This window comes from Scardinius erythrophthalmus (assembly GCF_964197995.2).
Source record: "Scardinius erythrophthalmus genome assembly, chromosome: 9".
In the NCBI taxonomy this organism is placed as follows: domain Eukaryota; kingdom Metazoa; phylum Chordata; class Actinopteri; order Cypriniformes; family Leuciscidae; genus Scardinius; species Scardinius erythrophthalmus.
Genome location: NC_138229.1, coordinates 12,201,855 through 12,778,570, shown reverse-complemented (window position 1 = coordinate 12,778,570; position 576,716 = coordinate 12,201,855). Strand labels below are relative to the sequence as shown.

The 576,716-nt window shown below is 37.8% G+C and overlaps 14 protein-coding genes across 23 annotated transcripts in view; 7 read left to right on the top strand and 7 right to left on the bottom strand.

The window, feature by feature from the left end:
* cdh24b (cadherin 24, type 2b) overlaps nt 1-113,138 on the top strand; it is a gene marked incomplete at its 3' end in the record, with an annotated part of 140,746 nt that extends 27,608 nt beyond the window's left edge. Inside the window, exons 2-14 of the mRNA XM_081373761.1 lie at nt 33,601-35,305; nt 55,488-55,782; nt 56,996-57,115; nt 61,147-61,314; nt 80,939-81,120; nt 99,462-99,718; nt 101,234-101,370; nt 104,648-104,769; nt 107,511-107,628; nt 108,000-108,308; nt 109,052-109,256; nt 110,646-111,084; nt 112,134-113,138. Coding sequence (XP_081229887.1) covers nt 33,860-35,305; nt 55,488-55,782; nt 56,996-57,115; nt 61,147-61,314; nt 80,939-81,120; nt 99,462-99,718; nt 101,234-101,370; nt 104,648-104,769; nt 107,511-107,628; nt 108,000-108,308; nt 109,052-109,256; nt 110,646-111,084; nt 112,134-113,138 — 4,803 coding nt within the window. The 5' untranslated portion in view covers nt 33,601-33,859. The remainder of the gene's footprint in view (nt 1-33,600; nt 35,306-55,487; nt 55,783-56,995; nt 57,116-61,146; nt 61,315-80,938; nt 81,121-99,461; nt 99,719-101,233; nt 101,371-104,647; nt 104,770-107,510; nt 107,629-107,999; nt 108,309-109,051; nt 109,257-110,645; nt 111,085-112,133) is intronic.
* Nucleotides 113,139-128,127: 14,989 nt separating this feature from the next.
* LOC308695575 (tripartite motif-containing protein 16) lies at nt 128,128-131,402 on the top strand (the record flags this gene model as incomplete). Its single annotated transcript, XM_081373760.1, has 6 exons — nt 128,128-128,463; nt 129,829-129,924; nt 130,030-130,272; nt 130,395-130,554; nt 130,632-130,691; nt 130,816-131,402. The coding sequence occupies 6 exons, from the start codon at nt 128,128-128,130 to the stop codon at nt 131,400-131,402; spliced, it is 1,482 nt and encodes a 493-aa protein (XP_081229886.1).
* Nucleotides 131,403-136,186: 4,784 nt separating this feature from the next.
* On the top strand, nt 136,187-185,636 carry carmil3 (capping protein regulator and myosin 1 linker 3). The gene is given in 41 exon segments (XM_081373624.1): nt 136,187-136,298; nt 138,934-139,028; nt 148,051-148,101; nt 148,204-148,263; nt 148,375-148,496; nt 150,472-150,566; nt 152,522-152,592; nt 152,738-152,811; nt 155,449-155,524; nt 155,871-155,881; nt 155,883-155,954; nt 156,187-156,281; nt 157,053-157,139; nt 158,787-158,896; nt 159,721-159,798; nt 160,047-160,123; nt 161,922-162,026; nt 163,757-163,826; nt 165,028-165,109; nt 165,244-165,340; nt 167,326-167,380; nt 167,723-167,895; nt 168,790-168,858; nt 169,380-169,473; nt 172,933-173,031; nt 175,405-175,524; nt 176,342-176,455; nt 176,561-176,736; nt 177,097-177,184; nt 177,280-177,390; nt 177,536-177,602; nt 178,485-178,672; nt 180,118-180,197; nt 180,329-180,493; nt 181,853-182,051; nt 182,279-182,558; nt 182,710-182,825; nt 182,941-183,082; nt 183,629-183,703; nt 184,581-184,688; nt 184,973-185,636. Coding segments are annotated over 41 exon segments (4,146 nt in total). The 5' UTR covers nt 136,187-136,240; the 3' UTR covers nt 185,014-185,636.
* Nucleotides 185,637-191,345: 5,709 nt separating this feature from the next.
* LOC308695574 (somatostatin receptor type 5) lies at nt 191,346-195,537 on the top strand (the record flags this gene model as incomplete). Its single annotated transcript, XM_081373759.1, has 2 exons — nt 191,346-191,752; nt 194,856-195,537. 2 exons carry the CDS (start codon nt 191,346-191,348, stop codon nt 195,535-195,537), a joined length of 1,089 nt encoding a protein of 362 aa, XP_081229885.1.
* Nucleotides 195,538-202,138: 6,601 nt separating this feature from the next.
* On the top strand, nt 202,139-229,692 carry rem2 (RAS (RAD and GEM)-like GTP binding 2). Its single transcript, XM_081373643.1, has 5 exons — nt 202,139-202,451; nt 203,422-203,743; nt 204,316-204,389; nt 219,997-220,174; nt 228,590-229,692. The coding sequence occupies exons 1-5, from the start codon at nt 202,440-202,442 to the stop codon at nt 228,916-228,918; spliced, it is 915 nt and encodes a 304-aa protein (XP_081229769.1). The 5' UTR covers nt 202,139-202,439; the 3' UTR covers nt 228,919-229,692.
* Nucleotides 229,693-239,872: 10,180 nt separating this feature from the next.
* On the bottom strand, nt 239,873-252,235 carry copb2 (COPI coat complex subunit beta 2). Its single transcript, XM_081375304.1, has 22 exons — nt 252,004-252,235; nt 251,152-251,289; nt 250,926-251,012; nt 250,669-250,795; nt 249,866-250,014; nt 249,633-249,779; nt 249,445-249,544; nt 248,713-248,855; nt 247,861-248,060; nt 247,619-247,729; nt 247,419-247,507; nt 247,114-247,220; nt 246,879-247,022; nt 246,514-246,644; nt 245,757-245,964; nt 244,968-245,078; nt 244,577-244,791; nt 244,350-244,442; nt 243,809-243,992; nt 243,132-243,206; nt 240,350-240,523; nt 239,873-240,265 (listed from the first exon to the last, which is right to left on the bottom strand). Exons 1-22 carry the CDS (start codon nt 252,004-252,006, stop codon nt 240,170-240,172), a joined length of 2,832 nt encoding a protein of 943 aa, XP_081231430.1. The 5' UTR covers nt 252,007-252,235; the 3' UTR covers nt 239,873-240,169.
* A 987-nt stretch (nt 252,236-253,222) lies between these two features.
* LOC308696623 (retinol-binding protein 2-like) lies at nt 253,223-257,425 on the bottom strand. Its single transcript, XM_081375483.1, has 4 exons — nt 257,125-257,425; nt 256,783-256,961; nt 255,373-255,474; nt 253,223-255,149 (listed from the first exon to the last, which is right to left on the bottom strand). Exons 1-4 carry the CDS (start codon nt 257,333-257,335, stop codon nt 255,096-255,098), a joined length of 546 nt encoding a protein of 181 aa, XP_081231609.1. The 5' UTR covers nt 257,336-257,425; the 3' UTR covers nt 253,223-255,095.
* A 1,054-nt stretch (nt 257,426-258,479) lies between these two features.
* Nucleotides 258,480-259,817, bottom strand: LOC308696621 (retinol-binding protein 2-like; the record flags this gene model as incomplete). Its single annotated transcript, XM_081375481.1, has 4 exons — nt 258,480-258,706; nt 258,924-259,025; nt 259,428-259,606; nt 259,745-259,817. 4 exons carry the CDS (start codon nt 259,815-259,817, stop codon nt 258,653-258,655), a joined length of 408 nt encoding a protein of 135 aa, XP_081231607.1. The 3' UTR covers nt 258,480-258,652.
* Nucleotides 259,818-262,673: 2,856 nt separating this feature from the next.
* rbp1.2 (retinol binding protein 1, cellular, tandem duplicate 2) lies at nt 262,674-266,234 on the top strand. Its single transcript, XM_081375480.1, has 4 exons — nt 262,674-263,127; nt 263,433-263,611; nt 265,494-265,595; nt 265,986-266,234. Exons 1-4 carry the CDS (start codon nt 263,052-263,054, stop codon nt 266,064-266,066), a joined length of 438 nt encoding a protein of 145 aa, XP_081231606.1. The 5' UTR covers nt 262,674-263,051; the 3' UTR covers nt 266,067-266,234.
* On the bottom strand, nt 266,228-269,726 carry LOC308696622 (retinol-binding protein 1-like). The gene is made up of 4 exons (XM_081375482.1): nt 269,442-269,726; nt 268,422-268,600; nt 267,292-267,393; nt 266,228-266,796 (listed from the first exon to the last, which is right to left on the bottom strand). The coding sequence occupies exons 1-4, from the start codon at nt 269,512-269,514 to the stop codon at nt 266,746-266,748; spliced, it is 405 nt and encodes a 134-aa protein (XP_081231608.1). The 5' UTR covers nt 269,515-269,726; the 3' UTR covers nt 266,228-266,745.
* A 6,108-nt stretch (nt 269,727-275,834) lies between these two features.
* On the bottom strand, nt 275,835-294,270 carry LOC308696619 (nicotinamide/nicotinic acid mononucleotide adenylyltransferase 3-like). 5 transcript variants are annotated; one of them, XR_014030854.1, is made up of 8 exons: nt 294,185-294,267; nt 292,553-292,695; nt 290,678-290,861; nt 287,684-287,757; nt 279,888-280,066; nt 277,445-277,546; nt 276,456-276,562; nt 275,908-276,320 (listed from the first exon to the last, which is right to left on the bottom strand). XR_014030854.1 is itself a non-coding variant. In XM_081375478.1 (7 exons), exons 2-7 carry the CDS (start codon nt 292,659-292,661, stop codon nt 276,512-276,514), a joined length of 699 nt encoding a protein of 232 aa, XP_081231604.1. In that variant the 5' UTR covers nt 292,662-292,695; nt 294,185-294,270; the 3' UTR covers nt 275,835-276,511. The 5 variants fall into 5 exon arrangements, 3 of the variants coding, with proteins under 3 accessions (XP_081231604.1, XP_081231605.1, XP_081231603.1); XM_081375478.1 differs by having other exon boundaries at nt 275,835-276,562; nt 294,185-294,270; XR_014030855.1 differs by lacking the exons at nt 275,908-276,320; nt 276,456-276,562; nt 277,445-277,546; nt 279,888-280,066 and adding exons at nt 282,423-284,018; nt 284,073-284,571 and having other exon boundaries at nt 294,185-294,259.
* Nucleotides 294,271-300,057: 5,787 nt separating this feature from the next.
* On the top strand, nt 300,058-532,835 carry clstn2a (calsyntenin 2a). The gene is made up of 17 exons (XM_081375476.1): nt 300,058-300,321; nt 401,215-401,337; nt 456,210-456,405; nt 463,185-463,393; nt 469,987-470,136; nt 479,259-479,444; nt 482,366-482,623; nt 487,577-487,698; nt 510,432-510,594; nt 514,845-515,011; nt 515,267-515,415; nt 523,697-523,905; nt 524,349-524,516; nt 526,321-526,466; nt 527,994-528,117; nt 529,196-529,383; nt 530,294-532,835. The coding sequence occupies exons 1-17, from the start codon at nt 300,249-300,251 to the stop codon at nt 530,489-530,491; spliced, it is 2,829 nt and encodes a 942-aa protein (XP_081231602.1). The 5' UTR covers nt 300,058-300,248; the 3' UTR covers nt 530,492-532,835.
* A 12,799-nt stretch (nt 532,836-545,634) lies between these two features.
* Nucleotides 545,635-547,767, bottom strand: LOC308695712 (complement C1q tumor necrosis factor-related protein 6-like). The gene is made up of 4 exons (XM_081373891.1): nt 547,678-547,767; nt 547,117-547,256; nt 546,461-546,586; nt 545,635-546,348 (listed from the first exon to the last, which is right to left on the bottom strand). Exons 2-4 carry the CDS (start codon nt 547,244-547,246, stop codon nt 546,068-546,070), a joined length of 537 nt encoding a protein of 178 aa, XP_081230017.1. The 5' UTR covers nt 547,247-547,256; nt 547,678-547,767; the 3' UTR covers nt 545,635-546,067.
* Nucleotides 547,768-556,773: 9,006 nt separating this feature from the next.
* The window catches only part of spsb4a (splA/ryanodine receptor domain and SOCS box containing 4a), a 66,281-nt gene continuing 46,338 nt past the window's right edge, over nt 556,774-576,716 (bottom strand). For 4 of the 6 annotated variants that reach the window (XM_081374943.1, XM_081374942.1, XM_081374941.1 and 1 more), the window contains one exon: nt 556,774-558,012. In XM_081374943.1, coding sequence (XP_081231069.1) covers nt 557,885-558,012 — 128 coding nt within the window. In that variant the 3' untranslated portion in view covers nt 556,774-557,884. Of the gene's footprint in view, nt 558,013-574,055; nt 574,309-576,716 lie in introns of those variants that run through there. The other 2 variants (XM_081374946.1, XM_081374945.1) reach the window with 2 other exon arrangements.

Here is a 576,716-nt window from a genome sequence, read left to right as displayed (position 1 = left end):
TTTTTGGTAGTTTTCACTTTATAACTGTTTAGTTTTATTTTATTATTTTTTTGTCGAATTTTCCAGTTTTAGTACACATTTTTGTATTGTAGTTTTAGTACTTTAAAACTACAATAAAGGCACTAACTGATATCATTAAAAATATTGTTACACATTATTCACATTATATTCATTTGCAGATTTTTTTTAGTTTATTTTAGTTCGTTTTGGAGTATTTCGGGTTTTCGCAGCTATGTTAGTCTTTAGGTTTTCAGTAGTCTACAGTCCCAAGCTTCTAGGTTTAGTGTTGTTCAGTGCAATGCATTGTGTAAAAGGAACGCAACCACCAGATACAGTTGTAGTTGTTCATTGTTGAGTTTCAGCATGTTAGTTTTGTGTGAACCACCTGCCTGAGGTAATCGCTGATCTATCCACACCAGCTGGATGATGCTCCAGCAGAACGTCCACAGAAAAGAGCACCCCCACACCCTCCAGCGGCCACGGCCTGGCCCTCGTGCCCAGCCAGCCAGTCATCCAGCCAGCCAGCCCAGGGGGAAGCTAAGGAAGGGTGAATAATATGCTGCACTAAGGCCCACCTAAGGGCTCTTTGGAAAAAGAGGAGAGGGAAGGCTAATCGGGCCTGGAGGTTTGGAGGAGCACGGCCAAATCTTTTAATCCACATGTGTATCGTGTCGAAACACACACTCTCTTAATTATGAGCACTAACTGTTTGCTAATAAGATATGTGCGCGCATGCTTAGGCACCATCAAAATCAGCATGATTAGAAGTCGGAAATTTTGCATAAACACGCAAACAAGTAAATACATACATAGTGTAGTGGCACTCAGAGATGCGCTTACACGCGTGCAGTCAGTCAATTTCCCAGTTTCTGAGAATCATGAATATTCCAGCATCATGAGAGGTGCAAGAAATATTTAGGAGTCTAGGAAAGCTATGATTAATATTTTTTACTCACAGACAGCAGATGATGTTTCACTTGGCCTGCTTATAATCATGGCCCTGTGGAGTTGTCGTGAAGAGGTCCTCAGGGGACGATGCAGTGAGATCATATTTTCCCAGAGTCTCCAAAGGGGGCGCAGATCCCATCATGTAGTTTTTTTTGCAATGCAACCATTCTTAAATTCAAAATATACAGTATATTTAGAATACAATTCTATCATCAACCTCAAACCCTTGATCAGTGATTTATAAGCCTCAAAATGACAAAAAGCACCATAATAGTATCATAGGAGTCGTCCATATAATTCATGAGAAATATTCGGATTCTTCGTAAGTCATATGATAGCATTGAGTGTGTGATGTTTTGTCACTAGACACACAAGAACCAATGATGTTAGGCATCAGTCTTGCCATTTTTATGGTCCATATCATTTTGTTTATTCCAGAGTTCTGCGGACAGTAAGATTTTCAGTGAATAATGACATTAAGAGTGTTTTGCAGAGCTCAGCTCCGCTCTGGCCACTTGAAGCCTGGAGGATAACTCATCACTTCCGCTCACATCTATTTCCCCTACTTCAATGAACACACAGTCCTTTACATCCTACTTCACTCGCTTTCTTTCTGCTACATCTCCTTCTTTACTTCACTCCTTTGTCTCTCTCCTTCCCCCTTTCTTCTTATCCATCCTTCCCTTCCTCACTCCCTTCATCCATCTCTGTTGTGCAGAGCAGTTTAATCAGACTCAGGAATATCTAAAGCCTTTTCCCAATTAAAACGCCCCCTTCATTTAGAAATCTTGGCAGCACCAACTCCCTTTACTTACAAAAAGGTTTAATCCACATGGCCTCAAAGGACCATAGGGGAAAGGGGAAAAGTTAAATGAAAAATGCTGCTTTTTTAGCTCCCTTCTTTTTTCCACTTTGAAAACCCAAGTGCCTCTGTGTATTTTTAACGCTAGATTCATTTCAATGCTGACAGCGAACTCTCCCGCACAAATCTACTCCATTACAGCAGAGGTTTCGGGGGTTGTGTGCGCGGGCTCAGGTTTATATTATACGTGCACAGCTGATGATGAAGAGTGAGTAGGTGTGCATGTGGGGCAGATAAATTGTTTTGTGTTTGCAGGGTGTGCTTGATAGGATCATGCAATTGGTTCTCTCTTTGGCACCAAGGAAAAAGGTTCATGTAGGTGGATGAATGTTTCAACTGTTTTCGTCCATAAAATGAAAGTCGGTGTGGACCAAAACAATATTTGACCTTCACTGTATGGATATTTCTTCCACAAAATAAAAAAAGACAAAGAGTTTTGGAGTTCTATGATTTCTTTAGTCCTTCATTCTCTTGTCTGCGTGCTTCAAATTTAGTAGTCTAATGTATTAGGTAATCAAATAACGTAGAGACCTTCTCATTTTCGCTAATGACCTTGGTCTGGTTGAAAGCTCTGCTCTCAAATTACACACTTTCTCTCCCTTTCTTTTTTATAATTTAAGAGTTCCTGCAATTTCATGAATTCAAATTCCCACTCAATCAATCTACTTAACCACAAACTTCCTCACAGATAGGGATATGAAAGTAAACTAGCCTCTTTTTATTCTGTGGCAAAAAACAAACCTGACAGCTACTTTGTGCATCTCTGCCAAAATTTTGTATCTTTCGGCACAGATTTAGGCACTCGGAAATTCCTTGGTATGCAGGACTAATGCTTTGGATACCACTGGCCTTGAGGCTGTTGCGAGGCAGAGGGGACGTGTTAAACAAAGGTAATTGAATGAAAATTGTGTTTAACTTTGGGCATTAACGCCTTATTTTCTGAGTCTGAGTTCCTCTGCTCCCTAAGGTAAGAACACCAAGCCATGTGCCTCCAGTGCAAGGCCGAAGGTTCACACTCACGATGACTTCGGCTTTGGCCTTGAACTTCTTCGTTAACTCAGAGAGATTTAGAAATGTTATTACCGGGTGTCTGTAAAATCCAGTTTCTTGCTGTGAACACATGGTGTGAAAGCTTTTGCTTTTGTACAGATTAATCTCAGCAGCCCTGCTGGCCATCTGTCTATCAGACATTATAAAGGCTTCACTACAATTACAGAGCTCACCATGGTCTTGTAATGCAGAAATGTCCGAGACTGTCATATGAGGCCAAATGGAATGGTGCAGAGTTGTGGGATTCCACTTGGAGCAAGGGGTGGGATTTCATCTCAACAGGCGAAGAGAAACTTGCAGATGAGATCCAAGTTATTTAAGGACCTAAAACAAATGAGACTGAATGACAGGACTAGCTATATTTTAACTATTTAAACTTATCAGAGACATCATCTGTGTACGGGAGCATAACTGTTTGCAAATATAATCATACAAATTCTGCAATCTACTACAATACGACAGTAGTTTATTGGTTTGAGCAATATTGGTTTACATATTACTCATGGACGAAAAATGTATAATTATGGATAAAAGTTTATGGATTGTTGGATGGATCTTAACTTGAAGTATTGAATATATATATAAAATGTAAAATATAATTAACATTAACCATATATATATATATATATATATATATATATATATATATATATATATATATATATATATATATATATTAATGGGGTTAATGTATATATTTTTATATATATTTCAGTGGGGTTTATTTAAATTCAAGTGGTATTAATAGTTATAATATAATGTTAATTTGAAATTTTTTTTTTTTCTCAATTAGTGTTATATATTGACCTTGATAGTGCTTGGTATCAGAAAAGAAAATTAGTACTGTTGCTCATCCCTAGTTACATTAATGAGCTGGAGTCGGAAATGAAAAACCTGGAGTGGAGCTAAACTGTGATTACAGCATTAAACATAGAGGTCAAGTGAGCAAATGTGTGGATTTGTGATGACAGGGTGAAAATATGACTAAAAGGAAGAGAGCTGGGATTGCCAGTGATGCAACAGGGGCCTCTTTGGCCTTCGTTCACGAGTGGCCGTTTCCCTCTTCTTAAGCTAGTTTCCACCAATTACATCCATGTCACTGTGCGTCCTCAATTCCAAATGTAACCGGAGCCTTCAGGGCAATTCTGTCTGTCACACCCTTATTCATCTCTGAATCTTTCTCTGTGCCTGTACTGCTTCTCCTCCATTTCCTCTGCCTCTATCGTCTAAGTCTTGTAAACATACACACACACAGAGCCCACAATGATGCACACAAACCAACACTCATACGCTAGCCCACCCTCATCTCGCTCTCCAGGACTCCAGGGTTTCCATTCATCTCTTCCCTCTCTCATTTATGACAGTTACGCTGTTTGGCTGTCCTTTCCTCACCCTCTCCCTCCATCTTTCCTCTAGTCCAGGGTGGCACTGCTAGGCTGATTGCTGAGATGGAAATAAGGGCTGGCACTATTGATGGCTCCTTGCATGACAGCAAAGACAGAGGTGCTCTATTATTAGTGAGGACAATAACAACAACAGTGGAAGGCATAATTGAATGAAAAGTGCCCACGGCTACGCGACCTGATGACAGGGACTGAGAGATCAGACGCATGCAAAACCAAACGCGGGTGTGAGGGGACAAGATCTGACCTTTTGGGGCGATGGTGGAAGGGCTCAGGAAAATAGGACGTTTATAATTAGTCTGGCTCATAAACTGATTAAAAAAATGATCGGTGTGTCTGAGTGTGAAGGAGAGATGAAGCTTGAGTGGTTGACGATATTGTTAGAATTGGTCTTTTTTTCTAGTGAGATTTGAAAAGGAGACACCGTTGGGGGGAGGAAAATAGCAGAAAGTGTTAAATCAAAAGACAGATGGGATGGAATGGATGATTTATGATATCATCCATGGCCAGTTTTAAGACAACTATTATAACTAACAGCACCTCAAACTGGTGTCAATGAGCTCTAAGCTATGCCAAATAGATTTATTTCTTTATTTTTCTAGATTTATGTGCACAAAGTTTCTGAAACTCTCACTAGTTATCAGTGCATGTAAACAACAACATCTCACTTGGTTTCATTCTCTAACCATATGCACATTGGTGCATAAAACTGTTTGCAAATTTTGTAATGCAGAAATCATAAATGTATTAATAAGTTTGCATATTTTTTTCTTCATTTTCGATGGAATATTGAGTCAACTCAAACCACATGTACTCTAAAACACTGTTGGCCTTGGAAATATTTAATGTGCTAATATTAATGAATGAATTTATTTGTGACAAAATAAAACAGTTAAAAAATATGTGCATTATAGTTTGACCAGGGATAAGTTCTGTATAAAAATGCTGCAGATCATGCAAGTTACTCCTAATTCCCTGAGCAAAGTAAACAGTATAAATGGTACATTGGGAACCTCTTTAACTGATTCTCAGTTAATCAAATAATAATATTCCCAAACTGAAATATGGGTATAATAAAATATGAAATATAGCCTGCATACTTGATTTTGATTGGTGGACATCTATCGTAATAAAAATTGCATCACATTGCCAGAAATCAATATGTGCACTGAGCAGATACGAGAAAAAGAGGGAGGAAAACAAGGTGTTGGTGAGACGACACAGTTGAAAGTAAAAGCTTTATGGAGGGGTCAGACTATTATGAGGAAGATGGAGATGTTAACAGAGTTTGTGGAAGAGGTCAGGTGACACAAGAAAAGGGACAGACTGATGAATATTGATGAGAATGTGATAATGTGTGTTGTTTAAGTGCTGTTGAGGAAAAAAAGAAGAGGCCTAGCCATTACTTTGGACCTTATACTGTTAGATGAAAGAATTATTTAAATGACGGTAAAAAGAAATTTCCTAGGCTTTTGGCAGGTTGGCACGTAGCATCTCTGTCATTAAATTATTCACAACCATGTTAAGGCGAGATGGCCTTCTCTCGCTCATTTTTATAACACCCATGTTCTCGGCTAAAATGCTTTTTTTATTAAAAGTTCCTCTTGCCTTGAGGAGATGGAAGAAATGAAGTGCATGCAAAGGAGGAGTAGGAGAAAGGATGAGTGAGTTTATGGCTTATTTGCCATTGCAATGGCTTGTGTGTCTTAAGGCGATGTCTGTTTGCTATCTGTACATGCACTGATGGATCATGGGTATTGTAGTTTTGATGGATGAGTCCCATCATTTCTTTCTCAGGGTCATGGTGAAGGGCATGACTATTTGTCCAAATGCTGAACACCACTTACAGCCAGCACTCAAAGAATCTTCTTTTTCTACAAAAAAAAAAAAAAAAAAAAAAAAAAAACTTCTTCAACCATTCATTGGGCACTTCAAAGTCGTAACTTAATTTTTATAAAAACCTGGGTAAAATATTAAAGAGCGTCGGGATTAAAAGAAAACCTTTTCATGTTATTTCAACCAATCTTTAATCTTCAAAAGTGGAGAAATGCAAAAAAAAATAAAAAAATAAAAATGCAATTAAGTGAATAAAATGAGAGCATTTTATTCTTTGCCTTCCCTATGGTAAACATTCCGGTTTGGATCAATTAGCCACGAGTTAATGAGCAAAGAGGGGCCTGTCTCAATATCTTTCCATTGTTCGTTTGCATTTTTTAATTAATGGGTTTTTGAAGTAAAAAATCATAAAAGTTTTAATTGTTTTCTTGTTTTATATTTAGGAGGGGTAGATCAGAGTGTTAATTATAAAAATGGCTTTAAAGTGTGAGGGATTTAGAGTTTTAATTAGACAAATGTATTAGGACTAACATAACTGTTGGTTCACATGTGCCACAAACGTCCCTTTACTCCACTCACTTCCTCTTACCTCTCTTCATCTTTCTCCCCTTCCTGTCTGTTCTGTCATGTTATGTTGCGCATATAGTGGATGCAGGCATGGGATTAGCACGCGGAAGCTGAGGAATGGGAAGGGCGGAGGGTTCAGTCACTCACAAGGATTGCAGAGATTGAATTAGTGAGCTAGAAGCAGTGGAGTTTCATGAGACGTAAAGTATCGCCAGTCTTCTTTCTGCCTCCAGCGTTCTCTCTGCCTGCACCTCCTGTGGTTTCACCCCATCATTTCCCTCATAGATCTGTCTTTCCTTCTTCTCACTTTTCTTTTCTTCTCAGCCAAAAATGAAAATTCTGTCATCGCTTATGTACTCTCATGACTTTTTCTCCTATGTGGAACACAAAAAGAGTTATTTACAGAAAGATGTCAAGCTGCTCTTTACCATACAAGCTAGATTTTCATGGCAAGGTTTTCTCAGAATAAAGCCTGTTTCTCATACGAAGCTACTTTTATCATGCTTTTGGGGTGCTTTTTGGCCTTTTTAAAGCATAAAAATGAATATTTCTTTTTACAAATTTTTTATTTTTCATTTTTTACACACATAGTCTCTGATGTTTCTGCCACTCTGCCTCAATCTCTTTCTATTCTCTCGGTTTCTTCCGGAGAAGCTTTTTTTTGTGTGGCTGTGGTAAATTAGGCTGAAGTGATTAGCTCATTTTGATTACAGTGCTTTGCTTATTTTGTTGGCAGATGCCCTTAGCCATGGAGACGTTTTGTAGGTTACATCTTTACACGTGCCCTGCTTGCACAGCTGGGGATTTCACCAGAGAAATTCAGGTTAATTGCTCAGATCACAGATCTGCATCTCCAGCATGAGCTTAATACCGACTTCTCTACTTACACCAGGCAGAATTATTTATTTTTTTGATGTGCAATTATTTTTTGTTATCTTATTCGCATGTTTTTTTTTTTTTTTTGGGGCTTGATTATATGTTTATATATTTTCCACCTTGTTTAAAATATAATGAGTCTAAAACTGCTGTTTTAAATTCTCTGTGATTAATTATGTCTCACAGTTATATTCTTAATGCTAATAGGGGTCATTTATAATGACCTCTCCCAGTCAAATGCAATAGATTATATAAAACGAGACTGGTGTTGTCACACTTTTTATCTCAGTGAATATTTCTCAGGGCATGTTTAATTTTGTGTACGAACACACCTTTAAGGGGTAGCCTACTTCACCACTGGCAAAATGGGCTTTCAATAAAACGGCTGCCTTGCCTATACAGTAGAAGGGCGGATTTTTTTTTACATTTTTAATCCGTGCTATCTGACTAGAGAAAATAGAGAAAATAGGGAAAAAAGGCTGTTGTCTTACCTTTTGCCAAATAGGTCAACCTTCAACACCCATAATGCACAGGGCATGTTGCCGTCAGAGGCCATTTCCACCAGTATGCGATACGCTTACCAGAGTCAAAAATCCTGCTTTGCTTTAGTAGCTAATACTTCTTAGCAAACTTTTTGTCATAATGGAGTTGACTAATATTGTTCCCGGGTGCAAGAATTCAAAGAGTAAACTTTTAGCGGGAGTGAATTACTTTCGTTTTCCAGTGAAGTATCCAGCGCGTTGTATAGGTGGCGGCTAAAGGCTCTCTAAACGGAGAGAACGCTGCAACGGGAAATCATTGTAGTCATCATTTCAAACTGGATGACTACGAGCAAAGTGTTTTAGGCTAAACAGAGGGGAAAACTGAAAGAAACTGCCATTCTGTCTGTTCCGCCCATTTTTTTACAGTCTATGGTTCCGCCCAACCCCCGAAGCAAAACGCCGTCGCATAACGTTACAGGTAAGAAAGAGGTTTCCAAAGTGTTCCATTTTTACCATAATGCTGTTATAAGAGTAGACAAAGTACGATACAATTTTCAGTGATAAACCTACCCTTACAATAACTGTTCTATTAACCCCGTCTCTCCGATTGTCCATGAAAAATGCGGAAGTATAATAGTTTTCACAAAAAGGCCTTGGAGCTGTCAAAAGTCCTGATGACTTTTGCTGACAAATAAACGTGAATTTCTTGGTCCATGTTTGGCGTAGTCAGACCGAGTCAAGCCACCTTTCCAATTCACTAACAAAGGGGAGTAGTACGGGAGCTGCGTGGAGTTCATTCAGGCCCACACAGACGAAAATGAATTGTTGAATAAAGTCGTTATTTTTGTAGTTTTTTTGCGCGCAAAAAGTATTCTTGACGCTTGATAAACTTATGGTTGAGCCACTGTAGTCACTTGGACTATTTTCACGATGTCTTTGCTAACTTTCTGGTTTTGCAAGTTTTGATCCCATAGAAGCCTATGGAGGAGTGAGCCAGCTCTCAGATTTAATCAAAAATATCTCAATTTGTGTTCTGAAGATGAACGAAAGTCTTACGGGGTTGGAACAACATGAGGGTGAGTAATTACTGACAGAATTTTCATTTTTGGGTGAATTAACCCTTTCAGACTGACGGCAGAAGTTCAGCCAACGCTCCGTGATGGGCGTCTGAAAAATTAGACTAAGGTACGGTCCAGGCAACAAGGAACATTAATACTACCGACATTAAAACAATATAAATCGGATTTTACACTTTATTGCCTGGACTACAAAAAAATCTAAAATAAAATCTTTTTTTAAATACAGTTCATTCAAAACACCATTACCTTTTGTGACAACATACCCCAAAAGAGGGTAACATGCCTCACTGTAAAACCTAAAATAATTAATGGAACAGCAAAAATGGGGTGGTGTGGCGCAGTGGATAAGACACATGCCTTTGGTGTGAGAGACCCGGGTTCGAATCTGTGAGACACCAATGTGTCCCTGAGCAAGACACTTAACCCCTAGTTGCTCCAGAGGCGTGCGACCTCTGACATATATAGCAATTGTAAGTCGCTTTGGATAAAAGCGTCAGCTAAATGAATAAATGTAAAAAATGTAAATGTAAATGTAAAAAAATTGACATTTTTGAAAATAATTAAATATTTCAGTTATCTTAATTATGTTGTTAATTCATATTCAAGACAGTGTGGATTTATTGTGTTCATCTGTTACTCAAAAGCTGTAGCAAAATAAAAATGTAGGCCTACTGAAATTTAAGTTTGGAGGATAAAATTCACAAAAAAATTATTCTCTTGAATTAGGGTTTGAACTTGGTTTTTGACGCCAACGGGCAAAAACAATGCTAGAAATTGTGTAATTGAACTTTTATCACTAGATCCAGTGACAGTATTGAAAGGCCCCACACAGTCCATAATGTAAACCACTCATAGACTCTCAGTAGCATTTAAAGTGGCAGTTCTTCTCCTAGGTACATCCTTACATATCAACTCCTATTTGGGAACCCCAACTCAAGTATTTGGGAAGCAGGCTCTCAACTTGCACTACTCCCGATGCAATATGATGCAATATACTTCTCATGTTCTTTTATTCTTGCCACATCTTTATTTTACGTCAGTAACAGAAGGATGTGTGTGTCTGTACAAGGGGGAGCTTGAGGAGAGAAATTATTCTGAATTGTATTTCGCATAGCTGCTGTTTTTCTTCGGTGAAGGGAAACGAGTTACGTTTAATCACCGGACCGCTGAAAATGGAAGGATCATGTAAGCGGCAAAGTAAATGAGGTGGCCTCACATTTTTCTCTCTCTTTCTTCTGCTAGTCCTCTCTGTTTTCTTTGGAATGACAGGGAAAAGGGAGGATTACGTCTTATCGGCTGCCAGTCTCTCATCTCATCTCTCAATCTTATTTTTTTACTTCGCTTCGTCGCCTGCCACGTGCTTGCTCTCCTTATCTGTTTATCCTTAAACCTCTAATCTTCATCTGCTTTCTCCCGCTCGTCGCATTAATGTTGTTTCTTGCTCCAATCTTGATTTCTTTTTATTTTGTCCGCTCTCTTACTTTCTCCTGCGCCGGTCTATACCTCTCATGACTCCCATCTCTCTGTCTTTGGCTTTCTCTATCTATTTCTCTGTCTGTTTCCATCTGTGTACCTGCTGCTGAGCACATTGTGTATTCATTCAGCATAGGCATTTGTAAAAGAAATGTCTGCGCACATCAAAGGTGCTGTCTGTCACCTCTGTACCTTCAATCCAGGCCACAGTGGTAAACTCAACAAAAATGTACAGAGAGAAGAAAGTACAGCGATATGATAGCGTTCCTGGGATATAGGCCAGGTTTGTTATTTATTGAAGTCCCTTTGGTGGGATTGTGAGGATTGGTTTGTCTAAAAAAAGGACGTGGAGCTTTTGAGTTCTCGTCATTCCTTTGTAGAAACATTGACGTTCGTCAGATTTCTAATTAAAGAGAGAGTAGCTTCAGCTTGGTTTTGTTTGTAAAGATTTGTCATTTTTCATTATTCGACCGTCTGTGCAATTCGTTGCAATTTTGGTGTCATTTGTGAAGTTTTGCAGGTATTGCGCAATATGGTGTTCAGGAAGCAACTTCTAAACCTTCAAACTGTCGTGAGCAACACATTTGAAGTAGTTAAAGTTAATCTACCTTTTAAGTTTTAAAGCTATAATCTGTCAAGCTACTTCATAGTAGTTAAATAGTAGGTAGTTCAGGCTTTTAACAATTTTATTTTAAAATTAGTTCTGTCAAATCGATTAATCGCGATTCATCGCATCTGAGATAAAATTTGTTTACATATTACATGTGTATATTATTATGTTTAAATATTTATAGCCTGTGTGATTGTGTATACTGTATATACACATATTTATGCTTATATACAGTACATGTGAGTATATGTACACACGCACATATAATAATATAATAGATATATAATAATTTATAATATAAATAAATATAATAATATGTTTCGCGAAATTAAATCGTGATTAATTGATTTGACAGCACTATTTAAAATCTATTCTATTTGACCATTTATACTTTAATCAATGCTTTGTTGTTTTCTGTATGCATCGCAATTCACAGTAAATACAAAAACAACGTACACTATATAAAAAAATAGTGCTAATAGTATTTAACTAAATATTCCTCCCATAAATTTGTGATTTTTATAGGCTACCAGTTATTTCTAATCAAGCTGTAATTTTGTCAAAATATGCAGAGGTTGGAAAATATTGTTTAATTGTGTGTATTTAGAATACATCCAGTATATTAAATTAGCCATAGAAAGATAAGTGCTGGCCATTTTGTTCCAATAATGTTTTTTTTCAAATGCTTTTGAAAATACTTCTACCATAACATTCTTATACCATAGAATGTTATTAGTCAAGTCAAGTCATGTTTATTTATAAAGCGCTTTATACAATATAGATTTTTTTTTTTAACGCAGCTTTACAGTAATAAACAGGGGGAAAACATCTGTGGGAAACAGTCAATTCAATTAACTTAATTCAAATTAATTATAAAAGCTGCTCTACAGAAGACAGTATATACTTATTCTGTGTTTTTAATAGTGTCAATTACAGTATATTGATACAGTTTTCATTGTATTAAAGGGATACTTCACCTCTGGAAAGATGAATGTGTATTTAAAATAGGTCATTTATGTAGAAGAAATGTGAAGAAATTTTTGAATTCGGAGCTTTCTAGCCTGAGAAAAGCCAGAAAATGTATTTTTGGCTTAAGTGGATGAAAGACAACAACTCCCAGAATGCACTTGCTTCGCTGCCCTAGGAGGCCACGCCTACCGGTTAGAGAGCGCAGTTGAAAACAACAAGGTTAGGCTACTAACTTAGTGAGTCTCCGTGACGAGTTTGCCCGTGATTTCGAGATCGCCCAAAATGTCCGGGATTCGGCTTTTGCTTTCTACAGTCGCCATTCATCATGTTTACTGTGGCGAGCAGGACGAGGCTGACGGCCGCGGGAGAACGGCGCGAGGCCGGTGGCGTCATTACTGAGACGCGCCGGGTCTCGCATCTCTCACGGAGGAGCGGGAATTTTCTTAGCAATGGTAAAACGCACATCAACCGATCACTTGTTTAGCGTTCATGTAAACACTACATTCAGACTCACCAATCGGAATGAATTCGGCTAGATTGAAACAAAAGGTGTGCATGTAAACAATGAATGGCGACCGCAGAACGCAAAAGCTGAATCCCGGACATTTTGAATGATCTCGCCCGCCGGACAAGTCCGGGAAAAGGAGGATGGTAACCCCTACTACTCATCTTTCTCCTACTACTCAGTTTTCTCCACAGAACAAGAGCCTGCTAGCTTAGCTTCCAAAGCTGACACTGTGTGTACATTCTGTGAGTGAGATCCCTCTATGGGCGGGTTGAAAATATGCGAAACAACGCCTTCTACTGGCTGTAGTCTTTAGCCTCTGGCCAGAAAATCCTCTGATGACGCAAAATGATGATTTTTGCGTCATCTGAGGATTTTTTCCAGACAAAAAATACATAAATCTCTCGTCTCAGGGGGATATGAGGGTGGAAAGCATGGTAATTCGAAAATACTACAGGTTTTAATACAAAGCTTAATGCTAAATCCTGAAGTATCCCTTTAAATGTATTAAACACAATACACATTTAGAAGTATGATTGAAACAACTGTTGGAAATGTTCACAATGTTTGTTTATCTATGAGTTTACAGGGCCAAAAGTGAACCACAGTTGAAGAAACACCCTCATATGCCCTTATATTGTGATTGACAGGATTAAATGTACATGCTTCTTCAGAACTTTAGTGTGGGGGTAAGGACAAAGAGAGGTAGGCCTATAGTAAGAAAAAAGTAAAGAAAGTGTGAGTGCAAGAAAGAAAGGTAGAAATAATGGATATGCATGTTTCAAGGAGAGAAAGATCTCTGATCTGAGTGAGAACCTGAAAAGGTGGAGAAAGAGTCAAGACCAAAGGAATAACGGTGTGAAAAAGTACAAATGAGGGAGGGAGAGTAAAGTTAAATGGCGAGAGAGGTACAGAGCTGGCTGGAAGGGTGTGAGAGATTGATGAGAGAGAGTGAGAAACTAATTCTCACTTCACTCTGGGCTGGAAGATTAAGGAAGATTAGAGAGATAAAGCGAGGGCAGGAGAGATGGAGAGATAACTTTTACTGCATGCCATAGAGAGAGAGATCTTTGAATGGCTAATATGCCGAGAGAGGGAGAGATGGGATATATGGGTGATAAAGGGATGAAGGGATGGATCTAGAGAAGCAGAGAAAAGCTGACTCCAAAGACTCTTAATGGCAGCGGTGTACTAAAAAGAAGCGATACCCTGCTCGCTATAATGCCCTTATTGATATGCGCATGGAGAGAGAGGGGCCTAAAAACAAAGCTCTTATGTTGTCCATTCATAAGCTATAGCCATAAGCGTGCCGAATACCTGTCCAAGCGGGCGAGAGCACACACATTAAAATTAAAGGGGGATCCATCAAAAGGAATGGCAGAGTCAATCCATTATGCGGGATTATCGGGTAAGCTTCTCCGCAGTAATGGATGTGGCTTTATAAACAAGAAAAAGCGAAGGAAGGCTAAACAATGCACAGGGATTTCAGAAAAATAGGACGTGATCTCTGTGCTCCCAAGACTGGGAATCTCCTCATCAAAGAGCGCTTAGTTGTGCAGTATGCAGTATATGTGCCCTGCTCTAAATCTCTTATCAGCCGCTGCCCTTTGTGCTTGGGGATGACCTTGAGTGGTCAGAGATAGTCGCTCAAGGGGTGGGAGGAAATGAGAAAACGATGAGGAGGAGGAGGAGGAGGAGGAGGAGGAGGAGGAGGAGGAGGACACTGTCTGGATGTCTACGGCAGACTTACTACCTCTTGCTGAAACCGAGCCAGACTACGCAAATTTGACTCTCTGAAAACGACCCTGAAATACAACCGAACACAAAGCGGCGCTAACTGAGGCTGCTGTGATCTCGCTAAACTGAATTACTGTTGCAGAAGGTTGCGGGAAAGTATATCAGCATAACTTGCACAGCAGAGCGCGACATAAAATGAATCTATCCTCCACAAAGCCCCATACAAGCGCTACTCGGCTCCCATATAGCCTTTTAAATCTCTATCAAAATAACTCAATAAAAACGCTACGCTAACCAAAGGAACAGAACTGTACTTTATTGAGTCGCATGCTCGGGTTGTGCAAATACGTGTAAGTTTGATGCGGAAACCATACCCCCCCCCCCCCCCCCAAAAAAAAAAAAAGAAAAGAAAAACCAAGCCTTGCTCTGCACAATGTATTATATCTGTCCACAAATGAACTACTAAAGATGTAAAAGCATCCAAATAAAACCAGCAGGCTATTAGAATGACTCATAGTTCACTGCAAAGTATCAGCAGTAACACACAGCCCAGCCAAACCCGTCCTGAGGCTCAATACGCTGTAAAGTAATACATCAAAATATAACAATAAAGAGCAAGCCGGATCATTCAGCAAATTTACATCTGCGCAAACAAACCAAAGGAGCTTTCACCTTCAAAAGAGCTTTTACTTAAATGTGAGATGATTGATTTTATCTGCTGTTTTGTTAATCAAAATCTTTTTTTAGATGTCTTCCCATTATGTTTCTTTCTCTGCTTTTCTGTCCATCCAAAATGCTCATGTAATTGAATCTGCTCTCCTGGTGTTTTTACTGAAAAACTATTTTAAATCAGTATTTTTGTCTAATGCGAATATCTCTTTTGAACAAAATAAGTTTACTTGAGAAGTCAAACTGTGTTAGATAATGAGAGTTTAATAATATACAGTACTGTTGATTTAATATTTTTTTTCTTAACCTCTTCGACAATTGTTCATACTGCAAAAAATGCTTTTCTTTAGTATTTTTGTCTTGTTTCCAATTCTGAGACAAGTAAAGTTACATAAGATATTGTTTTTTTTTTCAGGAAAAAAAAATTAATTAAGTGAGTTTTTGCTTTAAACAAGCTAAGAAAGAATAATTATTTGCTTATAAATTAGCTTATTATTTGCTTAATTCAAGATGATTTTTCTTACCCCATTGGCAGATAATTTAGCTTGTTTTAAGCAAAAACTCACTTCATTTAGATTTTTTTCCCACCCAGAAAACAAGACATAATATTTTTTGCTTATCTATTAAAAACATCTTGATTAAAGATTTTTTTTAGATATTTGAACAGGAAACAAGACAAAAATACTAAGTAAGAAAAGCATTTTTTTTTTTTTGCAGTGCACAAACAGTGAGCTTAATGCTCGAGGCAAGAGAAAACAATTTGCCGGTGGCAAAAAGTTATATTTTCTGAAAACAAGCCTTGTTATCCTAAGCAATTTTGCTTCTCAAGTACAGTACATTAGTCTTGTTTTAAGGATGTTTAAGTAAAACAAGACAAAAATACTGATTAAGATAATGAATCTTTGCCGCGCTGCCTAACAGAAGAAGAATGTACCTCCCGAAAATGACCCATATACGGAAAATAACAAAACAGAAAATGCATTAGAGATTGGGGCAAAGTCATTAGAATTACAAAAATAACTGTCAACAGCTTGCTAAAGCGCAAGAGGACCAGAGAGAATGAAAGTCACCCGTACAGGGAGATATGCTAATGAGGCAGGGCGTGCTGTGACTCCAACCAGGGGGATTAAAAAGAGAAAGCAGATGAGTTTTATAGACCTGCATGCTGCGGTTCTATGCTGCACTGTCTACCTATAGTGTTTTGTGGAGTATAGAGAGCACCACTGTAGCAATTGTGCATTTATGAATGTATAACCTAATCCTAGCTTCCTTTTGCTTGTCATATATCACCGCGTAGCTTGTGTAAGCTTTTGTGTTGGTACAAAGGACCATGTACATCAGCAATCACCAGTATGAGACATCATGAAGCTGCACTTTCCTTTTTAACGAGTCTAATTCTCTCTGTTACTGAGTGTATTACTCTGAAATTCCACGTCTTGCATAACATGACAGTTGAATGGAAGCTTTTAAAAGAACTAAAGAGGTGTTTCAGCTCTGACTTTTAGCTTGAACATCTGATGTGAAGACAGCTCTGCAGATATTTAGTAGCTAGCACACCACTGTAGCTGACGCTGCAGGATTGTCAATACGCCAGTATGCTAACATTCCATTTCAGAAAGTGTTGGCATTACCCTAGAGGGGTGCGTGAGACTGATTTTGTTTTGACTCCGCTCCTGCGAGTTTCATTCCACACCCACCCGCTTCCAATTTCTTTACTCCGTGTCCATACGTTCCGGACCTATAGTAATTTTCTTCCTACATGCTCTTGCATGGAACTTACCTAAACATTTTTTGGTTATATTTTTCTGCTGGTATCAGAAAGCTGTATATTCTTCTCAATAATGCTATAAAAACAGTATTAGCATATAATAATTTTTATTGAAACACTTTTGCCTTCAAGCACCATAAACACAAAATGGCTCCCTCTCATATTAAAGGGTAAGTTCTGTATTTTACACTTAAAGCCCTGTTTACAGATCGTTTCTGATAAAATAAAACGGTTAAGATTAAAATTTGGACACATGCTGCTGTCCCGAGAATTTTAGGTTTCTTTCGCTTTCCCCAAAACCTCTAGAATGGGTGTATAGGTGCACTGGAACAATACTTCATAAAACGCATTAAACTTTCGTTTACAAAGACCTGAAACTCACCGAGTGGTCAGGGTTGTTCACTGATATGCTCACACAAAAATCGCTGCAAAAGATGCTTTCCAACAGGTGTTTTACCATTCGTTGTAAAACTGTGGATCTATTTTTCCAAACGTCTCACACCCGTACTTTCTTCCGTTGAGGGCTTGAATAATAGACACTCCAGCCCAGTTGGTGGCGATAATGCACCTTTGCCAATTGCAAGCAAACCACTGGCATTTCATTGAATACACAGAAGAAGCAGAAGAAGAAGCGGCGGAGTAATACCGTACCTCACACAGCACATTCAATACAAGTCAATGGAGTTGGACAAAAACTACGATAAAACCTGTTGGAAAGCATCTTTTGCAGTGATTTTTGTGTGAGCATATCAGTGAACACCCCTAACCACTCGGTGAGTTTCAGGTCTTTGTAAACGAAAGTTTAATGCGTTTTATGAAGGATTGTTCTAGTGCACCTATACACCCATTCTAGAGGTTTTGGGGAAAGCGAAAGAAACCTAAAATTCTCGGGACAGCAGCATGTGTCCAAATTTTAATCTTAACCGTTCTATTTCATCAGAAACGATCTGTAAACAGGGCTTTAAGTGTAAAATACCGAACTTGTCCTTTAAATAGCAAATTTGGTAGGTAAACATAGAAGTTGAATGTAAACAATATTCCTGGAAAAATGATGTATTTGAACAACCATCTGTAAACCATATGTTGTTCACTAATGATTTTATCACAAAACACTCTTTTGGAAGGAGTGAGGGCTTGTTTATTGTTAACTAAAACAAAAAATTGTTAATTGAAAAAAAAAAAACTGAAATAAAATGAATAATGTTTAGAAATGTGTTATTAGAAATGTTGCTTTGGCATCAAACTGAAAAAAAAAATAATAAGTTGAAGTTGAAGTACTAAAACTACAAAAACTAAAAAAATTACAAGCACAAAAATGACTAAAACTTAAACTAAAATTAAAATAAAAAACGGCTATATGAAAATAAAAGCTAATTCAAAATATTAATAAATGCTATAATAATACTAAAAATCACTGATGATTACTTCCGTGGACACTCTTGTGCGATTATCATTTTGCGTGAAGAATCACTGAATATTTTTTCTAAGTCAAAACAACTGATTCATTCATATGTGTTTGACTTCCTAACACTGCATAACTGAGTAACTGTTTTTCATATGCATTTCTAAACAAACAACTATTTCTTCCTCTATATTTCTTCTTTTCAAACGCCCAATTTACTAAACTACGGTTCTGCCCGCTCCAGCCGAAACCTGAACAACAAATATAATCATACAACCTGCCACACACACAAACTGGTGGTTTGTGGGGAAAGGGTGGGTTTAACAATATACTGTAGAAACAAAAACGCCTCAGGCGTCACACAAAACCACAAAACAAACTTAAAGTCTTATTTTTTAGCACCCCACAACACTAGCATTCAGGTAGCACTGCTCCGAGCTTGTTAGCTTGATCAGTAGCCTACCTGCAGCCTTCACAGATCCCTAAAGCTTAGAGCTAAGCAAGCGTAGTTTTAATGACAGAGCAAAAACCTGCTCTAGGCTACAGAACCCCTCACAAATAAAATGTGATATAGTAAGAGAGCGTGTGATTCGGTTGTATTTGGGTTCACGTAAGATGTCAGTTCTGAGCATTGATAGCAAGGCTATCCAACAGACAGCTTGAACAAAGCCAATCGATCGGTGTTTGCTGAAGAAGTTCACTTTATTGTCATTCAGCTTGAGGATGTGCCCTGTGGAGATACTGTACTGTTTTTTTTTTTTTTTTAGCTCTTTTCATAGAAGCTTCAGAGACAAGGCAAGCATTTGTTGTTAAATGAACTTTTGCGTAGCCTTGGGGGTTAAAGATCTTGGCTGGTAATCAAAATGTTGTAGGTTGAAACCTCGTAAGGATTGATCAATGGATCGTGCCCTTGAGCAAGACACTTTACTCCAAGTTGCACCACAGGGGACCTTCCATAATAAGCGTATTGTAAATTGCTCTGGATGAAACCATCAGCTTAATGACAAACGAGTAGTAATTAGTAAAATGAGCTATTAATTCTCTTTCAGGCTTTATGACAGGGGTCTTGTCTTTTTCTTAGGGACTGTATAGTGTTGTAAATGTTAAAATGTAGTGGTTAACCTGTCCTGAGGCTATTTGGATGTATTCATCTTCCTGTCCGGCTGAGCTTCTACATGAACGCTTACTGTAAGAAAGGCTTCTCAGAGAGTGTAGTGAAATAAACAGAATGAAGGCACTTTAATCTGTTTAAGGAGTTTATGTTCTGTTTAGAGGTTGTGTCAAGTATTTTAGAAGATACATGTGTGAGAGAGACTGTAGTCATTCATAGTTAATTAGGTGTGTCATTTTAACATGTTAATTGAGTGAGAATAAATATAAAAAATAAAATAAAATAATGTAATTAAAAATGCCCCCTTACCTTGAAAATTTCTAAAACAATTAAATTTGAAGTACCATCTTCATGTTTTTGCAATGTTAACCACACATACAGAGAATGTTCAAAAGTTTAAAGACACTTGTACCTAAAAAGCATATTAAACTAGCCTAAAATGGTTTGCTGGTTTAACTGGTCTTCAACTTACATGGTCAGAATGGTCTGTAGGATCGTTTTAGAGGGGTTTTGGACATTTTCCAGCTGGTCAGGCTGGGATTTCAGATAGATTTGCAGATTACCAGCTTTGCAAGGTTGGAAGACCATCTTAAACCAGTCTAGTTTAGTTGTTTTCTTCTTTTTGCCTATTCCAACACATTCTCAAATTCATAACTACGTTTTTGTTTCTAAAAAAAATTGCATGTTTCAGTATGAATTACATCTAAGAAAGGAATATGAAATTGCCACCTCGTAAAATAGTTACATTTTCTCATGATATCAGGTTGTCTATTCAATGGCTTCATCTACCGCAGATAAAGTCTTTGAATTGTCTTCATTGGGTGGGTGTTTCTCAGCAAATATTGATATACCAATAATTGCACTGTATTTGATTAACCATAAATAATTCAGTTAAAATGTAATCAGTTAACATCATCTTGACATATTTGCCTTTTTGTTAACTTTGTGTAAGCAGATAGTGAATCCACACTAACACACGCATACATAGAGCTTTTGCTGAGTGGAGAGAGGCAAAGATTGCAGACCATTCGGTAAAATGTCAGGCGCTGTTCTGAAGGGATCAGATAGCTTTTTGATGTCAAGAGCCACTGAGGCAGAAGAAGAAGAAAGACTCTTGATGGGCATCAGGTGTAATTTCAGCAAATGTTTCTGTACTTTCTGGCTCACCAGCAAATCCTTTCTGGCAACTCTCTGTCTGTGAAACACTGGCATACATGAGTCGCTAAAACCATTGACTGAGCAGAAGTTATCATCATAAGATGTAACTAGACAGTTTGAAAGTCCATTTTCCAGCGTATAATGCAGCATAAAAATAAAATCGTAACTCCTCGCAATTGATCTCAGTCGACTCTATTAGAATCTTTAAACCATAAGACAAACACAGAGGCAAATGGAAACTTGTTTTGTGATCAGTAAATAAAACAGTTACTCGCCAGTTTACTGGAACTGCAATATAATACATTTGGAAAATCTCAATGTAAATGACACAAATGATTGCTAAAAACTGCAAGCTGTTGTGGCTCACACATCTTCTAACAGCTTTTTTCATAACTGTTTACCTTTTGAGATTTAAACGGATATGAACTTTGAATCTTTTATTTTATGCTAATAAGAAAGTGGTTAATTTAGGCTTTTTGGGGGGCCATTGTGAGGGTTTTGAGATTAATGGAAGTGGGCTGGGGCTTGTTACATGACAACACTTTTATAATAAAAATAATGCAAAATACCTGGCATTGACAAAAGGTTAATTTTAGACTGCGAACTCGTCAAATACCAAAAGGTCTCTTATCTTATATCTTGCTCTGTTTGCTAACCCCATTGCATCTCTTGTTGCTGTGTATGAATTATTAAAGGCTCAGTAATGTGTGTGAATACTGATTATGTTATTAATGAGGTGCTTATGACAGTGGGGTCAGAGTGAGGGCATGTTTATCATTTTCCCACTGTACTTTTAGCGCCATCAGCCATAATCAGATTACGGATGGCGAGATTTCTCCAGTTGGCTTGTGGTGTGGGAGGCAGATTGATTGTCTCTTATAGGCTGTTTTGTAACAGAGGGCTCAGAGATTGTTTATCTGTCTCACTCTTGTCCCGTTTCATCTGCCGATTGCTGAGTTTTCATTTCCTCTCCTCCGCTCGCCCCGACGGAAACGCTCATAGCGTGCCGAGGCCCTGTGCGGTTTTAAGCCCCTTTTTGTCTTTTGTGTTAAAATGATCCTTTTATATTAATCCTCCAGACGGGAACCACCCTGAATTGGACTTATCCTTGGCACTTATCGGAACGTGAAAACCATCTAGATTATGCTCCCTCTGTCCATTTCTGTCGACGATCGTGTTGTTTTTTTCACCCCTTCCAGCATGTTTCTCGAGTGTCCCGTGAGAGCCGACATTTTAAAAAACACCGGCCCCCCGCAGACACCCCGCACTGGCGTAGTCAGCATACTGATCAGCGGTTTGACAATTTCACCTCAGGTAAAATACAAATGGAGGAGGATGGATTTTATCCATTTAGATGTAGATACGTCCTCCTTTTGCAAATAGAATGTCTCATGCATTATCCCTCAGCGCTTTGGCAGATTTCCCCCGTTGCTCTCAGATCTCTTGTTTCACACTCAAGCTTTTGTGAGGGAGGAAAGACCGACTCTCTCAAAGTCATTTTTGTACTTTTGTGCCGCTGAAGGTCTCGCAGCAGGGAGCACCTGCAGCCGCCATACACTATATTTGTAGGAGGAGCTGTTTTTTTCTCTTCAGTGGCAATAAAGAGGCTTTTTCTTTACTTTTTTTCCCCCTTTTGGTCCAGAAGGTTCTTCCCTGGAGCACTACAGCAGGAGAGGTAAAAAAACAAAAAAAACAAAACAAAGCGAGCTTTATTTATTTCCCCTGCCATGTGTGGGATAATGTTTCCTAGAGTTAGAGTGCGCTGTGTATTTTTGATCTGAAATCTACTGCGGATTGTGCATTATGAAGAGTTAGTGTTATTTTCAAGAACACCATACGCAGCCTTGTTGCCTACATACTAACTGAAATACAACTTCATAAGTGACTGATTTTGAGAGCTTTAATGTAGGTAGGTTGCAACTGTGCATCATACAAATAGCACTCTGCAATTCCGTTATAAACGTACATGGACCCTTTTCACATTTCCGGGTTTCTTCAAAGCGGAAGTTGTCATAGTTTAGTTGGGTAAACTTCTAGCGGTGAAAGAGATTCTACATTAAATATATATTTTCGTGTTCGCATTTGCTCAAATTAGGGTTAGGGTAAAAGGGTTAGGGTTGAGCTTTCTGCTCAAATAGCAAAAGAAAAACAATAGTGTTTTCACAACTTTCAAAATGAGGAAAAAATAGAGAGAGATTGATAACAGCAGTCAAAAGAGAGAAATATGTCAATTTTACCACCACCGCTGCTGTAGAACCACCCTCACAGCAGCGTTAACTAGATTTTTGTCATTTGATGCAAAGGTAATGTAATACAAAGTACAGGCCCGGTTTCACAGACATGTGAAATAAGGACGCTTAAGTAGCTTTTATAAAAAAATATTTTCGTGCCTTTTTCGAAAAATAAAAATTACATGTGTGTGTCGTTAGACAAAACAATGGCACTGACATATTTTAAGAAATCTCAGTGCAAGTTTCTTTCAGTTAAAACAGCTTAGACATGCATTTTAGTCTGGGACTAGACTTAAGCCTTGTTTGTAAAACCAGGGGTTAGTGTTATACATGTACATACATAAAAAAAAAAAAAAGGAAAATCATAAAAAACCTGTGAAGTGGAGCAGGACAACGTCCCACCAATCCTTGTTTCAGACTCTCATCCACAGACGGCTTGTTTTGGGCGTGAGAAGGGGTGTTTTTACTGATTGATAAATATAAGCAGCACGGCTCAACAGTTCATGTGCTCGTCGTTTCCTAATTAGGACCCGAATTAGATAAATATTATGTCTGCTCTTTAAAACAAAAAAAATAAGCAATGTAGGAAAACTGATAGTATGCGCAACCAGCGGGAAACTCTGTATATTTGTGCAGTGTGCGCATGTCAAAAAGTAAATTCCTATTTAAATCTTGTGACATAAATGCACACATCATCCCAAACTCTTTATGTAGCGTTCATGTAAACTCTATGTTCGGATTCATCAATCACAATGAATTCATTCAACGTAGTGTATCCCTATTTCTTTTTTTTTTTTTTTGTAGTCATCTTGGGTTTGTTTTTTCTGAACTTCTCATATTACATACTGGGATTTGGGAAATATACATGTTGCTGTGATGTTTGGTCAAAACAAGTTTTTTTTTTTTTTTTGAAAGAAGTGTAATTAAAGGGATAGTTCAAGGGATAGACAAAATGAAATTTTGTCATCATTTATGCACCCTCAAGTTGTTCCAGACCTGTATGAGTTTCTTTCTTCTGTTGAACACAAAATAAGATATTTTGAAGAATGTTGGTGACCAGACAGTTGATGCACCCCATTGACTTCCATAGTATGAAAAAAAATAATAAAATACTTTGGAAAAGTCAATGGGTGCCGTCAACTGTTTGGATACCAACATTCTTTAAAATATCTTCTTTTGTGTCCAATATAAGAAAGAAACTCATACAGGTTTGGAACAACATGAGGGTGAGTAAGTAACTACAACATTTTTATTTTTGGGTGAACTAACCCTTTAATTTGCCTGCTTTTTTAACAGCCCTCATTTTGAGAGCGTGGGTATTTCTTACATGCCCAAATAATGTTTTGGAACGGAGCGTATATGTTGCACAGTGTCCGACTGAATGTGTTTCTGGCTTTCTGGTTGAGAACAGTGTTTTTTGGGTAGGTGTTATGTGTGTGAGTGAGAAATAAATAGCGAGCAAGGAGTACGGATGAGAATCGTAATTAAAATTTTCAGTCTCGTTAAGTTGGTGACAGCCTTCACTGCACCACGGGTTCCAGCGATCGATGAAAAAGATCTGCCTCCAATACTAACGAACCAAGGGATTCCGAAGCCCTGGGGAAAAGAAACATTTATTAAAACTATTTATGGCCCCAATTAATCAGTTCAGTGAGATACTCTGATAGTCCAGGGGGCGTATGGATGCATGTCGCATGAAGTGAAAGTAAAGCCTCAAAGTGATCGGATGCTGTCACGTTCTGCTGTTCACACTCACACACACTCCAGCTTGAAGAGTGAGTGCTCCCGACACCTTCAGCCATACACTTTTGCCCTGCATTGATTTTAGCATCAGAGACCACATAGTGACGGGGACATTATGCTCAGTCTGTCTCCCTTGCATATGCTGTTCATGTCGAGCAAGAGTACACTCCCACCGCAGATGTGACAGTGTCCATACGCTGGTTTACTCTACGCTCTCAGCATGTTGCCCTGGTGCCCAATCTGCCCATGACAATAACGAATCCAACCACCTGCATTTTACGCCCTTTGTGTGGGCAAGAGCCATGAGCAATTATTGAACGGGAATAAGCATGGCACCATTTCACGTCCCCACCACTTTATGAAATAGCTTGCAACAGGGATGTTTAATACAATGGAAGCATGGTTGTTGCAAGGATAGTAGCAATTTTGCCTTTTACACACAACTACATGCTTATGTATTGCTTCACTATAGCTTTTCTATATTTTATTTTATCATATTATATTAAATCATATTTATTATAGTTTATCCGTAGCAGCAAAAAAAAAAAAAAATACTACTTAAAGCTTGACTGGCTTTAATGGAAATTTCTATTATGGAATTTACATACAGGTCATGCGGCAAAGCGGCATGATGAATCGCATACATTTCTTTTCATGCTACTTTCTTAATAATTAACTACACTGGTGGTTAAATGAACAGCACTAAAATAAATGTTAATGTGTCAGATATACAGTATATTGTAAATGGTTTATTAAAACAAAAAACAAATTTAGGGCAAATCAGAACCCAAACCCAAAGCGAAAATGTTTCTATGGTTTTCATATAAATATATCACAAGTTTAAATTAAGCACTTGAATTGGTCGACAAGAAGGATCGCTTTGTCAAATCGTGTGAATTCAGTTTTATGTTGAATAGGCTACCACTCAGCATGCAGTGGAAATTGTTGTTTAAATCATTTTTTTTTAATTGAACATATATTCTATTTTAAATTATTTTAGCATAATCTTATTAATATTCATGAGCTGTCTCCATGACCATTCAGGTGCCATCATCTCATCCACTTTCCATACAAAATTCTGCCCATGGGCATGAGAGTGATTAACATTTAGCAGAGGTATTAGTTTGCTGAGTTTGCTTACTTTACTGCTTAATTCTTCTTCATTCTTCAAGTTGGCAACAGCTTTATTGATTTCTGCCCTAGAAAGGGCTCTTCGTAGCTTTTTGTAGCCTTAAGAAATTCTTCTTTCTTTTGGTCACTTGGCTCCATATGTGGAGTGTAGGCAGAGCGGCATCAAAACACCTAATGAAAAAACAAATATCCAGAAATATTGTAATAGATAACCTTTTTTTTCTGCTGAAGTAAGACGTGTTACTTGTACGAGAACTATTCAGGCTAACTCAGGGCAGAATTTTGGAACACAAATGGGAGCCTTTTTTTCCACAAAGTCCAGATTTGCACGTATACTGTAGATCGGGTGAGTAAATAGGCTGAGCAAAATAAGCAAAGACAATTTGAGCTACTTATGATTCTCTATGTGCATATTTTGGGGATTGGATTAAGATACATCGATTTTAAATGTATTCAGCATGGTTACTTGTCATTTTGCAGACGTTTTATTTAAAGAAACACTGTAATTGGAGGGACAGTCTGCCTCGAGCAGAGGCACTTAAACAAGCTGGTGTTAAGAGCCTTAGTCAGGGGCAGAGCGAGGTTAAGTGTCTCACTCAGGAGCACAACAGTGCTAGAGCAAGAGTGCTGCCACAGAACCTGTCCAGTGGGACACACCTTCCTGGAAATAAACCAGCGACCTTTGTGTTAGCAGCCTGGATCTTTTTAGATCTTTCTAGACTGCAACTTTTCCCCCTACCTGTGATTAAATTAGAGTAGGTAATTTGTCTGATGTCTGGAGCTAACTAGAATATGACCTAATGATCTAGGTTTTTTTTTTTTTTTTTTACCATTGACTTTCCAAACTGTACAAATTAGGGATGTCCCGATCCGATCCGATCCACGGCATCGGTATCGTGCCGATACTGGCCCAAAACGCTAGATCGGATATCGGAGGGGAGAAAAAAAATTATCCCCTATGATCCGATACCCATTAGGGGTGGAACGGTACGTATTCGTACTGAACGTACGTTCGGTGCATGGATTTACACAGAGAATACACGGTATAAAAATAAATAAATCTCGCGTGCACATTAATTAATGTAATACGAAACTAACGTTACTGTTAGATACGCGCATATGCGGGTTCTTTAGGGACACCTAATCTGTAGCTCGCCTTAGCTCTGAACGCGCGTCTATATCGCTTCAAACGCTCACTTTATCATTATACGCGCGCGGCGCGTCCTATTCGCTTTGGACGCGCGAATGGATTCAAACTGTTCAAGCATCGAACTAGACGCGATAGACGCAAATTTGACGCTCTATTCGCGTTTTGGTGTGAACGCAGCAAAATGAACAGGCTGCGATGTCAAGATTGCAATGCTGGTGTGTGTGTGTGTGTGTGTGTGTGTGTGTGTCAGAGAGAGAGGCACGGGCGCGATCGAACAGTGGAAACAAAAAAACATACTCCGTCATTTTCATACAGGACATCATTAAAACTGGAAAAAGTGTTTAGCCTACTTATATTTGTGTAAAACCCAACATTGTGCTTTTGTCAAACTGTAAACTCTTGTCAAACTGTAACTGTCACCCAACCAAAATCACACACACACACACACACACACACACACACACACACACACACACACACACACACACACACACACACACACACACACACACACACACACACACACACACACACACACACACACACACACGCACACGCTGTTTAAAAGCAAAAATGATCTCATCTTTTTGGACATCATTGCATTGGTTTTCATTTCTTGTCCTAAAACAGAGCACTAATCTGTTTATTTTTAAGTTACACATTCTACATTGAATAAAAAAGAAAATCAAATGTGTTTTTAAAAGTAGTATTATTTTATACAGAAATAAATTTTTTATAATTCAGATGAGAATAAAGTTAAAGTTAATTAAAATTTAAAGGAAACAAATATATTGATCTGAAATATAGCGAATTAATTTTAAATTCATTCAGGTTACCAAACATATCTCAAGGTCTTTTGAATAAAGGCTGGCAGTCTTTAATTATCAACTGTTGTTGTGGACTATATACTGGAGAAGTATTTGTTCTCCATTTGAGTGAGATGTTTTTAAGTGGCTAATTGAGGAAAGTGCTTCCATTATATTTTATTATTAGTAGTATTAGTTCAAGAATAAAATAAAAATATCGGATTGATATCGGTATCGGCAAATAGCCAAAGCTGCGGCATCGGTATCGGTATCGGAAGTGAAAAAGTGGTATCGGGACATCCCTAGTACAAATGCACAGGTAGCTATATATGCATAAATCCACAATTATTTGCATACCTTGGGTCTTTAATGACCCGGGACCTCATTCACTAGCCTCCTCATTCATTTTTTTAAAGTTAGACATCAACCAATTCATTATAAACAATATATAAAATAATAATAATAAAAAATTATAAAATAATGCCTAGTTGTTTTCCCATTCATTTTTGTAAAAATGTAATAGGGTCGCTAACGACCCGAGGTGTGTATCAGTGTAAGTATATTTTTTTCTGCACAACAATAATTGAATCTTTGAAGACTGAATAAGTGCAATTCACCTTTATTCCACAAGGTGGAAATATGATACACAATGATGAAGTGACGTTTCACTCATAGTTACTGCAGACAGAAAACAAAAGAATAGGAAGTATCATTATCAGCGAATCTTGAAATGGCTCAGTTATTTACAGCAGAGCAAGTAACGCAATCAAATATTAGTGTCACTGTCACTTTATGGTGGATCTGGTGAAGAGCTGTCAGCGATGAAAATATTTTCAATTGATAGTTTTGAGAATATATTTGAGATCGCGAATATGTGCCAGATGCTGAATGTACTGGGAAATGAGCTCTGATGTGGACAGAGATGATGGTATAAAACATCTGCTCAAACTGAACCCTTCCAAGCTCCAAAAGGTAACAAAATATGCTTTATTTCACTCTTCTGTTATTGTTACTCTAATATCAGGAGTAATATCAATTTTATATTATCATGACAGGTAGAGATCCATCCGTGTTAGACACGAATATGTAATAATGATTGGCGAAACATTCATGCATTTCATGCCCTTTTTTTCAGCGGCAAAGAAAAGTTGCTTTCTTTGGAAAACAAGAAAGATAATATATACAAATAATTAGTGAAACACATCTCTGGATAAATTATCCTTTTTTTTCTTCTTTTTTTTTTTACTATACCTTTAAATGTTCAAATAATACACAGTTTAATGATTTTATTTGAAATACTCCCTGTTCTCGTTCTTTATTTTATACAGTGCAAAATAAATGCATTTAATTCTATGTTTAAAGGCAGTTTGATTTCATAAAATGTAACATCTGTACTGTAAAAAAAAAAAAAATAAATATATATATATATATATATATATAAAGAAACAGCTGTTGTGTCTTATGAAAAATGACACACCAGACTTTTATTGCATTCAATGTACTTACATTATTTACCAACATCACTTCAAATATTCTTAGGCATATTCTACAGTCTGTTGCCTAGAAAGTTGTCTCTACTGTCCATATCCAAATCTGTGCCCAAGCTGTGACCATCTAGCCATCAATAATAAGTCAGCCAGTGTGAAAAAAGTTCCTATCTAATGAATCTAATCTAAAGAAACTGTCACTGCTGGCAAGAATGTTTCACTGCCTCTGCAATTTTTGCCTCACCATTGTTTTCAAGCTTGTTAAATTCAGAGCACAACAATCTATCAGCAGTTTCCTATCAACTCTATCTGCATGAATGATTTTTTTGGCACGTATTCATCTGTTGTTCAAGTAAAAACAAATCCATTTTTGTATGAACCTTAACTGCCATATACCCTGCAAACAGCTGTTTAGTTTGTTCATTGTATAAATCTGCTGCTGGGCAGACTTGGATCCCGTTGTAGCATGTTTTCATTTGTATAATCTATAAGAATCACCGGTAAGACTCTCAGCTTCAGTTTGATTTCGTTTAGGAATCAGTGCAGGTGCCAGACAGCCGTCAATCCCAATGTCAATGCGGAGATTGGCTGATTGATCGAAGCGAGTCAAAGCGCAGAAGGTGAGAGAGGTTAAAGAACAATCATGATTGACGTGAAGGTAGCCGAAGAAAAGGAGAGAGAAGCAGAGAATAACATATTAAAACAATGCCAATAAATGGAAAGAGAGAGGCAGAGAGAGACAGGTGGTGAGTGGGAGGAGGTGACGAAAGAGAAAATATAACATGAATAGAAAAGCTTTTAGGAGATGGGAGGAATATTTGTTAAGGAATGAAGGCTTGTGTGAATAATCAGGAGGGAGCGGGAACCAGGAATTTTGGGGATCCTGTGAGGATACGCAGGACTGTTATACTTCAGTGGGCATGTTGACAAGACCAAGAGCGCCGCTACTTTACTTGCATGTCATAGCATTTACAGCGGACATGCATAACATTCAACGCATTACTCCGCAATTATGTGAATCACAGCTGGGCTTCTTACACTTGGTTAATGTAATCCTTGATTATTTTATTCATGATTCACACTGTTCATACTTTCAGGGTTGCCAGGTCTGCACAACAAAACCTGCCCAATTGCTAATCCAAACTAGCTTAATCACAGCCAAAACTAGCATAATTGGGTTCCGGGGGTGGGGTGTCGCTTCAACCCACGGACTACAATAACAGCCCGTGGCAATAGTGTAAAAGTAGCTCAATTCCATGGAAAAAACGTGGACTTGGCAACACTGCATACTTTATTCATGGTTATTAATTCATAGATTTCACACTGTGCGTTTGTTAATGCTGGGTTAAAGTTCTTATTTGCATATGCATGAGGTCATTAACATTGATTGGCAGGACATGACCTGTATTAATAACTGCTTGTCTATTTTTAGGAATGTCATCGTGTCTCTGCTCTGGTTGTCTTGTGTCTTCTAATACATTCCTCAAAATAATAGTGTGTCTTTATCTATCCAGTTAAAGTTGTGATAAAACAGAAGTAGCGACAGAACTTTTCTTCTGAATTGTATAGTACAAAAGATCAAGTTATGACATTTTGATTAAAAATTATGAGGTCAAGAAGAAAATTAAACGAATGCATGAATGAATCATTCCCAATAAGAGCAATAACATGCATTTAAAAAATAGATTGGGTGGATTTTTATTTTATGCCGACTTGAACACATTTGTCGTAACTGTTTCCCTTAGATATGGGGGCATGGATATTTTCTGCAACTGTATGAAGCACATTAATATTTAAAGAGGCAAGTGCTGAGGCTGGTTATGAATGGTTGTCTGTTGCTAAACAACTCCCCATGGCATTCTAGCATTACATTGTATGCATTTAGTGCAATATTTTGGGGTTATACTTGCAAAATCTGTGCTAAATCCCTTTTAAAAATCACAAGTGAAATGTTGAAACTTTAACCCAGGGTTAAAACTGGCCTTTACCTGGTGTTTAAAAAGAAATTAACCCAGGGTTAAGTGTAGTTTAGAAGCCCTAGTGCATTCCTCCGCAGGTAAATCTGTAATACTTTCTGTTTGCTCTCTTTGCTTTTTTTGGGCTATAAGAATGGCTAAAATCACCATTTTTGGTCTGAATGGATGGCTTTATGCACTTTCCAGGACTGTAATCACAACACACTGTTCTTGGGTGAAAGTAGTTCTGTAGTTATAGTCCACAGTTCTTTGTTATGCAATTATATATCCTGCAGGGAGGGCCTCTCTTTGCACATACACAACCCACCATGCAATGTTATGCAGTTTTACCATTACCATCATTCAACTTACTGTTCATTACTCTTCATAAACACAACTCACACTGCAGTGCCTCATTGTTCATGTCTATACAAATCAGACAGCCCCATTCAACATCAAACTTAAACTGTAAAATTGCACAGTTCCTAATGTATTGTGGTAGAAACCGCTTCGTTTCCAGGTAATTGCAAAAATCAACCTGTGAAATGATGCATCACCGACTGCACGCTTGAATGCTTGAGAAGACTGTCATTCATTTCACCAAAAATATACTCAAATGTTTGGTGTGATTTTTTTTTTTTTTTTTTTTTTTTTTTTTGGTGTTAAACTGCATTCTCTGAAGGAAAATGGATGACCTCAGTAAGGACATGCTTGAATAGATTTTTATCAAAACCAATTTTAATGGATATTTGTCTTGTTTGCTCAAAAAACAAACAAACACTTGAATTAGAAGGTCTTGAAGTGTTGACAATAAGGGAAGGCTCAAAATGAGGTGCTGAATTTTAAAAATCCCTTCAGTTGATTGCATTAAAATGCACATAGGCACCCAAAAATTATATAAAATAAATATCTGGTTCTCAACCTTTTTAACTCCAAGGCCCCTGATTGTCAAAGACAATATTTGAAGTCTCCCTAAGATATTTCTGGTCCTTCTACCCCCAGTTTCAGAGACAAGGCTGCATGATCCCAGACTAAAATGTATGTTTGAGCTGTTTTAACTCAAATCAGCTTGCACTGACATATTGTTTTGTCTCAAAATGCACAGTGTTTTTTTTTTTTTTTCTAAGGCATGTTTATAAAAGTGTAACGCAGTTCGTTGTTATGGGAAGAAGGAGGCGGGAACCAGCGAACATTTAAAAACTTTAATTAACAAACAAATACAAAAAGAAAGTAAAGACGGCAGCCCCTCGCGGCCGACTGTCGCGCACACACATAATAAAACATAAACAAAACAACGTAAAGTCCAGGCCCGTCCTCTCTCGTCCTTCACTGTCGTCGCTCCTCCTTTTATGCTTCCGTTCCTCCGTGAGAGATACGAGACCAGTGCGTCGCACAGGTGTCACTCATTATTAATCACGCCATTCTTTCACGGCCCTCTGCCTCGTCCTGCTCGCCACAAGAAGCTATTTAAATATCCTAATTGAACTAAGGCCAAATCCTGGCTTAATCTAAGCCCTGTTTGTAAAACCAGGCCTTACTGTAACAAAAATAGCTAATTTTAAACCTTTTTTATTTAAAGAAAGTGGGAGTGGCAGTATATTAAGATAAAATAATCAAATTCTAGAAGTTTCAATAACTGAATAATTTTCAGGGTTTACACTTTTTACTACACTTTTTATGACTTTTCTAGTCATTTGTGATTACATAGTTTTACTCACAAATAGCCATTTCTATCCCCAAAGAGCTTGACATAACTAGAAAAATTTGTCCATTGGAACATTTTCCATAACTTTAAGATTAATAAGATTAAGATTCCTTTTATTGTCATTGCATGGTACTGTACACAATAGGGGTGTCGCAATATAACGGTACTGGCGATAACCGTAAGAGAGCGTGGGAGAGCAGTCTTGATGTAATTGAGGACCAGTCTTTCCAGGCGCTACATGATCACTGGTGTTAATGCCACTGTCCTGTTATCATTTATAAGGTTTTATTAATTTCCGTGACTTTTCCAGGTCTTGAAATCACACTTTTAAAATTCCTTCATACATCCAAGTTTTCAAAGACCATGAGATCCCTGGTCTGCCTGTCTTATTCTAAATCATTTTAAAACATCTTGTATAATTTGACCGAAGATATATCAAAGCACCTCTGATGTGAATGGGATTGAACATATTAAAAAAGCCAATAAGAGCATTAATGATTTATGTACGTGTATCTCTGCTTTTTGTTTTGTATCTCTGTGTAGTTTTGCTTTTATTACACAGTAGACTCAGATATAAGATCCGGAGCGCCACTGTGTGCTCTGCCGACCAGACATGTCTCCGATAAGCGCAAATGAAATGCCATAACACAATTTTCCTATAAGTCTTCTGATGATGCCTTAGACATCTGGCAGTACAAGAAAATATCAGCCACCTTGGCTCATATTGAATTGTAATGATGATGCCGACGCTACTGTCTTGCGATTACTCATACGTAAATGGATCAGCCTGGCTGTGTGTTCTGCTACTTTGCCATGTCGTTCCACTTTTAATTAACATACCGTAATGATTAAAGTTTTAACTTAATTATCTTTATCTTTTCTCTCAGGGCATCCAACCCTCTGTGGGAAACTGAGTAAAACGTTTCACCGGCACCAAAACACAGAAGCTCTGCTAGATAGAGGGAGATACATAAAGTGAACACAACAGTGACTGACGTACACTCTCCCGAGCTGGATGAAGGTGGTGTAATGGAGGAATAAGTGAAGGAGAGTGAGAAGAGAAAGACGAAAGAATGAAGACAACTGGAAAGCGAACACGTCTTTTCATCAGTTGTTGTTTCAATTAATAGATCATAATAAGACAACATGATTGACAGAAGGCTGCTCCTATTGGTGTCCCTCTGTTTTGTAGGAGGAGCCTGTGTCAGTAAGATTGTTCGGAGAAGAGGGGTGAGCTCAATTCAGACCCAGCATACAGGAAATGGAGCAACTGACCAATGGGATGCAAGCTTGGAGAGGAATGGAAATACAATGACAAGACTCAAAGAACTGATTGCTCCTGAGGAAATTGAAGAGCAGATTACAGCTCACCAGAGCCATGGAGCTTCTCCCGTCTTCACCAAGGAAAACTTTGGGTTCAATGCCAAACCACCTGTAGAAATAAATGAAGACTCAGGTCAAGCGGATTTTAAGGTACAAGCACCAATTGATGACTCTAGAGACGTTTTAGAGTTAAAAAGGAGCAGAAATAACACAAGGAAAGGTGGAAGAGTTGAGAAATGGATCCCAAAGCACCACAGGACAACCTCTGGCATGCACTCTAATAGAACAAGATTCAAAATCCCTTCAAGATCCAGATTGAGTTCAAATTTTGCCATTCACGCTACAGCTGGTACAAAGATAGTCACTCCAGATTCGCCTCGAAAATTGAATCTCACTGGAAGCTTATTAAAACTAATATCTAAAGAAAACCTTGTACGGATTGTGAATTCACAGCTTCAGAGTGTTCCAGGTCTAAATATTCTAGGCAAAATGAGTCACAGCAGGAAAAGGGATCTGATCAACATGGATCACAGTCAGATGAAAAAACAAGACAGGACAGGTGCTCCTGAACTTTATAACGTGGATAACCAGACCGCGGAGCTACATTCAAGCACTTTTACAAATGCCAGTCTAAATTCGGATCAAACTGTTCACACTCTCTTTAAACAATTTAGCGGATTCAATATGGATCTAGGAGAGGAGGACAGAAAAACGGAGGTGAGAGGCGTTCCAGTCACTGCTTCATGGAAGTACAAACACTTCACGACTCACATAGCATCAACTCCCCAAAGTGAGATCATGCCCAGCACCGAGACGAATCCCTTCGCTGGTCAGAGAAATATGGGCATATCACACACTCCGTCTCAGATCGACTCAGGACTTCGTCCTGACATTTTCAGCTCATTGACTGAGAGGAGTCTTGATGTTGAAGAGGAATCAGATCAGAGCACTCTTATGCCATTAAGTGTCACTCAGAATCCATTGATTAAAATTTCAGAACCCATTGACAGCAGTCACATCCTAAAACTCCCACCAGATCCAGAATGGGGAAGGAAGGAAGTGGAGGAGAGCGGAGAGATGACTGTGGACTCTCGCCTTGGCAGTGGTGGACAGGGCCTTGTTTTCCAGGAAATGGATGAGGATGAAGATGAGGGGCGGAATCAACAAAAAGGGGAAATCGTTCGATCTAGAAGGCGACGAAGCTGGATCTGGAACCAGTTCTTTGTCATTGAGGAGTATGCTGGTCCAGAACCAGTGCTCATTGGAAGAGTAAGAACCCATTATGATTCTATTAAAGGGATGGTTTAGTCAAAAATTTGAATTCTTAAAATTGAATTTACTCACTGCCACATCAATACAGGCATGCAGCAAAAGTTTGGGGTCAGTAAGAATTTTCTTATTTTTTTTAAAGACTTTTTATTTGATCAAAAATACTGTAAAAAACATAATATTGTGAAATAATACAACATAAATAAAATGTCATTTATTCTTGTAATGGCAAAGCTGATTTTTCAGCCCCCATTGCTCCAGTCTTTAGTGTTACTTGATCATTCAGCAATCGTTCTTATATGCTGATTTGTTGCTCAAGAATCATTTATTATCAGGAGTCTTTGATGAATAGAAAGTTCAAAACAGCAGCTGTTTTGTTGCTGAAATTGAAATCTTTTGTTACATTATACATGTCTTAACTGGCACTTTTGATCAACTTAATACAAAAATATGAATTTATTTAAAAACATATTTGCTGACCCCAACATTTTGAAGAATAGTTTTTGACTTTAGTTCTTCTGTGAAACACAACCCCCCCCCCCCATTTATTCTGTGAAACACAAACAATGCCCCCCCCCACCCCCCATACAATGTAAGACTGAGGTCCAGAGTTGTTTTGACCCCCATTGACATTCATTTTATGAACAAAACATTCTTCTGTAAATGACACAACTCATTGCTATCAACTTTAAATAGACATTATTTTGAATATATCTAAATAACCACTTATCCTAATTAAATAATGAGCTGATCAAATAAAATAAATCAAAGATCACTAACCAGTATGACCCTCAACACAGCGAATTGGAGAAAAAAAAGCTCACACACTGAGACTGAAAGACGTCTCCCACAGAACATCTTGTCTGAACGTTTATCACACCAATGATCTAAATAGCATTAGACACATTATCCCAGTCTTTTTTTTTCTTGCTATCTTTGTCTGTTTGAATCCTGAGGATTGAGGAAGCCGAACTCTGCAGGTTACAGAATTATGTTTCAATCAGCCTCTTAATCAGCTGCTGATTCTACTCTGCTAAAGCTACAGTATGTGCTGTGATGAACAATTGCTCTTCTCATCAGAATATCAAAAGCTCGGTGGTGGAGCATGAAAAGTTTACGTTACCTGCCCTCAAGCACCGTTACTGACCCAGTTTGGGGGTCAAAGTGGTGAACTGTGTGCATGAATTACCAGTCAAATTTTAGACGTACCTTAAACATACATTCTTAATCGTGATCTTTAGAATAAATATTAAAGTATCAAAATTATTAAAATGTTTTTTTTATATATATATATTTGAATTATGCAGTGACCGAAAATGACAAACAAAACTATATATACTAAACTATAAACTATATTTTATTTTTTCGCCACCGTAGCCACCATTTTCTTGCAGCTTTGCATATCTTCTCTCACACGTCATGAGGTGAACTCAACCATTTATTAATTTTTTTTTAAATATATTATTTTATACATATATTTATTATTTTTAATTGTCATTACATTTGTAATGTAATATTTATTTTTTTGTAAAGAATTTAAAAATGTATTTATATTTCATATACAGATTAGTTCACCCCAAAATGAAAATTTCCTAATAATTTACTCACCCCAATGCCATCCAAGATATCCATGTCTTTCTTTCCTCAGTGGGAGAGAAATTATGTTTTTTGAGGAAAATATTTCTGGATTTTTCTTCTAACAATGGACTTCATTGGTTACCATTGTTTTTAAGTCCAAATCAATGCAGTTTCAAAAGTCTTTAGAAGTGTTTAAATGAGCTGTATGCGATCACAGCTGAAGAAGAGGTTGTTATCTAGCGAAACGATAAGTCATTTAAAAAAAAAATGTTTTGTATAATTTATAGACTTTTTACCTTCAATAGTTCAGATTGAGCTGATCAATAAAAACAGGGAACTACGTCATCACGTTGAAAGGTCACGCTGGCGCCTATATTGACTGGCACTCTCTCTCTCTCTCTCTCTCTCTCTCTCTCTCTCTCTCTCTCTCTCTCTCTCTCTCTCTCTCTCTCTTCCTCTCTTTCGTCTTTTTCCTCTTCCTTTCTCCCTGAGCTGCAGTTTGAGTGGCTGGGGAAGGCGGTGGGGTAATACATTGAGTAAATGAATGATGATGATTCTGCGTGTCTGCCTGGGGCAGTCAGACAGCACTGTGGGATATAAAAAAACCCTCTTGCATTCTCTTCTGGGACGTCTTCCTGTCTGTGTGATATCTCCTGCAGCATTTAATGGAACCCCCTGTGCTGTTAAAACCCAGCTTCAGAGCCAGACACATCCACCCAATAGTTTTAGACACATTTGATCACTGTTTAGAGTGGGTAAGAAGACAAGCATTGATCTTCATTAGAGCCTCGTGGACAGCAGAAAGAAAAAGAGAGAGCGAAAGAAAGCAGCGGGAAGAAGGAATGGGGAATTATGAGACTGAAAATGCCTTAGGTGCTGTTGACCATTACTACAGATGGACAGTCCTGTATGTCATTAAAGCCAATATGGTGTGCTTAACAGGTGGCAATGCTGTCACTGATAGTTCCCTGCTCTCTGAGCATCCTTCACGGTATCTAACACTGTGGCTGAACCCGTTCAGAGCCTGAGCATGTGTTGTGTGTGTACGTACACTCCTAATGCTCTTATGTGTCCTAATGCTCTTACGGATGTTTAATCTTGCTGCTTCGGCCCTATGCGGAGCCGCCTGCACTGCTGCCTGTCGAATCAACGGGGACGTGTTTTGCTGCGCCTTATAACTGAGATGATTATGATTTAATAAAGGGCTGAAGTGAACTATGTAGCCCCGCGGCAGACGTGCCAAGTGCTGCTGCGTACTCAATCTACAGTGTGATACTAAGCACAGATTCAGCATTTGGAGCGCGCTTTCATATACTCATTACGGCGTCTATAAATACAGCACTGGCCCATTATGCATTTTAACATATTTTATGGTAGGTAACATCAATTATACGCAATTATGGTTGCGTTAAATGATAATCAAATTGGGGGGTTGACATAACAAGCATCCATATGTTTATGTCAGAGGACTCATTGCCAGTGAGCATATGCAGGGGCTTTATGATAACAATATATGCTCCTCTGTAACTCCATAATGAATGCATTTCTTCTTGATCTTAATGTATGGACATAAATTAGCACATTTTTTTGCATTCAAAAGCAGTGGCAGGGTGTGATGCATGGGGAAAATAAATTTGCACTATGAACCTATCAGAACAGTGGTCTCATAAAGCCGTGGGCTCCCTAGGCTGTTCCTAACAGGCATAATTTGGATGTACAAAATACATGTACAATGCACAATGTACAAAGGTGGACGTACAAAGGTGCAAAGGATGTGGAATGATTGAGATTTGGTACTTAAAGTGTTTGCAAACACCATAATTCCTCTGTGGGGTTTTGTGTTTGTGGAAGTGATGTTTTGGTGCTTGGTTTCTCTTGATTATGTCTCAGCCCTTTACCCTTCTCTGAATTTAGTTTGATTAGCTTTGATTCAAAATGTTGTGGTTTACAAATCAGATTCAAAATTCCACAGTTATTTTGTCAGCAACTTGTTTGACATCTATTTATCTGGTTTCTATCAGTCTGTCCGTCCATCCGTAATTCCGTCTGTCCGTCCATCTGTCGTTAAATTGGATTCAAAAAGACTTTTTCAATTAAATTCTGAATGAGATAGATAGGTAGGTAGAGAAATAGGTAGGTAGATGTCGGTCTAGGTGCCAATACCAATTTTTAAAGCAAATTTAAATCTGATTTTCCCCACTTCAAGCTCTGATAGAACTGAAATTATTGAAAAGTGAGGAGGTCTGGGAAGGGTTAGTTTTAGTGTAAGTTTACTTAAAGGAGCATTGCGTAAGTTCTGAAATTTCTAACCGTTACTGACACCAGTGGCCGTTAGAGAAACTGCAGCCAGTCTCATGCTCATTCTCGGTGCGCACGCTCGTACGAGCACGACCACAGCAACCAGAGAGTTGCCGCAGCAACCACAGACGGCTCATCGAGATTCACCAGCATGTTTACAGAGGTAAGTAAAAAGAAAGCCAGCTCGGGGTCTGTTTTTATACCCAGCGCTGACCGGAGCAATGCCGCTCCGATGTTGACTCTTGTCTTTGCCCGACGCCGGTCACTCTCTATTTTGGCCGCCCTAGAAAAGGCTTTTTTTTTTTTAAACTTACGAGGAGTTTCCGTGGGTGTCTGGATTGTGCTGGAGGCTGGTCGCTTCTTTCCGTCCGCAGAGTCCATTTGAAACACTACTGCTTGCGATTGCCGCTGCTTACTAATGGCTGCCGTACGGATGTAAGCCCAAGTAGACGAGAACGCGCATGACGTCACATTTTGTGAATTTTCGCGCCAATTCGGACCCGACTCCTCCACACACAATTGAGCCTACAGGCTGATAGAGGCAACCGTGGTGGACAGTCAAGGTGTCATTATTTCTATTACATTATGGTTGGCTCATAAATGTACAAATGAAAACTCTATCATAAAGATTTTTTTTTTAAGTAAAAACCTACACATTTAAGCCCCTTTAAGTGTAAGTTAACTACACAAGCAGCTGTAATGTTTTTATGTACAGTACATAAACTGGAAACTGATGAGACTAACAGAGAGCTAAAAATGAGAGGTAGCAGCCATTAGTCCTAAATAATTGTTTGTTAAATAATAACAAATCCACTTAGGTCTTCAGAAATCTCCTCAGACCACTAATAGCGCTCTGTCCAGGAGAATCTCTAAACAGCATTTTGAGCTTTGATCTTTCACTGTCTTCATTTCGAATTTCAAAATCCTCTCATGGCAAATGCATCAAAACACCATAAAATGTGTTGCAAATGCTTTATGAAATCCATTAAAAAACACTCACAAACACTTGATTTCTGTAATTTCATGGCTGCTCTGCTATCTCCAGTCGGGTGGCTTTTGAAAACTTTTGCTCCAACAGTATCTTGATATTTCAGATTCGGGTCTCACTGAGTGTAGATCTTAGTTTAGACTGGGTTTATCCAATACTTCTGTTTCATGCATTCATAAGAGGCTTGTTTTTGAGGAATTACATGGATCCTGATTAATGGTTAGGAATTTGTTTCATCAGAAGTGTTGAGGTTTTGAAAGTGACCTTGTAGCAGACTGTGATGTTACCACCAGGCATCATTCATTGACTGACCGCAGGGTGTTGCACTCTTTTCCTGCCGCTGGCTGCCCCATCGCTTTTCTGCTACTATTTGTCTGCCCATGAGTCTCCTCACCTGCTAGAAGCCAAACATGGTGGGCGGGGGTTTGGTATTATATTAATAGCACCGTTCTGCACAGGTCAGCTGAATAAAGTCAGTAAAAGCTCATAATAACAGCAATCAAGCGGACCCTTTGCTAGTTTATTGAAAAATTATGTTCAAATATGAGACTTCTTAATCTGTCAAAGTCTCCTGTCTATTGAAAATCGGATCACTCAATAGTATCAATGATATTTAATTTATTGTATATTTTTTTTGCTGCCTTTGCAATGTTAAAGGCTATATAAGACATTAAATACAGTACACTGAAATGGGGTTCAAATGTTCACATTAAATCTCTGGAAAGGTAGTTTGGAAGTTTGTGTTGCAGTACATGCATGTGAATTTGGAATCTTGGTTCCACCACTAAGGAAATGCTTAAAAAAGGTAATTCTGACTTTATTTCTTGAAATTAATTTTATTTCTCACAAGATTACTTTATATCACACAGTGTAAACAATGTAAAGTCATATAAATGTGACTTTATGTCTCACAACTGACTTTATATTTATATCCCACAATATGACCTTTTTTTGCATAAAGTGACTTTATATCTTCTCACGATTGCAACTTTATTTCTCAAAATGGTGATTTTATATCATAATTGTGACTTAATATCTCTAAACTGAAAATGTGTCAGTATATCACGGTCGTGAATTTATATCTCATAATATGACTTATCGCAATGTGGCTTTATAGTTTAAAATGTGACTTTATGTCTGAAAATGTGCCATTATATCTCACAGTTATGAATTAATATATCATATTATGACTAACCACAATGTGGCTTTACAGTACATCTCACAATGTGAGTTTATTTCCCAAGATTGAGAAGTTTTATGTCACAATAATTTTTTATATCACGTAACTATGACTATGTTTGAAAATGTGCTATAGCTCACAGTTGAGAATTTATATCTTATATTATGACTTCTCTCAATGTGACTTTATTTTGCATAATGTGAATTAATATCTGAAATAATATGAATTATCACAATGTGGCTTTATATCTCGCAATATGAGATTATATCTGAAAATGTGCCGTTATATCTCACAGCTGTGAATTTATATCTTATATTGACTTCTCACATTGTGACTTAATATCTAAAAACGCTGTTGTTATTTCGCGCAGGTGTGAAATTATATCTCAAAATCTGACTTCTGGCAATCTGGCTTTATATCTCACAATTCTGTTTTTTTTTTTTTTTTCATTTCAAAATTTATTGCACAATTGCCAATTTAATTTTTCCGCTGAAGTGAAAAAAGGGCTTCACTTGTGTAGTGGGAAATTATCCGCAGTGGGTTGTGATGGTCCGGTGTCGGCCTTTGAGTCCCAGTCCATCCCTGGACTGAAGCAACCTGTTTGTCATGAATTAATGTTAAGTGTGTTTGTGTGTGTGATAGAGCGTGTTGATGCCCTTGTGTTCTTACCGTATGCTCCGGTGCTGGTGGGTCCTACAGGCAACCTGTAATGTATTACGCCCTCCTTTCAAGCTGTTGCTTGGAGGAGCAACACACTGCATCATCAACCAGCTGCCTGAACCCCTGCACACTTTCCGCAAGCTCCAGGGCCCCCGACTGTCACGAGGGATCCTCGCAGATTCTCTGCGAATCCACCTGCGCTGCTTTGCACAAAACACACCAAGATCTGAGACAATCTGTTGATAAAACCTATAACCGAATTCAACAGGAGCACGTTTGTAGCACAAAGCGCATTTACGGGATGAAAAAGATGATGTTAGGATGCCACCGTGGAGCTCCAAGCTGGTGAAATTGAGTAACCTTGGAGCATGTGCAAATTTCGTGCTGTGTATGCGTTTGCAGCTCTGGCACACTGGGTTATTATATTTCTCATTTCTTGAGCACTCGGGGAGCATTTTGAATATGTTAGGTGTTGGCAGGGGTAGATGGTGGCTGTCACTGGCATTTTAATGGGGTGGGTCTCTTGGGGGGCCAAAATGGTGTAGCGTGCGTGATCTGGCCACACACACACAACCACACACACACACACACACACATACGGCTTGCCTCTTATTATTCCTAAAAGCATGGCCAACAAGCTGTTCTAAAACACTGCACATCCAAATAGAATTAAATATCACTACAAAGCAAGGGAGGGGGGATGAGTGAAAATGAGAATAAAGTGAGAATAAGACACAGAGGGTGAGCGACAGAAAAGAGAGCATGCAGGGGCAACAGTTACAGCACACACACGCTGCTAGAGAGATCATCAGTAATAATTGCGCAATGTCTCTTTCGGAACGGCTTTGTGTTTTCTTTCACTCTGTCTCTTGCAGTGAAAATCATTTAGCCTCCAGGCTGGAGCTCAGCAGGAGAGAGAGAGAGCAATTAGAGAGAGAAAGAAGAGCACACAGGTAAATGATAAAGGAAGATGCGGGAATGATGCTGAGATGCCGAGGTGAGCGATGGGGTGGGCGGCGGAGATGACGGATGGACAGAGAGATGGGCTAGGAATGAGAAAATGTCGGAATGTTAATGCCGCGGAGCAAATGAGCTGGAAATGCTCGCAAGAGGGGAAGAGAGGGTCAACGCGGAAAACACAAACAGTGGGGTCCAAAAGTCTGAGATCATTAGTGAAAATTATCAGCATAATAATAGTGAAAAGTTGCATTTTCAGAATGTCTCAGACTCTCAGTATTTGGTTTTGTCGACTCCAAACTTGATGATCATGTTCTCCAATGTGATTTAAGAACAACTCAAAGATCATCTTGGACTTCAGTGGAACCAAAAACTTCTGATTGTCTGTACAAATGAGTCGAACATGGTCAGTGTCACAAATGTATAGGTAACATTTTAGAATACTATTTTGTCATTGATGAATAACTACACAGGAACAAATGAGTAACGCAATATTAACACTCTAGTATATAAAATAATGTATAAAGAATATATAAAGAATGTTGTAACCAGACAGTTGACGGCACCCGTTGACTTCCATAGACATTTTTTTTTCCTACCACACTCTAAAAAATGCTGGGTTGTTTCAACCCAAATTTGGGTCAACTATGGACAAACCCAGCCATTGGGTTAAATTCGTAAATTACATTTTTAACCACATGTTTGGGTTTGTCCATATTCAACCCAAAATTGTGTTTAAACAACCCAGTATTTTTTAGAGTGTATGGAAATCAATGGTTACCGTCAACTGTCTGGTTACAAACATTCTTTAAAATATCTTTTGTGTTCAACAGAAGAAAAAAACTCATACAGGTTTGGAACAACATGAGGGTGAGTAAGCGAAATGTTCATTTTTGGGTGAACTATTACTTTAACAAGTACAACAAATTAGTAAATAGTGCTTAGTCAAAAGTAGTTCATTATAGCTAATCAATGACTACTATTGTTTTCATACCTCCCAGAGGACTACTATATACAGATTCATAATTAACATGAATAATGTATAATTCATTCTAAAGTGAAGATCATGGTAACCCACTAGTAACGACTCAAAATCCTTCAGAAGGAAGTACTATTTATTTGGATCAGTATTCTAAAGTGAAAATAATAATAATATAATAATAATAATAATCTGTGAACAAAAACTGTTCAAAAAAAGAATATTTTTCATAATATCATCTTTGTGTTCTGCAAATAAGAGAAAGTAATTCAGGTTTGAAAAGGCATGAAGGCGAGACAGGGTACATGATAGAATATTTATTTTTGGGTGCATTTTTACTTTAAATTAGATTTTAAACCCCTGATTTTCAGTGTATCCTCAGACTTTTGACCCCACTGTATATGCAAGCTCATGACCTTGGAATCCATTGAGACGGATTCTTGCAAAATTATTTATTTTTCAAAAAAAAAAAAGGTGAAAAGGCACAGTGATAAAGCACAGCAAACAAGGAGAGAGTAGGATGCAAGAGAGAAGGAGGGCTAAGAAAGAGCGAATGAGAGCGTGGTTAAATACCATTTTATTATAAACCCCTGTGGAGAAGAAATTCAAACGTGTTTCTGTTCTGAGAGTGGGAGAAGTAGAGGAGAGGGGGAAGGGGGAGGATCTAGAGAGTCTTTTATAAGTGAAATTCAAAGAGAACATGTCTAAGCCATTCTCTTCTCTCCTCTATCTTTATTCTATTCACTGCCTCTCCCTGTGTATCTTTCAAATCAAGATAATGCCACACACAAGCGGTTTTTGTGCTTTTTTCTTCCTTTACCCACACTTTCATCACATGTAAATGTGAACTTATTTTAATTTCTCTAACAAATGGTGCTATCACATGGCATTCTGCTATTTTCTGATTCCAGAGTAATTTTGACTGTTATTCTCTCGCACAACAGAGACACAGTCTGCGTAACACGATGCAATAACTTGACAAGCGATAAAAGTGATCTTTTGCATGTAGGTCTTTGTAGAGTTTTTCCTTTAGTCATGACTGCAATGAGCAACAGGACATTTTGATGATTGCTTTATTTCTATTTCTGTAGGGTTGTGCTTTGTAGCCCCACCCACTGTGAAATCTCATTGGTCCAAAATTCCGTTTAAAAGTTTGGGGTCAGTGAGATTTTTTTTTTTTTTTGACAGAAATGAATACTTTTATTCAAAATGAATGCATTCAATTGATCAAAAGTGACAGTAAAGACAATTATAATTTTGCAAAATATATCTATTACAAATATAATGCTGTTCTTTTGAATTTTCTGTGCATCAGAATAGTGAAAAAAATCACAATTCCCTTTTTCTCAACATTGATAATAATTCGAAATGTTTCTTGACCAACAAATTGGCATATTAGAATGATTTCTGAAGTATCATGTGACACAAGACTAATGACTGCAAATGCATCCTTGGTGAGCATATAAGAGACTTCTTTTAAAAACAAAACAAAAAATCGTACCAGCCCCAAATGTTTGAACGATAGTGTAACTGTTAAACATCAAATGAATTATGTGACACGAAATGCAATATCTCATAACAAAATGAAGTTACACTTTACTGCATTTAATCATGCACAGAAACACAAAAGTCAGTTGCTTTTCATCAAATGTAAAATCCGCTATTCATTTTTAGACACAAAATTCTGAACCAGTCATTTCATGCATGTAATTTACACAAGTTCCATTCCGTTTGCACACATAACAGTGAATTACATTTTTTATTAACATTTTTGAATAACAGAAAACACCTTTTGCAGACTAAACGAAGGGGTTCCACTAACAAAATGCAACTGGCTTTTGTCGTTATGTGTATGAAACACATTATGGTGTAACAGCATTTTATCATGAAATACTGCATTTTGTGTGATGCAATTCATACCTTGCATGAAATTAGTCAGGTTACACTTGGTGCCCCATAGTGATTGTGTCACATTGGACAGCAGTTTTGAATTCAGCTTGGACAGACAAATTACTTGTTGTATTGCTCTTGTTTAGGATATGGTGTGAGTAGTTTATAGTTCATCTACTGTGACAGTCTAGATCAGTGTTTCCCAACCTTTTTCTAACTAAAGAAAACTTTATTTTTTCACACAAATAATATGCTTCACAAGCCCCTATGCATCTGTGAATAGTTAATATAAATGGACCAAATTACCCTCATATTGCACCTTCAATTTTACTGATTGGCATATGAATATCACTGCACATTTTCAATCTGTTGCGTGCCTTTCTTTTGATTGCACCTATTTCACTGAATACTGAGAATTGTTTCACAAGAAACAAGGTTTTTTGGCTAAAACTGTATTTCGCCTGGTATTTACCCATGGCTTTTTAATTAAAAGCTCAAAAGGTCTCAAAATTACTTTAAAAGTTGAGCTTTTTTATAGCCTAATTCAGCTAGTTTTATCTCATATTTATATTTTATTTTATTTCAGCATTATTTCGCCATTAAAAACACTGGTCATTGTGAATGGCCCTAAAGTTTTCATTTTATTTATTTATTATTTATTTATTATTGGTTATGGTTCAGAGTAAAATCATCATAATTTCCCCTGAAGTCAAATACATGCTGTGACCCACAGGTTGGAAAACCCTGGTAAGGGCAAGTTTCAACAGTGAAGAAATGATATGGTTCTCACATGCCTGGCTTGTATAAAGGCTTTAGAGTTAGTTCGCTGTCACTGATTTGCAGCTGGAGGACTGTAAGGCTTTGCTCATGCTCAGACAGGGGACGGTCATGCAGAGGGTTAACTCATGATTATGCATAGTCCAGTGTGAATACAGTGCATGACCTTGAGCTAATATTTATTCTGAATCCTCTCAGCTGAGGCTGGCCATCCGCTCTACTTAACCATGCCCACTGCCCCGAGAGAGAGAGAGAGAGAGAGAGAGATGAAGAGACATTATTGAATAGGGTGAAGCTTTAGGGGAGGGGAATTGACCTGTGCCCTAGACTGTTAAAACATGAAAATGCAAAGGTGCACATTCATGCAGGTATGAATGAAACCATTTTTATTTTTCAGATGGCCATTCTAACAGCATGTGAACTGCAAAGGTACTTCATCAATATTATAGTGTACAGTCAGAACAGGTCTTTGAACAGCTTGAGCTGCAAAATTATATTAGGGCTGTCAAAATTTTAACCAAATTAATACATGATTAATTTGATTAAATTTCTTTCATATGTGCTGAGAAAATGCAGGTATATCAAAGACATTATTCCATTCAATAGTGCATGTGTCTGAGCATCAACACAGTAGTGGCGTTCCTGAATGAATCAGCATTTTGAGCAAATCAATTGAGAGAATGATTTGAAGACTTTGTTCATGAATGAATCAGGCTGAATTTAGAATTGCATACTAGAATACTTCTCTTGCTATTTCTACAATATAATTATAATTATATAGCATAAATAGTAAGATTGATTCAGTGACACACTCAGTCAATAATTTCACTTCTGAATTAATCAATGTTTATAGAACGAATCGCTTGAGTGAGTGATTCAATTACTTTATCATAAAGGTTTTGTTCCCAAATGAATCAGTGTTTTTGAACGAATTGTTTGCATGAATGATTCAATTCAGAAAAACAGTCACTTGTCTTTGCAGAAAGATTCACTTAAAAATTGTCACCACATATTTATTTATTCATTCAGGGTTAAGATTAGGGTAATATTTTAAATAAATAAAAATGAAATTTGAATATATTTTCTATTTAAATGTTACAAATATTATATTTAAAATATATACTCAATAATATAATTTATATTTAAATCTATGCCATAGCCATGTAATCATGGAATTTGCTCATTTCATGTTCCTCATAAACAACATAGTGATGCATTGCCTCCCTTCTCCCTTAAGAGACGTTAGATGTATATTCCAGACCACTGCAAATTGTGATCTCTGTTCCCGGCAAACCCCTTGAAGAGTTACTTCAAAGGGTTTTCTCCTTTACAGGGAATAGGGCATAGAGATGACCACTTTTAAAAGGACTGCACCCTAATGGTTAATAAACGCACTTAACATTTCTCCAGGGAGACTAACGCTTGCTATTTTTGAACTGCATGGCACGTTTTATGCAAAGTGTTCTGGAAAAGCACCAAGGTAGTATTGTACTTTTATTCATACAGCCTACTCAAAGTCATACTCAGAACAATTAAAAAGAAGAAGCTCTGTCTTTTGCTAGTTAGGTTTTGGCACAGGGTTGCTCGTCTTGGCACTGTCAGACAGTGGCATAGAAGTGAGCAAAATGCCCTTTAAATGCGCAAAAGAGATTTGCATCAACATTGGTGCCCTTTTCCTGCCTACATGCTCCCCTGTTGAAAATATTAAAGTAAATAAAGCTAAAATATAGGGTGTCAGCCTCAAAGCCAACCCATTAAAGTTAAACACTATTCATAAAAACAACCATGCGCTCTTTCTTCATATTTCAGCTGATTATGCTAATAACCACTGGTATTTGCATAAACTTGTGCCAAATAAAGATGGTTTTGATTTTGATCATAAATGATGCATGAAGGAGGCTGAACAACAGCAGAAAATTGGAAAAATACTTGCTGATGATGTAAAGCAACTACTCATGTGACCGCCAAACGTGGGCATTTGAGTGATGGACGTTGTCGGGTGTTTGGCCAAGCTGAGTCAGATGGCATTACATCAGTTTCGACTCAGCCTGACAAAAACAACACAGACAAAAACAACCATTCTCGGACTCTCAGCACCAGCAAATAATCTCAGCACCCCTACTAACTTGCTTGGGGCATTAGTGTAAGAGTGTGGGTGAAACCAGGCTGCAGTGCGACTCCACTGACCTGTAACCGCGGCTCAACTCAACTTGTGAAATCAACTACAAGACACCATTCTCACCTAGTTCTAGCAGTGCTTACATGACTGTTTCAAATCAGATCCGAATAATAGAAGAAACGAACCTTCTTGTTGCGCTGCACTTCAGGAGTCTGGCACTTTGGTGTTACTGTGTCAGACTACGCCAGGGTAAACAGCTTTAAGAATGTGGTCAGTGTGCCTGGGCTGGCAGGGCTGATGTTAATTATGTGTCAGTGGATAGATAAGGGCCCCACAGTCGTGGACTCTCAGCTGGGCCCCCGGGGTGCAGGTGCGGAGCCGCCTGGCAGAGGAGATCCAGTGAGGGATGCGGAATCGGTTCTAGCTGGGGGCCAGACAGATGGAAGGTCAGTCTGGGTGAGAAGACACAGTCACGCCTGCTCTTAGTCATTCAGCAGGGCCAAGAGTGGAGAGTTAACCAAGCAAGGTCATCCCGATTTGGAATTCTCCCACACTGCACCTGCAAGAGAGACCTGTCACTTCGCCAGATCAGAAATAACATAGATGTGTAATAGATTGTCTGGTTCCGTCATTTGCTCTGGTTTGCAAGCTATGCCTTTATGCACTTTTTAGATTACCTATGCTAAATTAACATGTTAAATTAACATTATCATTGTTTAATCATTTTGGATATTATTAAAATATGGGAAAAATGTTGATTATGTTTAGGATCAACAAACAGCATTGTGAAATTTCTTAAGATGATCTATAACTATAATATATATATATAATTTTTATTTGTATTAACATCATTCTTGTTTATTGATTAATTTAATTAATTATAAATAATAATAATAATATTAATAAATTACAATAAACTATATATATCTTTTTATTATATAGTTTATTTTATTATATAAAAATCATATATATATATACTTTATAATAAACATTTGTTTAATTTACATATTAAATTGATCAACGTGGCTAGTGAGTCATGTGAGGCTGGATTCCTCTGAGGAGAAGCGTGTGAGCTTCATCTTCCTCACTCAGACGTGAAGGAGCCGAGGATTCTCTACCATCAGCCTTAAAGCCTTTGATAAGATTCCCTGGTCGCAAAGGGGGATTGAAACTCATAACACGCTGAGATCTGTGTGTATCGGAGTGTGTGTTTCTATAATGGTTATGTGTGTAGATGGCCTCTCGGTATCCAGGCCACCGCATTGCTGTTTAGAGCAGTCAAAACCCATTTCACATGATGGCTGAAGTGCCATTTTCTCAAACACTGTTTCTCCCAACTCACGGGGCGCTAAATAAATCTGCCCAGGAAAACACATTCATTAGGTTAATGCACAGATGCGAAATACATTTTTTTTCCCTACTCCCAATGTTTTATGATTTATTGTGCTGCAGGAATGTGAAATTGAGTATACCCGAATAAGTTATTTAAGTGATTTAGAGGTTGACACTGAATATTTTTTCCCACAGTTCATGATTTATGGTTATTGCAAAAATATGAAATTGACTATATGAGTATAAGAACATTACTTTATAATATAAGTAATTTAGTTGATTTAGAGGCCTAATGATAATGCCCATGTATACAAAGGAAGCTGAGAATACGTCCTTGAAACAGGATGTCTGGCAGGAATTGACATGGCTAATTTGAATGCATATTATGGTCAACTGGGTGTCAGTGCATAAATTAGACCTTTCGGATGCGGTTTCATGTATAATTCAGTTGCTTTTTAAAATGTCTTGTTTTTGAATTAACAGCCTCTCTGATAAATCCTTTATTAAGGTGTCAGCCCACTTCATCTGTGTAGATATTATACCTCATTTAGTTCCAATATTCAAATCACAGTAGGGCCAATAATGGTGCGACTGTTTAAATTCTTGCCTGTTTTTTCACTAATGTGGTCAGGCATTTGCTTGGAAGTGTGTGTGTGTGGTTGTGCATCACGCTGTGTGTCTGTCCTTGAGTCTGTGTGAGTGTTTGAGTGTTTGTTTTGAGCCATGTCACTACCTCTGTGTTATTGGATGTGTAAATCACAAGGAGTGTTGGCTGAGGTCACGTCTATCAGGTCAATGCCAGGGACAAAAGGACACGCTCCTCTCGTTCTCTGTGACTACACAGAGGGGTTTCTCCGTGTCTTTCATCACCCCTCCATCTCCAGCCTTAACGATAGCGGCAGCTTCATTAAGGGCCTCGTTAAGTCTTGTCGTTAAGGCCTGTCGTTAAGGCGGGTCATTAAGGCCCTTCGTTAAGAACCCCGGGCTTGGAATGGCAAACTGCTGGCAGGCTTGACTGACCAAGAGCTCAAGGCAGAATTAATGGATGGAATCAGGAATTCCAAAGCCATAACACAGCAACAGCTTCGTAGATGCCCGCTCTCCCTAGCAACGACACTAGACACCTGGACTGGCTGCCACGTATATCCCTCGGCTGGTTACCAACTGAAGCTGAGGTACTAACACCTGGTATTAACATCCGTTTCAGCGAACCAATAACAAGAGACCAGGGCTAAAAAACAAGTGTGGGGTCCAAAACGTTTTGCAGCTTAGAAAGAAAATGACACTTGCATCAAAAACATCCATTCTGTGCATATGTACCAGCCTCATCTCATAAATTTGATTGTAACACTTATATGTGTATATTATAAATGTATATTTTTGTAGATTTGGATATATTCTGGAAAGTGTAATATAGACATACTGACAGAATCTAAAATACAAAAAAGAGAATATTTTTGACAAAATATTATAATTATTTATAAATATATCTGCACAGTTACATTTTACTGCTATATAGATATTTTCCAGTCTTTTATCCGACCTCTCCCTTAAACGCACTGTACTGTAACTATTTCTCAACAATATAAAACTCATACAGTAATAGGCTGAAAATTCAGCTTTGCCGTCACAGGAATAAATTAAAAATTTTTGTAACAAAACAATTATTTTAAACATTTTACAATATTACTTTTACAGTATTATTTTTTTTTTTAATCAAATTAATACAGCATTGGTGCACATAAGAGACTTCTTGTCAAAAACATTTTAAACAAATCTTACAGACTTTTGAACAGTAGTGTGTTACCGGCAAAGTGTGTAATAACGTTGCATTTACATGCACAAGACTGTGTGGAATATCTTTAATTTGCATGGCATCAGCATTAATTGACAGATTATGTAAAGTGCATCCAAAAGTTACTTTGAATAGGAGCTAAAATAACAAATGAGCATTGAGCATCATGTTTGCAGTTGGATTTAATTTCTATGCTGTAATCAATAATGTGCTGACTCATTGTGCCTTTTTTTGCACCTGCAAACTTGTAGTATCATTCTGATGTGGTAATGTGTAGTCTTGAGACCCTCCCCTAAAAATGTGATCACAAGTGGCCACCCAAAATGGATTTAATACCAGGTGTAAACAGGGACTAAACCAAAGTCTTGACTGTTCATGGTAATTGAAAGAGTTCGGATGCAACTCCTGCGCCCTGGTCAAATGGGCTACTCTCCATCATGGCTTTCTTATCATCCACAATTGGCTACTTCACACTTTCTCCTCTCCACTGATAACTGGTGTAGCATCATCCAGGTGGATGCTGATTGTGGAGACCCCTCCACCCATGCTATAAAATGCTTTGAGCAGTAGTATTGGAAAGTACATAGAGAAGAATATTTTTTTTTACGTATTTTTTTTAATTTATTTATTGTGATTGGCCTGTGGAAAACATGATTAATATTGACTAATTATTGTAATAAACATCTAAATGTATTAATAAAATAATGTATTATTTTTATTATACAGTTGTAATCGAAATTATTCAACTTGCAAATCAAGTTTATTGGTAAAATCTACAGACTTTCAGCTGTTTGCAATGAACAAATCAAACAAAAGTAATTGAAATAGTTCAACATAACAAATGTTTCAAGTGGTTTCCCCAAATTCAAGCCCTTCATGACAAGCATCTTTAGTACTTAGTAGAACACCCTTTTGCTGTTATGACTTGCTGCAAACGAGATGTATAACCAGACACCAGCTTCTGGCTGCGTTTCTGAGGAATCTTAGCCATGAGCGATGGCCTCTAGTTCAGTAATATTTTTGGGTTTGCATGCTGCAACCGCCTTCTTCAAATCCCACCAGATATTTTCTATGGGGTTCAAGTCAGGTGACTGATGGCCACTGTAGAATCTTCCAGGACTTCTTCTGTAACCAAGCCATGGTGGAATTTGAGGTATGCTTAGGATCATTGTCTTGTTGGAAGTTTCAATGACGCCCAAGCTTCAGCTTCCTCACTGAAAGCATGACGTTTTCTCCTAGGATTTACTGATACTTCAATGAATCCATCTTGCCTTCCACACGCTGCAGGTTTCCAGTGCCAGAGGATGCAAAGCAGCTGTAGAGCCGAGCCTCACCATGCTTAACTCTAGACATTGTGTTCTTTTCAGCATATGCTTCATTCTTCTTCCTTCAGACATACCGCTGATTAATAGGGCCAAAAGGTTCTAGTCTAGTTCATCGCTCCACACAACAGAAAACCAAAATTTCGGTGGCTTATTTATATGATTTTGAGCAAATTGGAGCTGACTTTTCTTGTGCTTTTTAGGTCACTAATTGTGTACGTGTTGGAGTTCTGGCATGAAAACCACATGATTTTAGTATGCGCCTTACTGTTCAGGCTGAAACCTTAGTGCCTGTTGCCACCAAGTCTTGCTGCAGGTCTTTTGCAGTCACTCGAGCCATTGATAGCTTCCTTCTTCTGCCCCATCCTGGTAGTGTTACCATTGTTCCTTTAACTTTTAACTTGCGAACTAATGAAGCCCTTGATTAGTTGCATTGGGTGTGCTTGAGACAACACCTGTTTTGCATTTTTGTGCTATTGCGAGGGATTCTATTCTGGGGGTTGAATAATTTTGAGACTGCAGAAGTCATTAAAAGTAGCATTTTCAGTTGAATTTGGGGAAACTACTTAAAACATTTGTTGGGTTGAGCTATTTCAATTACTTTTATTTGATTTGTTCATTGCAAACAGCTGAAAGTTTTTCATATAGGCCTATGTCACGAAAAAATTGAAGACCGGAAGTACGTCTTTTAGTAGGGATACGGCTCTTCCGGTTAGCTTTTTACAATGGCGGAGTCCGATAGATACGGCTGGACCAAATCTCTCTGCAACCTGTCTGAAGTCACATATGACGATGTGGTTCGGATGGTAAATGAAAACTCTCAAGTGGAAAAGCGTGAAAGCTGAGTTATGGCTGTCTACGTCCCAACGCAGAGCAACCCGGTGCACTACAACAACAGCGGCGGCCCGTTTGCCAGTAAGGTAAACGTTTCTATGGTAACAGCGAGTTGGACCAATCAGCAGACGTTGCTGCTACGCTTAGGATTGTGGGTAGTGTAGTTTTTTTTCATAAGATCGTGGATAAAACATGTTTTTCTTAAAACAAGGTTGATTTCATACGATCTTCATGATCGTTTCACAAACTCATAGCTCGTGGTCAGTCTACCTCGGATGGTTTAAACATTATGGCTGATAATCTAAATCCTTATTGAGAAATACTGTTGACCGGAAGTTCTGAATCCCTACTCCGCGTTCCGGAAGCAGGAAGTGTGACATAGGTCTATTGAATCTGAATTGAATTGAATCATTTTGATTACAACTGTACATGCTGGATAATGTACAATTTTACTGACTTGTACAATTTTATTTTGTCTAAAACTTTTACATGACATTTTAAAAAGAAAAATTACTGCTTTAGACTGATTGAAGTTGAACTTTTAAACTACATCTGAACATACTGAGGAATGCTTCCTGATACAGCTAGCTGAGTAGGAACGCCTACTACCAACCAACAGTACAGAGACCTGGAGACCTCAATGTGAACACCCCTCGACATGGAAAAAATGGTTTTATCGCTTGCCAACTCGTTGCATTACGCCTGGATATTGTACACAAAAAATGTGTGTATCACTACTGAGTAGAATGTTTTTCTTTTTCTCATCACTGCCCACAGTGTTAGGGCATTCTTTGGGGATTTAACATCTATGCAACCACATGTTTAGTCTCAGAATTCAGTCTGCAAAAACAATGAATATTCTGATTCCAAAAAAAATCTCCATTTTGATTCCATTGAGGGAACATACTCAGCTCTTTCCACACTCGAATGCCTGCAAACATAGGACACGCTCCCATTTGTCTTCCAAACTTGCTGTGTGGCACTTTTTGTAGAAGTTGTGCTGTTATGTGGTCTTTTTAAGCGTCCGTATTCTGGCCACGTAGAAGCGATAATGAGGATGAATGCTGATGCTTTCCCCACACTCTTCTTTCTGAGCGTCACACACTCCCTTTGCAGCCCAGGCTTTGCTCACTGCATGAAGGCTCCTTAGCCATGAACTGCTGCTGATCCGGTAACCAGACTCCGCCCGCAATCAATGCCTCGAGTACGAGTGCTTCACGCAAGGCTGTGTGATCATTACCGCCCATCTGTACTGTCTGTGGATGAGCCCCCGATGTCTTCGCCCATCACAGTGGCGTCAATATTTCAAGATTAATCATCTATTAATCATCTCTTTTTGCTTTATTAAAATGTCTGTTTTTATAAAGTCTGTAGTGTTTTGACCTCAGCATACTATATATTTGTTCTTCTGAACACTTCAGTCTCTTGTAATCTTTCTGTCTCATCCTTTCCCTCTCTTTTTCTCCTCATCAGCTTCACACTGACATGGACAGAGGTGATGGACGCACTAAGTACGTGCTGCGGGGTGAGGGGGCGGGGTCAGTATTTGTGATTGACGAGAAGACGGGTAACATCCACGTAACCAAGCCCTTGGATCGGGAGGAGAAGGACGAATACCGTCTGATTGCCACGGCAACAGACAGTCAGACAGAGCGTGCCCTGGAGCCCTCCTCCCAGTTCATCATTAGAGTGCAAGATATCAACGACAACCCACCTGTCTTCGAGGACGGACCCTACAGCGCCACAGTGCCCGAGATGGCGAACATAGGTAGCGGAAGACAGCATATGCTCATCCCTGCTAGCATGTTTTTTTTTCTGTGAATGTCAATGATTTTTGAATAATGCAGGATTCACGCTGTCCCAAAAATCATCTGATGAAAAGCTGAGGAAACGCTCTCTATAATTTGCGCCTTTTAAATGTTAATGACGCTCATTTGGTGAAATAACCTCTCGCTTTTATCGATTTTACGTCCGTTTGAGTCAGGCTCAAAATATTACCCCTCGACAGTCGTGGTTGTTTTGTTTTTCCTCAAATAGGTTTAATTAATTTCAAAGCATCCCTTCCGCAAACAAGAAATATTCTGCGCTGCATCTGAATGCTTGAACCCTTGCTGGGTTAAACGAAACCCGAGCACCATTCAAATCTATATTCTAGCAGTGTGAATGCGTTATCAGTCTAAATTGTGCCTTGTTTCTTCAGTTCCGCTCAAATTGAATATGAATAGATTTCTCTGAGCCGGTACATGTTGCGTCAACCCGGCAGTCATGTCTGTTTTTTGATCTGCCTATCTGATTGTTCGTTTACAGTGACAATCTCTCTTTGCTTTCTTTCTCCTACCTTATTCCATTTGCCGCTTCTTAACTACCTGTGAAAGATCTCTAATCAGACAGCTCCCTCCCCTCAACCCACAAGCTCTCTTGGTGACACTGTCAGGCCTTTGATGTCTGAAAACAGCAACAGCTGCTCCCACAAATCCCTTCGTCCCTCTGAGCTTGTCAGCCGTTGCCCCATGGGAAACGTAGTTCTCTTTCCATTGTACATATACATGTTCTTTTCAAACCGCTTCGGTCCTTCGCATGAAGCTCTTTGATTTATTTGGTTGGAAAAAAGTCCATATCTGTCAGGAACGCAGGAGAGATTCGAGACGTGAGGGAGTTATGGGAGCAGGGGAGGGTGGCCGCAGAAACAGGCATAGAGATTGAGAGAGGGAGCAAATGGGGAATTGGAGAAGGAGATGAAGAGAAATGAAGTGAGACAGTCAGAGCCGCGAATGAAAGAAGGTGTGCGGCTGGGGAGAAGAGAAAGTGAATACTGTATTTGTCACACTGCAGCAGTGGGAGAGAGGAGAGGAGAGAGGGAGAGAATCTGTCAGTCTTTATACGGCTCTCTCCATTTAATGTGCTTGTCCTGTTATGACCTGTGTTCATATGTGCTGTATTGATCAGATCTTATTGTCTTTCTCCCTGAAACTATTCCTCAGGGACCTCCATTATCCAGGTGACGGCTTCAGATGCAGACGATCCCACATATGGGAACAGCGCACGGTTGGTGTACACTCTAGTTCAGGGGCAGTCGCACTTCTCAATGGACCCTCAGACAGGTGGGTTTTCCCCCCCAGGAACTGATTTTTGTTCTATCATGCCCTTTAACAAAGTCTTGATTTTGTTTTTGGGGTGTACTAGAAAATTCTTTCATGATTGATTGTTAAAAAAACACATCATTTTTCATTATTACAGCACCTCACTCCCCAGTCTGGCTCGAACGCAACATTTTCCTGAGGGGCAGTGAACAGCTTTACAAAAGCAAGAGCTTACTAAAGCTACAGTTAACACTATATCATCACTAATGTTGGCTAGCAGGCGAGCAGAGGCAAAGCTTTGCCCTTTGTTTACATCGTAGCAACTACATAAAACTTATAATTGGAACTGTTAATAGAAAGCGCAACTACAAATAATAAGACATACTTACCAGTTTGTCCCTACAAAGTGGGAACGGCTCCATTTCAGGAGAAGCTTTTGTGCGTAGCCTGCATTCTACTCTCTTAGGTTCTGGAAGCTGTTCTCCGTAAAATGGGCAGCACAAACAGTAAATGTTGGGGTTATAATGTTCAGGAACAGTGTTTAAAACAAATTTTAACCACTCTTAAGTTCATCAGCCTTAGGAAGGTCAAAGAAATGAGTTTTGGTAACGGGGTGAAAAAAACAAAACAGTTTGACACAGCAACAACACTGTCTTCTCTAATGCAGCTCAACCAGGCCTCGTCCCTTTTTTTTGCGTATTACGTGGGCGGGGATTATTTAAACGAGTAATAGCATAATAAAAGCATAATAGGACCCCTTTAAAACGTTTGTTTGTCTTTGTAATACAAATTAAGATATTTTTTAATGAAACCTGTGAGATTTATGCCTCTACATTGAAAGTTCATTCCCCCACCTTTCAAGCTTCAAAAAGTTCAGTAAAGCATAATACATATGAAGTCTTTTGAAGAGACACGATTGCTTTATATGTTGTACAGATTTAATTTAGGCATTTATTCACATATAAACATTGATCAATGGACATAGAGCACATCAAATAAGTAATTGATGGGGTGAATATTCCTATTAAACTAAGAAAATCCATAAAATAGACAAAAGTGTCATCGAAAAACATGCTTAACATGAAATTTGTGAAGATCAATTATTCTTATCTGTAAAAATCCATTTTCACAATTGATCATCGTTTTGATTACAAGCAGTAAATTATGCACAAAGTGATTATATTATTTTACTCTGTATTTAGCAATGCATATAATTCTAGCTATGAAATTAGCCTTAGCAAGACAAAGGAGTTGGACATTGTTTTCCAGAAATGTTTAAAATGTTGTTGCCTGCCGAAAGGGTCAACATCACTCGTCAACCAGTTTCCCTGTCACAGTATTGCTTGTGACCAGAAAGGTCATGCTGTCCACCTGCTATGCCAACATCAAACCAGCACTAACAACCATAAACCAGGTATGTTTTCAGAAGGGTATAGCGCAGGTTTTCGAAACGTGCTGGTGTTCATGCTGCCAGTATGAGTTTAAGTCTGGCTTGCATCTTTTTCTGATCTTGTTTTTCCCATCATTTCCCATCTTCTCTCTACTGTACAATAAAAGTGGGAAAAATAAAGGTCTCTGACTGCAGAGTATGCAATAACAACAACAACATAATAACAGTAGATACGACTAACATGAGGAGATCTAAAAAATTGATATGAGAAACTGTTTGAAGAACCGCTTCAAGTGTTTGGCTAATCGGTTGTCCATAGAGAACAAGTTCTTAATCATATTCTCACCGCCCTTCATCCTTGAGGGACAAGTGAAGTCACTAAGCCTCAAGTTAAGTCACTAAAATCAGTGAAAAATACAATGAAATGCTTTTGTAGAATAAAGAGTCTTCAGTTTCATGTTATACTCTCTTTAGGCTGGTCTCAGTCCCTGATCAGCCATCAGCACCACGCTCTCTACCTTCAAAGCCCTGATCAGTTCCCCCTCTCTCTGTCATCCCTTCATCTCTCTGGTTCTTTCCTCCTTCCTCTATTCCTGGTTCTTTCCTCCTTCTCTTCAATGCTCGTTAATCCAGATTGACTTGGCAGAAATGTATTCATACCAGCTGAGCTGCTGCACTTCTAACAAATACTGCAAACACTAACTCAAATCACACTTCTGAGGGTTGTGGAAAAAAGAGAAATGCTTCAAAGTGGGACGTCACCACAGGTTTGTGAATAGTTAAATTCTGTCATCATTTACTCACCTTCATGTCATTCCAAACCTGTATGCTGTTATATTTTCAGTGGAATACAAAGTAAAATGTTTTTAAGAATCGTTGCGTAGCTCTTGCCATACAATGACAATTCAGTTACCAAGCAGGACAAAATGGACATAAATCACCATAAAAGCATCATAAAAAGTAGTCCGTCATATTCCAAGTGTTCTGAAGTCATATGATAGTTTTGCAAGTCATTATTCACTGATGCCACCAAAGCTCACATCTAGCCTGCATCTCCAGATTAAATGATTCTGACATTTTTAATTGATGATACATTGTCCCTTTGGCTTATATACAGCATTTAGTGAGTCATTTTAAATTGGCTTTCTTTTTTGGGAACAAATTATGTTTTTCGCTTGATTGGCTGAGGAAACATTCGTGCAATCTGTCGACTTAAATGTCAGTCTGTTTCTCACGTAAAGATATTGTATGACATCATGCCAAATGGGATACTTTTATGGCTTTTTGTGTGTGTTGCTTACTGCCATTATATACACAACCATTCAAAAGTTTGAGGTCATTGAGATATTTTTTTCTTTAAAGTAATTAATATTTTAACACAGCAAGGAAGCATTAAATTGATCACAAGTGACAGTGCAGACAAGTAAAGGCTGTTCTTTTGAACTGTCTATTCAAAGTTTCCACAAAATTATTAAGCAGCACGGCTGCTTTTTAAACTTGTATAATTATCAATTTTAATAAGCGACAAATCAGCATATTTTCTGAAGGATCATGTGAAACTGAAGTAATATTTCACAACATTGCTTTTTTACTGTATTTTAAATGCAGTCTTGGTGAGCATAAGAGACTTTCAATAACAAAATCGTACCGCCCCCAAAGTTGTAAATGGTAGTGTAGGTGCATAAAGAGTCTTAAAAATATCACCAGTGTTCTACAGAATAAAATGACAGCATGCGGGTTCGCAATGGCATGAAGGTGAGTAAATGATGACAGAATTTCTGGGTGAACTTTTCTTTTAAATGGCAAGCTTACTGGCCTCTGCGCTCTGCCTCTGTACCTGTCAGAGGGTCTGGTTTGTGACCCAGAGGCTGGTGAGAGGCTTTTATTCAGGGTTACAGGGGGGCTGTAGTCATTTGAAAAATCACTCCTGCTTCTTTGTGCTGTAGAGTGGAATTGGCTGAAGTGAAGTGAGCACAGGGTGATTCTACACGCAGTGGGGACTGTGTGGCCTATCTCTATGTGTGAGCGTAAGGGTTGAGAATAGAATGATGGGTATTTGTGTGTATGACAGGCTAGAAAAAATGAGGCGAGAGAAGGAGCGAGAGAGTGAAAGATGAATTTTACTGCACGCACGGATCCATTGTGCGAATGTTTGTGTAGCAGTCGGTGTATTGTTTCTCTGTCTATGTGGATAATGGACTTCCTTCGTGTTTTGATTCCATTTGGCCGTCTAATGAAACCTAATTAATTTTGTTGACATTTGTGGACCCCACACTGATATGAATGAGAGGGCTTATTCTCCTGTAGTTTTGTGAATGCTAATCAAGGATATTAACCTAATTCTGTCGTGTATGCATTGCATGGCATTCTTTTTTACTCATTAGCGGGAATTAGCATTCTGAGCCGTAGCACTCTGAAAGGTCTCCTCCTATATGCAGTATAGTGTGTATCCATACAGTAGTTAGCCTAAACTTCCTTGCGATATTTTAATAAACCTCCATTGTAGACTGTTGTCCGGTGGTAGGAGTCTCACACGGGTGATCTTGTCCACTGGGACGTGTTTCTACAAGCTTACGGTCTGAGAACACATGGAAGTTATTTGATTCAAGGAGATGATTGAATTTGTGATGTGCTTCTCTCTTTGTCTCTTTTTCTCCCTCAGGCATCCTGCGTACTGCAGTTCCTGATCTGGATCGAGAAGCACAGGATTTGTATCTGGTGGTCCTGCAAGCTAAAGACATGGGCGGACATCTTGGTGGCCTGTCAGGAACGACTACAATTACTGTACGATTGACGGACGTCAATGACAACCCTCCGCGCTTCGTACAAAGTGAGTAACTTTCCTTATCTTACATCAAGTCTACATCTATGTCCCTTACAGAAGTTTACCATGGTACCAATAGTGTCTGTCAAATTACCATAGTGGCTACAATAAAAGCCATCTTTGAAAAAAAGACACTCTTTGAAGTATATCCCATGTACTGTAGAACCATTTGTATTCCTAAAACCCACATGAGAATTAGCTTTTTTTCCTCCATGGGTTCCCACAGGAATTTTCAGAGAGTTTAAAGTAAATTAAAACTTTTTTACACACAATCATACACAGCTTTTGAAGTGATGTGCTTTAACAGCCAGAGTTAATAATGTTGCTATATAAGGACTAAAATGGTTGTCTGATTCATCATGCATTTGAACTTATTCTTGAGGTAGTTGTGCTACTTTCACTACCATTCAAAAGTTTGGGGTCAGTCAATTTAATTTCTTTTAAATTATTTAAAAGAAATGATACTTTTATCTTGCAAGGACACATTAAATTGAAAAGTGACAGTAAAGACGTTTACTTTGTAAAAAAAAAACAAAAAACACGGATTTCAAAAATCCTGAAGAAAAAAAAGAACCCCCCCCCCCCCAAAAAAAAGACTAAAGCAGCACAACAGTTTTCAACATTGATAATAACAGTAAATGTTATAATGCATGTAATATGCATATTAGAATGATTTCTGAATGATCATGTGACACTGAAGACTGGAGTAATGATGCTGAAAATTCAGCTTTGCCTCACAGGAATAAAGTACATTTTAAAATATTAAATTAGAAAACAGTTATTTTCATATTGTAACAGTATTTTACAATATTACTGTTTTTACTGTATTTTTAATGAAAGTCTCCTCAAGTGATGTTCACCACAGACATTGTTTTATCCATAAATCAAAAACTGCCATTCTAAAAACACATTTGAATTTCCAGAGGAAACAAATGGCAAATTATAACATACTTTCATGATAACTCTTAATAATCAAGATGGTCTTACACCATAGATTTTCTTTATTAAACTTCTATAGTTTTTTTTTCTTTTTCTATTACAGTTTCATATAGTTTTAGGGATTGGTTTGAGTTTTTGGTCATATGTTTTTATGTGAATTCTTACAATTTCACCAATTCCTACAGCTTCTAATAAAACAGGATTGGCAAGTTAACATTATAGGTTGGCCTTCAACTTATCGCCCTATAAAGCTTGGCATTAGCCACCATTGTCATCAAAAACAGAAGCTGACATACTCTTTCAAGCAAATTGCATCTTAAGATTTAACAGTACTTTGGGAATTTTGTTGATACTATTGTTGATGGTAAATTTAAATACATCATAGTGTGGTTTAGATGTTAATGCATGTGTTCCAAACATGTTGAGCTGTGGCGCTCATGTAGTTTAAATCATATCGCTGCCCCATTTTCTTATCCCCTTCCTGTTGTTTCCATCAATAAGAGTGGCAAAATCCCAAAACTTTGGATTCGTGTTATTTTGTTTTCCTAAATGGTCTTGAGAATTGATTGTGTGTACAACCTGGTGCACATAAACCAGCCATTTCTATAAACGGGAGACAGGAGATCTAGAGTTACAGGTTGGTTATAGACAGAGCCTTATCTAGTGCACATCGCCAGCTGTTTAACTGTGCCTGCATAAGGGCCGTAACACTATCAAACGCAGCCACCCCCCAGTTCTGCTCAATTACATACCAGCCCTTTATTAGTATGGTCATAGAAGGGTCCTTTCTCTCCCGACGTCAGCTCTGCCCTTCTCTTTCTCATGTTTTTTTACCGGGGTGAGCCAGGGTGAGATTATCTGAAGACTGAAGAGAGTGAGCATGTGGGGAAAATATATCAAAGTCTCACCCAGGTAGACGTTCAGGTTCATTGGGCAAGGTTGGGTAAATTTCCTCGTACTTGGAAGCCGATTTAGAAATCTCTCCGGGAATTCACTTCAGATAAAAGCAAACAAATTACAGGCGTTTTGGGAGCTGTTTTGACCATTGCAATTACGTTTGAAAAATGTTGCGGGGAGGCAGATACATTCCTCTGTATAATAGATGCAGACTCAGGTGCAGGGGGATTTGAGCTGGTTTCTATAGTTTTAACAGCCTTGAATCGTGTTGGGCAGCCGAGAGGAGCAGAGGAGTGCACTGTGCCCGTGATGGATGGCTGGGTAGATTGTTTGACGGATGATTACATAGGTACGCCTGTTAAGATCAGTGTCTTTTTTTATGAGGCGACGAGATAAGAAGCAACGATACAGAGAAGGTTTCATCATAAATATTACTAATTTATTTCCCCTGAGTCTTTGCTGGTTACAGAACAAAAGAGAAGGAGAGGGGAAAAGAAGATTGAGGGAAGACGAAAAAAGATAGCAAAAGAAGAGAGGATAAGAGAGTTCTTAAGAGAGTTTAAGAATAGAGAACCTAAATGATAATCACCGTAATTTGTCCACGGACAGATTGAGAATGCAAAAACAACAAAAAAAGGGCTGACAGGGATACGGAGATGGGAAGGAGAGGAGAGGTGGTGGTGATGGTGACACAAGAAAAAGGACAGCTTAACTCCGCTCCGAGAATGGAATCAATTTTATTTATGGGAGTGTGTGTCTGCCTGTATGTGTGTGTGTCTGTGTGCCCACTCACACCTTTAAATCATCCATTACGTATCCTGTCTACACTGGAAGCGTCAAAGCTGCACGCCAGCAATGTTGAAAATACTAGCTGTGAGATAAACTTAATGCTGCAGTCTGTAGTTTTTCCTCTTTGTTGTCATCTCCGTTCGAAATCTGCAATTGTAGTTATTCGCAGAATTATCCATTTCACGTGGGTTATGCCTCGGCATGGCACAGCACGGATGAATCCAATGTTTTGAGGAGAATGTGCGGCTGTCAGTCACCGTGCCGGTGTGGATACTGTCATTCGGAATCACAGATTCTACTTTTTGGAAGTATAACCAACATAAGAATTTTCAAGTAAGAACAAGTAAGAAGCAACCACTAGTTCTGACCAACTAAGGGAAAAAAAGCATTGTAGTAAATTGCGCGTATCGTATCATGTCAAATCGTGCAAATTATACTTTATCAAATTGTTAATGTTAACAACATCAGCATTGCGTGATTGCATTTAATGCCCTTCCGATATTTATCCTTGTTTTCGCATGTTTCGCATGGCTTTTCTGTAGCCACTCCGAAGTCCAAAGTCTTTTGCATTTTACAACGGGTGAATCTCCAGTTGTCACTGGTGATTGTCGTTTGAACCTTTCTGGATCCGCCATCAAATTGATGAGTTTAATTATATCAAGTGCTGTGAGAAAAGGCTATAAATCTCCACCTCCAACAACCTCACTCGCAATAAAACCCACTAGCCGAGACACCTTCTTTATGTGTACAGATGTGATGTAATGACGCAAAGACCTGCTCGAATTTTCCGCGGAAATCCACCTGTACCACTGGAATTATTACAAGCTTACCGTTTTGAATCGAGCTAAGGCAAGCAGATAGTTTTGAACACTGGCTGGTTATGTACTTGCTCAAAATGTTTTAACCCAAAAAAGTTACGGACTGCAGCTTTAAGCAACAGTGAAGTTATTAAATTTTTTATATTTAGCAAGGATGGTGCGAGAACCCTATTGGAATTAGGGTTGGGTATTGGTTGGGTTTTATCCGATACCAGTATCTACTCTGTATTTTTCAAACGGTTCCGGTGCTTAAACGGTTCTTGAAACGGTACTTAAGAAAACTAAACTGCACACACTTTATCAAAAAAAATAATACCTCTGTGTGTGTGTGTGTGTGTGTGTGTGTGTGTGTGTGTGTGTGTGTGTGTGTGTGTGTGTGTGTTTGTGTGTGTGTTTGTGTGTGTGTGTGTGTGTGTGTGTGTGTGTGTGTGTGTGTGTGTGTGTGTGTGTGTGTGTGTGTGTGTGTGTGTGTGTGTGTGTGTGATTTTCTGAAAAAGATTTTCTGATTAAATGAAAAATTGTGCCCTTTAAAAGGCTACTGATGTAGCACAAAACACTTGAGTTAAGATCAAAATTTTGTCTTCTCATATTAAGACTTTTACAGAACAGAGAAATATCTGACACTGAGCAGAAATATTTAACACACACAGTATAGCCTCATATAAATATACTTGATATTGATATACTTCATACTTGATATGCAAGATTTGCAGTTGGCATTAAAATGCTAGACTTACCCGAAGAGGAACACTGGCAGCTGAACTTGAACTTTAGTCAAGCGTGTCAGAGGTTTTGGGTTCTAATCCGCATTTGTGGTTTTTTATTATTTTTATTTTTTTTAAACCGATTATGCTCATCAGTGGTTGTATATCAAGCAGGGACACTTTGTGTCCATTATATTTTGAGATTTCACCAGAACGAGATATGAGGCGCCATCTAGGGCTTAAATCAAACTTCATTCACGCACATATGAACCCCTGCATACACGTATACTAGGTAGTCACACATACTGCTGAATGCTCAAACTAATACATATGAAATGCACAACTTCTAAAGTCGCTCACGCACACACACGCAAACTCTATAAACCCAACACACTAGACGCGCGGAACTCTCCGCGCACATACTCATCTGAGACGCGAGCACACACACACACACTCACACAAACTCTCCGCGCACATAATCATATAGACGGCGCCTCATAAATAGATCGATCTCCGCAACGTATTGAAGCGCGCGTCCGAGTGAAGAAAAGTGCGGTGTGCACGAGCCACGAGAAAACACTGTATCCGCGCCACTGATCGCAGCGGCAACGAGCACTTTGATCACTTGATTTAAAAAAACACATTTCAGCCTAGATCGTCTCTTATTTAACAAACGAACTAAATGAATGCTTTGCTGGTTAACTGGAGATGTTTTATTATTGGATCATTCGTGCCGCGAGATGTTTTATAGGGGGCGGTAAAAAAACGTCAGGCACCGAAATCAGGCACCGAAAGTTTCGTTCTTATTCGGTCTGGTTACTACCGTTTACGTTGGAACCGGTTCCCTATTGGAACCGGGTTTCGGTACCCAACCCTAATTGGAATTGTTCCGTTTATTATTTTGTGTTTGGCTTAAAAGAAGGATAAAATTTTAATTAATATTTTCAAATATTAATACACACACACACACACACACACACACACACACACACACACACACACACACACACACACATATATATATATTAAATGTATTTAATGTCATCTTTTTTACTTAAACTTAATTTAATTAATGATTTAATTGGGCGTTCAAGTGAAACAAACTGATGTTGAACTAATTGTGCTTTTTTGTGTTTTTTTTTGTTACAATTTTCAAATATACAGTCATGCTCAAAAGTTTACATACACCCTGCAGAATCTATAAAATGGTAATTATTTTAACAAAATAAGATCATACGAAATGCTTGCTATTTTTTATTTATTATATGCTGAATAAGATATTGTACATAAAAGACATTTACATATAGTCCACAAGACAAAAAATAAATAAAGTTAAACAGCTGAATTTATAAAAATGATCCTGTTCAAAAGTTTGTACCCTTGATTCTTAATACTCAGTGTTGTTACCTGGATGATCCACAACGTTTTACTTGTTTTGTGATGGATGGTCTTGAGTCCTGTGTTGTTACCTGGATGATCCACAAGGTTTTTGTTTTGTGATGGTTGTTCTTCAGTCCTGTGTTTGTCTTGAGCAGTTAAACTGCCCAATGTTCTTCAGAAAAATCCTTAAGGTCCGACACATTCTTTAGTTTTCCAGCATCTTTTGCATATTTGAACCCTTTCTAGCAGTGACTGACTTTTGAACAGGATGAAGATTTCCAAATGTTTTTTATTTTGTTTAAATATAAAAAAAAAATCATTTAGTACTGCCCTTTGGAAGCAACAGAAGATACTTACATGTTTCCCAAAAGACAAATTAAGTACAATTTACCTTGATCTTCAAATTCAAATTTTTGTTACCTCCCGGCTCTTAATGCATGGCGTTCCCTTTGGAGCTTCAGTGAATTTTTGCAATACATTTTTGTAATAGTTGTGTTTGAGTCCCTCAGTTGTCTTCAGTGTGAAAAGATGAATCTCAAAATCATACAGTCACTGCTGGAAAAGGTTCAAGTATGCAAAAGGTGCTGGAAAACTGAAAAATTTGCAGGACCTGAAGGATTCTTCTTAAGAACCGCTCAGGACAAACAAGGGACTCAAGAACAGCCATCACAAAAAAAAACAAAACATAAAACAGTCGTGGATCAAACAGTATTAAAAATAAGGGTATGTAAACTTTTAAACAGGGTCATTTTTATAAATTCATCCTTTTCTTGTTTTGTCTTGTGGTTTATTATAAACAACTTTTATGTAAAATATCTTATTCAGGACAGTACTAAATGAAAAATAACGTGTTTTGTATGATCCCTCTTATTTTGTGTAAATAATTAACATTTAGCATATTTTGCAAGGTGTATGTAAACTTGAGCACAGCTGTAAATTTGTAGTCTGTTTACAGATTTTGTTAAAGGTGCATTGCGCAAGTCTCTGAGTTTTTGCAGAACTATGCCCCCTTCTGGCGACACACGAAACTGCAACCAGAGTTGTGCACGCGGTTATGTGGAGTTTGCGTTGGGTTTTGGGATGAACTAGAAGCCGGTCTCTTTGAATCCATCTTCTACTTTTGCCAAAGTCGCTTGAGTTGTCTTCGCTGATGCGGATAATGGCGGCGAATACACAAACCTGCCAGACATAGCCAGGTGAGCGTGAACGCGCATGACGTCACGCCCAGTCGATTCCGTCCCGAATCCCTTTTATTTTTTTTTACTGTACAGGATTATAGAGGCAATCGCAGAGATCATAGAAGGGCTCATTCAGCCCATCAGGCAATTGTTTAAGCATGTATGGGTTAGAAAAACGTGTATTTTTAACATGAAAAGTTGCTTAATGCACCTTTAATGTATATTGCATTCATATGAACAGGAAAAACAGGACTGCATTGCGTCAAAAATAGAAAAGGCAGTTCTACAACTTAGCGAATGATACAACTGATGCTGTCATTGATTATAATGGGATCGATTATGTTTTGTCGCTCGTGTCCAGTGTAGACACTGTGTTATTCCATGTGTCGGTTCTCATGTCTTTCCTCTCTCCTCCCCCCCCCCCCTCTCCATCTCTCTCCATCTCTCACACATGCCATTTACACACTCACTGACTGACTCATGAGAGGAGACTCGTGCGTGCCTCTGTGTCGCACGCACATACACATTCATGTCACATACACGCGTTCGACAGTTCATCAGTCTGAGGGAGGAAAGAGGACGCCTGGAGATGGAGAAACTCGGAGGTGACAGGTTTTGTCATCAACCCTTAAGGGCTAATTGTCATTCTGCACCCTTTGCTCTTGCTCTTTGGCTTTCTGTGCGTCTCCTTGATATGTGAATTTCTTTTTTCGACCCTCTTCAGCCCTCCTCACCCTTCTGCCCTCAGCTGGCTTTGCATTTAAAGGCTCTTCAGTGGTCAGTGGTGCACACAGACAATAAAACACTGTTCATCGAAACACTTACTGTGTGCTCTCAGCGGATCATAAAGCCCGTTTATTTACACTCTCATCAAAGCATAAAGCCCATTTAGCCTTCTAGATTTGCATTATGGAATCATGCAGTGTCAAGTTCAACAGGCGATTAGGCCTGATGCATATGTTCTCTTGGGTATAATGGCAATAAAACGCCACAGTTTGGTTGTAACTAAGATGCACCCGGAAAACTCATCTCAGCCTCCTCTGGAATCCATTTTAAAAGTAAAGGAAGCGTAAAATGTAAATAATTAGTTGCCTGGCGTCTCACCAATGTGTCTGATGTTGTCTGTGGCGAGAGCAAAGAGGTTTAATGCGAGACCAAAAACCCCATAAGCGCATCCCTAGTGACTTTTCCCAATAAATTCACATGTGTGGGAGTGCTTTAAGCGCTTTCTCTTTTGGTAGTCGGATATGGGCTTTCGGGGTCCTGAACACTCAATTAAAATGAAAGTAGCTTTACAATTAATTGTATTCAGTGGGTCCTCCCTCTGTCAGCAAACCTCTCCGGCTATTTGTATTTGCGGGTCTCTTCCAATCCCATAAGGTTATGTTTCTGTGTTTTCACCGTGCATGACGTGAAAGCGTGTCTGAATCCGTAAAGATGCGTCCCTAGGGCGACTTCTCAGAGCGTGAAGGAGGGATGAAGGAAGGAAGGGATGAGAGGAACACTAATAGCCTCATCTTGGCCATACCAGCCCGCTGTAATCACAGAAGTCCGAGTCGTTTTCATCTCACGCTGTGCTCAAAAACACTGCAGAAGATGTGCTTTTTTCTGGTATGCCAGCGAGCTTGCGGCTCCTTATCTGTGACGCGTGGCCTGGTCTTTGTCCATTTCCTCGAGTCATTTTGCTGGAGAGGAGCTCAGCCATGTGTTCTGATCGGATAATTTGTTGACTGATTCGGCTGATTGGGTTTGGTATGAATAAGGCAAGCAGGCAAAGCGCTTCTGACTTAGCGACTGCCTGTGGGGTCTCCTCGGGGGGCTATAGACAGCAGTGGGGCATGAAAACGTCCCTGAAATCGCTCCGTCGTATCACAACGCCCAATTAGAGCTGGGATTGGATGGTCCACGGTTCCACATGAGGCACTGGTAGCACTGTGGCCAATTTTGGTGATGACTGCATCTTTGCGGCTACCCGCTTACACGTTATGTGCAGGTCTGAGTAAAGTGCATTTGAGGTGAAAAGAGATCATTTGAGTCATCCGAGATTGACTGCACACTGTTTTATTGTCATTAATGAGAGAAAAATATAGAAGAGTAGCACTGCAAAGCCTTTTTGAGGTTTCAATCACTAGCAATACGACAGATCAAAAAGACTTTTCTCAAGAGACCAAATTATCTCCAAAAGAACCTTTACTTTTTACGTGCGCAACACTAAGCTTTCTACATCATTAGTTCTCAGCTGGTTTTGCTACAGGAATCAAAACCATTATTTTATTCCGTTTTCTGTAGACTAGTCGAAAATCACAATTATTTCATTCTTTTAACAGGCATAGTTTTATCTCTTCATGTAGCCTATATACTGTACATCTGACTGTACTTTAATGGTGGGTAGAATGGGTAGAAAGGAAGTGTCAACTTATTTTTCCAGATATTAATATATTTGGATAATGAAAAACTGAATTTTTATATATTGTTTTTTATATTTATTTGTATTATTTTTGTTATTATTAAAGCATTTGTATATATTCTATTAGATTTTTTTCTTTCTTATTTTCCATTTAATATTTATTTCTAATCATTTTTTATTTATTATTAATATTTTTTATAAAAGTGTAAAGGGTCTTTATAAATTAAAAAAGCGCTGATGGGAGTGGAAAGTTCTGCGCATGATTTACTGACGACGTGCAAATTAAAGAACACAGACACAGCCGGATCATTTCCATAATGACCAACGCAATCTTCCAGAGCAGTGCAAATTAGCATCGGGTTTAAATATGCTTTTTAGAAGGGCGTTAAAGAATGGCACAAATACCAGTAAAATGACTACAGCAAACCTTAGTAAATCACCTTGCGTGATTCATTTAAATACTCTCCTATAAATGTATGTGCAATAAGGTCAGCCACAGAAATAACCCTGTCCACACCTTTTCGGCGCTATCTTTTCACTGTGTGTCTTTAGTAGTTTTTTTTAAAGCCAAAAGAGTTAAAAAAGAGTTGCATTGGCGCAAGCTGTTAGTAAATCTGGCCATAAAACTTTAACAAAGTTATTTTCATTATAACATCAACAAAAGGATATGAGAAGCATTTTTAAAATGTTGAAAAGCCTATTCATTTTTCTGTCTTAATTGTGCGTGTTTATTCAGTGATTTGCATTTTAGCATTGCTCTTTTGATAAGAAAAATCCACCACTGTAGATATTCCAGTTCTTGAATCTGACACAAGAGTGACAATATGCTGTTATTTCCTATCTTCCGAGCAGGTGTACAGTGACATGAGCTGTAGGGAAACTTTTTAGTCTTGGTCCATTGTGTGAGTTTTTGAGGAATAACCTCAGAGCCAAACGTCAGTGATGGAATCAATCAGGAGGTTGGCCGTTGTTCTATCGGCGACAGTGAGAGTAGAGTGTGGGAAAAATGGTCAACGATTTCGCTTTTCTTGTCATCTACCCTGGCAGTGTGCCTTCACGCAGAATAATAGGAGTTAGAGCCATTCTTCTTGCATGGAGGCAGAGAACGAGCGATGTGGAGTGGTCGGTGGGGGTAGGTACGAGGGAAGTGATTTCCATGCTAATGGGAATGTTCCCGGCAGGGCTTTCTGTCTGCGCCTATGTCTCTATGATGAATGCAGCCGTCGGACTGCCAGCGCGACGGGGGTCTCGCACCAAACCACGAACTCGCAACTTCCTCTCTCTCGCATCAATGCTGAAAAAAAAGTGAAGTGGGCGCTTGCTAGAACTAAAAGAGAGTGTGGACTCTTGAGCTCTGGCTGCATAAACTAGCCAATTCCTGGCTTATTACTTTGAAATTTTTCTTCTTCTGGACACTGGCCCATGCACTGATGTCTTTTATTATTTAACACGCCATATGATGGTGAGTAATTGGAGAAACAATGCTATGGGCAAGGTCTTTTAGATTACAGACACGCACGTTGAATCACAGGACCGATTTAGTTATACAGCACAGTGTGCCAGGGCTCTTTGAGGGCATTGTTGATAGAGGTCAGTACGGTGATCTAATTCCAGCGGTTAGTACTGAAATATTGCAGCGTGGAGTGAGTTTTAGTTTAACCTGGGTATTTTAAATGATGCCCTGACCACATCAGATGACCTGAGGTGTCCTGAGAGAGCCAGACGCAGCCTGACAATATATACCAGGAGGCCTGGACACAATTGTCGCGGTTATTAAAGTGGAATTACGGAGGGAGGGATTTGATATTAAAGTTATTTTGAGCTGAGGGTGTGGATGTGTTTTGATTACCCCACAGCCCCAGTGGTCTTTCTGAGAGAAATAGAGTGAGAGTCCTCTGGAGGTATTAACACCCCGAAGCAACCACACAGCACTGATTTAACCACCTGTATTTCTCCTCAGAAACAGTGCAGCCCTGACATAAACACAATCTCTGTCCCTTCTCCTTCCCATCTACTTTCCCCCCATTCTCCTTCTCAGGCAATTTCGGCCACCATTCTCAGTCTGTTTTCTCTTTTCCATCACTTTTCTCTTCTCCCAAGAAACTTGTTGGCCACATACACTCACCTAAAGGATTATTAGGAACACCTGTTCAATTTCTCATTAATGCAATTATCTAATCAACCAATCACATGGCAGTTGCTTCAATGCATTTAGGGGTGTGGTCCTGGTCAAGACAATCTCCTGAACTCCAAACTGAATGTCAGAATGGGAAAGAAAGGTGATTTAAGCAATTTTGAGCGTGGCATTGTTGTTGGTGCCAGACGGGCTAGTCTGAGTATTTCACAATCTGCTCAGTTACTGGGATACAACCATTTCTAGGGTTTATAAAGAATGGTGTGAAAAGGGAAAAACATCCAGTATGCGGCAGTCCTGTGGGCGAAAATGCCTTGTTGATGCTAGAGGTCAGAGGAGAATGGGCCGACTGATTCAAGCTGATAGAAGAGCAACTTTGACTGAAATAACCACTCGTTACAACTGAGGTATGCAGCAAAGCATTTGTAAAGCCACAACACGCACAACCTTGAGGCGGATGGGCTACAACAGCAGAAGACCCCACCGGGTACCACTCATCTCCACTACAAATAGGAAAAAGAGGCTACAATTTGCACAAGCTCACCAAAATTGGACAGTTGAAGACTGGAAAAATGTTGCCTGGTCTCGATTTCTGTTGAGACATTCAGATGGTAGAGTCAGAATTTGGCGTAAACAGAATGAGAACATGGATCCATCATGCCTTGTTACCACTGTGCAGGCTGGTGGTGGTGGTGTAATGGTGTGGGGGATGTTTTCTTGGCACACTTTAGGCCCCTTAGTGCCAATTGGGCATCGTTTAAATGCCACGGCCTACCTGAGCATTGTTTCTGACCATGTCCATCCCTTTATGACCACCATGTACCCATCCTCTGATGGCTACTTCCAGCAGGATAATGCACCATGTCACAAAGCTCGAATCATTTCAAATTGGTTTCTTGAACATGACAATGAGTTCACTGTACTAAAATGGCCCCCACAGTCACCAGATCTCAACCCAATAGAGCATCTTTGGGATGTGGTGGAACGGGAGCTTCGTGCCCTGGATGTGCATCCCACAAATCTCCATCAACTGCAAGATGCTATCCTATCAATATGGGCCAACATTTCTAAAGAATGCTTTCAGCACCTTGTTGAATCAATGCCACGTGGAATTAAGGCAGTTCTGAAGGTGAAAGGGGGTCACAGTATTAGTATGGTGTTCCTAATAATCCTTTAGGTGAGTGTATATACCACAAAAATATATAATATATACCACATCTATCTGTCTGTCTGTCTGTCTATCTGTCGATTGATCAATCGTAAAATAGTAAAATAACACCATAATGTAAAATAACATAATTTTAAAATGTAATTTATTCCTGTGATGGTAAAGCTGACTTCAGTCATTACTCCTTCAGTGTCACATGATCCTTCAGAAATCATTATAATATGATTTACTGCTCAAGAAGCAATTTGTATTATTATCTATGTTGAAAACAATTATGCTTTGCTTAATTATTTTCTAGGAACCGTGATAGATTTTTTTTTTTTGGATTCTTTGATGAATAGAAAGTTCAGAAGAACATTTGAAATATAAATCTTTTGTACATTATAATGCCTACTGTAATTTTTGATCATTTTAATGTGCCCTTGCTAAATAAAAGTATTAATTACTCGTACTGTCCCAGAAGTTTTTAAGTGTAATATAAACAAATGTAAATATAATGTAATATTAAAATGTCCAGTGCATATTATCACCTGGCAGTTAATAGTAAGCCAGCATCTACCGAGCCACCGTTTTTTTGTTTTTGCACTGTAAAAAAAAGAAGTATAATCAACTTGGATGTTTAAGTCATTTCAACTTAAATTACATTAAACAAAGAAAAGTTTTGAAAGTTGAAAATTTGTATAACTTTTTTTTTTTTTTAATTGCTTAACTTATTTTAAAGCAATGTAAAAACATCTGTTGTCATAACTTATTGATTGTATAATTTTTTACAGTGTGCTGGGTAAAATACATGTTTTTAAGCAGTCTGCTCTCTCTGACAGTTATCTACACTGTAGCGTAGATTAGCCTATGTAAACCAAACTGGGTTTCAGGGATATAGCAGGCAAAGTTTAGACCGAGCATGAAAGCTTCTCTCTTACCCTTTGATTGTGAGCCATCCAGTGTTAATTACGGTGATCTAGACAAGTCTGGCCCAGTCTGGTGCATGCTGTGTAAATGGAGGTTTCAAGCCAAGTCATCCTTATTTAGCGCAGATTAAACTCCATGGCAGAATGGCAGAAAATAGTGATTTAAATAATATTGGAGGAGTTCGATAATAGAAATAATTCCAATAATTGTCTTCTCTAATTAAGCTCCACATCATTGAAGAGTGTAATTAAAATAGTAGTAGTTCATATTAGCCTCCTTTTAATCCTTTTTCATTTTCTTTGCCTGCTTATTTTTGCTCTATTTATTAATATTTCATCTAAAGTTCAGCGCTTTCTGCTTCAATTGACGGCTTAATCATTGCCCACAGACACGTCTCCCGCCCCCCTCCGTACCTCAACTTTCTCCATCCCTCAGTCTCATGCACAACATCACATACTCATGGAAGGCAGATGCACATCCACGCACAAGCGCTTGGCCTCACATCATCATGTCTCTTGTGTCCGTTTTCACCTTTTCTCTTTCTTTAGCTCACCTCCTCTGACTTCTCTCTTTCCCTCCCGTTAGCTTTTGCACCCCTGTGTTCTCAGTCCTTTCATTCTGAGGAACAGTATACAGTAACTGTCCATCTCCCACGCATCTCTCTCTTTGAGTCCTCGCTCACTGCCGCCAAACCAATTTCTTAATCTCTGCCTCTCGTTCTCACTTTCAGTGTTCCTCCAGTTAGTCTTTTGATGTATTCATATACAGTTAGCTAACTCCCCCTGTGCCGAATCCGTGCTGTGCTGAATCTGTCCTTTTGGCACGAGTGAGCAGTGTTAACCCCCTCGCAATCCCATGCTGTGCGCCCATTCACGGGAGGTGAGCTAAATCATAATCTGCATAATCATATAATCTCAGTGGGTCTTTACTGATTGCTTTGCTCTTTTGATGAACAGTGCCTTATATCCATCATGCTATTTATTACACATATACACATTCATTAGAATATATGGCTACTTTTGAATGGCCTATTTTTCATTTCTTTTCCACTGTTTATAGATCCCTTTATATGTGCATAGAGCCTCTGTTTTTGCACTTTCCACAATAAAAGCTGTTCCAAAAAACAAACCTGTTGGAGTCCACGCTTATTTATCACTAGTGGTTGACCAATATATATTGTCATGGCTATTCTTCTTTTTCTTCTTTTTTTTAATTGGACTTTTGAGTTAGGGTGATTAGTGTCGGAAACACTTTTAATTGGACGTTTATTGTATCTCTCTCTCTCTCTCTCTCTCTCTCTCTCTCTCTCTCTCTCTCTCGCTCTCTTTTTTTTTGGCTGATTAGTAATGGAAACTATATTTTGACATCTAAAGTAAATCTTTCTTTGCAGTTTTTTTTTTAATCAAGTTCAAAACTTTCTCAAATGTCTCAATTTTTTTATTCATTATTTTCAGGTTATTTTAGTAAATATTATGTATGCTAAGTGCTAAATATTATATTGATATTTATTTTTATCAATTGGTTGATATTTGGCTTTTTTATTTGGACTGATTATGGTCGATTAGTTTAGGAAATTTTGACGTCTAAGTAAAACTATATTTTTGACGTGTATTCAATTTTACATTTTCAAATGAATTATCTAACTTATTTTTGCATTATGTATAAATATTTTTAAATATAAATAAAAAACATGAAGTTTTGCGCTTATATTGTGCATGTTTTATTTACTATATTTAAATTAAATTGTGTGATATATTTCTGCTTTATATCGGCCTTTGATTATATGAGGAAAAACTGTTCACCACTTCTCATGGTCCCTCGTTGTAACCCTATGGGAGGATCCAGATGGTGTAACTATGACATCTACCCGTAGAGTTGACCTGCAGAACGGTAAAGGGACAGGGCAACTGATGCTGAGGCGGGATGTTTTGGGACAATTCTCTCCACATCCTTTATTTTACACCCTTCCTCCATAAGTGCCACCGTGATGGACGTCTTAAAAGGATGCAGATTTTATTCAATCTAATTTTCAACCCGCGCTTGAGCTTTTGCCAGCTAGACACTTTTTTAATGACTCTTCCATCTCAGAGGTCTCATTTCTACGGCAACATAAAGCCTCATCCATAGATAAGACCTCTTATTTTCTCTTTTCCTTCTCTCACTCTCTCTTAACTTTACTTTTTATTTTTGTCTCCTGCCTGTTCTCTCTTCTAGCATTTCCTTTGCATTTCTATTCAGCTCTGTAATCGCTACATCTTTGAATCAAGCTGTTTTCCCCTCATTTACAAACAACAACAGTCCTCTGTATCTATTCATCCATCGAAAAGTCTTTGTACCATTTAAATAGGTTTCTTTTCAAAATCCATTTTTTTGCTTGTCCACATGTAGTCTTGCCCACACTGAGTCTCACACATCTCGCTCAGTGGACCTGAGGTAATTGTCCATGTTATTTACTGAGCTGAACCTGCATTAATCCACAGACCTGCTAATTAACTCCATCTGCCTATCATTGAAAAGCTCTAAATACTCTCCTCTTAATCTCCCATTGGGCGCTGACTCATACCAGCCAATCCCTTCTCTGTCCCTGGGAAGCCCAGCCCCATTAGAGTGGCTTTTAATGAATTAAAAGAACAAAACTAGCAGGCTCTCTCATTGCAGAGGTGAGGCCGAGAGTAAAGGTGGTGCTTTTGAAGTGAGATCGAGCAGGCGCTGCGGTGGCATTTCGCTTGTCCCTTCTGAACACAATTACTGTGACCCAGTGGGGAGTGCTATCTCGAAGTCACAGAACATTGATCTCGTCCCTTCATGGTGTTTGATTGGCCGACTAAAGCTGCTTCGGAAAAAGATGAGCATCCGTTTGCTTCCCTGCTCTTCTTCTGTCCTGATTTGTGATTTCCGAGGTGACAGGTAGCTGTCATTGTGTGTTTGCTTGTTTGAAGTGAGTTTGGCATGGAAAAAGACAAACTATTTTGTGTCATAACCTTTTTGGCAAAAGGGAACTCTACAGCTTTTTTATCTATTTTCTCTAGACATGTTTAGCACCGATTTAAAATCACCTTTCTACTATATAGACAGACAAATGCTGCACGATTATTGTATCTATGATAACATTTCTGTCTAAATGTACATGGCAAAAATCAACCTTTTCGCACTGAAAGATTATTCTGACAACTTTTTTTTTTTACATGCATCTAGGAATTTATTTTTTTAAATGATTTTCTGTTGTAGTTAAAAATAAAATAAAAATGTAATAAAAATGAAATCAAATAAAATATGTCCACCTTAACAGTGCATATACATTTTGTATGAATTTTTACAATTTTGTTTGTATCTTAGTATTTCCATCCAACATTTTTTTAAACAATAAATAAGTTTTATTATAAATTTAAGTGGAAACTTATAAAAGTGGCTAATTTTGTATTATATACACCAAAGTTCAAAAGTTTGGGAGCTAGCCAAAAAAAATTTTTTTTTTAAATAGATCAAAATTAACAGTAAAGTAAATGCTGTTTTTAAAACGTATTCTGTATTCATCAATGAATCCTGAAAAAAATTACCGTTTCCACAAAAATATTAAGCACACAACTGTTTTCAACATTGATAATGATATGAAATGTTTTTTGAGCACCAAATCAGCCTATTAGAATGATTTCTGAAGGATTATGTGACAATTCAGCTTTGCCATCATAGTAATAAACTATAATATATACAGTATATATATATATGTGTTTGTGTTTGACTTCCTGTTGTGCCAAATCCTTCAATCCTAATGCGAACAGCTCTCCTCGATTTTGCCTCAAGTGTGCCAAATCGCAGACGACATCTTCTAAGTGGAAATTCGTGCATTTGCTTGACAAAAGTGACAGAGCGTTTTGAAGTCCGAGCAATGACACGGTGGCCACTCTGTTGACGAATCCTCACACACTTGTTGTATCGTAGACTTTTTCCCCATCAGCCACCTCTCCCTCTACGAAGAACAGCAGGACATCAACTACATGTCAGTCTGTGCTGAAATTCAAAGCCCTTCAAATGCAGAACTGATGCACACTACTGAGGGAGTGATTTGAAAGGCTGGTGTTATATTTCTGCACATTTAGGTGGAGTTGGTTGATATACGGAGATGATTATTAGCTTTGACTTTCATCACAGGCTGTTGTTTTGTTGTTTCACGGATACAAGGTGTCTAATGGAGATGTACTGCGTAATGTCCCGGGTTGTGACGTTTGGAACTAATGTTCACTATATATACAACTCTGTTGAAGGCAGATATCATGTTTTAGACCATCACTCTTCTTTATCCTTCCTTCCTTCTTGACTTTTCTCAGTATATATATGTCACAATAAAATCCTATCGCTGTTTTAAAACATTCTGTCTTTGTGTTTGAAATGTTGCTTGTTGTCTGCGGCAGTGTGAAATAGTCTTTTTTTTTTTTTTTTTTTTACATTTAGTAAATTTTTGTCATGTGACATTCATTATTTTTGTCAGATTTTACATCGTTCTCTTTTCTGACTGCTGTAATAATCTCAACACTTTCATACAGTATATACATTTTCTTCTTTTGCTATTGGATCAAATGGAAATACAACATTTTTATTTGCTGTCGTCTCCCGTTCACCGCAATATATGTTTTCCCAACTATGACTTCCGTTTCTGAGAATCCTGTAAAATTAAAAAGGTTGCACAACAGAGTCCACATTACAGCTATAACGCTAACAGCATAGAGGAACGATATAGTTGGAATCACTCTCAGAGCGATTTTCTTCCAGCTGATGAACAATAAAAACATTACAGCCAATCAGAATCCATCCTGCTTTAAAGATCTTGAGCATTTAAAGTGCTAGACGACAAAACTGCAGTGCGTACTTATGATAAACAGAGCGTTATCGTGCGTTGGTGTGGACGCTTATATTGTTATTGTTAGTTATCTTTATAGTTATCGTACTTTGTGTGAACGGGCCTTTATTGTGACTAAAATGGCATCTAATTTTTGGTGATGAAAATAACATTTTACGAAATTCAACCAAATATTCAAACATTTTATTAACTGGAGCTCCAATTAATGCATCAATTTGTGCAGATGCAAGTTGTAATTTTACAGTTATTCGGTGTACATATGAAGAGTTCAGATGCAAAAGCCTCTAAGTGCCATCAGAAATTTTCTTCTAGAATGATCATTTTTATCAAGCTCGTATATTTAAGTTCAGTAATTTCACTTAAATGGCAATGAAAATTACCAATTAATTGTCATTTAAGTGAAATTGCTGAACTTAAATATACAAGCTTGATAAAAATGATCATTCTAGAAGAAAATTTCAGATGGCACTTTTAGAGGCTTTTGCATCTGAACTCTTCATATCTAATTAATCTTATTAATTAACCCACTCGCAAAGCGCTTCCGTTTTCCGGTGTTCATTCACTGTTTAGCTTCAGAAACAATCATATTGTTTTTAGACTTTTCTTCTTCAAAAAACACTGTTAGTGCATTAATATCTTGCATTGTGATTTTTTTTCCTGGCATTTTTTTTTTTTTTTTTGCTAACAGCATGTTTCAATTAAAATTATTGGTAACACTTTACGGTAAGGTCTCTATTTGTTATAGTTAAAGCATTAACTAACACAAACTAATAATGAGCAATACATTTTTTTACAGCATTTATTCACCTAATTGTTAATCTTAGTTAATACAAATGTTCATGTTCATGTTAGTTCACAGTGCACAGTGCAATGTTAACATACAACTTTTGATCTTAAAAATGCATTAGTAATGGTTGAGATTAACAACTATGTATTGTGACAATTACATAACAATTTATGTAATGTATTAGCTCAACAATGAACAATTTAAGTGCATCATAAAAGTAGCCACTTCTGTATTATATACACTAAAGTTCAAAAGTTTGGGAGCTAGCCAAAATAATAATAATAATACAAATTTAATTTAAATAGATCAGAATTAACAGTAAAGTAAATGCTGATTTTTAAAACATATTCTGTATTCATCTAATGAATATAGATGAAACAAATGAAACTGTATTGTAAAGTGTGACCAAATGAATTATCATCATGATGTGCATTTTTGTCATCATTGACGAAAAATCTTCGCTAACAACCATTTTTGCGAAGTCAATCAATAACCAAAGTCAAAAGGGGAACTCAAAAGGATAAACTCGTAATTGAAATACAGTGAAATATGAGATGCTTCAGTTTAAAGCAAAACAAATTGATATGATGTATGAGGATGCTAAATGATTGTCCATGTCTCACTTCTCATCCCGTCTTTTTGTCCAAATCTTTTTCCTATCTCAGGTTCCTGGCTGTTCTCTGTGTCAGAGTTGGCCGTGCCAGGGGCGGAGGTGGGTCGGATCTCAGCAACAGATGCTGACTTGGGAGACAATGCCAAGCTGGAGTACACCATCCTGGACGGAGAGTCAGGGGACACCTTTAACATCACCGGAGCCAACCAAGAGGCCGTGATCATTCTGAACAAGGTGGGAAGAATGTCCACAGGACATATGGGAAAGGGAGAAAACCTTGCTGAAAAGCACATCTGAAGCCAGTATGAATTTCCAGTTGGTTGCTGATTTGGTGCTGGGTTTTTTTTTTAGGCAATATCCCAAAATTCACATAGAAAATATGTTGGACACAAACTCGGCTGCTGGCTGTCAGCTAAATATGGCTACAGTAGTGAAGGTTGTCGACCAGCATGGTCTTTCTGTTTGAGGCAGGCTGAACAAGAAAGTCTTGCTGGTTAAGCTAGTTAAAGGCAGGGTAGGTAGGACTATATAAAAATAAAAGATCCAAATTTGTTAAAACTTTCTATATATATCAATACATAATTAAAATGTAAGTACTCTGAAAAAAAGAGTATAAAAATCAAGTGACTCTAGACCGTTTAATCTGTATTAAACACAGCTCATTATTTCGATTCGGGACGAATCAAAGGATTGGCTTAGGCGACTGTCACTCTCTCTCGCAACCATGGCGACCACCCTTTTGCCACGGGATCTGCCCACTTGCGCGCGCACGTTTGATTTGAGGAATTCGAGAGGCACGGAACCTAGGAATAGCAAAACAATGGCAGAGAAAGAGCAATCAAAATTCACATTACCGGCATGCAGTTAGTGAAGGCAAACAAGGCAAAAAAAGAAGACAGTACAAGAAAAGGTAATGAACAAAAAGTCTTTGGATAAACAAAGAAATAAAACGCCTGTCAATATCATCGTGGCTTTCCAGCGACCACCCCGTCCTCAGCCTCTACTTCCTCGGACCCTAGTTGCACGCCACGGCCTCTTGCACGACCTCCTCTGCTTCGCCCTAAAATTATTTTTATTTTACAAAAGGACATTTTACAAACCTACGTTTTGCGCATGTGCTCCTGCATGCACTTTTCCAGTCACAACACAGCAATCAAAGGAGGACGCGCTGAAAACTGTAATGCTGTTCTCTTCCTTCATAACTCCTACTGAGAATGTTTGAGTTGCCGAGGAATTTGTGACTGTTTCAGCTGTTCAACCACATCAAATTTTCGTAATTAGTAAGTCCGTGCTTTTTCTCTTTTTGTTCTTATGTGCTGAAGGGCTGCTGTGCCTTGGTGAAACGGTGTTTGTACGTGAAGAGCTCTTTTCCAAAACGCCATAAACCTAAAAAGCTTCCTCAAAGTTCCAGCAAAAGTAATGATTATGAATGTGTAAAATATTGCAATAAGACATTTTAATTGTTTATTAATTTCTGTGTCGACTGCAAAGATGAAGTTGACGATATTTGACTCGCGATCTTCGCAGTAGGCTAGTGAACGCATGCACCGGAGAAATGCACATTTAGGCTAGTTTTATTTTGTTTTGGATGGTTTTGTTTAGAACCAGATTTCTGTAAATATATTCCACATTTTTTAGGCCTGTGAGGCGAGGCTATACGGTTCGGTTCACCATGATATAATCTCCAGTTCAAGCACCTTATGTTGTGATTGATAGCCTATATTTACTTTATGTATTTAATCCAGGAATGAAAATATTAATGAATTAATGAAAAAAAAATATATTAAAATTAAGATACAATTAATACAAAACGAAATTCGTTTTAAAGAAAGGCTTTGTGCTTTCTGTTTTGAGGTCTCTGTTAAAGTTTGAAAGTCTTAGTGCAGCTTTCAGAGCGCTCGCGTCCATATATTGGAGAACTGTCAAGTAATATTGTTTTTTCCTCATAAATGCAAACACGAAAAATAAAAGACAAAAACTTTTTTTAAAAGACAAACCATAAATTTAGAAAAAAAAAAAAAAAAAAAGATGGATTTATAGCGTTTTGGGGGAAAAATGAATGGATTTATACCGTTTTGAAAATGTTATTTTTTTTTTACTTTGAATTGATCATCAACAATAGTGTTGTTTGATTTAATAATCACTGTTGCAAGAAGTGCCTAGTTAAGTTAAGTTAAGTAATTTTTTTTTTTTTTTTTTTTAAGTGGAAAAAGTAGGGGCTGCCACAGATTATGTTTAGTTAGCTCCTTTATTGTTTTTTTCTATAGCCTAGAATAATATAGGTCAAATGCAGCAAGTCAAAAGACCAACTGGACCTTCTTTGCCAGTTTGCTCACATTTCTTTGAAGGATGGCAAAAATATCGCCTGAATATCGATATCTAGATATTGGAAAAAAATATCGAGATATTCATTTTTGTCAATATCTCCCACCCCTACATGCAGAACACCATATATGTTATGAATCTTACACGAAATTCATCTTCATCACAATATAACTGATGGTAATGTAAAAAAGTGTATCAATGCAACCTGTTTTTAGCTTATATAACTAGCTCGTTAGCGAATCAAAAAATATATATTTTAAATTTACCAATATCAATATGCTAGCTTGATAGTGAGTACTAAAATACATCTTATTTGTTTATATTCATAAGCAATTAGCGTTAGATTTTTTTATTACATGTGATTCTGACATGATGTCACTACATGCACTGTGCTCCTTCCTCTCTGCTTGTCTCAGGTAAATAATGCGTCTTCAGCTCAGCGGTTGGAGTCGCGCGTTCATGTGTTTTGGGGGCGTGGCTTTGGAAGGAGCCCAGAAGGGAGGGGGTGGAGTGAATGGAAATAATGAACTGTCTTTAAAACAGTCCTGAGAGGTCTACAGACACTCGATTTTTATACTTTCTTTTTCAGAGTACTTACATTTTAATTATGTATTGATATGTACATAAAGTTTAAACAAATTTGAAAAAGAAGTTTTTTAGACCATTCCTACCTACCCTGCCTTTAAGAAGCCTGGTGGGAACTGCAGCACAATAGTGTTTACCTGCATCCAAAACACAGTGCATTCTGGTAACCATCGCTGGTCTTTTCAGCAGGGAAATGTGTGTGTGTATGTGTGTGTGGGCATGGGTTCATAGAAGGTGGGTAGAGGTCAGAAGACGCCTCATAGAGCAGATGATGCTCCGGTGTAGGAGGGGCAGGTTACTCATTTTGCCAGGTGTCGTGAGAAAATCTGCTCCAGTGGAAGAAAAAAACCTCAACAAAAGGCCAAAATGAGAGTCGGTTCTGTATAGGCGATGTGAGTCAATGTTGAATCAGCCCCATCGCAGTCTGTGTTGCCTCTCGCATTCGTGCGTGTGCGCGAGACACCGATCAGAGAGAAGAGTGTGATTTACGCTGACATGCCGTGTGGTGCATGCCACACGCGGGAGCCCCATGAGACTGCACTCATTCACTGATAAAGATTCTGAGTGGCACTGTTCGCCTGAGGGCATCTTCGCATCACCTGAAACAGCACATGATACAGTAGTAAATTGAAGGAATAGTTTGCTCAGAAATTAAAATTCTGTTATTGTTTACTCACCCTTATGTCATTCCAGACACATATGCTGTATTTTCTCTCTCCATAGAACTCAAAAGTAGAAGTTTTTTTAGAAGCTTGTCATACAGTGACAGCTCATAGTCACCAGGGACTGTCAAGCTCCAAACAGGACCAAAAAAAAAAACACAAAACAAAACAAAAAAGTATGCATTAAATCATTATATTCCAAACCAAATGTTAGATAAGTCTTATTCCTTGATAATCTTGGTGCCAGGCTCTAAATATCTGCCTGTGTTCTGGCTGAATGTGAGGTTAAACACTTCGGAGTTGGATTATTTATAAGAAAGCTGTCACTCCTTGTTGATAGATGTTGCTTCCCTCATACAGTACGTGCACAAACAGTCAAAACATGTCTTTGTCACTTAATGCATTTAACATGCAATGCATAGCTATACTATGTTACACTTACTATAATGCATTATAATTTACGTAAATTATACATTTGCTTTATTTGTTATTTAAGTAACAACATTTTTTTATCGGAATATAGAAGATTATGAGTTCAATTCTGTCTGTTCTTCACACTTCTGTTCAGAAGACTTGGAAACGAGTTGTTTGGACTACATATCTTTTTTTTTTTGTCTTTGTTTTTAACAGTTGTGTTAAGATTCTTTATGTGTTTTTGACTGCAGATATAACTGCTTACAGGAACAACATTAACCTAAGTAAAATGTGACAGAATCAAACTGTCCCTTTAATGGACCAACAGGCTCATTTTACATACAAAATAATCTCAGCTAATCAGGTTTTGCAGTGATATGTTGCCTATTACAGTTAAAATGCTTGAAGCGCCATTTCCAAGCTGCTGGGTGGCCAGGTGATTGTGTGTATGCTCTGTTCAGATCTGGATCTGTGATCAGACACTGGGAAAAGCCAGCACAGTTTTATTGATGCCAATCCAGGTTCCTGGATTCATTTGTGTGTACCTTAGGTTGACTTATGGGGGTTTGCCTCTGTGACAGTCCTGGCAGGTGTGGGGAAGTCAGTGTTAAAAAAAGGCTTTGGCTGCAGGTGAGCCTGGGAGGGATTTTAGGCCAGGGATGTGTTACTGCGATAAGGGAAAACTGGAAAGAGGAAAGCGACAGAAAGGAGCAGTGAGATAAAACGAGTGGCCAGAGAGAGGAGACAGTATATAGAGAGATACAGAGACGTGGAAGTAAGACATACACTAGGGCAGACAGTATTAAAGATAAAAATGTAAAGTTAGAATTTGCAGTGCAGTACCTTCCTCAACTGGAGCCATTCCTTACCGCTCTAAGAACCGCTCGGCCCGACGGTGGAAAAGCGGCTAAAGTTGCTAGGCATAGATGTTATGTGAAGTCTTGCACGTTCAGTTTTTTTGTTTGTTTTGTTTATAGGATGGTTATTTTATTTTAAAGCCGCACACAGAGTAACTAACTGAAAATGTAAAGACAGTGTCTCTTTAAACTAAGTGCAAATGGACCCTTTTCGCATTTTCTGGTTTGGGATAAAGAATAGTATCCACCTTATTTTTCAGGTAAGAACGGGGGCGACCATTTGTAATTGGCTTCCGGTGTCATTCGCTTCCAGTTATTTTTAGCTGAACAGAACTGCTTGTTTTGCTGCTTGATATTGCAAACTGGTATTTATTACCATATTATTTTAATGTAGTGTCTTAATTATAAACATGCTGTTTTTTAGTGCAGACAGTTTTAAAGTTTACTGCACTCTGTTATTTCCCTATAGCGGCTAATAAATCGGAAATCTCACACATTCACAGAAAACATCTTACTTGCATGTTGAAAAATAAGGTGGATAGCAGACTAAACTTTACAAGGGTTCATGGACCATATAGGCGATAAAGGAGCAAATACTATTTTTGTACATTTAAAAGTAATGTGTTTCTTTACTAGTTACTTGAAAAAAGTAATCTTATTACGTAACTCGCATTACTTGTAATACGTTAGCCCCCCACCCCCATGATACTAAAATGAAACATTGAGAACTCCAATGAAGGGATAGTTCCAAAACCTCATGTTCCAACACCAGTATCCATTTCTATCCAATGCTGAACACAAAAGAAGATATTTTGAAAAGCGCTAGGAACCAAACAACATTGGAGCCCATTGACTTCCATTCCCTTTATCATCTTTTATGTTCTGCAGAAGAAAGGAAGGGTGAGTAACTTATGACAGATTTAAAATTTTGGGGTAAAGTATTCCTGTAAATCATGTGAGCTTTGAAAGAACCACCTTGAAGGAATAAAGAGTTCACCTGGGAAAGAAAGATGGAATGCTTCAGTCTTCTAATGCTTAGTGAAGGAGGAAATGAAAAAGGGGAATTATGGGTAAACAAATGAACTCCTCCCATGTCTCTCCTTGAATTTCTACTTCATCCTCCACTGCGCTGATGCTTTATTCACCCAATCATATTTTCTAAAATTGCTGCTGTGTTACAGTTCTCTAATATTCCTGTCAAAACCACACAGAGACGGTTCCGTTGTCCATTAGGGATCGGAATTCTGGCCAGGACTCCTGACTGCGCTGCAAGACGAAACGATGGAGATGAAGAACAAGACAAAGACAGAGAAAGAGAACAATGAGTGAGGATATGCAGGTGGGAGTATCTGAAGACAAAGATTGAAGAGGTTAAAAAGGATTTAGCCGGAGAACCCACGCGCAACTAATAGAAAACATGAAAGATACCACTGTAATAGAATTAGAATAAACAAAGCGTAAAATTAGCACTAAGCTCCCCTTTGGTTTCCGGCCCATTAAACAAAAATAAAAAAAACCTGCCGAACATTATTTGTCGTGTTTGTGTTTGTGTTTACAGGACCCCGCTCTAGTTTGGCCACCTGCCTATCTCATTCAGAACAGCCGAACGTCATGCCTGCCTCTTGTTTATTTCGCTCCATATCAGAAAGGCTGAAGTTGAAGATTTCTTTGAGAGAGAGAGAGATAGTGAAAAGAAAAGAAAGCAGCACACAGAGAGGAAGAGCTCGCCCCAGGGAGGAAAGTGTTTCCAATAGGAGCAATTTCTGTCATCACAATGCCCTGCATGACCTCTCAGGAACCCACAGAGTTTAGAGCGTGGTTGCTTTTTGCTTAGAGGAGATACACGTACCATACAAACATAAATGCGCATACAAAGAACCTTATATAATACATCCGTTGATGTATAGATGACCATATGCAGCATGGACGCTTAAAGGCATACAGTAGTTCAACCCAAAGTTAAACTTCTGTCATCATTTACTCACCCTCACGTTGTTCCTCTCAAACCTGTTTGACTTTCCTTTGTCCATGAAACAGGAAGATATTTTGATGAAAGTCTCAGCTGCTCTTTTTAATCAAAAATGAATGAGCTGTAGGGCTCTAAAAAAGACATAAAAAAAGACATAAAAGCAGTCACTGAATTCATTAAAATCTTCTGAAGTCATACGTTAACTGTCCTAACTGAAGTTTAAATGGAAAAAAAAACTCTTGTACTGTAGCTCTAAAACCACTTTGCACTTTCAATTCAAATATCGCTTTTGTACAATATTTTGATTGTACTTATTGTCATTATTTGGAGCTGGACAGTTCAAGTCTGCAGTTATATTCCTATAAAAAAAGAATAGCTTGGACATTTCAGGCATACAGTATCTTCATTTGCATTCAGAAGTTACAAAGGAAGAAAGGAAGTCATACGCATTTGGAAAGACAAGTATATTCCTCATAACCAGCAAGATCAACCTGCTAAACCAGCATGAACTGGTCTAAGCTGATCATTTTGACCGAGACAATTTCAAAACCTTTCTTTATTTCACACATTCAGACCATCCTCATTTACACATGACCTTTCCACCCTCTCTGTTAATACTGCCCTGAATTACAAACTGTTATGACAAAAAAATGGAGCACATTATAAAAACGAAAGGTACTGAAGAAAGAAGCTTCTTGTAGATAAGAGAAGAGACCTTTGATGTGTGGATAAAGAGGACAAAGCCTAAGGCTTGGTGTGTGAATGGGTCAGTCAGGGCCCTTTTTGGTAAGCTAGGTCATGTCTGCCTGTCTGAGGAGAAACTGTTTCCATGTAAAGCTGCACTGCGACCTCTCTCTCGCTCTCTCTCTCCCTCCCTCCCTCGCTCGCTCACTCATCTCCACGGTGTGCAGGCAGTGCTGGGTTTCTCTCTGCAGATTTTCCCTCGCTCCCTCTCCCTCCCCTGGGGGATGTTAGTTATGTGCTGTGGTCATTTCTGCGCTTCAAAAACCGTGTGGAGCACGGCTAGAAATCCATTGATTCTCAAACAGTGCAAAAACTCTTTGTCCTTGAGAAAACATGCCTTGAGTTGAGGATTAAGGAAAGGAACAAAGTATAAATCTGTAGGTTTCAGTTTTGCGGAGTCGAGTCCACTCTATAAGTGTCTGGATATGAGTTTAGTGAGTATTTAAAGGTTCAGTTCTTTTCCAAACCCGATTTGACTTTTCTTCCATGGAACACAAAAGGAGAAATTTTGAATAATTTACTGGTCAATCCTTTTTGCATGCAATTACAATGAATGGGAGATGTGAAAGCTTGAAAAATGGCACAAATCAGCATAAAAGTATCATAAAAGTAGCCCATACCATTTGTGTGCTATATTCCAAGTCTTCTGGTAGCTTTGCATAACAAGTAGATCGACATTTAAATAATTATTCACCCCTCACTACAATCTTCCACTCCAGAAAGCTTGACCACACTGACCAGATAATTAGTGAGTTGAACTAGAGAATCGGCTCAATTCGCGAATGAATCATCCAGGCCCGTTTTGTGAACTGGTTCAACCGATTCACTGAAAATTTTGTATTTGGACAATTTAAGTCAAATCAAATGTACTGTATTTGTATAGCGCTTTTCACAATACACAGCTTAATAGAAAGTCATAGCCTACTATCATCTTTGAATTGCTTTAACATAACGTTGATATATTCATTTTCTTCTGAATTTATATTTAGCTTTATTATGTTCATTTAATCGGACAACGCTACATTTCTCATTAATGACAGTGTCGAGACTGTTGCTATTTCTGCCAATGACTAAAATTTCGCTCTGTTTCTCCAACAAAAATATAGCATATGCTTCAGAAGAGACGGAAAAAGTCGTATGGAGCATTTTTGTTGTACTTTTAGACGCTTTGTTTGTGATCATTTTGGAACTTAAAGGTATAGCGGAGGATTTTTTACTTCCGGGTGGATCACCTATACTATTGGTCCTCCTAATTGTCAATCATTCTGGTGAATCAATCAAACTTATTCAAAAGTGGAGAGGGCGGGTCTTATCTAAAATTCGGAAAGATCCTCCACTATACCTTTAACAGGCCCTGTTCGCATTCACCAAAATCACATTGGCTTTTACAGTGCCCACTTAGGACTTTCTTCAGAATAAATTACATTTTGTGTATTCCACCGAAGAATGTCTTAAGTCATATACAGCTTGGAACGGCATGAGGGGGAGTAAATGATGACAGAATTTGAAGCTTTGGGTGAACTATTCGTTTAACACTTTGTCCTCGCGTTGGCATTACACAGCATTATTCACTGTTCTTAGACTAATCAACACAAAGTGAATTTTCAGAGTCATAATTATCCAGACAGAACGGCGCGTGTGTGTTTGTGTGGGCTGGTGGGTGGCATGCTCTGATTAAGCGTATGCAGATTGCTGGAAGTCTGTGTTTATGCGTTTGAGTTTGTGTGTGAGAGAGCTGCATTAGCTACACAGGGCTTTAATGGAAGAGGTCTGTGTACGTTTGAATATTTAATATGCCGGCAATAGATCCACATCTGTGATCTCTTGTGGCAGTGTTGTTCAACCTGTCCTTAAAGTGACTCTGTGTGACTAATGTTAGAGTAGCATTAACCACTTTTTTTGTAACAAGTTCGATACAGCTTTCCAACAGTGCCACCTAGTGCTACAACATGATTTGAGAGGTTTGAACAGAGTGATTGACATTTTCTTGCTGTTGCAAATGAATAGGAAGCTGTGATGCTATGAATTAAACATAGATCAGTGGACATGGATTTCCTGTTCATTTGTGATGCAGAATTGAAGATTGCAGGTTCAAATTTTGTATTATATTTACATTCATGGATTTGACAACTTATTATTATATTATTATTATACATTAATTATACATTTATTTATAGGCACCTTAATGACACCTCACAAACACAATAAAACAATCAACATTAAACAACAAATAATCATTATTTCTGCCTGGACAGACTGGATTCAAGTATTATGCAGTGCATGCATCACTTAAGCTCAATATAATATATTTGGACGTTGGTTCCCTGAGAATCAAACTCATGACCTCTGGGTTGTTAATGCCGTTGTCTGCCAGTTGCATTTTAGAAACATCTGGGGATTCTGCAAATCTGTCCTCCCTCTGTTATTTATTTCCATATATTCTCAATTTAACCGTGGAGCTAATCCAGAGTCATCAACCTGTGGTGCTGTCCGGATTATCTGTGTTTGTTTTCTCTCCGAGTGGAGATATTGTGTTAATCTTCCGAGAGAGAGAGAGAGAGAGAGAGAGAAAGAAATTGTGATTGAGGGTGTGAAGAAGGACTGTGGCAAACAGGAGAAGGAATTATAGTGAGAAGGAAGAGAATTGGAAATATGGAATTTTTTAACCAGGATTGATGCAAAGGTGGAATTTTGAATAAAACCTGGTTTGCAAGGTTTAAGAACATAAGCAATGAACGAGAGAGCGAGTGAAGGGAAGCAAAACATTGTTAGATTGTAGTGTGTGAATTGAAAGGATAATCTGGGCTTAACGTCCCAGAGTCTTTTAAAACACAAGGGAGAGCAGCTGTGAATCAGGTGTCAGGCAGACAACCTGATTCAAGACTGCCTGTCGACTTTCAATGCATGGATATGCGCACGTACGCACACACGCAAAAGACATGCAGAGGACGAGTATTTCAAGCACAGAGCCAACATGTGTATGCACAGAAAGAGAAACAGGGAGACATCAGGAATTTATAAAGAGAATAGATCAAAATATCAACTTGGAGGGTTTCACCGTGAGATATATAAGTATAGTGACAGCATTCTTTACTGTTTGTATCAGGGTGAAATGGTATGGAGACAGAGTGATAGTTTTCTTTTGTTGTTGTGCAATTTAGCCCTCTCTCAGCCTTTTTTCTCTTGGTGATTTAATGTACAATTTTGTGTTTTATTTCTTTATAAATAACTATTTTATGTTGTAGTGTTTTGGGTATAATAAATAAAATGTATCATTATTGTTGTTGATGTTTTTTGTAGCACTATAGTTATGAGAGGTGCATTTTATTATTAGAGAGGTACATGATTATTTTTATTATCCGTCATTAAATATTTATTGATGTGAATTAATTCATTTGATTCTATTTACAGCCATACTTTTACCTTTGTTTTCCTATATACCAGTGCGTACATTACCATTCATATGTTTTTTATACATTAATACTTTTATTCAGTAAGGATGCATTAAATTGATCTAAAGTTACTGTAAAGACATGCATAATGTTACAAAATATTTTTATTTCCATTAAATGCAGTTCTTTTGATATTTCTATTCATCAGATAATCCTCGGAAAAAGCAAACCACTGTTTCCACAAAAATAATAAGCAGCACAATTGTTTTCGACATTGATAATAATTAGAAATGTTTCTTGAGCAGATTTCTGAAAAATCATGTGACACTGAAGACTGGAATAATGATGCTGAAAATTCAACTTTGGCATCAGAGGAATAAATCACATTTTAAGATATATTAAATTAGTAAACATTTAAAATTGTAATAATATTTGTTATTATTACTGTTATTTTTTTATCAATTAAATGCAGCCTTGGTGAACATAAAAGACCTATTTCAAAAACGTAAAAAGAAAAAAAATCTTACTGACCCCATCTACCTCATTTCACATCTCTCCAAAGATAAAATGCTTGAAAAGTTATATGATCTGCCATATGGTATTATGGAATATAGTGTAATGTAGTATAGCTGAATAGTGGGCCTAATTAATTTCTTATAATTGCTATTTCACTAGAGAGCCATTTAAAATAAAAACTGGAAAGTGGAACAAGAGAGAGAGGAGGAGATTCCACCCTCAACTAAACTTTGGATAAAAAGCATCTTATAAATAAACAAATAGATACAAATAATTATAGTACCATAGCTAGACCAGCATAAAACTAGCATAAACCAGCCTGTGAATTCTATTCAGTCAGGTTTATTATAAACAGGCGTGAGTGAGACACGAGTGTGTATTCTCAGACCGCCGCTCACTAGGAGGGGTGTTGTGCGTGTGATGGAGTGATGGGAGAGGAAAGGAGAGAAGGGTGGAGGGAGAGTGAGTGATTGAGTATGTGAGAGAGGAAGGGATGGGGTGATGAGTGTGTGCTCACAGTGTAAGTGACATCTCTCCTCCTCAGACAGATTGTCTCTCTCGGCCTCTAATGGGATCCTGTTAGGAATCTTTTCTCTCCATTTATCCCTCCTCTACTCTCTTGGCTTGACTCTCCGTCTCTTTTTTTTTTTTTGGTCTCTTTCGCTCTTTCTTACCTTCATTTATGTTTTTATTTTTCATGTTTATATTTCAATATTGGTGTCCTTCAACTGTCCCCTACCCACTGAGTAATTTTTAATCTTTATTCTTTCTTGATTCAGGTTATAGATTCATAGCAGAATGTGTTATGGACCTACCATTCAAAAGTGTGGGGTTGGTAAGGTTTTTTCAAATGTTATTGAATGAAGTCTTGTTATGCTCACCAAGGCTACCTTTTTTTGATAAAAATGTAGTAAAAATAGACACATTATTACAATTTAAATATGTGAATATATTTTAAAATGTTATGTATTCCTGTGATCCAAGCTGAATTTTCATCATTATTACTTCAGTATTCAGTGTCACACGATCCTTCAGAAATCTGATTTGGTGCTCAAGAAACATTTCTTATTATTATCAGTGTTGTGCTGCTTAATATTTTTGTGGAAACCGTGAAACATTTTTTCCAGGATTATTTGATGAATTTACAGTTCAAAAGAACAGCATTTCTTTGAAATAGATTTGTTTCTTGTAACATAAATGTCTTTTCTGTCTCTTTTGATCAATTTAATGCATCCTACAATTAATATTTGAAAAAAAAAAAAAAAAAAATCTTGCTGACCCCAGGTTTTTGAGCTGTGTACACATGCAGACAAATCTCAGTGCTATGGCACAATGACATTTCAGTCAGTTCCAACTTTACGGCAACAGTTTGGAGTGAGCCACAAAGCCACACTTTTTTGGATGAACCTTACTAACTTGCACAAAGCCCAGACTTGAACCCAGCTGAACACCTTTGAGATGAATTGAAACGCAGACTGTGTGCCAGACATCAGTGCCTGACCTTACTGGCAATGGGAGCAAATGCCTGCAGACATGGTACGTCTAGTGAAAAGCCTTCACAGAAGATGTTTTAGAAGAAATGTGAGAGATTAATGCCTAGGCAAGTATAATTAATGATTAATCCTATAAATCCTACTGTATCATATTTGATACACACATTTTTAAGGCCTCTAAATAATCAAAATGATCAAAACTTGTACATAATCTACATGTCTTCTGCCATCTAAACTTTTTTTAACATGTAAATTCCTTTTTGTATAATTCTAAAAATGTCCACATTCAGACCGTGGTACATGTGTCTTTTTCGCTGTGAAATATTCATTTCAATTAAACACACAAATAATTTCTATATTGCAACTTAGGTTTACTTGATTAACAATACATGTTTTTTTGTTGTTTGTTTGAAATATTCTGTTTAAACGTGAGTATCAAACATGATCAGGCTTTTTAGGAATGTTTATTTGTACATCTCTCAGTTGTCATTGTATTATCATTGCTCCCAAAATTAAAGAACTTTTATCATAAAACTAGGCATTTAAATGTCATCTTAAGACATATTATTGGGAGATACTGTATAATATTGGAAGTGACAAATTGATTTACATTACAAGCGATCAGTAATCACCTGGGGCCCGTTCTTCGTACGTTGCTTAAAACATCCGAGATCAAATGAGACATCCAAGATGATATCATCGTGCTAATCATGACCTGGCTAACTCGGTTCTTCGAACACACTTGCCGGATATGATTAGTATAGCTGGTTTGAGTCATCTGAGATAATTGCGCGTTCATGCGCTGGTTAAAAGGGGATATGTATCGATAGTAGAAACATTGATCAGCAACGCTGCTATTGGCTGCTCAGCGTGGGCGTGGCCAAAGAGCGCGCTCAGTTTTTCTCCTCAGCAGAGCAAGAACTAATAGTCAAAGTTTATTCGGAATTTTAATGTTTAATTAAAACGCCAGGGAACACCTCAAAGTCTGCAAAAGCCAGGAGAGAGGGCTGGCAAAAAGCAGCAGACAATTTAAATCCGTTAGAAGTGGCCATGTTAGATGTTTTTATCACTTATTAGCCTATATTTTTGTATTTTAATAATTGCATAATTACTTTGTTCATTGTAATGTCAGAGTCACCACACTAGAACATGGGAACAAATAAAAGTGAAGTACAAAAATATTCTACATAATGGTATTTTTTGTTATATAGTCTCTTTTATAAAAGGCACTGTTAAATAAATGGTTGTCTGATTATAAAAGCAACCAAGAAAAAGGCTGAGAAAAGAAAAGATCTTAGTAGCCTACACTGTAAAATAATTTTAGCTGCATTAAATGAAGGCCATATAGTCATTTCAACTGTTAAATCTTGAGTAATGATGAATTGCTTTGACTTGTGAAAGTGAAAACTGATAAACTTATGTTAATGTAAAAATATTAACACTTGTATCTGTTCCCAAGAAAGTAGTGGCTGAAATATGTGCAGTAAGTGGACATTTTCTAACTTTCCAAAATAAATAAAGTATAAGACTTTATAATGTCCATTTGTTTCCATTGCACTGGACAGTGAATAAACCCTCTCAGATAACTGTCATATGGAGGAACTAGCCTACCTGCAAGTGCATAAATAACTTTACTTAATTTATACTTGTATGCTTTATGGCTGCAATATAAGTGGCAGGATTCCACATCTACAGAAAGGCCTACAGAAGAGTCTGCACAGACAGAGGAGACATAGGCCTACAGGTGGGCAGTGTATAGCCAACTTTTCCTTTTTATTTGTTGCATGAGGCATGTGTCTAATATCACTTGACTACTGGCTTTTCTTTACAAAGAACAACTGAAATAAAACTCAAGGAACTAAGCATATTTGTATTTTATTAAACATTTAATGAAAAGTGTGTTTTTTTGGCAATGTTGTGTAATATGGCACATGCAACAATGTCACAGGCCCTGTCAGGTGTGCAACCCTCAAGAGTTTTCAGACACTGACATCTTCCCTTTAGGTAGCCAAAGTTCATTTCAATGTGTGCCCTTGTCCTGGAGCTGCATTGTAACTGGTTTGGGTCAATGGGGTCATAAAACACCTGTCTGCAGGCAGGAACATGTCATAATCACCTATGAAAAAATGCAGTTCTGTTAGGATCAGCATAAGTGTATGTAATGCAGTGAGCTTGATATTTAATTGTGTAACTTTTCTTACCACTTTCAAATAATGTGCATAAATGTGAATCTCTGAAAATGCTTAAGTCATGCACAGACCCTGGCCATTTTGCTTTCACATTTGTGATATGGAAGATTTTAGTCAATTGCCTTCTTTTTTTTTTTATATAATATTACTAATCTGGAATATTAAGAATCACAATAGTAACTGGGCTGCACATTTACATTGTGAACCCCCTATCTGTTCACATAATCCCCTTATTGAGGCCTTGATGGCAGTCTATAGCCTATAGTCTACCAATCACGTTAGTGAAGCCTGAGTGACATATACTGTAATCGGCATGGTCATGATTGCATGATCTTCATAAAAAATTATGACAGCCTAAAAAAAAAAATAAAAAATAAAAAAAAAGCTTTAAAAAAAATGCTTTACAACATTGGGTCTTAAGTGGCTTGGAAATTCCACACAAAAAAACCCTAAACCTGTTTTTTTAAACCTAAAAGCGCCAGGTAAACTCCGAATGACACGACAGACAGCACTTTCCATGAAGTTCTCCGCATCTCCAATAGTGTAAAGGAAAGAGCCACTCGCAAATAATCTTAGGGCAATGCAAACAGTTTGTGCTGTAGTTAAAGCCCGACTCCGACAAGTCGAAAATAAATGTGCGTTTCCAACAAATTAATAATGTAAACGACAATCTCACGAGTCACGAGAAAAAATATATATCTCAGAGAGTGCACTATCGCGCTGCGCTGGACTTCCCGTATCAGCTCCGCTTATGAAGCCGCAGTCTAATCCTGATAACATGAAATAAGCCTGCTCCCGAGCAGGTTTAAGATTGCGCACCTGTTGCTATGACAGCAAGTCCAGGATGAGCGTCGAAGAACCAAACAATCCAAGATCATGCCAAATCCCCAACAATCAAATCCAGCTAAGTGAGTTAGCGACGTACGAAGAACGGGCCCCTGACCTTTTGGCCATATAAATATCAACAACTTCACCAAATTGCATATGTGTGTGTTTTTGAGCTTTATATTTTCTCATATATCATACGATATGATAAAAAAAGGCCTGGTGTATCAAATATGATACTCATCAAAAAATGTGTCTAAATGATCAAAATCTATATATTTTTTTTAACTATTATTTCATGTCAGGCTTTACAGTGTAAAGGGAGCATTTATTCACCCCCATGCCATTCCAAATCGGTATTCCTTTCTTTCTTTTTCTAATTCTTTGTTTAATTCAGTGATCTTCAGCTGAGGTAATTATCACCTCTATGAATGACTTCTTGAGGTCTCTTGACCATAAACCAAGACTATTTGCTATTTGCATAAACCATGACTAGTTTTGAGACCCTGGCCAAGATACCAAGTAATGAGTCTCAGACCATGTTTATGAGAGTCCTCAAGATCAAGAGTCCAACTCTGGTGGGACAGAAAGTGGCAGACATTTGAAGTGTCCACTGTGACCTCGTGTCCTTCAGTCAGCTCAGTTTAATTCAGCTCATTTCAGTCTGTCCTTCAGCCAGAAACCGAGGCCAAACACATTGTGTGCCCCACTGACTTCTTCCAAACTCAACTTGGTCTTGCATTAAGAAGAGAGTGGGAAAGTGTGTGTGTGTGTGTGTGTGTGTGTGTGTGTGTGTGTGTGTGTGTGTGTGTGTGTGTGTGTGTGTGTATTATAGCGGTGAGCAGATGAATGGAGAACATGCATGACACAAGTGATAATGAGCCAGTTGTTTCTGACTTCCTTCAGCCCCTGTCCAGCTACTCTTGCCAAAATCAGCCCATTACCCAACCTGGTGTGCCAGCTTCCCACACAACCTTCCCAGTGCCAGATTCAGATTCAGATCCCAAGACTCGTCACAATACAAAAAATGCTGCCTGGACCTTGCTACTGCATTAGCATGGCCATCCTCAATCAAAGAGCAGGATTGCATTTCAAGAGACAGAAAAAAAAAACACCTGTATTTGAATGTCAAATAAGGCTGTTTTTGAAATACCATACAGTGGCTTGTAGTTCAAAAGCAAAGTTATTGTCGGTATGACGTTGATGTTTACATGCCCTGGACCTGGATTATTGTAAGAAGCAACTCGACAACACTATCTTGCGGTGTAGACAGCTTTATTGATAATAGTCAGATCGATCTACTTTTATTTACTGCTCATTCCAAGTTTCAATTGGATGTCAAAGATCCATCGGCACTCAGCATTGTATTTTTTACAGCCACCGAGCAAACTGGCTTGTTTATTATTTACTATCACACCAGCGTCTGGTAGCCAATGTAATTTAACAGCCTTTCCAGGTCAATTTTGCTCTCATAGAAACGTATACGAAAACAAGCAACAACATCACCAAAAGCATGTAAATTTGAATTGGTATTATCATGGCAGATGGGTTTCTTACTTCACTCTGAGAACAGTCTATCATGCCATTAAAGTTATATAATAGTTTATAGCCATTTAAAGGGTTCACCCAAAAGGAAAAATTCTGTCATCATTTACTCGCCCTCATGTCGTTCCAAACCCGTAAGACTTTCATTCATCTTCAGAACACAAATGAAGATATTTTTAATGAAATATGAGAGATTTCTGTCCCTCCATTGACAGGTTATGCAACAATTTTTTATTCACATATAAACATAAAAGCCTAAACTAAATCTGTTCATCATATAAAGCGATTGTGTCCGTCAAAGTGGTAGTTGCGTAGACTGTCAATGGATGGATAGAAATCTCTCAGATTTGATTAAAAAGATCTTCCTTTGTGTTCCGAAGATAAACGAAAGTCTTACGTGGTTGGAAGGACATGAGGATAATTAATGACAGAATTAAAATGGTTGGGTTTCATTTTATATATATATATATATATAGTTTATACATTATTAAATGAATATATTTTATATAATATAATAATTATTGTTAGTCATTGCTTTGTTGTTGGCATAAAACAATCATTCTTAAAATATATAAAACTAAAAAAAAATTTTTCAAAACAGTTCTAGTAAATATGTGTTATTTATAGTACTATTTATTACAGTAATTCATTTTATTTTTAGGTTTTTAGGTTTCATTTAGATTTTTTTTGTTTCAGTAATTATAGTAGTAGTTACAGTATTTACAATATGTGCATAAAAAAAAATTTGAATTTAGCTTTATTTTTATTTCAGTTTTAATAATTTGAGTACATCAGCATTTTTTATATTTTCTGTTTTTTAATTTTGTTTTTCTAATATTTAAATGTTATTTCAGTTAACAAAAACAACAATTTTAATAGTTTTAGTTAACAATAACCAGACTACTCCTACTTGTTTGTGCATATGCCCAATAGACCCATTTAATAATCCATTAGTAGTGATAGTTAGTGTGTGCTATGTTGGGCTCATGTGGGCAGTATGAGCAATGCAGTCTTGTCATAAGGTTCATGTTCATATTGATGTTTTTGTTTGATCTACAGGCGGTGGACTATGAGAGCCGTAGCTCCTATTCTTTCTCAGTGGAGGTTCTGAATCCCATCATTGACCCTCGATTCCTGCGGCGTGGGCCTTTCAAAGACCGTGCCTCGATCAGAGTGGCCGTGCTTGATGCCGATGAGCCCCCTCGCTTCTCACGGGCACGTTACCGCATGGATGTGTCTGAGAACTGCCCAGCGGCGTGCACAGTGGGGCGGATCAGTGCCGTGGACCCAGATACGGGGCTCACAAACAACATCAGGTACACTGTAAACAAGTAATAAAAACTCAGTGAGTGTTTTAGCGCAATTTTCTCACGTCATGGGATCACAACACTAAGAGATAGTAAATCTTTTCCTGGATTTTTTTTGTGCGTTCCCGAGATTAGACCTTCCTTAACATAATGCCGAAAACCCGAAGTCTCTAGGTGGTCTGGTTGAGGAGTAGATAGAAGTGCAAGATTGGTGCGCACAGACAGAACAGAAATCATGAGTTAACAATCGCAATTTTGTCCGGTGGAAAATTGCGCTAAAAATTATTTTTCGATAGTGTTGACTTATTATTGGAATTCATTTGAAGAAATTTTATTTCAGTTATTCTACCTCAAAATTTGATGTTTAATTCAGTGTTACTTGCCGTTTCCTTGTAATTATTTGTGAAATTTACTAGCAAATTCTGAGAAAAAATTGTTTCTATAGTAAATTATTTTCAGTGAACAGCAGTGCTTCTCAACCTTTTGGATTACTAGGCCCCTCATTGTCTACGAAAATATTCAAAGGCCCAATGACTCTGCTAATTGTTGTTTTAGGATTTTAAAGTTTTTTTTTAGAAATATTTGTACTCACCATTTCTTCCCTCAATATTAAAAATTTGGCATGATTAAAAAATGTATATTCATTATAAAATTGCCCACAGAGTTTTTAAGATTTTATTCATTTGCGTGACTTTTCCAAGTACAACTCTAAATGAAGCCACTTCATATATCAATGGTTTTAAAGACTTGGTTCTTCAGAGATGAAAAAATAAAACAGCTGTTGAAGAAGTATCTTGACCTTTAGTTATCTTAGCTTATTTTAATGTCATTTTAAGTCATCTTGAGCCCCCCTTGGCCCCAGACCCCTGGTGGTGAACCACTGGTGCACAAGCCACATTTGATCAATACACTGAACGTGCAGGTGAAAGTATGTATCAATACTTTATAAGTTCTGAATAAAATGGCACTATGCGCCGTCTGTTATGAAAATATTCGCTAAGCTCATTGCAGTGTATTTCCCACAAAACATACATACAACCTTAAAATTTGGCTCTAATGGGGAATCTAAAAAGGCATCATAATTTTGCTGCCTGTTGTTTGGAACAGCCTTCCCATCAGGAACATGCCTGGAATACCTAAAGCAGATGTCCGTGTAGGCAGCTCATTAGGGTTTGGAACAGAGCCATTGTGCCATTAATTATTGTTGTATGCTATTCTGTTTTCTATGTAAAAACACTTCAAAACATTATCACAGAAATAAAGGTATTCATGCTACAAGGCACATTTGCTTGCCTCCACATGGAAAAGATCCATCCCAGTGAACTACAGTTATTTCAACAGTGCCTAGTTATAGGGATCTGAGGATTCTTACTTTGCTAATTACGGCTCTTTTGTTTCCCGCCGCTGGGCTTAAAACAGCTCCTGAATGACAGATTTTCTGATTGACTGGAGCTTTATGCATCTGCTCACCTGCTCATCATGCCACACATTTCTCCTTCTCCATTTGTCTTCTGTCTCCCTCAGGTTCTCTATCGATCCTCAGTCTGACCCAGAAGCTCTGTTCCGGATCACTCCAGACACTGGGCTCATCACTACAGTGACTGAGCTGGACCGAGAGCACGAGCAGTGGCATAATATCACCATTATTGCCACACAGAGAGGTACACACACACACAGTCACAGTGACAGGGAAGTATTTAGCTACAAATAAAAGTAGCTAACTGTTGTGAAGCTAGTTAGTTATCTAGTTGTATAGTTATATAATGAATATAATTGGATAAATATCCATATACTGTATAAATATAGATTTATATCACTTATATCAAAGAATCTTGTTTAGGTTGACAGCATTACACTTGAACATAGTTTAATAGAAAAAGGAGAATATAGCTCAATATAACTAGAATATTGCTAAATATTTCTAAAACAAAAAAAAATGCAGTGGCTTCTGCACAGCCGAATTATTTTAGTGTTATTTATGTACTTTTGATTATAGTATGCATTAATATTGTTAATTAGCTTAGATTTTTATATTGTCATTTTTATTTTAGTTTTTTAGTAATTGTAAGTTTTCTCAATATTTCTATTTATTATTATTTTGAATTAGCCTTTATTTTAATAGTTTGTAATTTTTATTTCTATTTACTTTTATTTCAGTTTTATTTCAATTAGTTGCCAAGGCCCAATACAACATTTATAATTTTCTAGTTTTTTAAGTTCAAGTTTTTCCATCCAATAATGTTTTATTTTATTTCTGCTTCATTTCAATAAATGAAAACATTTTAGTTAACACTGCTGCACAGAGGCAAGGATCAGTGATTTCTTTCTTTTTGAATTGGCTTGTTGAAACGCTTCACTGATTCATGTGTATGTGCAGAAATCACTGCCTCTTTTTATAGAGAATTATTTAGTTATATTCAGGTATTTTTTTAAATACCTTTCAAGTTTAAAGGACTACATTTGAGAGAGAATGCCATTCAGGAGAGCACATTAGATTAGTGCCTCAGTTTGCTCGGCTGTAAGCTATGTGCGCAATATAATTTGACATTAAAAACAATGATTTGCCATGATGAACCGCTACATATTTTAAAAGTAGATTATTACTGGAAAAGCTGCACTATTTTGAAAACACCTGAGCTACAGTCACACTACTGGAAAACGTTAGCAGTGTTTTTTATAGTTCATAATTTCCCAAGATACAATGACCTGGAAATTGGTCAGAGTGGCATGTTGTTCATTAGCTCAATAATTCATAATAATGCTTGAAAATGTCCACGCCACCATGTCTACTTGCTAACATCTGGCTTACGACATTCCTGATCACATTTGTATAAGGATGCAATATTATGCTAAAATTACTAGCAGATATTTAATGGATTTGTGTTTTTGTCCTTTATTTATGATCTTGATGCATGCATGGATTAAACATGGTTTAAGCATTGCATACATTGAATTTGCACCGCTCAGTTAGATAGCATGTTAGTAGATGATCTATGCTGCTGTGTTACAGTATGGAAAGTAGGTCTAAGCAGCTTCAGGGAGGCCTGATGGCTATTGTAGGCAAAGCCTCTTCCCTGTAATGTGAAGCAGTGGGCACTAATCCACAGCATCATGTCATAGCTCTGTGTGTGTGTGTGTGTGTGTGTGTGTGTGTGTGTGTGTGTGTGTGTGTGTGTGTGTGTGTGTGTGTGTGTGTGTGTGTGTGTGTGTGTGTGTGTGTGTATACGTGTGTGTGTGTATACGTGTGTGTGTGTGTATACGTGTGTGTGTGTGTGTGTGTGTGTGTGTGTGTGTGTGTGTGTGTGTGGATGCAGTCCAAGACATTTTTGTGAAAGCAGTCCAAACCACAGGCAAGTGTGTGGGACTGAATTATAGCAAGAAAGACAGAATGCTTCAATTTCTCTTTTGGTTCACACCAATCCATTAAGTTTGTTCAACCTATATGCCGATCTATTCTGAATTAAAAGCTACTGAAAGCTATTTGTTCGTCATGACAAGCCATTCATCTAGAATATGAAAAGTAACTGCTGAAATCCTATTTTATTTATATAGCACCTTTCCAAACAAACCGATGCCGTTGAAAGTGCTTTACAGACAAGACCAAGCAATAGACCCAGATATATATTACAACAATACCATTAAAAAAGTTAGAAGGTATAAAATAGAAAATCAGTAGTAATAAAATAAAAATGGTATGAATGATTATTAATGTACTGCAAATAAGCAATTATTAAAATCATAAAAATTGAGGGTTCAGAGTTATAGGACAATACAAGAAAGCCAGACTAAAATGCTGTATTTTTTCATTTAGATAAATAATCCTTTTTTTTTTTATTGATTCATTTCTGTATCAAATGAAATATAAATTTATTTATACTTAACATTTCTTCTATCTTGGATGCATTTTTAAAGGCCCACTGAAGTGCCTTGAAATGCACAGCATTATTCAATGTGTTGACGTAATTTCCACTGAAACAGGAAGACAGGGCGGGACATATCGAACAGCTCCTCCCCTTTTTTAAATAGCCAATAGCGGTTAGTTTAGATTACAGCCTGGTCAGAGCTTTTGAGCTCGGTAAAGCCGCAGTTTCCTCCTAATCTCTTACTGTTTCTCCGATACATCTGATACTTTTTCTGGTATGCACAGACTCGCGCATATGATCTGCTCTGTGCTTTCGTGTCTCTGGACCCGAGCAGACTGTGTGTGCGCTCTGCTGCGGTTCGTGTGAAACTAACGTATATTTACACCGTCCGAACCATTCCCTATCCCCTATATAGTGCACTATGTGCCATCCACCATGTAGAAAATAGTAAATGTATGAACAATTTTAGCTACAGCTTCAGCGTCTATTTGAGGGGCGGGGCGCTGTAGTTTCGCTGTAGTTGATTGGACAGAAAATCTCATTTGAAGCTGAAGTGCAGAGTGATGTCATCAAAATCAGATATCCATATTGGCGAAAGTTTTGAATGCTTATATCTTCTAAATGTGAATTTTGTCATTGGTTTGGAGCACATAGATGGAGCTTACAGATAACAGTAAGACTAACATGTTCATATTAAAAGCCAAAAAGCTTCATTTTTGATTTCATGGGGACTTTAATGTGTTTGCCGCAATGCATTATGAAGTTGCGTTGTCTGCAAAGGATACATGTGATGCTGCTACCTTTTGCAATACAATGCCTTAAAATACTGCCTCCGTAGGCAGCTCAATAATGTTTGGAAAAGAGCACGAGTGTGTAAAAATTGTCGGCATTCAGCATATGATTTCTCAAAGTGTGAGTGGATGCGCACATGGAAATGTGTGATAAACTTTAAAAGAGAACAATTTACCTTCAGAAGCCGAGGCTCATGGCGAGCACACCTCAAGTAGCCACTCAAGCTGTGTCTTGCGTGTGTATTTTTGGTGACTTGCTTTCTCTGCTCTCTCAATTACCTCAGATAACCCCAGCCAGGTGTCCAGAGTGGTGGTTGCCGTAGAAACGCTGGATTTAAATGACAATGCTCCAGAGCTAGAGAGACAGTACAACACAGCCATGTGTGACTCCGCCTCCACTGGACAGGTGAGAGAACAAGCCACATGTTATAATGGGTGCGAGGAAGGTCGTACTTGTTTGAAGTGCTCTAATGAGAGTCCTTTTGTTAAGCTCTGTAATTAGGTAATTGTCACAGATGTATTATGGGTAATTAATTACCTTTTCTCAAGACTTCAGGCCTTTAGACTCACTGACTCACACTCTTTGTGTTCATATAGATTTGGTGGTGCATGAAATTTTTTTTAATTTTTTTTGGTACGCTCTCATTTTTTTTGCACATCTGTGAGTGTGTCCATTTATACAGCCTGCACGCTGATTGATTAGTTCTGCCGTTACCCTGCAGCTGAATCACTGCTGTTCCCATTTAGTGGAGGCTTCAAGCTTTCTCATCTCCTCTCTATGGATATGCATTATAATCTGCTCATCTTTTGGTCTGTTGGCTTTCATCCATTTTGCCTCTCCTTCATTTTGTGCCTGTCTTTCCATGATATTGTCCCTTTTTTCCCTTTTCGCCTGACTCATGTTTTTTCTTCAATTCTTAATTGGATGTTGTGCATCTGTTAAGTTGTCATAGCTTGTGTCCTTTCTCCTGTCTTCGCAGCTTGCGGTAATTGTGAAAGCTTATTGTGATTTCACCAAGTAGGACAAGTAGTTCCTTGATCAATGCTATTACCAACTTTGTTGGTCCTAGAACAACACTGAATGTGCTTACATGCAAGTTTGATATCCTGGTGTAAAATTTTTAAGTGTGATTTAGGTACTTTTGTATGGAAGCTTGTTTCCGCCACTGAATAATAAATAAATAATAATAATTGCGACTTTTTATCTCACAATTCTGACTTTTTTTCTCACAATTGCAATATATCAAGTCAGAATTGTGACTTTTTTCTCAGAATTGCGAGATATGAAGTCAGAATTGTGAGAAATAAAGTCGCAATTCTGAGATATAAAGTCGCAATTGTGAGATATAAAGTTGCAATTCTGATAAATAAAGTCGCAATTGCGAGATATAAAGTCGCAATTCTGAGAAATAAAGTCACAATTGGGAGATATAAAGTCAGAATTGCACAATATAAAGTCACAATTGCGTGTTATAAAGTCAGAATTGTGAGATATAAACTATTCTGTGGTAAAAAAAAAAAGTCCGTCTTTTTTTTCCTTAGAATTGGACTTTATATCTCACAATTGTGAGTTTATATCTCACAATTCTGAGAAAAGATGTCAGAATTGCGAGATCTAAACTCGCAATAGCGTGTTATAAAGTCAGAATTGCGTGATATAAAGTCGCAATTGCGAGAAAAAAAGTCAGAATTCTGACTTTATAACACGCAATTCTGACTTTATATCTCGCAATTCTGACTTTATAACAAGCAATTGCGACTTTATTTCACGCAATTCTTACTTTATATCTCGCAATTCTGACTTTATAACACGCAATTGCGACTTTATTTCACGCAATTCTGACTTTATATCTCGCAATTCTGACTTTATAACACGCAATTGCGACTTTATTTCACGCAATTCTGACTTTATATCTCGCAATTCTGAGAAATAAAGTCAGAATTGCGAGATGTAAGCTCGCAATTGTGAGATAAAAAGTCGCAATTATCTTTTAAAATGTTTTATTCTGTGGCGGAAACAGGCTTCCATACTTTTGTGCTCTCGCAATGTAATAAAACTAAGAACACATAGCTGGTATTTTAATGTTTTCTGTGATGCTTCATCAGACGTTCTTTTTTTTTAAGTTTTACTCGTAAAACTTTTGTCTTTATTATTATTAGTAATAATAATTTTCCTTTAGGGACAATAAAATCTATTTAATCAATTTCCTGAATGTATTTATAATCTAAACAAACAATCAGTCTTTGCTTGTCCATGTTTGATGACCACTACATTACCTTCACTATACAGTCGGAAGATTTTTGAAATGTTTTTGAAAGAAGCCTCTCCAATGCTGCATTTATTTATTAGTACAATACAGTAAAACATAGTTAACTTGTGAAATATTATTACAATTTAAAATAACTGTTTTCTATTTTAATATATTGTGAAATGTAATTTATTCCTGTAATGGCAAAGCTGAACTCTGACTGAGATCCCTTTGTCAATTTATCTTGTTAGGGAACTGTGTAATTTACTTTGGATAAAAGCCTTTACTAAATGTCTTCTTGCTTATTCAACTGGAAGCTTGCATAACGTCCTACCTCAAGTCACATTATGAGGAGGAAAGTTTGGTGACAGGCTCAGAAAACGTGACGTGTTTGACCACAGATCACAGAGAAATGCTCAATTTTCACAGCTCAGCACAACCGCCTAACCCACAGCTCTGATCTGCATCACACGGCTCATTTTTGTTTGAACTTTTTCCCTAATGTGTGTGAGAAGCACTGCAAAAAGAGGCCCATCGAGTGAATATTTCTAGTTTAAGTGGATCTCTGGAGTCAGTGCCTCATTTTTAGAGCACATGCTAAAGTGTGTCTATGTTTGGGTGTTCCCCAAGGCTCGCCACTCGGTCAGAGTTAATTATTGTTTGACTGCATAGTGTGGGCTAATCAGTCTCAAGTCACCCATTTGCAAAGGTGCTGGCGAGGTTAATGCTGATATCTGAGATTAAAATGTGCATCAGGTTGTTGTTTTTTATTTTTATAATCTCTCCTCTCTCTTCATTAATCTTTCGCTCTCTTCTCCTTTCTCTCCTTTCTCCCTTTTGGCTCTGCCCCTTATTATTGTTTCTCTCTCTCCATCTTTCTCCTATCTCATTTTCTCAGGTGGTGCAGGTGTTGCGGGCGATTGATAGAGACGAGGGAGGAAATGACAGCACCGTCCATTTCAACATCCCTCCGGACTCCAGCGCTGCCCTAAACTTCAGCGTCAGGGAGAGTGGAGGTCTGCAGTTTCTTCCACAATTTGTTTCTCCCATCCAGCCGTGTGCATCGGCGTCTCTCTTGATCCGTTAGTCTGTGTCTGCAACCACATTGTGTGGCTGCTTTGTGCCCTGCTCCTTTGTTTTCCCCATTGTTTGCTTTTGCTTCTCTGCCACATCTATCTTCTCCCGGCACACACAGACGAAATGTGCTCTGGCATTTATGCTGCATTTGGACTCACTGGTCTGTACAAATGTTATACGAGCAGCAATGGAATTAAAATGCACTCGATTGAGTTCAATTAAATTAAAGTTCCATTGAGCTCAATTTGATCTAAAAGTCCCCCCTTTTCCTATGTATCTCCATTTCTCTGCTATTATTCTCATTTTCTAGGCCCCACTGCTAGCTTGGTGTTGGCGTCACCTTTGCAGACACTGTCTCGCTCTACATCTTCCTCCCTCACACTCTACGTTCCGCTGGTCCTGAGGGACGGGGTCTCCGGTTTGACCAGCACTGGGACAGTCACGGTGTCCGTATGTCCCTGTCTGAAAGGAGGAGCCCGGGCCGGAGAGAAAGAGAAGCAAAGTGAGGCAGAGTGGGACAGGGAGACAGTTTGTTTGCCCCAGCACTCCTCCTTGCCCTCCCCTGGACTCAGCACTGCCGCCCTGCTGGCCATTTTAGCCTGTGTGGCCACTCTTTTGGGTAAGTTTAGTGTCAGCTTCCATATAGTAGGGATCATGTACAGTCAGATGGTCATTATCACAAAATAAACAAGGTCATCAGGACCAAGACGCAGAGCAGATTTTAGTTGAAAGTATTTTATAATTTTATCTGTATCAGTATTGTTATTGTTAACTAAAACTAAAATAAAATATAAATATTAGATGGGAAAAACCTGCTTTGGCAACTAACTAAAAATAAAAAAGTTTTTAGTTGAAGTACTAAAATTGCCAAAACGAAAATTGGAATAAAAATAAATTAAAGCTGAATAGAAATATTTATAAAATAAAAAACAATAAAAATTACAAAAGCATGTAACAAAATTACTTAAACCTAAATTAAATGAAAATTAAACAAATTTTAAAAATAAAAGCTACTTAAATATATACCGGTGTGTGTGTGTGTATATATGCTCTGATAAGCTCTGATAAACAGCATTGTCATGGAAGACTGTGAATATTAGGAAATATCAGACCACTGGATGCAGTGACTGACCAATCAGAATCAAGTATTTCCCAGAGCTGTGTAATAAAAGTTATTATGGGGCATCAGCCTGTGTAAGTGTTAGTCTTTCTGTAGCACCCTGCAATTTTATTGCAAAAATCTGTCACCCAACACATACACACATGTCCTCCATTTTTATAAATGGAATCATAAAACACTCACTCTTTTTCTCTTCATCTCTCACTGTTTTCTTTCCCTCTGTCTTTCCACTCTCTCTCTAGCTGTCAGTGCTTTGTCTCTGTCTCTGCGCAGGCAGAAAAGGGACTCGCTTTCGCCTTTAGAGGAGGATGATGTAAGAGAGAACATCATCACGTATGATGATGAAGGAGGTGGAGAGGCCGACACGGCTGCATTCGACATCACAGCGCTGCAGAGCGCCCCACATAACGCACGCAGGGGGTACCGTACCCTGGACAGCAGGAACATGTGAGTGCGGCGACATCTGTTACATCAACTCACTCCTCCTGCACATTCATAAAACACTTCCTGAATGCACTCCTGAAAATTCTGGCATCATTCACTCACTCTTATGTCATTTCAAGTCTGTATGTTTTGTTTTTCTTCCCATGGGACATTAAAGGAGATGTTTAGCGGAATGTCCTGGCTGTTCTGTTCCATACTATAACGTTTGAAAGTGTATTAAAGGGATAGTTCACCCAAAAATGAAAATTCTGTAATTTAATAAAAAATTTACTTTTTTGAATTTTGTTTTTCTGCTGAATGCAAAAGAAGATATTTAGAAGAATATGGGTAATAAGTTGTTGGGACCTCATTGACTTGCATAGTATGGGGAAATTTTTTTTATGGAAGTCAACTGTTTTGTTACCGACATTCTTCAAAATATTTTCTTTTGTGTTCAGCAGAAGGAAGAAATTCGTACAGGTTTGGAACAACTTGAGGATGAGCAAATGATGATTGAATCTTCATTTTTGGATGAACTATTTTTATTTTGGTGAACAATTAAAAATTGCAGTTGCATTTTCCTTCAAATCATGCATTGCTACTATTAATTCTGCCTCCAGATCACCTCCAAAATCCATCTTATTTGTAGCCACTATTTTAATTCATCATGGCGCTTTTTATTTAAATGCTTCTTTAGGTTATAAGAATTTCATTGTCTATGATGAATGAGGTTTCAGTTGATCATTGTTTATTTTAATTTTGAAATGTTACTATGAATTGCTAATTTTAACATTTCATTTTCACAATAGTTATATTTTAAAGAACTACAGAATCAGTTTTAAGCTGAAGTCAAAGGTAAGATGCTAAATGAAAGAGTGTTTTTGTAGTGTTTGTGTAATGATAAATGTGGGGGGATTGTTTTGTCATTTTGATTCTGTGATTTTTATATTGTGTGATTTTCATATTTATGTACTGTACATTCATTGTTTTTTGTGTGAACGCATGATAAAACTCATTGAAACAACGGCACGCAGCAAACAAAAGCAGAAGAAGACTGCTTCCCTCAAACACCTATGGCTTTATCGCAATTATCACCTCTCTTGAGGTTGCACACAAACTCGACAAAAACAAAATTAGCAGATGTGCGAGTGTGTAAGCATAAATGAGATTTGAAAGCTACATGGTGGGAGATTTTAGGTGAATAACAACCTTTATAATTCGGTCTGTTCCTTATATAAAGCTATCGTGTGGCTTCAGACGACTTGGAATATCCTGCTCATGTCGTATGGACTACTTTTATGGTGCTGCCAGTTCTTTTTTTATTTTCTTTAAAATGATCTTAGTATTCATTTTATTATTTATTTGGCAGGCTGCATAAAACTTCCATTCATAAAATATTCTGTGTTCCCTCAGACGTTATTCACAACACTGTCAGGAGAAGGCTCGTGCGTATAGCAGCTGGGCTCAGGCTGGAGCGATTGACCCGGGGCAGTACAACAGTCAAGGAGCCCCTCTATATGGGCGGATTTGCTACAGCAGCCACACTCTCCCAGTCCTGCGTCGCTCACAGGGCCCCTATGAGCCCGGCTTATCCGAGCTGGCTTACCGCTTTCCTGGGAATCAACCAGACCACTCTCTAGTCATTCAAAACCAGGCGGCTATGGTTGGCCCTCTGGAGCCCGGGGCCATTTATGTGCCAGCATCAGAGGCCGGTCACGGCTCTAAAGAAGGGACAGCATCTCAGGATGGAGCTACCACATCTGAGGGTGGAACGCCAAGGAAAAATGACTCAAAGGATGATGCCAGCAGTGATGCCCAGCAGAGTCAGAGTCAAAGCCAGGATCTGGACTGGGTAAAGCAACATACTTAATTATTTAAGTAAGAAGTCCAGAGTCACCATGTTCAAATGAATCACAAAGCTGCTTTAATAACCAATATTTGGGGTAAAACCCTAATGTAGTACATTGAATTTATTCACTTCATTCTCCAGAGGTCTTTAAATAATGCATTATTGTTTAATAATGTATGGACTTTTAAACAAACAGTAATACTGACAAGACAATATGAAAACCACTCAATGCTTAAGGCTGGATAAGTTAAACAGCTTTAGCAAACACAACGCCTAAGAAAAAACAAACTGTATGGCTAATTTTAATTCATAGACACACTTCTCAGTCACACTCCGGCAGCATCGAATCAGTATTAATGTAATATGTCTAATAAACATTCACTGAACCGGAGACTTGGAAACAACTGTGAAATTAATATTAATATTTATTTCATAATGTGTGTTGCTCTGAGACAGTTGTTAGCCACAGATTCAGTTACAACTGAAAGGCGTGAATTCAAAAATATTGAAAGCAGCGTGCATTATTTTTTATACCATTGCGCATCTTAAGAGCCCAACCACTGAATTTTAATATCTGATTTTACGCATATACACATTTATCCAATGAAACGCAAAATGTAGAAATATTTTCCCACTGAAAAAGTCTTACTTTAGTTTTATCAAAGTGAGGACACGTCCCATGTGTTGTTTTGCACATCCCTAGTTAGCTAGAAGATAAGTTTTTGCTTGTTCTTTGTTGTAGGTGCCAAACAGGTTGATGATGAAAGATGTGTTTTCACAAGTTGTCTCTCACTGTCTCTCTTTCTCCCCATCCTCATCTCACAGTGCAGTGTTAGCTCTTTTTAGAGCTCAATTAACCTGTATCAGCTATTGTCAACCATTTCTCTTTCTCCATCTGTCTAACTTTGTCACTTCCTTCCTCTACTCGCTAATAACTTACTGTCTCACTTCACTGTTATCACTGTTTCTTTTTTTCACCTGCTCATTGTGTCTGAATTATCTCTCTACTTTCTCTTCCCTCTCTCCTCACACGTCCCTCTGTTGAATAACAGAAGAATAAACTCATTCTTACCTCCCGCTCTAACCCTCCTGCTCCTCCCCGTCCCATACAGGTTCAGCCAGACACAGCCCCGCGCGAACGAGAGCTGGTGTTGACACGTTCCGGTTCGGTTGCGGGGCCGGGCACCACCGGAGGGTGGATGTGCGACTCCTCCACACTCCCCCGTGCTGGACGGCACTCCTCGAGGGGCAGTCTTTCCCTAAGTAGGAGCGGCGCAGGGCCTGCCGAGTCCAACCACCCTGGGGTGGTTGACGCTGCTAACGGAAGCGCAGAAATGCAATCGGTCAGTGGCAATTATGCCACCATCCTGCAGGGGGAGCAGCAGAGGGACTACTCGGGGACTCTGGGACGGGGCGGGCTGGAGATGGGCAGCGGATTTGTGGTGGGCAGGCCCGAGAGAGAGGCCAGCATTCCACTGAGCACCGGGATGTATCCGGAGGGTGGCGGGTTCATAGGTGACTGGCACGAACGGATGGGCATGACCGGGTACCCGCTGGGCAGGAGGGATATGACACCCCAGCTGCTTCCGTACCCTGGCCAAGGCCGGGGAGCATTTGGGGGCATCCTGGGTTACGGCGGAGCGTGGCCCTCAGCACCTGAGGCGTCAGGAAGAGGGGCACCCATCGGAGGTGCTCACTCTCTCGCCCTGAGAGTCGGCGAGTTCCTGCGTCTGCGTCTGGCACAGGTGACCTTTGACCCCTCGCAGCCTCCCTACGACTCGGTGCAGGTGTACGGGCTGGAGGGCACAGGCTCGCGCGCCGGGTCCCTCAGTTCCCTGGACAGCGAAGGCAGCAAAGACGCCGAGAAGGAGGTGTGGGGAGCAGGTCTGGAAGATTGGGGCCCACAATTCCAGAAATTAGCCCAGCTTTTTAGGGAAAAGGAGAAGGAGAATGAAGAAGATAAGGAAAGAGATGTAGAGGCCCACAAAAAGCACAAGGACAGGGAATGGCAAGAAAATGAGGAGCAGTCTGGAGACGAGGAGCAGGCGAATGTCTGAGAGAAAGAGAGCGAGAAGGAGAGGGGTTGGGTGGGACAGTGATTAAAAGGCAACAAGAGCTGGAATAATGAAAAGTGAAGGGTAAGGAGGGAGAGACTAAGAGAAAAGGTAATAAGGGAAGACAAGGAAAAATTAACTGAAAGAGCAGAGGCAGTGGAGAGAGTGATTGATGCAATTTGAAGCAATAAGTGCTGAAAAGCTGATGTGTGAGCACAGTCAAAGCCGTGTTTCTTTAGCCAGCATTTAACATTCCTGAAAGTGTGTTTGGCAGTGAGCGAAAAGCAAAGTTCACTGTATACCAGATCACATTTAATTACAACAGAGAAAGTCAGAGATTTGAACTCGGATTTTTGTGTCAGTGAGCAAGACAATGGCACCACGGGGGAATGAGAAACGCAAGGCCGGAACGACAGATGAAAAGTTACTGCAACACACGAGGGAGTAGATAAATAAACGTTTGTACAGAAATTGTTAATACATTCACAAAAGCAAGAGAACTGAATTATTCAAAAGAAAGCACTGAATATTACAGTAAAGTCCTGAATAAGTGTCTGCATAAAGATTCTCTGTGTTTACACATACACACAAAAACAAACACACATCAATTTTAAACCCTGCATGGGAAATCTGCTTTGTGGATGTCTCATTGTCAGGGTTCAAAATTGCTTACATTTTTGCCAAGAACAGATTGTATACAAAGTTGCTCAAGGAAAAAAAAAAAAAAAAAGACGCAGTTGAAATGTAGTGATGTTAAAATTGTGCAAAACAAAAAAACTGCACAAACCATTACTTGTCCAAAAAAAAAAATCCCACATTTAAAAAGTGAAGGTGAATTATGAGAGATGACAGGATGCACTTTTATACATGATGTTCAAATAGATTACAAATGGTGTTGTTGTTTTTTTATTGGAGAAAAAAAAACATGAAAAAAATGTTCTGTGTAAATGCATTTAAATGTAAATATCACTGAATGCCATTGTGAAAAGTAACAACAGTACTGTAGTCTTCAACAACAAAAAATAATAGAATAATAAAATGAAACCTGGAGAATATTTTATATATATATATATATAATGCCACATCGAAATCCACTGGATATAACTGGAAGACACTGAATTGACTGAAGCAGATTAAACCCAACCATTTACAATACGATGTCGGATTCGGATGTGTCGCTCTTCCCAAACGGAACTTTTTTTTTTAATTGAATCAATGCGAAAGGTTCAAATAAATGTATCTGACGTCCTTTTTCTGGGTTGAGCACACACTCTGCAATGATATCCCGATTAATCACTGTTTTTGGCCACGAGGACTCACTGTGACTGGACTGAACCAGAACCACTGTATCACTGCACAACCATGCGCACCAATACCAGGGGGCTTTATGCAGTAGCCTACAAACCCACACCTTGTTAAACAACCCAAATATCATGCTCTGTCATGTAAATGTTATTTTATGATAAGTATACAGAATGACTGAATAGAGCTGATTTGATCTGGACTACCCTGTGTCAGTGTCTACACTGGATGCAAGCGGTGCGACATTACAAGCAAAAAGTAATGTCTTTTATAATCACTGATACTGTCTACACTGGATGTGGCGGGAGTTTACAGATGGGCACCAACTGTAAACTGACGGCCCGTTAAATTTCTGACGTACTCCACGCGCTTCTGCTGCTTCCGATCGCAGTGCAAATGGATTCGTAACTTTTGCTTCGTCCAGTGTAGACAGCCTCAAACTGTTGTGACCTGGTGTAAGTTTAAAGAATTGAATGCGTCCCGTTTCATTCCATATTTTTCAGGTAGATTAGGTCACCTGTAAACTGGGTGTGGAGTTACTGCAATCATCCTGGTTTCTGCCTTCCTATTGGACTGCATTGTTGTGGCCCCAAGTGGTACTGAGATCTCACGATGGCTTGTATTAATAATGTATTTATTCTGTTGTATTTTTTCCTTTTCTTTTTTGTAAATTTGAATAAAGACAGTATGTTTTGAGGTGATGTGTGCGCGACCTGATGTGTATATGCTCTTTTTTCTTTTTCTTTTTTTTTTTTTAGGAACTCTTGACTTTTGAGTCTTGCCTGTGTTCTACAGTAGTCTTTGTTTGCCTCTGCTGAGTAAATGAAGTGCTGGCTTTGGAGATGTCCATAGAGGCCCTTCAAACAGGGACAGAGTTGGCAGGGAGTAAACACAATGTCTAGTCCACTTACTCCCATGCTACGTGACAGACTTAAACTCTGAGGTCAATAATGGGAACTGAGAGTTCAGGTTGCACTTTAAGACAGACAAAAGTTAACCGCAAGGTTCTCCTTGAAAATTACTCCATTTGAAGTCTGGGTTACGTAAAAAGTGCGAGATTTATTAGTATGCCTGACATGCCTTATAAAATAGAAACCATTGAAAATAAAGGTTGTTTCAAACCACCGCACCCTGCTTATCCTACACTTCAATCCTGCAATATGTGTGTGTGATCGTGTTTGAACTAGCGTATGTGCTGGCAAAAAACAAGCCACGGCCACCTTTTTGATTCGAGGCTAGTTAATTATTCATTAGCTCCAGCGCATATCCTGTTAGATTAAATTTGGTTTAATTACATTTGCAAAGCTTGATGTAGGAAATGGCAGACTAGAATGAGAGAGACAAAGAGAGAGTGTGATTGCTTCAAAATTCACTTAGAGCACAAGAGGGATTCAAAATGATTTGAGGAAAGTGAGATTATAAATGCAAGCTCTGTCCTTGAGTTACATAATGAATTGATGCGCAGGATATTATGCAATGTACTGTATATCTATATAGGCAGGGTGTGAGAACCTATCACACATGCACATACAGAAAAAGTATTAAGAGTTTTTAGATGAAACTACTAAACATTTTCACAGATATCTTATGCAAACAAATATTCTAGGCATGCTCATGAAGCAGAGTGATACCACAGATGGGTTATTTCTAAAAGTAGTGACAGAGGATTTAGTTTTTCATAGTCAGGAAAGCATTTATCACAGAACACATGGAGCACAGAAGTACACGAATAAGAACAAAAATAACTTGCTATTAATACATTAATTCACTGCAAAACGTCATCATTAAAGATTAATTTGGTGTCCTGCACAAATCAGAATGAACCTTTAGATCATTAGTGTGAAGCTCAACCAAGACATCTGGAATAGAGTGAACCTAAAGTGTTTCTCAGTTTTGCATTTTCTATGCTTCCTCAGGAACAGCAAGGTGAAAATGCCCACCAACCTTTATAATTAAGCCACTAAATATCTGGCCCACTGAGGCAGTGGGTGAAAGGGACTGGCTGGCGATACATGCCATATTTATCTCTGCATTACTGCCAACTGCCTTGTATTATAGGCCTATATTTACAAGGGTAGTAAAACATTTTGGTGACTGATGAACAGTGAACAGTCCTAAAAGAGGAAATTGCTTAATGAACACCTAATTATGTCTTGATATAAATGCAGACAAGATTTTATGTTAGGTTTAGGGGATAGAAGATTTCCATAGGTCTGAAAAAAATAATAATAATTGGTCAAAATTGGTCCAATAAATCTGACAAAACCTCCTTTTGGGGGCATTCAACAATGTTTATAAAGAACATTTTATAAAGTCTTTTGCCAAAATGTCATTTTATGTTAGTCTATAGCAATTAAGCAATATTTACGACCAAGAATGGTGTTCTTCTGAATATCATTCAGTGTTGTATATTACGGGTGAGCCACTGAATCATTTAATCAACCGATCTGGGGTGCGTTTCCCAAAAGCATCGTTGGCCAACTATGGTCGCAAGTTCCGTCGTTACCAATAGAGTTCAATGGACATTGCGATGAACTTGCGACCATAGTTGGCCAACGATGCTTTCGGGAAACGCACCCCTGTTCATATCAGTGATTCATGGAACGAATGAATTACACAGCCACTTGTTTCTTTACACTGCTGAATTCGGACTCGCGTACTAGCATACTATTTCTGCCACAGACAGATATGCTAAAATGTGTTTCTGAATGAGTGAATTATTTAGTCAACCGGTTCGTTCAGTCAAAACGGATATAAGTGGCAGTATATACAATACGAGCGAGTCATTGAATCTTTTTAGTAAACCGATTGATTCGTAAACGCTGATGCATTCAGGAACGAAACAAGTAATCACTTAACAACCGGTAAAAAAGCCCATTCTATACAGTATGAATGTGTGTAGTATTAATGTAATCTGTACAACATTCGCAATGTCATTATCATGTGACCTACCAGCGTTAGTTGTGTCGCTTCACTGCCATTCACAAATTCTCTCCCGTGGCCTGGGATGCCACACCTCAGAATCTCGTTTGAAGAAGTAGGTCATCCAGGTACTTTGCCTTCTCTTTTACAAGTCTGTATTTTTGAGTAAGCCATTGAATCATTTACTCAACCGATTCATTCAACAACAATAGCAGTTTGAAATATCGCCCCCCTCATTAAGTAGGCTACTCCCTATCACTCCACTATAGGGGAGAGCGGGCCACAACCTAACGCTTTTTGACTTTCTTAGTTTGTGTAAATCTACTTGGGGTTCAGAGTATTTATTTTTTCCATGTCTAGTATGTGGTTTTATTTTATTAATACAGTTTATATTTTTTTTCTTGATATACCCCAAAATAATGGAAGTGAAATGTGACAACATGCCCCATATTTGGGGTACATTTGTAACATGTGAGGGCCACATTGTAACATGACCATATGACAGTTTAAAATGCTATCTGATCTAATAAAAAATACAAGACAAACTAAAATATTTTCTGAATAAAATACAATTATTAGCTTTTTTTCCATAATGGCATTTTTTAATAATTAAAACTAAAAATTTTTTTTGAGTTTGACAACAAACATACCGGAAAACACAGCTATAGCCTACAACATAGTTCAAAACATAATAATAATGAATCATTTCTGAACATTGACTCTAAGTCTCTATTCACCTTTTTCTCATGTTCTCTCAATAGAATATATAAAAGTATAGAATATAATAGCATAGTTCTAATAGGGGCTCATTGTAACGCAGTGTTACAACATGCACCGTCTGCACAACTGGGATTTAAACCATGGCTTTGGAACTAGTTTTGTTAGGCCTACTCAATTTTCCCCTCACTTTGAGTTATAAAAGCAACATCACATACGCAAGGACAGTAGCCTACTCAGTAGCTATGAGTCATATTTTGCATGGTTGTGATTACCGTGCGACCTCGTGCATCTGTCCGAACAACATTGCTTGTGGAGATATTGCTTAATTTAAATATAAAACAATACTATGGTATTTCCCCCATTTAGTCAGCTAAGAAAATGCGTGTTTATTCCCTAATTCTCTTAATAGCTTTCCTGGCTTCCCTGTGTGTGTGTGTGCTGTAGGCCTACATAGTCTTAAAGATGAACTGGCAGATTGTTTTGTGTGCTATGTGTTCAGGTTTGAAGTGGTAAATTAAATCTTCGTTAACGATCTTAATTAGTGTTCGATCACCCAAACAGTAAGCTGACAAAAAAAAATCCATCTAAGAGCAGTAGCCTAAGGGTCTCTTGGTTATAGTAACAGAAGACATGATGCACGTGATGTTCATACATTGACCGCATTTAAGTTGAAGAATAATAATAATAGTCCTCCACCCAAACCTTTGGCAACATTAATGTCAAGACTAATCGTAATTATCTAGACTAGAGGAAAAGCCAAGAAAAATTCCTTGATGATTTTGCGAACAAGATGGTGCTGCCATCTAATGGATACAATAGGAACAAACAGTCCAAGATGTTTTGATGCTTCTGCTGCTGCTGTGCATTTCATACAGGTTTGGAACGACATGAGGATCAGGACATTTTTGGGTGAGCTATTTCTTTAATAGTAGAATACTTATTATATTATTGACTATATTGAGTGACAATCTAAAGCAGTTTTAGACTTTGTTTATTTGGATAAATGTATAATAGTTAAACTATTAGACCATATGGATTTAAATCAGATTAAATGTGAATAACCAATGAGCCAAGCCTTGAATACCAAAAACCAGCCAGGAAGTCCAATTCGGCAGCTCCTCAGTTGTACAAAATTTTGCCCCCTTGGTAGTTTGTGTCCTACACAGGCTGCATACTCTGCGTATAGGGGGCGGCGGTATTGTGTTACAGAGTATTCATAGACAATAATATTTTATTTTGACCATTTAAATATATCAGCATACATAATTGTATTGCTGAAGTATCACCTTTTGAGTCTGGTGGTGTCTTTCATGTAACTATTTTAAGGAAGAGGACTTGGGAATTCATAATGGGTAATGTAGAGGATCATTATAGTTCCTTGTCAGACAGTCAGAAAAAAAAAATCAAATGAAAAAAGTCAGATGCTGTGTTTATGTCATTTACTTAACTGGCAGGCAATAGAAATAGAAAATTCTGAATAGAAATTCTTGTAATACCAGACAGAGAGGTTTTTTATTATTATTATTAAAAAAAAAATGTTTTAAATAAAAAGGATTTCTGTAAGGCAACCAACACAAAAGACTATTTTGCTGAAAAGATAAATATGGGTGGAAAAGCTCAGTTGGTCTTCAAACAATCCCCAGTTCCTTGCTGTCTTGGATGCAGTTAGTGTTGTAGACCCCAATATCACAGTGATGTGGTCAACTGACGGCTTTCCAGGAATTACACGGAGCTCAGTCTTTGCGAGGTTGAGCTGTAGATGACACTCCTTCATCCAGGCAGAGATGTCTGAAAGGCTGTCAGAGATATGTTTTATAACAGCTTTTTTTCTTTCTTTCTTTTTTGGAGACACAAAATTAGTACTTAGTAAAAAAAATTGCATATATTTACGGTACATTTCTCACTATATGCTATTAACAGTACAAGCAACTTGCACATGCTCACTTGGGTGTATACTTCTTGGGAAAAATAGTTTATTAATTAGGATTATAATCATAATAATATTAAGAGACCTCCACACAAACATTGGGCAACTATTATGGTAAGACATAAGAATTATTCAGAAGATTAACTCCAAAAGAAAAATCTTTGTTAATTTGCTTACAAGATGCTGCCATCTTATGGACACAATAAGAACAAACAGTCTAAGATGCTGCTGCCGCTCTCTTGTGGTCATGGTTTGAAACTGCATCAGGGTGAGTAAATGTTGACAGAATTTGTTTTTCATTTTGAGCTATTTAATTATTTAATAGTAGGAGACGTGGTGCTATTAAAAGACAAAGCAGGTTCAGAAGTAAAAGCAGCTTCGGAACGTCAGTTTCGTGTCAGCCATCCCTACAGTGTTTACTTTAACCTTCCTAGCTTTAGTAATAAAAATTAATTTCTAGGGTCAATGACAATGGTTAGAGACACTGGTTATGAGTCCGACTGGTAGGTCGCAGGTTTCGATTCTCAATAATGGCAATCACTGAGGTGCCCTTGAGCAAGGCACCTAACCCCCAGTCGCTCCCTGGGCGCTACAGCAAAATGGCTGCCCAATGCTCCGTGTGTGTGTGTGCTCACTACTCAGTACTCACTTCTCCTAATGTGTGTGCACTCACTTAGAATGGGTTACTTGCAGAGGACAAATTCTGGTCTCTGGTTACCTGGCCTTCGCATGTTACTTTCACATATTCAGGGTTATCTAAATCTAGTCTTGTTCCCCATGCCGATAAGTACAGGATGTCCCACATAAAGCCTAATATTCCATTGGCATGAAAAAGCTTCCACATTTTTTATATAGCATTTAATTGTTTACCAGAAGCATTTGATTTTTTTGAGACTCCCCAAATGTCACAGAATATTCTGTATATATGGTGAAATAAGCTGGAGTCATAAATGCATAGAATTCTTCTATACAATGTGTACTTTCAGTTTCAGCTGGGTGTTGTCAAGAAGACTTCAAAAACATAATTCATACCCTAGATAAGGATCATTACAGAAATAGTTCAAGTTTTAGTCGTTAGTTTGGAATAATCTGTAGAACCTTGATTCGGCGTGGATCATTAATACAGTCCTCTTCTAATCCACTGGATACCATTCCACAGTTTGGCGGGACCCACGCAGTGTCATAACCATGTTGATGCCAGGTTTTCTGCAAGGGATGACCCTGATAATCAATTTTCTTCACTTTACCCACTCGAACAAGTACTTTAAGAATGGCCAGCTGTTCTCCAGCATTCAAAGGGTAACGAGAAGCTTTCTCTTGACTTCGGCTTAAGTAAACTCCATAACCGAGCATGCCATCAGAAGAGGGTCTGAATCCTTCACTTTGGATCTTCTGTGCGTTTGCCATCGTAGTGCCGTGGTACATGATGTATTTTCTCCGTCCAGGATACCACTTTATTCCAGTGCCATAACCATTGTCCCCCATCAGTAACCAAAGCACTCTGAAACGTTTTCATTTATTTGATAATTAGTGAATAACCAAAGACATTATCATTATATACATTATATAGACATCAAAAATATGCAGTTTGAAAATATCAAAGTTATGATGAAAGGACCTTGTGAACACTACACAAATTATGCTTTAAAACTTTCTTTCTACATCAAACTTAGTTTTCTCTATCATTTAAAAGCTTTAAAAGCTTCATTTAATTTAGCTGAATAATTTTTTATTTTATTTTTTTACTTACATGCTCAGGAGTCTTTTGGTGCAAAACAGTTTCTAGAAAAGACTAAAACTTTATAGAACTTTGGTTTCACTTTTATTTTACTGGGTGGAGCCAAAGGGGAGAAATGGGATCAATGGTTAAGTGTGTGGTCGCCTACACTTACTTAGACCATATTTCTTATCAATGCAATTCAGTTTCTTGCCTGAACGCTCTGTGTGTATGTAATCACTAAACAAACAATGCTACACTAACTCCAGAGGTTTTTTAGATTCAGTCTTTTAACAAAAGAAGTCAAAACAGCAGTTTCTCAACATGAACATGACAGAAGAGATTGTCTCTTCGTTTTTTTTATTCTTGCTGACAAGGCAGGATGCAGAATTGAAATGACACACATCCAAAAAACTTCCAAAGTTGACAACATATGCATAAATTTTTTTATTGTTAAAATATATTCAAAATGTTGTTAAGTCATGACTGGAGTTATTTTGGCACAGGTTATAAAGTCCATGCCATAAAGCAAGTGATGGTGACCTCTGGTGTTGATCAGATGAAACTGATGCTAGATGGTATCAATGACTAACAACTATTTAGAAAGTCAAGAATGAACACTTGAAGGGTTAGTTCACCCAGAAATTATGTCAATACAAACCCGTAAGGTATTCTTTCATCTTTGGATATCTTTTTATCTTTTTAGTGAAATCTGAGAGCTTTCTATCGCTCCATTGACAGCCTATACACAACTACCACTTTCAAGCCCCAGAAAGGTAGTAAAGGCATCATTAAAGTATGTGACTCCAGATGTTTAACCTCAATTTTATGAAGTTTGTTTGTGCAATTTATCACTTTATTCACAAAATATTAATGTCCACGACAAATTATGAATATTGTTTAAAATAAATGTATTTTGTATAATAAACCCATTATTGTTAAAACTGCCAATAATTGCTTATGCGTTATGTAAATAACAAAAACTATGCAGGTGTACATCTACAAATTGTGTAAAAATAAAACAAAAGGTAAGTAAAAATGTTCTGTTTAATATAAAACCAAAAATAAACACAAAATCGTTAATCAGAATGTGTGTTTTTGAGTGAATTCGTTTATTATTGAAGTGTTCATTATTTTTCACTGAATCTACCAGAATCGGGGGTTTGGAATGACTTCCAGCACTGTGATTTGGCTTGGATCATGCACACAGTTCTCCTCTAGGCCGCTGTTCACCATGCCACAGTTAGGAGGAACCCACGCTGTGTCATATCCATGTTCATACCAGGTCCTCTGTAAAGGATGACCCTGGTAGTCGATCTTCTTCACCTTGCCCACTCTCACGCTGAGTCTGAGAACAGCAAGCATCTCCATATTTGAATGCAGAGGGTAACGGGAGGCTTTTTCAAAGCTTCTGGTGACATAGACTCCAGGACCCAGCATGCCATCAGAGGAAGGAGAGAAGCCCTCGCTCATGATCCTCATCGCATTCCACATTGTAGTTCCGTGATACATTATGTAGGATTGTTTGTCACTATGCCAATTTGGTTGAATGTCAACAAAGAAACACCCAGGGCACACACAACAAGTATAAAAAGAGCTCACAAACACAGATGTCCGAAACATCTTGCTGCTGTATTCCCACGACGGTACAGACGTCTGGTGAACAGACCTTCAGAGAAATGTTGCAATACATTAGTTATTTTTGTGGTTTGCTTAAAGCAGGGTTGTCCAAACTCTTCAATGCTCTCAAAATAAAAATTCCATCATCATTCAATTACATCCATGTCATTTCAAACATGTATTTCTTTATTTGCTTTTCTTTTTACTGTAGAACCCAAATGAATATATTTAGATTTTTGACTGTTTTTGTGCATGCAATGAAAGTGCAATAGAAGTGGGGTCTAAAACATGCTATTATACTAACAAAAAACATGAGACATTTTTGCAAATAAATTTCCAAAGTATTATTTCACAGAAGACGGGAAGTCATTTTTTAAGTGGCACAAGGAAAAGTAAATGATGACAATTTTCATCAACTATCCCTTTAAACAGCACAGTACATACTTTTAACATGTTGGTCTATCCTTTTTTTCCTTTAGGTTGCAATTATCCTGTTTTGTGTACATATAAAATAGAATAAGTTTATATCAAATACAATAGAATAGTAGTTTATAGAAGAAGCTTAGAGAGAGAGAGAGAGTGATAGATGCCCCTTTTTCACATTTGAGCCCCTGTCCCTGAGAAACTCTTTAGCACATCCCACATTGTATTGATTTTAATAACTTGTATTTGAAGTGTGCACCAATACAAGTATCGGATTGGGACTCGATATCAGCAGATACTCCATATTCAATGACACAAATAGGATCGAGGGCACAAAAAACTTGATCGGGACATCACTAAAATACTGTATATATTTATAATATTAGAGTACATGCTCTTAAAATTATATATATGCTGTTGGTATTATATATATATACTATTATATATTTCTTATTTTCTCTTATTTTTCTTATAAGGTATAGTGAACCAATTCTCTTTGATATTCTACAAGAACACAATTTACAGTTACAATAACAATGCAGATTTAAGCAGAACAAAACAACCAACCTACCTCCACGGCGGTGCAGCAGAAGTTGAACAATTTTACAGATAGTTTCACTTTTATTCCACAACGTCACAGTATGACCAGAACTATAAATTGAGAAGTTCTGAAGTACAAATCTTGGAAACAGAAATAAAAACTAGAATATAGGTGGGAATTACATTTTATTTAGCTGACTTGTTTGTTTATTTGATGTACAGTATTTCACTGTTGTTGGCCTATGTGTGTGGTGAGAAACTAAGACTTTCCTTATAGGCTTATCTTATCACCTCAGCTATTTTAAACACAAGGAAGTGATTCGTCAGGTTACTTTACAGTAAATATGTGAGGGAACAGGTGTCAGTCATTACGTAATCCATTATTGCTCTAAGCCACCATATGATATGCTGATAAATAACTTTTCTAACTTAATTATTTTGCCATTCTTTAAGATGATTCAGATATAGTAGAGTGGCCCGGAAAGTATTTAGGAGAACCAGACTTAAAATGCATGAATGTTAGATAACAAAATCAAAAAGCAAGTGTCATCTGCAAAATAAATTATGCTTTACTGAACTTTACTGTTATAAGACATTGTTGCAATGATTTTTAACCAGATGTCAAATTGATTTTTGTTCTAGGTGTCTACAGGGGTTTCACATTCCCAGTAGGATTGATGTAGGATGACAAAACTGAAAAACTAGCTTTCGCTGTGATGAATGAAAACACGTTGGATTGATAAATCCAAGAACCTCTGATTATACAACACTGCTTCAGCAAATCATCAACAAATTCAATGCAAGTCAAAAGAAAAAAGAACCATTAATGAACCTTGCACTGACTTACAACAGACCATATGAGCAAATCCGTTTATGGAATTGAGCAGAAACAGAGATGTGAGAAATGATAAGCCACTGAAAAAAATGATTCGTTGAATTTAATAAAAAATGTTATGGTAAGTGGTTGCACACAATTGATTTAAGCTACATTTAAACAAATGCATTAAGCTGAACTAAAATTGAATAAGTTCAACTTAATGCATTTGTTTAAATGTAGCTAAAATCAATTGTGTGCAACCACTTACCATAAAAAAATTTGATTAAATTCAACGAATCATTTTTTTCAGTGCATAGCAAATTAAACTAAAGATAAAAGAACAGTGATAAAAGATAAAGGATGGAAATAAAGGCAGCAGACATATGACAGAAGAACAGTGTATAATAAATACATATGAGAGAAATAATTTGATTAGTAATAATTACTAACACTAATTTACAGTTTGAAGTTTTTACTCAAATACTAATAATTGATGTAAAAAAATGCCATTATTATTTTTTGTTTAATTTGTGTTTGTTCATTTGAAGTTAGCTCTTACAATTCCAGTTCTTTTTTTCTCTTTGAACAAAACACTTAACAAAACAGCATTTGTGACTCATTTGTGACATTCACTCTGTCAGAACTTGCACAGCAATATCTGGCTACATGTTGTAAAGCCTCTGGTACAGTGGTAAAACCACTATAGGCTATGATGAAAGAATTTGTTACAATTCAGAGAGACATGTGCCTGGAGTCAAAGTCAGAGTAAATAAGATCCAGCAAAAAAATCCAATTCCATGATCCAAGAAAAAACGCTGACAGGACAAACAATGACAACGAAGACTGCTTAGGATTGCAGTGACACACAGGCAAGGCTTTGCAAAGATAGTGAAGAATAGACATATTCAGCAGCGTTGTTAACCACCATACAAATCATGCAAATGCGTGAGGCCCCACTGGCCCCCTGCTGGCCATAAATCCCCCACACCCCGGAACACACAGGTGCTGATCTGGCGAAATACACTAATTCATTATCATTTAAAAACAAAATATCTCCTCATTTTGCTTATTGTTTTTCTGCATTTCATGGCATATTTCCATTTAATTCACAGATGTGGTGTGTAGGACAACATTGCCTGCTGTAAACAATAAAATTACAAGATATTAGATAAATTCTCATCTCATTACTCAGCGATTTCAAGCAGCAGTTATTTCTTGCTGACGCATTCAAGTGTCATATTTGATTTTACAACCTTATTCTTAAATATGCTGCTCTTAGTCATGGGATTCTGCATGCCAGAAGATAAATGAATGGAGTAAAATATGTGTAGCTGCATGTTCATACTGGGGATATACATTTTTATTTGAATGAACCAAAATTGCTACAAGTGTACGCCAAAAAGATGTACTGTGTATGAAAAGCGGGGACAGATAGGGTGCTACTCAATTGGAAGGCTGTATCCGAGTGAGGCTGAGTGGCCTTCGGCTTGTAGACTAGATTCCTCCTTAGAAAATGCTAGAATGAGACGGTCTAGTAAGTGCGCATGGCTACGTCACACATGTTCCCATCCTGTCCCCTCGATCACAACATGACCATGCCATATAATTCATTTTGGAAAAATACTTTGTATTAAAAATCTTTATATTAACTGGCTTTCTACTAATGCAATGCAATGATTGACAACCGTCTGTGGTCTCCCAGTGGCAGTTTAGTGTTAAGTGATTAATTAACACCAAAACAAAAGATAACATGTATGCCTTCTTCTCCGAAAACATTATTTTTGTCTGACATTTCATAATGAACTCAGACAAGCTCAGTGCCAACTCGTTTTCCGTCAGTTCTTTTTTGTGAATTGGAATGTGTGCAAAGGATTGTGGGTCTGAAAGGATTGAAGGACATGAAGGATACACTTGATGCATCCTTCAAAATTAGCTGAATGAAGGACACGAAACGAAGGCTGCCTTACAAGGATCCTTACAAGGCCTTTGACAACACTTGTTGACGTGCAATCTTCCGTTTGAGAAGCACCAATTTACTAGCATTTGTTTTGACAATTCACTAGAATGAAAGCATGTGCGCAAGAACTTTACGCCTTCCATTGTGTCACACCAGTTATGACAACGTAACATTAAGGAAAACATTAAAAATAGCTAATTCCAGCACTGGATCAGCACTCATTTCACTCCAATGAAATGACTAACTTTGCTCGCCAACTTGAGATGCTCCCTTTGTATTAGCTATATTCTTTCCCGCAAACTGTTTCAAGTAGAAGGGACAAAACTGCCCTAGCAACAGTTGGCACATGTCCCACACGACCAGCCATAGATGCCCACGACATAACCTTATAGTTGCATTTAATGCTGTTTGAAAAAATGCAGTGTGAATTATATAGTTTACTGCAGTATACATGTTAGTATTTGATTTTTGCACACAGCTCATGAGTTGTCATACATACTGACATTAATATATCTGTCTGTTTGCAACACAGAATTGTTATTTGAAGTACTGTAATCCAATATTGTTTGCTCCAAGGGTTCAACCAAAGCAAACGCAACTTTACATATACAAATACATTTACATATTCCTAAAACAATACTGATTATAAAACTGAAGCTCATATTAATATTGTCTTGTTGCTTTCATGCCCTGAGCATGGGGAAAAATGTTGTTCTTTTGAACTTAATATTTATAATAATGTTAAGAAATTATTCTTGAGCACCATATTGGCTTTGGATTGATTTCTGCAGGAATGGATTATGTAACACTGAATACATTAGTACAGTAGAGTTGTTGCTTTCTCTGTTTGATTAGATTGATTTATTGTGAAAGAACATAGCTTGGCTTCTTTCAGTGGTTTTGTCAATAGCAGTCCTCTGAGTCACTACCCTTTCTCCGGGGCTGAAACCACACCCTTGTCCTTAATATTTTATGCCAGTGCCATAATCACACTTCCACAGAAACGAAACTCAGTCAAGTACTGCCAGTGCCAGCACATCCACAATCATGGAGGACACAGCTCCAGCTCTTCATCCAAGTGGATCCACAGATGTGGAGTGTAATGCGTGCGTCGGAAGGAAGCGCAAAGCTGAACAGACCTGTCTGGAGTGTGTGGAATCATACTGTGATATTCATCTTGATTTGCATAACACTTTGCACGGAAAGAGGCACAGACTGGTGGAGCCGAATGCGACGTTGCAGGAGAACATCTGCCCTGATCATGGCAGGATGCTGGAGATGTTCTGCCACACAGACCAATGCTGCATCTGTCACCTGTGTATGACTGATAAACACAGAGGTCATAATGTCATCGCAATGGAAGTGGAGGTGGCCAATAAAAAGGTCAGAGGTGTGATTTAAAAATGCAGAATGTCATTCTTCAAAGTCTGAGCCAGGACTTGGTGTTTAGTAGTGATGGGCTGGTGTTGGTTTTGTAATGTAACTAGAGAGCGATGTGGGCGCTGTAATATATTTTTGTGATAGGTGTTTCAGAGTCAGCGCCCCTCAGAAAAAGGCATCGAACCCCTTTCCGAAAAAAAAGCAAAATCTTTTGGATATTTCTCTTAACTTTCCTAAGTACACCTAACCCCCCCCCCCACACACACACACATTAAGTCACACCCAAAATGGCAGCCAGTTTCTGTAGATATAATCAACAACATTAAATGAATAGCTTTAATATTTCTCCTTTCTTTCATTTTTAATTTGATTATGTTGTTTGCAATGCTTAATGGGATTGCAGTTCTTTTTTGCTTCAAATAAAAGTTTGATGTTGTAATTCACATCATAGCTGGTTGACATAAAATTTTAATGAAAAAATAAATAAAAACATCCCTATGGGAAACATTAATGGAAAAAACATTTCCGTAACCAACGCCACTGGAAAAAGTAATACGCTCTATAACGAATTCACATGAAAAATTTAATGTGTAAATATACATTTGAATTATTGATAAAAAAATACATTAAAAACTAATTCTATCAATATTTTAAACAGTTTAACTGTTGTATTTAATTCCCCTGATGGCAAAGTTGAATATTCAGCAGATTTCTCTATATTTGTCCCAGCAGTCGTTTGGGGGCTCGCCAGTGTATTCGATTCCTCTAATACATAAAATAAGTAAGCTTGACCAGAGTTCTTGGGGAGAAGAATTGCAACTGTGTAACACAGTTCTTCAATAGCGATGTTAGCATGTCGGCCTTCAAAGAATCTTAACCCTCTTTATACATGAAGACAAATGGACTACAAACAATAGTAAACGGTTAGGGGACCTCCCACAGGAGATTGATCTACTCTGCAATTTTCTCTGAGAAATGCTGTTTCTTTGTCATTTGTTAGCGATTCATTGCAGTAATTGAGAATGCATTATTAGTGAAGTGAAGAGCTACTAAATTCCAGGATGCGTTTCTGACAGTTGATTGCATCTTAGGCACAGTCACAATGTAAATTAATCTGACTAAAGATGACTGAAAATACACGTAATCTTTTAAGCACTTGACTGATAATGCCAAAATGGCCAAATGCCAGCCTATTACCAGTGGTTAACACACACATGCTCAACACGTTGCTTATGTGGGTGGAATGAATTTGAGTCTGGCCCATGTTCTTTTTCTGCACTATCAGTGCCAATAAAAGAGATAAAAAAGGCTTAAAAACACTAGAATTTGTTCTACTGAATTTTAATTGCAAATATGTTTCTTTTAAAGGTCAAGTTGGGGGAGTTGCAGAAGCAGAACATTGACATAATTGAAGCAAAGGAGAAAGATGTGCAAGAGCTGAGACAAGCTGTTGTAATTTTCAGGGTTAGAGGGCATTTCACTTTGCTTTAACCATCTTAATTTTTATGGTATGGTATGGTATTGCGTGTGTAGCTAATTTTAAGACATCCACTCATCCCTCTTCACTAGGCTTCAGCAAATAAGGCACTGGAGAAGAATGAGAGAGAGTTTACTGAGCTGATCCAGTTTTTGAAGGACAATCAAACCAAAGTGACAGAGCTGATCCAAGGTCAGACACAGACTGCAGTGAAGCAAGCAGAGGGATTCATAAATACTCTACTCCAGGAGATCAGTCATATGAAGACCTTAGATGCTGATCTACAACAGCTGCAGCTGCTCTCTCATACAGACAATCATGTTCGATTTCTTGAGGTACATTCACAGGAGATGGCTGTGAAACAGATGTAGAAGTGGATTCTTGTCAGATTGCCTTGTAAAATGATCAGCTACAGTCTCTTTTCAAGTGCATTTAGAGTATTGTGTACTCTCTACAGAGCGCTGTGTCTCTGCCCTCACTGACCAAGTATACAAAACCATTCGTCTTCCACGTGCATCCATACAACTCTTTTGAGCGTGACTCCATGGCAGTTAATGAACTGACAAAAAAGCTAAACATGACCAGCAAGTTGAGTTTACTCACAATTTCTAAAAAAGGTTGGTAGAAGTTATCTAAATATATATTCTATGGTTATAATATGTCTTCAATTCATCTTAACTATGTTTCTTTGCAGTGAAAAACACTAGAATCGTAACATCCCCACCACCAAAGACTCGAGAAGAGTTTCTACAGTGTAAGTTTCCATATAGAACTGACCGCACAGAACATTTTTTATGCTATAATTTGGCAATTACATAAGTTATGCTTACTGTATGATGGTTGTACTAATATTGCATCTTTTCATCTGTTCACCTCAGATGCATCAAAGCTCACTTTTAATACCAACACTGCTCATGAAAGTCTCATCTTGAGAAAAGATGACAGAGAGGTGATAGCCTCACACCTGATCCAGGACTATCCTGAACAGGCTCAGAGGTTTAACTCCAGGGCACAGATCCTGTGTAATGAACGTCTCAGAGGGTCCCCTAAATATTGGGAGGTGGAGTTTGGCGGGGGCACCTGGGTCTGCATTGCTGTGTCCTACCAAGGGATCCGTAGGAAAGGCAAGCAGCGTACTCTGTTTGGGAGAAACTCAAACTCATGGGGAATACGTTGTTACGGGTCCTGGATTGAATTTTGGCAGGACAATAAGAAAATATTTTCAAAGATTAAATCTCGTGGCTACAAAATAGGAGTGTATTTGGACTACAGGGCTGGAATCTTGGCATTTTACGATGTTTCCGACAACATGAGTCTCATTTATAAGCACCAAACTGTTTTTAGAGAGCCAGTTTATCCTGGGTTCGGACTGGCTGGGAAAGGTTCCTATGTGAGACTTTGCGATCCAGTGAAAAATGAGACTAAAATGCCCCTTTCTTCTCCATTTAAGTTTGGCAGTTTGTAAGTTTTAGTGTTTACACATGAAGCTCTCATGAAATGTATATTATTCTCAAACATTGATGAACAAATGATTTGTAATCATTCTTTAGGATTTAGAGTAAGAATGCCTTGCGACTTTGCATGTAGACACTTGGTGGCAGCACTAGATAAGTTTTAAATGCAATCTTTTTTTTTTCAGCATCTGTAATAGGGACAACATAAGTTTAGTCAAGAATGACTGAAGATATCAAAGCAGTGTGTTTTGAGTGAAAAAAGTTTTGTTTTGTATGAATCATGGCATGATTATTCAATATATTTGATTTTATATAGCTACTATTTTATAAACTATTGCAACATGTATAATCTCTACTTTTTTAAACACAGGGCAAACCTCTGGTTCGAGATCCACTGTCCTGCAGAGTTTAGCTCCAACCCTACCTGTAGCTTTATAGTAATCCTGAAGACCTTGATCAGCTTGTTCAGGTGTGTCTGTTTAGGGTTGTGGCTAAACAATGTTGCCAAGTCTGCAGTTTTCCTGCGGAACTGGGCTACTTTTACACTGTTGCCACGGGTAGTCCAGGGGTTGAGGTTACCTCAACTTGTTTTTCCTTTGCGTTTTTCGCATACAGAGTCAGACGTCAGCGTTGTCAAAACAATCCCTGTTCACACGGATCCACGAAAACGGTTAAATGGTTCCTATTATGCCCTTTTACTGTCTTGACTTTGGTTTTGGGGTGTACTAGAATATGTTTTTTTTTTTTTTTTGTATTAAAAATTTACATTATTACTGCACCTCTCTCCACAGTCTGGTTCGCACACGCCGATTTCGAAGAACCCCTCCTTACGAAATACGAAATGTGCTGTGATTGGTTAGCTGGCCAAGTGTGTTAATTGTGATTGGCAGCGCTTGTCACGTGTTCGGGAAATGTCAAGTACCTCCATAACTGCGAGTTCTTCTCTAGTATAAATATTGAAGATGGTCTCAATTTCAAACCAATTCGAGCATGATTCAGACCCTGACAATGTTAAAGAGCAAGAGGATCGTGCAGAACGTATTTCATGCACAAATTTTGCAGGCACGGATTTCACAGGACGTTTCAGAGTGGTATGCTTTTTGTAAATTTAATATACATTATAGATACAATGTTATCCACCATTTAATCGTGATATTTGTTGGAAAAATATGATAATACAAACAATAATCAATCACAAAAACCATGGTTAATTCTCCTAAGGGGCGATTAACCGTCTTACAAAAGCTACAGAAAACAAGCAGTTCTCCATAAAATTTGCAGCACATAGATAAATATTGGGGTTTTAATGTTCAGGAACCGTGTTTAAAATAAGTTTTAACCTAACTCTAAATAACCCACTCTAAATTTGTCAGCCTTAAAAAGGTCAAATAAATGAGTTTTGAAAATGTTGTGGAAAAAACAGTGTTTTTGATACAGCAACAACACGGCCTCGTCCTTTTTTTTGCGTTCCGTGGGCGGGGATTATTATAAGTACAATTGTGACCATTGTGAAGATCCAGAAAATATTGTTGTTGTCCGAACGAGCTGTTTGTTGTAGTTCTTGAAAAGGGGATTCTGTTAAATAAAATATCTCCTTTTGAGCTTGGTAACCTTGCAGATCTTTTTTTTTATGCTCAAACAGCAACATTACACCGCAACTAAAGTTGAAAAAGTGGAAAAGCATAATAGGACCCCTTTAAAAATGCTGCATTATGCATGCCAGGACAGTAGTTGGTGAGGTCACTTCATAAAGAAAAACTATGCGCATATAGACTGAACACTTAAAGGGATAGTTCACCCAAAAATGAAAATTACCCCATGATTTACTCACCCTCAAGCCATCCTAGGTGTACATGACATTCTTCTTTCAGACAAATACAATCAGAGTTATATTAAAAAATGTCCTGGCTATTCCAAGCTTTATAATGGGAGTGAATGGCTGGTGAAAAATTGAAGCCCAAAAAAGTGCATCCATCCATTATAAAAAATACTCCACACTGCTCTGGGGGGTTAATAAAGGCGTTCTGAAGCGAAGCCATGGGTTTTTGTAAGAAAAATACCCATATTTATAACTTTATAATCTAAAATTACTAGCTTCCGCCAGACAACCGTACGCATACTACGCATGTCGACTTGCACCGCAAGAGAAACACATGACCTGTGACATCGTATGACTTACGATGTTGGAGTATCGTAAGCTTAGACGCCTCTCGCGGTTTAAACAAATAGGGCTGCACAACAAACTGAATTGAAGCTACTCTTCTATTATATAGAAATCCTCCGACATTTCTCTTCAAAATTTCTAATTTGCGACCAGTGTTATGTTTTGTTTTGCTCTCCTCTGAATTTCCGTGTTCGTCATTACGTCGTGTGTCGGGTCAGGGTTTAGTCTTCTTCCACCATAAATCGATGCGTATGGTCATCTGTTGGAAGCCAGTGATTATAGCTTATAAAGTTTTGCCAAATTCTACAAAATTCATTTTCTTCGCCAAATTTTCAACAGCCATTCACTCCCATTATAAAGCTTGGAGGAGACCGGACATTTTTAAAAATAACTCTGATTGTATTCGTCTGAAAGAAGGGTGCTGGGTAATTTTCATTTTTGGGTGAACTACCCCTTTAATATGCATGCACATGACATGAAGTCACCGTTTTCACAAATTCACATTTTTGTAGTTTACACGGAGACAATAACTATTATTGTCAAAAACTTTGCGTTTTCAGGCCCCTTAAACACTGTTGTCATGTAGGCCTAAACGAATGGCCAAAATGCATACAACATTTATCGTTTTTAGTTGAAAACGGTGTTGTGTAAATGGCCCCTAATCCTTCAACCACATTCACTTACTCCATCCTATTTCTATCACTGTGCTTACATCCTTTCCTTCTTTATGCATTAGTCCATCCCTTCTGTAATGTTCCCCTCAGGGTGCACTCTTCCACTGTCCCAACAAATAGACGTACTTGGTCTCTTTTTCTCCCTTGAACCAAGCAACTGAAAATACTCACACACACTTGCATCATCTCATTGAGTAGATATGAGGCCTGGAGGGTTGGTACCAGGGACAACACTAAACCCAGTCGCCTCCTGCCCTTCCCCCTGCTACCCACCCTTCCAAACACAGAATCAGCCTAGGGGTAAGTGTAGGGCAGACACGGTTTCAACAGAGCAAGCAATGCCAGAGCAACAGAGAAGCAAATAAATAGTGTGAAGAGGAAAGGATAGGCACTAATAGAGAACATCATAGAGAGAGAGAGTGTGTGCGCCATGGTCCTCAGGGAGCCCGCTTATAGTTTTGTCCAATCACAGACATTATTTGCTGCCTGTATTATCCTTTTATGAGTGACGGGGATTTTAAAATACTCTATTATGAAAGAAACCATTTCTCTCACTGCCAAGGACACTGACACTAGTCTCTTTAAATAGCCTACCCGTTTTTAAACTCTGAGTCACAATATAGACTAAAAACACTAGTCACAAACTCTGCCCAGCTATTACCCTGCAAGCTGATGCTAAGGTCTGTCACTCTTACAGCTAACAAGGTGAATGACTCTCTTGAAGCTGTTAGAGTAAGTTGTTATTGTATAATACACACGCAGTTTTCTTTCTCATGTTAATGTATTTCCCATTGAAATGGGAGGTTTGGACAGGATATATTATATGGCTTGACATTGTTTTTGTTGTTGTTGTTATTGTTATTGTTTTAATTAGCCTTATAGGTTGCAGTTGCTAGTCACTAACAGGGGGTCTTAGGGGAGGGACTTACTCATTCTAGATGGCATTTGATAGGACAAAAATTTGTATAGTGCAGGATGAGTCATCAATATTTTTGGACAGAGAAAGACCACATTTTAAATACATTCAGTATATCTGCTCATCTTGTGAAAAAGTACACTTTAGCATACTTTTAAAAAGAGTACTTATTACGGAAATAATACACTTTAAAAGATTTAAAGTAGATCAAAGTGTGCTTAAAATGCAAAATGCAAAAATGCAAGTAATGATTTAAATGTATTTGTTTGAAATTACACATTTGTAATGATGAAGTTGCTGTTTAGTATATTTAAAATATATTAACTTTAAATGTAATACCAAATAACACACTACAGTTAAAATAATAATCAAGTACACATTTTAGTATGTTGGTCACACCTTCAGAATAAGAGTACTTTAAAGCATGAGATAGATTATGAAAACCGTGATTTAAAGTGTATTTTAAAGTTAAACTTTTATTACAAAGTGCACTTTAAAAAAGGATGCAATTGTGTTAAACACTCATGGAAGTGAAATACAGTTAAAAAAAAGCACACTACAAGTGCACATTCGATACATTTAAGTTCACTTCTTCACAGGGCATGGTATCTATCTATCTATCTATCTATCTATCTATCTATCTATCTATCTATCTATCTATCTATCTATCTATCTATCTATCTATCTATCTATCTATCTATCTATCTATCTATCTATCTATCTATCTATCTATCTATCTATCTATCTATCTATCATGCATCATGTATCTATCTAGCATGTCCGTAAATTAGTCAAAAAAGATTAAAGGAGTTAATGTTCTCATTCATTCAGGCACAAAACCTTGCGTTTGCATTATTAATTCATTGCTTTACATAGGCTAGATATATGCACACTTGTGAGTGAACTCCTCTCTCATGCCCCCCCCTCCTCCTCCTCCTCCTCCTCCTCCTCCTCCTCCCCAACCCCCCCCCCCCCCCCCCGTCGCTGGCTCTCTTCAGTATGATATGTTTATAGGCATTGGCAGAGAGAGAGAGAGAGCATTATAGCTGCTCCTGCTTGATAAGGAAAAGGAAGAGGAAAGGGGCGCTGGACGTCATGGCATCCAAAGACACCGTCGCGATTGCTTTTCTCACCGTGAGTCGGGAAATGACAGGTGATTAAACCCTATAGCTCTTTTTTCCTCTTCCTATCCGACATTCGACACGCGCACCATGGGATTTGTTAAGCGCGTCCCCGCTCGCGGCCGGTGCTTTGTTTTTTAGTGGTTTGAAATCCTCAGAGCGGGGAATGTTTTATAAGGTGGCACATTTGTGGAGATGTAATGATTTCTAATACAGATTGAATGTGATTAACGGTAGAATCATTCATTGCGCGTGTGAGCATGTGTGCTTGTCGCTGTAATGACGGTCACTCACTTCGTGTCTATCTTCAAAATGCTAAATTTGTGCAAATCGATCAGTTGGTTTTTTGTATGTGTGTATTGCGTTTGCCTGCAGTGTTTGCGCGCGTGTATAGGTAGTTGTGTATGTGTGCGCGCGCGCGCGCTGTTCTCCCTTTGATGTGTCTCTGAGTCTGATATGAGTTACTTTCAGTCCTTTACACATTTGCGGATCGCTGCTAACGCAAGTTCACAGAGAGGCTCATACTCTTCAGTCACATTCATGATGTGTGTCTTTAGGGCTGATTGAACACAATCATAGAGGCCGTCATCTTTGCGCACGGTGATGCATCCTCCTCACACTTACTGACACACACATTGACACACTGAGCACACACTAGCAGTTTGACATTTGGAGCGCTCTCACTGTTAATTACCTTCACACATTATTATGTTCCTTTGGTAATTAATCCCTATTACTAACCCAGTATTTACTGTCCTGCTCCCAGCCATGCTCTTCAATTTCCATTTAGTGCACTTGATTTTTTTATTTTTTTTGAAATGTGAACTTTACTGCTTTACCTTACAAAATAATTTTACCATAATCATAAAAAAAATCAAGATATTTTATCGTATGGTATATGAGACAAAACAAACTTTTACTGTAAAGTTTTTTTTAAATAAAGAGTATGAATTGCCTTTTATATATGCATTGTATTGCCATATATTATACATGTATTTCCATTTAACAAGGCAATACATATTATGACAATACAAGGGTTGACAATTTAAATCACATAATATAGAACCAAATTTTGGGGATCATTGTCTATACCACAAGGGACCTTAGTCCCCATTGCCACGGACTCTGAGAGATGTTCTCATTTGTCGATTGCCCTGGGTATTATTTTTCCTTTTAGAAAAGCTAAAAATTAAAAATGCTGACCAGTCACAGCACCTAAAATATACACTTTCCGTTATGCATGCTGTAGGGTAAATTCAGGTATACTGGGCCACTTGTAGACAACAATCATGTTAATGTTAATAAGTGACCACGCTATTTGAATTTTAACCTTAAGTCTTATGTGTTAAAAAGTAAAATTACAATAGAGCAAATAGAGTAAATAAGGAGCATTAACAAATAAAATAAAGCGATAGAATAAAAAATAAATATACGGGATAATGTACAGTCAGCTGATGCCTGGAACTACTTTAGATGTACAGTACGTTTCCCTTAAAATCGTTGCACAGCTTAGAACGTTCGCAAACCAATCAAATTCAAGCATTCAACAGCCCCATAGTATAACACAAAATAACCCTCCAGCAAAGTGATCCAGACCCCAACGTAAAGCTTATTTTGTGGCTACCTGCTAATATAAATGGATGTAGATTATTGATTTGAGCTGAAATTATTGGATTATGTGAGAAGAAAGAGACATGAAATGAGAGACATGAAACTGGCATGTAGGACAAATATACAGTTAAATCAATTTTATAATAAATATTTGACTGCAAAATTATGTGACTGACCAATCAGAAACTAGCCTTTTTGAATGGCATGCATGTAATAAGCTAAAATAAACAATGCAAAGTAAAATTGTCAGTGAAAAAAAAAATTCTAAATGGTAAAATTAATTAAACATAAAAAATTAGATTAGATGTGACAAGAATTGTTAGCCAAAGTTTTGAAATAGGAGAATAGTGGGCAAGATAGATTGCCTATACAATATGAAGGACAGTGATTGAAGACGTACTGTGCTGCTTGAACACAGCAGTCTTTCTCTCTCTCTCTCTCCATTTTCCCCCCTTTTCATCTCCTGCTTCTCTCTTTTTTCGCCCACATTTACATATCCATACCCCATTTACCCATTTATGTATCCCCTGTGACTCACTGTAGTGGAAACATGTGCTCTAGTTTGTCCCTTTGCTGTTCTTAGTGTCAGTTAGAAAGCCCAGGATTCCGTGATTGGGTCTTACACAGATTAAAGTTGATTGCGACTGCATTAACTGTTTCTCTCACTCTGATCCTTCTCTCCCTCTCTCTCTTTTCTCTGTTATTCATTCTTCCTTTTTCTTCCTTCTCTGAGTATTTCCTTTAGTGTAAAAGGCATATTCCAGGAATTAGATCCCAGGTCTAATTTGTGTGAGGCCAGATAAACTTTGTGACGTTTCTATTTTATTTTCTGCTTTTGTTTTCAAGGTCATCTTGAGGTGCTTTTTATTTGTGTGTTGCTTTTTGATATGTACTTCATGCATGTAGAAAAACCACCTACACAAGTGGACAGTGTGTAAAAATAAAGCATATGGGTGTAATGCAGTCATTTCCTAACTCTGCGTGAAGTGAAAATACGTCTAAGATATAGCTAGAGTGCTTCTTTGGCTGTTAATGCATCGCCTGTCTATTTTGCAGAGAGCATCAGACGAGTTATCGACAAGACATCAGTCAAGTTGGTGATAGCTATCAAAGTAGAGAACAAGAGTGGCAAATCAGAAGATCGGATTCTGGTAAGGCACTAATCTATAATACTATCGTATACGTCCAGTACAGGTACAGTTCACTCAAACTGAAACTGAAACCCTCATGTTGTTCCAAATCTGGGTGACTTTCTTTTGTGAAATTCAAAAGGAGAAATTCTTTATTTCATAATCATTGAATTCTTTATTTCATAATCATCATGAATCATTCAGACCATTCTGGTGCTTATTAATGCTTAAAAGCTTCCATCCTTGTTCAGAAACATTGTTTTTAAAAAGAAAGAAAGTCAAACAGGTTTGGGACAACATGAGGGTAATAAATGATGCCTGAATTTTCATTTTTTTGGGTGAACTATAACATTTTAAAAAACCTTCAGTTTTGGGCACTGTGTGTGCCTTTATTTTGTGTCTCTATTATGCAGCAGTAACAAAAACAATGAGCCTAAGACTTTAACCTTTCCTCCTCTGTAATGGTGTGTGCAGTGTTTACTGCCTGCTGGTTGGGTTGTTTTCGCCAAGTCCATTTGGAGAATGGGCAATGGAATCAATGATAAAAGCAATGTAAGTGTGATGGTGCGCACACACACAAACAGAAATTGTTGGAGACCAGACCCCTGCTGTGCAGTGAGCATTACCGTGGCCATCGAGTCTTGTGTGGGTCGGAGGGACCGACCGACTCCGGAGGGAGTGTGTGCGAGATGAAGGATGGTGAGAGCAGAGGTGGCATACGAATGCCAGTGTGTGTGTGTGATTGTCATTTCAAGACCATTGAAAGCAGCTGGAGACTTAAAATGCCAGGGTTTGGAGCCACAAAAGCTAAATTAATCATCCAGATCGGTTTCAAACACACACACACACAGAGTGAAAAAGGTGATGGAGGTGAGGAATCAAACTCATTTCCTGCTGAGTGTCGACAGATTGATGTTGACACAAACCCTGAGAGATCTTCCTTTCTTTTTTAAAGGGGTACTTCACCCAAAAAAAAAAGTTCAGTTATTTACAGTATTCAACCTCTTGACTTACTTTCTTCTATGGAACACAAAAGGAAATGTTTAGCAGAATGTCCCGGCTGCTCTTTTCCGTCTATTAGAAGTGAATGTAGACCACGCTGTAAACCTGAACAGTAAAATGAACCAAGTGAAATGTTTATTTCACTTGAATATTACTGAAAGTTCATTGTAATTTATAGAAAAAAAGTTGACATTGTTACTCTAAAATTGATGCAACTGATTACTTCAAAAATGTTGAGTTTTACCAACTTAGTGTTTGTAGTGCACGGCACGAATAAATGATGACTGAATTTTTATTGTTGGGGGAAATATCTTTTTAACCTCACCCCTCCTGCCGGTTAGCCTTTATTTCTCTTCCTCTTTCTGACTCTGTCCATTTATATTAACATCTTCTACACCCCTCCCCCCTCCGCTGTGTCTTAGACGGCTCTGTTTTTTCTTTCTCTGTCATCGTTCTGTTCCTCACATTACATTCTTTACTCAGGCTCGCTCTTCTGTTCTGTCAGATTGATGTCAAGTGTGTATTTTCAGTAGTTTAATGTGCTTATGATTGTGGATGGTTAGAAATTGTGCTCAAAGAGCATAGCAAATTTAAATGTAGGTCCAACACTATGACAAGAGCTTGCAGGCACACTAAAACACACTTTGACACACACACACACACACACACACACACACACACACTGTGTGATCCTCACTTGTGGTCTGTCACTCGCTGCTCCTTTACCCCAAGGGTTTTGTGTGTGTGGTGGTTTGCCAACTGTACCAGCCTACAAACACACCCTCATCTGCACATTCATACACACACACACACACACACACACAGAGAAATATCTGGCCCCGATACAGCTGTATAGAGTGCTCAGCAAGACATCAGCTCAAGCCTTGGGGCACAGCTCTAAAAAATATGACTCAAACACACTTTTTCTCATACACGTTCACTTAGAGATCACACAGCTTAATGTGAGCACACACACTCAGTATATATTTTGTGGAATCCACATTGCTTCCTCCACAGTAGAGATAGATAGTGTGATGTTGGAAGAGGGGATGGGATAAAAGCTGGGCTTGGTGAACAGGAACAGGGAGAGGCTCACAAGAGGGGGCAATGGAGAGATAGAGAGAGAGAAAGAAAGAAAGAGAGAGAGGAGTGTGAACGGCAGTGGAGATCGGTTGTTTTGAAGCCCCAAATGTCGCCTTTTCTTCCCCTTCAATTATTTATCTCTGTCTGTCGCTTCAGTTTTTCCTCATGTGGAATAAAAGGCCAATTAAAGGCTGCGATCGCCACAGTGAGTGACGTGAAGACTTCCTCAGATCGAGGCTGTCCGCACCACCACGCTGACTGCTCGCCCGTACTCATGCAGAACGCTTTCTAGCTGACATGACTGACTTTAGTGGCATGTCTAAGTTCAGATGCAGTGATTTTATTTGGATATTTCGTACAAGATTTTGTTTTGCTTTTTAAGTGAATGACTGTTACTGGGTAGTTGACATTGCTGGTTGCGTCCTGCAGTATGACATGCAATTCATCTAAAACTACTTAACACTTAACTACTAACATTTTTAATTCTTATATAATTATTATATGTGCAGTATTATGACCTAATTTTAATAAGATTTTAATTATACTCACACTGCAGGACTAATTGCAAAAAGATTATTAAAAATGGAACAACTTCAGTCACAGCACCTTAATATTAAGAACATTTTAATGCCATGTTAAAAAAAAAACTGAGAATAAAGTTTCAAGATTAATTTCAGATTAGGGCTTTTAAGAGGAAAAGGGCATAACATTTTGAGAATTAAGTCACAATAAAACATTTTAGAAGTATGTCCCCTTTGGTGTCACTTTCCTTACAGCATCAATCTCAAAATGCTACAAATTTGTTTTCCTTAATACAAAAAAAAAAATCTTGAAAATAAAACGTGTCTATTATTGGTTAACTAACTAACCATGATTCATGATCTTTATTAAAGCAATATTCTGGGTGAAACTTTATCAACAGCATATTGACAGAAACGCACTTACAGTGGAAGTCCATGGGACAGCTGTTGTTTATTTTTATAATTACATAACTGTCAAAATATTGTTTACAGCTGCTATAGCTATATAGTAGCTCAACTTGTATTTAACCCAAAATAATCCTTTAATGTGCTGATGTGTGTGATCAGTTCATATTAGATCTTTATATATAAAAAACTTAACAAGGATTATGAGTGTACCACTAGGCCGAGTAATGAGCTTTCTCTCCTCTAAGAAGCATCTTTTGCTGCATTATGATAGTAGACGCTGGGTTTAAGACGGGTAATGTGATACGAGGTGCTTAAGGAGAAGTCTGCGGTGCAGGGATAACCTGTGATGTTGAGAGGTAGTGACTATGGGGGATTTGACTGCAGTCTGGCCGGATGTGATGCAAGAGACAAAACCGATCCACAACAAAAGAGGTAGAGTAAGAGACATCATAGGGTAGATATGGTGTGATACGTATCCCTTTTGGTAGTGATGTAGTCCGGTCTCGAGACCAATTTCTGCTTTCTCGGACTCGACTCGGACTTGTTCCTTCAAAGACTCGGTCTTGACTCGGACTCGACCCTTCAAAGACTCGGTCTTGACTCGGACTCGGCATAGGCGGTCTCGTCCCCATCACTAGTCCACTAGAATACATACCACTAGAAAATTTTAATTTGCTCTGCATGTCCTAACTATGATTAAAAAAGTCAGGGTGGGCTTAACATGTTGATGACAGAGCAGCACTGTTGAAGCAGTTTAGAAAAATAGGCAGAAGATGATGCATGTGGTAGGGATTTTTTTAATGATAGTAAAAGCATAGTCCATATTAAGACGTTAAGACTGCTCCTCTAAACAATTCCCAATCTAGCTTAGTCTGTAGGCCTAACTGTTGATTATTAACTGGGGTGATATTAAATCATGAATATGAAAACTGACATGTTTTTATGGTCTTGGTCTCGACTCCTAAAGACTCGGTCTCGACTCGGACTTGCTTCCTCAAAGACTCGGTCTTGACTCGGACTCGACTGAATTTGAAAACCAACGGACTTGGTCTCGACTCGGACTCGACCCTTCAAAGACTCGGTCTTGACTCGGACTCGGCATAGGCGGTCTCGTCCCCATCACTACCTTTTGGTTTGAGTTTATCTGTAGAGAATGATTTAAAGCTGAGGGTAAGCCTTTGTTGAAGAACTAAGATGATAACCAAAAGATTGTAGGTTCAAACTCCAGAAAGGTTGATGACCATTAGTGGTCAGTAAATGTCTCTAACAAATAACTTGTTCCGATAGCACTTTTTTTTCCTCCATGGGGTTTGATGTCTGCGAAAGCCTTATGTACTGCATTAATGCAGACATTTGTATAAATAGGGAGTACATATAAAAGTTTTCCAAAAATTTATGCCAGGCATACCAATGGAAATCTGCTTTTAAGTGAAGAAATAAAATAGGAGAATTCATGATTTTGGTTAATTGGTATTCTGCCTCTTATTCTATTTCTATGCAAATACATTCGATATTTGTAATTGAAATCGGAATTGTATTAATTGATAGCTTTGTCTTATTTTCCAAAATACCTGAAATGATATTATAAACAGATAAATGTACGTGATAAGTAAAATTAAGTCATTGAGTGGTTTCCATTCGAAAGTGTGCATTATTATGTCCTACTTATTCTGAAAGACAGCACTTGAAGTGAGCACTCAGAAGATAAAGGTATTACTGTTTTTATAGGCCCTATATCTCAACATTTTAATTTGAATTCTGAACACTGCCTTGAAATTCAAGCTTATATCTGCATGGATCTTTACCAGTACCAGTGTTATACATATTAGAACCTAATTGTATGAAAAACATAATGGGGGAACAGAATCTAATGATGAAAAAATAATTTAGGTTTATGCTTAACACAAAAACGGTAAGAAATTGTAAGAAAATAAAATAGTTTGAAATGATTACAATTATTATTAATTCCTGTTATTCTAAACATTTTTTATGAAGACTTATTTTGTGAGTCTTATTTTCTTCTACTACTTTGTATCTCAAGTAAATTTATCTTACTTTAAGGATGTTTATATATTTTCTTGGGAAACCAGACAAAACCAGTAATTTAGAAAAAAATATCCAATAGATAAATTGACTTATGCATAAGATATTATGGCTTGTTTTCTTAGACTTATCTTTTGAAAGTGTATTTTGTCTTTCTTCACTGGCTGATTTTTTCGCTTGTTTTTAACTTAGTGCAGCAAATGACTGAATGATGTTTTGATATTTTAACTGAAAAATAGGACAAAAATAATCACGAACACATTTTTTTTTTGCAATGCAAATAACTAAGTAACATACTTCCTCTAGTCTTTAAGCCCCTCCTCTCTGTCGTTCGCTTTCATTCTCTCTTTTCTTTCCTCTCTTGTTCTCTCACTCTAGGCTTTAGTTGCAGAGCTGCTTTGATTCTGAGACTTTTAATCATCAGTGAATCTGGAGCACAGCATTTCAGCCCTGATCTGTCCTATCTTCTATCCTCTCTGCTCACTCGTTATTCCTCTCATCTCCGCCTCTTAAGTTCAGCAGAGTTAAGACGCGGACCTGCCGCGGGAGTAAATCCACGCTCTTCCTCTCCCCTGCAATGGCTGACAGCCGAAATGGGTCCGTCTTAGGCAATGACACCTGTGTGCAGTGTGATGTGTCTGAGAAGAGATGTACAGAGGCATGTTTGGAGCAATCTGCTGCTCTTTTCTAGTCTCCTGGGTACAGCGCTGACGTGTCCCCAACACCCTTTGAATTATGGGTCGTGTTTGAAGTGTCAAGCCAGATCCCTGACATCGTATGATTAATATAAACCATCTCCCTTCTGCACACACAAACCTCTCCTCCCTCCTTCTCACACACACACATCCTCATATCTCTCATTCTTTGAAGTCGGTACTGAGAGGTGGTGGATGATTTTTAGGGCAAGTGTTGAACCAGTCTGATCTCCTCAGGCTCGAATGGTCCATGAAAGCCACGGACTGAAGTCGCCCTGTCTACCTTCCACAATTGGCCTGTCTGCGATCACAGGATGAAAGTGTTTTTTGCTCTTTTACGAGTGGATGCGGTGGCTGGCCGTCTCACTCAAAGCGGCTGACCTCTGACCTACTCGCAGGACGTTATTACAGATAAACCCAACCTCGCTTGGCCCAGTCTTGCTCAAAAATGCTTGCTCAACAGGGCTTGGATCCAATAATGAATACTAATGTTGATATCATTATACGCTGGATGCCGTATTCTGTCTGCGCTCGACAGCAGGGTGAGTAATGTGAGTCGTAGCTTAACTGCTGCATTCATTACCATGCGATCAGCCACGGTCCCCACCCATGCAATGTGTTAGGTAGTCTTTGATGTATTCCAATCTTTCTTTAATTGGGGGATCCCCGCTCTTCCATCCATCCATGCAAACTCGGTCAAGTCCAAACACCCCAGCGGGCTTTAATAATTAATGCGGCTGTTTACGTGCCGATCTTTTGTGTCTGCTCCCTTTGATAGTAAAGTCTTTGATGAGTAGACGACGCTTTCTGGTTCCCGAACTGACTTTTCCTTCCTCTATCTGTTTCTCTTGCGTCATCTCTCTTTCTCAAGGAGTGTTTTTATATAACGAAGTTTTCCTGACCGGTTATTGAGTTTTGTGGTGGGGTGCACTCTCTAAAATGTCATCTCTCTATCAATGGTTGTGTCTGTTAACTCTGACAAAGTATTGGGAACTTTCTTTACTCAAAGCACCCAAACTTCAACATCCAACCCCAGCCGCCATCAAACCCTATACGAATACCCGCCATCAAAGCCTATACAGAGTCTTTATTAAGGAGAAATCTGGGATCTCCATCTCTGGTTCTTCTTCTTGGTGGGGTGCCATTAGTAACACATCGGAGGGAGACCTTGAAGAATCGAAAGCGACAGGGCAGAAAAAGAATAGACGAATGAAGGAGGGTGAAGAAAACAGGGGGCCTAGGATGTGGGGATCGCATTGAATCAGAGGAAGATGGAAATTTTGAGATAAAATGAAGGGAGAATTGAAGTACATACATTGTAGATCAAACAAAGAACTACTCTTCTACAAGAGTAGAAGAATGTTGCAGAGGAGAAAAAGGGCAGATGGAGAACGGTTGATGTTTAGATCACTGAATCTCTGCCTTTTCGACTCGTTGGCCCACCACTGTCCATAACACACACACACACACACACACACACACACACACACACACACACACACACACACACACACACACACACACCGTATTATGATATAGGTAAATTAATTGACCGATTAATTTTGTGATTCCAGAAATTTCAACAACTCAATAGAAAATAGATACAATAGTTATTGGAGGGGAAAAAATTAAATGTCAGTTTACATCTTGATTGTATGTTATTTGTATGAATTTTGATTGAGCAAGTTTGTTTTAATATACTAATCTTAATGTTAATTATTTTAAGAATAATATATGAATTGAATTAATTCTAAGTTATGCTGTGGTCCCTAGTGGCATTCGGACCCCTGGTTGAGAATCACTGGTTTACATGATGGGGAAGGGAGGGACTGGTGTGAGGGGTGTCACAAAAGCCTAAATGAAGTGTGTTAATAAGGAATTTAAATTATGAATGAGATTAAGTGGTTTCTCCAGACCTGATTGTACTGTTTCAGGCACACGCACACACTTGTTCCCTTTCTTAAAATATAGTACAATCCATCTTTTTATGTTTCTGTAATCCTCAGACATCACACAAATCCTTATTCCGTCCTCTCTGCGCCTACTTATCCATCTGTAACACTGTTCGCCTCACTTCATAACACATGTGAAATCCATAAACAACAGCACCCATAGAAGCGCCCAGTCTCCATAATTTTGTTATAAAACTGAATCGTTATTAAAATGAATTATTAAAATGCTTTAAGAAATGTATTAACCCTGTAAAGCCTGAAATATGAAATAATAGTAAGAAAAATCACATTTGGAATGGTTTATTAAATCTTTAGACAATTTGATTTTTAAAAGATTGTCTGTGTGTATTCACATTTGATAAATCAGTCTTTTATGGCTGGTATAGTATATGTCTAGATGTGTGTTTCGGTACATGTGTTTACTCTGTTGAGGGATGAGTGAGCAACCTTTGGAGAGTCTTGTATGAGTGAATGTCTTGTTTGTATGAGTTATGTATTATATATTTCTGCACTTACCATTTTTGTAATGTGTTTTCTGTTTCATTTGTGTGTGTGTTTTCTGTTTTATTTGACTGCCGCTGTAAGATCAATGTCAATTTTTGTACCTGGACTCGAGGACCCCCTCGAAAACGAGATGGTTCATCTCAAGGGGTTATTCCTCTTCAATAAAATGTCAATATAGGAGAATATGCATTTTCATACATAAAAAAAAACAAACCATTTTTATTTAGAGGCCCAAAATCCAGTTTGGTGCAGTTGCTTATATTTTATATTTTAACATGGTTTAAAAAAAGGTGGCATGTAAATGCATCATGTAAACCTAAATATCTTCAGTCCAGAAAGTGTTCATCTTGAAATATAAATAACAATATAAAAGTTATACTTGGGTTTACTTTGAAAATCAGTCAAAATTTCACAGCAAAAAAGTGTACCATGTCCTGAAGGAGGGAATGTTTTTAGAATAATATTAAAAGGCCTTTTACTTGCTAAAAACTATAAATGACAGCAGATGTGTATTAGATTGTGTTCAACAGGTTTTTCAGCAAAGTTCTGTTGATAATTCAGCGGCCTTCGAAATTTGCGTATCAAATAAGATAAAGTACGCTTTATAGGGTAATTTGTGTTGTTTAATGCACACATTAAACAAATAAGAGCCCCGTTGTATCTTTGTGAGTAAAGTGTTCAGTAGGCAAAATGGTTAAACTACTTCATGACTTGGATTCAGTTGAACAGGTTGTTCTCCAGGGAAACCTAAACCATTATTTCTTTGAACAGTCTTGCACTTTGCACTTAATCTTGCCCTATTAATTGTGCTTTCAACCTCTCTTTTGTCTCTCAGGCTTTGGCAACATGGCGGCTGTACCTCATGGCCCCCAAGATACCAACCAAGGTACGGTTGGCAATTACGCACCACCTGTCTGCTCCATCTCAAAGCACTGCAGTAATCTGATTTAGAATGAGTAATGTCGCAAGATGCTCATTTTCCCCTCAGGTGGAACAAACGTTCAACTTCCTGGAGATTCGGGCAATGAACACCCACCCGGATAATCAGGTAGAAAAAGCATTTACAGGGCTCCTGTGTTTTAGCTTTTGTTGCCATATTTTTTTTCCACTACTTCTCTCAAATGTTTTGCTTCACTAAAGCATGTTCTTTCCTTCACAGGTTGTCATAGAAACAGACAAGTCCACATATTCCCTGAGGCTGCAGTCTAATGACCACCTGGATCAGCTGATTAACCACATCAACTTTGCTCTCTCTCGGATCTTCAACAATTCCATCTACACGTAAGTATCCTAAGAAACCCAGAGGTTTGCTGTGGTCCCACATAGCCAGACTTTTTTTTTTTTTTTGCAACATATTTTTATTGAAAACTGAATCGAGTTACATAGAATTAACAACTTTTACAATTTAGATTTTAAACAAATAAAAGAGAACAAGAAAAGAAAAAGACATAACCAAACCACCCCACCCCACCCCACCCCGGCTTATTTAAAATCATATACAAATATAAAATATAACAGGACTTAGTCTGGTAAGACTTGCAAGTCTGCAAAATATGATAGAAAAGGCTGCCAGATATAAAAAAACTTGTCAGTGTTTCCTTTCATTGCGTACTTGATTTTCTCAAGTTTTAAGAAATGCATAGCATCAGTAAGCCACTGTGAAACTGATGGAGGATTTGGAGATTTCCACTGTAAGAGAATTCGACGTCTGGCCAATAAAGATGTGAATTTGAGAATTTCTTTCTGTGCCCAATTAAATCGATCTGATTCGTCTGGGGTCCCAAAAATAGCAATTAAGGGGCAAGGTTGAAGGTGTATTCCTATTATAATTGAAATTATGTTGAAGAAACCAGACCAAAAGTCGTGTAACCGTGGACAAAGAAAAAACATGTGGCTCAAATGACAACATGGGTTAAGACATCGTTCACATTTATCCTCTACTCCAGGGAAAATTGCAGATAATCTTGCTTTGGAGAAATGGACCCTGTGTACAACCTTGAAATGAATCAGTACAAGACGTGCACAAGATGAAACAGTACTCAGTCTATCAATGACCTCTTGCCACCACTCCTCACTGAATTGTTGTCCCAGTTCCTCCTCCCAAGCAGTCTTAGTTTTTGAGTTTGAGTAGTTACAAAGATCCAGAATACAATTATACATTTCTGAGATAATCCCTCTTTGTTGTGGCTTAAAGTCAAGCAATCTATCCCATGGTTGTTGAGGAGGTAAGAAGGGAAAATTAGAAAACTTTTTGAAACAAAGTGCCGAACTTGAACATAGCCAGACTTTGACTAAACAGCGAAACGGTCCACATTCCATGAACCGGCCACTCGGACATAAAGCGACCAATCACAGTTAGCTTTGTTTTATTACTAATGGTTTTTCATTATAGACTTGTTGCATCCAAAAGTTAGTGCTTATATTCTATTATATTTGTACTTTATACTTTTTATATATAGATATGTACTGTACATATATAATATAATATAAAAACACTTATGGATGTGCATAACATATTTCAAACATAAGCACCTCGTGGCGTAAAAACAAAGAAAAACTTAATAAATGCTTATGAAAACTTTGGTAAATAGTATATATTAAGTTTATAAAGTCCTGCCAAAAGTTGTTACATTATTTAAACATTGCAAAGTGAAATAAATACAGTAGTTCTTATGAATATCTAGTAATCTACTACTAACCTGGAAAATTCAGTTAATATTTCATTTTCACCATTAAAACACAGGCGGAGTGATTAAAAAAACGAAAGAAACCTATGTGCACTTACTCTCTTAAATTGCATAAAACCAGCCAATTAGATTAAAGCTTGCCAGATCGAGCGGTCAGCGAACACGATGTCTGAGGCTGAGACTAACCCTGTTGACCGATCTGTATTTGCTCACACCATCCAAGCATCCAAGCAAAGATGCAAATCTGATTTCTGTTGCCTATGCACTGTATCTTAGTGCTAATGTAGTTTTTTTTTGTAGAATCCATAATGCTGCCTATAGAAGTCAGTATCTGCTAGAGCAGCAGGGGTGTGTGACACTGCTGAGCAGATAATTGAGAGATTTTCTCATATTCAGACAGTAGGAGATTAGTGCAATGCATAAAAGCACTCTTTTTCTGTCTTAGTATTCAACTCTCTCGCTCTCTTTCCTGTTTCAGCTCTTTGGCCAGGTGTTCACATGCTGGGTCGGAATAACTGAGATTCTGATGCATTGCGAATCCCTCTCTCCCCCTCCTTCTTCTTTTTCAGCCCCTCCATCTTTCACGCAGATGGAGATGTTACTGACGGAAATCGGAAATTTTCTCCAAGTTCTGAGAGTTCAGTGGAGACGCAAAGAGCATGTGGTGAGAGAAATATAAGTACATATAGTTCATGCATCCACACACAAGCTCATACATATTTTGATTATACACCAGATTTTAATCTCTCTAATCTCTTTTTCTTCCCCTCTCACCACTGCTGTTTTCTCAAAGAATATTTTGAATATTTTGCTCTTAATTTATGCCATCTACTTGGTTTTTGTGCTCTTAGCTTTTCATGACAAATTATATAACTATATTTGTTTTGCCACAGCCGCTGCAGCTGTAGACAGTGAAGGACAGAATTAAAACGGTGCCAGATACATAAATTAAGAAAAAAATAATACAAAAGGTCAAAATTGAGAAGTAAAATAAAATCATTATACGGAGTAGTTATAGTGGGTAACTGGGTATACGAAAGACTATGCAAATTACTCAGTGCCCTTCATACGGTGACAGGGAGAGATGCAGTGTGCAGCCAGTACACAGAACACAGTCCTTGTGTTTGACTTACGTAGACTTAAAAATGAGAAACAAAAAGGGTTTCACAGCCTTGATACCATTGGAGAACACCAATCAATTTCAAGCTCTTTTTTGAAATATTGCTAATATCTTCCTACATATTGACATATATTGTTCAAATATATGTCATAGTGTCCCTGTAAACAGAAGAAAGACTACCTGTTTGGTAGAACAATGGAAAACTGGGAGTGTAGTGTCACTAGTGGCACAAAATCGCTTAGAGGAGTTCCACAAATAACTTTTTGTTCTTCAGAAATACATTTATGTATTTATTTATTAATTTATTGGTGCTTTAAATAATCCTGAGATGTGTCAAATAACTGTATAGCCAGCACTAGAACAGTGTTATTTTAGTATTATAGTAATTATTAATTTTTTTTAATTTGCTTTTATTTTAATATTTTAATTTTTGTTTAAAGGTGTCATGAATTGAGAAATCAAATTGTCCATGCTCTTTTGACATATAAGAATTGTACTATAAAAATATCCTGTAAGTTTCAGAACTCAAAACGTCCTCGTTAGTCCAAAAACAGCTTTTATTGAAACTAAGCTCTTTGTCACATTATTACGTCATCTCCTCAAGATCAACTCCTATTTCTACATCACAGCCTTTTTTGCCCCGCCCACCGATTTGCATATGTCACGTAGTAGTAAATTTGAGAGAGGATTACAGCAACAAAACCATAGAGATGCCTCTGAGGATTGCAAGAAAGACGTTTTAAAAGTGCCAAATTGTGGAAACAAACTGTCTTTGCTTTGCCATCCATGTGATCCTAACATTAAGAAAGCATGGATGAGATTAATTTCTTTACGAAGTTCCAGTCAGATCATGTCAGTAAGACACTGTTGGTTTGTTCGCTTCTTTACAGCCAATTTGTTTTTTAAACAAGACACAGTTCGATGCAGGCTTTTCAGAGACACTGAAAATAAAAGATGATGCAATGACAACTACATTGGAAACAACAGTAATATTGCATCATCGCTTTATCTGATGCAGATTGCCTTTGCTCTGGCATTTATGGGGTTAATGCGTTCAGGATAGAAAATAGTTTATTACTTCTAAATTAGGATTTTTTTTATATCTATGTAAAAATGTTAATAACATTATATGGGGACCTCAGACAACCCCTTTAAGATTTAGTAAATTGGTTTTGCTTTTATCACTTGTATTAGTTTATGTTTCGATTTAGTTTTAATGAATTTGTTTCTGTTGGTTGCCAAAATAACATTTCTCATTTTAATGCAAGTTTCTTTTCATATAATATATAAAATATTAAAATAAAATATTTTATTTATATATCAGAAGTGTTAGTTAGCAGTAACAACTCTGCTCGATAATCCTTTACAGCGAAAAATAGTTTGATAAAATGAGAGTACTTTGCCTTCAGTTCTCTAAAAACCATTAAATCTTTATTTGTACAAATACACGTAGGGCAGTTTTTCTTTTTTAGCCATTTTTTTTCTTTCTCCCATTTCAGGGGGCTTTTCTGAGACCTACGCAGCTCTGTGCGATTACAATGGTATCACCTGTAAAGAGGAAGTGCAATGGGTAAGAGCTTACTTTGACCACAAAAACATCCTCAGCGCTAGCAATGCCATTTTCTGCATGTGTCACTGCTGTTATTGCACTCTAAATATGTTTTTTTCCTCTTTTTGGGTCTCTCTGCCTTCCTCTGTCTCTTTTGCTCTTTCAGGATGTGGATACCATCTATCATTCGCAGGACAACAGGGAGTTTAACCTGTTGGACTTCAGTCACCTGGAAAGCGGGTAGCCAGAGCACACAAATTTACATCTCATCTTAATATTCATGTTCTGTATCTGCAACCTCTAATTGCTTGCCTTTACTCTCATTGCCATCTCTACATCCCACAGAGCGGAGGTTTAAAAGCTTCTTCATTTTGGAAGGATTAGTCTAATGATAACTCTATGCTTCGTTAATTGCTTCGTATTGATAGGGATTTGAATGATAATTGACACAGGAATGCTGATGTCAGCCAGTGCTTTGAATATGTGCTGAATTGAAACAATAATAATACATTTAGTCTCTTTCCTGTGGCGTCTCTGCTGACTTCCTGCCCGGTGGGAGTCATGCTGTTTCTTTTTACATCCGCCCAATTGGTGTCAGGTTCCATCACTGATTCCAGATCAGATGCTGTATTTTCTGCTGATGTTGGGTCTGTGTTTGCAGGCTGAAGGCTGGTCCACAACTCTCTTCCTGTTGAAACAGGATTACAAATATATATGACCTGTGAAAACGAACGTCATCTCTGTACTTTCACCTACACAACCATACCGCCTTTTTACACATAAAAAAGGAAATGCACTTAATATATTTATACTCTGAGTCTGAGAAATGATATGGTTCGTTGAGCACTTTGCTCAAGGGCAGTTCCGGTTATCTGCTGAAAAAGATTTTTTTTTTCAGAAGTCGTATGATGAAACTCTAATGGGAGTGCAGCCACTTAAAGATCATTTTTGCATTTTAAAAAGAGCTTTTGCCTGACAAGAGTGCTTTTCATTTCTGATATACAGTTTATTGAGTGTCTTTCAGACGATTGGTGTAATTTAGCAAAGGCTTTGGCTCCGTCATTGACCACATTTGCATGCTCTGTTACAAATGCATGATGTAAACTTTTGAACTAAATTGCCATAAGTTGTTGAAGCCAATATACCGGTTTCTAGACATCTGAATAAGAAAGCCACCATATTCTTTTATTAATCTAAACTTTCTGTCATGTAAATACCTTTTTGGTTATGTTCTGTGGATATCTGCACATGTCCAAGCGAAAGTTGTTATGATTGCTAGAAGTAAAAGCTGTTGTAAAAAAGTAAAGCTTTCAGAGAAAACGTTTTGGACTGAGAAGACAAAAAAAATCTATATGCTTACAGCGGATGGTCTCATGACCTACATATTGAAATTTAAAGCGCATTTGTATGCTGGTGTCAAGAACATGATTGAGGATTAACGATGTGATAAAAACTGTGCAGATTATATATGAAGAGTTCAGATGCAAAAGCCTCATCTGAAATTTTCTTCTAGAATGATCATTTTTATCAAGCTCGTATATTTAAGTTCAGTAATTTCACTTAAATTACAATTAATAGGTAATTTTCATTGCCATTTAAGTGAAATTACTGAACTTAAATATACGAGCTTGATAAAAATTATCATTCTAGAAGAAAATTTCAGATGGCACTTAGAGGCTTTTGCATCTGAACTCTTCATATATATATATATATATATGTGTGTGTGTGTGTGTGTGTGTGTGTGTGTGTGTGTGTGTGTGTGTGTGTGTACGTACTGTAGATAGAATAAAGGTTAAACCAGCCATGTTGAAAAATCCATTTTAAAGTGATAGCTGTGTTTTGAAGCATGTCATTAGCTAGTGCAAGGTTATTAGTTGGATCCCCAGCCTCCAAAAACCAGCTTGACCACATTAAACTGGCAACAAACCAGCTGGTAGCTGGTTTGCTGCTGGTACAAGATAGTCTACCTATATAGACACCAGTAACCATATCCCTTCAGATGGATTTTCCTACAAGTAAAATACGGTCCTTCATCAGAAAACGATGTGCATGTAAATGTGGTCAATGATATATTTTCATTAAAAGAAGAGTGGAGTATATTTGCATTGCCTTAAGAGTTGAACGTTGCAATATTTGCAAAAAGAAGTATATTTTAGACACAAACTCAAAATACAAGACTTTATACTGCAGAGCACTTCAACTGCCATTCCTTTGTTTCTTGCTATTTCACCAGCAGGAACACTTAAACTACCATCTAGATGCCGCATCTGTCTTGAAGATGTTATGTCATTGATTTTTAAGCATTTGTTCCATTAGAACATCTAAAGGGAGAGAGACGAACGGGTGAGGTAGAGAAACTCTCATTTAGAAAGAGAGAACAGCTGAGTACACACTGCCTACAGCCTCACTACAGCGTCTAAACAGAGGAATGACGAAGCTGCAAATGAGAACACCGCCATCAGCCGTACTCAACAGGAGAAACCCCTCTGCATTTCTTTCCCTCGCCGCCTTTTTCTTCGTTCTCCATATGAGTGCAGTATGTCCGCTCTGTCTACCGGGTAAAAAGGTTTTAGGCTCAAGGCCAATATTAAAAGCTGGATCATAGACACATTGCACTGAGTAATTCACTGACCTGGCATCAGTTTTCCCATCGATCCACACTGTCCTCTTCCCTTCCTCTCCTGGCTTTCCTCTCAGGGAGCGTTTATTGCTGAATCTATCATTTTTCTTGAATAATAACATCTATTTTTGTCTTGAGGAGAGCATGCAATCTTATGAGGGGTTGCATGAGTAAAGTGAGAACGCCTCTGGTTGATGCAGCACCTCACTAAGACAATTTGTTTTGATTTTTCTCTTCTGTGTCTCTTTTCGTCACAGGGACCTTGCGGTGATTGTGGCGGCCATGGCGTATAACTCATGGTTCACCAAACTTTATTGCAAAGACTTGCGCATTGTAAATATCCTTTTATAACCATTTCAATCTTTACTATGTCCAAGTCTTTTGTTTTTCTGTTTTTGTTTGTTTCACGTACAAAACGTACCGTGGTATTATTATTTGGGTTATTATCTCTACATGCGTTTTTTTGACACTAATTTGATGGTAATACGATCAAATTCTTTGAAATACCATGTTAATACTGTGGTAAATGAAAATGGTATTCATTCAGTCTGAAACTGAGTCTGTGACAATATGCATGAAGTCATTGTGGTGAATCTTCCTGAAGAATTCAATTCTAGTGATTTTCTCCTTTTGCCCCTCTCTCTTTTTCTCTCTCTCTCTCACACACACACACACATAGAGTTCAGAGGTCACAGATTCTGCACTCTGTCAGTAAATCCAGCAGTCTGGAGGAGCTCACGCTGGAAAACGCGGGCCTTAAAGCGTGAGTTATAAATCTCTCTATTGCTCTCTGTGTTATTCATCACTCCGACCACTTTACTCTCTTTTCATCTAAAAGTTTGTTTCTTGTTCTGTCACTGTCATTTTTTCCCCCTTTATGCCGTTCCCAGTCTTATTCCCCTGCCACATCTTTGCTTCTGTATTTCATCTCTGTCCCAGAGTGCGGAGCTTTGTATTGCAGTTCCGTTTCTACTGACTCTCTTTCTGTCATTTAGAGATTTCCCACAGAAAATGGCCACTGCCCTGTCAGAAAACCCAGCATCAGTCATACACTCCATTAACTTGGCCCACAATACACTGGACAACCAAGGTACATGCATCAAAGTCTCTCTGGTTCTACTATCCCTCTCTCTCCCCACCTCTCTGTCTATTTACCTGCTTTTGTCTGTTTTTACACTTTCTGTATCAGCATGTACGTCTGCTATTTCTGTCTCTGAGTGGGTGTGTTTTGTTCTTTCTTGTCCCTGTTTTGCTGGCTGATTGTGCTGAAACTGTAGCTGATTTGAAAATGGCGTCTATTAGATTTGTGTGTGTGCTGTGTTTTTTCTAATGTGCGTGTTTTTGTGTCATTTTGTACTGTACAGTGTTTGGTGGAGCAACTACTAGTAATGCTACCATCTTAAATACATTTATTAATAGCGTGACGATGGAAGTACATTCGAGTTGGCCAATAGTGTCGTGAAGTGAACAATAAAGTGAACTTCACAGTAAATATATCTTTTATTATAAATAATTTAAGATTTTATTCAAGATTTTTTAAATGATTTAAAATAAATAAATGAATTGCATATTTTAAAAGGCTACTTCCCCTTTAAGTAGCTATAGTTCAATTAGCTTCTTTTTGTGAGTAGCTTGTGTTTTTCACTAACAGTAGCTTCTCCAACACTGGTACGTCCTCTATATGTGTCAGGGTCAGAGTTTCAGCCTGCCATCATGCCTGACACATGTCATTGCCGATCACATCACAAGTGTGCGTGTGTGAACGTAACTACAACAATGTCAGTGTTTGCCTGAAGGTGCATGATAATACGCTGTGTGTAAATTGGTCTGTGACTGATCCAATGTGTTTGTTTTCCTATAGGAGTTTCTAACCTCATCCAGCAAGTGTGTCGGCTCAGTAAAGGCTTGCGTCTACTTAACCTCTCCAAGACGTCGCTCTCTTCTAAGGGTGTGTTCAGAAGTAATCTGTCTCTAGAGGTGTAACGCCCTCTGCTGGATAAGTCTATTACAACTATTGCTCAATTACAATTCACAGATAGAAATATTAAATAGAAACATGTGAGAAAGTTAATGTGAGATTACATTTATGTCCAGTTAGCCTTTGCTGTAGATGCCATAACTACATTAACTTTCTCGCAAAATTTGTCTATCTACTGTCCGTTATTAATTTATAATAATTAAAATGTATAATAATTATATATATATATATATATATATATATATATATATATATATATATATATATATATATATATATATATATATATATATATATATATATATATATATATAATATTTTTCCTAAAATTACACACCTCTGAACTTGATGCACACCAAAATCAGACATGAAAAATGATCTCAAACTTAGCACAAAACAATAATTTGTCAAATCACAGTCTGGACACATGGTCTACAGAAGTTCTGCAATCTCTATGTTACATTTCAGGCTGTAAAAATTATGTTTTCTCACTCTACTGATCTAGAATCAACTTCCTGTTCTCTCTTAAATCAGTAAGATTATAGATGGATTAGTTGCATCTGACTTCAGAGCTTCAGATTCATGACCAAAGAGCTTGTCTTCTCTTGGAGAGCCCAGACTCAATTACCAGCATCCTTGGCTGCTCCCATGGTCTGCTGAACCTCTGGTTTTCTCTTTCAATCAATACAGTTTTAAACCAAGTGGATAGATGGATAGCCTTCCAGCACACGCCATGAATCAAAATCCACTCGAAATAGCTCCCATCATTAATCTTCATTAATAATCTGTTTTGTGACGACTTCATGGCAGAAGTTTTAACTTTGAATATCGAAGTAAGATGAACTTGTGCCATCAGAGAATACAGCTCATTTCAAACTGAGATGTTTAGTTTCAGCATCTGCCACATCCGGTTAGGATTTATTGTGAACTTTAAGGTGAAATCATATCAGCAGTAAAAGCAGAATTTACTTATCAAAATATGAACTACAGCAGGTGTGAAAAGCAAAACTGAAAACTACTGCATCATGAAAGGTTGCAGTGGTTAACATTTTGATGAGTAAATTCCTGCTTTCAGAGAGCGCAGTGGGATGTTTTTGTTACTCCCTGGTGAGGAAGCGTACTGGCTGAGTTCACTGCCAAACTGCCTCCTAACATAGTTGGGAGAGCTGTCTTTTTGTCTCTTAGTACAAAAGGCAATCACTAGCATTTTCTTCTTTAGAAACTAAATGAAAATCCACCCTGCTTACAGAACATTCTGTGCATGTCGTTGTGGTTTGGTGGTCATGTACAGTGGAGTCCAAAAGTCTGAGAATCTGGGATTCAAAAAAAAGTCTCTAATCAAATATGTGTATTTGTGAACTCCTTTGTACAGACAGATGTCTTCCATTAAAGCTCAAGATGCTTCTTTTATCATTCTTAAACCACGCTGGAGAACATAATTATCAGGTTTAAAACAAACTCATTAAAGCAGAAGGACAAAATACCAAATGCTACAATTTAATTGAATATGTAATGAAAAATGTGTTTTATGTAAAACATGCAAATTAGAAGCACTTTTTTTCTTGTGAACTTTAGATTTGCTCTATGATTCAGCCTTTCCTTGTCTTTTTTCCCCAGGTGTCACATCTCTTTCGCAGGCCCTGTGCTCCAGTGATGACTACTCCAACTCTCTCCTTCATCTGGACCTGAGTAAGAACCCAGGGATTCTATCTGGAGAAGATGCAACGGTTAGAAATTGTTTTTATCTCACTTTTACTTCTAGTGTTCTTAAAGAGGCCATATAATGCCCTTTTACAAAGTCTTGATTTTGTTTTTGGGTTGTAGTAGAATAGGTTATCATGCATAAATGTTAAAAAAACTCATTATTTTTCACATATTTTACATTGTTGCAGCACCTCTCTTCCTAGTCTGTCAGTAACGCTCTATTGAGTTCCTTTCTCTATGAAGCCTCTCTGTCCAAGAGGCACAATGTGCTCTGATTGGTTGGCTGGAACAGTGTGTTGTAACTGGTCAACCACTTTGAGCAAGTTATATGTATATATAAATTAAATGTCATGACCCTTACCACAACCGCGAGTTTCACACTACCAGTTTCACACCGCAACAGCACACTACTAACACAGCTCGTTATACAGTATATATATACACACACACACACACACACACACACACACACACACACACACACACACATACACTTATTTACTTCCTGGCCAAAAAAAGTCACTGTTTGGATTTAAATAGGCAAATGCTCAAGTCAATGATTGGATCATTATTGCAGTAATTAATATGTTTCTAGCATGTGATATGTTTGGCAACAGTTCTCCTAACCCTATTTGATGGAGTGTGTAGCTTTTCATTCAATTTCTCATGGGCATATACGTATAATATATAATGTTAATGTTCCTCACAATGTTTTCCTGGTTTTGATTTCTTTGTGAGGACACACACACGAATGCTGAAAATAACTCACACGCATACAGAGGCAGGTACACGATACACACATACACACACCACTATTAACAGCCTCAATACTTCCTCCTCATTGTAGAATCTGTACCTGTTCCTGGCACAGCCGAACTGCCTGGTGCATTTGGACCTGTCAGGCACTGACTGTACCGTAGACTCTGTGAGTTGACAGTGTGTCTCATCCTTCTGAATTTGTTATTGCCAAATTGCTTTTTACACACCATGATTTATGTCATTGCACCCAGGATGCGGGACAACAATTTATGTCTGATTTCTTATTGATATTTCTGTCATATTTAATGGTCCTAAATTACAGAATTATTCAAATTTTCATCATTCTTTTGCTGCCACTCTCCTTCCCTCTCTTTTTTTCTCTGTTTTTTACATTCTCTTTCTATTTCCTCTTAGCTATTTGGAGCTCTGCTGCGGGGCTGTTGTGCCGATCTATCCTACTTGAACCTGTCCAAAAACTCCTTTTCTCACAGGTGAGCTAAACTGCCTCCCACCTGCTCTCGCACTATAATCTGTCACTTTTGAATCCGTTTCACAGGTGAGTTGAACCTCTCTGCCTCAACCACGCATATCATCACGAGTCAGTTTGACTCATCTCAGTCGGTCCCTCAGAAAACACTGTCTACTACTTCCATGAATTTAACCAAAAGTAGAATCCTGCTGGAAACGAAGGTAAACCAGCTTAAAGGGTTAGTTCGCCCAAAAATGAAAATTCTGTCATTAATTAATCGCCCTCATGTGGTGAGCCAAAAGTGAGCCAAATCATTTAAAACCTGATTTGGAAAAACGTCTCATAGATTAAGCAAATAATTTAGTTTTTTTAATTCTACCAATACTCTATCATTAGCTTTATGATAGAAGCCTGTGGCATGGCAAGTAAACATGCATGTGCCTGCATGTGAGAAGCTGTAGGCTGAGGAGATACAGAAATGCAATGATCTATCTTCCTGCCTCACTCCCTCTGAACCCGAACAGCAATTCCATCTCCCCTCTCGGCACGTTAACGGCATAATGAAAAACTCTGAAAAATGAGGCTAATTTTAGCTGAACTTATTGTTCAAATTGGAAGGTTTCTTCTTCCTTTGCACCTTCTTAATTGGGTTTGAATTTGCAGAGGGATGAGTTTTTTTTAGATGATTGGGTGTCTAAAGATTGAAATAAGGATTGAAATACTAGCTTACTACATACCGAATACTGTGCAATATTGTTTAGTAGTAATATTTGTTGACACATTATGCCGAAATATGTTTCAATCAGCAGCACAGTACTGTATGTTGCATTGTCACATGACCACATAATGACACAGAGGAACAATCTCGTTGGAATCACTTTGAGAACGTTTTTTTCCAGCTGATGAATGATAAAAAACATTAACAGCCAATCAAAATCCAGAGCTTGAGCATTTAAAGTGGCATACGACATAACGCTTAAAATAGTCAGAACATTTATTATGCGTTGGTGTGAATGCTAGTATTGATATCATTATATTTATCTTATAGTAATCGTTCAAGGTGTTAACTGGCAGTAATTCTATTTTTGACAAATGTAGTAGGTCGTTGCACATTGTGCTCAGCATGCAGCAATCATAATAGTATTCCAGTATGCTATTGCAAACATAGCCTCTTTTTCATAGTGCTAATTTCATCCTCTCACAAACCCCCACCTCGACTCCCACACTTGTGAGTGAGCACTCAGAAACGTGCACATCCAAACACAGAACCACTGCACACATGGGCATCTCCATACGAGGTGTGTGGGCACATGTGTATGAGTAAATCTGGTTACGCTAGTGCCATGTGAAGGCAGCAATGTAAATCTGTTTGAGCTGATAAGGCAGAGCTCATGAATATTAAATGGGAATGTTCCCTTAACACTCTCTGCTCTTGTTAACACGTTTATACCTCATATTCTTCCCTCTCTCTCTCTTTCTCTCTCTTAAATGATAATGTCACTGTCAAACACAGAAATGCTATCATAAACTGTCATGTTTTTAGACCCCCCCCCCCCTTATCCCTCACTGACTGCCTCTCTCTTTTTCTCATTTTCCCTGTCTAGTTCTGTCCCACCCAAATTACCCAAATGTTTAATGACATAAACTAAGACAGCTTGTTAAAATGTTAAACATTGTTAAAATGTGTAACACATAATAGATATACAAACAACACTTTTTCTAATAAGCCAAAGGGTATACTTTTGATTTCAGGGTTTTGTGAAGCATGGTATGATGTATTATGGATAAAAGTCTCCCCTTCTTTTCTGTCACGCTTTTAGGAAAGTGAGAGAGACACTTCCTTCCTTCCGTCAGTTCTTCAGTTCAGCGTTCAGCCTCACTCACATCAGTCTGGCGTCTATGAAGATGCCTCCCGACGTGCTGAGGTGAGCCCGGTCGGCGTTTTGCCTTTTCATGCTGCAGTTAACACTGGCTTAGCTAGTTTAATCTGATTTAGTTGGTTTCCCAGCCTGACCAACTCTGAAGCCCAAAACCTCTCTAAAGCCAACAAACCAGATTTTCACATTCTGAGAGACAAGCCGACCACATTAGGCTGGTTTAAGATATTTTAAGCTGGGTGACTTTTATGGAACAAGATAACCCATGTCACATTAACCCAGGATTTGCATATTGTAAATCATGCTATCCTGAACTGAACCCGATTAAATATCTAAAAAATTCAGGTGTTGGATATTAAAGGGATAGTTCACCCAAAAAAATTATGTTTTGTCATTATTTACATCATTATTTACCTCATATTGTTTCAAAGTGACTGCTGAACACAAAAACAGGTATTTTGAAGAATGTTGGTAAACTGTTTTGGTGACCATTGTATGAAAAGAAAGTTTGTAATGTGATGACAGAATTTTCATTTTTGGGTGAACTATCCCTTTAAGCACAAAAATCATTAGTTATCACTGCAGTTTTCAAGAATACACAGTTTTCATGTCAGCATGAAGCCAGCAGTGAAATCACTCACTTTCGTGATTTTTTAAAAGGCAGGCATATTTTTTGATGTAATATAGATTCGAAGGGCTTGCTTAGCAGATCAAATCAACCACACCCCCTGTGTAGTGTACAAGTAAAACGTGTAGTGTGTAAGTAATACATTTTGGAAAAACATGTTCAGCTAAACTGTCCATTAGTGGTAAAAGTACTTTCTGTTCTGCATTGCTCACAAAAGCTGTGTTTATTTGATCAAGAATACAGTAAAAACAGTCATATTGTGGAAAATAATTAATGATTAATTTAAAACAATGGTTTTCTATTTAAATATATTTTGAAATTGTATTTATTTCTGTGATGGCAAAGCTGAATTTTCAGCATCATTCCTCCAGTATTTATTGTCACATGATAATCATTCTAATATGCAGATTTGGTGCTCCAGAAGCATTTCATATTATTATTATCAGTGTTGAAAACAGTTGCATGTCCTATCAGAATAAAAAATTCTTGCTACCTTAAACTTTTGAATGGGATTATTTCTAATATTTGACTTTTACTATTAATAAACATCTCAATCCTTCGATGGAGGCTCATAATAAATAAACTGTTAAATCTGTTGTTATTATTACCTAAAAGAGAACACAACAGCAAATCATATTCCATTTTTTTTTTTTTTTTGTCAGGATGTATTCATTAAAGGGTTAACAATTTTGAGTGTGAAAAGCCCACTCTAAGAATTTTCCGGCGATTCATTTCTAGGTTTAGAGCTCTGCACCCATAACTGAGGTCAGAATCAAGATGTTCACGCAGCTGCTATTTTGGGAAAGCCAGAATGTTTTCAAATGAATCATTTCAAACAGGGTCATACTACCTCCCTGCTCACAAACACAAACAGAGCGCAAGACAGTCTGTCACACCCAGCTGAGCACCTGATTTTAGCTCTCTTCTGTCAACACCACCGGCCCACACCAGAGGAGTCGAACTAATCTCTAAGCTCTTTTCCCCTTAATCCTTTAAGACTTGCGTAACGCTTTGACAGTGTCCATATAGACCTTTTCTGATTTGATTTATTATGGAGATCAGCCATGGAAGCTCATAATAGAATGCTAAGTCTCTTCAATGAGGCATGTAATGCTGTCAGTAATGACGATGTCCATGTGTTTGTTCACAGGGCTCTGTTCCTTGGGCTTTCATCCAATCCTCACATCACTGACCTACACCTGGACATTAGCAGCTGTGAGGTACCCCTTCCCCCCGTTGTGTCCCTAAATCTGGATTGAGCTCTATGTCCTTCTCTCTGTTGGCTGTAGATCCTTCAGTCTGTGGTCACTTTACTGTGTGTACAGATATGTTGGCTACTGAATTAGTCACACAGAAAGTCTTTCAAGGTTTCTTTTGAGAATGCAATGTGTGTTTATCTCTGTGGGGCCTTATTTTGCCCTCATGCAATTGTTTTATTCTCAGAAATCAAATCATAAACTATTTTAACGTTACCGTAAATCTCAGTTAACATTATGTGCTGCTAGTTGTCACACTATATCAGTATATTTTGTATTTTGGCTTTAGGCCAGGGATTTTATATTTCATTCAATTTATTAATTGCAATTTTTGTTGACCAAATCAAGTGTTTAATTTTTTACATATTGGCTGATGAATAAATTATTTAACTGTTTACATTTCGCTGAAAGATCTATAAGCTGTTTAATGGCAGGTTCTATTGTGACACTTACCCCATAAAGTGTCATATCTAAAAAGGTCAACCTGTATACATTTTTTTTTATAACTTATTATTTATTTTCCTGCATAATAATGGTGTAAGTGTTTAGTAGCTTTTGCTGTAACTTTTTTAGTTGCCAATATGGCTTGTATGACAACGAACTGAAATATTTCTTGATGTAACTCTTGATGTAAGTTCTGGTAGTAATATTATTTTGTAAAAGTAAGAAATAATAAATTCTATATAACCCTAAATAAGTCCAAAACTTCTGCTCTATCCATTATGCACTGCAAAAATTGACAAATGTGCAGAGCTATTTCTAATGGATGAGTCATTCCGGATCAACTTTATTTTTTTTGACAAAAATGCTTGGACTTTTTTAGAATAGCAAAACAATACAGTATGTTCCTGCACAGAAATTGACCTTCGAAAAAGTCTTCCTAAAATATATCCACTGGAGTAAAAGATGACAACCAGCCCTAGTCTCAACATAACAAACTATTCCAACACTGATTTGAAATGCTGTTAAAAAATGAAAAGGCAGTAAATTTGACCTTGGTGTTGATAGCAACATGCTCTTTCAGTTGAGTTATTGAAAATATCTAAGTGCATACTAGTATAAATTATGCATGTTTGAGCCTCTGAGCATTCTCTCTCTCTCTATCAACCCGTGTTCCCGTCTTTCTCTATCTCTTTTTCATTCTCTCTGTTTGTCTGCCTCTCAGCTCAGGTCTGCTGGAGCGGGAATAATACAGGACCTTTTCCCCAGAGTCTCCTGCATCAGCACACTGGACATCTCAGACAACGGTGAGACATCTAACTGCATAAATGAAAGGAAGCTTTTGTCTGCTCCCACCGACCTTCAGCCCATCTCTTTCCCCTCAGTTGCATTTGTTTCAGGCGCTGTTGACTCTGCCTGTTCATTTTCGTGTTCATTTCAGGGCTGGATGCTGATCTCCTCTGTGTCATTCCTGCCTTCTCCAGACACCCGTCCCTCAAACACCTGATGCTGGGCAAGAACTTTAACATCAAGGGCAGGTACATATTCTCGGACTGACAGTATACATTTTTTGCAGGTGCAGGTATCCAAAGTGACTAAAAATGTACAAGTGAGTACAAATGATACTAGCTGCCTGCCTGTAGCAGTTTGAAGATAAGCACCTAAAGGTTCAATACAGCTTAAGCTCTATCAGCAACATCTGTGGCATGCTGTCGATTACCAAACAACTAGAAATGTGTTTACAACTGTGCACTTACAACGGAAGCCTTGCAGGCAAGTGGGAAATGTGGAACTCATATTTTGTCAAAGCACTTACATGAATCCTACAGTAAAAAATGTCATTTGAGCTGTCTAAATGGTCTAAATTGTCATTTTGAAAAGGAACGAGTTCTCTAGGTTGGTGAAAATATGTTTTTAACTATATAAAACTTTCAAGACAGACCTACAATGAGCTCTGAGGTTATTAATGGATGGTAAATGTTTCTATTGAAGCCATCAGTCAGCGTAATTACAACTTCATGAAAAAAAAAAATCATATTTAATAGACAAATTCCAGGTGAAGAACTACACTACCTGTAACCCCGGGAAGAAAGATCTACCAATAAGAGAGTTGCAGCAAACAAATCAGCTTAGCAGTGACCAGCCACTACTATGAAGCATTTTGTATGATGTGACTAATAGCCTGTCTTGCTATACACACTCAAGCTTCTTGTATGTTTGTGTATCATTTTTATGTAAATGTAACTGTCACGGAGGTTGCTGTATGAAGCACACAATGCAGGAGAATATAACTAATGAGGAACTATGGAAACTAGTAATCTAACAGAACCCATGCAACCCAGAACAGGGAAGAGAATGAAAACCAAAACAGAAGTAGTTGCAGAACTGTTTTCAACACTGATGATAATAAGAAATGAAAAAATAAAATCAGCATATTAGAATGATTTCTGAAGGATCATGTGACACTAAAGACTGGAGTAATGATGCTGAAAATTCAGCTTTGCCATCACAGGAATAAATTACATTTTAAAATATGAAGACTTCAGATGAAAAAAAATTCCAAGTCTGTCTGACATTTTTCTTTTAAATGAGTTTAAATAGGAGCCTAGTTTTCAGGCTCCTATGTTTAGATTCAGTAATTTCACTTTAAGTGCATTAAAAGGTCATTGTTCAGTTATACAGTAGAAATGCCTTATTTTCAAAAATGTCACTGATAAGAGTAAAATTAAAAACAAAAAAATGCTCATTTAAAAGAAAAATGTCTGACTGACTTAGAGGTTTTTTGCATTTTATGACCATGCTCAAAGTAAAAAAGACAATTGCTCACGTGTCAGACACGTTAGTGTTGTGATTATAATTGATTGGTATTTCTTAATAATTAGTCAGTTATTAGTTCTTGATGAGGGTAATCTCATTCAGTAATCACTGATTACCCAAAAAGGGCATAAATTTGCTATTACTTACTGATGTACTCATTGGTCCTGCATTACATCCTGTATAGTTACCTTTTAATGATGGACCATTATTATAAAGTGTTACCAATATTTTTCAAAACATTAAAAATATATTTTTTTTATACTTATAACAAATGGCTCTAAATCAATGTGCATTGCTTTATAGTATTGTAGTTCCACCCCTCACAAAAAATGGGGTACAGTCTTAAAAGCATTATTGCAAGGGTCATATGTTTGTTTTCACAGACTGATGGATTATTCAAAATGATGTTCTTTGATAATAACATCTTGACACAGTAGATATAGAGCGTAAGTACCATACACAGATTAACAGATACAACAGATATCCACTCTGAGAAAGGCAGATGAGGTAAAGCAGGTTAGAAAAGTCTGTGAAACCATCTGCAATCGCAAACTGAATGTGGGCACACAGTAGGAGGCTCTCAGGGAGGCAGAAGAGGGACTGGGGGGGGAGGTGTGTGAAGTGTTATTAATCTTGGGGTTGATGGAGTTTATGTGTGTGTGTGTGTGTGTATATGTATAAGCCCTGATGTTTCCTGTGTTTGCAGGGTTCTGGATGAGGTTCTGCAGAAACTAGTGCATCTCGTACAGGAGGAAGAGTGTGTGAGTGTTTCACAAGCATTATACACATAATTATGTTTCCTGTACACACCTTACTCTATTTCTGCTTTCAAACACACACGCAGAGTGCAAAAGCTTTCTAATGGCCTGCTGTATTACAGCACTAGTGATTCATCCATCCTTCCTTCACTCACTCTCTCTCTCTCTCTCATTCTTTCTTTATAATCTCTCTCCTTCAGGGCACGTAGCCCTCTCACTGCAGATATTGCCTTGCTTGATCAATTATTAAGCACTGTTTGTACAGATCACAGACATTGCAAACTCACACACACACATATGCTCTCTTCTCTCTGTCTCTTTCTGGTTGCTCTTCTTTCTTGACAGGCCCTGCAGAGCTTGTCTCTGGCTGACTCCAGGCTGCGTTCGAGGGGCACGGTGCTGGTGAACGCTCTCGGCAGCAACGCCTGCCTGAAGAAGGTGGATTTGAGTGGGAACGGACTTGATGACACAGGAGCGAGGATGCTCAGTAAAGCCCTGCAGATCAACACCACGCTCAGGTAGTCTGTCGTAAGGAGAACAGGGTTACAGTACTATGAATTATAAAATAATTATACACTGTCTCAGCTGCGCAAAGAAATTATACATTATAGTAATAACTAAAAACCGGTTGACTGAGAGGCAAACTATTAATTTGAATTTAAATGTCAAGGACTAGGGGCCAGATTTACTGTCAGCTTGCATCAGTTTAAAAAACTACTGCATGCAGTGAAAAATTAGCACAGGCGTGGACGGGGTTATTTTTGCCAGTGACCTTATTGCATATGCATTCGTAGGAGTTTCCCTATCAGATGCAAAATTTGTGGGAGGGGGGAATTTAAAAGAATCATGCAAGGTGATTTACAAAGTTTTGCGCTAGTCAATTCACTGGTGTTTGCACCATTATTTACCACCCAAAAAAGTAGATTGCATTGGTCATTATGAAAATGATCCGGTTGTGTCTGTGTTTTTCAATTTGCGCGTCCTCAGTAGATCACGCGCAGAACTTTCCACTCCCATCTGCGCTTTTATGGGATTGCGCTCTCACGCTAATTTGCCCTGTTTAGTAAATCTGGCCCTAGACCTTCTAATGAGACATCCTTTTTCATAGAAAGCTTTGTAGATTTCAGCAAAATTATGATTGCTGCATCTTCTTCGTTTTTTCCCCCTTTATGAAATGTTTTGTTTTATGACCGGAAGTTGGAAAATTAACAATTTTGACAATGCCCCTAATTATTTTCTGTTTAACACATTTTACCATATTTAAAACCAAATCCAGCAGATGTTTCCTCAAAATCAGAGCAGAAAATGTACAAAAGGCAGGAAGATTCTATTCGAGTGTACTTATTAATAATTAATAATGCATAATTGTCTAATACAGTTTAAGATTGTCTTGGTTTGTTTCTTTCTTTTAGAAGTGTGACATGGGATCGGAATAACACAAGTGCAACGGGTTTCCAAGATGTGGCTCGAGCCTTAGAACAGTATGACACACACACACACACTCACTCACTCACATTCGTATCATGCACACTCACCCATGTGAGAGCTGACTCACTCATCCCCCTGCAAACTTATTCACAGCATGCTGTTACTGGGAAAGAAATAAGAACTTCAGTCCATGCCTACATGAATGTGTTTATTGCACAGTCTTTCATCACCTCTCCGACCTGCCTGTGATGCACAATTAGAGCATTGTTCTGGAAACACCTCTCTTCCCTGGAGATCTACACAACTGTTATTTAATGTAGAAAAACTTTTTTAGCAGACTTGAAATTGCATTCAGGAGACTGTAATCATTGTGAGAATGTTGTTCCCAGTACAGAATGCTTTGAAATCTGTTGCAAGAAACATAGTACTCTGTTAAAAGTTGAAAAGAAAGCAAGCAAAAAAAAAAAAAACCCAACTTGTTTCTTTAGACACATTTTCTATCTTGCTGGAGCTGATTCATCTCTTGTGTTGCCATGTTTGGGGAAAACTTTAATCATTTTTGCTCTCTCCTCAGTAACTTCACTCTGCAGTACATGCCCATCCCACTCAGTGATGTCACACAGGCATACCGTAGCGCCCCTGACAGGACAGAACAGGCACTAACCAAGGTAAGAGCTTTTATTTTAAAGAAGCTATGCAGGACAGTGGCCCTCCAGAACCGAGTTTGAGAAACCCTGCTTTAAGGGATGTAGAATATGATCATGCATCAAGGCATTAATATGTTCTATTAACAGCCAATATGCTAGTAATATGCAAGCTAATAAGCAACTAGTTAAAAGGGAAAATTGGTTTCCAAACTAATTTGTTACCATATCAACCCTGATCAAACACACCTGAGCAAGCTAATCAATGTCTTCAGGATCACTAGAAACTCACAGCTAGGTGTGTTTGATCAGGGTTGGAGCTAAACTGTGCAGGACAGTGGCCCTCCAGGACCGAGTTTGAGAAACCCTGCCCTATTATGAATTTTTGAAAATGACCTTTCATGTAACGTTTCATGTTCGTGTAACATAGCTCTAAGTGAATGGAAACATCCTGCAAAGTTTTAAATCTGAAAGTGCACTGTATATAAAGTTACTGTCTTTCAAAAGTAAGAGTCGACTCTGAGTCAATGAAATGAATCGTTTTTCAAACGAGTCACAAGCCGTTTCGTTGTGACGTCAAGATGAAACATTAGCATATTGCCCGCCCACTAACTGCGTGCGCAGACACCAGGGAAAACTTAAATCTAAAACCTGCAGCCGATTCCTGTGGATACTGGATAGCATCATGTGGAGAAGACGCTGTGCTCTACAATGTGACGGTAAAGCCAGTTTTTTTCACTGCCCAAGGACGAGCATGTGAAGAATCAGTGGTTAAAATTCATCTTTACCACGATATCACAGCAGTATAATCCTAAACTTTTGCTGTGTTCCCTTTATTTTACTGACGACTGCTTCTCAAATCTTGGAGTTCAATGCTAGCCTGGGTTTCCCCATGCTGCCTTGAGCGCAGCGCGATTTTATTCACGCTGCTAGGCAGCCTGGATACCATGGACCAGATTTTCACCTCAGCGAGGGGACCAATCACAGAACGAGGAGGGAGCAGCAAGACGATGATGACGTCTATGCGACACACTGAAGCAGTTTGTTTATATCTATGGATCCAACATGGCAGCAGACGCAAAGTTACCTTTCGATGCAGCCTTAGATAGTGTTCTAAGTAGTTTAGAACGCAAGTTTATTTCGTCTTCTTCCTCGTCGAATTTCTTTCGCTCTACATACGTCATCTGTTATAATTGAAACGATTGGCTATGAGCTACGTACAGGCGCATTTGATAGACATTCGTAGCGCCCAATAAACGGCTCTGGGCATTCGTAAACCACGCCTCAAATACGAGAAAATTAACATGTGGTTCCCAGACCACGTCTCAATAAGAAAGAGGTCTGACGTTAGCCAGGCTAGTTCAATGCAGGATTCTCAAACCGCTTGCTCCTGAAAAATGGTGTTCAAAATACTTAGTTTTGAGTTTTATATTGTGTAGGTCTCCTGCTAACTGGTTAACTCACATTATTACTGTCTTACTGAAATACTTCTGCTGATCAGCTATGGGCCACTATTACCTAAAACTGTGTCTATTAATGCAGATTGTCTGTCGTTCTCACTACTTTGAGGAAAGATTAAGTATGGAGCAAGATTTGTTTTACCAACGCTTATGTTACATCAGTCATTCACGCTGGAGCTCGGCTAATGTATACATTGCATACATGCACTGTTATTGATACAGTTTCCACGTGTACTCTAGAAAATATTTAGAAAAATACTCGGTAAATACAAGTAAAATAATCTGTTTGTTGATGGATATGCACTTGTTAATGCTGATGGTGAGGAATTACTCAAACTAAGTAACGTTAGTGTATCACTGAAAAACATCCTGCTCGAGTTGTCCTTGCGATGGAGGTTCGGGTTGAATGAATAGTTCTTCCAATGTTTCATCATCGGACTCGCGCTCACATTGATATGGTAAAATCGACGTCATTGTTCGTTACTGTCTTTAGTTTATGGTGTAGGAAGCCTCAGGACAGCTGACGTTGTTATGGCAATGGGCGTTTTTGTTTTCGACGCGCGCGTTGTACGCGGTAAACCAATCACAACAGACTGAGCTGTCTGGCCAATCAGAGCAGAGTAGCTTGGAAAGGTGGGATTTAGAGAGATTGATTCATCTAACGAGTCATTTGAAAATTATTGAAAATGTGGTGATGTGCAAATGTATATTATGAGGAAATTAAACATTTTTTTGACCATTGATGCATGTAAACCTGTTGTAGGAGACTCCAAAACAACATTAGGAAACTTTAAAATAACACAATAGGGGCAATTTAATCCTACCCAATACCTAAACTTAACCACTATAACTACTTTACTAACTATTGATAAGCAGTAAACTAGGAGTTTATTGAAGCAAACCTCATAATTAATAGTTAATATAAGTTCACCAAACTAAAGTATGACTGAAGTGGTATACATTTTTTTTATTCCAGGTATAATACTAGTAAAGCCAAAATTTAGTTCAACATTACCCTTTACCCTTAGAAATAATAATAAACAATTTTTATAATAAAATAAAAATTCTATACATTGAAGACCTCTATGTGAACACCATGTGTTTTTTAGGTGAAGTGAATAACATTGCTATAGAGTGCATGATATGTGCTGCTGCTCAACCCTTAAATTACAGCCTCTTGGAAAAACCTGGAAATCAACATGTGAAAAAATAAATAAATCAAACCACGGCAATGACTTAAAAGTAGCCCGACTTGGAATCACTGACTGGAGGGACTGTTGACTCCTCAATTGTAGAGGAGATAGAGCCTTTTCGGTGGTGGGACCTAGGTTGTGGAACAGCCTGCCAGCACAGCTTAGGGCTGCTCCCTCCCTATCACTTTTTCAATCTCTCTTTTAGCTTTTAAATGATGTTGATGGTCTTATTTATTATGTGTTACTTAGTTTTCTGTTGTGTTTATCTGACTTGTACAGCACTTTGGTCAGTCCTCCTCAGACTGTTTTTAAATGTGCTTTATAAATAAAAGAACTAGAACTAGAACTAGACTGGTTAATTTGCTTTTATTGCACAGCTCTCTGGAATACTTGATTCTGATCGGTCAATCAGGGCAATTAGCAGGCAAATGATGCATAAATAATAAATTCAGACACACTCTTTTTTTTATTTTACATTTGGTCCCCAAAATCATGAATATTTGGTTGCATTCTTGGATCTCATAGTAGATGGGACTAATTCATAAAAAAAAAAGGTTTTGCATCATGTGACTGTTTTGTCCAGCTGTTTTGAGATTAACAGTCCCAAGGTGGTCGAAATGTTTATGCACGATTAATGAGCCCAGAGATGTAAAACTTCTACAAGGTCAATGCTGAGAGAGAGGGACATCGCAGACAATACATTTATCTTTCATTAATTCGCGGCATAATTACAATCATTTCCACATGACTGCATGGCTTATCTGAGCATCAATGTTCTTTTATTTGACATTAATGAGTATTCTCTCCCTTACTCTGTCTGTCTCTCTCAGATCCAGCGGGCTTTGTTAAGGAATAACCAGACTCAGCGTTTCTCTCAGAAACAGGCTCTTCGGTTGCATCAGGGCCTGGTCACTAGTACTGCAGAACAGGTACAGACCACCGCCTCGTTGTCTCTCTTAAGCCAAGTTCACACTACAGGATTTTAAGCCCGATTTGCAAATCGTTGAGCTCGCCGACATGTCGGGGTGTTATCGCGTGCAAATCGCGGGGGATTAGCGAGCGATGAACGCTCGCCAATCTGTTAGTATGAAAGAGCCAACAACGCATCAAAGACGCTCGCAGACGCCTCGCAGACGCCTCGCCGAGCCCAGAAAAATATCCAGCATGCTAGATATCCAGAGCTGTCGGCCGACTCGATAGCCTGTGGTGTCACGTGTTGCCATGAGCAACAGCCAATGATCAGCTTGTTATGACATTACAAAAGCCTTTTGTATTTGTAACCATCGTTGCCAAACCACAACAGGCAGCTGCTTTTTCATTATAATGTTTTACTCACTTCCAACTCTCTCTGACAGACAATCCCTGCTGCCCGCGCGTGCTTATCCATTCACCCATATTCTTCTTTTTTTTTAAACAGATCATGTGCAGACCTAAACAGATCATGTGCAAACAACATATAGGCTATATGTGTATGTATATATATATATATATTAGGGGTGTGACGGTTTCAGAATTGGTGTGACGGTTATGATATGAGTCAAATGACAAAACTCATCATCCGCACCAACGTTTTTTAATCAAATTTCAAAGCCGCACCCGCCCACCATCCGCTGATTGTTTTGCGGTCTATGGACTGATGCGAGCCGCAAGAAAGCCCTTGTCTGTTCAAGAAAGGATGCAGCAAAGATTTTTAATGCTAATGTATGAGGCATAGGCCTACGCTGAGTTTCATTCATTTACGATGAGATGCGCTCTAGTTCACTATGCAATGCAAGTGAACGTGACGCGCTGGCGCCCGCATGTCACTGTTATTATTATTATTATTATTTGCTTTTTATTTAATAAATACATGCAATTGGTTGATGAAACATTTATTAAAATTAAGATACAATTTGTACAAAACGAAATTCGAATTATTTTATCAAACATGTTTTGGCCAGTCAAGGGGTAATTAAACTGCACGATCAGTTATCGGTAATGATAGGCTACGTTGTTTATTATTGCAAATGTTTATTGCTAATGTTTATTATTGCAAATGTTTTTCATTTGTTTAATAAATCTCATAATGATGGCACATCAATATATCATAGCTTTTATTTCTATCTCAGATGATTGGCGGTCGGTCAAGGGGTACTTTGCAAAGAATCAAATACAGTTGGAATCGACGTAGACCAATAATAACAAAGACTGTCAACAATTGTTTTTAATTAGTATTTAAACATTCTCTATGATAAAAAAATATTTGTAAAAAATATTTTTAATAACAAATAACACTGTTTTGGCGCTTATAGAGTTCTAATGATGGTGTTCAACTATAACCCCTAATATATATATATATATATATATATATATATATATATATATATATATATATATATATTTTTTTTTTTTTTTTACCGCCGATTTTGTCCCGCCATCCATTTTCAAATAGACAATGCGCCATTGGAATGCACCATTTCCCATTCCACTTCTTGCGCATGTTTTCGTGACAAAATGTGATTTTGGGACCGGATAGAGTCGTTGGGTGGCAGCGTTGTTGTCAGCTCGTGTAGTGTGTAACCCCCCTGTTGCAGAAGATTTACGTAGTGTCACGTAGTGTGAACACCACAATGACTTCAAGACTCCAGAGCAAGTCATGTAGTCTGAACAGCACAGCGATCTGCCGACGTTTAAAGTTGTGTAGTGTGAACAAGGCTTACTCTTCACCACTGCAGATATGACTCGCTCACATCACTCTTCTAGTATGTGATCATGTTGGTGATAATGATAATGTTTCATTTTTAAAATGTAGTTATTAATGTATTTATTTTGTAGAAGCAGACTGAAATTCAGCCTTATCATCACAGGAATAATTTACTTTTAAAATATATTAAAACAGAAAACAGTTATTTTAATAATATTTCACAGTATAACTATTTTGATTGTATTTTTGATCAAATAAATGTAGCCCTTGTATAAGAGATTTCTTAAAAAAAGAAAGAAAAAAAAAAAAGAATTATACCTGGATAGAGGAGAGGAGATCATTTGCATTCCCATTCAGGTCAGCCAGAGAATGGATTGCTTATATTGGTCTCTTCCCAATAAACTGGGATAGGAGAAAGGTTTTTACCATACATTTTGTGTGTGTGTGTGTGTGTGTGTGTGTGTGTGTGTGTGTGTGTGTGTGTGTGTGTGTAAGTCTTTTACTTGCTAATGTGAACTTTGTATTGTTAGATCAAACTCACACAGCAATATCTCTGTCCTCTCTGTTCTCCTTTTCTTTTCATCTCTGTCTCTGTCTTTCTCTCCTCCTGCTGTCCCAGGTGATGGAGCGTCTGTGCGTACGCGTGCAGCAGCAGGTGTGTGTGTTGAGAGGAACAGGTGAATGGGAAGAGCTACAGGCTGCCAGACAGGTCCTCAAGGAGGCCAGGAACTCTCGAGCTGTGAGTGTGTTTGTGTATTTACCTGTCAAAAGTTTGGACACCCATTGTCATATGCTTCAGTCATCAAAACTATGTAACAAAATAAATATAAGTGTAAGAATTACATTTATTAATGAACAGCATTTATTAATGTAGGTAAATGATCATTTATAAATTATACTACTGTTCATTCATTGTTAATTCATGATCTTTCAGACTAGACTACATTCTCTAATGTTAATTTATACAACTTGAAATGTTAAAATGAATTAGCATATGTTGAAAGCATCACTTTTAATTTAATAAATGTTGTAAAAGAACTGTTCATTGCATTAATTAAAGTGAACAAATAGAACTATATTGTAAAGTGTAACATTTTTAGGCACATTTATATTTGTCTACAAAACTAATTTAGCGTCTAAGCATTTAGACTTTGAAGTAAAAGGTTTTTAAGATCATGAGAGACAAATTCAGTCAAGTATGTCTACATTTTATACTACATGTTACTTCCATTGCTTGGACATTTTAGTAATGTGGATTTTTTTTCTGTAATCACATTAATGCTGCTATTTGCTTAACGTCATTTAATCTAGTAGTAGATGGCTATACAGTAACATTCAGTCAGATTTTATTTATGTGCTGTGTTACATCCAGATATTCAGGTTATTGATTTCACGTGTTCTCTGTTTATTAATTTAAGAAACTTCCACTACCATTGCTTTTATGAGCAAACATTAAAAATGAAAGACATCACCTGCATGCCTCATGTCACGTGTAACAGAAGCGGTGAGTGAGAGATCATGACTGGTATGTGAATTAAGTCTGCACTGTCCTCTAGCTGTACCCCTCGCTGTGTGAACTGGCCCACGTGCTGTCAGTGGACGGGCCGGTGAGACAGAGGCTGGACTCTCTAGCAGGAGAACTTGCCAAAGCAGCTGATAAAGAACTACAGGTGATGATTGTACCTCTCGCTCATCCTTCATCCTGATTTATTTCTGCTTCCTAGTTCTATTGGACTTGAAAGGCATGATGGGTGATTGATGGTGGATTTGTGCAGGTCATTGTGGACTCCATGGTGTCTCTGTGCCGGGAGCTGTGTCCGCTTTCTTGTGCCGCTGCAGAGTGTCTCTCTCCTCCCCTCTCCTCCATCTCAGAGCGCGTTTCTATCCCTCGTTCATCCATCCGCACCGCTCTGATGGAGAGAGCAGCTCAGGACATCAACAGAGCTCTGGAGTAAGAAACGAGTGTGTTGAGTGGTGGATGTCTCTCAGTTTAACACCTTGAGAATCATATCAAAGTCCTTTTGAAGTCAGTTCGCTCAGCGCCCATCTTTATAACCCCCCTGGGCTGCAGCTTTCAAAACAGCTGTCTACTTGAATGGGGAATGACAGAAATATCCCAAACTGTTACACTCATGGGTGCATCCAGATTTTTGTTCAGTCGAACGCTCACTCATCAATCGAAATCATGAAATCTTTAATGGATGGACGAAACCTACTTTTCTGTAGCCACTGTGTTCACAGTTGGAATTCCCAGCATGGTTTTAACATGATCTAACATGTATTTTTGTGTCTCCATCTCTCTCACTCTTAGGGAGGTGAAACTGTCTGTCGTCTCATATCTCACCAACTCCATAGTGGACCAGATCCTTCAGGAACTTTATGCCACACACAAAACCCTGGTAACTAAAAAAACAATTTCTCTCTCCATTCGTCTGTTCATTCTGAGCATGTGCACACGCATCGCTCTTCCTCACGCATCTGTTCGTCATCACAGCTCCGGCAGATTTCACAGATGAGACGGCTGGAAGACGGGGGAACGGCCAGGCGCGCACACAGACACGCTGACATACTGGATGCTGTGGAGGATGACTTTGGCATCAGCATAGTGAGTGTGTTACGTGAATCACTCACAACTGACTCATCTGTGTGTTTGGTGGTATTTACAGTATCTGTCATCTCTTGTACCTCAGCTGCCTCATCATCTGCTCAGTTTGCAATGTTCTCACTCACTTCTGTCGTTCTGCACCCAGGACACAATCGCCATTAAGAAACGCAGCTCCAGGACCAGACGCATTCGTCCCGTGTCCAACAGACTCAGTGAGTCACACACACTCACGTTATGTAGGATGAAACCATTCATTTTTTTAGTTAACACTCATTCAGTGCTTTCAAGTCATGTATACTTAATACATTTTTCAGTTTAAACCCATTCATTCTTTATATCATATTTATAATATTTATATAACATTTATTAGGCCTGTCAATTTATGATGTTAACATGTTAACATTTAAAAATAGCACTGATAAATAAATCAAACAATGTTTTAACTTTTTAAAGACACTTTTTGCCATTCACTGCTTTTTGTCTGCCACAATAGAGCTGGTAAGTCCCGCCCATCCGTAAAACCCCACTGGACCTCTAGATTGAAAAATCGTCAATGCAAGTGAATGTGAGAAAATAATTATTTTCTGGTCCCGTTTGAATTGTGCCATGAATGTGAACATATGTTGTCTGTGAATTTTTTATATAATTTTTCATGTTACGAGTTTGACAGTATATTGTACGATTCTTTGGCTAGCAGTTGTGGAAAAGACATAAGCCTATGTGACGTCACCCCATAACACATTTTCCCTCTCACACGAAGTCTAACCGTATCAAACTTCTACCCGCTAAATTGTAGCATTCTTCACACGAAAAATGATATTAAAAATTCACAGACAACATATGTTCACATTCATGGCAAAATTCAAACGGGACCAGAAAATAATTATTTTCTCACATTCACTTGCACTGACGATTTTTCAATCTAGAGGTCCAGTGGGGTTTTACGGATGGGCGGGACTTACCAGCTCTATAATGTCTTCATTTGAGTGCTTTTCTCTACAAAAATGTATATGATTATTTGCAAATGATTTGATTAGTTCATTAATACATTTGCATATCATGTAATTAATTTGATGTAATTCACTGTCCTCTAGGTCTAGGTGACGACCCTAGCTCCTCACCTTTAGTGTCCACTCCTCAGACGTCTGCTCCTCTTTCACGCTCTGCATCATGGGAAGGTCTGTCCACCCTGCCCACACAGGGTTCACCTCTGCGTCATGTGACCCACGTCAGACCGCGGCCACCACGAAAGCACAGGGCTGCACATGCTCCTTTTGAGACAGTAAGAACCAATGCCATTGCCAGTATTACCACACCGATACTACTTTTCATATATCTTCATATAGAATGTTTATTGCTAAAATAAGGTAAATGTCATAAAATGACTTAAGAGAACTCCGGTCAATTTTAACATTGAGCTATTTTTTTTTGTACATTTGGAGTGCTGTCAATACAGAGAACAATGACAAAAATCGGTGTTGCCTACACCGTGTTATCCTCTTTTTAAAATTTGCACCCTGTTGACTTCAATGGGGCAAGTTTTAAACCGAAAACAGGAAGAAAATACAGGTATGTGGGCTGGCTGAATTAACATCATTTTTATTCATATCTTTCACATCTACTGCAGTCAGATTCACCCGTGTTAACTCTAAAGGAATCACTCACATGGCTGGGCACTTGTAATGACACATCAAGGATGTTAAGAGGCTAAAAGCAGGTTTAAAACTTGCCCCATTGAAGTCAACAGGGTGCAAATTTTAAAAAGAGGATAACACGGTGTAGGCAACACCGATTTTTGTCGTTGTTCTCTGTATTGACAGCACTCCAAATTTACAAAAAAATGAGCTCAATGTTAAAATTGACCGGAGTTCTCCTTTAACACTGCACTCCGATCATTTCAGGCTTTGCCTCCTATTGTGTCGTTGCCGTCTGGTTTGATATTAGCCAAATATTCATCTTTTTTTTTTGTGATGAATATTGTCTTCAATTCAGTTTGATGGATACACTTGGCAACCAGTCATATACTGGGGCCTTGGTGTATTGTGGGAGAACACGATCACATCAAACTGAATTCTGAATTTCACCTGTAATTAAATCTGTTGCAGACAGACACGTCTAGATTTGCACCTCCAGAGGCGTTCCTTATCATGTTGTCGTTGAATTGCTTGTATCCCCTGCAGTCTTCTTGTAACTTCTATTATTCCGCTGACTAGCAAACTAATCAGTTCTGGATTCTTTAAGAGAAAAAAAAAAACATACTGCGATTAAGTATGATCTGCAGTAAATTAAGTCAAAATCACGCTGGTTTATGAATTCTACAGGAGATATTCTTCAAAAATACGCTAAATTTGAATTAAAATGGGTTAACCAACAACCATTCAAGATGTTAACAAGAGGAGGAGGGGGTGATTTTAATCACGTTCTCTTGTTAACGTTATTTTTCTCAGAAATCTGACTAAACGTAGGCCCAGATATTTTCCGCATGGTCTTCAGAATTACAGCATCAAGCATTAAAGGCTCTCTTCTTTTCAATCACTTCTGATTGTCTTTGTTTTGCCTGTTGATCAAATTAATGCACTGACATAATATAGAGGAACAAATCCCAGATGGTGAGACACAGCACTATGACAGCATCATCCTCTAACACAAATTTAGAGAGATGATCTACTCCAGCCTCAGTCCTCAAAAGCAGACATCATTATCATTATTTCTCTTGTCGTCCTGTAGCACTGCTCGGAGAATGGTGGGGTATCTCTATTGGATGATGGACTGCCTGACTTCTACACCAAGAGAGTTTTACCAGACAGGTGCTTCAGCATTGAACACTTCTGTGTAGTAATGAAGTCTAACAAGGAAGGCTTTAAAGGTTGAAGTAATGTGGGCATGCATAAATGTGGACGTTATCTTATCTCTGACACCCTGACTTTCTGCCTCACAGTCAGCTGTCATCCCACCATCACGCTCAGGCTCTGAGGAGGAAGAAACGACGCAGTGTGCTGTCAATCTTTTCAGGATTCAGGAAGAACCGAAACTCTACCATATCATATCAGGAGCCAGACCCTACAGGAAGGAGCGGGGCCTGTGGGGAGGAATGTCGCACTAAGTGAGTTATTCATAATTGAATACAGTAGTGGCCAAAAGTGATGTCCAGAAGGGATATTTGGTTCTAATTGCCCTACAAGTTTGATTAAACCATCAAAATATAAATATTTATTTATATAATTTAAATAGAAGCAAAACACTAAACTTGGTTAAGGTAATTATCTGATCAAATTATTTAGCAAAAAGCGCTACTATAGCAACATGTTTTTATTTTACTATGCAAAATAAAATGCATAGGAAAAAAAAATCAACATAAGCCGCGCTTCCATTAAAGATTCGCGCAAAACTTTTGCGATTTTTTCTAAATATCGATAAAAAACTATTGCGAAATGACGGCGTTTCAATTAACCGATGTTATGCGACTAAAATGTCATTTTTTCCTCTCGCGATAAGTCATTCCAAAAATCATGGCAACAGACGTTGGGAATTTTATATATATATCACAGCCACGTACCGCACTAGACATTATTATTATTAATGGAAGGAAACGTAGACGTGTTATCCAAGCATTAATGGCAAGGAAAGACCCTTATACTGTGTCTGTGAGCGGCATATATGAGGTGTTTCTGGGTGTTTCTCACTCATTTCTGCTCCGAGGTCTTGATTGTGGCATTTCTTTGAGGTTTAGAATCCAGTATTCCTGTAATTCTTTTGTCTTTTATGAATTCAATAAAGAACTCCGTCTCGTATTCTGTCCAAACACATCGCGCCTTCTTCAAGTCAGGTGACCTGTAAATGCGCAAAAACTGTTTCCATTGCAGTTTTGCGAAATATTTCTTTTTCGAATTGCCTGAAAAACCACCTCATGCGAGCGTAAAAACTTTTTTGCGATAAATGGGAGTTTTTGCGAAATTGACGTGTTTCCATTGAGCGTATTTTCAATTCGCAATTTCAATTTGCGCAATTTGAAGGGTAATGGAAACGCGGCTATTGACTACAGCATAATCAGATATTAATATTTTCATTGTTTTCACAAAGAATACAATTGACACACAAGCACAACTATGCTCTATGCTTACAAAATATGAATAAAGATGATGTAATTTAAAATTGAAAAATGTAATTTATGTTGATAAATATTTTTTGTGAAAACCATGATGCATCTTTTTCTAGCATTCTTTGATGAATAGAAAGTTCAAAGGAATAGCATTTATTTGAAATAGAAATCTTTAGTAACATTATAAATGTTTTACTGTAACTTTTGATTAATTTATTATGTCCTTGCTGAATAATAGTACTGAAACCCAAACTTTTAAATGGTAGTTGTAAATGAAATAATACATTATAAAGTGGTTGTTTTACATTAATAAATCAGACAACATAAGTCACTCTTAATCTTGGTTGTTTTTTGCTTTTTCAGTATTGCCACTGAGAATGTGTACTCCTTGATTCAACACCCAAAGGATCGTGGGAGATTAGACCCAGGCACTGAAAGCACCAATGGGAGGTTGGCTGGGCCGGGTGTTCAGAGGACCCCTCAGCTGTCGGGACGGCCCGTGCAGGGTATACCCCTGCCAGGAATGATGGGAATTAGCCCCTCCTGCTTCTCACAGAGACAGGTAGTCCACCACATGACATCATTTAAATTCCTGTTCAGTTCTTGAAACTGTGAATTTTAAGGAAGTCAAATTTTATTAAAATAAATGTATATTATTCCTTGACTATTTCCAGAAACATCCGATTATATTAATAATATTTGAAATGCTATCAGAGATGTGTATTTAATTTATACACACTATGAATTTTACCACAGTCTCTCACACTCTTGTCTTTCTGTTTCCTGCAGTCGCCTGATTACAGTGAGGTGTTCGGCTCATCTGAAGAGATTGGATTCGGAGATCCTGAGATGGACCGACATTCAGATATTGTTGCTAAAGGGCACACGCCATCTCTTGACAGACAGACAGAAACAGGAAGACAGGAATCACATTCAGACAGCCAGAAAAAGGCAGACAATATAATGGACCCTCAGCTGCTGGAAACCAGAAAAAGACCAGAGCCACCGCCTCAGAGCGCCAAGCCAAGCCTGGCTAAGACACGCCAGCGCCATCTGGAGGAGAGCTCTGGTATATGTTATTATAGATATAATAATATATCTGCATAATTAGTGTTTTATTTGAAAAGTCAATTTATGTTAACTAGTCTTAATAAGCATATTACACTATTTAACTCTCTGTATCAATAGTATGAGCATGGTCATTATTTTTCTGTCCCTAGATAAATCTACTGAAGATTCTGGAGAATTGAGGGAGAAGGATGAGGACAAGGAGAACTGGAGGTGTGGAGAAGACCAAAAAGAACCAGAAGGACAGACTCCACCTATCCCCGAAAAGGTGTTTGGATCATAGTATCGTGAAACATCTTTGATTCATAATGTCAGTGATTGTTGAGTGGGGATGTGTGTCTTTGTCTCATTAAAATAGCTTTTGATTATATCCTTCCTTTCAGCCATGTTATTATTCACCTCACACGTCTCCCATTGGCTCCACGCCAAATGACGCGGCCAATGAGAATCAGCCACCAGCTCCTCCACCCGCCTCTGCTAAGCCTGTGTTTCACTCTGCTTCAGTAGATTCTGCTTTACTTCAAGGTAATTCATTCAGAGACAACAGTTACGTCAAAATATCATACTGGTAGTTGCATTTAACTTTCCATAAGCTAAAGTTACATTTTGGATCACAAGCAAAGGACTCCTTTATATGATGATCCCTAGTGAGGGACTTCTTTCCTAAAATATAAAGATATATATATATTTTCCTGTAGGCCTATACAATTATACATTGTACATTTAAACTTTGTGAAATAATTAAATGTGATATTATAAAGACTTTATTATTAATTATAAAAATTATTGTTTAAAAATCGAATAATTTACTTTTATTTTATTGCATAACTTCATAAAATGATTTTTAAAATATATATTATATATGAAAAATATTTATTTTTTTATTAAGAAAACAGCATATCTGAGATCAACACTTTAAAATATATGCATATTTTAATCAGTGCATTAATTGTAAATATCAAATGAATATTTTAAGGACTTTTACAGCTCTAAAAATAGATTTTGTAAAACATTTTTTGTGGCTTCCCAGTTTGATGTAGAGAATGTATTATGTTTTTTTTTTTTTTTCAGGTGATGAAGTCAAAAGCAGCCCTGTAGGTCCCATGAAACCACATCGAAACAGGAAAGCGAACTCATGTGACACAGGTACACTCTTCACATCCCTTTTGAGCATGTGACGAGGGTCCGCGTTCAACATCTACTGCTCAATAGGGCTGTCAAATAAAAATTCGAATTTCGAATATTTGTCGAATAAATATATATATTTTTTAAATGCACATTCGAATTTTTGGTGTGTCAAGAGGCACGCGAGACATGATGATGACGTAACTGACTGGTGCGGTTGCGTTGTTAATTTGAAAAAGGGTGGAAAAGGGCTTCCTGCTAAAGAAAACCCTCTCAGTTGGTGGCAAAAATCGTGCAAGGACATACTTGACCACACCTGGCACCGGTCAGAGCCGAGCATGTGTTTCATCAGCTGAAAACATTGTCAACAAAAAGCGCTCAGCACTCGCTGCAGATCTGGTGTTTTTGACAAACAATATGTAGATAGAAGTGTATTGATTCTGAATGGCAGTTTGCTATTTTGTGTTCATGTAGTTCATTACGCTGTCTGTTGAAGCGTTTTCTCTCAGGTTACTGATGCATTTACAGTTTTATGTTCTATTGTAACCTAATTTTCCTTGCATGCACATTAAGGAAATTATATTTTATTAAAGAACAATTGTTTCAAAAGTTAATGTACTTTAAAAAGTGAATTTCATTGCAATAAAAGATGTGACGCTTGATTTACTTTATATTCGCTTATTGCGCTCACTTGGGCCCTCTTGTGGGCATAGGAGACAATACAGTACTTTTTTCCCCTCTCACATTAGTATTGGCTTCAGAATTCGAATATAATTCGAATGTAGCTTTTCAGCCATTTTGACAGCCCTACTGCTCTAGCATGCTCCGCATCAGCCTGATCCTCACGCCATGCCTATCCCTCCCTCTGTGTGTGTGCCTCCTGTATTTACTCCCTTAGGAATGGAGCAGGATACCCGCTGTGATCTGGAAAGAGCCTCAGATCGCAAACCCCCTGTGAAAAAACCTAGACTCCCTCCGAAACGAAATAAATCTTTGGATTTCCCCGGTACTGTGTTGTTTTATGTGTGTGTATGTACTTCTTGGAAGCGAGAAGCAGTTTTATTGTCTATTCTGATTGGAAACTGCTTCAGTAATTAGAGGAAATCTTTCCTGTTACATGTGAATGTATCGTGAGCTTGCAAGTGTGCACCTGTCCGTGTTTGTGTGTCCACAGACAGATGGCTCTGAACTGACCTTTAACTAAGCCAGATTAGTAAACAGGTAACGTAAGTAGGCCATCATTCACTGCTCGCTCTCTCTCTCTCTCTCTTCCTCTGTTTATCTCTGCAGGTCATCAGAGTTCGGAGCCAAGCAACGCTGAAGCATCATGACAACCATTTGAACCAAAGCCCTGTGAAAACAGAGGGTCATTGTGATGCTGAGAGGAGAGAGAGGGAGAAATATGATCAGCAGATGAATTTGCACCTTGATGAATTCATAAAGACTCTCTCAGACAATTTTACACTCACATATTCAGCATATTCTTGCTTACTCAAGTGAATTGTTTTGCTCCCGCTTTTACTCAATCATTCTTAACCTTCTGCACTTAAAAACTAATTCCTTTATTTCTCTCTCTGTCTCTCTCCCAGTCTTTTGACAATCTTTGACATAAAGGAACATTTTTATCTATTTATCTTCAAAAACATAGAATGATATTTTGTAAAGTATAATATATAAACAGAACCAATATTTGCACTAATCATCGCTTGATTTCTCGTTTGGTTTGGTGGATGTTCCTCCCCTTCATGTCCGACATTACCCATGTGAAGTTTTGTAGTGTGCGACTAACTTATTCTTATCATTTTCCGTCTACTCGATCAATATCATAGCAGTATTACTGTTGTCTTAATCAGGCATTGTTTATGCAACTGGATAATGTTTAAGAATTTGCCGGCCCTAAATGAACTTTATTTTCTACTAAATGTAATTGAATGAATAAAAAACTGAATATCACATGTGCTGTTGTTCTTTTTACTCTGTGACTAGCCTTTTTCAGACAGATAATAACAACATGGTGCATTGTTATACCATGGTACCAAATGAAATGATACCCATATTCCATATTTACACAAGATAGCCTACTTCAAAGTTATCATGGTACATAAATGTCCAAAAACATGGTATTAACAGGGTAACGTATCAAAAACACAAAATACAACTAGATTTGCATGAAACATCAAAGAATATCATGATACTTTTTTAAAAGTTTGAGGTCAGTAAGTTTTTATTTTATTTTTTATTAATGTTTTAGAAAAAGGTTTATCAAGCTCATCAAGACTGCATTTACATCACAAAACGATTCATAGAAATGAATAGAAAGTTACATGAAGATTATCTAAAATAGAAATATTTTCTAACGATGTAAATGTCTTTACTGTTTCTTTCAGTAATATACATACATTTCTTTCTAAACAAGGCTACTTAACTATACTGGTAGGCCTACTCCAAAGAAAATCATCCATTACCGTGGTGCAGTTAAAAAAAACATGGTTTAACCATAGTAGCCGACACTGTGTGTCAAAAACATGGTAAACCTTCAAACGTGGTAACATGTCACATTGTAATAAGTACCATTTAAATTTGAAACGTAAATGCGGAAACCAACTAAAATAACCAAGGACAGACTGTCGTTGCCTTGTAGGAGAATTTAAGAAAAATATTACATTATATGGATCATTTACTAGCAGTTTAACGGTTGAATTGTTGGCCATTTCAAAGCCGATTTCAGTCAAGTAGGTTTGTGGATACCAGATGTGTCTTTTATTTGACACAGGAGGGCAGTAGAGGCCCAAAGCCAAGCAAACATCCTTGCTATGGAAGAACAATTTTCAAACAGAGATTAAGGAATTTATCGCCTGTGACTGCTGCTTAAGTGTCTGTGAATAACCGCCTCTAAGGAGAATTATCTATTTATTGCATTATATCACTTCATGAGGCTTTTTATTCCACCAAATTACCTCTTTGAAGCTAAATTTAGAGTTAGAAATCACTATCAGCAACATTATGAGAAGGTATGAATATTTTTAGCTTTCTGGAATACTTGATTCTGATTAGTCAGTCATTCTGAGTTCAAATATTTTTGCATAATGAGCTCTAAACTGTATATTTGACCGTTGCCCTTGGCAACCACTCTCCTACAGTGTGCTTGTTAATATTCTCATATGGTCTCGCATTATCAAATAATTTCAACTAAGGTGATTAGTTCATGTGCATTTGTAAACCAAATTGGTAAAAAGCTTTATATTGAGCAGGATTTACACCCGGTCAGTCATGATCTCGATCTTTAGTATAGATATTTCAAGATTTATTTGACTGATTCAAAAGAAAATGACACAATAATAAAATTTTCAATCCACCCAAAGCAAACTTGATCAGAGGCAGCTCTCCTTCATGCTCAGGAGACTTACTGGAGTTATATATTTTACGTATCAACTTTTAGATGGAAAATATCAGCCTTATGAAATCTAAGCACAGACTGAGAGTGAGATATCGTTTAGATCTCTAAAAATCTACAGGCGACACATGAGTTTTCAAGGATCATTATGAAAAGAAAATTCTGAGTAGCAGGAACTTTTGCAGAAGTTTCCATTTGCTGTCTAGGAGAAATCATGGAGAGATCTTATTTGTGATTTTATTTCTTGAATGCAAGTAGACTTTACAAATTACACTTTAATCCAATAGTCCACTTTAGACATTCTGCTAACTACAAGTAGGCCTATAGGCCTAATGCAACTACATGTCAACTAACTCTCATTAGAGTATTAGTAGACAGTTATGTTAGGGTTAGTATAGTTAGTTGCAAAGTTACTTATAGTCAGTAGAATGTCTGTTGGGGGAGCATTACAATAAAGTGTTAGCAGATATCAAGCAGACAGCCTACTAATACTTTAATGACTGGTAGTTGACATGTAGTTACAAGAATGTCTGGATTATCGTTGTTGTATCGATTAATGATACCTTTTTTTATATGACTCAGAAAAGACTCAGATTGTATTATTTTGTGGCATTATGGATTGGCTCTAGGTACTACATTTACAATGAAAAGCCAGTGTTGCTTAAACATTTTTGCTCCATTATCTACAATATGCATGAAAATGACAGTGTACATTATGCACAGATTGGAAAAACTCCCAAAAGTAAATTTCCAACAAATAATGCACAACATCTGTCACAGCAACTCCTGTCACATCGTCACACACACACATATTCACACCTGTTCAGATTGCAATGGGAAAACATCACATATCAAAGGAGCAATTTGTCTTATGTTTAAAATGTAAAAGCCAGAATTATAAGTCATTACATTATTATGTCTTACATGCATTAGCCAAAACACGCATGCTCACAAAATCACGGAAAGTCACAGAGGATTGTACAGAGAATATACATAAATCATTTCATTAATGGCTTCTCTAACACACACACCTACACCCACCCACACCCACCCACACACACACACACACACACACACACACACACACACACACACACACACACACACCAGCATCAGTGGGGGAGGCTGTAAATGAAGTGACATGATGTTAAATGCAGCTGCATAAATTATGGGAACAAAGGGCTGTGAGTAGACCAATATACACATTTATTTTCTGTTAATCACATTCATTAAAGCAAGGATTACACAACACACGCTTATTTAGCCCCCATCCTTTACAAAAAAAGTACTGTTAGCAAGCGCATTTATATGAACTTTTAAAGTTAGATATCAGGCGGACTACAAAACAATAATGGCCAATTGCGAAGTTGTCAGATTATTTAATTCTTCAAATATTTGAATACACATGTTTGTACCAGTGTTGTTATTGTTAAAACTAAAACTATTAAAACTCTAATTTCTTTAATTTAAATAAAGACAAAATAAAATATAAATATTCTGTAACACTTTAGTTTAGGGTCCAATTCCCACTATTAACTAGTTGTTTATACAAATGCATATTACTATGATATTGGCTGTTTATTAGTACTCATAAAGCACATATTAATGCCTTATTCTGCATGACCATATTCTACATCCCTTAATCCTACCCAATACCTAAATGTAGCATCTACCTTACTAACTATTAATAAGCTATAATTAAGAGTTATTGAGGCTAAAGTCAAAGTTAATAGTTAGTTAATAGTGAGAATTGGACCCTAAACTAAAGTGTGACCAAGTATTCAATAAAAAAACTTAACTTAAAAGAACTTAAAATGAAAATTAGAAATATTACATTGTTAACTAAGAGAAATGTGAAGTACTAAAACTACAACTACAACTACAAAAACATTAATAATTTAAAAGGTAAAACTAATATAAAAAAACGAATCTAATAAAAATGACAAAAGCACATTACAAATTACCAAACCTTAAATAAAAAATAAAACGAAAACCTAAAAATAAAAGCGAATTCAAAATATTAATAAATAGCCTACTAATAGTACCTAAATAACATCTGAATAAAATAAATGCACTGATTTGGAAAGATAAATCAGACAAATGTAAATCATTTTTAAATGTATAGGCCTACATTCAAAAATATATAATGCTATAGCTCTAATATAACTGTAAATGTAAACGTACTTAAAAATATCAGATGGCAATATCATGTAGGCGCACTGTGATTCATATGATATTTTATAATACCATGGAGAGTTATATAACATATACAATATATAGACATAACTGTAGTAAATGTTAACTATAGTTATCATGTTACTCTTAAGTACTTAAAAGAATAGCAAACCAAACACCATAGTACTGTTTTGTAAGAGCAAGATACACAAGCATCTAAATCACAAATCTTATCTTTCTCGTAACTTTCACACACTCTGACACACACTCAAGTGGTTCAAGTTGAACAGTGAAAAAAAATGAGTAACTCAAGCAGATGGCTGCAATCACAAGAGACTAGAAAACACCGGAAGAGTCCTCCAATAATCAGCGTTTATGAGCTGATTTCAGTTTATGAGACAAGAAAGAGGTAAACAATCATGAGCATCTTGTACCTAAAACTTTCCCAGCTAATCACAAAACTTTACCCGACTTATCACACATTTTCCCACTTTCACTTCATAATTATGACTCTGTCAGACTGTGTAGGAGAGTGTTCTTCATTTTTGGTGTTTGTGTATGTGGTGTATTTGGTGTTAGGAGGAGGCCGTGGAGAATCATGAAGTATTTATAGATGTAAATTAGCTCCCTGTTTCACTCTCTCGGCCCTTTCAACACTTCCTCATAATTGGTTTCTTTCCGTCAAAAGTCTCAACAGCACATGAATGTTGTTATATCCTAATGAGGCTGATTAGAATTCCAGGTGTGTGTGTGTGAATCAGATGTGGATACAGGTGTGTCCCCCCTTTCTGTTCTCTCGTGTGTGTGTGTGTGTGTGTGTGTGTGTGTGTGTGTGTGTGTGTGTGTGTGTGTGTGTGTGTGTGTGTGTGTGTGTGTAGAGGGCTGGACTGTGTGTGTCAAGGGGTGGCTGCATTAGGGGATGCTGTGAGCCTCACAGCAGATGAGCAGAAGTGAGCCCACAGACTGCCCGATTGATGCCTGATCAAGTAACTTTTTCATTCTCTCCTTTCAGTGCTGTGCTGTGTGTGTGTGTGTGTGTGTCATCTCTCTTCTCCTGTACCTTTGTCAGCCCTTTTTATTTGCACTTCTGTGCTGTAGCTTGTTTTTTTGACTAGATTGTGCAATTTTCAAGGACTTTGGACAATTGATTTCAGATCTTCTAAAACTATCTATCAATCAATCTATCTATCTATCTATCTATCTATCTATCTATCTATCTATCTATCTATCTATCTATCTATCTATCTATCTATCTATCTATCTATCTATCTATCTATCTATCTATCTATCTATCTATCTATCTATCTATCTATCTATCTATCTATCTATCTATCTATCTATCTTTTCTCTCTGTCATGTCATGCCTACTGCTATATTAAATTAAATATTATAACAGAAATTTCACTTATATTTCTAAAGAATTTCAGTATGTCACAGGGTTAGAATCAGATAAGCTTAAGCTCACTTTCAGGAAATGAAATAGCATTTTAATTTATTTTGGCTGATCTTTCTCATTGTTTAAGGATAGATGGATTTTAGGTTGTTCTATATGCAGAACTAACCCACAGATGGTTTCTATATAAACTCTCTAAAGTTCATCTAACTCTCTAATTTCCTCAAGGTTTAATGGCCGTATAGATATTATGTTGGGGAAGTTGAATCATGGGCTTTAAATTATCCTTGGAATATGTTCCTGCCACAGTCTCAGTGAGTAATTGGTCAGTGTAATTGCAAATGCCTGTGCTAGGATGTATATCACACATTTAATGGGTGTATTTAGCTTTTTTGCACATTTTATCAGGCTGTTTATCACCTGTCTTCCCATTTCTTTATATTCTGTGGGATGGATTTCTGTTGCAAAGTGTAGTTAAAGGTAATTGCTAAAAGTATTATTGCAAAGTTTTGTTCATTATTTTCACTGAGATCTACAATATGCAAGTACAATTGGCTGATTTACATTTCTGCTCATTTGTTTGTTTATGTAAGTGAGAGGTTATTAATTAAGTATGGGTTGCATAAAAGCTATTGCAATCTCCATCTGTCTCTTCTTTTCTTCACTATCCCAGAGACTGGCTGATTTCTACACAATCCATCATGCCCGCCATTGTGAACCTGCTCTTCAACACGGTCTCCACCAACACCACCATCTCCTTTTCTCTGGTGCTGCCTCTGGTTAGCGTCCTCTCCCTTCTGGTGGGGGTCGGAGGTCATCTGCTCATGTGGTTGGTGTTGATGCGCAACCCAAGGCGACGTTCAAAGCCCAGCTCTGTCCTCCTTTTAAACCTGAGTTTTGCTGATCTGTGCGCTCTCCTCACCCTGCCATGTGTGCTACTGAGTGCCAGCTCCCAGAACTGGCAGCTGGGAGGAGGTGTTTGTGTGTTGTTGAGCTTCATGACTTCCCTGACCGCTGGAGTGGACATCTTCAGCCTGGCTGCCCTCTCTGTGCTGCGTTATCGAATAGTGGCTCCCTCGACACGGCCCCCCGCCACCCCTGCGCAGGTGTGAGTATCTGAAGCAGATCAAGAAAGACAGCTGTGAAAAGTGAAAAAAAAAAGTTACGTTTGTGTGATAAAAAAAAAAAAAAAAAAGGATAAATCAGTTATGTTTTAGGTATTTGTTTACAAAAACGTAGAGGAAGTACCATGCTACAGTGATGGTAGCCTATAGTAATGCCATGAGTTTTATTAAAATATTCCATCACTAGAAGAAATAATAACTTGATGTTGATTCTTTAACAGCCCAGGGCTGCATTTCCTAAAAGAATGGTAAACATAAGTCGATTATAGAGACCATTGGTCCTAATGGTTTCTATGATCTATGCTTTTGGGAAATGCAGCCCTGATTGATACAGTAGCTGCATCCCAATTCATTCGAAGGCCGATTGCGTCATCAGCGGCGCGGCGAAGGCTGTCCCAGTTCGAAGGCTCTCTTCAAACGTGTCCTTCGTTTCCCGTGGAATGAAAGATATAATAGACGGATCCTTCGTGGCCTTGCCTAGCCCAGATTTCATTGCACGCCAGTTACGAAAGGATTTTTGTTTAGAGAAATTGTCGAAGTAAACTTTTAAATGCAACAAATGTAAAAATATTAAACAATTTTTTAAGCCATTCAAATGTTGACTTATATCTTACTTATATGCGATTATATATAGTTTATACTCTTTATTATATACTGAAATGGATCATGGTGAACTATATTATAGACCGTTTGTGAACCCTGTTTTCAGAAAAGGCTAGTACTGTCACAGTTGCTAGGCGACAAGAACAATCCTCCGTAGGCTTGACCGTCCTATTTAACAACGCTCTGTCCGACCTTCGCCGCCTTCAAAGGATGCAGCCTCTGAATTGGGACACAGATAGTGAGTTCATTCAGTGAAGGATCCATCAAACTGAAGTGTTAGCGCCTGGGTCCTTTTGAAAGGACTGGTTCATAGGAGTCATTTGGTTGTGTCTTGCGCTGTTTGTTTGATTCACTAAAAATACCGGCTCATAGGAGTCATTTGTTTATTAAGTTATACTGACTGCACGGGTCGTGCTGGCAAACAGCTTGAACTCAACTCAAGAAAAGTGTTTTTGCAGTTAATTTGCGGTACAGTTTAAGGGTGAGTTCACCCAAAAATGAAAATGATCCCATAATTCCCATAATAGTTGTATATGACTTTTATCTTTCAGCCAAACACAATTGAAGTTCTATTAAAAAATATCCTGGCTCTTCCAAGCTTTATAATGGGAGGGAATAGTACCTTAGATTTTGAAGCCCAAAAAAGCGCATCCATCCATCATAAAAGTAATTCATATGGCTCCAGGGGGTTAAAGGGATAGTTCACTCAAAAATGAAAATTCTGTCAGTAATTACTCACCCTCATGTTGTTCCAACCCCGTAAGACCTTCGTTCATCTTCGGAACACAAATTAAGATATTTTTGATTAAATCTGAGCGCTGTCTCACTCCAGGCTTCTAAGGGACTGAAACTTGCTGGCCCAGAAAAGTTATTAAAGAGATTGTTAATATAGTCCAAGTGACTACAGTGGCTCAATCTTAAGTTTATAAAGCGACGAGAATACTTTTTGTGCGCTAAAACAAACAAAAATAACGACTTTATTCCACTTTTCATTTCCTTCTCTCTGGGCGTCGAGTCTTTTCGCGTAGTGTTTAAGCGTAGCGCGTCTGTTGCACGTCACCACGTATCACACACATGACCAGCATCGGCCAATAGTGAGCCTACGTGGTGACGTGCAACAGACGCGCTACGCTTAAACACTACGCGAAACTATATTAACGATCTCTTTAATAACGTTTCTGGGCCAGCAAGTTTCAGTCCCTTAGAAGCCTATGGAGGAGTTAGACAGCGCTCAGATTTAATAAAAAATATCTTAATTTGTGTTCCGAAGATGAACGAAGGTCTTACGGGGTTGGTACAACATGAGGGTGAGTAATTACTGACATAATTTTAATTTTTGGGTGAACTATCCCTTTAATAAAGGCCCTCTGGAGCGAAGCGATGCATTTTTGTGAGGAAAAATATCCATACATTTATACACTTTAATCACTTGCTTCCGGTAACGTCTGTTCGTGCGTTCATGAGAGAGAGTCAAGTTCAAGCATATGACGTAGGATGTAGGAGTAGCAAGCTTAGGTGAGAGTAAACACCTCTCACTGTTCAAACAAATAGGGCTGGGCAACAAACTCAAGCTCCTCTGAAATTTCTCTTTAAAAATTCAAATTTTTTGACGTCTAATTTGTGACCGGTGTTTTGCTTAGTTTGCACTATCCTCTGCACTTCCACGTTCATCAATGTGTCATGCGCACTGATCTATATAATGACCAGTGGTCATGCGTCGGGTCAGAGTTCACTCTTCCACCGGAACTCGACTCACGTAAGGAAGCCAGTGATACATATATGGATATTTTCTTACAGAAACAAATCACTTCACTTCAGAAGGCCTTTATTAACTCACTGGAGCCGTATGGATTACTTTTATGATGGATGGATGTACTTTTTTAGGCTTCAAAATATCAGTTACTATTCACTCTCATTATAAAGCTTGGAAGAGCCAGGCTATTTTTAATATAACTCGGATTGTGTTTGGCTGAAAGAAGGAAGTCATATACAGGATGGCTTGAGGGTGAGTAAATTATGGGATAATTTTCATTTTTGAGTGAACTAATCCTTTAAAATTTTCTTCTCGCATTAAATTGGGACTGCAAACGCGGGTAAATATGACTTATTTTTCCACAATGTAAGTAAAGCGGGGTATGATCCTTCAGAAATGATGTATATGCCCCAAGTTTTCAACGCTTCCGATTCATTAGCCGATATAGGGAAATAACGAGAAGAATGAAGTGCTGTAAATGGTAAAACTATTTAGCTACAAACCAGTGTGTTTATAATTACGTCAATACATTAAAATAATAGGGTAAGAAATACCAGTTTGCAATATCAAGCAGCATAACAAGCTTTTTTGTACAGCTAAAAATAACTGAAAGCGGATGACACCTGAAGCCAGACATATTAAATTTTCATCTTGCCGCGCCCACTTTTACGTGAAGGAAACGGTGGATAAAGAGTCACAAACTATATTTCATCCTCTATTTCTGCCCACAGAGCTGGCACTGTTGCTGTTATCTGGCTGGTTTCCATCGCCATGGCCCTACCTAAAGTCACGTACATCCAGTTTGACAGCGGCTGCACGTGGTCGGTGGGTCGAGGTCACTGGCTGGGCTTCCTCGTTCCTGCGTTTCTGGTGTATTACGTGGCTCCTCTCCTCTGCATCGCCCTGCACTGCGGGCTCATCATCACTCACCTGTACCGCTGCCGGGGCACTCTGGCCGCAGACCACCGAAATAAAAAAGCCACCGCCCTTCTCATCGGCTCCACGCTGGTGTTCGCCATCAGCTGGCTGCCTTATTACGTGCTGGAGTTTGTCAATGTTTTATCACCCTCCCTTAATTCTGTCAGCTCGCCCGTCAGCTGGCCCGCGAGCCCAGCCCCCAGCTCCACCACCCCGTCTTCCAGTACGGAGGTGTCTCTGCTGTGGGAGGTGACCTCACTGTCTGCCATTCTTCTGATTTGTCTGGCACCTTGCTGGAACCCTCCACTTTACTTCCTGCTGTCTAAGCCAGCCTTGAGGCAACTGAGAGGGCTGCTACCCATCATGCACCAACACTGGAGAGCTGCTACCTTCTTACGGCACATAGTGCCAAAACACGCTCCCACACAACCCCACTCACAGCCTGGGTCTCAACACGTTCCTCAGCACATACTACCAGCAACGCAAGCCCAATGAGAAAACGCACGCTCAGAAGAATGCCATGGCAAGGTACAGCTCATACCTGGAACACAGCAAAAGCACACCCACACGCAGGCACAAAAGTACACACACGACACACACACACAGACACACAATGACAGGTGTTTTCTGCCAGAGTATCCTCATCCCTCTCATGCTGGCGGAGATTGTGAGTTGCTTAGTAACACTACAGAGAGGAACAGAAACATAAGACCGTGGACCTCTGCATTTATTGCTCAGCATCACATTTTACAATGTTCCAGCACGCCAGCTGCTCTCTTTCCCTCTCTCAAAATCTCTTGCTCTCACTAAAAACGTATCACGGCAGATTTTTATCACCAGCTCTTTCACGCTCGCACACATTAGCATGTTCTCGATGACATATGTGTTCATTTTTAATTCGCTTGTTGCGAGGAGGAGGAATAGATTAGATTTGTGTGGGCTGGTACTGTATATCAGATAGATCGTCTATAAAGGCTAAATGTAGTGCGTTTGAGTCCCGCTCGCTGATCATTGGTGTTATGAATCATCAATATGTGCTGTTATGAGTTTTTTGACAGTCACTGTCTGCTTCATGTGAAATGCAGTGCACCACTGTGATTTAGGAAATGGGAAAAGTTTATAAATATTTTCCATTAAGGACAGAGGCACGCCTGAGAGAACTGTGTCACCTGCGGATGAGTCATCACAAGATTTTTTTCATCCTCTGCTAATATTGTAGCCAATGTAATAAAATGTGGATCTGAATTGATCCTGCAGTTGTTCTTCTCGATTTTCCATTCCCCATGCTTGCTCCTCCCTCCATGTCAGTTCAACTCTTTGGCCTGATTTGAACTGAGAGGAAGGATAGATAAAGAGAAGGATACAGCATAAAGAGTTGAAAACCATTGCATCAGCATGATAAATGTCCAAAAAAACAACAACGTGATATTGAGTATTGACATGGTACATGTTCAAAAATCATAGTATTAACCAAAACTAAAACTATCATTAATTGTTTTGGTAATTGAAATAAAGCTGCAATAAAATAAAACTGTTAGAAAATGTTACCTTAAATAAGTTGCTGAAATTACTGACACTAAAACTGACAAAATAAACTGACTCGACAGAAATTTTAAAAAACGAATACAAATGTAAAAAGCCCATCACAACATTACTAAAACTGAAAACTGAAAAGCTAATTCCAAAAAGTATATGAATAATACTAAAATATCACTGGTATTAGAATGGAACATATTGACATGGTGTGTCATGAAAAATACTTATTATTAAGGGCATTTTTTGAACATGTACCATGGTAGTACCATAGTATTCTTATCATACCATTTATGGTACATAAATTTCATTACCATATTTTAAAGTATCATAGTATTTTCATCTGATACCATCACTGTACCATTATTTTTGGGGGGTTCTAAAACCATGGTATTACCATGGTGTCAAGTCCAAGAAATATGGAAATGCCATTGTTGTTTTGTACAGGCATCTGTTTTTACCTTGGCATAATCATTTTCCAAGTCCATAAGTGTGACAAAATGTTTGTTCTGGCTCCTCTCTGTCAATCATTCCTCTCTCCAGAACAACAAATCTGTGCCCTTCTTCCATTTACGTTCTGAAATACATTACAGAGTGGCATTCGTATAAGCTAGTAATTTTCTCATTGTCAGTGTGCATTAGAACATTGTGATCTTGACTTCACAGGGACATTTAATCTGCATCGAAGGTAGGTCATTTCATCAAATAACAACAAGGTTAGAAATCATTTCTGGGATGAGTGGAGGGAGAATTCTGTCGAAAAAATCAAGAGGTTGGTTTTCTGATTATGCCTGCTATTTGACAATAACAAAACCATTGAACGAGTTTGTTTACGTAGGTTTTAAAGCTTATTGGAAAATTGGGTTGTTTTGTTGTAATCCCTCTTACATAAACCAGCAAAACACCAGCCACGCAAGTGACCAATGAAATCTTTTTTGCTAATCTGATGCAGTGTCCCTTCAGACCCCAATGAGCTAATAACGGTTCAAAAAGGTCGCAGTTAAAGTGCAGACAGGCTGACGAGAACATTGCTGAGAATGGGGGTGAGCTGTCTCACAATTACACTGACAACATCACCCATTCACAGCGCTCGCAAGACATACCCACTTAAACGCAAGCGTTATCTACTGTAATTATAATAGTCATATTTTGGGGGGGTTTACGGAATAATTAGAGTTGTCAACGCTCACATCAAACTCCTTTCAGACTCACACAGAGCCGACAAGGTCTGATGAGATGCAATTAACACTGCAGATTAACAAGCTCATCTGCGACATGAGCTCAGCGTGCTCCTCTCGACCCTCTTTGTCATGTGAAGCCCCAGACCACCACGGACTGAGGCGCTCTTGCTCGTTAGACTGTTGTGGAGCTGAACTGAGCTGGCAATGTGACATGCAATATCAATCTGTCACATGTATCTGAAATATGATCCACTGCTCTCCAAGAATGGTAACAGGAAGCTTATCTGCATCATGTTTTTTTTTCAGTATTTGTATTGAATCATCTTTACTGACATACAGTATAATATACGTATTTACAAAACAATTGCAAATGTGCATGATGAAGAAAATCACAAAATAAAAATGTGATATAGATAAAATAATAACCTTCCACTCTTGGTCAACCGAGATGGGGTTATTAATGGTTCAGTCAAAAATTCTGTTATTCTGAATTAAAATAAATAAATAAATGTGATGTTCAGTGTGGTCTGTAGATCATCTGAGCCAAAACTGGAGCGAATTAAACAATATGTGGAAGGAGAACAGTTTTCATCAAAACCCAATTTAGCATATTGGAGACATTATTATACTCTGCAAGCCAGAGATTACAAGATTACAATTTTTAATCGCGATTAATCGCATTTACCGTGAAATTAAAGGTGCATTGCGCAACATTTCATGTTAAAAATACCTGTTTTTCTAACCCATACATGCTTAAACAATTGCCTGATGGGCTGAATGAGCCCTTCTCTGATCACTGCGATTGCCTCTATAATTCTGTACAGTAAAATAAATAAGAGGGATTCGGGACGGAATTTGAGACTAGGCGTGACGTCATGCGCGTTCACGCTCACCTGGTAATGTCTGGCAGGTTTGTGTATTCGCCGCGACGCCGCCATTCTCCGTATCAGCGAAGACAACTCGAGCGACAAAACTTTAGTCAACTTTCGACAAAAGTAGAAGATGGATTCAAAGAGACCGGCTTGTAGTTCATTCCAAACCCCAACGCAAACTCGTAAGACAAAGAAAAGAAAACTTTTGTCTAGTGCCACAGGCGTCGGAATAATACAAGAGTCAACATCGGGAAGGCTTTCAACAAATGGAGAGATCTCCGGACTCCGGTCTGCACACACTAGGAAGCGCCCGCGCCCGCGCCCGCGCCCTCAGATCACTTGGACGTGGCTGTGTACAAAAGGTAAAAACGATATAAATACTGTTTGTTGGAATCTCCGGTCTGCTCTAGGGCTCAAACGGGATCCTCAGTTGGCTTTTTTCTTGATAAAACGGTAAGATATAGCCCAGTCTCTAATGTCTGATACTGCAAATCTGTGACAACAAATGATGTTATAATCTATGAATATTACCTTGAGACATTTGAGTGTACTTTGTTGACCAACTGTATGGTATGATTATTATTTTGAGCTTTTACAAAGTAATAACAAAGTAATAACTTATATTGTTCATGAACGTGTTTCCATAATAATACAATCATAAGTGGATACAGTAAACACATAAAACAGTTCAACATGGAGATAGATGGAAACAAAAACCGAAGTTTTCTACTACCCCCGTTTTCCCCTCACACATAAGTGTGTAATTTACTCAAATGCCTTTCCTTTCACATATTTAAAATGACTTGCAGATTTCTAACTTTATTACCTCTGACGACATTATGACTGTAAACAAAAGATTTGTGCTGCTGATGCTCCTTTGGTTATGAACAGCTCGTGCTCGTGCTCGTGCAAGTGTGCGTGTGGTCCATGAGCGTGCACACCTCTGGTTGCAGTTTCGCTTGTCGCCAGAGGGGGCATAGTTCTGCAAAAACTCAGAGACTTGCGCAATGCACCTTTAAGAATACACCTTTTATCTTGTTTAACACGTCCATTTTGTCATCATTTGCCATGGTAAAAATAAAAGGTGCTTCTCACAAAACTGCAATTTTCGGCAAGCTTTTTTTCAAGGTACATTTAGGTCTTTCCAAAAAGAGACACTTGGAGACTCCAAAAGGACACCAAGTAACCAAATGATATGTACCTACTACAGTACACGGATCCATTCAGAATTACTAAACACAGTAACATACACTCGACAAATCAAAACATTATCCTGAATGTGCGTGGGAACAATGTGAATGTACTGTGAGGGCTCGCGCTCTTTAGAAACAATCACATAGTCCCGGTTTCACAGACAGAGTTCAGGTTAAGCCAAGCTTGGGCCTTAGATCATTTAGGACATTTAAGTAGAAAAAAAATAAACCAACATTACTGGTGTGTATCTTGAGACAAAACAAAATGTTTTGGCACTGACATATTTAAAGATATGTCAGAACAAGTTGCTTTAAAACAGCTCAAACATGCATTTAGTCTGGGACTGGGTTTAAGCCTTGTCTGTGAAACCGACCAAGAATATGACCAAGCTCAGGTTAAAGGGTCTGAATAGAAATTTATTCCAACCAGGGTTACAGATGCTCAGTGCGAAAACCTCCCAACTTCTAAGATCATCTAGGTTAACTGCATGACGTCAATTATGTTAATGGCGCAATTTCACAGCTTTAGTAATTTACTTGCGTTCAATTATTTTAGCACGTTAAGGATTTTGAATTAATTGCATGCGTTAACGCGTTAATATTGACAGCCCTATATATATTTTAATTTTCCCCTCAAACAATTTGACTTTTTTTTCTCTCTCTCCGTATGACAGTTTTGCTGGTTGTCGTTGCAATTATGACTTAATCTCTACGTTAAAAAGTGTCTCCTAAAATGACACCTTTATTTCAACTTTTGTGCAATTTGGTCTGAAGATATAGCCAACTTTAGAGAAGATTTGACAAAATTTGATGGGGAAAAAATCAACACGTCAGACAAGTAACAGGCTGACACTCTAAAACGGGATATCATTATCTTCTTATGGCCCAAGGAATAAGAAGAGACCATAATCAATTACTTTCGGCCAAATTAATTGAATTATTGGAAATTACATCACATTTTAATTTATTTGACCACAAGGTGGCGCTATCCCCAAACTGCTCAGGTACCTGGGTATAATGCCAATGATGCCTACCAAGCTTCCTTTCAGTACACCAAAGTGATGGTAAGACCAAAGCCACTTAAAGTCCAGCTCTGGTAAGACACAGCAATATACATTAACATTAAAAATGGCTGACAAGGAATATGGCAATATGGAATCAATGGGCTCAAGAAATCTAAAGAGACCAGACACATGACTTTAGGCCACTAAAGCATAAAGATATTCATCAAATTGTATTATTTTCTGACCACTACACATGAAAATTAAAACCATTTTTTTATGCACTGGGGCTTGTTCTGAACTTGTGAGACAAATTTAGGGGAAAAATACATACGTTCTGTTGGCAGATTTCTGGTAAGGATGGTGGAAATTGAAAACACAATGTTCAGTCAGGAATGCAGAGAATGAGAACCAAAGGGCTATGAACAGGGAAAAGTCAATTTTGAACTGATATAGTGTCACTTGAGTGGGAGACCCCCAGATGATTCAGGCTGCTTCTACTTTGCTTCCTTAGCTCTAATAATAGTTAATTTAAACTAAGATCAAAGAGACAGACAAGAAGATCAATTGGTCTTCACAGGAATTATTAAAAAGCCTGCAAGGAAACGCTTTTCTCTCCACCTGTGACATAATGATGCTTGATGTGGCTGCAATAAAACTTAACGACCACTCATTAATTCATGCAGTGCTTCAAAACTTCAGGGTTGGCAGAGAAAAATAACTCTGATATCTGAATCAAACATAGTATACTTATCAATATCAAAGCTTATGAACACTTGTCAACAAAAAATAGAGAAAAAGGGAGAGAACAGCACACAGCACTTGATTTTACTCTAATAAACACTGAAGTCAAATCCTTTTTGTTTGTAGATAATCTGAAGCTGCTGTCACCCAGAAAAGAGGGCGTACAGTAGCATTTGCAACTCATGACATCTTATCTTAAAAAAAGGGTAACACTACTGTTCTTACTAATTCATTCATTAATCAGAGTTTTCTTGTTAGTTAATAGTATTATAGTATTAGTATTATAGTAGTTTGAATGTTAATAGTGCGTTACACATTTGTTCCTGTGCAGTTATTCGTTAATGAAGTTTAACAATAGGCTAAAATCTGTTATAAACATTCACAAAACCACAAACCAGGAGTTCAATAATTTGCAGAGCAGAATTAGGACTGAAAAATAGTGATACATAGAATATAAACCTTTATACTTTACCATGCCATTAGATTTACATGAATCAGAGAGAGATCCAGAAAGATTGGGAGCATTCAGGTAACGACTGGAATGAAGAGGCGTGTCTACGAGGTGCGGGGGCGGGGCTACACGCTCTCATGTAAAGCCACTATTATAGAGACAGGTGTACAGTAATACGGGAGTCATGCAGCGCTGCCGTTCGCAGAGAAGCGATTAAATGTTTACCATTAAGTCAGAAGGAGCATTTTTCGCGCGGTTAGAGTAATATTGGGAGCGTTTCTTTTTTCCAGACTACAGCCATGTGATAGCATATGAGTCGAGTGTAATGTAACAATCCCCACCGACGCCTGTGCAGTTTTTACGCTCAGTGACATGACATGGACGGCTGAGTGTCTCACTGAGAGCGGATGAACTGAAGAACGATGTCGGACCAGGTAAGACGCTTTCCCGTGCGTGTGTGTGTGTGTTTGTGTGTGGAGGGGTTGTAGGATCCTTCACAGGTTTGGTATACGCCGGTGTGTACACACCCTCTCGTCTTCTGCAGCCTGTGTGTTGACTTTGTTTATGTAGGAGTGATTGTGTGTCTGAAAAACATTCCTTTACTCATACAGTCGTAATATTTCAGTTTAGTGTCTTTGTAATGATAAAAACGGTCAAAAATATCTATGGTTATCTTGATAATCACTGTAACTTAATAATACGCGTAAGTCATCATTGTATGGTCGACTAATTATTCATGAGCCTAATGATTTGCATACTACTTCAATATGCATGATGATATTCAAAATGATGTTGTTATTCAAAGTAACTGTTACTTAAGAGCTGGCCTTGGGCTACCTCACCCCAAGCATCATACTAGATCTTATTGTTTCACTGTCTGATTCACAATAACGTCTATGATTAATTAATTACCTCCTTTTAATTAGTATAATTGGCTGTCTATGTGTGTCTTGCATGTCTGACACCGGATCAGGCGTACAAGGTCCCCGGCACACCTGCAGTGCTGCGGCTAGATTAATTGCCGTATTAATATTGATGCCAGTTGCCCTCACAAGCATACACAGTAAACAGTTTAAGAGCTCTCTTGGTGATTTTGCTTGATAGAGATAGATGGACAAAGCCCTCAACATCATTGAAACTGTGAAAACCCATTATTTGCCACTCTTTCTAAGCAAGTGATGCTTGTTTATGTGAATGGACACACTGCACATTGTTTTGACCCACTTTCGTATAATGTGCACTGCACAAGTTAAGTCCCAGAGGATCACAATCCTCCCCCTTGCACGTGAATTGTTTTGATACATTATTGATTTAGATATATTATGGACTGACATTGTTCTTGGTGTTCAGTTGGATTGGATGAAGAAGCTTGTCTCATCTTGATCTTATCTGATGATTTCACAGGATTATGGCTTAACTCTTTCGGCTGCACCCCAGCTCCGCAGGGGCAGCACCCCCCTGCCAATCAAGCATCAGCTGAGAAGAGAGGAGGCTGTTTCCGAGGATTACGATTGGACGCCTGGGCTCAATGAGCCTGCGACTCCGCAAATCAGCGTCACAAATACCCAAGATTCGCCTTCCCTAAAACTGCCACAGCAGAAGTACCACGGGCCCCTTCGGATAGTCCTACTGGGCCAAAACGGAGTGGGAAAATCCTCTCTGGCACTTTGCCTTGCTGGACTGTCAGACAGATCACTCTCTGTAGACTCTGAAACCCAAGCAACCGGTAAATATTATATTTATACAGCTTTCTTGTGCTCAGCATCAAGCGTCAGGATGCCAAGTACTGTACTATTTTTAGATTTGCTTTGGATGAAACACACTTATCACCTCACAGACACCAAGATCACTAGCGTAAGGCTCTCAGGATTTGATTGGAAATAGAGGAGTGGGTGCCGTGCAGGCATCCATCTTATCTCAGGTCTTTCATCATCTTGTGTCTTAATGAGGTGGGAAAGAACCAGCAGAGTGTTGCCTCTGCACAGACCCTTTCTGCACAAACAGAGCATGTCATATAGTAGAGGATAAAGAGCCAATCAGACACACAGACCTGAGCTGAGTGTTCTTGTGCATCGATTCTGCACCAGCTAAATCACTGTTACACAACGTCTAGAGTCCAATTCTGAACTTGCATTTCAAAAATTCTTTTGTGTTCTTTCTACAGATGTATTATTATACATTTGTTCCCATGAAATTGCTAGTTTCTGCTTAACTGCAGAAATAAAATGAGATGCTAATTGATTTTATTTCATCCTTGAGTGTAAGTTTTTTAAAGATGTATCTGTGTGTGTGTTGTAGATGAGGGTTACCAGCGGCGAGTAACTGTGGATGATGAGGACAGCTCAATTTTAGTATTTGACAGTTGGAAACAGGTGAGTCAAAAACTCTCCAAAATGCATAAAAGCAGGTTTCTTTATTTTGTCTTTTATTTAGTGGCTTTCAGAATTAGTTTTGGTGCTTGCAAGGTGGGAGTGTATTATTATTCATGAAATATTTTGAACTTCTGCAATTAACTACGATCGAACAGCTTAAAGAGGGGGTGAAACACTCATTTTCAGTCAATCTCATGTTGATCTTGAGTACATATACTCCCGGTTTCACAGACAAGGCTTAAGCTAGTCCCAGACTAAAATGCTTGTCTGAGCTGTTTTAACTGAAAGCAACTTGCACTGACATATCTTAAAATATGTCAGTGTCATTGTTTTATCTCAAGATGCACACCAGTAATGTATTTTTCTAAGGCATGTTTATAAAAGCTACTTAAATGTCCTAATTAAACTAAGGCCTAATCCTGGCTTAGTCTAAACCATGTCTGTGAAACCGGGCTATAGAGTAGTACTGCATCCTTCATATCTCCAAAAAGTCTTTAGTTTTATTATATTTATAAAAGAAAGATTGGCAGTTCCGAGTCTTTCCGGAAAAAAACGAGCGGCTGGAGGCGTGCCGTGTGGGCTGTGCTTACGCGCCGATAGCTAACAACACACAGACATTTGAAGCAGACAAGCAGTTTTACTCACCGCCTGCGGTTCCAACGCACGACCGTGAACCTTTATCATTGGGACTGCTCCATCCTTAAGCATTAGACGATCTGCAAATCCGGCGTCGAACTGGGCTTTGTTTATAAAACAATCATCGTCAAAATGCAGGGAACAAACAGTCTTGCACAAATCCGTTGATGCTCTGGAAAAACAAACTCCATCCACTGGTCCCTTAACGCCGGGTTCTTTGGGAATCTGTGCAGGGATGTCTTGCCCTGGCAACTAAAAACACACTTCTTTGGTTACACTGACTTCCCTAAAGCCGAGCACAGCGCTGTGATGATGGGCAAACTGCTTTCCGCTCTCTTGCTCTGGTCTACGGTTGCGCGCGCGCCCGCGCTCTTCCGATAGAAGTGCCCTTTGGACCCATATAAGGAAATTCCGCCCAATCTGACGTCACACATGCCCATACTCGAAAAAAACTTTCCGAAACTTGTGACAAACAGGAAGGAGCATTTTTGGCACAGAAATACTCCTTCAAACTTACAATTTAATTTTTGAAACTTTGTCCATGTTTAGCATGGGAATCCAACTCTTTAACAGTGTAAAAAACTCAGTATACATGAAAAAGCATTTCAACCCCCCTTTAACTTACATACTTAATTCTTAGTTTATTAGAAAGATAATTTCAGTTTAGGCATGCTCTATTATACCTTTAATAAATTTAAGATTACAGCCTTTTCCCTCTGATATGCGTTGTTAGAATGTTCAGCATTCAAATTGTAACGAGTAGCTGTGACGTCGTCATAATATATGCAAACTGAATTGTGATTGTTCTTGCCATCCCTGTGTTACGTAAAAATGTATAGATGTTGAATCATCTGACAGAAAACAAGACTCCTACTTATTGTCATGACAACAGCAAAGTGACTGATGCAATGTGTCATTTTTCACTGAACTGAAGTCCCAAATCCTAAGCTTACCTAACATGATTCTTTTGCAGTCTTGTGTGCGCTGGTATTTGCTTTAGGAAATGTGAATCTAGTCGTCTTATATCTTCACTGCAGTGTTGGGGAAGCTACTTTGAAACTGTAGTTTGCCAAGCTATCATTTATGATCAATTTTTTTCATAATTTATGAATTTATGTCTGATTCTGCCCCCTTGTTCAGTTTGTCATGAAATGGTCTCAAATGCATCTACTGAACTATGGTGCTGATTGAGACTTAATTATATAATTAATATATAATAATATAATTTATATTTACTTAAATATGTTATACATAACAAAAAGTAAACACCTAATACATAACTGAGTAGCATTTAGGCTTATTAAATATTTTGTTACCTACAGCACTTAAAGGGATAGTTCATCCAAAAATGTCGTTTCAAACCTGCATGACCTTCTTCTGCAGAACACAAAAGAAGATATTTTGAAGAATGTTGGTAACCAAACATTTATGGTTACTATTGACTTCTATTATATGGACAAAAAACAGACATATTTTATCAAAAAACATTATTTTATGTCTCACAGATGAAAGAAAATGGTATAGTTTTGTAATGATGTGTGGATGAGTGAATTATCCCTATAAAACACCATGCAGGGACAGGATAAACTGAACCGCTATAGATTTACTAACACTAAATCTAATTTAGTGTTAGCACTAATTCTTCTAAGTCTTAGTTATTAGTTAACAGTAATAACTAAGTCTAACACTAATTTACTAAACAGACGGTCTAACACTGCTTTAATTGCATTACATACATGTACGGTAAACCATTTGTGTAAAAATCTATTGATTGAGCAGACACACTCTTTAAGAGGTTAAGAAAATAGAGAGCGAAGGATAGAGAGGTTAACAAAGACATAAAAAGACGGGATGCAGAGAAAGATGAGAGAAATAGGCTCTTGACCCTCCAGCCAAGGTTTGTCTGTTGTTTGTCATTTCTGTTTCCTTTCACTTTAGGGCAAATTGTTTTCAGTTTCCCGTAATTTGTTCCATTTCTGCTGAGTGTAACTGGCGGGTTTAAAGATCCTTTTACAAGCATTTTATGTGTACCCTCTATAAAATCAGCCTGGTCCAGTTTTCCTTGTTATTCCTCAGTGAATTATGACCTCTACTTTTACACTGTAAAAGCCACTTATTTGGCAGTAAACTAAAATGATCTAATGGATCAATACGCTGTGGCATGTATTATTAAGCTTTTCTGTCATGATTCCTGCTTTTGCATCAGTGTATTGCAGAATTGTATGATTTCGTGTCATTAATATGACAAATCTAGATTGTGAAGTGAATAATGTACGGTACTAAAAGTATACTGTGGCAACAGGTTAAACTTATACAATACCATTCAAACTTTTGGGGGCAATAAGATTTTATTTCATTTTTTAAATAAATGAATGCTTTTATTCAGCAGGGATGCATTACAATTATCAAAAGTGACTTTCTGTTCATCAATGAATCCTGGAAAAAAATCTTACCAATCCCAAACCCTCCCATCCACTCTTTTGGGAAGCCTTTCAACTATAACATGGCTTTAGGGATTTTCTGAAATGGTCAAACCCAATAATTAATTTACAATGTTATGATGTAGTGTATATCTGGCAGAAAATGTGGGACTATTATGGGATGGATGGGGTTGGAGGGGTTGGCTGGCTTGTTTAGAGACTGGTCTTTGATGCTGACCCTTGTGAGCAGTGCCATCTCATCTGAAGCATTTGTGTGATTGAATTATTTACGTTCATCTTCGTCTGGGATTGATGCCTCTCTACTAGTTCTGACCTCACTTCTCTCTTCATTAATCAACCACCCTTTCCTCTTTCTTTGATGGTACAACCCATTTGACCATCGCTTAAAACATAGGGCATTCACAGAGTCCTAAATACCAGTTAAAATTCGACTCTTGCTGTTTCCTTCACACCTGCTCGCATGACAGGCTAACGCATGTAGTGTGGGTGTATCATCCACACATTGCTCTGTTTATACTCTGAAATATGATGATAATTTTGCCTGGAACACACAGATGCATGTGCTTATTTAGTGTGAGTGTCTTTTCTGTCACTAGAAATGATAGTTTCTGTCACTAGAAACGATAGACTTCCTGTTTCGAATGCGCATGCGTCGCGTCTGAGCGCGTTGTTGTCTTTGGAGCTCCATCGATTGATTTATAATTCTTGATTTCTCTTTAAACTCACTTACAACGAACATTTTCTACTTTTCCTCACCTCATAGTTATAACGCGGATTGTTGAGTAGACGCGTCTCAAGCCTAGTGATCCAACGCTGGATACTCTTATAGGTTACGTCCGTGGATCACGGCTGAACGCGTCTTCTCCGCACTCATTTAAGTTACAAACAAACATTTTTTCGCCTATCGTGCGTCTACTCTACACCCGTACCACTGAAAAGACGGATTATATCCAAGACTTAAGCCATAAATTAGTATTAATATTGATAGCACCACTGGTAGCGTCGTTGCTAACTTAACTTACTGTCCATCTGTTAAAATGGCGAATATATCAAATGTAAGTAGTCTACCTTTTGGTGCAGGTGAGGACACATTTGAGCTGCACGCGGTGCAGTCTGAGCTGGAAGCTGTTGAGAAACAGATCCACGACCTTTTAGTAAGAAAAGCCGAGCTGATAGACCGGCGTTTGGCTCTCGAAACATCACGTGCCGAGGCACACAAATCAGAGATTAATGTTACTAACCCGCTGACTCCGACCTCGTCTACTCCGTGCGTTCCTCAACATCGGTCCCGAACGTCGAGGTCGCGATCAGCCATGGTCTCGTTCACTCCGGCTCCAACATGCCATCACGAAGCCTGGATTTTTCCGCAGCGGAAGTCGCGAGTCAGGTCTAGACCAAGAAAACTCTCTCCGACCCTCCCGGTTTTCGAGATATCCACACAAAACCGCTTCTCCCCTCTTCGCGAAACAGAACGCGATGCTGTGATCATCGGCGATTCCATCGTTCGACACGTACACGCTACGTTAAATAAAAGTAAGGTGCATAGTCACTGCTTTCCTGGTGCTCGTGTTTCTGAAATCGCTGCTCACGTTCCCGAGATTCTGAACGAGCGCGTCGGAACCGTTGTCCTGCACGCGGGAGGGGCCGACATCAGACTGCGCCAAACGGAGGTTTTGAAGAAAGACTTCAGGAATCTGATCGATACGGTACGCAGCACATCGCCTGATATAACGATTATTGTGTCAGGACCGCTTCCCACGTATCGACTAGGTCATGAAAAGTTTAGTAGATTATTTGCGCTTAATGAATGGTTAATGTCATGGTGCAATGAGCAGAAACTTCTCTTTGTAAATAATTGGAATCTGTTTTGGGAGCGTCCTAGGCTTTACCGTGCTGATGGCTTACACCCAAGCAGATTCGGATCGGATCTTCTGTCAGATAACATCTCCAAAATGTTAAATACCTTTTGACTAGTAAACAAAAGTCCAAATCATAGTCTCTGCTGCACCAATTTAACTGATATAAATAGTGTAGAACATTGCATAGAAACTGTGTCTATTCCTCGTTTAGTGAGATCAAATCATAAATCTACTGCAGGATCTAGAAAAAATCTAATTGTTATTAAACCAGAAAATGTTGCTATTGGTAATCAAAAACAATTTTTAAAGCTAGGTCTTCTAAACATTAGATCACTCACACCTAAGGCAGTTATTGTAAATGAAATAGTCACAGATAATAGCTTCGATGTACTTTGCCTTACTGAAACCTGGCTTAAACCAAATGATTATTTCGGTTTAAATGAGTCTACTCCATCAGGATACTCCTATAAGCACGAGCCCCGTCTGAATGGTCGTGGCGGCGGTGTTGCAACAATCTATAGAGATTTTCTCAATGTTACTCAGAAAACGGGTTATAAGTTTATTTCATTTGAAGTACTTGTACTAAATGTTACGCTCTTAGATGTTCGAAAAACATCCCTATTATCTCTAGCCTTGGCTACCGTATATAGACCGCCTGGGCCTTACGCTGATTTCCTAAAAGAGTTTGCAGATTTTCTCTCAGACCTATTAGTTAACTTCGATAAAGCATTAATTGTTGGAGACTTTAATATCCATGTAGATAATCAAAATGATGCGTTAGGGGCTGCGTTTACAGATTTATTAAACTCCTTTGGGGTCAAGCAAAACATTACCGGACCGACTCATCGATTTAATCATACACTCGATTTAATTATATCACATGGAACCGATCCAACCGATATAGATATCATTCCACAAAGTGACGATGTCACTGACCATTACATGGTAACTTGCATATTACGTACTCCTGTAATATATCATGCTGCGCCGCGTTATCGATTAGGCAGAACAATCCCTCCATCCACCATAGATAATTTTTCAAACAGCTTATCGGATCTGTCTCAGCTGCTCAGTGAACCCAAACAAACAGATGAACTTGAGGAATTAACTAGCACTATGAGCACCATTCTCTCTGGATCATTGGATATTGTTGCGCCCATTAGATTAAAAAAGGTCAGAGAGAAAAGTAAAGCACCATGGTACAACAGTACTACGCGTGTTCTAAAGAGAGAAACCCGTAATTTAGAGCGTAAATGGAAACAAACCAACTTAGAGGTCTTTAGAATCGCATGGAAAGACAGTATGTCACGTTATAAAAAGGCCCTAAAAGCGGCCAGGGCTGAGCATCTACGCAAACTAATAGAAAACAACCATAACAATCCTAAGTTCTTATTTAACACTGTGGCGAGACTAACAAATAAACAGATGTCTCCTGAACAAAGTATTCCATTACAGTTTAGTAGTAATGATTTCATGAAGTTCTTCACTGAGAAAATAGAAAACATCAGAACCACAATTGTAAACGTTCAATCCTCAATCGCGCCTTATAATTCAGCCTCAATTATCACGCCGCAAGAACAATTACAGTGCTTTTCAACTATAGAACAAAAAGAGTTAAATAAATTTATCATTTCCTCTAAAACAACAACATGTTTATTAGATCCCATACCAACTAAACTATTGAAAGAAGTGTTACCTGTAGTGGAAGAGCCTCTCCTCAATATTATTAACTCTTCTTTATCTTTAGGTCATGTTCCAAGAACATTTAAACTGGCAGTTATAAAACCTCTCATTAAGAAACCACAATTAGATCCGAATAATCTAGTAAATTATAGACCCATTTCAAATCTACCTTTTATGTCTAAAATACTAGAAAAAGTTGTGTCCGCTCAACTGGGCTCTTTCTTACAAGAAAATGACACCTATGAAAAGTTTCAGTCTGGATTCAGGCCGCATCATAGCACTGAAACTGCGCTCGTTAAAATCACAAATGATTTACTTTTAGCTTCTGACCAAGGCTGTATCTCAATATTAGTTTTACTTGATCTTAGTGCTGCGTTCGATACTATAGATCATACAATACTCTTAGATCGACTACAAAATTATACTGGTGTTCAAGGACAAGCATTAAGCTGGTTTAGATCGTATTTATCTGACCGCTACCATTTTGTTTATTTAAATGGAGAAAAATCTATCATAACTCCAGTAAACTATGGAGTGCCGCAGGGATCTGTGTTAGGCCCTCTATTATTCTCAATATATATGCTACCACTTGGAAATATTATAAGGAAACATGGAATTAGTTTCCATTGTTATGCTGATGACACTCAAATCTATATTTCATCACGGCCAGATGAAAACGCTAAATTATCCAAATTGACAGAGTGTGTTAAAGATATAAAAGATTGGATGACGCATAATTTTCTTTTATTAAATCCAGACAAGACAGAGGTACTACTTATCGGTTCAAAAAACCACCCACAAAACCTCTCACAATACAACTTTAACATAGTAGGATGTCCTGTTACTTCATCCTCTACAGTAAAAGACCTGGGTGTTATATTAGACTGCAACCTGTCTTTTGAAAATCATATTTCATATGTTACAAGAACAGCCTTTTTCCACCTTAGAAACATTGCTAAACTACGTAATATGCTATCAGTTTCTGACGCAGAAAAGTTAGTTCATGCATTCATGACCTCGAGACTAGATTACTGTAATGCGTTATTAGCCGGTTGTCCTGCATCCTTAATAAACAAGCTACAGTTAGTCCAAAATGCCGCCGCTAGAGTTCTAACTAGATCAAGAAAATATGATCATATAACACCGATTTTATCATCCCTACATTGGTTACCTATAAAGTCCCGTATTAATTACAAGGTATTGCTACTGACTTATAAAGCCCTAAACGGCTTAGCTCCAGTCTATTTAACCGATCTTCTATCGCCCTATAATCCATCGCGCTCTTTAAGGTCACTAAATGCGAGGCTTTTGGTCATACCTAGGATATCCAGATCCACCAAAGGAGGGAGAGCATTTTCACATTTAGCACCAAAACTCTGGAATAGTCTTCCGGATACTGTTCGTTGCTCAGACTCGCTCTCCCAGTTTAAAACTAGATTAAAGACGCATCTCTTCAGCCAGGCATTCATATAATACTTTTAATCCTACAGTTAAATCCGACCTCTAGTTCATAAACGCCAGAGGAGAACTGGCCCCCGACTGAGCCCGGGTTCTCCCAAGGTTTTTTTTTCTCCATTAGGTCACCTGATGGAGTTTTTCGGTTCCTTGCCACTGTTGCCTTTGGCTTGCTCAGTTGGGGATATTTGGGGATATTTAATTGAATTAATCAATCAACGATACTATTGATCAGCATTACCGAACGTAGACGTTCCACTAGAAACAAACATTGATGTATTGTTCTAATTTATTACTGTGAAGCTGCTTTGATACAACCTGTGTTGTGAAAAGCGCTATATAAATAAACTTGACTTGACTTGACTTGACTTGACTTTTCTGTCACTAGAAATGATTCAAACACCTGTGAATGTTATGTGATATCATAGGGTTGTGCATATAGATGTTTGACACACCACAGGGGTATTAGGTTGCCTTTGTAGCCATGTTGATTATTCAAATTTATTCAAATCCAACGCAAAATTTATGTGACCTTTTTTAAATGATGTTTATGTGTCATCAGATCTCTCCTAAATCAGATGCTGTTTGTTACAAGCATGAATGTCAGTAGTGATACTGCTATACACAGAAGAGTTTTGGATTTATTCCAGGGCAAAGAGGTTGAGAGCAGTGGCTGGAAAAACTCCAGACTCCCCCCATTCCATAATTTTTCTTTCTCTATCTTGCCATTTTTCTCTTTCAAAGCATCCCTCTTTCTCTCCGTCTAACCATCCGGCTCTCTTCCTCGGTGGCACATCACATCACGTGACCTCTGACCTCACCCACTGCGTTGCATTCTATACCCGTTCCCCGGTTGCCATGGCTACTGGTGGTTATAGCAAACAAAAGGATCTCAGATAAACTATGCAGTGATTAATTTTTATTTTACAGATGCAGAGATTCAGTGCTGCCCTTATAGCTTTATGGTTCACTGATTTCAATCTGTAGCATATGGATTGAAGCCTCATCATGAAGAACGTTCAGCTGAAGTCAGTAAACAGTTACGTTGTCTTTTATTTCAGGGTTTATTGGAGTAGTGGTTAGAGCTGCACAATTGATCCAATCAAAATCGATATTTCCTTGCATGATAAACCATAAAAGGCTGTGATTTAATTAAAGAAAAATATGCAATGCACTGCATGCTTCAAAGTGAATTAGTGGTGTTCTGTTTTGTCTGTAGTCTACTACAATGACTCCCATACAGGAGTACTTGGAAAGATTTTGATTATGCTTCAACAGAAATCATGACAATAGGGTGAAATTAGGGCTGTCAGAAAATTAAGTTGTTCATCACAAGATTTTTTTTGTTCTGTAATTAATGCCTTAAAGGGTTTGTTCACCCAAAAATGAATATTCTGTCATTAATTACTCGTCCCATTGTCGTTCCAAACCCATCAGACTTTCGTTCATCTTCAGAACACAAATGAAGATGAAAAATTTGAGACCTTTCTATTCTAACCATCCATTGACAGTCTACACAACTACCACTTTGACGCTTCAAAAAGTTCTTAAAGAGATCGTAAAACTAATCCATATGAATTGAGCGGTTTAGTCCAACATTTTCTGAAGAGACTCAGTCACTTTATATGATGAACAGATAGAATTTAGGCTTTTATTCACATATACATTGATCAGCGAACATTAACAGAAACTCAACCGAACCTGCTTGATGCGCAAGAGCAAACCTCGAGAATAACATGAGGATGAACCTCATTGGTTCTCAAGCGAGCATGCTTGAGCTGCTGTTTACCACAAATAATGTGTGAGTTGATGAAAATGAATGAATTTGTGAATAAGAGCTAAATGATATCTAGTATATTAGAAGTCAAAAAGTACTTGGATGAGTAGAGCCTTTTTGAAGGGTATGTGGGTGTACAATACATACTCCATAAAAGTTAGAGAACACTGATCTGCTACACAAGCTCGAAGTACTGTATTTGTGGCTGTATTTACATAGAGGTATATTCTCCAAGAGGTACAAAAACATTTTGGCTTAAATGTGAACACTCAAACTGACCTCTAAAATCAAACTAAACTAAAGTGTGAGAAAATGGTGTGGTTCGCTTAAGAGTAACTCAATATATCTGCGGCAGCATGCGGGCAAAACATGACTCAAATACATGAGGCATTGCTTCAAATTGAGTTATTGCTTACTGGTTTGTTGTTTCGCACACTCTTTTGGATGCAGGTCCTGCTCATTCAATGATTTTATGCCTTTTGTGATTTTCTTTGATCCAGGCAGCAGCAAAATGATATGTTAAATGTTTATCAAATTTCTCACAATATGTTTAAATTGAAGTATGTTTTTTTTTTTTTTTTTTTTCAAATCGTACAGTCCTTGTAGTGGGGAAAAAAAGCAATATAAACATTTATCCCTTGAGTATCTTTAAGACAAAATGTAAGCATTACTAATTAATTCATAGCTTAAGTGACTCAGTGAAGGTCAGCACTTTCCTTATTGTGAAACAGGGTCAGCATATTTGGATGCAGTGAAGAGGGTGCAGTAAGTTTACTCTAACGTTGCAGTCTGTTCTGTGGACTGCAGCCTCACTGTCAACTTACTGCATTCACTGAACCATGGAGAATTGGAGAGAGAGAGTGAGAGTGAATGAACTCATTTTCACATAGTGCTGCATCACTAGTAGCTGCAAAGGATGCAGGTCTATTTTGGTTCTGTTGCAGATTCACCAAGTTCACCCATTCTACGCCTGACACATCAGCTCAATTAGAGTTTGGATTACGCACAGGCATTCATTCAAACATGCACATGCTCACAAACATACTGTACAATCACGTACACTGCCCCGAGTCTAGCCTCAGTTAGCTCTGAGACTTGAATTGCTTGTGACAGCGGGGGGAAGAATGGCTTTAATAAGTCATTCTCTTTCCTAAAATAGCTGACACATGGTCAGTAACGTCCTTACGCAGGCTGAGGACGCATTCCTTCACCCGCCCAACCGTTGGTAGGCAATGGGAATTGCGTCACACGTCGCTGCTCCGTTTTCTGCGTTCCAGCATGAGTGAGTTCCAGCTCTAACCTCTCTGTTCACCTATGTCAACTACATGAGCCAAAAACTCAACTTTAAATCAATTTGCAGCCTAAATAGGGTGTGAACTGTTTAATTTTTCTATTGGTCACTTTGAATTGAAGACTTAAAATGAAACGAAACTTGTAATAATGCACTATTAACTATTGTTCTGTGCAGATGATCTACCACATTTGTATGAATTATTGTGGATACTGTGGCACACAATGCAGTGGGCATTGAACCTCCTTTTCCAGTGTATAAACACACACAACAACTGCATTGTGGGCCACAGTATCCACAACAATTAAGACAAATGTGGTAGATCATAGATAGATAGATAGATAGATAGATAGATAGATAGATAGATAGATAGATAGATAGATAGATAGATAGATAGATAGATAGATAGATAGATAGATAGATAGATAGATAGATAGATAGATACTGTAGATATTATTAACCTTGTTTACTCATCCTCTTGTTGTTCCAAACCTGTCTTGATTTTACTTCTCAAATGTAACAAAGATGTTTACTTTCAACGCGTTTTTGCCGTACAATGAAAATAAATGCTGACCAAGGCTGTCATTCTGCCTCATATGTTATTTGGAACAGCATGAGGGTGAATAAATGATGACGTGACAGAAATGTCATTTTTGGGTGAACTAGCCATTAAGCATTAGCATTCATTTCAGACATTAAACATGCAACGTAACAAAGTAATGTTGCATTCTACTGTTCTACTATTTGAAATGATTATCTTTGCATATTACTGCATGTTGTATGCTATTTTCATAAAATAGTATGCAAGTAATATACAGCAAATACTGTGCAGTATGAACTAGTGTGCCATTCTAAACATAGCCCAGAGCAACACGACACAAGATGCTACCATTTCCTGTCACTGTATGGTTGACAGACATGACATGAGCTGGTAGACTAGGGCTATTCGACTTGGCTATTATTAATAGATTACTTTGAGGTGAAATATTTATGATGCTAAGTGGCTCATATGGTTTTTGTTTACTGGGTAGGGGCCATTGTGTGTGAACACTGACAAGGCGGTTGTGGAGTTTGTAAATGTGTGAAGTATACGTCTGTTTATCTCACTCAGAGTGTGTAGTGCACTGCTGGGAGCCTTATGCTTAAGTACAGCTACAGCTCAGCCCTAGTGTCATTATGGACTGTGAGCTTTTTGTAACGTTCATTAGGGAGATGTTTTTTTCTTTGATGATCGTGTGCTTGGCAGAGGAAGCGGGTTTTTATTTCTGTGGAGGTATGTGTGCTTTGTGTTTATAGCAGCAGGATTGGCTTGTTCAGCGGCTGAGAAAGCACTTTTAGATGGGATGGTGTACTGGAAGTCTGTGTGTGGGATCTTGGGCCAAGTGTGTATGTTTGGGAGGAGGGGATGTGGACAGATGGTCTGTGGTGACTGTCTGCAGGGGTGTGGACCTCACTCTGGTACACAGAAACAAACTCGGCACACGGTTAAGTCTCAACATCCAATTATTAGACTCGACCTCTCCCCCCTACGGAGTAACAAATTAAAGTCTCTTATGCACCATGAAATCCCTCTCCATATTTAAATATATTAGTTCATATGCTTATTATATTAAATTTATTCTATGTATTATACTTAATCTATGTGTGTAATTTTTTATGTATTTATTTAATTATGTAATAATACATCATATTATTCAATATTAGTATTATTTAATAACAGCCATCCAGGGTGTCTCCCAGCCTATGGACCAAGATGCATAGGCTCCAGCATTCCCACAACCATTCCCATAGGACAAACGGTTTGGAAAATGGATGGGTGAATTATTTAATAATATTTAATATTATATTTAATTATATAATTATGATATTCATTATATAATCATATTTCATTTATTTATTTTAGATTTAATTGTATAATATATTTTTTATTGTAATTTTTGTATGTTTTTATTTATTTCATATACTCTCTTCTCAATAAAGTTTATCTTGTTTAAATAAAATAAAAAATATTTAACTGGTAAAGAAGACCAAAATACTGATGAAAAACAATTTTTTGCAATGTTTTCTCTGTATTGGCTTGTGGACCAGGCTGTGGTCTGATTTCCATGTAATCTTCCTGTGCCAGACGTGGCCAGAAGAAGGTGTGTTTGTGTTAAATGACCCAGTAGAGAAGGAACACAGTTCTTGGGAATGGGTTCACTTTGGGAGATGAGTTGCGGGACATTTTAATTCCATGTTTTTCCCAGATTCTAATCTCCTTTATGACCTACCATAAACTCATTTTTTTCTCAGCCAAAGGCTTAACCACAGCAACTGGAACAGAGAGAAACAATTTCAGGGTTTTAAAGCTGAAATGTGATTTCTTTACCACTAGTGGCACCAAAGGGAATTGAAAGATAAATTTCCAAGGGATTGTTTATCTTCAATAGAATTGTTCAGTTTGTGAGCCTTGAGTTCCCTCTGAAACTTGCTTTGGGTGTTAGAATAGCAGTTTTCAATGTTTCAGTAAATGGTTGACATTACTTGAGGAGATTTTCATGTTTTGTTGTACAAAATAAATGACACACAATCATACCTTAAGCATATACTTTTGTTTATGTTAAACCTATCTATCTATCTGTCCGTCCGTCCGTCTATCCATAGCATCTATGACACACCTAATGGGTATTTTTTATTAATGTGTATGTTGAATTAGCACTAAAAAGTGTCCTGCCTTTATGGGGAAGTGAAAAAGAAAGAAATATAAAATTGTCCTGAGAGTCCATTTTACTCCTACCAAAATTACTTGAACGCATTTTATGTTGCAACTAACAGAGCAATATTGAGATCACCGCAGCGCTTAGACTCTAAGAGGAATTCAACCAATTGCTTACTTAACATCAGAAACTGCACTACAATTTTAAAGAAGATAAGTTTAAAAAGAATATGCTCAGTGTGAGATTGTGGTGGAGACATAGTCAAAGGTATATTTTGTTCTTTTTAATTAAGTCTGTTTGCAACATTATAAATACCAAAATTAATCTTCCTGACACACACAAGCACTTCATAACGGTAAATGTGTTTGTACAAAAAGCACCATGGCGTGGGGATGAGCATTTAGCTGGATTAGTGTGAAGGTTTTCATTAACCTGCTGTTATAGGGTTGAAATATAGACCATTTCAGCATTTATTAAGAGTGCAGGATTTAATAATCTAAATCTGCACTAGAGGACAAAAAAGCTGGCAGGCATATTTGCTGACAGCATGATACGGATTTTATGTGTGTGTGTGTGTGTGTGTGTGTGTGTGTGTGTGTGTGTGTGTGTGTGTGTGTGTGTGTGTGTGTGTGTGTGTTTGTGTTTCATGACTATAATCACTCAGTTTGTGTGATAAAGAACAGTGTAATAAGAGTGTGTGTTGCAATACCACTGTAGGCTATAAATTTTCACACGCACACCTGCCTGTTTGTACTCAGAGCCATTAAAAGCCATCATTTTGTGTATATATCTGGTCATGAAAGGGCAGACAGTGACAGATGGGCCTGTATTTTGGTGGAAGAGCTCGATGTTATTAGTTAGATACTGCTGTACTCTCTCGTCTTGTTTCTCTGATGGAAAGACCTTTTGCTTTTCCCGTCCGGCCCCTGAGAGCCCCTCCATCACGATGAGCACTATCGACCGTGTCTTGCTGTCTTCTCCGCTCATCAAGATACGTGTCTGGTCCTCAGAACCTCCTCCCCGTGCCCTTCCTGCGTGGGGTTGTGGCAGGTGGTTGAGCCCCCCTCTTCCCCGTTGCTTCCGCCCCAATAGACTCTTCCTCTCCAGAGAAACTCTGCGTTTCTGAGGTTGTGTGAATCGCACCCTCCGGGGCCGAGTGCGATTGGCTCGGCTGCAATGACAATTTTTTAGGCAACTCTCCAGAGGGCTGGAATTTGCCTTTGGGGAAAAGAGGATGTAGGACACAGGCTTTCCATCTATTTATCTGTTCCTCATTCTGAGTAGGAAATTAAATAGGAAGCGTTCCATAGGGGACGGATACATTTTCTTTCTACCCTCAGTTCATTAAAGATAGAGTGACAGCAGTCTTGTCATAGCTGGCAAGAAGAGAAAGCCCGACCCCTGTGTGACCGTACTTTGGCGCTTTAAAGCGTTCGTGGTGACGTTCTCGGGGGGGAAACGCTTGACTGATGCATCTGCTGCCCTTTCGAACACACCTGAGCTCTGTGGCAGGAACAACGCTGAAATTGTGAGCTGGAACAACAACAAAGCCATCCTAGATTTGAGGTTATCCTCCTTAAATCCCGCTAATCCTCTTTTTCGTGGACACAAACACTCCTGAGCCCCACACTAACAAAAACGATCTTCCTCTTATTACTGACCTACCGTACCAGTGACAAATAATCATGTAATACTCTGTATAATAAGCAGTCATAGTTGAGCTCTGCTGTAATTGGTATGTCTGTGATTTGATTTGATGTGATTGGCAGGAGCTGTCCACCCTGCAATGCGAGGTGTGCATCCTGGTGTTCTCGTTGACGGACAGGCGTAGCTTCCACCGGATCGCCCAGCTCCGCCTACTGTTAAGGGAGACGCTGCCGCACACCCCCATCATCCTAGTGGGCAACAAGAGTGACCTTGTGCGCTCCCGTGAGATCAGCACAGAGGGTAGGCCTGTTTTTAATCTACGTCTATGAGCACAGATCCCATAATTCAATGCGATTCAACGCATGTTGCATAGCTGGCAGAGATTACATGCAGGGAATTAAAAGAATAGGGTTTTAGGTCAAATGAAAGAATAGCGTTTTACAGTAAATTAAACGTTGTAAACCCAAATACAGATGCAGAGATACTAAAACAGAAAAAGGAGATAGGGAGAAAGAGAGACTGATAGTAATATGAAATAGATTTAAGAATGAGAAAGACCAATTATAATTCAGTATGCAAAATAGACCAATTGGAATTCAGCTTGGAGATATTAGAAAGACATCATCGCTGTCAGATACAATGTTGTGTCTACGCTGGAAACATTACTTTTAACTGTCAGTATGGTCAAAATATTTAGAAAAATAATAAAAATCATAGAAATTAAATATATACACTACCGAATTGGGTTCAGTTCAAAAGTTGGGTTCGGTAATATTTTAGTTTAATCAAATATTAATTTGAAATTATACTTTTATCAGCAAAGACACCTTAAGCTGATCAAAAGAGACAGTACAGACATTTATCATTTTAGATTTCTATTTAAAATAAATTCTGTTCTTTTGAGCTTTCTATTCAGCAAAGAATACCTTAAAATGTATCACGGTTTGCATAAAAATATTAAACATAAAAACAAACAAACAAAAAAAACATATTATTAATTAACAATATTTTATTGATAATAAAAAGAAAAGGTTTTGAGCACTGAATCAGCATATTAGAATGATTTCTGATGGATTGTGTGAAGTTGAAGGCTGGAGTAATGATGCTGAAAATTCAGGTTTGCCATCATAGGAATAAATTACATTTTAAAATATATTAAAATAGAAAACAGCTATTTTGAGTAATAATATTTCACCATATTGATGCTTTTACTGTATTTTTACTGTATCCAATATCCACATATGAGGAAGTATAAGAAAGGAAATTAGTGTCTGATGCTTTACAGACTGTCAAAAATAGAAATAGGGCATATGTCAATATCAAGTGTTTTCAGTGCTAGGAGCTCCAATTATAACTGGAGCAAACTCGTTTTTTTGTGTCACGCTGCTGTAGGCTACCAGTGTGGTCATGTGAGACTTTGAATGCCGATGAGAGTCAACGGGAGGTTTTCAAACTTTTTTTTAACAAACTAATTTGACATTTTCTAAAATATATATTTTTTTATTTTAAATAATATTATTCCCCTGAAAATAGATATTGCACTGCTAAGGCTCAGATTATTAATAAAACAAAATAAAAATGGAGTCTGTATGTTAAAATTGTGATAAAATGGAAGTAGTGACAGATTTTTTTCCGTACATCTGAGTGATACGTATTATTGGAAAATAAAAAATGTATAGGGCAGGGACTCGGTGCTGGCTGCTATCCATCGGTTGTAGATTGGATGGAGATTTGCGAGACTCCAAGAGGTGGACTGAAATGGAGAAGTTTGGCATACATCTCCAGAGTTATGTCATTTAGATAAAAAATTACGAGATAAAATAAATACAAAAACATGCATGGATGAATCATTAACAGTTAGATCAATAACATGCATTTAGAAAGTATACAGTCATTTCATGGGAACTTTAAATGCTGTGAGAATAATAGCAGAAAATTGTGGAACTTTAATACAGTAATTTAGAGTACAGATCCCATAATTCAACAGGTATTTTGAAAAACACAGTCCACACAAGGTCCCTTGTGGTCCACCTCTGTCTGCCACACTTATGAGTCATCTATATTAACCTTGCTGCTGTGACTCAGCTTTTGTCTAAATGCTTCTATCTCCATCTGGCCGTATTTATATAAGGGGCTTCGTGGATTCCTGGCAAGAAGAAATCACTCAGCTTATCGGCATGAACAGGTGCTGCTAGGAGACGTGCATTGGTTAAGTGGACACATTAGGGGCTGAAATGGTATATAGATTCTCTTTTCTGCTGTTTTCTCAGCAGGGCAGATACAGTTTTGTTTCAGTGACTAACTCAACAGATAAGTGTAAATTTTAAATGCGAATTAAATGCTTATTAAATACAGATTTTTTTAAACCAAGTCAGTTCAATTTAATTGTAGTGGTTTCTGCCATGGTATTTAAAAAAAAATATCATCTACAATGTACAGGTATGTGAAGAAATTGCTTTTGAAAATACACATTGGTGGATGGTTGCAATAATGTTTTTAGTGGTTGCTAGGGCATTTATACTATAATATTCTTTTATATATATCTGATAATTATATATATGATTGTTTGCAATTTCATGTTTTCTGCAACAGCATTTTAAAGATAGGGTAGGCAATTTCGTAGAGGCTAGCAATCGCAAATTAGCTTTAAAATCATAATATCCCACTCTCCCTTTAGAGTGTCTACAAAGCCACGCCTCCTTCAAAACACATGAACACACACAGCAGAGCCTGCAAAGCATCACGAGACGAGAGAAGGCGTTAAACTACCTCATGTCTCAAAGCACATAACATTACAATAATAATGAACGTAAACAACTCGCAGAGCTCTTTCTTGTACAACCTGACTGCTGCAGATTCATTTAGCCGTTGATAGTTTTGACTATCTAAATATGCGTCACAATGATTGGACGAACATTTTTTGGTCCTGAGATTTCCACAGAAGATATAAGTACATGTTTTAATATTTAGACCACTTCTATTATTAATTGCTATCAATTGCTATGAAACTAAGAGAGTTTCAACCAGTTGAGCTAAAAGTGTTTATATAAATAAAAATTGCCTTCCCTTACATTTAATATATGCATGCATATATACATACAAAATTGTGTTTTGAAGTTGCATATAAAATGCACATGGCCCAAAAAATCTGAAGATGCACATGTCTCCTTGGTGTAAATTGGCATAGTGCTTCTTGTTTCTTCAATCTTCTGTAGTCATGCTGAAAAAAATCTGGTCTAAAGTCAATGGCGCAGTCAATCTCTCTCTCTCTCTCTCTCTCTCTCTCTCTCTCTCTCTCTCTCTCTCTCTCTCTCTCTCTCTCTCTCTCTCTCTCTCTCTCTCTCTCTTTGTCATGCTTGGCTTTTTTGGGACATTTTTTTTGTGTTTGCTCTGTATTATCTCACCCACAATGTGCTGGTGTTACTATCTTTATGTGTGTGTGTGTGTGTGTGTGTGTGTTTGTTTGTGTGTGTGTTAAAGTATGCCAATGTTAGTACACGCTCTCATATTCTCTCCCTCACACCTTTCTTTCTCTAATTCTCTCCTTCGCCTGCCTGGTGAAGTGAACCCCCTGTGTCATGTGTTTGCAGGACTGTGATAAGGAGGATAAGGAAAAAGCGAAGCTTAGTGGGTTGTAATCATTAAGAAAATGGTGTGCAGGCACTTTTATGTATTAGAGCTGATAATGGGAAAGATGACATCAGAGGTGCTCTATTCTTTTGGAAAATTACATTCAGTATAAGCTGTATTCTTCTGTTTCAGCAGTCACATGATTTTGCTGCTCATCTTCCATATTATGACCAACTGCAGGGCAAAGGAATGGCAAATCAAAGCAATGAGGAAATGTATATGCATTTATATAACCTATTTCTAAATGCCTGCACTCTCTGATATTGGTGCTAAATGGAGATAGATTGTGGATTTTATATATATATATACAGTATTTACATGTAAATATTTGTTTAAATAAATACATGCATATGTGTGTATTTTTATATACAAAATAATTATACACAGTGCACACACATTTATTATGTAAATACAAACTATTATTTTCGATGCGATTAATCGTTGGCCAGCACTAAATAGATGTCCACGAAAGTTAGATTTAGTTGGGTTTTTGCTAACTTGGGATTTGTAAAAATGTTTTCAGAGATCAAATCCAGTCCAGTGTTTTTCTTGGTATCTCTGTTCATATGTTTTTGTAATCACTACCATTACTTTGATTGGCAGGAAATTAGCGGAAACGTCTACTAAACTTTTTACATTGTCAAAAGGAAATGTAAATGGCCATGTTGTGGAGGTTGCAAAAGTGCTTATATGCAGTTGCTAAGAGGTTATTTAGTGTGTTGCTATGGTGTTCAGAGTGGTTGCTAGGGTATTTATATGGTGTTTTGGGTGGTTGCAAGGGCATGGACCATTGGAAGCTATTAAGTTCTAAATGATTGCTATACGTGGTTATGCATGACTTCTTTTCACAAGACGATATACATATAACTCATTAGACTGCATAAAGAAATAGTATGAGAAGGTTAAAAAAGCATTACTTAAACGTACAGTTTATTCATATTTTCAATGAATGTTAACTTTGACTCTGTTTTTTTTTTATTAATACTTTTATTCAATAAGGATGTGTTAAATCTATCAAATGTGGCAGGAAATATGTTTATAATGTTACAGAAGGTTCTTTTAAACTTTCTATTCATCAGATCCCTGAATTTTTTTGATTACAGTTACAAAAATATTAAGCAGCACAATTTTTTCAACAATTGATAATAATAATAAATGTTTCTTGAGCACCAAATCAGCATATTAGAATGATTTCTGAAGGATCGTGTGATACTGAAGACTGGAGTAATGATGCTGAAAATTCAGTTATTTTATAATAATTTTTTTATAATATTACTATTACACTGTATTTTTGATTAAATTAATGCAGCCTCGGTGAGCATAAAATACTTCTAAATACTAAAAAAATCTTACTGGCCCCCAAATTGTAAACAGTAGTGTATGTTTCTTTTAAATTGGACTGAGTTGACCGTTGATATCAGATTTTGATTTGTTTTAGAGATGATGGTATGTTGCGATTCATGTAAAACAGAAAATAGCTCTTACAGAGATGGCTACAGAGTGCCTTTTAAAGACACTTTGATAGCACTCTTCTCAAGCTGCACAATTTGAATGCATCTTTAATATCCAGAGCACAAACTGTATGGGATGAGTTATGCTCCGAAGTTGAATACTTAGGCTTAGGGGTTTGTTCAAACCTTTAACCCTAAGTATGAGCGTCAGTAAGCACCACTAACAAGCACATCAGATTGGTGTGGCACGGAGAAAAGGACCTTGTATGAAGTACAGAGGACGGTTATGCAGACACATCTGTGCTCAGCATATTTATTCCTCTGGGTGCTGCAGCTAGGGTGGTCATCGATTCGGAAATGTTCTGAATCTTTTTCTGTCTGTATCTCGCTTCCTGCATCCGATACAAACACACAAGCGCGCACACACTGTGTACTCAGCTTCATGTAAATGGGTTTCATTTACATTCTGTATTTGCGAGTCAGCTATTTGATGCTGACATTCAAGCCGTATTTACACAGGCACACAGACTCTGGATGCGTACATGCTCTAAGTTTATACAGGCTAAATCGTTGAAACAGAGACGCCTAACCTTATGCGAGTGAAGATGAGTCAATAGCCATAAACAGAATTTACAACTCTGGACTGTAATGCTACACACATAGAGTAAATCTCCTGTCTGCTGTGGCACAACAAATGGGTTCTCCTTCTTCTTCTCTCTCTCTTTTTTTTTTTTTTTTACGATAACAGGGTCCATTGTTTTATTGGGGTAATATCCTGCGTCTTTTATCATTTATTATTTTCCCTTATTTTTGTCTATATTGTGAAATATTATTGCAAATGTTTTCCACTTTAATATATTTGTATTTCTTGCAGAATTTTCAGCAGCCATAACTCCAGTCGCATGATCCTACAAAAATCATTCAAATATGCTGATTTGGTGCTCAATATTCATTTCTTGTTTTTAATCAATGTTTAAAACAGTTGTGTGCTGCTTTAATATTTTTTTTAGAAACAGAGATATTTTTTCAGGATTGTTTGGTTAATAGAAAGTTTAACAGCCATATTTTTTAAATATAAATTAATTATAAATGTCTTTACTGTCACTTTTGTACATCAATTTAATGCATCCTTGTTAAATAAAAGTATTGCAGTTTTTCTCAATCGCTTTGGCACATTTTTCGAAACAGTCTTAACATTCTCTAAACTGTAAGTGCAATTGTCACAACTGTTTGCTGTAACATCAGAACTCTATAGTCTGCAAAATGTAATTACTCACCCAAAACATTTAATTCATGCTTCAAAACCTAGTTTTTGTGTCTGTAAATTGCCCAAAGTCACCAAAATAAAAAGTATTTTTGTCAGCGTGTGAGCCATACTGGTCATAATGTTTAGATGTTTTTTCACCATGGAAATATTTCTACTTTTTAGTTGACACCGTGTTTTTTTTTTACACTATACAAGAATGTCAGTTTTGTCTAGTTGAATGCTCTTGTGTATCACACTGAGCTTTTTAGATATAGATTTCAGCAAGTAAATTTACTAGGAAAAGTCAATACTGTAGTACTCAAAAAGAAAAATTATATTAGGTGTCCTTATCTATTTTGCACTTACATAAAAAAATAAGTACAGTGTAATTATTGTTCATATTGTATTGAAAAACACTTTTGCTGCTGTTGAGGTGGGATATGGGAACGGTTAGGGACAGGTTTGGTTGAATGGGGTGGTTTAAGGGGTAAGGGAGTAGTCAACAGTGTAATTCTAGATTTAACTGTAATTACATGCAGGTTTTTTATGTATTTTTTATATAAGTACAAGGTAAAAACGTACACAATTTTAGTGCATTGTATCAAATTATTGATTTGCTATAAATGTTAGTACATAGTAGCTAAAGACACCTAATATAAAGTGGGACTGAACATTTTTATTTATATTAGCACATATTTGTAGTAATGTGGTACATGTAAGCTGAAAATTCATTTGCTTGTTAATTTTTACATATTCTATTACAGTATGTCTTCCCCTAACACCACACATTCTTATCTTCCTATTGCTCTTCCACGACAAGCAACTGTGTATTTTCAGTTTCTACAAAAATAAGCTGCTGTGCTGTTTATGGATTTAGATGTTCCTGCATGTTCAAAAATGGCAGTGATTATGTGCTGGGCAAACTCCATATAGCCCTACTGTATGCTTCCTAACTTGATTGGTTGATTGGTACGATTGTTATTTCTATTTCACTACAATCGCAGGTCATTTGTCAATTCAGCAGACATAGGTATTTATGGAATACACATGCATGTCTGACAGATTTTGATAACTGAATGGATCGTTTTGCATGTGTAGGCTCACACGATGAAAGAATGTTAGATGTTGTGCAAATTGTAGACAATTGTACTTACTCTTTTGCACACATGTGCCAAAACACATGCAAATTGTTTAAATCTGATGTGAACCAAATCTAAATCTGATGTGAACAAGAAACTAATTGTTTAGAGACGTGGACCTATTGTTTTGAGAAAAAAAAGTCTAATTCGAGAATTGAGCCAAAGCGATTGAGAAAAACTGTAATGGCTTCCAAAAAGCAATCTTTCTGACCCCAAAGTTTTGAATGTGTATTTTCTGTTTTCCTTACATGTTACATATTATCTTATATCTTTCACAATGTAAAAGGCTTTGCTAAGACACTGTTAAACAATTAAACAATGGGGCTGTGCCAACTATACTGGATCTTTTTGATTAAACAGGCTTTATTTGCTACTGTACCTTTAAGACCTCCATGTAACTGAACTCTGTTGTGAAGCCTCTTTGCATATGAAATAAGTAACAACACTTGTTAACGGGTTGTAGGTTCACGATCCGATCCAATCTAGTTACCACTGTTCCATCCTCTCAATAGCAGTCTCTTCCCAGACAGCAACATAATGTCTGCCCAGATCCGGCCCACATCTGGTATGTGTGAAATCCACGTGTACCAGATGCTGTCTGGGTTTGCAAAGCCTGTGACAGATTCTCAAAACAATCCATGCTGAAATGTGTCACGCAAACTGCTAATGTTTAATTGGTAAACAAGAATTCCATAAACATCAAGCCACTTATTTCTAAGGTTGAGATCTTTCAGAAGGCTACAATGACCTACAGCCTGGATAAAGCACAAAGTTTGGTGGGCTTGTTGTTAGTTATGTACTTTATCATCTGAAATAGTATCTTCTAATTCTAAAACTTATCACATCAAACTGAAATGTTTATTTTACAAAAAGTACATTTTCATGATACACCACTTATAAAACTACACCTCATCTGTGGATTGGCATGGTAAATGTCTGTTTCCCGTGTTTTTCTCTCTGTCTCCTCTGTTTCTTCTCTCAGGTCATGTCACTTATTCACAATGGTGCCGTCTAGTCGAAATCTAAAGTGATCTAATTCAATCCTGTCCACACACCTCCGAACAAACACACCCACACACACGGCAAGCATTTAGCCTTTATTTCTCCTTTGCTAGAGCCCCTCCGTGCTCCATTAAGTCCCACTCAATTGATTCAGTTGTCTAACGCTAATCTGTGTTGATATGACAAGAGATTGTCAAACTCCATCTGCATCTGTATCACTCAATCTCTCTCTCTTTTTCTGTCTCAGAGGCGCACTCCAGCGCAATGATGTTTGGCTGCCTGTATCTGGAGCTCTCCGTCTCTCTGGACCACCGCACCAATGACCTCCTAGAAGCGGCTGTGAGAGCGGCCCGGGGCCACAGCCTGGGGCCCGGCTGGACGGAGGGGTCCCCCTCAGCAGCCCGCCGAGAGAGCTTGACCAGCAGGGCCAAACGCTTTCTGTCAGGGCTCGTCCCGCGCTCCCACCTCGGCCGAGACAGGGACAGGGAGGGCGACAGAGACCTCAGCAGACACAGAGGAAGCAGAATGCTCAGACAGAAGTCACGTTCTTGTCATGACCTCAGCGCTCTAATGTAACCGAAAACCACAGAGAGAGAAAAGGGAGAAGAGGTGTTAGAGGAGAAACTGCATGTGAGATTGACAGGTGAGGAGATAAGAGACAGTGTTGCCACACCACTTCACAGAGGAGATAATTCTCTGGAGATATTACCTAAACTAGTATGTGTGAAATTATTTGTTTATACCAGTCTCTCAGTCATTGAATGTGACAGTGGTGCAGCGAAACCTAGCAGTGTGTAAACTATCCTGACAGAACATGACCTTTAAGGTTGCGAGAGGCCTGGAAACGGACAGGCCGACACACATATAGCGCTGGATATCCGTATAATGAGCGTATCATGCTGACTGTGACAGGCTGTGGCGATAGAATAGCTCCTGTAGAAGTCCCTGCTGAGAAGCATGCTGACACAGCACGGATGCAGAATCGTAGTAAAAGTTTTGTAGTAAAAAAAAAAGGCCCACCGGCACAGAATAAGATACTTTAGTTAATGCATGGATTTAGCTTTTTAGCTTTTCTCACTCTACCTGCACAAGAATATAATTTTCAGGTTTAAGGAAACCAAATAAAGTGACCAGAATCAGTCATTGAAAAAACCCTGTTGGTCGATAGGGCTGCACGATATTAGAAAAAAATAAAAAAAAGACTGGCATTGCAATTATTGTGTTTTTCTGCTAAATAAAAAAAATACAGGAATTTTCACCAGGTGACTTTATGGTTACTGAAAGAGTGTGAACTCTTAATTATTATCCAAATTATTTGCCCCTAAAAGTATGATTCACACACACACACACAAAAAATCTTCAGATTAAAAAGTCATTTTTAATATTTATTTTAAATTATTTTTATTTTATATGCAGATGCATTCCTTAAAAAAATCACCCCAATCATTCTAGAAATATTATATTTTTCCAAATATCGCAAGGAATAGGTCACTTCAAAATGAAAAATCTGTCATCATTTACTCACCCTCATGTTGTTTCAAACCTGCATGAATTTCTTTCTTCTACTGAACACAAAAGAAGATATTTTGAAGAATGTCGGTAACCAAACAGTTGATGGACCCTATTGACTTCCATAACGTTTTTTTTTCCTACTATGGAAGTCAATGGGGTCCATCAACTGTCTGGTTACCGACATTCTTCAAAATATCTTCCTTTGATATCTTCGAAATTCATAATGGTTCACACTCTTTCAGTAACCATAAAGTGAACAGAAAAGAAAAAAATCTCTTTTCACTTGAGTTTTCATAGACCACATTCCCAGTGTTTTTGACCTATTCAATCTGACTATAAAATAATAATAATTTGTATTACTTTTATTGTAATTATTATTAAAAACAATCTAGTATTTAATTAAAATAAAAATTATTTTATTTGTAGTAGCTGTAAAATGACAATACTACATTTTATGTCTTGATTTCTTCATTTTCGAACATTAAACTATCCAGCATTTTTTGCCACTGTGTAAATGAACACAGTGCCATGCCTCGATCTGAAACATGCAGTGCATTTATTTATTTCATTAAATCGAAGTCCTGGTGTTTTGATCAAATCGATATCGCAAAATTGGTTTAGTGAAATTCTTTCGATATATTGTGCAGCCCAATTGGTCAACTACTAATTGGAATAAAGTTATGGTGGTTATGGCTCTGAGAAATACTGTGTCCTAACCAGACGTAGTCCCGCGTAGCCTGGCATCTCTAGAAGAAGAGAAAATCTAACCGTCAAATAAAGCGACATGCTACAGTTTGTTATACTTTCACACTCCATATAGAGGCATGCTTGTCTAAAATAGAAACAAAAATAATAGACTTCTGTATAAAACATTTATTCAAATAATTGCAAATAACTATTTGTACAGTTAACAGAAAAAATAGTGGAAGATGTTAAAGACTTTGATTAAAATTTCTCTTGAGGTTTGTGATCAAGAACAAAAGTCTTGAGGATCTTTTGTTCATTTGATGTCACTAACCTTGAAAATTTTTGCATATCCAGTGATTAGTTCTTCCTCAAATCCGCTCATTGGTACTTTGTAAATTTGCTTTACTTAACTTTTTAACACAATATCAAAGCCAATGGGAAGGTATTTGATGTTTTATACACAGTTTTATGGTACTGGATTTTGAACCAATGAGATCTCATTATAGGCGGGGCTATTTGGCATCACAGCCACAAAGTTAAAACCAAGCAACCAACAAAATACAAAATCGCTTCATTGCATCATATCTGGTTGGGACACTGTGTTAATCATAATGTTAACTAAATACATGACAGTTCTTATGACATGTATAATATTGAGTGATACAGATCAAGTTTATCAATTGGCTAATCTCATCCAGACGATTGATGTGTTGACCCTCGAGTGGCGATGTTTCCTTGTGCACTCTATTATTGCGGAGGCATACGACACCCAATGAATTTGCTTTGAGACTAATCGAAAAATATGGGGGTGAATCAGCACAGAACTGCAGAGGAGTGCTAATGATATTTGTTTTTTTTGTTCTAGTAACAGCCGTCCAGTTGCGGTAATTGGGAATTGTTCCTTCAAGGGCCTTGTTTACAAGCGGAATAAGCACTTGCTAAAATAGTTTGCATATGCGGTTTCCGTAGCGTGATGAGTGATTGAAGTGAAAAAGTGGCGTACAGCTCATTTAACATGCTTTTGAAAACACATACTCTTGGTTTGTGGTTGGAAGTAATTGACTTGCCATAAATTCTGAAAACAAGTAAGAAAATATTCAAACACAAGCAATATTTATGATTGGGTATTGATGAATTTCTCGCTTAAACAATTGTTACTGAAATGTAATCTTTGACTCACAGTAATGACTTCAGTCAATCAGGCCTAAAGTACATACTCAGTTATTCACTTATAATGACTCTCAACCACAGGGAGCAAAATCACAGACTAATTGATTGTTTTAAGATGTAATGGGACATTTTGTAATATAACAGCAAAATGTTGTTGTTCTTCTGATATTAACATCTATTATATGCACTCATAATTAAACCACCAATGTGGTGGGAGTAATACACAGACCTGTCATTTAATGAGCATAAAATAAGAAAGAAGGCAATATTAGGCGATCAGTGCTGGCAGAAAATGCAGATTGGTCTATGGAGAGTACGTTGATAGAGTCCCCTGAGTCAGACAGAGCAAACTCTAGAGAATAACTCGGTTGTGTCAAATTACCACTGAACTAATTTGACTCCTCCGTCTATAATGAAAGCAAGCCATGTTTACACTCAAATCTGTCTGACGAGAAAAAACCTACCAACTCTCATTTTCCTTTATACGGGTCAATTGTAATATATAGTATTTGGTGTTTAGCTGCATTCAGTAGCTAAATACAAGTCTCAGAGATAGGCACCTTTAATCAACGCCATACTGCCCTGAATTCAGGTTAAAACTGTACTTTAAATTTTCTCTCACTTGACTTTCCTAAATTATTTGTCACCAAAAAGAGCAGATGTTAGGACAAGCAATATTGAGAATGGCCCACTTTGTCTTGTCATCTAAAAGCATGTAATGTCTTTTTCCCATATCGTCTTCATCATGAGGCTTACTGTGATTTCGCCAATGTGGACGTGGATGATTGGTTGATAGGAATGTTGTTTCAATCAATGTATTAGAGTTAAACGGTTAGTTCACCCCCAAAAAATGAAAATTCTGTCAGTAATTACTCACCCTCATGTTGTTCCAACTCTGTAAGACTTTCGTTCATCTTCGGAACACAAATTAAGATATTTTTGATGAAATCTGAGAGCTGGCTCACTCCTTCATAGGCTTCTATGTAATCGATACCTGCCATCCCAGAAAAGTTAGTAAAGACATCGTAAAAATAGTCCAAGTGACTGCAGTGCCTCAACCTTAAGTTTATCAAGCGACGAGAATACTTTTTGTGTGAAAAAAACAACTAAAATAACTACTTTATTCAACTAGTGAGCCTACGTTCTGACGTACAACCCAGAAGTGCTGCGCTGTTACACTATGTGAACTCACTCAGAGGCCCACACAGACGAAAATGAAAAGTTGAATAAAGTCGTTATTATTTTTATTTTATTTTTTTTGTGCACAAAAGGTATTCTCGTCGCTTGATAAACTTAAGGTTGAGCCACTGTAGTCACTTGGACTATTTTAACGATGTCTTTACTAACTTTTCTGGGATGGCAGGTATCGATTACATAGAAGCCTATGGAGGAGTGAGCGAGCTCTCAGATTTCATCAAAACTATCTTAATTTGTGTTCCGAAGATGAACGAAAGTCTTACGGGGTTGGAACAACATGAGGGTGAGTACTTACTGACTGAATTTTCATTTTTGGGTGAACTAACCCTTTAAGGACCTTTCATATGACTTGCATCAGGGCTTCAACTAAAGCATCATGGGCTGCTTTTCCATCCACATGAGAAGTGTTGCAGAAAGCATCAAGGACATTGCAGAGCATGGTAGCAAAAAAGTGGGTAGTGTGCACAATAAACAGTGAAAACATTTGAGCCTAGAAAACTTTTTGAATGTTGTCGCTGTCTTAGCTAACTTTTGTTGAATTCAAATAAAAAAATTAGCCGTTCTAAATTTCTTTATACATTTTTACCGATTTTTGGGAAAATGTCAAAATCTGTGCACTATCTAAAGACATCACGAGACAGGTACGATCTTGTGTGAAATAACAGATTGTTGAACCTGTCACTGGCTATGTTTTAAAAGGTCAGTTTGGTCAAAATTGAAATTGTGTGAACTTTGAGTGCCATGCAATGCTTGATGCTTAATTCCATAGAGCAATGCTAATGCAAGTCTTGAACCCTCTATTTCCCTCTTATTTTAGAGGTAGTTAATGTTTAGGCTTAGGACTTTGTTCGTTTCTTTTACAATGATGTTCTGTAAAATTGCTGTAGCCTTATTGTGAGGGTTATCACAAATGACATCCGTTCGGTGATATGGCTGGAGTTGTATGAGTGTTTAAGGATGATACCATGTGCGCATATTTTGAAACAAATGTACATAAAGAGCCATAAGAGGAGACACGGAGCCTACAAAGATGGGCAAGTTTTGTTCTGTATTTTCACCAGCTCACATCATTTTAGACCCAACAACACAAGATCTCATGGAATCCACTGAATATGCCATAGGACCAAGCATTTCTGTGGGGGCTGGCCACACAAGCTTATGCAACAACAATGAAACCACAACGTTCTGGAAACGTTCCAAGGTCAAACATGGCAGCACCATTCACTTGTTTCACACTATTGATGAATGTTATCCACTCAGTCTTTGAAAATGAGAGAATAAAGACAATTTGTTATGATACCCTAGCATGTGTCTGACGTTTGTCCCTGCAATTGTGATGATGTCGAAATGATTCTTGCAAGTAAACCAGCTGCTCCTCAAGGTGAGGAACTATATTTGTATTTGAAAGGGTTTGATGGCTTCACTCTAAAGGCAGATGGTTGGAAACGGGACATGAGGTAAGAAAGAAAAAGGATGACAAATGTTAGTTGCCTAGCGACTGTTGTCAGGGAGACAGAGTGTGACTCTCCCCTGACCAGACTAAGAATTTCTTACTATGTTTATTTGTTCGACTGGGAATGAAATTGCTGGAGTGGAATCTGAGTCTGCAAACATCCACATGAACAAATGGGAATACACATACAAACACTTGATTGGTTAAAAAAAATCAATGAAAGATAGACTCGAAATGAAAAGATCTAGTTGAGCCTGGGTGATGAACTCACAAGAGTGGCTTTTCTGAAAGCGTGAACACTATCATTATCATGGATATATATCATTCATTTTAGACTATATTCAGCTGTGCTGCTTTGAATTTTATATCAAGTGACCTCTTTAAAAGCACAAAAATGTACAATCAAGAGCTGGTATTATGCAGCACTGTGCTTTATAGAAACTATGCATTAAGGAAAAAGGCTAAACTCTTTTTTTTTTTTTTTTAACCAGATTCAAATAAATATATAAATCAAATATGTAATTTGGTAAACCGACCCAGAGTCTAATGTCTATATGATTCCTCTTCACGTTGCATGGCATTATTGTACCCTTTGGGTACAACAGCAGGTTAATGCAAAGACAGCAGCTTCAGATAAAGTGTTAATATATTTAAATCAAAGAGCTAGTCCTCGCCTCTAGCTGATATTGCGGAAACTGCCATTTGCATCAAAATCCAATTTAATTTTCAGACACATGGACTGTTGCTACATTTTTAACTGCCATTACTTATTTATCAGACTCATATGGAAAGGGAACGTGGCAAACCAAACACATGAGGTGCTGTTTTAAAAGTGCACTGTAATTTTTGTAAAAATCCCATCACATCAGTACATAATTTTATTTAATGACAGAACACAAACAAAACAAAAGCACAAAATAACATATTTCCTCCAATCTTTTACTTTAACATTGAAGTGCCTCTATTTTCCATTTCCATTTTCCATCTATTTTTTTGTAGAAGGTTTTGCAACTTTGGGTTTTCATGCACCTTCTTAAGTACCACAATTCACTCAATTCTGTCTCAAAGCACAGACTGCCATCTAGTGCCACTAGTACAAAGTGCCATTCAAATAAACTAAAGTGGGGTCAAAAAATGCATGGACAAAATATGATTCAATAGCAAAATAAATAAATGTTAATCAAATCAGTCCTGTGCATATTGCCAGGCTACATCAATTTAGTAGCAATAACATATAATGAAATTTAGTAGAACTCAAAATGAAAATATTACATCAGTCTAATTTGTCTCTGAATGTGTTCTCCGATGCTGTTTTAGTTGATCGCTCCTTGTAAATCCTTTCCCACACTCCGAGCACTGGTAAGGCCTCACTTCAGAGTGCATCTTCTCATGTCGTCTTAGAGTCTCTTTCCGTGCAAACTTCTTCCCACAACGGGAGCAAACATGCTCCACTTGTGCTGAATGTTGTAGTTGGTGAGTGACTAGCTTCCCGTCTGTGTTAAAGCTCTCCCCGCACTCAAAGCAAACATACGGCTTCTCGTCGGTGTGTGCGATCTGCCTGTGCTTTTGCAGATAGGACGTGGAACTGAAGCTCTTCTCGCATTCGTCGCAGTTGTACATTTTCTTGTTCCCCGAGTGACCCTGCATGTGCAGCTTCAGGCAACTTGCTGAGCTCAGGCATTTTCCACACTTTGAGCACTTGTGGACTTTGATCCCCGCATGAACGTCTTGATGCCTTTTGAAGGTGTCTTGGCGAGTGAAGGTTTTGCCACAGGTGGTGCAGTTTAACAGGGACTTGCTTGAATGGATTATAAGGTGGCTCCTGAGAGTAGAGGTGGACTTGAAGGCCAGACCGCACTGAGAACAGCTGTAACGTCTTTCGTCGGTGTGCACCACCTTATGGCTTTTGAGATTTGCACGCCTAGCGAAGCTCTGACCGCACTTCTTGCAGTGGAAAGGTCTTTCTCCAGTGTGTGTGACCTGGTGGGACCTCATACTGCTCCTGAAGCGAAAGCTCATGTCACACTTCGGGCACTTGAACGATTTCTCCTCAGAATGTATGGCCATGTGCCTAGAGCACTCTCCTGAAGAAGGGAACTTTTTCCCGCAGCGTTCACAACTGTAGGGTTTTTCTCCGGTGTGAAGACGCTCATGCAGTTTGAGGCTGTTGGGATGTTTGAAGGGCTTGCCGCAGTGTTTGCATTTGTAAGGGGTGTCGGAGAAATGGATCTTCATGTGCGATGTGAGGTGGCTCATCCTTTTGAAGCTGCTCTCGCAGTGTATGCAATGAAAAGGACGGTTGTCTTGGTGAATGGTCTGAAACTCTTCCCACATTCTGAACAGCTGAACGGCTTGTTCCCTGCATGGATATTTAGGTGTACATCCAGTTCAACTTTATTGATGAACTTCTTGTCACATTGCAGGCATGGAAAGGGCCTCTCTCCGGTATGGGTTGCCTTGTGGACTCTCATAGCTGCCGCAGTGTTGAAAAGCTTCCCACAATGATCGCACTGGTGGGGCAGGGTGCCTAAGTGCAAACGCAGGTGAGTATTTAGGGTACTTCTTCGAGAAAAGCTTTTCCCACATTGTGAACAAGAGAATGGCTTCTCCCCCGTGTGGCTCCTCAAGTGGGACTTCAATCCACTCTCCCTGACAAACTTTTTCTTGCAATAAGGGCAGTCCAACACCTTCTCGCCGGTGTGTAGCCGCATGTGCAAGGAAAGCTCATGTTTATCGACGTAACTCTTCCCGCAAGTGGAGCACCGGTGTGACTTCTTCAGGGAGTGCACCTTGTCATGGGCTTTGAGGTCTGATTTTCTTTTGAAGCTCTTGCCGCATTTTGGACAAAGGTTGGACCTTAATGATCCACAAGTAATTGTGGGTGGTGGGTTAGGATTCTCTGTAGAGCCATTGGGCTCCATTAAGACGGAACTGGGTGCAGGAGCTGTGTTATGTAGTATCATGTCTGTATGTATTTCCTCATCACTAAAAGTAAATTATGTATAAATTAAAGGCTTTTAGGGGAAGCAAAGGAAGTTGACCATGCAAGATATCAATGCTTATTTGAAAACATGTACCAACAAGAGATCTTTGCAATTTCATGAGAAGATGGGACACTCACCTGGTTTTATTGGACTGCTCCTTCTTTAAAAAAACAAAAACAAAACAAGAACATGTTTAGAAAAGTTGTTCTTAGCTAGGAAGACATATACTGATACATTTGACACCTTACCTTCACCGAGGCAATTTCCTCAGTTGTATGTCCATGTATAAGGTTTTCCTCTATGTTTGCTGATATGTCTTTTTCAGTCGGTTCATGTTTGAGTTTGCTGATATGTCTTTTTCAGTCGGTTCATGTTTGACCTCCATCAACATCTGGACCATGGTACTAATGTCTTCTTCTGTCTTGATGCTGGCCATTGTGCTCATTTTCTCGGATAGCTCCTTCTTCACTGACTGCTATCAGTGTTAGCATAGACATTTACATTTCTGCATTTGGCAAACTCTTTTATCCAAAGCAACTTACACTGTATTCAAAGTATGCATTCAGATCAATCAGATCAGTGTCAGAGGTGACTCATACAGTACTAAATATGCAAAACAGACATCTCTTACTTGAAAATAACGACTGGAACAGACATCCGACAGATTTATCAGCCCCAACTTCAAGGAAAAGCATAATTTGACTTCATTTATAATATGGCATCAACTAAATCAATTGCCAATTACCAATTCCACTGGTCATTTTCAAGGGGAGGCAGGGAAACTATGAGTTGTCTGTATTGCAGAATGACTGGAAGGCTTTGAGGTTGGAAGTGGAAAATTGTATTCCCATCTCTGACTTAGTCTGGAAAGAGCTTCAACTGACTTAGTATAGTTTCTACATATTTTTAATAAACGGTAGCAATCTACTAGGTAAAAAATACACTTCTACTACAACTATTCATTCCATAAAATGCAAACATACTAATACAATCTTTAATTAAACCAGATGAATTTTATACTATTCAAATAGTTTAGTTTTGTTGGATAGTCCCTAAAATCTATTTCTGGATTAGAGCAGATCCTTTAGCCGAAGTTATATTTCAAGATCAAAGTTAAAAATGCAGTTTCTTTTTAGTGAAAGTGCAGCTCACTTACCATTTCACTTTCAATATTCCCCACATGGAGTGGTTTGAAGTCGCTGTCTTGAGAGGATTCATCCTCTGAGGAAAAGCGAGAAATACTTAAATGATGTAGAAGAACAGAACAGTGTGTTTCCCTCAAACAAACAGGACACTCCAGGGACTTGTTGAGCTCCCAGTAGCTTTGTAGACAGCTTCTGCACAAACTGTGGCAACATCTTAGAACAATAGAGTCTTTTAAAGAAGTGCAAAGATAGCAGACAGAATCTGTGACAGTAATGGGCGAGGTGGCAGCCATATTGTCACAGTCCAATCAAAGATGAACAATTAAGTGATGGTAACAGATGGCCAATCATATATTTTAGAAACTAGTTGTTTGGTGTAAAATGTGACACAAACTACAGCTCTGTCAGCAAACTTTTGTGATCTCACAGGAACTCACAGCTGTTCCTCTTTTTCCTACTCAATGAGTTAAACTGTTAAGTAGTATTCAATCAGGAGCACAGGCTCCATCTAATGGACAGGATGCCATTTAATGAAAGATCTCAGAGAAAGACAGTGGAAGTCAATTATGACACTTTTTTAAATTTTTGAGCCGCTGGCTGACAAATGTTTCCTTTACTGCAGTGAGAACATTACTACTGATAATAATGATGCTTGCAGTGTCTTTCATCTGCAATCAAGCTTGAAATGCTTTGAAACTCCATTATATTGCACCAGAATAGCAGCAGCAGCATGTACATATTTTATTAATGTAGATTAGAAACCATTGATGTTTTTTTTTTTTTATCTAACTTCAAAGGTAAAACAGGAACATTGTTTCTGTATGGACAATCTTTTGTAATGCATGTTGCAGTACATTTTTCAAACATTTGATGGCACAAGTAAGTTCACACAGTATTTCTAGAAGTCATGTTAATTGAAGGAAAAAATCCCATTGTCCCAGATTAAAGATAAAGGTTACTTATTACACACTGGGATTTAATTTCAACTTAATTTTACATCCAAAATGACGAGTTGACACATATAGTCATTTAATAGGATTGCATTAGCAGGGCTTTTCTTTTAAGGGAGAACCCACTTTAAGATAATCATTCATTGAAATGTAAGTCATTATTCAATGAAAAAGCAAAATCCATACCTTGTTTCATGCCAGTCTGTTTTTCCTATTATTAATTTGTACGTGTATATAGATCATAGGATACAGGATGTTCAGTTTTGCTCCAACCCCAATTAAACACACCTGAATCAGCTAATCAAGGCCTTTCTAGGCATATTAGAAACTTCCAGGCAGCTTTTTTTTTTTTTAAAAGAAGCTGGTTACTAGGATTTTAAAGGATTCTATATTTAACAGGATATAAAACAGAAACAATGACAGGACAAATCATTGTAAGTATAGTAGATATCTTTATTATGAATAATGTGACCACAATTAATCATGGTCAAACACACAAGAATCAACCTTGATGTACAGGTAAAGTGTAAATTGAAGGTCCAGAGTCCAAAGTACAAAAAAATTCACCATCAATAATGCACATTCCCCCCCTCTTTCCATCGGTGGTACGCCCTAAAAGAAATTTATATTCAGCTCAGTCTATCCCAGACTTCAGCTCTGGAGGTCTAACAGGAAAAAATAAAAAAGGTTTGGTCGCTTAAATAAACTCAATGTTTTAGTGCTGCGGGTTTAGTCATCCAAGAAGTCGTCATCCAGATTGACGTCTGTGGTGTCAATGTCATCGAGCTCCATGTTATCCAAATCATCCTCCAGTTCATCAATAACCTTAAAATAAAAATCACAAAATGAGGTTACATCAAGTCTGATGTTCATATGGCTTTATTAACCATGTAATCTTTTACCAAATACCTTCTGTTCTGCTTCTGTCATTTTTGGAGGCTCTTCCTCAGTCTCCTCCTCAACCTTCTGAGGAGGCAGGGATTCTGCATGACTCATGGCAGCAACTACTGGAGCCGAGACGGCTGCTATCACTGAGGCCAAAACACCCACATCCTCTGGGGCCTCCTCTGTGTCTTTCACCTCCTGAACATACACAGGCAATTTGATTAGTTTATGCACAAAGATATATGTGAACACTTTCGATTACTCTTTTGCTCAGGTATTGTGGTAGGCTGTAGTGTGTTGCCATTAGGGGTGGAACAGATCATAGTTGATCCGTGATCTGTACAGACCAGGCCCCACGGCTCGGCACGCATGTGATTCTCAGATCTTTTGTCTTGTAAATTTAGTTTACACATTGAAGCGATTTTAAATCATTCCAGTTCAAGAAGAGGCAACTCAATTCAGTACTCGGACGCTGTTATTTATGCACACAGCCACACACACCTGAAGCGTGCACACACAGAGCTGCGTTTCAGATGCAAAAAAACAGAATTGATTCCTCTTTTCAAGCGCCTACACACAGAGCTGCGTTTCAGATGCAAAAAAACAGAATTGATTCCTCTTTTCAAGCGCCTAATGAGAGTATTAATCTGCGTTGACGAGTATATGAAACAATGTCAATAAGCCGGTAACATTTTTATGAATGCAATGTTGGGACAGTTGATGGGCCAGTGCTGCATCGTCACGAAAGTCTAAGCCTTGCCGATTTAAATATTCAAACACAAGACGACATGAAAGGGAATTCAATTTGGTACTCGCGTGCTGTGTGGGAATTTTTCTGTGCGCAAACATACAAAGCGTGCGCCCAGAAAGCAAGTCTCAGACAGAGCGTGAATACAGAATTGAGCTCTCTTTCACGTCTTCTGGCGCTTGAATGGACAAATTCACAGAGAATTATGTCAAAAATGCCCATCTCTGTGAGTATCATACGTACGTAAACAGTTGAGAATTAAAACGCATGTGTAGCAGTATATTGGATCCGTGCAGCTCTTAAAGTGACAGCAGCCCAATATAACTGCTGCCGTCTGTGTCATTAATGTTAATCAAACAACAAAAGACAAAAAGAAAAATCACCCACTGTTCTTGACTAAATAACTTTTATAACTTTAATAAGGATTAATCAATGTTTCATTTATACAGTGAAAACTATGCAGTGCTTTTACATTTGATTACTTTATTACATTTCTGTACCTAAAAACTATTACTAGACCTACCTTAAAAAACACTGTTTATTTCATTAGTATCTATATTCTATTGTATCTATTTGTGCTATTGCTTGTAATTTGATTATTTGTTCTTATTTTATTACCCGCTGTTTACTTGTCATTAATAATAATTTAAATGTATAATAGTAGGTAGACTAGTAGTTTTAGCTGTGGTATTGAAATTGGAATAGAGAATTGTGAATTTTCAGTTGGATCTAAAAAATATTGGCATCATTACTGCCTGTTTTTGCAAAAACATTTCATGGCCGGTAAAAAAATATTTATGGCTATTAATTAACTTATGCCATTGGCCACTGGCAGGTGTAGCAAAAAGTTAGTTTTAGGCCCTGGTTGCACCACTAGTTGCAATCAACAAAATGAGTGTTTGACACACACACACACACACACACACACACACACACACACACACACACACACACACACACACACACACACACACACACACACACACACACACACACACACACACACACACACACACACACACACACACACACACACACACACACACACACACACACACACACACACACACACACACACACACACACACACACACACACACACACACACACACACACACACACACACACACACACACACACACACACACACACACACACACACACACACACACACACACACACACACACACACACACACACACACACACACACACACACACACACACACACACACACACACACACACACACACACACACACACACACACACACACACACACACACACACACACACACACACACACACACACACACACACACACACACACACACACACACACACACACACACACACACACACACACACACACACACACACACACACACACACACACACACACACACACACACACACACACACACACACACACACACACACACACACACACACACACACACACACACACACACACACACACACACACACACACACACACACACACACACACACACACACACACACACACACACACACACACACACACACACACACACACACACACACACACACACACACACACACACACACACACACACACACACACACACACACACACACACACACACACACACACACACACACACACACACACACACACACACACACACACACACACACACACACACACACACACACACACACACACACACACACACACACACACACACACACACACACACACACACACACACACACACACACACACACACACACACACACACACACACACACACACACACACACACACACACACACACACACACACACACACACACACACACACACACACACACACACACACACACACACACACACACACACACACACACACACACACACACACACACACACACACACACACACACACACACACACACACACACACACACACACACACACACACACACACACACACACACACACACACACACACACACACACACACACACACACACACACACACACACACACACACACACACACACACACACACACACCTGTGTAGGAGTGGGGATAATTCCTTTTGGTTCATAACCACTGGCTTCCTCCAGCACATTCCTTTCTTCATTGGGCTAAAGACAGAGAAAAGAGTGAGGGAAAAAATGATAAAGGCAGCCTATTATTCAAATAAAATGGATTAAAAAAAAAAAAAGACAAAAAATAATGATAATAATTCAAATACAACACAGCAAAAAGTATGCGAACAATTAAAACAGAGCAGTAAGCAGTGATCATCAGGGTCCAAACAGACTGCAATGACAAGATACAGTTATTCCCTGTTACAAAAAACTTCTTGATCAAGCAAGCATGTTGGAGTAATGATGATTTTATATTATAGTATCCCCAAATGGGTGTAAATCTGAATATATTTACAAATTTAAACAAGTTTGATTTCAGAAGATCGACTTGTATCTCTAAAGAACTGCTTGGATCCTGTATAAGTAAACAGTGAAAGATTGTCTTGGAATAAAAGGCAGTGTTGATATTTGGTAATTAAAATTAAAACGATTAAAATTGTTTTTGGTAATTGAAATTAAGCTGAAAATATAAGCACTAGATGAACAACTTAAACTTAAAAACCTTCACCAAAAACCTTCACCTAAAGAATCTAAATCTACTAAAACTTAAAAATAAAATAATAATAATTAAAAATAATAATAACTTGCTCTCTTACCGTGATCAGTGGGTAGTCGGAGGCAGGTCTGGTTTTGCCGAGGCAGGACTCTCTCAGGTACTGCTCTGCCACAAAGGCCTCTTTCAGGCCTGGGAACAAGTTCTCATACTCTGTAGGGTCTGCCAGAGACTCTGCAGCTTTCTGATTCACTTTAGACAAGCTCTCTCTCCAAAGTTTCACCACCCTGTTATCAAATACACAGTTACAGGATTGTACAGAATGCATTTTACTCTCTGAAAAAAAAAGAAAATCAATGACTTAATTTACTTTATACCAATATGTGTAAAATTGTCTTTTCACAGTGAGAACATATAATGAGTCAAAAAGAGACTAATTTTGAAGGTCAGGTCAAGTGCATTCAATTGTGAGATACAGCATCTCAAACAGTGTGCTCTGACTGGAAACTGGACATAAAATTAGCATATTGTGCATACTATTTAAAAAAAAAAAAGTAATATGTTGTATGTCCTTCCAAAATACCACTTCACTTTATTAAAAAAAAATACTTTAATGCTGTGACAAAGTGAATGTGAATACAGACCTGGATACTTGGCTAGGCAGATATGTGCGGGCAAGAAAGGCTGCTTCTGGTAGACGATTGGTCTTGATCAGGAGCTCCAAACAGTTGTCCAGTCTGGCAAGACAAACAAACAATAAAAATCAATTAAAGCAACTATATTCAAAATAACAATCAGTGGGTAAAACATCTTTAGTCAACATATTTCGATTTGTATTTCAGCTGACAAAAGTCTGTTCACTTATACTTACTTTCCCTGCAGGAAGTAGGTCATGAAGGCAACATTATTTTTTCCGTCACGCTCTGCCCCCTCTGCAAGCTTGGCAACCATAGCGGCATTGCCAGATGCAGTGGCCAGCAGCAGGAGACCTCCATAGTCCTGGGCATGATGGAGGCACTCCTGTGCCAAACCAAACTGGCACTTACTGATGGCCAGCTCAGCCAACTGCTTCCACTTCTGCTCAGACTACAGAAGAAAAGCATTATCATTAGAAATCTTAATTATATTAGCTTACATGCAGAATCTTGAACATTACTTTTAGAGAAAAACTTTTTTCCACTACAATAAATGCAATAAAATTAGTAAGCAACTGAGCTTGGCCACCACTAAGGGAGCTGTATCACTGGTTTAAAACAACAAACCTCAGCTTCTACTGCTAGCTGGTAGGCGATTTTCAGCTCTCCTAACTGCAGCGCCAGCTCAAACCGGTGCTCTGGATCAGTGGACACGGCCAGAGCCTGCTGCTTGAAACCCTGAAGGCACACGGACAAAGATACTTTAGATATCACACAATCATAAAAAGATTATCATTTTGATTTGCTAAACTTTTGGTAGCCAATTAATCTATAACGCTGCATCTGAAATCACATACTGTCTGAATATGTACTACATTTAAATTTACTTCACGAGCATTAAAAAGTGTTTTTATGTATAGAAAAATGTTCAATATAGTATGAATGTGGGTTGTATAAATGAAATTCGGATGTACTACATCCGCCATTTTGTTGCTGTCACGTGACCTATCAGCGTCAGTTGCGTCACTTCACTGCCATTCACAAATCCTCTCCTGTGGCCTCATGGGATAGTATTGTCCATCAAATGCACACTTCATTATCTCGGCGGATGTAGTAACTCATCCGGGGACTTTTCGCCTACTGTTTTTTGAATACTATGCATTCTGACATGCTCTGTTGGCGTACTGGTTTTTGCATACTATAGGGACGTTTTGATTTCAGATGCAGCTTAAGGCTTTCTTGACCCACATTTGTTTACATTGATCTTCACAAGTACTTGAAAGTGTGACATAACTTGTACTTCATGCTTATTTTTATTACTTACGACTTACGAGTCTAAGCTGCTGTTATTTTTGCAGAGCTAGAACATCGTTATTTTCAAATCATGACTAACAGGTAAACATTTTGAAGTCTTACCTGTTTTTCCAGGAAGTGGGCAACCCTGGTTCTCTGTTCTTTAGGGATGGTGGGCAGCACTTTGTCTGCCATGCCAAAGTCTCTGCGCATGACAGCAGTCTGGTACTCCAGGACAGACACCAGAAGAGAGTAACTGACAATGTTCAGCTCCTTATCACCCAGGTAAAGACGGTCGTCTTTAGGAATGTATCCCAGAAGGTACATGGTTCTACGATAAATAAGACACTGTTAGACTGAATGAATGAATGAATGAATTATATAAGGCCTTCCTTCTATACGTATACTGTTTTACTAAGTTTGGGGTCAGTATTTTTCTTTTTTTCAAGAAATTAATATTTCTATTTAGCAAATTAAATTTGATCATTAAATTGATAAAAAGATGGAGTAAAGACATTTACAACATTACAAAAGATTCCTACTTCTGTTCTTTCTAATACTGTTCTCTTAATTTCTACACAAATAAATCTTGAAAATATATATCACAATTTGCACAAAAATACTAAGCAGCACAACTGTTTTCAGCACTGATGATAAAATGATTCTTGAGCACCAAATCAGCATATTACAATAATTTCTGAAGGATCAATTATCCACTGAAGACTGGAGTAATGATGCTGAAAATTCAGCTTTGCCATCACAGGAACAAATTACATTTTAAAATGTGTTAAATAGAAAGAGACTTCTTTCAAAAACATTTTTAAATCGTACCAACCACAAATTTAGAACGAGTGTGACTATATGAAGAATTTGACGGTACCTGTCCAGGTGAGCAATGGTGACAATCTCTCCTCCAACAAAGTAGTTGAGTCTGTTGACTGAGCTGGTGTAAATGAAACAGTCTCCCACCCACAGACCCGTCTTTACCACTTCCTGAATTTCTCCCAGGACCTGCACACACAAACAGAGGAGATCAGACCTTTTGTTTGAATTCTTTAAAATCAATATCAAAATTGACTTGATTTACAGTCTTAATAAAAATCCTGGTTGTATTGTTGATGATTCATTAGAGCATTTTATTCCAATTCTTTTTAATTACACATTTAATTAAAATGCGTTTCCTTTGAAACAACCCTTTTCAGGCAATTAAACATGACTGTGTTTTTAACACTGATGTGCACTGACCTCAAAAGCATCTTCGATTCCATCTTCAGTAACCCCCTCATTTGACTCTTGTGATGCGGCCACCTTCTCTGACAGATAACGTAGGATGAAGAAAGACTCCTCTGTGGCAATGCAAACCAGCTCACCAGAGTCTGACCAGAAAATCTGTAAGTACAGATGCAATTGGTCCAAGCACACTAAGAAATTGCCAAACCATACAGAACAAAAGACAGGAGGACTGTAGCAGTTGACTCACGTGTTTGGGCTGGATCTCAATGCGACGAATCAGCTCTGTGTTATCCCAGTCATAGAAAGCCAAGCCATTCACTGATCTGACGCCCAGCAAGAAACCACCATAGATGCCTGCAAGCACACAACCATTCATTTACATAAAACCATAAAAGACTACCATGCTTGTACAAAATGTAATCAAGGATTTGAGTGTGCCGTATACTGTGCATTTGTACATTTTCTGTATCTACTACTATATATTTGCATACAAAATTGTGAATACAGAGCTAGTCGAACTACTTGCCTATGATGCAATGCAAAACAGTTTACCTTCTGCTCCAAAGTCGGGCTTAAAAGATTTTTTCTCCTTAAAATTTTTGAAGATTTTCACCAGACTGCTGCTTTCCCGAATCGCGTACCTTGATTTAAAACAAAGTCATGTCAGTATTTACGTTTCTCACAGTAGATGAGTATATTAGGTAAGCAGCTGCTCTGAACATCTGTCTTCTATATGCTTGTAGAGCACTTACTCCGATGAATCATGGGCCCAGACAAACTCCTGTGCAGATCCAAAGCTCTTGTTCCTTAGAGCCACAGCAGTGTAGATGATGTACTCTCCATCTCCGCACACCACCACAAACCTAAACAACAAGATTAAAGGTGCTGAATCTTTGGATGTTGAGAATAGAATGATATTTACATTAATAAATTGCAGCAAGGATCAGGCTGCATGTACATTAGCGGCGTTAGAGGAAAGATGTGATAGACTTACCTGCCGTTAGGATTGTGCTGGAGAGTTTGAGGGTAGATCTCACAGCTGCCCATGTCCTTCACCGCCAGTGGCAGCCTCTCGCCATCCTTGATCTCAGCATCTCCCATGGCTTTGAGGTTAGCCTGCTGAATCTCAGAGTGCTTGGCCCAAATGATCTTTCCATTGGCATCCATTGACATGGCTGGCTCCTCACGACCAAGCTAAAACACAAATATAAACCGGATAAATTACAGAGAACTGTCCACATAAGATATTACATTATATAAAGCTCATCAGATTATAAGTTAACGTTCACTGAAGTAGATAGGAATGTCATGTACATTTATATAGCTATATCTATAGACACTACCATTTCAAAGTTAGAAAAAAGTCTCATATGCTCACAAAGGCTGCATTTATTTGAGAAAATACAGTAAAAACAGTAATATTGTGAAACATTATTACAATCTAAAATAACCATTTAAATTTTTATTTATTTTAAAATGTCATTTATTCCTGTGATAGCAAAGCTGAATTTTCAGCAGCAACTGTCACATGAAATCGTTCTAATATGAAGACTTGCTGCTCAAGAAACATTTATTATTATTATTATTATTATCAATCTTGAAAATAGTAGTGCTGCTATTTTTATGAAAACCGTGATACATTTTTCTGGGATTCTTTGATGAATTGAAAGAACAGCATTTATTTGAAATAGAAATCTTTTGTAACATTATCTATCTCTGCCATCCCCTGCTGACAGCTCTCTTGTTGCCGGGAGTGAACTTTCCAATTATCAGCCTGAGTTTTAGCCAGTATTTCACACCACTGACAGGCAACAGCGTGGTGTTACTTTTGAATTATTTTTTGTACCTTGATAATGATGCTGCCTTCGTCATAACCCAATGCCACATTGTTGGAGCCGCGCAAGCCAGACACACACCACACCCGCTCCATACCATAGTTCAGGGTGCTCTCTAGACGGTAAGTGCTGGAGTGCCAGATACGAACCGTGCCTTGACAAAAGACAGTTACAAGAAGCTTTAAAGGTGAAGTGTTCGTTTTTAATTTGAAAATACTTTATACTAGTGATGGGAGAGACAAAGCTTTTCAAATTTTGAATCAACTGGACCAATTGCTTCGCAAAATGATTGACTTAAAACACCACACGCTAGTGACCACTGCTAGTCAGAACAGTGTAAATGCAGTGAAAACTCAGCCCAAACATGCATAAACACCTTTTACAAAGCAATTTCAAATGTTTTATTGAAGGTGTAATCTATAATATGAAATTAACAAATCATCTAATACCATTAAATATAAAGTGTCTTTTACTGAAATCACGTGACTTTGGCAGTTTGATACAAGCTCCAAATCACTGGATCAAAACTAAATATTTGGTTTCAAAGCATCACAAAGCATGTTTCAAAAGTGCCAATCACTTTATACAGTGCCAGTTTAATGTGCAGGGACCACTGAAAGCTTTTAGCTTTTAAAATATTATACTCTTATAAAAAAATAATTTAAACAAATATTTGCATAAGGAATGAGGCAGTGCAGTTTTATAAAAGTGTTATCTATAACATTATCCTTAAGATGACTCACCATCCTCTGATCCAGTGATGATGATTGGCAGCTCTGGGTGGAAGTTTACACAGGACACATTCTGAGCGTGACCCTCGAGAGTCTGGACACATGTCTTATTCTAAAGAGAGAGAGGCACACAGAACATAAGTAAATAAATAGCCAGGAATGACTTGCTCCATTGATTATCATCAATATCATTATAGTACCTGATAGTCCCAAATCTTAACCAGTCTGTCATCAGCTCCAGATATGAGGTAGGGTTTATCTCCTCCACTGTAATAATCAATGCAGTTCACCCCCTTATCATGACCCTCCAGAGTGAAGTTAGGAGAGGAAGAACCCAGCTGCCAAACCTGAAACACAACAAAGAAGAAATGATGGGGGAAATGTCACAAATTAGATTCAAACTGGCTCTATCCGCATAAGTGTACTATCTTACCTTGATGGTTCTGTCCAGCGATGCACTCGCAAACTGGTTGTTGTCCTTGGGGTTGATGACAATCTGCATGACGTAGTGTGTGTGGCCCTCAAATACCTGACTGCAGGACCATTTCTTCTCCCAGTCCCACAGCTTTATCAACATGTCATCTAAATGCACACACACCCAATGAATGTAAAAAAAAAAAAAAAAGAGTTTTGTACATACACCACAGTTTAAAGGTTTGGGGTTGGTAAGATTTTTTAAAAACATTTTCCGAAAGAAATTTCTTATGCTCACCAAGTATGCATTTATTTGATCAAAAATAGTAATATAGTGAACTATTATGACAATTTAAAATAACTGTTTTCTATTTAATATATTTAAAAATGTAACTGATGGCATAGCTGAATTTCTAGCAGCCATTATTCCAGTCTACATTGTCACATGATCCTTCAGAAATCTTTCTAATAAACGGATTTGATGCTCAAGAAACATTTTCTTGTTATGAATGTTGAAATCTGTTTTGAGCTTAATATTTTTGAGGACACTGTGATACTGTACATTTTCTTCACGGATTCTTTTATGAATAGAAAGTTCAAAAGAAAAGCATTTATTGGAAATACAAATTATTTATAACAAATGTCTTTACTGTTACTTTAGATCAATTTAATGCAATCTTGATGAATAAAAGTGTTTATTTCTTTTAAAAATCTTACTGACACACCAAACTTTTAAACGGTAGTGTAATATGTTATGTAACATATGGTGTATTTTCATTCATGTATTATGAATACTTATATGCAAATGCAATCTGTCCATACCGCTGCTTGTGAGGATGTAGGGCTGGGTGGGATGCACAGCGATGCAGCGAATGTAATCTGAATGGGCCTCAAACATGTGTACTCGCTCTAATGTGTTGTAGTTAAAAACTCGAATTTGCATGTCATCCTAGAAAAAAAGGGGATTTATTAAATATTTTATTAAATAATAAATCAGTACCAAATCTATAATAAAAGGAATAGTATATTAATAGATATTATATAATAGTGTACACATTATTATTCATGTATATACTTACAGCACCAGTTATGACCCAATTTTTCCTGGCAACAAACTTGGCAGCTCTTACTGGCAGGTCACAGACTTCAAACGTCTTAACCAGAGTCTAATAAAGGTAAATATAAGAGATTATTAGACAAACATTAAACACACTTAGTGCTCTACTGTATCCCTAATATTTGTTGTAAAGATCAGATGGTAATATATTAAAAAAGCTGGAAAAACTGCACACGTTTCCTACTTACTTGTGTTTCATGGTTCCACACACAGACACTGCCGTTGTACAGACTGGCCAGCATCCATGGCTCGGATGGATGAAGGTCTACGCTTTTGACACGGTCAGATCGAGCCGTGAGTTTGCGCTTGATGTCCAGCCTCAGAGGCTAGAGGAGAAGAATCAGAATCACTATTACTTTAAAGTTGATATTAATCAGCACCAATCTCTTTTGTCAGCAGTCCCAATTATATAGTAGTAACACTAATAGTCTATTGAAAAAGCTCAAAACTTAATTGGGTTAAGAACAGAAAGCAGTGACATTTTTTTTATTCTACCTGTCTACCCACAACTTCACAAACATTTGCCATTTATCACCCAGTTAAAAGTCTGACATAGTAACAGCAACTAACCTTTACAGCACAGTTAAGAAGAATTACGTTACAACAAATCATGCCTCACTAAGATAATGTCAAGAGTGACCATGCAACTTAATAGAATACAGCATCACATATCTATAGTGCTTATTTATTACCGTGTAAATGACATATGTGAATGTTATAGTCACATTCATAGCATCAGCTGTTAGCCAGAACACAAGATATCACTTCATAAAACATTTAAGTGGACAATTAATTTATAAAATATATAATAATGTTAAATATATAATAATGTTAAGTTTTAAATGCAAATGGTATCTCGAAAAATATTGAAAATGAATAAATAATTTATAGACTGACTAAATGAGAGTTGTCTATGTGGCCATTCTAAGGGCCTTCGAGGCTAACAGCTCGAGCTAACGTTATTGAAAGCGTATTTTTCCTCAATATATGCGAAACAGCTACAATATTGCCCACAACGTAAACATTGATGTGACACTTACCATGTTTGCGTTTGCTGGTTTTTATCTCCTTCAGTTGCAATATTTTATATCATCCACCGAGAGTCTGATGTGTTTTCTCGGCTTCAGTTGTGTGCAAGGCAGGCAAATGTGACGTGGAACTTCCTCGAAGCCCGTGCGCTTGACGTCGGAAGCGTTGACGTGACACTCGGACGGCTTCGGTGTTTTTCGGGTAATTTCGGCCAGACTCGGCATTTGAGTGACACTGCATGACGATGTTAGCTTGCAATGAGTATGAGCTTAACCCTTTCCTCTAAAGACTACACCTTCATTGTAGGTATGATTAAAACACCGTGCTGAAATGTGCCGTCAACTGAAAATTGTCATTGAAGCGTGTTCCTAAATATGATATAATAAATAAATAATTTAAATATTAAAATGTAGGCTATATAGTCTCTCAGCAATAATAGCATTGTCTCAAAAGTAGCCTAATTATACAATTTCCACAGTATTACACACTAGCTCTAGTCTATATCACAATCTTCAACCATCTAATAATAATAATAATAATAATAATAAATAATAATAGGCCTAATAATAATAAAAATAAAGTTTTAATTAATAAATATTGTTTGACTGCTTAGACACCATCAGTGTCTCTACTTAATGGTTACAGAATCAATCTTTAATAGTCATACAATGTAAAACGATTTTTTTTAGCTCATTATGGTAAAAAAAAAAAAAACTACTTTCAGCATATTGTTTGTTACCAAAGCAAATGTGTTTTGTACTACCAAGCCTGACATGAAATAATAGTCTGAAAAATATTATTTTTTATTAAACGGTATCTAAAAAATTCGAAATAAAATTATATTAGCCTATGTTTTTGTTGTTGTTGAGTATAATATTAGATACATCAGGCTTTTATGGTTGGTATAGTATGAAAATATGGATCTAAAACTTGAGGAAGAAAATAAGTGAGCCAAAACTGAGCAAAAATATGCAATTTGTAAAGTTGCTGATATTTATATGGCCAAAAAGTAAGAAGAAATTCTGACTGCTTTTATTATTAATCAGTGAGATCTTAGCATACTACTTGAATCTAAATATCAGTTGTCATTGTATTCAGTATATCCCAATAATATGTCCTAAAGTGAAATTTAAATGCTTAGTCTTATGATCAAAGCTAATTTTTAAATGTGTGTGTGTGTGTGGGGGGAGGTGTCAAAACATATAATGCAATGCAATACACTAATAATTGAGAGATCAAAACCCAGTGTATCATATTTGATGCTCACATTTTAAGTGTTCATCTTGAAAATATTTGATACAATAGGCTTTAAAGGGTTGTTACATGTACAAGAAATGTGAGACTCATACTGTAATGTCTCATTATCTTTATTTAGACAGAAGAAAATAAACACTGTAAAATCTAATTAGTTGGACTTAAAGGAGAACTCGGCAACTCTAGCGAACTCTAGTCACTTCTTCGCTGATTTTCCCTTTTGTTGTCGCATGTTTTCCCCACGAGCTCCCCCTACAGCTGTGGGGGGGCGTATATTTCACAACACAGTCGTAAAAAACTCACTTGCGGCAGCCTCCTCCCCCTCTCTACCGCTGCTCATGTGCGTTTGTTTTGATCGGAGCAAGCCAACTGTATCGCGTGGAGCTATGTCTACTGAGGTGGGTAATCTGGTAATACATCATAAATGCGTGTGTGTTTATGTCGAATTGCCGTAAAGCAATTTGTGTTTCGCGCTCGTTCTCGTTCTCGCTTTCGCTTCTCACGAGACTTCCAATTTCTATCTTGCCGGGACGGTAGTGAACAAGTTGCAAGGTTGGTTTTCCGCCTGGGAACGCTGGGGGGAGCGGGGAAAGTCACCAATATCACCAGAACAGGTTGTTTAACCATCCAAATGATTTCTAGACAGTTTTATTAAGTTAAAAAAGCTACCAAGTTCTCCTTTAATTAAAAAAAGCATGCAAACCGATTGTCTTAAAAAAAAACAAGTGAAATAGGAATAGTATGTGGTACTGACAAATGCTTAGTTAGTATAGTTCACTTACACAAGAGTTCTAACTAAAAAAGAACTGTAGAGAGTACTTGATAAATTACTTTAAAGGTGCATTGTGCAAGTCTCTGAGTTTTTGCAGAACTATGCCCCCTCTGGCGACAAGCAAAACTGCAACACTGCAACTGAACGCGCATGACGTCACGCCCAGTCTCAAATTCCGACCCGAATCCCTCTTATTTATTTTACTGTACAGGATTATAGAGGCAATCGCAGTCATCAGAGAAGGGCTCATTCAGCCCATCAGGCAATTGTTTAAGCATGTATGGGTTAGAAAAACGGGTATTTTTAACATGAAATGTTGCGCAATGCACCTTTAAATAAAATATAATTGTTACCATTGTTGTGTTTTGCAGGCTGAATGTTTAAGTCTGTGTGACTCAAGTATGATCAACTGCAAGATTGTCACAAATATAGAGTGATTATATAAACCCTATTAAAAGTTTCAAAAGGTGTTTAGGACATAAGTGTTATAGCAACAAAATTATAAAAGATTATTAATTGACATGAAGTATGTTATACATCATTCATTCATATACATTATTTATATACACATATAAAAAATATATATACTTCTCTTCCTTTGAAACAGAATAACTGATTTCTTGTTGCAATCGCTGCATCAATGGGAAGAGAATTACAATAGTATAAATGAGGTTGTGAATGTGAATGAATGTGAATAGTGGAGATTACTAGATTTTTACAATTAAAGGTGGTATCAGTGATTTCAGGCCCAAAAATATTTTTATCACATTCATCTAATCTTTCCTAACGATCCGCTAGCTGCCCGCCCCATAAGCATGCCGTCAAAAAAACGCGTCTCTGTAGGCATGGGCTCTGAGATCTGCACACAAAAACATGGTTTAGCCAAACACTCAAAACCAAAACAAATAGTGTTCCAACCAATCACCGACAGGGGGAGGGTGTTGTGAGGTTTTGAGCCAGCTTTTTCTTCAGCTCTGACTTCGCGTGCAGCCGTTCACGAGCACAAAACCTCACAACACCCTCCCCCTGTCGGTGATTGGTTGGAACACTATTTGTTTTGGTTTTGAGTCTTTTGAATCAGTCTTTTCTTTTGTACACTTGTTGGCATACAGCATCCTCACATGTCATCTCCTGCAAGTGAAATGATCATGAGGTCAAAACGTATCTCTTGTGAGTACGGCAGAACAGGAATTTTATGAAAGGATAATATGCAGGACCATACACCATACACACGTTAAATGTCTTAATTATATTTCATAAAAACTGAAAAAATAAAATAAAATACATTTATATGAAATAACGTTGATTTTAACATTGTTTTGGTTAATATTATCCATAGAATGAGGATGCTCACCAGATAAAGTTTGTCATCTTCTATCCAGTGTTTCCATCCCCGGTTGGCTTTCTCACCTTTTTGGGTGGCCACCAATTTGTCACCTTCCCAGGTCACCAGAGTCTGAATGTAACATAAATATTAAACGCCCTGGTCTGTTTCTATATTTATTTACATGATTTTAATGAAAACAAAAGTCTTTTTTTTTTTTACACAAATTATGCTCACTTGTTTTAATAATATTTTTTTTATTGATCGTAATTTGGGACCATGGTGCATAAAAAAGAGCTATTGCTTATTTACAATACATATCAAAGCACTATCTTTCTTATTAGTGCTGACTACTAACTAGTTTGCCTATAATTCGGGCTAGAATTAATATATGGCTCATCGATCAGTACTTACATGAAAATCAAGTTGTACTTTTAATCTGAAAATGAACTTTTACTGGAGTAATATGGTATCTGTACTTAGTACTTGATTTGTACTTTTTACACCCCTGGTTTATATAAATAAACATGTATTGAGATGACATGAGAAAAAAAAGACCTTTAATGTATTTTGTCCTTGTGGATAAAAGTTGAGGCCTGTTCTGTAATTGTTTTAAGGCAAGGCAAGGCAAGTTTATTTAAATAGCACATTTCATACACTATGGCAATTCAAAGTGCTTTACAGAAAGGAATTAAAATAATCACAAAATAAAAACAAGGAAAATGAAAACAGTTCTAAAAGAAATTCATGAGTTCACACGTACATGGAATCTGATGTAGTATTTATGCGTATTTGGCTTGCTGTCCAGGGGAGGGCTCCGAGCGCGGAATTTGGCCCGAACCCAGAGTACCTCCCCCCTTATACTGGGGTAGACCCAGCCGAGTGTGAGGTGATGGGGTGGTGGAGGGATGCTGAGAAACTTGTCGTGAGACTGAAGGTGAGGAAAGGCTTTATTTATACCAGCTTCCTCTTGTGCTGATTGGTTGTTTACCTGAACGTGCTCCTACCGAACTTTGTTACATGAAACTTCATTTAAAAGAGATATATGATACAGTTATTACAGTTATATTACAGTTAAACTTCTCATCTGGCAAAACACCGGTGTATCATATTTTTCACAACTCCCAGTTGTACTCTGAGATTTTCCCATGGTGATCACACTGTGTCTGTGGTGTTATTTCGGCGCGCCTAAGACATCTATTGGACGTCTCCGATGGACCCGATTTTCCCCTAAAATCGGAAAGGAGGAGCTCTAGGACTGACTCACGGGGTAACCTCGGGTTCACTGCCCCATCAGTCCGCACCCCAAAAACCCATTTTTTACTGTAGGTTCATCACTGAACAAACTGACTGAGATCATGGCCAACAGGCCAAGGCTGGGGTAACTATACATGTTTATGACATTAGAAGAGGATCACAATTATAAAGGGAATTGTTCACCTTTATCGACCTGTTGTCAAATCCGTTAGTAAATTCTTCCTTCTCATCTCCAATAGTGAAGATCATCTCAAAGCTTTTGAAGGCGCTCTGTGTCTTAATCACAAAGCTATCTCCATCCTGGGTAATGGTCTTTGTTGGAGTGAGGTGGGCTGCAATCTTCCGAAAGGCAAAGGCAAAGTCTATGTATGTAAGAATAACAAAATATTTGCAACTTGGCATGGTCATTTCTTATTCTTTAGGCTTTGTAAAGTGGCATAATCCGAGTTAGAAAATGGCACAAATATAGCTTTCTCTTATTTCTCTGCTGACTTTAACTGATAGCAGACCACTGATCAGGCTTACCCAGTGCTCTAAGGTAATTCTCAAGGTTTTCGTTCGACTCCAGCTCCCATTTTCCAGTGAAATCCGCGGACATGGTGGATTTTTCTTTTGAGGAAGTTCCACGTCCTCGAGGCCCGTGCGCTTGACGTCGGAAGCGTTGACGTGACACTCGGACGGCTTCGGTGTTTTTCGGGTAATTTCGGCCAGACTCGGCATTTGAGTGACACTGCATGACGATGTTAGCTTGCAATGAGTATGAGCTTAACCCTTTCCTCTAAAGACTACACCTTCATTGTAGGTATGATTAAAACACCGTGCTGAAATGTGCCGTCAACTGAAAATTCTCATTGAAGCGTGTTCCTAAATATGATATAATAAATACATAATTTAAATATTAAAATGTATGTAATAGTCTCTCAGCAATGATAGCACTGTCTCAAAAGTAGCCTAATTATACAATTTCCACAGTATTCCACACTAGCTCTAGTCTATATCACAATCTTCAACCATCTAATAATAATAATAATAATAATAATAGGCCTAATAATAATAAAAATAAAGTTTTAATTAATAAATATTGTTTGCTTAGACACCATCAGTGTCTCTACTTAATGATTAATCAATCTTTAATAGTCCTACAATGTAAAACGATTTTTTAAGCTCATTATGGTAAAAAAAACAACAACAACAACAAACTACTTTCATAGCATATTGTGTTTGTTACCAAAGCAAATGTGTTTTGTACTACCCTGTAAAGCCTGACATGAAATAATAGTCTGAAAAATCTTATTTTTTACTAAACAATATATAAAAGAAAATCTAAATAAAATTAGATTAGCCTATGTTTTTGTTGTTGTTGAGTATAATATTAGATAGGCTACATCAGGCTTTTATGGTTGGTATAGTAGTATGAAAATATAGATCTAATACTTGACGAAGAAAATAACTGAGCAAAAATATGCAATTTGTAAAGTTGCTGATATTTATATGGCCAAAAAGTAAGAAGAAATTCTGACTGCTTGTAAAATTAATCAGTGAGATCTTAGAATAGGCTACTTGAATCTAAATAGCCTATCAGTTGTCATTGTATACAGTATATCCCAATAATATGTTCTAGTAAAGTGATATTTAAATGCTTAATCTTATGATCAAAGCTAATTCTTAATTATGTGTGTGTGTGTGTGTGTGTGTGTGTTTGGGGGGGGGGGAGGTGTCAAAACATATAATGCAATGCAATACAATAATAATTGAGAGATCAAAAACCCAGTGTATCATATATTTGATGCTCACATTTTAAGTGTTCATCTTGAAATATTTGATACAATAGGCTTTAAAGGGTTAAGTTACATGTACAAGAAATGTGAGACTCATACTGTGATGTCTCATTATCTTTATTTAGACAGAAGAAAACAAACTCCCACTGAAGTGTTGAAAGAGTCACATTGTGAGTCATTTTCATCTCCTGAGAAAGCAGTAATGCCTCAAGTTAACACAGCTTGATTTTGATAGACTTGTTGAGTATGAATGTGACATTAAATCACATGAAAATTTACTCTTTTCTTTTGTACACTTGTTGGCACACAGCATCCTCACATGTCAACTCCTGCAAGTGAAATGATCATCATGAGGTCAAAACGTATCTCTTGTGAGTGCAGCAGAACAGAAATTTTATGAAAGGATAATATGCAGGACCATACACACGTTAATGTCTTAATTATATTTCATAAAAACTGAGAAAAAAAAATAGGCTATATTTATATGAAATAACGTTGATTTTAACATTGTTTTAGTTAATATTATCCATGAATGAGGATGCTCACCAGATAAAGTTTGTCATCTTCTATCCAGTGTTTCCATCCCCGGTTGGCTTTCTCACCTTTCTGGGTGGCCACCAATCTGTCACCTTCCCAGGTCACCAGAGTCTGAATGTAACATAAATATTAAACCCCCTGGTCTGTTTCTATATCTATTTACATGATTTTAATGAAAACAAAAGTCATTTTACAATTATTATTTTTTTACACAAATTATGCTCACTTGTTTTAATAATATTTTTTTTTATTGATCATAATTTGGGACCATGGTGCATAAAAAGAGCTATTGCTTATTTACAATACATATCAAAGCACTATCTTTCTTATTAGTGCTGACTACTGACTAATTCGAATTAATATTTGGCTCATCGATCAGTACTTACATGAAAATCAAGTTGTACTTTTAATCTGAAAATGAACTTTTACTGGAATAATATGGTATTACTCTCAAATCACGTATATACAGGTTTATGACATTAGAGGATCACAATTATAAAGGGAATTGTTCACCTTTATCGACCTGTTGTCAAATCCCTTAGTAAATTCTTCCTTCTCAACTCCAATAGTGAAGATCAGCTCATAGCTTTTGAAGGCGCTCTGTGTCTTAATCACAAAGCTATCTCCATCCTGGGTAAAGATCTTTGTTGGAGTGAGGTGGGCTGCAATCTTCCGAAAGGCAAAGTCAATGTCTATGTATGTAAGAATAACAAAATATTTGCAACTTGGCATGGTCATTTCTTATTCTTTAGGCTTTGTCTAATATCATAAAGTGGCATAATCAGAGTTAGAAAATGGCACAAATATAGCAGACATCTGATCAGGCTTACCCAGTGCTTTAAGGTAATTCTCAAGGTTTTCGCTTGACTCCAGCTCCCATTTTCCAGTGAAATCCACGGGCATGGTTGTGTGATGAACTCTGGACATCAGTATAGCATTACCAGGTCAAGTGAGGAGCTTTTATACTCAACTGTTTATTCACAATGAGGGGAGAGAGCAGAGTTAAGATAAGGGAGATCTCTGACCTATAAGTGAAGAAGAGAAGACCCCTCACCTACTGAAAAAAAGTCAAAATGTATTTACCACTGGCCACCAGACATTGTGAAGGTTCTTTGGGGTTCCTTTCCTTTTCTTTTTAGTTAGTAAGGTTACCTTTAATATTCCCTACTACTTGTTATTTAAGAGAAGTTGTGCTATTCTGAACTCATTATGTAAAATGCACTATAAACTTATTTATCAAGATGATCTTTGCAGTAAAAGCTTGTATTAAAATATGTTATACGGTAAATAAGATTTCACGACAGTCAGGTTTTGTAATTTTCCCAATGTCGCTGTTGTCTGAAGTGTTCTGACGCTTTATTCAACTATAGGCTATATGCACTGCATTGTCACCATGTCGTTGTTCATTTGAGTAAAGGCGTTGAGAATGGTTGTTGTCGCTCGTGTTGCCAAACCCTGTAACAGTTTTCTATTTGAATAGATTATAGTAATATTAATATATCAAAATGTAATTTATTCCTGTCATAGCAAAACTGTATTTCCAGCATCATTACTCCAGTCTTCAGTGTCACATGATCCTCCAGAAATCATTCTAATATGCTGATTTGGTGCACAAGAAACATTTCTTATTATAATCAATGTTGAAAACAGTTGTGCTGCTTAAAATATTTGTGGAAATCGTGATACCTTTTATTTAGGATGCTTTAATGAATAGAAAGTAATTTCAAAGCAAATGGCATAGAGCATAAACAATATTGTAAATCTCCCACCCACTGAGATGCTGATGCAGAAAAGGGGGCGAGTGGGACGTTATACAACGTCATTTTTTGATCTTCATTCCTGTGATCTGAGAAACTCTGTATTTGGACTCTATTGTTAAGCGTGGAAGACAAGATAAGAGGAAATATGTCAGAAAGAACAAGGACCATTTCCAGCGTTTGATGTTCAGAAGATCAGAATACCCAAAGGCTACACTTTATTCTGTCACAACTGTTCCAGCACTTAGTGTATATTTATGAGTCAGACTTTATCTTGAATGCTCCATCCAGCGTGTCATTAAACAGGCCTGTAAGAAAGTAGGACAAATTTGAAAGTACAGAGGAAGAATATTTTAGTATTGCTCCTTAGCAGGTGTTGTAGTAATAAGCCTTTTTGCTATTACAGAAAGTGAAAAAGATCTGAATGTAGATTCAAACTTAAATTGCCTTCGTGAACACAAAAGTAGACATTTTTGTACAAAATTTCCATGGATCTAGTCTGTCAGTCTGTCTGTCAAAAGTAAATAAATAAATTAAAAAACAACAAAAATCTGATTTTTTGTTCCATTGGAAAAACAAAATGGAATGGAATGACAAGAGGTTTTTTTTTAAAGAAAATAGGTTTTTAAAATAAGATATTTTTTAAAGAAATTTTATATTAAATAATATGAAAAATCAGCATATTAGACATTTCTGAAGGCGATTTTCTGTGACGCTTAAGACTGGAGTAATAATGCTGAAAATTCAACTTTGCCATCACAGGAATAAATTGCATTTATGAAATATATTAAAATAGAAAACAGGTGTGACCTAATCAAGGAAACAATGAATCACCATGACAACAAATGAACACAACGACAACGGAAGGAAACAGGAAATAAAGTGATACAAAGTAAAAGTCCATGAAAACATAAGGTACCTATGGGGAAAAAGGAGGCAAAATCGATTCTAAAGAGAAAGTTAATGAATAAGTGGCAAATTAGATGGGACAGTTGTAGCACAGGGAGATGGTGTTATAGTATCACACAGACAGTAGGGATGATAAATTGCCAGGGAGGAAATAGGAAAGAAGAAGTATTGCTGTCTAGGTTAAGACTGGGACATACAGGGTTAAACTTAACACTGGCAATTATGGGGTTACATGAAAATGGATTATGTGATGTGTGTGGTGTATCTGAAAATGTATGTCATGTATTATTATTTGTAGTAAGTATAATATATTTCAGGATGTATTAGTCAGTTATTTGAAGAATGGAGAGGATAGAATGAAGAATGAGGATATTTTAGGAAAAGGTTTAATGGACAGACAGATATATAGAGCACTAATTGCGTTTATATATGATTCAGGTTTGGGATTTAGAATATAATATGCTTGAAACGTTGAACCCGCCATGGGGGCTGAGTGTGAACACGCAGCACCGGATGAAGCTCAATGAAACCTCTATTGCAGGTATGATGAATAATGATGATGTATGTGGGATGATAGAGTAAGGTTCAACAAGGAAATATAGATAGATAGTCAATGGTCCATTTGTGAGAAGGAAGAGGAAACAGTTTTAAACTTCAGACTTATCACCCAAGGTTAATTTGCCATCCAGCACAGTAGGTGGCGATAATGCTCCTTAGGAGTTAATCGCCATTAAACAAGAAGAAGAAGAAGTCCATGAAAACAAAAACAAAACACCAACATAACATGACAAAATCGTAATGTTATTCCACAAAATTACTGTTTTAGCATAGATGTTGAGCATGAGGCATTTAAGACCCTTTATGGACCCCCAAATTTGGAATGGTAGTGTAGATACACCAAGACAAGTTTGGTTGGCAAAAGGAAAAGAAAATAGGCCATGCTCAGAAAAATAAAACATCTCAGGAATCTCATGTATATTTTATCCTACATTTCACTGAAGACACTTCAGAGTAATTTAGTCAGGAAGACTGACCTCATTACTGACAGGTATTCACCTGAACAATTATCCCATCTCTCTCTCTCTTCCTCTAGAGTCTGTAAGCATAAATGGAAGCCTTTTGACAGCATTGTGATTGTTGCTTTGACTGACTGTTGTGCAGCTGACAGACTGAGAATCAAAACAATTACAAACAGACATATCTGTCTGTTCACATGCAGTGACTGACATGAGGCCATGACATGCATCACGCATTGGAATTCACTCCCCTTGACAGAGCTCCTGTACAAAAAAAGAGAAAAAGAGCAAAAAATCCACTACATGTGTCCTACAACATGTATAAATGCTCTTTGAGATAATCCAAAGGCCCTAATTGGCTTTAGGATTACATCCTGCCGTGTGATTTGAGACGCCACACCGCACCTTGATGTCGAAACATCAGTGCAGAAGACAAACGCAAAAAAGCAGCAAAGATGTCTGCTGTGGACATGAATGGATACTGGAAAATGACAAGTAATGAAAACTTTGATGAATACATGGAAGTGCTAGGTATGATTCATTTTATATTTATTTATTTATTTATTATACCCCTGTGAAATTAACTTCCTTTGCTGAATGAGGTATGCGAGATGTTATAATATATTCTGTTGAAAATTGTCAAAAAAGGGTGCTGCCTTAAATTTTTAAGTACAATCAACTTGGGTGATTGAGTCATTTCAACTTGAATTACATTAAACAGATTTTAAAAAACGAGGTTAATCTTGTATTACTTGATTTACATAGATACAGTAAAAATGGGCTCATGTACCATAAAAGGGTATGGTTGACCAATTCTATATGTATTCAACTTACAGATGTGAATCTTGTCATCAGAAAAATTGCCAGCTATCTCATCTTTGATAAGGAGATTGTTCAGAATGGTGATCATTTTAATATCAAGACTCTCACCACCTTTAGGAACTACCATATGGAGTTTGATGTTGGAAAGGAGTTTGAGGAGGATTTGGTTGGGGTAGATGACAGGAAATGTATGGTAAGTGACCTCCTTATAAATGAAGGTACAGATTAAAGTGCAACTAAACAGAAATGTTTTTGTGAATTACACTCTTAAAAATAAAGGTTCTTTATGATTCCACGAGAGACCTATATAACATCAATGGAAACTTTCCATTACACAAAAGGTTCTTTATACTAGAAAAAGATTCTATTTGTAGTTCTATCTGACCTGTATATTTCCTATTGTCAAGTATGACTCAGTGATTATGCCATTAAATAGGATTAGATTGAGATTTAATGACCTATTGAATCTTAAATCCATGAGGTTTTCGGGTAATGCCGCAAACACCTGGTGCTCAGGGAACGTGAGGTCAACTAGTTTAGGCATGTTAGTACAGTGTTTGTGTTCAGTTTACAATGAGAGCTTTATTGGGGCTAAATGTTTTTTTTTTTTTTTTTTTGTTAAGGGGGGGGGGGGGGGGGGGTGAAATGCTCATTTTCACTCAATCTCCTGTTAATCTTTAGTACCTATAGAGTAATATTGTATCCTTCATATCTCCAAAAAGTCTTTTGTTTATATTATATTTTTAATTGAAAGATAGGATGTACCGAGTCTTTCCGGAAAAAAACGAGCGGCTGGGGGCGGGCCGTGTGGGCGAAGCTTAGCTATGCTAACCCGCCTAGCTAACAACACACAGAGACATTTGTTCAACAGTTTTACTCACCGTTCCAACGCACGACCGCGAACCTTTATCATTGTGACTGCTCCATCCTTAAGCATTAGACGATCTGCAAATCCGTCGATCTGGGCTTTGTTTATAAAACAATCATCGTCGAAATGCAGGGAACAACAGTCTTACACAACTCCGTTTATGCTCAGGAAAACAAACTCCATCCACGGGTTCCTTAACGCTGGGTTCTTTGGGAATCTGTGCAGGGTTGTCTTGCCCTGGCAACCAAAAACACACTTCTTTGGTGACATTGACTTCCCAAAAGCCGGGCAGGGCGCTTTGATGGCGAACTGCTTTCGCTCTCTTGCTCTGGTTTACGAGTGCGCGCGCGCCCGCGATCTTACCGGAGGAGTGCCCTTAGGACCCATATAAGGAAATTCCGTTACATCTGACGTCACACATACCCATACTCGAAAAAAACTTTCCGAAACTTGTGACAAACCGGAAGGAGTATTTTTGGAACAAAAATACTCCTTCAAACGTACAACTTAGTTTTTAAAACTTTGTCCATGTTTAGCATGGGAATCCAACTCTTTACCAGTGTAAAAAACTCAGTATGCATGAAATAGCATTTCACCCCCCCTTTAAATCCATTTTTTTTTTTTTGCTATTCACCTTATTTTTTAACAAGTATTAAGCTATTTATTGTGAATGTGCGAGACTTCCAATTCTCTCTTAGGAAAAAAGGTTCACTAGTTCTTGACTCAATTTTAAAGAACTCTTTATGCAAAAAGGTTATACACTGTAAAAAGTGATCAGCTGGCTTAACTTACAAAAAGTAAGGAAACCCATTGCCTTAAAATTAAATAAACTTCATGCGGAATTGAAAAAATTAAGTTATGTGGAATTGTAAAGTTCACATAACTTAATTTTTTCAATTCCACATGAAGTGTATTTAATTTGATTTATATTTATGATCCCATAATGGGAAAGGTTCTATGAAGCACCTGACAGAACCCTTTAAGTTTCTATATAGACTTTTTTTTTAGAGAGAGGCAAATAATAAGGAAAACAAAGTGTATTAAATGATGCGCTATAAACCAGTCTGTTAACGATTCTGCTAATAAATTATGTTTTTTATGTTAATTAAATTGATGTTTTTGTTAAAGTACACTATTTATTCTCTATTCTGTGTGTCGGTTCCAGCTTCATCTCTTTCAGTGGCGTGTATCTGTCCTTATTTTGTAGACCACGGTAAACTGGGAGGGAGACAAACTGGTGTGTGTGCAGAAAGGAGAAAAGGAGGGAAGGGGCTGGACACAGTGGGTGAAAGGGGATGAGTTACATGTGGTAAGTTTGTATAAGGACGCAGTTCATTTGAGGACATGGTCTGTTGTATAATGAAAGGTCTTGGCTGATTCTTGTTGTTAGTGTAGTCAACAGTGCAGTTAATGAGATAACATCATTACCGCGGCAGTCGCACATTGCAATAGCAAACATGTTTCAAATGTGTATAAGCTGAAATCTATTTAGTGACTTCATTATATGACTGTCTGGGATTCTTCATTTGTTACTCAACAATATTTGCGCATAATGACATTTAAACTCTATAATTGACCTACTGTTCAATAGTTTGGGGTTGTTGGTACAATGTTAATGCATAAGTCTCTTATGCTCTCCAAGGCTGAATTTATTTGATCAAAAATATAACAAACATTTTTTTTTAATTTTAATTAACAGGAAATGCGAGTCTGTGGAGTGGTGTGTAAACAGGTATATAAGAAACAAGTTCTCAACTGCTGTGACTTGAACCACAAGTAATCTACTGTGAATAAAAGTGAACGTTCCTGACAATTAATAATAGTCATTGCTAATAGTATAATAGTAGATATTGTCTTTTTCATCCCTCAACTTATTTATGTCATGTAAACAATGTGCGGTGAAACTTTGTCAAAGAAAATAAAAGGCAACACGAAAGCATGCATGTTCACTATTCTCATCAGTTTTCTTTATTTTGTTAGTTGTGATTTGTCACACTTTCAGCACACGCGATATACAAGGGATATAGCAGTGCAGGTTTACAGACCCTCTTCATATCATCCTCCTATTCTTGCTTCTGAAAAGAGCTCAATTTGCTGTGGGGTCAAGACCCATCTTCTCTCCTCCAGCCAGAAAGACCCTCAGATGGAAAGGTGGTATTTTTAGACTGCAGTAAAGCTCCCAGTTAGGAGGCTTGGTGACCACAGTACTATAACATACCAAACCCACACAAAAATGAATTTAACAGGTGTCAATTAACAAGTAATTAACAAGTCATTGGTCATTTGGAATAAACTTTGTCTGATGAGGACTCAACAAAGGCACATCAATCAGATGCATATATGCAAAATGCAAGTGCAAACAGAAAGATTTATGAATGAGAGGATGAATAATGCACAGCTCAGTCTATGGTGGTTGTTTCTGTCTTTTCCACTAGGAGGCCTAACTATGCAACGGAAGCTTAAGACTTCTTGAAAACCTGCTCGCTCACAACTCCAGCTGCTCTCAGCTCCTGCATAGAAAATATACAGAACAGAATTATAAAACAAAACAGATTTTCCAGGACAAAGGTCACCAGAATCAATATCATTTGCTCTATACGACCACATCCATTTCAAAGAAATCATGTTCCTGTGTCTCTACAAATGGCACTTCTCACCAGCAGGTGGTGCTATGTGCCTAAATATAGATTCTTCAACAGCCCGTAGACACTTTTGTCAAAGGGGTTGCTTGGGGTAATTATTAAGCGCAACATTGCACAGCAGATGTGGTCGAACATCTGTTGTTAACGTTTTAGACGAGTTCAATAGCACAATAGCCTCGAAACGATAATAACGTTCCCTGCACAATGAGCCCCTAATACACACTGGTGAGCACGTGTCATTTGTATCATCAGTTACCATATGTTTTACACTAACTCAGTTTCCAAACACAAAATAATTGTTGTATGGGGGAAAATGAGAGTGTATAAGAAAAGATGTTTCAAGTGCAGTTTAGTATTACACACCAAATGAAGTTCATCTCCTTCAATCCAGTGGGTCCAGCCCCTGCCCTCAATCTCTCCTTTCTGCACACACACAAGCTTGTCTCCATCCCAAGTGATGGTAGTCTGTGGATTAAACAATGCAAAGATGCAAAGTTTACTAAAACATGTTTAAATAAGTGCAATTTACGGTTTGATATTTAATCTATAACATAAATTATATTAAAAAAATAATAATAATTAAATGGGAAGGTTTTATGTTGGGTAGTTGCACCTCAAAGCACCAGTGAAACTGTAATGGATGGATGTTACCAATGTAATTTAAAGTCTGCATAAAACGGAAGTTGAGATAATCTTTTCTTCCCTATTGTGACATATACAGTATTATCCAAGTAAAATGGGTTCTCCAACAAGAAAAAAAAACATATGTAGGGTGGGACTTGACTTTGTCCATCAGGAATTGATTGGATGGTTGTGTTTTGCTATTACTGTGATGTCATGTGATTGACAAGTTGTCCCGCACTCGCACCAGTAAACACATCATCAGAGAAGAGAAGATATGTTGCTGCAAGTGGGAGGGGAAGTTATTTTGATTAAAGATGACAAGGGCACTTGAATTTGAAAAAATAATGAAGTGCACGGGTAAATCATTTATAACAGTACTGCATTATATGTATAAAAAACTGCTTAGATATGATTTCTGTGATAATTTTTTTTTGTTTAATTTATTCCGCTCATGTCTTAATCAGATAAATGAATGCATGCCTTTTAATTATTTTTATGACACTGAAGCATAACATTTAAATAATTTTTTCTCAAGTTTGGAGTAGGTCAGCTAACAAGAGCCACCAAAAGCTAAACATCTGAATGACTAAAACAAGGACAAAACTTTGGTGCTCTCACTTAATATTTCAGTCATTGCAGCTTTCTGTACGCAACTGCATTCCATGTACACATGCGGGGATTACAATCAAATAAGTCATTCAAGTGAGCAGAAATCAAATGAGAAAGCCCAGCTATTTCAGCAGAAAAAAGCAGCAGCAGACAAACATTATAATTTATGTCTCGTCAATTTTTTTCTCTCCATCACTGTAATTCATAGGCTACTTCTGGATTATACTTATTGCATGAAAGGAAAATGTTGGTACACTCACCATACATTTCCTGCCATCAACTGCACCCAGGTCTTCCTCAAACTCCTGACCAACCACAAAGTCCATGTCATAGTTCTTGAATGTGCTGACAGTCTTGATGACAAAGTGATCTCCATTCTGGGTGATATCTTTGTCAGGTTTTAACAAAACAGCAATTTTCCTGATAGCAACATTAATTTCTTCAGGAATTGTGAGAGAAAAAAAGAAAAAGAAAATTACAGTTGGTAGCCCGGTTTAACAGACCTGTTTATAAATCAATTCAAGTTAAGTGTTTATGGAAACACTTGTTTACTTTAGATAGGCTAGCCTATCTAATACTTCCATTAACCCCTTAACTGTCACCCCCCTTTTTTTCGCAAAGACATGAAAATCACTATCCAAGAATTGTAATTCAAGAATGCTTTGGATTATAGACCTAGCTACTTTCCAGTTACCGCTTATATATTTTAAATGATCAAATTAAATTTCCTACTAATATAGAGTTTCGTTTATAAACAAATAAGCGTGTGACCTATGTTCTGATTTAAAGACTGACAATAGCACGACCAATGGTATGCAAGTGCGGGCTGTGAAAGAGCATTTCATTGGTTGGAAGTACAGAACGAAAACGTCCCTTGGAACTAGTCGAAGCATAGCCTACTGAAGAACAAGTCGTCTCGTTTGTGAACAAGGATATGTTGACCAATTTGAAGGGCATTTGTGAGTCAATTTCGTTAAAAAAATCGGTTCAGTGTGACTAATTGAACTCATTCAACAACACTCAGGTCGCCATCTGGCATAACGACTTGTAGAAACGGCCACTGAACGAATCTGAACACCGCGAACTGCTACTGACAGTCTGAGCCACTGTAAATTAATGAATCAACTCCACACCACCAGCATTACGTGTTTCGGTTTCATCCTATGGTTTCATCCAAGAAATTAGCATTTTTTTAAATAAAGCAAGAATTCATACAGTCACATACCCTTATAGGCTATCTATAAAAAAATAAATAAAATAAAAAATAAATAAAAACTTACCGAGAGCTTTGAGATACTCCTCAAAGTTGTCACTGGAGATCATTTTCCATACGCCATTATAATCAGCAGGCATTGTGAAATGTGATTTTCTTCGTACCCTGAAAGTGTTTTTTAGAGGAGACCTGATGCTTGATCGTTCCCCAGCTCCTGTTGTGCAGCTCTCTGACTATCAGCACCGCATTTTATTTACCACTATAATAATCGGATCAGCTCATTACCGCGAGAAATGTGCTCAGTACAACTAAAAACACTACAACAATGTGCACAATCCAGTGCATAACCCTCGAGGATCAAAGTACAAGATATCGGAACACATGGATTAATGGTAGGGGACAATCGTTGCATTATTCACATGGATTTACACCATTCTGCTACATTAACTTTTAGATGAAATGAACTGAAAACTCATTTCTCTGTTGACATGTAAATTAGAAGTCTAAGATTCTCAGGGCATCTTGAAGAGAGCGACACTAATTTGTGATCCAGGCAGTAAAAAATGAGTAGAACATGTTTTTGCTCACATGACCTTCAGGATGGCACACATCCAATCCTTTACCAATTAATCTCAATTAGCATAAGGCTTTATTTCTAAATCATCCAGTATGAATCTAACTCGTGCATAATATGGATGGAAGCATGCAGAGCAATAAAGAATTCTCTTTGACCCTTTATCCTTAAAAGCTACAGGCCTAAATGATAAGAAATGCACAGGCTATAAAAAATAAAGAGGATTTAAACTGAAGATATTAGATTAAGAATTTAAAAAAGCCCCAGAAGGCCACTATAAGTGGCTGTGGCATGAGAAAAAGATTATGTTGTTGTAAATAGGTAATCCTGGTTATCCTTCTTTTACAGAAACATTAATTGTGTTTGATGTAACATACTCAATGCACATTGAATAAGTACACCTTTTTTAAATAATTTACATATATAACCCTAAATTTTAGTCCACCAAACCAATGCTGCATGACCTAAAACCTACAGGGTTCCTGCTGTTTTAATGAAGAATTGCAAGTTTGGATAGACATTTTGTTTGTACTTTAGATTCTAAACTATTGTTTCATCATAGTCTGTTAAAATACCATTTTTAAGTAGCCTATTATTACACTCATTATTATCATACACTCAGCCTATTATCAAACTCATACATCTTAACTTAAAGAAATGTATTTCTTATCTTCATGCCATATTTTGATGTTAGATATATGATATATTTTACCACAGACAGAGCCGGTTCTAGACATTAGGAGGCCCTAGGCAAAATTCATGTTGGAGGCCCCCCACCCCCAATAAAAAAACACTTGAAACAAATATGATTCCTAACCTTTTTATTTATACAACATTTAATTTTAAAAGCAGTATATTTTTACTTACACAGTACATAAGTTTGGACACATTACTATTTTTAATGTTTTTGAAAGAAGTCTCTTATGCTCATCAAGCCTGGATTTATTTGATCAAAAAAACAGAAAAATAATAAAGTGAAATATTATTAAAATTTAAAATAATGGTTTTCTATTTTACTATACTTTATATTTCTGTGATGCAAAGCTGAATTTAGTGCCACGTGATCATTCTGATTTATTATCAAATGTTAGAAATGGTGCTTAATATTTATTTTATAACCTGTGATACTTTTTTTCAGGATTTTTGATTATTAAAGAGTTGTTTTAAAAAAGTCTTCACTATCACTTTTTATATATTTAACACATATATTTTTTTTTCTGTATTTTTGATCAAATAAATGCAGGCTTGTAGAGCATAATAATAAACTTCTTTCAAAAACATTAAAAATAGTAATGGGTCCAGACTTTTACCGGTACTGTACATATTAATCAAACTTTATCTACGGTAATCTCTTTTTTGTTTAATGAAGATGTTATTGTTGTTGTTGTTATTTTGCTGTTTTATTCAATTTATTCACAGTTCCAGAATCCCACTTCAGTAGATGAGCATAAGTGCTTTTATATTGCATTGCTACCTTAAATATGCTATACACAAATCAAGTGGAAGAGAAAGACACGATCGCTACTGAGCAGAAAAAAATATATAAAGTGAAATTATTGGCGTAATGTCAGGAATCTAATCATCAGCAGAATTTAGAAGATAGACCCATATATATGAGATCCTTTAGACTATTTGAAACATTTAAAAATGTTGTAGTGTGTTGGCTTTTTAACTTAGAATACAGACGTCTTGTCTTTTAATTTTGTAGCTTTTTTACTAGTCAGCTCCCGACGCGATGTTATTCATTGTACGCGCAAATTCAAAGCGTCGCGTCTGGGCACGTTAATGACGCTCGCGCTCTTTTAAACTCGTAATAAAGCGGTGAATGATTTTTCCAGAAATGACGCTGATCTACAGTACAAGTTTATATTTAGAATACATTGCAATCACTCCAAAATAGATGACGACAACTCTCACACCTGCATTATGAGCTGTGCTTCTTTGTGTGCTTATTAGGCTTTAGCCTCGCAGCATCTGATGGATGCGTTCGTTACACATACTTTCAGATGCCGGCACACATTAATTGGTTTAACTGCAGTAATGTAACAGTCTATGGTTAAGATAAACATCGTCACTATTTATAGTGAATTAATAAATATTGAAATAAATTGTAGATAGGACATTTGTACTTTTTTTTTTTTTTTTGTCCCTCTGTCTGGGCCCCATCCCGCCAATCGGGCCCTAGGCACGTGCCTAGTTTGCCTTTGCGTTAATCCGGCTCTGACCACAGAGTTCTGACTACTATTCACACAAACAAACACAAAACCACCATCACACAACCAGGTTCACTCCATCTTTCTTTATTTTATAGTTATTGTTTTTTTTGTATTTTTTCATTTTCATTTTGTTGGCAGTTGGCACATTTTTAGTACACATGGGACAATATACACAGGGTCTAACATCCTTTCCATCAAGCTTGTCTATGAGAGCTGCAGGAGCCAGACCACATTCATCATCTTTCTTCTTGTCTGAGCTCTCCTTGCCTTTCATATAAGGAATCAGATACACCTAACCCACATTTCTTGTTAAACACACACGACTACTTTTTTTTGCTTTTTGAATTACCTTCCAATAGGTAACTTGCAATAGCTACCTTAAAGAGCTATTTCTACCCAACTTAATGCATAAAAATAGCTTTGTTGGTAAAAATCAATGCATTTGGATTCAGTGATGTTGACTAATATTTTTGAATTTAGATGTCACTGTTATATTGTTTTGACACTAGGCGTCGTAGGGGGTAAGAAAGGGGAGAAGAAAGTGAAGAAGTTTTGGGGTAGGAACAAGAACACTTTTGCTAGGTATTATAAGAACTGATAAGAGTGTAAATGTGTGCCTTGAAATGCAATGTAAGTCGCTTTGGATAAAAGCGTCTGCCAAATGCATAAATGTAAATGTAAGGTACAGGATTTCTTGAAGACCTGTTCTTCTATTATGCCAGGAGCTATATTCCTACAACAAGAGATAAACAAGACAAAAGGAAACAACATCAACCATGTGCTCTTATCATTTCAGCAGATCTGGTTCATTTTGTCAGTGCAATAATGATGACAATGATGAATAAGGCCCATGATTATGATGATTAGTATTTTCATCATAACTATGCAGAGTATATCACTACGGAGTGTATAATGTAGGCCTTTACTGTAAAAAAATTACCGTAAAATTTACAGTAACTTACTGGCAACAATTAGCCAGTAAGTTACTGTGAATACTTTTTACAGTAAGGGTACTGTACTTCCATTTACAGTATTTTATGTTTACACTGTGAAATCAAAAACAATTAAATACTGTGATTTTAGTTGTTTTTACAGTAACTTACTGGCTAATTGTTGCCAGTAAGTTACTGTGAATACGTTTTACAGTATTGGACTACTGTGATTTTTACGGTCTTACTGTAAACTTTACAGTATTCTACTGTAAAATCTTATACAGTAATGCTACTGTGAAATCTACAGTAAATAACTGTAGATTTCACAGCCATTCATATATGAAATTCATATAGCCATTCAAATCATATATGATTTCATGCCTCTACCAATTTCCATAGCATATTAATAGAAAAAGAAAACAAGGGTACTGACTCAAATGTTGAAATTAATCTTACATAGAAGTTATTATACATTTAAATCGAAATACGAAATAGGTAGCCTAATCAAAATACTTTCATCAGTTCCCGACAGATCAAACTCCTGGCAAAATACAGTCAATGTCACGCTGTTAATGGTGACTGTCTCATTGATGAAGCGATCTCCATTCTCAGAGATGCCATTGTTGGCTTCATCACAGTGGCAATTTTCCTAATCGTGAAATTTGTGTCTGCCAGGAACCAGAGCCAAAATCAAAACGAGATTAATTGACTCCCAGTGTTCATATTTATTATTTTCTGTTACTTCTGTGTTTACATTTGCAAAGACTGTTCAGAAACAGGCCATTTAAATTACATATTTAATGACACACTAATTACACGTACATAATACACTCACGTCAGAACTGCCTTAATTCTTTGTGGCATAGATTCAACAAGGTGCTGGAAACATTTCTCTGAGATTTTGGTCCGTATTAACCACGCAGTTGCTGCAGATTTGTCAAATGCACATCCATGAGGCGAATCTCCCGTAGCAGCACATCCCAAAGGTGCTCTATTGGATTGTGATCTGTTGAGGTCATTTGAGTATAGTGAACTGTCATATTCAAGAAACCAGTTTAAGATGACATGTCATGTTATCCTGCTGGAAGTAGCCATCCGAAGATGGGTACACTGTGGTCATAAAGGGATGGACATGGTCAGCAACAATACTCAGGCAGGCTGTGGCATTTATGAATTCCTATTGTTAGCTGACAGGATTGGTAACATGTGGTTTTCAGCTGCTGTGGCCCATTTGCTTCGAGGTTCGACGTGTTACACTCTTCTGCAGACCTCGGTTATAATGAGTGGTTATTTGAGTTACTGTTGCCATTCTATCAGCTCAGTCTGACAAACCAGTCATTCTCCTCTGACCTCTTGCATCAGCAAGGCATTTTAGCCCACAGAACTGCCACTCATTGGAAACTTTTTTTCAGATCATTCTATGTAAACCCTAGAGAAGGTGGTGCGTAAAAATCCCAGTAGATCAGCAGTTTCTGAAATACTCAGACCAGCCCGTCTGGCAGCAACAACCATTCCAATTAACTAAAGTCAGTAAAAATCCAGTTCAAAGTCAAATAAAACACCTTTCTTCCCAATTCTGATGCTAAATGCATTGAGTTGCTGCAATGTGATTGGCTGATTAGATGTGCGTTTATGAGCAGTTGAACAGTATACCTAATAAAGTGGCCATGTATGTACATGTCGATAGATATAAATAACATGAGTGCAAATTCAATTAGAAAAATTATAATATATCTGTTATACTCTTTAATTTAATTGGTAGGATTAAGCAGCCCAACTTAGTAATGTAATTATGTTCAAAAGGTTTTATAGTGCAGTGCGATGATAATGTTAATTAAGCCTACAGAAGATTCCCTGCTTTTTGAACTCGTAATTGACTCACCGAGAGCTTTCAGGTACTCATTAGAGTTCTAAATTGAGATCATTTTCCAATAGCTGTTGTAATCATCTGGCATTTTGGATTAGAGTGTGAAGATTCTTTGACACTGGTGAAAATTTGAGGAGATTCAGTGCCGCTGCTTTTCTTCAAGATAATGTCTGCATCAATTCCTACATTACAAGTCCCAAATCCAATTAGAAATGATAAGTTCATCATCAGGTAAGGTAGTGTCTTTGTTAAAAGAGAAATTCTATTTCCCTCCCACGATTATGACCTATACAAGTTAATTTGGACCTAAGAATGGTTAATTTCCTCTGAAGGTACAAGGGATTTTTAGTAAGTGTATATCATATGTTTTCACGTGTTGATAAATGTGAAACAGCATAAAATGTATTATTTTGCTTGCATAATCTGTCTCTGGTTTATAAGTTCAGAGTGTGCTAGACACGGCCCAGGTTACTAGTACAAACAGATCACTATTTTAAGTAAATTAAGACCCAAACAATATATTTGGAGCCATTAGCATGAAAAAAGGAAGTGGATGCTGAGTGGACTGCCAATGTGGGGAACACATTTTTAGCTAAAAGGAACACCTGGCAGGAAGCCGGTGATAGACTCTGGGCCAAATTTGGAAAATGAATGACTGCACAGACTTAACCGGTCGGCGGTCTACAGTTATCAACACACTGCCAATTATATGCCTTTTGTTTTCTTCTTAAGTGGATGTAAGTGTCCTGCTTTAGTTCCCTTAATATTCATGTAATACTTCAGAACCGGTGAAGCATTTCTCAGCAATAATGAAAAGTGAACATGCCAACCGGGATTTTTCAAAACACACACAAAACCGGCAGCTATATTTAATTTACATTCCAGCTGGTATGCCTTTATTAAACTAGTGTGTGGATAGAAAGTTCAAACGAACACATTAAGATGCATATGAACAGCAGAACGCAAATCGTTTCTCTTTATTTCGCTGATTTATGTATTCTTTTGTGTGCACAGTCACAGAGGCATGATGGGAAGGAAAGCAAAACCCTGCCATACTCAGAACCCAAGAGACTGACAGACTCTTCAATCAGAGCGACAGCAGCCGGGCGGCACTGCGACTCGTCACATCATTTTTCCTTCAGCACATCCTCTCTGGAGTCTAATTACTTTTATGTACACAGAAGCTCCCAATCTGAGGACTGTTTTTGTTGCGTCCAAGACAATATCCTGACGCACCTGCTGTTTGATTGTTCACTTATAGTGCAGCTTATCCCAGTGTTCTCTATACCACTAATGTAAATAACATCTAAATGACAAGCGGCAGCACCTACGAATGAATGTCGCTGGAGATCTTCCTCTGTGAGGATCAGAACAAACAAGCACATATAGATTGTGACAGACTATCACAGAGGGTGTTTGACTGGTTTTCACAATAGCAGAGATGATGGTGCACACAGACAGATGTTGGATGTTGTGGCAGGAGTTTATATACTTTAAATTGCTGGGGTTTTCTGGATCTCTTTGCCAGTGTTCAGTGTCGGTACAGGTTTAAGCCTTTTTGAAGACCTGTTTACTCACAACCCCGGCGGCTCTCAGCTCCTGCAAGCAAAGAAAACATACTTAAAGGAAAAGTTGACCTAAATATGAAAATTCTGTGACTCACCCTCATGTCATTCCAAAACCGCATGACTTTCTTTCCTCTTTGGAACGCAAAAGATATTTTGAAGAATGTCTACAATGAAAGTCAGCAGGGTCTTGTGGACAAAAACACTGAGACTTGATTCTAAATATCTTCTTTTAGTAAATCATGTACATAGGTTTAGTTTCTGCTAGAATTCCCTAACAGTGGTCTTTATTTTAGCACAATACAACAATGTACAGTACCAGTCAAAAGTTTGGAAACATTACTATTTTTAATGTTCTTGAAAGAAGTATCTTATGCTCATCAAGCCCATTCAACACATTAAAAATAGTAATGTTTCCAAACGTTTGACCTGCACTGTGTATAATTTTCAACCAGATGGTGTCACCAATGTCCAGTTATTTGGTAACGCTACAGAAACGCATAAATGAGCTTTGGTTTATTATGCATGATCAAACGCACAGCTGAAGCCAAACATCTGTTGTTATTACCTCCACCCATCATATTCCAGTCAACTTCATTTAAAAATCCTATCAAATCATAATGATAGTTTTTGATCCCCATTAGAATTATTTAAAACAAGTTCAAATGTATTATAATAATCAGTCTGTCAATGCTGTGCTTTTTCAGGTGCATCATCACGGGGATGAAAGTTTTGAGATTTGAGAATAGCTCTTCCCCCACCATCTGCCGCGCAGCCTAAACAGTTTCAGAGATGCTGTTCTGCATATGCCTTCAGCTATATTTCTGATATTATACAAGATGTATGCGAAACTACCATTCCTGATAGGGAATACCATCAAGGATGTTACAAATGAAATGCATGAGAACTGGCCTACCAAGTGTAGTTCATCTCCCTCAATCCAGTGGGTCCAACCCCTCCCCTCGATCTCTCCTTTCTGCACACACACCAGTTTCTCTCCATCCCAGGTGATAGTGGTCTGTAATGCATAACAGAGAAGGTGATTTATTTTTAACCTACACAGATACAGCAAAAATACACACTTGCATTAGGACTGCAAAGACACAGGCAAGCAGAGCAGATTTTGCAATAGCAGTTGGAGGAGAAAAGCACATCTATAAATTCATCGACACAAAGATAAAATTAAATTGGTCCAATGTTTGCAAAATGAGTTTGCACTGTGATTACATGCTGCACAAAGAGAAGTATGTTGAAAAGGCCTATTGGCTGGAATGAAAAGAAACAATGTCTGGCACTGTGTGGACTAAATGGGGCGAGTGATTTTTGTTCAGGACAAACCGGGTCACAACATATTTACTAAATGATGTGTTTCAAGTGTTTTTTATTGACTGCGACTCCAAAACTTTTTTGAGTTATATCAAAAAGTGAACGTGAACAATGCACTGTTTTTTTTTAGAGGAGACACATTCACATCTAGTACAACACAACTAACAAATTGCTCATGCAATGCAAACTATAACAAAACTAAGAATACTTTGCATACGTTTATGTTCAGAACTCCATGCAGCTCCCGCACTGTTATTTTTTGGAGCGAAAAGGCAACCTTAGGGGTTAAAGGGATAGTTCACCCAAATATGAAAATTCTGTCATCATTTACTCACCCTCAAGTTGTTCCAACAGAACAAAAAAATTCATACAGGTTTGGAACAACATGAGGTTGAGTAAATTTTTATTTTGGGGTGAACTATCCCTTTAAGCAAGAAACAGATTATTATCTCTACATATCTGCAATTGTCTCATCACAGGTCTTAGATAAACCAAGTTTCTCCAAATAAAAGGAAAAGTGAGGGGAAAATGAAAGGAGAGAATAACGCTTCTTATTAGATTAAAGAGCCAATTATTGCTCTCATTTCACAGTTTTCCCTTTTCTTATTAGTTGAGATTGTGAACTGTAAATGACATGCACAGTTAGTGATTTTCAAGGGCAATGAAATTATACAAATGGCAACCTTATAAGAAAATTATTACTGATACTGGAATGTTATAATTTTGTGTGTGTGTGTGTGTGTGTGTGTGTGTGTGTGTGTGTGTGTGTGTGTGTGTGTGTGTGTGTGTGTGTGTGAAAATAGATCTAATATGCAGGCCCATTTGCAGGCATTTATTTAAAGGTAAGAAAAGAAACTTCTCAAAACTTCTGAGATTTTTTTGGAGAAACTTACTTTCAACATCTAGGGCCCTATCTTGCACCCAGCGCAATTGACTTTGTATACCAACGCATCATTCCTATTTTGCACCCGCGCAAAGCGCGCTTTTCCCTCCACAGAAGCACGTCGCTAAACTAGGGAATGAACTTGCGCTCCCTGGGCAGTTCAGCGCAAAAAAGGAGGCGTGTTCCGGCGCAAACGTTCCTTCATGCTATTTTGCAGGTTTAGAAAACAATTGCGCCACTAACCAGGAAAAAATAGTTTAAAGTCAGTGGCGCGTTGCGCATGTTATTCATATGCTATTTTAAGGGCGCATGCTTGGCCATAATCAAGTAGCGTGTGCACAACGCACATACACTTTGATTCTCTCATCTACACAGAAGCAGCAGTTTTCATTTTTGCAAATCATACATTATTACGATAGATAGATAGATAGATAGATAGATAGATAGATAGATAGATAGATAGATAGATAGATAGATAGATAGATAGATAGATAGATAGATAGATAGATAGATAGATAGACAGATAGACAATTTATTATAAAAGCATACATCTAGCTTACACATTTACCCAAATTATCATACGCCTTTTTAACCTAAGTTAATTTGGGTGGGTTTCTCCATCCCCAACGTCCCTGACGAAAGCGTTGCTCTCCTCGGCTGTGAACCGCTCCTGGCACGCGCCTGGCAAATCCGCCGTTACAATAGGAATCCGCTTTAGAAAAAGCGCGCCTGCTCTTAAAGGGAATGTGAGATGTCGCTCTGATTGGTTTATTTCACGTTACGCCCAAACCACACCTATGAATAATGAAGCTACTTCAGACCAACCCCTTTTAGATTTGCTGGCGCAAGAGTCATTTATCCCGCCGGGAAAATAGCAACAGCGCCAAGACCCGCCCACAAAGTTACTTGCGCTTTGCGCTTTGACACTTGCGTTTCAGATCGTTAAAATAGGGCCCCTAGTGTCTATACAAAGAGGCAGCATCGATGAAGAATCAAATGTGTAATGTTGCAAGTTCATCTTAAGTCAAATGGCAAAGTTTAGATAATGGCATTAAAGTTCTTTTGAGTTGTGCTTCACAATTAAAAAAATATATAAAGTATGCTTTTAAGATCTAAAGCCGCCAAGTGTTTGCCACGAAAGTTCGCTCACCATGCACTTCCTGTCGTCCACTCCACTCAGATCCTCCTCAAACTCCTGACCAACCACAAAGTCCATGTTGTAGTTCTTGAAGGTGCTAAGAGTCTTTATGATGAAGTGATCTCCATCCTGACTGATGTCTTTATCAGGCTTCAGCAGGGTGGCAATCTTTCTAATAGCTACATTTACATCTGGAAAAGAAAATTATACCTCATGTGAAAATGAGAATTTCCCTGGATACCCTTATAAAAAGGTATCCCAGGATAACCATAGTGATGGTTACAAATGTAAATAACTTGGTACTTCAACACCATGGTACTGAATGATTACCAGAGGCATGCACATGCACAATGTTATTTACATTGTAATCTGATTTTGTTTCCCTTAACAATTTACCATGATACACAGTAGGCTACATAGAGAATCTCACTTGAAAATTATTTAAATTAAAAACTTTATATTTGTTTCTATTTATGCAACACATAAATACTGGATCAAATATAATGTTTCTAAATTTGTGCAAGAAAAGTACATAATCTATTTTTAACTCTGATTTCATAATGTGTGCAATAGGGTGATAAATATGGTCAAATACATAAAAGAGAGAAAAATAAACTAACGATCAATCTGAGAAAATAGGTAATATCACAAAGTACATGGCATCTTGCTAAACTAATTTCCACATATTTGTTTTTGTTTATCTAACACTCTGGAGGTCTTCTGTCATTGTAGAACCAAAGTACTAAACTTGTTTACTTTTGTGCTATCTGAATGAATATCAAAAGCTAAATGGTCACAATCTTCTCTGTCAAAAATCACCGCCATTAGAAATGAATGGGTAACAAGAAAAATACAAAAATACAGAGCTATTTTTGGGGTACAATCTACGAATCAGCAACGATGAGGCAGTATTTGATAATGTCTATTTTTATCCAAATGCAAAACCTAGTAAGGAATTATGTCTGGTAATACTATTATAAGCAACTAGGGATTAAACACACCTATGTATGTTACAATATAGTGCTATACTGGCATCCAGTGCCATGCCATGATATTACACATTTATTCCAATAGATGGTGCAAATTTGCCTTCCATGCATTGAATTTAAAATACCTTTCGTAAAGGGTATATAATACCTTTAAAGGGGTCATCATCAACTGGCTTTTTTATATTTTTTATATTGTTGTCTGAGGTCAACTTATGACGTTCGCTTGGTTTTTACGTTCAAAAACATCAAAATGAATAAGTAATAGGCTATTTTCTACCCTGGTTTTGAGCCAAGCTCCTGAAACGATCGGTTTTATGGGCGTGCCGCATTGAAGACTTGGAAGTAAACGCCCACTGCTATGATTGGATAACAGTTTTGCATATTATAATAAGTTTCATGTAATGCGCGAATCGGTGGGCGGGGTTAAACAGGCAACGTTCAAGTAGGCGTTGATCTTCTTCTGTGGAGGAGGTGTTTTATACCCTTTGACGTCATAGATCCCCACTTTGAAAAACCTGTCTTTTGCGGTGCCTGGTGTCAGTAAAAGCTTTTATTGGACCTAACAAGCAAGTTTTCAGTTGTGAAACTTACAGGATATTCTTATAGTATGATGGCCTCTTATATGTCAAAAGCTCAAGGAAAATTAGATTTCTCAGTTCATCACCCCTTTAAGTTACTGTATTAATATTTGTACCATTTTACATAGAAATAAATGGTGCATAATCTAGAGCTGAATATGAAATAAAATACAAAATATTAAAGAATAAATATTATTGAAACAAAATAGCCTATATCCTATATTCAAATTAAAATGTTACACTATTGTGTTAAAAACAAGCGTTACTCCAAATGAGGAATAGGCTAGCAGAAGGTTAAGGATCTTAATGCTGTAAAACTCACCCAGAGCTTTCAGGTACTCTTCAAAGTTCTCGTTGGAGATCATTTTCCAGTAGCCGTTATAATCAGCAACCATTTCTGATAAAGTCTACTGACAGGGTTGTTCAAAGAAGATCCGATATCGCTGTATCTCTGCGACCAAATGCTTTTCATCTGAAAGAACCCCTTATTTAAAACGGTTATCATAATCCGACGATCTGTGAATTAAACTTTCTTATCTTGGATTATACTGTTATGGAAACAGTCTCTCCGCCCCTAAAGTTTGGACCGAGAGCTTTTTGTTTTGTTTTTTTCATCACGAAAACTTGGATACGACACCGTGCCATGTAATTACGTCACATAAACTCGGTGATCAAGAGCTGTAGAAAAGTGCAGTGAACTGGAACAGTCAGAGACCGACCGGGGCTAGTTGTCACAAGGACTGTCTCTCACATGGTTTTATCTAGATTATTTGTTAATTAATATGAATTATCAATACATTAAGTAAGTTTTGTTAGCCAAAACAATGCTTTTTGAACGTTACATATTTGCAGCTTAATTGTTTTGTTTCATAATTTTCAAAATGCTACCTAAATGATTATCATCTGTTCCATTGTGACCACGTACCCGATATAATGTGGCAACATGATGCTACTGATGCTAAAAACAAAACTCTTACTCATAACACTGAAAATGTTTTTTAATAAACAAAATAGCAATTTCGGTTCTCTTAGATTCACTCACACATAAAATACAGCTCTTTTTTAAATCTTTTATAGTTACAGGTGATTAACATTTATTCCATAGATTGTGTTTATACATCTGTCTTATTTGTTTGTCAAATTTAAGAAAAGTATGTTTTGTGCTTGATAAAAGATTGAACTCAATTGTCACTCCTTTCCTCTGCCTGATGCTTAGCATCTTCTATGCAAAGCAGGGGCCATCTAGACGAGAGGGACTGCTTCTGTTGAATTAATTCCTCCAGCTTTTCTTTTGAGACAGCATGAACAAAGGCATTCTTTTAAAACAAACTCCACACTCAAAGACTGTCAGCAGGAGGGCTTCAACATAGCCAAAAAAAAAAAAAAAACCACACTTACAGCTACTAGTTACTAGCTACTAAAGCTACAGTTTGAGCCAGAACACACTGTTGGTGATACAAGGACAAAAAGAAATTATTCAGATAGACATCACTTCAAATATCCCAAACCATATTCTTCTATTTTATTTTGTCAGAAACTCTTTTCCCCCCACCGACAAAGCTTGATGAAACGTCTTTAGGGACCTGACAACATGAATGACGCTTTCTGTGCAAATGGAAATGGAAGAAGCAATGTTTGCTCTCCAAAGTGTAAAGGCTCTGTTATTTATCTTCCTCATGACATTCAGCAAAAGTCAACAAATCTCAGACCTGCTGAACATGGACCTACAGCTCTGCAGTGATCTGGCAAATCTAACTCCTGCAGAGAGAGGATAAATTTCTAAATCCCTCTCCACACATTACACTAGGAAACCATGGTCATGGATAATGCTCACATTATACAAGACAAAATATGAAACTCCTCTAAAGCTGCTTTCACAGACAAGAGGGAATTTTAATCTTTTGAAACACATTTTGCTATTTTTTTGTGACTGGTGGTCACATTTAAAGTTGCTGGCCGAAATTTTGCGGGGCGAATTCAAATCAGAATCGCACAGATCCTAAAAAGAATCCATGTGATTAGGAGTTACGCGTGAGGGCGAAAAAGTTCCCCGCGCAGATTTTGATGCTCATACGGATTCGCCGCGCTGACCAACATAAAGACACTTGGTTTGAAAGTGACTTCCGTGTGTGCTGTGCTTCATACATCTCTACACTGAAATCACTGAAATTCAGCTAATGTGATCGCACCTTTTAAACGAAATTTCCTCCGGAAAAAAAGGTCCTCCGTCCATTACTAGTGTAGCAGAGAAGAGAAGTCAGTTTTCTGTTGGTCAACGTTGCAAATTCATGTTACCAACTTGAACTAAATGAGAAATCTGTGTGCAGAAATCTTTCGCCCTGACGCAATATTCCCGATTGAGTAGATTCCGACTGGATTTTGCGCGAGAAAATTCTTTGAACAATGGTACATGTGACCACACCTTAAAGGCCAATTCACACTGCACCGACAGAGGTGGATTGAACATGTTCAATTGGCAAAAACAAGCACCAACCAATGGCAACATATGCCGAGAGGTAACACACTGATCCGAAACCCAGACAGCAACATAATGTCGGCCCAGATCCGGCCCACATCTGGGCCTTGTGGAATCCACATGTACCAGATGTGGGCCGGATCTGGGGCGACACTATGTTGCTGTCTGGGAAGCGTCTGTAGCCATTGGTTGTCATTTGTCGGTATAGTGTAAATTGGCCTTTAGACCACCTCAGGCTCTGAATTCCCAAAGCCTACATCAGTCTTGTATTGCTTGCATGGCAAGAGGTCGTAGTTTAACGTCTTTGTTCTTCATCTCACTGTCTTGGGTATAAAGGTTGTGCTCTCTTATGTAATCAATGACAGAGTCTGGTAAAAGATATTTAACACTGTGGCCTCTACGTAGGGCTCGTCGGATCTCTGTAGCGCTGATCTCATTGTGTACCCACTCCCGAACCAGGAAAATGCTCTTCCGGTGCCTGGACAACAAGTCGGACTCATGTATAGCCCGGTCTGGCTGTAGGCGACCACGGCTCACGCAGACCAGTCCGAAGCGGCCCACCACCTCCTCTACATGATCGTCCATCCACAAACCAGGCACCTTAAACGTGTCCATGAAATCAGCTCCACAAAGCAGCTTCAACTGTGGGACATCTGTAGGGGGGGGGGGAAATCGATCACATTACTAGGGCTGTCACTTTTTTGAAAAAATCCTGTTCGATTTTTGAGACATAAGTGTTCATTGAATCGATTGAAAAATCGATTTTCCATGTCTAAAGACGTTTCCATTTTAAACGCCAAATATGGGGAAGTCCACGGACAACTAACAGGTATTAGGACGAACGTAAAGAGGGCGCTTGTGACGCGCACAAGTCAGCAAATTTTCCTGATGATTTATTGGCGTGAAGTTTTGTGCACAATGACAAACAGGAGTGCAACATTCTCGAAAAATAGCAGAGTGGACTGCCATAACATCAATGAAAAACATTACTGCAGTCTTCAACATGGCCGTGTTTACGGTTAGAAATGTCAAACAAATTTCGCCTACATAGGCGATTATAGACCGTAGCCCGAATCTGTATCTGTATGCATGAGACTGTCTGCATACCAGCAGAATTCACAGTTTAGTTGTAAAAAGAGACACATTATGCAGAAGTATAATTTGCTGTTATGTGTGTTTGTCAGAGCCTGCAGTTGCTGTGTGACGCGCGATCGCTGCGGGAGTATCGTGACAATCTGGACGCACACCGACAAAAGACCTTTAAAATTGATTCCCTATTTTTCCCGTTTTCGAAACTTGCGTTGGTTGGTACGATCGATTGTACAACCGATTTTCGAACATAAAGTGACAGCCCTACACATTACTGATTGTATATTATTGCCATTTTCATCTTTTCAATGTATTCAAAAGGTGATATAAGTAATGCTTCCTGTTTTGGAACCATTCAACTGTTATCAAAAAATGGAGCAGAAGGGCAGCAGCAGCATCTCATCATAATACTGTCAAAGTTGTCAAAAGGAGCGTTAGAAAACTGACAACTGCTTATGAAGCTGAATATGGTGCTTAACTTGAACGATGGCAGTGTGCAGAGCCTAAGGCTGTCACAGAGACTGACACGATAATTTAGAACACCTAAATCAGTGATATCTAAGAGATATTTTCGGAGTGCCAATCCATACAAAATTGCTCATTACAAAATTTTTTATTTATTTATTATTTTTTTTTTTTTTAATGAGTCTGTAATAAAAGGAAGCAAGTGCTTCTGAACAATATAAATGTGATTGCTCATTCACATCTTTCAAATTTCAATTTCAGTGTCATAATTTATTCACCCTCATGTCTTTTAAGACCTGTCATTTTTTTAAACTAAAATTAAAACTATTCAAAAATCATTTTTGATAAAAAATTAATAAATTAATTAATTAAAATTAAATTATTTAAATTAAATTATTAATTAATTAAAAAATTAATAAAATATAAATATTAGTTGAAAAACGTAAAATGAAAAATGTATTAAAGTTATACAGAAATATTATATATTAATATTATATATACTAAATAATAAAGGCATTCAATTCTTCTTATTAATATTATTTAAAAAAGACAAAAAATAATAAAAATGACAAACGCATATAAAAACCTTACTAAAAAAGAAAACTGATAATATAAAAATAAAAGCCAATTCAAAATATTAATAAATACTAGAATAGTCAAGTCAAGCCAAATGTATTTACACAGCACTTTATACAATGGAGATAAATAACAAATGGTATGCTGCAAAAATTCATCAACTTTGAAACGACTTCAATTCCAGCTTTAAAGCAGCACTACAAAAGGCAATAGTGTCAATATTAACCTTAATGCAGTGTCAATGGTGACAATTAGTAGTATTATTAGCATTTAATTATTAAGTAAAATAGTATAAGTATAATAACAGCATCTGCAGTGATGGAGCAATACTATACAGTCCCAACAAAATGTGTCAAATTATCATAACCTTCTGCATCCTCCCTAACCTAGAACTCTGGAATACCGTCAATTACACTGTGGAAAAAGCGTTCAGCACTTAAGATTTGCATCTTTCCTTTAATGTAACATTTGCTAATACAATCCAAACACAATGTTTAGTGAATTTCCCAGTCTTTCAAAATGTTATGGTGGCTCAAAGCATCCCACGCACAAAATTATATATTTGAAACCGGCAGAAATCTCACTTGTTCTTTTCTCAATGCTTCATTAGAAATCATTTCATGGCCAGCAATGCTAGGGCTAGACCTCAGCAGTGATATTTACAGCATATGAAAGAATCAATAGTATGCTTTTAACTCTAATTCTTTCTCTATAACATGTGTCAGAGAGCTGGCTTTTGTTTAATCAGACATGAATGGCAGGGGGCAGGAAATGAACCTCGCAGGCCCACTAAAGCTCTTTATTTCTACTCCACGTGACTAAACATTGACATGGGGCTGGGGAAATACCACCCTTTTCATACTTATTCTAATAATGCATACATTCAAGTAAAACACAGTTATTAAAAGCATTGTGCACATTTTAATACAATCACTAATATTTCCAGAAAATCATAAATGGCTTAATTCAGCAAGCGCCAAATTTCTCTGAGTCACCTAAATTGGTCTTGCATGAAGGCAATTTTAATAAAAAATGATCTCTGTGATAATTCAACATCTGAAAAAGTCAGAGTCACTTTTAGGTTAATTCCAACTGATGTGTTTATTTACTGTATCATTGTAACAGAAGGATGAGGAGGAGTTCCTTTATGTTATCTTCAGTCTACTGTCAAGCAAAAGAAAATACAGATGAAATGAATGGTATCAGAACAAAAGGTTTGCAAAGAATCAAGGAATCCAGTGAAAGGTTTTTAAGATAACAGGGTTTTTCGTGTGCTTGTGTTCTATCATTCTTGGCACTTGTCTTGTTTTAAAGTTGTCCTGGCTATTAATCTCAGCTTCATTAATAGTCCGAGCACGCTTGCCTTAAGCCCAGTCATCCCGTGGAGGGTATTAGACTTCATTAGCATGCACCTCTAACAACACCCCCCAAATAAAAGCACTTTTGAAAAGAGGCCTTGTGCTGGCCAGAAAGAAGACAAAGGCCTGTTTTAAATGCACCGGACTTATCTAAAGTGATTAGCAAAGACAGAAAATGCTCTGTTAGGCAAGAGAGGAGGCTTAGTAGAAACCGAATTGTGTGGAGAGGTTTCTGTGGCAATTTACAAAGACATACTGAGAGGTGGGCGGGGCTTACCAGAGGCTGGTTGCTCATTTGTGGGCGGGTCCTTGCTGTGGTGGTACTGAGCGGCTATGTGGCCATAGTGGTACCTGTGTTTAGAAACAAACAGCAGATAAGCAACAGAGAGCATGAATGGCCATACTGTTTAGGTAATCAGCTTATGAACATGGGAGAGGCTTTACATTCTCACTGAATTACATGAGCCTATAGATTTGCATCTTAACTTAACCAATCTCTCACAGGAGGCTTTAATCAGCTTTGGTGTTGCGAAGGAGTGTGGAACCATTACAAGGAGATAATTATTAATCTATATATCGCCCACATGCATGTGAGTGTTTAATGTATAAAGTGAATAGTGGACTTTAGGGTATAAGAACTTTTATAGTGAACCGACCTGGGTTTTTCGTCATTCAGAATTGAATTGCGAATGCCTTTTAAAGAATTTGAATTGAGGTAGCCAAAAAAAAAAAAAAAAAGATGCATTTCTGCATCTAAATTTTAAAGTAATTTGAGTGTTTATAGGGTAGATGAATGGATGTATGGACGAACAGACGTATGGACTGATAGATGGCAAAGCTGAATTTTCAGCATCATTATTCCAGTCTTCAGTGTCACATGATCCTTCAGAAATCATTCTAATATGCTGATTTGGGGCACAAGAAATATTTCTTCTTATTATTATTATCAATATTGAAAACAGCTGCTGCTTAATATTTTTTCAGGATTCTTTGATGAATCTTGCTGAAAACAATAAATAAAAATGTTCTGATCCCAAACGTTTGGATGGAAAACGGTTAGATGAAGACATATAGATGAATTTTTCTCCTCTACAAATAGATCATTGTTTCTATGTGAAGGATACAAGCAATGTTTGCAACAGCCTTTTCATAATGAGTGTACCTTAAAATGCTCACTGGGTTTTAGAACAGAGCCTGTATGGCACAATGTCCTTTAAAATAGCGAAAACTCAACTAAGTAATTCAACACATAGGTCAAACTGCAAGGGCATATAAGCAATTGTGTATTTCATCCAGTTCTGCCAGGTAGTAAATTACGAACCTAGAAAGATAAAGTCCTGGCACGGGCCCCTGGCGCAAGAGCAGCCATCCTCCTCCCTGGCATCTGAGTATTAATTAGCCACCTAAGGGCACAGCTAACAATTGCCATAAAAAAATTTGAGTACCCAGAGGGATCCTTAAAAAGTCTCTTGTTACTATCTGAGGGTTTCAAGAGGAGGAATGGCCCATCAAGGTAAATAGAGGGGACAAGAATTTGGCATGGGTACAAAATGAAAACCACTATAAGACAAATACTAAAGGGTGACAGGGTGTCTCATATTTTCTGTGGCAGAATCTGAGGAGAATGGAAACTGTGGCTGTTATGATGGACAGCCGGGCTGGAATGAGTCACGTCAGTGCCTGGCTATTTGATATATCATACACAGGGAATTTAAGGATTCGGCTCCTATAAAGTTTTGGCTTTAGCTCAGCTCAGATGTTTCAAAGATGACAGTGAGTTTGTAAAGCCCTTCATAGAGGGTAATGCAAGGTGAATTCACATATAAAAGCAACATATTATGAAGATAGAACGGCACATTGCACTGTATAAATTAGACTTCTGGGAATTCATATGTGAGATATAAGACTCTTTAAGTCCTAATGCTCACCATCAGTTCATTAAAGTCAACATCATGTAACTGTATGGCGTATCATTAACTTCATATTATTTGATATTAATAACACCAGTATATTTAAATTTTGAAGTAAAGAAAAAAGGCAACTTTTCTACATTTACAATTACATTAATGCATTTGGCAGATGCTTTTATCCAAAGCGACTTGAATTGCATTTCAACGTACACAATTTACATTCTTATCAGTTCTTGCTTTCCCTGGGAATCGAACCCATGACCTTGGAGTGGCAAGGTCATGCAAGGTCTTGCTCTTTCTATCATCAAAGATGACTCTAGCTATAAACCTCTGAGCATTTTCTGGGATAATGGAGGTATAATCAGCATCTGTCAAAACCAGTTAATGCTTCCTTTACAGTAAGTGTCCCAGTTGTGTTCAAAGACTACAAAAAGTTTCTCGTCTTGCCAAACTTTTGACAGGATAAATGATTCACATTAGTCATGGTAAGAACCATATATATATACAGTGCTATGCATAAGTTTAGACACCCATACTAAAGTTGACTAAAAAGAGGAATAAAAAATAATCTTTTGGAAACTGAACTTAATGCCTTAATTTAAAAAATTAGGAAAAATCCAACCTTTAAGGAAACCAATTTTCTTTGTGAATGAATAATGTATCGTAAATAAATAAATATTCTTCCTTAAAATACAGGGTGCATAAGTTTGGACACCCCTATGTTAAATTCCCATAGATGCAGGCAGATTTTTATTTTTAAAGGCCAGTTACTTCATGGATCCAGGATACTATGCATCCTGATAAAGTTCCCTTGGCCTTTGGAATTAAAATAGCCCCACATCATCACATAGCCTTCACCATACCTAGAGATTGGCATGGTTTTATTTCAGTTAGCCTAATAGCTGGTTTGATTTGCATTGAGAGATGATCTTATGGAAAATACTCCATGCCAATCTCTCGGTATGGTGAAGGCTATGTGATGATGTGGGGCTATTTTAATTCCAAAGGCCAAGGAAACTTTATCAGGATGCATAGTATCCTGGATCCATGAAGTAACTGGCCTTTAAAAATAAAAATCTGCCTGCCTCTATGGGAATTTAACATAGGGGTGTCCAAACTTATGCACCCTGTATTTTAAGGAAGAACATTTATTTATTTATGATACATTATTCATTCACAAAGAAAATTGGTGTCCTTAAAGGTTGGATTTTTCCTAATTTTTTTTAAATTAAAGCATTAAGTTCAATTTCCAAAAGATGATTTTTTATTCCTCTTTTTAGTCAACTTTAGCATGGGTGTCTAAACTTATGCATAGCACTGTATATATATATATATACATATACACATACATACATATTCACCTCATGGTCACCACAGTCTCTGTCCAATCCGCCTGCTGGCTCTCCCAGTCATCTACGGAAACCCAGTCAGAGCTCTGCAGGGCCAGTCTTGCCATAGCAAGTCGGTGTTTCGAAGCAACAAGGCCCTGTTTACCATAACTATCACCGACAGGAGATACAATTCCACCCACCACCCGATACAGACCTGCGAGATAGAAAAAGGCAACATATCTGACCCAAATTGAGTCAAATACATCATTATGAGATGTCACATTTAAAGCGTACCACAGTTCGCTTAATTTTTCGCGAGGTGTTATTTTGATTCTCTTAAGCTATGGTAAAGAGACATCCAATTTTGCATTGTGTGTTTGTGCATTTTGCGGATGGAACAATGAGGGGAGGGATGTGCTTGTTTGGGTTGATTTCACATATCAATAGTGTTTCTCAGAAATGACTTACTGCACCTTTAATGCATCTGCCTTAAAATGTAAATCAGTGGCTTATTAAATAGACGTTGATTCCTTTTCTAAGTGCGACAGCTCTACAAAAGTCATTGCACACAAATTAACACAAGCTTTGCATACACAGGCAGACTCTAATGAGTTGCTGAATGCTTAATGTTGTAATGCCTTCATTTTGCATAGTCAAGATGATTTCTCATCAGACTACAATTGTTTTTGCATTTTCTCATTTAGCTGTATGTGCAAGACATTATAAAACAGAATTTATCAATGCAATTAATTAAAAAGTCAGTTTTAATCTTTCATAAAAATGGCAATAAACCACAAACAAGTTTCAAGACACTCTTGAGGTAATATAATACGCAATGCAAGCTATTTGGCTACTTGTCAAGTTATTTCTGCAAGTCGTTTTTGGAGTACACTGCGTACAGTAAATAAACACGAGCAAAAATGTCAGTGTGCAGCACCATGTCGAGGCTGTTGAGAGGAGTGGTTATACCATGTCTGTACTGTAAGCTAGCGGTGCAACACAACAAATTAATCAACACAACTTGAAATTCTTGCTTGCATTGTAGACACAGTGTTACAGCTGCTACAAAGCCTTTTTTGCTGGTAAACTTTGGGTATTAGCTTATGCAAGCACATTTTCACATGTCAACTAACGCAAAAACACTGCTAAGAGCATTAAACATACACACTTTGCATTTGTCGCTCATTCCTTACAGCCTTATACAATGGAAAGCCTATTTTAGCTGAACTAAAATAAAATATTAGTTGAAAAACTTAAATGAAGTGAAAATGAAAAAACTTGATGACACATAAATAGCAATAATAAATGAATGAATGAATGAATGAATGAATGAATGAATGAATGAATGAATAAATAAATAAATAAATAAATAAATAAATAAATAAATAAAATAAAATAAAATAAAATAAAATAAAATAAAAAAAAATCAGAATTCCAAGACTTAAACTTGTGATTCTGTGGTGATTCGTGTTTTTTTTTTTTTTTTTTTCTCGGTATGGTTCATAATTGCAAGTTTACATTTTTTATACTTTTTTCTTTTCTTTTTTATATATTCTAACTTTATAAACTCACAATTGTGAGAAAATGTCTGAATTGTGAGATATAAACTCAAAATTGCAGCAACATAACCAAGTAACTGAAAAGTAAACTAAAATGAACAGGAAAAATAAAAAAATAAAAAGGTAATTCAAAATATTATTAAAGCTATAATAAAATAAAAAATAAAAAATCTCTGATTTAGACATACTTCAGACTTAGAATTAAACAAAAAACTAATCAGAATGCAGTTATAACAACATAAATCACTTCAATGTGACAGGCTCAGAGGGACAGTGAAAAGGAGGCCAGCTTTGGCCTGATAACAGGTGATTGCCAATTTTAAGTAAATGAACAGTTGGCACCAACCTGTCTGGTGCATGTGGTCTCTGGCCAGCTCAAACAGACGCATGTGCTGGTGGGTAATAGGGTTGAAGGAGCCACAGGCCAGCAAAACCAGAGGAATACGGCCAGCCATTTCAGTGTCTCAAACCATAGTATTCTGGATAACACTACAATAAAGAAAAACCTTAATCACAAAGCAGCAAATATTTGCAATATGAGCACAGAACTAAATGCTTTGCTATGAAATGAAGTACTAGGCCTATAGTATTTCGGAACAAATTATGTGATCTATGCATATTCAAGACAATCTATAATGTTCACACTATAACCAATGAGGGATAAACATACAACGCAATATTTAATACCAAATAAGTTACAGTAGTATGCCTGAACTGGACTTTACTCTCTCTGCAATGAATTAGCCTCTGGATTATTGATTATTATGTAGTAAGGGGACCAGATTTCTAAAATGTAAACCTTTCCTAGTTCAGTGGTCAAAATATCACTTGTTATTATATATGAATTATATAGGGACATTGTTTTTGTGTTTTAATTCCTATACTATTATTCTAAGTAATAATTATGATGATGTTTTCAGGTCAACCTGACTGGATTTAATAGACTACATTTCATAAAAAAAATAATAATAAAAAAATATGAAAAATAGTAACTCTTGCAAATAGCAAAACAGTATTGTATTATATTATAACAACATTATGACTTTATGTTTAAATGTGAATCGTCTTATTAGGCTAATCATGATGTTTATTTTGTATGTTAATGTATGTGATGTATGTTAATGATGTTGTCAAAAACATTTCTGAGGAATCCCTCATTGATCACTGAAAGGCTTTAGTTTAGCTAAATGTAAAACACGCTTATAGATAGTTTTGTAAGCATTGGACTCAGCATTCAATTTTCTTTGTGCCAAAGTATACAGAGCAACAAGTGCAAATTACACACTGGACAAGGCACACTTAGTTGACAAAACTACACTGTCTAAACCATACTCTGTAAACATACACCTATTATTTATTAAAATAGGTGAATAGATGGTGAATAGATGGACGGATGGATGCAGAATATATAGTGTAAATTCCAGAAAATAAAAAAAAACCAGCAGTGACATGTGTAGGGCTTACAGAATAGGGAATAGGCAAAAAATAGCACATAACACAATAACACAAAATAACACAATGTGACAAGGTCAAAATAACCAAACAAGAACACATAATGTGACTTAAAAACACAAGTATAAAATAAATCTATAAAAGCTGGTCATGTGATTAAAAAGATATAAGGGAAGAGATATCAGGTTATTGATATAGCCTACATACTTTGATATTGAATGAATACTATATTCAATTCATGTTCCATGAAATTTACATAATACTTCGACGTTCTAGGCACTAACAGTTACCATATCCAAAACATAAGGAAAAATGAGGATAGTACAGTTTGGAGAGCAGCAAAATCACTACAGTAAAATGAAGTGGTTAAACTTAAGAGCTTCCAGTACAGTAAACTCTGTTTAATTTTTAATTAGGGTTAGTGCATTTTTAAAACGGATTTGAAACCTATTTATTTAATTTACGAGACAGCTGCCGTTATCTAATAAATATACAACCAAACAAAATGTTTAAGGTAAATGTGTACCTCATCCAAAGATCTCCAGCAAGTTTATGCAAATGCTACATGCTATATCGTTAGCCGTATGTTACACTATTAATGTCCCCCAGAACATTGAGATAGAAAAACACAGTTCCTATCTACAGGGCGACAGCGGCGGCCACTAGTGGCGAAAACAGAAGAAGCCAGTACATTCAATAAGAAAGAGACTATTGATTTCACACTGCATTTAATCATAATGACCGACCTCCTTTGCTCTAACTGTATCTTTAATGACAAGGACTCGTTCAAAGTCAAATGATATGAACTGTCGGTTCTTAATCTGATGGAGCAAGTCTTGTGGATGATTAAAGTTCTCAATGGGCACAATTCTGAAAGCAAGGCGATCTTAAAACACTCTATTATCCCTTTTAAGACCTAATATGAAGTGAATTATACTCATGTGGAACTGAGATTCTGTACATTACAGACTCTAATGGGGCGCAAAAGACATTGCTAACGACTCTATTGAAACAGTTACTCCATAGTCTAAGGATATAGATATACATCCACCTTCACTTTTTTCCATTCTAGCCTTTCATGCATTATGTATTACCTTTTTAACATAAATATCTAACCTGCGGGAGAGAGAAAAAAAGCTTTTCTAATCACCCTTCAAGGGGCCTTTCTGTTGCCCTTCAGAAAGGCACTTTGCACAAAACTACCCTAATTATAGCTACTAAAGGGGAAATGGGCTGTAAAGATCCATACTTTGAGCTGCTCTAGCTAATGTGACTAATGTTGTGCCACACGAATGGAGTCATATTCTTTGTATTGCATCATGCAGAGGTGATGGGCTTATAACCAGACCTTCACAATGTCATCTGGCCTCTTTGAGGTCTGCATTTTTGCATCATGTATGCCTACAGATTGATCTGCCTTAAAGTACAATATTAAACAAGAAAATCTCACAGCACAAATCAGTCACCTATAGGGTTGCCATGAGAATGTCTATGACCGTCTCACACACTCCTTTGCAAGGCGACCTCAAGTAGTTTCTAGGCACAGTAGGCAGTAATTAAGCGCAGATGACTCTAGGGTGACCCCTCTTGGGAGGTAGGTAGTACTGTCACAGATACTGAGAACTCTCCAAGGTGCTGAAAAGATTGACTCCACGAGCAAATGATGGATTCGGAGTCTAACCGAGGCAGTGAAAAACACATAAAGCAAATAAAAAATGTAATATCTGTGGATGATGCATCACCTCCGCTGTGGATCCTAAATAAGTGATTCCTGCAAGAGAGGAGTTCAGACTTCATTTGAACAGATTGCTCTCATAAGATTTTAAATAGAATTGGAATTAATTATTTAGAGAGCTCCATAATAGCAAAAGACACAGCTAAGACACATTACAGCTATATTATGAGACTGGAGAGAGATGTGGGAATAAGACACAAAGATTGAATATCAATAATAAAAACAGGTACAGGCATATTTAACCTTAGAGTCAAGTGACTTGGAATGTTGATATAAATGTATGTACATATATTGAGAGTTTTATACAACAACTAGTTTCTGTCTTTGCATCTGATTAGTCTAGCGCTAGCGGCACTAGAAGTTTCACTGTCTTTTGCTTGTCTGTGTTTGTGCATTCCAGACAAGTGTTGTTATTAGCTAAAACGAAAACTATTAAAACTATTAAAAATTGAAATTGAAATAAAGTACAATAAATATTAGAAATAAATGGGTTTAAGCTGAATTATCCAACTAAAATGACTAAAAGTAAAACGGATATAAAATTAAATTTGTATAGAAATATGTATATATATAAAAGAAAAAAACATAACAAAAATACTAAAACTTAGTATTCCAGACAAGTGTTGTTATTAGCTAAAACGAAAACTATTAAAACTATTAAAAATTGAAATTGAAATAAAGTACAATAAATATTAGAAATAAATGGGTTTAAGCTGAATTATCCAACTAAAATGACTAAAAGTAAAACGGATATAAAATTAAATTTGTATAGAAATATGTATATATATAAAAGAAAAAAACATAACAAAAATACTAAAACTTAAAATAAATTAAAACGTAAACTGTAAATGTAAAAATAAAAGCTGATTTAATATATTAATAAATAGCTTACTATAATAGCAGGCTATATAAATAGTACTAAAATAACAGATGGTGTTCTCGAATTTTTAGTGACTCTGCAGGTTACATAGTAATGCCAGAAGGAGCCAGCAAGCGACTGTCTTTATAAGTGAACCATTGACTCATTCAGACAACCGATTCAATCAAAAACACTGAATGTGTTTTCAAAAAACACATTTTTCAAAAGATTTGTTCATTCGTTCGCACATTCAGAATAGAAACATCCCTACTGGGTGTTGCCAAGAAGGGACACAATAGCTGGCGATACTGTGTCTTTTATAAGTTACTCAATATCAACTTTCTGTTTATTGCTGAGTATATTATGAAGGCCTACATAACGATCAACATTACATATTTAGAAAGTGTAGTTGAGTTCGAGTTGGGATTATTGGTAGTCTGAACATATAGGCATATAGTGATTCAGAATTTAAAAACCATGTATTTTCATTGAAGTCGAGTACTTATATCCACATTTAGCCCATGGACCTTATTCACAGCAACGCCATCTTTGATTTTTAACGGGGATGAGATCAATGCTGTGAGGTCTGAAGAGACATACATCTCTTCAGTGGGCTGTACTGTTATTTCATGTGTTTTTGGATTGTTCTGCTGAAGAAAAACACTGCAAAATATCTTTCAGAGAAAGTAGACAAAAAAACCCAGACAATATGAGCGGTGGGAATTTATAAGTGATAGGAGCTTTGCTTTTAAAGCCGATGCCTATGAAAATAGGCCTTCGGTAAGTTTATCCCTCACAGCCTCGCTTTCATAGTAGGCCTACATGTCATGGCGCTGCTCTGAATAAGGTCTATTGTCTCCAATTTTGCAAGGTCATAGGTCATCGCCATTGGTGCAGAACTTCTCGCTCTAAAGCTTCGAACGTTGAACAAGTGACCATACGATGTTGTTGCTTCTGTTGATGTATTAATATCCTGCTGGTGGAGTAATTAAAGATCGCAATCCGAAACCGAGGATATCGCTGCAAAACTTAAGCGAAACTGTGTACATCATCCATAATACACTGGCAGCTAACCTGCTTCAGGGATTCTTCCCGTACAGAGAACTCTCTTTCCTCTCATGTCTGCTCTGTGCGGGATGTTTAGACTTGCAGATGCGCTGATAAAAGAGTGAAGAAGCTTTCACCTAGAGCAAATTTACTCAACAGAATGCATCCCCTGAAATGCAACAAGCCAAACGATTGGAATGAATGAGCGCAAATGTTTTTTCCAATCTATCAGCTGTGCAGGTAAATTAGGTTTCAGGAAGACTGGGGAAATAATATGGCATTTTAAACCAGCTCATTTTTTTTTTCTCAAGCAACTAAAACGATTATCAGAAATTCCCGCAGGCTTTGGCGAAATTGACATTTAACTAAGAAAAAATTGGGAATGAAATGAGCAGAAGAATGCGTTGTGGGTTAGAATTTTAAATGGATTTCTGAAAGTTTTCTTTCTCAATTGTGATGAAGCCTTTTTTTTTTAAAGACTGACTTTTACAAGCATTTATAATACCTCCTACTAAATGATTTCATTGTCTTGACCTGTCATATTAACATAACGCAGATCTTAATCTATTCATAATTAAGTGTTCTGCATTTTTTATAGCTCAGTATCTAAAGTCACATTATTTTCTATCATGATTTGTGTAGTATTTTAAATGTTTTAATACTTTGCCTACAGGAAGGTGTTATTTACTGTTTTTTGATATCTTTCATTGAACCGATGTAGCGCTCTCAAGAGAGTATAGGTGGAAATGAGAAGACCTTCAGTTCATGGCTGAACACTCATTAAAAGCTTTTCCATTCAACCTGGGCACATGGGAAGTCCACATTACACTTGCTCTTTTTTCACAGCAGCTGACAAACCTCACTTCACCTGAGGGGAAATCTTAGGTAGGCCATGAGAGTACAGACAACTTGAGAATACACTCGACATGTAAAGTGGTAGTTTTTACAGAAAAGAAGTTATGATTTAGGACACATATGGACCATATGTGTACTAAATCATAACCTCTTGATATGGTTAATGCATAGGAGGACACAGAAAGGTAATTTTCAAGGACAAACTGCATTTCAAATCAGTGTGACTTTTCAAAATGTAACACAATCATAAGAAATTCTGTTAAATTCCAAATGTGAACGAACAGCATGAAAATTGTACAACTTTGATTTCCGGCATTTGATGTACACTACGCTGTTAAAGGGGGGGTGGGGGGGGGGGGGGTTTCATGCATACTGAGTTTTTTACACTGTTAAAGAGTTGGATTCCCATGCTAAACATGGACAAAGTTTCAAAAATAAAGTTGTACGTTTGAAGGAGTATTTCTGTGCCAAAAATGCTCCTTCCGGTTTGTCACAAGTTTCGTAAAGTTTTTTTTCGAGTATGGGCATGTGTGACGTCAGATGGGGCGGAATTTCCTTATACGGGTCCTAAGTGCACTTCTCCCGGAAGGGCGCGCGCGCACCTGTAGACCAGAGCGAGAGAGCGAAAGCAGTACGCCCATCAAAGCGCTGTGCTCGGCTTTAGGGAAGTATTTGCCGGATTTGCAGATCGTCTAATGCTTAAGGATGGAGCATCCCAACGATAAAGGTTCACGGTCGTGCGTTGGAACCGCAGGCGGTGAGTAAAACTGCTTCAAATGTCTGTGTGTTGTTAGCTATCTGCGCGTAAGCACAGCAAGTAAACAGTGAACAGCGCTCGTGATTCTTTAGCTCCGCCCACACAGCACGCCTCCAGCCGCTCGTTTTTTTCCGGAAAGACTCGGTACAGCCTATCTTTCTTTTATATATATAATAAAACTAAATACTTTTTGGAGGTATGAAGGATGCAGTACCACTTTATAGGTACTCAAGATTAACATGAGTTTGACTGAAACTGAGTGTTTCACCCCCCCCCCCCCCCCCTTAAATATATTGATTAACGCCATATACAGGTGGTAAAATGCAAGGCTTTAAAAAATGAATGGCTTTTTAAGTATGGCTAATAAACATACAGTTAATAGACAGAGCACAGTTACCCACAAAGACAATACACCATCAGGGTAATACAGATTAGAACACTAAAATAATGTAATAAATACTAATTAAACATAAAATATAACATAACATAAAACACTTTAATGTACATAACTAATAAAAAAAGTGAATGACAACACACGCACGCACGCACGCACACACACACAGTATATATATATATATATATATATATATATATATATATATATATATATATATATATATATATATATATATATAGTTGTCTACTGAAAGTTGTTGTCTACTGAAAGTGTTTAATATTGTATGTTGATTTACAACCATGTTTTAGATACTTTTTACCATAGCCAATGAAATGCACAAACATGATGATATAAGCCATCAAGAAAAATTCCCAGCACTGTTGTTTTTGTTATTGTTAGTCATTTTTAATGTGCCTGGGAGGCACAGGACAACAGCTACCCACCTTGGGAGAAGTCTTGTCATTGGATTAAGATAATGATCATATCAATAATAAATGAGAAGAATGTTTTGATAAAATCATGCTGTGTGTTTACACTGTGCTGCCTCACACAAAATTCAATATTGAAAACTCATTTTAAAACGACCAATAAGCACAAATGTAAGCCAGTTTCTAATATCACATTTAAAGCATCAAAATATAAAATTCACCAGCATGGTATTCAAACAGGGCTTGAATAAATGCCTTATCATAGGTCAAGATTAATTGCTCGAGGAGTGACGTAGCAGCCTGATCCTTGGGGTTTAACTCGCGCAACGCGCAGACACACAGACCGCGTTACCTCGTGCGCTCGGACCGCGTCTCGCGCTGCTGGGAGTTCACTAGCGAGACTTCAGTTCACCGTCGCTCAAGGACAGATCAAGCGAGAGAGTTGTGTGTTTTTTTAGATTAACAGAGGAAGAATTAGGTCATCGCATTCTGTTCGAAGTGTTGGGCTCATCATGAAGATGTGCGTGATAACAGCGATGCTTTTCCTGGTGCTTTCCGGGCAGTGCGGCATCCTGGCTGGGAAAGGTAAGGCAGATCGGACAACTTGGAATGTCAGCGCATAAAAAGAAACGCATGGAGCAGTCTGTCAGATCAGTGACTGTCTTAGATCATATGTGATCAATTACTATCAGTTTGTAGAATTCACAGCGTCAACGACAGACTGAGAGTGTTTTACATTAGGTTGGCAACGCATTATGTCCTTAGGTAGTACAAGTTTGTCTTTCTTCTCCCCGTTTCTTAATTTATGGCACGAGATCATCATGTTTTCATTACTATAGGAAGATTTCTTACCACAATACAGACTGGGACTCCTATATTTACGTTTTCTCAGCATGATCGATGTTACAGCTATTTTCCTTCATCAATATTTCATTGACCTTTAAGGCACATTTCTACAGATCTTATCTGTTCTGTTCAATGACTGCTTAGTGCTTATGACTTCAAGAGCATAAAACATAAGCTTTTGCATTGCTCCCATAAAAAAAAAAAAAAAAAAAAAAAACTGTTAATGTGTTTTGGGAGCACAAACATTGAGAAAAGACATCTAATTGTGTCTCTGGGGCAGAGCTGAATATGGAGCAGCTCAGTTATTTGTTAGTGTACAAGTGCTTTAGATGATACAGTATGTGATAAATTACAGTTAGATTGGATCATGTGGACTGACAATGAAAGGCTGAGAGTGTCGTTTCAGGTTGGCAATGAATCTTTCCTTTTCGAGTATACGTTATTCCATGAAGAGTTGATAACTTGTTTTTCTATTTCCTGTTTTACATCAGCATGAGTTTAAAATGCACGATGACCCTTCTTGTAGGACACCTAAATAAATAAAAAAATCAAGCGTCTGTTGAGCAAGGTGGTGTGCAAGGTGATGTGCGTTGCATCCATTTAAGTAGTGGTTATGAAATACATCTGGATGTTAGAATGATTTATACAACTATTTTCTTAATGTGCCTCTGTAAGGTGACATGAATCAATGACACATCTCCATGTTTTTATGATATTTTGGTGTTGTGATATGGAAGGTGTCCCAAGTAGAGATTTTGTTAGGGAATATTGCTATTTGGTTGCTAAAATGTAAACTGACTGGTTTGTATGAAGCTTGGGTGATTCTCTAGTTCCCTAAGTTTCTATGACATTTTGATATGGACATATAAACCCTCTGCCCTTATGTCTGCCTAAGGGAATTTTTCTGGCCGTTGTCACCAGCCAGGCATACATCGTACATCCAATCCTTGATAAAAGTCATAGATCACCTCTACTCAGTAAGCTATCGTTCATTTTCGTTGCACAATGAGTTATGCGCTTAGGTTTTGGGTGAAAGAATAATACGTTTGACGAATAATAATAATAAAAGTGATGCTTTGCTGAAGCACTAACCAATAATAGAGCCTGCAAATTTTCCCAGCATGAGCCTTAATATAGCTATTTCCTATCATCAATATTTCATTGACCTTTATAGCACATTTCTAGTAATCTATCTGCGTGATCAGTTTAATTTACTGCGCTTGTAGTAGCTGCATTTCTTCTTAATCTTCTCCATAAGGTTCAATGAGGCGTTCAATAGCTGCATGGTCCTTAAGACTTCAAGAGTGTAAAGAGTGGATTTTTTTTTATTTTTTTGTCGCTCCCATGGAAAAAAGGTGCTAATGTGTTTGTAGGAACACAAACATTGAGATAAGAGATCTAATTGTGTCTCTGGGGCAGTGATGAATATGGAACGCCTCAATTATTCGTCAGCGCACAAGTGGAATGTCTGTCAGTAGGCCTACCTGCCTGCCCTGATTTACTTTCCTTAGAAGTAACTCCTTGCTTGCAGATTGAGCTCTTTCAGTGAAACAGATTGGCAAATCAGGGAATCGGAACCTTGAATATTTGCATATCAATTTTCTGGATTCTAGCACTCCATAAAATTTTGAATGCAGTGAATACGAGTTGAAAATTAATCTCCTTTATGCATGAAAAACTGCACAAGGTGAGCATGCCATTAGAAGAGAAGGAATCAAATAGAAATATGAGGCAGAATCGCAAATATAAACCAATCATTAAATCCAAGACGTTCACAATATGACTCAATGCACTTTCATAGGTTTGATATGACAGTTGAAAACCTTCCAAACCTTCTGATATGTCTGGCAGGTTGCCTTCAAAACTCTGCCTCACCAAAAAAAGGAGGATTTCATCAAAATTACATCAGAGTGCTATTGTAATACTAAGTTCACTAGCAGCCAAAAAAGTGCAAAAAAGTTTACTGCAATTTGAATCAGTACAGTCGAATTAATTGAATGTCTTGTTTTGTGAATCTTATTCTGCACACGAGGTTGTTTTGTCTTTACTTTTCTGATTGTGCATTCAGAGTATACATTTTGTCATTATGCGTGTTTTAGAACCAAAGCAATGACCTTGGCGTAGTTAGTGCCATGTGCTACCAGATGATTTCGTAACATGCAGAGCTTGACCGCCTTATTTAACAACCGGCTCGTGTGTTATTGTGTCTGAGAATTGGAGAATATTTCTAAAACACTGAGTCTTACAGAGAGAATCTGAGATTGGCTTCAGCACACTGGAGAACACAAGAAAGGGATAAAACAGAAAAGCAGTGACAAATAAGGGTAGGACTGTAAAAGCAGGCTGAGATTTATGCTGGCCTTTTCAGAGAAAGCACAGCGTTCTCCCAGAGCTAAATAAATTGGGTTGCTGATCTGCAATAGATGCATAACTTAGGATTTCGTGCTGCGACCTAAGTACATCAAACTTGTGGGAAAGCAAAGGCATTCTCCTTTCATTTTTGCCTCGCTGCCGTTGTTCGGGAAGTATTGAAAACACTCCGCTAAGTGGACCACAGCTGTTAGATCTGTCTTCGTCTTTTGTTTCGAGAGATCTAGCTTTCTTTTCTCTTTTTTCGCCACGATATGGCTTCTCAAGGAGCATGCCAATCTTCAAGCCAGAATGCCATGCAAATGCTCAACTTAATTTAAACTTTAATTACCCAGCATGTATCATTAGCGTCGATGTGATGAGCGGCAGGGAGGGATGAGGGAAAATGAAAGGGAGGGAACGGCAGGAAAGAGCATTTGATGGGAAGATGGGCCCTGTTAGTGGCGTTCTCTCGCCAGCTGGTCAGATGGCACCAGTCTGTCCCAGGGGTCAGCTCTGGCCAATCTGCACAGGAATAACACTGGATGTTCTCCCAACACACACACCTGTTGTTCCACTCGGATGCATTTCCAAATCATGAAGATCAAAGCAAGTGTGCACACTATAAGGCAAGGGTTCTCAACTCTGGTCCTTAAGGTCCAAATTCCTGCAGAGTTTTGCTCAAACCTTGATCAAACTCACCAGCTTGTAACTGTCTAGTATTTGCAGCTTTTTGACTTGTGTGAAAAAGAGTTAATGCGAATAATGGGAGATGGAAACGCATTTGCCGAATAAATTCTGATGTAGCGAACATTAAACCCATGTGACTAATCATCTGTTTCCGCTGCTAGGTTACCAATACCACTGTCATTCGATGATGTCATCTTGATGGAAACACACCTAATTTTTTTTTTGCGAACTTTTTTTGCAAAGATTTGCTTCACGTTTTGATGGAAACCCAGCTACTGGATAGTTTGTTTAGGCAGGAAAAAATCCCAGATATAAAGGGATAGTTCACCCAAAAATGTACGCATTTTTCATTTACTCACCCTCATGTCATGTACGATTGTCTTTCTTCTGTGGGACACAAGATTTTCTGAAAAATGTCTCCGTTTTTTGTCCATATTTAGGATAAAAACAGTCTTCAATATCTTTTGTGATTCACAGGAGACAGAAATTCAAACAGGTTTGGAACGGCAGAGCAGGTGATTACAGTATTGTGAACTAGCACTTTAACTTATACATGCAAAGTCATAGTTGCACAAGCACACTCCCCCCCACAAATAGAGTGTATTTTCTCTCCTCGCTGCGGCTGATTGCCTGGTGCTGGTGTTGGAGCGCTGGGACCCTGCTCGTATTTGCTGACCGTCTCTGAGAAGTGGGCTAGTCCCTGAGATTCAGTCTCAATTAAATTGCTCTAGCTCCAGAGAGAGAGGGATTCTGGGACGTTGTCCTCCAGCTTTCCTTCTAATTGCCTGCACTGGGTGCTGGTGAGCTAACAACTTGCTATTGGGTGAACAGGGAGCTCCTGGTGATTGGGTACAAGCGTGTATAAGCGTTTGCATGGGCGTATGTTACAGAGCGATGGATCATGACCGTTTCCCTGTATGATGCATGTCTTTCCTTAGAAGTGAATGCGAATGAATGGATGTAATCACGGTGTTTACAATGGCGTGCTTCAAGATGGATTACTTCCAGTAGACCGCGAGATAGAACCCGCCTCTCTGTGTGAGAGACTGAATGTAGCGTTGTCAGTGTTCGGATCTTGTCCTCCATTATATCGAACATTTTCAGCCAGAGTTTTGAAAACCCAGAGAGTTCTCTGAAACATCTATGCCATGTTATTATTAAACAAGACTTATTGTCTAGGCCTTGCAGCACTGTCACTCACTGACCTCGGGTTTTGTGCTGCACTGAACGCGCTGTGCTGAAAAGAAGCTAACCGCATGGAAGCAGCAAACATAACTCATTCCTGTCCTCCTTTAAATACACCTTACCATAGCACCTTTTTAAGGGCAACATCTCCCCAGTATATGTTGCTGCTCTGACCTTTTGCCGTTGTAGGGAAGTGCTATACTCCATGTTTCATTAAAATGGACTCTAAACCTTATCTCAGTCAGCTTGCCATTTGTACAACCTGGAGTAAAAGTATTGTCTGATGACCTGCAATGATTGGATCAAGCCTCAAGCTGCTGGCAGCTTCCTCTGCATCTTTGAAAAAAACGGCATACATCTCATCTTTCCGGCTCGATCTGTGGAAATACCCTCTCTGACCTTCCATGGTGACAGGACGGCAGAATGAGAGAGCAAATCAGTGGTTTTAATAGAACTCTGAGCTGGGTACAGGGCACTGCCAAGACTCCACTTTGAAGGTCTAGAATATAGACCATGCTTAGATTAGCCTTGGAGAATCTGGCCTGGAGGACTGGAGTTGAAGAGCCCTGATCTGTTAGTTTTGTTATTATTTTTCTAGGTGGTAGTCTATGGCAAGCCTATCAACCGTACATGGGGAAAATGATAATTGGGGTTGGTCCCTTGACCAACTTTGGGGTCTTCAGAACAAATCCAATAGCACCACTACTAATTTAATAGTTTAATACTTAAAAATGTTCTAGTGTTTATACATTTGAAACGTTTTTGTCTAGAAACAAAGAAACTTTTTTTCTTCTGATAATTGCCTGCCATTTTGGAACATGCTGTAATTATTATTATTTTTGTCTTTTTCACTGCTACACTACTTTTGTCCAATTCTCACTGAAAATTGCCTCAGATGATTGTTGGACTAGGCTGCACAAAAATGACTGAACAGATTTTTGATTTTTGCTACCATTACAGAGAAACACCCTACCGAATTAAATGTAACTTTTAGCATGCTAACCAGTACTTTTCTCCTTGGCATTCTCAGTTGGAAGTCAGTGGTGTAGCATGGAGATTTGGTCTTCCATAGGGATGGTCAAGCCCCACAAAACAACTTCTAAACCATTTTCTTTTTCATTTTCAATTTGAAGTATGTATGCAACGTGTTCCTTCTGTAATTCCTTGTCTGAACCATTACACAATGCCAATATAATATGAATATGTGCCCTATATGGCCGCCTTGCAGTTGTATGTTTTAATTGCTGCTGAACCTGCAACAATTTTGAGAGGTTTCCATGAAATTGTGAAAAAAATAAATAAATGTCCTCATGAAGTTATGTCACTGTTCGCATGGTTATACTGCAGTGGAGGATATGGCTGAATATGATGCTTTCACAAATAGTGCATTTTCTATTTTGTTTTTTTCAGCTGTCAGTGACTCGAAGCAAAACAGCCATTTCTACCCTGCAAACTAATCCTTGCCTTACTCTCAGGCATTTGATCTACTTTTCTACAGACGTTCGTCTGGCTAGGATCGGACACTGTGCTGATCTGATACCAACAGAGCCTATTTTTAATTGAGCGGTTGGAGGATATTCTTGTAAAACGCTGAGGGATTGCAAGACGCAGGTGCTGCCCTTGTGTTGTTTGGATGCTTCGAGAAGGCTTGGAGTTTTATCTTCAACTCATAAATGAGTTAGGAGGATGTTAATGTTTTGCGGGTGCAGGAGACACCCGGGCTGTCAAACTGCAGGTGTTTGTTTTAGATAGGAGCAGCTGCGGTACCGCCCACTCCATCCTCCCAGGTGGAAAAGCGCAGCGTCGGGCGCGTGGCTCCTGATCTTTTCTCTCGCTTGCACAAAAACACACGTGGTGACTGTTGGGACTCAAACAGAGATAATGTGAATTCACTTTGCTGGGTAGTTTTAATTACAGCCAGGATCTGCAAACATCAGCTTAAAATATTAATGCAGGTGCGACGTCTCTCTGTGTTTCAGTGGATCGTTGTGAGTGAGTTGTTGCCTCTCGGAGAGGGAGAAAGAGAGAGTGCGCTGGCACAAAGAGAGATGAAAAAGAGACAGCCATGAGTGCTGTTTTCATATATGTGGCGCCTGTCATATGACTGTGCTGACTGAAGCTGAAATCAATAGTGCATGACATGGTCCTCTCGCCACCGCTGCAGGAATGAAAATGCTATGTCGTGCAACAAACGCACAAGCAGAGATCAAATGGTTTTGGTGTGTATTTGTAGGTTGTATATGATATGTCTCTCTCCTCAGTGCTTGATTTCCTGTGGAGTCGGAGACTGTCCGCGAGCAGTCCCACATCAGTGGCAAGCGGTGCCGCCCTGCAAGAACGGAGGAAGTGGAAGCTTGTCCTCATGAAAGCAGTTATTAATTTTCACGGTGCGTCCTGGAGTCAAAGGCATTATCTTTCCTTCTCGCCTGCAGTGATACACTTGATTCACTTTAAGTATGTCCGTTAAAATATAGTCTCCTCCGTTGGATTGAAGAAAAAAAGAGGAAGATATTGGGATGGAGAAGATAAAAGGAAAAAATGGGGAAGGTTCTTAGCACCTGAGATGAAAATTATGCTTTCAGTCACCTAAACTCGTTCCCTCTCACCATCATGCTCTTTGTTCTTTTTTTGTGTGTGTGTTTTGATCTTGTGTGTTAACTGTGTGGCAGTTTTTGTAGGAGGGTTAAATAAGAGGTTTTTTAGAAAGATCTCAGCCAGGGTTCAAAATAAACAAGCATCAAGTGCCAAGTAAAATTGACTTGTAAAAGTCATTTGAGAAGTAAATAAGGTATTTTTTTAGTTGAATCATGTTTTTAGTAATTGGATAGCTTTTGATTTAAATAGCAATGTAAGAATGCTTTACTCAATATGAGTGAATCAGAGACTGTCTCTACTCTCTGCTAAAAATGTGTTCTAATCAGTTTTATCTTGTTGTGACTCCAGAATTACATTATGAGGATTCAAATTTACTTTTCGAAGTGGGCTGACGTTTTTGTGAGACGTGGGATTTCACCATGACAAGACAGAGAGAGACTGGCTATATGATGCTGTGAGTGATAAATGACTTGTGCCGTTTGATGCACATAGGCAAGGGAGAAATGGCTACAATGAACGATTCCTTTGTCATTGCGATAAAAATATATAGGCTTCACAGTCTTTCCTGCACGGCTTTTTATACGTTGCTGAATCACCAGCGCTAGACAGAAAAAAATAAAGTTTTGAATGCGATGACAGCATGAATGCAGTTTGGTGCAAAATAACGGTAGGGAAGCACGTCTCACAGGTTGCATGTTAAAAGGATCATTATGTGACCAGTGTAGGCCGATTTACAAACTAATAACCCTTATGAACTGATTGTTTTAATAAATCATTCCAAAAGACACTCAAGCTCATGTGTTAATGTTTGAATCAGTCTGACAAATCCTGTGTTGTATTGCAGCATCCACTTTTTACTATGATTATTACAATAAAAGAAAACCATTGATGTCCATTGCACGAAGACAGTCAGCATTGAAACCAATCATGAATGCCATTGGCCATGGAAATACTCAAGTACATCTGTATATGTTTTGCATGTACCTCAACTATGCACAAAAGAAGGGAGCTGTTACTTATATTTCTTAAAAGCATTACCTTACAGACCATTTATGTCCACCTTTAACTGTATATTCAAAAAATTTTTTTGAAGGGTTGTAGGAAATGCTCTCTATATAAATGTATAATGAAATGCTATACAAAATTCAACATTTTGAACCTAATCTCAGAGTAGCTACTATTTTCTAAACCACTCAAACACATTCTCAGTGTCCTTATTGAGTAGAGGGTGACACGGGAGTGGATTTTCAAATGTCTCCCGTCCCACTCCCACAAAAAAAAAAAAAAATCCTGTCCCGTCCCAATCCCACGAAAAAACATCCAATCCCGTCCCAATCCCAGAAAAATGACTCCTATTCCCTCCCACTCCCGTGTTGTGTTTTTTTGACCGGAATCTGTCAGTTAGAGTAAAAAAAATACAGTACAGATAACAGCATAGCACAGTTTATGTTACTTTATTGAACTGAAAGCCAGTTTAAACAATGCACATTAAACACATTAAATTTCCTGTAAATCACATTAAATTTCGTTGTAAAAAAATGCATCACAATAAGTGTATTGTGATTGTCACTAACATTTTAGTAACTAAACTGAATTTTATTAGGTTTAGTGACAACATGTTGCAATAGTACAATTTCTGGTAAGCTACGCTTTTTTATTATTTCAATTCAATTATTGTGATTTGATTTAATATTGACTCATTTGGATAAATATTACGTAGGCTACAAAAGATAGGCATTAATTTTTCTCAAGAAAAAAACATAAAATATAATGCGTTTTTTTATTATTATAATAACAACTTTATTTAATAATATAAGTAAAAATATAATAAATATGTAGCTAATATAGAACACATATTTAGCAAAATACTCTCTATAGCTATTTTTTTTCTTGCCAATACGTGCTATAGCCTATTATGTTCATTAAATAGCTTTCCTGAGGTAAATTTGACATAATTGTTTTCCAGCTATGTTATTGACCTCTTCACGCGGTTGAAAAACACTGATTGATCGATAATTATGTATGAGGAATATAGGCTACATTTCGGTAAGTTGTACTGTATCTTTCAACAGTGTTCATTCGTCTATTAGCTAGTAGAGATGATCGGTTCGGTTCACTTGCGCTAGGGATCTGTCACGTCACATTTACAAGCGCCAAAACGGTATTTATTGTTTGGATTTCGTAATAAAATTGACAGAATCTGAGAGCTAAATTTTTTTTTTAAATCATAAGTTCCTGCTCTGTCTAGTCTGTCGGTCTCCGTGTCCTCTTTGCCTCGCGATTTTTAGCGCAATTTTCCAACGGACAAAATTGCGATTGTTAACTCATGATTTCTGTTCTGTCTGTGCGCACCAATCTTGCACTTCTATCTCCTCCTCAACCAGACCACCTAGAGACTTCGGGTTTTCGGCATTATGTTAAGGAAGGTCTAATCTCGGGAACGCACATACAACAACAACAACAACAAAAAAAAAAACATAAAAAGATTTACTATCTCTTAGTGTTGTGATCCCATGACGTCAGAAAATTGCGCTAAAACACTCACTGAGTTTTTATTACTTGTTTTCTGTGCGTGAGAAAATGGATGTGTGGCATGAGAGCGTGTGAAAAGTGTCAAGTGCGTGTGTCTCACGGTGAATGCGTGAGAGTTGGCAGCTCTGAATTATTATTGGTGGTTGGCATTGTATACCAACTTGGTGCATATATTACAGCCACCAACTGGTACGGGTGTGTGGCGAGCACGTCATTCACTTTACCAGCCACACCAAAGCAAACAGGAGAGAATAAAGAGACGGGGCAAATAGAATTTATTTCAAAATTTAAATATAGAGTTTATTTATAGAAACTGTATATTTGTGTATAAAGTTGGGTTTTATTACGATTCCCGGTCCCGCCCACTCACGCTGACATTTTTTCCTGTCCCGTCCCAATCCCAATCCCGTGATTAATAGTGATTTTGTTTCCCATCCCGCGGGATTCCTGAAAAAATGTCAGCCTCTATTATTGAGCACAGAAAGAAAGAAAAAGATATAAAGCATCAGAGTGAAGCCCAGGACTTGGCTGAAGGGTCGTAAGTCACTCATAATGACATCCCAACTGAAGCCAATGATCTGAAATATGGAGAGGAGCTATATGAATCCTCTGGACCCCTCACAGATGTCAGGCTAGAGTTATTGCTGACCTTACCGGGGGTGTTTTCACACCATGTTGGAGCGATACGGTGACCATTTATTTAGACTTATTACCAAATTGCACAAAAGGGACAGGTAGACATAAATTTTAATGTTGGGACATTAAAAAAATTTAATGATCAACGCTATTCTATTTACGACTCAACAACCCATGAGCGAATAACTTTGTAGTGTGAGATGCTCTTGTAAACAAATAAAACCAAATAAATAATATATTTTTTTTAACAATATAGTGGAAAGAAAATAATGGGGAGAAGATGAGATGAGAAAATTCATAACCCAGATTTGAATTTGAGTGGTCGACTGATATATCACCAAGGCCGATCGGACAACATTTGGCATTTTTAATTACTGGCATTGGCCGATAAGTGTAAGAATCAGGGGCCGTATTCACAAAGCATTTTATCTTACCACTAGGAGTACTCCTAAATCGCACTAAAAGATTTTAGCTAGGAGTTTTCTCTTAAAAGTTATTCACAACGCCTTTCAGACCTACTCTTAGTAAAGAAAAATGACAACTCCTAAACTAAGAGTGAGTCTTTGTTGCTATGGATGACGTCATTACTCATGCACGAGCTTGACTGAAGTGACCACCTTGATTGGCTGATGATTGTAACGCGGGAATGATTCCAAACCCCTCCCCTACGATGATGATTGACAGGTGACAGGTCTGAGAATGCGTGCGCTACACAAGTAGTGCGAAGGACGAAGATGATGAATAACTGAATAAATAGCCTAAATGAATAAAGAGTAAGGAAAAACAAATAGCCTCACTCTAAAAAATGCTGGGTTGTTTTTTAACCCAGAATGCTGGGTCAAGTCTGTTGGGTAATTTTGTTGGGTTATTTTATCACATTTTAAACACCTTTGGGTAGTTTTAATTTTCCAGTTTTTGGGTTAAACCTGCTGGGTCGCAACGCTGGGTTGTTTCACGAGCTTCCCGCCTTGGAGATGTTTAAATTCGCTCCCAAGCTGTCATTTTGAGAGGACAAAGGGGCAAAGCAGCTGGGTGCAACTGTTTTAAGGTAAGTTTATATAATGTTTTATTTTATTCTTTATTAATATTTAGTTTGAATTAGCACAATTATAACTTTTTTCGCACCAATAATTCTTAAACTTATATAGTCAGACTAAAATTGGTGATGCAACTTGTACGACAAACAGTTACCTCAGAATCAGATATTGACTCGCATAGTCATTTTAATGTGAGACGACAGATTAATACAGTTAATGATTCTGTATCACACGGAACTATGAAATATGTGAATATCTGTGAAAACAGAGGAAAGAGTCGTTTCTGTCACTGACAAGCGAATTGAACAAAGTGAGTCGAGTCACTCAAAACAAAACAATTGAGTAATATGACTCGCTGCTCTTAGGTAAAACGCCTGCAATTGTCCTTACCGACATGTAAAAAACATAAAAAGTAGCCTACGTAAATGTCGTGGGACCGCAGTTATAAAAGAAACTACCATCCGGTTCAATAAACCTGTTCACACTTCCAAGTTTGAAACAAAATGATTCCCGGAAATGAATCGACTTATCAGCACCGCGAACACTTTCAAAGTGCGTGCGTGTGCGTGCATCACTTGCCGTGGGTTGGACCAGTGAGGTGATTTGGTGTGGTACAAAAAGTATTTTTTACATAGGCTACATAAATTCGTTTTTGGTAAGTGGTGTAATTTAAAATTTCGTTTTTTTCCTAGTTAGAAAACCATATGGATATGAACTCTTCTCTTCGAGTGGCAGTTACCCAGTCTTATCGACAAGTTTAACGGTAAGTTCATGTTTAGCTGCTTTTGACTGCCTGTGATAATCAACTCAACCTCGCGGAACTTAACGCATATACATTTGATCCGTGCTTAAATATAGGTAGGCTGCCAACTTCTTAATTTAGCAATTTATACCTAAGCTTGTGGTTCGATTCCGATCTTGATTCAATGTCGATTCATTTGGATAAATATCAGTAGCTACATGTTCATTTTTTAATGAACCTACTATTCAAACCTATTATAGTATGGCCCTACTATTCTTTTTTTTTTTTTTTTTCAACTTTAGTGTGTTGTGTTGCTGTTTGCATAAAAAAGATCTGTAAGGTTACAAAAATCAGTCACTCCAAAGGGAGATAGCCTATTTTATGTAACAGAATTTTAAGGATTGCAATTAATTTAGAAAAATTTAATCAGTCTTTGGAAAATATTCCACAAGGTGATGTTTGTTGTTTTAAATCTTCAATACAACATAAAAGGCAAGGTATTTAGTATCATTATTGCATATTTATTTTTTATGTCTGTAGCTTACTGCACAAACTTTAGTATATGTGTTGTAGCTGGTCCTGTTTCTGAGATGTTATGTCTCTTTTCTGCAGAGAATAGAGGTGATTTTGCTCTTTTGGTCCTTCCCCTTCTTCTTCCTGCCACAGTGTATTGGTCAGAAGGTAAATCGGCCATCTATTGACGAAGCTAGAAAGGCTTTCGTTGATCTTCATCTAGTAAGTATAAAACCGCATAACTGCTATTTAAATTGCATTGTAACCTGTCTGGAACTGCCTGTGCATTACGCAAGGGATACTGTACATCCAGCCAGTTGATATTGCAGAATAAACTTCAACAGGGTAATCAACACAAAGTGGAGGGATCTCATATCACCCTGAAGGAGTTTATTTTGTGATGAAAACTGACTGGATGTACATTACCTCAAAACAATTCCTGTTAAGCAACAGTCCTAGACAGTGTTTGATCCTAGACAAAAAAAACAAGATCAAACAAGACATAATGTAAAGCATACCACTTATTATATGGCTTTTCACCAAATAAAAATATTTATTGTTGAAATCATGATAAACTCCATTTCATGATAAACTTCACACAGTTATTGAACTGAATTGAATCAACACTGAACTGACTTCAACTGAATAATGAAACCGTTACCATTTAAACTCTGTATTTTTGTGTTTATTTTCTTTTATAGGTCGGAACGAACATGGTGGAGTTTCTAAACCGGGCAGAGTCTACATAACCCGCGTCTAAGAGTCGTCTTCTTCTTCGGAGTCAAAAAAAAGTAAATTCTTTTGTGTACATACTGTAAAATAGGCCTACAATTTTGCACATCTGTGAATTTCACTTTAATTTCCTTTAATTAAAGAATTAAATGGTATAAATGACATTGTTCAAAACAAATTTTCTTTCTTTCTTAACTGTATTTGACTTTATTTAACTATACTTGTGTACATTTTTGCATATTTTAAAAATGATTTTGCATTCGCTGACTTTAAAATGAATTGTCTGTTGATTTCACTGCGTATTTAGACCGTTACACATGTAATAGTTAAACGTATAAATGTCATTGTTCAGAACTAATCTTCTTTCTTTCTTTAATTGTATTTGACTATTTAATACTTGATGTATTTTTAAATGATTTTGCATTTGCTGAATTTAAAATATAATTGTCAATGTCACTGTATTTAAACCGTTAAACATGTAATAGTTTCAGAACTAATCTTTATTTATTTATTAAAACTGACAATATTGAACTACTTTTGATGTCAGCACTAAATGATTTTTGCATTTAAATTTAATGTGCAGTTTGTTGTCATTGTTGCCAATTTTAACACATTTGTGAATGTCAGTTAACAAGCATTAAAAATTATTTTAAGTCTAAACATGTTCTTCATTGTTTCTTAATTCAAAGTTTTACAGTAAAGCACAGGTGAAATTATAAGAAAAATAAAAATAACCCAGCAAAAATAACCCAGAATAGCAAACCCATTAATGGTAAAAAAAATTACTACATCTTGGGTTTCTAGACAACCCAGCCTGCTGGGTTAAAATGTCACTGGGTTAATTTAACCCAGCATGTGTTCTGTCCAATATTTACCCAGCACTGGGTTGCCAATTGGGTTGTTTTTAACCCAGCCAATTTTAGAGTGCTAGTAGCCTAATGAAACATATGGATTGATGCAATATCTTTGCAGCGTTATTGAATTAATCTGTCACTATATGCCTCTGCCTACGTTTGCAAAGAGAAGAACATTTTAATTTGATTCACAATCAAACGTTACAATTAGTTTACATGCAATGAATGAGTAGCCTAGTTTTGGTTGTTGTTGGTGGCGTTATTGCATCCCTAGTTATGCCTACAATGCAAAATTGTTCCCTCGCGATTGGAAGCTCCTGTAGCCGCCGCGCACGCATTTCAAAACATCGCAACGTGAAATGCCACAAAAAGCGGTTTGTGAATAGGTCTTAGTGAGTTAGGAGTCCTCTCGACTTCTTTTAAGCTGTCCCAGGCTTAGGTGCTACTTTTAGGGCTAAAATGCTTTGTGAATTACTCTTAGTCAAAAAAATTAGGAGTCCTAAAGTTACGAGTGACACGCCCATTATTTTTAGGAGTTGCTCCTAAATTCGCCAGTTAGGAGCTACTTTTAGCCTTAAAATTCTTTGTGAATACGGCCCCAGGGCTTTTATTTTGACAGCACCTGAGCACATACACACTGAGAGAAAATGCGAACCCCATTGATTAATTTTGAAATTAGTTATTTACAATACGTTAAATACTTTTTATAATACGTTATTTACTATCTTTAAATATTGTGATCTCATATTGCCATTACAATTGGCCAATTAAAAAAAACATATAGGTTGATCACTAAATTAACTCCTGTTATCTAATTGGGAAGCTCAATGTGATCTATATTGTCTGCAAAAAAAACAATCTATCTCTGGACCCTCTGGATCCAAACATGCACTACCTTAGCTATGGCCTTTTAAAGGGCTTTGATGGGTGCCTGACTCGCTCTTTGCTCCTTCTCGCTCTCACTTTGTCTGTGTAAAAGCCAGAGTGATCCCAGCTTTTGTGCTGACCGAACTTAAAGCCAGCTGCTCCTCTTGGAGGCGTTGAAGAGGGTTTTCAGGGCTGCTAGACGTGAAGGTTGTCGGTTCTGACACAGAGCCTCTCTAACTCTCCTGTCTTTCTCCAGTCTGAGTCATTATCTCTCCAAAACCCCCTTTTCCTCCGCCTCCTCTCTACCCTCTCAGCGAGAGTGCGGCGCGCTAGACTCGCGGGGAAAAGGAGCACAGGCCTAATTGGATTTGGGAGCAATCTGTCGCCTCGCCTTTCTCTTTCGGATCACACAGACAAGCGCAGGTGCCCTTTATTTCCTCGCTGCTGTCCACGGGAGGGACCACGATGTTTTCATGTCGACTGGCTCATATTCATTTTTTTGGGGGGGTTGACATTTACACTAAAAAAGAGCTGTGTTGGAAAACCTTGCAAAAAGATGTGATTTACTAGCATTTAATTTTTTTAAATGATTTTGGCTTGGTAATCTGACTGATTCCAGCTCAGTCTTGCTGTTTTGGTAAATATATACGGGCTGTTTTGTACCTGCAGGGATCTGCAATGACTCTCGGCAGCACCGCACTGAGAGAAGAGAAGTATGAAAACAACACGTGTGTGTGTGTGTGTGTGTGTGTGTGTGTGTGTTGTGTACCTGCACACACTCCCCCTGAGTGCTCATTACTCATGTTTGGAGCTGAATTGTCCCTGTCTGAACACCTGTGCCAGTGTGCTCAAGGCTCCCAGATGAATGCAAGTGAGGCAGCCTCTCCTCTCCTCTCCTCTCCTCTCCTCTCCTCTCCGGCCCGGGCGCATTCATTTGTAAATTGCGTGAGCTGATTTCGTCCATTAGATCGAAAGACCCATACATTTACCCGCCCATAGACCCTCCCCATCGAAGAAATCTGGGCAAAAGTGGTTGAAAGTGTGAACAAAAGAGACCGATTAAAATACCAGGTGTAAAAAGAATTGAGTCTCCCTCTTCTACTTGTGATCTGATTGACCAAAACGCATCTTAATACCAGGTGTAAAGATGGCCTCACTCACTCTTTTACTCACTCACTTACTTATTTTCTCACTCTCTTTCTCCTTTGCTCTACCCACTCTCTTTCTCTCTCCGTCCATCTCTCCCTCCTCTTTCCCTCCTTTTCCTAATGCAACCTGGTTCCGGAGAGCAGGAACTATCTGACCTATTTTCAGCACAGTCCTTCTCTGGTGTATTCGTTTAAGGCATAATTTGTTGCGGTTCTGTTACTCGTGTCTGCGTGTTTGTTTGAGAGTGGCTGACAGATAGGGTGAGAAATGGACAGTGAGATAATATGGTAGAAAATAGTGTTTAAATGAGAAGGAAACACGATTTAATATCTCAGTTGTTTCTTTTTGAAACCAGTGAGATTTACCAAAGAGAAATTGGTTTAACTTTTACTCGTGTTTTTTTGTTGTTGTTGTTGTTGTTGTCTGTGATCTTAAAGGGATAGTTCACCCAAAAATGAAAATTCTGTCATTTACTCTCCCTCAAGTTGTTCCAAACCTGTATGCTTTCTTTTCTTCTGCTAAACACAAACGAATATATTTTAAAGAAGGTTGGTAATTAAACAGTTGCTGGTCCCCATTGCCATCCATAGTATTTTTTTTTTTCCTACTATGGAAGTCAATGGGGTCCATCAGTCGTTTGGTTACCGACTTTCTTCGAAATATCTTCTTTTCTATATCTAAATATCTATGTCTCAAACTGTGATTTTGCTGGGAATAGACTTGAAATACTCCGTCATTTATGGTCATACAGACTGAAGAAATATGAAAAAATAAACTGTTAAATGTCTACTTTTTTTATGTGTCCACTTACAATCGAAACAAAACATTGTGCTTTTGTAAAATAAAGAAAATAAACAGGGTGTGCTCTCTGCCTCTCCGTCTACGTGAAAGTTTTTCGTTCTAAGTGTCTACTTTTAAATGATCTAATTCAAAACAAAAATAAATATTCTCTTTTTATGTAATCTGTATGAAAAGAGAGAGATGTCATTCTTTCTCATTGCAACTCATTATCTGCTAATGTGAGCACGCCTACGAGAGCGCACTTTGTGCTTTGTTCTAATCGCGATATATTGTATGTAAACTGCAAAAAGACGAATCTCGTGTCTATGTGTGAATGAACGGCACAGATGCGCCTGTTGTTTACTTACAGGCGCTTACAACATGCTATTTTTACATGAACATGAACACATTTACTAGTTTAGCTTTTCCCAAACTATATTGCTACTGAGATGAGTAAAAATCAATTGAAATATGTTGAAACAAAATGTCTTTAAGCAACGTATTAAAATGCAAATTAACATTTATATACCCTATATTAATATATCATAAAACGATATGTTAGACGAAATACGAATGTTTAGACGATTTCTTTGACTAGTTTTGGATAGATTATAAAGTTTTTACAGTAAAATAGACTACTGCCACATCAAATAAGTTTTCTTTCGCCAATTTCTGATCATATGTTAAATATATAGTATGGGATGTTTTGTCAAAAACAAAGTAGGTAGGCTATATTGAATTATCATCTAAAGTGTTATTATAGTGTTTGTTCCAATTCAAAATAATGAATCTTTAAAGGAGAACTCCGGTCAATTTTAACATTGAGCTCATTTTTTTGTAAATTTGGAGTGCTGTCAGTACAGAGAACAACGACAAAAATCGGTGTTGCCTAAACCGTGTTATTCTCTTTTTAAAATTTGCACCCTGTTGACTTCAATGGGGCAATATTTAAACCTGCTTTTAGCCTCTTAACATCCTTGATGTGTCATTACAAGTGCACAGGTCATGTGAGTGATTCCTTCAGAGTGATCACGGGTGAATCTGACTGCAGTAGATGTGAAAGATAGGGATAAAAATGATATTTATTCAGCCAGCGCAAATACCTGTATTTACATCCTGTTTTCGGTCGAAGTCCATAGTAATCGATTGTCGAGTTCACGCGCCTGATCATAGGTACTAAACCAATGCGCGTGAACTCGACAATCGATTACTATGGACTTCGACCGAAAACAGGATGTAAATACAGGTATTTGCGCTGGCTGAATAAAAGTCATTTTTATCCCTATCTTTCACATCTACTGCAGTCAGATTGACTCGTGTTCACTCACATTGGCTGTGCACTTGTAATGACACATCAAGGGTGTTAAGAGGCTAAAAGCAGGTTTAAATATTGCCCCATTGAAGTCAACAGGGTGCAAATTTTAAAAAGAAGATAATACGGTGTAGGCAACACCGATTTTTGTCGTTGTTCTCTGTATTGACAGCACTCCAAATGTACAAAAAAATTAGCTCAATGTTAAAATTGACCAGAGTTCTCCTTTAACTTTGAAATGTGTATGATAAAATGTATGATTTTTACAAAGAAAAGTTCAGTTTCATGACACCTTTTCCATTAATATGTCACAAATGTCAGGGCATGTCAAAACATCTCAAGGACCCCAAAAACACTTTAGACCCCTAAGGGTTAAGCTCCATACTCTTTCTTTTTCAACAACTGACAGAGTAAGTAGTATCATTTGTTTCTATTTGTATTTATCCTAAGGAATTTAATGAGAAACATCAGAAACGGCGAATGACAATGAACTGGGTAAAAAAAAAAAAACTTTTCCTTTGGGTGTATAAGTTGCGACTTGCAGTAGAAATCTCTCAGTATGTCTGACTCTGAAGTGACTGATGTGTGTTTGTTTTGTCTGAAAGAGAGTGACTCTGTTGCAATGTGTATGCATATGTCCGTGTTATCTCTCAGCGGCAGTGGCGTTTGGACGTCCTCTCTAGCATATTTCAGTCTGTTTTGATGTCTTGCTGGGCTCTCCAGTGAGTGCTCCCTGCTGTGGGCCGCGCTCAAGCGTAACCACATTGCCACTGCAACCCAGCGTGTGGTTGAGGTGGCGTGGTGTTTCGAAGTTGACTTCCTCCTCCTCAGTCGTCCTGTTTCCATATCTCGCCGTCTTACCCCCTGCCTTTCCCACCGTATGCCTCTCTTCTTCGCCTCGCCACGGCAGTATATCTTTCCAACACAGAGAGTGTGTGTCCCCCCCCCCCCCCCGTGGAAGAGCAACTTCATTTCTAATAAATTGTGTTTGCGGTTGTTTTACATGCGATGAGTAATTGATTGCATCAGATCTTTTGCATTCGGGTTCATTTTTGCCAACCTCCCCTACCAACTTACAAACAAATAAAACTGAGGCAGAAGGGAATCAGGAAAAAAAATTCAGTAGTCTCATCGACATTTAGTTTTTGCTAGCATTATTTTTTACTCCCTATCAGCGGAAAAGAGAATTCTGTGTGGTCAGCTCAATTTGTGTGTGTGTTTATTTTTGCTGTTTGTCTGGCTGCCCTGCTCACATCACTTTTAAAAACCGCTACTCTGGATTTGAGAACAGTGGATAAACGGCAGTTTGAGACATGCTTCACTGACAGCTGCTCTGCTGAGCCGAGTTTTGTTTGAGGACTGTGTGTGCTTGTGCAGTGCGGCTCTTTGCAAAGCATTACAGTGGTTTCCTCTAGACGGCAAGAGATAAAATGGAGACCAAACCGAGACTTTCGCGCAAGTCTTTAGTTTTGCCTGAGGAAAAAATCCCTCCTTTTCTCTTGAGTTTTTCCTCTAGATTTCAATATATTAGGCCACTTTCACACTGTTTTTGATTGAAAAAGGCTCTGATTTTGCTATGTTTATGCCTTAAGTATTCCACTACCAAAAATAAAGACTGTCTAGTACTAAATGATGTTAGCAATGTAATAGCTTCTTGTTGATCACATGATACTGATTTATCATCATGACATAGACATCAGCAGCACATCAAGCAATTGACCGATTGATCCTAAATGATGGATTGTCCTGTTTTGGATGTCTTGCATATTGCCAATGTAAATCAGTGTTAATTTTCACAAGTTTTTGTTTGGATGAAAAACATTGTCAGTTATTTCAGTTCTTTATGGAAGAAAAACGCAATGTAGCCTCTTAATATGTGAAATTTAGATTGCTGGTAGCAAATGATGTAAAAGTTTCTGAAAAGTTTTAGTTGTTTTGACCAAGATTTTAGCACCTCCGGTAAACAGTCAACAGTCAAAGAACACAAGGTTCCTGAGTTTTGTAGCAATTCACGAGGCATTTTCTCAGCCTGCTATCAGGTAGCTACATGGACAGACTTTCAAAGCGGGCACTCCGTGCTTAAGGACTTTTTTTCAGGATAGAGAATGATAAGGACTTCCTTTGGCAGAATAAGACCCAGTCAAATACAAATCTGAGGAAAAACCCAAAACAAGCCAGACCACATCCTATGTCCCAATCCTATTTCATTCTCTCTCCCCCTCTCTCTCTTTGTCTTCTGTTTTTCTTAAATTCTATTTCTACACAGACAAGTAGTGCTACCAAGGTAGATTTATGGTATTGGATGATAATACCATGGTACTTTGAGATATACCCATGATATGTAATGATTATCATATTCATATACCCTATTTTTATTATATAGGACTGATGGTGATCATTTGATAAATTCATCTACTGAATTCATCTAATGAATATGAATGAGAAACAATTTAAGGATAAGAATATAATCAAAGGTTTGAGTCAAAATGCCATGTCCAAAAACAACCCATGGTAGTACCCCCCTCTCTCTCCCTCTCCCTCTCCCTCTCCCTCTCTCTCTCTCTCTCTTTCTCTCTTCTCTCTCTCTCTCTCTCTCTCTCTCTCTCTCTCTCTCTCTCTCTCTCTCTCTCTCTCTCTCTCTCTCTCTCTCTCTCTCTCTCTCTCTCTCTCTCTCTCTCTCTCTCTCTCTCTCTCTCATTTTTCAGACTTTGAAGTGATCTCTCCACTCTTAGTTCTGGCTCTTTGCACCCTGCATCTTTTGTGCTGTGCCCTCACTGTTGTTAGAGATAACTCTTAATGCAAGGCCACGGACAACACGGAAGAGAATTTGAAATATCAATATCCATCCTCTTCATGGGGAATCTCAAGACTGATAGCTCACAGCAGTGGCCTCAGATGAGCCCGTCTGCTGGTAAGCGAGATGCATGGCTCATGGCACATAGCTTTGAATCTCTAGTCATTTAGCATGCCAGCTTTAGCCCAAGCCGAGTCCTGTCTGCAGCCCAGTCTTTCAGATGCGCTCAATGACCTTGAGCCGATGCCAGTCGGAGCCAGCAGCACTCCGGTGGCACAAGCAGAGAAGTGGGCAGGATAAAGAGAGAAAGAGAGAGAGAGCGAGAGAGAGAATGGTACTGTAGAAGTACTGGATCCCTGCCAGTTGTAACATTTATTGTTTTTATTGTTTTTTTTTTAATCAAATAATTTGGCTTGGTGTGCATAAGACTTCAAAAGCATTAAATTAGAGACCCTACATTTTTTTTTTAACTGTTGTGTATATTATGAATATATAAAAATACATTAAATATATATTAATATTAAATTATACAATGATTTATTTAAAAAGCCACCACTGGATTTATTAAATCAATTTATAATTGCATCATATTTTTAATATATATTTTTGGATTGCAGTTTCAAACAGATTAAAAAATAATCTTTATTACTCATTACTTTTTTCCCAGGTTTACAGTAATCATGAATGACTGTAAAAGTCAGGGAAATGGATCCAAAAGGTGTGTGAATCACAGGTTGCTGTCACTTGTGTGCTTCCGACTTTGCAATTACTTTGCTGCTTTTGTTGGCAACACAGTTACAATAAACTATAACAAGCCCCTGTTTTATGAAAAAATACCAGCAAAATTGGATTCAATAAAAGTTTCAGATCTAGGAGTCAATAAACAATAGTACAGGCTTTAATAATGGAGTGAGTCAGAAACTCAGGCGGAGTAACCCAATGCGATGTTCCTGTTCAACCAACGCTCAGACGCCTTTCAGAAGCGCATTCATTTTTTGTTATCACCCAGCCTGAGGAGGATGATTCATATTCTTTGAAATGCCACCACTGCCAATTCCTTCACAACCTCAGGCGTTCACTGGCCTGCTTCATTGTTTTTTTCTCAATATTAGACGCTCACATTGTCAATAATAAACCCTGACAATTACTCTCTTCTAACAAATTTCTTGCATGTCTTAAAATCTTCAAACATCTCAGATTTATTCATGTCACTGCCTGTTAGCAGGTCATGTAGGTTTCATTTCTGCGTTGGCGCTGCCGCTGTTTATACAGTTTATAGTTCAGATATAAACACTGATAGCGATCAAAATAGAATAAATCTCCTTTTGAAAGTAACTAGAAGTTTCAAAAAAAGATTGTGCAAAATGTATTTGTCATTGAATCATTCATTTGTTCAAAAACTTTGATTCATCCAGTAATGAAACAAGTGCAGTCTTAATGGCCCTGTCCCAAAGGGCACACTTCATGTGCACTTAACATTGGCCGCCCCATACATGTAGTGTGTCCCATTTATCATTTTAGGATTCAGAAGGGTGCTTAGGATTCAGAATGTGCCATTGATGCACACTTTTACTGAGCTCACTGAACTTTTACAGTCAAAGAGGCATTACGTCATGAAAGTGTGGATTCGGAGAGAGCTTAGGTCTCCATTTGGGACAGGGCCTATAAGTGAGTCATTGAATCGTCCATTCATTTGCTATTCACTATTCAAACTGCTAAAAAAAATATTATTACTAAATATATTATTATTATTATTATTATTATTATTATTATTAGATTTTTTTTAAATAAACTGCAGCAATTAACATTGCATCAGATTCCTAGTAAATTACATGTTATTTTGTTTAGCTGTTAAGTTGTCTATTCAGAATCATGATTCTCAATTTCTCCACAATTGTGCAGCTCTAGTGACTTGTATTGCAACCAACCAACCAATCAAGAATGAATGATGTATGATATGTACCGGCTTGGTGTAAAATTAGCAGGTTAAACTGTTTTACAACTGTGTTTACAAGGTACTAAGGTAGGAAATAACCTCATTCTACCGCATAACATGGCATAATGCAATAGAAATGTTTTGCACATTGTTGTTTACGAGCTTAGCGGCCGCAGTGTGTTTGTGAAGATCCGTACCAATTTGTCCCTGCGTTCCTCACTTAAGCATGGAAAGAAATGCGTGTATGAAAACAGCCTCCTTATTCTTTACACTTATTAAGTTATAAATTCTCATATGCTGCATTGATAGGATGGGGTCTGATGATGTGTCGGCGGAGCTCATCACTCACAGGTAGTGCATAAAACGGTGAGCGATGTACCTCGCCGAGCCTGCGCGGACACAATTATGTCATGCACAAGAATATACTGCTTTGATTTGGAGTGTAATGTTTGAATAATAGTCAATGGAAATTTCATAACTTCCTTCAAGGCCTTTTTCCTAGTGCTTTTATGCGTCCCACTGCTTTTTCTCATAAGCTGGTAGATCTTCAGGTTCCTCTCTCTCTTATGCAGTGGTGAAGAGAGAGGTGATCAGTTGCCTTGCAATTCACAGACATCCCAGGTGCTTTTAAACTGTTAGCCACTGTCACTTATTACTCCAATTATCGGTCCACAAAGGAAACGCATGCATCATAATAGCCGTGCAGCGCTCCGCGGCGGGCTTCAGTTGTGGTCCGCCGTTTAGGCATAATTGGACATGAACCGGTCTCTGTCTTATGCCATAATCTATCGCGGCCCCACTGCCCTTGTTAGTGCACCATGGCTTTTTTTTTCTTAAACGGATATGCTTTCTAAAATGTCATTACCTTTGGGTGTGTGTGTGTGGTTTTGTGTGTATTTTATTTCATTAACTGTTTTGAAGAATTGCCAAAACGGCTTCCTGGAAAATGAGACCTGATGGTTCCTAAATCTCCATCTGTTTATATTGTGCTCTCCCTCTGGGCATCTAGAGGCTGATGGGACTCGGAGCACCGCAAACGGTAATGGCCCACGGCTGTAGCCCAGCAGCCGACCCCGAGACTATAAGAAAAGATGGGCCTAACAGGGGGGGCCAATATACAGTAAGCAATTAGATATTTTGCAGATTCTCCAGGTGTATCTTTTCCATTCAATACAAATGGATGCGATTCAGGTCTGTTCCTCACACAACACTATTGCATGACTTCAGAAGAAATATGTTGCTTTTGAAAGTCAAATGGGCTCTGAGTGGCTGAGGGTGACTACGTGTTGGCAAAACTCTAAGTTTAAAGGGATAGTTCACCCTTAAATTAAAGCATTGCATTAGCAGCTGCTGGTCTAACTAAGATCAGTGAAACTAGAACTAACTAACATTTACTCTTGATGGAGTCTCTAATCAGTCATTCAGAAATGTTACAAAAGCATGTTTTTGAGAACTTCATGCAAAATAGTAAACCAAATTTGACCTTTCTGAATAAGTTGGTCTTTTAGACAAACATAATTGACAACCAGTATTCCTCCTATACAGTGTCTGGTTCTTTCCCCAAAAGGTGTCAACAGTAAGTGTACTTGTGTAAGATTTTAGGTCAAGTACTTTTCCCTGAGAGGCACAACTGCACTTATGCCACACTGCATCAGAATTTACTACTTTCCACTGCCTCTTGATAAAAGGGGGTCACCCGCTTCATAAAATACGACCAAATCTCTCTGTAAGACAGCATTCTGTAGTCAGGCAGTCTGCCACAATGCCAGTGAGTTTGGTTAATTGAGTCTGTGACTGTCGTGTCTTGCTTCAGGATAAACACAATTCCATAATCACAAAATGACAAGGTAGTTGACTTTTGAAAACACTGTGATTTTGATTTAGAGGGTTGCACAATTACGATAAGAATCATAACTTGTGTAGTTTTCGCTTGGATTCTAAATGTGTGTGTGTATATATAGCCGACCTAAATTAAACGTTGTCAACATTTTCATTGTTAGATGCTTGCAGCAACTGTAATAATAATCTCTTTTTTTAAAATAATTGTGCAGTCCTATTGTATCATTGTCTCTGTTCTCCGGTTAGATGGGAGTTTAAAGCTCTTTGCTGTTTTTACATGATTATCCTTTCAGTTATTTTTCTACAGTATATTTTGATTCCAGTGTATTGATTGTCCGTTTAATTGGAGGCTGTGGCCACTTCATTGGTAAGGAGTCAGAAACTGTTTATTGAAGGAAGCATTTATTGATTAGAAACATTCATTGATGTAAATTATGCCCACAAGCGACGCTTTAAATGGCCCATTTAAATAGAGCGTTGGTGAATTCTCCGAGGCAGGCCATGAGCTGTGGATGTGATTGTGTTTTTGCCTGTTTGGCCTGGGATGCAGGCAGAAATGAGTTTACCGCAGTGTTATCAGTCAGAGCCCACATCCATCAGCGCCTGCCAACATCCTGCCAACTCCTCTGAGTCTAGACCGACCCGATCCCCTCCAAGACCCCGTGATGACACATCCGTGACCCTTTCACTTTGTACATTTCTCTCCTGCAACTCACAGTACCTTCCTTTTTTAAGCTCCGATCAGCCATCTTGCTGTCTCTTGCCTTGTTTATATTTAGGCCGCAGTGCTATTTTAATATTATTTACATACTATTGTAGTATGTATTTTTATTTTATTTGAGTTTAAGTCTTAGTTGTTCTATGTACTTTTTATTATTATTATTATTTTTATTACCATTTACCTTTTAATAATTTTTTTTATTTAAGCTTTAGATTATTACTTTAAAGTCCGCGTGAACCGGAAGTTGCAAACGACTTTTCTCCAGTGTTGTGACGTATTTCCCAGTGAAACGGAATATTGAACAGAGGGCAGGGTTTTACTCTAGCGCTCCTCCTCTCCATCTCTCACTCATAGCAGACTAACGGTTTGAGGGGAGTGGTTAAGCGTTTCCCAACCCAAGCCGTCAAACCTACATCATCAGCCATTCCAGACCGGAAGTAACTTTTCAGACTTTGATTAAAGATTACGACGGCAAGTTAATTTCTGTGTATTAACTTGCATGGATTAATTTTTCCCCACAAGACTAGTAATATGCGCTAACAACGTAAATAGGGTCAATTTTGATTTCATTTGGACTTTAACTTCAGCTTATTTTTCATTTAGTTATATATATTCGCTCTATACGTTAGGGCTGTAACGATACGCGATACGAAATCGAAATCGCGACACTCGGATCCACGATCCTGTTTCGCGGTGTGAGAAGGCAAAATCGCGACACACCCCTTCCAACTCTCAGAGTAACGGCCGTTTCACACATACTCCGTTTGCAGTGCGTATGCGGTGCATATTTTTTCCGTAGCCTACCCATGTTAACCGGTCAGAGCTTTCAGACTGCACGCGGTTGCCGTCCGTCGATCCGTTCCAGTTGCCGTGCGTATACAGCAGTGCAGCGATCGTTTCCGCAACGAGTATTTCTTTTGTGCTGCACGCGCTGAATTAAAGTGACAGCGCATGGTTCGTGGTCAAAATGAACACAGATTGACAATAAATGCGATTAATTAAATAAAATGTAGTAATCTCACTATAAATGTATTTAATTAAATACTACCTTTTTCACTTTAAGACTGGGGAAAAGCAAGAAAAAACACAATTTACCTCAATTTGTAAGGTTTGATTGGTGGTTTGCAGCACAGGCAGTAAGCCTCAGTTACCTCAGTGTGAAACAGTATAGCCATTTAATTTAGCCTACTTTGTAAATGTAAGAGAACTTGATTGAAGGAGAATTTTCAACATGCTCGAATCATCACCACAATGGAGTTTAGTTCTGTTTGCTTTTCAACAGTATTTTGTTACAAAGAAAACAGAAGTGTTATAGCTTTGGCTATTTATTTATTTTATATATGGTTATTTATATTGTTAATAATTTGCATAGTTAATCTTGTTCTTTGGTGTTCAGTTTATAAAGGTTTTACAAATGTTATTTAATAAAAAATATTGTTTTAATAAAAATCACCCCCCCCCCCAAAAAAAAAATCGTGATACGAACCGAATCGTGGGTCAAAAATCGTGATACGAACCGAATCGTGGGTTTGGTGTATCGTTACAGCCCTACTATACGTGTATTCTGTATAGACTGAACAAAATTATAAACGCAACACTTTTGTTTTTGCCCCCATTTTTATGAGCTTTTTTTATGTACACAAAAGGCCTATTTCTCTCAAATATTGTTCACAAATCTGTCTAAATCTGAGCACTTCTCCTTTGCCGAGATAATCCATCCACCTCACAAGTGTGGCATATCAAGATGCTGATTAGACAGCATGATTATTGCACAGGTGTGCCTTAGGCTGGCCACAATAAAAGGCCACTCTAAAATGTGCAATGTTTTACTGTACTGGGGAGGGGGGTCCGGAAACCAGTCAGTATTTGGTGTGACCACCATTTGTTATTGTTAGTTATTTTTTTGTCACTGTTATCAAAGTAATTATTGTTATAGTAGTAGTTATAAAAAATACTGTTATATAATAGTATGGTATCTGTGTTGTTTTAATATGAATTATTTGAAATTGTTATAAAAAAATAAATATTTTTATATCCAATTAAATTAAATTTAATTAAATTAATTAAATAAATACATTTACTTAACATTTAATTAAAGTAATTCAAATCAAAATAAGATAACTTTTTTTTATCAATATTTTCAGTTTTGAAAGAAATATTAGTGAATTTATCCAGATTTTGCTTGTCTTATCCACCATATTAGTATTATGTTTTTATAGAACTCTTCACAATGCATTCTGGGATTGCCATCTCTATGAAATGCAATGTTGCCTTAGACTAAAACGAGGCAGCATAATTAAGTACCCACCTTTTGGAAGAGATTTTGTCAAAGCCTGCCTACAATCTCTGTTCCAAAACCTAAAAAGATGCCTAAGGAGGCAGAGCATTTGTCTCTCTTAGTCACAGTTTTTCGTCTTTCTCTTGATGTAAAGACAGAAGAAGAAAAAGCTAAGGATGAAAGAGAAGCACAATTGGGTTGTGTTGTTGCTGCTCTTTGTTCCTTGGTGTGCATTTGCTCTAGAGCGATTCATCATGATTATCTTGTCGTAGGCAGGTAATGTCACAGGCTGGACCGGGGCTATTTATGGAGCCGCTACTGCAGCCGGTGCCCTGTGCTTGGCAGAAGCCATCCCTCTCCAGGCCAGGCACATATTCTGCATGGTGACAGCTTCAGGACAAAGGGATCAAGGGATGGATCAAAGAGAGGGAGAGACAAATAGATAGATGGAGAGGGATGGATGCAGAACGAGAGAACGAGATGGTTCCACCTGCAGGTGACGGTTACAGTTAAATGACCACATGATGCAAACAATGTCCCTGAAAATGAGCCCTGCCAGTGGAACAAGCAGCCCAGTGGAAACATCAGCCCGCTAGGGACAAAGTGAACTGGAGGAAGACAACTCATTCAATCACTGCTATCAGAAAGCTCTTGGGTTTCGGTATACATAGGGTTTTGTTTGTAAATGAGTTATGGATGTTGTACATGGGGTGGTTGTAGTTGTAGAAAATTCTAGTTGGTCAGAACTAAAGACCGATAGACAGACGGATTTATATATTTATTTATTGTTTCAGGATTTTATCTTCAAAGTTCAAGCTCAAGCTTCATTTGATAGCTTCAAACAATACTGCAAGACTGGCTAACAGTAACGTGCTTTGAAGCACAATATTCCATATCAGTTATCATAATTAAACTCATCAGTCAGCATAATTTATTTTTTCATTTGGATATTTAATTGTTCATACTCCATGCTCATAGTTTTACATTTAAATTACTTTTGACATAATTTAACGCTCACTCTAATTTCACAGTTTAATCATCAAAAACACTAATTTAATATAACCATTAAAATTGTCAAACCTCATTATACTATAGTCTCAAAATGAAAATCTATTTTTAATTCTATTTTTTAATATAATTTTATATAAAACAGTATTTTTTTTATAGATGCAAAAATGACTTGTAGCGTTTAAATGATTGATCTTTAGTTTGATTTTTAATTTTATATATAGTGATTCGTTTTTCTAATATAGACCATTTATCCTTATTAAGCTATAAATCTATTTTCAAATTATGGCTATTAAATTTTTTAACATTGCTACATCCCTATATTAAAAGTATCTTTGCTGCTGTTTAACAAAACTAGCACTTAAGTGGACTTTTTTTATTTTTTTAATGTCCATTCGTTGATGATTGCTTTAATGGAAGCAGGTTTGTGGAGTGCTGTCTTGGAATGTGTATTTTTACACGTCGTTATTTGGACTTTTTTTTGTGTGTGCTTTCCATTACTCTATGTAAGATGTGCAGAAGAATGTGGAATGTCTTTGAAAGTTTGATGAAGGTCTGGGTGCCCAAGTGTGCCCTGGATAAAACCTGCCCAGCATGCTAAATATTGCATACAAGATCCTATTCAAATCACAAATCTAGCTAGTCATTAACCAGAAAGGCAAAACAGGGTAGAGCCGGGCCAAGGATGATGCTTCGGGCCTTGCATATCATCGAGACAGAGATTGTGTTTCCACATGAATTTGTCAGAGTGTGGTGTGATTGTGCATTAATATACTTTCTTTGTCTCTCCATATTTCCCATGTTTGTTCTGCATGGTTCATCATCCTCTGTGATTTTTGTGCCTTTTTGATGATGTGCTTTTACATTTGTAGACTTTCTACACGTCTGGCTCTCCAAGGGACGGCCCAGGGAAGGAACGTTGCCTTATAAATATGGATTTTTCGGCTCGCGTGTTTTTCCTCCCCTCAGATTCCTGCTCTGATATTGTAACATATGACCACTTGAAAACCCTACACCTGCTATAAATCTGTTCTAGCCTTTGGCCCTGACAGGAACGGGAAATTAATTAATATTAATGTTTATGGCAGAGTGACAGTTACTTCCTCCTGGCGAGGATTCAGATCCGTTCCTCGGTGGCTCGTGAACGAAGCCCTGGTGATAAAGACTGCTGTTCATTTGTCCCTGCCCGGGATTCTTTGCTCCGTCAGGGAAAGTCCTTTGCAAGCAGAGCAGGACATAATTATGGTGTGGTCCGTGTTTCAACCACCCTCCTCCTCCCAATCTGTTTTGGCAGCTCCCCGCAACTGGACTGGAGCTGATCTGTGAATGTGTTTATCTCCGCTTGACCCTGCCTCTCCAGAAGATATTTGTCCTACGCTGGTCACACCTTCCCTTGACCTTGGCTGTTAGGCCCATTAATTACGTGGCCCATGCCGCAATCAACTTTCGCATCAGCACTTAGACAAAGGACACACACATGCTGAGATAAACAGAGGCATTCGGTTCGCTCTCCTCGCTGGGTCAAATGCCCATTTAAAACATCTGAAGCAGCTCATTACCTGCAAAGTGCTGTGCTTTCGGTAGGCATAGATACTTGCCACTTAACCCATAATTAATTGTTTTCAAATTATCTAACCATTTATTATGGTGCTAAGCAGCATGTGGAGACAACTACATCCTATTAAACTGTTTCTGGTGTTTAATAATTTGCTTTGATTATTATGTGCAGTTAGCAGAGGTTTTGTATCCAAAATTGTACTACTGACACCACGGCTGACAATTTCTGACATTTTGGATGTGTGAGATTCTCTAGTTTTGTTGTTGTTGTTGGATTATCTGAAGCAGGAGCTGGAAAGGTTCCACCGTCTTCTGAAAAGGGGGCCTGGAGCAGCAGCTTATTTGCATTTAAAGGGGGACACTAGTGGTGGGCGATACTGCAAATTTCGGTATCGATCCGATACCAAGTAAATACAGGGCCAGTATCGCTGATATCGATACCGATACCAATACTTTTTCATTTTAAAAGCATGCACTTGAACTTGTATGCACTTTCCTGTGCTAGAGCAGTGTGTCATGATTTATGAGGTGAATGCATCATTAATATGCTAAATCTGAATACGTTTTCATGACTACTAAATATTTTGTGATTTGTGCTCTCAACTCACCTGTAAGTAGTCAGTGACTTTTACAAAACTACCCTAATTATAGTACTAGCCTACTACTAGCCTACTACTAGCCTACTGTTCAAAAGTTTGGGGTCTGTAAGATTTTTAATACTCTTCTGCATTTATTTGATCAAAAATACAGTAAAAACTGTAATATTACAATTTAACATAAGCTATCTGTTTTCAATGTCATAGTAAACTGTAATTTATTCATGTGATCAAAGCTGAATTTTCGGCATCATTACTCCAGTCATGATGATAATTCATTTTAATATGCTGATTTAGCCTACAGCTCAGGAAACATTTCTTATTATTATCAATGTTGAAAACAGTTTCATATTTTTGTGGAAACCATGATACATTTTATGCAGAATTATTTGATGAACAAAGTTGAAAGAACAGCATTTATATGAAGTAGATTCTTTTTTTAACAGTGTAAAACCCTTGACTGTCACTTTTGATGAATTTAATGCATTAATCCTTGTTGAATAAAAATATTAATTTCATTAAAAAAAATCTTACTGATGTCAACGTTTTGAACTGTTATGTACACTTTTGGTTTGTTTATTGAGCTGAAACTTCATGCATATTCTGGGGACACCAGAGACTTATATTACATATTGTGAAAAGGGGCATGTGATAAAGCAAGTGCCACTGCTCGCTTCGGAAGTGGCAAAACAAAACGGTAACTGGGTTCCGTGAGGATGTAAAAAAATGATGGCTTACTTACAGAGCACTCTCGTGCAAGGTGTAATTTATTTACAGTGCCAATAAGAAAGACAGTCCACAGTGACTGAAGTGTATATACACAGGTGCACACAAAAACCTAAAAAGTACCAAATAAATGTAAAAAATAAAGACGAATAACTCTCCAAAACGTATCCACTGTAGGCTACACAAAGGTTTGCTTGAGGCACCGCAGTTGCACTCTCGCTCCGACTTGGTTAACAAGTCCTTATTGTGAGTCTGGCCTCTCTTTTTATAGGCCAGACTCCGCCTTCTTTGTCAAACACCCATTGACAGGTAAATCTATATTTAAATTCTTACCCGTTACATTATACTATTACACACAAAAACGTTCATCAATCAACATTAAACAATAGTTCTCACTCACTGGTAATTATCAAATAAATATTTCATTACTATTAACAACACAGAAATGCGTAAATACCAAACACATTATTCACATATAATCCCCCCTAATCACAAAACAATGGTTTCACCGGCTTTGGCGGCACCTCGCCGGCGCGAACCAACTATTACGTCATAAACACGCGCTCTTCGTCTGCTCTGTTTGGCTGACGCAGCGTTTACTGTCCTGCCAAGGGGGTAATGTTTCATAAAAAACTGAAGCTTTTGCCGCCATTGATTAGCAGCCATTGATTAGCAGACTCTCACCTGCTGTTAGCATTCCATTGACTCCCATTCATTTTGGCGTCACTTTGACAGCGATTAACTTTACATCTGAGGCGTTTAAAGACTCCATTTGTCCATTAACTGAAATTGGGCGGTGCTTGTTAGCTCCCAGCATGCTTTGCATATGGTTTAATTAAGAGAATAAATGTTAAAATTAAGTGTTATGTTTTTTTTTGAGAAAATTAAAAAAAGGGGAAGACTTGATAGTGCGTAATTGTGTTTAATGTTCAATTACATTGGAATTATTCGAACCATTTAAATTACAGTGGGTTACCATTGTGGAGTGGAGCATTTGGTTAGACAGGTAGAGTCAGGTATTTTCAACTGCTTTGGCTCAAGAAGCATGTCAGTCATTTGAGATGCTAAGTGCTACTGCTTGCAAATAGCTAGCTATAGTCTATCAATTCAATTGTGTGTCACTAAAACAAATGAAATCTTAATGGATGAATGAAGATATGAATACCTGAATCATGTCAGGGAGCCTTTAAAAGTTCACTTTGAGACTACTGAAATGGGTCGCTTAAAATGGCTTCATTCCATGATGTTGAAGTTACATGAACAAATTATGTTTGTTTAACGGAACCCAGTTATGTGGAACCTGTTGACATAAAAAATTAAAGCCAACATTTCATTTTTTTTTTTTGAGTGTAGGTTAAGTGCCTTGCTCAAGGGCAACGCAGTGCACCATTGATTCATGGATCAGCCGTCTGGCCTTTGAACCTACAACCTTTAGATTACCAGTGCAGATGTTTTACATCACCCTTATATCATAACTTTTAGCTTTAAGGCAAGGGTTAAATTGAACTGGAGTGATAATGGCATTGAGACGCATTTAATTAAAAATGTAAAACGAGTGGCAGTCTAACATGGTTTGATCGGCACGATGTGGGAAAAACACCGCAAATGAATAGTTTGTCCTTTTGAAGCATCGTGGATCCCGCAATGCCAGAATGTCATTCGTATTCCTTATTTCTTTTCATATAATTGCAAACGCATTGGCGCACACGTTAAATGATATTTTTGTGTGACACTGGGACAGTTGCTTTATCGTAATGCACAATTCCTCAAACGCGCAACCTTTTTATCCTTCAAGCTTCAAAAGTGCGCTTGATCAAAATCTGCAGTTAACTGAAGCATCAAATAGAAATATAAACAGTGGCCTGTCATTCAATTTCCATTGGAAATGCAGCGTGAGAGGAGAAAAAAAATCAGACGGGTGCTTAATGTTCTGGTGATGGAATGCAAAGTAAATAGCTAGAATGGTTTTTCATCACAGATTTTATCTCTTTTCTCTTCGTACTTACCTCCAGGCTTCAAAAAGGATGTACAAACTACATACTAACATCAGAAATCTTAAAACAAGCCATAAAGTACAAATGAAGCATGATGCACTTTACCAGCTTGCATTTCCATCCATCCATCCATTTTTTTCTTCTTTTTTTGTAATAATGTGAGAAAGCATAACCCGTAGATATAATAAACGTTATAGAGACAATCATTTCTCTCACATCATGTACCACATCATGCATTTTCTCCATGCATCCAGTGGATCATTTCACAGAAATTTACTAATAGTCAATATGCTGTGTGAGTTTTTGAACGCTAAAAGCCTGTGTGGATTGGATGGTGATTATTATGATAGCCATCATTTTCCCAACAATGTTTGTGTGGCAGAGCCATTAATGGAAACCTGTTTACTTTAAACTGAGGTGAAGGCAGGAGACAGCTTTCAGATAAATAGCTTGTTATCGCTTTCTCACTCACTCTATCGCTCTCTATCGTTTCCTCTATCTCCCTTCATTTTCCTCCTGTTCTTCCTGCATCTGTATGGACAAGGAGCCTTGAAGAAAGATTGGTGATACTATAGGCAGGCACTTAGCAGGAGGTTGGTGGCTGTTAATTTAAGAATGAGGGCCATTTGCTAATGTTGAGTCCCCCTCTGCGCTTATATTCGCATCACAGGGTTCAAGCTCTTAGACGGATAGATGCTGAGAGCAATCTAGAGACGAGAAATTGTGCAATCAGTACATCAATATAACCGCATTCTTCCCTCCTCAGCGACTGTGGCAGATGGGACAAGAATGAGTCTTACACTGAAAAAGGTGAAGGAATACCTATCAGTAAGGCAACAAGCTATATTTTATAGGTGCTGTAATTAAAGTTGATTAGTTCTGCCACTAGTTGACTTTCTGTATCGGAGCGCTGTACACGGAGTGTGTATACAATGTAAAAAAAAACAAATACATTAAGACTTTTATTTAGCAAGGATATATTAAATTGATTAAAAGTGAAAACTGTTATACTGTTCTTTTGTACTTTCTATCCAAAGAGAATATGAATATATTAAAATAGAAAACGGTTATTTATATATCTGGTACTGTTAAATACTTTTTACAAATATAATATTTTTTGTTATATGAAAACATAATTTATTCCAACCATCAAAGTTAAGTGAGATGTTGCTTCTTCCTTGCAGTTTCTCAAACATTTTGTGGCTAAGTGGCGAAGTAGCTTCAGTAGATGCCTTTATGAGAATGAAAACTTGATTTATTTTCTTGGAGTGTTTGGTTTCTTTTTGCAACGGTCCCTCAGATTCTTTGAAAATGTTTGCGATCATAATTTAGCAAATCATTTACTTGATTATATATAAACTGGCAATTTAGTTTTCTAAAAGCATTTTGTGTACGTACATTTACTTTGACAAAACTAATTTTACTTAACTGCTGCATGAAACAATATTTTATTTCTTTATTATTTTTAATACAAAAAACTGCGTTTCTTTTTCCTTTGTGCTGTACATGGTAACATTGCAAAGATTGATAAAGGATGTAACGGAGTTAACCGACTGACAAATCTCTCCATGTATTTATTAATTTATGGATTTGAAATGTTTTTTTGAGGAGAGATTGTTGGCAGGCTTTTTGAGGAAAAAAAAGAGAGAGAAGACCAAGATTGGGGCTGCTGGATGCAGTGGCAGAAAGGATGTTATAGTTTAATTTTATTTTTCCATTTGCTTTAGTCCCCAGAGCTCTACGGCCATCTTCAAAGCCATTGTTCCCCCTCTGTTTTTCTAGCGAGTGCCATATTCCTCTCGCTGACCCCAGGGAGAGCGCTTCCCACATTAACTTTGCAAACACAGTCGGGGATAGCCGCCAGGGCCACGCGCAAATTGAATTCTTTTTTATCTCTTTAAAGGTGGGACGGGAGGGAAATAACTAAATAGCCCTCTGTTACGAGCCAGTGTCTGTGGCAGCATTAGTCCTTCTAGCTGGAGCAAATTGAATTAAAACAGATCAAGGCCAATTTGGCGAAGGTCACACAGTGGGTCAGGAGCTACACCTGAAGGCATGGATCCACCTGGAATCATCTCTGCCAGTTTTATTATGTTTGAACGCTAAATTGCATGTTTTTTTTTGGTGGCCTCTCTTAATGCTTGCATAGAAAGCTACTGAAAGTGTTGCTGAAGGCATGTTTCAGATGCTGTTTTAGTGCTGATAACTGAGTGCGCTTTAAACATGAAGTGTGATTTTTGTCATATTTCATTGCCTCCAAAAGCTTCAGGGTTCATCTCAGAGCAGAGGGGATCTGGTGAGGTTGATTTGAGCATTGTAGCCTGAAGGCAGTGGTGTCAGAATCCATCTCACCCATCATTTCAGTTCCACGCACAACTATAAAATGCACCTGGGTTGGAATACAAGATCAGAAATGGCTGTCATCTTTCTGAGATGACACCGCTCGAGCGCGAATCAATATTTATTGCCACGTGTCGGTTTATTTTAAAGATCTTGGCATGAGTTGGTGCATCTTCTCAAAAACTGCTTTTATTTGTGCTGTGACGTTTGTGGGAGCTTTTAGGAGACGCTGAAGGTATCAAGGTCATGTGCAAGACCAAAGGAGGGTGAGATGCGAGTGGCTTGACAGGTGACATGAAGGCCCTGTCCATGAAGGCTGTCATTTTGTCACAGATACAGAGAGGCTTCCCAAAACGCTGCTCTCGGCGTCCACCACGGACTTGTCAGCCTGTCTTTCTCCTTGACGTGGGCCAAACCAGCCGCACAGAAGACAGGTGATTAAAGTGTCAACATTCCTGACAGGCAGACAGTACAGAGCGGGGGTTCTCAAACCCTAATCGCATTAGCAATTGTGGACACACATACACATGTGCATACCTGTTGCATGTCACTTCTACCTCTCTAGTGCCAAATGTACACAGCAAAAGTGTCAAAGAAGCTCTTCTGAAATGGCATTTAGGTGTCTTTTCACAGTTTAATTCTGCTCAGAGGTGGCATAAATTTACACAGACATCATAACCTGGGAATAGACTTTTGTCCACTGTAGTGGACATTATATGTCACATGTCACAACCTGGGTGTCCTGTAAAGAGCACATTCAGGGCTTTTCAGAGACACCAAATGTTTGGAGGTTTCACCATGATAACAACTTTTCCTTGGTCTTTAAAAATGTCTGACATTAATTTAGTGATCAAATGTAGCACTCTTATGGAAATATGATTATATATTGTAACTATAATTTAAATCAGACTACTTTTCAAATTGCATTTCATGAACCAACATCTTAGGAAAACGTTATGGGGTTTCAGATCAAAAAATGACTTTCTGTTACAGAACAGGGCATTGATTTCACATATGTCCACTGTAGAGGACATCAGGACTTAAATCATGTTTATCAGGCATTTTGGGAGACACAATAAGTGAATATGGAAATAAATTATACATCAATATATTCCTATGGAATATTAGATATTATTATTATTATTATTATTATTATTATTCAAATGTTGCTAATTATTACTCCAATTATTACACTTATTTTTTCATTAAATGTTGCTCCAAGAACACATTAATGTGCACATTAGATAGTGTATAGATAAATTGCATTGAATGGGAATATTTATTTATATTGCATAAAGTAAAATGGTGTATCAATTCATTCCATTATATTCATAACATATTCTTTCATAACATAGTTGAGAATCATCTTTATACAAATTTTGGTTAAAAAAAATCCTGAAACCCCCAAATATATTCGTTCGTTCGTTCGTTCGTTTATTTATTTATATAGCACCTTACAGACTACCACCGTAGTTCCAAGGTGCTGTACATTGCAATAAAATCAACAGGACAGGAAAAAGACATACAACATCCATGTACAAAGTGCTAAAAAGCCAGAGAATACAGATACAGTTTTAAACGACCCTTAAAAACATTAAGATTCAAGGAAGATCTAACGTCCAATGGTAGATTGTTCCACAATCTAGGTCCAGCAACAGCGAAAGCACGATCACCTTTCGTTTTAAGACGTGTACGGGGAATCGTTAAGAGAAACTTGTTTACTGATCTTAGTCTTGCACCTGCGCTATAGGGCTTGATGAGCTCAGCCAAGTATTCTGGCGCCATTCCGTGTAGTGCTTTAAAAACATATATCAGGATCTTATACTGTATCCTAAATTGTATTGGTAGCCAACCTAACACAGATAGAAGGGGAGTAACATGGTCTGTTTTCCCAGCATTCATCAACAGCCTTGCAGCAGCATTTTGTACTAGCTGCAGGCGGGCAATGTGCGTTTGACTGGTTCCAACATACAGTGCACTACAGTAATCTAGACGTGAAAAAATATATGCGTGAACAACTTTTTCCAAGTCGCTGGCTGAGAGAATTGGTTTCAGTTTTGCTATTGCTCTTAAATAAAAGAAGCAATTGCGTACTACTGTCTTTATCTGTCGATCAAAAATTAAGGAAGAATCAAAAATGACTCCCAAATTCTTTACTTGATCCTGCAAGTATCCCTTCCATAGGCCCAATTGATCGATTAACATTTGGCTATCAGCTGTGCGACCAAAAATAATAATTTCTGTTTTGTTTTCGTTCAGTTGGACGAGATTTTCAGCCATCCACAGCTTTACTTCCTCCAGACATTTAAGGAGAATGGCATTTGAATCCTTACCACCGGATCTCAAAGGCACATAGACTTGAGTGTCATCTGCATACAGATGGTAAGAGATGCCATACTTCTTAAAAATTGGTGATTGGAAAAAAAAAATCCCATTGTTTTTGCCTATAAATATAATTTCATGTCATTTTATTTTTTAAACAACTGAGTCCTGGTGTCCAATACAGAGAACATAGCATAACATATGAATAAAATATCATTTTTCAAAAAGTTTTTTTTTTTTTTTTTTTTTTTTTTACCATTTGATTCTTATGCTCTAAAAAATGTGATGAGATGAAAAAATAAAAAAATAATTCTGGGTCTCAGGATATATTTTGATACTAGAGGCTGAAGTGGTTCAGAAAAGGCATAATTTAGTCAGCTTTTTATGCGCCATTACATTTTAAGATAGAATTTTGAGCAAGCACAGAGCAGCCTTAACTCAGCAGTGTAAAGATGCTAGGACCATAGACCATTGTCTAAAGAAACATGTTCTATTAGTATGTTAATACTAGGATTTATAACCAGTTCCTTATAAATGGTTATTTTTTTAAGTGAAGCAGAAACATACAGTGCAAGTCAGACTCCAGAGCAAATTACTCTTATGAGCTGGTTCTTTTTTGTGAATCGCTTTTTAATCATTTGAAGTAGAAGAGCCACAAGTCGTTAATTTCATAATGCCTGAAGCTTGTGTAGTTACTGACTGATTATGACATTATACACATTGTGATGGTGGGCTATTTTGTAAAAACAAAATAAATAAATAAATTGTTACCACATTTTTGTTTTCCAAATAATTCTTTACATTCTAAAGACTTATTACAACTTTACATTAGTTAATTACAGTAGTTAACATGAACTAACAATAAATCATACAATACCGTTAAAAAGTTTGGTATCTGTAAGATTTTTTTTAAATGTTTTTGAAAGAAGGCTCTCATGCAGCCCCTGTACTTGTGAAATATTATTTACAAATAATTATTTACTGTTTTCTGTAACTGTAATCAACAGCAATTTAATATGCTGATTTTTGTGCTTGAGTAAACATTCTTTTTTCTCTTCTTCTCCTCCTCCTCCTCCTCCTCCTCCTCCTCCTCCTCCTCCTCATTATCATTGTTGGAAATTATTGTGCTGCTTGAAACAATCCTCCCCAACAGTATTCTTTAGTGAATATAAAGTTTGAAAGAACAACTTTTATTTAAAAATTGACATATTTTGTAATCGATCAATTGAATGCATCCTTTCTGAATAATATTATTTCCTTTAAATAAATGCCTTCACAACTTGATAGCTAATGTATTGACAAATGTTAGCAAATGGGACCAGAATTATTAAGAGGATTTTGAACCGGGTTCATTAAATTCCTTACGATTGCCACCCCATGCGTTAAGAGGGGTGGCAAGGCCAGTCACTTGCAAATTGACAAACAGCTCAACTCCATTTGGGAAATCGACTGCACCCACCAGCCTTATTAAAGAGTCCATATAGCCTCAGGGCCACAACCCTATATGTCAACGCGAGAAATTTGGGTTGTGCGCTGTAGATTCAACTCATCGATGTTCAGCCATAAATTACACGAAGTTGCCTTTGGAAATTGCAAAGGTTGGGAAGTGGCCCGGGGAGTATGTGAGGCTATCACAGGCACAATGTCCTGCGCCTTGAGAAATCTTTTCACCAAAGTCATTACAAGCCTATGCTTGTTCTCAGAACCCAGAACACATTTTTTTTTAAATTTGTATTACTTTTATATTATTTTGAAGCTGATTACCCCACACAAGTGTTTGTTGTCGTTCTTTTCTTCTTTTCAGACTCATCACGTAACAAGCACATTGCAATGAGACAAAATGATAATGTTATTACCAAAGCCGAATAATTTATACGCGTCCTATTACGCGCTGCTCGAGTGCCCATCGGCGCTCATCCATTCAGATGTTGACTGGCTTTGTTTTCAGACGAGATGCTGCACAACCTTCTTATCAGACCTCCATCTAAAAATCATCTTGCACAATAAAGGAAATGGAACAACACTATCTTTCACTTTGAAATGTTCTCTAGCTTTTGTTTGTTTAGCATTTGTATGCATAAGAAACGAAGACAGATGCAAGTGCATCTTTGTTTCTTAATGCACTTTGTTCGTTTTCCCTCTGTTTCGCGCTTGTTTTTCATGGTCAAGTTGGAATATGAATCAAATATGAGAGAATTTGATTTTGAGCCACCTTTTTTAGGTTAATTCATTTCGTTTGTGGGGAAAGAGTGATGACACAAATGTCAGCCATAACACACTATTGTGTAATTTTTACAATAAGGTTCATTAGTTAACATAAGTTAACTACCTAGTTAACATGATCTAAGAATGAACAATACTTCTTCAGCATTTATTAATCTTAGTTAATTTTAATTTCAACATTTACTAATAAATACAGTAAGAACTGTATTGCTCACGGTTAGTTCTTGTTAGTTAGCACATTAACTAATGTGAAGTGAACTTAGTGTGAAGTGATAACAATTTATATATATTTTGTACTTTTTTTTTTTTTTTTACTTTTACAAGTCTAAAATAGCATCTAGTATAATATATACTAGATGCTATTTTAGACTTGTAAAAGACTGTAAAAAAAGTACAAAATATAAAATCAATACATAATGTTATAAAAACAAATTACACAGTGTGTATTTAAATACTCTGCTGTTCAAATATTACGGTTCAGAACAATTTTATTTATAAAATGTAAGAAATTTAGATCCTGGTTTCCTCAAATGTTAAGCAGCATGACCGTTTTCAACATTGATAATAGTAAGAAATGTTTCTTAACCATTAAATCAGCAGATTAAAATGATTTCTGAAAGATCACGTGACACTGAAGATTGGAATAATGGCAGCTAAACATTCACTGGAATAATTAACATTTTAATATATATAAAAATTGAAACTTCATCTTTAATAACTTTTTATAATATAACAGTGTTTACTGAATTTTCGATTAAATCAATGCAGCTTTGGTGAGGATAAGAGACCTAAAACATTTCAAAAGTTTGATATTTTTTCAGGGTAGACAATTGTAGGTGTGTATATAATGTATTTATATAGATGTTTTATGATAAAGCTTGATGATCCAACAAGTTCAAAAGTTGTGGTGTGATATATATATTTCCCTAACATTGGTTGCGTTCTCTCTTCATAACATGCTGATCATGCAGGTAAGACCCAAATTGGCTCCAGATTTGCCCTCTGGCCATATCTGCCATGGTTCTCGAGGAATGAGAAGTGAATTGATGAGCTGTTCTAATCCCATGCTGCATTAAAATAGGATTTTATGATGTGAGTGAAATTAAGTCCCACAGATGTCTTGTAGTTTGCTTCTGCAGCGCAGCAGGAAAATAAGGTAATAATCCCCGAACGGTGTAGATGGATAATGCTTCCCACAATTACCTGCCCTCCAAACCACCGGCATGTCTGAATCATCCATCAGAACATTTATTTTATTTTGTTATTTTGCACTCTGAGAGAAACCGAGAGCCCAAATTCATCTTTTGACAGGCTGAATGGCTTTTAATTTGATTTCTTCATTGCGAATCGAGTTAAGAAATAAGAACAGCGCAGGAGGGAAAGAAACATGGTAGGCGAGGCTTGTAAAAAGAAACACATCAGATTAACATGTCATTTTCCAGTTTGACTAGAAGCATCTGCTTTTTAATACTCAAACATGTTCTCTATTACCTTTTCCATCACTTTGGAAATTGTTTTGGCATTATGCTGTCGGAGGGGGGAAATGATCATTGATGAAATCCCATTAAAGAGCAGTCATTTGTCGGTCTGTTCGCTGTTTGTTTTCTTTTGCTTTGCTGTCAGGTTGCAGGAACTATAAACCTCTTCACGATCCATGAGAGAATGACACTGTCATCCGGTTTAAATGGGCATCCAGTATTAAGAACCCCAATTAGTGATGGTTTGTGAAAAATCTTCCAGCAATGGCCTGACAGTCATTTTCACAGCTGCATGTTTTATAATGGATTACATTCAGACAGGTGAGCCATGTGGTTTCTAACCTGTAGATTGATTCTTTTTGTGGTGAACCACGCATGGACTTTGTTTTGACAATGCTGTAGCATTATAAAACGCCTAATTAATCCTCCCTAGGCAGAGGATTTGGGAGGAAGGAAGAGAGCAAATAATAATGAATCTTAAAAAAGTGCAGTGAGCAAAAAATATGTATGGAAGAAAGATTTGGTTCTTGCCCATATTTCTAAGGAACCGCAGTGGCTGAATAATTGGACACAATGAGTTCTGTATGAACAGATGTGTTCATTTGGCCTCCTTTTTTTCTCTCTCAGTGCCCCGCTTTGGTCTAGACAATGTTCATCTTTCTGAAACTCGGCCATTCATTCACACTGATGGTAAACAAGTCCCTGCTGCAGATGATTGATGTCCGAAATGTCAGTGGAATTTAATGGAGATGGTTTCTCGAACTTGGGAAAAAAGGCAGAGAAAAGGAAACATTAAGAAGATTACACAACGAAGAAAGCCCATGTATCATTTTAGCCTTTTTTTTTTTTTCTAGAAGAGTAGAAAAAAAACTGCATAAATAAATTATTTTTGGTGCCAAAAAAAAAAAAAAATTGCAACATTTACAAAGATAATGTAATTGCTTGTCTTGAGATATGGGCCTCTCTACAAACTTGAATCAAACCCAAATGTTCTCTCTCTGTCTATCCTTCTTTCTTTCTCCATATGTTTTCTTTTAAACTTAAAAAAAGTATTTTTTCAAGTTGTTTTCTGAAAGAATTTCAGGGTTAATTACTGGCATTTAAAGACCCCATGAAATCAGCATCTGAGGTTTATGGATATTAGTCAATTTCTGTTGGTTTTGAAGCCATATATGAGCTGGTCTTGCGTAGTCAGATCTTTGTCTAATGACATAATTGGCCAAGGACCGCCTCCCTTAGTCAGGAAGAGGCCATCTGACTGACATGTTTTTTTTGTTGTCGTATATGTTGTATATTTTGTTACAATAATCCATAATTTTGCCTACACAGATATTTCCTTCTCAGTAAAAGTATATATTTTCAAAAATATTATCAAATATAATTTATTTTACAGTACAATTTACAACAGTATGGAGCCCCTAAATGGACATGGCAATGGATAAAAATAAGAAATGCGTGGTAAAATTGCCAATACTTGTATTTTTCATGATAACGCAAATGCATTTAAATAAATTTTCCTCCGATTTTATTGCTTTTTTTATTTGCTGCCTCCCCCCCCCATCTGTACAACATCTGTGCAACAGTAATGCATTTGAGTCTTCTTTTTATAATAAGAGTTAAATATTTTATTTATGAGTGGTTCCACTGACAAAAAAGTTTGGAAACCCCTGTTTTAGTGGAAATATATACATATTTAAAATGTGCAGTCTTACTTTTGCAGGAAAACAGATGAAAAACATTGTTCCTTTCTGCACTGGATTTATTCTAGTTAAGCATTTGATTGGACACAAATCAGAGTTCCCCCACCTGCATCAGAATAGCAAGTAGGCCTATTAAATGATAGTTCATGGCTGTGACTTTTGGAAAGTCTTTTGTCTGTTTAAAAAAGAAGGAAAGAAACGAGCCCTTAAGCATGAAATATGTCAATGCACAACAGAAAACGGATCTTGTCAATTGATTTCAAGTGGGATTTAAAGATGCTTCACATTCTGACCCCTACATTTCAAGATTTGGCCTAAAATTACCAACTGTTTCACAAATATGCGATATACACTTGTCTGGAAAGCCTCTACTTCTGCAATTATGTGTCCCTGCCCAGCCTTTTAGTGTGAGTGGAGGTGTGTTTCTCTCAGTAATTTGAGGAAGCCAAATGGCGTGTGAGGGGTATAATTTTCCCTCGTTGAGTGGATCATTTTGATTCCTGCACAGATGCATATCCTTCAAGAGGACTTGAATGTCCATGAATATCAAAAAGCTCTCTCTCCTCTAACTCTCTCTCCAGCCTAAGGAAGAATTGCATATTTATAGCAGCAAGGCTTTCTGTTCGTCCTTGAGAAGAAACAATCAAACATGCACAGTCAACAGCAGTCGGTGCCTGTGAGCTCTTGCTATTTTCCTCATTGTTTCCTATGAAGAGAAATGATAAAACGTTTCATCATCTCAGACTGATGAAAGAGCAGCTGTGTGTGCTGCAGATGCTGTGATCTTGCATACAATTTACCACATGCAAAAATACAGCAATGAAGAGCATGTGATACATTTTTTTTAGGGGTGGTTTTGTTAAAAGGGATAATCACCCCCAAAAAATTAAAGTTCTGTCATTCTGTCTGTCATTAACACACTCTCATGTCATTCACAACTTCGTGTAGAACACAAAGGGAGAATTTGGGAATCTTCATGCAGTGGTTTTCTGTACAACAACAGTTCATTGTTTGTCAAGGTCCAAAAAGGACAAAAACAACACTTAAAAAAATCAAATTGGGACATGCTGACTCATGGAAAGGTTTTCAATTCATTGAAATTTAATCTGTCTCGCAAAACTATTGTAGAACATAAAATGACTATAGTGCTGTTCCATAAAAAAATAAAAAATAATAATGGCATTTTCCCATTGTTTCTGGAGCTGTAAAAGAGTAGGGGTGTAACCCCAGTGTCCTGGCCACATTCTCTTCATTGACCCTTATCAATCATGGCCTCCTAATAATCCCCATCAACTGAATTCAGTTGATCACTCTCTCCTCTCCACCTAGCTAGTTATGTATTCACCCTCATGTCATCTTAAAGTCATACGCTGTTATTTATTACATACATGCATGCATACATGCTAGTAGCCTATACGCTGAGTTTCGATACATTTTTGTGTCGCTCCACAAACTTCACGTATAGAAACTGGGATGGCAGAAAGCAGCATCCTGTTTGTTTTTCTTTATTTTACAAAAAAGTGGAAGTCGTGGAAGTCTCACTACAGTCCAGTGATGATTCCGTGTCTTGAAAATGGGAAGACTCAGGTGTCGATTCACCCGCTGTCTCCTTGGGGAAAGGTGAATTGGCTCAGATGTAGATGGTACTTTTACTCATTCTCGCTCATCTTTCTGTGATTTCTTGAAAAAGCGTAATATTGTTCTTTGTGCATGTGCCATTGTCACCGCATGTTAACTCTCATGTACGAAGAAAATGACATTGTGGGCTACGTTAATCAAACGACATCATCCAGATGTGCCAATCACCTGAGCTAGGCAGGAAAAAGACTACAGGAGTGCCAAAACTAATCTCTGCACAAGTTTTTACATTAAATGTAAACATTTTAAATTTTACATTATTCTATTTTTTTTTATTTTTTTTGTACTTTTATAACATAAGAGATGCTTTTCAGATTTGTAGCTGATTTTGATCAGCCCTACAAAAAAAATGACCTCTGCAAGAGTGCATTCTGTTTACTGCTTACTGCGTAATAGACTAAAAGAGGCTGTACTGTACCAACTACCTCAGGGGGACTAAATGCTGCTATTGGGATCAAACTGTAATTTGCACTGCTGTCTGTGCAAAATAGGTGAAAAGAAACCTAGCATTGGGGATTTGTTGCATTTGCTGTTGAACAAAACTCGTATCGAACCGTGCATATACAGTACTATACATTAGCTTTGCAATCAGGTTTCTTCAAGCATCTTGGAGGCGTTGCCACAGTTCTTCTGGATTTAGTTTGTCACAGTTTTTCTGTTTCTTCATGTAATCACGGATGCACTCGATGGTGAGATCAGATATTCGTGTGGAGCATACCATCTTGTGCACACAAACATCTCACTGGATTATTACAATTAAAGGGGTGGCTGATTATGATTTCACTTCTCTAGCTTTAGTTAGTGTGTAATGTTGCTTTTTGAGCATAAACAACATCTGCAAAGTTAAAACGCTCAAAGTTCAAAGCAAAGGGAGATATTTTCTTTTAAAGAAATTACTTTTTAAGGACTACAACAAACAGCTGATAGGGACTACTACACAACATTCCTCCCGGGTTAGTGACATCACAAAAACTAAAATTTACATAAACCCCGCCCCCGGAACACGATTTATAGCATATCATGACAGAATATGCTTATCAGTGACTAGAAGATAACTACACATCAGCTACATAAACTCATCAATTAACCATTCGGGAATTTCCTGTTGCTTCTATATGTTGTCACTTCTTCTTGAGTCTCACCATCATTTTCTGATTACGGTTTGAACATGAAAGGCTAAAAGTTTTTGAAATTTTCAGTACATGTGTGTGTGAGGTAAAAGGAAACAAGCTGTTGAAGCTCCGCCCTCTGTGCTGGGCGCAGCAGCTCATTTGCATTTAAAGGGATAGACACAAAAACGGTGTATTTTTGCTCACCCTCAAAAAGTGACAATTTTAACATGCTATATAAAAATATCTGTGGGGTATTTTGAGCTAAAACTTCATATACACACTCTGGGGACATCAAAGACTTATTTTACATCTTATGAAAAGGGCATTAAATCACCCCTTTAATGGCATAATGAATGTTTGGAAATGTAAACTGATATTTCCTACTGACACACTTCAGCAAAACATATAAATAATATATCTTTATATTATAATATATCTCTATATATATCTCCATGCTGGTGGAATGATCTCCCCACCCTCATCCGGAATGCAGAATCCCTGACAACATTCAAAAGACAACTCATCTCTTCCGTGAGCACTTAACCTCATATAAAAAAAAATAAAAAAAAAATCATTCCTTTCCTTTAATCCTCCCTTATCTGGCTTATGCTACTCTGAGCAATGTCTGAACTTTGCATTTTGAGCACTTCTTGTGTTGTTTTTGCCTCTTCACGATGACTGGCTTAATTTAGTCCTAACTTAGCTTTGGACAAAAGCGTCTTCTAAATGACTAAATGTAATGTAATCTTTAGTTTTTTTTGGTTCAAATACTAACTTGCCTAAGACTTTTCACTGTACTGTATATAAATAGTAAATGAAAAAATCTGATTATCTGCTGTATTGAGTATCTGGTTTGTAGAGCTAGCTTGTGATGGTGTTCAAAAGTACCCTACAGCAAGCCATTCCTGAATATTAATGTACATATTCAAAATGAAAAGACGTGGATACATTATGTTAGAGGGCTTTTATTTGGTTTTGTCCTCATATAATGGTGCTCAAGCAAATGAAACGGTGAATAGGCGATGGGCCCAATCGAACATCACAGCTCACAAACCATGAAGCTCCTTAGAGAAATTACTGGGAATCTGAGCATAGCCAAGAACAATGTGATTTCAGGAATACATTAACATACTGAATAAGAATAAAGTCTTTTTTTAGTTTTACAAGAATACATTTTGCTTTTCCTTGCATGTTTTTTAGGCTTGTGAAAAGCTATATTAGGCATTTGTTTGCCCTTCAATCCAGATTGTTTCTTGCTTTGCTTTTTCCCCTCAGCGTTTGTTTGTTTGTAGAGATTCTGGCAGGGTGCATCTGCATAGAGCCATTTTCAGATAAGATCACAACAGGAAGGCGCGCAGAAACACAGGGCAGAATAACTTGATGGGGTCGGCTCAACAGTGGATGGACTTAGCTCCATGATTAACCTTGGAAGGCAAGAGCATACATGAAAATTATTTAACATCCGACAGGGCCTCGTCCTTTCCAGAGAAAAAAATAAAACATCCGTGTCCTTGGTAAACTCTTGGCTTTTCTTTGAGATGAATGGCGGCCGGTTCAGTCATATATAGAGCATTCATTTGTCTGGCAAAGGGGTAGGCTTTGGCAGTTTCTCAAAGGGCTGATAGTTAAAGTAGTCATAGTGTATAATTAACTCTGCCTTATTTCTCAGGGTTTCAAAATAATGAATAGATCAAATAAAATAAAAAACTAGGCGGTGCTGCATGGATGTTCTGTCATTCTATCAAATAGGGTGGACTTTGAAAACGAGCTTGCAGCTTCAGTTTTGTTGTGCGGCTATCAGTAGCAAATTGCTTTATAGAATGTAGAGCTAGCTTTGAAATAATGTCAGATATCAGTTCCAATCATATGGTTATGTTGTCAGTATTTCAGGAAAATTAAAACAGGTGATTAGGAATGTGACAAAATTGCAAACGTTGCTATCAGTATACTTTGTTGTTTGCTAATAACATTAGATTTTTAATCTTGTACATTGTTCACTACACAAGAAAATATTACAGTAATGATGTATTACACAGCTGGAACTTTATTCTCTTTAAAGCATTAGCAAGCCTCATCTACGCTAATTTCCAGTTCGGTGCCTACTTTAACAGTCATCAGCTGTTTCATACACTTGAGCAAGAAAATATTCAGATAACCATATGCACATAATGTGATTTAGATTTTATATTTACGCATTTGTCAGACACTTTCATCCAAATTTGGCAAACACATAACATGCTAGAAACATAATAATCACTGCAATAATGACCCAATCATAGACTCTTAAGCATTTGCCTATTTATATCCAAATAGTGGCTTTTCTTTGACCGGGCAGTGCACATTGTTGTTTAAAGAGTGACGCATGTGTGCTGCGTTTCCCTGTGAAATAAGATTTCAGTGTCTTTATTAAAATCAACACATTAAGGATTCATCTGTCATCCATCCGCGACCAACCCGTTATTTTTTATTACTTGACCCATCCGACCTGGATTATCCGCAGCATCCGCAGATATAAATGTCAAATTATTCAAAGAGGCCATCTTACCCCACTACTGGGGTAATAAACCCCTTTTGACCGAATTCTGTTAAACTTTAACAGAATGTATAAATGACTATTGATATTATTCTTATTAATATTTATATATATTTTTAAGTGTCATTAATGTATCTACTAAATCAACTATTCTGTTTAAAATTGTATTTTTGATAAATAATTTAGAAAAGAATACAATAGAATAATTGAATAACCAATGACAGACAAAGCAGAATCCCAGTAAAAGAGATTCATCTGAAAGATACAAGTATATTGTTACTTTGTACAGGCATATGAGTATTTACATATTTGATTGCCCATATTTTAATTGAAAATGTGTCTAAAATAGCAACAGTATGAATGCAAATTTAATTATTTCACTCAACTAACCAATGGGCTTTAATGAAAGTGATTGTAAAGATGTCTGAAATGTACATCTAATTCTTGGAAATACTGAAAAATAACCCCATTAATTATAATAATTGTGTGTGTGTGTGTGTGTGTGTGTGTGTGTGTGTGTGTGTGTGTGTGTGTGTGTGTGTGTGTGTGTGTGTGTGTGTGTGTGTGTGTGTGTGTGTGTGTGTTTATAGAATTGTATTGTCAAGATGTCTTTATTAGTACCCAAGGGTAAATTTGTTGTGCAGACAGGAGATCCAGACAATCCAAAAAAATAAAATAAACATAGAACATTACAACATATCCAAAGCATAAAAAACTTCTAAGAAAAAGATCATGACAATGTGCCTCTACACACCACCCCCAAACCTCAAACAGGTTGTGGTTCACCTATAATCTTACTAGCCCACCTAACAATTTGGTTCAAATAATTTTTGTTCTTCAAAGACAAATTACCAAACCAAGATACAAGGGAGAACGACAAGACTGATTCAATAAAAGCCTGATAGAAAAGGGTCATCATAGATTTATCAATGTGAAATCTGGACCGCTTTCTGAGGCAGAACAGACGCTGATGTCCTTTTTTACATACAGACTCGCAGTTCTTTTCAAAAGTCAATTTAGAGTCTATGACTGTCCCAAGATATTTGTAGCTTTCTACACAATCCACCGCCTGGTCTTTAATGATCATAGTGTCATAACATGAAGCACAATTTCTAAAATCTATAATCATGTCTTTTGTGTCAGTTATGTTTAACTCCAAATAAGATTCGTCACACCAGGTGACAAACTCCTTAATAATAGGACCATGACCGACTCATTGTCACTTAGCAGACTCACAGCCTACAGTATATTGTGTAGCCTATAACGTACATCATGTATAGCAATGTAGAATTCTGATCCACCAAAGAAAGGAAAACTGCACTGATTATGTTCACACCTTTGCGATATGGGTGGTACTTGTTTTAAAAGTTCAATGTCATTGTAATATTCCAATATATTTACTTCTAAGGACTTTTAAGCTGTCCTATAGGTTTAGGAGCTACTTTTAGCATTAAAGGTGAACTAAGTAACTTTTTTACCTTAACTGAACAGCTTCGGAGTCATTGGAATGGTTATATTACTTATTTCGGGTTGAATGGTGGTCGTTTCGCACCCCCCTGGTGCCCGTGAGCGGAAAATACGCACTTGCAACTTTGAGCCGGCGTGTCAGGAAGTATCACGTGATATCAGGTCTCGCGATGTTTCAATTGCTTTACGGCCAAAAGAAATCTGCTAAAATGCTGTCATTATTGCGCTCCCACACGCTGTTCGAACCCGAATGAAGAAGACGTTTTAAAGAATGTCCCATCAGCTTTGTTGTCGTTGATCTACTAGCCTCTGGTATCTGAGAATCGCCAACAAGTTTTTACAACAGTGTTGTCAAATATCTATTCCGAAGCTGTGGGGGGAGCTCTAGAGAGAAACCTGCGAGCAAAAAGCGAGAATACAGCGAAGAAATCCCGAAACTACTGAGCCCTGTCCTAAAATTAAGAGCGACATGCTCATTTTAAAAGTTGCACCTAAATTTCAACATTAGGATCAACTAGGCTTGGGCGGTATTCGAATTTTGATACCGTCAAACCCCCTCCCTATTTTACCGGGGTATACGGTATTACCGTGACTAATTAAAAATTATGACATAATGGGCTCAGACGGCGTCACCAAACTGTTGGTTTGTGCCTACACAGTTCAGAAACTGAATGCCAGATCGGGCAAAAAAAAAACCAAATCAAGCCGTGCACGTTGTGTCTGAGTCCGGCCGACGGCATTAACTGTTATTATGAGCCCGAGCCCACCATTATTCAACATAATATCTGTGTGCGTGCAACAAGCAAGAAGTGCCTTTGTAATCCGGTGACGCGTGCCCATTTGATTTTTATTAATAAAACTTTTCTGCAAAGGTGGAAGTTGACGATCGCCATCTCTGTGGTGAACGCGTCTATAGAGAGAAATGCACATCATTGATTAATCAGACTATATTTCTTTTCGTTTTGAATTGTTTCGTTTAAAGAAATTGACGATCACCATCTTCATAGTGAACGAAATGCACATCATGGATTACAGAGAGTAGGCTAGTCTATTTCTATTCGGTTTGTATGGTTTCGTTTGCTGAAATTGATGATCACATCTCCGTATGAACGCGCCTAGAGAGAAATGCACATCATGGATTAAATAATCAGAGTGGCCTTTGTCTTTTCGTTTTGAGAAATTGACGATCGCCATCTGAACGCCATAGAGAGAAATGCACATCATGGATTAATCAGAGAGTAGCCTACCCTGTATTTCTTTTCGTTTTGAATTGTTTTGTTTAAAGAAATTGACGATCGCCATCTCCAAGTTTCGGTTAATTTATGAGATTTCAATGCAAGTGACCGTGGCATGCCAGCGCCCATCATGTCATGATTATATTAAATATATAGGCAATTGGTTGATGAAAAATGTATTGAAATTAAGATACAATTTATACAAAACGAAATTCGTTTTAAAGAGGCCTTTTACAAAACGAAATTTATTGAAGTGGTCAAATCGTCTGACTCCCGATGCATCCCATCTTATTTGTGCTGTTCACTTTTCATAATCAAGAAAGATGGAAAAAATAACATTATGATAAAATACGAAACTTAATGCGCTTATTTAATGAACTCGAGAACAAAATGCATCCTGGCAGTAGTGAGTGGGTGGTAGTTTCGGAGATGCGACATTAGGTTAGAGGTGTTTACATCTCTCGCGGTCACCTTTTTATGGCACAATTTACAAATTGCCTCATCAGTATTTACCGCCTCTCCCTTCTCATTCGGTTGGAACCAGAAATATTACCAAACTGCAACCACACATAAGCATTTTTTAGGCAATAAATAAATTATATATATTATAGGCTATATAAGTGCCGGTAATGACGGTATTGAAACTGATACCGGTGCTATTTTAAGATCCCGCGGTATCCGATATTACCGTAATACCGCCCAACCCTAGGATCAACTATTAGCCTTAAGAATTATTTTATTTTTTGTGTGAATATGGCCCTTGGTTTGTTTGCAGGCCTCCTGCACTGGTTAGGTTGGTCTGGTATGCTGGTTTTAGAGGGGTTTTGTTTCTCCACTGGTCATTCTGGGAGATCAGATTAAACCAGCTAAGACCAGCAAACCATCTTAGGCTGGTTGAAGATGTCAGCACTGGCAGATTACAAATCCATCTAGGTTTAAGGAAAAAATGGTTATTGGTACATAGTTATTCTAAGGTCATCCGGTGTTTTTAGCTGTGGTCGCTTACATGGGCAATATGTTGATGAAATAGATTGTATCGCAAAAGGAAGCAATTAGATAGCTGCTTCTTGTAATTTGCTTTATTCTTAGTAACTGTCTCTGCTGTCTTTGCCTATTAAGGCTTTAATTCAATACAGTGAGACAATTAGCCAGACCTTCAACATTAATCCACAACATCTGAAGTCTTGAAATGGGGTTATAATAATAAGCAAAACAAACAACACATTTTGCAGCAGAAATTTTGCAAATCTTGTATTTTGTAAGCAAGGATGAGCTTATGACTTTAGTTCCTTCTGTTACAGTAACACATTCCACTGTATTGTGAACCACAATGCTCATTGTACTCTGTTTGCTGTCTTGACCTGGATCTTTAACCACCCCAGTTTAGAAAATCTCACCCTGTAAACCACAGAAATATGAAAAATCTGTGCAAATCCATACAACATCTGTGTACCCTTCAGGCTTTAGTTAACCTCTTCAAGAAATATTATTATTATTATTATTATATAAAATATTTATTTTTATGACATAATACATTTATTTGTTTGTTTAATGGCAAGACTTCCTTTTTGGTTGATTAGTCTCACCAACTTTTTTCTTCGGCAAAGCTTAGGGCACCTAACTAGCAAACTGACCTGAAAAAGTCAGCAAGATAGAGGGAAGTGCAATGTGCATTAAGTGCTTGGAGCTCCCAATAATTCTGTGATAGTGTTTGTTGCAGTGTATATCTCATTGGCTGCCTTTCAATAGAATTACGACGTGTTAGCTTCACAGAGAGAGCTACTGGCAGGCTAGCTTGTTAAATGCAAAGCATATGTTTTTATTTTCTTCTTTTTGAAATGGAGTACTAGTTCATTAGATGTCTGCTTGGCGTTACACCCCTTTTAAGCACATGCCTTTGGGCCCAAAAAAAATCAAACCAAAACTTATGAGTCAGACATAAGCATTATAAATATCTCTCACTTGTGGAGATTATTTTATGGAGATTTTGTCTCCATGGGGAACATACTGTGGTATGACTAATCAAATGTAGGAGATGAGAGAATTTATCATGCCGATCGCTAATCAGAGCGATGTTACTGTGGCAATTTTTGCGACATGTCATTATTTCGTTCTACATGCACTATGTTTTTGGATATCCTGCGTGTACACAATCTAGAAACCCATTCTCTGACCAGACTGAAACGGTACCAGATTAGATTGTGTTTCCTCCGTCTGTCTGGCTCCTCTTCCAGGAATAGCTCTGTTAGCATAAAGCACAGCAGATTTGTCCTTCTCCTCAGGTTCACTCCCCAAGGATGGCATTAACCTCCAGTTTCTCTTGTTCGTTAGCCTACAGCCGCGGTTCGGCTCATGACAGAGTATTACTGGTGGTTAGCTATGTCTATGGCCATGCCATGGCCTTAGGAGGTCTGTAACACCTGGAGAAACCCATCCATTAGCATTCCCATTCATCTCAATGGCAGCTGCTCGAATGGTGCAAGATCCCCCGGAAATATGCAATTTGAAATCTGCCATGTTTGCTTCACTCCTGAGCACAAGAGACTAAATCATGATGTAATGACAGATATAGGGTGTTGGATAAGATATTCGGTGTTGGGAAGTTAAAAGGTAAAAGCAGCTACACTGAATTTTTCTACAGTTATCAGTAATGCAGTTGGTTCAAAATGTTGATTTTTTTTGGGGATTATTGCAGAAAATAAGCTCTGTGACCAACATAATGTATGATTCCTAAACGTTGTATTCATCAAGATAATCTTCCCAAATGAACACAACATTTATGCAATTTTAAGTCTTAATACAATTGGCAGAAGTAAAAAGCTAACATTAGGCTATGAACGAACTACACGACGGTTGCATGACTTCAACATCACCGTCAATAAGCTTCCGAGACACTTTCAGGAGTTAAGCTCAAGTATAAACACAACAAAGCTATAAATACGGACTATAGTGAGTAGATGGGTTTTCCTCTAAGGTGTGATGAAGTTTAATGTCCCTCTATTTAGTCATATTACATCATTACACCAGTAGGTGGTGACAAGTGACTATTAAGAAAATGTATACCATTGAATTATTCATTCTAGAGATTCGTTAAAAAACACTGATTCATCCAGTAATGAAGCGAATAAAGTCTTTATGAGTAAGTCATTAAATTATTCATTCAAACCGATAAAACCCCCCCGCAGTAATTAATGTTTTGTCAGAACCTCTAATAAATTACACGTTATATTGTTTAGTTGTCTATTCAGAATCGTGGGAGAATCGTGATCTCTATAAAAAAAAAAAACTTATTCATAAGTTATCCAGAATCCAGTCGTACAGTCGTAGCTTGACTGTAATTTAAATTGCAAAAACATTATTTTCTTCCTCAGTATTTGTCTTGTTTTACAGTACAAATATATAAACAGTCATAAATCAAGGTAAATCTACTTGGGGAGCAAAATGACAATTGATGTCTACTTAAAAAAAGTCAATTTAGTGAGTTTGTTTAAAAAAAAAAAGTTTATTTAAGTTTATTTTTCTGCCCCTAGTGGGAACTTACTTAATTTTGACTAATTTTACAAAAATAAAGTGAGTAACAAAAACAAAAATACTGAGTAAGAAAATAATTATGAGTGAAACTGTATCAGGCTACAATAGCTTTCCCAGCAGTGAAAGACACAAAACCAAAGGGAATGAGCTTTAGAAGCTTTGTTTATGAAGAGCACAGCATTTAAAGGTGCTCTTGATCTCATTCAGTATTCTCCTTGAGATGCCATGATTTCAGCTTATCTTCACCACAATCTCATTGCTTTCCGACTTGTCATTGCTATGCATGAGTCCCCCTTTCACTGGGGTCCTTCAGGCCACTTTCAGATAAATGCTCTTCCCATATCAGCAAAGCCATTGTCAGGACCTCTACATACCACAGCCGATGTTGTTAAATTAATGGAGAAGGGGGTGCTTCCTTCACACATGTATATAATACTGTATATTAAGTCTGTCATATCTTGAAGCAAATATTTATCTGTGACCTCATCGTTTGTTCAATATTGTCCTGACATTAGGTGCCGAGTTGCTTGACAGCTCCGAATATGCTTTGGCCATAGTGTTGTGCTGATAAGGTAATGTTTAATGCAGAATAGAGAGCCTCGGAGAGATCAGACCTGTCAAGTGTCTTTATCTCTTTTTGTAAGCGTTTTTCGTGTCCAACGTGTATGGAATATTAAAGCAGGATATTAGAATAAACCACATGCAGGCCTAGTTGATAGCGTTCCATGACAATGAACATATACAGGGTGTTAAATAAATATGTCTGAGCTGTGGATCGAAAGGGGAATTATTCATTGGATGATGGTGTTTAGCTACAAGATATAGCTGTTGGTGCACTTTGTGCTATGGATGCTAGTACTACGTGTGTTGTCCTGGCACATTATGTACAAATACCACATTTAGTTCCTTTTAAGGAAAGACAACAAAATCAAGTGTAAACAAATAAACTATATCTCTATGTAATGATACTGGACAGTTGACTTATCTTCATGTATATTTTACCATGTCTTTTTCTTTTTTTAAACATGCCATCTAGATTTGATTTCCATTTACACATATTGCCATATTGGATGCTTTTATCCAAAGTGACTTACGTTGCATTCAATCGTATCCATTTTATCAGTTCGCGCAATCACTGGGAATCGAACCCATGACATTGCCAACTCCATTCTCTACTGTTTTAGCTACAGGAATGCATTATCCATAAATTGATTGATGCATTATCCATAAACGAATTGTTCAATTGCTTGAGAAACATGCACTGCTACAGATTTTTTTTTTGTATGAACATGTTGTGGATGTGATTAATTCTTACAAATCACAGAACCAAAAGAAAGAGTTTAAAATGCCAACTAAATATAAATGCTTAATGCTGTTAATCGGTGTTAACTTTGACCACCTAAAATACTGACAAATGCTTGGGAGAGTGTATAAATCCATCCATTTGAACTATTTATTTAATAGCGCTGTAAATTGGTCCATTTAATGGAAATGAATTGATATGCAGAGTAATTAATTTGATTAATTGAATGATCAATTCCATTCAGTCAATTTGCTGAGAAAAGCACCTGTAAAAAGATAATTTAAAGATATTACATTATTTTGGAAGAGAAAAATATTGAAGCGAAGTTGAATATGAATGAAAATAAGCCTTTGACTGGCGCACTGCAAACCACTTTGCAAAATGAATGTCATTCTGTCCAAAAGGGCTTTTCACGCACAACACAGTCTCACATTCCAGCTGTTCTGTTTTTTTTTTTTTTAAACAATTACATGAAAAATGTCCTGCTAACAATTGCGTATGGTGAGATGGTGTATCAAATTAAAATGTTAAAATGTAATAACGTGAGACTGTCACTTTCTTTTTTAAATGTAAGTGTAACGAGGTTTAGATGTTACGGGAAGAAGGAGGCGGGAACCGGCGAACATTTAAAGATTTTAATAAATAAATAATCAAATACAAAAATGAAAGTAAAAGCCAGCAGCCCCTCACGGACGACTGCTGGCAACACAAACAGACACAAAAACATCAACTAAAACACAGGCCTGTCCTCTCTCGCTCTTCACTGTCGTCGCTCCTCCTTTATGCTTCCGCTCCTCCGTGAGAGATGCGAGACCGGTGCGTCGCGCACGTGTCGCTCATTATCAATCACGCCACCGGCCTCGCGCCGTCCTCCCACGGCCCTCGACCTCGTCGTGCTCGCCACATACCCCCATCGCCCCTCGCAGGCCGGGGGGCACCCACGAGACTGCGCCTACTCCCCCTCCCCCCCTCCCCGGGGGGACCGATCACGGCGGCTGCGGTACCTGGGCTGGGGGTATGGATAGACGAGGTGAGGGAAAAGGAAACGGAAGCACGAGGAGCGACAGAGACGAGAGAGGGGAGAGAGGAAAAAAAAAGTATAAACAAAAAAAAATTCTTGTTCCGGTTCCCGGACACACTGCCGCTCGGTCCTCAACCAGCTGAGAGTCACTCGCGGTGCCATGCGATGGTACTGGACATCCGTTGGGGGACGGCTCGACGCTCCTCCGCCTCCTGGCGGACGGCGACGGCTCCTCCGGTTGAGGGCAGCCGGCAGCGAGTCTCCCGTTCCCTGCTCCGCCCCCATCATGGCCGACGGCAACAGGCTCCGGCCCACGGCGAACGGGACTCCTCCGCTCTCTCTCGGACGGCAGCCACCCCTCCTCGACCCAGGAGCACGGCAGCGAGCTCTCCGTCCCACCAGATCTTCCATCGCTCCAGCACCATCGCCTCGGGCAGCAATCGGCGGCCATCGCTCCCTCGTGCTGCCCGACCTCCTCAGCACCGCGATCCCCCCCAGCAGCGAGGGCTCTCCGACAGCATGTCCCTCCTTCCTCCCGGGTTTCGGCACCAGTGTAACGAGATTCAGATGTTACGGGAAGAAGGAGGCGGGAACCGGCGAACATTCAACATATTTTAATAAATAAATCCACAAATACAAAAATGAAAGTAAAAGCCAGCAGCCCCTCACGGACGACTGCTGGCAACACAAACAGAAACAAAACATGAACTAAAACACAGGCCTGTCCTCTCTCGCTCTTCACTGTCGTCGCTCCTCCTTTATGCTTCCGCTCCTCCGTGAGAGATGCGAGACCGGTGCGTCGCGCACGTGTCGCTCATTATCAATCACGCCACCGGCCTCGCGCCGTCCTCCCACGGCCCTCGACCTCGTCGTGCTCGCCACAGTAAGAATGTGTGATTTGGTGAGGCAAGTTGTGTGTGGCAGCATATAGGTCGGGACATTTTGTACAAAATCTGTCAATACATCATCAATCCTTCTTCCAAAACATGTTTTGTCTTACCCTGATTCCCTAAGCTAAGCCTATTATAAGTCTTTATATTTTAGACCTTTCAGGATGTTTTTGGAAGTGGGAAATCGCATACATACGTCATTGCCTGTGCGTGTCTTGTCATACCCGTAAATAGAGAAACGTTTCTTCAGCTACTTTGACGTGTGTGTGCTGTGGGATTGGCATATAGTTGTCACGAGTGAGAAAGTTTGACATGAAGCACACTAAATCTCAAACCTCCGGGGAATCACCCATTTTAAATAAACAGCGAACAGAGGAGTCTCTTCTGGCAAAAAGAGAACGTGACAGAGCCGGTAATAAATGAGAATCAACATTGACTTCACTTTTCTGAGAACTGAGGGATTTGAAGTGTTATAAAAGCGATGCAGAGATGGCGTTTTTACTGCTCAACAGGTGAGTAAGGTATTTTATTGAACAGATAAATTGGCATGTAGCTCTCTAACAGAGTTCATTCTGAAGCATCATCTATTGGGAAGGGTCATTTTTATTATGGTTGTTGTAGAGCTATGCTGGAATTTATTTCCAAGGAAGTACTTTGCCTATAATGGGTGTATAGTTACAGTAACGTCTTCAGCTAGTCAGCTTGAGATTACCATGTAATCTGGTTATATCTCTTAAGCCTAGTAGTGAATATTTTATGATCAGTAGGATAACCGAAGCACAACCAAAACAATGTTCTTCCGCAAAATGCATGGTTTCATTTTTTTTAACCTTTAAAACACTTCTTTTTTTTTTAAGCAATCCACTAAATCAATTCATTGCATTTTGGTAACCCTAATATTTAAGTGTATGATTGTGATATATTTGTGTCTGTTTTTATAAGCTAATTTAAAATGCTGGAGTGCATGGCAGTAATAAGGTAAGGCATACAGTATATTCCACTTTAAATGTTAACCTCTGCACATTTAGTAGAATATGTCCTACAGGACTCAACAAACACCAGCCGCTTCATTGAAATAATAAATGATCAAAGGAGAGCAGATGCACAGGGGCTGAGATGCCCTGCAGGATCTGACACGCGTGAAAGAGAAATTGCTTTTTTAAAATGAGTCGCACAACATTTGCCTTTATTAGATATTATAGCCATCCATCCATGCACACTCTGCACTCACTGAGACCTCAGCCACGGCTATAGATGAGGCAAGGAGTGAGATTTAGTTATTCCATCAGCTCTGCAGGCCTGCCATGCCACATGTGGTTGGCACTTAGCGCCCATGCTGCAATCTCCCAGTGGTCTGCTTTGCTTTATTGAGAGGGGGTGGCAGAGATCAGTGCAGACACCACTGCCGTGAGTGCAGCAAGGCGCTCAGAGCTCTGGGCACAGCTTGGGGTAGGATGTCACCAACCTGGTTCAATTCATCATGCCCTCCAATAATGAAGGCAGAACGGGTACTGTGGTGAAATGGAGGCTCTAACTGATGTCAGTGCCAATGATAGAGCTAACTTATGTGCCATTGATTGGATCTTGTTTAAGAATTACACTTGTTCCTGATGATGCTGTAAATCTCCCTGCTGCCACACATGATAAAGCAGCAACTGATAGTAAAAGAGGAGTTGTATTGTGTAGATTTTTGTGATATTGTGATATTTATCAGATCTCTATACACAAATTTTTTTTTTAATTATTATTACTCTGTGAGAAGAAACTATTAATTGAAAAATATTAATGGTAATAAGACATGTTTCTGGAGCACCAAATCAGCATATTAGAATAATTTTTTTGAAGGATCATGTGACACTGAAAACTGGATTAAGGGCTGCTGATTTTTGATCAAATGAATACCGCCTTGGTGAGCATAGGAGACTTTTTTTTTTTACTTAAAAAAAATCTTACTGGCCTCAAATTTTTGAGTGGTAGTGTACATTTCTCTTTAACTTTTACTGTTTGTGTAATCTAAGATGGATACTTCTTGATCCTTCTGTTGAAGGACTCCTTGTTCATATCTCACTGGATTATTACAATATAATGTTTGGAAATCTAAATTGATATTTCTTCCTTGCACACTAAAGTAAAAGAATAAACAGCCATTTTGAAAAAAAGTGTCTTTTGAAGACTTTTGCACAGTATTTGTGTGTACAGGATATGAAGACCTCCGATGCAAAAGCCTCTACACACCTATGTCAAAAATTAGATGATAATATTGAGTGAATGCTCTCCGCATATAGTATATGTTCATCAAATACTTTCACTTCAAACTCACTAGATCCCAGCCTCAGCCCATTCAGAAATGTCAGTATTAGGTAGAAATACATAGGAGCCTGATAAAAACGTTAGGGGACTTAGAGGCTTTTGCATCTGAAGTCTTCATATGTTAAGTCCAATCTTTCAACTACTATATGACACTGTAAAGACTGTAGAGCCTGTATTTTTTGCTTTGTGTACAAGGATAAATCCAGAAACTACAAATATACCCCCAGGAATTATATCGGTAATGCATACAAATGAATCTGCCTAGTGGTTCCCCTGCTATTGGAACAATTCACTTTAGAGCTAAAAGAACACTTTTTTTTGCTTTAACAAAAATACAAACTGCACATTTTTGCTTTTTAAAGCCTCTTTAATGCTTTTCAGATTAGACTTCCTTCTAATGTAAGCATTACAGTAAATGTGGTTTGTTATTTTTTTGTCTCAAACTGATGAGGGAGGTGGTAAAACTGTCTGTGACAATCGAACAGCATGCCACAGATACTGTCAACGGAGCTTAACTTGTTTTGAACCCAGCACATTAAAGATGTCAGTTGGAGGCTGTGCTGTGTTTTTTTTTTTATACACATTCACATTCACACCATTAGCATGGGAAACCCTGAAGCTATTCAAAGAAGGTTGCCCATGATTGCTTCACCCATCTCGTTAGCAACCCAAATTGTGTTTCTGGCAATGGCAAAGTGCGTTTGGTATGATTTCAGTGGACTTAATGTATTAAACCACTGTATCGCCTTTTAGATAAAGTAGTAAGATCAGCCGTTTATAAAATATCTACTGTAAATTAGATTACCTCAAAGGGATTATTATCTTAAGTGTGGTTTGGAAATGCATGTATTAAAATTGAGCTGCCATTATCTTTTATGATGAAAAGTGGTGGGAACCTCAGAACTACAGTCAACTATAATCAGTTCTTTTCACCCTGAAAGTGATAAGTCTAGTTTTGTGGGGTTCTGCAATTAACATGATTTAAGGGTGCTAACATTTCCTTGCTAACAACTGAAGCTAGCTGCCAATGTGACCTGAAACTCGTAAAGCTCTGTAAAACTGTACCAAGCACATTGTCCAGCTGCTATTGAGAGCTATTCGTTTGTACGAAAGGATACAAAGAAGTGAAGTGCATTGCTAACTGTTACCATGGCTTTGGTATATAATAAAGAGAATAGTGGCTCCAGTACCTTCAACAAAGAGCGTTCCAGCAGTGCCTATTTTAAAGGAACACAATAGCCAATGGTGGCCAAACCAGAGGGGAGGTTGTTGATTTGTGTTGACAGCCAATAGCGTGAACTGTCCAAGTAAAAAAAAAAAAAAAAAAAACTATATATAATATTTTGGACCAAAGCGTTGAAAGAGAACCTTGCAGATATATGGTAATGGCTGTGTCAAAACTGGAATGAATTTGCATTTGTTAGCCCTTAGTTTAATGTGATTTCTTTTCTGAAGAGACCCATTCGTTCGACGTGCAGGTTTTTTTATGTTGCAGGACCAATAGGCTCTCTCATGTATGCTCCTTCAACTTAACTTTTTTTCAAACCACTCTAACGTCAAAATGTTAGCTATTTTATGCTGTTTAAATGTTAATTCTCATACTGCATTGGAGATTCTTCATATAAATATGCATGTTTTGTTACTTGAAGAACGATAGTGAGCTGTCAGTTAATATGGTAACTCTTTTTATAGTAAAATCATTTTATTTCCATGCATTTGTTTGCTAAGCCACAAATATCTTATTCACTCACTAGATCTTGCAGATGGAATCAAGATTGAAGTTATGTGGCTTTTAGTTTCTGTTAGTGCTGAGACTAATTTGTATACTCCTGAACATTGACACAATTCACTTTTAGCAAAAATGCATATAAAGTGTACAGTGTTGCTCCATAAAAAGGAGAAAAAATGGTGATGACTCATCCTGAACTACACAGAATGAATTGAATAGTGATTGAATAGTGTCAACACGAGAAAGGAAACTGTACAGTGATTTCATAGTTTAAAAGGGGCATTCACGCTCTGAGATTTGCAGCAACATTTTAATCGCTGTTAGTGCAAACACACTTTTGAGTTTTGTATTACTGATACCCTTTTCTCTCACCTTTTACATCTTGTGCTGATCTTTTGATTAATAGTGTAGCCACTAGGTTTTGCAAAAATCGCTTGCACTCATTCATCACCCAAAAAAACTGCTCAGACTGCATTCTGAAGGCAAGGATCATAAGGCCATATTTGTAGAAGAACGACCTGTCCTCCGGCATTTGGGCCAGTCAGTCGTGACCATTATTGTTTTTAATGAAATCTTCCCTCCACCAGTGGCTGACTTTTTTATTGCATTATTGCCTCTCTCAATTCTTTTTCCTACCTTCCCCAGGCTGAGCTGGCATTTTCCTCTCTCTTTAATATCCACAATTATTTCAACATTAGACGAGACGTTACTTTGTGCTGTCTCAACAGACCATCCATCTTCGCATCTGCTTCCTTTGTTCTTGGAAGAGCAACAGAACCTTCCAAAGAAAGAGGAAGATTAAAATGAGAGGAAAATAATTTCCCCCTCTCCAAGCTGAAGTGTAAAGGCCATGATGACATAGAAGAGGTGTTTTCGTAACGTATCAGAGGAGGGACTCTGAATGATCTAACAGTTTGCAGTTCCATTCATCTCAATTGCAGTCTTTACTCATGGATGCTCAGTTGTTGCTGGTCTTGTTTTTCACTCTTTTAAGAGCAAGTTTGGGCAAAATTCAGAATTTAAGAATTGGATTCATTTTGTTTCATAAGTACAATTTTGATTTGGCCATGACCTACAAAATATGTAATAAAGGAGGAGGAATTTAATTAATTACAATTCAGACAAGTTCAACAGGATGCTGGGAGTGTTCATCCACCCAGGTCCATACATTCATTTAATATAAAGAACTATATGTAAATTGGCATAAATCGCATATGAACAAAAATAGAATTTGGGCCACTTATGCTTACGCCCAGTAGCTACGTTTCCATCCAAAGTTGCAAATTTAACTTATGCGCAAAATTGGAATATCACATAAAGCATTTGGGTATAAAGCGGCATTTCCATCCAGTCAGTCGAAGAGAACAAAATTGTCACTTCGTGATAAACTGGCGCTAATATCACTAAGAAAAATGGAAGCTGATGCAGTAGGAGAAGCCACTATATGTTTGTATATTTAATATACTACTCGCTTTCTGAGGTGGATGCCTGTTCTGTGGGAACACAGTTGTGTTAAGACTGTTCTGGGAGGTAATTATACTGAACCACATTGACGACAGACTTTGCGTTGTCATTTCAGCATGACTGAAACAGCATTTTGGATGCTTTGCAACGAGATCGGTCTGCTGGTTGGTCCAGTTATGCCATCTTTTTTGATGCACATCGAGGAATTTGTCACTGGTAAACCGTTCTATAATATGATATAATAATGAAACGCTTGTGATTTTATATATTGCTTACAAATTATTTTTCTTTTAGAAAACACAGATACTTTTGAATAGTAGTCAGTGAAGAAAGATGCTGTGTGCAGAATGTTGCAGTCATGACATGTACCAGCAGGGGTTAACTAGACTGTCCTAACCAGTGTAACCCCTTGCCTTCTGATCTTTCGACAGCACCAGATGCCAGAATCTGTTAAGAGTAAATGTCATCCCACACTGAAAATTTCACGTTTGTGTGAAGTCAAACCATCCTGCATATTCAGTAAAAGATTTGCCTGAATTACAAACGCCCACTGCTTTTTTCTTATGATCATATTTTCTTCGTTCTGCTTTGTGTTATGTCTACTCTCAAAGTCCTCTCTCTCCCACCCATCCCATTCACCACTAACAATAATACAAGTAAATGGAACTCGTGGCTATGGAGATGGGCAAACCTCAGTGCTGAAGGCTGGTGACTTCATCAGAGAGAGTAAACACTCATTGGCTGTTGACAGGAGAGAGCCCCAGAGATTTTACTCTGTTATCATCTTTAGAAGAGCATTCACACCCAGCCAGAACAACACCTGAGGTGATTTCCTCATTATTTTTTTTGAAAAAGCTTTTTACCTCTTTATAAAGTTCTTCCACCAATTGAACCCTGAATTGTGAACAGACTACAGCTTCAATAAGCATATACATGCTTGCTTTTTTTCTCTTTCTGGGGTTTCCTTTATTAAACAAACATTGTTATTGTTCAAATTATTCTTGATTATAAAACATTTAGTTCCAGTCTGATTCTGACTGGTCAACAGCTGTGTTTTATTCACGATAAAACATGGCTATGACCGCTTCACCCAATGGTTCTACAGTATGTATCACCACACATCACCCCTAGCAACCACTCTTAGCAACTCATTGATATTGTTCATTGAAGTATAGAGTATTGTGAGAGATCGAGTAAGTGAGTGTACCTTTATTTACAGTAGATATAGCATTTTCCTTCAGGCAGTCCTATATTCATAATAAAAAAATCAGTTTGAATGTCCGCAGCAATATATTGTCATTTTAACAGTTAAGGGGTTTTCCCATGCCCTGACACACTTATTTGTCAGTTGTGTCGGCCATCTTGTCCGTGGGCTCAGGCGGTGGGGCGGCGGCCATCTTGTCCGAGGGCTCAGGCAATTTGGTGGCTGCCATCTTGTCCGAGGACTCAGGCAACGTGGCGACGGCCATCCTGGGAAGAAGAATCAGGCGTGGCTGCCTTCTTGGCTGGAGACTCCCTTTTACTGCTGCTAGATCCATTTGTTGGTGAGTTCTTCTGTAACGATGCGGTTGAAACATAGGAGGAAGCAGGATTCACGTGCAGCAGTAGTCTTATTTTAAATAAACTCAAAACTTGACAAAATCAGACTAGGGAACTGGACAACCAACATTCAACATCAAGAACTCACAAACACTGAACTAGACACAGGGCTTAAATACACAGGCAAACAAGCTTAACAAGATAACAAGGGGGCGAGGCTAATCAGAAACACCTGGGAATACTAATTAACAAGAAAAAAATACAAAGAACTACAAAACATGGCACGGGACAGGAAATTACAAGTCCATGCAAGACAAGGGGAAAACAAGACAGGAATTATGACACATATTCACTTTAATGTGTTTATTATTCTCTGAGCACACTCAACTCACTCCCTGCTCTTTTTCTATGCTTTACGTGGCCTCAAAGCCTGTCATACCTCAGCGTTGCCAGTCCAGGAAGTGGCATAGATCTTGTTCCAATGTCTTCAAGCTCTGAGATGTGTCATTCCATGTCCACATGCCTCTCTGTATTAGCCTCATTAACCACATTAGCATTCCTTCAGCTGCAAAGGAGAGAGTGTTCTGTGGCAAACATGTTTATAAAACACCAGCTCCACTGTGAATGCACTTAATGACACGGTTTCTTCTAGAAGAAGTGTGGGTGCTTCCTTGATGCCCGCGGCCTTGTCATATCGCTCTCTCTCCACACATTGTTTTTGGCACCCATTTCACCACTCAGCGCTCATCATCTGTTTGCCACTCAGATTGGCATTGGGGCTTTTAAAAAGGCAGGACTGCAGATGGCCGGGACACATGGTAAACGAGGCAACAGAGACACAGCGTTAGCTGCAGCGAACGAGTAATGAGAAAACATACCCATACTCTCTAGCCAGACTCTTTCATCTCTCTTCCTTTTTGTCTCTCTCACTTCTCTCCTTTTGGCTGTGCACTTTCAATGCAAAAAAAATCGGGTCTGTCGACAAGAGAAGGGCAGATTTCCTCTTGCGTTTGCAATCCTGGCCTGACTCTCTGTATTTCTCACCAACGTCTCCTTGATCAGCACTTCTCATCTTTATTCACTTCATTAGAGTCGTCTTTTCCCCCAGGACACTGTCTCTCTCTTTTAGAGAAGCTTTTCCGATAGCTCTAAGTTCCTTAATTAACCAGGCAATTAATACAGAGGAGAGAGGCCTTGATGGGAGAAAAACAGTGACAGCGATCGGGAAACGGGCCAGGAAAACGGGTCCGTTTGTTATGTGGTCTGGAGAATGCTATGTATCATATACGCTATATATGTGTTGTCTGTGTATGTAGAAAATTGGTTGTAATGTGAATATTAATGTGTTTTATTTAATCAGTGCACCTGATAAATTACTTGTTATAGCCTATATAAATTAACTTTTTATTTAATTTAATTTATTTATAATCAATCATCAGTCTTTGTGTGGCATATTATATATATATATATATATATATATATATATATATATATATATATATATATATATATATATATATATATATATATATATATATATATATATATATATATAATATATTCATTTGGCATTATGTTTTAAAAATATAATACACATTTAAAATATAAACTATACAAATATTATATTGTATGATGACCTTCATATTTTATACCATCCACTGATTATATGCAATCTGGATTACTTAATCAGATTCCTAAAACTGGCAGTAACATATTCATAATTCAATGATTCTCCCCAATTCTCCTTATTTTATCTTTTACATTCTCCATTCTAAAAAAGCTTATTGCTTATATGTTCCAAAAATCTTCCAGTTTTGTGGAATTGCCTAGTCAGCTATAATTACATTGAAAAGTCCACACAGCATAAACAAGTAAAATATTTTTAGTAAGTGTATTTTTTTATATATTTTATATATTTTTAAGATTTATCTAATCATTTGCTTAGTTGCACTTTTTTTTACAGTACGTGCACAACGCATATACAGTATATATAGGCTACACACCTATATTATATAAACAGAAACTTTGTTAGAATTTATTAATCACGATTAATCAATTTGGCAGCACTAGTCTATATATAATTATTTAAAAACGAGTGCCTTGACTGTATTTTAATTACTTAAAATTATTAGCAGCTTGACAGGCTACAGTTTGAAAGTGCCTTCCTCAACACTGCCACAAATACATTGTGTCGCATCGCTCCAGTAATTACAGAACGTGTCTATATATCACCTGAGCCAGTATATAAATGATCATGAGTATAAAATACATTTTATAAATAGATAAGTCATTAGATGAGTTGATCTGAATAATACGCCCATGGCAACAGAATTGCATGCCGTGCTCATTGGTTTTATTCATAATGGGAACATTAAGGCTCAAATGTCTTCTCTAGTGAAAAACTCGTTAGCCCCCCGTCGACGTGAGCATCTTTCCGTGGCAAATACGAAAAGCGGTGACTGCAAATGCTCCGAAGCTGGACTGGAAAAAGAGCTGTTATTAAAGCCTGTTGTTGTCAAAGCCGGTTGTGGTTAAAGATTTAAAAGGTCTTTCAATGTGAAAATCTCTCCTCCTCCAAAACCCGTAAAATGGGTCATTGCAATGCAGCTCTCACTTGTCGTGTTGACGCATTCCTGCGTACCGACAACAACCCGAGATTGATATCTCTCGACCTTGCCGTGTTAACGCTGTTCCAGGAGCTGGTTGCTGTTTTTAGTTTTTTTTTTTTTTTTTTTTTTTAATGAATGAGAGTGGGAGGGAGGGGTATGGCAAGGCTTGCCTCCCAGTTCCCCGGCCTCCTAATTAGGGAGTAGAGTTCTGATAACCCTGATGGATTAGTGTGGATTGAGGGGAAAGAGAGAGCAGTTGGAAAGAGCCAGTCGCCCAGATTCACATTCAGCACAAGGTCACCTCATAACCCTACACATGAATGCACAGAGCTGGAGTGAAGGAGACTGGCGCAAAACATGGAAAAACACACAGGATTTGTGCTGGTACGCTAATCAGAAATGTGTGTGCTTGTTTTGAAGATGTCAAAAGTCAACTTGTGAACGCAGCAGCAGAATAGTTGTTAATGGTAAATGGTAAATGGACTGCATTTATATAGCGCTTTCACAGACCCAATGGCCACCAAAGCGCTTTACAATATTGCCTCACATTCACCCATTCACTCACTCATTCACACACCGACGGCGGTGTCAGCCATGCAAGGCGATCCAGCTCGTCGGGAGCAGCTGGGGTCAGGTGTCTTGCTCAAGGACACCTCGACACTTGGTCAGGTGGAACCGAGGATTGAACCACCAACCTTCCGGTTTGTAGACAATCTACCATTTACCATTTGAAGATGTCAAAAGTCAACTTGTGAACGCAGCAGCAGAATAGTTGTTAATATTAGTCAAACAGTATTAAAAAAACAACAACTCACTGCTAATAATGAAATGTAATAATGTAATATTTAAATGTAATTTATTTAGTTCTTTTGTTACTAAATGTTCGTTTAAATAATTACTTGGTGGGAAAAGTTAATTGAGGGGAAATGTCAGTGTTTTAATTTGATTTGTTAATATTTAATTTCATAGAGGCATAATAGCTTTTGCTGATATTGACATTTAGTATGGAGCATCACACAATTTTACTGGTGTCTGTTTCTGAACAAAGGATTTTTTTTCTCTATATATACTTTTTTCTTTATCTTGCTTTTTCCCCTGTGTTTGAGAATGACAGTATTATCTATAAGGATCTGCAACTTGATGCATCCGTGTGGTCCCTCTGGGCTGAGTGACTTTACTGTAAACCATTCTTGCTTGGGTTTAGGCAGGAATAGGCTCCATTATCTCAATCTGTCCTTACTGAAATGCCCTGAGAGCAGAAAAGCTCAAGAGCACAAGTGGTCAATCAGCGTTTGATAAGGGAGAAGATATTCTGTCAGGCGCTTATCAGAATTCCCAACGGATTCTGTTTAACAACTCACATAAGAATTACAGTATAAAAACTGTTGTTGATGTGCTTCATGGCAGGGTTAATATAGATTAGAACTTTTAATGCATTTTTAAATTTATGTTTAACTTATTTATTTGTGTTATCTAGCTTCACTTTTAGTTTATATTTCTGGGATAGTTTTATTATTTTAGAGCTGCCAAAGTTAATGCACCAATTTGTTTGATGTCACAAAAGTTCTCATCAAAGTCTTGCATAATCTGTTCCTAAAAGTATTTTCACGTTTTATGCAGGTGGCTTGTCACAAATCAGAACTATAAATAATTTGTGGCCAATAATTTTAGTTTTAGTTGACTGGTCCAAACTGGACAATAGCTGTTGCAAGCAGGTTATTAGCATTGTTGACTAGCTTCCATATTAAAAAAAAAAAACCCTGCTTGAATCCAGCTGCCATGCCATATTTGTGAGCACCTGCATGGGTGGGTAGGGGAAACTCTCAGCACTGTGGGATGAACAGGTAGGAGAGGTTGTCATGGTTCTCGGCGAATGCAGGGAAGAGGCGAGGAAGGTCATTACCATCCAGCTTATCGACCCACCAACTTGCTTGTGCTTCACATATACTGTAGGCCTGTTTCTTGCACTCACATAAATCAATGCTTATGAAATAGCCCTGTCATAAAGACACGTTTGTTGGGGGAGTTCTCATTAATCAGAGGAAGAGTCCACTGCAAAATCGGCATGGTGGATCAAAGGAAATTACCAGTTATGCCGAAATTTACGAGCTGAAGCACATGCGTGCTCATCTAAATTAAAAAGAAATTTAATTGAAAAAAACGAACTGAAAGGCTGCAAACTGAGTTTTTAATTAAACGTAGTCATCCTGTCATGCTTCCATGCTGAGCCATCACTTAAGTAAGCATTGCATCATTTAAAAGAAGAGAGCATGAGTGATAAAGGCCGTTCGTGATGATGCCGAACTTCTGTGCTGCTGTTTGTGACATCGCTCTCCCACAGAGGTGAATGACCCATGCCTAATTTCCACTGCCACCGGGACTCTGCAGTAGCGCTCCAAGGGGAGGAGAAACTAGCAGTCAGAGGAGTGCAAGAACAATTAAACGTGTGCCCTAGGGGTTCTTGCATTTCTCTTTTGAAGTAATTTCTCGTTTTCCCTCAATTACAGGGCTTGAAATGGAGAATTTGAGCATGAACATTTGCGTGTTTACATGTAACAGTGATCGAGGCCAAATCGGATGAAAAGTTTTTGGAGAAACCACTTCCGAATTGGCCGCACCTGACAACTTGTTCTGTTTCACTGAGTGCTGAGAGAACAGAAAGCTGAAATTAACTGAAAAAAGGATTTGAGACTGAAGAGAGGCAAGTCCAATTTGATGGCAATCAAAAAAACGGAATTTTTGCTTAATTAGATTTTGATTTATCTTTGAGGTGTCCGTGTGGACACCAGATGACAAAAAGCATTTGTTTCTAATTAGCGAATCATTCTGGTGGGATCGTTTTTTTGGCTTCTTACTAACAAGAGCTTAAAATATCAAATGAAAAGATGTGGCATTTTTGCTCCTTGCTATTCTTATCTCTTTTATTTGCGCAGTACGAATTTGTTCTTGTAACTGCATCTTATAATTAATCTTCGTGCAGACAGACCGTATTCAAAGTAAACTGCTCATCTCATTAACTCAGAATCCCATCTGAAGGAAAATGAGCCTTGTTTGCTAAACTGTGGCGCATCCCAGCTCAACGCGTTTACTGTTTAGCTGTCCGTCCCTTTTCAGTTAGACATTCAGCGTTTAGATGTAGTGAGGGAAAGCTTTTTATTTGCTCTTATTCTGCCTTTAATGCTGTCAGTAGCGAACGGTACAGGGGCCTGTGAGCGAGCTGATGCATTCAACGAGAAGACAGACATGTCTGAACCTTTTCTACTTCGCCTGTCAATGCTGCAGCCTGAGCAGTTCATCCTCGAACACACAAACCGCTCCATGCTGGCTTACTCCAGCTTGCTTCTCATTAACTGGGAATCATTTTTGGGACCCGAAGATGACTTCTTTTTTGCATGCTCCCTGTTTTCTCCATACATCTCTCGGTGCTGTGTGAATGTGTGGAAATCTGGGTTTAGGTATTTTATTATACATTGGAATTTTCTTTTAAATTACATCCCTTACCGAGCTCCCCACACCTGGTTCAGGGGGTTAGCCTACATATTCATCGTTTCCAGTTCACTAGTCCACTTTTGCACAACTTTCCATTGCAGTCTTGTAGTTGTGGTTCATAACATTATTATGACTGCTAGGCATGGATCTGAGCGTGATTTCTCTCCCCCTTGGATCCAAGGTAGTGGGGCAAATCACCTGCTGAAAGTGCTTTTCCCTGAAAGGTCCAAATCGGTCCCTGCCTACGGCCTGAGATGCTGGGATAGGCTCCAGCATCCACATAGGGTAAGCGGTTTGGAAAATGGATGGATGAACCAAAATCTGTATTACTACTAGGGGTGTGCATTGGCACTGCCCACACGATTCGATTCGATTCCGATTCACCAGGTAACGATTCGATTCAATTCGATTCTGCGATGCATCAAAATTCTACTGCACACAACAAGGCAAAATTTTCATCAGTCATGAGGCAATACAAGCAGTCAGATATTGAACAACAGATTTTATTGGCTGCTATGTGTGTATTATCACTCTCCTGTATCTTTGACATAAATGTCATTAAATAAAATAAAATTGAATGGTACAGGGTATTGGATATGGCATTTTCAAACCTGAAAAAGAAAGCATAAATCACTGCTTTCAGTGCTTTGAATGAGAAATGTTTCTCTTCTCTCTGCTTGAGAACCATTTGAAATTAAATTTCAACTTTATTGTCCAACTCAAGGCCAGAAAATAAACAGTGTAGGGTGTAAAGGTTCACAAAATTCATGGTTCGGTTCAATACGATACACTTGTGTCACGGTTCGGTACGTTTTCGATACAGCAAAAAGAAAGAAATGCCAGAGAAATTTCTTTGATTTTTTTTTTTAATTCTTTTTTTATTAGAACTAACATCATAAAGTATGACATTTTTTTTCTTTGAGCAATGAGGGAGCTATAATTGACTCTTCTTAGGAGCATATAAAACAAAACAGCTCCTTGGAAAAAATGAAATGTAATATTTTGTGCTTATAAACAAATGTTTATTTTAGTTCAGATTAACATCTGAGGGCAGCAATGCTATTCATAATGTCGAAATAAATCCGACATAACGTTACTTGAAAGCATTATAGCCTACTATTCCTGCCAAACTTCCAAAGTTGCAGTTAGTGTTACTACAGTAAATCCATGGTGAATGTTGCTGATCTGTGGACACTGGATAGTTCATTCATGTCACAATGTTTCTTCCTGGTTTCCACGTCAGCGCTGTTTGATCCGTTAATAACGGAGAAATGTGAATGTTTCTCACTAGATCTCGCAGCGATGTTATTACTTTAGTGGCGAGTTCAAATGCTTTCTTTACTGGATCTCTTAGCGCTGTGTAGTAGATCGGCTCGCGCTGCGTTGGTCCAAACTGATAAACAGTCCGTCACGAGTAGCTCAGTTTCGTTCCGCTTACATTGCGTTTGCCATTTGATGTTGTGGTCGCGCCAGCGTCTACATTATGAGCGCGCTCGCGACGCGCTTACATTTGAAATAACCGTTCGGTTTGAAAATGCGTGCCTTGTACCGAACGGTTTAGTACTAATACGCGTACCGTTACACCCCTAAAACAGTGACATAATCGATTATGGCACTTTGCCGCATCGATGCTGAATCGTGCATGCCCCGCATTGCGATGCATCGCCGAATCGATTATTGTTGACACCACTAATTACTACAATACTCCCTTCTACAGTGCTTTATACCTGCGAAACAAAAGAAAAGGAGGTGGAAACAATTACTAAAACAACTATTAGGCTTTTCACTTTTCTTCTTTTTTTTAACAATGAGTGAACATAATCCTGGATTTTAGTTAGTATTTAATCTTGGGTATTCAGTTTTCATAACTTCTACATTTGGATTTATCCCTAAATTTACATATTCATGAGGTCAGTGTATTGATTGGATGAATCAAATTTGCAACATGGTACTTGTTTTAACAAAACTGCAGTGGCAGTGAAATGTACATAAGCAAAAGCAAGTAATGTTAATTGAACACCTTAATTCTTTCCTCGAACTAGTGCTAGTGTGTGAACGTTTTGGTGGTTTTAGAAAGTTTGATAATATTTAATAAGGAAGCAGTGTGGCAGTTTATGATAGTTGTTTGTTTGTGAAACAACTAGCTTTAATTCTACATTCCACTCTAGTACTGTACGGTTTTATGCTGTAATTTAGTGTTAGCATGGCAAAAGATGGAGTATGATTTTATAACCTAAAAGTGGTGCTAACCTTCTTTCAAAATTGCAAGTGTGTAAAGTTGCAGGATTTATAAAGATGTTAAACCTGTTTGGAGCTAAAGAAGCAACATTTATGAAACCATTTTTACCATTTTTTATGTTGCTATGACACAATGTAAAGCTTGGCTAACAGTTTTGGAGATTTCTTTTCACATTTAATTTGTCATATGGTGTCTTGATCAGTGGAGCCACTGAGTGGACTTGCTTTAATAAGGAATTTGATAGGATTACTAGAATTTGCTCAAATCCTTTCCCTTTATTTTTTTAATTGCATATATAGCCGCTGCTTTAATCACAATTAACTGGGTAGTTAAGTCTCAGCCCCTCAATGGGTTGATCAATCGATGTAGGCATTGATCGACAGGCAGACTAATCGAATCACAGTGCATAAGACACGTTTGCTTGCCAGCACTTCTTAGTGCCTGGTTCTCTGCAGTATTATTAGTATTCTTCAGTCCTGCTGTTATGAAACTGCAAAGCCCATGAAGCTGGGCAGACTCATGCCTTGCAGGACCTCAATTGTGACCCTGTGAATGCTGAAAGTTTGTCCTGAAGCTTTGTCTGAGAGCAAGGCTGCAGAGCTCTGCGGGACTCCTGCTTTCCAATAACCCAATAACAGCCACATCAACACAGGGAACAAAAGTGGCAATGGCAAGTACACATTTTGCACTGTTGACTAGAGTCAGGGATTTTAGTTTAAAGGGATAAAGGCAGTCAGACTTAGATGGGATGCACACACATATACAACCTACTGTTGTGTACCTAGGACAAAATCTGTTTTAAAAGCAAAGGGAAATGGAAGCTGATATTTCCTACTGACACACTACAGCAAAAGATATAAATTACTGGCTTGTTGTTGGTGAAAATACTAAAAATACTTTTGCACAGTTCTTCAGTCAGAGGAACAATCATTTTGACCCAGTAGTCACTATAGATTTTTTTCCCCCTGCAATTACACTAATTATTTTGATCTTTTATCTTTTTTATTTGTATTTTTTATTGCGTTTGCCCATTGAATTCAGCTGTCTAAAATGTTCACAAAACATATTTTTTGTTTTTCACAATTTTCATTCCAGTTATATTTCACAAATTCCATCTTTCTTTCATCCCAGCTGCAAAAAGTCTATTAACACTGTCTAACGCATTGCTGAATTCTTGCTGACATGCTGTTTCATAATGGCCATATAACATGTTGTGCGCAGAATATCAGAGAATGCTGACAGTCCGACTTACAAAAAAATAAAAATAAAGCTTTGCTCAAGGCAAAACCCTGTAACTCCATTTCCACACACATATTCTGGTGTCACTGTATTCTCTGACTCTGTGTCATCAGGTGTCACAATATTCCTCTGACAAGTTGATGAACTTTGGCCTCAGCTGTTCCAGTGTCACATTCTCCCATCAATGATCTAAACATAGCATGCTGGAACAGACAGATAGATATGCTTATTTTGGCACGTCTCTGTATATCAGATGGTGCTGATGCCTTCTAAACCTCTGGCAGCAAGTCTAAGTATGGTATTGAGTACAGATTTATTGACCTCCAGGTCATTGTGTTGGCAAAGTGTATGAGTGTTTGATCAGATGGATGAAGAGGACTGATGTTCTGTTGGGAATCAGGATGTCTCTTTATCCCTCAGGACCTGTGCTTAATATCATCATCATCATCATCATCATCATTATCATCATCATCACAATTCACACCGTTTCTCTCTCTTTTTTGCCGCACTGCCTGGGGCTGCAGCTTTGGTCTAATCCCTGGTCTAATATCATTCTTTCAGTTCTTGTTTTGGATATCTCAGGATATCTCATCTGGTTTCTAAAAATATCTTGTCCAGCACAATCTAAAACTACAATTTACCTTTTCGTCATCCTCTCCTCTCCATCGGTTCCACATTTTTTTGGGGATTAAATTAATTTTAATTAATATAATTTAAATAATCAAATAATTAATACCTAAATTAAATAAATAATTTGTATTGGGGTTAATTCAGGTAAATTGAGACACTTTTTGCCATTGAGATGACTGGGACAATGTCCCAATTATCCTAAATTAACCCCATTTATATTTAATGTAATGTCATTTTTTTAAAACTAATATAATTTATTTTTTTATACATTTAATTCCATACATCATTCCCTGGGAATTGAATACATGACATTGTCATGATAAGTCAAGTCACCTTTATTTGTATGTGACCGTGGACCACAAAACCAGTCACATGGGTCAATTTCTTGAAATTGAGATGTATACATCGTCTGAAAGCTGAATAAATAATATTTCTATTGATGTATGGTTTGTTAGGATAGGACTATATTTGGCTGAGATACAGTTATTTGAAAATCTGGAATCCGAGGGTGCAAAAAAAAAAAAAAAAACATTGAAAAAATCTCCTTTAAAGTTGTTCATTTATGTTGGCGATTTTGCTGCATTCACTCACAAAAATAAATGTTTTATATATTTACCGGAGGAAATTTACAAAATATCTTCATGGAACATGATATTTACTTAATATCCTAATGATTTTTGGCATAAAAGAAAAATTGATAATTTTGACTCAAATATACCCGTCCGAAATGTGACTGGTTTTGTGATCCAGGGTCACATATAGGGCTGAAAACAATACAGATTGTTGCAAAGCAACTTTACAGTGATAAACAGGAAAATAATGATTCAGTAATGCAAACAGAATTCAATTCTGCTTTAAAGTAGCTCTTAAAAGACAATAGAAAGAAGTCATTATTCAGTTGAAATCAGTTCAGTGTTGATTCGGTTTGGTTCAACAACTGTTGTCATTGCTAGCCAACAGCTACAGAAATGCTAACAGGTTGCATTCATCCACAAACCACAGACATCCCAAGTCTCCCGCAAGTTCCGGGAGTCTCCCGCATATTGATAGCGGCTCCCTGATGCCCGCAAATCAGTTAAAATCTCCCGGAGGCAAGAGCGCGCAAGCGTAGCGCGCGCACGGCAGAGAGAGGGAGCGAGAGACCTTGCGTGTGTGCGCTAGTGTGCGTGTGTGCCTCGGGATTTTATCTCTACTCTCGAACCGAATTAATCAGAACCCCCCGTTGGAGATTTCTCGAACCGAATTAATTTAGAACCGAATCCCCCCCCCCCCCCCACCCCACCGTTGGAGATTTCTTGACTCCCGGAAATGACTTTGTGCAGGTTGGGATGTCTGAAACCATGAACAAAATTCGAAGTAAAGCTAGCAAGGTAAAAAGTGCACCTCAGACCCATTAATTATCTACATTTTACGTATAATTTATCAATATTATCAATAGGCCTATACGGTCCATTTTCATGAAAGAGAAATACTCGATAGGAGTTGTTGTTGTTGGGACTATGTTAGCATGTATAGCCTCAAAGCTAATGTTTAATTAAGTTAATCTCATGCAAAGCTAAGTCCTAATTTTGATTTCAGGAGGTCTTTCAATTTCAGTACTGTGTTAGGAACTCAGTATGGCTCTTCGTGAAATGCAAACCAAGCAGAAAAATATTGAGACGGAATCAGAAGCCATGAAAATATGGGTTGAACCCGACAAGGGCCATGCAATGGAGTATTTGTTCCTGTGACACTCTCTTTGCCTGAACGTAAACTACAGTCATTATTCAGGATACGTCAATAGTGTTTGATTTCTTTCATATTTAATAGGGAATCATGAAGAGTGACTTGAATTAGAACATTAGCCTGTTCAGGTTCACTTGTTCTTATTTGCCCAAAGCACAGTCTATAACTAGTGGGTCAATAGTGAGACAATACCTCTCTCTTTGATGTACCCTGCCAGGTTTGAAGCATGTAGATAGCTGGAGTGCCTGAATATAATGACTAGCATAATGTGCTTGCATAAAAGAACATTTCAGTATTTGTTCTCTCTCAAACTCATTCTCTTTGTACCCGCGCACATGCATACGGATATAAATGTGTGTTTTCAAATACTGTTTCATTATTGAAAGGCCTTTTATGTCTTTTTGATGCATGTTTCTTTCTCCGCGTAGAGGACGAGAGGAAAAGTATGAGTCATGTACGCCTCAGCTCTCAGCACTTTTTTTGTCACTGGATGGGTTTGTGATTTTGTACGTTTTATCAGACTGTTGTTTATAGCAACATGTTTTCTAAAATCTATAAGTTGCGCCATCTTCAATCAAAAAAACAGTTTTACAGTTGTTGATGGAAAAATTGCCTCTGGCTTAAGATAATATAATAATAATAATAATTTCAACTCAAATCAATATCTCATGTTCATTTTATTTAAGTAGCTGTGTAATAAGCAGGGTAATGTACTGCCAAATGGTCATTATCACAAAATAAACCATTTCAGGGTCACTTTGTGTCAGGGTACTGATCATTCTAGGTTTATATTGTTATGATGACTGGCTGGCTATACATTTTGCCCTACATGGTTCCTACAGCTTAACAATAAGAGGAGCTTAACAATAATACAGCTTTCTACAGCTTAACAATAAGAGGAGTCCTGAACTGATTTGCATGTGAGTATTTGTGCGTTTTGAAAAAGATGATGATCCAAAATGAATAGACACATTCTCAAACCAAAACTCAAGGACAGGGACACGCTTTCTTTCTTACCCTTTATCTTTTGCTCTATTGTTTTGTTTTGTCTGTCTTTTGCTTTGTCAGGCACAGGTCTCTGAAGAAAGTACCTTACCATCTTTGACCCAACCAAACCAAAGACACAGGGAGGGAGACAGGGGGCATCATACACCTTTTTGAGGGAGCACCAGTGGCAGTTCTGTCTCACTTTGTGCCCTAGGCAAGATAAGACATGACCAAAAGGGGAAAAAATATTTTTTTGGTGGTTCTGTTATTGAGTGCAAGAAAATGACAGGGGCAGAGTTAAAATTGTATATAAAAATGTAAAGAAAGAAAGAATATTAATACGGTTATTGTTGTTATTATCTATATGTAAGTGTATAATAAATTATATTAATTATAATTCTAAAAACAACAGTAACAACAATACTACTGATAATATTATGTGCCCTCCACTAATATTAGCACCCTTGGTTAAATATAGCAAAGGGGGCTGTGAAAATAAATCTGCATTGTGTATCCTTTTGATCTTTTATGAAAAACAAAAACAAAAAAAACAATCACAAATTTCTTTTTGGATGTTTTGGATGTTGCATAAACCTGACCTAAAAATCTGAGGGGACATGTGTGAGAGAAAAGACAGAAATAAAGAGGATTACATGTTTGATGGATGGATAAGAACGTACAGAGGCAAAATGAAATAGAAGGGAAGAAGACAAAAAAAGAGAAGGAGAATGATAACATGAAACACAAGGCGGACTGCTCATAGCCTGCAGCGAAACTCCTCTGCCTCCTACTAACCACCCTTCATCCAGCTCAGGACTCCGGGGCAGCAAAGATACGTGCCGGTGCCACATTCAAACACACTCTGGCCTGGGTTGCATCTCGCTGTTTTTCTCTGAGTGGATTAGCGTGGGTGACTTGTAACGTGTTTGTGTGTGCTTGACTGTGATATTGTGTGAGAAAGCAAGTCTGATTGATATCAAGCACAAAATAAGTTTCAGATTGCCAAAACTCGCACAAGGAGATTTCAAAAGCTTTGTGAATGCAGTGCGTCAGAGGAGTGGAGGAAAGGAAAGTCTTATCTCATCCTGATAATACACACTTGAGCACAGAGGGTAAACTGGCAAAGAGGCAGCAACGAAGACCACACTGGTTCCGCTTGAGTCACAGATGCAGAAATATAATCATGTGCAGGAGGACAGGTGACAGGAAAGAATATTCGCTGAGATTCCACATGAGGACTTTTAAACTGAGGAAATATATTTTATTTTGCCAATCATGAATGGAGCAGTGTAGAGATTATTTTTGCAGTCAATTATAATGATTTTACTGTAGCTGAAGCAATTTTTCCATTTTTAATTTCTCATTATTTTATTTATGCTTGCTTGCCACAATAACTAATAAACAATTTGCATTGTGAAATATTATATATTCTCCTATGCACTGGCTTTTGCTTACATTACCAAGCTATCTGATTTTTAAACTCCTCCCCTTAATGTTCCAGGCAGTGAACTGCAAACAATTGCTTGTTTGAAGGCTGTAATTGTATCATCATTAAAATAACCATATTGTGTCTGTTCCGTGTGTCTCTGTACCCAACTCCGTTTTATTGCGCTAGTTCTGAGGTGTTTGTTTCATCACAGCTTGCAACCCTTATAAACACCTGGTCTCCTCAGAATCTCCTGCCAGTGGGATGCGGTCACGACCTTTAAACCTAAAGAGACCTCACACTGGAGTTCTTCCTTTGAGCACCTGTGTGTGTGTGTGTGTGTGTCTGCATGAGCTCACCGTGTTAACAAGCAGCTTGCCAGGTGTTAGGAAGCAGCGTGTGCTGTGATCCTGTGTGAATTTTGCCAGATAATTAGGGAATGATTTTTTAAAAAATCTTTTTTTTCCTGGTAAACAAGGATGTTTGTGTTGTTTCTTTATTTATTTTTTGAGGCTGTTGCATTAGCATTGTGTATGTGAGTACACAAATCATCTTTTTCATCATCCCTCTGCTAAATCGAAACTGCCCAGAGGTACAGAGAGACAGTGAATCCATCCCATTTCCAGTTCATTTTGAGGTTGATGGAATAAAAATGAAGTTATGAAAAAAAAAAGCCTTTTTTAACTACAGCCCCTCTGAGGAAGAACATTTCTCCAGTTTTCATTTAGTTTGTCATTCATTCATTGATTCCTGGAAACTGTACAGTAGTATAATATGAACTATTGATTTCTAGTTGTGATGCACACTAACAAGACTGACATTTGCACATTTTAAAGGTACAATTTATATTTTTCAAAATGATATAGTTTATTCAGCAGGTTGTACGACATTTGTCTCATGCAAACATTTTGTGAGCTTGTTTTTTTTTTTTTTTTTTTTTTTGTCTTAGTATTGGTTCACTCCTGGCTCAGCCTCTTTGTTGACCTTCTCATGGTTGTTAACTAAGCAGGTCCACAGTCCTCTGAGACACAGAGCAAGAGGGGAGACAAATCGTTTTCTAAACTTCTGTTGGCAAAAGCGGCAAGAAAGAATGAGCAGAAATGCAAACAATGCGAGCCGCTGTCATTGCATTTACAGAAATGTCGTTGCCATGGCTTTTTAGAGCTGTAAACGGAACGCCTTTGTGCCAACATACCTTTTCTACTCTAGAAACAAAGGTTGGGGATGTTGCAAGTTAGATCAAGATTAGATCAGTGTAAATGCAATACTATATGTGCTCAACAAATCAATGCAAAATAATCCCATGCATGGTCTCAATCTCTCGTACTGAAGACCTTGGAAACAATATTTTATCTCGCTGTACAAGTGAAGAATGTTATAGTCAGCATGTGTATGTTCTGATTGTTATCCTCAATTCTGATTGAAATAGGAAAATAAACAGATTTGTATAGAAATTAATCTTGTGTTCTTGAAGCTTATGGCTGTATGCATACGTTATTGGAACACAGTCTTCCTGTGGTCTATCACAACAATTATAACCATTATAGACACATCTGACTGTAGCTTACTGCATAAGATATGGTTGCACTTTATTTTACAGCCCTGTTCACACTACTTATAGCAATAACAATAACTGTACTAACCCTGAACTACACCTAAACCTAACCTTAACCCATGTAGTTACCTTACTTTCCCAAGAAAGTACAGGTAATTTAAGTACACTGTAAGTACACGTATTGTAAAATACTGTAAAGTGTAACCTAAGTTATCTATGTAATAGTATTGTGTACAAAAGCCAAACAAAGTTTGATTTGTGCAAAACCACCACAGAGGTTTTCTTGGGGCACAGCTTTAAATTCACCATGAAATCAAAATCAAATCAAAATCAAAACAAAATAAAAACGTTTATAGTGTTTATTATAAATGATTTATTAGTGCACATTATTGCTCTTCTTATTATTATTTTAATTAATGTGCCCTTAAATCAAAAACATTCCACTCCACCTCACAATGACGTCTCTTTTCTGACAATGTATGCACTGCATGAGGGCGGAACGATAACCTGTCAATCAAATCCCAGCAATAGCAAACAACAACAATCCAATCAGTTCCTAATGGGCAAAACTAAGTCCTGCTCTGCTTGTTTTTTTCATTTGAGAAGCCATTTAATAAACGTCACATTAGGGAAGAAAAGACAGTCCCAACGTCCTTTTTTTTTGTAGAAAGAAAGTACTAGAAAAAAAAAATCCGATTTTGTTCTTTTTGGCATTCCAACACATTGTATAGGTGACAATTTGATTTGATTTGCTCATAGAGTATTTTAAAGTGTTGTTCAGAAGTTTGCAGGCTTATGAGAAAAAAGGTGCATGGCATCAAGCCTTAATAAAAGAGCAAAACATTTGCCTACTCTTCAAGCACAGCATATTCTGCTTTCTTTGGGTACTTATTGCATCTGGATGGAGTCAACAATTTCCACCAACAATCATATTCTGTGTTGTCTACAGAACAGAACGCTGTGGAGTCGTTTTAAACGAGCATTCATTCTGTGGCAGAAACACAACAATATGAACCAGATTTTATGCTAAATAGTCCAAAATGTTGTTAGTGAGACTACATCGAATAAATAGCGCAGAACTACAAATCGGAACGATTCAAAAACAGCTAAGCATGTGATAAAATAAATATCGTAAGACCTCCACTTCTGTTGGTTTGACCATAACATGTTTAAAAATTAAATGCATGTTTGTGTGTGTGTGAATAAATGATAAATCCAGTATGTCGGAGACCCATGTTTGTTTGCTCCACCAACAAAACACAGCTCATCCTTCTATTTTTTTGTTTTTGGTGCATTGAAAGTTCTCAAAGGTTATTGTGTGGTTGACTGTGGCCGTCAGGTTCAAACTAGTGGCGCTGATCAGGTTATTAATATGGCGCTGGTGGGCTATGTAGTGACGCTGACAGTCCATGCATCTTAGCTATGACCATCCATCTCTCTTTCTGTGTAACCTTTCTCTCTCTGCCACTCTTCCTCAGCAGGGAGCATTCCCTACAATTTATAGTCCATCAGGGCTGCTCTATCTCCAGTTTGCTTCCATGAGAGCGAGAGAGGTGCTAATGGAGCCTCGCTCTTATCACAGCCCGGGAGAGGGATGATGTGAAGGGAAAGACGAGAGAAAGGAGGATGGTGCCGTGGATTACTGCAACTTTGCCGATATGAGCGTTTGAATGGAAAAATCCCTCCAGATGCGACGGGGGCGGCTCATCAAGTCTCATTTTGGCTCGTGTGCCGAGCCGCACGCTTTCAGTCATTCATTCTCGCTACCCCCCACCGGTAAAGTTTTGTCAACGCACTTCCACGGTTATCAGCTTTGGACCTTGTAGCGGTGATATCAGTGTAATGCAGGAGTTTGGAGTTCACACACCTGTAATCTGTTTCAAAGCCGATCTTTTAGACTGAGGGAATCCCTATGTAAATAGCGCTCTGTTTATATAGTGTGTCCAAGCCTATTCCTTTGAAATTACCTCTGTGAAGCGGCCAGGCTGTTTTGGCAATGCAGTCAAAACAGAGCGGCCCTTCGCGATTCTCCCTACCCCCCTCCTCCTCTTCCTCATCCTCGTCGTGGTTCTCCACCTTAGTGCCTGTCTCCGCGCGGCCCCGCGGCTGTGTGACTAACACAGACAGAGTCTTTTTAAATCAAAATCAAAATAAACTCTCCTCTGAGGAGGGCGAGTGGCCTTTGCCTGTCTGTTTTTATTAGTTAGGCGAAAAATGAAGGCGAGCTTCGCTGTGCTTTCCACGTGCTCTGGCTGCGGAGAGATTGTGCTGCTTTATTCACACGCCGTATCGAGGAAGATGCCATGAAGTGTGAGGTTATCTAATCCCCGCTGTGCGTGTGGACGCACGTCTCTGCATGTTAATGAACTCAACCATAAGAGCAATAAAAAAGATATTAAACCCTATAAAAGAGACGCTCAAGGGGAGAGAAGAAGCCTGCATGGCAGATATCACATCCACTGATGGTTGAACTTTTCACAGATTTGGAGATCTGCGTGTTCTGTGTTCTCTTTTCTAGGGCTGCTTTGTCAGAAGATTTTGCATTGATGCACACAAATTCATAATTATTTAATTATTTGAAATAATTTGAATGTTTGCATTTGTTTCAATGTAATATTAGATTATTAATGAATTTATTATAACTATATTTATTAAACTTAAGTTTTTGCATTTAAACTTAATTATTGATTTATTGTGCTTGCTGATAAAACATACATTGGTGGGAATAAAACTTTTAGGGAGCATGTCTAATGCTTGAATTTCTGGAGCTACATGTTAAGAAAAGTCCATAAAAACATGATCCAATGTACCACAATAATCTAAAAAAAGTTCTCTCTTGATTATTTTTTTATTTTTACAGGTGTTTTCTCCGTATTTTGAATTGTACATTGCATTGTTTTGTTGAAGTTGAGTGTGAATTAAGGAAATTTAACAGAAAAGGTACTGGTAATTTTCTGCCAGGCCATTATCCAGTTTTCTACATATTTTTTTTTCTTACAGTGTAGAGGCCTGCGAGCCCGATCTCACGGGAAAACGTACAAATTCTACGAGGTGGCTTATTCGTACGAATTCATACGACCTGACTCGTACGAATTAGTACGTTTTTTGCAAAATCGTACATATTTGACGAATTGGCCAATTCGTATGAATTCATACGAATGACATACCCCTGACCCCGCCCCTAAACCTACCCATCACGTGGGTTTAGACAAATCGTACAAATTCGTACGAGTGAGGTCGTACGAATAAGTACGAATTAGCCAACTTTTTATCATTCGTACGAATTCGTACGAATTGGTCGTGAGATAGCGTTGGGCCTGCTCTTGTAAGCTGCTAATGTAGATTAAATCTGTATCAGTGCTGCCATATATTTAAATATTTTTTAATGAATTTTATTTTCTTATTTAAATAAAATAATCTGGTAATTGCATTGTGACTCCCAAAATCCATTTGAATATGGTGCCTAAACATTCACACCTGAGTGGGATATGATCTCATCGGAAACAGCATCGCAGCATTATTCAATGCATTGTTCACTATTCAATGTAACAGAGCTCTTTTAAAAAAAAAAAAGCCAATAGTGTTTTGCTTATACCACAGCTCGGCCAGAGCTGTTGAGCTCGGTAAAGCCGCAGTTTCCTTCTAGTCTCTTCCATATCGTTTTAAAATATAGCATTTTGTGCAGAACTCAAATTAGTCTGATGGGTTTTCTGGTATGCACCAACTCTAGCATATGAACTGCCAACATGATCTTACCACCAATTCGTACGAATTCGTACGAGTGATAAAAAGGTGGCTTCACTCGTATGAATTTGTACAATTTGTCTAAACCCACGTGATGGGTAGGTTTAGGGGCGGGGTCAGGGGTAGGTCATTTGTATGAATTCGTAAAATATGTACGATTTAGCAAAAATCGTACTAATTCGTACGAGTGAGGTTGTATGAATTCGTACAAATTAGACACCTCGTAGAATTCGTACGAATTTCCGTGAGATCAGGCTGGATCTGCTCTGTCTATTTATAATGTAGGGGGTGGGACGTTTTAGACTCTAGAGAGCATTTGATTGGACAGAAAATCTAATTAGAAGCTGAAGTGCAGAGTGATGACATCAAAATCATTGATCCATATTGGCAGAATTGAGGGACTCTTTTGAAGTTTTAATTATGTCTTCTAGATGCAAATTGTGTCATTGCTTTGGAACACACTAGCTTATAGATAACAGTAAGACTAACATATTCATTTTCAAATTCTCTACCAATGCTCTTGGGCATAGCTAATGAGGATCCAAATAAATAAACATAAACATATTCATATTTGATTTCATGGGGACTTTATTAAATTTTCTTTCTCATCCAGCACTGCCCCTGTTCGGCGGTAGATTTTGGGTCCTACAGCTGGGCTTAAGAGCAAGCTGCCAGACTCATGCTGGAAATATCCCCTCCTCCTTTTCTCACAGGAAGGGCTTGTGATTTTGTGATGTTGCTGTGAGCCCAGATGAGAAGACCGCCTTGAAAAAGGGGCCAGTGTGAATGTTACTGAACCTGAAGATTGTGTTCTCCAGCATGATTTGAGAAAGATCATCATACTATTTATTATTTGACATTTTTCAAAACCTAGATGTTCAATGTTGTCTTAGACTTTTGGCCCAAAGGTGAGCCACACTGCTTTCTAGATACCAGCATTGGCCATTTAAAAACCCAAATTCAACCTTGCCTTCCTATTTTGTGCATCATACTGTAAGCATACAGTACATACTACCCACTGCGCTAAAAGAGAGTTATTTTTGAGGCCTTTTACGATATATACAGACATTTAGAGAATGAGTTGCTTTAAAGTGCCCTCGTAGTTCTCTTAGTGTTACCGTCTCAGCGAGGGGCTCTTTGCGAGTGATTTATTGGTCTAAAGTGCTCCTTCCTGATTCCATCCCCGTTCTGTTAACTCAAGTCATCTTCCTCTTGCTGCACTTTGGCTTTGTTCCTTCCCTCTATCTCCCTCATTTCTTTTAACTCCTATACTGGCAGACTTCCATCCATCCTCACAATTTTTTTTTCAGAAGTAATTTTTTCCCCTCTTCTTCTTCTCTGCCAGTCTATCAAACTCTGTCACTCTGTGTGTATGTGTGTGTCTCTCACTACTGATTTGATTTGGTTGTGTGACGGTGTGTTTTGAAACCCCTCAGGGCCAGCAGTTTTGGGTCTGCAGTCGGTGTGGGTTTGATTCCTCTCGCAATCGTGTCCAGAGTCACTCTCCCTTAAGCAGACAAACCAGATTAGAGCCGGCTTCCCTTTTCTGCCAACGCTGTAAACTGACAGTGAATTATCCTCGTTAGTTTACACGCAAAACAGTCTTACTGGATTCCAGGAACCGGGGATGTATTTTGTTTAGACAAGTTCTCAGCGGCGTGTGATAATCCCATCTACAATGCAGATGAAGTGTGTGGAAAGAAGATCAGTGTTAGAGGGAAAGCGGGCATGGCTGGGCATGAGGCTAGAGGATAACTCCGGACAGCTGCTCTTAGGATTAATGCCACACTTTGAACTGACACTGGGATGAGATGCCACATATCTGTGGGCTTCAGCTCATAGACCGCTCTTCTGAAAAGACCAGCTTAAATCAGCATGAGTCCAGGTCGGTTTGTGCTGGAAAAACTATGCATCACAAGAAGAGGGTTAATAAAAGCTCAAGTGATGAAAAAAAAAAAAAAAACAATGCATGAAAAAATAAATATTTAGTGTATTTTGTTACTTCATGACTGAAATTATTGTGTGAAATTGTGCTAACAAACTTCAACACGGGTATTTTTAGGACAATTTTGCTTTCGCTTTAGGTTAGGGATGCACTATTAATCGAAGTGAAACCACACGTGATTTGGCAAAGGCTGCAATTATTTTATGTGCAGCTTGTCAGTGGAGCGCATCTCTGTGATCAGTAGAAAATACTGCTCCATCTGAAAGCCAGAGGGCGCTCTCGCGCAGACACTCCAAATATCAGACCGTTCTCATCCCAAGGCGTCATATACTGATGCTTTTGACATTTCGTCAACATCCGACGCACATATGCGCATATCCCTTTACCGTCTAACCCTAACCCTAACCCTAACCCATGGCTAACCCTAACCGCCAGAAGGCGCTTCCTAGCGGTCTAACCCTAACCCTACCACAGACCTAAACCTACCCATTATCTGCATTTCATATTGACGCTAAAGGGTGCCATGTGTGTTGGATGTTGACAAAATTATTATTATATGACGCCCTAGGATGAGAATGCATTGCAAATATGCCCCATAGAAGTAGATAATGCCAGTCATTCCAGGAAATCCCTATGGGAATCATACTATCGCTGTAGCTGAATAAACAGAAGATTGAATCGCTTTGATTGATTTATTAAATGTTGTCTTTTGTTGGACAAGAGGTTCATAAGTTTGGAAAGATATTTGACGCGTCTTGCTTTTTCAAATGCACCTTATAAGCAACTCAAACTCGCAGTGCTTTCAGATGGAGTAGCATTTACTACTGATCACAGAGCCGTACGTTACTGACAAGCTACGCATAAAAAAATATTTCATATTTCATAATCGCAATAAGCCAAATTGGTTTAAGTGCGATTTAATGTTAATTGCGATTAATCGTGCAGCCCTACTTTGGGTAAAAAAAAAAAAAAAAAAAGTGTATATATATATATATATATATATATATATATATATATATATATATATATATATATATATATATATATATATATATATATATATATATATATATATATATATATATATATATATTTATATTTATTTATTTATTTATTTATTTATTTATTTATTTATTTTATTTTAAATTCAATTAAATTAACCTCATTAAAATGGTTTTGTATAAATTAAACAAATTGAACCAACTGAACATTTGGTTCTGTTAAAGTCACCATGACATCAAAATGGACAATTCTTATAATTGACAGTTCATTTTTTTTCTTGTAAGTCATTTAAAAAAAGACTAATGCAACTTCCATTAAGTCATTTCTGAGAAAAGCTTTTGAAAGTGGATTGAACTGAGCACCACAGCACACTTGTAGCCAATCAGCAGTAGGGGGTGTGTTCACTCATGATGGGAAAGAGAGTGAGCAAGAGGGAGATTAGAAAGACTAGACTAGAGATGGCTGAGAGACATTACAAAAGAGAAAAGGTCAGAGAAAAAAAATTAAGCAATGATGGTTGCTTGGTTTGAATGGTTTGAACGTTGAATCCACATGTAACAGATGTGGCCCGGATCTGGGCCGACACTATGTTGCTGTCTGGGGGTGTGCTGCTGGTGATGAACAACAATCTCTTGCTTCTATATACTCTCCTGTACTGTGTGTTCATGTTTTGTTGCTCATCGTTGCTTAATTTTTCACGAAGCATTATTTTGATTTGCTTCAGCTACAATAAAGAGACATCCACTCTTGTGTTTGCGTATTTGTGCATTTTGGGGGCGGAGCAATGAAGGGAGTGTGTTTGTTTGGGTTGATTTCAAATAGCAAGTGCTTCTCAGAAATTGCTTACTGCACCTTTAATGGTTCATGTACTGAAATACTCTGACAAGTGAAAAGACATCCATTGATGTTTGGTTACAAAAGTGTACTCAAAATGATGGAAAATCTGATAAAGTTAACGTTTGTTTCAATCAATTCACCCACTGATGTGCACAAGATGCATATGCATGCATGTATCTATATGATTTCCCTCCTGAATATTTAACCAATCATAATCAGAGGTAACCATTCAAACCAATCAGCTTTCAGACTTATATTAGTATGTCATCATTCTTTTTTTCAAAATATTTATTCTTCAAAAGTACAAAAAAAGTGTTAAAGGAACAGGAATTGCTACATTAATGGTGATTCCCATATCTAGTTAGGAAGTCTCTTTGGTACACCAGCGTTCAATGCAGAAAAACAGCATTCAAAACAAAACATATGCTGGTCTTTTCAGGAGTAAGCACACATGCTCGCATGAAAACACTGGCAGTGCGATTCATTAACACATGGCTATGGCTTTATTGTCTTCCCTTCTGCCGCTAACAGTATGCTGTTAAGCAAACAACAAGCTACTCATTGTGAAATGTGCGCTGTTTACATCTGCCCACATGCATGAGTCAGTAACATAAAACGAAGGACTATTTTACAGCCTCCATATGTGGCTGAGATGTAATTTGTGTAGTTTTTGTGACGACAATGGCATGTTTACAAGTCCAGCATGCATCATTTGTCAAACATCATTTGTCAGGGATATGTCAGAGCTGAAATGCAGTAAATCTGTCCTTGTGTGAAGGAATCATGGCTTCAGGACATGGGCTAAACACCTGTCTAAAGGTTTCTCCTCCTGCTTGCTTTTCCCCCCTCCTTCTGGTGAGCTGTTACGAAGTTGTCAAGCGGGACTGCCACTGTCAATGAGGACTGTAAAGAGGATTTCGTGTCCTTCTGAGTGGACCAGCGCCTCTCTCCTTCTTAGGCTGAGAAAATCCCCCCTGTATTCCAGTCCCTCTTGGAGGATGCGTAAGGAAATCCTTGCCATTTTCCCCACACCAGAAACCTCCCTCTGTGAGAGCTTAGCTTCGTCCCAATCCCACCAAGCAACAGCATTTGTCTAACAGTGATGGCTTGGGCTTGAATTCAGATGGGATGTGTGGGAGAACTCAATGCGATCAACAAATGTAGCAACTTAAGTGGTGGAAAATATAATCTGTTGTGTTTTATGAGTCATAAGTATACATTTCACATTCCGAATGTGTTGATTGTTGATTATAGGGCAGATATTCACTGTAAATTTGAATTAAAGGTTGTACCTTAACTGGGAAGTGGTGCAAATTGCCTGCAATAGATAATAATAGATTGTGCTGTTACTTGCACGTCGGTTTGGATAAAAATTTCACCTTAACGAATAGATGAAATGCAAATGTAGATGACACTCCATTTATGCCTATTCAGACACACACACACATACTTGCACTTCTCTCTGACTAAGGAAGATGCAGGGCACATGCAGCTTTCTTCGCCATCAGAAACGCAGTGATAAACAATTAAATAACTTCAAAACTTTATACAGATTATAGTGTTTGTTTATATTCAAATTATATGATTTTACATATATAACATAATCAGTTATGTTCAACAGCTGTATAAATACATATATTGCAGTATAAACAAGCATTCTTGCACTGTATTTAGTGTACCATCATACCATAAATGTGTGTCAATTGTCTTCTTGATTATAGTAAATGTATCTACTGCTCAAATGTATAAAGGGGGTAGGCGTCAATAAGCTTAAGCTTCTGCCTACTCCTTTTGAGCATCATATCCACGTTTTTTATTTATTTACTTACTTATTTATTTGTGCATGTATCCTTCTTTAGTTTTGCCTACTGTGCTGAACCTGGCTATTATGTAGAACTTTGTGGAACTCAGATGCTCAAATAAATAAAGATGATGATGATGACCATACACCCAATAATGTGCATCTACACTGCCATTACAAAAGTTTGGGTTCATTAAGATAAAAAATAAAAAATAATATATATATAAATCGCAATAAGCCAAATTGGTTTAAGCGCGATTTAATGTTAATTGCGATTAATCGTGCAGCCCTACTTTGGGTAATATATATATATATATATATATATATATATATATATATATATATATATATATATATATATATATATATATATATATATATATATATATATATATATACTATATATATATATATATATATACTATATATATATATACTATATATATATATATATACTGTATATATATATATATATATACAGTATATATATATATATATATATAGTATATATATAGTATATATATAGTATATATATAGTATATATATAGTATATATATATATATATATATATATATATATATATATATATACTATATATATACTATATATATACTATATATATACTATATATATATATATATATATATATATATATATATATATATATATATATATATATACTGTATATATATATATATATATATATATATATATATATATATATATATATATATATATATATATATATATATATAAAATTTGAAAGTATCTAATGCCAAGACTGCATTTATTTGATTAAAACAGTCAATTTAGAATAATTTAATGCATTCTTGCTGAATGTATTTATTTCTTTCAAAACAAAAATCTTACTGACCCCAATCTTTTAAACTGTAGTGTACATATTTCACACATAGACACGCGTAAGAAAACTTTCAGGCAAGATGAACTTTAGATGTGTCTTAGCTTTACAGCCATTTTTCATCAGACAGTTAAATTAATTGAATACAACAGTGAGTACTTTTGTCACAAGAGTTCCAGAAATGCTTTTTAGCTTTGCTCAGCCTCTTTTTTTCCCCCCAGAGCGTTTTTTTCCAACCCTAATAGGAAGATTTTATGATAAAGTGTATTGACAGATAGACGCTTGAACACGTTAGTTCCCATGGTGATTTCACAGAGGCACGTTTAAGTTTGCATTGTGTTTCACAGCCTTGAAGGAGTCCTTTCAGGTAGACTCTCACTGTTCGTTTCTGTCATTCTCTGAGAGTTTCTATTTGTCTCTCTCTATATTTTATGCCTTCAGATTTAAACACTTGTTGTAGATGTTACTTGCTGCTATACAGGGATATTCAAGATGGTTGACTTTTCGGAAGTGAAGTCATCTAGTATATGTGTATATATATATTTTTAAGATTAACTGTGATATTTTTTGCTGCAGAACTTTAAAACCCTCTCTAAGAGGCTGCATTCATGTAGATTCTAAATGAATCCCTTTTAGTGTGTTGTCGACTCGTTAAACTTTATCTGAGGAGTTGCAATTATTTTACAGCCATCAAAACACCACTTGTGTAACAAAGCACCCTCAATTATAAATTAGACAATTACAGACTTCAAATTGCCTGCTGTGAGCACTGAGCACAGGTCTTGCCTTTTTTATGAGGACTGTTCTAGCAGTGTTTTCCAATTTTGTCTCTCTTATCGGACTCATCTATTTCAGGTCTTGAGCTGCATTTACAATCACACTGTCTATTAGGTTCTTCATTTGATTTGAAACTTTCTTCACAACCATTAAAAAAGTTTGTGCAATTTAGTATGAATATGAAGCAGAACTGCTAGTCCTATGTAGGGCTGGGGGATTCAGGAGCCTATTTCAGCATCTCATATTGTGGATCCTAATTATACAGAGCTCCTGTAGCTCACACAGTAACAGCATGGCGCTTGCAAGTCGTCAAGTCAAATTTATTTTTATAGCACTGACAATATACATTGTTTCAAAGTGGCTTTGCAGAAAATCATGATGTTATTGTTTATAATATCTTAATATTTTCATATCATGTCACATTTAGCAGAGCTGGGCCGTAATATAGTTTACATTTTGCTACTATACAAGCAATCAAACGGTTGAGATATGCTATATAGTGTATATTGCCCTCCGCGAGTATATTGTATTTATACTTTTAACTTTATATAAAGAGCTAGATGATATATAGTATAGTTACAAAATATAGTTACATTATGCAAAAAAAGAAGAAAAAAAAAACAGCCAGTTGAGATTTAGTATTTATCGCTTTACGCAAGTGTACTGCATGTTTGCGGATAAAGTTGGATATAATATACTGTATATCAAACTTTATATATAGAGCACTGAGGTGATGTAAACAAATCATGCTTCTGAGATTTGCTGTATTGTATATATTGCTTTGTGAGTATACTATATCCATGAGGATACTATATCTGTGTAATGTAGGATGTATTATACAGTATATCCAACTTTTAATATATATCTGGGAAATAATATATTTTCTGATGATATAACAATCAAATTGTTGAGATTTGCTGCTGTAAATAGTACATTCCTCTTAATGTGAATGTACTGTATGTATCTGAGTAAGGTTGGATATATTAGTTATTATTTGGTATGATACGTTATTTTGGATTATGGTGGATATATAAATGTATTTAAAGGGATAGTTCATCACTGTCATCATTTTACTTCCCCTCATGCTGTTTCAAACTGCATAAGTTTCTTTCTTCTGTGAAACACAAAAGAAGCTAATTTGAAGAATTTCTTTTTGTCTAGACCGTACAACGAAAGTCTAAAACAACATTTTGTATGGACAAAAACAGTTGAAATATTCATCGAAATTTCTTTTGTGTTCAGCAGAAAGAAGGACATGCAGCTATGGAATGTCATGAGGTTGAGGAAATAAATACCCCCTGAATATGTCGGCTGAAATATCGTTTTAAGATTAGTTGTTAAGACAACTCATTGACTAGTCATTGAAATATGTAGTTTTTAACGCTAAGGTAGATAAAAGGCAACAGGTATGTGTGCACAGCAGAAGTCCTGTTAAGTGCTGGGAGGGAGGCATGGAGCTGTAGCCCCAGCATCAATTTTCATTTTCTTCTCCTCAAAAGGCCCAGAGATGCTGAGAACCACTCAGGCGTCAAGATCTCCCACAGACAGAAGATGAACTAGCAGGCCCTTTTAATTTTAATCCAGAGAAGATGGAGAGTTGAGCCCTGCCCTCTCTCTTTCTCAGCCTCTGGCACTCGTGTCAGTGAGGAGATCATTGTTCTTTTCTCCCCTTGCTTTCATTCGACTCCCTCTCAAGTCCCCCTAAAACCCTTCATCCCTCCACCTCAATCAGTTCTCTGTATTTCTAACAATGACTCGTAATTTAAGCGACTTCACACGATGTGTAATCAAACCGGCTCTTTTCGTAAAGGGTTGATTGTGTTCTCAGGAGGTATAGACACGCATATGTCTGGCCAACAATATGGCTAATGAAAAGGCCATAAGGACCCAGATTCCGTGACAAGGAAACAAAGCCTCGTGAATGAATATGCCAGCTTTCTAATTACAGACAATTGACATTTCCGAGTCCTCTGGGGTATCGATGCCGGGCTGACAGTAGCAAATGCCAGTGCACAGAACTTCTCCATTACAAAAGATATTCGCTTCTGTGTTTGTTGAGAGTCTAATCAAACAAATTTATATTCATGGCTGGTGACCTAAGTAAGTTGATTCGCAGAATTTATGTACACAAGGGAGAGAGTCATTTATATTGGCGTGCTTGTAGTATCAAGGACATTTATAAACCTCTGTTGTCTCTCAGCCATTTGTGTCAGGGATTATTAATGCTTATTATAGATAAATTTAACTGTAAATTAGCCCAAATGCCTCCCACAGCGATTGCCGATTCAAGACGCGTCACCTGCGTTGATTTTCTTCATCATGAACATTTGTTTTTGCCAGTTTGGTTTATGAAGTTGTCCATGAAGGCCTATGAGGATTTTAAGTGAGGCAGTAGAGGAGAGAAACGATGGAGGATTTGCAATGTGAAAAGTTAATAAAGTGGTCGTGTGTGAGAACAAGACCCTGTTTACAGATCTGGATTTAAGGATCAGGAGTTCAGTTTGTACATTTAGTATTGCTGTGTTCCTCAGTTATTTTAGTGAAGTACTTCTTTTACCTGACTGTGTGTCACATGAGTTGTCTCTTTGTTTTTTATGCCCACCAAGGCTGCATTTATTTGATCAAAAAATATAAGAACAATGAAATATGATCACAATTTAAACAATTTTTAAACGTAATTTATTCCTGAGTGACGGCAAAGCTGAATTTTCAGCATCATTACTCCAGTCTTCAGTGTCACATGATCCTTCATGAATCATTCTAATATGCTGATTTGCTGCTCAAGAAACATTTTATATTATTATCAATGTTGAAAACATTTGTGCTGCTTATTTATTTGTGTGAAAACCACAATACTTTTTTTCCAAATTCCTTGAATAGACAGTTCAAAGGAACAGCATTTATTAGATTTTTTGTAACAATGTAGGTCTTTACTGCCACCCAGTTTAGTTGCTGAATAAAAGCCAAAAAGTCTTTCTGATCCAAAATCTTTGAACAGTAGTGCATATCTATGCATTTTTCAAAATGTTTCGATTAAACTCACTATTTTTTTAATCCAAAAATAACCAGCAATATTTAAACCCTTGTTTTAGCTGAGTGCTTGATTGACATTTTGTGTGTGTGTTTTAAACTATCTCCAATGTGATTGATTGAATCTCACATTTTAGACCCATTTACACCTGTATTTAGTGCTGTCCTGTTGCAAATAGATTACTTGAAATAGATATCAATATCAGGGATAATTAGAACCTAAAACCCTGTTTACGCCATTCATCTTTGATTCCATTTTACATATTTTTCCTTCAGAATGTTTGTTTTTAGCAGCAATAAAAATGATTTGATCTCAACAGCATTGAATGACATCTTCTGATGTCGTTCATAAATGTTACTTGACAACCAACAGTGAAAACACCTACTAGCATCCCAACTGTCAGGGACTAATGACATGCAGCTAGCAGTGTGCACAGGGCTTAGCACATATTCCAAATCAGAAATCACATTTTTTATATCTATTTTTGGCCTTGTTCATCACTTTTATTGACATTGATCATGTAGAGTTGACAGGAAACTTGGCAAATGACATAAGATGGTCTCAAACTCGAGCATCTTGGAGAGTGTGCTGCACATCACTATAGGCAACAGATGACATTTTAGCCACAGAAAATTGCAGAAGGACTTGCTGCCACTGCCATTTCTACATAATTTCACCTTGAATGGAGACCATGCAGGTTATCCAAAGCAACTGAAACCACTGCTGAATTTTGAGGCCTTAAAACCCATCAGACTCTTTCACCCCCTTTATAGAGGTCACAGTAAAATCGTCCGTTCTGCTCCCACCGCAATACCATACACCCTTTTATGATGCTTTCCAGATGTCTAAGAATGACGCCATACAGTCCTAACGATCTGTTCATTCATTCATTAACGCAAGCAGCCCTCGATATGCAAACATTTCTCCTTTTTTTAATGGCTGCGCTATAAAATGTAATTTTGTCAACTGGGACCCCTGTATGAGAAATCTCTATAGACCAACAAATCTTGAAAGATCGCCATAGAAAAAGCAGAGATTATGACCTCATTAATAAGCATTAAAGGCAAGCAATGCAAGCTTAAGAAGTGTGTCTCTGTGGACGTGTGGGAAGCGGCTGCGTTGAGCTCAATGTATCTGAAAATTACCCTTCGGCCCCTACCAGCAAACTCCTTTCTGCTTGTATTGGATTATGCTAAGTCATGGTGGGTAATTACTCTCTTCCTGGTGGTCATTTCTGTATTATTTTTTATTTTTTTCCAAAACAGAGGGCTATGTTCTTGTCATTTGCACAGTGCAAGGAACGTTAATTTACAATTTTCTACTAATAGCCCCATTGGCTATAACACATGATGCTAGCTAGACTGGGGTTGATCTTTGACTTTGAGTTGAAGTCTTAGAACTTTGTCTCCAAACAACGGCCATCACAGACAGTGTTTTCTAGCCAATTTGGATAATGGCTTCTTTATCCCCCAGCATAGCGGATGCTTGTTATGAACAGGATGCTTTTATTGAAGAGCAATAAACTTTAAGAAGCCTTGTTTTTCCACTAAGGTCCATTAGCTGGCCTTAACTGCAGTATTTGTTGTTTACACTATACATACAAAAACACTACATGCTAAATAGTCACCGTAATGCAAGCTGCATTATATATTCCTGAACATCGTTGGTCTCCTCTCTCTCTCTGACTCTAGCACTTTTTTTTTTCCTGCTGGGTCCCGCATGCATGTTTCGATTATTGTTTAATTCCAATGTTATGAGCTGAATGTAATGTTACGGTGTTGACCGGTCAGAAATTAATAGCTTGTTGCGTGACACTGGGAGAGCGGTAAAATTTACCATCAATTCCGCAGGCTGTCCCCAAGTTTAATTACCGTTGGAATGCTGACTGGTATTTTCATTATAGCAGGTTGAAGAAGGGTCAAAGTAGATTTGCAAACGTTCACTTGCTCCCCCGGCAACATTTTATCAGGTGCTTGAAATGCTGGAATAATTATATATCAAGCTGAATAAATAATTGATTCTATAATAGCCCCTTTCTTGTCCTCTTGTGAGACCCGACCTGAATTTTCTCCCTCCCTCACTCTGGGCTCATCTGTTTTATTTTAATTCAGTTTATTTGGATAGCGCTCTGTCTTTCTGTCTGTCTCTCTATCTGTTATACCAAATACTGCATTAAAATTAAATATTCTAACAGAATTTTCACATGTTTTTAAAAAATTGCTGTAGAAGAGCTGGAATTAGATAAGCTTAATATTCCAGTCAGGATTTTTAGCTGATCTTTATTATTGTTTATGGATTGAGGGATCTATGCAGAAGTAACCTATGGAAGATTTCTTAATAAACTCTCCAAGTTCATCAAAGTTTAATAGCTGTTTAGATGTGCTGTTGGGGGAATTAAGTCCAAAAGGTTACAAGAAGTTGCTTCACTAACACAATAAGAGTGTCTGTCTTGTTGTTTTTAACATAATTGTCAGGGGTTGTACTCCTTAAGGTGAATGCGAGGTAAATATGTGTGTGTCCACATGCATCTGCCATTATGTCCCGTGTTTAGCTGGCTGTGTGTGCGGCAGAGCATTCTAGAGCAGGGGGGCAGATGTAAGAGAAAAGTCCACATTGAATTAGCTTCCATCTCTGTGCTCTAATGCTGTATAATGGCTGCAGACATCTCATGGGTAATAGCTCAGGGATTACAGAGAAGGCATATTGCTCTTAGTGACACCACTAACCTTATTAGAGAGAGAGAGAAAGAGCGAGAACGAGAGAGTTCGATGTGAATTTGCAGTGACTGGAGCCTGAAGAGATGTATTATTATAATAGAAAGTACCTGATCCAAATAACAGTTATTTACTGTATCTTGTGTACATGATGACAGCCACGTTTTCTCCCAGTCTGTGTCATTTCACACATAAAATGTTCAACTAAATAATTATGTATCTAATGAATTGGGCTTTTAATAGTGTATCGAGGTGTTGCGTAACCTAAACGAAAGCCTTTTTGCATGCGCTGTTATTCCTTTCCTTTATTAACCTTTATTTTCTGAATTTCCCTGGCGGATGAATAAAGCATCCATCCATCCATCCATCCATCCATCCATCCATCCATCCATCCATCCATCCATCCATCCATCCATCCATCCATCCATCCATCCATCCATCCATCCATCCATCCATCCATCCATCCATCCATCCATCCATCCATCCATCCATCCATCCATCCATCCATCCATCCATCCATCCATCCATCCATCCATCCATCCATCCATCCAAGTCTCTAATTTCAATGACTTTTGTAGCACATTCCAATCATTTGGAGCAGCAAAACCAAAAGTGGAACAACCATAAACAGTTTTCTTCCTAGGGAAAATGAAAAAAAAAAATGTATTAGATGATCTGGTTCCTTTATAAATGGGAATAACAGACTGCATGCATGTCTGACCTCTTAGTCCATACATCAGCAGCACACACATTGCTTGCCTCTCTAGAGCTTGTAGTACATGTCTTTGTATGTATAACACAGCTAGATAGAGACAACTCCGGCTATTTATCTGTGTCTGTTCAAATAGCCAAGTGAGGAAAAATACTCTGAGATGTGGTTGTGGTTTTTAAAAAGTGGGTTTGCGTTGGTGTAAATGTGTGCCTGAGTTGAATAGAGAGTGAGAAAAAGAGATATAAATGGCAAAAACTCATTGAAAGCAAGATTGTAGTTTTTGAAAACTGCATTGCCAGCTGGTTTAATCGTCTGGTCATCTGAATTGAATGAGTCCCTGCTTGGAATTGCTTATGGGTTATTATGAAGATACTCTTACTCTTTCTTTTCGCTGAGACTTGTGTAGTATGCCCTTCACAAGTGTGAAATGGTTTAATTTACTCTTTCATTAATTGCTTTGGTGGATCTCGAACTGAGCCACACAAGGGGTTACTGAATAACCAGTACTAATCTAAAACTCCATTAACTCATGCCGGGGGAGGATTTCTGATTACACGAGGGGCAAATCAAATAAAACACTTTTTCTGTTAAAGGTGCTCTAAGCGATGTTGGGTGACGTCACTTCTTGTTGACGTTCGAAGTATTGTCAAACAAAACGGAGGCTAGCTCGAACCTCCCTCCCCCTCATCCCGTCGACTCCCTTCTGTGCTTCCTGAAACAGTCATGAATTCGGGACTTTGCGCGTTCCTTCTCCTTTTCCCTCTTCTTAGCTATTTGTTCATCGGAACGTCGTCTCTTTGGTCGTGTGTCGGCCATATCAAAATTCAAGAGAATATAATTCTAACGTTTGTCGTTGTCTAGGACATCTCAACTCTAGCTAACTTCCCTCTTCATGCTTCTCTCTCCTCCACTCCCCACACCCCCTTCATGTGCACGCACACTAACCCCCCAACCCCCACCCCCACCCCCAAATCATTCTTGCCGGTTATTGGCTAGAACACAGTTTGTTATGTTTTGTGGTCCAGGCTGGCCCAGTTTGTTTTTCTTGCCATTTGTGGAGCCTGGGCTGTCTACAGAAACCGGGGTTTTTTTTTTTTTTTTACAGTGTGTTCAGGGGACAGGCAGCTAACGGTTAGTGAGGAGATGTTTGCTGTATGTGACAAAATAAGTTTTGGCCTAGAAAAACGCGTGACATCGCTTAGAGCACCTTTAATGTATTGCTTTTCATCGCTCACATTTATGTTTTGTTTTTCTGACACTTCCATGTGATATAGTTGGGAAATTATGCAATAATATATACGTAATAATATGCTAATAATAATAATATATATCTTTTTTTTTTTCTCAGTGCAGCTTTTGTTCGGAAGATTTAAAACTAGATTACATTAAATTAACCTTTTTTTAACTCTTTTCCCACCATTGACTGGCAACTTAAACAACAACAACAACAAAAAACAACGCTGGTGGGGAATTAACTTCAGGTGCTGATTAACTAAATACTCATATTGTTTTGGCAAAATAAGCTCACTAAAAATCAGATTTTTTAACATACATTAAAAATACAGTTATTTTACTTACTAAACACGGCATTAGATGTGTACTGGGGTTTGGTGAGCTAATAGAATTTTCCAAGCAGTAAACACTGCTTAGGTACAAGCTGTTTAATGCACAAAGACTCTTGCAGGGATGTTTTCCTTTCACTGGTTAGAAGATTGCATTTGTGTCATCCATTGATTAGCATCTCGTTTTGGTATCACTTGTTATACAGCAGCCATGAAAACATGGGGAAAAAAAAGGAGGAACAACAGGGATCGCTAGGACCAGATAAATGAGGGTGTTTCCCTGGATACGAGCTGTAGGAGACAAGGATGCAGCCATTTGGGGAATTGGACTATCGATTGCCATTATTAGCCATTCTTTGCATGACCACACAATTTGTTGTGTTTTTTTTGTTCTTATTTAGGAGACGTTTGTTGAAATCTTGAACAGTCTGACTAGTTCAGAATTTAAATTCTCTTTTCTTTTTCTATTTTTCTTTTCTCTCTCCATTGCAGTGAATAAGCACAAACCATGGATCGAGACGTCCTACCATGGTGTCATCACGGAGAATATGGACACAGTACTGCTAGACCCTCCCCTGGTCGCACTGGACAAAGATGCCCCTGTCCCTTATGCAGGTATATGACTTATCCAACTGACTACACAGTGCTCTGAAATACTCTATTATGATTGGTCAGTCGTGTCATTCGAGCCATACGGGCAAATGTTGCCGTTGTCCCTGACAACCAATGTCTTGCACTGAGCATGTCTCACATGTTTCATGTCTGTAGTTTTCTTTTTCTTCTCATGATCAAATCAATTTAACTAGGATCAATATTTCATGTCCATTATATATTTATTAGTTAAGCTACATTTTAATAAGTGAAAGTATGTACATTCAGATGGTCATTATATTAAAATAAAACCCCTTGACTTTAGTATTTATTTGGCCATTAATGACATTCTGACTGTATATTTTTCCCTTTCTAATTAAATTGTACTTTTTTTTTCTAACGCTGCATAATTTAAAAAAATAATTTTAGACAAGATCTTTGTCTTGTTTAGACGTGATTGGATAATAAAATTGTATTATTATTTGGAACACGGCCCTTTGGAATATTATAATTATAGTAATATAATACTGATTCAAAATTATATTTCTTTTCATATAATTATATATTTAAACAATAATTTATTCTTTGCCATTTTTAAAACAATCCCATTTTAAGTCTTTAATATGTCCCAACATTGTACTACCAATGCTTCATTTTGAAGTATGCATAACATTCAGAATATATATCTTTTTAATTAAATCGCAGCCTTTTGCAGTTTAATCGTGATTGTGATCCTTTTGATTAACTTTGCAGCTTGTTTTCCTCATATCTAATCCATTATAATGAGACATACAGTACAAGCTCACTCCATAATATCCAGGATTATTCTAAAATGTATAGCATTGGATGGTAGCTTGGTTCTTCAGTGTAGTGTTCCTCTATTCCTTTGTGTGTAAGTGAGGCCGGTTGAGTGTGAGATTTTATGTGTATTGCAGCATAGTGCTCATATAAAAGAGATTTAGTCAACGCTTTCCTCACTGTTATGGAGACAGATCCGCCTGACCTTCCTGTTATTTCGGAGTGCATTTCCTGCCTCCATCTCCATTGTTGTGGTGACACACAGCCCTTGTATAAGTAGGTCTTGTCTGCCTTTCCATGGCCTAGCGTTCAATAAACTGCCCGGCCTTGAAAATCAGCTGGTACAATGTGCGTTTTGGCTTTCGAGGAGAAGGAGTCAACACTTAGAGTGTCAGTCACCTCTCATGGAGCAATGAATGACGGCACAGCTTTACGACTTGTGTGTTGTTTATGTTAGACAGATTCCGACTCGCTGGTTTTCAAGTGCAGGTTGTTCATATGGGGTAGCAGGAGGTTGGGGAGGGTGGTGGCTGACTGATGCAAAGTAATTAAATAAAGCGATTTTTTTTCCACAAAGAGGAATGTGTGGAAGTATTGTGACAGGTAACTCTCTACAGCTCATTAGATGACAATGCCTAGAATTAATCTCCTCTCTGACAGCCTTGGCAAAAATGACTTTTCTAGCTTTTATATATTGATTTTTGCAGCTTGCACTTGAAAAGCATGCTGTTGATGGTGAACTTAATGAAGACTTGTTCATACCTTGGAAAATCTTTTAGCTGACAACATGCCTCTTTTTCTTTTACAGCATTACAATCGGCTACTGGTGATGACTGATCTTTGCAGTATGTTACTTCAGTGTGTTTTGTTGTAATATCACACTTTAAAGTCAGCATGCAATGAAAATCCATTCTACATGCAGGCTATTGATCTTTTAATGTGAATGATTCATCCATGCATATGTTTTTTTTTTTTTTTTTTTTTCATTTATTGACCTTGGACTTTATCATTAAAATATCACAACTCGATCTTTTGGTAAAACAACATACTTCTCTCTAGTGACACATGCCAGATTTCTCTTATCATTAAGTTACTATTTCTATTACTTACTAATAGGCTGAATTGGTGCTCAAGAATAATTTCTTATTATCAATATGGCTTAATATTTTTTTTTCAGGATAAGATGAATAGAATGAATAGAAAATGTTTAAAGAACAGCATTTATTTTAAATAGATATCTTTTGTAACATTATACATGACTTTACTGTCCTTTTTGGTCAATTGAAATGCCCTTGCTGAAAAAAAGCACTAAAGGGGTTCTATTATGCTTTCACTTTTTCAAATTTAGTTGGTTTGTAATGTCGCTCTTTGAGCATAAAAAAGATCTGCAAGGTTACAAAGATTAATGTCCATTCTAAATGGAGATATTTTATTTAACAGAATTCACTTTCCAAGAACTAAAATGAATGACTCGTTTGGACTAAAACGTTTTTTTTTCCAGGCTTTGTGAAGTCATAAGGTTACGCATTTAATCCCCACCCACGGAATACGCAAAATTGAACTGCTTAGAGAAGAAAGTGTAGTTGCTGTGTCAAAGAGATGCTGTTTTTTGTTTGTTTGTTTTTTTCACCAAAACTCATTTGTTTGACCTTCCTAAGGCTGATGAACTTAAAGTGGTTAAAATTTGTTTTAAACACTGTTCCTGAACATTATAACCCCAACATTTACTGTATATGTGTGCTGCCCATTTTACGGAGAACAGCTTCCAGAACCTAAGAGAGCAGGCTACGCACAAAAGCTTCTCCTGAAATGGAGCAGTTCCCACTTTGTAGGGACAATCTGTTGTTTGTCGATCACAACTTGTAAGTATGTCTTATTATTTGGTGTTGCGTTTTTTTATCAACAGTTCCAATTATAAGATTTATGTTGTTGCTATAATGTAAACAAAGGGCAAAGCTTTGTCTCTGCTCACCTGCTAGCCAACATTAGTGTTGATATAGTGTTTACTGTAGCTTTTGTAAGCTCTCGCTTTTGTAAGCACCGCCCCTTTAAGAAAATTAATCTTGGTTTTGTGATCGATTACCGTTTGTATTACCATAGTTTTCTGGCAAATATCATAATTAAATGGTGTATAACATTGTGTCTAAAATGTATAAGAAAAAAAAAAAAAAAAAACATACCACTGCTGAAACGTCCTTTGAAATCCATGCTTGCATAGTGTGCATGAAATCCGTTCTGCACGATCCCCTTGTTTGTTAACATTCTTAAGTCTGAATCGGACTTGAATTGGTTTGAAATTGACGCCATCCTTAATATTTACATCTGAGTAGAGCTTCCTATTATGGTGAGGGACGTGACATTTGCAGAACACGCGCTAACTGGTCCCAATCACAACACACTGGGCCAGCTAACCAATCACAGCACATTTTTTTATTTCAGAAGGAGGGGCTTCATCGAAACGGAACTAAACAGAGCATTCGGGTCAGACTGGGGAGTGAGGTGCTGTAATAATGTAAAATATTTGAAAAATAATGTGTTTTCAACAATCAAGCATGAAAGCATATTCTTGTACACCCCAAAAACAAAATCAAGACTTCATAAAAGGGCATAATAGTTTTTTTTTAAATAGACCTTTAAAATGTCTTAACTGACCCCAAACTTGACCACAAAGAGAATAACTTTAAAACTCAGGGCCTTTTTTTCCCCTGCATAATCCAGTTTTTTTGGAAACTTTTTTTTGAGAAAGTCTTGTGCACTTATTACTTTGATTGATCAATGACAGATTAATGGTGGACTGCAGCTGTTGTTAAAGCGTCACCGGGAAATGAGTGTTGCGCTCTAATTTGGTGACAGGTGATATTTCACTGCCTTTTCACGGGGAGCCAATGGATACACACGTAAGATTGCTGCCAGGGAGACTCGGAGAAAAACGGGCCCTACATCTCAATCCGTCATTCCCATAATTCTCTTCGCTCCCATTCTCTCCGTCTTTCTTTCTCCGTCCCCTTCTCCTCTTCCATGTCAGACCGTGAGTTATGCGCGGGAGCCTTTGTCATCAATCCTGTTTTCATCTGTTTAGAGAATGGAATGCGGGCATCCTTCTGGCATCGCATTAATTGGGGTGTGGGAACACGACCCGGGATTGTTAAGTGCTTCGCCTCGCCCTCCTTCGTCTTTTTCTCCTGTCTCGCTCGCTGTCTCCCATGTATCAGTTTGCTTTGATGTAAAATAACGATGATGAGCCTCAAGTCGATGATATATGCTGAGGCAGGGATCCTGAAGATGAATTGTTATTTCTGGGAACAAGACTTTCCCCTGTAGAGCAGATAGCGTAGGTCTTGTAGTATGCACAGAGCATTCTCAATCAAATTACAGTGAGGGATAAGCCGGAGTCAGTAGAGGAAGGAAAAAAAAAAAGAAACGGCAGCTTCATTTGCTAATTCTTTATCTCGGCTGTGGCTTCAGCAGCCTCTTTCTCATTAATCTCTTCTCTCAGATGATGTACAATGCTGTATTGTTCCGCTAAACTTTGCCTTCCTCGCACCAGATTAGCTAACAAAACCCAAGCTAGGAAGCAGTCCAGGGAAACTATGGATGGATTGCAAAAACCACACATGAGAGTGAAAATAGAAGGATGTAGTGAAAGAGAATCGCAGCGCCTGCAGTTAAGATTCTTTGCAGTTGTATTGTGTTCCTTTTATAGAAGCAGGACCTGAATTGAACGATGAAAATGTTTTTGGGGGATCACTTTGCATGTTTTCTGATTGTGTTTGAACCATGCTGTCTAAAAAAATCAATAGACTTTGCAGTTGGATACGCTAGTGGATTTTGCTGTTAATTAAATTATTAAAAAAGAATGCCTCTCTTCTGTTAGAAACTGTAAAAGAACTTTGGCAGTCATTTTATCTTGTTAGTCGATGAAGAGAGTGTTGATTATGTGCTGGTCACAATCCTCTCTAAGGTGTGACCAGCTGTCATTTAAAATTAAGAGTGTTGTACTTACTGCATAAAATCACTTTTCAGCTCAGTCTTTTTCCCACAAGGTCGCTTGCTTGATGTGAATAAGAGCTGATTGGAGTGTCATGTATATCATATTTTGTGACAAACAATTTAAGAGATTCATTATAATCATGGTAGGTTATTATAAACATTATAAAGTACATCAAATGTCCCAAAGATATACATTACTGACAAAACTTTTACTTGTACATTTACTTGCTTCTGACCTACTATTCTACACACATTCATCAGTAAATAAATAATGAAAGATGATTCGTTTTTTTTTTTTTTTCATGTGAGCTTTCTAAATGATAAATGCAATTAGTTTCTATGCTTTCGGTTAATTAATCTGAGATATAGATGCTTAGAGGATGCTTAATAAAGCAGATTAGGGGGCGGTTTAAACAGGCAGCTTGAGAAAAAAAGCGAGCAGTGGAACGTTTAACCAAATGTGTTTCATATAAACAATCTTTCTGGGCGATCGTATAATTGTCCTTAGACTTTCAGTAATAGTAATTCATTTGATGTTTTGCAGATCTAATTAGTTTCTAGTCCTACTATTTGGTCAACTTTTTTTTCAAATGTCTGTTTTTCTCTGAAAATGTAACCATAGTAACTCGACCTCCTATGTTGTGGACTGTGAAATGGTTCATTCCAGCCCCGTTCACTCCGGGGTCAGCTGTGGATGAAAGTCTAGGAATTATTTAGAAGTGTGTCTGACTGAGTGAGTTTTTGTTATGATGTGCGCGAATGAGAGTGTGCCCTACATTTCGCCTACATGAAGAGAATAAACAATGTGCCCTATCTCTGTCCTCCTTTGGAATTACATTCAGTGATCCCTGAGGGTCGGGAACCATGCCTGAGGAACTATTTTACTAACTTATGATTCTCTTACTCATATAGTTTCGTCATAGTTTATACACTTGGGGTGACAATTTCTGAAGTTCCCACTGCAAAAAATATCATTTGTAGGCACTAATCAGTTAAGGAAGTCTTGTATTTTTGTGCGATGCTGTATATGCATTTTTATGTTTCTAATTTTTCCCTTTTGTTTTATTATTTTTAGTAAGGAACCAAACCGAAGCCGCTGAGCCAAGCATTTGCGAACGCTGAAAATACAGTGCCTGTTATGAGCGTGAACTATTGTTTGGCACATACTCTGTGGCCCACTGGGATGCATCCCAAAGATGTCCCCAGATGTTTTTGTTTTAAGAAATTCACAAGCAGCCTCCATTCTTCCCAGGTTGTCAGCGTTATATGTGGTGGAGAAGAAACCACGAGAATCATACGAATGAGTGATAATTGAAAGAGTGAAAGCTGAGAGAATTCTTGTTTTGAACCCGTCCATACTGCTGGTGAGGTGACGTGTTCAATTTCGCTGCCAATATCTCCCGTTTTGTTTCGAGGAGTGTGTGTGTTTGAAAATAAAAAGTGTTACCAGAGACGCGAGGTGAAAGTCAAATTAGAATTCTGAGAATGTGTTAGATCCACAGGGATCCACACTGCCGAATCTCTTATGCCTTCTCTTTCTGAAGTGTAGTTTACTGCATATATCTCTTGCATGGTGTACCACCACTACCTCTGAGATATATTTTGTGATATAGATGTTGTTTCAATCAGCCTCGGGTCTTTGTTTATGCTACTTTCACAGAATATAAGAAGCTGGCCTACCCTGCAGTATAGCTTGCTTTCTCAAAGCTATTAGCTAGTATGCTATCAGTTCAGTTATTGAAATAATAAAAATAACTATTTTTTTTACGCGCTAATTAAATGGTTAAGTACGGAAATATTCCTGTGAGGTCTCTTTTAATAACTGAAGAAATTCATTACGAGGGTTCATATGCCACAATCTCAAATGATTATCTTTGACTTGCACCTAAGAGAATTGAAATGAGCTCTTCAAGAGGTAATTGGTAATCATAACGACACATGCTTATAATACTGAATTTTTAGACTTGCATTTGCAGCTGTGGTAGCCAAATGGAATAAGATTTGACAGCATTTTCTGATTAGTGCCAATGGCTCCTAAAAGCCCCTTCTAACTGGAAAATGTCCACCACCGTAGCTTTAGTACTGATTAAAATGACACTTCCACCTCCGTAAGAGACTGGGATTTCAGCCAGACATCATTTGCGAGCTAATTTAATAACATCTTAAGGTGTGCGGATGAGAACGAACCAAACACGGCTTGTTTTAAGGGTCTCTTTAGAGATCCCCCGGCTCGGTTTAATTAGCTTCTGATTGATGGTATGATTGTAAAGAGCCTGGCGTTTCATTTCCTTTAGCAATTTTTATTGTGCATTTTCAGTTTGGTCCCTGATTCCCCAAAGTTTTCGCTAAAATGCATAACTTGTTATTGGCTGACCTGTTACTTTCGCAGAATTCATTTTGCAGGAGGGTTCCTTGAAGAAGCTCTTAGAAGCACATTAGCAGCAGACTTATTATGATGCCTGAAATAACAAAGGAGGATTATTATACCTGGACAACGCGATCCGTTAGCATTCCCTCTCATCGCAATGGCAGTTGCTCAGCTGGTGCAGGCCTTCCCGTAATTATGCGACCTGCTTTCAGCCATCTGTTCTTATGAACACTCTATTTTTGGGCACAAACGTTTTCAAGCCAGTGACCATTGATTTTTCTTTGTCTGCTCTTTGATGTTACAATACAATACAATACAAATTTTATTTCTAGAACACATTTAAAACAACTGCCGTTAACCAAAGTGCTTGCAGCATAGATAATACAACAAAAGCAATTCACACACACACACACACACACACACACACAAAATTAAAACCGGTTCACTGATTTTATTATACTTTTTTAAATGTACTCTTTTTGTTGGCTTGCTGTAATGAAAGTAACAGATCGCATGTGTCCCTGCATACAGTTTTGGAGTAAAAACACACTTAAGGTATGGTAGATAAATGCCTGGGGCCGTATTCACAAAGAATTTTAAGGCTAAAAGTAGCTCCTAACGGGCGAATTTAGGAGCAACTCCTAAAAATAATGGGCGTGTCACTCGTAACTTTAGTTCCCTTTCGTGGTCACTCCGAGTTACGTCGGATGACGACGATTGGGGTTTCGCTTAGAAGCCTATCACCTTCGAGTATTAGAAAACGAGCCAATGGCAATGAAATGCCATGGGTCTGCGGAATTTGCATAGCGTAACTCCGCCCGCCGCAGGGGGTATATAAGGAAGTACGCGAGCACAATGCAGACATGCTTTCGCTTCGGAGCCGAGAACTTCTCCACTCCTGCAAGCCAAATATTCTGAGTTAGTCTTCTCTTACCTTCGAGACGAGCGAACTCTCCGGTGTTGGTGTGACGGCGATTTCAGCGAGTGCTCACTACCCTGCTGATCTGCTCAGTGATCTGACAGTTAGTGTGTTTTCTCCCTGTTCGCTTCAGCATCCGCGGAGTTTATCCTCTCACAAAAAGAGCTTGCACGCGGCACGTCTTTTTAAAGATGCCTCGCCCGTGCACTTCTGGTTGCGGTCGCGAGATATTCTTCTCTGATGGGCATGAACACTGCTTAGCGTGTTTGGGCGTTGATCACGCTAAAGCAGCGTTCATGGATGACTCATGTTCTCACTGCGGGAACATGACCATCTCCATGCTGCGGTCGAGACTCAATGAGCTCACCAGAGCGAGAGTCCCCCTACCCACACCCCGATCTACTGACTCCGAGAGGGCTAGTACTTCGGCTGGTGGCCGGGGTGACCTGAGGGTGACTGTGTGGGACATACTGCGACACGTCCGCGGTCCACACACCCCTCTTCAGCAGTGGTACCCGCGAGTGTACAAACTGAGACCGCTGGTCCCTCTTCGGAGCCCCAGCGCGTCTCGTTTGGAGCTCCAGAGGAGGATACTATGTCGATCGCGGCAAGGTGGGCGCGAGTCCTCGGGAAGTGAGGATTCGGCTGCGTTGCCGCCCTCGGGCGTGCCAGCGTTGCCCGAGTCTGATCCCGAGCTGACCGCCATGCTTTCCCGGGCAGCCGCGGCCATTGGTGTTGAGTGGTCCCCGCCACCTGATCCAGTGCGCTCGCGGCTGGACGATTGGTTTTTGGGAGCGGCCGCTGACACCCGTCGCCGCCCAACCCCAATACCATTCTTCCCGGAAGTGCATGAGGAAGTCACGCGGTCCTGGAAGGCTCCCATGTCTTCTCGTGATCGTTCGTCGGCTTTCTCCGCCTTTCCTCCCCTTGATAAAGCTGATGCTTGTGGGTACACTGGGATTCCCACGGTTGAACGTTCTGTCGCGATGCAGCTGTGTCCGGCAAGCGCTTCATCACGTGGTGATCCAAAGCACCCTTCCAAGGCCTGTAGATTCTCGTCTACTATGGTGGCGAAGTCTTACAGAGCGGCGGGACAGGCAGCTGCTTCACTGCATGCCATGGCCATCTTACAGGTCTACCAGGCCAAGATGCTCCGTGACATGCACGAGGGTAGGACAGACCCAGGGCTCTTCGATGAGCTGCGCGCCGCCACTGACCTCGCTCTCCGGGCGACGAAAGTGACCGCGCGCTCCCTGGGTTTGGTGATGTCCACAGCTGTGGTCCAGGAGAGACACCTGTGGCTGAACCTGGCCGATATGCGTGAGCCTGAGCGGACTCGTCTGCTCAACGCTCCCATATCCCAGGCCGGCCTCTTCGGTGGTGCAGTCGAGGACTTTGCCCAGCAGTTCTCGACTGCTCAGAAGCAGTCTGAGGCCATCAAACATATTCTGCCCCGGCGTGCTGTTGCTGCTAAGCCACCGGTTCAGAGTCCTCAGCCTGCTCGCCGCCGAGGGCGCCCTCCTGCGGCTCCCGCCCCTCCCGCACGGCCCCAGCAGCAGTCATCGGGGTCGCGTCGTGGAGGAAGCCGCAGGAAGGCGCCACAGCCCTCTCCAGCCCCGCCGCCCGCTAAACGCCAGGCTAAGCGGCGCTCCTGAGACGGGCAGCTCAGGATTGGCTTTCTTTTCTGTACAGGAGGTGGTAGCAGGGCCACTCCTTCCCCCGGTGGAGGGCCGGGGGAGAATCTTTTGTTCTCCACTCCCCGCTGCTCGTCCCACGACGGGCAGCACCCTAATGTGGTTAAAAACAGAATCGAAATCCCCAATCCTGAGCCCACAGAGCCCGAGGGCCGCAGTGCGCGCCACCCTCGGGTCCCGCCACTGCCGCCCTCCTCTGTCCCAGAGGTGCGGGATGACAGCACGCACCGCCCACGGGCCTCGCTCCTCTCATCCCCCTCTGTCGCCAGACCCCTGCCAGAGCACGCCCCCGTGGGACGCGCGCCCTCCCCTGGCCTCCTCTGGCAGGACGCGGTTAATGACCGTGCCCCCGCACAGGGCCGCTATGCCACCCTCGCCGGTGCCGGTCATTCCGCCTCGCTGCCCCACCGACGGTACGTCTGTGGTTCGTATGACCCCGCTGGTGCACTTTCTGGAGGCCTGGCTAGAGCTTCCCAGACTGTCCCGCTGGGTCGCGAGAACCATCAGGCTCGGCTACGCGATTCAGTTCGCGCGATCTCCTCCCCGCTTCAGGGGAGTCCGTTTCACTATGGTCGGTGGCAATGCCCCTGTCATGAGAGCGGAGGTCGCCACCCTGCTGGCGAAGGGTGCGATCGAGATTGTCCCTCCAGCCGAAATGAAGTCCGGCTTCTACAGCCCTTACTTCATTGTACCCAAGAAGTCCGGTGGGTTACGGCCAATCCTCGACCTACGCGTCTTGAACCGCTCCCTTCACAGGCTGCCGTTCAAGATGCTAACGGCCAAACACATCCTCCAGTGTGTGCGGCCGCAGGATTGGTTTGCAGCGATCGACCTGAAGGACGCCTACTTCCATGTCTCCATTTTACCTCGACACAGACCGTTTCTACGGTTTGCTTTCGAGGGGCAGGCATACCAGTACGCGGTTCTCCCTTTCGGACTAGCCCTGTCTCCTCGCGTCTTTACGAAGGTCGTCGAGGCAGCCCTTGTTCCCCTCCGGGAACACGGAGTTCGCATCCTGAACTATCTCGACGACTGGCTGATCCTAGCTCACTCTCGAGACCAGGTTTGCGAACACAGGGACCTAGTGCTCCGGCACCTAGTTCGTCTGGGCCTTCGGGTCAACTGGGAGAAGAGCAAACTCTGCCCCGTGCAGAGGATCTCTTTTCTCGGTATGGAGATCGACTCGGTCGCCATGTGCGCGCAGCTTACGAGCGAGCGCGTGCAGTCACTGCTGACTTGTCTTCGTCAGTTCGAGGGCAAGAGTGCGGTTCCACTGAAACTTTTTCAGAGGCTCCTGGGGCATATGGCATCCGCAGCCGCAGTAACGCCGCTGGGATTGCTTCATATGAGACCGCTTCAGCTTTGGCTTCGCGATCGAGTCCCGAGGTGGGCATGGCAACACGGCACGCTCCAAGTCCCAGTGACTCCAGCCTGCCGTCAGACCTTCACCCCGTGGGCGAACCTCAATTTTCTACAGGCCGGAGTGCCCTTAGAACGAGTTTCCCGGCATGTTGTTGTATCAACAGATGCCTCCAACACGGGCTGGGGCGCCATGTGCAATGGTCATGCTGCCGCGGGCTCCTGGACAGGACCCCAGCGCCTTTGGCATGTCAATTGCCTCGAGTTGCTGGCTGTACGTCTCGCCCTGCACCGCTTCCGGGCGTTGCTCAGGGGCCAGCACGTACTAGTCCGATCAGACAATACCGCAACAGTAGCGTACATCAACCATCAAGGTGGTCTACGCTCCCGCCGTATGTCGCAACTCGCTCGCCACCTCCTCATATGGAGTCAGAAGCATCTGAGGTCGCTTCGAGCCATTTATATCCCGGGACACCTGAACCAGGCGGCCGACGAGCTGTCTCGAGTTCGGCCTCTCGCTGGAGAATGGCGGCTCCATCCCCGGACGGTTCAGCTGATTTGGGATCAGTTCGGCGACGCACAGGTAGACCTGTTTGCCTCCCACGACTCGTCCCATTGCGACCTGTTTTATTCCCTGACCGAGGGCACGCTCGGCACGGATGCACTGGCGCACAGCTGGCCGCGGGGCCTACGCAAATATGCGTTTCCCCCAGTGAGCCTCCTTGCGCAGAACTTGCGCAAGATCAGGGAGGACGGGGAGCAGGTCACTTTGGTTGCCCCGTATTGGCCCAACCGGACCTGGTTCTCCGAACTAGTACTCCTCGCGACAGCACCTCCCTGGCCAATTCCTCTGAGGAAGGACCTCCTTTCTCAGGGACGGGGCACCTTATGGCACCCTCGTCCCGATCTTTGGAACCTCCACGTGTGGCTCCTGGACGGGACGAGGCAGGTTTGAGTACCCTACCACCTGCGGTGGTGGCTACCATCACTTCCGCTAGAGCATCGTCCACGAGACATGCCTATGCGTTGAAGTGGAACCTCTTCGTCAACTGGTGTTCTTCTAAACATCAAGAACCCACGAAATGCCCCATCAGTGTCGTGCTTTCCTTCCTGCAAGAAGGGTTGGAGCGAAGGCTGTCTCCCTCCACCCTGAAAGTGTATGTGGCCGCCATTGCCGCCCATCACGAAGCAGTCGATGGTAAGTCTCTGGGAAAGCACGACCTGGTCGTCAGGTTCCTGAGGGGAGCCAGGAGACTAAATCCTCCTCGTCCTCCCCTCGTTCCCTCTTGGGATCTCTCAGTGGTTCTAACTGCCCTGCAGAGCACTCCATTTGAGCCTTTGCAATCAGTGGAGCTTAAGTTCCTGTCAATGAAGACAGCGCTCCTGGTTGCATTGGCCTCCATCAAGAGGGTAGGGGACCTGCAGGCATTTTCGGTTGACGAAGCGTGCCTGGAATTCGGGCCGGCTGACTCTCACGTGATCCTGAGACCCCGGCTTGGATATGTGTCCAAGGTTCCTACCACACCCTTTCGAGACCAGGTAGTGAACCTGCAAGCGCTGCCCTCGGAGGAGGCAGACCCAGCCTTGGCACTGCTCTGTCCAGTACGCGCCCTCCGTGCCTATGTAGACAGAACGCAGTGTTTCAGGACCTCAGACCAGCTCTTTGTCTGTCATGGTGGGAAGCTGAAGGGAAAGGCTCTCTCAAAGCAAAGGTTATCACACTGGATAGTGGATACCATTGCTTTGGCATACCAGCAGCAAGGTCGTCCGTGCCCCCTTGGTGTGAAAGCCCACTCCACACGTAGTGTGGCTTCCTCTTGGGCTCTAGCGCATGGCGCCTCGCTAACAGACATTTGTAGAGCTGCAGGCTGGGCGACACCCAACACATTCGCGAGATTTTATAATCTCCGAGTAGAGCCAGTTTCTTCTCATGTACTCGCTTCAACCAGCCGGTGCTAGATTCTGCTCAGGTGTCTTCGCTTGCTCGCCATTCCCCTCCACGGACGGGATACGTGCGATATTTTCCTCAGGTGAGTCTGATAAGCTCTGAGTTCCTCCAGCACTGCTTATGTCAACGCCTGAGTTATGCCAAAATTCCATACTCAGCTTTTGCGCTTGACTAGGTGCCACCATGTGCATGGTCCCCCCTCTGGGCGACCCCCACATGTGTATTCCGCTGTAAGTCTCCTTGTGAGCGTGTGTCTTTCCCTTGGCAAGCCACCTTGCCACCCCTGGGGTTTAAAATTCCACCTGCGGCTGGACACCTCAGTGATCTTCCATATGCAGCCTCTGGCCATATGTGTATTCTAAGTCCCCCCCATCAATGGCTGGGCATGATTGCATATTTCTCTCTGGAGATATGCTTCCCAGTGTACCTTGGTATCCCTGTGTTAAGTAGGACTCCTTCGTTCGTGCTAGTCTCACAACAGGGAGCTCAGACTTACGCAGGGCACTGGAAGACAGCCGAGGTGGCGTGATTAGACTGGAACCCCAATCGTCGTCATCCGACGTAACTCGGAGTGACCACGAAAGGGAACGTCTCGGTTACGGATGTAACCCTCGTTCCCTGAGTGGGAACGGAGACGTTACGTCTTCCTGCCACTTCCGCTGTACCGCTGAAAAACGCCTGGGGCCAGTCTCGGCTCCTCAGCGAAGGCATGTCTGCATTGTGCTCGCGTACTTCCTTATATACCCCCTGCGGCGGGCGGAGTTACGCTATGCAAATTCCGCAGACCCATGGCATTTCATTGCCATTGGCTCGTTTTCTAATACTCGAAGGTGATAGGCTTCTAAGCGAAACCCCAATCGTCGTCATCCGACGTAACGTCTCCGTTCCCACTCAGGGAACGAGGGTTACATCCGTAACCGAGACGGACTCCTAACTCCTAACTCACTAAGACCTATTCACAAACCGCTTTTTGTGACATTTCACGTTGCGATGTTTTGAAATGCGTATGCGGCGGCTACAGGAGCTTCCAATCGCGAGGGAACAATTTTGCATTGTAGGCATAACTAGGGATGCAATAACGGCACCAACAACAACCAAAACTAGGCTACTCATTGCATGTAAACTAATTGTAACGTTTTATTGTGAATCAAATTAAAATGTTATTCTCTTTGCAAACGTAGGCAGAGGCATATAGTGACAGATTAATTCAATAATGTTGCAAAGATATTGCATGAATCCATACGTTTCATTAGGCTACTAGGCTATTTGTTTTGCCTTACTCTTTATTCATTTAGGCTATTTATTCAGTTATTCATCATCTTCCGTCCTTCGCACTACTTGTGTAGCGCACACATTCTCAGACCTGTCACCTGTCACTCATCATCTTAGGGGAGGTGTTTGGAATCATTCCCGCGTTACAATCATCAGCCAATCAAGGTGGTCACTTCAGTCAAGCTCGTGCATGAGTAATGACGTCACCCATAGCAACGAAGACTCACTCTTAGTTTAGGAGTTGTCATTTTTCTTTACTAAGAGTAGGTCTGAAAGGCGTTGTGAATAACTTTTAAGAGAAAACTCCTAGCTAAAATCTTTTAGTGCGATTTAGGAGTACTCCTAGTGGTAAGATAAAATGCTTTGTGAATACGGCCCCTTATATGTTCTACTGAGGTAAAAGTTGACTAATGTGATGCATCTATCACTAGATATCACTCTTACATCAGGTATAAACAACAAGGCTCAGAATATAGTTATTGCAGTTTAAACCATGCATTATGTAGCAGATTCTTATGAAATGCACTTGGCTAGAGTTAATTTTGGACCCAGGGAGTTTGGACAAACTTTTAGTTTACATAGACAGCAAAAATGTACTTGCAGTAACTTAGTCTTGGAAAAAAAAAAGCTTGAAAGTTGATTATTGATTCTCCTGCGCAGTTGACAGAAAACAAACAACAAACAAAAAAAGATATGCTCTGAATGTCAAGACAAAGCAAAAAGAAGTGTAGAAGTTAAGACTAAGGACAGAGGACAGTTCTGATGACAGATTCAAGCGGGAACTGTTATCACACAAGGAGCGATAACCTCCCAAAGATTTTTTGCACATCATACTGTCTATAACTTTGAATTACCAGTCAATATTCTGCAGACACTATGGAAATCCATATTGGCTCCTGCTGCCAAGTTCTGTGATGAGAAAACTAATTTTCCTCTAGTGAAAAATGATTTCTCAAGCACAGGAAAGAATCTGACTGGAGAGGGTCTCTTGGAGAGCAAGTGTTAGGGCGTTGATCAAACCTCTCAGGTTCTGGCACTGCTTCTGGTCTTGATGAAGGTACAGGAGAATGGGGAAAAAAGCCTCTTTTTTTCCCCCTTCCTCCCTTTTCTTTTGTGTTTCATTTAATCTTTCTGCTGCTTTCTCTTTCTGTAAAGTGAGATGGGTCTGGACATAAAGGAAGGTAGTGCACATCAAAGCATGTTGTCTTCAGGGGCCACTAATATCCAGACACTGATCCATTCTCATGTGAGAGTGAGGAGAGTGAGAGTCGATGAGTAAAGCATCTTTCCACTTCCTTTCTTGTCTCGGGCTCTTTAGAGATGATTTGGCCTGAAAGCAGCTGAGAAGAGGAAAGGAATGAGACAGTGTACTGGAGAGGGCCACTAGGGCTTTCTGATTGTTGGCAAAAATGAAGGAATGATTTGGGTTTGCTGAATAGACATCGAGATTGCACAGAGCAGGAACCAAAAGTAAGATTGCGCATTCTCATCCGCTCTCAGAGAGCGCCTTGTCAAACTTCCAAGTACTTACAGTATGGCAAACTCATCTCTGAGGGGGGATTTCATTACATTTTGCTGTCAGTATTCAATGCAAAACGTTATTCACTAACCACCCACAATCCAATTTAACTAGACACTAATCTGTAGTGTTGTAGGGCTGTGTTATGTGTATTTAAATGAAGTTGTTGTCATTCTTTTCCGCTGTTACATCATGGGGAAACCAGGCACATCCTGATTTTACTCAGAGTAAGGCATTCCTAGATCAAAATTTATTATCCAAAACCTTACCCTTAATCTAGGGAAATGAAAGGTTGATATAAATGGTGTATACACCATTAAAACCCTAAAATTAGCACTGAACCTAACTCCAAAGTCTGATTGATTGTTAGAAATGTTGTTTCAAGATCAATATTTAAATTAGATGGAACCTGTCTTTCATGCTAAGCTTTCCATGCAGGTTTATGATGGCTATAGTGTTTGGTGTTGGTTTAGCTGATGGAACTGCATAACAAAGCTGTTTTTAACACAGTACTACATTTTCCGATGATCAGTAATTCATCAAATTAGTCAATTATGGGGACGGATGGGTATTATAATCAGGTATATTCACGCACATAGGCCTGGGTTTCTATTAGGCCAGGATTAGGCCTTAGTTTAATTAGGACATTTAAGTAGCTTTTATAGATATGCCTTTAAAACATTACTGGTGTGCATCATGAGACAAAACAATGGCACTGACATATTTTAAGATATTTCAGTGCAAGTTGCTTTGTTAAAACAGCTCTAAACATGCATTTTAGTCTGGGACTGGGCTTAAGCCTTGTCTGTGAAAAGCACTTTCAGCTTTTTTCTTTTTTCCACCAGCACTTTCAGCATCCTCCAAAACGAAACACCCAGAATCGGAAAGGGACATTTGCAGTTTGCAAACAGCATTCAGCACAGATTTATTTTAGCAATGTTTATGCACTTAACCTGATTTGCATAATTCACGCATTCATTGTATAATGACGCAAGGCCTAAAACAATGCATGTGCAAATAAACTGGGATGTCAATGGGCATAATACATTCTTAGTTAACTAGTCTGCATGTTTCCATAGACCTGTGCATCTTTCTTCAAATTTATAAATACATATAATATGCAAATACTTTCTATATTATGCCCTTGATATTTTGCACTTGTTATTCGTAGGAATCCTCAGCTGGCAAGTTTTATCCTTGAATCTTCATTAACATTTTACTTTCATTAACTTTATATCCTCTACACATTTTTACATTCAGATACTTTCTAAAGTCACATATCAGCTATTAGCTTAAATTTGTCTTTGAAAACATGGAGTGGTTTACTAAATTAGTATCATTTGGCTCCATTTACATAACACCAGAAACGAGCTGAGTCATGGGCTAAAATTCAGCCATAAAAGCACTGCGTTAATAAAAGTTTGTCTGTTGGAAATATGATCCAGATTACACTGATGTGTGTGTGTGTGTGTGTGTGTGTGTGCGTGTCTGGAATCATAAAACACATACTGTATATGACTGGCAGCACTCAAATTAAGCCGATTAGAAAGCCATAACCTCAAAATATCAGTAATATTGTTAACGGTAGCAATCTTATCCAAGATAATTCTAGGTCTATATGATAAAGAACTGGGCCTTTGAAAAAAAATTAATAAAAAAAGCTTATAATGAACAAGTAAAAAATGCATGTATAAAAGGTTAATGTGGCAGATCTAATGAGATTGAAAGGTTCTGTAGTTCCTAAAGGTTCGGAGTTCAAAGCACTCATTATAAAAACCGTGGTGTTGGCTGATGCACGTAATCCGCTTCCACGAGCTGATTCTATTGTTACAATTCTTCAATCACAGTGTTCTGTGGTTGGATTCATACAGCGAGCTGCCTTTCATCTCCTGTGGATGGAGAATAAAGGCGAAAATTGTGTATATTTTTTCCTATGTACTGTTTTCCTGTTTTACATCTCTAGATTGTGTTTGTGAAATTAGCAGGTTGCTTTTGGGAGTTTTTTTCTTTCTGTGGCAATAGATTGACATGAGCGTGACTCAGTCATTTTAGCTGATTTACTGGTTTTTGGTTCCAGTCTAGTATTAGCATGATCAAGTAATTTGCATTTTGTTATTGAGATATTAGCAAGGCTTTGTGAGACTTGATTATTTATGCTTTTTTTTTTTTTTTTTTTTTCAGCAATTTATACACAATGAAGTTGGAAAATTATGGCAGAAAATGCAGCCATAAATTAATAACACAATTTGGGCTACAGCAGAAACAAACACTAAAAGTGATTTCTGCTGCTTTCTCAATTTGCTTAATTACAAGCTAATGCAAAACATTTCTTCAATATTTTGTTTCAACTTCATTTATTAAACTTAAACAACTTAAATTAATTGATTGCAATCCATTTAAACTTTAAAAAATAGGGACAACATGAAAAAAAGAAAAGTACACTTTTGAGAGTGCAAAGGACTATAGGAAAGTTTTGGGACATACTTCTACAACATCATAAATGCATCTGCCACATAGTTACATGCATCCTGTCATTGTTACCTTGCCTGTCAATAATTGTGTCATAGTGAACGCCATTAATGTGTACTCTCCACATATCAGTTTAAATTACGCTACTCAACATTTCTTCCTACCATATTGGAGAGTAATAAATCTGCTAGTCATGGATTTTTCACAGGGAGGACATTACTCATGTTTTTGCATAATGATGCATTTAAAGTCAAGTCAAGTCACCTTCATTTATATAGCGCTTTTAACAATATAGATTGTTTCAAAACAGTGATAATAGGAAATTACAGTAACAGAGATTGTTTTGGCTTTACAGCAGCTCTAGAATAAAGTTATTGTCCAGCTAAAGATTGATTGATTCACTTCCTTTGCAAAGATCATTAGTTATTAACTTAGGGGCCGCTAACACGACACCGCTCTAACAGAAAGCACTCAATGCGCTCCGGCCCGCTCATCCGAACAACAAAAGCGCCTGGTGTCTCGAGAACGCAAACACTGAAATAGATTTCAAGGTGCAAGCCTTGACGTTTTTTGAAAAAAAAAGGTTATCTCTGCGGAAACCAGTGAAAACACAGACGGCGTGCACAAGCGGATCAAGTGTTTAGTCTATAGGTATCTGGCCTTAAAAATTTATAATAAAGAAATATTTATCACTTCCGTGTAGCCACGTGAACCGGAATTATCCCGACAACATTTTATCTGTACAGAGGTAAAGGGAAGGGAAGGAGGCCTTCACAGGGGAGAGACTAGTTGACACTTCAGGACTGCGTTGTCGTCGTGTCCAGGCGCAGGTCCTTCATCAGATCTGGATACGGCCTAGATATGGCCTGGATACGGCCTGGATCCGGCGGACTGCGGTAAACCTCGGGATAAACAGAGAGACTAATATTACCGTAGATTCTTCTTATGATGTAATGAGTACATCATGATTTATGGGGAGTGTTACCGGTTCCGGCTGACCTAATCTATGCAGCCTAACATTGAATTATAGAAGTCTATAATGTGTTATGTGTATGTTTTGTCAAAGAGATGTGTTTTTAGTCTAGATTTGAACTGACAGAGTGTGTCTGCTTCCCGGACAATGTTAGGAAGACTGTTCCAAAGTTTTGGTGCTAAATAGGAAAAGGAAGAGGTCGTATTAAAGAGGTCATGTGATTATTTTTAATGTTTTCCTTTCCTTTAGTGTGTAATGCATCTGTTTGTGCATGTATAATATCTGCAAAGTTACAAAGCCCATAGTTTTGCTTGCTAACGTGCTATTGTGCTAGTAGTTAGATATTTTATTGGGCACATTGGCTTACCGGTGACATGTCAGATGTTATTGTTGTACTTAATTCATAATTCTGCTATGAATGAGTAAAGTTTATGGCTTAATTTAATCTTAAGAAAACTCATCTTAAATGTGTTGAACCAACTATATCGAGTTCAGCCAAAGCATTATTTCTTTATTTAATATAATGTACATTGTATTTGAGTATTGATATATTTCCAAAGCTTTCAGTTAGTTGTTACAAATTAATTTAGTTTAATTATTTAAAATAAATTATAATGATCATTTTAATAACAAACCACTTTGCTCAAATAAATAAATAAATGTAATGCAATGTCAATATAATTAAACCAATAAGTCAGTTTTCAGGATTCTAAAATTCTGTTTTAATTCCACAACATCCTGTCAATCTTGTTCTCTTTGCTGTGTGTGATTATAGAGCTGGGAGCTGATCACACTCTAGCAGTCTGTCCGCCCGCAGCGCCATGACATGACATGCCACAGTTTCTTGCCAACATCTCTCGGTGAAGTTTAGATGCATCGTTAAATTCAGCCCTGACTCGATGTTTGACTTTCAAGATTGTAGACATGGAACATAAGAGTGTAAAGCAAATAACTGCACATGCATTCAGCCTTGAAATAGAATCAAAGGTGCGTCCATGTGATACACAAATGGAGAGTTGTCACTGTGAGAAAAGTCGAAAGAAAATTAATTGTACATCCAGAGGAATACCACTTAACCTTTCAGTCAGCCTTAAGTCTTAAGCCTCAAGTGCCACGATTCAACCTGGACGTTTGGTGTGGGTTTATGTGGATAATTCTGCCTTTTTCGCTGCCACAGGTGTTCCATCAACTGAATTCTGATGGAGCCACATTATAAATGCAGTATTGATTGTTGAATAACTTCTGCAGCTCTTTGTGAGCTGACTTTCTTTTGGGTCAAAAGTGTCTCCTTACTCAAAAAATGTTCATTATCATTCTCATCGATCCTTCTCTTGAAAAGAACAGCCCATTTTTGGAAATGTACAGGCATACAAGCGATCCAGTTGATTTTGTTGTGTTTATCGCCAGTGTGGGCTGGAATAGGAACAAAAACTAGCGGCTCGAGGGTAGTTTGATATTGTTTTCCATTGCGACAATGGGTTAAGATGTTGATAATGTACCTGCTGCTATTGGATTGAAGCCTCTCTTTTTATTCATGACTGTGATTATTTCGATTGAGTTTTATTTATTTTTTTAATAAATGAATGCTGCTATTTCCTGTATGTATTCTATTTGATGTGAGACCTGGAAGGATATGTTGCTGTTCTGCAGCTATTTAGCAGGAAGAATGAGACAAATGATGTTAATGATATGCTGGTAAAACACAGTTAGTTATAAATGTCAGCTTGTGTTTCTGTAAAATATCATTAAGAGTTTAAAGCTGGATTATATATAAATGGAAGATGGTTACGTTGTGCTTTGACATCCTTGTAAAGGTGCAACTCATTATAGAAGCAGTTCTCAGTGTAAGATAATATAAATAATGATTTACAGATGAGCCATGAACTGGTCACTGGGATTTTTCCATGTTCCTGGATCAACATATATTGTCCAACAACATTTCTGTCCAAAAATGTATATAACCCTATCCCTATCCCTACCCCTGAACCTATCCCTACCTTATCCCTATAATCTGAGGGAAATGATAGGTGATCAACAACTGATGTTACATAAACTGTAAACTGTAAACTTGTCCCTTGAATCTGATTGGTTGATTGGAATGTTGTTCCAGTTGTACTTTGGTGAATTCACATTCACCCCATGATCTATCATTTTGCTCATAGATTGTTTGAAATGATATGTAGTAAGGCTAACAATATACAGGAATATTGTGCCTGGATATACAGGAAAATGAAACTAAACTGTTGGGCAGATAAGATGGTTTGCTCATATTACTTATTGCAATTACATAAATTGCACATACTCTACTTTATACATTTAAAAAATCCATAACCTAACAGTAAATGCTTTTTAAGGTTTTTTAAAGTTATATAATATATTACATATATGTAATATATTATATATGAATTATAATTTTTTTTTTGTAAATGGTTTATATAATATAATTTCATATGCATTTCGGCACCTGGCGAATGTTACTTTTTTTTTTAAATCTCTGTGTATGCAATTTAAAAATATATATTTTTTACTATGCTTTGATTGTTATTATTACTGTGGGAAAAACCTGATGCTTATTGAAGCAACATTGGACTGTTTATGGAGAAGAGGGGGTTTACTTATGACCAACTTTACTCATCTTGTACTTCACTGCTAAGCTACAATGTTATCATGGATCCGCAATGCTCTCAGGAGTTTGCCCTCTGATTTACCGTTCAATCTCTTTCACTCTCTCTCTCTGCTCCTCAGATAGTCTCCTCGTCTCCATGATTCTCATTCCTAGAGTGATTATCATTCTTTCTGTCTTTTGTTCTTTAGCTTGCTAAGTCATCACCATCGATTTTCCTCCCTTCCATTGTTGCGTGGCCCCTTTGTGCAGGGAGTGATAGTCCACTAATGAAGGTGTGTGTTTTTTTTCTAGATGCATCATTAAGTGCTATGGAACATCTATGTCCAGTGCCACTTGCTCATTTCTAGTCAAGTCAAGTCAAGTCAAGTTTATTTATATAGCGCTTTTCACAACACAGGTTGTATCAAAGCAGCTTCACAGTAATAAATTAGAACAATACATCAATGTTTGTTTCTAGTGGAACGTCTACGTTCGGTAATGCTGATCAATAGTATCGTTGATTGATTAATTCAATTAAATATCCCCAAATATCCCCAACTGAGCAAGCCAAAGGCAACAGTGGCAAGGAACCGAAAAACTCCATCAGGTGACCTAATGGAGAAAAAAAAACCTTGGGAGAACCCGGGCTCAGTCGGGGGCCAGTTCTCCTCTGGCGTTTATGAACTAGAGGTCGGATTTAACTGTAGGATTAAAAGTATTATATGAATGCCTGGCTGAAGAGATGCGTCTTTAATCTAGTTTTAAACTGGGAGAGTGAGTCTGAGCAACGAACAGTATCCGGAAGACTATTCCAGAGTTTTGGTGCTAAATGTGAAAATGCTCTCCCTCCTTTGGTGGATCTGGATATCCTAGGTATGACCAAAAGCCTCGAATTTAGTGATCTTAAAGAGCGCGATGGATTATAGGGCGATAGAAGATCGGTTAAATAGACTGGAGCTAAGCCGTTTAGGGCTTTATAAGTCAGTAGCAATACCTTGTAATTAATACGGGACTTTATAGGTAACCAATGTAGGGATGATAAAATCGGTGTTATATGATCATATTTTCTTGATCTAGTTAGAACTCTAGCGGCGGCATTTTGGACTAACTGTAGCTTGTTTATTAAGGATGCAGGACAACCGGCTAATAACGCATTACAGTAATCTAGTCTCGAGGTCATGAATGCATGAACTAACTTTTCTGCGTCAGAAACTGATAGCATATTACGTAGCTTAGCAATGTTTCTAAGGTGGAAAAAGGCTGTTCTTGTAACATATGAAATATGATTTTCAAAAGACAGGTTGCAGTCTAATATAACACCCAGGTCTTTTACTGTAGAGGATGAAGTAACAGGACATCCTACTATGTTAAAGTTGTATTGTGAGAGGTTTTGTGGGTGGTTTTTTGAACCGATAAGTAGTACCTCTGTCTTGTCTGGATTTAATAAAAGAAAATTATGCGTCATCCAATCTTTTATATCTTTAACACACTCTGTCAATTTGGATAATTTAGCGTTTTCATCTGGCCGTGATGAAATATAGATTTGAGTGTCATCAGCATAACAATGGAAACTAATTCCATGTTTCCTTATAATATTTCCAAGTGGCAGCATATATATTGAGAATAATAGAGGGCCTAACACAGATCCCTGCGGCACTCCATAGTTTACTGGAGTTATGATCGATTTTTCTCCGTTTAAATAAACAAAATGGTAGCGGTCAGATAAATACGATCTAAACCAGCTTAATGCTTGTCCTTGAACACCAGTATAATTTTGTAGTCGATCTAAGAGTATTGTATGATCTATAGTATCGAACGCAGCACTAAGATCAAGTAAAACTAATATTGAGATACAGCCTTGGTCAGAAGCTAAAAGTAAATCATTTGTGATTTTAACGAGCGCAGTTTCAGTGCTATGATGCGGCCTGAATCCAGACTGAAACTTTTCATAGGTGTCATTTTCTTGTAAGAAAGAGCCCAGTTGAGCGGACACAACTTTTTCTAGTATTTTAGACATAAAAGGTAGATTTGAAATGGGTCTATAATTTACTAGATTATTCGGATCTAATTGTGGTTTCTTAATGAGAGGTTTTATAACTGCCAATTTAAATGTTCTTGGAACATGACCTAAAGATAAAGACGAGTTAATAATATTGAGGAGAGGCTCTTCCACTACAGGTAACACTTCTTTTAATAGTTTAGTTGGTATGGGATCTAATAAACATGTTGTTGTTTTAGAGGAAATGATAAATTCATTTAACTCTTTTTGTTCTATAGTTGAAAAGCACTGTAATTGTTCTTGCGGCGTGATAATTGAGGCTGAATTATAAGGCGCGATTGAGGATTGAACGTTTACAATTGTGGTTCTGATGTTTTCTATTTTCTCAGTGAAGAACTTCATGAAATCATTACTACTAAACTGTAATGGAATACTTTGTTCAGGAGACATCTGTTTATTTGTTAGTCTCGCCACGGTGTTAAATAAGAACTTAGGATTGTTATGGTTGTTTTCTATTAGTTTGCGTAGATGCTCAGCCCTGGCCGCTTTTAGGGCCTTTTTATAACGTGACATACTGTCTTTCCATGCGATTCTAAAGACCTCTAAGTTGGTTTGTTTCCATTTACGCTCTAAATTACGGGTTTCTCTCTTTAGAACACGCGTAGTACTGTTGTACCATGGTGCAACACCATGGTGCAATTTCTAGCACATTAACCAAAACCCACGTTACAGATTCTCATTTAAAGACAATATTCTGACTTCATCTTTTGTGCCGTCTCTGAAGCATCACACAACTAAACACAGAAGATCCTCCCTAGAGTCTGAATATTGATGATGATTTGTGCTTTGATACACTGGTACACCGCATATTTGGACAATCTGTTGTTCAAAAGTGCCATTGATCACAATTAATAGGCACTGTGCCCAGTTACAATGTGAAGCTCTTTGGGGGATCTGGATTAGTGCATCTGTCCCAAAGAGATATAGAAATATAAAAAATGGAGCATGTGGTGCTTTTAAAGTGACAGAGATAATCTCAGCGTTAATGAATGCTGAAAGACATGTTCAAGGATAGTGCATTGACCCCAGGCATAATGTACACAGAATGACTTAATGAAATGTGTAAGGGTGGTAGCTGAATCCAATCTGCTTGTGCTCTCCCATTCACTGTCACCTGTTTGACTGGAGGACCGTGGTCCTGACAGGCCAATTAGATTCATATTTGCATATCTCTTTCGCTCCGTTTGCCTTGTTCGCAGGAGCGTAAAATAGGCTAATAAGGCGGTAGAACCTGTGTTCAGCAAGATTCATTCAGAATGCTTTTAAAGTGTGACATTTATGTGCTTCCCCTCCACCTCTGACTGGGCCTGGGCACGGGTGGATTGCTGATGGAATCTGAATCCCATCAAAATAAATGAAAACGCATCCATTGCTTCTTCCTGAGTGTCTTTTTTTTTTTTTTTTTTTGTCCTTTGTTAAAATTTTTAGTTGCTTTTCCATTCAAGGTCTGGGTGACTCAATTTGTCACGCAATATTTCTCTCAAAGGCAAATGTCACATCCACTAATAATTGTGTACAAGTTGTGTACATATAGCTGTTTGTGAATGTAAAATGTCTGCAGTTTTAAAGATCAAAGTGCATGACAAATGAAGTCATGTGCTGCGTCCCAATTCGCCTACTTATACTACGCCCTAAAAGTATGTACTCTTTTTGTGAAGAAAAAGTAAATTCTTTTGCGTGTGTAGCAAAAGAGTAGGCAAGCTTTGGGATATACTACTTCGTCATCTTTAATGGACAGCTCTGTCGCTTAGTTACGTGCATCCTGTCACAGTAAATTGCCCTGTCAATCATCTTGTCACAGTTAAAATCCTCCATTCAATCTAATTTGATTTCCTACTGTTTCGGAGAGAAATGTTGTAGCACGTTGATCTGCCAGTCGTGGGTCTTTCATGCGGAGACTCTCCTCATGTATTTACAATTTGAATATAATGATGCATTTAAACGTTAATGACTAAACATATCTTTACAAAAGTTCACAATGCTGCTGCAGATGAAATATAATGTGGACAACATTTAATAAATACATTTTCGTCAGGTTAGATACTGATAATTAATCACTAAAACCCCTTTATCTAAACCTCTCTAGATAACCGCCAGACTCACACATCCTCCATGTCTGTAGTTCTTTAACACTTTTTATTCGTGTCTGTAGTTCTCATCGAATCTTCGTCCAACGCGCAATGGGTTGTGGGTAATATTAGCCATTGGAGTGCGCATTGATCTGCACTTCGGATTCTGACCGGAAATAGTAGACCATCCGGGTATCTTTGGAATACTCATTTCAACACACTATAATTTGGAACGTACTAATTCTATTTTCGAATACTATTTAGGACGGATAGTATGTGAATTGGGACGCACCGATTGTCTCCTAAAGAAAGAATCAATTCTGAACTGCCGAAATGTGTCGTCAGCAAATTTAAGTCTTATATCTGTAACATATCTACAGGTTTGTAACAAATTTGCATAATGCCAGCCTATGGTCTTCATTGGCTCCCCTGCAAACAATATCTACTTGACCCGGCCTCAAACTCAAAGAGTTTGGTTCGTGTTGTCGACAGACGCTGTTTTCTGCGCTGCAAATCTACTTTGCATGTAGTTCCAAAGGATGAGGACTTGTGCTGGAAATGATACGGTAAAACCAGGGATGCAGGAAAATGTTTTAGGTTGGGAGTGCTGTGTATGTGTTGTGGACAGGGTTCCACAAGAAACAATATCGAGTCAAAACATGTCAAAACACCACAAAGCACAACAAGCTTATTGTTGAGAACACTCATTTAAGCGGCATACACTCCTGGACGTTTGACTGCACATCACATTTTTAACATTATCAATACTGTTTGCAGTCATTATGGACAGGTCTGTGGGAAACATCACATGTATAATTAATCCTGTTCTGAAAGAACATAGGTTTATAGCCCTATGGATGAAGAAGGCCGTTGTGTTTACAACTGTGACAATGAGCGCTTACCAGGATCGACTAAACGCTGAATTTTCAAAAGTATGCGAAGTTCGCGGCTTGCACAACGTTCTTAAATTAATAATTTATTAGATGCACGCAGGTCTGTTATTGTAGGTAAGGATGCACCGATACCACTTTTTCCAGAACGAGTCCGATTCTTTCATTTTTGGTACTTGCCGATACCAATGCCTATATTTTCACTGCATTTGTAATTTTTTAATATATTGGGGCGAGAAACCAAAAGAATATGAATCATATTAGTAGGCTTAATTTGTCTTTAGGTATTTTCATGCTTTAAGCATGTTTGTGGTGTTTTATTCTTTTTATTTGTTATACTTTATATACATTTTTTAAACCTGATGTTCTTATTTTGTTTTAATTATTAAATTAAAAGTGCATTCCAAAGTGCTTTTGTGCAGCACTTTGGAAACCTTGTGTTTGTAAAATGTGCTATAGAAATAAAGTGGAAAACACAACAGCAGGTTTATTAGGCTTCTGTCTCTTTAAGACCGAATGCACAGATCCAATATAGTCTGCCTTACTGTACTTGCGGTTTCTTTGTCTATGTTCTATGTTTACCAGGATACTGGCCAAATTTTGTGTGAATTTGTCCGTTCAAGCGCAAGACGTGAAAGAGAATTCTATTCAATTCACGTGCTGTCTGAGGCTGTGCGCTTCGGATGTTTGCATTCATGAAACTTCTTGACCTGCAAATGTCCTGTAATAATATAGGGAACCACTCGTTATACATAAATGACTGAACAGTTCATGTTTTACTTGCAAAGTGTATCTCTCCATCTCTATCTCTATCTCTTTGTTGATATCAGAGCATTTTTATGAGTACGAGTACACAAGCACAGTATCAGGCCCGATACTGGTATCGATGCATCCCTAATTGTAGGGACATCGACTTTACATTTTCACGCCCCTAAACATGAGGCGTAACAAAACGAAGGGAAAATGTCAGGGAAACGTCCTCTTTAGCGGTCCTTGGCCAATGAAAGCTGCGATAGAGTCCAGACATTCTGCCGTCAGTCTGAAGGTCTGGCTACGCGAGACTAGCAGTAGACCAATCACAGACCGGGCCATTTGACCTATCAGAGCAGAAGAAGCTCTTTGAAAGAAGGGGTTTAAAGAGACTGAATCCTTTATCGAGCAATTTCAGACACTGTGAGAAAACAGGTTATTTATATTATGAGAATAAAAGTGTTTTTTTTTTTTTACCTTTAAGGCATGCATGCCTACTGAAGGAGACCTTTAAAACAATTAGGAACCTTTATATTATAGAATAGTGGCACTTTAATAATAAGTAGTTTTGGATGAACAAATGTCATATTTCTAAGCCCAATTGAATTTGAATTTCTTTTTTTCTTTTAATTAAAGAAATTAAAGATATTAAAGGGATGTTTCACCCAGAAATAACAATTATTCTAATGTTGTTCCAAAACCCATATGAATTTGCAACGTGTGCAGTATATTTAGTAGTTAACCAGCTGAAAAACTGGACTTCTTAGAGTTGCTTTTTACATTACATTATGTAATTACATTACATTATGTTTATATGATTTTTTGACTCGTAGACAAATCAATTAACCAATACAATTTCAATTTCGTTGCAATTGATCAATTTATTTTCAGTTAGCATGATGTCCAAGGCATGTTGTGTTCATTTTAAGAAAGGAAACACTTGCTTGTATCAGTGAACAAATTTGGTTATACATTTCATATGTATGTATGCAAATGACAGATATACTGAATGATGTCTCATATCATTGATTAAATTACAATAATTGGGAGCGGAACATGAAAGAGTTATGTAGCTAAATATTCAAGTTGCTTTTCCATAAATATTGAAAATTCCTAAACTAATTCAATTTGTTTTGATTTGAGTATTTGGGATTGTCAAGCTATATAAAGTGGCGTTAAAACCATTTGGGGGATCTAGATTTGTGCCTCTGACCCAAAGAGATATTAACACATAGAAAATGGATTATATTATGTTTTAAAAGTGACAGAGATCATATCAAGGGTTGTGTACAATATTATGTGACTTTTAAAGCCAAACAGATCTGTGTAAGGAGAAGGCTTTCAGGAAGCCAATTTTGAGTGAACTGGTCCTTATTATACAATGGCTTGGTTAAGTTTGGTTGGAAGAAATACCATGGGACAGAATTCAAGGTGAGCTCTCGGATTGCTTTCTCTGTAGCGGGAACCTCGTTTTCCCTCATCTCAGATGACACTCAGGACAAATAATAATGGTAAATTGTCAAGGACTAGGTCAGAGAAACACTCTTAGCGACTGTGCCGTATGAGTTATGTTGGGGGGGAGATACCAGTATGCTCTTCCATTCCCCAGGCTTTTCAAATATTCATGACCTTTCTTGTAGCACTACAGAGGGCGCAAAAGCAGTTCGTGGCCTCATACATAATGAAAGGTTAATGGACATTCATCATACCTTTTTTGAGACATAGTACTTTAACGGCTTTAAGTGAAATCGAGTGCCTTGGGCACCAGGCACTGTGATTTCTTTCTCTTTTTTTTTATCCTACCCCCCACCTCCCCTCCCCACCTGTCATTTAAGCAACATGACATACTGATGAACACTCAGGCCTGACATTTCTCAATAGCCGAGCTTAAAGAGTCACAATGACTTATCAAACACTAGCAGCATGCTAAAGAGATTGGTGGTAGTTGACACAGTGGTCAAGAACTGTCATATTTAATTTAATGTTTTAGGTGCACTGTGTTTCCTGGTGACTATCTCTATAAACACACACAGTGTTTGATATTTCTCATACACAGCAAGCTCGATTTTACCCACAACCAATACAATTCTCACTCTGATTTCCTTTGCATTCTTAGTGCAACCTGTTCTAGGATGTCCATCTCCAATTTGTATGCAATAAAGCTAAATACTTATAATAGTAAAATGTGCCATAAATACACTACCGTTTAAAAGTTCGGGATATTTAAGATTTATGTTTTTATAGAAGCCTCTTATGTGACGCTCACCCTGTCACTTCTGAAATCATTCTAATATGCCGATTTGCTTGTGCATTATGCTGTTATTTCTATGTAAATCGTTTAAACCGTATAAACTGTTTTTTTCTCTCTCTCCAGAATTCCTTGTTAAATAGACCCAAAACCTTTAAATGGTACAGTACACTACTGTTCAAAAGTGTGTTTGATTTTTTAAAGAAATTAATATTTTATTCAAGGATGCATTCAATTAATTAACAGTTTGATTTAATCAGCATATTGATTTCTGATTTCTGATATTTCCTATGATTTCTGAAGGATCATGTGACACCGAAGACTGGAGTAATGATGCTGACAATTCAGCTTTGTCATCCCATGCAGGAATACATAATATTTTTAAATATATTTTAAATTGTAATAATGTTTCACAATATTATATATATATATATATATATATATATATATATATATATATATATTGTATGTATGTATGTATATAAATAAGTGATTGCATTTTCATTTTGACATCAAACCAATAATAGCTACATTCAAATAACTTTAAAACAAGATAGAGTATGCATATTTCAGTTTAAACAAACTGTATTGGTTTGATTCATTTGTTTCAAAATTAGAAAAGCCAATAAGTGTCCATTCAGCCAGGAACATTTAAAAGAGGACAGGGAATCAGTCTTAAAATAAGATACGTCTACATGGTTTAAAACAGGGACTAATTAATGCCTTTGTGTCTTCTTCCTCCACCTATTTAACGTTTGCACATGTGGACAGACAAGGTTTGGGGTCAATTACAGTGGTGTAATTATTGTAATTGGCTTATTTCCAGCCCATTACCCTTCTTTATGTCGCTCTTAACATTTTGTAATTTGATGTGCAAATGATCACGGAATCACATTGATGAATGATGCAGCAAGTCTGAGAAAGTTCACATCCATTAATACGGCAGGAAGACATGCTGTCTAAAGCAAGGTATGAGGGAAAACTCACCTGCTGCAATTGGTGCAAGGCATCGGGACACTTGACATCATGTTGAGGTGCAAATTGAATGCATTTTTAGTTAAATGATAATTCTGTTATCACTTACTCATCATCATGTCATCTCAGACTTGTAAGACTTTCTTTCTTCTGCAGAAAACAAAAGATATTTTGAAAAATGTATTTTTTTGTTCACACAATGAAAGTCAGTGGGGTCCTATTGTGTTCTGCTGAAGAAAGAAAGGCATGATTTGTTTTAACACCTGTATCATTTTAGCTGGTTTCAAGTTAACCACAGGTTCATGTGCAAGACTGTATGTGAAATGCTCTATACAATCAGAAATATACTAAGGTATTTTTTTAGGCTGTGGATATTTCTATTATCCAGGGCACTGTAGTTTATAGACAGATCTAGTACAGAAAGATCTGAGTTTATTGGTAAATTTTCCTCCTGCCCTCAAGAGTACTGCGATTTATGAGAAAAGTTAGACCAGACTATGATCTTCTTGATGTACAGATGTACAAAAACTCTTTCATCATACCAGAATATGCCTTTAAAGAGTCATGTGGTTATATTCCTCATTTGTAGCTTTGATTGAAATTACTTAATACAGGGATTTTTAAACTGTTTTTGAAACATGTCCATCAGCAAACTTAACTGTCAAAGTGGTGATCTCTGAAAAAGTCTTGTTTTTGTGTCACATGTCCTTGACTGCTCTTTAGCTGTCTTCTTTTTTTAGGAGGAAGTGAAAGGCAAGGAGAGTGAATTTGGCAAAGTGGTGCTCTGGAAAGGCATTGTGAACGACTGACGGAGCAATGGATGAGGATGTGGGGAGCCATCAATCAGAGCTCCAGAAAATGAAGTTAGAATCAAAGCAAACGTATACTTACGGGCACTTTTTGCTTTTGAAACTCTCAATGGGTTTATTCCCTCTCAACAATACATTGTGACAAGAAATGGCTCTTTTTTGCCCCCCCCCCCCCCCATGGCAAATCTTGTCGGGGGGGGATTTTTTTAGTTTTTTTCTTCTGTTATTACGTTGACATTTTGACAGCACAAGAAAGTGCTTTTGTCAACGGTGGTTCTTTGGCTCTGATTGTTCATTCTCTTAGACGCTGGTAAATGCAGAGCACCTTCCTTATGTCGCTCTGTGGGGTTGTGCAGGTTTTTTTGGTCCTGTTTTTTTGGACCCCCTGCACTGACTGTTATGAGTCAAATGACCTTTCACTGCCATCTTAATAAAAAGCTTCATGATTAAGAAAGGTCAAGCCATGCAGGGTCAGGGATCAGACACTGTCCATCTCAGCTTTACTCAGTCCCCGTAATTTCGTCACCTGTGGCTCTTGGATTGACTGTGATAGAGTTGAAACGCCTTTATCATGACCTTTGTAGAGTGCTGTACATCTTGCTTGTACCTCTAATATCCCTCAAAACAGCAAAACGCTCTTCAAAATTTAAAAGGGCAAATGAAAGTGAAGTACCAGCAAACTACTGTTACTTTACTATGCTTGAACCTTTATTATGCAAAAAGACATTTCAGAGAACGTTTAAGATTCCTTCATTTGAAAGCATTGAATGTGTCTGTCATTAAAGTAGAAGGACGATTCTAAAGGCCTTCCAGCCCCATTTAAGATACTTTAAGACTTTTTTTCCCAGGTTTAAAACCTAAGCTATGTCCTGGAACAGTCAGGTTGCTGAGAGGCGCCGTCCATTTATCTTGCCGTGCTGTTAAGTGTCCGGGAAAGTAGACTTTAGCTCCGAAGAGGCTTGCAGAAACACTCTCTGGCCTCTCATCGCTATGCAGAGAAATGAGGCAAAGCAAAGAGCGATAGAGTCATAACTCAGGACACTAGGTGTGATTATTCCCGTTAAGAATCGTAATTCAGACTTATTCTGCTGTTTTCGCCTGACGTACCATTGCATTGAAACAACGGTTGCCCTGGAGACAAAGAAATTGCCTTCAAATGCCCAGCCTCTGGACATACAAGCTATACCTTTCAGTGTCTCTCTCCCTCTATCTTTTATCTAGTCTTGGAGCCAGTTCTTTCACATTACAGCTGGCACATTCTTGGCTTCTGCAATTCATGGGCTAAGCACAAAGGTTTTTATTGGTAATCAAGACCGACAGTTGCTCATTAGTAGTCGTCTCACCGAAGGCTAGTGTGGGATTCATGCCTTTAGTCTTAAACATCACCGTGTACCTTTACTGTAGCTGTTTACAGAGACCCTCAAGGCCTTAAACATTGCTGGTGCGAAAGTCTTCAAATACTTGTTATCGACGCTCATTTGAAAAAGCCCTGTGCAACACTTCTCACTGAATACTCTAGTTTCTAGTACAAAGATTCAAGTCTACATTGACCATTGATTGTTTTCCTAGATTCCCGAGCGGAATTACACAGCCGTATGCAATGCAATCAAAGTATTGTGTTCTATGCATGCCACGGTTACATAAATGTGATTTGATTCATCTCTGTCATGCTTGACAGTCTGTCAAATCTTCCAGGAAAAACATAATACAAAATTACTCTGAAAAATTCAAAAAAAAAAATGTGTAAGATAATAAATAATTGTTTATTATGTGTGTGTGTGTTTGTGTGATTCTTTACACAAGTGTATATTATATAACATGGCATATTCATATTCTTTTTTTCCTGTTTTTGAAGTTTATCAGTGTAATGCCCAGGCAGCATGTAAAGACGATAACACATTCGTATAGAATCTCAACGCTGGATTTACCACAGCCCCATAAACAGAAGTGCATTTCTTGAACTTAATCCAAGAATGCATCAACACTCCCACAGAAGCAGATAAAATTGTTACCATGGTAAAGTTTTCACGCTTAGTGGCTGTGATGTTGTCATGCCTCCTTGTTCTGCAAATTCTCATTAGCTGTGCCATTTATCTTTCAAATAAATGCATGTATATTTGACGATAAACAGGTGTGTATACATATCTAAAAATGCATATACTGTACATTCAAATACCTAGAATTCGAAATACCTGGAATTGTTTGGCTAGTTTTAAGTTAATTTACATTTGAAATGTTCCTCTTTCATGCACTTTCCCTTTTGTTCTCATAAGCTAATGATCAGATTTCTCTTTTTGTACATTAGGAGCTAACAGCCATGCTTTCAGCATAGCAATTTTGATGTAGAGTTTAATTATGAAATTAGCATATTTTGTTTTTACTTGAGCTGCATGAACCACAAGTTTGTGCAAAACCTGATGATCATATTATCCAGCATGATTTGATAATGATTCAAAGAGTGTCTGTACAACAGAGTTCACATGATGAATCTTTAAAATTGTATTTCTTTAGCGATCTAGAAATTGACATCAGTTTTTTTCAAAAGCGTAACGCTTTATTTCCAGGTTTTAATTACATTATGTGGTCTTGGATTCATGCAAGTACACTGAGGAGGATGCAAAAAGCTGCCAAACTACTACTGTAAACCTGTTGAAGTGAACAGCATTGGCTTGAAAAAGCAGTTATGCACAAAACAGTTTTTAAAACAAGACAGGGATGCCTCCCCAACAGTCTGTCTTTCCTGACTCCTCCTACTTCTTCCCTTGTGCTTCACTCAGTGCCGCATCCTCCTCAGGGGAGACAGGGAGTTCTATTTTAGGCCATGATGTTTTGCTCTCTCATGTCCCCCCATGGCTCAATTTCCTTACTCTCTGCATTTTGAAAAGCACTAGTGCTCTGTGAGGCCCACTGTATTATTGATATGCAAGCAGAGGTTTGCTGTAAAAAGCCATCTTCACCAGCCCTGGCACAGGGAGTTAGAGTGTGTGTGTGTGTGTGTGTGTGTGTTTATGAGTGTGAGAGAGGAAGAAAAACTGTGCAAACTATTTTCTGACTGACAAAATGTACCATTGGAATCATACAGCTGCAAATAAACGTTAAAGCTGAATACATAATCTCTTATTATTACAGTATTCTTTTATCATTTCTTGCTACAGAGCAGGAAATGAGAAAGTGTTCTTTTTTATAATGGTATCATTATTTTCCCACGCTTAATTAAAAGGTCTAACTGAAGACCACATTGATGCGTAGGAAATGTATGATGGTCTGCCATGTAATTTCTTTTTTCTCTTATTTGATTTTATGGACAGTGCAACTAGTAAAAGGTTTAGAATAGAAGGTGCAGATTTTTATTCTATTTTTTTTTTCCAGCAGTGAGTAGAAGCTGATGGAATGAGAAGCAAAAAGTGGGGCACAGAAAAAAATAAATAAAAAAAAACTTTCAAATTCGGCTTGTTCAGAAAGAGCCAGAGGGCTGAGACACACTGCCTGGCTCCATGTTCGGTCAGGTTTAGTCTTTTAGTCTTTAAATCTTATCATTGTAGGAAACCTCCGACTGTGTGTTTGTATGTGGAAAAACATAATATATTACCCCAAAACCATAGCATTAAAAGAGTGTGTGGTCTGTAAGCCTGTTTTATGTTTTTGAAAAGTCTCTTATTCTCACCACTGCTGCATTTATTTGATCATTTTCACAGCTGAAAACAGTTGTGCTGATTAATATATATTTGTTTTTAAACCATGATTTTTTTCCCCACCATTTTTCTTTTTTTAAAGGGATACTTCACCTCTGGAAAGATGAATGTGTATTTAAAATAGGTCATTTATGTAGAAGAAATGTGGAGAAATTTTTTAATTTGGAGCTTTCTAGACTGAGAAAAGCCAGAAAATGTATTTTTGGCTTATGTGGATGAAAGACAACAACTCCCAGAATGCACTTGCTTCGCTGCCCTAGGAGGCCACGCCTACCGGTTAGAGAGCGCAGTTGAAAACAACAAGGTTAGGCTACCAGTGAGTCTCCGTGACGAGTCTGCCTGGGATTTCGAGATCGCCCAAAATGTCCGGGATTCGGCTTTTGCGTTCTACAGTCGTCATTTATAATGTTTACTGTGGCGAACAGGACGAGGCTGAGGGCCGCGGGAGAACGGCGTGAGGCCGGTGGCGTCATTACTGAGACGCGCCGGTCTCGTATCTCTCACGGAGGTGCGGTAATTTTCTTAGCAATGTTAAAACGCACATCAACAGATCACTTGTTTAGCGTTCATATAAACACTACATTCAGATTCACCAATCGGAATGAATTCAGTTAGATTGAAACAAGAGGTGTGCATGTAAACAATGAATGGCGACCGCAGAAAGCAAAAGCTGAATCCCGGACATTTTGAACGATCTCGCCCGCCGGACAAGTCCGGGAAAAGGAGGATGGTAACCCCTACTACTCAGCTTTCTTCACAGAACAAGAGCCTGCAAGCTTAGCTTCCAAAGAAAGACGGCTGACTGTGTGTACTTTCTGTGAGGGAGATCCCACCTCCTATGGGCAGGTTGAACACATGCGGAACAGCCCCTCCTACTGGCTGTAGTCTTTAGCCTCTGGCCAGAAAATCCTCTGATGACGCAAAATGACGATTTTTGCGTCATCGGAGGATTTTTTCCAGACAAAAAACACATAAATTTCTCGTCTCAGGGGGATATGAGGGTGGAAAGCACGGTAATTCGAAAATACTACAGGTTTTCTACTAATACAAAGCTTAATGCTAAATCCTGAAGTATCCCTTTAAAAGAACGGGATAAATGTAACATTGTAACAAAAAAACGATTCTGGATAAATTGAGAATCACGTTTTTTTTTTTTTTTTTTTTTCAAATACAGATCACAATTCTCCCTCGATTCTGAACAGACAACTAAACAAAAAAAACATGTAATTTACTAGAGGTTCTGACAAAGTTTAATTAACTGGAATGAATTGTTTAAAAAAAATTGTTTGAATGAATGATTCACTTATAAATACTTCACTTGTTTAATTACTGGATGAATCAGAGTTTTGAACAAATCTTTTGAATGAATTATTCAACATATGATATAAACATGAGACAAGTAAGTCATATCAAGATTTTCAAGAATAATGCAAATACATCTTAATGTCACGTATAGACTAAAGAAACTCAGGGAGGACTCAATTGCAAAAGGAAAATAATATTTATTTACAAAAGAGAAAACAAAACACAAAACAAAACCCACAAGGGGGAAAACATAACTAAATACAAAACAACAACTTCAAAAAAGGAACATACCAAACGGGTCACGGGAGAACAGGAGAACATTACAAGACAACGAACCAGCACAAGACTACAAACACAAGGAGGCTAAATAGGGGAACAAATAAAGGAGGGTAACGAACACAACAGGTGGGGCAAATAAATCAATAACTAGATAACAAGATGGGAGGGGCTAAACGACAGACACGAGCACATGACTCAAAACAATAAAACACCCATGTGCATGACAAGACAGGACAGGCATGTGACACTTAAAGGGATAGTTCACCCAAATATAACACTACTATTTATGACCTTTTTGACTGATATAGCTACAGGTCAAAGGTCACTCTTTCCGTAAATCAATGCGTACGGCCGTCTGTCGGTTTATTATGTTTTAAATATGGATTATATAACGCATCACTTTACTTTAGAAGGCCTTTATTAACCCCCTGGAGTAATTTTATGATGGACTTCAAAATCAGGACTGCCATTCACTGCCATTATACAGTTTAGAAGACCAATGATATTTTTTAATATAACTCAGATTGTATTCGTCTGAAAGAACGTCATGTACACCGATGGCTTGAGGGTGAGTAAATCATGGGGTAATTTTTCATTTTTGGTTGAATATCCCTTTAATGTCATTAAAAACAAGCTTTTTTTTTGGCGATATACAACCCAGACATTTTCTTGACAGGTTACTTGAGATGCATGCAGACAGTAAACTACTTTAGGCCTGTTGCGATCATTAATTGTTGCCTGATCGTGATTATTCGTTGTAGAGAGAAGCAGGAGAGTCATTATATTTTATTATATTACATTACATTATAATAAACAATTATTTAAATATTACAGATTGTATTATAATCTTTGTTTTATATTATATAGTATTCAAGTAAAAAAAAATGTATTAGACTGTATTAGACATTCAAAAGAGAATTCAATTATTTGCAATTATTTGTATGAAACTTAATCATCAACACACAATTCATGATTGTGACGGGCCTGATGTAAACTATGGGTCTCATCATGCATGTACTCCCACAGGGAGTGTTGGTACTGACCATTCATTGTTTTCCTCCCTCTAAAGAGCAGTGAGGAGAAGCTAGAGGTAAAAGGCAATATTCCTATGCGGCTCCCTCAGGACTTGACATTAAAAAGTATTTGCTGGGGAAAACTAGATAAGAGAGACAAAAGAAAATCACAGCACCAATACCAAGGCAGAGAAAGAACACAGACCTGCCTTCGTCTTTTCATTTATTATCGCCGTCATTAATATGCTGCCATTTGGACATGTCCTGATAATCTCCCATGGTTCCTTCCTCAACACTGCGTGGGAAAGATGCTGTTGTTCACAAGTCACCGGCCCAGGTGACCTTTAGGTGCCCTTTACCAGCCCCTTGTGTGCATTGATGAGAGGGCCGCACAATGGAACCGTTATCTGTAGTCAAACAGGAAGCGGGCAGTCTACATGCTGATACACTTTACTAACTTGTACAGATTACACCAGAGGGATGGTGGGGACTTGCAATCTCAATTTGTACACACTGAGAACTTGTGCTACATTTTGCTGCATGTTTAATACAGGAACAAAAGCAGTGACATCCAGGAACATAATTATTCTAGCCTGGAAATCTAGACGCACCCTTAGCGGCAGCAAATGTAATTTGCAGCCAGGGTCGTCTAGCAACTCTCCGTTGGTTTGCGAGCTGGAAAAACCAAACTCTAGTCAGGCCAATCACATCGTGTATAGAGTCGGTGGGCGGGCTTAACATAATGACGGCAGAGTTGCGACGGTTCCGCGTGAATTCCCTGCTACTTGAAAACAAAGAAGATGAGTCTTTCGAATCGGCTTTGGCCGCGACTCTGGAAGACTTGGAGTTAAACTTTTCTTTGAGAAAAGAACAAAGAACGGCACTGAAGTCATTCTTAATAAAGGAAGATGTGTTCAGAGTTTTGCCGACCGGATACGGCAAAAGTTTAATCTATCAACTAGCTCCGCTGGTGGGAAAACGCTCTGGTTGGTTGTAGCGCTATCCAATTGCGTGCAGAGGGAATTTGAAAGACAACCGTTTATCCCGCCCCTCGGATTGAGTCCTGCCAATGGTGTGGCTTGTCAGGCTATAATTATTATGCTTTTGTGTTGCAATAAACAAAAAGTCATCCTAATACAACAAATTAATTGTCCAGTTAAACAAGGTGCAGATAAGCCCTTGATATTCTGGGTTTTGTTGAATAGCATGGTGGAGTGCTGTTGTTATTGGTCATTTAATAATTATGTTGTCCATTAGTAGAGCCTGGACCAAAACTAAAGTACTGCAAAAGTCTTCACACATTAGATGGACTGTAATTGTGCACCTTCTGCTTTAACATCTGCTTTGATTGATGAATGTGACTTTGTCTTCATTGTCTTTAATTATGTCAAAATTCTACCCCTTGGTGGTGACTCTCACAGCGCTGTATATCAACCAGACTGGGAAAGGAGAAGAAATTATGCTGTTAATGATTTTGTAACTGTCAGGTTTATATTGTGGACAGATTTGCTAAGTGGAAATGGAAACAGTGGTCACGCTGTTGCCAGTGTGTCTCTTAGGTGAGGCTCTTCTCTTCCTGCGGGACACTGGGCTGCCATCTGCTTCCAGCCTGGAACCTCTTCCTCTATTAATTTCTTAATAACAAGCCAATTTAAAATATACAGCCATTCAGCACTGGGTGTTTAATATGTAATAATCAAATTAACCACTTTTAATAGAGATTAAGGGATACTGTAAAGGTATAAATCAAGTTGTTTCCGCAAAATAATAATATATTATTAATATAATAATAAGAAAATAATACTGTAGTAACTTAAGTGTGTGTGTTTATTTCAGTGTGTGTCTTTATGTATATCTTAAGTGGCAGTCACTACACTGCACAAGCATATACAATTATGAACAATTTACCATACAGTAGTCTTATCTTCTAGACTAATTTTTTTTTTTATTCTGTGAATCATGTGTTTATGCTAAACCACCAAAATGAGATGTGTGAAATTCGAATCCTTCTATGGGCAAACATCTTTTTGTGATTAAAATTTTACAGGTCAGTGTTTACCAAAATTATGATAAAGTTAAGATAAAGTCTAGTCTGACCACAACTTTAGAAGTCATAATTTTTAATTAACTTTCAAACGAGTAAGTAGGCCCTCCCATCTTTTCATAAATAGTGATTTGTTTGTTTTAATGTTCACAATACAACTCCATTCATTAAGGAAATTTGTATCAGTTGACCTTGCATTTATGACTTCTGATGGGTGAAACAATGGCCTTACAAGCCGCTGCACAGTTACAGCCTTCAAGACTCTGTAACATCGAGATAGCGATGTGTATTTTTGTGCATGTGTGTGTTGGGTGTTGTAGCAGACCAACAACCGTAGGCCGTAATTACATAGTAAAATCCATCATGAAAAATGGCTCCACGGCTATTGTTTCATTTTAATTGCTACAGTGCTTTGAATTGTTCTATTAAGTGAGGACCTTGGCACGGTGGAAATAACGGTTTAATCAGGGGCCATTTTCACCTCATCAGGAGAAATAAACTGCTGGCAGCAGTCCAGTGATGTAGTCACAGAATGGCAATTGCTTAAGGCTTATCTGAGTGTGTGATGTGAAAAGTGAAGAGAGATGGATAGAAAAAATGGTCAGATATGGAGCGGAAGGAGCACCTGATCTCTGAGGTGGAATCTGTGTCTGTGATCTTGTGTGTTTTTATCTCTGAAAGTATCTTGTTTCATTTGACATTCAGAAGTTGTCACTTCTGGAGCTACTATGTGGTTGGTCTGGCTTAATCAGTTTCCTAATAGCTAGTTTCTTGTCCTTTTCTCATCACTTTGCTGTGACCTCTTCTCTCACCATTTTGAAACTCTTTCTATCTCTGAAATGTTTGATTGGATCAGTTCAGTGATTCACAAATGAAAGGCCTGGTTAGTTCAGTTGGGTTTTTAACTCAAAAGCAATACTAAATTGAAGGTCACCTTTTTGAATAGGTTAAGTGTCTCTTTTTAAAAGGAACACTCTCAGGGAAAAAAGGGAATAAAATGTACAGACGCTGTCACTTGGGTGGTACCCTTCAACTGTTGTAAGCTTTATGGTCTTTTAGCAAGATATTGAATTATTTTATGGTGTGCCTTTGAGCGGATCTCAGAAATGTGTTGCTGTGGTGACTGTGGCTATGTCAGTTGTATAGATGGTTGCAGTGTGCTGAAATCATTTACAACCAGCAAACCTTTTAGTCCTATTAGATACATTCTGATGTCAAAAGGACCATGACTAGCATTACTAGAACGTAACCAGCACTGCCTAACATGAACCAGCATGTCAATGTCTTTTAAGTAAGGTAAGTATGAAATATGTCTAGACAATTCAACAATTGCAAACATAGGGATGTCGCAGTGTGAGATACAAAACACTTGCTAGGACAAATCATGCCAGCAAGTGTAATATTAGTATTTTAGTACTGACAGCAATCTATGTGCAAATACAATTGAAATTCAGAGTGTGGAAGTAGAACATTATTAATTAAGAAGCAAAGGTCAGAGATGATGATGGTGAGTCTGAACCCTGGAGGAGATCATCAGCTTTGAAGCATTGAATAGCAGTGAAGCAGTGAAACCATTTCAACGAGGTTCAGCTGAATGGAAAATCAGAGTTTGTTCCATTGCTGATAGGTGAAGGATGGTTCGTGCACAGATATGGGGGAGCTATCAGAAGTTGCTAGTCATTTGCTGAGTTTATGGTTTGAAAATGGATCGAAGGTCGCAGGGAGCTGGAAGTCATTTGCTAACATGTTGGAGCACTGTGACCAAATCTGTGCTTCTCAACATGGATTTAACCTTTATCAAAGTCTCTCATGATGCTCACTGGAAGGTAGACATCATTTCCTAACATGTTAGAGCTACAAATCCATCTTGTCATTGAATGAAAGGGGTAGTTGGCTCAAAAATGAAAATTCGGTCATTATTTACTCACTGTCATGTTGTTCCAAACCTGACTTTCTCTCAGCTGGAGAACACAACAGGAGATAAATGAAAGAATATCCATTTGGATAAATTCAGCACAATGGCAGTACGTCATGACTAACATTTTCAAGTGTACCCAAATAATTTTTTAGGGATGCACAATATATTCATGCCATATTATTTATTGTCTAATAATGGAGCTTATAGCTTCATATTAGACATTTTATTGTGTATAATCATTTACCCTATTTTTACATTTAGATTGTATTTGCTTTTTTGAAGCACAGCTCTGGATGCTCCAATTTAAAATCTTCTACACTGACTGTCTGACTGTAAAATGTCTAATAATTGTCCAAATTAGCCTTTATTATAAACATATAAACAAACTGAAGGACGTCCATTGTCAGCTGATCTACAAACCTGGATCAACTTGGTGGCCATGCTTGAAGAACGTCCACCTCCGTATTTTAGTAGCTAAAAAACAACAACAACAACAAACAAAAAAAAAAAAAAAAAAAAAAAAACACATACATAGAAACAGATTAAATCCCAAATGTTTTGCATGGGTTTTAGCAGAGTGCACATGGCATGAAGAGAAAGTTATGTTTTGGCTGAGATGAGGATGACTGGTTAAAATAGACTTGTTTCAATGGCTGGCAGGGCTCTCTCAATTCTTGGCACACCGATGGCTGTTTGATCTTTCGAGTGGAACAGATTGTCAGTGTATTGTCGCTGGGAAAGATAATGTCGAGGGAAGCCAGAATGGACAATGTAACAACGTTTTAAATAGACTCACCCACTCCAAAATAAAAACACAAAGGTAAGCATGAGTCACCAAAGCAGAACATGTTTGTGATTATTGTGCAAATGCACTTTTGTTTTTTTACGCTCAGAGTTTGACTTTCATTGCCAGCTTAACTGTTTATGTGCATCTCTTAGGAGTTTTTTGAGGTTTAATCTTAAAAAAAAAAAATGTACAGAGAGATTTATTGATGCTGCAGCGAGACATTTATCATATGACCGTGTTAAGACAAGCATTTAGCATAAACATCTGGGATAGAATGTAAACTCAGCATATTATGTGTGCGAGGCTTACACTCAGCCTTAATGCAGTTAATAGTGGGGCAAATCAGCTAGCATTCCATTTCCAATTACTTTAGAAAATCAGGAGTGGAATTTCCAACTAGTCATTACGTTTCAGTAAATGATGTTTTACTCAACGCAATTATTTCCCCTTAGGGGTCAATAAAGACCTATTTATCTGTCGTTCTCAAACCAGTTTAGCACAGAGTGGTGTAGGGATGAGCAAACAGCAAATGTTTATCATCTGTGGGAGTTAAACAATAAGTTCTAACATGATTACCTACCTTTCAGTCAGTGAAAGTTTCAAGGCCTATTGATTGATTGTATTATCTTCAATGGTCCCTCTTTTTAAGAAAATGTCAGACTTTATGGTGTTGTTTCTGATGAGATATCCAAGAAACAGAGGCAAGTAATTCTACTTATCTCGTAGTAACATCCACTTTTGACATTCTACTAACTAGAAGTAACTTTGCAACTACATGTCAACTAACTCTCATTAGATAATTAGTTGACTGATAGGTTATGGTTATAGTTAGGGTTAGTAGAATAGGTTGACATGTAGTTGCAAAGTTACTTATAGTCAGTAGAATGTCTTTTGGGGAACCATCAAAATAAAGTGTTAGCAAATATTAAGTAGACATTCTACTAATACTCGAATGACTGGTAGTTGACATGTAGTTGCAAAGTTACTTATAGTTAGTAGAATGTCTAAAGTGGACTGTCAAAATAAAGTGTTTTTTAAGAAATTAATACTTGTATTCAGCAAGGATGCATTCAACTGAACAAAAAATACAGCAAAGACATTTACAATGTTACAACATATTTATATTTCAAATAAATACTGTTGCTTTGAAATCTCTATTAATCAAAAAAATCCTGAACAATCACGGTTTCGACAAAGAACATTAAGCAGGACAACTTTGATAATAATAAGCACAAAATCAGCATATTAGAATGATTCCCGAATTATCATGTGACACTGAAGACCGTAATGATGACTGAGTAATGATGCTGAAAATTCAGCTCTGCCATCGCAGGAATAAATTACATTTTAAAATCTATTAAAATAGAAAACAGTTATATTAAATTGCAATAATGTTTCTTATTATGTGCTTTTGGGCAAACAAATGAGATTTTTTATAAAACATAAAATCATTCCGACCTCAGACTTTTGAAATACAAAAAGATACATTTTGAAATGGTATGTAAATACATTTTTAAGTGCTAACATGAATACAACATGCTAGCATAATTTTTCATGGAAGCTGATTGGCCACAATATCAGCGTTTGCTGATGGATATCAACAAATATTACTTGAACAAAGCAGCATAATAGTTTGACCTCATGCCAACCTTTGTAGATTGAATGCTCAAACTATCACGCACTTAAACTACCACATTAAATGCTTAAATTAGCCTTTACATCCAGTCTATGTGGTGCACTCTTGATTGTGGTTCTCGCTTGAAAACATGCCTCCCAGTGTGAGTATCAACTGCCATTCAAACAACCCCAGGGTGTTTTAACCTGGGAGTGGGACCATGGTCTGCCAGGAGGAATAGCAGTGAACTGCATGCTGGTAGGTTCACATGTGGCCTTAAGGCTGGTGAAGCAGAGAATGAGAGGTGGGGTTCAGTCCACCTGGGCTACAGCTTTACTTATTGAATAATTAAATTGAGAGAACTGAGGTCATCTAGAATGGGAGGCGGAGAAGCAAACAGAACTGATGGCCCAAGGGAGGGCCTACAGCTCTATTTATAGTCTTTGCTCTCCTGCCTCCATTCTGCTCTTCACACACTGTAAATCAATGAGATAAGCACTCTGGACTCAGGCTGTACAATACTTCCTCCGCTGATACACTCTACTTCTTTCTAACTCAGTCTCAACACCTCTCTCACGTTCTCTCGCTTTCTGAGGGATGGGAGATCAGTGTCACATTGACTTTCTGCACACTACTTTTTACTTTTGACTGAAAAGCTGGGAACTTTACATTCACCCATAAATAAAAATTCTGTTGTTTTCGACCCCGGTGCTTTTACAGAATATCTTCCATCGTGTTCTGCAGAAGAGAGAAATGCATACAATGTCATGAGGGTGAGTAAATAATGACAGAATTTCCATTTTTGGATGAACCATAATTTAAGGCCTTCTCATTGTGCTCTGAATGTCAGTATAAATAGACGGTGTGGTATAGGGGTTAAAGGAACACTCCACCGTTTTTTCATATTAAACTTATTCCCTTAACTAAGACGAGTTGATACATACCTCTCTCGTCTCAGTGCGTGCACTCAATCGCTCTGGCGCGCGGCGACACTTTGATAGCACTTAGCTTGAGATGAAGAGATGAAACTAGAAGCGAACAAACACCTCCACGTTTTCCCTATTTCAATACAGTTACACGAGTCGAAGTGCTCCCAAGTGCTATTCCGCCATACATTATAGTTATCCTTTTTACCCGCTTAGAAAAGCGCCACGTTTTATTTTGTGTCACCATACTTGGTCGTGTAACTACTCGTGTAACTGTATTTAAATAGGGAAAAAGTGGAGGTGTTTGGTCACTTCTAGCTTCATCTCTGTTTGGTCCCTAATGAATGACCTGGGCTAAGCTAAGTGCTATAAAAGTGCTGCCGTGCGCCAGAGTGATTGAGTGCACGCACTGAGACGAGAGAGGTATGTATCAACTATGGGAATACCATAGTTTAATATGAAAAAACAGTGGAGTGTTCCTTTAAAACTCAGGGCTGGTGACCCAGATGGTTGCTGGTTTGATTCCCAACAAGGAGTTAGCAATCAAGCATCCCATTTAGGAGTGTAAAGTGATTATGGATTTTAATTATTGATTATGATGACTATTATAATATTTATAAGTATGAAAACCATCCTTGCTCCTTTGCAACAGACACAGAGCATGCAAGATTGAGGAAGAAAATGTGGCCTTTAATGAAGAAAGTTCAATGTGTGCGTATTTTTGGAAATATTTATGAATCATTCCAAATTAATCAAATTATGTATTTTGGGAGAAATACTTTCATGTATTTTGGGAGAAGTGGATGAATTGACGTGTTGTAAATCCGACAGATACGATTCTCTGAATTGCGGTGCAACTAACATTATAGATCAGCTAACATGATCAATATAAAGGTTTATAATAATAATAATAATAATAATAATAAGGTGATAAGTTCTAAAAAACTCAGCTAGATTGTTTTAAACTTGCATGTGAAAGGGTTAAATGTCACAGTCTTAGCAGTGTGAGTCGACCTGCCTGACCATCGTAAGCCACCAACTAGAAGAGAACTAAACTAGCTCTTAGGAAAGATAAGTAAAGATTCAATAACTTAAAATTAACATAATCAATGGGTGTAAAACTTGTCCTTGGTTGGGGATCTGCAAGTCTGATCGATTCTGTGACCCCTTTTTAAGCTATAATGAAAATAAGGACAGGATTGGCAATTAGACATTGCATTTCCTAAGAGTCTTGCAAAAATCCCATGGAATCTGTATTATCCATTTAGTGCCTCTCTGAGCTTTGGTGTGATCTAGAGGCTGAGCAAAGGTTGTTTTACTTGTTTCTGAAAGCATAGTTTGCTATGTGAATTATAGTGGCGGAACTTTATGAGATCAATTAAGATAATTACATCCCTTCATTCCCAAAGCTTCAGGAAAATTATTATGAATTTTCTTCATATCACTCTGTTTTGTTCTCTTGATTATTGAAGCAGGAGTAAAAAAAAAAAAAAAACACCATAGAAAGACACCGGGATCGTTTTATTAGCCAAAGGGTCAAACAGATGACTTTGCTTTCTTCAAGAATACATTGATGTGTTCCACTAACGTAATGAAAAACCCTTTAGGAGTACACTGAATCCTCCAGTGTTGCTTTATAAAAGGCACCTTTGGGATTCGTTCTGTGTCGTAAACATTAGGTCAGTACTTTACACCAAGACATTTCTTGTCAAAGAAAGATTTGTTTTGCCAGGACATTTCATTGGCTACTCTTCTCTGAATGTCAAAAGCAAGCACTCCTCCCAAATGTTCAGCCATATGCGCTCTATGACATGACATTCTCTGCTGAATGACCTTTGCTAGAGCTTACAGTAATACTGTATGAATTGGATTGAACAGTTAATGTGACAAAGGCTGCTCTTCTCTCAGTCCTTTTCTTTAGGACAGAGGTTTGCAACTGGAGATACATGGACCTCTGAGGCTCCAAAATGTATTTGGACACTTGAGCCACAATTAAAATTGGATAAATGCCTTTGCATTATATTAAAAATACCAAAACAAGTTGCGTCTATTTTTAAAGAAATATGTTTTAAAGCATACTTTTCAATCAAAAATTCACAAATTGTAGCTATATATGTAGAACTTTTATTGTTATTGTGATGAAGTACACTTGTAATTATTCTGCTAAGACACTAGTGTGAACTAGCGAGGAACTGACTTCATACATCCACGAAAAATGGCCTCAAGACCAGTTAGTTAAAAATGATTGAAAATGTTAGTTCTTACTTCTTAGTTCTTAATTTGTTTGCAAATGGCAATTGATTTATTGGATGTTTGTATCTAATGCAATGAATTCAGACATTTTAAGTGTGACTAATTGTCCAGAAGTGTTTTCTAAAGGTCACTAAATTAAGCATGTTGAACTAAGCCATGTTTGGAGACTAGGTTTTTTTTCAATGTTTTGTATTGATGGCAAAGCTGAATTTTCAGCAGCCATTACTCCAGTCTTCATTATCACATGATCATTCAGAAATCATTGTAATGCTTATTTTTGGGCTTAGAAAACATTTATTAGTATTATCAATGTTGAAACAAACAGTTGTGCTGTTTTTTGTGGAAACCATCGGGTGTGTCTCAATCAGCTCCCTAGTTCAGTAGTAGTCAGGGGACTGACAGAGAGTCAGCCATTTTAAGAACTGTCTCAATTGCAAAATCGCTCCAGTGCACTGAAACATTCGCTCTCTATAAAGTTCTACAATTCACCGTGAAAACTAGGGAGCACTGATGCTCACTATGTTCCCTTAATGGAAGTTCTGAATCACAAAACATAAATCATGTTAACGACAACACAACGACACACAATATATGTTTTTTTTTTTTTTTTTTTTTAAACCATTATTTAATTATATTTCATCATAAATATACATTGCTAGATAGGCAATGAACATAATCTAGCTAACATTTAAAATTTATTTATGGCTGAAATAACTAAAATCATTTGGCAAAGTGATATGGAACTGTAATGCGGTCAAGATTCAAGTAGATTCAAGTATTCAGCATCAGCCCCGTAGTATAATAACATTTATATAATATTATTAAGGTACTATTATATATTGAATATTATTACAAAGCTCTTCACAGTTTAATAAAAATGTCTTATCTCACCGTGAACACATCACGGATAGATGTTCATTGTCTAGCTTTATTCAACCTAGAGCATACAGTACAGTATGAGCGTCTGTTTGTTTTTTCACAGTTTTTAAGAAAGACTCAATCATGTCAGGTCTGCCTAATGATACATATGTACTGTAGTACTTCAGACTTTCATTCTATGCACTTTAGCCTTCATCTTTCTGGGTGTGCATGTCAGTGGATTTTGATCAAAGAACCTCGTGTGCTGTAAATCAATGTTAAACTACATGGATATGCCAGCGCTAAAAATGACTAATGATTTGATGTGCGCTGGTCCATCCTCAGGCTCTCTTCACACTCTTGATAGGACCATTACCCCATCCAGACACAGATATATGCACACTTAGAGCTTGGAGAGAGATGAAAGAGGCGGACGGTGTTGGAGAGGAGTGAAGGAGGGAAGAGTGGCTCTCAACAGCACCTCAACCTCCCACTGCATGGCGGGCATTATTGAGCCAGTGCTGTATGTGTGTGTTTAATAGAAAGAGAGGACAGAGAATGAATGGGGGTTGGGGGTGGGATTGAGAAAGTCATTAACGAAGGATGTAATCCAGAGAGTAATTAAAGAAAGGGAACATGGGGCCGGCCAAGTGTATCTCCGAAGGGTCGGATGAATCAAGGCTTTGCCTGGTGATGGTTTGTGTGAACAGGGTTTTAATCAACCCCGACCCACATCAGCTCAACCTAGAAATAGATGGAAAAAAATATCAAAGACGATTGTGCAATATGTTGGGAAAGTACAAGTCCAAGTGCTCCTGGAAGTTCCCTGTGGCTTGAACAAGGTTGTTCCAAAACCTGAGGTTTTTGTAACAGAGTGAAAGTTTCTTATTACATATATATATATATATATATATATATATATATATATATATATTAGAGGTGTGCATAGATGAATTTTTTTAATCTAGATTAATCTAGATTAATTTTGAAATTAATCTAGATTAATCTAGATTAAAATGGCTCATTTGAATTCTGCCGAAGGCATTCAGAATATGTGTGCTACCCAAAGAATGACTATAAAAGTAGGTCTTTGAGAATGGGTTTCTCAAGTCAGGTGGCGCATTAGACCAGGGGCTCATCTCCTGTTTCCAAAATGCTTCCCAAACTGCTTGAGAAAGCTGTTCTACTCACTGTAAAAGGTTACTACTGTACTGTTACCGTCCGTAGGCAACATTAGGTAGGCCTATGTTATTATCAACTACTAGCGATGTTGCCTAAAATCCATATTGTGATATACATTGCAGCCTCTTGCGATAACGATATTATAATAAAACCATTTCAGAACAGGTTACACAGACCCTGCTAAACAACTGCTAAATGTATTTTTTTTTAAAGGGTGTATGTAGTTTTGAGAACATATATTGTGCAAAACTGTAAGTATACAACATAATTTTGCAGATAAATAAAATTTAAGTACACTAGCTGCAGAGACTTAAGTAGGTCTAATGTTTATTATGGCTTGGAGCTTATGAACCCCCAAATTTAAAATTAGAATATTGTCTAACTGATGTCTTTTCAGTTAAAAAGAAACACAACAACGATTCTTAAAATCGGGCGCAGACAGAGATTATGTTCTACACCACTCAGATATATTGGGAATAATATGCGCGCGCTGGTATTCAGTGATATGTTTCGTTTTGAATTTGAGGTGGTAGAACGGATTAGTCGCGTGTTAACTTACCGAACTGTTACCTCACACACTCTGTCTATATAGTTTGCTGCTGCTCGTTGCACCGATCTTTTTTACCAGTTTTCACTTTCAGCTGTTTCACTTTCAGCAGTGTTTACTTTAGATGACGACGAATATGATGCGTTGCAGCCGGATGTTCCTCGCGGCCGCGGGTAGATTGCGTCATCATAGCTTGTGTAGCTTGAGCCAGCTCCGAACCCAACTTGGAGAATAGATTAACGGCGATATTTTTTTTATCGCGCGATAAGAGTCTCGATAGGCCCACCACTAATATATATATATATATATATATATATATATATATATATATATATATATATATATATATATATATATATATACAATAAACAACGACAAAAACAACAAAAAGCATTTATTGCCGGTCGATAGGTGCGTCTCTTATAATTCATATGTAGTTATTGTATATTTATATGCACTGACAATGATTTGCCTCCTCAAGAGGCAAGGTCTTGTTTGACCTTGAAGTTGATGAGCAAAGCTTTCAAATGCATGTTGTGAGTTGATATTGCTTTCAGATCAAGGCCGTAACCAGGGTTTGAAAATTAGTGAGGTCCGAGGTGAGGTGCAGGGCCGGATTAAGAATTCAGAGGCCCCTGGGCACAATCAATGTCTTGTAGGCCCCCCCTTAGGCAGGCCTAATGTATAGTTTGTCCAAGGACATTTTAATTTTGCATTAAGAGTTTTAGTTTACTGACTTAAAAGGAACTTTGTTGTACTATGCTGGAGTAAAGTTCATAAATGATAGATCTTTCCCATATAGGATTTTGTAAAACTATGTTGGGTAAACCTCTGTCCCTCTAGGGGGGTTCGGGGGCATGCTCCCCCGCAAGAAAATTTTGTACATTTTAAGGTTAAATGCATCAATCTGGTGCTCTTTGAGAGCTCAAAATTAAGAGCTTCAACGGGCTTCAACCCATGAACTGTGCACAAATAAAAAACATTGACTTGTACCTGGACATTAAAGGGGGCTCAAACATATTTTTTAGTTATGATATGGAGTTTCAGTCTACATTACATTATAACTGGTGTTTTAGTATGCCAAACAATTAGTATAATAATATAATAATAATTTCTATAATTATTCCTATGACATAAAATCCATATAGCCTAATAAATGAAAATGAATATTTCAAAAGTATATTTTACATTACACTATAGGAAAATTACAATACTTTTGTCCTAATGTCTTCACTTGCAAGAAATAAACCCTTTGATCGCGTGAGCAAAGTGCGCACTTTTCTTTAAATCACGCAGCACAAACATAATGCCTATATAGGATACTTAAAGTCTTGTGCTGTTTTATAAAGCACAAAACCATATCACGGTTTCGATATTAGTTCGTTGGCAAAATATAACGCTAGAGACCTTTATGTTAGGCTATACATTTTACATCTCATGTGTATTGGGAAAAGGGAGAAGAGGGAGAAGAGCGAGTTCGGCAAAAGGCGGATTCGAACTCGAGTCGAACGCGTCAAAAGCTACTTAGTTTCAAGCACCTCATGCACGCCCAACGACCCGTGCAACTGTAGCTATTTAGTTGTGGGTGCCTTTTTTGCTAAAAAGACAGGCACTTAGTGCAAATTATACGCGCCATTATCGGAAATGTAAAAGAAAAAAAAGTTTATTGGCACTTTTTGGTCATTTCATGACTTTCAAATTGACATCAACTACGATGCTGTTGCATCATGCTTGTAGTTTCTTTTGCGCTTTATTTATAAATTATAATAAAGTGACATAAAGCGCTCTGCCGCATTTTTTACAGTCTATGCTCACAACACGCTCTCAAGCCCCGTTCACTGATCTACCTTCTCGCAGCGACATAAATTGCAAACACACATATGACGCGGTTTAAACGGCTAATTAATCATTCAGAGAGCTTGAAATTTTATTTTTGAATATAAAAAAATGACCGAGGTCCGGACCTCGGTGACCTCATAGCTGGCTACGGCCATGTTTCAGATGCCTGTTTTCTCACACGCTAACAAGGCTAACTTTCAAAACAAGACTCACACAGAACTTACTGAGCGAATTTACTGTGGGTGTTGATCTGAACTTCTCAAAGGTGAAGGTTTAGAAGTTGTCGGCAGCTCTGTCATGAAATGTTAAAAAGTCAGTTTGAGCTCTTAATTAAGATTGTGATTAGGCCTGACAGCGTGTTTACACGATTAATAATGGAACATAATCAATCTTGATTTTTGACCTAGAGAATTTACTGTGCAACTGTACCACCTGAAAGTTTTGTTTTAGTTGCCTCGTTGTGGTAAAAACCATCTCCAACAACAATGGGGAACTGCCGTCTGTTGCATGACTCAACCGTTATGATCTCTGGCTGCGTCTCATACAACACATCTAATTTGCACTCTTTCCAAAAACGAAACAGGAAAATGAATTGGTTTACGAGATGGAGGTCATCCAGGTCTCTGGAGTTTACCGCTCATGTTCCTTGTAAACCACCCTTACTATAAATGAATTTTTGCAGTAAGCAGTACAAATATTACATGGATGATTTCATTCATTAGTCTCAAATTGGCTTACCCAGAACTCCCTTCTTTACACTCCCAGAGTTGATGTGAGGTGGTATTAAAAACATGGCACATCTGTCGGCCCGATTTAATACTTCCTTCAACACTTTCAAAGAGGAACTCCAAAGTGTTTAGGCTCCGTGGAGCTCGCTGCATGATTACAGACCTCTGTGCGGGCAGAGCGTGAGGAGATGCTGCCATTTTCAAGCTGTCATTTGGAGACGTGATGGAAATTAGCTCACGGTTTCCCTCCATCATTACCCTGTACATATACATCCACATTGCCTGCGCTGCTGTATGGTTTGACCCTTTTGCCCTTTCTTCAATTGAATCTGGAAAATGCATTTGCAACAGCAGACAGAGCGGAAAATGGGTTTACCCGTGACTCCCAAGCACTAAGTGGAATTTTATATTTTTTTCTGTATCCAGGGAATGTTTTTATTTTTTGCGTATATGCATTGTGATCATTGTTATTCTTATATAATGTTCTTTCCCATTCGCGTTACAATTCTCATCAAAAAAGAGCGCAGAATCGCAAAACTGTGGGTATCTGTGCGCACTGCATGGCGTGTTATGTTTTATTTCTGCAGCCGCCCTGCTCCGTTGTGCTACACGTTTAATTTGGATAAAGCATCGTGGGGCTAATGGAAAGCGTACATTTAAACGGCAAGTCTCTACAGGAACAGGGACTGCGGAGGGTAAATTGTTATTTCAGCACTGAGGGAGGAGGGAGATTTTCGAGCGGAGAATCAGATCTGCTTAAAAAGAAGAAAAAAAGAAAAGAATGAAAAAAGAAATTGAGAGAGAATGGAATGGAAAGAGAAAGTTAGGCTTATCTGTCCGCAGCAGCAGGCTTGCGCTCACAGCATAACCGCACGTCCCTGTTTGCTCCAGAGACCTGCCGGGGTTTAAGTGATATCAGCTGTCTCAGGGTCAGAGTTCTGATGCTTTTTTTGTGGTCATTTTCCAAATCCCTAAAAGAGCCGGTATGGCCAGATAGAAGCACTGCCAAGAAAGGACCCATGAACAGATACAGTGGCAAGACAATGTCCTTCCTTGTGGTCTCAGAGTTATTGTGGTGTCAACATTATCTGTGATTGTATGGACAGAACTGCACTGTGGATGACTACAATGCAGTCTCTAGAAGAAATTGTTTCCAAGGCTACAGCAAAAGTTAGAGTGAAGTGAATGCTGGTCACCTGGGAAATGAAAGATACAAGTTAACATCAATATTCAGCCCTCACATTAGTCATATCACAATCAGTTAATACATAGACATTTACTGTAGCAAATGTCAAAATTTAAATACCAATACCAAACAAACAATACCATAGAGTATTATCATAAAATAAAGACAACCATCCCTTAAAAAAACTGTGATGGTGCCATGGTACAGTGATGTTTTGGTTATGTTATGTTATGTTATGTTATGTTTTATATGTCATGTCATTTTTTTAATACAGTGGTTTCACCAGCTTAGTTATTAGTGAGCAAATTGGAAAGAAAGTGATTGCTCCTAATTAGTATGACTACTAGACAATCATTCCTTATAAATAAGTACTGTAAGGGTGCCATGGTACAGTGGTATCAAATCATGGTCGTGAACTTCATGTACCATGGTGTTTTTTTATTTAATTTAATTTTTATTTTATTTAATTTTAATTTAAATTTCACACCTTGATTTCATAATAGCTTAGTTGAAAAATAATTCCAATTTAAGTGTATATTACAGATAGCCAATATGAAATAAACTGATTACTTGTAATTAGTACGGCTTGTTAAAAAGACATTTTGTCAAAATTATTCTCTGTTTATAGTGAATACATATTTTATTGTAATGATTTCTTCGCCAGTGGGACGGGCCGCTTGAGAACGAGAATGAGGCTGTTGGTACACGCAGTCATTACCACTTTGAAAACACTGTACTTGAGCACAGTGCTTTCTTGCGCAATGTGATTCCAGCTCTGCAATGAGGCAATTACAAGAGCAGACAGTTATTCTTCCTCTCGCAGCACGAATAGATTCAGTTTTAAAAGCACACCGTGTCCTTTATATTACTGCTGAGGGGTTGGGGGGCCCGACCTGCTGGGTGAAAGTTATAGCAATGATAGCTTGTTGAGATGCAAGCAGGAAAAGAAAGTCATTCACTTGTTCTCACAGCCACTCATTCTGCTTCCTGTGTCTTGTTGTTTCTTCCAGGAGAGATCTGTGCGTTTAAGATTCATGGGCAGGAGGCTCCATTTGAGGCCGAGGTGTTGAATAGGACATCGGGTGAAGGGGTGCTGAGGGCCCGGGGCCCCATAGACTGCGAGCAGCAGAAGGAGTACACCTTCATCATCCAGGCTTACGACTGTGGAGCCAGCCCAAGTGGAGCCAATTGGAAAAAGAGTCACAAGTAAGTACTAAGTAGAGAGACTCTCCAGTGTGGCATAATCTAGTTTGACTGTCTCAAGCTTTAGTCCACATTTATTTCATTTGACTTATTATGACATAACATGCTTTAGTTTAATTAAGTCTAATTTAAAGGTCCCGTTGCATGCGATTCCATGTTTCAAACTTTAGTTAGTGTGTAATGTTGCTGTTAGAGCATAAATAATATCTGTAAAATTATAAAGCTCAAAGTTCAATGCCAAGCGAGATATTTTATTTAACTGAAGTTGACTACAAAAAACGGCTCGATTGGACTACACCCCTCTACATCCTGCATTAGTGACATCACCAGAACCGTTTCTTGACTAACCTCCACCCACAGGAATGCTCCCTCAACTCTACTGGCTACTTGCGCACTTCTTATAACTTAGCCTACTGTGTTTACTCAGCTCTTACGGTGATTTTCTGAAGTAAAACTGACGCTTCATCTTTTGTGTGATGTACAATAAACTTTATTAAACTCATCAGTACATGTTTGATCATCATTCAGACAGCAGACTTGTAGGCTATTAATAAATAATGGACACATAGCCTACAAGCAGATGACAAATACGTTATAATAACCGTAATTAAACTACTAAACCATACCTGTTTCATCTCTATACAGCAATCTGACTCTGTAGGCATTATTGTCCGACTCGAAATGAACGCCGTTACTGAGAGTTTCTGATATTATCATCATTCCGTGAGATGAATTTTTCCTGACAGACTGAGCACGAGCTCATGAAGCTCCGCCCCCTGTGTCGTCCAGCAGCACCTCATTTGCATTTAAAGGGGACACACTGAAACGGCTCGTTTTTCTGAGCCCCAAAAAATGTCAATTTAAACATGCTGTAAAATATGATCTGTTGGGTATTTTGAGCTCAAACTTCACATACACACTCTGGGGACATCAGAGACTTATTTTACATCTTGTGAAAAGGGGCATAGAACGGGACCTTTAAATAAAATAGCTAAAAGTAGGAGTCTTTTGAATTTCATTTAAAAATGAGAGCAAATCAGTGACTCAATCGGTGAAAAAGATGTCAAATCAAAAAGACTTCAATTCAATGACATTTGGGGCATTACAGTGCCCTCGACACCCTTGGTAAATATGAGCAAAAGCGGCTGTGAAAAACAAATCTGCATTGTTTATCCTTTTGAACCAAAGAAAATAGTTTGTTCAAAAGTTTGTTGAGCTTCACAAAATAAATCATGGCTGTAAGAAAATAAGCTAAAACATTGAAAATCACCATTTCCACCATAAGGGCAATAATTAAGAAGTTCCAATCAACTAAAGATGTTACAAATCTGTCTGGAAGAGGACATATGTCTATGTATATTCTCCTAATGCTCAGTGATGAGGACAGTTTGAGTGGCCAAAGACTCTCAAAGGATCACAGATGGAGAATTCCAGATATTAGTTGACTCTTGGGGTCAGAAAGCAAAAAAAAAAAAAAACATCAAACAGCACCTACATCACCACAAGTTGTTAGGGAGGGTTCCTGGAAAAATACTCCTCGCTCATCCAAAAACAAACTCGGTTGAAAAACATGACTGGAACTTCAAAAGGGACCTGGTTCTTTGGTCAGATGAAGGTTAAAAAAAGAACGTTTTGGCAGCAAACCCATACCCCATGTCCACGGTTAAATATACTGCTGGATCTTATACTGTATGGTGTGGGCCTGTTTTTTTTTTTTTGTTTGTTTTTTTGCTGGAGGTCCTGGGCATCTTGTTTAGATTCATGGTCTCATGGATTCTAGCAAATACCAACAGATCAAAAATCTAAACCTGACCCCCTCTGCTAGAAATCTTATAATGGGCCGTGGTTGGATCTTCAATCAGGAAAACGATCCAAAACAAACATCAAAATCAACACAAAAATGTGTCACTGAGCACAAAACGAAGCGTCTGCCATGGCCGTCCCAGTTCCCTCTGAACCCTATAGAAAATGAGTAGGGTGAACTGAAGAGGAAAAGCACAACATGGATCTGGGAATCTGAAGGTTCTGGAGATAATCTGTTTGAAGGAAGGGTCACTAATCTCTTGTCAGGTGTTCTCCAAACTCATCAGGCATTATATTAGAAAACTCAGAGCTGTTATCTTTGGAAAAGGATGCTGCAATAATTGGTTGCCAATAATTGTGAACTGTAGAAAAACATTTATTTCATAATGAGAATTTTCCTCCCACTTTCAATTGTTTTACTTAAATGTGCACTTTGTGAATTTTTTGAATGAAAGATTAAAGGATAAACAATGCAGATTTATTTTCACAGCCGCTTTTGCTCATATTTACCAAGGGTGCTAATATTAGTGGAGGGCACTGGATGTAGTCCATAATTATTGTTTTACACTTGATGTGGCACGTCACATAGAAAAGTTTGGTCTAGTGGTTCAAGTACTGGTATTTAGCATTTTGGATTTTGGATAAAAGCTACAAAATACTTCAGCTGTACTCTACAAGCGAGAAGAACAATCGTCTCTGTGATATGGACTGTGTGAATTAAGGGACTGGTGTCCTGCTGTGCAAATGATCCATTTGTTTAATTCATCTCATTATCAAAGTTAAAAGCAGAATGAAGCTTAACCACATTTGTGGAAGCTTTTGAAGCAGAAGAGCCATGAGGAAGCCAACTGCTGTGCTGAGCGTTAACCAACCTAGACCATTATCGGTTTCCTGTTTTAAAAAAAAATATTAACATGGTAGTATAAGGTACTTCATAGAGCCCTACCACAATATTACCATTATGGTAGTGTTCAAAAACCATGTATTACCATGGTACCATGTCAAAAAAATAAATAAAAATAATAATAATGCGGTTTTCACTTCACTTCAACAAAAATGCAGACCACCACAACTATGAGCCCGAAGCTGAATGCTATGATCGGAAAGGAAATGACACATTCTCCCTAAAGGGACATGCAGATGAAAAAAAAAAATGCAATGGGAGGAAAAATATATTTCAATGCTTTTGCATTCTCTCGCAATTATATAGTTGGGTTACTATACTGTATATAATTTACGGGCATCAGGGAGCTGCTATCAATATGCAAGGTATTGAAATCGCTTTTGAATGCGTGTTCACATTTTGCTTTCACTTTCAAAATAACACTCACGCATACTCTGTGACTACTGACTCCATTTTTTATTTTCCCCATAAATCTGAAACAGTATGTGTCTCAAAATGAGCCGTTCTAGAATATGCTCCAATATGACATCACATTGGAACAGGTCTCGCCCACGGAATCTGCCCTATTAGCATAGCTGTGTGTTTGTGAACTTTGTGTGCTTTTGACATGACCTTCATCGGCTGGCAAAAAATAGTGATTCCAATGATGTCGTTACTGTTATCACTATCCTATAGATTTTAATGTAGCCCCGCCCATTCTGTTTGTATTTCCACAGCATGATGGGAAGGTCTTACGGATTTATGAATAAACCACTCATTTTAAAATCTTCCTGGTCTGCTGACATTTGTTATGACATCCGCTTCAAACATTACAATGCTCATTATAACTTTCGTTACCTCTACAATAAGTAAATCCACTTCACCAGCTAATTACTTTTCAACAGCGATGCCATAGAAATATACAGAGCTGCTGCAAAAACGGAAGTTCAAAGACACAATTCTAAAAATGTCTGCATGCTAAAAATGGCTTTTTCTCTGGCACATAAAGTCTATAGAATTAGAATGATTACTGAAACTTTATAGTTATTGTTATAGTTATTGACCTTGGTGTGAAAGGGCCCTTTAAAGTGTGCTCTCGTCACCTTAGATCTCAAATCAGAGTGAAGTTTAGTGTACCGTCCAGCCTTCACTCGCTCTCTCCTTCCATCATTCTTTTTTCTCTCTCTGTCCCTGGTGGCACTCCAGGAAATAAATTGGCTACAGGCACACATACACACACCCATACTTGCACACTGCTACACACCCAGCCCAAGCTGGCCCAGCATTGATGACCCATCAAGATGTTTACAAAGTTGCCGGAAGCTCCGTATGTGCACGACAATCTCTCTTACAATAGCAACTCACTGCTGCTGGAACACAGCTCTGATGAAGTGCAGGAGAGAGCCATGCTTCAGGCACCTACTGCTGTGAGAGAGAGAGATGAAGAAGTGCTTTTGATTTCACAGCTTGGGCCGTTCTGATGAATGTCTCTTGACACCACGGTACAGAGGGGTGTGCGGGAACGTGTGCTCGCAAGAGAGATCGCGGAGTACAGGATATCAGCGGGATAATCTAAATGCAGGTCCCATTATCTTAATGTCTCCATTTAGGAAGACATACAACAACACATGAATTTATGATTCTGTCAAAGAAGCTCACAGCTGGTTTGACTTAATAGCAGACACTGAGCTGGACTTCTAGAAGATTCAATGTGAGCTCTGTGTACCCCAATACAACTTTCTCTGGGGTTTTTGTACGTGTGTTGATGTAGGGTTGTCAAATGTACCGATACTACTGGTACCAGTCAGTAGGGGTGCACGATTCAGAAAAAGTCACGATTCGATTCGATATCGATTAAAAAAAAGTATGTAAATGTAGTTTACAATGTGATTGCAGTAGACATACAATTTAAAAGAAAAGAAACACAACAAATTAAATGTAGTTTGATATTACTTTATATGTCTTCATACAAAAATAAAAACTTTTGCAACTAAAAAGTGCAAAGTACCAAGCTTTGGCCAGCTTTCAAATACATTTATTTCAAGTTTAAAATAAAACTTAAATAAAAAAAGCTTTTTCTTTTAGCTTTAAAGTGCTGTAGTCAGTTCAAACAAACAATAGGAGCACACTGAAAAAAAATATTAGTTGAATTTAATAATTTTTATCGTAAGTGGTTGCACAATTGATTTTTAGCTACATTTAAACAAATGCATTAAGTTGAACTTAATCAATTTTAGTTCAACTTAATGCATTTGTTTAAATGTAGCTAAAATCAATTGTGTGCAACCACTTACGATAAAAAAATGGATTAAATTCAACAAATCATTTTTTTTCAGTGTGCTTCAGCTACCAGGTTGACTGTTGAAATGTGAACTCGACTGGGCACATTGAACTTCCTAAAATTAGACCCTTTCTTTTTAGAACTGTGGCAACTACAGTTCATTCAACAGGACTTTTGTGATGTGTCAGAATCACATAACGGATCAACATTTAGGTGTATGTGTGTGTAACCAGTTCATAGTCCACCAAGGGCTGGCATACCACTGGCTATGGATTGAGTTATTTTCTTTGCCCGTTCAGAGTTCGGTGGGAGTTTGGAGCATTGAAAGAGCGTTGGTTGACAATTTTAACTTTAACTTTTACTTTTTCTTTACGAGTGTGCAGACGTCAGTGTGAATTTGATGCAGCGCCATCTATGGAAATGGCAAGCTAAACTCATTTCAGGACAATAGTATACACATCATTACAAACATTTTTTTTTAAATAAAATATGAATCGATTTTTGGAATTCTATGAATCGATTTTGAATCGATTAAGCTTGAATTGCGATACAAATGTGAATCGATTTTTTTTTGCACACCCCTACCAGTCAGTACTGAAAAAGAAAGTTGACAACCAATTTGGTACCCCACTGATAGAGGCTGCTTCCTTGCTCTCGTTCTTGTTTGTCAAAGGTTTCTATTTACGGCATACTTTTACAAGCGTTGAGCATTGTAGCCAATCACAATCATATGACGATGAACGCAATGGCCTATCATTGGTGCTAATCCACTCAACACCGTTGAAAACGCACACGGTTTTCCCATTATAACAAACACGATGTAAATAAAAGATTCATTGTACAATAAAAAAAAGGAGTTTTCGTGAGAGTGCAGAATTCAGTGAGCTTGCACTTTAGAGATTAATAACAGCCTTTAGTGATTATTAAAGGAGGGCTCTTCTCTTGCTTCTTTCTGTTTATAACCCTTTCACAATCTGAATACAAGCTTAGTTTTTCATGCTGCCAAGTACACTGCAAAGTTTCTGGATTAACAACCATATTTAAATCCACAGTTGAATTGGAAGCTGCAATGATTGACAGTGATAACCAACGGGCGAGACAAAACGGGACACAATTTAAGTACTTAATTCAACAGTTTTTGCTCTGGTACCGAAATTGGTCCAGAGAGAAAAATGTTAGTGGTATTGGTACAGACTACTGAAACTTTGGTGCCATGACAGCCCTATGTATGTACAGGTATATACATAACTGCAGTTCAACTGTATTTAACATTTCCCCAGTTAAAACTAAACCTACACCCTCAGCCTACGTTTTCAGATATCCAGATAATTGTAAAAATTCAGATTCATTCATAATAAAATGCATTACTTAGCAATGATTGTATTTGCAGACATATTGCAGGCGTAGCTTCATCTGCGTTCGGGTCGGTGTGCAGAATGCAGTTTGATAAACAACAGCTTAATGTTTGAGTAATTTTGTTTTGGTGAAACTGCTAATCAAGCCATATATTCTACCTACTGCACAACACAGTACTATTGTTATCAAGTAAACATGTTTAAAATACTTAAAATTAGATTATATTAACCAAGGACATATTCAATTTAAATAATCAGTCTGGCCATGTCTGGTCTCAGTACAGTTTTTAGACAATAATTTAAATCTGTCTTTGCTCATTTCTTTAACGAGTAAAGTTATTCATAATTTACTCGCACAATTTGGAGGTGTTATATCAGTCTCAGTTCTATACAATTAACATCTCTTCTATTCCTCACCCTGATTAGTTGTTCTCTGTCCCTCCCCCTGTTTCTATTGCAGAGCTGTGGTTCATATCCAGGTGGATGATGTAAATGAGTTCTCCCCGGTGTTCAGGGAGCCGTTGTATCGTGCCACTGTAACCGAGGGCAAGATCTGTGACAGCATCCTGCAGGTGGAGGCCTGGGATCAGGACTGCTCTCCACAGTACAGCCAAATCTGCAACTATGAGATTGTTACACAGGAGACACCTTTTGCTATTGATCGAAATGGTAAGTCTTAGATATGGAGACGTGTGTGAAAAGTGTAAAAAGCACACATAAATCATACTGTAAAGTATGCATACTGTGGGAAGCAGAAGTATTCTGCCAGAAATACTTGAAATTTGCCCTTAATTAAACCTTTTAAAGAAATTGACCTCTAAACTAACCTCACTAAATGTTTTGGTAGAATTTGGTAGGGGCCTTTTATTATTTTCACTTATTTTATGCCAGTTGTTATTTTTTAAGGAATTAATACTTTTCAATAAATGATTTATTTTGAACTTTCTATTTCAAAAGCATACTTAGCAATACTAAGAATGCTGAAGAAAATGTATAATTTTCCACGAAAATATTAAACACAAAAATAATTAAGTTTTCAACATTGGTAATAATTAGTAGTGTTTATTGAGCTCCAAATCCACATATTAGAATGATTTCTGAAGGATCATGTGACACTGAAGACTGGAGTAATGGCTTAAAAAAAAGAAATTAATTACATTTTAAAGTATATTCAAATAGAAAACAATTATTTTAAATTGTAATAATATTGGACCACATGTACTGTATTTGTGATCATATAAATGCAGCCTTGGTGAGAATAAGAGACTTATTTAAAAAACATTTTAAAAAAATCATACTTTTGAATGACATACTGTCCTAAATTTTAATTCATTTACATTTGACTACACTTAAAAAATCCTGTTCTAAAGAATTATTATCTACTTTTAATTCTAAGTTCAAATATAAAACAACATTATATATAAGTTTATTTGATAAGCAGCACTTCATATGAGATTTAGATTTGTTTTCAGAGACTGTATCTTTGGGATTTTTTATTTATTTTTATTTTTGGTTATACTGATCTGGCAGCTTTTTTACTGGTGTAGTAAAAAATACTTATTGATAGCTCATTAACAGGTCCTTTTCTTTTGCGTTTTATCATGTGAGTGTTGATAAAATGTCCCCATCATCAACAGTGGTTATAACATTATTGCTTTATTTTAATAGTTTAACCAAACTTTAGGTCTAGGAATATACAGTATATAATTTGTTACGTAAAGACTAAGAAGTAAAACGTATGTTTGTTTTTGTTCCTTTAGAATGCTATCGAGGAAGAGTACATATATTCACAAATTCCCAAAATATTACTCGAGTAACTAAGTACAATTTACACCGCACTTCTGTTGTGGCTGGGCTGGCTATTTTCTACTTGTCTTTCTCACTGTTTTGCTATTACATGAAGAGTATAAAACTGATAAAGACATTCAAATCATTTTCTCACTTCCATACTTCACCTGTAATTTCTCTCTTAGATGAAGATGATTGAATTTGATTTGTTTTAGCTTTCATTTTCTGTATTTGTCTTTCACGGGTGCAGAATTGATGTCTTATTTGCTTATCGCCGAATGCATGAGTGAATTAAACGGCTCAGTGGCCAGCTGGACCCTCAGAGCTCCAATCTTTGACACATCCGGGCACGTCAGAAACGACTCTAAGGTGCAGGAGTGACGTTAGCCCACAGATCACATAGCCGTCTCCATGCTTTGGCTGTCTGCCTCCTTCTCATGTTCTCTTGTGGGGTGTCAGCTGTCGCAAAAGAGATGCGGTCTCTTTCATGGGCTCAAGTCGAACTCAGAGCTCCTGTCTCATCCACTTCCTCTTGCCGCCTTGGGCCCTGCCAGCGTCTGTAGTGCGACTGGCATTGACAGGGCTTGGTTGGTGCCAGGCGAGCTGAGTGATGCATGGGCCGCCTGAGTGGATTTTGTTCTGAGGGCTTTTGGCTCCATTATTTACTGTGGATCAGAGGGCAGAGAGAGTTATTAAATACAACAGGCCCACTGGCATTGTGTTCTCCAGTCCAGAGAGAGGAGGAGGAAGAGCAGGGAGAGAATCAAAGAAAATGAGATCAGTAGAAAGAGAGAAAGATTAATAGTTTGAGTATAGAAACATGCACTAATGATGTTAGTTAGAATGGATTTAAGGTTGTTGGTATGTGTTGGTGGCAGTATGAAACATTGTGAAACTTTGTGTGAAACCCTTGTTTTTGTGCACCCAAGAACTATCAGTGGAAAATATTCCTAACGTTGACACAGAGACATAGAGACGAGTAGCAAAGAGGCACAGACACTTTAATTTGATACTCACTTTTGAATGGAATTCGATGAGAGAAAAGGAGGACGATAGATATGAATAGAAATAAAAAATATATTAAAAAAGAAAAAAGAAAAAAGAGAGAAAGTGGGAATAAGTGAAAGTGTCAAAGAAAAAGGGATATCGGATATGGTAATTTATACCATCAACAGCACTAAAATTCTGCTTGAAGCCAATCAATTAGTGTTCTTTGTTCTTTATGCTTTTATTCTGTTAGAACAGAAATTAAAACACACGCTGAGGCGCATGCTTAAAGTTTCAATCACAAGTGTCATGCCTATTCAAACTGAGGCACACGCCCCCTCAGATTTTGAATGCAACTTTCACAAAAAAAAAAAGTGTCTGATAATTATGGTGCGTGATTTATTGTAGATAAAGAAAAGTGTGGAACATTGTGGCAGAATTCACTTGTCAAAATTGTCTTAATCAGTCCAATTTAATTGTACATGCAGCATATTATTTGCTTTTGACTGGAAATTCTGTCATCTACCCACATTACCTTTTTTTTTTACTGTGGAACTCAAAAGAGAATATTTAGAGAATAACTGTTTTTGTATTACAGTAAGTCGATGGGGTTCAAAACAACATTGAAATCTATTGACTTTCATCGTATGTATAAAAAACAATGAGAAAACATTCATAATATCAGCTTTTTTTGTTCCACAGAAGAAATCATGCTATCCATCTATGCTGCTCTTTTTTTTATTCAACAAAATGTTCATGTGTATCCTACTTTATAGGGTGTGTAAATGTATCCTACTGTATCCATTTATTCAGCTCTTTTTCATTCAACAAAATGTATAATGAGTTACGTGTCTACCAAGTTCAGCAGCAATTTAGCATGTTTTATTATTTTTATTATTTTATACATTCATTAAAAAAGTAATTAACATATACAAATTTAATTTAAATTTAAATTTACATTTAATGGTGATCACTGAATGACAATTTCCTGCCCACTCTCTCCACCAAGTAAGCAAGGACAGCCAATGTTGCCCCTTAAAAAAAGGTGCACGATGCCCCTGGCTTGAGCTACACTTGCAGAAACACAGGCAAGTTGAGGATCTCACATGTTTGCTCGCCCTCTTTGTCTTATTTTCTGTTTTCATACTCCAGGTTTTATCTGCGCAGCACAGACAGAGGCCCATTGATAACTCACTGGAGGAGAACTGTTCCTTTTAAAACTCCCCTGCTCTTAATCATGCCACCTGACATTAGCTGCTGTAATCAGCTCTATCAACTGAACACACACACACACACACACACACACACACACACACACCTCCCGCTTCCTCCGGCATACCTGTGTTTGTTGAAGAATAAGGCTTTGAGGGGTTTTCAAGACACACTTTAGCTTTGTGGCTCTGAGGATTGGTGCAGACTTGGTCTGGGAGCCCAGAACGACTGACCTCTATTCCTCATTGCTGTCTCCTTGACAGCACGGCTGGTCTCATTGAAATGCAGCCAGCAGGTAAAAATAACCACAGGCCCACGGACGTGTGAGAGCATCAAATCACTAGCTGCTAGTTCAGCCTCATCTGAACTCTGTCACCACGGAGTGCATTCGGACTCGCCGCCATACACCAAACAGCAACCCTGCTGATGCCTATAGCAACTATGGGAGCTAAATGCTAAATTATACACATCAGACCTGTTACAAAAAGCACTCATTACTCAAATGACAAGAACCAGGTAGAGGATCCATGTCATTATGGTTATTTAACCTGGAGCTCTGCAAGTGTACTGTCTGTGCTTTGCTGACTTCTTTTTGGCACCTCTTGAGCTGTTAACCAGGAAGAATACTCATCACTAAAAAAGCTTTTAGAGCATAGCCTGGCTTCCCGCCAGAGGTTAGAAAGTCAGAATGTACCTTTAGCTCTTAGCTGATAAAGAATGACTCATACAACAATGTCAGATCTGTACATTGTTTCTGTACAGAGGTCCGGGTCAGTAATGATTGATTATGTTTCATATGTCTTGATTGAATGAAAGTGCATCTTACTTAGTAGAAGCAGAACCAATTTCCAGTAGGCTTATAAATAACAGGTTTGTTGTTTACTGTACAGCAGCACTATAGTTTGTGCGTGTCTCTCTTATTAAATGCCTCATTTGAAATATAACTGAAAGATTTCAATCTGATTAAGAACTTTTTTTAACCAGTTAGCACTATAAGCTAATTAAAAACATAACAAAAATATAGTTAATTTGACCATTTTTATCTTCAGTAAAATGATGTGATATGATATTTAAAAAATATTAATATTTGATTAAGAATAAATACTTCACAAAAGTTTTTGCTCAGTGTGATTTAAAAAAAATAATAATACTTTTATTCAGCAAGGATGCATTAAGTTGATAAAGTGACAGTGAAGACAAAAAGATTTCTATTTCAATTAAATGCTGTTCTTTTGAACTTTGTATACATCAAATAAACCCTTCTTTCTGGCCAAAGAAACCATTACGGTTTTAACAAAAATATTTAGCAGCACAGTCTTTTTCAACATTGTTGATCATAAGGAATGTTTCATGAGCGTTAGAATGATTTCTGATCATGTGACACTGAAGACTGGATTAATGGCTGCTGAAAATTCAGCTTTGCTTCATTAAATTACATATTAAAATATATTAATATAGAAAACCGTTGTTATGGGCCATGCACCGAAGTTGCTTATGCACCTATTGTATTTGTTAGTGTTTTTATTATTATTCTTCCTCCTCTTTCCATTCTTGAGTCTATGGCAGGTTATAGAACGGCTTGTGGGATAATGATGAAATTTAACACGGTGATAGAGGACAGTCTTATCATTAACCACAGCATATTTGGAGTTGCACTCATGTTTATGCTAAAAATGTTTGTACCATAAGGGCTACAAATTTCTTTTTCCCTTTGATTCCTTGGATCAAGCCGATTTGAATGCATGTCACTTTCTGTCACGCCGATTTTCACCAAAATTCGCTTAGATCATCTTCAGACCATGTTGGCAAAAAGTTATTAAAAGATTTTTGATAAACCAAACCGTTCTTGAATAACAAAGACGAAGAGTTGACGAAGAGCACGTCACAGTGGATGCGAGGCTGGTACTTAATCACAAGAATTGACCTGAGGCAACTTGCAGTGTGTTAGCACAGTGCCACCTACTGGTCAGGAGATATGAAAATGAATATTTTTGCTTATAACTTCTGAATGGTTTGCCCAAAATTCATAAAACTCTTTTGATTCAGTGCAGCATACTAAATCGAATGATACCCAATTTTCCCATATCAGCCATTTTGAGCATTGGCCATTTTGAATTTTGTTGTAAAATGCTATATTTTACAAACACATTAGCGTATCGCTACGAAACTCAGCATGGGTCATCAAGACCATGCCCTGAAGGTACTCAAAATGTTTTGATACAAAAATGCTAATAACTTTTTATTAAGTTTGCCTATTTTAATGAGACTAGTCTTGATATATTCCTTGAGTCATACCAAGAACAACAATAGCAATAATGCTACATTTGGTCGAAATTGTTGTACGCCATTTGGAATTACATTGAAACCCTACTTTTTCGAACTCCTCCTAGACCGTTGGTTCAATTTGAACCAAAAACGGCTCTGACCATCCTCAAACCATGCCGGCAAAAAGTAATTAAGATTTTTGATTGACCAAACCATTCTTTAACAGCACCACCTAATGTACAATTGAATCATATTACTGGTATTTATCATTTTGCTGCTTGCAGCTATATTGTTAAATTGCAATAATATTTAACAACCTTACTGTTGTACTGTATTTTTGATCAAATAAAGTCAGCCTTGGTGAGCATAAGAGACTTCACACTGAACTCAAACTTTTGAGTGGTGGTGTACACTGTAAATCGATTTGTAGTTGCTTCTAATCAGGCACTGAATAGAGTATCCATTAAAAAAAGTTAGAAGGATTTTGTTGAGAATGGGGATAACATTTTGAAATGCATCCATTCATTTGTTTTCTCCATGGAAGAATGGAAGGTGGTTACTGCTGAGCTCTGTGTTCGGAGTGAATATATTATTCAAAGTATGAAGTCATTATTTGTTATTTTGTTAACCATATGTCCCACTTACGTTATTTTATTTGCCATGAATGTAGATAATAAACCATTATAAAGCCTTGTGAAATGCAAAATATGGAGATTAGATGTAATTGTCTTTATTCTAATTAGCAGCACTGGAAACAGTCTTGCAGATATAATATCCATAATTGCTGCAACGTGGACACTTACACTGTTGAAATTACTTTTGTGATTGAAAACATTTGGCTAGAGTCATTGTATGGGAGCTTAATTATTGTTTAAAATCATATTTTGCTGTAGTATCTCTGTCTGCGGCTGCAACAATTACAAATTGCTCTCCTAAGTTTTATTTATCTCACATATCATGAGCTTGTTTTTCTCTTTGTCATTTTTTTCTCTTTCTCTCTCTCTCTCCAGGCAACATCAGGAACACGGAGCGACTGAGCTATGACAAACAGCAGCACTACAAAATCATGGTGACTGCTTACGATTGTGGTCAGAAGAAGGCAATGGAAAGCGTTCCGGTTCACATTGACGTCAAACCAGTGTGCAAGCCTGGCTGGCAAGGTCAGTAGATACTACTAACCAAACATTGTTACCTCAACTTTCACTGTTGCCCTATTCCTTACGCCATTCAAATTAGCTGTGTATCCTGATCAGTTTTTTCATGAACAGCTAATATTTTGGTATTGACGCTGCTAATGACTCATGCAACTGGCTCAAAAAGGTCTATGGGTCCATTATTATTATTAATAATATTATTATTTTTAATAAAAGAAATTGTCTGGAATTGTCTGGACATTCAAAATATCCCCTTTTGCGTTCTGTAGATGAAGAACATACAGGTTTGGAATGACATGAGAGTGAATAAATGATGATGGCATTTAAATGTTTGGGTGAACTTTAAGTCAAAATCACTAAATAAAAAAAGGAGTTGTGAATCGACAGGGACTAAAAATTAGAGTCCATTTGAGATATTTGCGACTAAAGATAAAGACTACTTAGATGTGGCCTTGAAAGACCAAACAATAAGAAAGTCAATAATACCTGGTGAAAGCTATTTAATTTCCATTCATCTCAATGGTAGTTAGTCAACTCATGCAACTGGCTCAAAAAGGTATGTGGGTCCATTATTATTATCATTATTATTATTATTATTGTTGTTATTATTTCAAATTGTCATGTGGCTGGCAGTTGACTAACTTGAGATGAATGGGAATTCTAGAAAAACTAGCTTTCACCAGGTAGTATTGACTTTCTCTAGGTCTTTTAAGGCCACATCTAAGTAAAGTCTTTATCTTTTGTCGCAAATATCTCAAAAGCCCTTTAGAAATAGTTTTCAAAATGCTGAAGGTCTTTTGGAAATCAAATAATTGCATTTATATTTTTAAGAAAAAGTGTCACTTGTGGAATACAGGAGTAAATGGCTACAAATTATTGCAGGAAGAAAGAGTAATAGAGTGCCTAAATAGTAATTTTAATTTAAATAGTGTCTTGATATTCAGATAAAATCTCTCTAATTTTGAGTCCCTGTCGATTCACAACTCTGCCTTTTTTTATTTAGTGATTTTGACTTAAAGTTCACCCAAACATTTAAATTCTATCATCATTTATTCACTCTCATGTCATTCCAAACCTGTATGTTCTTCATCTACAGAACGCAAAAGGGGATATTTTGAATGTCCAGACAATAAAAGTCAATGGGGTCTGATATTTTGGACTGAATTTAAGTGTGAATAAAATTAACTTTAAAGAGAGTTGACCTGATTCATGTAAAAGATCTGACAAACGATTTGGTCAAATATCAGACATCACTACTTCTCTCATGAACATGCTAAAAAGAATTTAGGTTGATGTTAAGATTTTCTGTGAGGTAATGACTTAAATTGCAGACTCGACTTTCTGTCTCTGCCTTATATCCTCCCTCATCCTCCATCCACAAAATGGTCAGTATTGTGACTCAGCGGAGTAGTCTGTTCTCACTGACCTCTGTGATCCCTTGTTCTGTTCTCCTCTCGTCTGTGGCATACACTGTTAGTGGTCTTAACTAGACAGATCGATATCCGCGGAGTCCTCCTTCCCACAGGGACTGCACAGCAGCTTCAGCCTACAGTTTGTCCACAGACACTCACACTGACCTCTCGGAAAGAACCCATTATTGCTTTAATATCTAATGCCTACACGACAAAGAAGACAATACCTTTTACATATGCTGTGGTAATGAATTTGTTCTAAACAGTCAATGGGCAGAGAATTCAACATCATTAAATCGGAGAAAAGGACGAGGCAGCATTTTTCACAGTTTACCTTCTTTCACGCATCGATTGAGGTATGGAAAATGTCTGCAGATGAATTCAATTCGCAGGCATCAGTTGAGCCATTAAGAAGCGGGTGTCAGGGGCTCAAGAGACAGACGCCTAATCACTGTCATCTAAAATTGTGTTTCGAGCATGAAAAAAGATGGAGGATTTCTTTCTCTCTTCTGCCAGGAGGAGTTAATCAAACCCAAGTCCTTCTGATAAAGGAAACAACGTAACTAATTCAGTCCAGACAAAAGTCAAACTTTGTCAAACATTCAGCAGCTACAGTGTCAGACGTTAAATAATTCAAGACTTTTCATTAAAGGGATATTTCAAAATACAATTTTTTACTCATTATTTACCCAACCTAGTGTCATTCCAAACCTGTATGACTATTTTTATCCTACAAAACACAAACGAAGAAATTTTAAGGAATTTTGACTCTGCCCTATGTGTACAGTATGTACTGTGTATGTGTGTGTGAGTTTGTATATGTGTTTATGTATAAATGTAAATTTATTTAAATGTATTTAAATGTATTCATTATTTATCATTGTATGGAAAAAGCAGCATGAATAATATTATTTTCCCATTTTGTTCCATCAAATGAAAATCAGGGATTGAGGGTGAGAAAATGATCCTAGAATTGTATATATATATATTTTTTTTTTTCTAGTGGACTATCCCTTTAAGACGCAGATCGGTCTCTCTTACAAAATTCTCAAGTTGTTTAATTGGAGACAATTTTGCCATTCAAACTTTAATCCCAGCTGTTGTCACACATCTAGTCACATCTTCCTTTCCTCACACTTGTCAAGGTGACAGCATAGAAAGTGGGAAACTGTTCTGAGAACAGTATCCTGATTGAACCAATTAGAGGAAGTGTGTTTGTTATCTGTTTTGTAAAGAGAATTTGGTGTGAGGTGGCATGGATTTAGATGAGTTATTACCTGGAGAAAGGAACGCCGCTCTCTATGCCAAGAAGAGACTTATTCCATGAAAGGGCAGCTTCTAGTCTAAGCAAGCCAAAATGTCAGACTTGAGCGTATTAGCCACAAATCTTGTAAATCCTCAACCCTTTGCAATACAGTTTTCATGTTGGGGTTTTGGCAGTGATACAGTTCACCAAGCGTGTCTGTTTGACTCGGGGTAATACGGTTTTCTCGTGCACAAAGCCACAAAGTTTGTGTTCACAAGAACTTTCAAATCATTCCTGTCATACCTACTCAGTTTTTAGAGTCAGCAATGCTTTATTGCCATGATTATTCACATTTGCCATATTGACAAAGCTTTTTTTTAAATAGTTATAGCATGTATATAGAAAATAAACAAAGAGATTGAATTGGAATTCCTACAATTAGCATACGTAGTATTGTTATTTAAGGTAATCTGACTTTAGTAACACTGACACTAAATACTACTTCTCAATTAATATGCAACATTTTTTTTTAATTCAATATATCCTTTTTTTAATGTTTCATTTTACACAGTTTTTACTGTATTTTTGATCAACAACCACAAAATCCAGCCTTGGTGAGCAGAAGAGATCTCTTTCAAAAACATTTTTGTTTCTTACCAACCTCAAACTTTTGAACGGTAGGAACACTTCTCAGATTAAAGTAGTTTGATTGGCATGGTAAAGCATTTTTATCTTTTTCTCTCTCCTCAAGCACTCCTCGTTTGTCCCAGGGTCAGTATTGTTTCTCAGGTGAAGGCATCATCTAAAACATGATAGGGCCTTAAGATGTGTTGACAGTCGCTGACAGGCTCCTACGCCCAGAGAATAAGCAGTCATTTGCTGAGAGATTGCATGGCTTGTGTTCTCCGTTTGATTCATAATAAGTGAGGTGGAAGTGAGGACTCAGTGACGACCATGACAGGCACCGCAGAGGTGAAGGGCGAGGATTTCTAGTTGTAACGCTTCCTGCTTGCATAAGCGTGTAATTGGGAAGCCACTCTTTGTCTCTGGTCAGATCCCGTCTGTCAACACTGATCTCTCCATATCTCCGTCCATCTTGCTGAGCCATCCACTGAGAGTGACAGATCTCTCATTTAGTGCCGAAGCCATAGAAAACTCACACTGCCAATCAGGTCTACACTTGTACAAGCAGTGTACATGACGTTTTCTGAGGGAAAAATGTTATGGATCGACATGGACATTTCGACATTTTATCGGCATTTTATCCACTAGGAATATAAGGTGAATACTGACTGAGTGAGAGTAAAATAGATACTAGATATTTGTAGGTCTGGACCACCTCCACACATATGCCTTCGATGAACACAGGCTGCAGGTGGGGCCTCGCTGTCCGGAAGTCGACCACCATCCCTTTAGTTTTGGTAGTGTTGAGCTATAATGCCTAAATTGCCAAAGTAATGCTTAAATTTGTTACCATAATATGATAGGCTGTGCCGTTTAAGTGACGGAGGAAGTGCAAGTTGCTAAGATGAAAGATGATCTACAAGTAGATTGTAAAGTCTACCAGGGGTGGGATGGGGTGGGTTCTAGATTTTTATAGTTGCTTTTTGCTTTGTATTTTTGTTTTTCTTGACTTTAAAAAAGAAAACTCAATAAACAGTTGTTGACTAACAAAGAAAGAAAAATGATAGATTGTGATAAGTATTTTATTTCCTTTCATTTTCTACTTTGTGTTGTGTTATTTTGAATAACCTTCTTGTTCACTTTTAAATTTTGTCAATATTTTGTCATGTCATATTCATTGATTTTAGTATGATTAAAATGGCATGCAATTCCCTTCCAAAAGTTTATAAAATTTTATATTTTTGCCATTATCAGCATAAATCCTTATAATTTCTTGGCATAAATGCATTAAATAAACTTGCATTTAATCAGAAATAATTAATTTATTTGTAATTAAATATTAATGACTATATAAATATAACAGGTTTAGTCATTTTTCCTCAGTTCCTAGTCATCCTTAGTTTCCTTGGTTGTTAATTAATTTGTAGGAGCGTAAATTAACAACCAAGGAAACCTGTTACATTTATATAGTCATTAATATTTAATCAGAAATAAATATATCTATGTGTGTGTGTGTATATATACAGTGAGGAAAATAAGTATTTGAACACCCTGCTATTTTGCAAGTTCTCCCACTTGGAAATCATGGAGGGGTCTGAAATTGTCATCGTAGGTGCATGTCCACTGTGAGAGACATAATCTAAAAAAAAAAATCCAGAAATCACAATATTTGATTTTTTAACTATTTATTTGTATGATACAGCTGCAAATAAGTATTTGAACACCTGTCTATCAGCTAGAATTCTGACCCCCAAAGACCTGTTAGTCTTCCTTTAAAATGTCCACCTCCACTCCATTTATTATCCTATATTAGATGCACCTGTTTGAGGTCGTTAGCTGCATAAAGACACCTGTCCACCCCATACAATCAGTAAGAATCCAACTACTAACATGGCCAAGACCAAAGAGCTGTCCAAAGACACTAGAGACAAAATTGTACACCTCCACAAGGCTGGAAAGGGCTACGGGGAAATTGCCAAGCAGCTTGGTGAAAAAAGGTCCACTGTTGGAGCAATCATTAGAAAATGGAAGAAGTCAATCTCCCTCGGACTGGGGCTCCATGCAAGATCTCACCTCGTGGGGTCTCAATGATCCTAAGAAAGGTGAGAAATCAGCCCAGAACTACACGGGAGGAGCTGGTCAATGACCTGCAAAGAGCTGAGACCACCGTTTCCAAGGTTACTGTTGGTAATACACTAAGACGTCATGGATTAAAATCATGTATGGCACGGAAGGTTCCCCTGCTTAAACCAGCACATGTCAAGGCCCGTCTTAAGTTTGCCAATGACCATTTGGATGATCCAGAGGAGTCAAGGGAGAAAGTCATGTGGTCAGATGAGACCAAAATAGAACTTTTTGGTCATAATTCCACTAAACGTGTTTGGAGGAAGAAGAATGATGAGTACCATCCCAAGAACACCATTCCTACTGTGAAGCATGGGGGTGGTAGCATCATGCTTTGGGGGTGTTTTTCTGCACATGGGACAGGGCGACTGCACTGTATTAAGGAGAGGATGACCGGGGCCATGTATTGCGAGATTTTGGGGAACAACCTCCTTCCCTCAGTTAGAGCATTGAAGATGGGTCGAGGCTGGGTCTTCCAACATGACAATGACCCGAAGCACACAGCCAGGATAACCAAGGAGTGGCTCTGTAAGAAGCATATCAAGGTTCTGGCGTGGCCTAGCCAGTCTCCAGACCTAAACCCAATAGAGAATCTTTGGAGGGAGCTCAAACTCCGTGTTTCTCAGTGACAGCCCAGAAACCTGACTGATCTAGAGAAGATCTGTGTGGAGGAGTGGGCCAAAATCCCTCCTGCAGTGTGTGCAAACCTGGTGAAAAACTACAGGAAACGTTTGACCTCTGTAATTGCAAACAAAGGCTACTGTACCAAATATTAACATTGATTTTCTCAGGTGTTCAAATACTTATTTGCAGCTGTATCATACAAATAAATAGTTAAAAAATCATACATTGTGATTTCTGGATTTTTTTTTTTTTAGATTATGTCTCTCACAGTGGACATGCACCTACAATGACAATTTCAGACCCCTCCATGATTTCTAAGTGGGAGAACTTGCAAAATAGCAGGGTGTTCAAATAGCCTACTTATTTTCCTCACTGTATATATATATATATATATATATATATATATATATATATATATATATATATCACATGTGTATATATATGTGTGTGTGTATTATGTGTATTTGATGAGCGTATGTGCGGAGAGCATTCACTCAATATTATTATCTCATTTTTGACAGAGGTGGCTTTTAGAGGCTTTTGCATCGGAGGTCTTCATATATATTATAGCTTTTTTGTTCCTTATCAGTACAAAGTCATCACAAAATGATGATGATTTATGCTGATAATGTCCAAAGCCTCACTTTGCCTAGAACGTTTCCAAGCTTTTGAAGGGCAATTTAATTTACTGATGAAAATGTGGAAAATAGCAAAACAAAAATGTCAACCTGTAACATCAACAGCATGTTTTAATTAAAATTGTTTAATTAATCATTTAACACATTCTGAAATGGTCAAAAACAGAGCTTTGGTTCAAATGCAGAACTGCACTTTTTAAAACTAACAAATGTCACTGTCAGTGAAACTACCATTTTAACTTTGCTAGTAAAATGTTGAGTAATATCTATTTAGTTGAAGTTTCCTTTGCAATACATTTCACTCAACCAGTATAACATTGAATCAAACCACACTTGTAAAGTAGATGCTTTACTTAGAAAATTCTAGGTAATTAATACAATAGTTATTCTAGATATAAAGAGTTACAGTAGTTGTTCTAGATACTGGTACAATACACAATGACGGTAACATTTGATGGATCATTTTTGGAAAATAAACTCCAAATGTCACAAAATGGCAAGTTGCTGATCCTAACAACAAAAGCAATGATGAAATAGTGTAAATACAGCTGGAAAACTGTGAAAAATCAACCTCATTAATTATTCATGGCCCAGTGCATGATGGGAACACCAGCATCAGAAAATCTGTAACGAATTTACTTCGTTTTTTTTTTTTATTCTTGCCTGAACTAACTTTTTCATGTAAATTACATTGTTTTTTTCTGTAGCATTTACTTGACCACAAAATCATTTTTATCAGTGAGAAGGGTTTGAATCTGACCGGCATCATATCCTGATCTTTTTCCACTTTTCCGCTCTCTAATAGTTTCCTGTGACACTCCACTACATAAAATTAAAAGAACCCCATAAATTTACAAATGCACCACTTTCAGTCACATAATTAGCATTACAGTCATCCGTGAACATCTCAAGGCAGTTTAATGGTGAAAACACTGTGATAGAAATGAGGTGAGTTTCACCTCTCATGTTTCCCTTTTCTGCACCATGTCATCCCCCAGCAACCCTATTATTTTTCCATGCTTCGCTGGGAATCCCAGTCTTTTTTCTTTTTTTTTAATCCAGCAATTCCATTGGTAATATTAGTCCCTCCGCTGTTCTGCCACGACTTTTTGGTGTCTGTGGCATTTGTGAATAAGCAATGGATGTTTAATGCCGCAGTTAATGTTAATCCTCACCCTGAGGTCCTGAAATGGTCTTTCTATTGAACAGAATGAGCCTGGCCTCTGGCTTTGGTGTGTTTGGATAATCAAGGGAATTATTCACTCTCCAGGGAGTAGATGAGTCATTACGCAGCACACACACAACGTTGTTTTGATTCCGTGCTTCAGAAAGCGCTGTGTTCCGTAGTCCTGTTGCACATGCTTCCCTTGAGATGTTGGATTAAAAGCAGACCCAGTGTTTTAGATTGTCTTTAGGTGTTATCACGAAACTTTTCATAAAAGTTTGTTTGGTTGAGCTATAAAGCCTTTCTGCTCCGCTTATCTGGGGCGGAACGGCTGCCTCAGATATTCATGAGGAACTTTTTTAAGACCTCTTTTTCTCAAAAGGAGGTAGAGACTGAGACCTGTGGTACTGTACTGTCGCTCCATTTTATCCACAGTAATGCCAATGAATAATGTAATAAGATATTCAGTTAGGGAAACGGGCTGAGGGAATATCTCTCAGCTGCGGTGAATACAAAGCACTTGGTTCTCTGAATTATACAGAGAGAGAGTCCATAAAGGCCAGCTAAGAAGAGTGAGATGTTTTATCTTTTATCTGGCTATTCTTACTCTTGAGCTTCATGTTTTATAAAAAGCTCAAGAGTAATGTAACATGCATGAACACATATTAAAGCACATAGTGACGTGTTAGCCTTGACCAGGAGGAAAACATGTCAAAAAGAAAATAATTCATCATAGATTCCTTATTTCCTTTGACCTTACTGTTTGCTTTTAACCATCGCTTTCATCACAATTGGTTTTACCTCTCCATGTTTGTACTGAAAGATAAAAAAGGATTCAGCTCAGATGTACAAATCTGATATGCGACGACCACAGATGCTGTAGCGACAGTAGAACTGATATGAAAGCAAAATAGATTGTGTCTCTCAGTGGTTTTAACTTAAATGGTGTTGAAAAATTATGTCAATTGATGTGATGTTAATTACATTGTGTAATTAATAATAAATGTGGGAACAGAAAACAAGAAGTTCAATATTGAGTATTTTAAATTATTTGTGTTGTTTTTTGTACTACTACTACTACTAATTGTTATTATTACTAAGCAATAAATAATTAACCAAATAATGTAGTTTAAAAATGCATAAATAAACTATGTAATATGGTTTATTAGCCTAATTGTGGGCTGTTTGAATCAAGGAGGTCTATAGTACCTGTAGAAAACCACCTATTAGCACTTGTATATAGTATTTATATTTATAGTTACACAGATTTTGTCTAACATGTGTTTTCCTCGCAGGTTGGAACAAGCGTGTGGATTATGAACCTGGAACAGGCAGCAGGCAGCTGTTTCCCAAGATGCACCTGGAGACCTGTGAGGGCCCTTTATCTTCAGTGAGAGCCATGGTGGAGCTACAGACCAGCCATATTGGAAAGGGCTGTGACAGAGAGACCTATTCTGAGAAGTCTCTTCAGAAGCTCTGTGGTACGGTCAACTTCTGCACAAATCATATTCCATTCAGTCCAGAACTGTCTTGACTTGGGTTGATGAGCTTAATGAGTTTAATACAATTCACAAACTTTAACATTTGCTACAGGAATGCTCAAAACAATTCACTAGGAAATAGGGATGCACAGTATTATAGGTTGTATAATTTGTTTCATATTGGACATGTAACAGTGGATAATGAATATTTAATTGTGCATGCACATTTCCCTTATTTTTACATTTTTAATTACCATTGCCATCAACTAAATTAATCTTTGAAAGCATTAATAATTTAATAACACTGTTAAATTTAATTTTAGCAAATCACAGCATGAATATGGTCATATGCCTACTGTAGATTGCAATTTTTAATGTCCAAACATTTTTAGCTATCAAAACAATTGATTTGATTTTAGTTTTTAATGTTTTATTGTTAACTCTTTCCCCGCCAGCGTTTTTGAAAAAAAGCTTCTTTGATCATTTTCACAAAAGTTTAATGGCTCCCAGAATATTTTGTTGTTTGAATATGATTGATTGATTGAAGTTTGTGTTGAGCAACAAAAAAAAGAAAAAAACATATATATATATATATATATATATATATATATATATATATATATATATATATATATATATATATATATATATACATATATACTGTATACTAACACAATATACATAGATATATAGATATCTATACATATACATTACAAATAAGTACTAAACAAAGTATACACTGTATACACACATATACTGTATATGTATATGTATATATAAAATACACATATATACACATTACAATTATGATACACATATCCACACACATCTGAACACACATATCTGAACATGCAATATATCAAGAAATATATCAGACAGAAAACCGTCTTATTCTGTTTCATAAAAAAAGCAACATTTTGTGCAACAAGCTGAGAAAATCATGTTTTTGTCCAAGACTAAGTCTGGATTAGATTCAGTACGACGATCAAAACATAGATGGAGTAGATCGAGTCCATCAAAACCCCCAAAGGTTCACAGTCCTATATAGCTCGCCGTGGGTCGATATTTCATTCGGAAACATTAGGCAGTTTTGATTTTATATGCTGTTTAATGTTGACGATCACGTTTTTTCGCGTTGATGATTCACTTGTTTCTGCTTTTTCTTCACATGTCTTTTGATCTGGAGATTCTGTACTCTTTCAGAATATGCCTAATAGCTCCCCCTTACCGTATACATGTAACAGTGAAAACACAGAAAGCCCAATTCCGTCGATGACAGGGAAGCGTCGTCTCATAAATTACAGAAAATTATGTCAACGGCGGGGAAAGAGTTCATTTATTTAGACAGAACAGTGTAGAATTTTAATGTTGGTCATTTATTAGTTATAAAACGAAAATAATTATCATATTATTAGTATGGAGATAATTTTATCCCTGTTTATCCATACAATTCACCTAACCATATCTCAAGATTTTATTCCCTATATTGCATGTCCAACACACTTGTAAATGGGTCATAAAACAATATTCACGTTCCTCAGTAAATCAGTCATTTTAATCTGATGAAAGACTCTTTGAGGCTGATATATCATGAAGTCAAAAGCGTTCTGGCACTGATTTGTGAAGCATTAAGTGTGTTGATCTTTTTACTGTCTTGGCTCTCTCTCAGTAATTATCATTTCCCCTGTTGGTGGCAGTTGCTTTTGCACAAGCACTCTGTACAGTTAACGGAAATAAGTGTTTATTGTTTGAAAATAGGAATACTTATAAAGTGTTTCTGAAATAGACAACAAAGCTGCCAACCCAATATAATATATATACCTGTATATTTTTTAAAGCGGATCCAAATCATTTAGATAAATGTATGCATTATGGGAATTACAAAGTCCCAATGTGAAATCATTGGTGCAACCTTGAAACACAGACATTTTCTGTTTATTCTTGACTGGACATTTGATAACATGAGCCGCCACTGAGACTCACGTAGTGCTAGACATTGCTTGCGTAATGAAATCTCATTGACTTGTACCTTTACGGTATTTCTGGAAATGGATCCTCTCAGAAGAGCTCAGATGCTCACTCGGAGACTGGCGGTGAATTTATCGTCCAATATCGATTGGCTGAAATAAATACTGCATAGCTTAAAAGCAGCGGCGCTGCCATATTCTCTCTCGTTTCTGTCTCTCTTTGGGCCTGTGGCGAAGTGAGTGATGTGGAGCTGTGGAATGAGAACACGCTGCTCTGACATCGGCGAGGCTCATCGCTCATTCTGTCCCTCTGTGCTGGCCGTCCTGTCACCCCTGAGTGAGGAAAAAAGATTCAATATCCTCCTGTACTCCCAAATAAAACACGCAGAGAGAGGCATGAGTAAGCGTGGGCAGGAGGGAGGAAGACAGGAGGCTAATCAAAGATTGATAGGTGGCACTGCTCTTGCATATTTAGGGCATCTGTACTAGACTTGTCCTCAAAGCGAGTGTGCCCACAATTAGTTATATCTCAGAAGTTTCTTATACTGCATGTTTTTAAAGGGAGAGTTCACTCAAAAGTGTAAATTCTCTCATTATTGGCACATATTTATGGCATATGCTTCCCAAGTGATGATGAAGCCAAACTCAAACTCTTTTAACCCGCATTAGCACCCTTAGCTTAACGTGTCAGAGTGTTGCTAGGCCACGAGCAATGACTTTTATGAGACGATCGCTTTCAGAAATGACATTTCAGTCAGGGTTGAATGTGCGTCTCGGAACCAAATGTTATTTGCTTTTCATCTCTAATTTGATTTGAAGTGTGCTGTATGCACAGTATATTTGAATGCCAGGGCAACTAAAATGATTTTAACTCTTTGTGACAGACAGCTTGTAATTTTTCATCGCTGCCTCTCGAAGTAACCTGAACTAACCTTTGTGCTTTTATCTCCACAGGAGCAGCCTCGGGCAGCACAGACCTTCTCCCGGCCCCCAGCGCATCCACAAATTGGACGTCCTCTTTGCTGACTGACAGCGGCCGAGACAGCGACCTCATCTTTAGGTTTGATGGGCGACAGGCGGCCAATATCCCAGAGTGGGTTGTGCCACAGAACTTGACAGATCAGTTTACCATAGCAACATGGATGAAGCACGGGCCAAGTCCTGGACTGAGAGCCGAGAAGGAGACATTGCTCTGTAATTCAGATAAAACTGGTGAGCTTTTTGTTGTGTTGTGACACTTATGAGGGGCAGGGTCTTCGATTGAGAAGGGTATACATGTAGGGTACTTGCATTTTCTCTGTGCTTTCTCTCTCTGTATAAATATTAAAAAAAATCTATTATTATTATTATTACAGTTCAAAAGTTTAGGTTCAGTAAGATTTTTTTTTTAAAGCTACACTGTGTAATTTTTTTAGTTGATTCTTAGCAAAAAACACTTAGTTCTTTCAAAAATATATGTGCTCATTAATGTATATTTACTTCTTTCAAGTAATAAAGTATTCTCGTAAGTTTATAATCTGCCTTTGAAAGTACATACGGGTGAGGGGTTCGAATGCCGGTCGCCATGTTGCCCCTCCATCTTGAAACTTCATTAGCCAAAGAGGGACATACCTGTAAATTCAAGCTTTGCCTTTCGCGCTTTACACTCAGTGACACAGAGACGAATGCGAGGGGGAGATTACTCGCGACTGCCGGCAGATTTGAAAGATTGCTGATGCAGGATCACGCCTATTTTCGAGGACATGTAGCAGAGTCGCCAAGGAAGCGAAAGAGAGAATTAAAACGTCAACGCGACAGGCAAATCAGCAAGACCAAAGTCAATAATACTGGAGTAACTTTTCCCAGATGGAAAGAGCTCATGAGGAGCAAAGATTTTAAAACGGTCGCCGAAGTTGCCTGCTTTCTTCTCGACAGGTAATTCAGTCTATTTGTGTAAATTCAAAGTTTTATAGTTGCTTGTCTAACCATAGCATGGTTGTGCATAACGCCAGAATGACCTCTATAACTTGCGTTACTTTTCCTCGCGTCAATGGTGAAAAAGTATTGTTTACCTTGTAACATAAATCTGTGCTGCGACGGATCACAGGTGATAGTTTTAAAGGCGCAATTGGACGAAGTCGAACCTGAAGCCATGTTAATCTTGGAATAATACGGCCACCGTAGGAGTTAAAATGCCCTCGAAATTGAAAGGAACAGAAACTAATATTCACTGGATAGTCATATACAAATTCACTGATAGATCGAGATGGTCCTCAATGCAGTACAAAAGATCTGGGGGGAGGAGTCGGATCCAGATCCAGATCCAACTCCTCCCACCTTACATACCTAAACCTACCCAACTCCACCCCCTGATCCCTAGACCCACCCCTAAACCTACCAATCTCCACCCCTTATATGAGATCCGACTCCTCCCCGCGGATCTTTTGTACTGCATTGAGGTGCTACTGGCTAGATCGGGGAAAATATCACACAGTGTAGCTTTAACAATGTTTTTGAATGAAGATTCTTATGCTTGACAAAGCTACATTTATTTGATCAAAAATTAAGTAAAATTATAGTAATATTGTGAAATATTATTACCATTTAAAACAACTGTTTTTTTGGATATATTTTAAAATGTATTCAAGTGATGGCACATTTTCAGCATCGTTACTCCAGTCTTCAGTGTTGATCCAGTGTTGACTCACATGATCCATCAGAAATCATTGTGATATATTGATTTGGTGCTCATTAAACATTTCTTATTATTATAAATGTTGAAATTTGTAGTTTTGCGTAATGTTTTGGTAGAAATGTTTTTTTATTTTTCCCCCATTATTCTTTGATGAATAGAAATTTCTAAAGATTTTATTGTTACCAATGTCAATGTATTTACTGTCAGTTTTTATCAATTTAATGCATCCTCGGAGAATAAAAGTGTTAATATTTTTTGTTAAAATATTGCTGACCCCAAACCCTTGAATGTTAGTATATATGTAGCATTTTTACATACTGTATATGAAGAGTTCAGATGCAAAAGCTTCTAAATGCCATCTGAAATTTTCTTCTAGAATGATCATTTTTATCAAGCTCGTATATTTAAGTTCAGTAATTTCACTTAAATGGCAATTAATAGGTAATTTTCATTGCCATTTAAGTGAAATTACTGAACTTAAATATATGAGCTTGATAAAAATGATCATTCTAGAAGAAAATTTCAGATGGCACTTAGAGGCTTTTGCATCTGAACTCTTCATATATTTGTATGTACTTCTCATCCCATGCTTTGACTCCAGAATTTCAGAATGACCAGAGCAGCGTTTGAGATTCAATGCGATGAAATTGGTCCAGTGATATTTTTTCCGTTTATTATGATTTGAGACAGTCATGTTACGTTTTGATGTGCATCTTGGCATTTATTTAGCAATTGTGCTCTGAGTTTCCATTCTGCTTCTTTATCCCAAAAGTATATGTGAATGGAAACCTGGCGTATATCAGCTTTAAAACAATAAACCAATCAGAGGAGGCCTTTCACAATTATATGGAATATACTGAGGTGTGAATTCACTAAACGGTTGCAAAACACGTACAAAATGCATAATTGCTTTAGTGAATCAGACGTTAAAATAAGCCTTGCTAATAAACAGTGGCATTAGCATGCAATAACTTCCTGTGTGTAGGCCCCCTACACTCTCAGAAAAAAAGGTACAAAAGCTGTCACTGGGACAGTACCCTTCAAAAGGGTACTAGTATGTACCATTTAGGTACTAATATGTACACTTTTGGAACTAATATGTACACTTTTGGTACCATTATGTACCTTTGAGGGACTAATATGCACTCTTTAGGTACAAAGGTACTGCCACAGTGACAGCTTTTGTACCTTTTTTTCTGAGAGTGTATAGTGCTAAAATATTTTAGATTACGTCTACAGTTTCCAGGTCTGGTGGCCTAGACAAGATGATCAGTTTGATAGAACTGAAGAGATCAGTGGTACAAAATGTGTCAGACTAACCCGAGAAAAGTTTGATCAGTACCATACGATGCCCAGTAGTATTAGGGAGAGAGATTAAGACTATGGATTAGATCTGGATTAAAGAGTGGTTCAGAACACAATTCTCTGGAGGTTAAAGGGAAACTCTAGCCAGGAAGAAATGCAGTGCGACTGTCAGTGGCCAGTTCTCCGAGACCGAGTGGCCCTGATTGGGGCCGGCTGCTTGGCAGGACTCTTTCGAGTTCATTGATCCCAGGCGTCATGTTGAGTGGGTGTGAGACTTAATCAATTTAACACGCACTAAAAGCAGTCACACGAAAGACAGCGGGCAGTGTTGAGGTGAGTAGAGAGGGGCGCCATGTGGAGGAGACGTGGCAGCCACCTTGATCATTGAGAGGTTTCTGAGAAAGAGCATGAAAGCAGTCCAGACATGCTTTGAGCGGAGACATGTGATGGACAGTGGAACATGTCAATATCAGTGGGAGAAGAGAAATCTAACAATTGTCTCAGATTGAATGGCAGCTCTCTCATGCCCTTCCTGTTAGGATTAACTTTATAACAGGTTGACATTTGGTTTGGATCAAGCTGGAAAAAACAGGTTATACTAGTTTAAGGTGGTCAAAACACAGTTTTTTGCAGGTAGCTAATAGTTGTCACCTCTTTAATCATGATGGATTGAATTCTGGCTTATAGCATAAAAGGGATAGTTCACCCAAACATTTAAATTCTGTTATAATTTACTCACCCTTAAGTTGTTCTAACCCTGTGAGAAATGTCTTTCTTTTGCTGAACACAAAAGAAGATATTTTGAAGAATATGGTTAACCAAACAGTTGCTGGGCCCCATTGACTTCCATAGCATTTTTTTTTTTCTTCCATATTCTTGTGTTTGGCAGAATATAGAAATTCATACAGGTTTGGAACAATTTGAGGGTGAGTAAATGATGACAGAATTTTCATTTTTGGGTGAACTATCCCTTTAAGCTGATCATTATTTTCATGTTATTGCCGATGACTGATAATTAGCTGAATAGAATTTTCTAATATTCAATCTAATTTTTTAAAAATAAATAAAACTAAAATAATTTAAAATGCGACTAGTGAATTTAGGCTGCTACAAGTGGATTTAGGCGTCACAATATTATAATGTACTATACAATATGAAAAATGTATATTTATTTTGAAATTGGCTAAAGATTATCATTAACGGTGTTATTCATTTATTAGTGTTATAAGGTTCAATTTCAAGTGTTAAATGGATGGGAAAGGTAATGTATTATGAATTTTCAGCAGACATAACTGCAGTCTTCAGTATCACATGATCCTTCAGAAATCATTCTGATATTCATTTTATTTTAAAAATGATGTGATCATTTCTGCTATTAATATGTTTAATGCAATTATCTCAGCATTCGTTCGTGAGAAAAGCAAGAGAGCGCAGCCAACCAAGGATGGTCCGCATGCAGGGCTATCCTATGATCACCCAGTCTTAAATTTAAGTGCTTTTAAACCATTCAAGCATGATAAAGATGCAAAAGAGAACTCAAATATGTACTGGCACACTCTCTGTGAAGCAGCTCTCTGTGAACACATACATAGAAAGCCACTTCTCAGACAGCGTGCCAGTAACAATTTGAGTTCTCTTTTGAGTCTCAACGCTTTTTAATGAAAAAAAAATCAACCCTACTCAGAATTGTCAAAATCACTGTTTTTGTTGAGTATCCTCATGAGCACAGTCTAAAGTGAGTTGAAGAGTCATAAATGAACATAAACGTTTGGACGAAGATCGGATGTGTGCCAGATCTGTGTATAGCAATTTATTTGAGTATGATTTCGTACTATTCATTCATTAGTCAGTTCATCCCTTGTCTATTCCCTTTACAGTTTCTGCAGAATTACTTTTCATTTCTCTCTATGTCAAGACTTTTCTCCTCATCTGAGGTCTAATCTAATGTAACAGTCCAGGCTGGAGTTTTTTTGAACATGACTATGCAGTTTTAGACAAGGTCTCGGAGCTAGACATGGAAATCTATAAAAGTAAATCTTTAATCAACATGAAGTTCTTACTTTGACAACCATTGTGAGTTATTTCCTGAGAGTGATGTGTAAAGAAAAAAAAAATTATTTGTCCTGTGTCACAGTGATGCGTAATGCATATACAGTAAGCCTTCTCTGTGTTTTGCTTTTTTGCAGAGATGAACAGGCATCATTACTCCCTGTACGTGCACAACTGTCGTCTGGTGTTTCTGCTGAGGCGAGACTTTATTCAGCTGGACTCCTTCAGGCCAGCAGAGTTCCACTGGAGACTGGAGCAGGTGAGGGGCCCCCGGGTGCCTGTCACACATGCCCTTCAACATCACAACCAGCATTCTGATAAACAGGATGGGAAAAATGCCACACTGATCTGGCTCCATTTATAGTAATCACTTGTGAAGTGAAGTCCGCTCTGTATAATTTTCAATTACCTGTTTTTGAATTATTCATTATCCGTATGACTGATCTTTCCATTGTGACGAGTGATCTGTCACTGGTAAAATGATTATTATCAGAAGGACAAATTGGAAAGCTGACGCAAAGACAGCACTCGCGTTTTCTCTCCCACGGCTTAGTTGGCTCGTATGTGGCTTGTTTGTGTTTGGAAACGCACTTGATTTTCTCAAATTTTCAACATTTCCCTTGGCTAATGTTGAGTGCGGACTAATCTTTTGATTGAGAGCACTGTGTGTGTGTGTCACCATGCCTCTCAACGTCTGCCAAGGTGAACAGAAAGCCGAGGTGAGACACGTGTAATCAGTATGAAAAGCTCTCCACAGCAATGACCTCTCGCAGTGAACATAATGATAGCCCTTCGCCCACGCCAATCCTTAACCGCAAATTACATGCACATACACATTCTCACATCCAGACGTGCACTAGCGCACACACAACTTCTCAAGCCTTTCTGAGCTGCTGTAAATGGACAAAAAGTTAGATGTATATCTATTCAGTAAACAACCGTATATGTTGTTGAAATGCTTTTTTCGTTCTTTTCAAATACACAAAACGGGTCGATGTCTGAGAGGCCTTTGATCAATAGTCCAGATCAATTACTGTAAGTAGAACTCTGGAGTGCACCGGCAAAGCAGGTTTTGGTCATAGTCCAAATTCATGTGAGTGCTACAATCTTTTGCAGTTGTTTTGATCAGCCGAACTATGATGCGAAGAATTTGGCCTCATGAGTTGCATTTGTTTCCTCTCTGTGGCAGTTGTGGTTAAAGATCTGGGCTGGGTGCCGAAAGCTCATACATTTAAATCCCTCATAGGACAAGACATGAGCTTTCGCTTTTGTGCCCTTGAGCGAGGCACTTAACCTCAGGTCGCTCCAGGAGAACTGACCCTGAAAAAGGGGCGTTCACACTGACAGCGATTTGCAGTGACAAAGCTATTGGAAGGCATTCGCTTTCAGTTGCCGATTGGAGGCTACATAAACAACAGAGACTGTTAGCAACACTGACGATCAATGTTATCCAAATATGTTGCAATGCGATTTGCCTGATGATACAGTTTAGCCGTTACTAGCTACTAGCAACCAACAGAACAGCTACTTGGCAAATCTTATTTAAAATGTGAGCAACCCTTAATAAGTAAATTGTAAGTCACTTATCAATACTTGTTAAAAAGTTTGGATGGACTGAAATTCTGAGTTCTACACAGATTTTCTGCTGTTTTCACTGGTATTTATTGTAGGATAAGGTTTTTTTGTTTTGTTTTGTTTTTTGATAATCCAGCCCTTGTATGTGATTGGTTGCTTTACATGTCATTTAGGCAGTAACTTCCTGTCTAAGTTGGTGGTTCTTGGCCAGAATAAGCTGCAATATTGTTGTCATGTTATTGTCAGGTTTGGCTACACAGGACAACGTGCAACAAACTTAATTGGGCATAAAAATTATATAAGATAAATAACTGTTTAGAAATATTGATATTTATTGCACCTATTTATTCATATTATTTGCTTCCAATATCAGTTTGATACCGATATACATTATATATCGATATACCGATATAACAAAATATTTCTATTTCAAATAAATGCTGTTCTTTTAAAAAATTCTATTTGTCAAACAATCCTAGGGATTTCCACAAAAATATTAAGCGGCACAACTGTTTTTAACATTGATATCAATAAGAAATGTTATTTGAGCACCAAATCAGCATATTAGAATGATTTCTTTAGGATCATGTGACAATGAAGACTAGTGATGCTGAAAATTCCGATTTGCCATCAAAGGAATAAATTATATCTAAATATATATATATATAAAGATAAGTTATGTTAAGTTAAGATATTTCACAATATAATTTTTTGATAATTTGATTAAATACATGCCTTGGTGACACTTCTTTCAAAAACATTTTTTTTTTTTTTTAAATAGAATAATATAAGACAACATGACATCCAATCCCAGTTTTTGTTTGTTTTTTAACCAGCATATGATTATTCTATGGAGGCGTAAAGTCAATGTTCACTGCAGTTATAATGACAATAAACAAACAGTTTAGACAGACGACTGGTTCTGCCTCAGTGTTCTTGACGGCTGTACTTAGTTTGTTACAGGTCAGAGAAAATGTGCTCCTTTCAAAGCTTCGGCTCCTTTCCCAGGGCCAGGCAGAGCTCAGCAGGTGACGAGGAACACAAGTAAACAATATGGGGTCAGTAGACAGGCTGCCATAAAACAATGTCAGCTGCAGAAGGAGCCGCGCTATACCTACAATCCTGTCAACATCCACCACATAAAACACTGTAAGCAAAACGTCTGACTTCCACACAGCTGTTGGTTTGCTTCTCACATATATGCTGTGGTATTCTCTGTATATCTTTTTTGTACATTTATCTTTCATGGCCACTTTGTTGATTTTTGTAGGGAGGAGTATTTCTTCCCATCTGATATCTGCTTGTAAATGAAAGCGCGTGAAAAGGCGAGAGCGAGAAAAGGTGTGAAAGAGCTTGTTTACACTTCAGTGCATTTTCTCTCTTCCTGTTTTTCCTGCCATGTACCTCTTCTCCAGCATGGTTTGATAATGGTGTCTCTCCAGCTTGGAGGCGGTAAACAGAATATGCTCGCCTTGATCTCGGAGCACAGCACAGCTCTGTTCCCAACATGAGACACATCTATTTTTCTTTCTTTTCTCTCTGCCCTACCTCTGACTACTTGCCATTGATACCTAAACAACAGATTATCCTGTTGTAAATGTCATCGTAGTTAGTTTGGCTTTTTCTTTAATCCCATCAAACACACTTTTGACTCTTGGCATAGCGTCTGGTCCACTTTGCAGTTTTTTCTGGCCAAGAACAGCCTACTTAGACAGAAAGAAAGGGTAAAGTGACCAGTTTGTTGTTTTATGTGACATTTAAGGGTGGGTTATTCTAAAATCAGTGGGACATATTTTATTGTACTGTACAGACTTTTATGTTATCAGACATTAAAACACACAATTAAGAGACACCGTTCTCTTAAGGATGTAAACAAACAAAAAACTTCTACAATGTTTATCTCAAGTTCATCTAAAATCTTAGATAGGTTTTGCTTTTCTGTATGTACACTACCATTCAAAAGTTTGGGGTTAGTAAGATTTTGTTACGATTTTAATACCTTTACTTTTGCATTAAAGGGATAGTTCACCCAAAAATGAAAATTCTGTCATCATTTACTCACCCTCATGTTGTTCCAAACCTGTATGATTTCCTTTCTTCTGCTGAACACAAAAGAATATATTTTAAAGAAGGTTGGTAATTAAACAGTTGCTGGTCCCCATTGACTTCCATAGTATTTTTTTTCCTACTATGGAAGTCAATGGGGTCCATCAGTCGTTTGGTTACCGACTTTCTTCAAAATTTCTTCTTTTGTGTTCAGCAGAAGAAAGAAAGTCATACAGGTTTGGAACAACATGGGGGTGAGTAAATGAGGACAGCATTTTCATTTTTGGGTGAACTATCCCTTTAAGTACATCAATAATGTTACGAAATATTTCTTTTTCAAATAAGTGCTGTTCTTTTTAATGTTCTATTCATCAAAGAATCCTGAAAACAAAACAAAACTGTATGATAGGACACACACACACACACACACACACACACACACACACGCACGCACGCACGCACGCACGCACGCACGCACGCACGCACGCACGCACGCACGCACGCACGCACACACACACAAAGCAGTACAACTGTTTTCAATTTTGATGATAATAAGAAATGTTTTTGTGCACCAAATCAGCATATTAAAATGATTTCTGAAGGATCGTGTGACTCTAATGGCTGCTGAAAATTAAGCATTACTATGTCAGAAATAAATTACATTAAAAAAGCTTTTAATAAATGCAGCCTTGGTGAGCATAATAGATTTCTAAAAAAAAAAAAAAAAAAAAAAAAAAAAACCACATTAAAAGATTCTTACTGACCCCAAACTTTAGAGTGGTTGTGTAACTTATTTATCTTATTTTAAACTTTTTTTAATTAATTTGTTTATTTATCTATTTTAACTGCTTTTTATCCTGTTCCTGCCATGAAAATAGGGATAGATGCTGAAAACAAATGTTGTATTTACATCAAATTAATAAAAAGTAATAGGTAATTATTACTCAGAAAACAAAGATAAATATTCAGGTTTTCCTCATATAACTATTTTGCTTGATACCAAGTGCTTTCAATGCCACTGATCAAATTATGGCAAATCCAGTGACTAATTATTCCACTAAAGCACCCACTGTATCAACCCAAATCTTTGACACAATTTTACTAGATTCAATGCTACAAACTTCAATATTCAGTGATTAGCCCATCCTCACCAGCGCTCTTTAAAAGCAGGAATGCAAAGTCGCTGCTTGTGATTTTGACTAGATTTTTGCCATTATTATGTGTGATATACATCAGATGATCAGTGAATGGTCCATAAGAGGCCGTGTTATAGGCTAAGATTATGTGAACATGCACATTTTTGATGTTGTGTCAGGTTTTTTTGTGCAATGAGACCCACAGACGCACAGCTTGCTAATACCGTAATGTGAGAAAGTCACATTGCACAAGATGCTTGTCGGCTGAGTGAAAGTATGTGAATGTGTTTGTTGTCGTGAAGTGAGGGAGGGGCCGCAGGTGCTGTGGTATTTCTGTCACTATGGCAGAGAGCTGATCTAAGGCACCTGTAGACCATCTGATTGACGCTGCGGTCTCCACCCCAGCCTAGCGGCCTGCGGCAATGTGAGCGTCGTGTTCTATTAAGGACCGGACATTGATCTAGTCAAATAGCTTTGCGGTGATAGCACAGAAGACACACTTTAAGTTGGAGAGAGAGGAAGAGGGAAAAAACACACTGAGTGTTGGCTGTTGGGCATCTCATCCAAATGCTGCTCTTTGCAGTCTCATCAGCACTCTGAGAGGACACTCAATGGCTTCCGCTGCAACTCCATTTAGCCCTATTGATTTTGCAATCTTCCTCACACCTGCCTCTTTAGCTCCCCCCCCCCCCTTCTTTTCGTTGAGAGGAAAAGAATGATGGAGAGGGAGGGAGTGATGCCAAGTGAGAGGAGGGAAATACTTGATGGGGTTTATTCTGTACTATTTGTCATTTTTATTGCTCACTTACTAACTTTGTTTCTCTTTGTCTCTCCTTCTATAACCAGATTAGATGTATGAGTTTCCACTGGAGTTTCAGAGTAATGCCTTTTAGATTATTGTTGTTTAAAGGAGTGAACTAAAAATGAAATTTTGTCATTTATGTTGTTCCAAACCTTTTTGCTGTTATTAGAATTTTTTCAAATATTTTATACAGCTTTTTGCCATCCATAGTCATCTTCATTTGTATAGCGCTTTTAACAATGTAGATTGTTCCAAAGCAGCTTTACATTGATAATAGGAAATTAAAGTAAAGTGTTTTGGCTTTTTAGCAGCTCTAGAATAAAGTTATTGTCCAGCTAAAGTTAGTTGAGTGTGTATCTGTAAAGTTCCAAAAAATCACCATAAAATGTGTAGAACAGATCAAAATGTAAGATTCTGTCATAATTTTTTCACCCTCACTTCATTCCAAACCTGTATGACTTTCTTTCTTCTGTGGAACTCAAAAGAAGAAAATTTTAAAATAATAATGATAGGCTGGGCCCGAATATTCAAATATTATTCGATTTGTATTCGATTTGAAAATTTGACATTCGAATATTCGTTTTTTTTTTTTTTTTTTTTTTTTTGCATACCTGGAATCCCCCTCGAAACTGTTCTCATTCACGCTTGAATATGTTTAACACTATAAAATCTGGGGAAATACAATACTCTTTTTTACAATTATCTTATATAGCCTAGCCATTTTTAATAGGATGGACAGTTGAAGGAACCCAACCTCGTTATACTTAATAAATATATTCTTGGCCTACTAAAGTGTTCCTACAACGGGAGTTTTTCTTGATTTAAATTTTGTTTTTTCTTTATTTAAATTTAATTTTTCTTTATTTAAATTTAGTTTTTTCTTTATTTAAATTTAGTTTTTCTTCATTTAAAATTTGTTTTTCTTTATTTAAATCTATCCTTTACTGTGTCAGCAATTTGTTAGTCAGAAAAATATTAGACTACCTTAAAATCATTGCTTAAGTTAACAGACCTGTGTGTGTGTGTGTTTTATATCACTAGCGCAGTGTCCGTTCTCGGAGCATACAAGCCCTGCCCACGTGAGGCGTGGGCTTCCCGCTCGCGCTGTTCTGTAGTTTATTAAAAGTTTATTAATTCTGAACGTGTCACGTCCCGTGTGTCCATCTATATTTTTACCAAATGCGACACTGCACTCCCTTGTGAAATCGATTGGATGAACGGTTCTCGAAATAATCAAAATGCAAACAGACAGACAGACACATAGAGATTCCTGCCTTTATTAGAGAGAAGAATATGTTCAGCCCCCTCTCTCCGAAGTATTCGATGTTCTTTACTACCGAAGCTTCGAAACTCAAAAAATGGTATTCGGACCAGCCCTAAAATTCTCTGTATAGACCAGAGTTGCCCCAACTTTTTACTATAAAAATCAAAAATCTAATTTTATTGAGGGCTGAAAGTATTGTTGATTTATATTCAATTATATTGTATTAAAATGTGCATTTTTAAAATCAAATTTATTTAGTTTATTCTCTACATTTCTAAATTCAATGCAAAAAAAAAAGTAAAACAAAAATATAAATAAAAAATGAAGAGTTGATTCAATGGCATGGTTGTGATATGGTATGGCAGGCAAAACCAAAGGTCATCCCCTCCCCTCAGTGTCAGTGCACATAGTCCATCTGGTATTTTCGGACAGGCAAGACTTTTTCTATTAAAATGAGCAATGCATCTTGAACAGTTGCATTGAATTAGAGCAATAAAAATAATCTCTTTTTTTTTTCCACAATGGCCATTAAACAGAGACTTATGGAAGCCATCCATGATCTCTCAGCAGATCTATGAAAACATTGTTCAAGACGCAAGGCAAATCATCTGTTAATGGCTCTTCCAACACTGGCCAAAATCAATAGTCAAAGATTTGTTTGCATCGACACTTCTGCTCATTGATCGGAGATGTGTGTGTGTGCATGTACCAAGGGTCTGTGCGTGGCCCACCTCAACCAATCGGTACGGACGCAGAAAAGCCTAAGCAGGTGTGTCATTTATCTCTGTCTCGCTCAGATCATCGACCCGCACTGCTGCGGCAGAAAATGACACCCCGTCCTGTCAATATGACATTCATTGCACGCTTATCTACTTACAATTACATGCACCACATCTGTGGCTTCCTTCGGCGATGCATTTAAGAACCTGTATTGTTTTGTGTAAGATGGATTGCGCTTCATGCATGACCGCTTACTTGCTTTAATGAATACATGAAGACTTATAATGAGATCTCACAGAGGAGAGCGTGCAGCTTATCGAATGCTGTAAAACTTAAACTATAGACAAACAGATGAGTCCCACTGGTGCTTAAAGCTAATTTAAATCTGGGAACTCGTGTTGTTTGATTTTCCAGGTGCTTATATTTACAGCAAATACACTTTACTCTTGTCTACTGCTTGCCAAGAATATGAAAAAAGTCAATGTATAATCACAATTATTTTATTATAATGTCTGCATTGTTGCTCCCAAAGGCTGTAGGCAAAATGCAGGATTTTGAATGCTACATTATGTTATGACAAATCACAAATTATTGTCTATATCATTGAAAGTTCTGCTTTTGAATCATTGTTATTTGTTTGCCAAGTCCAGCCTGTTTGACAGTTCTTCTGATCATTTTAAACAGAAACAAGACTTCCAGGTGTGGAAGATCGCATTGATTGAAATGCCAAAAATAAACAATCAGATACTTTTTCAAATGCAAATGATGCTCAGAATGCTTTCTCAGACACAGTGAAGGATGCCATTCAGATGGGAACCAAAGTGAGGCATTTGTCCAATGAAAAGTAATCTTTGCTTCATTAAATTATATTATATTATATTATATTATATTATATTATATTATATTATATTATATTATATTATATTATATTATATTATATTATATTATATTATATTATATTATATTATACTATATTTTATTTTATTATTTATGAGGCCACAGGTTTTTTTTTTATCTTTACTTATGTGGCCACAAAAACACAATGGAGAGATAAATGAAACTCAAAATGTGAAATACTTTCCATTAGAATTTAAATGAATTGAAACGTCATTCACTTCTTAACATGTTCTTATTATGCATATAGAGAATAGGGGAAGGAATGCGGGAAGTCAGAAAAGTTGCAAAACTGTAGTGTTTTGTATTAGCTCTAAGCCTGAATTTGTATTCTTTTTCTTTTCATGCCTTGCGTCTTGCCATAATCAAAGCCTATTGTGATGTACCTGAAGGCGGCTTTTCACTGTGAAATAATCATGAGCCTCTGAATAATGCATCTCTACAGCTCTGTTTCCACATTAGCTGAACAAATTTTGCTCATCTATCAGCGCCAGGCACCACCGCCTCTTCTTACGACAATACACTCTTCCATAACTTTCACCAAAAGCTGGTCATGAGAGAGGTAGAGAGAGTGAGGGAGAGCGTAAAAATCACATCACCTGACTTTAATCTACACCATTGCTTCTTTTGCTTCTTTTTTATTTTTGACATTCCAAATATAGCAGCACCAAAATATTCACAGTCTGATGTTCTTTTTTGGGGTGGAGGGAGGTGGTGTTTACGTTCTCTCTCTCTCCTACAATGTTTTGCTTCAAAGTAAATTTTGTTCTCCACTCCACCAGGAATACTTTGCCTAGAGCTCTGGAGACACAAAAAGAATATCAATTCTCTTTTCGTAAGAACTATCTGATCGCAATTTCAGTGGCTTCTGATGCACATATGTTGAATCTTTGCACACATATGTTGCGTTAAAGGGGTCATGAATTGAGAAATCAAAATTTCCTTAAGCTTCGAACATATAAGAGATCATCATACTATATCCTGTAAGTTTCGCAACTGAAAACTTCCCAATAAAACAGCTTTTATTGTAACCAAGCCCAGAGAAGGACTCGTTGTGGAATGTGCCTATCTATATCATAGATAGGTGAAAGATCACCTCTGCAGAAGAAAAACAATTTCTTGTTCATCTTTGCAAGAAGAGCGAAGAAGAGAAGAGCGATACAGGATCACTAGACTAAAAATAACATTACCTTCCAAAGTATCCTAATGCTTGGAATGTGGTCTGTCTCAGTTGAGCATTATTTATTTGTATCCGGTACATTTCACTGTGGATTCTTTGGTAATTCAGTCACAATTTCGGCGCAGGCTTTGCAATCAGACTTTTGAGATATGGTAATGTGACAACATGTAAGTAAAACTGCGTTAATTCTAATGACTGATCTGTGACCAGTGTTTTCTGATATGTAATGATTCATGTTGCTACAGTCAGATGTTTTTTGTCTGTGTCAGTAAATCAAACCTGTGACTAAACAGTCAACTTTAAACTGTTTTTCTGTGTAGGATGAAAATAATCTGTTATTTTAACTGTGATTAAATTATATATAGAAAGCAATCAAAGAACACGCTCCCTTTACAATTGCTGGAGCTGTCAATCAAACAGCGTGAGTTTATCAGTGACTTAGAGGGGTCGCACACCGAATGAGAAGCGCAGTTCCACGCCGCGTCTAGGACAACTCGAAGTATCGCACACCAGACGTGCATTTTCTCAGTTTATGGCCAGCAATATTGTTATGTTTAAGGACATCATGGAATTAAGATATTGTCTGTACTATGTTGTGATTGTACTGTACAATTAAATGCAATCGTTGCTAAGTCTGCAGTCTGAACACTTTACCTCAGAGCGTCCGTTAACTGAATGAATTGAGAATATCACCTGAAAATCCGATAACATCAGTAATTTGTCATCTACCCAGCTGATTTCTGTAAATGAATGTAAAACTTAATGTATATTGCAGCACAGGGTGAAGTCAGTATATACATTAACGACGATTTGAGACAAATAAATGTAAATTTAATATGAAACTAGTAAATGGCACTCTGTGGCGTGGCAGGATTTTGAACAAGGTCACTGCGCTTCTCGTCCAGTGTGCGACCCCCCTTTACTCTCGCCAAAACTCCCATTATAATCAACGAATCTCTTATTTGCATTGTGTTTGCACTGTTAGTTATGATGAAAGCATTCATGAGAGTGCAGAAATCGAGCTACAATGAGGAGATCACTTCATTCATGCGCTCAACATGTCTGTGATCAGCTACAAAGCTCATCACTGCAATCTTTCATGCCACGGTCTATATATAATGCTACAGATCTAAATATAATGCTATAATCAACCATTTTCAGGATTAGTTAACCTTGATAGCTGTAATAGTAAAAATGTGGTAAAAGTTTACACTGAAGTTGCACAGCGGACTTCAAACAGAGCAAATCTAGGACTAAATCTAAAATCAGGTTAGGAAAAATGCCTCTTATTTCTAAATTTATTTTTATTTACAATTTTTGATGTAAAAATCATACTAACATTATAAGTACACCCCAGGAAACATTATAAAACAATGCAGTTCACGATCCCTTTAACTTAAAGGTAAAGTGGTTGCTTTGCATTGTGATTGGCTGAGTGCTGCTGCATGTCCTCATCCAGGAACAAGGCTGCTTCCCTGCATCTGAACCTCTTTTGGCCCACCTCGGTCCCAGTGCCATGCCAGTGTAATGGATTTGCATTAATAATGCAGGAGCGAGAGAGTAAAAGTCATGCTGAAAGAGTGCGTGTACATGTTTGAGGGAAGATAGGGAGTGATAGATGTAGTGTGCATAGATTTGCGTATCGCTTTAGAGAGCATGGCGGAGGAACCGGGGTTTGAATCAGCACACGTGGATATGAAAGTGTGCATGCCTTGATGAACTGAAGCTGAACTTAGTGGCCCCCATCAGTCTCGGACTGAGTGGCTGGAGAGATTCGCTGCTCTATTCCTCTGATGACTTCCAGTGAGTTATTTTCCCAGCTTTCGCCCCCACACTTTCGATTACCCCCATCCATTCCCAGCCTCTTCCTGGCTCTATGCTAGCCTTTCACTCTCTCTCCACTCAAAAGCATGTGGAGCACGTCAAATCTGGAGGTGTCAAACGAGCATCTTTGATAAAGCAGCCAGTGTCTGAGGTCAACAGCACCATTTCTGGCATGCGGAAACAGCTCGGACTGAAGCGCCATATCAGAAATAAAAGCTAAAATGGCAAAGGGTTCGGAAAAAAAAGATTTTTCTGTCCTTTAAAATGTTATGTGATGGTATCAGCAACAGGCTTATGTGTTTTACGCACATCAACACTCTTAGATTTCTCTTTTTGCGTTTGAAAACTGCGCAGGAGAACAACAACAGCTCGTCATCGCATTCTATAATTGAAAACTGGAGTTTGAATTTGCGCTTTCACCAATGAACGAGCTTGAATTTTCCTTCAGAGACCATTGTGTGTGTCTCTGTGTTCAACAGTGTTGCATTCTAAACAGGCATGTGCCTTTGAGACGGTCCCAGGCTCATTAGCTGAGTATTTTATTGTCTCATTACATTGTTTACGAGATGAAAAGACACACAGAAGTGCGTGCACAAACACACACATATGCACGTATTGTCACAGTGATGCACCGTGAAATATCAACTCGCTCAAAGTTTCTCCCTCACTCACTCCCCCTGGGGAAACAGAGGAGACACACAGACCCCAGTGTGTCATTATTGACATTCTAATGAGTTAGCAGCCGTGTGGCAAACTGCAGGGCTGCCGTTGCTCACCACTGTGTGGGGAGAATATTTGCTTTTTTATTAAACAGCCCAGTGGGAGACTCACTACTTTCACACCCACAGCGAGCATCCTAACCTGACTGCCTTTGGATGTCAACATGTCGAAATGTGCGTGCAAGTGAGATGAAATTGTTTCTCTTTAAAATCTCTCTGCATGTGTAATTTACATAAAGCTCAATATGAATGTGCTTTTTTAAAGGATACAATGTTAATAGTGTATTTTTGTTTTTACATGCACCATGTCAGTAACACATAAATGAACATGCAATTTTATATTTGTGAGTAATTTGAATTCAATTTTATTTAAGCAAATTACTCGCACATATAAAATTGCATGTTCATATATGTGTTACTGTGGTATTATAATACTGTGGTATTGCTGTTATTTGTATATGTCCCATGATAATTCCATGGTATTCTTTGAAGTGCCATGTAATTCCATTGTAAATTCCAGTGTCAACTAGTCTCTCCCCTGTGAAGGCCTCCTTCCCTTCCCTTTATCTCTGTATAGATAAAACGTTGTCGGGATAATTCCGGTTCACATGGCTACGTGGAAGAGATAAATATTTCTTTATTATATATATTTATGGCCAGACAAGTAGTTTGTTGAGGGTTGGTTCGTGAAGAAGGACTACACATCTGCGCACATACAGATATTCAAACGCGCATACCTATAGACTAAACACGTGACTGCATTTTCGTGGGTTTGCGTTTTTGAGGTTTGCGCAGAGATAACCTTTTCTTCAAATTTTTTTTTTTGAAAGGGTTTGCGTTCTCGAGCCACCAGGCACTGTTTTGTGCGGATAAGCAGGCCGGAGCGCATTGAGTGTTTTCTGTTAGAACGATGTCGTGTTAATAACTAATGATCTTTGCAACGGAAGTGAATCAATCAATCAAAACTAACTTTAGCTGGACAGTAACTTTATTCTAGAGCTGCTATATACAGTATATATATGTGTGTGTGTATAAATATATATGTATATAATATGTATGTGTGTGTCAAAGTGCCATAGCATTAGCATGCGATACTATCAGTGTACCATGGTACCAACACAGTACCATATAATGATCATTCACCTACCGTACCATGGTATTACCATATTTTTTTGGATGTGGTATCATGGTAATGCCAATTTTTTTTTGCACATTGATGATTCTGTAGCATTCTTTGAATTACTTGGTACTAAATACTGTGAATATGGTAAAATTTTTTAAAAAAACTTGTTTTTTTTGTGTATATCAAAGTACCATGGTATAATAATTTGGTACCATCACTTTACCATTCTAACACCACATTGCTGTTAGGGGTGTTTAGGGTTTTTATCCTGCATGCTTATGCTTGTGTGCATGCTTGTACTAGTGTGTGAACCCTCATTACCATTGTCCAATTTCCACATATCTCTGACTGTAAAAACAATTTGCTCCTGCTCTGGGCTGCAGATAGATTAATTTACACAGCGTAGGCTCCAAATTGGGAAGCTTGGGAGAGGTCACTCTTTAGTTGACTTTTGTCCCCGGAGGGCACGGTCTAATTCCTGCTATAATTACTCACTCTGTCAGCCTGTAATTTATAGTCACCTTCCAGAGTACCGCAGGCCCATCGCCACCTCTGTTAGCACGCCTGCCGCTGAACAAACAACACCCGCTAAAAACATCCGCTGCTGCACACAGCAAGATGTGTCAGATTTCAGTCACAACACTTTTGCGTCTTAATCATGACCTAATGCCGCCACGCTGGTCGCCATATTTTCCGTGATCGACGTGTTTTGGGTATTTGGCTCATTAGGTCGGTGTTTGTGGTGCTTGGTTGTTTTCATTGTTGAATTGTGACCTCTGCGTGAACTAAATTCACTTGATAAACAAGGTTTAAGAGTAGAATTGCAATCTTCCTCCAAACGACCTGATGAATACTGAGAAAGTCATAGAGTCCCAAAGAAATCTATCAGGGATTTCCAGCTGTGGTGGAGTATCAGAAACTCTGAAATGGTAGATCAGTTAATGGCATAAATGAACGGCCAAACTACTGGGATGATGCCCTAGCACTTTTTGAGTGGGTTATGGATTTATTTATTTGCAAAATGGTATATTGAGATTTTCTGTAGCACAGTTGATAAAACAGCCCGTTTCAAGAGCAATATTTCCCATTTTCAGTTTCAGCTCAGGGGTGTGATATTTCCAACATTGCATTCTTCACTATGAAATGTGAACACATTTATGCACTCACAGTACCCACAGATATAACCAAGCTACTTGAGTTGTTCTGCAATTATAATAAATGTAACTGGCTTATGCTTTTATATAATTTCTGGTTACATTTTCTAAAGCATATAAATGAAACTTTTTTATTTATTTCAACTTTTTACTATTTTATTTCATTTTGTTGTATTGTTAATAGGTATAATTACGTTAAAATTCATAACTATAATTTTAACCCAAAGTAATTTAATTGACATAATTGTTTGCCTTATCCAAGGTACTTACTATTATTATTAGTAGTAGTAGTAGTAATATTAGTTAATATTATACAACATGGATATACTGGAAAATATTGTCAGTAGTAGACTAGTACTGTACATGTGATTTGCTATTGTACTCTCACTCTTTTTTTATGTGTGTATAGTGTGTATTTTAGGTGGCACTGGAGAGGAGGGGAAATTGAATTGTCACTCTTCATTGTGTCTTGGGTTTATATCTCATTTGAGGTTTGATTCTGACATGGGAAGTTGTCTTAAGTTGTGGTTATGTGGCAAAAAGTAAAATCTCATTAGAAGACTCTAGTATTTCTCTTGAAGTATTACTCTATTTACCTGTGTTGAGAAGTAACTAATACAATGAGTAAAACTACTAACTTAAATAGTGTTTATTAGTCTTAAGTTGCATGCGGTCAAGTTAGAGCAATTTCATTGATAAAAAGATCCATTGTCTACTGTCAATAGTGTAGCAATGTATACAGCACCACTTCAACACTTTCTGTTGGTCAACCTGGTGAATCCATGTGACCAACTTGAACCCATTACAAAAATAGGGAAATTGTTAGCACTCACACAGTTCCTGTTCACCTGGATTCCTATTGAAATTATTTCAAAATTGCCCACTGACAAGGATATAATGGTTAAAGATAAAGTCAGTTAAAACAAAATCAAACACACAGCATTGTCCACTTTCTTTGTCTTTCTTTCTCTCTTACCCTTACTGAACGCTCCCTGCTGCGACTAAAGCCACATTCAGACCCTCCATCCACATATACATCAGGAGCCACTTAGATAGCACAGCCAATATCACGGCCCACTGCAGATCTTAAACCTGCTCTGCTGGATTAGTCACCAATCTCTCTCGTTTCATCTCGGCCAAAGAACTTTCATGTGTGTGGTTTGCAATCAGCAAATTGCAGTGTTTGTCTTCTACTTGTCGCAGCCTATAGCCCACCGAGGCTAGACCTTCATTTGAAAGTGGGTGGTTAAAAGTGTCTCTTTCATTGACTTTCTCAGTTAGAGGTACAGCGTCTAATTCTATAGGGATGTCCCAGTCATGTATGAGCGTCTGGCTGAGCTCCATCTGTCGTGGCGAATAACGGCTCTAACAGAGTATCATTGAACAGGTGTCTCGAAGATCTCCTTATGGTTCCAATGGTAGCATTCCTGGTTGATGAGGAGGCAGGTGTGTGGATAACAGAGCCAAGCATGTGCTACTTGGCACAGCAACAAACTTCCCTAATCAATTACCCAGAATGCCCTTAACTGACTTGCATGAGGGCAATGGGAACAGCAATACTGCTATCTGAAAATCTTTCCCCACCCGGCTCTCTATGAGCTTTATCTCTGTCTACTGATTTGCAGAGGTTTCTTACTAGTAATCAATTATGAGATGTATATCTACACCTCCAAAAAAGAAAGGAGAGAAAAAGCACTTCTTCACTTTAATTTTTGCCATTCCATATATAGAGCAAATCGTCCCCCCCACAAGGCCATTTGAGGGAGCAGATGATGGAACAGATAAAGCAGCTCCTAAAATTAGCCTAATCTTCTGTTCAATCAAAGAAATAATTAAACCTTGAATTGCACCTCCCTAGTCAGCTCACAGTTAGAGTCCCTGGACTCCGTGATTAAACGCCAACGCTGACAAGTTTTTTTGCGGTAGCCATTTATTCTTTAAAAATTTCTTGGCTCCTCTCTCCCTTTGAAGAAGGACATGGCGGCATTCCAGGAGCTGTGAGAGAGCGCTATTATACACTGTGCGACTGTTAGTTAGAGGTAGACATGGGTGAAATAACAAAGGCGTGATAATATGTAATATATTACATCCTTCCTTGTGACAACATACAAGGTGTCTTTATATTTATTTTCCCTGAAATGAGTGCAGTTTTTATTTTTTCCCCCAGTGTTGACGGGATGACCTATGGAAACGAAATCAGGATGTGACATATTGAAGGGCCATAATTTGCTTTGCAATGAGATATCAGGGGAGGGAATTTCTATAGAGCATATTATTGAACAAATAATGGAAATTATGGCCAGTGCTGGGTGATTCATTTATATATAGTGCTGCTTGAAAGTTTGTGAACCCCTTGCAGAATTTATGAATAATCTTAACAAAACAAGAGGGGTCATACAAAATGCATGTTATTTTTTATTTAGTACTGCCCTGAATACGATATTTTACATAAAAGATGTTTACATATAGTCCAAAAGGCGAAAAAACATAATAGCTGAATGTATAAAAATGACCCAGTTCAAAAGTTTATGTATCCTTGATTCTTAATATGTTTGTCGTTACCTGAATGATCCACAATGTTTTTTTTTTTGTTGTTGTTTTTTTTGTTTCTTGATGGTTGTTCTTGAGTCCCTTGTTTGTCCCGAGCAGTTAATCTGCCCAATGGTATTCAGAAGAATCCTCCCGGTCCCGAAAAGTCTTCAGTTTTCCAGCATCATCTGCATATTTGAACCCTTTCCAGCACAATCTTTAAAGTAGCCCTGTGTTTTATATATATATATATATATATATATATATATATATATATATATATATATATATATATATATATATATATATATATATATATATATATATATATATATATATATATATATGGAATAGATGAAAATTGCCACATGGAGACTTCCGTAATTATTTAACACAAACGGGTCTTTTAATCAAATAACTGATTCATTAAATGAATTAACTATGTTTTTGCTATAATGTTTAAATCAGAGAGAATACTACATCTGTCCTCATGCTTTCATTCCATTATTACTAAATCAAAAGCATTACAACTTTCACAATATATTTATATGTTGTTCATCATGTTGTTGCTTTTTTGTCCCTTTTTTGTAAAAAAAGTCACTTTTAAAAAATGTTTAAAATGAAATGAAGGCTCCATGTAACATAAAATGCTTGCATAATTATTTATTGATTTATTTTTTACATGGAGCGGGTTGCCTCATTGGGGATGACATGTTGAGATCACATGGCCAGCTGAATATGTATTACTTTATCTTGGTAAACCCCGCAATATATGCTTGTAAAATAAATCAGTCAATACAGCAATTTTAAAACGGTATATAAGACGACTGCCCTGCACAATATATTTAATACATTTTCATTTTATTTCTTGAATATCTGATATATATATATATATATATATATCAACCTTTGTTAGAGACCAGCGTCTCATGCGATGTATTGCAAACGTTATCTGAGGCAACAGCACAAGCCTGCGAATACAATGCATTAATGTTGAATGAGGATCAGGCCTGTACCGCCGCAGTCTGCGAGGCATTTCTCTCCTGTTGCCAACATGACACAATGATGCCTGTGCATGTAGAGAGACGTAAAGTTCTAGGTGTGATTTGTGTTCCAGCTCTCGCTTATTGTCACACTCTCATTTATTTGTTTGCTCTGAAGGTCGTGGATGCAATTTGTTGACAAGCGAACAGATTAAAAAATTGTGCAGCAAAATAAAAAAATACAAAACTGTGAAGAGCGAGCGAGTGGTGGGGGTGGAGGAGGCCAAATGTAAGCATGTTTTAATCCTTGGCAGCGTGTGCCTTTGTGTGCTGAAACAGCCAAAATCATCTCCTGTCAGGCAAAGATTAATGCTTCATGTGTGTTTTTCATTAGCAGCAAAGCATGCACACTCTCACACAGAGCCATGTTCTGTATGTTCCTCGACGGACGTAATGAGGACGAGACCGGATAGAGTCTGCAGAGGTTGACATGCCATCAACGCTGTTGTCAATGGCAGTCGAAAGCAATATCAATCTGATTAAAATACATATGGGTAAAGTGGTCAACCAATAAGTTAGTGATGATAATTAGTTTTAGACTTATTTGTTAGTTATTCCTTAGTTTTTGTTTTTTTGTTTGTTTTTTTTTACAGCGGTGCTTTAAAACTCATGTAAGAGACCCCTCATATAAAAAATATGAATTAATGCAATTACTTTTCACATGCAGAGACTGTTAAAAACAAACTGTTACCAGATTTTTTTTTTCTTTTCTTTTTTTTTTTCTACAGTGTGTTTTTGTTGGGTACAAACACTCCAAAGCAATATTACTAGAATAGGTTATTAATTGAATTTGAAGTTCCACTATTATGCTTTTTTTAAAGTTTCCTTATTTTGTTTTGGAGTTCTCCTACAACAGGTTTACATGCATTCAAGGTATATATCTCATAATATATATCACCTGTGTTCTCTTCTCACAGTGTCTGAAATGGCTCGATAAAGGATTCAATCGCTTTAAACCCCTCCTTTCTGAGAGCATACTCTTGCTCTGATTGGTCAAAAGGCCCAGTCTTGTGATTGGTCTACCGCTTACAGCGCGTTTCGGAAATTAAACGCTCATTACCATTTCTGTATTTCAACTCAGAAGACTTCCTCAGCACTTATATATACACAGAAGTTACCTGTGTTTTTAATGTCGGTTTTACCATATCAATTTGAGCCTGAGTCCTCATTCTTTGGAAGTGCATGCAAAGTGTATGTTTTTGCGGCACAAAACAAAACCACATCGTCTCGACATGCTGAAAACACGAACCAAGCTCTTGCAGGCCTCAGCTACTGTTTGAGAGTGGGTCAAAACAGATGTTCTTCACAGACAGCCAATGAAGACCAAAGGTGGGCATTATGCAAATGTGTTACATGAAGTAAGACTGTAATAACTGACAAATTATTTCAGGCAGTTCAAAATTGGTTCTTTCTTTTGGGTGACAATTAAGTTAAACTCTTATATAACTCTTAAGGCCCGTTCACACCAAGCACGATAACTATAAAGATAACGATAAAGATAAATATATATGCATCCACACCAACGACAGATAACGGTCTTTTTATTCTAAGCACGCGCGCACCCGCGCTGTGGTTTCAAAGTAGCGAAAATGGATGACCTGCTAGAATGGATTCTGATTGGCTGTCAGTGTTTTATCGTTTGACAGTTGGAAAAAAATCGTTCTGAAAGTGATCCCAACGATATCGTTAATCATATCTTTATCGTTATAGTTGTGGCGTGAACTCTGTTATTCTTTAATATGGAGAACGATTTTTAGAATTATATCTTTATCGTTATCTTTATAGTTATCGTGCTTGGTGTGAGCGGGCCTTTACTCTCATATATATATATATATATACAGAGAGAGAAAATGTGTCTCGAGACCCCTGTGTTTTGGCCCATTCTGTTGTGCTTCATCTAGTTTTAAAAGTTGTAATGGCCCCTAAAAAAAAAACACGTCTGTTATGTAGTTTTGCACATTCTTAGTTTAGATGCAGTAAGGAAATTCACTATTAATAGATGTGGAAATGCCTATCTCCAGAATTTGATGAACTGTTCTGCCTATTTGCACAGAATTACGTTGCAATTAACACGCTTCGAGTGTTGTCCACATGTTTATACACTGCAGACTATTCGTTTTCATACTCTGAACAGAAGACCCTTTTTTGAGAGACGTTGCATGAGCTGTTAAATTAACCAGCTCTAATGCTGCTGTTTTCATGCCTCAATGACACACTGGACGTTGCAGAAATCGAAATTGCATGAACTTATTTTCGCAGTTTTATTTCTGGAGACTTTTTGAAGAGTCTTTTTTTTTTCTTAAATAGCTTAGCTACACATAATTACAATTTCTGCTCTCTTTTTATAATACAGGTATTCCATCCCAATTACAACCTAAATCTTTAGTTAAAACAGTCAGTCACATTGTAAAAACGGGTGCTGCGTACAACAAGGGTTAAATATTACATTTTACAGGGTTTATATATTATATTATATTATATTATATTATATTATATTATATTATATTATATTATATTATATTATATTATATTATATTATATTATATTATATTATATTAGATTAGATTAGATTAGATTAGATTAGATTAGATTAGATTAGATTAGATTACAGTACACCTAGGTCAGATATACACCTGAATTGTAAATGCAAGGGGTTTGAATCCCAACCTATTTTTTTAAGCCAACTGACAATGACAGCCAATAATGACAAAGAAATTTCATTTAATTGACAGATTTAGTTTCTTAATTCCCAAGAATTAAGGGTCTGAATCTTGATCTTTTGGTCCTGGATCTCAAATCAATTGCCCAAACGAGAAAATATGGCACTGAATGGCACTTTGTGTAGAGTATGTGTGTGTGTCTGTTGTGTGCATGTGTGTGACATTGGAAAGGGCAGAAAAAGGTTAGGCTGATAGAGTAAGATTCCTTCCAAAAGAATGGAGAAATAGAGAGCTTTTTGAAGAGTCTAGTGAGATGGAGATAAAGAGAATATCTATTCTAGAAAAGGAGAGATAAGAGAAAGAGGGGAATAGAGGTGTGGAGTGAGATCTGTCCCCAGAGGCAGCGGTGAGAGAGTTAGAGAGAGAGAGAGGGAGAGCGCTTCTCTCTGGAGACCTGGCTCATCTCTCCATTAACTCCCCTCTGCAGTAGCTCAGCAACGTCCACCCAGGCATCTTCAGTTCTATATGGTGCTCTCCATGACAGCACACGAGCGTGTGGAGTATGCATAAACATGTTTGCTGCACGATACTAGAAAATTATCATTATGAAATTATGTGTGCACTGATAATCACCATTCATTGCCTGTAAGCATGAACAGGTGGCAGAGTTAATCGTAATGAAATTAAGATTTCATTGATTTTTCGAAGTGTCAATCGTTTTTATTTCTTTGGTGCCGCTCATATGTGCACATGGGTGTATTCTTAGACAACAAAATGGAATAAAATGTCTCAAGAAAAAGTTCATTTTGGGATCTTAATGTGGTGCTGATGCAAAAAAAGTAAGACATTGTCCGTTAACAATGCCTAAAGGTGTTAACTGTGTAAATGCTAGAAAATAAATAAATAATGAAGTGTAGAGGAACTTTAAATGGCTCTGATTGGTTTGCATTGATAAGTAAAGTGATCTGATGTTTCTCGTACTAAAATCTTTGGCAGCGTTTACACTGTAACATGCGATCACCGTGATTCGATCAAGCAGATCGAATCTAGTGTGTTTACACCTGTCCACATCAAGTGGCTTCTGTATCTGGATCACAGATCGGATCTCGTTTTCCTGAAAAAAAAAGGATGGCTCCGGTGCAAAGTCGACCTGATGTGGTGGGTTTTCTTTTAAAAACAGTTTTCAGTCGGGGTACGTTTTACAAATCTCGCAAAATGAGGAGGTGGAAGAGGCTGCAAGTATAATAAGGATAGATGCCGTAATGGAAACGGTACAGAGAAACGTATCCGAGAACATTGCAGCTGTGGTGGGAAAATTGTGCGTTTTTTACAGAAAATGAATGGTTCTGCAACTTTAGGGTGCGAAAGCAAACATTTCAGTATATTTGCTATGTACTTCGCACTCGACTGTATCGCAAAACCACACAGCTCTCAGTTCCGGAGAGAGGAGGGGGAATAATGACAGTGGGCGGGGTTTTGTGTGACGTCCACCTGTGAATGCAGACACGATGGCTGGATTGCGTTTACATTACACTGAGATCCAATCACAATGCGTCCTCGACTACCTCCGAACCTGGACACGCTGATCGGATAGCATTCAGTTTACACTTGTCTTTTCAATGCGTATGTGGACAACATCCGGATACAGGTCGCATGTTAATGCCAAGTGTAAACGCAGCCTAAGTTCCTATAATTAGCGTCTGCTCATAATCATACCCAATTAATTTGATAGGACATATGACAAATGATGAATAGTATGGCTAATGAAGGCAAATTAAGTTAAATTTCAGTGTCATTAAGGACATGTAAACGTGAACGTTGATTAACTATAGATTAAGTAGACTATAGAATCACAGATATCTTTCAGATAAGAACACAAACCGATGGTCTCACTGTAAATGTTCCTTCAATGTGTGTCCTGTTTCGAGTTTGGAGTGACCCAGATAGGATTCTGGGAAAGTTTTAATTTGAATTTTAACTAGAATGGATAAGTCATGATGGATCAATCAAGTAGCTGATAAGAGATTAGATAGACATTTATTCATTTTATTATTTTAAAATGATTTTAGATGATGTTTCAGATGACCTTCAAGACGATGACGTGTTAATTTAATGAAAATGTAACTTTATGCAACATGTTTAGAATCCTGTTTTATTTTTCTACTTTGTATGTACACAAAAACATGTCTCTAAGAAGTGAATCCTATCGGGTCAGGTTTAACCCAATTATAGGTCGACCGATTGGTCAGGTAGTGATTATGAACATTGTCCCTTTTAATGACATGAACAAACATACTAAACTTGTTGCATTTCTCTTCTCCAGATCTGTGACAAAGAGTGGCATTACTACGTCATCAATGTGGAGTTTCCTTCAGTGACGCTCTTCGTGGACGGAGTGACGTACGAACCCTACCTTGTGACAGACGACTGGCCCATCCACCCTTCTGAGATCGATGTCCAGCTAACCGTAGGTGCCTGCTGGCAAGGTGAGACTATGAAAGAGCTGTTGTTTTGATTACCATTTGAAAAGGAGGATCGATAAAATGAAATGGTAGCATAACTGTGGTTTGGACTGCCCTGACGCAGGAATTGATGAATCGGCATCTACCAATTTTGAGATGTGATCAGATATCCTCATGCTTGAGAGTGAGACTGAGAGGGTGTGACTAAGAGATATCTACATTATTGATATGACAGTGTGAACACGGCAGTGGTGGTTCGAATACCAAGAGAGAGGCGATGTGTTTGGCCCCAGGCTACCCTGATTCCTCATTTAATCAAAGAGACTCAGGCGTGAAAACATCAAAAAAGAAACACGGCCTGTCAGTTTCAGCCTTTTGAAATGGAGCTAATGATCGCATTTGAATGGAGAAACTGTCCTTAACATCGCTTTCATGAGCTAAATAATTAAACAAGGCTCGGAGGGAATGAAGTCAAGGCTAAATCATTGTTTTAGGCGACGAGGTCCTAAAGTTCTGACTTTCAGCACCATTTTACATTTCTTTTCATCCGTGCTGATTGGGGATTATTTTCTCTTCTTTTCTGGCTTTGAATTGTGAATCTTTTTTTCGGTGTCCTTTTTTTTTTACAAGAGACCCATAGTGAGGATTAAGAGACCCTGAATTGAGGACAAGTTCACTTGCTATTACATCCCAATGAAGCTGGTCTAAGCTCCACTAAACCACAACTGATAACTTTTCAAGCTATTAGCGGTCCAGATTGCTTCTCGCACCCTGTCCATTTTCACTCTGTGCAATCAACAATGTAACGACAAGCCACCTCATAATGGAAAGCGAGGATAGTATTTGTTCAGGCCAAATTGAGATCCTTGTCTTCTTCGAGGTAGAAATGGGGTTTGGTGGCCATTGTCTTCACAAGACATCAAATAGGATTTTCTTCGTTTTTTTCTAGAGCTTCGTTAGGACATTGACTGATGCCTCGTGTAATTTATGTGTTTAATGAAATAATGCTCTAAACATACTTTTTCGGCAATAGGAGTGAAGTTATACGGTACACTACTGTTTGAAACTTTGGGATCGGTACAATTTTTTTAAAAGATGCTTCTTATGTTTACAATTCTGCATTTTAATTGATCAAAAATATATTTACATTTGCATTTTAAAATATAATAACAGTTATCTTTAAAGCTTCATTTTTAGCAGCCATTACTTCAGGAGTCCTTAAGAAATAATTCTAAAATGCTGATTTGGAGCTCAATAAATGTATTATTATTATTATTATTATTATTATTATTATTATTATTATTATTATTATCGTTTAATTTAAAAATGTTCATTTTTAATAATTTAATCATTTAAAAATTGTGCTGCAAATGAAGTGTGAAAACTGTAATGGTGTCTTTTTCAGGATTCTTTGATAGATAAAAAGTTAGAAAGAACAGTATTTGTTTGAAAATGAAATCTTAAGTATCATGATAAATGTCTTTGCTTTCATTTTTGATCAATTTAATGCATGCTTACTGAATAAAAATATCACAAAATAAATCAATTAAAAAAATCCTAAGATTTTAAACGGTAGTTTTAAGAAAGAAAAAAAGATAAATATTTCTTCCATAAATGTAAATTCTTGTGTTCAAAAGCACCATAAAAGTATGATCAAAAAGTAATCCAATTCAGTAAATGATTTATGTTAATTTCATGAATTAAAAAGAAATGCTGCCCTATAATAAGTGTGTCTAAAGTGAGATAAATAAGGTCATTACTGAGCTGCACCGTCTCAGTAGCATATTATGATTATTTTGGGTTGTATAGATCAGATGTGCTTATCTAAATGTAAGGTCATGACCGTGTCTTTTACACTGTGCTTTGGATGCGTTCTGCTTGTTATTGTCTGTTATGTCACTACTGATCGATACAGATGTGACGGTGACAGCTCTTATATGCCATGGGATGACTGCAGTCTCATTAGCGCTTTTGTCCTTTAGGGGGAGCACGAACGAGAATGCAAATGTTCCTCTGCTGTTTCATCTGTGGAATAACATTTAATTGATAACATCTGTCAACTAAATAATTTAAAACGGAAGCAATTAAGCATCGGAAGCACAGACCCTCATTGTGAGGCTTTACGAGTGACAGAATTTTCTGCATCTGGAGCTATTAGACTCTCCAAATCTGCCAGCTCATCAGTGAGGAATATATGGGAGGGAAAACAGCATGTGTTAAACGCCCTCTCATTTTTATCGAGGAACCTATTGAGTCGGTCAGTGTGACCAGTTATTTATTTTATATATATATATATATAGAAATAAAAGACGTTGTCATTTAGGGAAGGAAGAAAAGAAAAGACAGATCACCATTTGTTATGCAAATAAATGCAAGACAAGTAGCAATTCACTATGAAAATATTACATGATGTATTTATCAGTTAGATGAATGAAGAACATTCTAATAGGACAAGGCGTGATTGTCGAGCTGTAGTTTAAAAATTCTTTAAGTTTCGATGTAATGGAAGGTAACAACAGATCTTTTCATCTATATTGTGACGTAGATTCAAATGAAACAGATTATCGAAGAAAAAAAATGTAGGTTGGGGGGTGGGGACTTGGTTCTACCTGTTGTTTGTTGATTGGATGGAGGCAGATCTGAATGGAGCTTGCAGTCTTTGAAGTGAACTGTCAACTGCAGGGTTGAAGTGAAATACATGTATTGCACCAGAGAGAAGTCTGGTGTTTCACTGGAAGAATGAGTTATGACATTTTATAACATTAAAAATTGAGGTAAAGGTTAAAACATTAAGATCAATATCATGCATTAGAAAACAGTGAATTTTTTATTTCATGCTGATTTTAAATAACGTGAAGTAATTAACAACCAACAACACCTAAGGCTGAAATTATCTTAATTTAAGTGTTTTGAGCTGAATTACTTGCTGAACAAAAACAATATTTGAGGGATATCAATATAGCACTAGCTTGCAAGAACTATAAAAATATTGAAAACCCTGTAACACCTTTGATTTCCCGGTCAAAAATGACCTGCCTTTTAAAAAATGCCTGTTATGCTATATTATCACCAAATATTGGATTCAACCTTTTTGTCAACTTGCTTTCTTTCAATTAGAACAGATTTTGCATTTCTTTTTGGAACTGACTAATCATAGGCCTCGTTGATATGAGCTTATGCACCTCAGTTTTGAGTGAAAAAAGCATTATTTGTGGATCATTTTGGCAATATTCAACTAAATATGTAAAAAACGTGTTTATCACACTAGTGTGCTTTAATGTTTAACCAGGAAGTTTGCTTTGAAATACTTTTTATTTTGTACAAAATGGAACAAAGTCACGCTTGTGGTGTTCCCGGTCAAAAATGACCAGCCTGCAAACAAACAAAAAAGTATAAATCTCTTGTTATGCTATATTATCACCAAATATTGAATTTAATCTGTTTGTCAACTTTTCTTTATATTAGTACAGGTTTGGTGTTTATTTTTGAAACTGATTGATTGTAACAAGCTGGAAAAAAAAATAAAATCCCCCAAAAATACAGAAATTATCCAAACAATTTTGGGAAGTTGTTATACCCAGTGTGAGCAAATTCGGTAATGTTTAGTCCAATGTGACAACATTAACTAATATTTATGAAAATCGTATCTGGGTCAAAATGGCCAGAACAAAAGATAAAGTATATATATATATATATATATATATATATATATATATATATATATATATACACAGTATATATATATATATATACACAGTATATATATAAGTATATATATATATATATATATATATATATATACACAGTATATATATATATATATACATACATACATTATCGTATATACCTGCACGATTAATATATATTTATATACATGTATACATACATAGGCTACATATACACACACACACACACATTTATATAGAGACTTTATAAATTAACTGACTTTATGCAACTGGTCCATCAGATCTAATTTTGTTCTTTTGATAAACTGCTGAATCACATTCACACATGATTGTGGGTTACCATTTACAGCAAAGAATACAAAAAAAACACTTCTTTTTAAAATCGAGCAGATGGAGGCATTTCAGTAGACAGGCTTGTCTTTGTACCTCTGGAGTCAGTATTGTGCCAGATAAGGTGTTTTTGACATTTTGACACATGCAAACACAGTGTCACTTAGCTTCCAGATGTCTTTTGCTTTTGTACACTATATTTTGTTGCCAGCAACCATGAGTATGTGTGTGCCTAAATTTAAGTGTGTTTGTTTACAGGAGGAGAGGTGACCACTCCACGGTTCACACAGTATTTCCGAGGAAGCCTCTCAGGCTTGACCATCCGACCTGGGAAGATCGCAACTCAAAAGGTGATCTCCTGCCTACAGGCTTGCAAGGAGGGCCTGGACATCAGCTCGCTTGAAAGTCTGGGCAAAGGCATAAAGGTACATGCACACACATACATACGCATACAAATATGCAAAGCCTTGGATGGAAAGATTATAGGCATTCCATTCTTTGTCCATCTCTATAATATCATCTGAATATATTTGAGAATCCTTTGACACCAGTCATTCCCAGCCCTCATTTATTCGTCTATATGTAAATGTGTTGACTTGTTCAGTCACTCCTTTGCTTTAAGTTTTTTTTTCTCTCTCTCTTGATTATGAAAATTCTCACACTCTCTTGATCCCTCTCAGTTCCACTTCAACCCGGCTCAGTCAGTGCTGGTCATGGAGGCAGATGACTTGGAGAGCATCAACACAGCCATGACAAAAGTTTCCTACATCAACTCTCGGCAGTTTCCCACTCCCGGTCTGCGCAAACTCCACATAACCACCACAGTCCAGTGAGTACCGCTCTAAGGTCAAAAACATTACAACATCAACTCATAAAGTGTTTAATAGATTGATTATGCTGCAAGTGTGGGAGTAAATATTCAAGCGAATGAATACTTGCAAATATGGCTTGCATAGGGGTTCTTTTTAAGAGTTTTTGAGTGCTATAAAAGTGTGATGCTCTTTTTATTTTATTTAATCTCAAAAGAAAGTGGTGTTAATAAAATCAAGGCTAGGTGCTTGAGAGAAGGATGAACAGTAGCAGAAGGCTGTCTCTCTGATCAATACTACAGAGCTAAGGGATGAGTCTGCAGGGTTGTCTTGGCTACTGATAACATCTGTCTTGCACTGCATGACTCTCGAGTGCCTGAATTCAATCTGGATCTAACATTAACTCATTTCCACATATCCAGCAGAAACCCAAACAACTTTGAGAAAAGAAAAGTGTCAAAAGTGTTGCCCTGATAAAAAAAAAAAAAAAAGTACAGTTTAAACTAGGGCTGCACGATTAATAGTGTTGTAACTGTGATCATGATTTTTGCTTATATTGATTAAGCAAAATTGTCTGCAATATTGTCCCGCAGGTTATTTATCCTGAAAATCCTTTCTGTTGACTTTTCTGATGTCTTGCAATTGTAACAAGCCTTCACAAGCTTTCATGCTTTGGGTTGCCAGATGTCAAGAGTTTAAATATCCCAATCAGAACTTTTCTCTTAAATGGATACATGCTTTCTCTTCATTGAAAAAAAAAAAAAAAAAAAAAAAGATCTGAAAACACAACACATGTTGGACTTCTGCTCATATGTGACCCTGGACCACAAAACCAGTCACATGGGTAAATTTTTTAAAATTGAGATTTATACATCATCCGAAAGCTGAACAAATAAGCTTAGAATAACCATTGATTTATGGTTTGTTAGGATAGGACAATATTTGGCCGAGATACAACTATTTGAAAATCTGGAATCTGAGGGTGCAAAAAAATCAAAACATTAAGAAAATCGCCTTTAAAGTTGTCCATTTATGTTTGCGATTGTGCTGCATTCACTCACAAAATAAATATTTATATATTTTTACGATAGGAAATTTACAAAATATCTTCATGGAACATGATCTTCACTTAATATCCTAATGATTTTTGGCATAAAAGAAAAATCAATAATTTTGACCCATACAATGTATTGTTGGTTATTGCCACAAATATACCCGTGCGACATGTGACTGGTTTTGTGATCCAGGGTCACATATGAAAGTGTAATACAGCCAGTCTATTTTCTTGCATGCGTCAATATCTGCAAGCAAACCTTCTCAGTGACGAATTGTAATAACTTTAAACAAGAATCTCAACTTTATTGTTTGTGATTGTGGTTGCTGTATAAATAACTCTCAGTAGAATATTAGTATACCGTCGATGGTAGAATATGTTGACATGTGCTTGCAAAGTTACTTATAGTCATTAGAATGTCTGTTAAAATACTATTAAAATAAAATGTTAGCAGATATTAAGCAGACAGTCTTCTAATAGTCTACTGATACTCTAACGAGAATTAGTTGACATATGTTGGTGCAACATTACTTAATAGTCAACAGAATGTCTAAAGGATGCCATCAAATTAAAGTTTTATTATTATATTGTAAACATAATACTTTAGTAATAAGTTCCAGAAGCTTTAAAAACCTTTAGTGTGTAAGTGGATCATATTGATATTGCTTTGTCCTATTGTGTAACACTTCCTTAAAGGGGGGGTGAAATGCTCATTTTCACTCAATCTCCTGTTAATCTTGAGTACCTATAGAGTAATATTGCATCCTTCATATCTCCAAAAAGTCTTTTGTTTTATTATATTTTTAATTGAAAGATTGGCTGTACCGAGTCTTTCCGGAAAAAAACGAGCAGCTGGGGGCGGGCCGTGTGGGCGAAGCTTAGCTGTGCTAACGCGCCGAGCTAACAACACACAGAGACATTTGTTCAACAGTTTTTCTCACCGTTCCAACGCACGACCGCGAACCTTTATCATTGTGACTGCTCGATCCTTAAGCATTAGACGATCTGCAAATCCGTAGATCTGGGCTTTGTTTATAAAACAATCATCGTCGAAATGCAGGGAACAACAGTCTTAACTCCGTTTATGCTCAGGAAAACAAACTCCATCCACGGGTGCCTTAACGCTGGGTTCTTTGGGAATCTGTGCAGGGTTGTCTTGCCCTGGCAACCAAAAACACACTTCTTTGGTGACACTGACTTCCCAAAAGCCGGGCAGGGCGCTTTGATGGCGAACTGCTTTCACTCTCTTGCTCTGTTCTACGAGTGCGCGCGCGCCCGCGATCTTACCGGAGAAGTGCCCTTAGGACCCATATTAGGAAATTCCGCTCTATCTTACGTAAGACAGAGCCATACTCGAAAAAAACTTTCCGAAACTTGTGACAAACCGGAAGGAGTATTTTTGGAACAAAAATACTCCTTCAAACGTACAACTTAGTTTTTGAAACTTTGTCCATGTTTAGCATGGGAATCCAACTCTTTACCAGTGTAAAAAACTCAGTATGCATGAAATAGGATTAAATAAGATTTAATTTTCTCACAATATCCATACACTGCACTGCACCGGAAGTTGTGGTGGTCACTGAGGCTAAATGCGGAAGCAATCATGCACAGAGTCCATTTCACTGTTCTAGCTTTTGAGGGAAGCGTGTGTTAATGTATATAATTAATATAATAAATCAGGAAACCAGATGATGTAAAATCAACCTTGCATATGAGATGAGGTTCTCTTGATTTGTGCTTATGTGAAAGTCCAATAATTGATTAAATGTAAAAAGAAATTTCTCAGCTCAGAACAATTGTGGTTAATATTCATGATTATCAGTTTAATCATAATCCTATATATGTTTTTCTGGCCTTGGCTGGTCTCCCAGCCTACTCAAATTGGTGTGCTTTGCAAGTTTCAGAGAGGTTTTGGGCACTTGAAAGTGCCTAAACCAGCTGAACACCATCAGCGGAAGATTTTACATTACATTACATGTAATGCATACATTTTATCAGCTCATGCATTCCCTAGGAATTGAACCCATGACCTTGGTGTTGCAAATGCCATGTACTGTTTGAGCTACAGAGATGATATCAAAGCAGCTTGCGCTGAAGCTGTTATTTTCAGCAGGGTGTGTTCATGTAGTGTTCTGGCAGTGGTTGTGTGTCTCTGGATAATGGACATGCCTGCTGGTGATGACTGCAGTGAGATGAGCTGATGAGCACATGAAAGGCCATGATAAAAGAGATTCTGTTGTGTCAGAGAGCCATCCTCTGCAGTACAGCAAAACACAATTACAGATGCCGTCAAACAGCATGACACAGCACAGGTCAGAGAGTGACAACACGGCTCTGCACAACATGACTTAAAGGAACAGTTCACACACACAAATGCCGTCGTTGTTCTATACCTGTATGACTTTCTTTCTTGAGTGGAAAAAGAGTTACCTAGCACAACATTCAAGCTAGGAAAGGTCAACCACGGTGGATCCACTTTCATTGTATTGAAAAGAGTAGCTTGGAAATCTGGTGTAAACATCTTGTTTCGTGTTTCACGCAAGAAAAAAGCCATACAGGTTTGTGACAACATAAGGGTGAGTAAATGACAACAGAACTTTTGTTTTTGGGTGAGCTATCACTTTAACACAGGGTATATTGTAGAAAAACAGAGTAATATAATTGCACAGCAGAACAGAAAATGGACTTCCTGCTGTTAATCTACAGCACTGTAATAATTTACAAAGACTTTTACAGGAGTTACTTCCTGTCTTATTTTAACTGTGATCTTGCATTCTTTTTTTCTCTTTATCTCTTTTCTCTCACTATATCTCTCCCATCTTATTGCCACCATCCTCCCGCACATGGTTCTTGTTTATTGATTACCACCCACGACTGTCTTTCATGTCCAGCATTTTAGTATCGCTCCAATAAAGAAAGAATTGATTTGTTTTATAGATTTCCCCCTCCTCTAATAAATAATTGTGATTAAAGCTGCATATTTGAATGTGTAATAATAACTTGATTACATTTTTTAGTAGCATGACAATAGCTTAGTTGTTGAAATGAGTAGCTTTTCCATGACAAACAATTTTTTTATTTTTTAAATCTTAAAAAACTTGTTGTATTTCAGACACAGCTTCCAGAAGACTGAACTAAACTGATAATTGGACTCCATTTTGTCTCTTAAGACACTTTGGGATAATTTTATTGAGTCAGTATGTTCAGATGGTCCTTTTAAATAAACTGATGAAAAAAAAAGTATATATATGCATATGAATATAACATTCAATTCATCAGAGAATCCTGAAAAGAAATGTATCACAGTTTCCACAAAAATATTCAAATGTAATTTATTCCTAGGATTGCAGAGCTGAATTTTTTAGCACCTTTTACAGTGTCACACGATCCTTCAGAAATCATTCTAAAATGCTGATTTAATGCTCATGGAACATTTCTTATTAGTATCAGTTGAAAACAGTTTTGCTGCTTGAAATATATTCAAATAGAAAACAATGGTCCCTTATAACACACGATAACAGAGGTTTAGGGGCTATGAAACTACCATATAGGTTTCAAAACAGTCAATCCACAGACAAATGCACACAGCCTGCATAAAGTAGCGGTGCCTTTTCACGAGCCGTTGTGACTTCCGTAAATGTGATGTCAGAACTACTCAGTCACCGCATTGTCACAAAAAACACTGCCCACCATCAGGAAACTACATTGCACAGGCTTCTGAACAACATTAATATAAGAGAACAGTGGCTAATGTTTATTTATTCAGAAAACGCCACAGCAGTTTAGTTCGACCTTAACCGTCTGTTCTGCATAGGCTATTTCACGAGTGACTGCTTCGTCAATCAGACACAGTTCAATGCCGGTTTTTCAAAGAAGCTTCTCCTCAAAGATGCTGCAGTCCCTAGTTCACAGTTCAATTGCAGCATGTTCTCTCTGTGGGCATCCTTGCACATTTACCACAAGTACCTTCTACAGAAAAAGTTGCATTGTAAAAGAAATTGTAGCACGTCAACTTACTGTATTAGTAGGAAAGCAATAGTTACATAGCTTACTGCATTCGGTGTCTGTCTGCTAACACTACATATTATAAAGCAGTTAAGTGTTTCAAAATCATATGTATTAACGTACATATTTTGGAGATTTAAATCGAATTTGACAAAAAAAGTCTAAAAAGTAAAAAAAAAGTTTACAGACAGTTTAAATTAGTTAACATTAAATCTACGTGCAGCATTGATGTAATGGTAATTATAATACTCTTACAATAACGGCGAAAGTAAGGAGGTGGTTGTTTGTCTCCTGTCGTAGTCGATTCGGGGTCTGAGTCTGGCTCGAACATATAAGGCCGGATAACATTTCCCTCAGCAATGTCCATCATTACAGGTGTTTTATTTACTTTACTTGTGAGCATCACCAAGCCACCACAGGCTACAGCATACATGACCCTAGTTACCTGTGGTTGGCCTGGCCTTGCGTCACTCAGAAAACAAGAGGCCAATCAGAAGAGAGGCTCATGAATATTAATTAGACAGGCCAAAATCGACCTGTTCTTAAAGGGATGGTTTGGAGTAAAATCAACCTAGGTTCCTTTGCACCATGACATCAAGCCAAACACCCCCCCAGAAGCCTTTTCTCCCTTGGTTAATCGAGATATCAGCCGAATGGCAGTGCAGGCGCTATTGGCTCCAAATTTGTGTCTCGTAAATTACCCCAGTAATAATGCCCAGAATGGTACCAAACTTCTGCAGTAGTACAAATAAGTTCTGTACTCATAAAAGGAGGCATTGGAAAGTTTGTAAGTACATCAGGAGTTTATTTAAATAACACTTGCCTGACGGCTCATGCTACTGCTAACCCGGACACCGACATCACTTCACTGAGTTGAGAAAAGCACGTAAAAGTCCTGACAGAAAGCGCCTGTAGTTGGAGAATCACCTATATATTCTTAAGGACATCACAACCTAAAATAAAACTTCAGAAAGGTGTACAATGTGGGACCTTTAATTATGCAGCCTTGGTGAGCATGAGAGACTTCTTTCAAAAACAATAAAAAAATCTTGCCAACCCCAAACTTTTGAAACACCTCCAGTTACATTCAGAGTGTTTTTGTGGGTGTCCTTTTCCCTTTAGAGATACTCATTTAATTGTCAAGATTTGAAGGAATCGTGTCATCTGACTCAGTCTAATGAAACCTATTGGATCCAATTGCACCCGGCTGATATGTGCCCAAATGAAACTTTACCGTGGAGAAAGTGAGAGCAGGAGAGAATGAAAAGAAGACAGAGGCTTCTGCACTTGTCTGGTGTGCATTGGTGAAGAGGATTGCCTAAATGAGAACAGACTTCCCTGGTCGATAGTGGAGTGAGCCGTAGCTCTTGTAATAGCCAGAGTCCGGCTTAGACCAGCTCCCAATATCCTTAAATCAGCCCTGTAAATAAAGCAAGATTGTTGCCCTTTTTCACAAAGCCTTTTTAATGAGTGAGCTTGCTCTCGACTATTTTACTTTAGTGCGTCTACCGAAGGGAGCCACTTTTACACATCACAAACTTTCCACCGTCATTTTTACTGCAGTCATTAGATGTAATTGTTTTGTTGGTTCCACACAATTTTGCGCTTCCTTCCTTCTCATTCAAGGCTATTCTCCGTGGCCGTTTGAGAGAGATCGTTTAGGTGATCCGTACCGAGGAATTACCTCAGGGAGATAGCGCACCATCGCTCGAGCGCGGCTAAGTGTCTCTCCACCCGCGACGGTGGCAGAAAGCGGGTTGTTGTTTCGAACAAACAGATAGTTCTTAATTAGTGGGCGAATATATAAATGAATTAGTAAACCAACGAGTGCTCTTTAGGGCTCACCCTTGAAAAAGAGTAATTACTGGGTGCATCGTGAGAAAGGGAGGCCTGTTAATCCCTAAGACACTTTATTTCCCCCCTTTCTCCTCGCGTACTAGCTGTAATGAAGCTGGAGGGACTCCAATTTCCTCAGCAGGTCGGTGTCTGTTTCAGTCCATGCTTCAGCGCCTCTGTCTTAATCAACACTGCTTCTGACTGCCATATCAACTTCTTCAGCAGGCATCAGGAGGAGGTGGCACCACTGCTCGCGTTCTCGCAAATATTTTGACGACTCGCTGCTTTAAAACTAACTGTATTGCGGCATCATTAATTGGTCCTGAGGTGGATTTCACCTGTGAGGTACGACTGTGCTGAAGTTGATGGTGACAGTCTAAAACAACAGTTAGACACTGCAGTCATCAACTGTCCAAACACTCACTTGAAAAAGAGTTTGTGAGTGCCAGTGCATGTTAATTGGCTCTTACTCAAAGTGAGATACAGACGTTATTTTGGGAAGCAAGTGTGTTTTGGCAATTCCAATGTTTAATACAGTGTGTTTAAATGCAACTCAAATGACCTGTATGCATTTCCTTGATTTTCATTTTCATTCATTACTTTAATTTAAAATGTTTACTGAAAATGTTGGGTTATAATATGAATTTCATATTTTGTTTTGAAAAAAAGACTTTACTACAGGATTTCGGTTATTTATTTTAATCATTATCATTTTCAGATTTTTTTATAAATATATATATATGTGTGACCCTGGATCACAAAACCAGTCATAAGTCGCACGGGTAAATTTGTGACAATAGCCAACAATACATTGTATGTGACAAAATTAAAAAAATCATTAGGATATTAAGTAAAGATCATGTTCCATGAAAATATTGTGTAAATTTTCTACCATAAACATATAAAACATTTATTTTTGTGAGTGAATGCAGCACAACCGTGAACATAAATGGACAACTTTAAAGACAACTTTCTCAATATTTCGATTTTTTTGCACCCTCAGATTCCAGATGTTCAAATAGTTGTATCTCGGCCAAATATTGTTCTATCCTTGCAAACCATACATCAATGGAAAGCTTATTTATTCAGCTTTCATATTATGTATAAATCTCAATTTCAAAATTGTGACCCATGTTACTGGTTTTGTGATCCAGGGTAACATATATATATATATATATATATATATATTTATATATATTTATATATTTATATATTTATATATATTTATATATTTATTTATCTTTCATGCATACTACAAGTCAAAAGTTTGAACACACCTGAAAGAATGTTTCTAATGATGCAAAAGACTATGACCAATAGGCGTATCCAAACATTTTACTAGTTATGGTCTCAATATTTTACTGTTAAGTCTCTTGTTTCCCTCCTCTCCATTTTGAAACTTGTAGGTGTTTCGGTGAAGATACGTGCATCTCCATTCCAGACATCAAGGCGATGGTGATGGTAATGCCACCCAGCGAACCTCGGATCACCATTGCCGGAGTGGAGCGCCTGGTTTGGCCCGCAGCTCAGCTCCGAGCACCTGTCGGGGTGGCCCTTTTCAAGGACATACACATCATTAGTACCGTCACCAAGACCGACACCACCCTCAGCATAGGTGATAGATGACTCACTTTCACAGCTCATATATTAACATAATCTCACTCCTTTGCATTCATCCATTTCACAGGTGCCACAGTTGCACTGTTTGCCTGCAATGTAACCATACAAACATTTTAGTATTTTCACTGAAGTTTCTTCCCACGGATGTGTTTTTTATATAATGGTTTAGTCTATTATTATCACGATTATAAACACCGCCTTCTGGTTATTACACTGACCTTAAGTCAATTGTTTTTTTGTTAGTGTCTTTTTTCATTTAATGTTCAACAAAAGTGTCCGGCTTCTTTTATCGAATGTAGTGCCAGGGGTAGTGAAACAATAAATCATCCAAATTAAATTCATACACAATCAATGGTTGTTTGTGGATACAGCGCAAGGTCATGTATTAGCCACTGCATATCTCTGCCTGTGTAACTGTGTGTGTATTTGTGTGTGTAGCCCGGAGGCCTGGCATTCTGGAGTTGATGCATAACCTGGATTATTGTGATGTGCTGGTGATCGGAGAGGAGCTGGACCCGGAGCGGGAGAGTCTGGAGATCCACCACAGCTCTCTCTTGGGCAAACATCTGGACGCCACCAACTCTACCTCTGGCATCTCCATCTACGGTATGGTCGACCACATGTCTCGAATCTATACAACCATCTGCTGCCAGAATGTTTCTCATAATCTCTTTTTTTACTTTGCATTACAGTGACTTTATTTATTGCTAATTTATTGCATCTTCCAACTGCTTCATTTAGCATGAGTTAGAACGTAATTAAATCTAGATCAATGTACAGTATCTGTAGATGTTCAGCTGATTGTACTTCAGGACAATCAGTTTAACATCTACAGTCTCATTGAACAATCAGTTAAACATCTACAGATACATGCATACAGATCTAGATTTAATTAGGTTCTTACTCATTCTAAATGAAGCAACTAGAAAAATGTAAAGCCTCAAGCTGGAAAAAACCCCAAAATGGGCAATCGGTCATTATTTACTCGCGCTCATGTCATCCAAACCTGTTTCTTTCCTCTATGGTACAAAAATTGGAGATATGTTGAAGCACATTCTGGACACTCTTTTGCATATAATGACAGTAAATGGAGATCAAGCTCCAAAATGACAAAAACAAAACCATGAAAGCATCATAAAAGAGCTCCATTTGACTTGTGTGCTATATTCAAAGTCTTCCTAAGCCAAAAGTATCCATTTATATGTCGCCTTTAGATGCAAAATGGTAGGTTACATCAATGTGACATATATGTTGGAATAATTCAATAAAGTACTGTATGGAGGCTACAGCAGAGGGGAATTTTAAGTGAATAACAACTTTTTTAAGGGAATACAATTTCAGTCTGTTTGCACAAAGCCCATTGTATGGTTTCAAAAGATTTGGAATATCTTACCTTTCAAAGGTTTGGGCTCTGTACTATTTTTAAATGTTTTTATCTCTTATGGCTAAAATAAATATATATATATATATATATATTTCAATATCTTTTAAAATGTAATTTGTTCCTGTGATGGCAAAGCTGAAATTTCAGCAGCCATTTCAGCCATTGACTAGTCTTCGGTGTCACATGATCCTTCAGTTATCATTCTAAAATGCCATTTTGGTGCTCAAAATCATTTCCTATTATTATCAACTTTGAAAACTGTTGTGCTGCTTAATATTTTTATTGACACCGTGATACACTTTTTCAGGAATCTTCGATGAATAGAAATATGAATCTTTCATACCATTATACATTGATTTACTGTAACTTTTGATCAATTTAATGTATCATTGCTGAATAAAAGAATATTAATTTCTTTAAAAAAAATTTACTGACCCCAAATTTTTGAACGGTAGTGTATATATATTAAATTATTATTATTATTATTATTTTTCATTTTGAGAACCTAGAATGCAAAAGAGTGAACAGAATATACAGAAAAATATATATTAAAAATATAGTATTTGATTTAATCAGTAAATGATGACACACCCAGTTTTGGGTGAACCCCTTTAAAAAGAATTAATATGAGAAAAATAATCAGCATGTATTTTTGCAGCTGATATCAGTTCTAAAGAAAGGTTGTGCACTTTTTGGATATCTGAAGGGTCAAATTTAAATGCTTTTCTGCTTTTCAAAAAAGTTTTGATCTTTAAAAGTCACTCTCGATTGTGCTCAAAATCCTTTAACCCAGATCCTGCTCAGACTCTTGAGCAGATCTCCGCCTCTATCATACTGTATACATTTGACTTTTCGCAAGCAAATTCAAATCACCTTGACATTTTGTGAAGTGGTTTGAGTGGTACATTTATTAGAGAAGGACTAAGACCTACTTGTTCAGGGGCTCCATGTTGAGGATCTCTCATGGCTCTAGAGCTCTTTTATCTGAGTAGACAGAGTTCCTGACACTGGTCTTTCTTGTCTCAGGTGTTGACTCCATGGCGCATTATGAACAGGCCATCAGGCAGGTGAGGTACCGTAACTTGAAGCCTGGCGGTCTGTCTGAGAGAAGGTTCCGGCTCAGTTGCTCTGAACTGAATGGACGCTACACAAGCAATGAGTTCAACTTCGAGGTCAGACACTGCCTTCATACTGGGCATGGCTTTTTTATTATTTGTATCATCCATTTACTTTATCCTCTCTTTCATTTCCTGCTTTTCTTTCGGCTTTTTGCACTTTTTGACTTTTGGTGCTTAAAAGTTACCAAAAACTGCACTTGCAGAGCCAGGCTCTTGACTTTTAACTCTTAATTTCTGACTAAGACGGAAAGAGACCGACCGTCTGACTAAATTGTAAAATGACCAACCAGGTTTTTTGTTTTTGTTTTTTACTTTTTACTTTTAGTATAAATCTGAAATGTATTATTATTATTATTATTATTATTTTATTTTTTTTATTTTTTTTATTGAGTTTATGATGTTTGTTCTGGTATAGGAGACACGGGGCCCTATCTTGCACCCAGCGCAACTGACTTTGTACACCGACGCATGTATCATTCCTATTTTGCACCCCCGCAAAGCGCGCTTTTCCCTCCACAGAAGCACGTCGCTAAACTAGGGAATGAACTTGCGCTCCCTGGGCGGTTCAGTTCAAAGAGGAGGCATGTTCCGGCGCAAACGTTCCTTCATGCTATTTTGCAGGTTTAGAAAACAATTGCGCCACTAACCAGGAAAAAATAGTTTAAAGTCAGTGGCGCGTTGCGCATGTTATTCATATGCTATTTTAAGGGCGCATGCTTGGTCATAATCAACGTAGCGTGTGCACAACGCACATACACTTTGATTCTCTCATCTACACAGAAGCAGCAGTTTTCATTTTTTGCAAATCATACATTATTACGATAGATAGATAGATAGATAGATAGATAGATAGATAGATAGATAGATAGATAGATAGATAGATAGATAGATAGATAGATAGATAGATAGATAGATAGATAGATAGATAGATAATTTATTATAAAAGCATACATCTAGCTTACACATTTACCCAAATTATCATACGCCTTTTTAACCAAAGTTAATTTGGCTGGGTTTCTCCTTCCCCAACGTCCCTGACGAGAGTGTTGCTCTCCTCGGCTGTGAACCGCTCCTGGCGCGCGCCTGGCAAATCCACCGTTACAATAGGAATCCGCTTTAGAACAAACGCGCCTGCTCTTAAAGGGAATGTGAGATGACGCTCTGATTGGTTTATTTCACGTTACGCCCAAACCACACCTATGAATAATGAAGCTACTTCAGACCAACCCCTTTTAGATTTGCGCCTGGCGCAAGAGTCATTTATCCCGCCGGGAAAATAGCAACAGCGCCAAGACCCGCCCACAAAGTTACTTGCGCTTTGCGCTTTGACACTTGCGTTTTAGATCGTTAAAATAGGGCCCATAATGTGATTGAGACTTCAGTATGATTTTCAGTATGATTGTTATGAACCTAATTTTATTATAAAACGGTCTCAGCAAAATCACAGATTTTTTTTTTTTTTCATGACATAACGAAGCTTCATTTGCTGAAATAACTTGACCTGGCCAAGATGTTATGGATTCAAAATAGAACAAGCAACCTTTTCTCTCTAAGCTATTTTCTGTTTGCCCCGCCCCTCAGATTGGAGTAGTGCACAGCTCAGAGTCTGTGGAGCATGCCAATCACATGGCCGTCCAATCCCAGTACATGAGACCTGTGCATCATCCACTGGTGGTTCATACGGCAAACTCTGATCACATCTCAGGTAAAGAGATGCCTCTTAATGATGTTTGTCTAAACCTAATCATGCAGTCATTTTACCCTGGGTGATATTATTGTGTAAAATATGTTAGTTTAACTTGTAATTAATTAAAAATGTGTTGTTGCTTTTGTTAAACCATCTCATTAAATTGTAAACAAGTGGCTTTAAGGAGGACAGTAAATGTGTCACAAAAACTATTCATGGGAGAATTCAGCTTCTAAAAAAGCAGATATGCACACACACACGCACATACAAACCCCAGCACGCTGGTCTAAGCGGATGACAGGCTCTTGAGACCGTATTGTTGGTTTGAAGGAGTTTGGAAAATTACACTTACTCTACCAGCTCACGCACACACCAGGGACACCAGTGATCTCCCCAAGGGCGCACAGAGCACAGCTGACTGCAGCGAGATGGAGCACTCTGCTCTCTGGACTGAAGAGAGAAAGAGGGGGAGAGAGAGATGACAGGATACGAGACATGCTGCTTTAGGAGAGACATGGAAAAACAGCAGGTGGCACTGTGACCCCATGCTCCCAATCATTCTCTTGCTGACTGCAAGGTCTTAGTTAGCGACACTGTTCTTTAAGTGTACTGTGCCAAACTGTCTTACTCTGTCAACACGGCTAAATAAGCTTCCCCTCAGCTACCTAGTACCGACCTCCATTAGAAAAAAACACTAATACAGGATTCTATTGATTTTTGTATGGCTGAGTGAGTCATAATTCTTGTGAATGAATAAACATAATTGCAGAATAGAGAGACTAAAGCAATAAGCCTCTAAGACTTTCAGATGGCAGATGGGGCACAGGTGTGGGTTTGACAGCAAGTCAGAGGTGAAGCTAGGTATGACAGGAGCTAGTGAACCTCAGAATGGGCGTCTCAATGTGCTGATGGTGAAAAAGACTGGAAAATAGATGCCTCTAACATGGAAAGGATGTTGGGCTCCTTGGAAAGGCTGAAAAGTGCAATATATGACATTAAATTATCACAGCAGGCAATGTATGCAGTTTTAACCATTTGAATGGTTTGTAGCAACTTAATGTAGAATTCATAGATGTCTTTACCTATGTGCCATTAGGTACTCCTCCCGCGGCCACAGTGGTGATTGTAATGTGCATCGCTGCCCTGGTGGTCATTGTTGTCTTGGGCATCTACCGCATCCACACCACCCACCAGGACGGTTCAAAAGAGGACGAAGAGGGAAGAAAAGACCCAGAGATGGACTGGGATGACTCCAATCTTAACATCACTGTTAATCCCATGGAGGTCAGTATGTGCCTCATTGGTAAAGACAAATGTTGGGTAAGCAATTTTGACACCGAAGGTTGTTAATCTTATCATAGTTTGAAGTCATAGTTTAAACTACAGTCAAGCTATAGTAAAACTAATGAAACTGTAATTAATAATTGGGTACATTACAAGTTACAAACAAAAAGTAGCTTGAACTGTCGTGAAGTTACTTAAGAGGGCAATATGTTTTTTTTTTTTTTTTGAAAAACCTTCCAATGGTAGGCCTATAATTTAAATGTAATCAGATCCACATCTTTCTAAATTGATATATGAGAGAGAGGACAGTTTATGATGAACCAGTTCACTTGAATTAATCACACTTTTCTACATTTAGGTATTTATTTACTATTATAGTACTTAATATTTTGAATTAGCTTTTATTTTTCTATTTTTCATTTTAGTATTTTTGTTACAATATGTGCTTATGTGACTATTTACACTTTAAACTTCAGATTTCAGTTAGTTACCAAGGCAACATTTCTAATTTTCATTCATGTAATTAACATTGTTTAGGTTTAAGTTTTCATCTAATATTTATATTTTATATTAGCTTTATTTAAATTAATTAACATTTTGGTAACACTTAAGGTAACGTAGTTACACATTCCTTAATATACTTACTATATTAATAACAGTAAATTATGCATAATTACAAGTAACCAACCCTAAACCAAACCCTAACCGTAACTCTATACTGTAGTAAGTACATGTACTTTATTATTATACTCAGTACTTATTTGAGTATGTAAATCACCTTAAAATAAAGGGTAGCCAATATTTTTAGTTTTAGTTAACAATAACAACAAGGCTCTGTAGCATGAGGAGTTTTACTGTTTTTATCCTGAAGATGGTCTAAATACAATTAGCATAATTCTTTTGGTTTTAGAGCATTGATGGGACTCAGATTGCTGAGGAGGTGAGGGAGGAGGAGCCAGAGGAAGAGGAGGATGAAGACGAAGAGGATGATGAACTGTCAGGAGATCTCTCTAGTGCTGAATCCGAGGACAGTGATGAAGAGGGAGAGATTCAGAAGGGAAAAGTGAAAGGAAAGCTGGAGTGGGACCCATCTACGTTACCCTATTAAAACACAAACAAACACAGTCTCTAACACACACACACGCACACACATACATACACCTTCACACAAGCACGATTCACACGCAGACATAGACTTGTGGACACACACGTACACATATATACATAAAACACTCGCATTTAATGCCCTCTCACACTTACAGAAGCCAGAATTTATTGCCTGAAAAGCTGTCACACATCAACCTGATTTTGACTCTTTCCAACAGCCACAAAAAGCATCCTGTACCGCCATCTGCTGGTCAATATTGGGACGCGCACCCTTCAGTCCAAACTCTGCAAAGCCTGTATGTACTTCTGTAGTGTATAAAGCTGCAGTGTCTCAGTAGATCCACAAAAATGAAAGATAAATTAACACAATGGAATAAATTGTGAATCAACATCTCTGGGATGTTTTTTTTTTTTTTTAATGTTTACAGTTTTTTTGTTTGTTTTGTGTAGATTAATCAGATTGTAGTCTAACATCATGATGCGTTCTCCCTTTTTGAAACACTAAACTGTAATATTTGACAGTACGGCTATGCCTTCACCATTTGTTGTCTTCAGAGTAACATTTAATATTGCATTGATGTGCAATAGTAAATACCCAAAAGTTGTTTTTTCAATGAAAGTATATAATAATGATATTTTCTTCATTTGAAATTAAGCAAATAGGTTTATTTTAGATCCTCGGAGAGATTTTGATTGAGACGGTTCTCTTTAAACAAAAGTTCTATGGTAATTTATGGAAGCTTGTTTCCGCCACGGAATAAAAAAATATAAAAAAGGTAATTGTGACTTTTTATCGCACAGTTCTGACTTTTTTCCTCACAATTGCAAGTTTACATCTTGCGAATCTGACTTTTTTCTCAATTGAGAGAAAAAACATATTTAAAAAAAATATCTAAACTATAAAAAAAAATCTAGTTATAAACTCACAATTTGGGGAAAAAAACTCGTAATTGTAAGAAAAAAGTCAGAATTGAGACTTTATTTTTCGGACATTTTTTTCGCAATTGCAAATTTATTTCCTAGAATTAATCTTAGAAAAAAAATGAATCAGAAACAACTCACAATTGCAAATTCTTAAGTCTCAATTGCAAAATATAAACTCACAATTCTGAGAAAAAACAAATCTGAATTGCGGGCTATATACTCACATTTCTGAGAAATAAATTTGCAATTGCGGAAAACATGTCAGAATTTGGAAATTTTATTTTGCAATTGTGAGTTTGAAATTGCGAGAGAAAAGAACAAATTGTGGGATATACACTTGCATTTGTGAGGGAAAAAGTCAGAGCTGTGAGATGTAAACTCAATTGTGAGAAAAAAGTTGCAATTTTTTTTTATTTGGTGGTGGAAACGAGCTTCAATAGTAATGAGATGAAGAAAGGAAAATTTATTTTCTTTTTTTTTGGGGGGGGGGGGGGGGGGGTTCTCAGTGGGAAGAAAGAAGGAATCGTATCTGTTAATTTTTATATGCCTGTCTTCTGTAAATAGAGAACTGTAGAGTAGTTGAATGGTGACTCAGACTCCTCACATCCTCCTGCATCCCTCAAATGGCCTGTTTGTGTCCACACTTGCTTGCTGAAGAGGAAGATTCCTCCTCCTCCTCCTCTCTCTGTCTGTGTTGATCTCTTTCATCGTTCATGGTGTCCTCCTCACCCCAAACGAGGATTGGTTATCCCTCACTCCACCTCAAATAGATTTGTCTGAGCCTCTGTAGACAAAGGCACTTTTAAACTATTAAAGGAAAGAAATAGAAGAAAATTGTTCAATGATTTTAGCCTGGGGCAACTTTGGTATATTCTGAAGATCTTTACTAACCTCCCTGCAGTGTACAGCTCAATTCAATCTTCCAGGAAAAGAAATAAAAAAAGGAATGCAAGACAAGAACAAACAAACAAAAGTGAAAAGTGAGGCTTTTGACAGAGTAAAAGCATTTAGCAGTGTCACAGAGATTTTTGTTTTGTTTTCCTATTTAGGAGAGTCGAAGTAATACTTGAGCAACTTTAGATGACACTTATGTTTTCCCCCCCGAACATGTGCGTTTATGAATATGTGCATTGGGTTTCATGTAATGTCTGTTGCAGTGGTTAGGATTTGTCATCCCATCTGCCAAAACGTGCTTGTGATGTCAGCCTTGTGAGACATCCCGTTCCCCCCTCCGTCCACCTTCCGCACCTTTCATTTCGCTAGTCCGTTTTTACCATGTGTTATAGAACAGGAACAAAAAAAAGAAACTTTTAAAAAGATCAACCCTGTAAAATCATGTAAGACTTCTTTTGTATGTTTTGTTTAACTTTGATGGTCACTGCAGCACTTTCTGTACATTGACCAATAAAGACTTTCTTTAGAATGAGTGAAAGTGTTTATTTCCCGTTCAAATGCTAATTATTCTTTGTATACACCCATTTGTATACAGTACCATGGTCTGTCTAAATACTTGACTGGCTGCTAGGTGTGCATTAAAACTGTATATAGGAGGAGACCTGGGAGTGTTGTAACTGTCAGTTTGACAAGTCAGAGAAGAGCTGTGGTGACAGCGCACTTCTTCCAGATCTTGCGAAGTCACAATGTCACTCTTTTAAACGCCCGTGGGATACGTGGAAAATGAGGTCCTGGTTGAGCCGCGTTAAGTTCATACGATACAGTATATCTAACATCCTTACACAATATACACTTCTTTTAAGCTTTACATTCCTGGAGTGCAATGATCGCACATTCATTGTGCTACACCTGGTTTAACTATTTTGAAGGGTTTTTGTGTGTTATTTGTTCACAGGTGAAGAAAGGAAGCCTTACAGAAGAAGAAATGGCATAGTCAGTTTGAAGGCATCTAATGATTTGTGAAGTTGTTGATTAACTTTCTCTAAAACCCTCTTCACAGAGCTTTTTCACATATATTATTCCACACTGAATAATTGGGAACCGAATGTGTCAGTTTCGTTTATTGAGGAAGAGAATAAAACAAAGTTGAATTCTGTGTGTAAAAAGTTTATATACAGTAGGGATATTTAACAAAGTTGTGCACATATTTACACATACAAATTGGATATTGTACACCAAAATGAAACATACACAGGGCTCTGCTAATCATGTTATAACATTCATATTTCATATAGTAAACATGTGAAGGACACTGGCCTGTACTGACAATAATTAAGTATATTGTCAGAGTCAATTAAAGCTAAAAGCGCAAATTAAGTTTCTTTAAAAAGTGTATTTATATATTTACAAGCAATTTATTTTATTAAAGCTATCGAAGTGGTAAAATCAACAAACATTAAGGATTTAGCCTCACAAGAACATGTTCTGTAATGCATTTATTTTACTCTTAAGTGAATCCGGGATCTTTTTATAAGTATTTTTTAGCAGTTAAGACTTCCTGACAAGTATTTTGAACTTCGTGAATTTAACAAGACCATCAAAGAGGAAAAAGTAAATGGCCAACAAATGAAGTGTGGTCATTTTCATTATCGAAGACCCATGTATTTTGCCGGAGACGCACGTAGACATGATCTCCTTCTTCAAGAGTCAAAGAGATTGAATTAGTTCCTGTTTCATAGCGGTCACTTAGAGGATGATTGAAAATAGTTATTATCTGTTGTCCATTTTTAAAGAGTCTTAGACCCATAGGTTTAGATGAGCGGTTGTGTCCAGACAAAGTGAAGAAATAGACGCCTTTAACAGGTGCTGTGAAGATACCTGTAATGGTATATGCAACAATTAATCATTTATCAAGGATTTCTATGATCACATAAATACACTGTTTATCTGATATGTAGCTTTCAAAATTCTATAACACACAGATACAGATTCAGTGTAAGAACACATACCAGTGGCTGGGTTGTAAGCTCTTCCCTCATTCACAAAGACATCATTGTAAACCAGAGTGATCTCAGTGTTGAAAGGCCCATAGTTACCAACGGGTCCAAGTGTGGCAGCAAATGCCACTTTATAATCTGCGTGAATCAAAGATCAAATTTTGTTTAAAAAATAATCATGCAAACCTCTGTATAACACATCTCAGATCACAAACTATATTTCCTATCTTTCTGTTGGGTATGTATACGGTCTGTATATAATTTATGTATATAATTATTATTATTTTTTCACAGATTTTCCATCTGTAAGCATGACACAAGTGAAATAACAGATGAGAGGTTTACCTTTTCTCCTAAGATGTTCCTCAGTGACCTCCAGTCTGTTCGTCAGAGACCTCACAGTAGATCTCAGCTCTACCAGCTCAGTGTGGATCCCTGTGAGAAAGTGTTGCTGAAACTCACCAGAAGTCGAACCAGCACTGCTTTCCTCCACATTCAAATGCTCAGTCCTGTCAGTCTGCAATCCCTTCTCTTCCTGTTGGACCTCAGACATACAGGGACAGATGATCACCAGAAGCAGCAGCGGATACAGAATAGCGCAGGACATCTTTACCTAAGATAATACAAGTGGAAGACTGCAACTGTCAGTGAAGAAATGAATATTATTGGGCTTCTCGTCCCCTACAGCCCTGAACAAGACCCAGGTGTTTTAGTATAGCAGAAGTTCCTGCAGCTCTTGATATATCCCTGCTGGATTAATGTTTAACTCATGACACATTTTATGAGGAAAGTAAATGTAATGTTTTTATTGCAGATAATCATGTGTACAACGTGATCCATTTATCAACAAAACATAGTTTATATACATTTTGCCGATCAGTTCATATATGATACTTACTCAAGATACAGTGAGGAAAATAAGTATTTGAACACCCTGCTATTTTGCAAGTTCTCCCACTTGGAAATCATGGAGGGGTCTGAAATTGTCATCGTAGGTGCATGTCCACTGTGAGAGACATAATATAAAAAAAATCAAGTAATAAGTAATACTTATTTGCAGCTGTATCATACAAATAAATAGTTAAAAAATCATACATTGTGATTTCTGGATTTTTTTTTTAGATGATGTCTCTCACAGTGGACATGCACCTACGATGACAATTGGTCAGGCTACGACTAAGTGGGAGAACTTGCAAAATAGCAGGGTGTTCAAATACTTATTTTCCTCACTGTATATGCAATACAAGATATATATGACCCTGGGTCACAAAACCAGTCACATGTATTGCCAAACAATACATTGTATGGGTCAAAATTATCGATTTTTCTTTTATGCTAAAAATCATTAGGATATTAAGTAAAGATCATGTTCCATGAAGATATTTTGTAAATTTCCAAACTACCGTAAATATATAAAACATTAATTTTTGTGAGTGAATGCAGCAGAATCGCAAACATAAATGGACAACTTTTTTTTCACCCTCAGATTCCAGATTGTCAAATAGGACAGGACGATATTTGGTCGAGATACAACTCACAAACCATAAATCAATGGAAAGCTTATTTATTCAGCTTTCAGATGATGTATAAATCTCTATTTAAAAAAAATTGATCCATATGACTGGTTTTGTGGTCCAGTGTCACATACTTTGATTAAACAAAAAAAGACTTTAAAATATATATTTTTATCAAGGAGGTATTGTGTAAAACATGACACACATGTGGAAAAATAACAAAAGACCAAAGGTCAGATTGGTTTACAGAAGAATAAACACTATATAGCAGAGGTTTATTATTTAAAGCCATTGTTAAGTTTGCCTTATCAATGCACGTGTTTTATATCAAGAGTTGCAGCAGAAGCAGACACACAATGTTTAACTCATGACTCATGACTCAAAATATGAACAGCTGTTTTGGTTAATTTCTCAGTCACTTGCAGAAAATCAACACCACCACATGTCTATGGAACGGGGATCACATTTGTCCGCTGCATAGGGAAACGTCTAAACCATATCCCATGCAAGAATAGACTAGTCGTTTCATTTCATTTCTTTGTTATCTAATTGATAACTAGTTTATTCTTGGGCTATGGTTTAGACGTCTATAAAATTTTCACTGACAGCACAAATTTTGCCTTGTTTTAGATGTCTGGGCTGCAAGTTAACAGGTTAAGGTATTAGTTATGTTGTTAAAGCTGTTCAATTTGACAGTATTTTCTCTCTCCTGGTAATTTCTTAGGCAATGTCAAGAAGCCAGAGAAAGCCACTCTCAGATAGCAAATGACATCTAGCCCAGTTGTGGCCCACATCTCCCACATTCTTCTGGCCCACCACATGGAATGACGGCGATGACTCAACCTGATAGCGGTTGGCAATATGATATCCGGGCCTCATCTGGGCCAACTATGGCACATACAGTATGGCTCAGTTCTGGCAGCGGCAAACATCATATGGGCCACACACATCAAGTCGGTTTTAGTGTGAGTTGTGGCTTGCTTTGTGTGGCCCAGATGTGGGCCATGTGACCTCTGCCAGAACTGAGGCCATTGGCCCAGATGAGGCACGGATATGTATGCTATCTGGGAACTGTTGTAATTGTTGCATGCAATGGTGTGATTCATTGGCTAAAAAAGAAAGCAAAACACAAAATAAACGAAGTAAAGATGAATTTGATGCCAGCATTGTTATTTTTTTCAAGGTTTCTATAGATATCGACTTGCGATATATCATTACAGAGAGTAATTTTCTGAGTGAAAGAAATCATTTTTTGTTAAAAAAATGTCACACAAACCTCTGTATAATATCAAAATTGCACATTACACATCACACAATTAATTTAATATCTATCCATTAGTTATAATTTATGCAATCTGTCAGGTTAAATAGGTCCTTCTGCCGGCTTCTCATTGTGAACCTTGAGAAACTGTGATTCACTTCTAATGAGAGTCAGCACAATTCACTTCTCTCTACTGTGTTGAAGATTAAGAGATTGAAAATTATTATGAATTTACACAGAAAAAAGAAAATAGTTCTCCATTCAAAATCAGTGCAAGTGCAAAAAAGGGAATCAGCAACGCTTGTGGTAAAGGGAGCTTTAATAAATTATAAAAATGACCAACGCGTTTCAGCTTGAGAGCCTAGCCTTTTTCAGGATATACAACATAAGCAATGAATGACCGTTTTAAGAAAACATTACCATACTCGTACAATGAAAATGAACAACAGGTGACAGGCTCCACTCAAGATGTCAAACTAATTGGTTAAAAGGTTAATAATCAAGATTAAACAATCACCCAATCAGAAAACATCCTCATCAAATTGGCATTTTGGCAATTGGCGTTTTACCCATTTCTGCATCATAAGGAATTAAGTCATTATCAAAAAGGTCATATCTCACATTTTTTTAACTTTTTTTATTTTATTTAATGGTGACATTCACAAAAATGTCTTGCAACAGGACTCCTTAGATAGTATCTGTTTATTGCACTTCTATGTTCTCTTATACTGAAGATGTTTCACCAACATACATTTTATTGCATGGACACTGAATTTAATCATTTGTCTTACATTTTATAAAACTTGAAAAATAATAGAACTCTTATTTTCAGGATGATTTAAAAACTTTTATTATTATTACTTTTTTTAATACATTGACAATTAATACAATTACCACATTTAAATTTACCAAATAGAGTTTGAACTGTAATAGTATTTTGTGATGTTCGTTTTCTAGGACAAGCTTTTACAACTCTATTTTTTTAATTATTATTACTGGCCCTTTTGTAAGCAATTAGCGGTTCCTCATATCCTATTTAGTTTTGGATCACCTTTAATAACATAGCCTACTAATACTTATCAAATATAATATCATATTGCATGGATAGATGCACTTTTATGATGGACAGATGCACTTTTATGATGGATAGATGCACTTTTATGATGGACAGATGCACTTTTATGATGGATAGACGCACTTTTATGATGGATAGATGTACTTTTATGATGGACAGATGCACTTTTATGATGGACAGATGCACTTTTATGATGGACAGATGTACTTTTATGATGGACAGATGCACTTTTATGATGGACAGATGTACTTTTATGATGGACAGATGCACTTTTATGATGGATAGATGCACTTTTATGATGGATAGATGTACTTTTATGATGGACAGATGCACTTTTATGATGGATAGATGCACTTTTATGATGGATAGATGTACTTTTATGATGGATAGATGTACTTTTATGATGGACAGATGCACTTTTATGATGGACAGATGCACTTTTATGATGGATAGACGCACTTTTATGATGGATAGATGTACTTTTATGATGGACAGATGCACTTTTATGATGGATAGATGTACTTTTATGATGGATAGATGAACTTTTATGATGGACAGATGCACTTTTATGATGGACAGATGCACTTTTATGATGGACAGATGCACTTTTATGATGGATAGACACACTTTTATGATGGATAGATGCACTTTTATGATGGATAGACGCACTTCTATGATTGACACATGCACTTTTATGATGGATAGATGCACTTTTATGATGGATAGATGCACTTTAATGATGGATAGATGCACTTTTATGATGGATAGACGCACTTTTATGATTGACACATGCACTTTTATGATTGACACATGCACTTTTATGATGGATAGATGCACTTTTATGATGGATAGATATGCTTTTATGATGGACAGATGCACTTTTATGATGGACAGATGCACTTTTATGATGGATAGATGTACTTTTATGATGGACAGATGCACTTTTATGATGGATAGACGCACTTTTATGATGGATAGATGCACTTTTATGATGGATAGACGCACTTTTATGATTGACACATGCACTTTTATGATGGATAGATGCACTTTTATGATGGATAGATATGCTTTTATGATGGACAGATGCACTTTTATGATGGACAGATGCACTTTTATGATGGATAGATGTACTTTTATGATGGATAGATGCACTTTTATGATGGACAGATGCACTTTTATGATGGACAGATGCACTTTTATGATGGATAGATGTACTTTTATGATGGACAGATGCACTTTTATGATGGATAGACGCACTTTTATGATGGATAGACACACTTTTATGATTGACACATGCACTTTTATGATGGATAGATGCACTTTTATGATGGATAGATATGCTTTTATGATGGACAGATGCACTTTTATGATGGACAGATGCACTTTTATGATGGATAGATGCACTTTTATGATGGATAGATGCACTTTTATGATGGACAGATGCACTTTTATGATGGATAGATGTACTTTTATAATGGACAGATGCACTTTTATGATGGATAGACGCACTTTTATGATGGATAGATGCACTTTTATGATGGATAGATGCACTTTTATGATGGACAGATGCACTTTTATGATGGACAGATGCACTTTTATGATGGATAGATGTACTTTTATGATGGACAGATGCACTTTTATGATGGACAGATGCACTTTTATGATGGATAGATGTACTTTTATGATGGACAGATGCACTTTTATGATGGATAGATGTACTTTTATGATGGATAGATGTACTTTTATGATGGACAGATGCACTTTTATGATGGACAGATGCACTTTTATGATGGATAGACGCACTTTTATGATTGACACATGCACTTTTATGATGGATAGACGCACTTTTATGATGGATAGATGCACTTTAATGATGGATAGATGCACTTTTATGATGGATAGACGCACTTTTATGATTGACACATGCACTTTTATGATGGATAGATGCACTTTTATGATGGATAGATATGCTTTTATGATGGACAGATGCACTTTTATGATGGACAGATGCACTTTTATGATGGATAGATGTACTTTTATGATGGACAGATGCACTTTTATGATGGATAGACGCACTTTTATGATTGACACATGCACTTTTATGATTGACACATGCACTTTTATGATGGATAGATGCACTTTTATGATGGATAGATATGCTTTTATGATGGACAGATGCACTTTTATGATGGACAGATGCACTTTTATGATGGATAGATGTACTTTTATGATGGACAGATGCACTTTTATGATGGATAGACGCACTTTTATGATGGATAGATGCACTTTTATGATGGACAGATGCACTTTTATGATGGATAGATGTACTTTTATGATGGACAGATGCACTTTTATTATGGATAGACGCACTTTTATGATGGATAGATGCACTTTTACGATGGATAGACGCACTTTTATGATTGACACATGCACTTTTATGATGGATAGATGCACTTTTATGATGGATAGATGCACTTTTATGATGGACAGATGCACTTTTATGATGGATAGATGCACTTTTATGATGGATAGATGCACTTTTATGATGGACAGATGCACTTTTATGATGGACAGATGCACTTTTATGATGGATGGATGTACTTTTATAATGGACAGATGCACTTTTATGATGGATAGACGCACTTTTATGATGGATAGATGCACTTTTATGATGGACAGATGCACTTTTATGATGGACAGATGCACTTTTATGATGGATAGATGTACTTTTATGATGGACAGATGCACTTTTATGATGGACAGATGCACTTTTATGATGGATAGATGTACTTTTATGATGGACAGATGCACTTTTATGATGGATAGATGTACTATTATGATGGATAGATGTACTTTTATGATGTACAGATGCACTTTTATGATGGATAGATGCACTTTTATGATGGACAGATGCACTTTTATGATGGATAGATGCACTTTTATGATGGATAGATGCACTTTTATGATGGACAGATGCACTTTTATGATGGACAGATGCACTTTTATGATGGATAGATGTACTTTTATGATGGACAGATGCACTTTTATGATGGACAGATGCACTTTTATGATGGATAGATGCACTTTTATGATGGATAGATATACTATTATGATGGATAGATGTACTTTTATGATGGACAGATGCACTTTTATGATGGATAGATGCACTTTTATGATGGACAGATGCACTTTTATGATGGATAGACACACTTTTATGATGGATAGATGCACTTTTATGATGGATAGATGCACTTTTATGATGGACAGATGCACTTTTATGATGGACAGATGCACTTTAATGATGGATAGATGTACTTTTATGATGGACAGATGCACTTTTATGATGGACAGATGCACTTTTATGATGGATAGATGCACTTTTATGATGGACAGATGCACTTTTATGATGGATAAACACACTTTTATGATGGATAGATGCACTTTTATGATGGATAGACGCACTTTTATGATTGACACATGCACTTTTATGATGGATAGATATGCTTTTATGATGGACAGATGCACTTTTATGATGGACAGATGCACTTTTATGATGGATATAGTATGGGTGGATTGGTGTTTAACTCGTGACAGCCATTCAATGAGGAAGGGATGTAAAAAAATGTCAACATAATCAGTAAATGAAAAAAAAGAATCTATTAATGAATAAAAATGGTTAGTTATATTGCTTGTGTGAACCTTGTCAAAAAAAGATCTCAGGCATAAAAAATGTTGTGTTTACTCTTTTTGATTGAGTAGCCTATTAAATATATATTGAGTAGCCTTTTTTCACATAGTTTTACAAACTGTGTTAGAAACTTGATTTATAAAGAAAACAAATATGATGCTAATTCTGAGTATCTGATTTTTTTGTGTGGGAATAAGTTTTTTTTTTTTTTTTTACAGGATTTACTCTGAATCTACTTTACTCTTTCCCCGCTATTGATAGAATTGTTTTCACTGTTATATGGTAGGGGGGCGCTATTATGCATCTTCTAGCACAGAATCTCTGGATCAAAACATAGGTGAAGAAGAAGCAGAACAACTGATAGAAAACTGCTTATGCAAGTGTTACTTTACGCGATCATCAGTGTCCACAGGAATCAGCAGCAGGTTTGAGGTTCAAGTTTTCACTGATGTCTGTGTGCGCAATAAGTGGGCGGGAAAAACAATTAATTTCATTGATGCAGAGTCGACTCTTACTTTTGAAAGACAATAACTTTATATACGGTGCACTTTCAGATTTAAAACTTTGCAGGATGTTTTCATTCACTTAGAGCTATGTTACACACTACATGAAAGGTCATTTTCAAAAATCCATAATAGAGGCCATAATATATCAGCCTTTTTTAAGTCACTGTATCAACACCTCTCATAATGGGCGTGGGGGAAAGGATTCCGACAGCTGGATTGTTTGCCATCGAATTCTGTTCCCTCCATGTTTCTTAAACAATGAGGTTCTAATATTTAGGGCCCAAGCCCTGAAAGGGCAAAGGCCCTATTGTATTCCTTAGGATTATTATTTTTTTTCTATATTTTTTTTCCGACTTTTCGTGCACATTTGGAATACTCCTCCTAGGGAATTCATCCGATTGCCATCAATCTCGGGGTGCATGAAGCCAAGACATTGAAGAGGTATTCCCAGCAAACACATTTATGTTGTGGCAATGTCTGTGGCACGTTGCATTTCTGCTATGGCAACGTCGCTGTCTACGTGCTCGCAACATTGTAACAACGTAGAATTGTAAGACGCGACAGGGCTGTAGCAACGTTGTTGCGCGACATTCAGCAACTGAGAGATGACGTTCTGACAATTTTTTTGTTTTTATGCTAGATAGGCCTATAGATATCCCCCCATTTAGCATTTTATGTTTTGAGGTTAATTTTTAATTAGTCAGATGTTAGATAATTATATAGTTTTAAAAAATATTGTTTATCCTTATTATTATTTAATGGGGTTATCAGTAAATTAGCCTAATTATAACCAACACCTGCAAGTGTACACTTTGAAGAGTACAAATTACAGAAAGTTACGTTAATTCAACTTTATTAAAACTAACTGCATATATGGTAATCAAATTGCACTTCCAAAAGTCATACATTTGTAAAAAAAAAAAAAAAAAAAACTAAATAAATGAATATACAAATTTCTTTTAAGTATAATAAATAAAACATAAAAAGCAAAGATCAGAACATTTAATGAACAAAACCGGTTCTGTACATGGCAGACAGTAGTCGAAAGCCGGACGATAAAGTTCGGTAAACGGAATCAGTCCAGGAAACATCCACAAATCCTGAGGAGCAAAGAAACAAGTGAGACTAAATAGCAGACAAATGAAATGAAAAACTAAACAGTGCAAGCGAGGCTACATAGACACATTAGAAAATGAAGTTGTAGGTTGTGTTTGAATAATTACGTATCTTATTTAGCTGAGGTAAATAAAACTCAATACTCACGTTTCCTTGCTCGATGAAGAACGAGACAACACAATGAGCCCAGCGGGCGGCTGAAATTTAAAAGGCTGATTTTCGTGCTTCAGGGCAGTGACGAGTACATATGTAGTCTAGTGGTTGTCAAGACACCGTTGGCACAACCTTAATTAAGCAATGGCCCTGAACGGTGGTTTAAAGTCAACATTGTGACAACGTTGTAACAACCTTCACCACACAATGTATTTATAGCAACCTTTTGGCCATATTGATAAAACGTTGTTAGAAGGTTGGGTACATTGTGCCAACGTTCTGTGTTTGCTGGGTTTATATTGGACATTAGATCAACTAAAGAGGTATTAGCAAACCCTGCACCCTCTGATCAAGATCAGACTGGCAAGACTGTGTCCGTGAGATACACTTAAACCTGGGGCGTGTGACTCTGTGCGGCATCAGGACCCTTAATGAATGAATAATTGAAAGTATGAGATACTCAGAATAATCAAAGATCTAAATTAGCCTGAGTCATAATCAATATTTATGATTATTTTCTAATAAGAAACACAATCTAAATTTGATTATCATTTGAAATTGGAGTCAGATTAAGCGTAGAGCCATAGTAATATTGAAACTAAATTCTAATAAATAAAGTGAGCGCTGAAAAGACATACACGCATTATACCTTCACCTACACTGACGAATAAAGATTTTTCTTGGCAAGATAACTGGTTTTCCATTCCGTGAATCAAATAATAACAGGGAAAAAGGCTTAATTCCAAGTCTACACTTGGGATGACATGTTCCAAGTTCTGAATATGCTAGCGTCATGGAGATATAGCCTTGCATTCAATTTGGCGTGCTCTTCGTCAAATCCCTTTGTGTGTTATTTGAGAATGGTTGGGTTTATCAAAAAGCTTTTGATAACATTTTGCCAACATGACCTGTGTTGATCTAATTCGATTTTCATGAAAATCGGACGAACTGTCTAGGAGGAGTTTGAAAAGTAGATTTGTGCCGGGAAAATCTGCAGGGAAAATTTTCATGATGAAAAATTATGTTATGATACAATCAAATCGTCTTGAGCCAAAGAATCAGAGGAAAATTCAGAAGAAAAACACACCATTCGGTGCTTGGCCCCTAATAAAAAAACTCATGGATACAATTGGTGCAATTGTATCTTCGGTGATTGGCCCCTAACGGATACAATAGATGCCGTCGCACCATTTGGTGCTTGGCCCCTAATAAAAACAAATGGATACAATAGGCGCCATCGCACCATTCGGTGCTTGGCCCCTAATTAGAGCCATAACCAGGCCAGAGAGGTGTGAATTTGTGCAAAGAAGACTGAAACTGAATGGGGCAGTTTGCACCACAAAACAATACACTGAATGGATGCTTAGAAAATTACAATAAACATCAGTTAGCATTTTAGAGTCTTCTTAAAAAAAGATCTTGAAAAACATTTCATAAAACTCAAGTTGTAGACTTATCATCATCAGATTTGAAATATAACATGGTCAGGCATGTGACTTTAGCTGCAGTGCATTTCTAGATTAAAACAATGCCAACTTCAATTTTATTTTCATAAAGATATTTCATAAAAATAAACTTTATTTATTGCCATAAATTACTGTAATGTATTTTCACCCTTTTAGTGAATCAGGACTAAAATTGAATGATTTTTATGTTATATTGAGCAGCTGTAGTTAAGACTTGTTAAAAAGTACATTGAACTTAATGGAATTTATTAAAATTGCACCTTACTTAGGTTATCTTGGTGCCTCTGTGGTGTTCTAGGCATCTGAGATTGGCCCGATTCCAAAGCAGGGAACCGGAAATTATTTACATGGCTTTTTTATCTACTCCAGACCATACATCATCCCAATCAGGGTTCCCTCTCTTAAAGTATTTGCCAACCAGACACCTCAGATTGGCTTCGTCAGACGGCATCCAGCCCCCTATGGACACTATCATTTGGGAACTGGAAATTAGGATCTGTACTTGCGTGCTGCACTGCAGTCACCAGAAAAGACTCCAGACAATGTCTTTGATATGCTTTAATCATGGCTGGGAGTATCTCAGACAAATCAGAGAAAACTTACCGGCAAAAAGATGACAACAGTTTGTACATGAGCAAAGATAGCGTGATATGATTACATCATTTTTCTCAAATTTAATTGGCTCTTCATAAATGCATTTTAGCAATCTCCCTCCTCTGTTACAAGGCAAAAGTTAACTATGAAATTTGATTAGCTCAGCTTGTTGCTCAAGTTATAAGGGTTACATATAATATTCATACAGCAGTCTAGTACTTCTTCCCTCCATCTACAACATTTGTTTTTCCACATTAACTTTCACCAAGCCTGCATCTTGTCCTTAAAAGCATATTTCTTATGCATATGAAAACATTCCAGAATACAATTTTAGTCTTGAAAAAGAAATGTTAATTTTGACTTGAAGCTTCATGAATTTAGTAAGATTGTCAAAGAGGAAAAAGTAAATGGCCAACAAATGAATTGTGGTGGCTATAATTATCAAAGACCCATGAAGTCTCCCGGAGACGCACACAGACGCAATCTCCTTTCTCTAAATTCAAAGAGATTGAATTAGCCGTTGATTCATAGCGGTCACCTAGTGGATGATTGAAAACAATTACCATCTGTTCTCCATTTTTAAAGAGTCCTAAATTCAGAACTTTCGATGAGCGGTTATGTCCAGAGAAACTGAAGAAATAGGCCCCTTTTACAGGTGCTGTGAAGATACCTGTAATAGTTCAATAAACAGTGATCTTTTAAATAATTACACTGCTCATTTTGACAAAATGTAGTTTTCAGTGTGATTATTAAACCTTGATATAGGTTATAAAAATACATACCAGTGGTTGGGTTGTAAGCTCCTCCTTCATTCACATAGACATTATCATAAACCAGTGTGACTGGAGTGTTGAAGGGTCCAAAGTCACCTGTTGATCCAAGTGTGGCACCAAATGCCACTTTATGTTCTGTGTGAATCAGATCATGTTTTGTAAAAAAAAAAAAGAGAAAAAAACATCAAAACACTATAATCACACAAACTGTATAGAAAAATATAATATAATAATAATTATACATTTTGCTGGCTAGGTAATTTTATACTAAAGCATGGTTTCTGAATACACTCTGAACTTTTGTCAGTGACAACAAATGTTTCACTTATCTCTGCTGCAGGACTGAATGCTTCTTAAGGTGTTAGCAGTAGTAATGGACTGAAAATTTCATTTAGTACAGTTGTGATTCATCTTAGAAATGGCTGATTTGGTTAATAGCTTGGAACTTAGAATAGTTTTTATTTTATTTTTAAATATAGAGAAACCGCACCAATTGGATCACCCTTTATGGATCCATGTGTGTTCTGAGGGCATTTCAAGGCCAGGCTTAAGCTATCTAACTGAGAGTTTCCTCTGATTTTTACTTATATTTAAAAATATGAACTGTTTAGCGTTTTACAAGTATAGGCTGACAGAAATGATAAGAACAGACAGGAATGTGTTACCGTTTTTCCTGAGGTGATGCAGTTGTTCCTCTGTGACCTGCAGTCTGTTCTTCAGAGAACTCACAGTGGATTTCAGCTCTGCCAGCTCAGACTGAATCCCTGTGAGAACTTCCTTCTGGACCTCAGACATACTAGCACAGCTAAAAAAAGAAGCAGATACATAATGGTACAGGGAATTGTTACCCGTCACAATCACATAACCTGAATAGCTGTGGACTAAATGAGTGTGAAAATTGAACTCTCCTCGACTGTGCACTATCAATTTGTCATTAACCTATCTACTTGAATGGTATGAAACTTAAGACTGGAGTAATGGCTGCTGAAAATTCAGAATTTCCATCACATGAATAACATGATAACATTGATTTTTAAAATGTTATAATATTTCAATCACTATTTCTTTACAGTATTTTTGATCCAATAAAGGTAGCCTTGGTGAGCATCTTTAAAAAAAATTTTTTTTAAGAAGGTCTTTAATATTTCACACCAGCATTGTATCATAATTGCTAATATGCTCAGATAACTGCAGTTCATTTAGCCATACGACATAAGAGAACATACCAGTGGTTGGATTTTCCTTGCAGGTGCGTCTTTGTAAACCAGTATTCACTTGGTTTATTAGATTTCTGAGAAGTGCAACTGTTACAAGAAAAAATGGAAAGCCAGCTGATACTGACTTGATACTTTAGAACAGGTGGATTAATTTTTAATTCACAATGTAATCAGATGGAGTAAAGGTTATGCTCCGAACCAACCATAGGCAATAGGCAGAGGGAAAGTCAAACAGGCTGGAATAGAAATCCAGATTAGCAAATAAGCAAATAATATCCAGTCATGAGATGAGAGTCAAGGTCAGATGAACAGATAGATCAAATAAGAGGCAGACAGTTTCAGAGAAGAAATCCAAGCTCATGTTCAAAATCAGGCTGATAGTCAGAACAGCAAGACCAAAGCAGGCAAGCAGTGAAACGAGTGAGAATCCAGACTCCAAAACCAGAACCAGATCAGGTGGTCAAAACCAGGAGAGATGTCCAAGACTGGGCAGAAGAGAAAAACATAAGCAAAATAAAAAAATAAAACAAAACCAACAGGGATCCCAAACTTAACAAAATGGCAAAAGAGACTGGAAACACAAAACACACTGGCAGAGAGGAGAGGAAAACATAAATATATATAAAAGTATATATATATATATATATATATATATATATATATATATATATATATATATATATATATATATATATATATGTATATGTATATATACACGATATATAATTATCCTATATATCATATGATTGAATTATATATGACATCACTTGTAATGACTAAATTCAGCTGGAAGAGGGCAGCCTTCAACTAAGTTGTAAATAAGCAGTTAAAAGAGGATGTGTTGACTCTTGTATGCCTCTAGAGGACTCCAAATAGCCTATTAACAAGAAACTTTTTGAAAACTTGATGGATGCAACTAAAAGATAAAGATTAGTAGGCAGGCTTTAGTTTTCTGCTTGTTATTTTATTTATAAATATTATATTTTTGAAGCATGCCACTGATATACCACATTATAAACACATATGCTTTACAGTATAGGACACTAAATTGGGACAAAAAAATTTAGTGACAAAGCAAACAGCTCAGCACATCTAAGTTCTGCAGCAATCCACGTGACATGAGTCAGAACTGGATCATATTGATTATATTGGAAGAAAGGCAATTTGTGCTAATGATGGTGTGTAATGCATGCTAATGATGACATGTAAGGGTAAAGCATAGCTCTTGTATAGTAATCCATGATGAAGAAGAAAGTGGTATATAACATAAGGCTTGCGATGTCAAGTTTTTGCAACATGCCAGTCCTGCTACAGTCCAATCTGTCACATTGTCTCAGCCTCCAGGGCACTGCCATTCGTTTACAGCTCACAATTTATTACACTATTAACTTTTACCCCCATTCCAGCGCCACCTCTTCATACAACGAAGCAATGCCACCAGATTCTCAATGCCTTGCTCTACAAAATAATGTTTTCATTAAAGTGTTAAAATATACATTATCTGTAGTTATAATACTACATATGTTCTACGGAACCCCTAAAAGGGACTTGGGTTGTGCATACTATAACCTATTTACTTTTTATGTCGCTGCTATATTACCATGAAGAAATCAAGAGTATAGATGCGCATGAATTAAAGATATATGTACTCAAAGTTAGGTATTCGTTAGGGCAGTATGCATATAATAACATGGCCTTATGTCTGTGACAGTCAGCCATGTTTATCTCCTCGCCAGAGCGTTTAAAAAATATATTCTTATTAAAGCTATTAAAGTTATTCAGTCAAGAGCAGTGTGATTTTCTGTTTTTCTTTTGTTGTTTGATTCATATTAACAGCATACTATAACAGTAGCATATATCCACTGCCCTGGAGTGAAACATTGTCATTTTTAACCGCAAAAACACAGTCTGTGTGAATAGCCAGATCCGGCCCACATCTGGTTCACTTGGATTCCACACGGACCTGGGCCGACACTATGTTGCTGTCTGGGCCTAAAGCCCAAAGTATAGGCCTACATCGTTTTTCATGTGTACACTAGTGTATGGGTACAGTACAACATGTAGCCTTTCAAAGTGTGAATGCAGACGGTCGACACATGCGCTCTAGAAAGTTTCATTATTGACCAGTATTGTGCTATTTTCTTCCGGTTTAAGTTATGACCGATAAAAATGTATTTGTATTTTGTGTTGGCAATCACATTACCCCCTCACACAAGTGCTTGTCAATGCAGGCGTATGTTGTTGTTGCGCTCTTCTGTATTTTGTTGTTGTTGTTGTTTTTATTCCGTCTCTTTAGATTCGTTTTTACTGTGAAACAATGGCCTGGGCCAGTGTTGCCACCTTGTGGAACAACTGATAAGTGCAAAATAAATTCAATGTGCACGTGCAAAATCAGGTGGCACACACAGAGGAGTGTAGTAGTGACTGAATTTGCATCACGTGCACTGTACGTGGACCCTAATGTACGCTTAAAAACTATATAGGCCTAAAGTATACTTTGGGCTTAAAACAGTTTTTGATTGCTTTTCGTGTGCACTCAGAATGTTTGGTATGTTAGAGCTCATTAAGAATTTCTCCTGGCTGTGAGAGCTAATTAACCTAATTTGAGCAGCACCAGCACAGACACAGATGAACCCAAGGGCCTGCTTTGCACTTTTCAAATTAAGAGGGCTTCACTTTTTCCTGCATCTTCATGGACTCATTAGGGGAACGGATTGTGGGAAAAAGAAATTGAACAGCAAGCAAGTCGTATCAAAGCACATCCCTAATTCACTTGAAACTCGGAGAACACGACAAATTGAATCTGCTGCACATGCTTAATATGAATAATTTTCCAATTCTTTAACTCTGAGGTCCAATGAATCTCGTGCTGTAATAATAAATGGTGACACATGGGCAAGTGTAATATTAGCACTCATTAGAATATGGCAAAAATCATTAAGACAAATCCATGCTAACCTGTAATGTTTAATATGGAACCATTTGGTGAGGTGGCATGGAAAATTATGCCTTATTTATTTATATAGTGGCCAGAAGCTTTTAATGTATTAGATTTCATAAAGTGAAATGAAGTGTAGATAGAGGGGATTTTATCTCCAACCCTCCCCAATAGTCCACGTGCTATATTGCAGATGTCAGAAAGATGTCAGACACCCACACCTGTCACTCTAATTTTTATGTTGAGCCATGGTGACCACTATTTCCTTAGTTTTTCTTTACTATTTATATGTTGGAAGGTGGCAGAGTTCTTAGTGGCTGGTCATCAGAGCTTTGTTTCTTGTTAAATCTTATTAAGAAAGCATGCACAATTTCATCTACTACTTTATGTATGTAATACACACACACACACACACATTTTTTTCCCCGTAAAAAGTAACGATGTGTTCAAGCCATTAATTATAAAAATGAATATTTTCACATTACTTATACAACCAAATGGATTAATATCAATTATATCATTTTATAATTATATTTAACTTGGTAGTCTTGGCTATAACATGGCCCTAAACAACCTACATGGCTCAGGTTGACCAAGTTTGTGATGTTTTCTTGGCTTGCACCAAGTCTTCTAGAATGTTCATGGAAGCACAGAATTAAATCAGGCTATGCTATGGGAAAATTGTCCGCTTCCAGAAACTCTTTAATGTTGCTTTTGCAACAGGGCTCTCAAGGAGAGCTGAGAAGCTAAACAGGATCCAGGGAGAGAGGAGACGTACAGACATAATAGATGGATTGCATGCTATTTATATAGGCTGGCTCGGAAAACCGAGCGTGAGAGGAGAGAAAATGAAGGGGAGTGAAGGAGGAAGAGAACATGTTGACTCGCGCTAATCTGTTTCATCTCTCTGTACACTCCCTGTGTGGTTTTCTCTTAAGCTGGAGAGAAAACCACACAGGCTCATTTTCAATCAAATCCTTACAATCACCTGTTCAATATTGGCTCATGCCGAGTCATAATACCCCAAATCCCTTCCGCCTATTGGAAGCTGGCGCTGTAATCACCCTGTCGAACAGAATTTGCAATGTTAGCATAACATTACAGATCTGTTCAGGCATTAAAAGTCAGTTTGTAGGCCAACCTGGTAGACCAATTCACTACAGGAATTTCTAATGGGTTTTTAGAGCAATGGTGTTGGACTTATGAGTAAAATAAGGTCTATGGTTATACTTGAAGGCACTTTGTTAATTGCATCTGTACCACAAATATGTGTTGATTAGCAAGTTTAGGGTCAGGTAAAACATTTTTTTTGTGTGTGTGTGTGTGAAAGAAATTAATACTTTCATTCAGCAGTAAAGACATTTATAATATTAAAAGTTTATGTTTTAAATCAATTCTCTTCGTATGAACTTTCTATGTATCAAAAAATCCTGAAAAACATGTTTTTTTTACAAACATATTAAGCAGCACAACTGTTTTACAACATTGATGATAAGAAGAAATGTTATTTGAGCAGCAAATCAACATATTAGAATGATTTCTGAAGGATCATGTGACAGTAGCCAAGACTGGAGTAATGATGCTGAAAATTCAACTTTGCCATTACAGGAATAAATTACATTTTAATTTATATTCCAATAGAAAACTGTTATCTTAAATTGTAATAATATTTCACAATATTTCTGTTTTTACTGTATTCATGTGTAATTTATGTTGCAGAGCAAAATAGTAAAGTATCTTCAAATAGGGGAGGACTGTAAAATGTGCAACCCCTGGTTTTTAAAGGAGAACTCCGGTCAATTTTAACATTGAGCTCATTTTTTTGTAAATTTGGAGTGGTGTCAATACAGAGAACAACGACAAAAATCGGTGTTGCCTACACCATGTTATCCTCTTTTTAAAATTTGCACCCTGTTGACTTCAATGGGGCAAGTTTTTAACCAGCTTTTAGCCTCTTAACATCCTTGATGTGTCAATACAAGTGCACAGCTAATGTGAGTGATTCCTTCAGAGTGATCACGGGTGAATCTGACTGCAGTAGATGTGAAAGATATGAATAAAAATGATGTTATTTCAGCCAGCGCACATACCTGTATTTTCTTCCTGTTTTCGGTTGAAGTCCATAGTAATCGATTGTCGAGTTCACGCGCGTGATCATAGGTAACTAAACCTATGCGTGTGAACTCGACAATCGATTACTATGGACTTCGACCGAAAACAGGAAGAAAATACAGGTATGTGCGCTGGCTGAAATAACATCATTTTTATTCATATCTTTTATTCATAAATGTACAAAAAAATTAGCTCAATGTTAAAATTGACCGGAGTTCTCCTTTAAACGAACAGACAAAATAAAGCATTTTCAAGAAGCAGCATTTCATTCAATCTGTGGTGAATTTACTGAAAAAATGTCCAAATATTTAAATGTGAAGAAGGAGAAAAGTCAAATGTTACTGTTAAATGGTGCTTTCATAACAAAGACATAAAAGTGAGCCTGCCCTCATGAAGCATTTTCCCAAAATGGTGAGTGTGGGGTAAGATGAGCATGTGACATAAACCTAAGCAACAGAGCATTAAATAAATACAAGAAAAGGAATGTAGCATAAATGAAAACTTTAATTCTTATTTGCTAGATCAATTGAAGGTTTTTCATATTTTCTTTCCAACCAGGGCTGTCCCTCAAAGAAACAATCTGTTCTCCTGGACTTCCTTTTTTAAATAGAAGTCTGAGTTCTGGCACATGAACGGGAAATCTGCAGCGAGAACACTGCAACAAAATGTGCCATCTCCAGTGTTTTCTCAGCAGAACAGATTTACCGGCATTGTTTTCTTGTACCCTCAGTGATGTTGTGACCAGCGCAGGCCAGGATACACCTGCATGTGGAAGCTGAGGTCGTTTAGGACACAAAGATCTTTTCCCCAGACCATCACTGCCACCGGCTCCCTATTTATACCCTCATTCTCTCTCACACACACACAACAGCCGCACACCCACAGGGAAGGAAGCAAATCAAGGAAGTCTCGCTTTTTTCTTTTTTTACGCCCGTCTCCCAAGGCCTCTCAGTGGTGGATGAGCTCTCGCCCTCCTATTTACACCCCGGTAAGTTGAGGAAATAGCCACTGGCCCATTTCTACACAGCATACGGAGAATCACACTGGGAGGAAGTCAGTACAATACTCATTTCCAAGAGCTCAACAATCGCCCGCTAATAATGAAGGACTTAAAACATAAACAATCAGTGATTCCCAAGGTGTTTCGTAAGCATTTGTACACAAACGCAGACACTTCGGCCATTCTCTCAAGGCTGGAAGACACGGAACAGTCTGTTCCCTTTGGTTAAACATGTTTGTTAGAGATTTAAGACCAGATTGGGGGGAAACAGAGGATAGGGAGGATCAATGTCCTGGCTTGAACCACAGCGCCTTGTTCTCCGTCTCAATGCTTTGATCAGGCTCCTGTCTTTTTACCTGTGCTCTCGGATCTGTGATATTCAATTACATTTGAGCTGATTCCTAACGTGAAAGAGAGATGCCAAGAAAAAAAAAAGTCTCGCCGTCTTGCATTGATTTCCAATAGGACAGTCATGTCCAGATACTCTAAAACAGGGCAAGATTATCCAAACAGCCCTATCACACTATTTGAAGCAAAGATCAGTAAAAAAAAAAAAGATCAGCATTTTTCATTACCTAAAAAAATCCACTTAAAGTTTGTCGACCTTAATGGAAGAAGTGCAGAGACAGTATGGATTTTCTCTTCAACATTTGCACTTAAGATTTGATCCAAGCTGGGTTACTGAGGTATTTTGTAAGGTTACCCATTTAAAACATTTAACACCCATTATAATATATATAAAATTATATCATTAAATTAGACAATACTACCACTACTTCAAAACTTTGGGGTTGGTAATATTTTTTAAATATTTTTGAAAGAAGTCTCTTATGCACACCAAGGCAAAAATACAGTAAAAACAGTAATATTGTGCAATATTATTACCGTTTAAAATAGCTGTTTTAATTAATTTCTTGAAAAAAAAAGAAGACTGACCCCAAACTTTTGAACAGTAGTGTATATAGTTATACAGTGGTGGTCAGAATTAATGGCACCCCTGGTAAATATGATCAAAAATGGCTGCAAAAAAATAAATCTGTATTTTATCCTTTTGATCTTTCATTCAAAAAATTTGCAAAAATCTAACCTTTCATTGAAGTAAAAGAATTGAAAGTGAGGGGGAAATCACATTATGAAATAAAAAAAATTCTCCAAAAATGTTTACGAGTAAAATATCTCTGAAGTATATTCCCATTCATATTTACCTTTATTTAGCACACCAGGGTGACCAGGAACATGAAATTGTCCAGCTATGACTTGTTTCACAGGAGTTTAAATATGAGGAAACACAAAGGCCAAATTCCCTTAATCATCCATCACAATGAGTAAAACCAAAGAATATAGTTCTGATGTGCATCAAAAGATTGTTGAGCTTCACAAAATATAAAGTGGCTGTAAGAAAAGAGCGAAAGAATTGAAAATCCCCATTTTGACCATCAGGGCAATAATTAAGAAGTTCCAATCAACTAAAGATTGGAGTTACAAATCTGCCAGGAAGAGGACGTGTGTCTATATTGTCTTACTGCACGGTGAGGAGGAAATATTGAGTGGCCAAAGACTCTCCAAGGATCACAGATGGAGAATTGCAGAGATTACTTGAGTCTTGGGGGTCGGAAAGCCAAAAAAAAAAAAAATGATCAAACAACCCTTACACAACCACACGTTGTTTGGGAGGGTTTCAAGAAAAATCCTCCTCGCTCCTCCAAAAATAAACTCCAGCATATTCAGTTGTCAGACACGACTGGATCTTCAAAAGGGACCGGATTCTGTGGTCAGAGGAAACAAAAAAAAGGGCTTTTTGGCAGCAAACCCACCATATGTGTTTGGTGTCAACAGGGATAAAAAGTACCCCATGTCTACGGTTAAATATACTGCTGGATCTTATACTGTATGTTGTGGGCCTATTTTTTTGCTGGAGGTCCTGGACATCTTGTTCAGATACACGGTATTATGGATTCTAGCAAATACCAACAGATACAAAATCTAAACCTGACGGCCTCTGCTAGAAATCTTATAATGGGCCGTGGTTAGATCTTCCATCAGGACAGAACAAACATCAAAATCAACACAAAAATGGGTAACTGAGCACAAAATGAAGCTTCTGCCATGACCGTCCCAGTCCCCTAAACTGAACACTAGAAAATGAGTGGGGTGAACTGAACAGAAGAAGCACCAACATGAATTTGTGAATCTGAAGGATCTGGAGAGATTCTGTATGGAGGAACGGTCTCTGATCTCTTGTCAGTTATTCTTCAAACTCATCAGGCATTATAGAAGAAAACTCAGAGCTGTTATCTTGGAAAAAAGGAGGCTGCAAAAAGTATTTAATAACAGGGGGCCAATAATTATGGCCAGCGTGTTTTGGAGAAAAGCATTTATTTTATAATGTGATTTACCCCCCACTTTCAATTCTTTTACTTCAGTGAAAGGTTAGATTTTTGTGATTTTTTTTAATGAAATAGCAAAAGGATAAACAATGCAGATTTATTTTTACAGCCATTTTTGATTATATTTACCTATATTACCTATATTTAACTATTTAAAAAAATTAGCAAATAGTGTACACAGAACATAGAATAATAAAAGTCACATTCTTACAGTTCTGCTATTTCACTTGAATTTGACTATTTTGCCTTAGACCAGGTTCAATACTGAGCCCTATAAAGACACTTTTTGTCTATTCAATCGTTGTCCAACAGCATCTTTGAATTATGTCAATAAATTGATTAGTCAGCATTTCCTGTAATTTTGTTCAATTAAAAAATGTTCAGGTTTTTTTCTTTAGGTGAATAACTGAGTGATTAAGAACACAAGAGAGGTTTGGATTACTGAAGCACTTGCGGTTAGTGACTGGTTAAAAAACTCTCATGAACCTGAGCATGAGAAGAGTGATCCAATTCTTCACAGATTTAGGTTAGATAATACTTTAGATCAGCCTCAGACTGTGATAGAGTGGGAGTCAGACATGAGAGAAAGAGAGAGAGAGAGAGAGAGAGAAGTGGGAAACGAGGTAACTCTCAGTGGAACGTTTGGTATTATGTAAATAGGCCCTTCTGAGCTGAAAAACACATTTTTATTCAATAAGAAGGTTGAAACACTCATCTGGACACATTCTGTCTCAGAAAACAAAACTATCAATGAAATCCTTCTCATTCACTTGGCTTTTATTCACATTTCAAATATGCTAACGCTAGCAAGATCTTTACATTCCACTGTGTGCATCTGAAAAAACAGACTTCTATCTGAGCATTCAGGCAGAATAATAATCATGATAATAATATTAATAATAATAAAAGCAGCATCCCAGTTTAAAATAGAAAGCCATATGTGACGAGTGTACGATAGTGTTCAATATCTATGTGCTCGCACATCCTCATTTCAATTAAAAAGGAACTAGAACCTGATAAATAAATGTAAAGATAGCCAAACATCTTGATAAAATAATCATCATCAACTGAAATTCTCACACTGACAATAAAATCAGATAGAAAAGTGACTCAAGCCCACAGAGGAAAAAAAAGAAAAGAAGTGAAATCCGTATATGATTGTTGGTCGTATATGTGCGTACGCATGAGTGTGTCCTCGGGAAAACACATCCATCCCAGGAAAAAAGGGGGAAAATGGCTACTGTCAGTCATATTACTGTCCCCTGGTGGTCTTGTGCGCAAGTACTGGCACCTGCTTACCACCTTCCAGGGCTTGTTTCTTCCTCTAGGCTCCCGTTTGGCGGATTTCGACTCGGGAGGCTGCTGAGCCCGACCTTCAGCCGCCTCGGTCTCCTGTGTCCGTTGACTCTGCTCTGCAGGCTTTAACACCCAGGGAAAGAGGAACGATTATTACTATGGGCTTTCAAAGGCATCCCAAGGTTAATGTGCTTTCTGAAATGCCGCTTCCTGTCGTATTCTCTCGTATGGCGAGACGTACACCTGGAGGCGCTGCAGGTCTGTTCAGGTCTGTTCTTCCAAAGCCATCAATAATTTAAACAACTCATAAAGAGGAAAATGAAAACTGAACAAAAACAAATACAAAATAAAAACTAATTTAAGATTCCACCAGTGAGCCACAATGTAAACATTTCCCTCTGCGGCCTGATGGTGGCGCTATATTCCCGCCTCAGGCTTCCTCTCTGTGTCCGTGTGTGTGTTTCTACGTGAGAGCCTGTGCTCTCACTGGTACTGGAGGTAATTCTTCAGAGACTGGGGCAAAGGCAACGTCTCGATCTCCTGTAGACGTTCTCGTCCCAGAGCCAGCCGTGCCGCACGTCGACACAAGTCCATCAGAGGGAGAGGCTCCGCTGCAGAGAAATGAAGGAGAAAAGCATCTGTCAGAATTGTATTCAAAAAGGGAAAATTCAAATGCACACAGATTCAAGGCCGAAACAAGAGCAAGTCTTTGAATGGATTCAAAAGCTTCAACAAAATCGGCATCAAAGTATCGTAAAAGTGGTCCATACAACTCCATAGAAGTGGGAGCTGTTAACCCGAGAACTGCTTTGAGTCAATGAGTTAAATCCATGAATCCATAAATCCATGAACAAATATTCCGACATATTCCACGAACAAGATATATTGATTAATTGAAAAGATCCAACTCAAAGGAATAATTGATTCACGAATTGGACCAATTCATGAACAAATAATTCAGACTGATTTTGTGAAACAGATCAATTGATTCATTGAAAAGATCCAAAATGAAAAGAATGATTTGTTCACAAATTGGACAAATACATAACTTATTGAGACCGATTCTGTGAAACAGATCAGTTGATTCACTGAAAAGATCCAACTCAAAAGAATGAATTGTTCACGAATTGATCCAATTCATGAACAACTTACCGAGACCAAATGCGTGAACCAGATCAGTTGATTCATTGAAAAGATCCAGCTCAAAATAATGATTTGTTTACGAATTGGACCAATCCATGAAAAAATCATGCAGACGGATTCTGTGAACCAGATCAACTGATTCATTGAAAAGATCTGATTCAAACGAATGATTATACCGTCAGGTTTCCATACCAGATACAAATTTTCAATGAATAATTTCAATAAATGACAACTTCTTTAGTCAAAATGTCAGACACAAATGTATTGTGTGCTTTCAGAACACTTAAAATAGGGCACAAGTAAAGTTGGTTACACTTATGATTATTTCACATCCTTTTTGAAAGTTGAAAGCCCGTAAAGAGTGACTAGTACAATTCCTCAAAATTTCTCCTTTTGTGTTTCACAGAAAAATGATAGCCATACAGGTTTGGAAAAGCATGAAGGTGAGTAAATGATAACCGGATTTTCGTTTTACGGTAAGCTGTTTCTTTAAAAGCCCCAGTGCGTAATCAAGTGTTTGTCTGCATCTCTGGGCATCTAGCTCTTCTACATAAGCTGACAGAGCAGTTCAATAATGGATGGATCATGCCACCAGAGCTCAGTATCTCATCAAGAGAGCTGCTACCTCACAGAGGAGTCTGCCACCACCCATCTGCTTTGAGTCAGACGCTGCTCCAGCCAAGATTTCATTCCGACAAACACAAAAACAGCCACCACGGCTCCATCTGGACAAGATGCCACATCTCCACTGAAGATCATCAGGTCTTTATCAGGACCTGGGCTGATATGACTAATCAGATCACAAGGAAGGCTGCAAGAGCCAGAGCCCGTTCCTTCTGTTGGCCAATCAGAATAAGAGATCGTGACAGGCTTATGGTTAGTAGTAAGTATGTGAGACTAACAATAGTTAGGAATAGTTATGCAGCTGCACTGGCACAATGCAAGCCCCCACACTGAATATTTATAGCTGTGATGGAGTCCCACACAGAACATGTCGTGAGTTATGCCTTCCTCCATCCTGGCAACTGAACTGAAGGCATAAGCACTGTAATGCCCTCACTTAATGCAAATATTCACCACAACAAGAAGTTAAAATGAAACAATGGATCCCAATGGAGCCCTTCACGCACAGTGAAATGATTTAATGGCACAAAGCAATGGTTTTTCATGCTTAAGTAGTTGCTTGTCAAATCGAAATTTCGTGTTGCACTTAGTGAGCGTGAATTTGTTTTGATGCACATTTGCTGTGGCTGCAGCGTCCCCAAACAGAATTGCAAAAAAGTTTCAGATTCAGCTGTCCCAAAAAAACCCGTAAACACTGCCAACATCTGACACTCACTTAAAGTTAATATTTTAAGATGGCACATGTAATCTTTCACAAATCTCAAAATAAACGTTATTTTTTTCTTACACTGTACATTATCTTTTTCTAATCTGTAAATTGACATTTGACAATAAAAATTATCAAATGTTTTTTCTATTTAATTTTTTTCATAATAAATATATTTGTTATTGATGTGATTATTATGCTGCGTGTTTGTCACAAATCAGAATCAAGTTTTTGAGAGAGCGATGTGAATATACATCTTCAACAGTGTTGCCACCACAATAATTATGTACTATTATTGAGCAAATTAATGATCTAAACAACCAAAGCTGAATGACAACATAACCTTCTGATAGCAGTAAAAATATTCCTTCTAAATATATTCATTAAGAGTCACATCAACAGTAAGTCCGGCACGTCTCATAAAGAGCCAGATGGCAAGTGTAGACGGGATCCAGCAGTACCCAGTGGGCGGGTGCGGGAGGGATGAGAGAGGTGACTGACAGTCAGGGTCATAAGTGACAGATGGATCAAAGCATGGACATAATGCTGTACTGCAGTAAAATGGAATAATTTTCATTTCCAGCCCACATTCAAAGACGCAAAGGCCAGCAAGCTCAAGGTTAGTCTGAAGACTGTAATGATGTCCGTGAAATACACAACAGCCTCCCCGTCGCTACTCACTAACATTACGGCACTGCCTACTTGCCGCATACAACAACAAATCATATTGATGCGAGTTATACACAATAAATGCAATTACATGTCTCGGATATGTCAATGTGATTCCATTGTGTGTGTTATCAGACTCTCAGAACAACCTAATAAAATGGCTGATACATTTTGGTTTTCTTCCCACACAGATGCAGTTGTTTTGATCTCCACATGACACACACACACACACACACACACACACACACACACACACACACACACACACACACACACACACACACACACACACACACACACACTACATCTATATAACCACAGTATATAGTCAAATTGTAGGCCTAAAAACATTGATATTATAAATGAGCTAGGGGGAAAAAAAAATCAACACTTCCTTTTCACAGACTTTGAAGGTGCGTTTTCACAGTTATCAACATTGCAGATATAGTAAAGTTTTTAATATTTGCATTTAAAAAATAATTAATACACGTTTATAACGCTGTACTTTGTGTTACATTACCTTGTCAGCAAATTACAAAAAACTAAATAACCCATCTTCCTCTTTTCTGACTGCTGTAATCAATATCCATATATTTTTTCCCTCTTTTGGAAAAACGTGGAAATTTATGCTTGAATTTGAATGCTTTATGCTTTCATTTATGCTTAGAATTATGACAAATTCTGCTTCTGAGAACCCGGGAAATGTGAAAAGTGTCCATTTTTAATACAGAATTGGTAATTACAAATATTTTCAGCATAACAATTCAAGTAAAAAGTTGAATTGGAAAAATGCATTTAAAAAATGTTTGATTTGTGATTAATTAAAAATTAATGATTTTTAATATCATTATAATAAAAAATGTAATTGTATTTAATATATTAAAAAATGCTCTAAATTAACCTTAGAAAGACAAAAAGGATCTGGTCATTTTATTTTAAAAATACATCACAGAATAAATGCTGATTTGAGAGATAGAAATGCCTTTTTTATGACAGTTCAGTGAACCTAATGAAGTTTACTTTATAAAAGTCTGCAGGACGGGCCCATAAGAAAACATGCATTGAGTATTCCTATTCAATCTGTGAGCCTAAAACTACTGTGAGCGATGGCTCTCCAGTGACTTGAAAACCCTTCTGTTTCTTTACTAGCAATAATAAACCACAATATGGGGATACGGGAGCCCTTTTTCGAACTTCCATGTTTAACAAATCGTCAAGCTCCAGCACTTGCTAAGCTCTCACGTCTCTGACTCCTCCATTAGGCTCCTAATAAATGAGATCTGATGCAGAAGAAAAGAGGGAACTGCATCTATTTCAGTCCGACACAGTTCTTTTTTTACCATTATTGCTGTTCCAAAAAGCAATTTCTTGTGGTTGCAAGAAAAGCAATGGGATTCGTACAGTAAATATCAAAGCATCACATTTTGTAAAATCCAATTAATCCACCCTCCGTAGTCAGCGGGGGTGCCGCAGTGGCAGGGAGCCTCACACAGGGGGGTCTGACACTCTCTACGACCTGCGCCAATGCGGGAAGGGGAGGGTGGAACCTTCTGGAAAGCTTTGCGCCAGAGGATGAAGCGTACGTGGAGATCAAACCCAGCGGTGTAATTCGATTAAATCATTGTGAACTGATTAATGTCTTCAGCTGATTAATTGAAAGATTTGCGGCGGTCACGTCGAGGAGCCTGTGATCCTCCCACAGAATGAGAGAGTACACAAGCTCATTGCAACATAGCACCCAAAACAACAGCAGGATGAATACTTTTTCTGCTGTGGGTTTTGCGTTGTGGCTCAAGCATCGACTCGATCATCCTACCCTGAGCAATGCTTCATTAGCATCAAAAAAGGCTGCTTTGGTAATGATGACGCTCAACTGTAAATTATCAGATAATTAGGTGTAGATGTACTCTTAACCTTGTATTTAAAAAGCTGTATTTTGTGGCTGCGGTCATGATGGAGGCTTCACTGCCCTTGAATGTGGTGACTCATAAAACTCACGTTCATTAATAATTCAGTTATGAAACCGGGGATTTTATTATACTTAGCCAGGTCAAGTATTCAAAGTGATACTTCAGAACATAAAGTTTAACAGCTAAACAACAGAAACAGCATGTTTCCAGGAATGTGCACGTGTATGCATTTGGTTTTGTGTTGTATAGCATGAAATCGGTCTTACTAGCCTGGAAATCCAAAATCTAAAAATCCCTAAATCTAAAAGATTAATGGTCTGGCGTCGACTAATGAAAATCGTCAAGCTCGAAGGGCGGCACCAGGCATGCATTTGAAAATCTCACTGCACGCAATTGGATAACACTACGACCAATCACAACAAGTTATCGCTTAGCTACCAGCGGAGCTAACTGGTAGATTAGACTCTTACTGTATCCGGTCGGCAAAACAGCAAAAACGCCCTTCTTGCAAAGGAATGATTCGAGCGCAGTCTTCTGTTCCTCTTTTAGAGAAAGTCTTAATCTTTGATTTTAGCGGCCAAACCCGTTTCAAACAAATGGTGTTCATCCATAGCCATCTTGCAATGTTTACTAATGACTTCGATGTCACAGCGCTGTCATCATCTCGCCTCTGGCCCGCCTATATCAGATAACCCGATGTGATTGGTGCAGCTCAGATAGAGGGGCATATTTAATGAGCATCATTACTGGACACCAGAGTAACTCGCTGAGCAAATTCAACTTGTGCTCTTGCGAGAACTCTGGATTACCAGGGTACAGCAGAGAGAGGAAAAACTAAATCTGGTGAAACGTGCTGAACCATAAATATAAAGCACTAACACTTTTACACTAGAAATAAAGTATGCATTATCTACATCTTGACTCTTTGTTTGATGTGAATGTGAAAGTTGATACCAGGAGTTGATATCCACTAGATATGGAAAATTTAAACATAGTAAGGTCGTGTAACAATAACAGTGTAGCATATAATGTGAATACAGAATACATCCATAGTACTTGTATATCATGCACAATTTCTGTAGGTAATAGTAGGCTGGTGTCACTTTAAGACAATGCACAGATCCCCTCCTCAATTATTTACGTTCACTTCAGATTAAGTATCTGAAATTTCAAGAGCATGCTTATGCACTTAACTCTTTTTAAAGAATTAGTTCACTTCAGAAGAAAAAAATCCTCGGCTGGGATTCGCGTAGAGCCCTTTGAAGCTGCACTGAAACTGCAATTTGGACCTTCAACCCATTGGTTGCCATTAAAGTCCACTATATGGAGAAAAATCCTGGAATGTTTTCCTCAAAAAACTTAATTTCTTTTTGACTGAAGAAAGAAAGACATAAACATCTTGGATGACATGGGGGTGAGTAAATTATTAGGAAATTTGAATTTTAAAGTGAACTAATCCTTTAACATTAAGTAAGTCCTATACTTAATTTTCTCATTCATGCATGTTTCTTTGAATGTTTCTTCGAAGCATGGATACATACATACTGCAAAATACATCATATAGCAAAATCTCTATCATTAGACCCTTGATACCGTCAAAAATATACTGTCATTTGCCCATTAATGTTACAGATGAACTGAAAGTGATATCAACCATGATTTTTAACACCACTTTCTTTTCTAAGCGCAAACATTTTTAAACAAAACTGGATTAAAAATGTATAGAACATTTTATTTCTGAGATAATAACTGTATATGAACTGAACCTGCTGGATGAGGTCATTAGTCCCAGAAGCTGTAATTTTCCACTAGAAGTGCTCTTAGAAAGGTCAGCGGTGAGGCAGTTCATGAGATGCTGTGGGCTAGTCTTTTAAATCACAGTCTCATTCTCTCGGACCGGCTATGTCTACAGTCCCTCCCCTGAGGCGGTGATCTGTGTGCAGATACACACAGTGAGGTCAGCATGCCTGACCTCTGCCACTTCAAAAGATGTGCACTCTCTATGGGCATGGTGGGCAACGAAAAGAACAAATACCTCAAGCCTAACATGTCGAAAAATGTACAAAAATACATCTCGCGCCAAAGTTTGCTCAGAAGCCACCAGACAACTGAGCTATTATGATTCAATTAGTTGAATCAATCAACCAGTTGACTGCATCCAGTGATGGTGCTGTAGGGAATTTATATCAGCGAACATAAATAAAAATGTTTCAGACGTTCCCTCTGAGAGCTACAGACCAGAATCTTTCTGAAGACAAGAATGCCAAAATGTTACAAAGCTAGAAATCCTCAGAATAACAGCTGCTTGGAGACCAAGTTTGGCTTCCTGTTTAAAACCCCCAAACACTTGTTTTAAGTAGTGAATTCTTATTAAAGGGATAGCATACACAAAAATAAATTGGCATCATTTACTCACCCTTTCATTTCAAATTAGTTTTTTCTTCTATGTGGAAAAATATTTTAAAAATATTTAGGAAAATGTCATATATATATATATATATATTTTTCTTTCATACAATGTTGTTTTGGACCCCATTGGCTTTCAGAAACAGTTGAAAGATACTTGTATCTTTCTTAATATATATATTATTTTTAGAATATTTCCTTAGAATCTTCATTATTGGGTGAACCATCCCCTGACTAAATTAACATAAACCATGGTTTATTTTTTCATCCTATAGTGTTAAGAGTTGCAATCATTAAAATGGTTATTTTATTAAAAAGCTTCTTTTTTTTTTCCTATTCACAATATTTCACAGAGCCATTAGAGGATCAAATCCAAGACACACTGCTCGGATCCATTTAAGGCAGTGCGGATCTCCATGTACATGCAGAATGACCACCAAGTTTTACACAGTCAACAAAATGGACTGTAGACGAATATTGATCGTGGAAGATGCCAGACGCCCATCCCTAGCCTCTTTCCATGGATTTGTCCAGCGGAATTCACCGCTCAACACTGTTGGAGTTTGGATGAGATTAAAGCTGGTGAATGGCCGAGTGGACGCAGCAGGGTTTTGGAAGGCCAGGTAAACAGCTTTGTCACAATGACAGGGGGGTGCAGAGGGCCGGGGAGAGGGAAAAGGAAACTCTCTAGCAGAAATAGATAGTTTTGTAATGGACAGATTCATCATAGGCTAGAAATGGACACCGACGGATGGCAGAGCCTCCTCTCTTTGGGAGCCCAATAAAATATCCAGATAGGATGTAATGGATTCAGACTGACAGGCCTTTTTACAAAATGAGGTGTGATATGCATTTTAGTCAGCAGGGCGTGTTAAGTTTAAAACTGGAACTTTAATCAAAGATACACAGTACAAACATTACAAATCAACTGAGATATACTTAAGCACACACAGGCACACGTGTAGGAGCCAGAAACACACCATCCGCCTACAGATTCCCAATAGCACTTAGACAGAGTTGGAAGCACAAGTTTATATTTCCCAGTAGCCTCTGAGCAACAGAGAAACAGAGACACAGATACGGAGATCCAAATGCACCCTGAAGTTTCAATGACTAACCCACAAGGCTCTGTATGTAGATCATGGAAAAGTAAGGCATATAAGATCATTTGGAGCTGATTTAAAATGATAGCTTGCCCAAAAACGAATATTCTGTCATAATTTACTCACCCTCATGTCGTTTCTAACCTTTATGACCTTTATGAGTTGCCTTTTTCCATTTTCCACAATGAAAGTGGATGGTGACCAGAAGTTGTAAAGCTAAAAATAAAATAATAAAATCAAAAATAACAAGCAAGCACCATAAAGGCATCATAAAATTACATGTGCACTATATTCCAAGCCTTCTGAAGTCATATGATAGTTTTCTGTGATAAACAGACTTAGAAGTAGCAATTCACTCACAATCTTGCCTTTTAAATATGGCTCAAAAGTTGTGATCACCCTCACTTGCGTTGCATCAAAAAGAGCACTTGCATTGCATCTAAATACATTTATTTAATTTATTAAATAAAAAAAACGAATTTTCATTTTTGCTTGGATTATTCCACTTTTTCCAAGCATAACAAATCAAGCAGACCTGATCACACTGCCTAATCAAGGACAGATTAGCACCATTGCCCATGACAGCCGAAATTCACAACTTCAAATATTCCAGATCAGCAAACCGTTAATATGGCCCAGCAGGGGAATTGACCTTTAGACACTTAGACAATAGTCAATTTAGGACATAAATGAGTCATTACATGCTAATGTCTGCCGCAGGTAATGAATCACGGGGCGCAGCGGGAAGAGTGGGTGTCCTCTCTGTGGACCTGTGGCTATAAATGAACAGAACCAGAAGCAAATTCAAAGCTTCCCACTTTCATTATTCTAAATTAGGAAACTCTGAATGATTCAGATATTAATTCTGCACCTCACTCATTAGCATTACAATTGTACTGCTTCCTTCCAGAGAGGGGTGGGCGAACTTAAAATAGTCTTTCCCTCTGAGCATCAAAGGTGAGTATGGAACACCCACTGCTTGTGTGCTTAGAGATGGGAACAGAGAGATTTGTGTTTGGTTGCTTTAGGATTGTGTGCGAGTATGTGGATCAAAACGAGTCACCTTCAGAGGATTATGAGTGTGCTGTGTCTCTCAGTCTCACTGTGGGACAAATATGTCTGGAGCGTCTCCAAAAAGCTATCTATATTCAGTCTCATCTTCCCATCCCATCTCCCCTCGACAGTTCTGTACTACCCAAGGCCCAATATGAATTAAAGAGAATTAAGAAGTCCCACAAACTACAATTCCAAAATGGTAAATGGACTGCATTTATATAGCGCTTTCACAGACCCAATGGCCACCAAAGCGCTTTACAATATTGCCTCACATTCACCCATTCACACACTCATTCACACACCGACGGCGGTGTCAGCCATGCAAGGCGATCCAGCTCGTCGGGAGCAGCTGGGGTTAGGTTTCTTGCTCAAGGACACCTCGACACTTGGTGAGGTGGAACCGGGGATTGAACCACCAACCTTCCGGTTTGTAGACAATCTACATGAACCACTGAGCCACTGCCGCCCACGCTCATCAAAATAATATTAAAATTAATAAAAAATAAAAGTAACAATTAAACAATATGAATATTAATTGTTACAATGTAAACGTTAATTAACAATTTTGTTGAAAAATGATGAGTGTTTGAAATTTTTGCAAAGTCATAAGGCCATCCTTTTTGTTGTGCTCGGAACTGTCACCGCTAAAAGACCTCAATGGACCTTTGCTGTTTCCTGTTCATTTATTGCTGCATTTGAGTGTTTCTTTCTGCATGATTAACCTTGGTAAACATTGTACATCAAATACCAAGGGAGAAAATCTTTAAAGCATTAAAATCAGATCAATACCAATTACCAAAATAACTAAAGTTCTGGGTGGATTCTTCCACTTTGTACTGAACGCTTCACTTGCTTGCTTTTCTGAACCCCATAAGCAACATCGCACAATAGCAATGACTTTGGACCATGAGAGAATGGGTAGAGTTTCGTAAAATCATGCATTATGCAGCACTAATGCATGTTTTATATGGTCGGTACACATGAAGGCCCATGTGAGCCTCAGTGCGGTAATGGCTCCGGCTGAGATGGACAGTAAGGAGAGCAATACGGTCACCCTAGCCCTCATATGCCTCATTTGCTGAGCCATGCTGTTGACATCTGCACTGTTCAAATTCTTTTTAAGGATCACCATTAAGAGACTAGCCATACCAAGATAATACACACATGCAAGTTTAAAGTTCAAATTGCAAGCATGTTTTGACCTCACTAGAAAGCAAACTTGGTGAGCACTTGAAAAATTAAGCTAATGGCACAACTCTGTGTTTTGACTATTGGTCTGTCTCACAATCTAGTGAACTGCCTACGGTGCATTTGTAAGCATCATAGTCTGAAGTCTTATTTATCAATAAAACGATATAAAACTACAATGAAGATCAAAGTTTTATTGTTTTATGATTAACATAAAAAGAAGAAAACAACCATAACAATCACAATATACAACCACCTGTACACTCATGACTCATATTCTGTTCCAAAACATAATTATGCTGTCTTTTAAGATAATTCAGAATATTAGATTAAGCCAAATTATAAGACAACACTGTATATATCCTTTAAGTAATGAATTCTTTTGACGGATAAAAACTGACGAATAAAACTTTGAAACCCGTTTACAAAAGTTTGCGTTTACAGGGCCCCAAAATGCCGTTGTTGTGTAAATGAATGGCCAAAATGCCATTCTATATGCCAATAATATTAAAATAACACTGGCATAAAGTTGCTCCCTATATAAAGCACTCCAAATCTCCCACTTAATAGGTGCCATGAAGCTTAGGATGTTCCCTTAAAGGTCAGCTGCCTATTTACCTCACTAAGTTCTGAAATAGACCTTATGTCTGGTGCATAAAGCACACAGATGCATTAGACCAAATAACGCAGCAATCAGCAAAAGCCCACCGGCACGGGCAGAGAAGGCCTGTGCAATGTTAGACACAATAAATGAAGCAGCAAACCTGTACAAAACCCATACAAGCTGTCAAGCGCTTACCACCTTGACATTTAGTGGCATTCACCGTGACAAATGGCTTACGCATTAAATCTTTGAAATGGAGGTGTTTCTAACCACACAAGTAGAGCTCTGTAGATGCAGCTGCTATCTGTGACCTTGCCATAGCAATGCACCTGGTTTGACAGTTTACGACAAATGCATACATTGAATACAAGTCTATTTATAGAAAGTGATGATGCCCGCAGGAGGGAGTACCATTAGGGAAGGGAAGCTTCAAGAAGGCCATGTTGTATTAACATTTATGTCTGATTTGATTATAAGTGGTCAATTGAGCCGCTTAAACCTGGTATGCACTTTGTCATCAGATGTTGTGACTCCATCTATGACTTACTAAGTCAGTGTGTCACTGCATGTTAAAAATACAGTGCAAAACGTGTATTTATTGTTAAAGCCAGAGAGCAAGCAAAGTCTAAAGTGCTTGTTTTGGCACGGTGGTAGGTGGTCCTTTACTGCTGTCCGGGATGCATCAGAACCCATTAGAGTTTACATTACAAATGCGAACATTTAGGACCCTGTGGACCCTCATGATCTGATCACCTCAGACGGATTTAAAAACCAGATGTTAAAAGTCTGGGGAAGTATCCAGGAAACTGCGCTGAAACACAGAGTTCTGACACAAAACAGGACAGCGCATTTATACGTGAGTATGTGTTTCTGGGAGAGGTGAAGAACACAAGGAGTATCTGACTGTGTGAGCCATTAAGTTTTTGAAGAGGATACTATGCTGCTTTATTTTTGGGTCCGTGAAACTCAAGACACTCTGCACCAGCATATACCCAAGAATAAATAAATATGTCGGGACATACTGAGAAATAGAAAACTTATAGCCAGATGTAGGCAAGATTACATGAAGGGGACAGATCAACAAGTCAAGTCCTCCTGATGCACACAATACGCTCAGGAGAGGAACAGGCAAAACAGTCTGGGCCGAATTGACTAAATTGCACTACTTCTGCATTTTATTCAAGTAATCTGCTTTATTGTGAGAACTGCTGCATGCACATTGCTTTCAGTTCGTATCCAATTTGCATAATTCAAATAGCATGTCAAAAAATATGCTGTTAATGGTGGGTGCAAAATGAACTCTTCCTTCTGAAATGAAGACTTTCAAACAATACTTAAAGGTTAAATGTCTCACTTTCACACACGCAGCTGTAGGGTAGAGCAACACTTCAGCACTGCAAAAAAGCAGCACTCCTTTAAAGTTTATCATACCGTAGAAAAAAAAAAAACTCTCCAAAGAGAGTGCAAAGTGAGAACACTGCATGCAGGGAAATAAATGCCATGTGTCTTGGCTGAGAGCTACAGCCCACAGATATTCCTTCCTTATTCCTCTCATATCCTCTTTTCATCTGTTCTCTCCTCAGCTCAAACCAAAAAGATTTTTTTCCCTCCTAAAGATGTGAGTCATTCAAACTCAGATGCCATCGCTCGTCCGCCAGGCCTCTGTTTACAGTTCACTTCAGTCTTTGCCTTTCACGTGGTGTGCAGATCCTCCTCTAGGGTAAATTTAAATACGTACTGTGAGGCAAGTGACTATAAAGAAACAGGAAAGTGAGTAGAGGAACAAAACACCATAAAACAAAGCCACGTTTTCTTACATCCAGACAGCGTGACCGATAGCTAATCATTAACCAGCTACTAGTGAGAAAACATTCTCATAGAGCGGAAATATGTGCTAAATTAATCCTGAAAACACAACACAGCTGTTAAAACACAACTATAACCTAGTTGATTACACTTACGGTTCTTGGGAATTGTTATTGCACACAAATATGTGGTTGCAAGCTGTTACTTCTAGTTCCTTTATGCCAATGACTTCAACGGCAACGCACAATTACATGCAGACAAACAGATGTAAAAGAGGTTGCATCTCTACATGTGCACAAATAATGTGATTGTTTCCAACAATGAGAGTAAGGACTTAATAGCAGTAAGATGTTAACATGACATGAGCAAACCTCTTCACTCCCGTTTACATGCAATTCTCATTATTCTGATCATTTGAAAGAACTGTGGTTATTTTATTATTCATATACCCCAATGAACAGCACAAATAATGATCTCACATAGAGTGTTTTACTGGCCACTGTTTTAATCTACTCGCGTCAAATGCAAAACACATTTCTATGGACGTATTGGATTTTTCCGGTTACTCCCCTAAATATGTTTACATTTATTTTGATGTATTTGACCATCAACATACTCGTGCAACGTTGTTAACATGAACTCATTTTCTTCACCACCCCAAAAATGTGATGCGTTCTTTACCGCTGTTTTTACGAATATGTGCATGACGATGATGTGCACTTTGGTCAGAGTGGAATAGATGCGAATATAGTGTTTACATACTTGCGTATTGCTATTATAATCAGCAAGTATTGCATTTAAATTTAGATTTTTGGGGGGGTACATTTCTCATGAATATTGTATTACTTGGCTATACTTGATCTGAAACTCTTAAACCACATTTTTCAATTTCCAATCATTGTTCATGTAGTTTTAGGACGTTAGATTAATTTAGAGACATGAAATATTGCACTTTTAAAAATTCAGTTGTCACCACAGGGTGCTGGACTACAGTATTTAAAGGACCTGCAAAATAATGGTGATTAAAATATTGAAAAAAATTAAAAAAATGGTGATCAGCTACAACACCTAAAATGTACACTTACCCTTATACATTAATAAAAACTAACCTAAAATTGTGTATCATATAATATCATTAATTAACAATCAAAATACTATTATTACACACCTAAATTTGGAAAAGTATGGGACTGTCATAGCGATCTATTAATAATAAGCGAGTATAAACAACAGTCTGCTCTAGTGTAGGACAGCGTACAATGGCAACCTGTCATGTTTTTCACATCATTTACTATTTACACCCAAATTTAATATACTGCATTTAATATTACTTTTACTGAATGTGCTAGAAGTGAAGGTAAAATATTCTCACTGTGAGATTTCACACACTGGACCTTGTTAAAGAAACATGAGCAAAATGAATTCCTGCGTAAATCCTTCACAAATCCATTCTTACATAAATTGTCCCAATCAATTGAATGCCACAGCAATTTGCACAAAAAAAGTCTTATTCATCATGACACACCAACAGAACAAAAAATAAGGCACAGTGCTTATTTTGTCTGACTGGAGAGAGAAGTAGTTTCAGTCACGTTTTGGCACATTACTTACTCGTGGCTTTGATATCAGCCATGTGACTTTATAACCAAAACAACCACTTCACTTTTAGTCACTTGTTAAAAACAGCGCTCAGTTTTTCCTGCTTTGTATGACACTGTAATAATAGTGGTTAGTACAACATTTCTTCAGTTTATATCATGTCTTTACAATTATAGCTTAGAGTGGAAACAATAAACTCTACTGCCAAGGGTGAGAGGAACTAAAAAAAGCTCATCTGTAATCATGAAACGAGAAGTGGGAGGAGAATTATGGTCACTCCCTTCTCATGTAAATGACCAGATCAGAGATAACATGCACATACGGATTGCGACTATCTGTCAGTCAGATGGGCTTGGACTGCATTACACGTGTATTGAAAAACACTGGAAAACAGGATAAATGGACAACGCGAATGTGAACAATAATGGTAAGACTGTTGGGTCTGGACAATTTTGCAATATATATATATTTTTTCTATTTTATATAATAATACAAATATTTAACTCAAATTAAGTAGTATTTGTGCCATTAGAGTTTTGCACAGTCAGTCTACACGTAATGTAAAAAAAAAAATAGTTTTACATTACGTATAGACTGGCTTTGCAAAACTCTAAAGGCACAAATACTACTTAATTTGAGTTAAATATTTTTTCATTTAGTAGTTGCAAACCAGTATAAACTGAAAATGCAGTTAAAAACAGATGATAAAGTTAAAATAGTTTACACAGGATTTGTCAAGCTGTCATGTTTTTTAAAGGAGAACTCCGGTCAATTTTAACATTGAGCTCATTTTTTTTGTACATTTGGAGTGCTGTCAATACAGAGAACAACGACAAAAATCGGTGTTGCCTACACCGAGTTATTCTATTTTTAAAATTTGCACCCTGTTGACTTCAATGGGGCAAGTTTTAAACCTGCTTTTAGCCTCTTAACATCCTTGATGTGTCATTACAAGTGCCGAGTTCACGCGCGTGATCATAGGTAACTAAACCTATGTGCGTGAACTCGGCAATCGACTACTTTGGACTTCAACCGAAAACAGGATGTAAACACAGGTATTTGCGCTGGCTTAAATAACATCATTTTTATACATATCTTTCACATCTACTGCAGTCAGATTCACTCGTGTTCACTCTGAAGGAATCATTCACATTTTCTGTGCACTTGTAATGACACATCAAGGATGTTAAGAGGCTAAAAGCAGGTTTAAAACTTGCCCCATTGAAGTCAACAGGGTGCAAATTTTAAAAATAGAATAACTCGGTGTAGGCAACACCGATTTTTGTCGTTGTTCTCTGTATTGACAGCACTCCAAATGTACAAAAAAATGAGCTCAATGTTAAAATTGACCGGAGTTCTCCTTTAAATTGCTTTCCTGTGTAAACATGCACTAAAAATTTTTGTGTTTTGTAAGAGTCTGCTTTACAACATAGATTTTTTTTTTTTTTCTCTCTTTAAAATCTAATTTGCCCTGCAACAAATGTCTTCTAACAGGCCCCAGACATGGTGCCCCACCTCTGAGGCTGTTAATCGTAGGGCAGAAGCGGACCGGAAGGAGTTCAGTGGGCAACACACTCCTGGGTAAGGATGAATTCGATACATGGGGCGGAGCGGCCAGCGCAGTGGCACACAGAGAATCTGAAGGCCGACACTTGATGGTCGTGGATGCCAGTGGATGGGGCACAAACGAGAAGCTCGTCCCTAAACAGGAGAAACTGGAGCTGTTTAATGCCTTATCGCTGTGTGAGCCCGGACCCCACGTTGTGCTCCTTGTCATTCCCTTACTGAACTTCAGCCACTCCGAGAAAGCAGTCATACAGAAACGCATGGAGATCCTCACAGAGGGCGTGTGGCGCCACACCATGGTCGTGTTCACGCTGGGCGACCGTCTGCGAGACTGCAGCATGCATGACTACATCCAGACGTCCGGGAAGGATCTCCAATGGCTGCTAGAGAGGTGCAGGTATAGGTACCACGTTCTTAACAACAGGAACCCCCAGGACAGACAGCAGGTCTCTGGTCTGCTGGACCGTGCGGAAGACATACTGATGGAGAACGGGGGATGGCACTTCTCCCTACACATGTACTGCAGGCTGGAGGAGGAATGGAGCAGAAGGGAGAGGGAAATGAAAGAGAGGATACTAGAGATGCAAGATAGAGGGGGAAAAAACAGTCGAGGGCTGGATGTAGTTCCAAGTCACAGTCGACAAGGTGGTCTGCATGTGAACGATACTCTAATGAAATTAGTTTACCATGGCTAACTGCTGCCAAACAATGTTACACGACATTACTATTGTTTCGCGATTAACTTTAGATGGATTCTAGATGTGCTTCATGTATATATATGTTGTGCAACTGCTACCATTTCTTTTCATTTTCTTTTCATTTTATTTTATGTTACCATTTCATCAAGTTTTTCACAAGCTTTTTGATTTCATTTGACCTTTTTTGAAGTTCATTTTAAGTGGTCCTGTGGTGTGACAAATGAATTATTAAAAAGTACACATATTTAATTTAATATATCGGTAACACTTTACAATAAGGTTTCATCTGTTAGCATTAGCTAACTACATTAGTTAACATGAACTAATAATAAACAATACTATTGTATTAATCTTAATGTGAATCTCAACATTTACTAAAAAACTTTTTAAGATCAAAAATTGTGCTGTGAACTAACATGAACATTTTTATTAACAAATATGATCAAAGATTAATAAATGATGTTATAATATATTGCCTTTTTTAGTTCAATTTAGTTAATTCATTAACTAATGTAAACAAAACAAGACCTTATTGTATAGTGTATTGTGTTACGAGAATATATATGAATGTTCATAAAAGTTATATAATAATGATCAACACCGCCATCATCATTAAAATTACTTCATGTCAACTACCCACATTTTCACTTAAACATTGTTTTTTAAAACTTAATGTGAGTCAGTGTGGTTAAATTATTTTTTTTATTGTAAATATTTACTTTGTTAAGATTTTAAGTTAAGGGTTATGTAATATCAATAAGGAAACTCGTAAGGCAGGGCAAACTCAAAGACGATATTAATGCGATGAGGGGCAATCTTAGAATACTGAGGAGCAAAATCCTGTCTTACCTGACTCCTATTTCTTCCAATGATATTTAAAGACGATTGTGAATAAATGTGAATATGTTAAACGAAGTGTCAAAGTGTTTTGTATTATTTGCTTGTTATATCGTGGCACAAAACACTTTCATTTCCTTTTACTTATCTATTCATATTTTTGGCTTTTCGCTTGGATTCTACAGGAAGGTTAGAGATAAGAAAGATATAAAAGACAGAGATCCGGTGTACACATGAGCACGACTGCTAACACATGTCGTGAGGACGTGGACATCGTGATTCATTCATTTCACTGATTAATTTTAACACATCGTGTCTCTTATCTAGTCTATATTACTCTCTCCGTGTATGCACTCATATCTCTCACGTTTACCCCTCTTCATATCATCACATCCATAAATTTTCCCACCCCTCCTGTATGAGTGACTGATGGCCATGTCATCACAGCGCTGAACCCCGAGCAGTCGCTTTAATTGATGTGCGATTTGCACGTCATCTTAATCTGAGGAGGTGAGTTCCTTTAATGTGCTACTCAGGATGAGGCATTTCATTTAACAGATCAAAGCCGGAGAGCGAGCGGAACCTTAAAGGCCCTACTTTCAAAGCGAAATTCTCTCTCGGCGTCACACAGTGTCAAACATTATCTTGTTGCAGTTGGGTAAACAAGCCTGAGTGGAATGATGAGAGAGACATCATCGAGCGACAGTCATCCCCTGTCTCTCAAACACACAAAGACAGACACGTACCCCACCGCCACAGATTCAGCCAATCACCCACATTTACATATGCTGATAGTTGCTAATTTATTTGTGCAAATGTAATGCTCCCGCTGGCAAGCATGTTGTACAGTAGAGAGAGACGTGCTATCAGAGAAGTGTCTTTCTGGACGGACTGTCTTCATTTCAGGGCTCTCTTACAGAGACTGCCCATTAAAGCGGGTGATCTACTGACCCCTTTTCCACCCGCACCTCCAACCACCAGAACCAGTTACCACATGTAACGGAGCCGGAATTGCAGAGATAGATTCTCTCTCACACACACTCTTTCTATCGTAGTGAGGACTTTCCATTGACTTTTATTGTTTTTATACTAAGCAAATTATTTTCTATGCCCTAAACCTAAACCTCATACAAAACCTTTTGAATTTTAAGATTTTAAATAAAAATACAATTTTGTATTATTATTAGGCCAGTGTATTTTATGTAAATTAGTACTTTTATTCAGCAAGGATGCGTTAAATTGATCAAAAGTGTCAGTCTTTTATAAGTTTATATAAGGTTTCTATTTCACATAAGTGCTGTCATTTTGAACCTTCTATACATCAAAGAATTCAGATTTTTTTTTTGTGGTTTCCACATAAATATTAAACAGCATGATTGTTTTCAACATTGATAATAATA

Excerpts from the sequence above, each read along its gene's own strand:
- LOC308696619 (XM_081375477.1), bottom strand. The coding sequence starts at position 292,661 with ATGGCTGGCCGTATTCCTCTGGTTTTGCTGGCCTGTGGCTCCTTCAAC. Across the intron at positions 290,862-292,552 it reads AGACCACATGCACCAGACAG|GTCTGTATCGGGTGGTGGGT; the intron begins GTTGGTGCCAAC and ends TCTATCTCGCAG. Across the intron at positions 284,572-287,683 it reads AAATGAGCAACCAGCCTCTG|ATGTCCCACAGTTGAAGCTG; the intron begins GTAAGCCCCGCC and ends CCCCCCCTACAG.
- LOC308695712 (XM_081373891.1), bottom strand. The coding sequence starts at position 547,246 with ATGTCTGAGGTCCAGAAGGAAGTTCTCACAGGGATTCAGTCTGAGCTG. Across the intron at positions 546,587-547,116 it reads GCATCACCTCAGGAAAAACG|AACATAAAGTGGCATTTGGT; the intron begins GTAACACATTCC and ends TGATTCACACAG. Across the intron at positions 546,349-546,460 it reads AGCTTACAACCCAACCACTG|GTATCTTCACAGCACCTGTA; the intron begins GTATGTATTTTT and ends GAACTATTACAG.
- LOC308696623 (XM_081375483.1), bottom strand. The coding sequence starts at position 257,335 with ATGCAGTGTCACTCAAATGCCGAGTCTGGCCGAAATTACCCGAAAAAC. Across the intron at positions 256,962-257,124 it reads GAATTACCTTAGAGCACTGG|ACTTTGCCTTTGCCTTTCGG; the intron begins GTAAGCCTGATC and ends TTACATACATAG. Across the intron at positions 255,150-255,372 it reads AAGATGACAAACTTTATCTG|GAGATGACATGTGAGGATGC; the intron begins GTGAGCATCCTC and ends TTTCACTTGCAG.
- clstn2a (XM_081375476.1), top strand. The coding sequence starts at position 300,249 with ATGAAGATGTGCGTGATAACAGCGATGCTTTTCCTGGTGCTTTCCGGG. Across the intron at positions 456,406-463,184 it reads AATTGGAAAAAGAGTCACAA|AGCTGTGGTTCATATCCAGG; the intron begins GTAAGTACTAAG and ends TTTCTATTGCAG. Across the intron at positions 523,906-524,348 it reads CGACACCACCCTCAGCATAG|CCCGGAGGCCTGGCATTCTG; the intron begins GTGATAGATGAC and ends TTGTGTGTGTAG.
- rbp1.2 (XM_081375480.1), top strand. The coding sequence starts at position 263,052 with ATGTCTGCTGTGGACATGAATGGATACTGGAAAATGACAAGTAATGAA. Across the intron at positions 263,612-265,493 it reads TAGATGACAGGAAATGTATG|ACCACGGTAAACTGGGAGGG; the intron begins GTAAGTGACCTC and ends CTTATTTTGTAG. Across the intron at positions 265,596-265,985 it reads AAGGGGATGAGTTACATGTG|GAAATGCGAGTCTGTGGAGT; the intron begins GTAAGTTTGTAT and ends TTTAATTAACAG.
- copb2 (XM_081375304.1), bottom strand. Across the intron at positions 249,545-249,632 it reads TTAAGATTTGGGACTATCAG|AATAAGACATGTGTCCAGAC; the intron begins GTACTATAATGA and ends CTCTCTCTTTAG. Across the intron at positions 248,856-249,444 it reads CATCACTGGATCAGAGGATG|GCACGGTTCGTATCTGGCAC; the intron begins GTGAGTCATCTT and ends TCTTTTGTCAAG.
- LOC308696622 (XM_081375482.1), bottom strand. The coding sequence starts at position 269,514 with ATGCCTGCTGATTATAATGGCGTATGGAAAATGATCTCCAGTGACAAC. Across the intron at positions 267,394-268,421 it reads TTGATGGCAGGAAATGTATG|ACTACCATCACTTGGGATGG; the intron begins GTGAGTGTACCA and ends TTTAATCCACAG. Across the intron at positions 266,797-267,291 it reads AAGGAGATGAACTTCATTTG|GAGCTGAGAGCAGCTGGAGT; the intron begins GTGTGTAATACT and ends TTTTCTATGCAG.
- rem2 (XM_081373643.1), top strand. Across the intron at positions 203,744-204,315 it reads CTCTGAAACCCAAGCAACCG|ATGAGGGTTACCAGCGGCGA; the intron begins GTAAATATTATA and ends TGTGTGTTGTAG. Across the intron at positions 220,175-228,589 it reads CCGTGAGATCAGCACAGAGG|AGGCGCACTCCAGCGCAATG; the intron begins GTAGGCCTGTTT and ends TTTCTGTCTCAG.